The sequence below is a fragment of the Haematobia irritans genome, chromosome 5 (genome assembly GCF_050003625.1).
Source record: "Haematobia irritans isolate KBUSLIRL chromosome 5, ASM5000362v1, whole genome shotgun sequence".
NCBI lineage: Eukaryota > Metazoa > Arthropoda > Insecta > Diptera > Muscidae > Haematobia > Haematobia irritans.
The window spans coordinates 38,742,158-39,302,260 of record NC_134401.1 but is presented as its reverse complement, the minus strand read 5'-3'; the positions used below and the strand labels follow the sequence as shown (position 1 = coordinate 39,302,260).

Here is a 560,103-nt window from a genome sequence, read left to right as displayed (position 1 = left end):
TATATATATATATATATATATGTATATATATATATATATATATATATATATATATAATATATATATATATATATATATATATATATATATAAAAATTATATATATATATATATATATATATATATATATATATATATTTCGATGTGTTACAAACGGAATGACAAACTTATTATACCCTCGTCACCATTCTATGGTGGTGGGTATAAAAAACAGTGAACCCACCAGGAGGAAAAATTTTAGTTAATTTTAGAAAATACAAATTATTTTTAGAAAATTTTAACTAAACAGTATTACAAACTCTGCCATCACGCTGATATCACAAACATAAGTAAAAACTTTTCGACAAACCCACAAAACTTTTTTTAGAAATAATTAATATATTTTTTTCACTTCTTAAAGGAAATTTTGTAGTTTTAAGGAGAAAACGGAATTCAAAATTGCCCGAATGTCTTTAAAAAAATTGTCTATATACAGTTAATAAAATTTTGCAAAAATTGTCTATATACAGTTAGACTTCTCAAACTCGGACACTCTGCAAACCGGACACCTCCAAAACGTGGACAGTTATCTGGGGATGTTTGCTATATTAACACATTAAAATTAACCTCTCATACTTGGGCACCTCTCAAATGTGGACAACATTGAGGTGACTGTGGGTGTCCACCTTTCAAAGGTTTTACTGCATATATTCGATCATAAAATTTTAATTATATTTGTTTATTGAAAATATTGTTGTATTTAACAGTTTATATTTGAACAAAAGACGTAAACATTTTTAACAATTTTAATAATAATTCCCAATAGTGATTTTATAAGCGATAATAAATGGATTTTGTTGCAATAAACTTTTTGTTTTATATTAGCAATAATCATACGCTACCCTATACAATAGGTATTAATAATAAGTATACGCCATACAGGTATGTCTGTAAAAAAGGTATAAAAGTCAATAATATATTTTATACATGATAAATCATGTACTGGCCTTCAGAAGGTAATCTTTAATTTGTATATTTCCTCAAATGTTTACTTAGCTTTCCTCTTTTCTTCGAAATTCTTACAATTAAATTGGTTTTAACTGATGCCCTTTGTAAAGTTTTCGTATACAGCAAAAATGAGGTCAATCCATTAATCGAATCAATAGCAATGCCAACGACAAAGCAAATTAGGATTCCTCTTTAAATATGTTTTAGTATCGCATTAGCTAGATTGTTAACATATTTCCCAGTATATCTGCACAAAAAACAAAACGAATATTAAACGAAAGTTGTAAATATCATCGTTAGTCTTAGTGGTCCGATAGGTTTTTGTGTCAGCTTAAAGTTTATTTGTTCAGCATGCAATGCCATTTTAAGCCGTCATGACAATTTATCGTGCCAACAATAATAACTGATGTTTACAGTTTACAATTTTATGAGTTGAAATAAAGGGTAAACCATGCTAATAAATCGCTGCTCGACATGCGACTCATTGTTGTCCGGCATTGGGAAGTTAAACGATTTGTAGCTGGTAAACTTTTTAAACTTTATCACATTTTTCATTTAGTTTTGAGGCTTTGGTTTAGTGGCTGCTGAATATTTTAGCATAAAAAATAAATATAAAATATAAATTTTCCTAGTTTAATTTAATATAAAAATATTTGTATATTTTTTATATTTTTGTTTTAATGTATCAAAGTTATTTGTTTCCATTGGCTTTATCATCAGTTTACCTATGTTTTTTATGGGGTTTCTACAAATGGACTTATGGATAATATCTATTAGCAATAATCATACGCTACCCTATACCATGTGAATTAATAGTAAGTAAACGCTCCCAGCAAAAAAAAAAACAAGCGTCGCCAAAAAAGTAGTGAAAATGTTCTTTTTGGATCCGCATGTGGTGCAATTGGCGCAGAAGCTATGAATTTAACATGAGCTTGTCATAGGACGGATTCCACCAACATCAACAGCCGTTGCACTGAATATGCATAACTTCTTTAGGTGTGAGCCGAATACATTGTTTTGGATGTGAATGAAAAAATGTTGTGATATTTTGACAAATAATTAAGTTTTTATAATTTTTTGTGATTCTGACGCTTGTCTGAAACCCTTGACCTCAAATATGTTCAAAATTTCATAATTTTTCTCGAATGAATTTAGAAATTTTTTCGACAAAATTTAAATAATTTATACCATTTATTAATCCTTACTCTGTTTTTAACATATTTGAAAAAAAAAAAAAGTTTATACGGCCGTAAGTTCGGCCAGGCCGAAGCTTATGTACCCTCCACCATGGATTGCGTAGAAACTTCTACTGAAGACTGTCATCCACAATCGAATTACTTGGGTTGCGGTAACACTTGCCGATGGCAAGGTATCTTAAAACTTTCTAATACCGTAATATATACCACATAGTCCATACGTGGTATATATTAAACTAAAAAAGTTTCTATAGAAATAAAATTTTGACAAAATTTTCTATAGAAGTAAAATTTGGAAAAAAAATTCTATAGAAATAAAATTTTGACAAAATTTTCTATAGAAATAAAATTTTGACAACATTTTCTATAGAAGTAAAATTTGGAAAAAATTTTCTATAGAAATAAAATTTGGAAAAAATTTTCTATAGAAATAACATTTTGACAATGTTTTCTATAAAAATAAAATTTTGGTAGATTATTTTTGGCTCGAGTGGCAACCATGATTATAAACCGATATGGACCAATTTTTGTGTGATTGGGGATCGGCTATATATAACTATAGACCGATATGGACCAATTATGGTATGGTTATAAGCGGCTTTATACTAACACCACGTTGCAAATTTCAACCGGATCGGATGAATTTTGCTCCTCCAAGAGGCTCCGGAGATCAAATCTGGGGAACGGTTTATATGGGGGGATATATATAATTATTGAACGATATGGACCAATTCTTGCGTGTTTGTTAGAGACCACATTCTAACACCATGTTCCAAATTTCAATCGGATCGGATGAAGTTTGCTTCTCTTAGAGCAATCGCCAGCCAAATTTGGGGGCCAGTTTATATGGGGGCTATATGTAAAGTGGACCGATATGGCCCATTTGCAATACCACCCGACCTACATCAATAACTACTACTTGTGCCAAGTTTCAAGTAGATAGCTTGTTTCGTTCGGAAGTTAGCGTGATTTCAACAGACGGACGGACATGCTCGGATCGACTCAGAATTTCACCACGACCCAGAATATATATACTTTATGGGGTCTTAGAGCAATATTTCGATGTGTTACAAACAAAATGACAAAGTTAATATACCCCCATCGTATGGTGGAGGGTATAAAAAAGTTAAAATTGCCTTTTTAAAAATATGAAAAAAGCGAGTTATAAAAAATTGAATTAAAAGAACTTACTGAGTAGTTAAAATAAAGAACATCTTTGGAAGAACATTTTTGGAAGTGCTTTTAAAGTTGTGCCTTTAGATGTACTTCAATTTTTTTTTGCTGAGCTCTAAATGCAGGCTTTAATAGCTAAAAAATTGACTACAAACGTCTGTAAAGATATGTGTCGGTCGTATTGAAATAATGTGGAAATCCACTACTAAATATTTTTAAATGTAAAAAATAATTTTCTATTTTAATTTAAGGGTAAAATTGCAATTATAACCTTTTGAAAATCTGAAAAAAGTCTTCTATGGCATTGGTTTTTTGAATCCATTTAATTTTATAATATTTTATACCAGTTTACTTGAAACACTTGCTTGGAAACGTATTAGTAATAATCATACGCCACCCTATATTATGTGTATAAATATAAAGTATTCGCTCCAAAGGATTACTTTAATGTCGGCTAGGATATGTGCATGGAAGTTGAATTAATTAATTCCATCGGTCGTATGAAAAAAAAACTGTGATATCCGTTGTAGAATATTTTGAAATAGAAAAATAATCTTAAGGATTAATGTTTTTATGATAATTTAAAAAAATCCAACATTGTTAAGTTAAATTGTTCTTCGATATCCGTTCTATAATCTTTTGCAATTCTAAAAGAGTTTTTTTTTTATTGGCATTGGCTTTGAATGCATTTGCTTAAATATTGTTCAAAAAATATTTGACAATGTATTAGTAATAATCATACGCTACCCTATACAATCTGAATTGAAAGTAAGTATACGCCCTATAGGCATACAATAATGTGTAAAAGAAAAATTTTAACCATTTGATCCAACAACAAAAGCTGAAACTGTATGTGTTGGGAAGTCTGATTAATTAAATTCATCCACCGTATGAAAATAAATAAGGAATCTTTTGGTGAATACTTAAAAAAAAACTGAAGAATAAAATTTCATATTTTTGTTTATGGGTCGTATGAAAATAATTAAAGAATCTGTTGGTGAATTATCTGAAGGATAAATTTTCTTATTTTAAGGTTGGTCCTATATTTCGGATTTTATATATTTTTTTTTGGTTCCAATGGATTTTCTTCAAGCTCATATATAAATTTATATTAGTGTTAATCATACGCTACCCTATAAAATTTATATCAATATTAAGTATTCGCCATTAAGCTATGTTTGAATGTATTAAAAAAAAAATAAATTCATGTCCAATTATACATAATACTCGTGATAAAGGGTGATTCTTTTGAGGTTAGGATTTTCATGCATTAGTATTTGACAGATCACGTGGGATTTCAGACATGGTGTCAAAGAGAAAGATGCTCAGTATGCTTTGACATTTCATCATGAATAGCTTTACTAACGAGCAACGCTTGCAAATCATTGAATTTTATTACCAAAATCAGTGGCAGAAAATCCGCTTTTTTATCGACAAATTTTGTTCAGCGATGAGGCTCATTTCTGGTTGAATGGCTACGTAAATAAGCAAAATTGCCGCATTTGGAGTGAAGAGCAACCAGAAGCCGTTCAAGAACTGCCCATGCATCCCGAAAAATGCACTGTTTGGTGTGGTTTGTACGCTGGTGGAATCATTGGACCGTATTTTTTCAAAGATGCTGTTGGACGCAACGTTACGGTGAATGGCGATCGCTATCGTTCGATGCTAACAAACTTTTTGTTGCCAAAAATGGAAGAACTGAACTTGGTTGACATGTGGTTTCAACAAGATGGCGCTACATGCCACACAGCTCGCGATTCTATGGCCATTTTGAGGGAAAACTTCGGAGAACAATTCATCTCAAGAAATGGACCGGTAAGTTGGCCACCAAGATCATGCGATTTGACGCCTTTAGACTATTTTTTGTGGGGCTACGTCAAGTCTAAAGTCTACAGAAATAAGCCAGCAACTATTCCAGCTTTGGAAGATAACATTTCCGAAGAAATTCGGGCTATTCCGGCCGAAATGCTCGAAAAAGTTGCCCAAAATTGGACTTTCCGAATGGACCACCTAAGACGCAGCCGCGGTCAACATTTAAATGAAATTATCTTCAAAAAGTAAATGTCATGGACCAATCTAACGTTTCAAATAAAGAACCGATGAGATTTTGCAAATTTTATGCGTTTTTTTAAAAAAAAAGTTATCAAGCTCTTAACAAATCACCCTTTATTTAATTAAGGAGAACCTGCAACGTTGTATGTGTCTGAAATTTTGACCAATTATAATAATTTCGTCGATCGTATGGGAGTAATAAAAAATTTCAAGCTATAGAAAAAACCAACCTGTGAATGAAAATGGACGACACAATATTTTTACTAAAAAATATCGACTATTGCAATTTCAACTAGATGTGACTCGTATTATGGGAATTTGTCCGTGAATTCTAAAAAAAAAACGGAAAAGCAACACAATATTGGTCGGTGATTGGAAAATATCAAAGATCTTTTTGGATCAAAATGCTCTATAGCTAGCTATCGTCACATATTTGTTTAAAGAATTTCACAACGTTCACAAATGAGTTTGCAGATTTCATTGCAAGACAACGTATTTTTAATCCCCATCCGAAGCAAATTCGATTCGAGACACTCAACGACATATAAAATATAAACCCACTCGCGAATCTGTGGAATATCCATGGGATATTTATATAGTATATATAGTCGTCATCCGAAAAAGGTGAAAACTGCCCGAAAAAGTTTTGGCCAACTTTGTCTGATATTCACAATGTTATACGTAGCACATCTAAAGTTAAAATATTACAAATCATTACAATGCTGCATTATTGCTGCATATCGTTGCTGAATTGACCCATATGGCGAAGAAAATCGAAGAAAGAAAATCCTATTTCTTCATATTAGGTCAAAAAGCTCCTCGCCATATAGCTGTGGCTTTGAACAAAAATATTCGCCCGTGAATATAATGATGGGCACTTGGCAATGTCTTTCTGAGACACCAAAAAATTATTTATAGTAATCATACGCTACCCGAAATCATCTGTATTAATAGTAAGTATACGCTCTACAGGGTTTTTGGTATTTGATTGCCTATATTCGATAGTTGATAGTTATGAGTTTTCATTTGGGGGAAAAATGGTCTTTTTCGTATTTGGTTGCCTATATTCCATTGTCGTTACGAATTATCAGTAGGCGATAAAATCGATAAATGGTCGGTTACATATATATATATATATATATATATATATATATATATATATATATATATATATATATATATATATATTTTTTTTTTTTTTTTTTTTTTTGTTTGGTTCCAATGGATTTTCTTCAAGCTCATATATAAATTTATATTAGTGTTAACCATACGCTACCCTATAAAATTTATATCAATATTAAGTATTCGCCATTAAGGTATGCTTTTATGTATATAAAAAAAATTATGTCCAATTATACATAATACTCGTGATATTTAATCAAGGAGTGCCTTCTACATGGTATGTGTCTGGAAGTTGTATCAATTAAAAATTCGTCGATCGTATGGGAGTAATAAAAAATTTCAAGCTATAGAAAAAACCAACCTGTGAATGAAAATGGACGACACAATATTTTTACTAAAAAATATCGACTATTGCAATTTCAACTAGATGTGACTCGTAGTATGGGAAATTGTCCGTGAATTCTAAAAAAAAAACGGAAAAGCAAAACAATATTGGTCGGTGATTGGAAAATATCAAAGATCTTTTTGGATCAAAATGCTCTATAGCTAGCTATCGTCACATATTTGTTTAAAGAATTTCACAACGTTCACAAATGAGTTTGCAGATTTCATTGCAAGACAACGTATTTTTAATCCCCATCCGAAGCAAATTCGATTCGAGACACTCAACGACATATAAAATATAAACCCACTCGCGAATCTGTGGAATATCCATGGGATATTTATATAGTATATATAGTCGTCATCCGAAAAAGGTGAAAACTGCCCGAAAAAGTTTTGGCCAACTTTGTCTGATATTCACAATGTTATACGTAGCACATCTAAAGTTAAAATATTACAAATCATTACAATGCTGCATTATTGCTGCATATCGTTGCTGAATTGACCCATATGGCGAAGAAAATCGAAGAAAGAAAATCCTATTTCTTCATATTAGGTCAAAAAGCTCCTCGCCATATAGCTGTGGCTTTGAACAAAAATATTCGCCCGTGAATATAATGATGGGCACTTGGCAATGTCTTTCTGAGACACCAAAAAATTATTTATAGTAATCATACGCTACCCGAAATCATCTGTATTAATAGTAAGTATACGCTCTACAGGGTTTTTGGTATTTGATTGCCTATATTCGATAGTTGATAGTTATGAGTTTTCATTTGGGGGAAAAATGGTCTTTTTCGTATTTGGTTGCCTATATTCCATTGTCGTTACGAATTATCAGTAGGCGATAAAATCGATAAATGGTCGGTTACAGATAAAATCGACGGAGCGTCTAGGCAGGTGCATTTTCGGATAAAAAAATATATATTTCTAATAATCATACGCTCCCCTTTACCATAATTTCACTTATAGTAATCACACGCTGCCAAAACCCAGCTATGTTAAGAGTAAGTATACGCTCTACCGGTATTTGCTTGGCTATATTTTAAGCGATAACAGTTATCAGTTGGCGAAATATGATCGGTGGCATTTGCTGATACCAAAAATATAAATAAAATCGACGGAGAGACAGCAGCATTTTCTCATGCCAAAAGTATGTTAGTAATAAGTATACGCTCCCCAAAACCATCTGCATTAATTACAAGTATACATACACTCTTTTTCGTATATGATTGGCTATTATTCATATTCGATATGAGTTGTCAGTTGTCGAGAAATGGTCGTTTGCAGATAAAATTGATGGAGCAGCTCGGTGGCTACATTTTCGGACACTAAACAATATATTTGTAATAATCATACGCTACCCTATAACACAATTTTAATTATAGTAATTATACGCTCCTCAAACCTATATATTGATAGTTAGTATACGCTCCACAGAATTTGTGGTATTTGGTTGGCTATATTTTAGGCGATAAGAGTTATCAGTTGGCGAAAAATGCTCAGTGGCATTTGCTGATACCAAATATATTTTTGTAATACTCATATGCTATCCTATACAAAACTTTTATTTATAGTAATCATGCGCTTCCCAAAACCATCTGCATTTATAGTAAGTATACGCTCTACAGGACTTTTGGAAGTTGATTGCTTATATTCGATATAAGTTTTCAATTGCTGAAAAATGCTTTGTGGCGGATAAAATCGATGGAGAAACAGCCGCATTTTCTGATGCCAAAATTTTATTTATAGTAATCATACGCTCCCCAAAACTATCTGCATTAATAGCTAGTATACACCATTTTTCGTATATGATTGGCTATATTTCATAGTCGAAATGTATTGTCAGTTGGCGTAGTCAATATGTGTTGTTAGATAAAATTGACGGACCGATTCGGCGGCTACATTTTCGGATACAAAAAAATATATTTGTAATAATCATACGCCACCCTATACCAAACTTTTATTATACCCTCCACCATAGGATGGGGGTATATTAACTTTGTCATTCCGTTTGTAACACATCGAAATATTGCTCTAAGACCCCATAAAGTATATATATTCTGGGTCGTGGTGAAATTCTGAGTCGATCTGAGCATGTCCGTCCGTCTGTTGAAATCACGCTAACTTCCGAACTAAACAAGCTATCGACTTGAAACTTGGTACAAGTAGTTGTTTTGATGGTATTGCAAATGGGCCATATTGGTCCACTTTTACGTATAGTCCCCATATGAACGGACCCCCAAATTTGGCTTGCCGATCCTCTAAGAGAAGCAAATTTCATCCGATCCGGCTAAAATTTTGTAACATACATGGTGTTAGTATATGGTCTCTAACAACCATGCAAAAATTGGTCCACATCGGTCCATAATTAACAGGTTGGCTGATAAGTCCCAGGTCTAACAAAGAAACACACATTCTTTTTGTCAAAATTCGTTTTTATTATTCAACATAGTTCCCTTCAAGAGCGATACAACTATTATAACGACCTTCCAATTTTTTGATACCATTTTGGTAGTACTCCATCGGTTTTGCCTCAAAATAGGCCTCAGTTTCGGCGATCACCTCTTCATTGTAGCCAAATTTTTTCCCTGCGAGCATCCTTTTGAGGTCTGAGAACAAGAAAAAGTTGCTGGGGCCTGATCTGGAGAATACGCTGGGTGGGGAAGCAATTCGAAGCCCAATTCATGAATTTTTGCCATCGTTCTCAATGACTTGTGGCACGGTGCGTTGTCTTGGTGGAACATATGGGGCTGTTTTGCCGCGGTTTCGACCTTCAAATACTCTACTAACGCCATATAGTAGTCACTGTTTATGGTTTTCCCTTCTCAAGATAATCGACAAAATTATTCCATGCGCATTCCAAAAACAGAGGCCATTACTTTGCCAGCGGACTTTTGAGTCTTTCCACGCTTCGGAGACGGTTCACCGGGGAGCCGACTGTCGATTGGACTCAGGAGTATAGTGATGGAGCCATGTTTCATCCATTGTCACATATCGGCGGAAAACCCGCTCAGAATCATCAACACGTTGTTGTTTTTGGTCAAATGTGAGCTCGCGCGGCACCGATTTTGCACAGAGCTTCCGCATATCCAAACATTAATGAATGATATGACCAACACGTTCCTTTGATATTTTTAAGGCCTCTGCTATCTCGATCAACTTCATTTTACGGTCATTCAAAATAATTTTGTGGATTTTTTGATGTTTTCGTCGGTAACCACCTCTTTCGGGCGTCCACTGCGTTCACCGTCCTCCGTGCTCATTTCACCACGCTTTAATTTTGCATACCAATCAATTATTGTTGATTTCGCTGGGGCAGAGTCCGGAAACTCATTATCAAGCCAAGTTTTTGCTTGAACTCCTGCCACAATTGTCTCACTATAGAGGTGAGTATATTTTATTCATCAACTAATTATAGTACAGCCGTGCGTATAATTTCCAGCAATTATACGTCATAGTATACAATTTCTATTTATAACATGTATACGCCCCCTTATCCCAGCTTTAAATTTACTATTTCGTAATACCATATTAATTTTTCCTATTATCTAATAAAGCAATTTAAATGCCTTAGAACAAAAAAAATAGTTTCTCTTTTCTAAATGAGACACTATTTTGTATTTTATCACATTTATACAATTATCTTTTTTATCTAGGATAAGTGGAAGTTGTCAAAGGATAAATTTTATTTCATACTAAATTTCTCTATTCTAGCTTTTATATATCCTTTCACTCATTCATACGGAACTCAAAGTATTTAGTCTCTCACATACATATATACACACATTTCCAGACTATCTGCAAGTATTGTCTGCTTTGTGAATGTATGGGAATTATTACATTTATTCACTTAAGCTGTGCAAGTATTTCAGTCCATAACACCATGCCATCATCAAGAAAAAACCACAAAATGACATTACAAAGTGAATGATTATATAACGGTGGCGGCGAGACCATAAATTAAATGGAATTCTAAAGCCAATGGCTTTGAGAATAATTTATTTTATATAACGACAAAGGGAAAGTGTGAAAAAAAGAGAATGAAATGGAAAATGACTGGAGTTAAGTTTTGGGGGGAAAAACAGCATTAAAATACTTGCAGCATATTTTTGGGTGTAAAAATGGATTTAAAAGAATTCTAGATTTATTATTTATTTGAAGCAAATCGATCCTACTTCATTATTCAGTTAAATCGTACGAAAATTCCTATCACTCTATTTTAAAACCAGATTCTAAGTTTTATACAAATCATATGGGAATTGCTTTAGATATATATGAAACTTCATCTAGATCGACAATGTGATATGTCCGGTGTAATCTGGTAATGAGTCGAGTAGTTTTGGCAGATCATATAGGACTCATAACAGTCAAGCTTCTATCGGTTCCAGAAAAGTTCGAGTTAAGATGTCGATTTTTCTAATCATACCTCGGTTTTATGATAGTGCATAAAGCACGACTGGTCCAAATATGTACTAATCATATCGCGGTTTTATGATAGTGTATAAAAGCCCGACTTTTCTGGACATTTCTTGTGAAAAAAGTACAGGAGACACTCATTTGATTACAGGTACTTTGCACAGGCAAATTCATTCTCAGATACCAGAATTCATATTTATAGTAATTATACGCTCCCCAAAACCATCTGTATTAACCCTCTAATGTATTAACCCTCTGTATTAACCATCTGTATTAACCCTCTAATCGGTAAAATAAAAAGAAAACTTAGTTGAAACTCTTCAAGAGGCTTTGCAGCATATACTGAATTTTACCGTGTAAATTTTCTTGTTTACTTTTCTTGCTTTCGTGTCGTTAACATTGAAAATTTACTCAGCTGGCCAAAAAATTGGGGCATTAGAGGGTTAATCGTAAGTATACGCTCCATCGCATTTTTATACCCTCCACCATAGGATGCGGGTATATTAACTTTGTCATTCCTTTTGTAACACATCGAAATATTGCTCTAAGACCCCATAAAGTATATATATTCCGGGTCGTGGTGAAATTCTGAGGCGATCTGAGCATGTCCGTCCGTCCGTCCTTCCGTCCGTCTGTTGAAATCACACTAACTTCCGCACGAAACAAGCTATCGACTTCACACTTGGCACGAGTAGTTGTTATTGATGTAGGTCGGATGGTATTACAAATGGGCCATATCGGTCCACTTTTACGTATAGCGGACCCCCAAATTTGGCTTGCGGGGACTCTAAGAGAAGCAAATTTCATCCGATCCAGCTGAAATTTGGTACATGGTGTCAACATATGATCTCTAACAACCATGCAAAAATTGGACCATATGGGTCCATAATTATATATAGCCCCCATATAAACCGATCCCTCGATTTGGCTTGCCGAGCCTCTAAGAGAAGCAAATTTCATCCGATCCAGCTGAAATTTGGTACATGGTGTAAGTATATGGTCTCTAACAACTCTGCAAAAATTGGTCTACATCGGTCATTAATTATATATAGCCCCCATATAAACCGATCCCCCGATTTGGCTTGCGGAGCCTCTAAGAGAAGCAAATTTCATCCGATCCGGCTGAAATTTGGTACATAGTGTTAATATATGGCTTCAAACACCCATGCAAAAATTGGTCCATAATTATATAGCCCCCATATAAACCGATCACCAGATCCCCATGGAAGAGCAAAATTCATCTGATTCAGTTGAAATTTGGTACTTGGTATTAATATATGGCCTCAAATACCCTTGCAAAAATTGGTCAAAATCGGTCCATAATTATATATAGCCCCCATATAAACCGGTCCCCAGATTTGACCTCCAGATCCCCTTGGAAGAGCAAAATTCATCCGATTCGGTTGAAATTTGGTACGTGATGTTAGTATATGGTATCCAACAACCATGCAGGAATTTGTTCATATCAGTCCATAATTATATATAGCCCCCATACAAACCGATCCCCAGATTTGACCTCCGGTGCCTTTTGGAGAAGCAAAATTCATCCGATCTGGTACGTGGTGGTAGTATATGATATTTAGCAGCCATGCCAAAAGTGGTCCATATCTGTCCATAATCATATATAGCCCCCATATAAACCGATCCTGAGATTTGGTTTTCGAGCCTCTTGGAGGAGCAAATTTCTTCCGAGACAGTTGAAATTTTGTGCTAGTATATGACCGTTAACAACCATGCCTAACTAGGTCCATATCGGTCTATAGATATATATAGCCCGCAGACAAATCGATCCTCAATCACACAATAGTTGGTCCATATCATGTTCATAATTGTATAGAGCCCCCATATAAGCGACCCCAATATTTCAATTTTGGCTCCCTACCACGTATGGACTAACTCGCAATTTAGAAAACGATGTTCAGAAATTTTAATATATTACAACCCAAGTAATTCGATTGTGGATGACAGTCTTTCGTAGAAGTTTCTACGCAATCCATGGTGGAGGGTACATAAGATTCGGCCTGGCCGAACTTGCGGCCGTATATACTTGTTGGTATTTGGTTGGCTATATTGTAGTCAATATGAACAAAAATAATCGGTGATGAATATAATGGAAGCATTTGGGAGAAAGGCGTTGCCTTTCTGAGAAAAAAAAACAAATTTATTTATTCTAATCATACGATCCCCAAAACCATCTATATTATAATAATCATACGTTACTCTATACCAAATTTTTATTAATAGTAATCATACGCTCCACAAAACCATCTGTATTAATAGTAAGTATACGCTATATGGGATCTTTGATATGTGGTTGACTATATTGTAGTCGATATGAGTTGTTAGTTGGCGAAAAGTGGTCGATGGCGGTTTCGATATATGTTCGATATAGTGACTAGGCGACTGCACAAATATTTTTATAATAATCATACGCTACCCTCTACCATTTGTATTGATGATAAGTATACGCTCTATAGGAATTATTTTAATATCTATGTGTGGAAACTTCCAGTAAAGTAAAAGTTTTTCAAATAAGTGGTTTGTATCTTTAACTTATGATGCGCATGTAGCCAAATTTCGATAATTTCGAAGTTTTTTTTTTGCCATCACATAAATGTATTACGTTGACATTGTGTGGAGGATATGTAGGTACTACGGTGACATTGTGTGGTAGTTCATATGAAATGTTCTGAGGGTCCTCTACTTCATTCCAGTACTCATACGAAGTAGGAAAGGTAGGTTAGTTAATATGTTGTTGTGATTGTTATTGATGCTGCCAGACTAAGTTTGAAAAATAAAAAAAAAAATCTGCTGCTGTTCTATAAAGCGGCAGGTAAAACGCTGAGCTTTCAGTCAGACTTACAGGCAGTGAATATTAATTTTAGTGCATAATTGATACAATTCATTAAACTCAGTTCATTGACACCTTAGAGTCCACAGTTTAATCGCTGAGATAATCGTGTCTGTAGTTCAAGGAATGATAACTATCTTAAAGCACTGAAATCTTCAAGCCTGAAGATCAATCGCAGTAATTTTCAACAGTTCAATCCTTTGGGTCTGCAGATCACTTACTCAGACCTTTCGGTCTAATTGTGAACACTATGGTCAATTTGTCAAAACTATGTTCAGTTATTGACATCTTCGGATCCACAGTTCAACCATCGGCATTTTCGGATCTACATTTCAATCAAGTGAGTCCCCAGGTTCAAAAACTGAAATCTTCATGTCTGAAGTTCAATCACCAATGTTTTCGGATTTACTCTTTCAATTACTGACGACATCGTGTCGACAGTTCAATAACTGAGATCATAGTGTCTACATTTCTATCAATGAGACCTTTGGACCTCCAGTTGAAACACTGAAATCTTCAATTCGGAAGTTCAATCATCATTATTTTCGGATTTACAGTTCAATCACTGGGACCTACGGGGCCTATACTTGCATTTAATTAATGCTTATTATTAGCCAAGTAAATAAATAAATAAATAGGGAGGTTCATAATGAATGTAATGGTCTTACAAGTGCGCTTGTGTCTGTCCATCGCGCTCAAAATTTCATTCGGCACACTAACAATATGAGTTCGTAAATTTTTGTCAGAACGCCTGGACATAATTTATCGAAAATCGATATACGACCATGTTTAAACTCGCTAAGCCGGTTTTAGACGATAGCCAACTATAGAGGAGAGTTAGCGTGCATAAAATGTAAATGCTCTTCGATTTCACAACCCGATTTAGCTTTGAAAAAAAAAATAAATAAACGAAGCTTAGTACTGACCGGACGTCCATCGCAAGTTTCGTATTGATATCTAATGCGCCGTTCATATTATTAGTTTATCCGTACGGAATATCTGTCTTTGTAAACAATTTTACAGTATGACCGGGGACTTATCAGCCAACCTGTTACACCAGCGAGTGTGCAATATAGCCAATTGTCTCTATAAAAGCTTAAATCTCTTGTCGGTATTAAATCTCATAAAATGTACTCTCTTTTATATCTACAACCACTATATTTGCTTGCTTGCTCAATCTCTCATTAATATGGACATCTATTACAGTTAAAATATTTCATAGAGTGTGTTGTGTAGCCAATTTTCTCTGACTACCTTTAAATATTTTGTTAGTCTCAAATCTCATCAATTGCACTATGTTTTATACCTACAACCACTAGATGTGCTTGTTCAGCCAATATACCAATGAAACCTATTGTCAACTCTTTAATTTTAGATGATAGCCATCGAAGAGAAGAGTTACAATACACAGCACCTAAAAGAACAGCATTGATTTTACAGCGCAATTTAGCTCAAAAAAACAAAAACAAAACAAACAAAAATTAAACCACCCAAGCTATGTACTTAACGAACTACTCTTCTTAATCAAGTTTCATAAATTGCACTCTCTATTATATCTACAACCACTTGATATGCTTGCTCTCTCAACATACCTCTCTCTTTTAGACCAATACTCACTTACCTTAAAGCTTGCTTATTTGCCCAATATAAAATGAGATATCATTTCGAATATTTGTTTTAATAATGATTTATTATTTTTAAATAGTTTTTAAAATTTCATTTCATATTTATATTTCAATTCGTCTTTGTTGTTGTTTGTATTTGTTTTGTTGTTAATATGAGATATTTGCTTGTGTATTTATGTCTTAATAAAATTAAATAATATTGGTTGTTGTCTTTCTATGTAAATATGTGAGAGTGTATGTGCTTTGTTTACGCACACACACACAGACACACAAAATGTCAAATACAATCTTCATTTAAGACTACCAAACTTGAATTTTCTCATATGCCTTCATTCTTGGTTGCTTTCTTAGTTAGTTTTCTCTATAAGAAATTAGTTTGTTAGGTATTTGTGAATTATGCTTTCACTGTGGCAACTAATTGTATAATATTGTTTTTTATTGTTAGTGGTGAGAATAAAATTAATTCAAAAATTTGTGTGTTTGTTTCTAATAAGTGTTCATATGGATATTTATATATATATGTATGTATGTTGGTATCTTTTGTGAAAAAAAATTAATTCTTTTTTTTTTATTAAACTATTCATAATCACCATTAGTTTTTCTTACTTAAAATTCTCGTTTGTTTAATTTTTCATATAATTAAAAATAACAATTTTTCATTTAGTTTTCATATTCACTTCTTTGTTTTTTTCTTTATTGTTTTTAGCAATTAATTAACAAATGTTCGTTTAAGTTTTTTTTTATTTGTATATCTTGTAAGATTTCACATTATTATTTATTGATAAATAACAAAGTAATTTTTTTCTGGTATTTTTAAAAATATTTTTTTTCTTTTCACTTGTGTTTATATTATCCTATTTCCTTTGTTGTTTAGTATAGATTTGAATATTTTTTTTATGTTTGGCTTTGTTTTTATTAATATATTGTTTTTTTTTTTTTGTATGAAATATATTTTTGGATTTTGTATGACATAATAACATGTGTTTCCATTGTGTTTCAAATTTGGTTGGTATTATTTGATATTTGATATATTTTTGTGTTTGGTTTTGGTTGTATCTTGTTAATAAATATCACTAAATTTGACACATAAAGCATGGGGAAAACATCTAAAAATGTTTGGCTAAATTTTCAAAAAATCTTTTATTTTCTCAGAGGGATATTATAGAAGGAATACGTTTGATCTCGATATTGGGTATTGGGCTTAAAAAGACAGAGATTTTTTTATTATTTGTGATAGTTAAGTCATTTCAAATCTTAAACACAGATGGAAAACTCCTAATATTCATATGTAATTATATATGAAGACCATTAAATGTCTACATTTATATTTGCTTTTTTTGGCTTTCTTTGTACACTTAAGAACGTCTACAATTGGCAAAACTCATACGCCACCTTGTAATCTATTGAGAACAATCATACGCTCCCTTGGAGAAAAAGTATAAATAAACTCATACTCCACCATGTCATCTATTGGGAACAATCATACGCTCCCTTACTGTGGTATAATGCAATTGGCAAAACTCATACGCCACCAAATAGCAAATAGCAAATATATGGACAAAGAGCCAGACTTCCATAGGTGATTCTGCAATGATGTAGGAGTAATATTTCTGGTAGATATTTTTACATGTAGTGCTGGATTGAATAAAAGTACTGAGCATTATTCGCCATTGTGGACATCACAGACATAAGGCAAAACTCATACGCCACCATGTCATCTATTGGGAACACTCATACGCTCCCTTAGAGAAAAAATACATAGAAACATAAATCGTTTCAAAGGAATCTTATACCAACCAAACTAGACTCGTAAATATTTTGAATATTTAAATCGTTTTTTGTTTATTTGAATTTTATGAGGCCAAGATTATTTGCTATAGAATACCTCAGTAAATAGGAGCCGGTTGACATTAACATATTGACGTCTGTAAGTCAATTAGTTTGTGAGATAGAGCGTCTTTTGTGAAGCAACTTTTGTTATTGTGAAAAAATGGAAAAATAGGAATTTCGTGTGTTTATAAAATACTGCTTTCTGAAAGGAAAAAATACGGTGGAAGCAAAAACTTGGCTTGATAATGAGTTTCCGGACTCTGCCCCAGGGAAATCAACAATAATTGATTGGTATGCAAAATTCAAGCGTGGTGAAATGAGCACGGAGGATGGTGAACGCAGTGGACGCCCGAAAGAGCGTCCACTGCGACGAAAACATCAAAAAAATCCACAAAATGATTTTGAATGACCGTAAAATGAAGTTGATCGAGATAGCAGAGGCCTTAAAGATACCAAAGGAACGTGTTGGTCATATCATTTATCAATATTTGGATATGCGGAAGCTCCGTGCAAAATGGGTGCCGCGCGAACTCACATTTGACCAAAAACAACAACGTGTTGATGATTCTGAGCGGTGTTTGCAGCTATTAACTCGTAATACACCCGAGTTTTTCCGTCGATATGTGACAATGGATGAAACATGGCTCCATCACTACACTCCTGAGTCCAATCGACACTCGGCTGAGTGGACAGCGACTGGTGAACCGTCTCCGAAGCGTGGAAAGACTCAAAAGTCCGCTGGCAAAGTAATGGCCTCTGTTTTTTGGGATGCGCATGGAATAATTTTAATCGATTATCTTGAGAGGGGAAAAATTATCAACAGTGACTATTATATGGCGTTATTGGAGCGTTTGAAGGTCGAAATCGCGGCAAAACGGCCCCATATGAAGAAGAAAAAAGTGTTGTTCCATCAAGACAACGCACCGTGCCACAAGCCATTCAGAACGATGCAAAAATTCATGAATTGGGCTTCGAATTGCTTCCCCACCCACCGTATTCTCCAGATCTGGCCCCAGCGACTTGTTCTTGTTCTCAGACCTCAAAAGGATGCTCGCAGGGAAAAAATTTGGCTGCAATGAAGAGGTGATCTCCGAAACTGAGGCCTATTTTGAGGCAAAACCGAAGGAGTACTACCAAAATAGCATCAAAAAATTGGAAGGACGTTATAATCGTTGTATCGCTCTTGAAGGGAACTATGTTGAATAATAAAAACAAATTTTGACAAAAAATGTGTTTTTCTTTGTTAGAACGGGGAACTTATCAGCCAACCTGTTACAATTGCAAATTGATTAAAACCCGGATAAAAATTCCAATAATTTTAACATTTTTTTTCGAGAATAAATAAAAAAAAAATTTAAAATAAAGAATCGATTTTTTTAATTCTCAAAGAACGTTCATTTAGAACGTTATCGTCATTATAAAAATAATAAATATATAACTGATATGTGATATTATAATTAATCATACGTTCCAGTGTCCACATACAAATCGATATTGATTATTTTTTAAATATTATTTGCAAATATATTAAAAAAAATATTTTAAAATTAATGAATTGCTTAAAAATTGTATGGAAAGGTTCATACATAAATACAAGTTTGATTATTTTCATTCTTGAAAAAAATATTGTGAATTACTATATCGAAAAAACCGAATTTAAAGAATCGATTTGTTTAATGCTCAGAAAACATTCTAAATATCATTATCGAATGAATAATGAATAAATTAAAAACGAAAAAAATAATAAATATCAATTATACGACATGTGGTACTGGATATTACAAAAAAAAATCATACGACCCAGTGTCCACATACAAATCGCCATAGTTTATTTATATTATAAATATTATAGAATATCATATTATTTTTATAAAGAATAAAGTTAAAAAAATTATACTTTTTTTGAGACTGATAAAATAGATCTATAGAAAAGGTTATGTTAAAGTGGCAGCCCGATTAAGATTCAGGCTCACTTAGACTATTCACTCCATTGTGATAATCTATAGAAAAAGCATTGCTCCGAAATTTTAGACAAAGGGTCATACCTAAATACATTTTTGTTTACCTCTACCCTTCTTAAGCCCAAAACCGCTTCGATTGCATCCCTTTATCAATTGTATAAATTTAAACATTTTTAGGCTTTGTCAGTTTTATTAAAATATATTTTTTTTTAGTTTTTGTTTAAATGTAAGTCCGTAGAATAGTATGGGTATATTTTGTTAAAGAGTTTAGTTTACTTTGTTTATTTTTTTTTAATAGAGTAAATTTTATAAAATTGTCTTTTTTGTTTTCGTTTTGTTCATGGTGGTATATTGCAGTCAGCGTTAAAGAGAAGGATTAATAGATTGGTTTTCGGGTTTTTTGCAGTTATTCCGTATTTGTAGTTTTTTTATGCTATTATTAGTTTTTTTTTTAATACTGGTTTAGGTTGTTATTTGTATTATTGCGTTTTATTCTTTTTGTTTCATTTTCACAATATTTTAACAAATATTTATGTATGTGTTTAGATAAGCTTTATTATTTGGTTTATTATTCTATTTTTTTAGCTGTTTTGTTTTTGTTTTTGGTATATTCCTACATGGGATTATTTTATTGGTTTAGGAATTGTGTGTGTTTTTTTTTTTTTTTTTTTGCTGTTTGTAAACTTTTCTATACATACAGTTACGGCCATATTTGCACAATAAATTTTTATATATCCATATTTCAAATAGTTGTTTATAAATGTTTAAGATATATATTTATTAAGTAAAGGCGGTGGCTTTTATTTGGACTCATTTTACATTTTACATATTAAATATATAATTCCATTACTATTATTCTTTGTGAGATTTTTCTTTTTTGCATTCATTATGTTCAATTTTATTATATTGGGAAGAGATGTGGAAAATCATAGATATGTATATACACAAACCTAACAAATTGCACTCTTGTATTTAATTTATTTTTAAAAAAATATTTAATTTTTATATAAATCTACTTAAAAACCCTTATCAATATAAAATAAAAATAGTTTGCTCTCCGAGTTGGGAATTTTTGAGAAATATATAAAAGTTGTAGAATGTTTTCAACTAAGTCAAAAATGTGGAATGTTTTCTTTAATTGTGTTAAAAGCTATTCTAACTAATTATAATAATAATAATAGAAATTCCTTTAAACTTTTATACTACCATACAATAAATTAAATTTTATTAAAATATTTTCGTAAAATTATAAAACATATCAATGTTAATATAAATATTATATTAAAATATTAAAATAAAATTATATATTAAATTAAACAAAATAAATCAAATCCTAAACTAAAACCAAAATTACATTTAAAATTTTAATTTCATGTAAACTTAACATTAGGTCAATCAACACTTAATTACTGTAACAAATTTTAAATTAAAAAAAAATAAATTCACATTTAAATTAAATAAATTAACCTGAAATGAAAATTTAAATCACAAGTCATATTCATTAAAATTTAAATAAAATTAAAAATTAGGATTAAAATAAAAAAATATTATATTAAAATATTAAAATAAAATGTAAATTTTAATTATAAATATATAAAATTTAATTATAAAATTATATATTAAATTAAACAAAATAAATCAAATCCTAAACTAAAACCAAAATTACATTTAAAATTTTAATTTCATGTAAACTTAACATAAGGTCAATCAACACTTAATTACAGTAACAAAATTTAAATTTAAAAATATAAATTCACATTTAAATTAAATAAATTAAACTGAAATGAAAATTTAAATCACAGGTCATATTCATTAAAATTTAAATAAAATTAAAAATTAGGATTAAAATAAAAAAAAAATATATTAAAATATTAAAATAAAATGTAAATTTTAATTACAAATATATAAAATTTAATTATAAAATTATATATTAAATTAAACAAAATAAATCAAATCCTAAACTAAAACCAAAATTACATTTAAAATTTTAATTTCATGTAAACTTAACATTAGGTCAATCAACACTTAATTACTGTAACAAAATTTAAATTTAAAAAAATAAATTCACGTTTAAATTAAATAAATTAACCTTAAATGAACATTTAAATCACAAGTCATATTCATTAAAATTTAAATAAAATTAAAAATTAGGATTAAAATAAAATAAAAAATCAATATCAATAAAAGTAATATTGATATTAACCTTAAAAATTATATAAAAACTAAAATTATAATTTTAACGGAATTTAAAAGAATAATACTAAAATTAAAATAAATATTTATCTAATTTAGGGTGAAATAAATCATTTTTTTTCAATTAAAATAAAATACCACCAATAACATAAAATTAAATTAAATTTTTTATTTCTTTTTTTTTTGGAATTTTGATTTTTTTGTAGTTAAAGTAAAATTTTTGTAGTTAAAGTAAAATTTAAATTACAATTAGCATTAAAATTTAAATAAAAGCTAAAATTAGAAGTAAACAAATTAAAAGTAAAATTAAAATGAACTTAAAAAATTATATAAAAACTAAAATCAATTTTTAATTACTATAACAAAATAAATTAAAAAATTAAATTCAAATTTAAATTAAATAAATTAAACTAAAATGATAATTATCATTATCATACCACAAGTCAAATTAACTTTAAAATTTGAATAAAATTTATAATTAGGATTAAAATTAAAATCAATTTATTATATTTAAAATTTAAATTAAAAGTAATATTGATATTAACATAAAAATTATATAAAAACTAAAATTAGAATTTGAACGGAAATTACAAAAAAAAAAAATACTAACATTAAAATAAATATTTATCTAATTTAAGGTGAAATAAATCAATTGTTTTTGAAATCAAAATAATTTACCCCCAATTACATAAATTAAATAAAATTTTAAAATTAAACTAAATTTAAAATTATGTTTAAAATTTTAATAAAAGCTACAATTAGAAGTAAAAAATTTAAATTAATATTAAAAATGATATAAAAACTAAAATTAAAATTTAATTAAGACGAAAATTTAAAACAAACATAAAATTAAAATATTCATCTAATTGAAGGTAAAATAATATTTATCAATTTCAATTGAAATAAACAACACACAAAATCAAATTCAAAATTATCAAAATTAAATAAAATATTTTAAAATTAAACAAAATAATATTAAAATTTAAGGTAAAATAATTTTTTTTTAATTTAAATCAAACTTATCTACACCTAGTTACATAAAATCAAAATTAAATAAAACATTTTAAAACTAAAATACTTAGCAAATTGTATTAAAAATAATTTCAAATATAGTATAGAATTAGAACTAAAACTAATATTACATTTACATTAAAAATAAAATTAATATTAAAAACAATACAATAGTTAAAATTAGATTTAAAGATAATTTAGAAAATATATTTATAATAAATTAACTTAATAAATTAGAAAATATATTAATAATAAAATTAATCTAAAAGTAAAAAAAAAATATTTATCCAATTTAAAACAAACTAGTTTAAATCAAAACAAACTACGCCAAATTACTTAAAAATAAAATAAATTTAAAATTTAAATTATAAGTAAAATTAATTTTAAAATTTAAACAAAAAATAGAACATTATATATGAAATTAATTTAAAATTTAAATAAATAGAAAATCATATTAAAATTAATTTGAAAAACAGTACGAAATTAAAACCAATATTAAAGTTATATTTAAAATTTAAATTAAATTAAAATTATCATTAAAATTACATTAGAACTAAAATTTAAAATAATCCTAAAAATAATTTTAAATTACAATAAATATTTAATTATTTAAAGCAGAATAATTTTAATAATTTTAAAAGTTTAATTAAAACGAAAACTTAAAACAACCATAAAATTAAAATATTCATCTAATTTAAGGTAAAATAATTTTTATCAACTTCAATTGAAATAAACAACACACAAAGTCAAATTCAAAATCATCAAAATTAAATAAAATATTTTAAAATTAAACAAAATAATATTAAAATTTAAGGTAAAATAATTTTTATTAAATAAATTAAATAAAACATTTTAAAACTAAAATAATTAGCAAATTATATTAAAAATAATTTCAAATATAGTATGGAATTAGAACTAAATCTAATATTACATTTAAATTAACAGTAAAATTAATATTAAACACAATACAATAGTTAAAGTTAGATTTAAAGATAAATTAGAAAATATATTTATTTTTTTTAATTTAATTTAAAACTAAAATTAGTGTTAAAGTGAGATGAAAATAGTAAAATTAATCTAAAAGTAAATAAAAATATTTATCTAATATAAAACAAACTAGTTTAAATCAAAATAAACTACACCAAATTACTTAAAAATAAAATAAATTTAAAATTTAAATTATAAGTAAACTTAATTTTAAATTTTAAATAAAAGATAGAACATTATAAATGAAATTAGTTTAAAATTTAAATAAATAGAAAATCATATTAAAATTGATTTGAAATACAGTACGAAATTAAAACCAATATTAAAGTTATATTTAAAATTTAAATTAAATTAAAATTATCATTAAAATTCCATTAGAACTAAAATAATCCTAAAAATAATTTTAAATTACAATAAATATTCAATTATTTAAAGCAGAATAATTTTAATTATTTTAAATTAGTTAAATCATATAAAAAATTCCAATATAACTAAAACAAACAAAAATCCAAAATTTTACTTTTCTCTTCAAAAATATAATGCATTTGAAAAAATCCCTACTCCTGATAGTTTATATTTATATCAATAAAAATTAAAATTAACCGTGTCTATGCTTTAATAATACTGATACATATTTCAATTAGTCTACATTGCATTCTAGGTGGCTTTAAAAATTTAACCAATATGATTAAAAACTAATAATGCCATTTTCTACTTTTTTTCTTTCATTTGTCTACGGTAAATTTGTGGTAAAAACTACTTTAATTTTATTGAATATTTTTATTTCATATATTTAATTCACTTTTATAAGTTTAACTTGAAATTGACTTTAGGATCGTTTGTTTATATATATATATATATATATATATATATATATATATTCAAATATATATATATTTATATTCATTTATATCTATACTTTAGTTCATTTATTTTATATTATAGACCTTAAAGTGTAAAAAAATATTGAAATAAAAATATAAAAATAATTTATAATAAGTGCAATATATTTTTAAATAATACTAGCAGTATTATTTAGGTCATATTAAAAATATAAAAAAATACAATTTATTAAAAGAATAGATTTAAACTAATGTACTTATCACATATATGTGATTAGACCATTTAGTTTAATATTTGGGTGATTGGTGTAAAGGTATGTGTATTGTTATGGAGGGTAGCGGATTAAATACATAAATTCTTATATCTTAAATAATATGTATATATTATATGGTTTTTTAAAAAATTTCCCTAAATATTGCTTAAAATTTAAATTACAATTAATATATTTATATATATTTTCAATTTATTTTGTGCTTAAAAGCTGTATAATATATTCCTTTTTTTTTATTTCAATATTCCCTTAATTTTCTTATTTAGTTTTTAGGGTTTATATATCTGGTTATTATTCCAATACACTGCCTTGACTACATCTACACAAAACTTTTAAATGCATGCAAGTTATGTCAAAATAAAACAAAAATAATATGTATAGATTTGCCTACATAAGGATTAAGATTTTTTTCTCATATATGGGAATTATAGGATTTTTTTATATTTATTTATTTATTTATTATTATTTTGTAGTAGTTATTTGTCTTTTCTTTATGGAGAGGATTATTTCTTTTAAATTTTATTGTTTAGTTAAATTGAAATGAATCGAATGGTCATTGTATTATGTTCTAAGAAGATTTATAGTCATATTTTCTATTTGGTTGTAAGTTTGTTTTTTTTTTTTATTTTGTAAGATTTTATAAGTTTTCAATATGTTCTTTTTTTGTTTTTCTCTATATCACTTTTATAAGAATAATTTTTTTTATTTGGTTTTCTGATTACTTACCAATTCTCGGCTTGTTTTCAAAGGTGGGTAAATTTTGTTTGCTTTTTGTAAGTAGCTCGGCTGTATGTTGAAAAACAAAACGAAGTTTGAAAAAAATTTTATTTTTTCGAAACTCAAGAACTAAGCAAAACGTTGGTCCCTTAACATAGCATTTAAGTAAAACATTTGAAGAATAAAAATTAAAATACAAAAAAATAAAAATATAAAAAATAAAAAATAAAAAAATAAAAATAAAAGTTAAAATAAAAATTAAAATAAAAATAAAAATAAAAATAAAAATAAAAATTAAAATAAAAATAAAAATTAAAATAAAAATATAAAAAAATAAAATATGATTCCATAATTAGTTTTAATCAAATTTTAATTAATTAATTTTAATGAATTTTTATGATTCTATAATATAAAATTTAAAATAAAAAGATATAATTAATCATAGGCCGATAGCCTCTAGTTTCTAGTGCCCTTTAAGTTTATCATAATATCTATAATAAAGTAAGTAATGACTAAATACATAGAATTTAATTAAAAAATACCAAAAAATATTTTATTTTGTTTTTGTAAAAATATTTAAAAAATAAATATTCATTATGAAAAGAATCATCATATTTTTTTTAGTAAGATCTATTAAAATTTTAAAATAAATTAATAAATTAAAATAAATTAAATTAAAATATAAAAAAATAAAATATGATTCCATAACTCCAAGCTCATTTTTATTAAAGACTAATAATAAATAATTAGTTTTAATCCAATTTTAATTAATTAATTTTAATGAATTTTATGATTCCATAATATAAAATTTAAAATAAAAAGATAGAATTAATCATAGGCCGATAGCCTCTAGTTTCTAGTGCCCTTTAAGTTTATCATAATATCTATAATAAATTATGTAATGACTAAATACATAGAATTTAATTAAAAAATACCAAAATATATTTATTTTGTTTTTGTAAAAATACAAAAAAAAATTAAACAAATTAATATTTTATTATGTAAAATCTATTAAAGTTTTGTAATAAATTAAGTAATGACTAAATACATAGAATTTAAATAAAAAATACCAAAAAAATATTTTTTTTTTGTTTTGGTAAAAATATTTAAAAAATAAATATTCATTATGAAAAAAATCTTCATATTTTTTAGTAAGATATATTAAAATTTTATAATAAATTAAATAGTAAATAAAAATTAAAATATAAAAAAAATATGATTCCATAACTCCAAGCTCATTTTTATTAAAAACTAATAATAAATAATTCGTTTTAATCCAATTTTAATTAATTAATTTTAATGAATTTTTATGATTCCATAATATAAAATTTAAAATAAAAAGATAGAATTAATCATATGCCGATAGCCTCTAGTTTCTAGTGCCCTTTAAGTTTATCATAATATCTATAATAAATTAAGTAATGACTAAATACATAGAATTTAATTAAAAAATACCAAAAAAAAAATATTTTTTTGTTTTTGTAAAAATACAAACAAAAAATTTAAACAAATTAATATTTTATTATGTAAAATCTATTAAAGTTTTGTAATAAATTAAGTAATGACTAAATACATAGAATTTAATTAAAAAATACCAAAAAAATATTTTTTTGTTTTGGTAAAAATATTAAAAAATAAATATTCATTATGAAAAGAATCATAATTTTTTTAGTAAGATCTATTAAAATTTTATAATAAATTAAATAGTAAATAAAAATTAAAATATAAAAAAAATAAAATATGATTCCATAACTCCAAGCTCATTTTTATTAAAAACTAATAATAAATAATTAGTTTTAATCAAATTTTAATTAATTAATTTTAATGAATTTTTATGATTCCATAATATAAAATTTAAAATAAAAAGATAGAATTAATCATAGGCCGATAGCCTCTAGTTTCTAGTGCCCTTTAAGTTTATCATAATATCTATAATAAATTAAGTAATGACTAAATACATAGAATTTAATTAAAAAATACCAAAAAAAAATATTTTTTTGTTTTTGTAAAAATATTTAAAAAATAAATATTCATTATGGAAAGAATCATTATATTTTTTTAAAGTTTTATAATAAATTAAGTAATGACTAAATACATAGAATTTAATTTAAAAATACCACAAAATATTTTTTTGTTTTTGTAAAAATATTTAAAAAATAACTATTCATTATGAAAAGAATCATCATATTTTTTTTAGTAAAATCTATTAAAATTTTATAATAAATTAAATAGTAAATAAATGCAGAGAATTTAATTATAAAAAAATACAACCAAATATTTTTTTATAAAAATATTAAAAAAAAGAAATATTAATTATGAAAAGAATCATAATTTTTTAGTAAGATCTCTTAAAATTTTATAATAAACTAATACAGAAAATTTAATAAAAAAAAAACGAAAAAATTATTTTTTATAAAAATATTAAAAGAAATAAATATTCATTATGAAAAGAATCATAATTTTTTTTAGGAAGATCTATTAAAATTTTTCACATTTTTAAATTTTTGTATAATAAAAACATGTATATATTATTTTTTTAACTACCTGAATAAATAAATAAACAAATGAAACAAAATGAGTTAATCAAATTAATAATAATTCTATTGCCTTGAATGTTAAGATCAAAGATTTAATAATCTTAAATGTGAAATTAAAAAATAAAAAATTGTAACCTTAAATAAATAAAGAAATATTGATTACAATTTTTAAATTCCATTAGTCACTCATTTATATCATATTAATAAAAAAACTTGTTGTCAATATTATGTCCGTCTTATTATTTTTTTAATAATTTTTTTTTAATGATTTCATTTCATTTTTACACATAAAAAAATATTTTTTGTCATCAATCACGAAAATAAATTGATCCAATTAATCAATCAATTAAAAAACTAATTGAAAGTCAATTAAAAAATTAATTGACTCAATTAAAAAATTAATTGAAAGTCAATTAAAAAATTAATTGATATTATTAATATTTGTAATTGATTTTTATTTCAATTAAAAAATTGTTGAATCAATTAAATTTTTAATTGAATATTTTTCAATTGAGTCTTTAATTGGAAAAATTTTCGTGAGATTTTTTTTCTGTGTATATTTAAAGCAAAAATAAGCCAATTTAATTTGCAATATTTCCATTAGCATTAATCCTATTAAACCATCTCAATTGTAATGTATTTTAACGTATTTATATTAAAAAAAAATAATAATTGAATATTTTTGCATGCTTTTTAAAACGAAAAAAAATTTGCTTGGTTTTAGTGTTCATTTTTGTTTTTTCTTAAAGTCTTTTGAGTTGTGTTAAATGTGCAATGTTTAAAAGCTGGATGTATTATATTTTTACATATTAAATATTTGAATTTTTCTATATGTAATAAAAAGTTCAAATGAATATACTGATGGGGTTTTTGGAGGAGTACTATAGGATTATATACCTAAATAACAAAATATGCTAAGTCGATATTGTAATAAAAAAATTTTTAGCCACTCTAAGTGAATGAAGCATTGAAAGATATATTAACAGGCGATATATTTAAGCAGGACTTTGGAGTGATCCTTTACAGATTTTTTCCCCGACAGGTACAGACATTTTAATGTCATATTGTCTCTGCGATCTTTAGTTATATTAGCCCAACAGTTCGCGAATGGATGGCGGATAACAGCTTCGAACCCGTTTTTTGACCGACTCAGAGCAATATCCAAAGTAAAAGCAGGTCACATTGAGAATGTGAGAAAAGTTTTTGAAATTGGTAAAACTTCCATAAATTTCTATCATTTGGAACCTTAAAAACAACTATTTGCATACTACAAACGATCGTTATTCGTGGCACTACGTTACTACCTATAATCGTTAACTATTCTTTTATAATTGGTCCATTTTCTAAATTTTTGGTTCATATTTGTATGTCTATTGTTTTCCACTTTTAACCCTCTAATGCCCCAATTTTTTGCCAGCTAATTAAATATTCAATGTTTACGACACAATAGCAAAAAATCGAAATAAGAAAAATGTATACGGTAAAATTCAGTATATACTGCAAAGACTTTTGAACAGTTTTAACTAAGTTTTCTTTTTATTTTAAACTTTTTTATTGTCTTAAGACATGTTTTACTAAAAGCTTTCTGATTTAACGAAGCCCGCCTAAAGGCGGGATTGGGCATTAGAGGGCTAATTCGAAATCCATTAATGATGGTAACATTCAATAGTCGTGTTTAAAAAAAAATATTGAACCGTGTTTCCATCCACAGAAAAAATTTCATGAAATTGTTTCCAATTAAAATTTTAATTGAGTTTTAAAAAATATTCAATTAAACATTTAAATGATTCAACAAATTTTTTAATTGAAACAAAAATCAATCACAAAATTAATAGTATCAATTAATTTTTTCAATTCGATTAATTAATTTTTTAATTGACCTTCAATTAATTTTTTAATTGATACTATCATTTCCGTGATTGAAGATATTTCAATTAAAAAATTAATTGGATCAATTAATTTCGTAATTGAGTCAGAAAAAAAAAAAATTGTGTGTAACCAAATTGAACACACAAAAATTTTTTTTCTCTTTCAATTAATTTCTTAATTGAAATGTCTTCAATCACAAAAATGATAGTATCAATTAAAAATTAATTAATCCAATTAAAAAATTAATTGATGCTATTAATTTTTGTGATTGATTTTTGTTTCAATTAAAAATTTTGTTGAATCATTTAAATTTTTAATTGAATATTTTTTAAAACTCAATTAAGACTTTAATTAAAAAAATTTTCGTAAAATTTTTTTCTGTGCAGAGTTACTACAGCGCCACTTCAGTGGCAAATTTGCCACTATTTTTATGGCGATGAAACATATGTACCACCAAATGCCATACTTCTTACATTTCTGTCATCTTGTGTTTTGTTTTAATTAATTCATTTTACCCTTTAAAAGTTTTTGTAAAATTTGATCCCAAATTCCATTAAAACTGGGAATGTAAAGGGTCTCTCAACATATAATCAAGCTTACGTGTCAAATAGAGAAAAGTATTTTATAAAAAAAAACAATTAAGGAAAGTCTAAAGTCGGGCGGGGCCGACTATATTATACCCTGCACCACTTTGTAGATCTAAAATTTCGAAAGCATATCACATCCGTCAAATGTGTTGGGGCTATATATAAAGGTTTGTCCGAAATACATACATTTAAATATCACTCGATCTGGACAGAATTTGATAGACTTCTACAAAATCTATAGACTCAAAATTTAAGTCGGCTAATGCACTAGGGTGGCACACTATGTTAGTAAAGAAATATGGGAAACGTTTAAATCTGAAGCAATTTTGACTCTGGCTTCTGGGACCGCATTAGTCCATATAAATATATATATATATATATATATATATATATATATATATATATATATATATATATATATATATATATATATATATATATATATATATATATATATATATATATATATATATATATATATATATATATATATATATATATATATATATATATATATATATATATATATATATATATATATATATATATATATATATTTATATGGACTAATGCGGTCCCAGAAGCCAGAGTTTTACCCCAATTTGGTTGAAGTTTTGCACTAGGAGTACCATAAGTGTTGTAGTCAAGTGTGCCAAATTTTATTGATATATAGCTCCCATATATATATCGTTTGCCGGATTTACACTCATATGACCACAGTGGCCAATCTTTTACTCCGATTTAATTGAAATTTTGCACAGGGAGTAGAATTAGCATTGTAGCTATGCGTACCAAATTTGGTTGAAATCGGTTCAGATTTAAATATAGCTTTCATATATAGCTTTCGCCCGATTTACACTCATAAGACCGCAGAGGCCAATTTTTTGCTCCGATTTCCATTGAGCGATAAATCATAAATAAACTTTTGCGAAGTTTCCTTAAAATTGCCTCAGATTTAAATGTTTCCCATATTTTTTTTACTAGCATTGTGTTCCACCCTAGTGCATTAGCCGACTTAAATTTTGAGTCTATAGATTTTGTAGAAGTCTATCAAATTCTGTCCAGATCGAGTGATATTTAGATGTATGTATTTGGGACAAACCTTTATATATAGCCCCCAATATATTTGACGGATGTGATATCGTATCGAAAATTTAGATCTACAAAGTGGTGCAGGGTATAATATAGTCGGCCCAGCCCGACTTTAGACTTTTCTTACTTGTTTTCTAATCAAAAACAAGTGTGCCATTGCTTTTTGTGACAGAATTTTTCAACTGTAACCCTGCTGTGGAAGTACATGGACTTGCCTAAAAGTATGCAATGGTTTCATATTTATTCTTCTCATGTGGGATAACAAGCTGATACTTCTGATGTATTATCCATAACATATATTTTATTATTATTTAAATGGATGTAGTTTATATTTGTTCTTACATATGTCTCTTTTCTTTTAGAAAAAATCAATGAAAATTGCTATCAGTTCATTGAATTCAGTTGCCAAATGTGAGAAAATTTTCCTAATTATTTTAAAGGTATTTATTATTAATTAAATTCTTAAAGATAGTTTATTTCCATTGCCTCTCGTAAGCATTAGAACTATTGTTCTAAAAATTTCTATTTGTTTAAAATGAGTTATGCGCATTGGCAATTTAGCTGAGCTTAGAATATGCCATACTTTACTTTAAATGGAAGCATTTTCTAAATGTTTACACAACATATGATTTACCATATAAAATTTAGTTACTTCCTGCCTGCAATCAAATGTAAATTCAATCAACTTAACATACAAAATGAATAGATAAATCTCAAATTTAATAAAAAAAAGGATATAAAATTTTATATTCACCAGTTGTTGACGCATTAAAAATATATTCCAAATATATGTATATAATCGTTAGTTCGTTTTTTATATAACATCCCCATTAGATTTTGTAAACAGGATTTTATCCCATCATGATATCTGATTTTGTTATACCATAAATCTCTATTTTTTGTGTATTTAAAATACCTATCGTACATTATAGTATGTGGTTTAAATTATTCTTTTGTATATATTTTCATTTTAAATACAAGTACACACAATAAAAATAACATTTTAAGCATTACAAAATTAAATCCCCCCACAAAAAAAAAAATAAAGCGGCTTTTATAAATTGCATTTCGAGGTTACATGTCATGTATATTTGTGGTCTCTGAAATGCACCATTTCCATTGAAGGACTTAAACGACTGTACAGCTTTTTTGCAAAGGTTTTTGAGGAATATTTATACATTTTGTCGAGGGTTAAAACGTTTGACAACATAATAGCATTTGATAGGGAAATTGTTAAAGCTCTTTTTTTTGTATTATATGATGTAGTAGTAAGTGAAAATAAATGAAAATAATTTTGGATAGAGTTATCATATGAATAGATGAAGGAAATAGTGAATTTTATTTAAACTTTAACTTTATACATTTACATAATCTATCCATAGACCAAATACATAGTAGGCTAAATCGATTTAGAACATTTATATAGAATAAATATGGGATGGTCTACTTAAAGAATAAAAATCGTGTATTTATTCCTTATATTAACTGAAATTATATTGACCTAATATAAAAAATTAAGCAACCTAACTTTTAGGTCACGCAATTTATACAATATTAAAGAAAAATTTCTTTAAAATAAAGAAATTTTAATTAAAAAGGTTTATAATCTTTGAGTTTAGGACACTGATCTTCGAAATTCACAATCCTCTGACAAAGTTGCATGTCTTTGAAATAAGGCAGACTTTCCTTAAAGTAAAGAAATCATTACCAAAATTCCTAAAGGAAGGTCAACATTTTTGAATCCAACCCTAGTATTAACAAGCGGATAATTGTGACGCCTGAAAATATGCAAAAAAATCTCTAGTTATTAATCAGGTTTCCCCAGTGAAGTGTTAATTTCACGGTTGCCACTCAGGCCAGAAATAATCCTTCCAAAATTTGGAGAAAATTCTACCAAAACATAACCAAACAAATAAAAAAAAAAAACAATTATAAAAAATTTTCCAGAAATAATCCTTCCAAAATTTGGAGAAAATTCTACCAAAACATAACCAAACAAATAAAAAAAAAAAAACAATTATAAAAAATTTTGTCAAAATTTTATTTCTACAGAAAACTTTGTCACAATTTTATTACTATCAAAAATTTGGTCAAAATTTTGTTTCTATCAAAACTTTTGTCAAAATTTTATTTCAATAGAAAATTTTCTCAAAATTTTATTCTTATAGAAAATTTTCTCAAAATTTTATTCCTATAGAAAGTTTTGTCAAATTTTTATTTCTATAGAAAATGTTGTCAAAATTTTATTTTTATAGAAAATTTTCTGGAAAATTTTTTCAAAATTTTATTTCTATAGAAAATTTTCGGAAAATTTTATTTCTATAGAACATTTTCTCAAATTTTTATTTCTATAGAAAATTTTGTCAACATTTTATTTCTATAGAAAATTGTGTTAACATTTTTTTCTACAGAAAATTTGGTCACACATTTATTTCTATCAAAAATTTTGTCAAAATTTTATTTCTATAGAAAATTTTGTCAAGATTTTATTTCTATAGAAAATTGAATCAACATTGTATTTCCATAGAATATTTTGTCAAAATTTTATTTCTATAGAAAATTTTGTCAAAATTTTATTTCTATAGAAAATTGTATCAAAATTTTATTTCTATAGAAAATTGTATCAAAATTGTATTTTCATAGAATATTTTGTCAAAATTTTATTTCTATAGAAAATTGTATCGCAATTGTATTTCTATAGAAAATTTTGTCAAAATTTTATTTCTATAGAAAATGTTGTCAAAATTTTATTCCTATAGAAAATTTTATTTCTATAGAAAATTTTCTCAAAAATTTATTTCTATAGAAAATTTTGTCACAATTTTATTTCTATCAAACATTTTGTCAACAATTTATTTCTATAGAAAATTTTGTCAAAATTTTATTTCTATAGAAAATTGTATCAAAATTGTATTTCTATAGAAAATTTTGTCAAAATTTTATTCCTATAGAAAATTTTGTAATATTTTTTTTTCTATAGAAAATTTTGTCAAAATTTTATTTCTATAGAGATTTTGTCGAAATTTTATTTTTGTAGAAAATTTTGTCAAAATTTTATTTTTATAGAAAATTTTCTCAACATTTTATTTCTGTAAAAAAATTTGTCAAAATTTTATTTCTATAGAAAATGTGATCACAATTTTAATCATATAGAAAATGTTGTTAAAATTTTATTTCTATAGAAAAATTTCTCAAAATTTTATTTCTATAGAAAATTCTCTCAAAATTTCATTTCTATAGAAAATTTTCTCATAATTTTATTCCGATATGAAATTTTGTCAATATTTTATTTCTATAGAAAATTTGGTCACAATTTTAATTCTACAGAAAATTTTGTTAAAATTTTATTTCTTTAGAAAAATTTCTCAAAATTTTATTCCGATATAAAATTTTGTCAACATTTTATTTTTTATAGAAAATTTCGTCAACATTTCATTTCTATAGAAAATTTTGTCAATATTTTATTTCTATTGAAAATTTTCTCAAAATTTTATTCCGATATAAAATATTTTCAAATTTTTATTTCTATAGAAATTTTTGTCAAAATTTTATTTCTATAGAAATTTTTGTCAAAATTTTATTTCTATAGAAAATTTTTTCAAAATTTTATTTGTATAGAAAACATTTCCAAAATTTTATTTATTTAGAAAATTTTGTCAAAATTTTATTTTTATAGAAAATTTTATCAAAATTTTATTTCAATAGAAATTTTGCCAAAATTTTATTTTTGTAGAAAACTTTTCCAAAATTTTATTTCTTTAGAAAATTTTGTCAAAATTTTATTTCTATGGAAAATTTTGTCAAAATGTTTATTTCTATTGAAAATGTTGTCAAAAATTTATTTCTATAGAAAATTTTGTCAAAATTTTATTTTTATCGAAATTTTGCTCAAAATTTTAATTCTATAGAAATTTTTCTCAAAATTACATTTCTATAAAAAATTTTGTCAACATTTTATTTCTATAGGAAATTTTGTCAAAATTTTATTTCTATAGAAATTTTTTTCAAAATTTTATTTCTATAGAAAACTTTTCCAAAATTTTATTTCTTTAGAAAATTTTGTCAAAATTTTATTTTTATAGAAAATTTTATCAAAATTTTATTTCAATAGAAATTTTGCCAAAATTTTATTTTTGTAGAAAACTTTTCCAAAATTTTATTTCTTTAGAAAATTTTGTCAAAATTTTATTTCTATGGAAAATTTTGTCAAAATGTTTATTTCTATTGAAAATGTTGTCAAAAATTTATTTCTATAGAAAATTTTGTCAAAATTTTATTATTATCGAAATTTTGCTCAAAATTTTAATTCTATAGAAATTTTTCTCAAAATTACATTTCTATAAAAAATTTTGTCAACATTTTATTTCTATAGGAAATTTTGTCAAAATTTTATTTCTATAGAAATTTTTTTTAAAATTTTATTTCTATTGAAAACTTTTCCAAAATTTTATTTTTATAGAAAATTTTGTCAAAATTTTTGTTCAATAGAAATTTTGTCAAAATTTGTGTTCAATAGAAATTTTGTCAAAATTTTGTTTTTGTAGAAAACTTTTCCAAAATTTTATTTCTTTAGAAAATTTTGTCAAAATTTTATTTCTATAGAAATTTTTTTCAAAATTTTATTTCTATAGAAAACTTTTCCAAAATTTTATTTCTTTAGAAAATTTTGTCAAAATTTTATTTCTATGAAAAATTTTGTCAAAATTTTTATTTCTATTGAAAATGTTGTCAAAAATTTATTTCTATAGAAAATTTTGTCAAAATTTTATTTTTATCGAAACTTTGCTCAAAATTTTATTTCTATAAAATTTTTTTTCTATAGAATATTTTCTCAAAATTTTATTTCTATAGAAATTTTTCTCAAAATTTTATTTCTTTAGAAATTTTTGTCAAAATTTTATTTTTATAGAAAATTTTGTCAAAATTTTATTTCAATAGAAATTTTGTCAAAATTTTATTTTGATAGAAAATTTTCTCAACATTTTATTTCTGTAGAAAAATTTGTCAAAATTTGGTTACAATTTTAATCCTAATTTTGTCAAAATTTTTATTTCTATTGAAAATGTTGTCAAAAATTTATTTCTATAGAAAATTTTGTCAAAATTTTATTTTTATCGAATTTTTGCTCAAAATTTTATTTCTATAGAATTTTTTTTCTATAGAATATTTTCTCAAAATTTTATTTCTATAGAAATTTTTCTCAAAATTTTATTTCTTTAGAAAATTTTGTCAAAATTTTATTTGTATAGAAAATTTTGTCAAAATTTTATTTCAATAGAAATTTTGTCAAAATTTTATTTTTGTAGAAAATTTTGTCAAAATTTTATTTTGATAGAAAATTTTCTCAACATTTTATTTCTGTAGAAAAATTTGTCAAAATTTCATTTCTATAGAAAATTTGGTTACAATTTTAATCCTATAGAAAATTTTGTTAAAATTTTATTTCTATAGAAAATTTTCTCCAAATTTTATTTCTATACCGAAATATCGAATATTCTACCAAGTAGTTAAAAAATCTACCATTTTTGGTAGAATTCTACCAACTGTGGCAACTTTGGTTGATTGGCGATGAAATGGAGATGGAGTTGGGTCTAGCTAGATCTAATTTCATAACTAGGTGGAGTTAGATTTAAAAAATATTACAACATATGAGGAATTACTAAAAAATTGTCATAACATGACAAAAAGGTGCCACAAAACATAAAAGGTATTTAGTGGCGCATAAAAAAGCGATATAAAATTTTGTCAACATTTTATTTTTATAGAATTTTTTCTCAAAATTACATTTCTATAAAAAATTTTGTCAACATTTTATTTCTATAGGAAATTTTGTCAAAATGTTATTTTTATAGAAAATTTTCTCGAAAATTTTTTTCTATAGAAAATGTTTTCAAAATTTTATTTCTACAGAAAATTTTCTCAAAATTTTATTTCTATTGAAAATTTTCTCAAAATTTTATCTCGATAGAAAATGTTGTCAAGATTTTATTTCTATAGGAAATTTTCTCAAAATTTTATTTATATAGTAATTTTTCGCAAAATTTTATTTCTATAGAAATTTTTCTCAAAATGTTTATTTCTATAGAAAATATTCTCAAAATTTTATTTCTATAAAAATTTTTCTCAAAATGTTATTTCTATAAAAAATTTTGTCAAAATTTTATTGCTATAGAAAATTTTACCAAAATTTTATTTCTATAGAAAAATTTGTCAACATTTGAATGCTATTACAAGTTGTGAAATGCCCTTTAGTTGGAGAGGAATATTTTGCAAAATCTACCGAAATATCGAATATTCTACCAAGCAGTTAAAAAATCTACCATTTTTGGTAGAATTCTACCAACTGTGGCAACTTTGGTTGATTGGCGATGAAATGGAGATGGAGTTGGGTCTAGCTAGATCTAATTTCATAACTAGGTGGAGTTAGATTTAAAAAATATTACAACATATGAGGAATTACTAAAAAATTGTCATAACATGACAAAAAGGTGCCACAAAACATAAAAGGTATTTAGTGGTGCATAAAAAAGTGACACAAAAGTGTCATTGCTTGAAAACGAGACACTGTTTAAGCCACTTTTAGAAATTTGGGTCATAACGAACTCCCAGAGAATGGGAGTTTTAGTTTTTTTTTTTTAAATGTGGTAAAAAAAAATTCAACACAATTTGTTGGGACATGTAGTTTTTCGTTTTTTTTATAAGTAGTATTTCATTATAAACGTGTTCGGATATATCTATGGAACTTATTTTATCGGCGTGATTATCAATACTAGTGCCCGAACATTCTAAACTTGAAAGTTTCCACTTTTTCTCGGACGCATATCCTAGACTAAATCGACGTAGATGGTTATTATGAGCCGATCAGTTTATAAGAATTGCGATCTAGTAAACTGGGATGTTCACATGGCGGTGTAGGATATACACGCAGAGAAGGAATATGATCACCTCAAACATGTTTTAAGAGCAAAATGTTATTTTTGTATGGTGACCATGTAACATGTTTGTCACTGAAACGTTATTTTCTCGTCAAATATAACCAGTTTGCCGAAATCAGATACATGATTTCCGAGGAAATAACATGGTTGCGAAAACCATGTTACATGGGCAACACCCAAAAATAACATTTTGCTCTTAAAACATGTTTGAGGTGATCATATTCCTTCTCTGGGTGTAGCCACGTAGTACAATAAAGCGGTGCTCCTGAAAAAAATATTGGTCTTTTTTATTCGCTATTCAGTTTATAATTTTATATTCCACAGAGCATTTAATGGTAAGGAGGTAGCGACATGTAAGGGATTAATTTTATGGCCATTATATTTTTAGTTTTCCACATTATGCATTTGCTATGGTATTTGTAATTTTCAAAAGCTACGTATTTGTTTAGTGTTTTTCATTTTGCCATCCATTTGTTATGCAAAGTCAATTAAGTCACTATGGCCATTTGGAGTAATAAATATGGTCCCATATGCATGGGATTTTGTTATTTAAAATGACTTAAATAGAGTTACTGGAAATATTTAAGTGATATTAAAATAAGCTCAAAATAAATAAAAACTTAGGAAATTTTCCTAATTTAATTCCAGCATTACTGAACTTTATGTAAGAATACCTTATGTATTTGTTTTTGTAATTTCCATATTCTGGGGTGGAGCCATCATTATTTGTACGCAAGACGGACATATGTAAAATTTCTACCAGTGCGGGTTGCCCTTTATTGATTACACTAGTTTACAAAAAAAAATCATGTACACTTCTGCTGAATTCGAAAAAATTTACAATTTTTTTATAGAACAGTTTTTGAGATATACCGTTATTTTTAGCTTTTCGCTCTTTTTTCACTAAACAAATTATATCTCGAGTTAGAAATGTCCCATAATATCGTTGTTGGTACTTTAATGAAAGGTATTCAGATGACGAATAATCGTGTGTAATTGAATCTGTGATAAGTTAAGTCGTTCAAAAAATATGCGATGCGAAAATGCCAAATTTTCAAAAAAATCATATTTTACAATGGACCTTTTCCGCCAGAAAAGTATAAACCAAGATACAATTTGTTTAGTGAAAAAAGAGAAAAACTAAAAATAACGGATATCTGTTCCATAAAAATTTTTTTCGAATTCAGTAGATCAAAATATATAAGAAAAGTCGACTCTCATAAAGTGTACATTTTCAGTGTAAACTAGTGTTATGGGCAGTTTTGCCAATATTGGAGATTTTCCACCAAATTGGGAAGTTTTTCGTTTATTTGTGATGAATGTTTTGAGTTGGGACTTGGATTATTGGGGTATATTTCGAAATCTATTCAGTATAAAAAATCAGGTTTAAAATATTTATGGTTTACACAAATTAATTTTTGTATATTCTTAAAAAAACGTAGGCAACAATGTGTTGATAATTTTGGGGACAATATACAGAAAAATAGTGGCAACACTGATTATGGGCTGTGTTGCCAATATTATGGGTACGGTCACCAGTGTTGCCAATATTATGGGTAGTGTTGCCAATATTATGGGTACGGTCGCCAGTATTTTTCTGGATCTTGTCCCCAAACTTGGACGCTTTCGTTCCCAAAAATCCTCAATTTAAATTAAAGTTCCTCACAAAACTCCCCAATAAATTTTTGACATATTAAAGAAATAAGCTTTGGTGTACCAAATCAGTAAAACTTTAAAAATTGAAAAAATATATACAAGTTTTGTCATATCACCTATCGAACTAGCGAGATTTCGAAACATAACACCAGGAGACTGGTGATCGTCATTCAAATTCTCAAGATATTAAAATGGGTGTTCGGTCACCATGTATTTACCATCGAAAATTTATATCGAAATACTCAATTAATAAAATTTGGATGTTAGATCAATATGAAGGTGAACCTCATCATTATCATTTCAATATTTATCAGAGATGAACCCTGAAGAGTGAAATTATAAATTAGTTCTGGATTCCCCAAAACAAAATCCTGTGTCTTTTGTATGCTCTGGAATAGAGAGGAACAAAGTCTTCTTTTTTAATTTTGACGATTCGCTGTGCTTTTGTTAGTAATCAGGAAAAAATAAAAAAAAAATCATGTAAACTATTATTTTGAACCTGATTTATTGTAATGAACTTATTTCGAAAAAAAATCCCCCAAATACCCCCAAATTTATGGAAATTCCCCACAAAATACCCAACTTAAAAATTTCGTCCCCATCCACGACAAAATATCCCCAATTTGTTGAATAATCCCCTATACTGGAAACATTCATTATGAGTTAAATCAAATATAAGTATGATTAATACGAATATCAAAATTTATAATACTTATACGCTACGGTGAAATATTTTTGCCTTTGATATTGTTGGTATTGATTTGATTGATAAGAGATATAAAATTTAGGGAATTGTAGTTATATGAAGAAAGCACTCAGTGATAAGAGAGAAGTTCATCACTGTGGTATCACAATGGATTAAATAGTCTAAGTGAGTCTGATACATCGGGCTGCCACCTAACCTAACCTATATGAAGAAATGATGAACATATGAAGTAGCATTTATTCGATTTGAAGGGGATAATTCCTAAATGTTTTCTTCATTAAAAGTTAGCATATAAGGTCCAAATCGAGTTATCTACACTGAAAAAAATATTGTCGTGTGGTCAAAGAGTTCATGTCTTTAAAATACGAATGTAAATTTTGCTTAGCATAGAAGACACATTTCTCTAATATAAAGATTTTTTCCTTGGCCAAAAGTCAATAAACATTTCAATGAAGTCATATTGTCGTTATAATTAAGTGATTTCACTTAAAAATGGGTATCATACACATTAAAGAAAAAATGTTTGGGCTAAGGTCAACTTGACTTTTTTAGAAATATTCTTTAAATTTTATGAAATTGTCTTTAAATTTGTTGTCTTTTTGCATCTTGACTACAAAGCAAAAAATCGTTCAAATATAGAACACGTTTTTCAACACTTTATTTTAAAGACTTTTTTACTTGAAACATAGCATAACTTCTACATGAAGTCGAGTCATAATTTGGAAAATAAAGTTGTCGTTAACTTGTTTTTAAAGGTTATTGATAGCATATGAAGAAAAAAAAGGATGAAAAAGCGAAAAATTAAAATTTGTTTCCTAGAAGCAAGTACACAAAACCCAAATTTAAAAGAGAATTTTGTCTTAAAAGTATCCATACTTGTAGTCTCCGCTTTTTTAAAAAATAAAGACAAAATCTTTAGAAACGGGCGTGTTTTTTTTTTCAGTGTACCTCAGCCAGCTCTCCATTAAGCTCGACTCATTAATTACAAAATTATTATTTTTTCTGTTTTTTCATGTGGCGTTAATTCCTTAAAACAGAATAAACACACCTTAAAATTCTCAATTCAGATTCGACTCCAAGTATAAAATATCCCATGTTTAAAAAAAAAATCTTCTTTAAAATAAAGTCTTATGTTTGTCAATACGCTTTAGCTTCATAGTCAAGCTTCAAAACATCATTGATTTTAAAAACGATGTCTATAATATTGAAGAGTTGTTCGCAATTTTATAGACCAAATAAGTCTCCGTTCAATAGAATTTTCTTTTATGTAAATCTATCCATTTTAAAGTCGAATGTCCTAACTTTAATCTTTATTTGTAATGTTCTACGATATTTTTGAATACCTGATATTCGCCCGCCTAAAAGTATGCCATGAATTCAATCGAAACGAGAGTTAAGCCTTGATTGGTATCAGATGCGTTTTGCGTTGTTTTTATACCCTCCACCATAGGATGGGGGTATATTAACTTTGTCATTCCATTTGTAACACATCGAAATATTGCTCCCCATAACGTATATATAGTATATATTCTGGGTCGTGGTGAAATTCAGAGTCGATCTGAGCATGTCCGTCCGTCCGTCTGTTGAAATCACGCTAACTTCCGAACGAAACAAGCTATCGACTTGATACTTGGCACAAGTAGTTGTTATTGATGTAGGTCGGATGGTATTGCAAATGGGCCATATCGGTCCACTTTTACGTATAGCCCCCATATAAACGGACCCCCAAATTTGGCTTGCCGATCCTCTAAGAGAAACAAATTTCATCCGATCCGGCTGAAATTTTGTACATGGTGTTAGTATATGGTCTCTAACAGTTATGCAAAAATTGTTCCATATCGGTCCATAATTATATATAGCCCCCATATAAGCCGATCCCCAGATTTGACCTCCGGAGCCTCTTAGGGGAGCAAAATTCATCCGATCCGGTTGAAATTTGGTACGTGGTGTTAGTATATGGTCTCTAACAACCATGCAAGAATTGGTCCATATCGGTCCATAATTATATATAGCCCCCATATAAATCGATCCCCAGATTTGCCCTCCGGAGCCTCTTGGAGGAGCTAAATTCATCCGATCCGGTTGAAATTTGGAACATGGTGTTAGAATGTGGTCTCTAACAAAAACGCAAGAATTGGTCCAATCGGTCAATAATTATATATAGCCCCCATATAAGCCGATCCCCAGATTTGACCTCCGGAGCCTCTTAGAGGAGCAAAATTCATCCGATCCGGTTGAAATTTGGTACGTGGTGTTAGTATATGGTCTCTAACAACCATGCAAGAATTGGTCCATATCGGTACATAATTATATATAGCCCCCATATAAATCGATCCCCAGATTTGCCCTCCAGAGCCTCTTGGAGGAGCTAAATTCATCCGATCCGGTTGAAATTTGGAACATGGTGTTGGAATGTGGTCTCTAACAAAAACGCAAGAATTGGTCCATATCGGTCAATAATTATATATAGCCCCCATATAAACCGTTCCCCAGATTTGATCTCCGGAGCCTCTTGGAGGAGCTAAATTCATCCGATCCGGTTGAAATTTGGAACATGGTGTTAGAATGTGGTCTCTAACAAACACGCAAGAATTGGTCCATATCGGTCAATAGTTATATATAACCGATCCCCAATCACACAAAAATTGGTCCATATCGGTTCATAATCATGGTTGCCACTCGAGCCAAAAATAATCTACCAAAATTTTATTTTAATAGAAAACATTGTCAAAATGTTATTTAATTTTGTCAAAATTTTATTTCTATAGAAAATTTTTTCCAAATTTTATTTCCATAGAAAATTTTTTCCAAAATGTGTCAAAATTTTGTTTTGTCAAAATGTTATTTCTATAGAAACTTTAAACTTAATTATATACGTATTTAACCGGCCTTTTTTAGTTTAATATATACCACGTATGGACTATGTGGTATATATTACGGTGTTAGGAAGTTTGAAGATACCTTGCCATCGGCAAGTGTTACCGCAACCCAAGTAATTCGATTGTGGATGACAGTCTTCAGTAGAAGTTTCTACGCAATCCATGGTGGAGGGTACATAAGCTTCGGCCTGGCCGAACTTACGGCCGTATATACTTTTTTTTTTACATTACATTTTTTTACATTACATTAAATATTCTTTATTTTATTGAATACTGTATATTAAAGAAGGGAATTTTTTCTTAGTACTGCTCGAAATACATATCACATATAATTAAATCATTCCGTGATCCACCATCGAATAAAATCATTGCAATTTTATAAAACTGAAAACCTATTTCACAATTACAGCCCTAATTATACGTTTAAGAGGATGATGTATAACATTAATATAATTAAATGTTATCAATTCAACATATAATTAATATCATATTGGTGATTGTTAATTCTTAAACATAAAAGCTGTTTACAAAATCGTTGATGCGAATGTAACAATTAATAATTGAAACAAGTATATACATTATCAGCAAATAAAAGGCATACATTTATTTTATGATATGATAATTAATATCGTATGTCCTTGATATTTTTATTATTTGTATAATATCAATCACTGGAAAATCATTGTTGCACATAGCATATTCAGAAATTCATATATGGGAAAGTAAAAACCATATCCTTATGTAACATTGAAATTCACCTAGAGGGACGTAACATAAAACCCTCACATTGACATTGAGATTCCATTTAATGATTGCCCTAAATACCTCTGGGTTGTATTGGTCAGGAAGCAGGCATTAAATTCGAAAAGAAAGTTGATTTCAGGCGAATTTTATAAAACAGGTGAAGATTCCTTTAATGTCACGTAGCATTTATTGCCTTTAGAAATATTGACGAAATAGTCGCCCACCATGTAACCAAATCTAATATCACGCGATCATAACCAGAATCGCTCTATTATTTTGGAAGATAAAATATTGATACTAAAAGAGGTGTAAAATTGGCTGAAATTTTAAAGCAATAAAAAGAACTGTAGACGATGTCACAAAATACATCACTCTCTCTCATTAACAGAATAATCGAGGAGAGATCCTAACCAGAATCGCTCTATTATTTTGGAAGCTGAAATATTGACACTAAAAGAGGTGTAAAATTGGCTGAAATTTTAAAGCAATAAAAAGAACTTTCAAAAAAACATCACTCTCTGGCTCATTAACACAATAATCGAGGAGAGATGTAAAGAAAAGTTTAACATTGAGAGTAATGAAAGAGGTAGAAAGTTGACTGAAATGTTTGCATAAGTAAATACTTAGGAAGGTAAACTGCTAAAAAACCTCAGCCTTGGTGTTACTCAATTCGAATATGGCTGCAGAAGATCACAAATCACGATATAGCTTAGCAGTACCATGCTCACCTAATACGTATGCCTCCTTAAAACTATACCAGAGAAATGCAACTGAGGATTAAGTTAATAAGAAGGGGTGCTACTCTACATAATCCAGGGGAATTCGAACCTGTTGGTATGGTCCTAGCTACCAAACAGCCTGTACCGTTCGTGAAGGCCACGCAATAAAAGAAATCCAACGTTACAAATGGATCAAGCAAATGTGGATCATTACTGACATTTGTAACCCTGGGTCGTTACTTGTTATAATTCCTGATCACAAAAAAAATATTGACCTAATATGAAAAATTATGCAAACTCAATTTAAGACCTCGAAATTAATATAATATTAAGGGCAACTGTTTTTAAATAAAACAATTTAATTAAAATACACTGAAAAAACAGTGAACCCAGCAGGAAGAAAACTTTTGGTTAATAGAAAATTTTGAATATTTTTAGAAAATTTTAACTAAACAGTATTACAAACACTGGCATCATGCCGATATCACAAAAATAAGTAAAAATGTTTCGACAAATTCAAGACAATTTATTAGACATAATTATTTTTTTTCACTTGTTAAAGAAAATTTTGTAGTTTGAACGAAAAAATTGGAGTTCAAAAGTGCAAGAATGTCTTTAGTGACATAGGAAGTTCATGATGGACGCATTTGTAGTAAAAGTTACAAATTTAAAGAAATAATGAACTATTTTGTGAGAAATACGAATTTATTAAATCTTTATGCCTAATTTGTGTATAATTTTTCACCTTTTTTAGTTAATTTAACTAATGTACGCAAAAAATTATTAGAGGGAAGGAAACTTTCTCCAAACATAATAATTCCATGAACTAAAATAAAGTTAAATTGGCTTTAGTGAAATAGAGAGTTCACTTTTTTTTGAGTGTAAAGTTCATACTATTTGCATTAAACTTTTTTTCTCTTTCAATTTAGTGCAAAATTTTACAATCACAAAAAATATTGATCTAATATGAACAATTTAAATTTTAGACCTCGAAATTTAAACAATATTAAGGGCAACTGTTTTTTTAAATAAAAAATTTTAATTAATTTTAACTTGATAGAACCTAGATCCCTAAAAAATGTTTTTATTTTAAAGAATCCGCATATTTGGCTTAGAATCGATACCAATAAAGGAAAAGTCAAATTCTTTAGAATTAGAAGTGGAGCAAAAACCAGCTTCTGCTTTATGTGTAAGGCCTCAATGAACTTTAGGAATTTGGAAAATCTAAACTTCAGGTAACTGTTTGGTTGTGGATAACTTATGTTAGTGAGTAATTTATTATCTTAAAGCGTTTTAATACTTTTACTGAAATAATTAATTCTTCCATTTCAAATAAATTAACTTAGAAAATATTCAGAACTCCTTTTCAAGTTTTTAACATTTAACAAATAAACTACTGTAGAAACAAATTGTACAAAAACCAATACTTACCTTTTTGCCATATCAAACACATGCAACAATAAACAGAACTGTAGACGTTATAACAAAATACACCACTCTCTCTCCCTCTCTCATTAATAGAATAATCGAGAGGAGATGTAAAGAAAATATTAACATTGAGAGAGTGAGAGACTATATGACAAGACCATAAGACAAACCTCACATTACTATGAAGTAAACAACTAACATGAATACAAGGTCTTTAAAAACCAAATTAATTTAATTTTTTCAAAATAACAACATGAACATTTTTCCAAGAATGTTTATATTTATACAAAATATGTATAAGAAATCAAAATAAAATGTTATTAACGGTTAGAAAGTGTATAAAACTAAAAAAACCCTCTGATAAATTTCATAGTTATATCAGTTTGAATTTAATATCATATTTTCTGTACACTTTCCAATTTAATAATTATTTCCGCCACGTTTTATTATTTTTTGCATAAAACACAATAACAAAAACTATCATACAAATAAAAAAAATAAGATTATTCTAAAAATCAATCAAAATACATCACTCTCTCACATTAACAGAATAATCGAAAAAATATATAAAGAAAAGTTTAACATTGAGAGTAAGGGACTATATGACAAGACCAAAAGACAAACCTGACATATGAAGTAAACATATAAGAATACAAAGCCTTTAAAAACCAAAGTAAATTATTTATTTAATAACAAAATAAAAATTTTTCCAATTATGTTTATGCTTACAAAAAAAATCTATGTGTTCAAAAAGTTGTAATTAATGATTAGAAAGTGTATAAAACTAAAAAAAAACCCTCTGATACTTCTTTGGAGATAGACTATAAGTTTCAGTTTTGAGTTTTAAGATCATATTTTCTGTACAATTCCCAATTTAATATTTATTAACGCCTTGGTTTAATTTTTTGTGTAAAGCATAATAATAAACAACCCTTACATAAACAAAAACTGAATAAATTTAACCTGAAAATCAATGAAGATAATAAACAAAACAGAAGACGATATAATCAAATACACTACTCTCTCACTAACAGAATAATCGTGGGCAGAATTTTTTAACACTGAGAAAGTGAGGGACAATATGAACACACTAGAGGCAAACCTCACATTATTATGCAGTAAAGAACTAACAGAATAAAAAATCTTCAAGAACCAAATTAAATTATTTTTCTTTTAAATAACAACGTAAATATGTTTCCAAGGATCAAAGATCAAATAAAATTAGTATAAAAACCTTTTCTAGTGAGACATAAATGTTAACACAAACTTCCCTGCTAATGAACATATTTATGTTATCATATTTCTCATGTTCTCATGTGATGCAATGACAAAATATTGCTAAGGTTAGTTTTACAGGGCTTCTGGGGAATATATGGACAAATAATTCAAAATAAAAAAATTCGCAAATATATAAAAGTATCGATAAGAATATGATGTCTGCACTATAAAACAATGTTAAGATATTAAGACTATGAAGTTTTCAATATTTCTTGCAAATGAAGCCTCGGATTCTTTATAAATTTTGGAATAATTTGTGGTCATATTTGATAGATAGATATATTCAGTAATATCTAAAAGTTTAGTTTTTAATGCAAATAGCAAATAAAATGAAATTTATTTTTGCAGATGCGGTGATAATTATTATTTTTCATATGAAAACTCATTTTTAAACTTTTTAGATTAATATTATAAAATATATTTGAAACCTAAACAACCGAAATCGAATAATATAATTTAGTTGAATTTAAAATCCTAAATCACAATATACCCCGGCATATTGGAATACCAAATTCAGTAATATTTAAAAGATGTTGATGGACTACTTTAAAAACGAAAAGAAATGATTTTGTCTACCTGTGTCTGTTCATTGCAAAATAAGACGATATTTTGTTCTGTTATTGTGAGTGCAGGGGTACTGTTAATGTTGTTATCACCTGTTCTGTTGTTAACTGTTCTGTTCTGTTGTTAGATAACTTCTGGTCTGATTGCTTGATATTTGAAATGATATATATGGTCTGTTGTTGACTGTTGTTCAAGGTATTTCTGTTTAGAGGAGAGTCTGTGGGGTGGATGGGGAGGTTCTGCTGAAAGTATAAGAAACGTTTTGTGCGAAATAAAACAAGTTTGATTTTGTTTTTCTCTTTTTTTACGGTGTATGATTTGAAATTTTCAGTTTTTATTGAATAAATTTTTTTCGTTAAACAAAAAATTTTTTTCTGTAGAGTTTTTTTTTCTCAATATGTATCTCTTATTAAAGGTATATATATGTTTATTAGTAGTATTAGTATTACATGTATTTAGTATTTTAGTAGTATTAAATGTATATTTTTTAGGATATTTAAGTGTTTTCTTGTTTGTTTGCAACATTTTTGTTTTGGTATTTTGTCTTTTTTGAGGGGAGGAGTAATAATTTTCCATCAATGTACTGATTTTTATTTTGACAACATATATCATTTTATAAAGAGTTAATTTTAAACGAGTAGGGGGGTTTTATTTTTGCTGTTTTTTGTTGTATAAATAATGTTGTTATTGATTTTGACTACTATTGGTTGTTGTTGTTGTTACTTGGTTTATATTCAAATGGATTATTTCTATTGTGTTGTAGGACTTTTTTTTTGTCAATTTTTGTGGTTTTCAGTTTAGCCTGTGGTTTTACGGTTTTTATTGTTTTTTAATTTTATTAAAAGGGAGGGAGAGGAATTCAAATTGCCTTAGGATGGTGGGTGTATAATAGAGGACTCATACAAATTCCTTTAGTCGATTATTTGTGTGTGAATGTATGTTCTTGTAATCTCTGAGTGGGAGAGTGAACAATTGTGTGAGTATATATTGGTGTTTAGAGTGTTCTCTTCTGCTTTACATGAATGATATGCGGGGTTTTGGCCGGAGGGACCTTGTATTTATATTTTATAGGACAAAAAAATAGACAACATAGAAAGATGTTAGCTTAAATGTGTAGTTTGTAGTAGTAGTATTTGTGAATTATGTATGCTTTCTGATAGTTGTGAATGTGAATATAGAAGAACATGAATATGTTATTAGACAGGAGATGTCTGGTGACAATAACAATTGTATGCCATTTTGTTGATTTGTTTCCTTTGGCAATTGCATTTAAAGTACAAACTATGATGTATATACTATATATGAGAAATTTCAAGACAAATCGAAAACATATACAGAAAAAATAGTATCAAATTATTTTTGATTAAAATATTAATTAACTTTGAGAAAATATTCAATGAAAAAATTAATCGATACTACAATATTTTTTAATCAAAATAAAAGTCAGTCAAAGAAATTAACAAAATTCAATAAAAGTTTAATTGCATACATTAAGTTTTTAATTGTCATCGGTGTTTGATATTATCATTTCGGTGATTGAAACCATTCAAAAAATTATTTTCAAAAATTTGGAATATGGCACAAATAAATGAACGAGCATCTAAAAACTTATATCAAAACTTTTTTCGTTTACACAGTTTATCTTGAAATGATTCATATATAATACGTACTCATGTGTGGATAGATATCGTTAGCATGTTGCCATGGTTACCATGTTTTATTTTTTGTCATTTGCAAATGTAAATTTGAAACATTTACCTATGCAGCAGGTTGATATGCATTCGAATGGTATAAATATACCAACAACATGTACGTTACCCATATACGACTATCTGTAAAATTTGTAAACGTGCTATGCATTTGATATTTGATCTTTCATCTCCATTTTTTCAAATTACATTTCATTTGTCTTATGAATGTTAAAAGATTGTTTCGTAAATGTGAAGTGAGAAGAACTATGTATGTTGTGTGAGCTTATGTATATCTATGTTGTATGCATGTTAAGTTAGCAAACAGTCAGGCGGCAGGTGTAATAGTGGTTTGTGTATTTTTTTGTCTTTAATTATCTATACATATAGAGTGTATTTGCTAAATGTATGTACGTATGTGTGTGTATGTATGTTATCTGTGCTCTTGTTTATTTTTGTTGGAGGATAATTCATATGTGAAATACTACTAAACATCTTTTTGCTATGTATGTAAGCAAGTGTATGAGATTTGTTGTGTGAATTTATGTATGTTTTTCGTGTTTTTATTTCATTTAAATACCCTCTTAGTATTCAATTCAATTTCCTCTTTATTTCTTGTTTTGGTTTTTTTGTGTGTCTATGTTGTTTGCATGTCTAATCTGTGATATAATAGTACATCTAATGTTTTATTAATGTATTTCTGTGTGTATGTGATTTTTTTTTGTTATTGCTGTTGTCTTCTTATGTTATAATAATACATAATTACTAAAACATTAAGATCGTCTAAGGAAATATTTATTTAAAAATTGGTTTAGTTTTTTTTTTCATCATGTGTAATTTTAATAGGATTGCATTTACTGTGTATATCTGTTTGGTTGTGTTTGTGTGTGTGTGAAATTTCTCATCAAATCCTTTGTTTGGTTTTTAACAAAAATCAAATTAAATAGAAATTAAAATAATTGTGTGCTATTAAAAAACAAAATATTTATAAGAAATTAAAGTTAATTGTAAATATATGGTATATGTGTATATATGCATATATGAGTGATATCTACAGTAATTCTCTATTATATGAAATTGTAAATAATTTATGTATTAGAACCGGAAATTATACTTTTTTAAAGTTGTGGTTTTGTTAGAAACAATATCACTATGCTACTTGTATAAAATAACCAAAGGAATTTTTATGATTTATGAAATTTGGAAATGAAAATATATTTTCAAAACAAAATATGAGATGGCAGCACTAGTTACAAACATCAACTCCAATTCTGTTAAACGTTAGATACTTAGCAAAGACATAAACCTATTAGATGGATCCTCTACTAAGAAAACACATTTGAAAAAAGTTGTAATTCCACATTTTTTAATAGTGTCCCCAAAATGGAACGCTTTCATACCCAAAAATTTCCCAATTTAATTTGAAATTCCCCACAAAAATCCTCAATAAATTATTGGCAAGTTTTTTTTTTGAAAAAAAGTAAAGGACTAGACTCTGCTGTAGAAAATCCTTAAAAAAATTAAAAATTGGAAAAATATCAAATTTTTGCTATACTAGTTTTCGAGTTACAAAAAGATGAAGATTTCAAAACACAAAACCAGGAGCCGATTGCTCAAAATATCATCCGATACAAGCCCCCATCAGAGTTATTTATGTGTATAGAGTCATCGAATTTTTTTCTTATGCAAATCATCTTCTAAATACTCGAGAAACATGTGTATTTTTGAATTAAAACGTAGAACTACGTTATAGTCAAAAAATTAAATTGGGTGATCGATCAAAAGGCGTTGTTGTTCCGATATGTACTCTATTCTATATGGGTATGAGACATATTTTCCAAATCAGTGATGTACGCAGATGAGTCCTTACGAAAAAATTTCACAATATTAAAAAAAAAAATTTCTTAGGAAAAAGAGCAAATAGTAAAGTAGCTCTTGGGCACCCAAATAAATGCCTTGAAATTAGGAGAGGAAAGTTTTTTTTGTAATATTTTGGAGATTCTCTATACTGAACAGGTTCCGAAAATTCCCAATAAAAACGTCAAATTTGTAAAAATTCCCCACCAAATCCCCCAGTCCCCACCTCAAAATGTTTGTCCCCATCCAGTATTGGGGAAAATCCCCAATACTGGCAACACTGAGTGTAAGTTCGAAATTGCTTGAATTCGAAACTATGTCAAACGTATAAGAATATTAATGCATTGCTGAAGTCTATCGGATAACTTGTGCTTTAATCGGATAATTAGAGGCTCATTGCTGAAAATCGGGCTAAATATGAGATATAACCCAGCTTTGGCTAAATCTGGTTGATATTTAGTACGTTTAATTGGGAAACCAAAAATGGTATTCAAATGCATGGGTGTGGTATACTTAAAAAACATTTATACACGCAGTGAAGAAACATTATTGTCACAATCATATTCGAATAGCAAAATAATATGATAGGAGCTATTTTTGCGGCGACCATTGGCTCAGTGAACATGGTTCTAAGAAAAATTAAATATTTCAGTTAATTTAAAGAGTATTTCTTTAAAATAAAAATATTTTTCTTTACTACGAAAGAAATTTGCCTTACTTCAAAGACAGACGACTTAAATGGAAAGTGGTTAGTTTCAGAGATTTGTGTCCTAAATTCAAAGAAAACAATTCTTAAAGCAAGGATTATGAAATTTTTTAACTAAAACTTTTTTTAAGTTGTCCTTAATATTGGGTAAATTGCGTATCCAAAAATTTAAGATGCATAATTTTTCATATTAGGTCAATCATTTTTACAGGAAAAATACGCAAACATACCTATTAATTACCAAGTATTGTCAACTGTTATTATCAACATTTTACTGTAAACCAAATGTTGCCAACTAACATGATCTTTCTTTTCTTCAATGTATATTGTTTTGCAACAAATCGAACACCGTTTTGTGTTAACTTTGACTTACCGGCGTATACATAAAATACAAGAGACGTAGTTATGAAATACAAGCTAGAAATTCCAGTTATCATAGATTGGATTTAATTGGAAATTGTAAAATGACGGGTTGATGAGATGTCAATATTTTATTATAAGGGTTGACATTAGAGGTCTGCATCGAATAACTTTTCGCTGTCGAATATAGTACATACACTGTCTTTCTCTCAGAGCGCAAGTAGTGAAGTGAAGAGAACACTTGCTTGTCAAATATCACCAAGTACTTATCCGAAACAATATGTGTTCCGAAAAAAGGAACAATAAAAATTTAAGTACTTGAGAAAAAGTACAACATGGATTCTCTTCATTTCACGTGGTACCACAAGTATTTCTCAGTTATGTGCCAAGCAAAACTTTCCATTATTATTAATCATAGATATGTATGTATGTCACATATTTCATATATTTATGTATGTCACACACTTACCTTAACGTTTGCCGTTCTTTATATCAATCCGAAAACATATATTATGGAGAGTAACTGTTTTCTTGTATTTCTGAAACTGCACGTGGTACATGGAGTACTCTATGAAGTTTTGTTCTCGCAACATACTCGACGTGATCACTCTGAGTCAGGGCTGCCAATTTTGCCAATTTATCGGCATTTTGACGATTTTTTACTCAGAAAATGGACAATTCCGATTTTTTCCGATTTTAACTCCGTTCATTAGACACATTGGTAAGGGAGTTAAAGTTTTTACATTTTGAAGAAATTTTTGGAAATATTAAAATAAATTTGAAAAATTTTGGGAAAGAGTTTGGAAACAAAACATGACTTCGGCTTTTCGAGTTTTGTCAAAATTCGTACATATAATCATGATTCTTCCACACTCCACAGCTAAAATTAGATGATAGTTGGAGAATAATTCATCTGTCCCAAAAATAACCTACAATGAAATAACTCAAGTTGTTTTTATACCAAAATTGATAATGATTTACTCAGAATGTGCAAAAGATGATAACATTCTAGTACAGTATAAACAAATAGCCACATATAGACATATCTATCGGAAACACCATAAAAAATCACTTGTTTTTGAAAACGCGGGACTTTTTCTTGAGTTTCAAAATATTTATTTTTTGAATAAAAATGTTACTCAATTAGTAACAATATTTTAGAAAAATAGATTCTTTATACAAAAATTATGAGATATTTTTGTTTAACTAGAAAATTATTTTTATGTTTATGTTTTTTGCATACAAAACTGATTTCTATACATTTTATTTTATTGAAATGCATAGTTGTGTACATTAATTTTCTATTTTGTATGTGAAATAAATACTTTTGTTTTGTTTTCACCCAAAAAAATATGTTTAATTTTAATAATATTTATATTGCCGATTTTTTTTTACGATTTTTAAAATGCAAGTGCCGATTATGACGATTTTTGTCGAAAAAAGTGACGATTTTTCTTGAAATTTTATTGGCAGCCCTGCTCTGAGTACACTTCAATAAGAGAGAAAGAGGAATATGTGTTTGTTGGTAGTGAAGACATCAGAGAAGCAACAATAAATTACTCGTGGTTTTTGGTGTTCATTAAAATGTGTACTAATTTTTTTGCGACTCTCTCAAATAGATGTACTCATTTAGAAAGTACACGTGTACTCTGCATTTACAAATGGAATTGTGCAGACCTCTAGTTGACATCTTTGCTAAATATGTAGAATGAGCCAGAGTTGTATTTTGCTGATAATGTGATCACTTAATATGAATTTGTAGCGATTAATTTATTTTAAATTCAAATATCTTGGTGTTTTTCATGGTTATAAATACGCGTAAGTAGACTTATTAATTAGCCTACCATTATTGTTTATTCAGATTAATTAATTATTATTATTATTATTTTTTTTTTGAAAATTCAAACATTAATTCGGAAATATTTATAGTTTTTTTTTTTTTCTTTATAATCACATAATAGAGAATTACTGTAATTAAACGAAATTTTCCATAACATTTTTGTCAAACCAAAATAAACAAATTTAATAATTAAACAATTCATAATAACAATATAATTCTTAACGAAATGGAAGAACACATTAACTTATTAACATAATTGGGGATAATTCTAAACTACTCTACATTATATAGTTTTATTATTTTTTGTGTTTCTATTCCTGGCACAATGAAAGTAACCTAAGGATTTTGGGCTCTTCTATGCTTCACCATTGGTTATGGTGAATATCTTAATAGCAGATATTCTATAGAAGAGTAATTATTGTATTATATTTACTTGGGATTTTAATTGGATTTCGAAAAATTAAAGGAAAAATTATTTAAAACAGAAACAAAGTAACAAGAAATTATTCAAAAACTTGCTATAATACTAGGTAAATAAAATTTTTACAAATAATATTAGCACACCTGGGCTTTTGTATAAACGTAGCAAAAATTGAGATTTTAGAGCATTTATCTCTACTATCATTTCAGGTGGTTTATAAGCCTGTGTAAGAGAAAGAGAGAGAGAGAGAGAGATAGATGGAAAAGTAGAGAGATTAATAGAGATTAAGTGTTTGTTTCCTTTCATTACCTAATAATACTTTTTGTTTGTAGTCAAATACATTGATATGGCCTAAAAGTTTGATTTTTTTCTTTAAATTACACTTACATATGCGGGAGTATGTTAGTGTATTTAAATTTTTGCTAAACAATTAAGATAAACTGACAGACACACAGGAGGTTTTTTTTTTACAGAAAAGAAAACTAAATAAAATCAAGCTTAATCTAGACTAGACAAAATGGCGGGTTTTGAAAGGGGGAGGGGTCTAACTTTACTATCTGGGTTAATGCTACAATAACTCCGTCTAGTTTGTATTCCCCCATGAATATGTATAATTCGTTTCATTTGCCTTCGTTTAAACGTTTTTTTGTTGTTATTTTTTTTTGGAAGAAAATCTTTCTTCATAGTTTCTTTTTTTCCATTATTATTATTTTGTATAGGTATAGACAATTATAATTTAATTTGCTTTTTATTTGTTTTTTTTATACTTAATAATCTTAGACATTTAAAAATATGAATATTATTATATAAATATTTATAATTCTAAATTATTCCCTTAATCATCTGCTCTCTAATGTCTGCGCGGCGAACACTTCTATCAAAAAAACAGTCATAGGGGGGCATTATTTCGGTTTGTCCTTTTTTATTTTGCTTTATATTATTTTTCCATTTTTTGTTGAATTTTCATTCAATTTAATTTTTCAAAAATTATTTATCACCAGCTATTTACGATTACACAATGTTTGATGTTGTTCTTATGTTGTTGTTGTTGTGGTTGTTGGATGTTGTTTTTTGTGTGTTCTGTTTGGTGGTGGTAATGGTGTTCCATGTCAAAAGGATCGTGCGGGTTTTTGTAAGCCTCGGAATCACTCGATCGAGTAGAAAAATTAAGGGAAAATTATAATAAAATGTAAATAAATAGGTATCCAAAATTTAAGTGTATACATAGATTGGTAAGTAAGTTAATATCGGCCCTTTGTTCTATATAAAGCCTATAAAGATTTTTAAACAAAACTAAAATTCTGACGTATGAGCAATATGTATCATTTGGTAGCCAACTTGCATACGCCACCTTGGATATATCACAAAAGTTGTATATGGGAGCGTATGATGATTTTGAATTAATCGTTACTGCTTCAATATAAGCGGTAAATATATAAACGTTTAATTGCATTTGAAGGCAAAGGCTAATATTAACTAAAATAGTTTTGGTTTTGTACAAGAAATATAACTGAGCCGATGTTCTCTTATCGACAATCGCAACGATTGTGTTTACGCTAGATAAATTTCCCATTAAACAACCCTGTACTTTGCATTGTAAGCACAGTGCTATACACTGATATGTACATGATTGAAACAAACAACAAAGACTAACAGCCTGTTTCTGTATGTCGAACGAGCTCTATCGATCGATTGAAATGGAGACAAAAAGCTGAATTTATAATGAAAAATCAACTGTTTCTGTGCATTTCAATCGATCGATAGAGCTCGTTCGACATACAGAAACATGCTGTAAGTTCTCCTACGAAAAACGGTTATACAACATTGTAACTGTTATACAACATGTATAACTGTGAAAATGTTTGTATTGTTTTTCAAAATATTGTTATGAGTTTTTGTTCTTATAACGGCCATTTTCATGTAGCTCCGTTAGGCTTTAACTGCCAGTTAACAGAAAGTAAATTGCAAATATCTTCTCTTCAGTTAACTTTAACTGAAAAATTTCCAGCAGTTAAGCTCCTAACTGGCATATGGAATATATAGACAAGATGACAGATATGTCTCTAGTTCGGTTTAAAAGTTCGTTAGCTAACGTAGCACTAACGGAGCTTCATGAAAAGGGGGGTAAACCTAGTACTATAATCAATTTTTTGTCCGAAAAAACTGTTATACTCCATATAAAATGTGTTCTTGTGTAATAACTGGAAAATCTTTGTGTTGAGCTTTTTCGAACAGATATTTGTGAAACTCTCGCACAAAAAAAAAATAAGTCAACAACCTTGTATTGCGGGCCCTATTCACCGTGATATATGTTGATATTTGCTTTTCGTAGACACGAACTTAGTACTAGGCAATAGATGGAAATTTGGAAATTGAGCATTATGCTTAGGAAGATCGTTTTTACGAAAAACGAATATCAGCATTTATCACAGTACATCTCTCCCAAACACAGGGCTGTTAACTTTTTTTGTTCGAAATTTTAGGCTGGTGCCAAAAATTCAGAGTTGCATCACTATCAGTTCGATAAAAACTAAATTTTTTTATATGATGTATAACAGTTCTTCGTGCGAAAATGTGATCTTTGTACTAGGCTTTATAGATCAATATGATCCAAAATTCAGAGTTGCATTACTATCAGTTCGATAAAACTCAATGTTTTTTTATATGGAGTATAACAGTTTTTCGTGTGAAAACGTGATTTTGTTACTAGGCTTTATAGATCAATCTAATCCACATATGTTGCTGAAAGTAACTTAATAATATTTGTTTCTATTTTTGTTTTTTTTTTTTTTGTGATATGTGTATAACACTTTTAGAAGAATATTTTTATTACCGATGCTACCTTCATATTATATCATGGCTTGTTGCAATTTTTTTCTGGTAGTGTATTTTAGTCCTTCCCGTTTTTTTAAATGTATTTATAAAACACATGGTTAATATCGCACAGTTTTATTTGTATAACAAATAAAGACCAGTACTAAGATTATGTTTTCACACGAAAAATTGTTATACTCCAACGTTTTCGTGGAATAACTGCGAAATCTTTGTTATCGAACATATATTTATGCAACTCTGGAATTTTCTTTCGGAAAACATAGGCTGGTATAGTAACAACGCTGTGTTTGGGACCCTTTGGTGTGGTACACACAAAAAAATTTTTTCTGATTCAATCACGAAATTAATTGATCCAATTAATTTTTTAATTGAAATGTCTTCAATCACGAAAATGATAGTATCAATCACAGTTTTAATTGTGCATAAAAAAATCTTGATTAAAAAAATAAACGATTTTATTAGCAAATTTCAATAAATTTTTTAATTGATTCAATTAAAAATTTAATTAATGTTGATTGCAAAACTCAAATAATTTTTTTTTTATAAAAAAGGTAACTATTTTCGATTACTTTCTTAATTGGCTTAGAATTTTTATTTCGATTAACAACTGATTGTTTGAAATACATTTTTAATTAAAAATGTGCATCATTTTTTTACTGACTTAGTCTTCCGAATTTTATTAAAAAGTTAATTTTATCAATTAATTTTTTTAATAAAAATTTTAAAATTTTCAATCATTGGCTTAATTAACTTAATGTTTCTATTTTGATTAAAAAGTTCATTGTATTAATTAATTTATTAATTGAAAAAATTTTCAACCTCAATTAATTTTTTAATTGGAAATATTTTGGTGATGTTTTTTTCTGTGCAGTTTTTTTTTCTGTATAAAAAAAACAAAGAACACCAAAAATGTCCAAATTGAATTTTTGAAAATATTAAAAATTTAACCAAATGTTTAATTAAAATAAAAATTAATTACAAGAATTAATTATGTCAATTAATCTTTTAATCAAATTAATAGATTTTTTTTAATTGACGGTAATAATTGACAGTATCATTTCTGTGATTGAAAAAATTTAATCACAGTCGTAGAGCATTTTTCCAAAAATACATGAAATTCGAATAAAATGGTTTATCAAGAGTCCAAAATAGGAATTATTTCCCTCGTATTCTATATGAAGATCCAAAACTGTCCCCATTTGAGCTGGATTCACGACCTGGTTGGACCAAACAGGATTATCGAGAAAACGTACAAAAATTTGCATCTTTGATATCAGCTGTTTTAATTTCAAAACACTAAATACAATTTCAATCATTAATGATAGATATAATTTACATTTTAGCACCATAAAATCATCATGGTGCCAAAATTTCGCTAGAAATTCTAATAATTGTTTCGTTATGTTTTCTACATGAATAGAAAAGTCGTAGGGCATTTTTTCCAAAAATACATGAAATTCGAATAAAATGGTTTCTCAAGATTCCAAAATTGGAATTATTTCACTTGTGTTCTATATGAAGATCCAAAACTGTCCCCATTTTGAGCTGGATTCACGACCTGGTTGGACCAAACAGGATTATCGAGAAAACGTACAAAAATGTGCATCTTTGATATCAGCAGTTTTAATTTCAAAACACTAAACACACGTGGAATCATTAATGGTAGATATAATAACTACACATATCTTCGACTAAATATTTATAGAAATTCATTCTGGTAATAATTGGTAAATTTGGGTTTACAAGTCATCAAGCATTAATTGACATATGTATTCAGAATAAATGCAGTCGTGTGTAACCCTGCCATTAGCTGTTTAAAAAATTATCACATATCCTTAATTTGTAAATATCTAAAATACTATTAGTAATAAACACTTTTTGTGTATTAAAGGATACATTACATTATCATAAAATGAGTCCATGTAATGTATCCGGCCGGAAGAGGGCAGACACAAGAAGGAGGATGGAAAGTAGTTTGAGGAACCGCAATGGACCAACTATGGTCTAAGTGGACGCAAATCCGATAGTTCGGATTCCGACCTAACCTAACCTACAGTAAAATTAATCCAATTTTTCCTAGTACATTTAATGTATGTTATTCACAATAAATTGCTATTGTGAGTGGAAAACGATGTGACGGTAAAATATTTTATATTATAATTTGTTACCTTACAATAACGACAAGATCTTTGTGTAATAATAATTTATAGTAAAATAGGTGCAATGTTTCCTACCACATTTATTGTATGTAATTCACAATAAACTTCTATTGTGACTGAAGAAATATATGTGAAGGAAAAATATTTCATATTACAATATGTAATCTGGTAATATCATAGACCAAGGAAGGTATAGACATCTCAAGTGAATTCACAGCGCTGTAGTTTGTCTGCACACCGTAGATGACACTTTTTCGTCAGCAAATGAGTGTTTTTTTAATTTGGCTTTAATTTGTTTTCTTTCCTTTGTTCCCTTGATGAAACACCAAATATTGTAAAAGCATATAAAATTCTGTACATCCACACCTTTTATTAAAGCAAATTGACTGATTTGTACGGTAATTCTTGTTTTCCAAAAAGTAATTGAGTCACTTGACTGCGCAACTGAGTGGAATGACTGCGCACTGCAAATAAACAAAACCATGGTGAATTGTCAAGGTATGTCTCTATTTTAATTGGTCTATGGTAATATCTGGCAAGATTTGATTCTACAAAATTGTTCTCAATGGAATACAAGTAATACAATGTTTTGGGTAGTTCATGCAAAAATTGCATTTAGTACTAAAAGAAAACATCGTAAAAATGTGATATATTCTATCTTACTTACTTAATAATAGGCTTGTACAAAATTGCGTATCACTAAAATTAGCTGTTTAAATACGAAGGTGGAAAATAAGGTACATTTTTTCAATTTCCAATATTAAAAATATATAAACAGTTTATAGAAGGAATTTGTATGGGAAAAGTATTGTTTTGAATTATGGAAGCCAGGGTTGCCATTTTGGTCCAAACCAAAATTGGTCCAAAAAATTATTTATTTTATTAATAATTTATTAATTGGTCCGATGGTCGCACCAAATTTTTAAAATATTCAACAGAAATAAAATTTTGACAAAATTTTCTATAGAACTAAAATTTTGACAAAATTTTCTATAGAACTAAAATTTTGACAAATTTTTCCATAGAACTAAAATTTTGACAAAATTTTCTATAGAACTAAAATTTTGACAATTTTTTCTATAGAACTAAAATTTTGACAAAATTTTCTATAGAACTAAAATTTTGAAAAAATTTTCTATAGGTATAAAATTTTGACAAAATTTTCTATAGAACTAAAATCTTGAAAAAATTTTCAATAGAACTAATATTTTGAATACATTTTCTATAGAACTAAAATTTTGAAAAAATTTTCTATAGAACTAAAATTTTGACAAAATTTTCTATAGAACTAAAATTTTGAAAAAATTTTCTATAGAACTAAAATTTTGACAAAATTTTCTATAGAACTAAAATTTTGAAAAAATTTTCTATAGAACTAATATTTTGAATAAATTTTCTATAGAAATAAAATTTTAACAATATTTTCTATAGAAAAAAATTGTAACAATATTTTCTATAGAAAAAAAATTGGCTAAATTTTCTATAAAACTGAAATTTTGACAAAATTTCCCAAAAAAAACATAAAATTTTCTACAGAAGTAAAAATTTGTCAAAATTTTCTATAGAAGTAAAATTTTGGAAACATTTTTAACTTTTAAAAGATTTTAATTTAATTTGGGAAAATGGTCCGCTGGTACGACTTTTGGTTCAATTTTGGAAAAATATTGGTCCAAAATAAACATTAATTGTTGCAACGCTGGTGGGAGCATATGTTTAATGCATATGAAACTATATATATTAAAAAAAGTATAAACAGTTTATTGAAGGAATTTGTATGGGAAAAGTATTTTTTGGATTATGGAAGCCAGGGTTGCCATTTTGGTCCGATCGGACCAAAATTGGTACCAAATTTTCACAATATTCTACAGAAATAAAATTTTGACAAAATCTTCAGTAGAAATACAATTTTGACAAAATTTTCTATAGAACTAAAATTTTGACAAAATTTTCTATAGAACTAAAATTTTGACAAAATTTTCTATAGAACTAATATTTTGACAAAATTTTCTATAGAAATAAAATTTTAACAATATTTTCTATAGAAATAAAATTTTAACAATATTTTCTACAGAAAAAAAATGTTGGCTAAATTTTCTATAAAACTGACATTTTGACAAAATTTCCCAAAAAATAAAATTTTCTACAGAAGTCAAAATTTGTCAAAATTTTGTATAGAAGTAAAATTTTGGAAAATTTTTTTAACTTTTAAAAGATTTTATTTTAATTTGGGAAAATGGTCCGCTGGCACGACTTTTGATCCAATTTTGGAAAAAAATGTTGGTCCAAAATAAACATTAATTGTTGAAACGCTGGTGGGAGCATATGTTTAATGCATACATCATAGACCAATTAAAATAGAGACATATCTTGACAATTCACCATGATTTTGTTTATTTGCAGTGCGCAGTCATTACACTCAATTGTGTAGTCAAGTGAATCAATTTCTTTTTTTGAAAACCAGAATTACCGTACAAATCACTCAAATTGGATTACAAAAAACGTGTGGATGTATAGAATTTTATATGCTTTTACAATATTTGGTATTTCATCAAGAAAACAAATTAAAGCCAAATTAAAAAAAAATCACTCAATTGCAGACGTAAAGGAGCCCTCTACGGTGTACCGACAAACTACAGCGCTGTAAATTCACTTGAGATGTCTATACCTTCCTTGATCTATGCATACATTGTTCAATTAGTAACAAAATATTATTGCTTTTAGTTTCATCTTATTGTCCAATCACAATAAATAGCTATTGTGAATCAAAATCACTTTACGTAACAAGATTTACACTGATTGTATGTTTTGGATAGTTCTTAGAAATATTACATTCAGAACTAATGAAATCAGACCTAAAGTAAATATCTACATTATCTAAAATACTCTAGGTGAAAAGATCACTAAACTTTAAAGTTTTAAATTTGATTTAAATATCTTTGTTGTTAAAACTAATCTCAAATTTTATCATTCGCAAAAGAGTGGGAAAATCTTAAAAAATCATCCCCCAAAAAGTTGGCAACTCCGATTTAAATGGCATCGAAATGCTTCAAAGGCTAATACGCAAATGCTTTTATCATTATCCCATTAGTGAAATTTTGATACATATTTTACCAGAAAAAAACTAAAGGGCAATTTTGAATATCCATTTATTTATTTATGTAAATTATTTTTATATGGTTGTTTTTTTATTACAGGGAGGGGCTTACATTAAACACGATCCTGGTGACCAAGTATTTGTTGTTGTTGTTGTTCTAAATGTTGTTTATGTTGATGTCATTTGCTTTGGCCTACATTAAATTGTGTTATGATTTGTTTGTGTAGTGATGATACTGGTATTTAATTGTAGTGATGTTAGTTGTAGTAATATTAGTGTTGCTAAGCTGTGTCTTTTTGTTATCAAGTGTTGGTAAGTGTTGATGTTTTTATTGTTCTAATTAAACAAAAATTGACACTTCTTTTTACGAATATTTTGCTCTTTGCTTGGGTTTTCTTTTTTTTTATCATTACATTAAACTACAGTTTTTTTTGCTTCTTTTTTGTGGCTTGTTGTTCTTGTATTATAATATATATATGTAAGTATGTATATAATGTTTTTTTTTTATAATTATATTCTTTTAGTGTATAAGTTTAAGTTTGTTGTAGTTTTGTGTTTTGTTTTCCTTCCATTTAGATTTTTTTTGCATTTTTTTCATTCTTTCCGTTTATCTTTTGTTAAAGTATATTTGCCTTTTTTTTGTTTTGAAGTATATTTTTATGTAAATAGATAGTATTTTCTTGGTTTTTTTAGGTTGTTTTATTTCTAATGAATCATCTTATGTGAATGTGTGTGTGTTTTTTTGTTTTGTTTTCATTGTTGTATGTTTAAAAAGTTTTATCGTATATTATAAATTATCATTATTGCTAATAATAATAATAATTGTTTTATTTTGTTTTGCTGCATATGCATACCTATTCAAATCGGTGTACAAAGTTGTATTTTACTTGGTATTGTTTTTTCAAAACTTTTTCTTACATTTTATATATCGGTTTTTGCTCATCTTCTTTTGCTTAATGGAATTATGGAAAATATGAAATGAACAAACAAAATTTTATAGAAAATTCAAAGACGAAAAAAATTTTTTTTTTTTAATTGTTCAATTTAAATCTATTGTAAAAACTTTAATTTAAAAAAATCCAAACTACAAGAAATATTGATTTCAGTAAAAAAAAAAAATTAACAAAAACATGCTATGTTTTATAACTAATTTCTTAACGAAAATATTTTTGGCTAAAATGCTACGAAAAAAACATTACAAAATATCTGAAGTTTTATTTGTCATTAAATCATTCAAGATTTTTATTTGTCATGGTGGCAACAAATTTAAACATATATGGAATATATGATTACTTACAATATTATAAGATTTCCTATTTAAAATATCTCAATGGAATATCATTTAAGGAAGGATCATTTAAAACAATCGGTTATTTATTTTTAGCTTCTTGATATGGTCACCTTTCCAGAGGATAGACTTGGATGGCAATGCAACAACCATGAGTTGTGGTGAGTTTAAATTGTTAGAAGGCATTGGCAACACTATGTCGTTATATATTTTATAGAATTGGAATCACGATCAGGGTTGCCATTTTGGTTCAAAAAAATATTAAATTTTTAAATTTTGTCCGATGGTCGGACCAAATGGAATTTGGTCCCATAGTCGGACCAAATGGAATTTGGTTGATTTTGGTCCATTTTCGTAAAATCGGTAATTTTTTTTCCAAATTTTATACAAAAATAAAATGTTGGCAAAATTTTTTGTAGAGCAACAAAATTTTGTATAAGAAGATAATTTTGTAAAAATTTTATATGGAAATAAAATTTACGATAACTTTCTATAGAAATAAAAGTTTGACAAATTTTCTATAGAAATCAAATTTTGGCAATATTTTCTATACAAATAAAATTTGGACAAAATTTTCTAATGATTAGTTCAATTTTAGCAAAGTTTTCTATAGAAATAAAATTTTGTCATAATTTTCTATAAGAATAAATTTTTGACGACATTTTCATAGTCGGACTAAATGGAATTTGGTTGATTTCGGTCCGTTTTCGCCAAATCGGCATTTTTTTTCCAAATTTTATACAAAAATAAAATTTTGACGAAATATTTTGTAGAGATACAAAATTATGCAAAAATTTTGTATAGGAAGATAATTTTGTAAAAATTTTATATGGAAATAAAATTTACGATAACATTCTATAGAAATAAAAGTTTGACAAATTTTCTATAGAAATGAAATTTTTACAATATTTTCTATACAAATAAAATTTGGACAAAATTTTCTAATTATTAGTTCAATTTTAGCAAAGTTTCCTATAGAAATAAAATTTTGTCATAATTTTCTATAAGAATAAATTTTTGACGACATTTTCATAGTCGGACCAAATGGAATTTGTTTGATTTCGGTCCGTTTTCGTCAAATCGGTATTTTTTTTTTCAAATTTTATACAAAAATAAAATTTTGACGAAATTTTTTGTAGAGATACAAAATTATGCAAAAATTTTGTATAGGAAGATAATTTTGTAAAAATTTTATATGGAAATAAAATTTACGATAACATTCTATAGAAATAAAAGTTTGACAAATTTTCTATAGAAATGAAATTTTTACAATATTTTCTATACAAATAAAATTTGGACAAAAATTTTAAAAAGTTAAAATTTTTCCAAAATTTTACTTCGGTAGAAAAATTTATCTAATTTTTATTTCTATTCAAAATTTTTATTTCTATTATTTCTATAGAAAATTTTGTCAAAATTTTATTTCTATAGAAAATGTTGTTCAAATTTTACTTCAATAGAAAACATCGTCAAAATTTTATTTCTATAGAAAATTATGACAAAATTTTATTTCTATAGAAAACTTTGCTAAAATTGAACTAGCAAAGTTTTCTATATAAAATATATATAAAATTTTGTCATAATTTTCTATAGAAATAAAATTTTGACAACATTTTCTATAGAAATAAAATTTTGACAAAATTAACTATAGAAATAATAAAAATAAAATTTTTGAATAGAAATAAAAATTAAATAAATTTTTCTATCGAAGTAAAATTTTGGAAAAATTTTAACTTTTAAATGATATTAATTTAATTTGGAAAAATTATCCGCTGGTACGAATTTTGGTCCAATTTTGGAACAATGTTTGGGCCGAAATAAAAATTCATTGTGGCAACACTGATCACGATTGCCAGAGTTGGTAGAACTCTATCAAAAATTGTAGATTTTGCAAAATATTCAACATCAACGAAGAGCTACACCAATTACTCTTCTCTAACATCGATTTTTGACGAATTTTAGTAGAGAGAAATTAAGACGATACATACTAATCCAAGTGTATTTAATCTGTTATTTCCCTAATATACAGATTAAATATTAACTAAATTCACCAGGAGATATTTCTTGAGTCTACTAAGTTATATAAAGTCCATTAACCCTTTTTTATATACACAAAATATTTCTGCTAAATTATTTATTTTTTTCACTCAACTATCGACATTTTATTGAAAACTTCAAAGACGTTTTAAGTTGGCGAGACGCCTTTAACGGGAGTTAGTAATGCGCCATACATACTGGACTTTAATTTGGAAGTCTTTTTATTGGGAGGGGGTTTATATAAAAGTCATGGCGGTGCTGATTTCTATTCGATTAAATCAATTTTACCATGTTTTTTATTTAGATTCTTTCTTCCATTGGCCTATCAAGGGATAGAACTTATTACAGGCAAGGCTACACAATATTTTTGGGAAATGATAACACTAACATAAAACTATCTTATGTTGGCAACGCAAATTTCTCTACGGCACGGCACACTAATACAGTTTCAGATAATGCAGGTGACTCAAGTCGATAGTCATATTGGCAATTCCTTTGTTAATGTGTAGAAGTGTTTGAATGTTATGTATGCTCATTGTACTGAGAACTCGTGGTGCTCTCAGTTTGGTTTATAGTGAGGCTCTCACTATACGAGTTTTTGTGACATTACCTCTGTTAATGTTTCATGTTAATTAGGAACTCCCCATAATTTTATGTATGCCTAACGGTACATACATACATTGGAGAATTATGGAACGTTGGCAATACTTCATGAGTATATGTGAAAGTGTGGCAATATTATAGGAATTAAGCTGATTTAAACCAATCCAGAAGCAAAATTTACCGTTGTGTTAAAAACAAATAGAAATATTTAAAAATTATATATAAATGATTTTTTTAATGTATATTATTTGTTGCTAATGGATGTTCCTTTAATTTTTAATTGCAATACTGTTCTGATGTTTCTTGTTTGTTTTTGTTTCAAATAAAATAGGAATATATTATTTAAGAGACAACCTTAATATTTGTATTGTTTTTCAATATTTTGTTGATGTTAAAAAACAAATAAAAAAATAGTTATTGGTAATAAAACGGGCAACAAAAATTGTTTTTTTTTTTCTAATTTACCCAACGTAATGCTTTTCAAGAATAATTTTAGTAAAAAAAAAGAAACAGAAAACATAGTAGTGATTTTCTCGGCTGCCAAATTCAATTCAATTTAACTAAAACATTTTTTTGTTGTTTTGATTTTGGCTTTTTCTCTATTCTTAAGCCATAACTTTTTTTCATTTTGGTTTTGTAATTTCATCTAATGGTAATTTCACTAATTATAAAATAACTGAGATTATATCTTTAATTCTCAAATGATTTTTTGTTTACAAAAATTATTTAGATAATAAATAAAAATAAAAAAAATGTTGGAAAAAATATTTCTTCTTTTTTTAGAGAAAGATATGATTTTCCATTTTTTTGTTTTGTTTCTTGGAGGAGGGAGTTTTGGTTTTTTTGTTTTCATATTTCTTTTCCAACTTAATGCTATTGTTTACTTTTTCAAAGAGATGATTTGTTTTTTTTAGTTGGTTTTTTTTTGTTTTACTTTTTTTCTTACAAAAAATATCGATATGTTAGAAATTCAGAGTAATTTTAAAATTTTGTTTTTGTTTCAACTTTTGGCATTTCTTGTTTAGTTTAGTTTATTTTCCACTGGTTTCAAGGTTGATTTTGAAAACGAAAGAGTGTGTCTTGTTTTTTTGCAAGGAAACAAAGTGCAAAAACATCATTGTTTCCAGGAATTTAATCTTAAGGGTAGAGGACTTAGTAAGGGAGCGATATAAGTTTCTTTTTAAAAAGGGGAATATTTTAAAACAAAATAAAAAAATTAAAAAATAAAAAAAAACACTAAAAAAAAAGAATTACATTGAAATCTTTCAAAAGTGGATACCCATGACCATCTAAACTATGTTCACATTTGGGAGGTACCCCCTTATATAAGGTTAATTTTATTGTGATACCATAGCAAACTTTTCACGAAATTTTTCTACTTTTCAGAGTGTCCAACTTTGAGAGGTTTCACTGTATTTTATAACCACTTTATTACAATTAAATGTTCAGGTCATTATTGGCCCTATATTGGTTTTACGTTGCCATTGCGTGTGCCACACAATTAAATTATTATGGTCAATTTCTTATTTCCGAAATGTGTGCTTTCGTTGGACTCATTGGAAGTCCAAAACACAAGAATTTTTAGTGAAAAATCAGCTGTTTTTGGTATTTCAGTCGAATCCCAAAAACAGTATTGTAGTATTACAGTCAGCTGATCACAGCTGATTGGTGCGTGTGCCACACAATTAAACTATTATGGTCAATTTCTTATTTCCGAAATGAATGCTTTCGTTGGACTCGTTGGAAGTCCAAAACAGATGTATTTATAATGAAAAATCAGCTGTTTTTGATATTTCAGTCGAATACCAAAAACAGTATTGGAGTATTACAGTCAGCTGATCACAGCTGATTGGTGATTGGTGCGTGTGCCACACAATTAAACTACTATGACCAATTTATTATTCCCGAAACGAATGCTTTCGTAGGACTCGTTGGAAGTCCAAAACAAAAGAATTTATAGTGAAAAATCAGCTGTTTTTGGTATTTCAGTCGAATACCAAAAACAGTATTGGAGCTTATCACAGCTGATTGGTGAAAAGTCAAACACAAAAAATAATTTTCTGTAGTTTAATAATTTCTAGTAAAATCAGCAATGACAACTTTCCAAGTAGTAATCGGTAGGTATTGTCTGAGAATAAAAATTTTTTGAAAAATATTTTGATTATAATAATTATCACTGCCTAACGAATAAAAACAAATTATAATAAAACAAAACAATTATTTTTTGTATATTTTAGGTAATAAAAATAATTATTTCCATTTTATTTTAATTGTTAAAAAAAACGCAAATATTACAAATTTAAATGAATAATATAAAATTATCAATAATAATAATAATCTTCATCATAAGTAACATTACAATTATAATAATAATAATGTAAGAAAATAATAATTAAAAAAATAATAATAATTAAATTATAGATGAATCAATCATAAAACAACAAACATAATAATAAAAAAAAAATGTTTACCAATCAATTATTCATTATTTTGTATTTATAATAAATCTAAATAAAATCTAAATAAGTACCCTTAGTTGTTACATACACACAAAAAAAAACTAAATTTATTTTTTGTATTTTTTGTTTAAACATTATTGTTATTACAAATAAAATCGTTTTCATTAAAACTTAAAAAAATATATAGGGAAAATAATAATAATAATAAAAAATAAATTAGAAAATTTTAACATGAACATATTACACGACGAGCGACAAACTTAAGAGATTTATGTTATTATTATTTTTTTTTTGTATTTATTTAAAAAAATATATATATTTATTAAATATAGCTACCATTCGATTGATTATTTTAAAACAATTGCTTGTTGAAGTGAAAAGTAAGTAATGAAATTCTAGATACACAAAATATCCAAACTTGATGGATTTGCCCATAAAAATTTAAATAATATAAATATATATATTTTTTTTATTTTTATGCATTAGATTTTCCCAAAATTAAAATTGGTTATACCTATATTGTTAGAAATATAGAGAAAAGGAATTTTCTTAGCCCTTGAAAAAAAGTTTTATGAAGTTTCATAAAACTTTTTTTCAAAACAATTTATTGTACAAATAATCGTACAATCCTTTCATTAGCACCAAGGGGAAATCTTTATTGAAAATATGTTTACTTTTAGTTTATAAAAAGTAAACATAGTGAATTATTGATTTTGGATTTTTTGTGTGTCTCTATTATATCATCCTTATTCTTAATAAATATTTTACTAAGTAGGATTTGTCTAAAAATCGTTGCTTTTATATTTTAAAGTTGTTTTTAGGACAAAAAGAAATATATAAAAATTATGAGAGCCCTATTTCTAAGGTTTTAAGTTCAGTAAAATGAAAACTTCAGTAATGGATTGAGGGAAGATCCGATTTTTCAAGTGGCTGCGAACGCTCTACTGAAATTTGAGATTAAATTTTGTAAATGATTCTGTTTTAAAAACAAAATATATAATTTGATTATTTTTTAAAAACGGGGACAAAAAAATATAACAAAGAGATTTTAGAAAGGTAGACAAGACAAGTTAAGAAGATAAAAATATTTTAAAAATAAATTACATTTATTTCCAAAACATTCTGTATCAAATTTAAATTTAATTCAAACTCCTCATCTCGAATTTTTCTCAAAATAAAACCTAAATTACAATGAAAAAGTTTGTTGATATTACTGATGTATTTTAAAACACGTTCCAAATTTCCTTGAAATTCCAAAATAATTTTCTTCTACAGAATTGATCCCAAAATAAGGTTTCCTATTGACTTGAGTAAAAATTAAAACACATCAAAGATACATTTAATGCAGATTCCTAATTCGGATTTTTTTTTCTCAAAAATATTTTCGTATATATTATGAAAAAGTAAGTTGACATTACTGTTATATTCTGATCCAAGTTCTAAATTTCCTTGAAACTCATTTCCTTTGAATTTTCCTTGAATTTTTTCCCCATTGATTATTGATTTTAAAACTACGAAAATGTATCTGAGTTGACATCATTGGTCATAGAAAATTTACCCGCGGATTTTTAATGTCTTTTATATACGAAAATATCTTCATCTAGTTTTTCAAAATATTTTGATACATTTTTGAAATAATGGCAACACTGATTATGTTGTACGAATTTATCTATTGTGTTTTTGAATTGAAATTAGAATATAAAAAAGAGTGTCCAATAGACAGTGTTGCCAAATTTTGGGGATTTTTTAGTCTAAAAAATTGGTTAAAAATTCTTTGCCAGTGCTGCCAACTTTCAAGTCAAAACTATACAAAACAATACTGAGGATATGTTTTTTCTTTAATTTTCTTGCTACAATTGTCCGTACTGACAAGTTTTTGTGCACAGAGTGCAAGAGTTCCAATGGAATCCTTATAACGACAAGTAATAAAATAAGACTACAGACAAAAAAAATCCGATTCAATCACGAAATTAATTGATCCAATTAATTTTTTAATTGAAATGTCTTCAATCACAGAAATGATAGTATCAATTAAAAAATTAATTGACAGTCAATTAAAATATTTATTGATCCAATTAAAAAAATAATTGATACTATTAATTTGCGTGATTGATTTTTGTTTCAATTAAAAAATTTGTTAAATCAATTAAATTTTTAATTGAATATGTTTTAAAATTCAATTAAGATTTTAATTGGAAAAATTTTCGTGAAATTTGTTTCTGTGTATGTAGGAAACCCGATCTTTTTTGGGGGGATTTTAGCTTTCTGTAGGCAAAATATTTTAAAATCTTCATTAATTGCGAAAAGAATCTGCTTTTATAGCCAAGATAAATACTGTCTAAAAACTGATTAAAAATTAGCATTTTTATTTGGTATTTTAAAAGTGACATTTTTGGGTTTGTGTCAATTCTGAAATTTTGACTTTTTTATAAAAGAAAATTAAAAAAAAAATGGAATTATTGGAATTTGAAATAAAAATTTCCCAGGATTTATAGTATCCTTTGACACAATTTAATAAAACATATGAGACATATTTTTAACACTTGTGTTTTTTTAATAATAAGACTTGAGTAATGTCTTATTACTAAAAAAATATTAAAAACAAAATAATATCTTATTTCTTTTAGAATTTTGAAAACTTTTTCAAAATAGTAAGGAATCTTATTCTTGCCTTTCTAAAATCTCTTTAAAATATAAATAAAATTTTCCTAAAGTCCTAAAGCAATTGCACTCTGTAGTTTGTTAAACAAAATAAATAAAAAAGATCAAATATTCGTTTGTTTTTTGTTTTCACTAGTTTTTTAATGTATTTTTAAAATATTTCGTTGATAAGATTAAATTTAAATTGGTTTTATTTGTCAGTTTTATTATTTTGTATTATATCTTTTAAGTTAAGTCACTCTCCCTAAGAAGTAAATTGTTTGTTTTTATTTTTGAAAAATAAAAAAAAAAAAATATTACAATACATACAAATAGCGACAACAATAAAATGTTGTTTGTATATAGACACAGAAGGATATAATTTGTTATGAGAATTTTTTTTATTTTATTAATATTTTCAATATTTCCTTGTATCAGATGGATGAGAGGAGGGGGTCTGGCTGCTATTCAATTACTTTAGCTTTGATGTTTACCTATTTTATTTATTTTTCAGTTTCTATTTCAGTTTAAACCTTGTCTTCTTCGATTAGATAAGGTTTTTGTTTTAGATTTTTTTTTGTTTTTGTATTCTTTGCTGTTATATGTTATGTTTTTATTACAATTAAACAATTTTCTAAATACATAAAACTAGTAAAGTTATGATGATTTTGTTTTAAACTTAGTTTTGTTTTGTGTTTTTTTTTTTTTGTTTATTTTATACGCCATTGATATGGTTGTTTAGAGTTGCTTTTATTGCTGATATCTTTTATTCTTTAATTTTAGTTTTTTTGTTTCTATAAAAATTATGCTGTTCTAAACAAAAATTTTTGTAAGAGAAATTATATTTTTATTGGGTATATTAAGAAAATATCAAAAAAAAAAAGCTTGTAATTTTTGGGATATAGATTTTTAAAGTTAGAAAAAAAATATTTCTTAAGGGAAATTTTGGAATAAAGAGAATCTTAATTAATATTTTTTTTATATTTCTTAGATATCCTTCTTCCTGTTTTTCTTCTATTCTTTTCTATGTCTCTGGCTTTTTTTCATAAACATAATTATTTATTCATCTTACTGACTGCCCTTAATGTACATAATTGTTAATTATATTTTGTTAGATTTTTTTACACATTTTTTTTTTGTTATTTTAAATTTACTTGTTGTTTTTTTGTTATTAAATTATCCCTTTTTTAAAAAATTAATAATTATACAATACATCTTTTTTTAAAATTAAGCACAAAAAATGTCTTTTTTTAATTGTTGTTGTTGGTAAAATTGTAAATTTGTAAAAAGTTGTGCATTCCTTTCAAGATTTCTTTCGGTTTATTTTTTTCTTTTTTTGTTTTTGTATGAAAATTTTCTTTGTATGTGGTTTTGCCAAAATAAAAAAAAAAAATAAAAATTTGAAATAAATATATTAACAAAAATACTGCATATTTGACCAAAAAAAATGGATCTCTAAATAATTTTTAGCTTAGTAGTTTTCTTATCATGCAGTTATTTTTGTTTTGTAAGCACATAATTCCTTAATTTATAAAATTAACATACATACATAGTTCTTAGATAGGGGGAGGATTTGTTTAAATGGTTTTCATATTTTTTCCACCTTTTCCTTTTTGTTTTTTTTTTTAATAATACTACGATTTTTGTTTCAAAAAAATAAGCAAAACCAATAATAGGACCATCATATTTCTTATAGCTTCCTTCATTCCTATTCTTCCTAATTAATATTTTGGTAATTCTTTACTTTATGTTTGTTTTTTTTTCTATTTTATATTATTAATATTTATATATATTGTCAAATCATGTTTTGTTTGGTTTTTTTTGGTTATTTTCACATATGTATTTTATTTATTTATGTTTTGAGAATTTACACAAGTGTTTTTTCCAGTTTATAATAAAATTTTCTTTATTATAAAATATTATTTATAAATAATTAAATGGAAGAGAACAAAAAGAAAACTTAATGTTTATTTATATATATAAAAAAAAAACAATGAGAAACAACATTTTTCATGTTGATTAATTGAGTAAATTGAAAACTTGTCTTAGAGATTGGGTAAAGCTTCTCTGCTTTTCCAAAAACCTAAGTTCCTAGAAAAATCCAGAGAATATTAATCTCCAAAATGAGATAAAATGAATGAGAGAGAGAGAGTGAGATTTATAATAGATAGAAGTTAATTTAAAAATACAACAAATTATTATATAATATTTATAATAAAAATAACAACAAAAAATATTTAAATTATTGATAAATTAAAAATTAAGTTTTATAATCCATTCATTCATTTGTGTTTTCCTGTTTTTTCTAAATATTGAAATAACATTTCTTTTAAGAAAGCCTTTACATTCTATTCGAAATAATAATAATTAAAAAAAAAACTCATTACTAATCACATCTAAATCTTCTAAATATAATTTCCATGCTGCTGCTTGCGGCTTTCGGTTTAGAATTTTGCCAAATTTTCCATAATATTTTATCATGCTTTTTTTTCTTTTTAAACAACCCAAAACAAAAATAAAAATTTTATCACACACGCACGATTTAGGCTTTTCCAAAAAAAAAAAAAAAAATATAACAAAAACCTTTATGTCCCAATATCCTTGAGCTTCTTTTTGTTGTCTTTTTTTGTCCAAGAGAAGCTCTTTGTATTCGTTGTGTATTTTAATACGGGGGATATGGGTGGTGTGCTAGTTCTTTATTTGCTGGCTTTTTTTTGTTGTTGTTCTTCTTTAGCTGCTGCTTCAACTTCATCTTCGTCTTTCTATTACAGTTACTATTTTTGTTTAATGTTGTAATGATGTTGCCATCATTACGGCTTCATCTCAGTTGTAGACCTCCTGTTTTAGCTCGGCATCATTTTCCTTTTCAATCATGCCCTCATTTGCTGCATTATTCCAGGCTCCATTCATGCTTTTTGATGATGAGAAACATAGCTTCATAATGAATGGGAATTTGGTACCTATTAGAAATGACAAAAACAACATGGAATTAGAAGAAAATTAAACAAAATGACAATTAAAAGAGAGTAAAAATTGAAAATTAGGAATGTAGAACTTTGATATGCGAGATAGAAAAAAATGTCTTTTAAAATTTTATATAAGGCCAAAATTAGATTTATTTATTATTGGAATTTATTCCTTTTAAATAGCAAATAATTTAATTTTTGAATAATATTGCTACAAAATATAAATATAGCGCCTAAAAGTATGCTAACAACTTTTAAAACCATAATGGTTCTAATACTGATTTTTACTTTAAATTCAAGGGATATTCAATTTTTTTTCCAGCCTAGAAGTATGCTACACATTACATTGCATTTTCATTTAATTATTCTTACCTTTGCCTTCGATGGGCAGATGATTACACTTCATGATGGCCAAAACAGCTTGGGCAATATTGGGGAATTCAATTAGACCCGAGGAGGAACGTTCGGTCTTCAAGGGAAATAGCCTGACAGATGTGGCAGGAACCTCTTTAATATTGAAAATGCCAATCAATTGATCTTCGGTGAGACCAGGTGGTGTATTAAAGAAATGTAAAATCTAAAATTTTTATAAAAAAAAAAAACGAAACAATAAAAGAATTAATTATTTAATTTAAGTAATAAAATCGTTATGGTAATATTATAAGAGAATCCTCTATACTTACCTTGCTCGGTGGTTGTATACGATTTTTGCTGGCCTGGGCTGGCGATAGGAAACGATTATTCTTTGAACCGGTATATTCTTTGAAGCTGGGTGTGTGATCGGCCAACAGGAAGGGATTTATAACTTCGGACAAAAAGTTCTGTTTGGAGAAGGCTATTTGAATTTTGCCTTTTGTGCCAACGGGAATGTTATTTAGATGTTGAACGCAACGTTCGACAGCCACTGAATCGCCCATTTGCACCATTGCTGTACCCTCTTTGGTCTTTAAGAATTTAATCTGCAAATAAATTGAAAAAAAAAAAACATGACATTATTTAAAAAAATCTTGGGAAAAATTAGAAATAGAAACAATTACGCGACTTTTTAAAAGTGTGGGAATTTTATTTAAGTTCCCTAACATAACATCGTGATCAGACTTTACCAGGTGCTTTTATTTGATGGCTACTGGTGGTGGTGTTTGTATTTCACAATTGAATTGTTGCAAATCAAGTTGTGTTAATTGTTCTGCAAATTTTACTGCTGAATTATTAAACAGTTTCATTGGACTATTACGTTTTACACTATTTGGCTATTGCTCCAGCTGCACTTGCTGTTATTACCGAAGCTAACCATATTACCACGCCGCCACCATTATCACCACCAGTCAATGGTCATTGATGTTTTCTAAAGTTGCGTTCAAGTTAAACTTGATTGCCTTGCAATTTCCCGTTAGCCATACATACCCCCGCTCTTTTTACCTTAAACTACTATTAGTGTTGGATATACCCCCAATGGTCCAACGTCAGTCGTTTATATTATGGCAATTGGTTCATTGAATTATTGCTTCAATTTGTTTTCATTTCTTGGCTATACGAAAAGAAAGATCATAACAACCACGCTAACAGATTTCTGTGGGTAAGTATGCGATTTTTGTGAATTTTTACTTAAACGTCTATCGCTTTTGAATTATATAAGAAAAATATCGATGGGAACTTAAAACTAGTTATCCAATAAAATTATAAGTAAAAATTAAAAAACAAATTAAAATCAGAATTTTTTAATGCAAATTAAATTATATTAAAGTTAATTTAATTTAGAATAATTTAAATAAAATTAATTAATTATGGCTTAACGCCAATAAAAATTATTCTAAATTGAATAATGTGTTTTTATTTTATTCAATTTACCTCCATTTTCATGAAGCTCCCTTAGTGCTACGTTAGCTAACGAACTTTTAAACCGTACTATGGACAAATCTGCCATCTTGCTAATATATTCAAAATGCCAGTTAGGAACTTAACTGTTAAAAATTTTTCAGTTAAAGTTAACCGGAGAGAAGATATTTTCATTTTACTTTCTGTTAACTGGGAGTTAAAGTCTAACGGAGCTACATGAAAATGGCCGTTAGAATAATTTTTATTGACGTTAAGCCATAATTAATTTTATTTAAATTATTCTAAATTAAATTAACTTTAATATAATTTAATTTGCATTAAAAATTCTGATTTTAGGTTTTTTGTATTAATAATATTAGTTTATTTCAACTTATCCTGATTTGACTTAAATTTATTTTAATACAATATAATGTAGTTTAGTTTATTTTATTTTAAATAATTTAAATACAAAATAATTACATTAAATTAACTTTGAATTTAATTTAAGCTTAGTTTCAATGATAATTTAATAATTTAATTGAAATAAATTAAATTTGTAACAGGCCAATACAACATCATACACTGAAAAAATAGTGAACCCACCAGGGAGAAAACTTTTGGTTATTTTTTTGAAAATTTTGAATATTTTTAGAAAATTTTAACTAAATAGTATTACAACCGCTGGTATCACGCCGATATCACAAAAATAAGTAAATATTTTTCGACAGATTCAAGAAAATATATTAGGCATAATTTATTTTTTTCACTTGTTAAAGAATATTTTGTTGTTTGAAGGAAAAAATTTGAGTTCAAAATTGCAAGAATTTCTTTAGTGACATACGAAGTTCATGATAAACGCATTTGTAGTAAAACTTACAAATTTAAAGAAATAATGAACTATTTTGTGGGAATTACGAATTTAGTAAATCTTTATGCTTAATTTGTGTATAATTTTTTCCAGTTTTTTTAAGTTAAGTTAACTAACGTACGCAAAAAATTATTAGAGGAAAGGAAACTTTCTGCAAACATAATAATTCCATGAACTAAAACAAAGTTAAATTGGCTTTAGTGAAATAGAGAGTTAAATTTTTTTTGAGTGTATACATCATTTCATTTATATATTACTTTTTTCGTATTTGTTCATTTTGCATCTACCAATTTATGTTAATTTGTTTCTAATGCTAAATTTCAATAACAGAGATCACTCTAAAAAAAACTTCCTGAGTTAAGTAGTCATTTATATGCTAGTGATAAGTTACAATAACAAAATCATTAACTCTTGGTCTCATTAGTAATGTTATATTGCTTGTGGTAGTCACTCATACAAATTATAACTGTTTTTCTTATGCTCAATTGTATTTTTTTGTATCACTCTCAAATACTCAGCTTTTTTGACCTTTCACTATGTAAGATGCATTGAGTGATCCCAACATTAAAATACTCTAGATAACATACAAATTTTGGAGAAAAGCTTAGTGGTAAAGGTGAGTATTAAGTTCGAGTTTAGCCGCTAAAATTGTAATTTTTTAACTAAAGTGAAAACTAAATCAGTAAAAAAGGCATAAAATTATACATATGTTATTTGTTGCAAATTTTATTATAACTTCATGGGGAATAGCCCAATGCAAATTTTCACAAAGTTTTTATTCCTTAAAATGGATTAATTATGAAAAGTAATAGTGAAAAATGGCGATTTAAAAAAATGTAAATTCATTCTGATCGATAAATAACAGAATAAAGACGCATTCAAAACGAAAGCGCTGAGTTTCATTTCAGAAGGAAATAAAAAAAAAACATTATTAAAATTTATAATATCGCTAAGACTCAGGAAGTTTAGCTACTGTAGCAAGACGGATACCAAGCCTTGTCGCCTTATCCCTGTCTAGGAAATAAAATCGTATTAATATAAATAAAAAAAAAACATTTTAAGGTGAAACCCTCTTACAATTATGTAGAGGATTTCTTCCTCACAAATTATATTAAGTTAGAATTAAAATAGTCAAATTAAGTATAATTAATGTAATATTAGTTTATATTGAATTTAAGTAAAAATTAATTATATTAAATTAATTATAAAAATTAATTATAAGAGCCTATTGTAATCTTATTTGTATAAATTTATTAATTTAATTAAAAAACTAAATCAAACTTAATTTCGACTCAGCTAAATTTAGATTTTTTTCTTTATTTTAGATTAATTAATTTAATTCGAAGTGAATGTATACCTTAACTAAATTTAATTAATATATACAAATTAAATAATTTAGTTTAATTCTATAAAAGGTTATTTAAATTAATTATATTACTTACGAAATGTGTCTACTAACTTAAAAATTACATAGAAATTTATTAATTAATTTATGAACAGAAATTAACGAAAATAAAAGACTGAAAACATTTTTTCTAAAATTCCTCGTATATCTCGAATGAACGTAAATCAAATTTCATATTTATTTCAATTTAATATATGTAATGCAGTTTTACTTAATATAAAAATCTTTAGTTAAAATTAAATTAAGAAATTAAATTAAATTAAATTAAATTAAATTAAATTAAATTAAATTAAATTAAATTAAATTAAATTAAATTAAATTAAATTAAAATAAATTAGATTAGATTAAATTGAATTAAACTAAATTAAATTAAATTAACTTAATTTAAATTAAATTAAATTAAATTAAATTAAATTAAATTAAATTAAATTAAATTAAATTAAATTAAATTAAATTAAATTAAATTAAATTAAATTAAATTAAATTAAATTAAATTAAATTAAATTAAATTAAATTAAATTAAATTAAATTAAATTAAATTAAATTAAATTAAATTAAATTAAAGGAAATGAAATGAAATGAAATAAAATGAAATGACATGAAATGAAATGAAATGAAATGAAATGACATGACATGAAATGAAATGAAATGAAATGAAATTAAATGAAGTGAAATGAAATATATATTAAATTAAGTTAAATTAAATTAAGCGTGTTTGACTTAATTTTTTTTATTTATTATAGATTAACTTGTTTCATTTTTTTTATTTATGTATCTTTCTAGTACATCAAGACATATGTCTTATAACATAGCACTGGAATTGTTTTTGGTATATATAAAAAAAGAGTATATAAATTATATATATTTAAAAAATTATATAATTCGATATTAATGTGTACATTAATTAGTTTTTGTTGAGTTTTTCCTAAAATTTAATTTGGCCAACTGAAGGAAGTTCAATTTAAATTTATTTAATTTAATAAAATTTCATTTAAATTAATTATATTAGCTATAGCATGTGTTTACTAATTTAAAAAAAATTATAAAGGGTGGTTAAATAAGGGCCGATGTTGAATGTGAACCACACCTAAACGCCAATTTTTTTCCGAATTTTATTTGACATTTCTCTATTTCAGACTTACTCAATTTCAACCATGGAGTGATACACAATCCCACAACGTATTAAATGATTCCAAGAAATGGCAACAGTGGATGATCAATTTTCGAAGAAAATCATTTTCAGTGATGAGGTACATTTTCACCTCAGTGGATTCGTCAATAAACAGAATTGCCGCATTTGGGCGAATGAGAATCCAAGAGTGATTGTCGAAAAACCAATGCACCCACAAAGAGTGACTGTTTGGTGCGGTTTATGGGCTGGCGGCATCATCGGGCCGTATTTTTTCCAAAATGAGGCCGGTCAGGCAGTTACTGTGAATGGTGTTCGCTATCGTGAGATGATAACGAACTTTTTATGGCCCGAATTGGAAGATATGGATGTGGATGATATGTGAATTCAGCAGGACGGTGCCACTTGCCACACAGCTAACGAAACAATGGTTCTTTTGCGCAACAAATTCAATGGCCGTGTTATCTGAAGTAATGGCGATGTCAATTGGCCACCAGGATCATGTGATTTGACTCCGTTGGACTTCTTTCTTTGGGGTTATTTGAAAGAAAAGGTGTACGTCGATAAGCCAGCAACAATTCAAGAGCTAAAGGATGAGATAATTTGGCACATTAACGGCATAGAACCTCCATTTATGCCTCAGCGTCTTCGAAAATTTGGACCATCGGATGATTAATTGATTCATTGATTAATTGATTAATACCAATATATCATAATAAAATAAAATTTCAATAATTTCCTAAATAGTTTGTGTTTTATTCAAAATCAACATCGGCCCTTGAAATTTTAACCACCCTTTAAATAATTTTCAAAAATTTATTGCAATAAAATACTGAACATGTTTTTTGGTAAAATCTCTCCTTCGTATCTCATGAACGTATGTAAACCAATTACAAATAGTTAATCTCCACAAATTCCATTAGAAATTCAATGGAAAAGAAAATGCTCTTATAAAAGCCATGAATGGTGTCTACAGCAATAGTCATTATCGGCATATCTTCCCGATTCACAGGTTAGGCACGGTTAGCAATACGTGTGAGAGCCAAAAGGTGTATCGTACCTACTACTCTTTCCTGGTCAGCATGGTACTTTTCAAAATGTAAAACAGCATGCAATCGTCATTATCACAAATAAAACCCAAAATGGAATCACCAAATATTAAAGCCATCATCACGCATATGTCAATGCGTGTAGATGGTCATTAGGAGATGGTGGTTACATTTGTAACAATTTTCCCAGTTTCAATGTACACGCAGAGAAAGATTGTTAGTTTTACGAGCAATATTGAGAAAATTTTTATGAAGAAAATAACAAAATATTAATTATATCGAATTTATTTTATCTCATAAAAATAAATTATTATTGAAAACTTATTTTTTCTGAGAACACGTTATGTTTTCAGTGTATCAAACAAAAAATGAAAAACTAGTTACCATCGCCGAAAATAAAAATTCAATATGGCCATAATTGAATTTTCTATCCAATCATCTATTAAGGTTCAATGAAACACTACTCTGCTTCTCCAATGACCAGCACTAATATGTTGTACACACCACACAACAACACATTGCCATTGCTTACGACCATTCACCAATTGCCAACAAAATGAATAATTGCAGACATGAACGTACAACACGGTGTTGGGATTATCAAATGAACATTCAACGGGCGGTTCTGGTATACATGCTACCTCATCACATCATTGTTCGCTTGCTTGCTTGCCTACCCAAAAGCTAGACAAGGTCTATACATATATGAATGTTGTGGTACCATCACCAATCATGATGCCTAACTACACTTGCCACCATTATTGTTGCAATCATTAGTTTGTGGCAAAGTAGAAAAACAAAACAACAACAACGAAAAAAAAAGCAAAAAAAAATGCAGCAACAATTGTGGTCGATCATTCAGGATTTTCACTTTCACTTATGAGCTGATAATAATGATGATGGCAATAACAATGATTGTCGAAACTAGCGATCAACGCTCTCTGTGCTAAAATAATGATAGATTTGGTTTAACGATATAATAATCATAGATAAAGATATAATTTCACATAGTGGAGGAAAATTTATTACAAGCATAATTTGGTTATATTAAACTTTTACTCGTTGTTTAGTAGTAGAAGAAAATATGTGGGGATGTTTAATTTTTTTTTTAATTTACGCTAGAGAAACTAAATAAATAGGCAAAAAAATTGAATGTGTTTATGTTTATGGTTAAAAATTATATCTACCAAATGGTTTTTGTGACCTCTTTGCTCTCAGTGAATTACGATTACATTTGAACATTACATTCATTATCACTTTATATTGTTCTCTTAATGTTAGGGATTAACATATATCTGTAATACATAAACATGTTAATTGGAATTAATTGTCAGTAATCTTCTTATAAAACAATACTATGACAGAGAGATAACTAAAGAGGGGAAAACTTGAGTGCAGCACAGATGTTATGGGAAAGGGAAATTTTAACACAACAAACACGAATTGAGAGCAATAGAAAGGGTGAGAGCGAGAGAGATAGAAACAAACATATGTTACCCACAATTTCAGAATCTATAATAATGGTGTATGGCACAATGAGTGAAATGAATAATAAAATCTAAATGTTTGATATATCTCTTAATCAGGACCATCTCCTGATTTTACTTGTTGAGAATGGGAAAATCTTAATTTTTGTTTGATTTTTCTAAAATTTGAAATCTGTGTTTTTTAGAGCGATTAATAGATATGAAAAAAGGAAATGTTTTTTAAAACAAAATAAACAAGATTAGAGACAATCATGGTATAATTTCAGGCTTATTTCCTCTTAAAGACAAAACTTTCTAACAAAGGGGAATTTCATTTGTCTAAAATTTCGTTCCTGCACACAAGTATTTTTTTCTTTTTGAGAGTATAAACCTCTTCCCTTGGTTTAAGTGTTGATCATTTCAATTTCAATGTCGACTTATTAAAATATATACTTCATATAGCCTTTTTTGATTACTTTTTTCAATAGCTTTGTAACAGGTTGGCTGATAAGTCCCCGGTCTTACGCATAGATGGCGTCACTAGTTTTAAATGCATATTATTTTTATATACATGCAAAGAAAAAATACGTTTGGAAAACGTGTACCGAAAACGTTTTTCTTTTGTTAGAGTTTTTTGAATTGCTTCGAAAATTTTAAACTTTTATTTTTTCAATAAAAAAGTTATTTTTGAAACAACAACACAGTCCATTTCGTTTATATCAAACACTGTTCTTTTCTGACTTTAGGTCTTTAATAAGACACATTTTACAGTTCAAAATTTAATATACTACAATGTAATGTTGAACATTTTTTCGGAATCTTCCGAACATATCTGGAATATGTGTAAAAAAAAAAAACAAAAAAAACTTTGGCCGAAGCAGGGATCGAACCCACGACCCTTGGCATGCAAGTCGGACGTAGCAACCACTGCTCCACGGTCCCAAACTAAATGTTTGTTTCTGTTAAATAAACTTTGTTTATTCGGTTCGTGGGCGCCGCAAGCTGTGCTATATAAATATAACTTATATGGATATTTATCTATTGATGACCATAACAGGTACATAGCTCAGTGGTTAGTGTGTTGGCTTACAAAGTGCATGGTCCGCGGTTCGATTCTCCGTCCAGGCGAAAGGTAAAAAAAAATTTAAAAATTTATAAAATCGTATAATTTCTTCTACATTGTTGGTATTACAGGAAAAGGTGTTAAGAACTAAAAAAACATCGTGGATGTGAGAAAGATGTGAGGGAAAATGTAATTAGCAAGAAAATGTTTTTTTTTTTTTTGAGTTTGTCTTTATGAAATTGTTTTTACATCCTGGAAAAGAATAAACGTTTATCACAAAAAGTATAAACTTTTCTTCCAAATACACTTCCTTACAGCGAAAAGCAAATGAGAAACGAACTTTGCATGTCTAAAATTTCGTTTGGGAGGAAAGAATTATTTTTTTGTGTGTAGTACTAACCTTCAAATGATTCGTGTCAAAATTTGACGCCTGTAAGTCAATTAGTTTGTGAGATAAAGCGTCTTTTGTAAAGCAACTTTTGTTATTGGGAAAAAATGGAAAAATAGGAATTTCGTGTTTTGATAAAATATTGTTTTCTGAAGGGAAAAAATACGGTGGAAGCAAAAACTTTGCTTGATAATGAGTTTCCGGACTCTGCCCCAGGGAAATCAAAAATAATTGATTGGTATACAAACTTCAAGCGTGGTGAAATGAGCACGGAGGACGGTGAACGCAGTGGACGCCCGAAAGAGGTGGTTACCGACGAAAACATAAAAAAAATCCACAAAATGATTTTGAATGACCGTAAAATGAAGTTGATCGCGATAGCAGAAGCCTTAAAGATATCAAAGGAACGTGTTGGTCATATCATTCATCAATATTTGGATATGCCGAAGCTCTGTGCAAAATGGGTGCCGCGCGAGCTCACATTTGACCAAAAACAACAACGTGTTGATGATTCTGAGCGGTGTTTGCAGCTGTTAACTCGTAATACACCCGAGTTTTTCCGTCGATATGTGACAATGGATGAAACATGGCTCCATCACTACACTCCTGAGTCCAATCGACAGTCGGCTGAGTGGACAGCGACCGGTGAACCGTCTCCGAAGCGTGGAAAGACTCAAAAGTCCGCTGGCAAAGTAATGACCTCTGTTTTTTTGGATGCGCATGGAATAATTTTTATCGATTATCTTGAGAAAGGAAAAACCATCAACAGTGACTATTATATGGCGTTATTGGAGCGTTTGAAGGTCGAAATCGCGGCAAAACGGCCCCATATAAAGAAGAAAAAAGTTTTGTTCCACCAAGACAACGCACCGTGCCACAAGCCATTGAGAACGATGGCAAAAATTCATGAATTGGGCTTCGATTGCTTTCCCACCCACCGTATTCTCCAGATCTGTCCCCCAGCGACATTTTCTTGTTCTCAGACCTCAAAAGGATGCTCGCAGGGAAAAAATTTGGCTGCAATGGAGAGGTGATCGCCAAAACTGAGGCCTATTTTGAGACAAAACCGAAGGAGTACTACCAAAATGGTATCAAAAAATTGGAAAGTCGTTATAATCGTTGTATCGCTCTTGCAGGGAACTATGTTGAATAATAAAAACGAATTTTGAAAAAAAAAAATGTGTTTTTCTTTGTTAGACCGGGGACTTATCAGCCAAACTGTTATAGATTGATCTCTTGATTTTATTTTTGTGGGCATTGAGATTTCAAACGATTTTCATGCATATTTTGAATCTGGGATATTTTTATATTCAATTGATCCATTAATATTTAAAATTGAAATTTCTTCAATCACGAAAATGAGAATATCAATCGAAATTAGAAATATATTAAAAAAAATTGATTTCTTCGGCTCCCGAGGAAAGTAATTTTTCTTTGAGGGTATTGACCTATTCCCCTGTTTTAAATTTTGATAATTTCAATGTGATTGTAGACTTATTAAAACATATACTTCATATAGTCTTTATTGATCCATTTATTTTCCAACTTGTCTTTGTATAGATCGATCTCTTGATTTTATTTTTGTGGGCATTGAGATTTCAAACGATTTTCATGCAAATTTAAATCTGTGATTTTTTTCTATGCAATTAATCCAATTAATATTTTAATTGAAATTTATTCAGGCACAAAAATGGGAATATAAATTGCAGAATGAAATAGAAATAAGAAATATACTTGATTAAAGAATTAATTGATTTCTTAGATTTCTTCAATTAAAATTTAAATCATTTTGGTCGAAAAACTCAATTAATTTCTTAATTGAGACAATCATTCATTATTTATTTGGTTCTTCTCTAGTTATTATAATTATTCCTCCTTTAGATGAAATAATTTTCTTGTGTTTTTCTAAGAGTTTATATTTTGTATGAATGTTATATTAAGTTGATTTTGTTTTTTAATTTTTTTTTTATTATTATAGTTTATTATATAATTATAGATTTTTCTTTATTAGAGTCAACATTTTATGAACCAATGAAAAATTATTTTTGAACAAAATTTATAATTATACTTTTATTTGGAAAAATTTCATATTTGATTAAAATGTTAGATGTAATATCTAATTATTAATTAAAAATTTGCTATGATTTTCTCAATTGACTTTATTTTTTAATTACGTTTTCAACTCCAATCAAATTTTAATTGAAAATATTTTGGTGACATTTTTTTCTGCATAGATGGCAATCTTCCCACTATGCTTTTAAATCTACCATTTGCAGATACACACATTCCTAAAGCCACTGTATAATACCATAAAGCAAAAAAAAAAAAAATACAAATACAAATCTGGACAAATGGAACTGATGTTCGTACAATCAGGAAAAGCACATATCATACAATCATTTGTTTAAATGCGTGTATAATTATCAGCATGTGTTTAACACCATGTGCTGCTCTTGATGGAGGCGGAAAACGATTGCTCTATTCCTGCTGGTTTACTGAGTAAGGAACCAAAACTCACCGACACACACAAACATTCATAGCGTACACAAGCTGTTGCAAATGTATTTTAAGCCTAACGAAAAGGAGATAAAATTAAAATGATGTGAACCAAATAAACAAACGGAAAAAGAAATGAAAAACACTAAAAACGGCATTATATCCCTTAGGATTAAATGTGATGTAATGAACGCAAAGAAAGCTATAAAAAAAAACAACACTACTGCCTCTGCATATTCTGTGAATTATGTCAAGTATCTTAAATCATTATTTGCACCACACTACCATTTACCCCTTTTTATCCATTAACTCTCGCCATATTCACTATACACCTGCGACTATAATGAAAGTGAGCGAGAGTACGAGTAGGTGACAATTAACACCGTTTGTCACATTAAAATGTTCAACGTTGCCATTAAGGGCCTCTCAATTAGATAAGATTCTTCAACAATACTCGTATGTAGTAACATAAACGAAGCTTAGTTTCTCCCCTGCATATTATCAACGTTTTACTACTCATTATTTATATTATCACAGTGCTGGTTGAGAGCGTGTTTGAAGTAAACGAGCCGTATGAGTAAGGTGTGTAAAAATGTAGTATGTATACTAAATTGTTGCACTCGTTATCATGTTTATGAAAATGTAGTTTTAATTGTTATACAATCGCAGGAGATGTTTACCCATATATACGTAGAAGCATGGCATAGTGAAGTATTTTAAAATATTTTTTTAATAAACTATTAATTAAATTAAATTAAATTAAATTAAATTAAATTAAATTAAATTAAATTACATTAAATTAAATTAAATTAAATTAAATTAAATTAAATTAAATTAAATTAAATTAAATTAAATTAAATTAAATTAAATTAAATTAAATTAAATTAAATTAAGTTAAATTAAATTAAATTTAATGTTCAGTGAATAAATTTAATGTGACTTAATAAAATTTAATTGTATGTACATTATTTTAATTATACCCTTCACCACTACTGTGGTACAGGGTATAATAAGTTTGTGCATTTGTATGTAACGCCAAGAAGGAGTAATCATAGACCAACCTTTTAGTATACGGATCGGCTTAGAATTAAATTCTGAGTCGATTTACCGATGTCCGTCTGTCTGTCTGTCTGTCTGTCTGTCCGTCTGTCTGTCTGTTGATGTATTTTTGTGTGCAAAGTACAGCTCGCAGTTTTAGTCCGATTGTCCCAAAATTTGGTGTAGGGTCCTGTTTCGTCTCAAAGACGATCCCTATTGATTTTGGAAAAAATCGGTTCAGAATTAGATATAGCTGCCATATATATTTTTCACCGATCTGGTCATAATTGGCGTGTATATCAACCGATCTTCCTCAAATTCCGTACATCCGAATATTTTATGGGTCTCGAAAAACTTGCAAAATATCAGCCAAATCGGTTCAGATTTAGATATAGCTCCCATATATAGCTTTCGCCCGATTTACACTCATTTGCCCACAGAGGCCAATTTTTAACTCCGATTTAATTGAAATTATGCATAGGGAGTAGAATTAGCATTGTAAATATGCGTGCCAAATTTGGTTGAAATCGTTTCAGATTTGGATATATCTCCCATATATAGCTTTCGCCCGATTTACACTCATATGACCACAGAGGCCAATTTTTAACTCCGATTTAGTTGAAATTTTGCACAGGGAGTAGAATTAGCATTGTAGCTATGCGTGCCACATTTGGTTGAAATCGGTTCAGATTTAGATATATCTCCCATATATAGCTTTCGCCCGATTTACACTCAAATGAACACAGAGGCGAATTTTTAACTCCGATTTAGTTGAAATTTTGCACAGAGAGTAGAATTAGCATTGTTGCTATGCGTGCCAAATTTGGTTGAAATCGGTTCAGATTTAGATATAGCTCCCATATATATGTTTTTCTGATTTCGACAAAAATGGTCAAAATACTAACATTTTCCTTATAAAATCGCCACTGCTTAGTCCAAAAGTTGTAAAAATGACTTAATTTTCCTAAACTTCTAATACATATATATCGAGCGATAAATCATAAATAAACTTTTTCGAAGTTTCCTTAAAATTGCTTCAGATTTAAATGTTTCACATATTTTTTTACTAATATTGTGTTCCACTCTAGTGCATTAGCCGACTTAAATTTTGAGTCTATAGATTTGTAGAAGTGTATCAAATTCTGTCCAGATCGAGTGATATTTAAATGTATGTATTTGGGACAAACCTTTATATATAGCCCCCAACACATTTGGCGGATGTGATATGGTATCGAAAATTTAGATCTACAAAGTGGTGCAGGGTATAATATAGTCGGCCCCGCCCGACTTTAGACTTTCCTTACTTGTTTTTATTTAAATTTAATTTTATCCTGATTCAATTTAATTTCCTTGCTACAAATCATACGATGTAATTTTCAAAAAAAAAAAAAAAAAAAAAAAAAAAAAAAAAACATTATTACTGTATGTAATATTCCATATGCCTTGACCATAAAAATTTTCTATAGCTGTGCTCAAATATGTTCTTCTATTCATTTCCGGTTTACGATATCTGCTTGTCAATGTTCCGTCATACATCATTTATTTTTGTCCATGATAGACGGTAAATAGATGAAAAACTAAATGGACAGCCAATGATCAATGACCAATCTATGTGCTGGTCTAGATTTTCCAAAACATGTTCATCCAAGCTTATCATAGATTATTCCAAGTTAATTATGTTTGGACTGGGACTGGGTATAAATGTACCATTAAAATAGCGATTATAAATGAACATTAAATAGCAAACAGCAATATAGATAGGAACATATCATGGTTAGTATGAAAGCGAAAGGTCATGGAAATGTCAATCTAAGTTGGAATATACAAATAACCATTAAAAATCCTTAGCCTCTCTAATCACCATCCCCATCAACATTCCTGCTCTTATCATATGGAAAATATTAAGCATTTTCTCTTTTGCATTTATTCTCATGGAGTTTTGTAGCTTTTTAATGTGTAGCTGTGTTAAATGATGCGTGTATATATAGAGACGCTTATTTGTTATGCGTTCTCTTTCTATCTTTTGGTTTTTATATATTTAATGAAAAAAAAAGCAAAATTAATTCAATTAAGCATGAATGGGAATCTGTAATCTGTTTTTGTTGTTCGCCTCATTAAAGGCTATTGTTTTCGGGGGGAAAACAGTAAATGCGCGGTTCTTGTCATAGCCGAGTGTATCCAATTAATTTTTCTTTGTAGCTTCAGCTCAGAGATGTAAAGAAATTGGATAATGCTTTTCTGGTTTTATAAGCCAAACGTCCTTCTTGTCGCCTTTGGTGCCTTTTCTATTCTATGTATATCATAAAAGATTGAGTTTAATTAGCTTACAAATGAAAATAGCGCGAGAGATGTATGGAGAAATATCTGCATTTTAAGATTTTGTTGGTCCTTTCATAGATTATCTTATATACACTGAAAAAAAAGGATACTCGGTTCCAAAGATTTTGTCTTTACTTTAAAAAATTTGGTATTGATTCCGAGCCAAAGAAGCGGAGAATACAAGTAAGGATACTTTTAAGACACAATTTTCTTTTAAATTTAGGTTTTGTGTACTTGCTTCTAAGAAGCAAATTTTAATTTTTCGCTTTCTCAGCTTTTTTTCTTCATATGCTATCAAAGTCCTTTAAAAACGAGTTAACGGCAACTTTATTTTCCAAATTAGGACACGACTTCCAGTAGAAATTATGCTATGTTTGAAGTAAAAAACTTCTTTAAAATAAAGTTTTGAAAAACATGTCCTATATTTGAACAATTTTTTTGCTTTGTAGTCAAGATGCAAAAAGGCAACAAATTTAAAGACAATTTCATTAAATTTAAAGAATTTTTCTGAATTATTAAAGTCAAGTTGACCTTAGCATATAAATTTTTTCTTTCATGTTAAGATACCCATTTTTAAGTCAAATCACTTAATTATAAGGACAATACGACTTCATTGAAAAGTTTATCGACTTTTGGACAAGGAAAATAACTTTATTTTAGAGAAATGCGTCTTCTATGCTAAGCAAAATTTGTTTTTGTATTTTAAAGACATGAAATCTTTGACCTCACGACAATATTTTTTTCAGTGTAGTGATGGCCATTTAGAGAAAATAAAAAATAAGAGAAAATACCAATAACTGCTTTTGTCATAATTAAAATGAATACATTAAATTAAAAGATAATATTTTATGATGTCAACGAGTTTTATTTGGCTATACAATTTGACTTCTCTTCCACCGTTTACCCATCCATTTTACATAACAATATGTTGTATAGTATTAAGTGTTATTAACACTCCTTTGTTCGTTTGTTTTTTATTTATAACATTGAGAAAAGCAATAACAACAATTTAGCCATCATTCGTGTAATGTCATATTCCTACTTCAGTTATTCCAGCATTGTTATATGGCCGCCAACGCTATGTCACCTTCATTGTGTTTTGTTCAAGAGTAATGCGAAATTGTGCAGATAGAGAGAGAGAGCCTTTGTGTTTACTATAATTAAAGCTGTGTAAAACATTTTGTTAACAAAAAGAAATATTTTCTTTTATTTTCATCATACTAAAAACAATGAAATGATGTTGACACAGTCATAACATATGTGCTCATACACACACGGTCAGATGTTGAGCAATGTGCCTGTGACTGTATACTTAACATTTGTTTTTAGTTTATCCTCTATTACGATTTAATTTATTTCATATAACGGTGTCATTTACAGAGTAGCTCTTGCCGTCGTTGCCAAAACAATGGCTAAACAATAAATCTATGTTAATTATATCATTCACTTCATTAAAATGTTTTAATGGTGCATTTGTTTTCTTAGTAGGAAGGAGAGCAAAATATAGATACGCAAAATAAATCTGCTTTTGTTTTAATTCAGATATATTTTTTCGCATTGGTATTTAGGATAAGATGGTTTGGGTCATAAAGTAAACAACTCCATTATATTTTGAAAGAGAGAGAGAGAGAGAGAGAGAGAGCGTGGAAGAAATGTTGCTTATGCCTTTTACTTATAATGAAAGGGTTAGCATCACAAATTAGCCAGCCTTTCCCGATCCCTACACTGAAAGAATTTTTTCTTAAGACAAAAGAAAATTAAGTAAATTTTATTTAATTTTCTTATTTTTCTAAAGAAAATGTTTTCGCAGTCATAGGGTCATGAAATAAACCACACCGTTATATTATGAAAGAGAGAGAGAAAGACTAGGAGAAACTCATGTCTGTCAGATTTGTTAGAAACTAGTGAGAATGGATTAGCATCCACGGTTACATGGTAAACATAAGTTCAAAGACTACTCTTAAGTTTTATGCATATAGGGTTTGGACTATAATAAATCAGAAAGTATCTGCAATAAAAAGGTATACCTTTTTTAAAATATAATTGAGTAGCTTAATTTTGATTCCTTTTCCAAAGACTATAACTTGTATTTCGGCATAATTTCCCCAATATCCTTTTATATACTTCCCAACACACACACATATATATATGTAAACTATGTTTAAAACCCACCAATATACCATGGGAATGTATTCCACCACTTCTCTATCTTATTCGTATAAAAAGTAAATGTTTCTCATCGACCTTATATAATGAAACAATAAAGTTTTTAAACAAATGAAAGACAAGGCTCACAAAATAATTTTCAGATGTTTATCTTACACCGGAGAAATGTTCGTATACATTTATGGGTCTTGCTTTTTTTTAGGAGAAAATAAATGAAATAAATAATTAATGTTCGTTGTTGTGCCTGGCTCAACAAAAGAGCCTCCGTCCATAACTCATGGGACAATCATGGGAAATGATGCTGTTACATATTTCAATTTTGTTTCCGAACAAGAGCAAACAATGCAATCAGGAGGATTGGCTGTTTTTTTTTGTAAAGATATTTTATGATGGAATTTTTGTGTGTATATGTGTGGAGAATATCCTTAATGTTTATACATCATTGGCGGATATTTGGAATATTAAAGTTCAGTATGAAAATGTATACATTATTTTTTACTTTAACATTAATTTGTTGGGAGTTAAACATTGTTTTAATGTGATAACATTTGTCACAATCAGCTAAACAGATGAAAAATGTTTTGAAATTCCAATGGGATGTTGTGGTCCATGGTCATATCTTGACAATCAGAGAATACGATTCTGTAATTTTCAAGGTTTATTGACATTTCCTTTTTAGTTCTTTTATCTAAAATTACGTGATCGCTTGTATTCCTTACCGACTGAGAAAACATAATTTTTACTTTATGACAATGAGCAAAATTTCGGAAAATTATTCCATAATCTCACCCCAAATAAAATGTAGATAACATTTTGATTATATCTCTTTAACAATAAAAAGCTCTCTTGCAAATCTCCTTAATCCTCTATCTCTTTTGTCTGTGCCTAGTGTGATACATAGCTATTTGTTATTGCCTATTTCTTGATGTCCAATCACGTCCAATCTAATAAATGTGGAGGTTATTTTCGTCATCATTACTGTCATTATAAGAGCGCTTTGAGTACATTTGTCATTGGCCCTGCATTTTATGTTTAGTTATGTTTAAGAGCATATACTAGTAAAGAGGACTTAAACAAACGATTTAAATCAAGATCAAATAATAAAATTGCCATATTTGTTAGAGGACTGGATGAGAGATTATTTGATGGCTGGCTGGCAATCATTACTCTTAAGGCTTAAATGGGTATATTTATTTATTTGGGTTTGTAATTCATAATAAATTAGATGTCAATGGTGCGATAGGTACAAAGACTCATCGTCAATTTAAATTAATTAATCAAATTAAATCAAATAAAAATTAAAATTTAATTAAAATAAAACTATACTAACAAATTTATCTAAATAAAATAATATTAAATTGAATAAATTTAATTTAAAATAAATATAATTATAACAATTAAATTAATGTGAAAGATAATTATTTTATTCTAATTTGTACCAAACTAAACCAAAATTACAAAAATTAATTTAAAACTAAACAAATTAATATTAATTTAAAAATATTATATATTAGTTATATACTAGGTTATTAAAGTATATAATATATATGCAATATATAAAGTATTAAATTTCATATTTATTATTAAATAAAATTAATCAAAAAGTATGAAAATAATAGAAAATTTTAAATTCAAATAAATTAAATTGTTTTAATTTAACTTAAAATAAATAAAATTATAACAATTAAATTACTATTAAAAATAATGAGTTATCCTTTAAACACTAAACTGAAATAAAGGATATTGTTTGTTTGTTAGTGTGTGTTAATCCTTATAAATTTCTCTATTATGTCAAGTATTTAATTTATTGAATTTGGTGTGTTTCCTTTCATTTTCAATGTCTTAACACTTGACAAAAATTTTCATTTTTTATTATTTTATATATGACCATTTAAAATGTTTAGTTTATTTAACTTGTTTTTGTAAAAAAACACACCTCAAACAAAGCAACGTGAAACCAAATTATAATGCTTTGGTGAAATAGATGAAAAGATCTAGCTGAAAAACAACAAAAACGAACAACAACAGCATTAGCAATAATAACAACGGTAGAAATAATATCACTAACAACAATAATCATAACATAGCTAGAAACACCAAAGAGCCAAAGACAAAGCGTCATGTCAAAACGATAAACGAAAACAAGAAATCTCAAAGGTACAATTGACAATAAAATGAAATACAGTAGCAGCAATAGCAACAAAGATAACCTCTAATAAAAACAAGAGTATTATAGCACTAAAATATATGTGTTTATGTGAGTATCAAGGGCCCATAGACAGAGACAGAGAGATGAGAGTTAGACAAAGCCGGAGAGCAAGAGAGACTAAAGCTCAACTAACCGTAATACTTGACTTGGTTCACAATAATAACAATAAGAAAAATCCCTGAAAAATGCTTGCAATTCACTTTGTTTACAGCTTACAGATACAAAGGATATACATTTTTGAAATAACTGAGGCGTTCTTTCATTTGTATTGTGTTTTTCTGTGTGTTTTTTTTAATCAAATTCTATAGAGGGAGAATGCCCAAAAACACAACAAAAACAAATACATAGAAACGAAAAAAGCCAATATCTAGAATTTGTTTTCTTCTTTACATTCACACACACACACAAATGTATTTTTGTGATGTCCAGAGTCTGTGAGATGAGAATCTTACACATTTTCAAATGCTTGCATTACAAAGAGATTTCAATTACGTTGGAGAGTTATAGCCAATTGTTTTGCCAGCAAGCATAACATAAAAAATTCAGATTTATATTTTATAAAATCGTTATATATTTTACATTTCTGTAAAATAAGGTATTCCAAATTAGTACGTTTACAACATACAGAAAAAATGTACCATGGTGGCGCCTTTACACAGGAAAAAACGAACTGTTTTATGAGAACAAAATTAACTAAACTGTATTCCAGTTTTCGCTTCTTCTATAATGCGTTAATAAAATAACTACAATTTAGGGAAAATTTTATAAAATTTTAAGTAGCGATATTTTTCCTTCTCATAAACAAATGAAGGAAATAAAATTAATGAAAGAAAAAACATTATTCACAGAAAAAATTTTCACGAAAATATTTCCAATTAAAGTCGTAATTGAGTTTTAAAAAATATTCAATTAACAATTTAATAGATTCAACATTTTTTTAAATTGAAACAAAAATCAATCAAAAAAATTAATTTTTGTGTATCAATAATTTTCTAATTGATTCAATTAATTTTTTGATTGACTTTCAATTAATTTTTTAATTGACTTTCAATTAATTTTTCAATTGATAGTATCATTTCTGTGATTCAAGACGTTTCAATTAAAAATTTGAAGACAAAAAATTTTTTTGTGTATTGGCGCGAAATTATTATCATATTAACGACGCTGTATTTCATTCTTACTGTTTTGGAGATTTTAACGAAAATTTTTGATTCAGTTAGTTAATGAAATTTTTTGGAATAAAGAAAATTTAACTGGGCTGGGCTGGGGAAATTCTTAAAAAAAAAATTAAAATAAATTACAAATTATTTTAATTTTAAATTGATGCCCGTTTTTGTTAGAAGTTATTGAGAAAATTCCAAATTGATTCGAATTCAAGTGACTGATTTCCTTTCAAATGCATTTTCGTACAATTTCGGTTAAAAGGGTATTATTTTTTTAAGAAAATGTCCTATTTTTAATTAAAAAAAATTTTTTTGAGCACCATACCAAGTTCAAGATGGAAATATTTTTAAAGAAGTTAGAAAATTTTGAATTATTTTATGTGAAATTTGAATTTAATAAAATATAATGGAAATTTTTAAATAGATTTTCGTTGGATTTACAGAGACATTAGCATTAGAAATAATTAACTTTTTTTCTTAATTAAAAAAATTATATAGAAATTGGAATTTAGTAAAAATCTTCCAATTCAGCTGTTAACTCATGTAAATAAAGAAAATATACTATCATTGAGCTAAAGGCATTTTTCTCATATTTAGGAAATTTTAACTGAAACCTAATAATTTTCATGAACTAAACACACATAAATTGGAGTTAGTGCCTAATTTTTTTGAGTGTATATATTTTTAAGGCAGCTTAAATTAAAGAAACACTTTATGACCTTTTAATTTAACAATTTACAGACTATTCGATATTTTGATAATCTAATTTCAAATGTCTTTGAAGGAGTCCTGGTGACGTATACTTTTTTGTCATATTGTGGCATAACGTATACGTAAAAGTCATTGTAAGTACATGGGTACGTATGAGTTATTTTAATAAAATTTTGATCATGTTATTTTAGTGAAAACTACTTCATATGTATGGCTATAGCTAGAAAAAAATTGTGAAAAGATTCAACCGATACTCAGAAAATATAAAGGGAAGAACAATATAATACTTATGACCTGTGAAAAAGGAGAAGAATTTTAATAAAACCCAATATTCGTACAGCCTATGTTTACCTTAATAATAAATTAATATTTCTATACAATATTTTGACATTTTAAATTTGTTTAATTATCTTCGCAATTTAGCTATATAATTATATTTGAAAGCTTTATTGAAAATGTTTCTTTACTGTTTTATTACTCAATTATCTTTTGTTATACAAATACCTACTAACAAAAAAAAAAAAATATTTAAATTATAACAATTTCAATTAGGGTTTATAAATGTATGTCCTTTTAATGACATCATTAAATATGATAAAATTTAATGACATGGTAAGTAGGACAAAAGTTTAATCTAACAGCTATATTTATATGGACTTAATGATTTACACAATAAAAAGTCCAATTGTATAGCTGTAAAAACAAAAGAACAAAAAAAATATATAATAAAAAAATAATTAAATATTCTACGCTTCTTACAAGGACATTTTAAAATGCACAGGCTTAAAAAAATAGAAACATTTTGTTTTTCTATAAATTTCCTAAATATAAAACACAATTCCGTTTACAATATAATAATTTTTCTTTTCTCTACCCCATACAAATGAAAATGCCAATTTATAGAAGTTTTCATTTATTTTTTGGTAGTATTTATAGACGTCATTGAAAGCTTGATTTCCAGCTAAATTGTTTTAACCAAAAAAATTTAATTATTTCATCTGAATTTAATTTTTTTATTCTTTGTACATGGTTTAAATAATATATGGCAGTCAAGTCACTCAACATCCTCATATACGAATTCTCTCACAATCAGAGCCATACACAATCCTTATACGCAATTAACCCAACAAGATGACATTTTCAATTTTTGGATAGTCGAAGGTTGTTGGTTTTCACCAAATGTATGTTATATAAATTTTGACTCCAGATGTTTCCTCCTATATTGCAAAATGTAAGTTCACTTTTTAAATAGAAATACGTAGAATCCTTTTCCTGGATATTTTGACTTATGACAGAAAATTTTTTTAATTACACTTTTCAAATGAAAATGCGTTATTTTTTTTTTTTTTGTTTGCTTATATCAAAACCTTTTCCAATTACCTCTCAGCAAAAGGTTATTTAATATGATTTTTCTATTTTCAACTTACCCTGGCAACGTTTCCATACAAGCATACCAAATTGAAGAGTTTGTCTGTGTTCGATGTGTCCTGATCCAAACCATATACCATCATGACAGCTCCCTTTTGATTAGAAATGAGTAGAAAAAAAAAAAACACGAACAAAATATTATTACTAAGAAATGAAATTTATTTTATACTTTTTAGTGTTATTTCTTATAAAAATAAATAATAAATAACATAAAAAACTTTGTTGTATACACATATGGAAACGAAAAGGAAATAATTCTAGGTGTCCTTGAAGGTAGTTTTTACAAAACATTCCCTATTTCCACTATATGCTTAAGATCCCTGGTGGCGTATACTTTTTGTTATGTTGTGACATAACGTATACGAAAAAGTAGATGGGTACGTATGAGTTATTTTAATAGATTTTCAACTATGTTATTGTAGTAACTATTACTTCATATACGTTAATACAATTTAATTTATTTGTTGCGTATAATTTAATTTAATTTAATTTAATTTAATTTAATTTAATTTAATTTAATTTAATTTAATTTAATTTAATTTAATTTAATTTAATTTAATTTAATTTAATTTAATTTAATTTAATTTAATTTAATTTAATTTAATTTAATTTAATTTAATTTAATTTAATTTGATTTAATTTAATTTAATTTAAATTTAATTTAATTTAATTTAATTTAATTTAATTTAATTTAATTTAATTTAATTTAATTTAATTTAATTTAATTTAATTTAATTTAATTTAATTTAATTTAATTTAATTTAATTTAATTTAATTTAATTTAATTTAATTTAATTTAATTTAATTTAATTTAATTTAATTTAATTTAATTTAATTTAATTTAATTTAATTTAATTTAATTTAATTTAATTTAATTTAATTTAATTTAATTTAATTTAATTTAATTTAATTTAAATTTAATTTAATTTAATTTAGTTTAATTTATTTTAATTTAAGAAAAGTTTACACAAAATTCTATAGCAAAAAAATTTTGACAAAATTTTCTATAGAATTAAAATTTTGATAAAATTTTCTATAGAAATAAAATGTTGGCAAAATTTTCTATAGAATTAAAATTTTGACTTTTTCTATAGAATTAAAATGTTGACAAAATTTTTTATAGAAATAAAATTTGGACAACATTTTCTATAGAAATAAAATTTTCACAAAATTGTCTATAAAAATAAAATTTTGAAAAAATTTTCTACAGAAATAAAGTTTTCACCAAAATTTTCTGTAGAAATAAAATGTAGTCAACATTTTAAATATTGAATTAAATTAAATTTAAATTAAATTTAATTCAATTTAATTTATTATCTCAACATATCCTAAATTTTTTATCTCAACACTTGAAGATACAATTTTAAATTCCCTAACTCACCTGTGCTTGTCCTTGGGCGGTAAATGCTGCTACTGCTGTATTGCGGCCGGGTATTGCAGCGGTTTCCTTCATCAAAGCTGTGGGATGTACACTGGCACCTTTCCAATTTTCCGGTGTGGTGGGATGGAATTCTGGTCCGGCAAATGGTGGGAAGGCGGCACCGGGTCCCAACAAAGGTTGTTCTTTAAATGGACAAAAATTTGATGGAGTCGATATTAGGCTAACTGTAGAAGGCACACGAACAAACACACACACACATAGATACAGATTGCATATACATATTTTAGATAAATATGTGGATATTTGCGGTGGTTATAGAATTAGGAAACGACGAATGCCACATCATAAGCACAAGGCAAGAGGACGTTGATGGTAGGTTGTGGCCATGGTGGTGGTGGTGGGTGTGGATTTTTTTTGTTGTGGTTTAAATCAAAAAACATAAACATGCACAGGTACAGGTACACAATACACACATAAACATATTGAGTGGTAGTAGTAGTAGTGGTGGTGGTAGTAGCAGATATTGACAGGATTTGTGATTGATTTGACGTTGGTAATATAGTAGTGTATAAAAATAAAAGAAAAAAGGATGATACAATTATACAAGGATTAAAGTCATGCATTAACAAAAACATAAAATGGGATAAATTTTATTTTAAATTTAACATAAAATAGACATAAATTGGAAAGCAAAATATTAAATAAAAAAATACTTTAAAACAGAGAGGTTGTTTAAATTTCACTAGTATACTATGGTTTCTATAAATATCAAAGCCAAAAACCACTTGAGTTTCATTTTGTTTTTTTTTTTTGTTTTTACATCAGATGGAAAACCCTAAAAACAAGAGATCAAGGACTCTTTTGTAACTTGTTTCAGTTTGTGGTTTATATTCACATGACATGACACACAAATAAATACCTAACAACTCTTTTGTGTCTCTACTATGGCCTGGTCAAAGAATCCACCACTTGTGTTTCGGTTTATTGTCGACTCGTATTCGAGAGCTCGATTTTTGTTTTGCTACTTCAACTTAGGGTTTTTATTACCTCAAAAGTTTTACTATTTGTTTTACCATAAATATTTTGGTGGCATACAAATTATTCAAGTGAGTGTGCAGTTATACTAGAAGTTCACGGTCCGTGTGTCAGCATGAGAATAACAATGGCGTTTTTTTTTTGGTGTTTTCTGGTTGTTATCCATTCAAGAATTTCTAAGTAGGATTTGTATTGTAGTGGTAGAATAACATCAACCTAATGAGGGAAACCACAATAAATATTTGTTCTGTTTAAACAAAGTAACCCTAGAAAGTTCATCTAAGGAGAAATTTTTAATGTGGTTAACCATGGTTAACTTTTCTAAAAGTTAAAATAGTTATCCTTGGTTTCATATCCTTGATAAGAAAGAGGCATTTTAGTTCAGATAGTCATGATTACTCCGAGTTTAAAAGTTACAATATAGAAAATCGTAAGTAGGTACACTGGAGCGTATATGTATTCAAAGTGATTATACGCCATGGTAGCCATATTAAAAGTAATCATACATCCCAGTGTACACAAAAGTCTATGTCAATGAAAATGCAACTATTTCCCTGAAAGTTAAAATAGTTATCGTTGTTTTTATATCCTTGAAAAGAAAGAGTTCCTTTTATTTAGATAGTCAAAAAATAATTTACCAAAATTATAAGACAATTTTACAAAACAAATATCAAATTTGAAAACTCTTATTTTGAAAGCAATTTTTCATTTCTATAAGATTTTTTTTTTCAAAATTCATTTCTGTGGAAAATTTTGTCAAAATGTTTTTTGTCAAATTTTTTTCAAAATTTTATTTCTATAGAAAATTTTGTGAAAATTTTATTTCTATAGAAAATCTTGTCAAAATTTTTTATTTCTGTAGAAAATTTTGTGAAAATTTTATTTCTATAGAAAATTTTGTCAATATTTTATTTCTGTAGAAAATTTTGTCAATATCTTAGTTATATTGAAAATTTTGTCAACATTTTATTTCTGTAGAACATTTTTGTAAAATTTTATTTTTATTGGAAATTTTATCAAAATTTTATTTCTATAGAAAATTTTGTCAAAATTTTATTTCTATAGAAAATTTTGTCAATATTTTATTTCTATAGAAAACTTTGTCAATATCTTAGTCCCATAGAAAATTTTGTCAACATTTCTATAGAAAATTTTTGTAAAATTTTATTTCTATAGAAAATTGTGTCAAAATGTTATTTCTATAGGAAATTTTATATTTTTTTTTATAGAAAATTTAGTCAAAATTTTATTTCTGCAGAAAATTTTGTCATAGTTTTATTTCTATAGAAAATTGTGTGAAAATTTATTTTCTATAGAAAATTTTGTCAATATTTTAGTTCTATAGAACATTTTTCCAACATTTTATTTCTATAGAAATTTTTATCAAAATTTGATTTCTATAGAAAATTGTGACTACATTTTATTTCTGCAGAAAATTTTGTCGTAATTTTTTTTCTATAGAAAAATTTGTCAAAATTTTATTTCTATAGAAGGTTAGGTTAGGTTATGTGGCAGCCCGATGTATCAGGCTCACTTAGACTATTCAGTCCATTGTGATACCACAGTGGTGAACTTCTCTCTTATCACTGAGTGCTGCCCGATTCCATGTTAAGCTCAATGACAAGGGACCTCCTTTTTATAGCCGAGTCCGAACGGCGTTCCACATTCCAGTGAAACCACTTAGAGAAGCTTTGAAACCCTCAGAAATGTCACCAGTATTACTGAGGTGGGATAATCCACCGCTGAAAAACTTTTTGGTGTTCGGTCGTAGCAGGAATCGAACCCACGACCTTGTGTATGCAAGGCGGGCATGCTAACCATTGCACCACGGTGGCTCCCATTTCTATAGAAAATGTTGTCAATATTTTTTTTCTATAGAAACTTGTGTCAATATCTTAGTTCTATAGAAAATTTTTGTAAAATTTTATATCTATAGAAATTTTTGTGAAAATTTTATTTCTGTAGGAAATTTTTGTACAATTGTATTTCTATAGAAAATGTTTGTAAAATTTTATTTCTGTAGAAAATTTTTGTAAAATTTTATTTCTATAGGAAATTTTTGTAAAATTTTACTTCTATAGAAAATTTTTGTAAAATTTTATTTCTATAGAAAAATATGCCAAAATTGTATTTCTATAGAAAATTTTTGTAAAATTTTATTTCTATAGGAAATTTTGTCAAAATTTTATTTCTGCAGAAAATTTTGTCATAGTTTTATTTCTATAGAAAATTTGGTGAAAATTTTATTTCTATAGAAAATTTTGTCAAAATTTTATTTCTATAGAAAATTTTTGTAAAATTTTATTTCTATGGAAGAATTTGTCAAAACTTTGTTTCTATAGAAAATTTCTGTAAAATTTTATTTCTATAGAAAATTTCTGTAAAATTTTATTTCAATAGAAAATTTTTGTAAAATGTTATTTCTATAGAAAAGTGTCTATAGAAAATTTTTGTAAAATGTTATTTCTATAGAAAATTTTTGTAAAATGCTATTTCTATAGAAAATTTTTGTAAAATTTTATTTCTATAGAAAAATTTGTTGAAATTTTATTTCTATAGAAAATTTTTGTAAAATTTTATTTCTGTAGAAAATTTTTGTAAAATTTTATTTCTATAGGAAATTTTTGTAAAATTTTATTTCTATAGAAAATTTGTGTAAAATTTTATTTCTTTAGAAAATTTTTGTAAAATTTTATTTCTATAGAATATTTTATTTCTATACAAAAATATGCCAAAATTGTATTTCTATAGAAAATTTTATTTCTATAGAAAATTTTTGTAAACTTTTATGTCTTTAAAAAATTTTGAAAAAAAATCATTTCTGCAGAAAATTTTGTCAAATTCTATAGAAATTTTATTTCAATGGAAAATTTTTGTAAAATTTTATTTCTATAGAAAATTTTGTCAAAATTTTATTTCTATAGAAAATTAATTTTTCTTTTATTATGGGTGAACTATGGGATTTTCAACACAAAAACCTACAAATTTTTCAAGTGCACAGTCTACTGAACCATATTACTCCCGATTTTCATACTAATTTCTTAAAAAAAAAAAAAAAAAAAAAAACATATTTGAGGTCCATGTGATTTACGAAAAACTACAAATATGTGTGGTCAGGTTAACTGGACTGTATGTCTATTAAAAGTAATTATACGCTATGGTGGTAAAATTATAAGTAATCATACACCCTGGTGCCCAACAAGGTCCACTTGTTTCAGTGATAGACAAGGAGAACAGACGGATTTTTCAAGTGCACAGTCTACTGAACCATATTACTACCGATTTTCATACTAATTTCTTCTAAAAAAATATTTGAGGTCCATGTGATTTACGACAAACTACAAATATGTGTGGTCAACTGGACCGTATGTCTAATAAAAGTAATTATACGATATGGTGGCAAAATTATAAGTAATCATACACCCCGGTATCCAACAAGGTCCACTTGTTTCTGTGATAGACAAGGAGAACAGACAGATGGACATGTTCCAAATTATTCCGTGTTTTCAAGCTGAAAATATTTGTGGTCTACCGTTCCTTATTTTGAAAAAACCACAAATTTTCCTGAGGCACTGGATCGTCTATATATATGCCAAAAGTAAGTATTCACTATGGTAGAAATATTAAAAATAATCATATTCCCCAGTGTTCAAAGAGGACAGCTTTTTTCTATGATGGATAAAGAGTACTGACGGACGGACATGGTAAATATTATTCTTGGTTTTTAAATTGATTTCTTTTAAAAATATTTATGGTCCACGGTAATTTATTATAGAAGTACTATTGATTTTTTGCAAAAACTATATATTTTTCACGTTCACTGGAGCGTAGGTTTATATACGCTCCAGTGGCGATATTAAAGTTAATCATAGTCTCCAGTGTTCAAACAGATCCGCTTATTTCTCTAATGGATAAAAGAATAGATGGACGGATATTATCAATATTATTCCCGATTGTCATACTGGTTTTTTCCTGAAAAAATATTTGAGGTCTATGTGATTTACGAAAAACTACAAATATGTCTGTTCAACTGCAACGCATATATATTGAAAGTAATTATACACTATGGTAGGAATATTAAAATTAATCATACTCCCCAGTGTTCAATAAAACCCGCTTCGTTCTCTAATACTATTCGCGACTTTTCAAACTGATTTCGTGCAAAAATATCTATAGTCTATGTTCACTTATTATAAATGAACTATGTAATTTACGAAAAGCTACATATATGTCTGGTACACTGAAGCGTATATGTATCAAAAGTAATTATACGCTATGGTGGAAATATTAAAAGCAATCATACTCCCCAGTGTCCAAAAAGGTCAGCTGGTTTCTGTGATGGCTAAAGAAACCGGACGGACGGATATGATAAATATTATTTCGAATATGATAAATATGCTTTCAAACTGATTTCTTTATAAAATATTTGTGATATACTGACACTGCTTTTAGTTGAACTATGAAATTTTGGAAAAACTACAAATTTATCACATACTATAATTAATAATGCATACTACAGGAAGCCCCTTTTATCTATTGTGAAAAAAGGGTTCACTTAGCCTCCCACTTATTTGCAATGACTTTGAAAAATCTCGAAATTTAGTTATACGAGGGTCTTTAATAAAAATGAAAAATGATCTTCGTAATGGCGTAATAAAAACAAAACATATATAAAGACCCTCTTTCTAAATATTTCTCCCATCCACCCCCTTTCATAGTTGTTCATTTGAACAACTAAAACTAACCAGAACTAATCGTTAACTTAACCTTGTCACTTTATTGTGAAATATTTAATATTTCAATAAATCAAACCCCCACTTTTCTTAAAAATGGAAATAGTTAAGAATCAGATGAGATATTTTAAAGGAAGTGGAGTAAGAGCTACTTTGCTTTTGGGGTTTGGTAATAAATTTTGAGTTAAGAACCCACACAATGATTAAGGACCATAAACTGTCAAGAGTATATGGGGACTATTTTAAGGAAGAATAGAGATATGATATAAACAAAAAATAATATTATTATAAAACTAACTATTTTATTATAAAATTTAACATACAATTCTAGTTTTTATGGGGAAGAATTTAATTTGAAAAAAATCCTTGCCTTCCTTTGTCCCCATCGTAAATCTAATTGATAAGATTTCGCTTCCCCAATTACCTTAAGTACAAATGATTTATTTCACATGAACCAAAACGGAGTTGGTTTCCTTTACACAAATAGTTCGCTTCATTTGTCAACAATAATAGCGAAAGTATCCGAAATTACTCGGTGAAACGTGGCCAAATAAGTTAAAGGTTAGCATCCCAAAAAACAACAGAAAAAAAAACGAAACGGAAGTTTACTGATATTAACTACGAACATTTGGAAAATTATATAACCTCCCCCTCGCACCACTCAATAACTATTGTTGGCAAGTAAATGACAATAAAATCGAGAATCAGGTGCTTGGTTCCCATTGATGTTTATGGAAGCAGCCATAAACAATGTTTAAAGTAAAGTGAATGAACAACAACAAATAAAATTAAGTGTTTAAGATGTACTTAAAAAAGCAAGTGACTTTACGTACATACACTTGGAATATAGCTGCACATTGGACACTTGGGAAAATAAACTTAATAAAATTAATAAAATAATAATTAAATAAATTCAATTAAATTACAATACAATTTGAAATGAAAAGGAAATAAAGTATTTGAAATTAAATTAAGTTAAATAAAAAAATGTATACAATACAATTTTAAAAGCAAAAGAAATGGAGTTTTCGAAATTAAATTAATTACAAATAATTATACGCAATGGTGTCATTATTAAAAATAATCATACTCCCCGGTGTCCAAAGAGGACAGCTCTTTTTTGTTCTCTCTTATCACTGGGTGCTCACGACCAATTAAAAATTAATAAAATAATAATTAAATAAATTCAATTAAATTACAATACAATTTGAAATGAAAAGGAAATAAAGTATTTGAGACTAAATTAAGTTAAATAAACAAAAATATACAATACAATTTTAAATGCAAAAGAAATGGAGTTTTCGAAATTAAATTAATTACAAATAATTATACGCAATAGTGTCAGTATTAAAAATAATCATACTCCCCGGTGTCCAAAGAGGACAGCTCTTTTTTTTTATTGTTCTCTCTTATCACTGGGTGCTCACGACCAATTAAAAATGTATAAAATAATAATAAAATAAATTCAATTAAATTACAATATAATTTGAAATGAAAAGGAAATAAAGTATTTGAAACTAAATTAAGTTAAATAAAAAAATTATACAATACAATTTTAAATGAAAAGGAAATGGAGTTTTCGAAATTAAATTAATTACAAATAATTATACGCCATGGTGTCATTATAAAAAATAATAATACTCCCCGGTGTCCAAAGAGGACTGCTCTTTTTTATTGTTCTCTCTTATCACTGGGTACTGCACGATTCCCTTGTCATTGAGCTAAACTTGGAATCGGGCAGCACTCACAACTGTGGTATCGCAATGGACTGAATAGTCGAAGTGAGCCTGAAATATCGGGCTGCCACTATACCTAACATCTGGTGGATAAAGAAAACAGACAGACGGACATGATCCATATTAATCAGGCTTTTGAAATGCGAAAATATATATTAAAAGCAATTATACGAAATATGTGTTAAAATTAATTCTACACCGTGGTGGCAATATTAAAAATAATTATACTCCCATAGGTCCAAAGAGGACATTACTTTTCTTTGGTGGATAAAGAGAACGGACGGATCTGATCTGATAAATATTATTTCAGATTTTCAAACTGATTTCTTTTAAAATTTTTGTGTGTGGTCCATGTTCACGTCTTATGAATGAACTAGGTGATTTTCGAAAATCTAAATACTTGGAAGGTTCACTGGACCAAAGAGTATATTAAAAGTAATTATACGCTATGGTGGCAGTATTAAAAGTAATCATACTACCCTGTGTTCAAAAAAGTCAGAATATTTTTTTGATAGATAAAAAAAAAAAAACGACAGACGAACATGATCAATATTATTGTGTCGTTTGTAACTGTTTCATTTCATTTATTTATTTATTCATTTTGTTAGAAAATATATATTAAAAACAATTATACGAAATATGTATTAAAATTAATTATACGCAATGGTGTCATTATTAAAAATAATCATACTCCCCGGTGTCCTAAGAGGACAGCTCTTTTTTAGGTACGGACATGGTCAATATTTTTCTAGGTACGGACATGGTCAATATTATTCCACATTTTCAAACTAATTTCTTTTAAAAGGATTTCAGGTCTACTTTCACTTCTTATAAATGGACTATGTGATTTTCAAAAAAACTAAACAATTGGCACGCTCCAGTAAAGTAGCGTATATATATTAAAAGTAATTATACGTTATGGTGGCAAAATTAAAATTAATCTTTACTCCCCAATGTTCCAAAAGATCTGATTGTTTCTCTGATTGATAAATAGACGGATGGACATGACCAGTATTATTTGAAACTGATTTCTTTAGAAAATATATATCGAAAGTATACGCAAAATATATTAAAAGTGATTATACGCAATGGTGGCGATATTGAAAAAAACAAAATCACACTCCCCATTGTCCAAATAGGACAGAACTTTTCTATGGTGGATAAAAAGAACAGACGGGCGAGTATGATCGACTTTTAAATGTTATCATACTCCCCCTCAATGTCCAAAGTGGACAATCTTTTGCTATTATGGATAAAAAGAAAAGACAAACGGACTTCGTCAATATTATTACGTATTTTCAAACTTAATTTAATCAAAATTATTTGTGGTCTACATTCACTCCTTCTACATGAACTATATGATTTCCGTACAACTATAAATATGCCAGGTTCAGTGGAGCGTATAAATACCAAAAGTAGGTATACACCGTTCTAAGATTTCTTTTGAAGAAAACGAGCAGGTGGAAGTTCTGGGACTATTCCAAACGGGATCGCATCGGTAGGAGAAAGATGGAAAGATCACATCGACGAATCTCAATGGAGCTATACTGGTCTAAGTGGACATCAATTCAACACAAAATTGATGTCATCCTCTACAATCTAAGTATACGCCATGGCGGCAATATTAAAAGTAATCATACTATCTAGTGTCCAAAAAGGTCAGATATGCATAAAAAGAAACGACGAACGGACATGATCACTATTATTCTGGTGTTTGAAACTAATCTTTTTTCGAAATATATATTACAAATAATTATACGCTATGTATATATTAAAAGTAATTATACGCAATGGTGGCATATTAAAAATAATCATACTGCCCGGTGTCCAAAGAGGACAGCTAGATAAAGAAAACAGATGGACGTACATGATCAATATTATTTGGGATTTTCAAACTGAGTTTTTCTACAAATATTTGTGGTATATTTTATAAATGAACTATGTGATTTTCGAAAAGCTAAACACTGGGCAGGTTGACTGGAGCGTATATATGTAAAAATTAATTATACGCTATGGTGGAAATATTAAAAGTAATCATACTCCCCAGTGTTCAACAAAATCCGCTTGTTTCTGTAATAAATAAAACACGGACGGACATCATCAATATTATTTTGACTTGCAAAACTGATTTCTTTAGAAAATATTTGTGGTACACGGAAATTTCTTATAGTTGAACTATGTGATTTTCGAAAACTTGAAAAACCATCTAATGTTACTGATAAGCTATAAAAATTTAATTGTTTTCAAATTTTATTTTAAGTCTTTTCAAAATTACCATTTTTTTTTTAACTTAATAGCTATAGAAGAAATCATATTAATTTTTTGTTAAGTGTAGTAACCCCTGCAGAGTATATCTATAAGGGAGAAGAAGAAAACCTTTATGCTCAAGCAATATTACAGAATGTTGCAATTCCCTTCCTTTGGTAAATGGTAATAAATATTCCTTTAGTAACTACCCCATACTGGGAATGTTCACCCAAGAACCAAGAAATAAGAAAAAAATTACATATTTTTACAAAGATAGAATCCTTACAAACTGGTCACTTGTGATTGCAAACATTTCTTATGCAATGGTGCGTCCACCCCAACATTATTCAAAGCCATATTTATGCTAAAGTATCAACATAAAAAACATATTTTGCAAAACGGCTCTAACTTTTTCGTAATAAAAAACGTACAAAACACATTGCAATTCTAAAATGTTTCCAGGCTTAACTGTTCATTTAGTGTCTACCTGTGGTTATATACGAGTCTATGTCTAGCAGTAATATTGCAATAGTTTATGATGTAAAAAATTCTAATAGAAATTCAAAAACTGGTCAGACAACATCATGCCTACCTAGTTTAAATATGCAAAACAAACAACCGAAAAGTTGTAAAATTTACTAAACTTCTGTGTATAGAAGAACTCTTCCTGTTGCCAACACCTAAAGCTATGGTCTATGACCCGTGGCAGGGAAGCATATATCATAAAGTCAGAGGAGTTGTAGAGAGGCCTAGTTTATTTGTTTTCTCGTTGACATCCTGGGGCTGCCGCTGTAGATTTAAACTTTATGAAATAATCTCGTAAAACAGTCAGTTTTAATATGCTTGAGTGTTTTGATGTAAAACGGAACAAAATTTTCTTTTCTAATTTGAATAAAAATATGGTGAATTAAAATTACTTTTTTATTTAAATAAAAAAGAGAGAAAAAAGAAACCGAAGAATAATGTTTGTGTTATTTTATAGCAACCAGGGAGATTTTATAGTTTAAGAGATGATGAGTTGAACCATGGGATGTATGATTATTAAAAATAACAAAGAATGGAGATTATCTCCATAACGTATATGCCTTAAGGGAATTGTGGAGAAGAATATTACTAGGGAAATATATCAAATTTTATATTTTGTGGTGGGCTGGATGTCGTAGAAGCAAACTGTAATAACCGTCATAAAGACACTTTAAAAAGTCTAAAAAGTATGAAACGGCGAGTCCTTTTCGTTAATTCTCTTTTTCAATATAGTATATGACAATAGGATATTTTTTACATCTTTGGAGGGCCAAGTGACCACAGTTTTCCCATTGCTTAATAGTTTTTGGTTGGATTGACATTATATATTTTAGTAAATAGTTTACACCCTCCATCATTAAAATAAAAATTACCCGGCATTCTCAACACCCAGAGATATTTTATGTCTTGATGTATATTGGTTAGACCATGGGGTGTATGATTAATAGAAATAGGTAGGACAGGAAACAATATAACGTATACGCTATTAGAATATTGTGTATTTGTAAAGGTAAAATTAAAACATTTTGGCAAAATTTTCTATAGAAATAAAATTTTGGCAAAATTTTCTACAGAAGTAAAATTATGACAAAATTTTCCATAGAAATAAAATGTTGACAATATTTTGTATAGAACTAAAATTTTGACAAAATTTTCTATAGAAATAAAATTTTGACAACAGTTTCCATAGAAATAAAATTTTGACAAAATTTTCTATAGAAATAAAATTTGGAAAAAAATTTTCTATAGAAATAAAATTTTGACAATTTTTTTTAAGAAATACAATTTTGACATAAAATTTTGGCAACAGTTTCCATAGAAATAAAATTTTGACAAAATTTTCTACAGAAGTAAAATTATGACAAAATTTTCCATAGGTTAGGTTAGGTGGCAGCCTGATGTATCAGGCTCACTTAGACTATTCAGTCCATTGTGATACCACATTTGTGAACTTCTCTCTTATCACTGAGTGCTGCCATATTCCATGTTAAGCTCAATGACAAGGGACCTCCTTTTTATAGCCGAGTCCGGCGTTCCACATTGCAGTGAAACCACTTAGAGAAGCTTTGAAACCCTCAGAAATGTCACCAGCATTACTGAGGTGGGATAATCCACGGCTGAAAAAGTTTTTGGTGTTCGGTCGAAGCAGGAATCGAACCCACGACCTTGTGTATGCATGGCGGGCATGCTAACCATTGCACCACGGTGGCTCCCGATTTTCCATAGAACATTTTCCATAGAAATAAAATGTTGACAAAATTTTCTATATAACTAAAATTTTGACAAAATTTTCTATAGAAATAAAATTTTGACAACAGTTTCCATAGAAATAAAATTTTGACAAAATTTTCTATAGAAATAAAATTTTGAAAAAATTTTCTATAGAAATAAAATTTTGACAAAATTTTCTACAGAAGTAAAATTATGACAAAACTTTGTATAGAAATAAAATTTTGATAACATTTTCTAAAGAAATAAAATTTGAAAAAAATTTCTATAGAAACAAAATTTTGACGAAATTTTCTACAGAAATAAAATTTTGCCAAATTGTCTATAGAAATAAAATTTTGACAACATTGTCTATAGAAATAAACATTTGACAAAATTTTCTAAAGAAATAAAATTTTGACAAAATTTTCTATAGAAAAAAAATTTTGACAAAATTTTGTAATGATATAAAATTTTAACAAAATTTTCCATAGAAATGAAATTTGACAAAATTTTCTATACAAATAAAATTTTGACAAATTGTTTATAAAAATAATATTTTGACAAAATTTTCAAAAGAAATAAAATTTTGGCACAAGTTTATATAGAAATAAATTTTGACAAAATTTTCTATAGAAATAAAATTTTGAAAAAATTTTCTATAGAAATAAAATTTTGACAAAATTTTCTACAGAAGTAAAATTATGACAAAATTTTGTATAGAAATAAAATTTTGATAACATTTTCTAAAGAAATAAAATGTGAAAAAATTTTCTATAGAAATAAAATTTTGAGAAAATTTTCATAGAAATAAAATTTTAACAAATTTTTCAAAAGAAATAAAATTTTGGCACAATTTTATATAGACATAAAATTTTGACAAAATTTTCTTGAGAAATAAAATGTTGACAAAATTTTCTATAGAAATAATATTTTGTTGTTGTTTTTATTGCAGCTTAAAACCATACATTGACTAAACTACAAGTGTAGCTTAACCAGAGGAAAATAATGTTTGTCAAATTTATTTGGGCAAAGCCCTATAGACTGCAAGATGGTTGGATGGACGCACGTTTCGGAATTACCACATTCCTCATCAGCATCCTCTACTTGCAGCAAAACTATCAACCAATTATCAGAATAAATTCAGGCAGTTCATTAAACCCAACAATGAACCACACTTGAACCTCCCGAAAAAAGGTTTTGTATGATAGCCGGCTTATGCCGAAATAAATTCAAAACAAACATATCTCTTTTCCTATAAATAATATTTTGATAAAATTTTCTATAGAAATAATATTTTGCCAAAATTTTCTATAGAAATAAAATGTGGTAAAAATTTTCTATAAAAATAAAATTTTTAAAAAATTTTCTATAGATATAATATTTTCTAAAGAAATAAAATTTTGACAAAATTTTCTATAGAACTAAAATTTTTAAAAAATTTTCTATAGAACTAAAATTTTTACAAAATTTTCTATAGAAATAAAATTTTGATAAAATTTTCTATAGAACTAAAATTTTAATAACATTTTCTATAGAAATAAAATTTTGACAAAATTTTCTATAGAAATAAAATTTTGACCAAAAAAGACGTATGTTACACACAGACCACCAAATTTCTTAATATTTTAAAAAAATATATTCAGTAAGCCATGAGGCCTACCAAAGACCAAGATATTTTGAATTATGAATGTAGATAATCTTAAGAGGAGGGTGTTCTCTCCGCGGATAGCGATGAAGAATAAATCTCACAAGTGTTTGATACACTGGGGAAAGAATATTTCATTTATATTAAATTAAACATACTACGGACAGCTTTAATCCATAGTTTGCTAAATACCCCAAATAATAACCGATTTGGCATCCTTTTATATTATAGCAAAGAAATCCCTTTAGTCCCCCAGAATTTTCGTTAGAAGTCATGCATTCCATTATCTCTAATGTATTGCAATTTTAGTGATTTTATATTGAGCTTAACTATTTGAGTTTTGATTATCTTGAAGATAATGGGAATGGTCTCGAAATGGTTCATAATTTACTATATTAAATTTATTTTATATTGACTCATTTTCCACCATTTTCATATATCAAAATAATAAATTCTATAAATGCGGATATTTTTATAAACATGTGTAGTTTTATACGATTCCTTTCCTTGTGGAGAGTATTTAAAGATCTAACGTTTCGACGTTTAAGCTTTTGTATCTGGGGTGGTATGAGCATTAGAAATACTTAAGAAGTATACGCTCAGGTGGCTTTATATAATAATATTACTTATACACAACCATGGTGCTTGTTGCACTACTTTAAAGGTTCACATTTATAGATTTTTGTTTTTACAAAATTAACATTACGATTTTCCCTAGATTGAAATTTTTATGTTAAATCCAATTTATATTCTATAAGAGTTTTGTTTTTTTTTTATAATATATAAGAATAGATTATCCCATATGAAATTTATTTAAAATCACATCACTATTGATTTTGAAACCCAGTCAATTTCCTCCCTCATTGTTATTTGAAGATTTGCTAAACCATGCTGATTGGGAAAATTCTTAAAATATTGGATTATAGTTATATGTATGAAAGAGTGTACAAAAGTGTACATTTCTAAGTTCATAAACGATAAAAAGAAACGTGACTTTTATCTGCTACAATCATATGAATTTTTGAAAAGTCATTGCAAAGATGGTGTGTTTTTTTTTCTTGTTACTTGAAAATTCGTATTTTCAAACACTTTGGCAGATGGCGATGGGGGTAGATGATGATGGCTATGATGATGACGACAATGATATCTAAAGTTTTTGTGCTATTCTATGGGTCTTACGTCCCGGATATGTGGGATGCACTTAAGTGCATAGTTGTACCAACTGTGGAAGCACAAAAAAAAAAAAAAAATAGGGGAAAGGTCGAAGTATGCTTCAAAATGAAAATGGGTGCACTTTCGTGATGATGTTTATCTTTTTCCAAGCAATTCAAACGAATGGGGGATGAAAAAACATATGGAGAAATAATGGTCTTGTTGTTTTTTTTTATTTTTCTACATAGAAAGCAAGGCTTAGGCTATAAGAGAAGAGTATATGAAGAATAAACTTCTGGCCATGGCCAAGGAAACTAAAAAAAAAAAACAAATAGTCAAGTATTTTCGAAAACGTTAGCTGTTGGTCCGTTTAAAGTGTTGCACCAAATGCCAGCTTTTCACCAATTGATAAGATTTTAAGAGGATTGCAAAGTAAGACACAGTTTTAGTGCCTTTTTTTTGGAAGATTTTCGCTACGAGTTGGTTTCCAATGACATTAAAGTGGAAATTTGACAATAGCCTTTCGTTGAAGATACCATCATACCAGAGTAAAGTCAACAAATAAGGATATGGAATTAAGGGACCATATTGATATAAATGTTGGGGGGTGATATATGGAAGCTCTGTGGTGCGAATATATCTTCAATTTGACTTAGGGGTCCCTCTGAACTCAAATCGCAGACAAAAGCACTTGGCTAACTAAATTTTGTGTCAAAGGTAAACAAAATTTTCTATAGAATAAAATTTTGTAAACATTGTATATAGGAATAAAATTTTTAAAACAAATTTTCTATAGAAATAAAATTTTGAAAAAAAAAATTCTTTAGAAATAAAATTTTCACTAAAGTTTCTATAGAAACAAAAGCTTGAGAAAATTTTCTTTCGAAACAAAATTTTCTATACAAATAAAATTTTGATAAAATTTTCTATGCAAATAAAATTTTGACAAAATTTTCTATAGAAATAAAATTTTGACAAAATTTTCTATAGAAATAAAATTTTGACAATATTTTCTATAGAAATAAAATGTTGACAAAATTTTCTATAGATATAAAAAACATTGACAAAATTTTCTATAGAAATAAAATTTTGAAAAAAAACTCTTTAGAAATAAAAATTTCACAAAAGTTTGAGAAAATTTTCCTTAGAAATAAAATTTTGAGAAAATTTTGTATAGAAATTGAATTTTGAGAAAATTTTGTATAGAAATAAAATTTTGACAAAATTTTCTATAGAAATAAAATTTTGACAAAATTTTCTATAGAAATTGAATTTTGACAAAATTTTCTATAGAAATTGAATTTTGACAAAATTTTCTATACAAATAAAATTTTGATAAAATTTTCTATAAGACTAAAATTTTGATAAAATTTTCTATAGAAATAAAATTTTGACAAACTTTTCCGTAGAAATAAAATTATGACAAAATTTTCTTTAGAAATAAAATGTTGCCAAATTTTCTATAGAAAGTGAGTTTTGACAAAATTTTCTATAGAAATAAAATTTTGACAAAAATTTCTATAAATATAAAATTTTGAAAACATTGTCTATAGGAATAAAATTAAAAAAAAAAAATTCTATAGAAATAAAATTTTGAAAAAAATTTCTTTAGAAATAAAATTTTCACAAAAGTTTCTATAGAAACAAAAGTTTGAGAAAATTTTCCTTAGAAATAAAATTTTGAGAAAATTTAGTATAGAAATTGAATTTTGAGAAAATTTTGTATAGAAATAAAATTTTGACAAAATTTCCTTTAGAAATAACATTTTGACAAAATTTTCTATAGAAATTGAATGTTGACAAAATTTTCTATAGAAATACAATTTTGATAAAATTTTCTATAGAAATAAAATTTTGACAAACTTTTCTATAGAAATAAAATTTTGACAAAAATTTCCGTAGAAATAAAATTATGACAAAATTTTCTTTAGAAATAAAATTTTGCCAATTTTTCTATAGAAATTGAATTTTGACAAAATTTTCTATAGAAATAAAATTTTGAACAAAATTTCTTTAGGAATACAATTTTCACAAAAGTTATTTTGAGAAAATTTTGTATAGAAATAAAATTTTGACAAAATTTTCTTTAGAAATAACATTTTGACAAAATTTTCTATAGAAATTGAATTTTGACAAAATTTTCTATAGAAACAAAATAATGATAAAATTTTCTGTAGAAATAAAATTTTGACAAACTTTTCTATAGAAATAAACTTTTGACAAAATTTTTCGTAGAAATAAAATTATGATAAAATTTTCCATAGAAATAAAATTTTGTCAAATTTTCTATAGAAATTGAATTTTGACAAAATTTTCTATAGAAATAAAATTTTGACAAAATTTTATACAGAAATAAAATTTTGACAAAATTTTGTTTAGAAATAGAATCGTAACAAAAATTCCTATAGAAATTAAATTTTGATATAGTTTTCTATAGAAATAAAATTATGACAAGATATTCTAATTTTCTATAGAAATACAATATTTGCAAAATTTTCTATAGAAATAAAATGTTGACCAAATTGTCTATAGAAATGAAATTTTGATAAAATTTTCTATAGAAATAAAATTTTGATAAAATTTTCCATAGAAATAAAGTTTTGACAAAATTTTCTACAGAAATTGAATTTTTGACAAATTTTTCTACAGAAATTGAATTTTGTGAAAATTTTCTATAGAAATTGAATTTTGTGAAAATTTTCTCTAGAAATTTAATTATGACAAAATTTTCTATAGAAATAAAATTTTGACAAAATTTTGTTTAGAAACAAAATTTTGATAAAATTTTGTTTAGTAATGAAATTGTAACAAAAATTTCCTATAGAAATTAAATTTTGACATAGTTTTCTATAGAAATAAAATTTTGAAACAATTTTTTATAAAAATAACATTTTTAATAAATTTCTATAGTAATATAATTTTGACAAAATTTTCTATAGAAATAAAATTTTTTTTAGAAATAAAATTTTGACAAAATTTCTTATAGAAACTAAATTAATAACTTTTAGAAAAAAATTCTATAAAAATAAAATTTTTACAAAGTTTTCTATAGAAAAAAACATTTGAACAAAATATTTTTTTGTTTTTGTTAATTTAATTTTCGTCCTATTTCATAGACATAAAATAAAATTTTTACATTATTTTCTATAGAATAAAAGCTGGACATACATTTCTATAGCCGCCTCTCTTTACCAAGCGAAGTACAATGTTCTATAACATAACCGTTGGTAGATCACAAAATTTCTTAAAAACTTGAAATGTTTTAGTCAGGCTCTTCCTCTATCCCATGATAGTTGAGAGAATTATAGTTTGACTTCAGCCTTTAATAGTAAGCTTAAAAATATGACTAATAATAATAATCCAATCATGGACGATCTAATTTTTTTTCAAATTTGTATATATCCAAACACACACAGTGACAAATTATTGGTGCGAAAATGATCGTCATGGAACTGAAATCGAAGAAACAACATTGTTGGCTAAATTTTTTTGTCAATTTTAAGGTCTTCCTCTCTTCCCAAGCTACTTATACTTTTCTCTAAAACGGCAGTATGTAAGTTAGCAAATTTCTTAATATTTAAAAAAATTTAGTCAGTAAGACATTAGGCAGATATTTCGAATTATAAATGTAGGTGATTTGGACCATGGTGCGTATGACCATGATTTATAAAATTTACTGGGTAAGAACACAATATAAAGTATACGCCACATATATTGGCCTCGGAATAAGGTTAACAACTAACAAAAAATAAATAGACCTGTAATTTGTTTCCTATCTTCCATTTGGCTCCTAAGCATTATCATTTTGACCTATGATTAATGTTTATCTTTGCACAGTTTAAAGCACTTCTATCAGAGCCTATTCACCTTGGAAAACCAATATACAGAAGAGCGACATACAGAGAAGGGAGTGAGCGGGAGAGGAGAACATCAGAGTAAACTCATTCATTTATGATTAATGGTTTTTATCCTATCATATTTAATGGAAGTCATGTTATATTAGTTTCTCCATAAGAGATTTACTCAGCTTTGCCCCGCTCCCCCCCCCCCCACGCTAACAACATAGCCTATGTTGTTTTTGATCTGCATTACAAATTTGTTGTCATTTTTGTTTTTGCTCTCCCTCGTTTCCGTTTCCTATGACCCAGTTGATGTGAAATTTGTTATTTCATGTTGCCTGTTGTGTGTGTGTTTTTTTAATGATTTATGATTTTATATATGCTTTATTGCAATTTAAATTTAAACTTTTTTGACTGATTGCATATTTGCGATAACTAATTGTGATTGACAGTTTTCGTTTTTTTTACTAGGCTCTTTTATTCGGGAATCAAGTTGGAGTGGAGGAAAATTGTTAAATTAAAGGATTATGCAATAGAGTAGAACTAAAAAAAATCAATACATTAAGGTCGGTAGTATGGATCCATACTATACATATTGCATTGTATGGATCTTTGTATTAGAATTATTTTTAGAGCTTTCTTGGTTAACCCTTTCACTACCGAAATAAACCTAATAATAAAAACTTTTAGTTTTCTTCTGTTTTTACTTGTACTAACAGCATGTAGAACAAAAATTGTCATTTTGAAAACCTACCTCAATTATTTCAAGAGCTATATAAGTTTGTTCTGAAAATTTGATTCATGAATTGTGACCAAATGGCCTTACGAAAATAAGCGCTATTTTGCCTATAATATCTTTCAAAGTGTGAGAAAAATTACAAAAAAGAACCCGTAAAAGTATCAGCTATAGTTTTTGTATAAATGTCCATTTACTAGAAACATACTGTACAAAGATTGTGTCAAATTTTCGTATTTTTCGTTTATTGTTAAAGAAGTTTAAAAAAATGTATTTTATACCTCACCAATATGGACAACATTTATAGCTTATTTAGATTAAAGCCTATACTTTAAAATAACATCAAGAAATAAATCGAAACTAAGTCGGAAAATAGAATTTGGTGTATTTTTCGAATGTCCTTCTAAGTGGACATCGGTAGTGAAAGGGTTAAAGAAGAGTAAGGAACGGAAAAAATTCACACTCATTTTTTTTCAAATATTTTCCTAGAGTGTACGGTTGCTACAGCTGATAGAATTCTACCGAAAATAACAGATTTTTACCGTTTGATAGAATTCTGGATGCTTAAGTAGATTTTGCAAAACATTCCTCTACAATTGAGATAAAATGTTGACAAAATGTTCTATAGTAATAAAATTTTGACAAAATTTTCTATAGAAATAAAATTTTGACAAAATTTTCTATAGAAATAAAATTTTGACAAAATTTTCTATAGAAATAAAATTTTGACAAAATTTTCTATAGAAATAAAATTTTTCTATGGAAATAAAATTTTGACAAAAATTTTCTTAGAAATAAAATTTTGACAAAATTTTCTATAGAAATAAAATTTTGACAAAATTTTCTATAGAAATAAAATTTTTCTATGGAAATAAAATTTTGACAAAAATTTTCTATAGAAATAAAATTTTGACAAAATTTTCTATAGAAATAAAATTTTTCTATGGAAATAAAATTTTGACAAAAATTTTCTATAGAAATAAAATTTTGACAAAAAATTTGTATAGAAATAAAATTTTCACAAAATTTTCTATAGAAATAAAATTTAAAGGAAATCTTTTAATAAAAATAAATTTTTGACAAAATTTTCAAAGAAATAAAATTTTGACGAAATTTTCTATCGAAATAAAATTAAAAGGAAATTTTGTATCGAAATAAAATTTTGACAAAATTGCTATAGAAACAAAAATTTGACACAAATTTTCTATACAAATAAAAGTTTGACAAAAATTTTTATAGAAATAAAATTTTCTTTAGAAATAAAATGTTGACAAAATTTTTTACAAAAAAAAAAAATTTGACAAAATTTTTTACAGAAAGAAAATTTTGACAACATTTTCAAAGAAAAAATTTACAAAATTTTCTATAGAAATAAATTTATAGGAAATTTTTTATAGATATAAAACTTTGACAAAGTTTTCTATAGAAAAAAAATTAGACAAACTTGCCCATAGAAATACAACTTTGACAAAATTTTCTATAGAAATAAAATGTTGACAACATTTTCTATAGAAATAAAACTTCGACAAAATGTTATATAGAAATATTTACCAGAATTTTCTATAAAAATAAAATTTTACCAAAATTTTCTATAGTAATAAAGTTTTGACAAAATTTGAAAGATATAAAATGTTAGAAACATTTTCTATAGAAATAAAACTTTGACAAAATTTTGACAGAAAAGATTTAGAGGATTTTGTAGAACTAAAATTTTTACAAAATTTTCCAAAGAAAAAAAAAAATTACAAAATTTAAAGAAATTTTTTTATAGAAATAGAACTTTGACAAAATTTTCTATAGAAATAAAATTTAGACAAACTTTGCCATAGAAATAAAACTTCGACAAAATTTTCTATAGAAATATTTACCAAAATTTTCTATAGAAATAAAATTTTACCAAAATTTTCTATAGAAATAAAGTTTTGACAAAATTTGAAAGATATAAAATGTTGGTAACATTTTCTATAGAAATACAATTTTGACAAAATTTTGATAGAAAAGATTTAAAGGATTTTTTAGAACTAAAATTTTTATAAAATTTTCCAAAGACAAAAAAAAAAATACGAAATAGTCTATAGAAATAAAATTTAAAGGAAATTTTTTTATAGAAATAAAACTTTGACAACATTTTCTATAGAAATAAAATTTTGACAAAATTTCCCATAGAAATAAAACTTCGACAAAATTTTCTATAAAAATATTTACCAAAATTTTCTATAGAAATATTTACCAAAATTTTCTATAGAAATAAAATTTTATCAAAATTTTCTATAGAAATAATGTTTTGACAAAATTTGAATGATATAAAATGTTGGTAACATTTTCTATAGAAATAAAATTATGATAGAAAAGATTTAAAGGATTTTTTAGAACTAAAATTTTTACAAAATTTTCAATAGAAATAAAATTCTGACAAAATTTTGTATAGGAATAAAATTTTAGCAAACTTTTCTATTGAAATAAAATTTTTACAAAATTTTGAAATTTTGACCAAATTTTAACAGATGAAGTCGCTTTGTTAGGTTAGGTTAGGTGGCAGTCCGATATATCAGGCTCACTTAGACTATTCAGTCCATTATGATATCACAGTGGTGAACTTCTCTCTTATCACTGAGTGCTGCCCGATTCCATGTTAAGCTTAATGACAAGGGACCTCCTTTTTATAGCCGGGTCCGAAAGGCGTTCCACATTGCAGTGAAACCACTTAGAGAAGCTTTGAAACACTGAGAAATGTCTCCAGCATTACTGAGGTGGGATAATCCAACGCTGAAAAACGTTTTGTTGTTCGGTCGAAGCAGGAACCTAACCCACGATCTTGTGTATGCCAGGTGGGCATGCTAACCATTGCACCACGGTGGCTCCCGTTGTTGGTGCAAGCTGAAATAGCTAACACATTTAAAATTGGACATATTTACACTTCAAAGGATATTTAACATATATACCCCAAAAATTGTCACTAATACTTGTAGAAGGGATCATTCATTCATTCGAATTTACATTTTGGACATTTAAAATATGGTAGATTTGTGGTATTTTTTTCAAATTTTGAAAGGTTATTTTTGGTGCGAGTGGCAACCGTGCTAATGTGACTATACCTTTTGATAGAAAACTGTTTGTAAGGCTCATATTAATGATATTTCGTTTACTATATTGTAATAAATTTGTCATTATATTGTGTTATGCCATACAAATATGCCTTTAATGCAACTATGGAGATATGCCAATGAATGTCATTTTATTTTTAACATACATTGAGGTTAAGTGATATGGACATAACATTCATTTAACATTAGATAGCCTCCAAGTGGGTTAAAAATTGTACACTCAGTTTACAAGGTACTCACCACTCTCTTTGTCTCTCTCTCTGTCTTCACTTACATTTAAATCAAATGCAAGAGGGGAAATATGCATGTAGCATGCATTGTCAAATGTTCATGGAGAGATATGAATGTTATGAACGAGATATGAATATTATACAAATATTAAAATAAAATTATGTTGCGGTGAAGATTACTAATATTACAATTTTTTAGGTCTTTCGAAAAAAAGATAAAATATTAACATCCCATATATATAGATCTTTTATATCCTCGTCTTTTTTCTGGTTTTAAATCCCCACAATATGCTGTGGTTTTTTGTTTTTATGGCATTCGATTACATTTTGACACAATCAGTCCATAACAGAGCTGAGCTCAAAAAACCACCGATTCATTTATTTCGCAGATTATTAATATTTTGCGTGTGCTGTAGTTTTTTTTACAAATTTCTTCTTTTTTGTGGTCCACCATTCAATGGTGGCGTAAATTTATGTTAATTTAATTTATTTATGTATATATTGTTAAATTTTATCGTTGGCCAAAACTGTATGTGATGTGCACATAAATTTAAAATTAAAAAAAAAAAAAAACATCGAAATGGAAATGCTGGGGGTTTTGTGTACCTGTGACATATCACCGCGTTCAGCAGCCAATCACCACCTGAATGGATGGTGCAAATGAATGGCAACAAGCATTAAATTAAATATATATTTATTTATTACGTATATAGTCGCAGCATTACGCGTTGCCTTAGTTCACACACACACACACACACACACACAAATTTCATTTGGCTCTAGGGAAGCGGTGAGCGGTCAAGTGTACGAATGGATTTATGTGCGTGATAGTAATATAAATGGTTTGGCATATGGAGTAATACGTGGGGAATACTGTCACTCTAACATAAATGAAAATCGTTTGATTGTGTGTATGTGTGTGTTTTTGTGTGTGTGTGCGCTTTGTAGGTAAATCCATACCATAATGAGGATAATTTATGGTTAATGCTTTGCATTAAGCTTCAATAAGATTTTTGAGATCTTAAAATTAATCCTTAGGGATATTTTAGAAAATAGCCTGATTTATATATAAGGCAAAAATTGCTATACAAACATTAAATACGAAAACCAGGGAAATTAAACTTTTGTGTTTTATTTTTTTGACAAAAACGAAATAAAAGGAAAAAGTTGGCAGCTTTTTCTATGTTTTGAAAGAAGTATAAAACATAGTCATGATCTTAAAGTAGGGATGGACAAAGAGACTAAGAGAGAGTTTCGCTCTCACTCCCCAAAACATTCTCTCAAGATGACTGTGTTTCAACCTTTAACAACTTAGGTGAAATATTTTTGCATGGTGATATTGTTTACTTTAAAAATAATAATAATTTAAAATTTTTAGATTATTGGTTTTAATTTATTTACTTTTTAATTTGAATTAGATAAAACATTTTAAAATGACTAAAGTAAGAAATTAAAGACTTGTCATTAAACAGGACAAGGATTGGTAGCAATAGAGAGAATAAATTAAAAGAGAGTAAATGAAAAAAAAAAAACAATAAGAGAGGGCAAAATCTACCACCACTCCAGTAGTAAAAGGTTAAATGTGGATGTGTAGTTGTATGTTTTCTTTTGCGGCAATATTCAATATGAAATGAAAGACTTTAAGGCCAATATTTTTTTGTAAAACTTTGTATTTTTTATATCATTGTTTGAAATGCCAGAAAAAAAAAACAATATCTCTCCCATGAAAGGGATTGTTTAATAGAAAAATTTAATTCCAAATTCAAATAACATTCCTCTAAGTCTACAAACAGAGAGAGAGAGAGAGATCATAAGGGCTCGCACACAATCACAAATTTCTCTCTGCCCAACACTGTCATTAAATCTGTATGAACCTATGGAAAAATGGGACAAGTGCGCTGTACTAAATTTTATAAAATAAATTTATGTAGTTTAAGCAAAAATTTATCACAATAGGTTAGGTTAGGTGGCAGTCCGATGTATCACGCACACTTAGTCTATTCAGTCCATTGTGATAGCACATTGGTGAACTTCTCTCTTATCACTGAGTGCTGCGCGATTCCATGTTAAGCTTAATGACAAGGGACCTCCTTTTTATAGCCGAGTCCGAACGGCGTTCCACATTCCAGTGAAACCACTTAGAGAAGCTTTGAAACCCTCAGAAATGTCACCAGCATTACTGAGGTGGGATAATGCACCATGTTAAGCTTAATGACAAGGGACCTCCTTTTTATAGCCGAGTCCGAACGGCGTTCCACATTACAGTGAAACCACTTGGAGAAGCTTTGAAACCCTCAGAAATGTCACCAGTATTACTGAGGTGGGATAATCCACCGCTGAAAAACTTTTTGGTGTTCGGTCGAAGCAGGAATCGAACCCACGAACTTGTGTATGCAAGGCGGGCATGCTAACCATTCCACCACGTTGGCTCCCATCTCATCTAACACAATATGTACATTTTACATATTTTTAATAAAATATCAAAATCAATTAAATTCTAACAATGAAATGGTCATGTTAGGCGTTAATAATTGAGCACAACATTGAACAGTTATTACAGTGGGAATATAGCATATGTCAATAATGTGAGATATCTCTCAAGCTGAGAGTAAAAATAAGATGCACTTAGTCATCACTATATTTTTTAGATTGAGCAACAATCATGTTAGCTACTAAGAATGTACAATCACAGAGTGAATAGTTATAACAATGAGAATATGGCATGTAAGTAGACAAATATCTCTCAAGAAGAGAGTACAAATGAGATGCTCTAAATTAACCCTAAGTTTGTGAGATAACCAATTGAGAAGCTATGTGATATTAACATTTAAGATAGATCATTTTAATTTACTTTAACATAAGAAATAACATAACTGCAATGATAACATTTAATGAAAAACAAAAAAGATAACATTATAATGATGTTAATGGTTATGAGTATAATGAGAACTGCTATAAATTGCGATTATTTAAATTTACTGTAATATGATTTATATTTATTCAGTTTTATATACCATCCTTCTAAATAATTTATTTAATTTAAAACTAATTAAATCAAATTTCAGTTAGTTCAAAATAATTTTAAAAATTCTACACTAATAGAAAATGTTTCGTTATATTAACGAAATGTGTCGTTAAAAGTCAGCCAACGAAACAAATTCGTTAATACAACGAAATTGTTCGTTATTATAACGAATTTTCTGTTAATCAACGTAACGTTTCGTACTATTAACGAATATTTTCATTGTATTAATGAAAATGTTTCGTTATATCAATGAAAATTTTTCGTTGGCTGACTTTTAATGAAATTTTCTTCGTGTGCATTAAGATAAATATAAAAAGTTTAAGCTAATTAAACAATAAATGAAATTAGAATCAAGTTATTTGAATTTAATGTATTTTAGTTTCTGTTAATATAAGTAAATTTAAGATGGTTTGATTTGTATTAATTTTTATTTATTTATTTATAATTAATAATAAATTTAGAGTAAATATAATATTAGTTTAAAGTAGAAAAAAAAACCTTGGCAACTGAGGCCATCAGATAAATTATTATTTACTGTAGGGTATATATTTTATATTAAATTAAATTATTTATTTATTAAAATTTTTTTTTATATTTTTCTCAGAAATTCAACTCAATAGAATTTCTGAGAAAAATATAAAAAACCTTTCCCGATATAATAACATTAAAAGAACACATTTATTTTATCTTAATTGGATTTTTTTTTAACTTTTGCTCTTTATCTCTAATAGATTCCATTAATTTGTTAATTCTTTATTGGCTATATAGATATACATTTTTTTCTATTGATAATGCTATTTACTCAAATCACTATGATACACATTAATTAACAATATTGATAAAATTATGAAATCAATCACACAGAAAGAAAAACATAAACAAAATCAATTCAATTCAATTCAAATGGAATTGTGTGAGTGTGTATGTTGGATGTATGTTTGTGATAGAATGTCAATATTGAAATTAATTTCATTTAAATTTGCCAAATGGAAATTTAATTAAATTTGACATGGACATGGACAAAACACAGTAGAATACAGTGGACATAGCAAAGAAATCCTAATAATTGTGACACAAATTGATTATGATGACGATGATGTGCTGGTGATGATGATGAATTTTTAATTCAATTATTAGGAAAATAAATTAAGACGACAGATGGGGATATACAAAAATTGAAGCTTAGTTGAGAAAATTGGTAGCATTATTAATTTTTCGATATGTTGATATAGAAAAAAAAATCACTGGTAATACGAGGCTGTTTACAGAATATTGGGTTAAGAAAATCTTAAAAATTTGGGTATTTTAAAGAATTTATTATTAATATAATATGAATAAAAATTAGTGCAAACAAAGCAAATTTCATTAAAATTGATCCAACGAATATTTTTTAATTCATTCGTTAATAGTACGAAACGTTTCAATGATTAACAGAAAATTCGTCATAATAACGAAAAAAAATCATTGTATTAACGAATTTGTTTCATTGGCTCACTTTTAATGACACATTTCGTTAATATACAGAAACTTTTTTTCTATCAGTTTGGTTATTGTCAAATTATGAAAATATTCGTTAATAGTACGAAACGTTTCGTTGATTAACAGAAAATTCGTCATAATAACGAAAAAAATCATTGTATTAACGAATTTGTTTCATTGGCTCACTTGTAATGACATATTTCGTTAATATAACGAAATTTTTTCCATCAGTGTGGTTATTGTCAAATTATTAAGAATTTAGAGTCAATAAAAAATTAATCTTTCCTAAAAAAAATCTCATGTGAGCCAAAGTAGGATTGGTATTGGAAACTTATAGAGTCTGACCCTTTTTCTCTTCTTTAATTTTTTTCTGTTTTTAAATATACAAAAAAAAAAATTAAATAGAAGGAAAAGGCTTTTAAAAGCAATTTTATTATTAATATTTGAATTTTTTCTGGAGAAATTTTCATTTCCCTCTAACCATTTGGAGTCAGTAAAATTTGTTCTTCTTGGAAAAATCCAATATTGTCTTCTTAATACGACTCTGGCGTTTTTACCCTTTTTTTTTAATTTTTTCTCGAAGTCAAACAAACCCTACCAAAAGTTTATTTTCAATAAAACCGCGTTAAATCCACCAAAACACAAGCCTTCGTCGTGGAAATGGATAAAGTTTTGACATTTTGTTGTTGTTGTTGCTGCTGCTGAACCAAGAAGTAACAAGTGAGTAAGGAGTAATACCAGAGACTTCTGAGTGTGAGGGTTTGTGTGTGTGTGTTTGTGAGCTAAAAACAACATATGTAGGTTGTAATAGTAAAACAACAAAAACAAAAGAACTTTTTACATTTAAAACTATCACTTAAAAATTATAGTAACAAAAATACACATTCAACCATAGCAACAACAAAAAATTTGGTAGACAGCAGCAGAAGGTTGTCCTACAAATAAGAGAGTGTAGTTGGATTTTTATATCTGTGTAAGTGTGTGCCTGAATGCAAGAGACACTAGGCCCAGGCAATTTTGTAGAATAAAAGTTGGGTCCAGGCATTTACTCTCACTATGGCAATACAATCAAATTGGCAAAAGAAAAATAAAGTCAGCATTGCTATTTGCCCTGCTTTACGGAATTTGATTTCCTAGTAAGTAAATGCTGTAGCATAAGGGTATGGTTAAAAGTCTTCGTTTTACAATGAGGACAGATTTCCTTACCAGTTGTCATGTGTATGTAGAGTAGTAAGAGGCAACTTAATTTTCCAGTTATATGCAAAACTTAATTTAATGCAAATTGTCTTCCATTACAGATTGCATTGGAAATGGTATGAACCATGGCATGGCTACCATCAACACATGCTGGATTATTAATTTAAAAATACACACATAAGGCGGATGTTGTACCATTAAATATGTTAAAATAAAATGAAGAAAAGATTTTTGTTCTTTAATCAAATGTGCATACATTTTTATATGGAATATAGAATGGGTGTATACAACAGTTTAAAGGACTCTTTATCATCATGATGCCATGAACCCACAAAATTAAAAGCGTAAAGAACATTTACGATCACAAACTTCTTGGGCCTTGATGGGGGTATATAGAAGTTCTAATTAAAATCAAATTGATTAATTGATTAAGTTAGCCTTAAACACAAGAAGTTTGAAATATATGAGCTTAAGTTGCCAAGAGAATAGGTCTATGAGTATAAGTGCATAAGAGATGCAATGAGTGTGTGAGTTTTTGGTTTGTGGTAAATGTTACACACTGTCCATCCCTCAAACTTGTGGTTATGTCAAGAGGAAATATGCTCTGAAATGCATTGGTGAACTCAATAATGTCATAAATTTAGTTAAGGCAACAACTTGAAAACACACCTCCCACCACCCCCATCACCACTTAAAATTTAAATCACCACATTAACCACTTTAGAAGTACTACAAATACATTCGCTTCATTTGATATGACAAACCAACATCCTTAGTGCTATATGTATATACGTCATTTAAGATTATTATCTAGGGTTGCCAATGTAATAGAATTTAAGCAAGGCTAAACAAATTAAGCGATTTGAAATAGATCTCAGCTCTTTCTTATTGAGAGAGGGCTAATGCTAAGGAGAATTCTTTTTCTCTAAGAAATGCTGATCAGAAAAAAAAACAACTACATGGAGATCTTCTCTCTCTTGTTTTAATGTTGTAGATTAAAATTATCTATCTCTTATCTCTGGGACACTCTGCCCAGGCAATAAGAATTAAAAATGTGAATATTCACCGAGAGAGAGAGTCAATGCTAAAGAGAATTCCTTTTCTCTAAGAAACGTTGACCAGAAAAAAATGTAGATAGATATCTGCTCTCTTTTAGTAAGAGAGCCTATGTTAAGGTTGTAGATTAGAAATATTTTACTGTTAATTTTTCGCTAGCACACTCTGTCCAAAAAACAAACTAAAATATTGAATTATCTCAAAAATTCAACAAAAAAAAAAAAAAAATATCGAAGTATAATATAAAAAAAAATATCCAAGTATTCACACAAAAAAAAATATCGAAGTATAATTTAAAACTGGATTAAATTAAATATTTATTAAATATTTATGGCTTTTAAGTTGTTTTCATAGACCATGTGAATATTCTCCGAGAGAGTCAATACTAAAGAGAATTCCTTTTCTCTAAGAAAAGCTGACCAGAAAAAAATGTAGATAGATATCTGATCTCTTTTATTAAGAGAGCCCATCTTAAGGTTGTAGATTAGAAATATTTTACTGTTAATTTTTCGCTAACACACTCTGCCCAAAAAACAAACTAAAAAAGTGAATTATCTCAAAAATTCACAAAAATATCCAAATATTCACAAAATACTTCGTTTTTTAATTTTCGTTTTATAACTTTTGTACATCTCTTGTGGGTTTTTATTAAAAAATTATCAAACATACAAATGGCAAGACAGTTGAGAGTCCAAGCGACACTAACTAAATCCATGTAGAATTAAGATAGATCGCTGCTTTCTTTTATTGGGAGAGCAAATGTCAAAACTGTAAAAAGCAATGAATGGGAATTCGTTTTCTCTTTTTTTTCAAAGAAACTCTGCTCAGAAAATAAAAACTATAAAAGGAATATTCAAAAAAATTACCAATAAATATTCATATATTCGCAACAAATATTGTATTTCAATTTTCTATTATAAGTTTTGTAAATAAAAATTTTGAAATTCCCAGCAAAAAACGCCTGGAAAATGCTCTTATTGGATTCAAAAGTGCTGCAAAAATTGGCGCAGAAGCGATGAATTTAAAATGAGGTCTTCATAGAACGGATCCCCACCATTTCAACAGCTCTTGCAGTGAATTTTCACCAATTCTTAAGATGTAATCCGAATACAGTGTTTTGAATTTTATATGAATTATAAAATTTTATGATATTTTTCCAAATAAATAATCTTATGATTTCTAATACATCCTAACTTTTTTGGAACGTTGACCGCAAATACTTTCTAAAATTCGCAATCAATTGCGAAATTAATAAATTCAAACAGATATCCATGGACGCCTAAATTTTTCCACATTTGGGAGGTATCCACTTATAAGAGATTTATTTAAATGTGATTATGTAGCAAATGTCTAACGAAAAATTTCTACTTTGGAGGGGGTTCTTCTTGAAATTGCATTAATTACGGAGTGATAGTAGAAATAAACGACGACAATAAAAAATAATTCATTTAAAATTTTAATTGATTTAAATATTTTAAATTAAATTAAAATAATAATTAAAAATAATTTTAATGCTATTGTTTCAATTATAATTTTAAACTAAACTTGTTTATATACTTTTTGAAAAAAGTATATAAACAAATCATGCACGGCGTGCTCATTTCAAAACGATTCGTTCATGAAAGTGAATCAACACACATGTGGTGTCAAACTGGGAATAGGAGGTGTTAATCTGACAACGATAAAATGACACCATGCGTTGTCAAAACAACAACCAGCGTTCATGACCTGAAAACGTTATGGTTACGACAAACAAAATTAAAAAAAAAAAAAGATTTTCGCTAGCGGTACTCGAACCTGTGTTTTCTGCACTATACGCGTTAACAGTCGCCTTAGCACATTGCAGCACCGAGGGAGTTGCCATAATAACGTCTAACGATTCTTTTAAGGCTTCTCATGGCCAAAGAAAAACGGATGCCGTTGATGAAATCGTGAACGCCCGTGGACGAAATTGTGAACATTCCGTTTTGATTTTTTGTGAACGTTTCCGTTTCATTTTGTCACTGTCCGTTCCCGACTATGGAACGTAATTTTTTCTATTAGTGTACACTGAAAACAAATATGTTTTGAATCATCATGATCATGATATTAATAAATCCTATAATTTTCTTTTTGAAGTTGATTTAATTTAAATTAATTAGTTTTAAAATTTAATTGATTTAAAAATTGAATATTTTTTAATAAAAGTAAGATATTGTTTAAAAAAATTTGCTATATTTATATATGTAACTCCAACCATTTTTTGGCATTTCAATAAAAAATTAATTAAATCAGAATCCAAAAATTAATTATTTTCTCTTTTGCACTCTTTACTTGAAATATCTCTAAAATCATTCCAATTTGTTTCAATACTATTGCTATGGCAACATCTATGGTATATCTCTTAAGCACACACACACCCATACATAAATACAACACAAAATTTGACAAATATCCCGTTTGGATTGTGGTCGCCTTTCATGATGGCTTGGCAAATTTGATGTCCCTCACCGTGAATGTGTATGTGTCAGCTAAACTGACAATTGTTTAAGCCCCATGTTTGGCTTTTATCAGTTTTGTGGCCCCTTGAACACATTCAACATTCAACACTCTCATACACATACAAACATACACTCTCTTTAATCATCTTCACTTATCACCCAATAGCAATGCCACAATACTCAACAAATTCGAGAGAAGAGGTTGTCATTTAGTAAAAAAAAATATATTAATTTAACACTCTTCGTTATCATTGTCCTAGAGTGTTGTTGTGTTAAAATGTGGCCAGGGCACAAAACAAAAAAAAAACGACAACAAAAAAGAACAATACTTTAGTAAAAAGCCTGACACTATTCTTAACATGAGGACCATTCACTAAAATGATGGGGCAAAGCGAAAAACTACCGACACGCACACATACACACAAACACACAATGTCACAGAGAGATATAAAGAGATACAAAATATATTTGAAGATGAAGATGATGAATATGTGCGTGTGAGTTCTTATAAATGGTTACAAGAGATTGCATAGTTGTGACAGAAGAAGTGTTGATGGTATTTTCTTGTCTTTGTATTTTGTGTGCCTTTTAGTTCTATTTTGTTGTTGTTGTTGTTCTTTTTCATTGTTGTCTGTTTTCTCTCTCGAGTGTCCTTCTTCTACATCTAATCTTCAAAGAAACACCCTCTAACGTATTTTGATGGTTTTTTTTTCTTGGTTCATTGGTCTTGTGCAATGAGGTTTTCGATTTAGTTGTTTTTTTTCTCATAAAATATTTATGACTTTTAAGTTGTTTTTATAGACCACAAGTTGTTGTTGTAAAACAAAATATTTTCAAATAAATAGCCAAGAACGTACGAAAAAAATTAAAAGAACAAAATAGGAAAATTTCAGTAAATCAATGATTTTTGATTTTATTAAATTGAGTTACATTAAATTAAATGGATATTAAATTAATTTAAATGGACTGGAATTAAATTAAATTAAATTTAAAAAAAATACATTAAATTAAATTAAATTAAACTAAATTAAATTAAATTAAATTAAATTAAATTAAATTAAATTAAATTAAATTAAATTAAATTAAATTAAATTAAATTAAATTAAATTAAATTAAATTGAATTAAATTAAATGGAATTAAATTAAATTAAATTAAATTAAATTAAATTAAATTAACTTAAACTAAATTAAATTAAATTAAATTAAATTAAATTAAATTAAATTAAATTAAATTAAATTAAATTAAATTAAATTAAATTAAATTAAATTAAATTAAATTAAATTAAATTAAATTAAATTAAATTAAACTAAATTAAATTAAATTAAATTAAATTAAATTAAATTAAATTAAATTAAATTAAATTAAATTAAATTAAATTAAATTAAATTAAATTAAATTAAATTAAATTAAATTAAATTAAATTAAATTAAATTAAATTAAATTAAATTAAATTAAATTAAATTAAATTAAATTAAATTAAATTAAATTAAATTAAATTAAATTAAATTAAATTAAATTAAATTAAATTAAATTAAATTAAATTAAATTAAATTAAATTAAATTAAATTAAATTAAATTAAATTAAATTAAATTAAATTAAATTAAATTAAATTAAATTAAATTAAATTAAATTAAATTAAACTAAATTAAATTAATTTAAATCAAATTAAGACATAATAAATACAAAATGAAACAATATAAAATAATTTAAAACTGAATTAAATTAAATATTTATGGCTTTTAAGTTGTTTTCATAGACCACAAGTTGTTGTTTTAAAAAAATATTTTTTTTGGCTTTATTAAATTGAGTTAAATTAAATTAATTTAAATTAAATTCAGACATAATAAATATAAAATAAAACAATATACAATAAAATAATATAAAATAAAATAAAAACAAGTATATGCGGCCGTAAGTTCGGCCTGGCCGAATCTTATGTACCCTCCAGCATGGATTGCTTAGAAACTTCTACGAAAGACTGTCATCCACAATCGAATTACTTGGGTTGTGGTATCTTAAAACTTCTTAACATCGTTTTCTAAATTGTGAGTTAGTCCATACGTGGTATAATTAGACAAAAAAGTTATGTATAGGTAAGTCTACAAATAATTACGAATCTATATGGACTTTTGCACGGTACGTAGAGAGCCAGAATTGAAATATGGGGGTCGCTTATATGGGGGCTATATACAATTATGAACTTGATATGGACCAATTTTTGTGTGATTGGAGATCGATTTATCTGAGGGCTATATATAACTATAGACCGATATGGACCTAGTTAGGCATGGTTGTTAACGGCCATATACGGCACAATGTACCAAATTTCAACTGACTCGGATGAAATTGGCTCCTCCAATAGGCTCCAAAACCAAATCTCGGGATCGGTTTATATGGGGACTTTATATGATTATGGACTGATATGGACCACTTTAGGCATGGTTGTTAACCGAATTGGATGAATTTTGCTCTTCCAAGGGGCTCCGGAGGTCAAATCTGGGGATCGGTTTATATGGGGGCTATATATAATTATGGACCGATTTCGACCAATTTTTGCGTAGGCGTTTGAGGCCATATATTAACACCACGTACCAAATTTCAACTGAATCAGATGAATTTTGGTCTTCCAAGAGGCTCCGGAGGTCAAATCTGGGGATCGGTTTATATGGGGGCTATATATAATTATGGACCGATGTGGACCAATTTTGGCATGGTAATTATAGACCACATACTAACACCATGTACCAAATTTCAGCCGGATCGGATGAAATTTGCTTCTCTTAGAGGCTCCGCAAGCCAAATCGGGGGATCGGTTTATATGGGGGCTATATGTAATTATGTGGACCAGTTTTTCATGGTTGTTAAAGAGCATATACTAACACCATGTACCAAATTTCAGCCGGATCGGATGAAATTTGCTTCTCTTAGAGCAATCGCAAGCCAAATTTGGGGGTCCGTTTATATGGGGGCTATACGTAAAAGTGGACCGATATGAAATTAAATTAAATGGAATTAAATTAAATTAATTAAATTAAATAAAGTAAATTAATTTAATTTAATTTAATTTAATTTAATTCTAATTCTGTGGTTGATCCATTTTCCGTAGGGAAGATATTTTTAGTTAGATTGGTTCAATTTAAGTTGGTTTAGTTCAAATAATTTAATTAATTATATTTAACTAAATTGAATTAAATTAAATCCAACCAAAAAAAAATTGAATTTAACATAATTTCACTAAAATAATTGTTTTATTTTAGAAATGCACCACCATTCATTTGTTCGAGTATTCTTCCCCTTAATTTTCCCTCTAGACATAATATTTCCATCATGAACATTTTTTTTTTTTGTTAATTTATAAACTAGACTCTATTTACAAATTCCTCCATGATAATCCGAAATATGATGAGAAAATAATTCTCGGCACGCGTGAATACCTCCTTTTTCTCCGCCCCCCCATATACTAGACTGCATCTGTACGATTCATTCATTAATTCATTCATATGCATTTACGCCCCAAAGACATTCCCCTTTTTGTTCGGCGAGTCAAATGATTGTGGTTCTAATGTTAATGTTTATTTTATTGCCATAAATACAATGTCGTTGTGACTTTTAAATACTAATAGTTAAATTAATTCTAAATATGAATTATACAAATTTCGATGAGTCTGTGTGAATGGTCTATGATGTTCTAGTACTCCTCCCACTTAATGGTTTGCTAATGTGGTGCGTTTTCTTTGTGGTATTTTGGCGCCGTTTTCATTACAAAATTTATGATTAAACGAAACGCTTAAATGTTAGCTAGGCATTTGGTTTATCCCACGACCAAAGCATGTGAAAAAAAAACACAACTCATATGACGATGAGATTTTCTTTTATTTATTTTGTTTTCTCTTGACATTTTTAATGGCTTTTTCACAAGTGCTGGGAATAGATAGACAGCATTTATGTGTGTGTGTGTGGGAACCACAGGATAAGTTGCCAGCCCAATTTGTAGGCTTTTGAAATTACATAAAAATAAAAGTCATTCTATTCAACACCAAATATTTCAATAAATCATTTTTCTGTTTACCTTAAGTAAAGTTGATGTCATATGACAACATCTGGCACTGAAGTGTGTTTTGTTAGCAAAGATTTTTCTTAAGAGTTTTTGTTTTTGTTTTTTTTTTTTTTTTGTTATATAGAAAAACTCTACATATTTTTTTTTCGCAAATGCCTTGATGTTCCACGAGTATTTCCCTAATGGATTACTTGGACTTAGTAGTCACGAATGATATGTTTTTTCCTATTATTCGTAATTCTTAGTGACATTTCTTTGGGGGGAAGATGTAGCAAACTCTTATGAAAACTTTATAAATCCCTAAGGATTGTGAAAAAAAAATCTGCAATAGCTTAAAGCATTTCATGGATGGAAAGTTTTATTATTATTTCCAATTTAGTTAACATAATCAATTTTGTTGACATAATTAGGAAATTTTGGAAAAATTTTGACTTAGTGGAGTGACCAATCTTCCAAAAAATTATGAATGAAAAAATTCATGTATATAAATATAGCTTTATTTTTACCCGAAATGGTCTCAGTTATGAGGAAGTTTGTCTTTTCATTGAGCTAAAAATAACCACATACAATGAACAACCGGATATTGATGTGGATTCATGGCCGATTTTTCAATAGGGGTTTACGACAATAGAACAACATCGTGCCGTGAAAATCACATTATAGCAAGATGGACTAGGCTATAAAGAAATTTCGAATTTTTGGAATTTTTCCATTGAAAAATAGCATATGATATATGAAAAAATTATCACTTATCGACTTTTCAGTGGTTGTACCATCATGGACTAGAGAGTCTTTGAGTTTATTCTAGTAGAGGACCATCCCAACTAAATTGCTACTGAAGGTTATCGATAAAAACTGGTGGACCAAAGGTTTATGTTGCTAAGATTTCTGAGAAATTTTGCAGTTTTATTTTTTTATCAAAAGTTTTAGAAAACATTTTATTTTATTTTATTTTATTTTATTTTATTTTAATTTATTTTAATTTAATGTAATTTAATGTAATTTAATGTAATTTATTGTAATTTAATTTAATTTAATTTAATTTAATTTAATTTAATTTAATTTAATTTAATTTAATTTACTTTAATTTAATTTAATTTAATTTAATTTAATTTAATTTAATTTAATTTAATTTAATTTAATTTAATTTAATTTAATTTAATTTAATTTAATTTAATTTAATTTAATTTAATTTAATTTAATTTAATTTAATTTAATTTAATTTAATTTAATTTAATTTAATTTAATTTAATTTAATTTAATTTAATTTAATTTAATTTAATTTAATTTAATTTAATTTAATTTAATTTAATTTAGTTTAATTTAATTTAATTTAATTTAATTTAATTTAATTTAATTTAATTTAATTTAATTTAATTTAATTTAATTTAATTTAATTTAATTTAATTTAATTTAATTTAATTTAATTTACTTTAATTTAATTTAATTTACTTTAATTTACTTTAATTTACTTTAATTTACTTTAATTTACTTTAATTTACTTTAATTTACTTTAATTTACTTTAATTTAATTTAATTTAATTTAATTTAATTTAATTTAATTTAATTTAATTTAATTTAATTTAATTTAATTTAATTTAATTTAATTTAATTTAATTTAATTTAATTTAATTTAATTTAATTTAATTTAATTTAATTTAATTTAATTTAATTTAATTTAATTTAATTTAATTTAATTTAATTTAATTTAATTTAATTTAATTTAATTTAATTTAATTTAATTTAATTTAATTTAATTTAATTTAATTTAATTTAATTTAATTTAATTTAATTTAATTTAATTTAATTTAATTTAATTTAATTTAATTTAATTTAAATTAATTTAATTTAATTTAATTTAATTTAATTTAATTTAATTTAATTTAATTTAATTTAATTTAGTTTAATTTAATTTAATTTAATTTAATTTAATTTAATTTAATTTAATTTAATTTAATTTAATTTAATTTAATTTACTTTAATTTAATTTAATTTACTTTAATTTACTTTAATTTACTTTAATTTACTTTAATTTACTTTAATTTACTTTAATTTACTTTAATTTAATTTAATTTAATTTAATTTAATTTAATTTAATTTAATTTAATTTAATTTAATTTAATTTAATTTAATTTAATTTAATTTAATTTAATTTAATTTAATTTAATTTAATTTAATTTAATTTAATTTAATTTAATTTAATTTAATTTAATTTAATTTAATTTAATTTAATTTAATTTAATTTAATTTAATTTAATTTAATTTAATTTAATTTAATTTAATTTAATTTAATTTAATTTAATTTAATTTAATTTAATTTAATTTAATTTAATTTACTTTAATTTACTTTAATTTACTTTAATTTAATTTAATTTAATTTAATTTAATTTAATTTAATTTAATTTAATTTAATTTAATTTAATTTAATTTAATTTAATTTAATGTAATTTAATTTAATTTAGTTTAATTTAATTTAATTTAATTTAATTTAATTTAATTTAATTTAATTTAATTTAATTTAATTTAATTTAATTTAATTTAATTTAATTTAATTTAAATTAATTTAATTTAATTTAATTTAATTTAATTTAATTTAATTTAATTTAATTTAATTTAATTTAATTTAATTTAATTTAATTTAATTTAATTTAATTTAATTTAATTTAATTTAATTTAATTTAATTTAATTTAATTTAATTTAATTTAATTTAATTTAATTTAATTTAATTTAATTTAATTTAATTTAATTTAATTTAATTTAATTCAGTTTAATTTAGTTTAATTTAGTTTATCTTTTTTTATACCCTTCACCACTACTGTAGTACAAGGTAAATATAAGTTTGTGCATTTGTATGTAACGCCAAGAAGGAAAAGTCTGAAACCCATCGTTTAGTATACCGATCGTCTTAGAATTAAAGACAAAGACAATCGCCATTGATTTTGGAAAAAATCGGTTCAGATTTAGATATAGCTGCCATATAGGTTAGGTTAGGTGGCAGCCCGATGTATCAGACTCACTTAGACTATTCAGTCCATTGTGATACCACATTTGTGAACTTCTCTCTTATCACTGAGTGCTGCCCGATTCCATGTTAAGCTCAATGACAAGGGACCTCCTTTTTATAGCCGAGTCCGAACGGCGTTCCACATTGCAGTGAAACCACTTAGAGAAGTTTTGAAACCCTCAGAAATGTCACCAGCATTACTGAGGTGGGATAATCCACCGTTGAAAACCTTTTTGGTGTTCGGTCGAAGCAGGAATCGAACCCACGACCTTGTGTATGCAAGGCGGGCATGCTAACCATTGCACCACGGTGGCTCCCATATAGCTGTCATGTATCTGATCATAATTGGCGTGGTTATCAACCGATGTTCTTCAAATTCCGCACATCCGAATATTTTAGGAGTCTCGAAAAACTTGCAAAATATCAGACAAATCGGTTCAGATTTAGATATAGCTTCCATATAAATCTTTCGTCCGATTTAGACTCATATGACCACAGAGGCCAAAGTTTACTACCGATTTTCTTGAAATTTTGCACAGAGAGTACAATTGATATTCTACCAATGCTTGGTAAATTTGATTGAAATCGGTTCAGATTTAGATATGGCTGCCATATATATCTTTCGACTGATTTGAACTTATATGGCCTCAAAAGCCAGAGTTTTGCCGTGAGTTGCTTCAAATTTTGCACAAGGAGTATGTTTAATAGTATCGGTAAGTGTGCTAAATTTCGTTGAAATCGGTTCAGATTTAGATATAGCTCCCATATATATTTCGTCCGATTTGCACCAGAGATTTGCCGTGATTTTCTACAAATTTTGCACAAGGGGTACGTTTAATGATGCTGTTATGTGTGCCAAATTTGGTTAAAATCGGTTCAGATTTAGATATAGCTTCCATATATATCTTTCATCCGATTTACACTCATATGACCACGGGGGCCAAGTTATACTCCCATTTACGTGAAATTTTGCAGAGATAGTAGAATTATTATTTTAACTATGCATGTCCAATTTAATCAAAATCGGTTAAGATTATATATAGCTCCCATATATACGTACAACAGGGTTGAGGAAATATGGTAGACTGTTTCATATTTTAGACCCATTTTTAATGGGATTTTCCTCCAATTAACTGGATAGTGTTGGCCGATTTAAATTTTAATTCTAGAGATTTTGCACAAGTAAAGGGTGATTTGTTAAGAGCTTGATAACTTTTTTTTTTAAAAAACGCATAAAATTTGCAAAATCTCATCGGTTCTTTATTTGAAACGTTAGATTGGTCCATGACATTTACTTTTTGAAGATAATTTCATTTAAATGTTGACCGCGGCTGCGTCTTAGGTGGTCCATTCGGAAAGTCCAATTTTGGGCAACTTTTTCGAGCATTTCGGCCGGAATAGCCCGAATTTCTTCGGAAATGTTGTCTTCCAAAGCTGGAATAGTTGCTGGCTTATTTCTGTAGACTTTAGACTTGACGTAGCCGCACAAAAAATAGTCTAAAGGCGTCAAATCACATGATCTTGGTGGCCAACTTACCGGTCCATTTCTTGAGATGAATTGTTCTCCGAAGTTTTCCCTCAAAATGGCCATAGAATCGCGAGCTGTGTGGCATGTAGCGCCATCTTGTTGAAACCACATGTCAACCAAGTTCAGTTCTTCCATTTTTGGCAACAAAAAGTTTGTTAGCATCGAACGATAGCGATCGCCATTCACCGTAACGTTGCGTCCAACAGCATCTTTGAAAAAATACGGTCCAATGATTCCACCAGCGTACAAACCACACCAAACAGTGCATTTTTCGGGATGCATGGGCAGTTCTTGAACGGCTTCTGGTTGCTCTTCACTCCAAATGCGGCAATTTTGCTTATTTACGTAGCCATTCAACCAGAAATGAGCCTCATCGCTGAACAAAATTTGTCGATAAAAAAGCGGATTTTCTGCCAACTTTTCTAGGGCCCATTCACTGAAAATTCGACGTTGTGGCAGATCGTTCGGCTTCAGTTCTTGCACGAGCTGTATTTTATACGGTTTTACACCAAGATCTTTGCGTAAAATCTTCCATGTGGTCGAATAACACAACCCAATTGCTGCGACATTTCATTCATCGACATTTCACGGTCTTCAGCAACACTCTCAGAAACAGACGCAATATTCTCTTCTGTACGCACTGTACGCATTCGTGTGGTTGGTTTAATGTCCAATAAAGTAAACTGAGTGCGAAACTTGGTCACAATCGCATTAATTGTTTGCTCACTTGGTCGATTATGTAGACCATAAATCGGACGTAAAGCGCGAAACACATTTCGAACCGAACACTGATTTTGGTAATAAAATTCAATGATTTGCAAGCGTTGCTCGTTAGTAAGTCTATTCATGATGAAATGTCAAAGCATACTGAGCATCTTTCTCTTTGACACCATGTCTGAAATCCCACGTGATCTGTCAAATACTAATGCATGAAAATCCTAACCTCAAAAGAATCACCCTTTACAAAAAATTGTCTCAATTATAAGTTTTTGTATCTGCAAATGCAAACCTTTATATAGCTCCCAGAAAATTTGAATGTTGGTCTACATAGTGGTGAAGGGTATAATATAGTCGGCCCCGCCCGACTTTAGACTTTACTTACTTGTTTTTCATTTAATTTAATATTTAAACTAATGTAGTTTAATTCAGTTAGGATGAGTGTAGCATAACTTAAATGAATTATGTTTTATATATTTTAATTTTTATATAAATTTTATTTACTTAAAAATTAAATTACATTTTTAATTATCTTTTTATTTGGAAAAGTCCATTTTGGACTTTAATGCTTAAGGTATTGACATGCATTTCCGTTTATCCATACTTGCGCTTGAGTGGTCATATGCATATTTGCTAGGTGAATTCTTCTCAAATGTTATCTAATTGCATAGCAAAGCATAGCACCTCCACCCCCCCCCCCCCCACACACTCACGCATTAATTAAGCACATCTTAAAGGCGTACCACCACCATATGGAGAGTGGTGATTATCTGGATAGAAGGTGAGAATATTACCTAAGACATTTGGGGGAGTGTTAATGTGACTCTATGTCAATAAAGATAAAGATTTTGCATCTACTACAGCTACTCTCTTTCATTCCCTCTCTCTCACTTTCTCTATCTCTCATTAATGACCACTCTTTGCATAGATCATATGAAATGCTTTTGTGATTTGATTAGATTTGGCATCCAGTGGTAGGCAGACTGGCAGCATATTAAATTATTCACAAATCGGTGGGTGTTCATTCGTATGATTCTCGAATCGTATATTTGATGCTTTCACTGAAGCTGTTATGGTGGTGTTGTTGTTGCTGTTGTTCTTGTATGTTGTATGTGTGCAATTTTTGTGATTAGCTTCAATGAGTTTTTATTATTTTCATTATTACCCGCTTGCTTTGCTCGCTGGTGTTTACTAATTATAAATAAATTAATTTATTCAACATTTATTGCCCATTTATTTTTTTTTTTCTATAATTGCTTTCAAAATATTACTTATATGCGGTTGTCCATGGTTGGTGGTTGTATGTGGGGCTTTTGCAATTGTAAATGAAATTAATGTTAATGTTTGGTGTGTTGTGTTGTGTTGTGTTTTTCTTGTTAGATTTTATGGAATTTTTCCAAATAAAAATTATTCCACACCTTGGTCAATTAAATAATGGGGCATGGGTTATAAAATCAAAGCATTTCATGCATTGAAAAAATTTGGTGTCGAAAAATTTTATGCAAAAAGGAAATTTGTTATAAATTTTTGTAGAGGAAGAAGATGCCATTAAATGTTGAGATATTATATTAAACAGAATATATAATTTGTTTTTTATTTATTATCAATATAAATATTAAATATTTAATACGGCTCAGGGTCAATATTTAATATTTGGAAGGGAATGTTCTATTGGTACAACAAAAACGTACCATTTGTAACGAAAAAATTATATATATGGATTTCAAGGTTTTTTTTTGTCATTGCCCATAAGGTTAAAAGTGCAAAGACAAATATTCAATGGCAATTGATGAAATTACTTTTAAAATCTCTTATATCATTGAATTGCCATTTCTCTTTTGTTTTCTATTTTTATTAGTATTGTCTAAAATAAATGGAAACCTTGCCATTTTCAGTTTTCTTACTACCAAAAACATCAAGCTAAGTGAAATGCAAAAATATGCAGAAGAGAAAAAAAAAACAATAAAGATGAGAACTTGCATTTGTTGATCCATGAAACATCTGGAAAATGTTAAATGTAGCCAAAAGTCAATATTATTCATCATTTAGAGGCATACCGACACTTATACGAGTATATAGGACAGGGAAAACGACAATGATTTTGCTTTCTCTCTTTTTGCATAATACCAGCAGATAATATTGAATTGAATATGGATTGAATATAGCAGACTAGACTGCTAAACAGAATACCAACACAAGGCATTATAGATCGGGAATGAATGGCTAGAATGATTCCTTTTGAATGTGAATATTAACGATAATAAATGGAATATCCAACATAGCGAGAAAATATATTGCAAATTGAATAATAATTCATTGTTTTCATTTCATTCCATTCATTGAATGAAGACTATAGGAAACGATGTTTCCCCAAACAAAATCCATTGGTGGAAAAAATTCTTTTCCCAAATGATTTATGAAGACACCAAGTAGTAGATGCACCATAAACTGCAAGCTATCTACAAAAAAATGGAGGGAAATATTTTTTCCTAGGTTGATGTTTCATTACCATCAGTTTTGCAATAATATTGAACTTGATTGTTGTTTATTTACTAAAAACAAAATAAACATAATTCAATGAAAATGGGAAATATGCGATAATAGCTCACCCATACGAAAAGAATAGCTTATACGAAAAAAGAATTGGATATAAAACAAGATTTCAAAAGTCTATTATTTAAAAAAAAATAAATAAAAAATTTTAATTTAAATGAATTAAAAATAAATAAAATTCTATGTAAGAAAATTTTCCAAAATTCGGATTACAAAAAGAAAAGAAATAAATAAATAATAATTAAATAATAATGTAAAATGTTTCGAAAATTTCCGCAAATTGAAATTTTTGTCAAATGTGAAATATTTTCCAAATTTCCAAATTTTTTGATTTGTCTACACGCAAAAAAAAAAGTTTACTTGGATCCAAAGATTTTGACTTTCCTTTAAGGATTTTGGCATTGATTCCGAGCCAAAGTCGCGGGTTCTTTAAAATAAAAAATTTTTTTGCGACCTATCTGGCTTGAAATCTAGGATCTATAAATTTAGCATACACATCGCACTTATCGAATTTTCATTCTATTTTTCCGTTTAAAAATCCAAATTATGACGGATAATTCGAAGTAAAAAATATTTTCTTAATTCCAAAAAAAAAAAAAAAAACTTTAAACCAAAAATATTAGCTCCTCAAAATAAGTCTAACGGCCATTTTCATGTAGCTCCGTTAGGCTTTAACTGCCAGTTAACAGAAAGAAAAATGGAAAATTTTTTTTTCCGGTTAACTTTAACTGAAAAATTTTCAGCAGTTAAGTTTCTAACTGGCATATGGAATATATACGCAAGATGGCAGCTATGGCCATAATACGGTTTAAAAGTTCGTTAGTTAACGGAGCACTAACGGAACTTCATGAAAATGGGCGTTAGTCTATATTTGAAGAGTTTTTATGTTAAATCTAAAGATTCAATATTTCATTTAATTTAACGATGATTTCTTTAAATCAAAAATGTGTTTAAGAAAAATTGCGTTTTTAAGAAAAATTTGTCTTCGTTAAAAGACATGCAACTTTAACGTAGGGACGCAAATTTTCAAAATGTGTGTCCTAAATTTTATGAAAAAAATTTTTGAAGCAAAGATTATAGACTTTCTTTTAAAATTTAAAATTTAATAAAAATTAAAATCTGTAGAAGTAAAATCTGGAAATTTTACATTGAATTTCAAGCAATTTTCATGATCAGTGCGCCTTCTACATCCTCAAGAAGTGAATTCGGTCTATATGGAGGCATTACCAAATGGACCGATAAAAACTTAATCCGATACACGTTTTTGTGAGCCTAAAATACCAGAATATTTACAATTTCAGGCAAATCAGATAAAAACTACGGTTTCTAGAAACCCAAGGAGTTAAATCGGGAGATCGTTCTTATGGGGGCTATACTAAAATATGGACTGATACTTACCGTTTTCGGCACACCTCTTTATGACCCGAAAATACCTCTAGATTTCCAATTTCAGGCAAATAGGATAAAAACTTCGGATTCTAGAAGCCCAAGAAGTAAAATCGGGAAATCGGTCTATATGGGGGCTATACCAAAATATGGACCGATACTCACCATTTTCGGCACACCTCTTTATGGTCCTAAAATACCTCTAGATTTCCAATTTCAGACAAATTGGATGAAAACTACGGTTTCTATAAGCCCAAGACCCCAAATCGGGAGGTCGTTTTATATGGGGACCATATCAAAACATGGACCGATACTCACAATTTTTGGCACACGTATTTGTGGTCCTACAATACCTCTAGATTTCCAATTTCAGGTAAATTGAATAAAAACTGCGGTTTCTATAAGCCCAAGAAGTAAAATCGGGAGATCGGTGTATATGGGGGCTATACCAAAATATGGACCGATACTCACAATTTTTGGCACACGTATTTGTGGTCCTACAATACCTCTAGATTTCCAATTTCAGGTAAATTGAATAAAAACTGCGGTTTCTATAAGCCCAAGAAGTAAAATCGGGAGATCGGTGTATATGGGGGCTATACCAAAATATGGACCGATACTCACAATTTTTGGCACACGTATTTGTGGTCCTACAATACCTCTAGATTTCCAATTTCAGGTAAATTGAATAAAAACTGCGGTTTCTATAAGCCCAAGAAGTAAAATCGTGAGATCGGTCTATATGGGGGCTATACCAAAACACGGGCCGATACTATATACCATTTTTGGCACACCTCTTTATGGTCACAAAATACCTCTAGATTTCAAATTTCAGGCAAATTGGATAAAAACTACGATTTCTATAAGCCCAAGACCCCAAATCGGGAGGTCGGTTTATATGAGGACTATAACAACACCTGGACCGATATAGCCCATCTTCGAACTTGACCTGCCTGCAGACAAAAGACGAGTTTGTGCAAAATTTCAGCACGATTGCTTCATTATTGAAGACTGTAGCGTGATTACAACAGACAGACAGACAGACAGACGGACATGGTTATATCGTCTTAGAATTTCTCCCTGATCAAGAATATATATACTTTATATAGTCGGAAATCGATATTTCGATGTGTTACAAACGGAATGACAAACTTATTATACCCCCGTCACCATTCCATGGTGGTGGATATAAAAAAGGTAAAGGTTGTAAGCTTAAAGAAAATTTTTATACTGCGAATACTTAAGAAAAAAAAAAACAAACAATTCAAAATTTTCCGCAATTTGAAATATTATCAAACGTAAAATATTTCGAAAACTAATTTTTTTTAATTAAATTCCATTAAAAATTTTTATAAAAAACATTTATTTCTATAGAAAATTTTTTCAAAATTTTATTTCTATTGAAGGTTTTGTCAAAATTTTATTTCTATAGAAAATTTTTGTCAACATTTGTTTTTCTATAGAAAATTTTTGCCAACATTTTATTTCTATAAAAAAAAAATTGTCAAAATTTTATTTTCTTCTTCTAACGAAATCCTTCTAATTCTAAAATGTACTATTTAGTACTAAATATTAAATTTTAATTCCCGAAAATATTATTTTTAAGAAAACGAAATATTTTGGTTTTAAATATCGTTAGAAAAAAACTATTTTTTGTTTAATAGTAATGGGCGGATGGACTATTTTGTACCAAACAGTTTTTATTGTGATATAATTGCGTACTTTTTAAAGTGAAGCTAAGATACGGTACCAAAACGTACTATTAAGGGTAATTTAATTTAAAAAATTTAGATTTTTTTTCAAACATCAAAAATTGTTGAAATTTGAAAAATTATAATATTTTTCTAAAAAATTAAATTCTAATGAAAAATTTGAAAATTTTGGAAAAAATTCAAAATATAGAGTCTAGTAGATATTAAAACTACATCTACAACAAATATCAGCGAACTGTATGATGGTGGTAGGATATAAACCAAAAATAAAAATAACAAGTATATACAGCAGTAAGTTCGGCCGGGCCGAATCTTAAATACCCACCACCATGAACCAAATATTAGGGTTTCCTTTGAAATGTCAGGAGGGCTTGAGGACTTGAGGACACTTCCCGAAGGAATCGTTAACATCTCTTGTAAGTGTGCAAGAAAATTATAAAATAACGTCTTGATTTAATCTTAAATCTGTAGAAGTAAATTTTACATTGAGTTTCAAGCAATTTTCATGATCAGTGCGCCTTCTACACCCTCAAGAAGTGAAGTCGGTCTATATGGAGGCATTACCAAATGGACCGATAAAAACTTAATCCGTTACACGTTTTTGTGAGCCTAAAATACCAGAATATTTACAATTTCAGGCAAATCTGATAAAAACTACGGTTTCTAGAAACCCAAGGAGTTAAATCGGGATATCGTTCTTATGGGGGCTATACTAAAATATGGACCGATACTCACCGTTTTCGGCACACCTCTTTATGACCCGAAGATACCTCTAGATTTCCAATTTCAGGCAAATAGGATAAAAACTTCGGATTCTAGAAGCTCAAGAAGTAAAATCGGGAAATCGGTCTATATGGGGGCTATACCAAAATATGGACCGATACTCACCATTTTCAGCACACCTCTTTATGGTCCTAAAATACCTCTAGATTTCTACTTTCAGACAAATTGGATAAAAGCTACGGTTTCTATAAGCCCAAGACCCCAAATCGGGACGTCTTTTTATATGGGGACCATACCAAAACATGGACCGATACTAACAATTTTTGGCACACATATTTGTGGTCCTACAATACCTCTAGATTTCCAATTTCAGGTAAATTGATTAAAAACTGCGGTTTCTATAAGCCCAAGAAGTAAAATCGGGAGATGGGTCTATATGGGGGCTATACCAAAATATGGACCGATACTCACAATTTTTGGCACACGTATTTGTGGTCCTACAGTACCTCTAGATTTCCAATTTCAGGTAAATTGAATAAAAACTGCGGTTTCTATAAGCCCAAGAAGTAAAATCGGGAGATGGGTCTATATGGGGGCTATACCAAAATATGGACCGATACTCACAATTTTTGGCACACGTATTTGTGGTCCTACAGTACCTCTAGATTTCCAATTTCAGGTAAATTGAATAAAAACTGCGGTTTCTATAAGCCCAAGAAGTAAAATCGGGAGATGGGTCTATATGGGGGCTATACCAAAATATGGACCGATACTCACAATTTTTGGCACACATATTTGTGATCCTACAGCACCTCTAGATTTCCAATTTCAGGTAAATTGAATAAAAATTGCGGTTTCTATAAGCCCAAGAAATAAAATCGGGAGATCGGTCTATATGGGGGCTATACCAAAACATGGACCGATACTCACCAATTTTGGAACACCTCTTTATGGTCATAAAATACCTCTAGATTTCAAATTTCAGGCAAATTGGATAAACACTACGATTTCTATAAGCCCAAGACCCCAAATCGGGAGGTCGGTTTATATGGGGACTATATCAAAACCTGGACCGATATAGCCCATCTTCGAACTTGACCTGCCTGCAGACAAAAGACGAGTTTGTGCAAAATTTCAGCACGATTGCTTCATTATTGAAGACTGTAGCGTGATTACAACAGACAGACAGACAGACAGACAGACGGACAGACGGACATCGTTATATCGTCTTAGAATTTCTCCCTGATCAAGAATATATATACTTTATATAGTCGGAAATCGATATTTCGATGTGTTACAAACGGAATGACAAACTTATTATACCCCCGTCACCATTCTATGGTGGTGGGTATAAAAAACAATCAAATCCTACAAAAGTTCTTGAGTAAATGATCTGTCCACGTACGTTAATGTTTTTTTTTTTTTTCAAAGTCAGGTGCATTATTGTTGAACAAATCTCACATCACGTAGAACTGACAACACCCCCAAAGGATTGCGGAAAAGCATGATTAATTACATCTGGGGAAAATGCTATCTGCACAAAATATTTAATTTGAAAAAAAAAAAAAAAAAAAAAAAAAATATTGCGATGAGACTGGTCAAGACCAACCAGCGAGGCAGCCATACAGCCTCTTTATTTATCATAGATGAACGAAGAGATGGTGAACAACGATGGTGTCTCGGTATGAAGAACAAATTATGGCAACAACAAAAGAACACAGATTCATTGCACTCATCTAAAAATGTTTAAGTGTTTTATTTATAAGCATTTAATTAAAATAAGCATACAAATGATGAGATAACTTTCGAGACCTCATGGGATATTATGGGGAAGAATTATTCCCATATGTCTGCCTTGTATTCGGTTTTGCTTTTTCCCACTTGCAGGTGTTGACATCTATGATAAAGTGAGAGGTGTGGGCAGGATATTGAAATGGAAAAATATAATAATAAGCAATCGTTAATTATCTAAATGCATTTGGGGAATTTAGTGATGTACGGCAAAATGGGAAAAGGATTTGCAATGCAAATATGGTGAAAGGGTTCTTCAACTTTCCTCCCATAAGGGTCTCACAAGGCCATTGATCCAATACGAATTTGAATGGGATGTTTTTATATGATTATTATGTTTAATGATATTTTTCTTTAAACTCTATCTGAAGTGTTGGGTTACACAAAATGCTGTGATATAATTTTTCATATCAATCTTTTTAATTAAAATGTCTTCTTTATATACACATATGAAACTCAAGGGTTTATGTTGAAGGCTTTTGATACTTACAAATAAATATAATAATTACTATTATATATAATTAAACATTTCGTGCATTATGATTATAGGATTTACATCACATTGATTTAAAAAGTTCCAGAAACTTACCTAGAAAGAGATAAAAAAATAGAAAATTATGAGTATTAATGCAATTGGAAATTATTTAATAAAAATAAGCAAGACTTAAAATTTCCATTAATAGTTATTCAATTTTAAAAATAAATTATATTATGTTTAAAAGTGTCTAAGCTAAGTTTATAAGAAATTGTTAGGTTTAGTACACTTTTTGTACCATTTGGTACCTTGTCGTTAAATAAATAATTTCTAAATCTTCTAATCATATGTGACTAAGATAAGCAAGACGAAAGAGATACCTCAAATAAATAAGAAATAAAAAAAATTATTTTTATAAACACTTGAGTTTATTAAAAAATGGTACGATTTAGTACATTTTTGTAACATGCAATTTCAAAAATATTTAGATTTTGAGAAATGTTAATTTTTAGATCATCTCAAAACCATATATTATGTTACAGTGGATCTTTATCGGAATACGCTTGGGTGCGGTACCCTTTGGTACTTTTTGTACTATTTTGGTACTTAAACAAAAGCATTAAAAACATAAGTTGACCCATGGCTATTTATTAATTAATTTCAAAAATTTAAAACAATATATAAATACGATAAGCAAGACCAAAGAGAGATGTCAAAGAAATTAGAAATAAAATAAATTATGTTTAAAACTGTCCGTGTTCCGTCTATAAGAAATAGTACGATTTAGTACATTTTTGTACCATTCATTTTCCAAAATGTTGGAAATTTGAACAATTTTGCGTTGTGGCTTATGTAAAAATCTCTCACGAAATCACGTTGGATTGGTGAGCCCTATTCAGTCCATTGTGATACCACATTGGTGAACTTCTCTCTTATGACTGAGTGCTGCCCGATTCCATGTTAAGCTCAATTACAAGGGACCTCCTTTTTCTGGCCGAGTCCGAACGGCGTTCCACATTGCAGTAAAACCACTTAGAGAAGCTTTGAAACCTCAGAAATGTCACCAGCATTACTGAGGTGGGATAATCCACCGCTGAAAAATTTTTTGGTGTTCGGTCGAAGCAGGAGTCGAACCCACGACCTTGTGTATGCAAGGTGGGCATGCTACCATTGCACCACGGTGGCTCCGTGGTACAATGGTTAGCATGGGACTGTGCATAAGCGTAGGAAGGCCTCTGGGGAGGGGGCTTAGACCCCCCCCCAGAAAAAGTTTAGCCCCCCCCAGAATTTGAAAACCTATTTACGATTTTCCATGCTTTTAAAGATGTGCCTTTAGAACAACTCCCATTTTTTTGCTGGGAAAAGTGTGGAACTACTTTAAGTTGCATTATTATAAATTAATTGTCGAGTTATTTTGATGTCTAATTTTTGATTAATTTTTATGAAATAAAACATTAATTGAAGTTATATGTTCAGTCTATAAATTTTTAGATAGGGGGGCTATAGGCCCCCCTAGGAAGATTGTCTAGCTACGCTAATGGGTCTGTGGCTCTTCTCAAAACCTTCCAATGTGCCACAGTGGATCTTTATAGCTTTAGTTCCCCCCAGCTTTTTGGTATTCTTTAGTACGTTTTGGTACTATTTTGTAACCTTAACAAATTCATTTAAAACAAATTTCTCCTTAATTTTAAAAATGTCAATCAATTTATGAAAACGATAAGAAAGATTAATGGGAGATGTCAAAAAATAAATAATTTTATGTTTCAACACGTCTGAGTTCAGTTTATATGAAAAGGTACGATTTAGTACACTTTTATACCATTCAATTTGCAAAATTTTCGAAATTTGAAAAATATTGGGTTCTGGTTCATCAAAAAATCTTTCACGTAACCACATTGACCTCTCTGTTCGGAGTACCTTGTGATTTAATCTTTAGTATGATTTTGTACTGTTTGGTACCTAAATAATTGTATTTAAATAAATAAGATAAGAAAGATGAATGCGAGGTGTCTAAGAAATAAGGGTTTGTGGTTATTTTCAAAACCTTCCACTATGCCACAGTGGATCTTTATAGCTTTAGGTCTCCGCTGCTTTTTGGTATTCTTTAGTACGTTTTGGTACTATTTTGTAACCGTAACAAATTCATTTAAAACAAATTTCTCCTTAATTTTTAAATTTTCAATCAATTTATGAATACGATAAGCAAGATGAATGAGAGATGTCCAAAAAAAAATGAGAAATAAAAATAAATAATTTTATGTTTACAAATGTCCGTGTTCCGTCTATAAGATATAGTACGATTTAGTAAATTTTTGTACCATTCAATTTAAAAAATGTTGGAAATTTGAAAAATATTAAAATTTCCCACAATGTACAATTCAGTCTATACCAAACAAGAATAGCTAGGATCAGTCCTGGCAATGGCACAAAATTTTTTTTTCGGAAAAAATTATATTACGTATCGAAATAGTTCCACAAAACAAACGGAACCAAAGGTTTTTGTGGAAATATAGGATTTTTTCAAAACACTGGAAGAAAATGTAATTAAATTTTCAACCACCCATCAATTTTGTGTATAACAAAATTTCCATTTTGCAATTTATTGACATTCTATTGTGTATCTTATTTTGCTTACTTTTTTAAGAACAACCACAAGTTTTTATTTTTGTTTTTAGGTGTTGGCTTAATGTAAGCTTATCAATATCCATGGCCCTATAAAGGGAATCTCAATCTCAATTATTCATAGAACTGTTTTTTTGATTAACCCGAAAAGGTCTAAACATTTTCACATAAAATGGGTTCAAATTAGCAAACCTTGAAAAACTCATATCAATCATCCAAAAAAAGAATCTTCCTGACATGACCCTTTTGCTTATATACTTTAACACATTTTTCTTTTCTTCATAACTAGAATTTTATGCAAAAATACAAGGATATTTTTCATGACTAATATGGGGGTAAGAAATCCTAAGGCTGGTTAGTTTGATGATTGTCTACCTACGTCATTTGTCACTCTGTAGGATAAAAGCAAAGATGGATTGAATTCAAATGGGTTTCATTTTGCATAGCAAATAAAAGAGAAAACAACAACTGAATAAAAACTGAATATAAATTTTGTGTGTTTTCACACTTCTCACAAAAAAAACAGAGAGGACAAAAAGGTTGTGATAAAATCTATATGGAAAAAGGAACTTAATTTAGGGATAATATTTCCTCGCTAGTCCACTTTTTTATTTTACTGGAGAAAATTATGTAAACATCTTAATATATATATATTTTTTTTTGTATTAGAGGCCAATTTTTTTGTATAACCTCAATTTTCATGAAACTCTGGTAGTTATACGATAGGTAACGAACTTTTTGCCATATCCAGTCAGGAACTTAACTGCAGAAAAATGTTCAGTTAAAGTTAAACGGAGAAAAGATAATTTAATTTAGTTAAATTAAATTAAATTAAATTAAATTAAATTAAATTAAATTAAATTAAATTAAATTAAATTAAATTAAATTAAATTAAATTAAATTAAATTAAATTAAATTAAATTAAATTAAATTAAATTAAATTAAATTAAATTAAATTAAATTAAATTAAATTAAATTAAATTAAATTAAATTAAATTAAATTAAATTAAATTAAATTAAATTAAATTAAATTAAATTAAATTAAATTAAATTAAAATAAATTATATGAAATGAAATTATATTAAATTAAAACAAATTAATTTAAATTAAATTAAATTTAACTAAAATAAATTAAATTAAATTAAATTAAATTAAATTAAATTAAATTAAATTAAATTAAATTAAATTAAATTAAATTAAATTAAATTAAATTAAATTAAATTAAATTAAATTAAATTAAATTAAATTAAATTAAATTAAATTAAATTAAATTAAATTAAATTAAATTAAATTAAATTAAATTAAATTAAATTAAATTAAATTAAATTAAATTAAATTAAATTAAATTAAATTAAATTAAATTAAATTAAATTAAATTAAATTAAATTAAACTAAATTAAACTAAATTAAATTAAACTAAATTAAACTAAATTAAATTAAATTAAATTAAATTAAATTAAACTAAACTAAATTAAATTGAATTGAATTAAATTAAATTAAATTAAATTAAATTAAATTAAATTAAATTAAATTAAATTAAATTAAATTAAATTAAATTAAATTAAATTAAATTAAATTAAATTAAATTAAATTAAATTAAATTAAATTAAATTAAATTAAATTAAATTAAATTAAATTAAATTAAATTAAATTAAATTAAATTAAATTAAATTAAATTAAATTAAATTAAATTAAATTAAATTAAATTAAATTAAATTAAATTAAATTAAATTAAATTAAATTAAATTAAATTAAATTAAATTAAATTAAATTAAATTAAATTAAATTAAATTAAATTAAATTAAATTAAATTAAATTAAATTAAATTAAATTAAATTAAATTAAATTAAATTAAATTAAATTAAATTAAATTAAATTAAATTAAATTAAATTAAATTAAATTAAATTAAATTAAATTAAATTAAATTAAATTAAATTAAATTAAATTAAATTAAATTAAATTAAATTAAATTAAATTAAATTAAATTAAATTAAATTAAATTAAATTAAATTAAATTAAATTAAATTAAATTAAATTAAATTAAATTAAATTAAATTAAATTAAATTAAATTAAATTAAATTAAATTAAATTAAATTAAATTAAATTAAATTAAATTAAATTAAATTAAATTAAATTAAATTAAATTAAATTAAATTAAATTAAATTAAATTAAATTAAATTAAATTAAATTAAATTAAATTAAATTAAATTAAATTAAATTAAATTAAATTAAATTAAATTAAATTAAATTAAATTAAATTAAATTAAATTAAATTAAATTAAATTAAATTAAATTAAATTAAATTAAATTAAATTAAATTAAATTAAATTAAATTAAATTAAATTAAATTAAATTAAATTAAATTAAATTAAATTAAATTAAATTAAATTAAATTAAATTAAATTAAATTAAATTAAATTAAATTAAATTAAAAATTAAATTAAATTAAATTAAATTAAATTAAATTAAATTAAATTAAATTAAATTAAATTAAATTAAATTAAATTAAATTAAATTAAATTAAATTAAATTAAATTAAATTAAATTAAATTAAATTAAATTAAATTAAATTTAATTTAATTAAATTAAATCAAATTTAATTAAATATAAAAATAATTTAAATTAAATTGAATTAAATTAAACTAAATTGAATTAAATTAAATTTAGCTTTACTTTAATTTAGTTTACTTTAATTTAGTTTAATTGGAATTTTATTTAATTTAATTGGAATTAAATATAATTTATTTAATTTAAGTCTTTTTAACGATTTAAATTGGTAATTATTTTTCTACTTGAATGTATTTTAGTTTAGTCTAAATTAAATTCATAAAATAGAACTTAATTTTACAATTATATTTAATTTAATAATTTATTTCAATTAAATTAAATTCAATTAATTTCAATTTGTTAAAAATAAAAAAAAGAAATTTATTTTTTTAAATTTAATATAGAAGGAATAAAATTAAATTAAAATCACTTGAAATCAAATGAATGTAAAAACAAACAAAAAAATGGCTCCAAATTAGATGGACAAGTGGGGTTCGGAGTATATTCTAAAGATCTGGAAATTCGAATAGCGAAAAGATTGCCTAATCATTGTAGTGTTTTTCAGGCTGAAATATTGGCAATAAGAGAGGTGGTGAATTGGCTGAGAAGTAATGTTCCAACAAATTTTGGCATTAATATATACTCAGACAGTCAACCTGCAATAAAATCCTTGGACTCTGTGTTCCTCAACTCGAAAACGGCCATCGACTGCCGCAAATCTCTCAATGAGATGGCTGAGCAGCACAATATTCACCTAATATGGGTGCCTGGCCACAGGAACATACCGGGGAACTGCGAAGCAGATGAGTTAGCAAGCCTAGGAACTACCTTACATATTCCAGGGGAACTAGAATCTGTTGGTATGCCTCTGGCCACCTGCAAGCTCTTACTGCGTGAGAAGGCTGTTATGATGGCCAATATTCGATGGGAGAATTGCAAGGGTTGTAACGACACCAAGCAAATATGGCCCCATTTAAACTTAAAGCGCACACTAGATATGCTAGTGTTCTCAAGGCGTCAGATAGCACTCCTGATATCTGCTACAACGGGTCGCTGCCTGATAGGCGAATTTGCAAAAAAACTATAGGCGCGAAGTATAATGACTATTGTATAAGCTGTCATGACGTGGAGGAAAAGGAATCAATTAAACACCTCTTGTGTGAGTTTCCCTCTTTTTGGTGTAAGGCGTAAACGAATTTTAGGAGTATATAGCTTTAGATTACTGGCGGACCTGGAAAACGTTAACTTAAGCAGTTTGTTTATATTTTTGGGGCAATCTGGTTGGTTCAAAAAAGATAAATAATAGAGAAGGTTCAGTGGTTAAAACTAGAAGTGCCCATATGTAATAGGTACTTTTAGTTAAATGTGGTATCACAATGGACTGAATAGTCTAAGTGAGCCTGAAATTTAATCGGGCTGCCACTTTAACCTAACCTAACCTAACGATTTAAATTGGTAATTATTTTTCTAATTGAATGTATTTTAGTTAAGTCTAAATTAAATTCATAAAATAGAAATTAATTTTATAATTATATTTAATTTAATAATTTATTTCAATGAAATTAAATTTAACTAACTTCAATTTGTTAAAACTAAAAAAAATGAAACTTATTTTTTTTAAATTTAATATAGATGGAATAAAATTAATTTAAAATCAGCTGAAATTAAATGAATGTAAAAGCAAAAAAAAAATAATTAAAACTTAATTTAGATAAATAATATAAAAGTAAAGAAAGTAATAAAAATTCTACCTAAAACTATACAATTTAATTGAATTTTTGATAATACAAATTAAATTGTTAAATTGTATTACAAAATGGAGTCGAATTTATGAATATAAATGAATTTTTTTTAATTAATCTAATGTAGGCTTGTTTATTTAATTTAAAGTTAAATTAAATTTATTTCAGCTTAGCACAATTTAAGAAATTAATTTATATTTTTCTGAAATTTTAATAGTTTATTTTTGAAAAAAAAATTAATTAATATAATAAAATTTTGATTTGCGTAATTTCAATAAATTCCTTTAAATTTTCCTTAGGCTTTTTTAAATGTATCTACGAAACAATTACTCTTCGTGTTTTTATTTATTTATTTTTTTTGTTACAAATGCATGTAAAGCACTTAAAGTGTTGTTTTTTTATTTTACTCCCCTTTTATATTTTTATTCTGATATGCTTGGTGTGTGTGTTCTGGTGATGGGACCCTAAAGATAAATGTCTAAAAACTACTGGGGGTTTTTGGGGTGGTACGAAAAGGATTTATGTTAGAAACGAACAACCAGAAAACTGTACAAATATACAGTCGCACTTAAGTTCACACCTTCTAACATCATTTGGGTCAAGTGATGACAATTCCGATGACAAAGGCAAAGATAATGGATACGTAGGAAAATGGATGAAATGATCATATTATAGTAGGTCGTTGGGATTTTCTTTTTTTACGTTACATATTTCTTAGTTTAGTTGGAATATTTGCGGAAAGCTGGGACGAATTAAATTCAAAATATTGAAAAAAAAAATGTATACAAATAAATAAATAATAATAAATAAAATTTATTACAAAATGTGAGTGTAAAAAAATTAAGCTGCAAACATAAGAAATTAAAAAAAAATTAATATATAGAAAAATAAATAATCTTACTACTTTATAAGAGATTTTCCATAAAATTTTATTTTCTTAAAAATTTTTTGAAGTTCTCAAAAAAAAAACGAAAAATATTTTTAAATTTTGCAATATTACTACTATTAAAAATTATTTTTTTACTATTTTAAATAAAAGACCTTTTCTAAATATCACCCCAATTTTTATCATTCCTGAAAAATATCTACCCCACCCCCCTCCATTAGGGTTTTGTGCCTTCACACCCCACCAGTTTTTCTTCACTCAACAAAGTTCATTCGCCTAAAAATATATTCCATATATGTGAGAAACATGACAAGGTTACTGTTCGCCTAACATTAGACTTCCATTATTATACCCCAACCAGAAACAAATATGGAAAATCATTGTCATATTAGCACACTTGCTAACAAAACTTAATGGATTTCTTTTACATAAGTTGTCTCCTTACATCTTTCGCATAATATGTGCACAAAAAAAAAATATGAAAATAAAAAATAGAAAAAAAAATCAAAGAAAATGTTCATGTACAAAGTTACAGAAAATAATAACATGCACTTGTTCATATAACACAATATCTTCTATACATCATCAGCGGAGTATCAATGAACATTTGTTTGGTAGTAATGAAAGATTTCTTTTTGTGGGGGAATAACATCATGATAATAATTGAAATGCATTAGAAATGAACTATGATAGCAAAGGAAGAAATGTATTTTTATTTTTTTTTAATATAAAGGAGTTTAGTTTCTAAAGCACTTATACTATAAAATCTTAATAGGAAGAACTTTTTGTATTAAATAGGAATCTAGAAATTTATATTAATGAATTTATATAAATAAATATATTACATTAAATATAATTTAGGTTAATTTATATAAATAAGTTAAATTAGAAAAATATTTAAATCAGCAATAATACAAAATTATTTTATCTTATTCAACTATTTTTTATTATTTTTTTTTTTTAATTATTTGATTTGATTAATATAAATAAATAAAAAAAAACAATAACTCAAATATCTTATTTATTATACTTTGATTAGATTTAATGAAATAAATATAACTATATATAAATTATTTTAATGTAGGTTAGGTATAGTGACAGCCCGATAATGCAGGCTCACTTATTAAATTAGATCAAATTTAATAAATTAAATTTTATTTCTATTGAGAATTTTTGTCAAAATGTTATTTCTATTGAGAATTTTTGTCAAAATGTTATTTCTATTGAAAAATTTTTGCAAAATTTTATTTCTATAGAAAATCTTGTCAAAATTTTATTTTTATAGAAAATTTTGTCAAAATTTCATTTCTATAAAAAATTTTGTCAAAGTTGTATTTCTATAGAATATTATGTCAAAATTTTATATCTATAGAAAATTTTATTTCTATAGAATATTTTGTCAAAATTTTATTTCTATAGAATATTTTGTCAAAATTTTATTTCTTTAGAAAATTTTTGTAAAATTTTATTTTTATAGAAAATTTTGTCAAAATTTTATTTCTATAGAAAATTTTTGCAAAATTTCATTTCTATAGCAAATTTTTGCAAAATTTTATTTCTATTTACAATCTTTGTCAAAATGTTATTTCCATAGAAAATTTTGTCAAAATTTAATTTCTATAGAAAATTTTCCAAAAATTTTATTTCTATAGAAAATTTTGTCAAAATTTAATTTCTATAGAAAATTTTCCAAAAATTTTATTTCTATGGAAAATTGTTGTCAAAATTTTATTTCTATAGAAAATTTCTGCAAAATTTTATTTCTATAGCAAATTTTGTTAAATTTTATATCTATAGAAAATTTTTGTCAAAATTTATTTCCATAGAAAATTTTGTCAAAATTTTATTTCTAAAGCAAATTTTTGCAAAATTTTATTTCTATAGAAAATTTTGTCAAAATTTTATTTCTATAGAAAATTTTTGCCAAATTTATATATAGAAATTTTTTTGCAAAATTCTATTCTATAGGAAATTTTGATAAAATTTTATTTCTATAGAATTTTTTTTGAAAATTTTATTTCTATGGAAAATTGTTGGAAAATTTTATTGCTATTGAAAATTTGTGCAAAACTTTATTTCTATAAAAAAATTTTGCAGAATTTATTTCTATAGAAAATTTTTGCAAAATTTTTTTCCTATAGACAATTTTGTCAAAATTTTATTTCAATAGAAAATTTTGTCAAAATTTTATTTCTATAAAAAATGTTGTCAAAATTTTATTTCTATAGAAAATTTTTGTCAAAATTTTATTTCTGTAGAAAATCTTTGCAAAATTTTATTTCAATAGAAAAATTTTACACAGTTTTATTTCTATAGAAAATTTTTTTCAAAATTTTATTCCTATACAAGATTTTGTCAAAATTTTATTTCTATAGAAAATGTTTGCAAAATTTTATTTCTATTGAAAATTTTTTGCAAAAGTCTATTTCTATAGGAAATTTTGTCAAAATTTCATTTCTATAGAAAATTTTGTCAAAATTTTATTTCTATAGAAAATTTTGTCAAAATTTTATGTCCATAGAAAATTTTGTCAAAAATTTATTTCTATAGAAAATTTGTGGAAAATTTTATTTCTATACAAGATTTTGTCAAAATTTTAATTCTTAAGAAAATTTTCTCCAAATTTTATTTATATAGAAAATTTTTGCAAAATTTTATTTCTATAGAAAATTTTGTCAAAATTTAATTTCTATTGAAAATTTTCCAAAAATTTTATTTCTATAGAAAATTTTGTCAAAATTTTATATCTATAGAAAATTTTATCAAAATTTTATAAATGAAAACTCTGGTATTTGAATTAATTTTCAATTACGAAAAATTCTGATATTTGAATTAATTTTCAATTACGAAAAAAGGCATTTGATATAAACTTCGATTTGGAAATTAGTAACTACAAAAAAAATGAATTTGATTACATCCTAAGGATATGCATCATATTCGATTACATCCTAAAGGTATGCATCATAATCTTAGTACTTGGAAATTCATAACATTTCCATTTTTGATCATTTTTAAATCCCAGGAAGAGACACAAATTAATTTAAAACCAATTTGATTTAGTTAATTTTTTCGTATACATTTTGATATTAAAAAAATTATTATCACATCCTAATAGTATACTTGAAAATTTTTAGATTATGAAATAACTAAGAAATTAAAAATATTTTATTTCTCATACAAAACACCTTAAATTGCAACCAATTAAATTAGTTGCAATTTAATTAATTTAATTTAATACACTTAAATTTAATAATAAATTTACCACATTCTACAAGTATGCTTTATAATTTTAATATTTGGAAATTCATAAGATTTCCCTTGTTTTCATTGCCTTTTATTCGTATACATTTTGATATTAATAAAAATGTTATCACAAAATAAATGTTTCTTTCGAAATTTTAATATCGAGAAATCTTAAAGAAAAATATTTAAATTTTTCTTATTAAGTAACAATTTAAATTAATTGCAAGTTAATTAAATTACTATTATTACAAACACTTACATTCAATAATAATGTTATCACTTCCTAAAAGTATGCATCATTACTTCAATATTTGGAAATTCATAAGATTTCTATTGTTTTTTTTTTATTTATTTATTTATTTGTTTACACGGCTAATAGCATTGCCTTTAGAATTTTCTAAATCTCAGTGTTATATACAAGTTAAACTAAATCATATTTGTTTTAATTACTTTGTATGAATTTAGAATTTATAAAAATATTGTCTTATCCTAAAAATATACTTCAAAATATAAAGGAAATTGCAAATATTTTATTTTCCATACAAATGCAATTACATAGTATTTTAATTGCATTAAATTAAACCAAAATAAATTAATTTTAATTTAATTAAGTTACTATAATTACAAACAATTAAATTCAATAATAATTTCATATGCTCCTAAAAGTATGCATCATAGTCCTAGTATTTGGAAATTCATAGATAGTCTAAATTATTTTATTTTCTACATGACAAAACAAAATGCTCTTCTCTGTCTCGAGTCTTTTAGCTTTGTTTAAATTTTTTTAAATTCCTAAATATTTAAATTCTTGGCAATCACAATGGTTTTAATAGACCATATATTTTAAATTTAATTTAATTAATTTGTTCTTTGTTTTGTTGTTATTTTTCGAAAACCGAGACACAAATTCTATTTAATAAATTTATCAAATCTACATACAAATGCCTTAAGCATCAAGGCATTGCATTGCATACAGAATAATCTTTGTGGTTTTCAGTCCATTAGTCTTAGCCGGCCATCCATCCTTGGGTTTATCATTGCTTCTTTTGTGTATGAAAATTTTAAATGTTGATCTTCTATATCATATGACACCTGCAGGTGATGCCTTCAAATGTTTTTTTGTTTACAATTTTTGTCTGTCAAATTTTACACAAAACAAAAGACCACAACAAATTTGCTAAGATTTACAAAACTACAACCCATGGATGTATACATTATACAGTTCTTGTAAATTATTGCACATTTTTTTACAAATATAATTTATTATATTGTGAAATTTTTATATCAAACCATTGTTAACAATACAAAGTAATAATGAAGCATGTCTTTAACATCAAGGAAAATAAATTACTACAAATACCTCAAAGCCAAAGGGTATAACGAAACTATTTTGTAATACTAAATATACATTTTGCTATTATATTTTTTAATAACCCCCAAATGTTTTTAATATTATTAAAAAAATTGTTTTCACAAAGACTTATGTTTGGAAATGGGTATAGTGTAGGTGGTTCTCCCTAGACCACAAAAAATGGTTAACCACATCTTCGTTTAGTACTGCCACCTTTTGTGCCACCCCTTTCGCATTTATTTTGTAGTCCATCATGGTTATGTATTTCGGTTTTTTTTTTCACAAATTTGTTAAAAACTTTTGGTTTGTATTGCCACATTTCCTTTCTTGTCATGGCTTTTTACAACTACAATTGTTTGTGGCAGGAGTTTCCTTACACAACTGACGTTTTCTTGTTTGGCTGCAGGAAAAGCAATGCTAATGCACTTATACATCAAAGTTGGTGCAACAACAACAACAACAACGAAAACTTGTCAACTCTAAATGCAAAAAAGTAGTTCCTTTCTGGTGACAAAGTAAAAGACAGGTGTTCCTGGCACTTGGGGTTTTTATGTAGCAGATCTTTTAGTTTAATTTTATTTTGGGCGTTTTAAATGTATACAAAACACAACAAAAGTTGGTTGGTCCACAAACTAACAAAAACATGGGGAAATATTGAATAAATATGAAAACCCCATGCTTGTACAATTACTTGAAATATTATAAATATATGCTTTAAGAGCAATTGATGCAATGAATATTTTTTTCTAGCATATTCAACTTTGAAACCCTAAAAGTATGTACGCGTTAGAATTGTTGTTATAATGTGCGCGTTAGAATTGTTGTTGTATCCTGGAAACCAGTTTCTGTTAATTGTCATATGTTGTAGTTGACTGTAGAAACAATAAGCATTGTTCGACTGTTCACCACTTAGGTGAATTCTAACAAATTAGCTTTCTAAAAATAAATTTCGTGTTGTTGCATTACTATGTAACAAAACGAAATAAAAATAAGATTAAGGGACTTGTAAGTTATATGAAAAGATGGGAGAAAAGATGATTCAATTTGTAAGAGGAAATTTCCCAAATGTTTTCTCCATAAGGAGTTAGCATAAAGGGCCCAAAATTGAGTTATCTCTCCCAGCCAGATCTATACTAAAGGCTGTGGAAAGGTTCATTCGCCCGAACCGAAACATGTACAGTCCAGGCGTGTATAGATTTGTATCTGGCGTTTTCTTTTCAATGGCTCTATTAACCATGTTCCTTAATCTATATCTGTCCATAAAGCTCGAAAAATAATTGTATAATTAGTATGCAACAATTCTTTGTTTTGACATAGTAACATATCAGTATTTTAAACATAAAAGATTTGGATTGTATTCTTCTCCATTGCAAACCAGAAATCATCGCCAATGTTTTAAGTCTCACATTCCTCTCCAATTAAGAGGTGATAGAAATAAAATTTTGCAAAAATTTTCTTTAGAATAAAATTTTGCAAAAATTTTCTATAGAAATATTTGTTTAGTAGATTACATCACATTGTTAAATATCAAGCCTTGCCGGCTTCTAGCCACCACCAAAATGTAAATATAATTAAAAATTGAGTTTAGTGAAAAAGTCCCTACGTCCCTACAAGAGGCTAAATATTAGAAAAAAAAAACATACCTGAAGAGAATTTCCCCTACTTCTGGCAACACTGGGGTGGACTAGAACAACCTAAAATTTTGACAACATTTTCTATAGAAATAAACTTTTGACAAAATTTTCTATAGAAATAAAATTTTCTATAGAAATGTTGACAAAATGTTCTATAGAAATAAAATTTTGACAACATTTTCTATAGAAAAAAACATTTTGACAAAATTTTTTATAGAAACAAAATTTTGACAAAATTTTCTATAGAAATAAAATTTTGACAAAATTTTTTATAGAAATAAAAATTTGACAAAATTTTCTATAGAAATAAAATGTTGACAACATTTTCTATAGAAATAAAATTTTCTATAGAAACAACCTTTTGACAAAATTTTCTATAGAAATTAAATTTTCTATAGAAATAAACTTTGACAAGATTTTCTGTAGAAATAAACTTTTTACTAAATGTTCTATATAAATAAAATTTTGACAAAATTTTCTATATAAATAAAATTTTGACAAAATGTTCTATAGAAATAAAATTTTGACAAAATCTTCTATAGAAATAAAATTTTGACAAAATTTTCTATAGAAATAAAATTTTGACAAAATTTTCTATACAAACAAAATTTTGACAAAATTTTCTATAGAAACAAAATTTTGACACAATTTTCTATAGAAATAAAATTTTTTTTTTGTTTGTTTGTTATTGTTGGCTTCTCTTCAATCGTTATTGTTGTTTTTTTGTTTTTTGATCTCAGCTTAAAGCCATGCATTGACTAAACTGCAAGTGTAGCTTAACCAACAGAGGAAAAGTATGCTTGTCAAATTTATTTGGGCAAAGCTCTATAGACTGCAAGATGGTTGGATGTACAGCTGTTTCGGAATTACCACATTCCTCATCAGCATCCTCTACTTGCAGCAAAACTATCAACCAATTATCAGAATAAATTCGGGTAATTCACTCAACCCAACGTGAACTACACTTGAACCTCCCGAAAAAAGGAAAAGAGATATGCTGGCAAATTTGTTTAGGCAGTAGCCGACTATCAAACCCTTTTTCGGGAGGTTCAAGTGTAGTTCACGTTGGGTTGAGTGAATTACCCGAATTTATTCTGATAATTGGTTGATAGTTTTGCTGCAAGTAGAGGATGCTGATGAGGAATGTGGTAATTCCGAAACGTGCGTCCATCCAACCATCTTGCAGTCTATAGGGCTTTGCCCAAATAAATTTGACAAGCATACTTTTCCTCTGTTGGTTAAGCTACACTTGTAGTTTAGTCAATGCATGGCTTCAGGCTGAGATCAAAAAACAAAAAAACAACAATAAAAATAAAATTTTGACAAAAATTATAATAGAAATAAAATTTTGACAAAATTTTCTATAGAAATAAAATTTTCTATAGACACAATATTTTTACCAAATTTTTTTATCGAAATAAAATTTTGACAAAATTTTTTATAGAAATTATATTTTGAGAAAATTGTCCATAGAACTAAAATTTTGAGAAAATTTTCTATAGAAATAAAATGTTGACAAAATTTTCTATAGAAATAAAATTTTGACTCAATTTTCTATAGAAATAAACGTGTGACAAAATTTTCTATAGAAATAAAATTTTGGCAAAATTTTCTATAGCAATAAAATTTTGACAACATTTTCTATAGCAATAAAAATTTGACAAAATATTCTTTAGAGACAAAATTTTTACCAAATTGTTCTATAGATATAACATTTTTACAAAATTTTCTCTAGAAATAATATTTTGACAAAGTTTTCTATAGAAATAAAATTAGAACACAAAAATAAAATTTTCTATAGAAATAAAATTTCGACAAAATTTTCTATAGAAACAAAATTTTGACAAAATTTTCTATAGAAACAAAATTTTGACAAAATTTCCTTAGAAACAAAATTTTGACAAAATTTTCTATAGAAATAAACTTTTAACAAAATTTTCTATATAAATAAACTTTTTACAAAATTTTCTATAGAAATAAAATTTTGACAAAAATTATAATAGAAATAAAATTATGACAAAATTTTCTATAGAAATAAAATTTTCTATAGACAAAACATTTTTACCACATTTTTCTATAGAAATAAAATTTTGAGAAAATTTTTTATAGAAATTATATTTTGAGAAAATTGTCCATAGAACTAAAATTTTGAGAAAATTCTCTATAGAAATAAAATGTTGACAAAATTTTCTATAGAAATAAAATTTTGACAACATTTTTACCACATTTATCTATAGAAATAAAATTTTGAGAAAAATTTTTATAGAAATAAAATTTTGGCAAAACTTTCTATAGAAATAAAATTTTGACAAAATTTTCTATAGAAATAAAATTTTGACAAAATTTTCTATAGAGATAAAATTTTCCTTTTGACAAAATTTTCTATAGAAATTAAATTTTCTATAGAAATAAACTTTTGACACAATTTTCTATAGAAATAAAATTTTGACACAATTCTCTATAGCAATAAAAATTTGACAAAATTTTTACCAAATTTTTCTATAGAAATAAAAATTTTACAAAAATTTTACCAAATTTTTCTATAGAAATAAAAATTTTACAAATATTTCTTTAGAAATAATATTTTGACAAAATTTTCTATAGAACTAAAATTTTGACAAAATTTTCTATAGAAATAAAATTTTGACAAAATTTTCTATAGCAATAAAAATTTGACAAAATGTTCTTTAGAAACAAAATTTTTACCAAATTTTTCTATAGAAATAAGAATTTTACAAAATTTTCTTTAGAAATAATATTTTGACAAAATTTTCTATAGAAATAAAATTTTGACAAAATTTTCTATAGCAATAAAAATTTGACAAAAGTTTATATAGAAATAAAATTTTTGACAAAATTTTCTATAGAAAAAAAAAAATTACAAAATTTTCTTTAGAAATAATATTTTGACAATATTTTCTAAAGAAATAAAATTTTTTACAAAATTTTCTATAGAAATAAAAATTTGACAAAATTTTCTATACAAATAAAATTTTGACGAAATTTTCTATAGAATTAAAATTTTGACAAAATTTTCTATAGAAATAAAATGTTGACAAAATTTGTTATAGAAATAAAATTTTGAAAAAATTTTCTATATAAATAAAATTTTCTATAGAAATAAAAATTTTACAAAATTTTCTTTAGAAATAATATTTTGACAATATTTTCTAAAGAAATAAAATTTTCTATAGAAATAAAAATTTGACAAAATTTTCTATACAAATAAAATTTTGACGAAATTTTCTATAGAATTAAAATTTTGACAAAATTTTCTATAGAAATAAAATGTTGACAAAATTTGTTATAGAAATAAAATTTTGGAAAAATTTTCTATATAAATAAAATTTTGAGAAAATTTTCTATAGAAATAAAATTTTGACAAATTTTTCTATAGAAATAAAATTTTGACAAAATTTTCTATAGAAATAAAATTTTGAAAAAATTTTCTATAGAACAAAAAAAATGTTGACAAATTTTCTATAGAAATAAAATTTTGACAAATTTTTCTATAGAAAAAAAATGTTGACAAAATTTTCTTTAGAAATAGGTAGCCACCGCGGTGCAATGGTTAGCATGCCCGCCTTGCATACACAAGGTCGTGGGTTCGATTCCTGCTTCGACCGAACACCAAAAAGTTTTTCAGCGGTGGATTATCCCACCTCAGTAATGCTGGTGAAATTTCTGAGGGTTTCAAAGCTTCTCTAAGTGGTTTCACTGCAATGTGGAACGCCGTTCGGACTCGGCTATAAAAAGGAGATCCCTTGTCATTGAGCTTAACATGGAATCGGGCAGCACTCAGTGATAAGAGAGAAGTTCACCAATGTGGTATCACAATGGACTGAATAGTCTAAGTGAGCCTGAAATATCGGGCTGCCACATAACCTAACCTAACCTAACCCTTCTATAGAAATAAAATTTTGACAAAATTTTCTATAGATATATTTATTTGGTAGATTACATCACATTGTTAAAGATCAAGCCTTGCCGGTTTCTAGCCACCACCAAAATGTAAAAATTATTAAAAAATTGTGTTGAGTGAAAAAGTCCCTACATTGTGGTCCTATGTCCCTACAAGACCCTAAATATTAAAAAAACCCTACCTGAAGAGAATTTCCTCTACCTGGGGCAACACTGGGCTGGACTAGACTTCGTCTGAACAACCTAAAAGAAGTTGGACTTCCTAGATTTCTTTTCAAGCTTTATTTCTATTTTATCAAAAATATATATAAGTGCTATCCTTCTGTGACAGTTATTTTGTATTAACAAAAAAACAATCTTAGGCAATAAAAAATATATATACAAAAACCCTCAACGATTAAAAGGTCAGAGTTTAATTACGTGTTAAGTTTAACTTTTATGTGCCAATTTGTAAAATAAAATAAATTGCCACTGTGATTATTTTTTTGTGTATGCTTTTCAGAGCCATTTACTTGCTTTTTTTGGTGTGCGACAGATTATGGGTACTTTGCCAAAGGCCCCTTTGGTACATTGATTTTATTCAATACAAATATGCAGCTCTATATTAATTTAAATACAATTGCAAAAAAAAAACGGATTGCCGTAAGGTATATTAAATATTATAAAAAAAAATAAATTCCATTAAGCTTTTAATTTCCTTTTTGTAAAAATAAAAATAAAATTTCCATTTCCTATAAAATTGTGACTTTTCCTTTAAGAATATTAGAGTGTTTCTTTACACTAAATTTTTTTTCCCAAATTTTATATACATTGCAATGTGCGGTTATTACAATGTCCAGGTTCTTAAAAATATTTTCCCCATAATATTGTAAAAATTGTACAAAATCTATAGGTTATAAAAACTTTAGTATTCATTTCCGCTTCCGGTAATATAATTTAATCAAGCAAGCAGGGTCTTTTCAGTTGTTTTTTTTTTTTGGTTGATGGTGCTTGAAAAGCAAAGCTTTTGTAGGTTGATTCTAGGGCTGGCTTTTGAAGCAATAAAAATATCCTGCAATTGCAACAACAACAATATACCCTCAAACATTAATTGTAATTTTAGTTTGGCCTCAATATTTGTGTTAACCAAAATGCCTACTTGAGGCTATAGAGGGAGCAAAAACAAACAAAAAAAATGAACGAGGCAGATAGTCAGGCATTTACACAAATCCCCAATCCAAACCTGGCCTCAGACCAAATGATTTGAAAAAATGCAAAAAGGCAACAACAATGCTACCAACGAATTGGAATAAAAGCAAATGAAACGTAGTTGTAACTATAAGGCAAAGGAAATTAAAAAACTTATGCCTCATTGATAAAGTACCAGCTTTACTCGGGGAGCAAAGACCGCGTTCTCTACGCTAAAAGACTAAGAGTAGACCATAAGGATGAAGCTATAGAAGGGGGAAATATAAAAACAGGACTTGACTAGGAGCAATAAACATACATTACTCCAATTATGGTTGAGTAGGGAAAAAAATTTACAGGCAAATTGTTTTTGTTTTGCTGGTATTGCTTCACATTTCTTTCAAAAAGGCTAATAAATGTGGTCGTAATCGAAAAAAAACACAAAACAAGTTAGAAAGTGTATTAGATGTTCCCAGCAGTTATCAAACGAAAACTCCAACATCAAACACATATACTTCACTTAAATCCCCCCCAACTAGCCCTCCTTGCATTTTCCTAAGCCTGCCAAACAACTTTGCTCTGATAATAAAAACGGCTAACCAGGAAAATATCGTAACCCAAGCCAGTCTAGTATTGGCTACGAACAAAAATAATAATACGCACTATACACCAATTTTCAATCGACACAAGAGTACCATGGAAAATTTTCCAGCATTTTGATGATTGACTCTTAGGTCGCAGGGGATATTGCTATTTTCCAAATAACATAGCAAGCAATCAGGTTGACCAAAATATATGTGGTAACAGTTAAATCGATGGCGAAGCAACAACTTGATAAGGTATGGCCGAATATTTCTCAGATTCGTGAAAGCCATAAGAAAAAAAAAATATTGTAAATTTTTTCTTACATATTTTTCGGGAAAATTTTTATTATTGCGATACTGTTGTTTTATTTATAAATTTTATAAATAAATTAGATACCATTATTATTAACTTTTTTGTTAAGTTTTTGGTATATTTGAATAGGATTTTTCCGATTTGTTCTTTTTATATTTTATAAAAAAAAAATAATTATAATTAGTGGCAAATTGGTAAGCGTGAACACTTTTGTGCCACCTTTTTGCAATGTTGTGCACCTTTTGTATTTCTGATCTTTTCCATAAAACAATTTTAATTAATGCTATTAAAATCCGAAAATTTCCTTTGGAAAGAATTTGAACTTTAGATGCTGATTTGCCACTTTTTAATCGTTAACACATTTGTGTCACCTTTTACATTTTTGTGCCACCTTTTCTGGCATGCTGTATCACTTTTTGTATATTTTATATAAAATAATTATAATTAATGCTATTGAAATCCGAAAATTTCTTTCAGAAAAATTTTCACATTTAGAGGCCAATTTGCGGCTTTTTAATCGTTAACACTTTTGTGCCACCTTTTACATTTTTGTGCCACCTTTTCTGGCATTATAATTAATTCTATTAAAATCCGAAAATTTCCCTCAGAAAAAATTTCAACTTTAGAGGCCAATTTGCCGCTTTTTAATCGTTAACACTTTTGTGTCATATGAAATATATATAAAATAATTTTGCAACTAATGCAAAGAATTTCAACTTGAGTGGCACATGTGTCACTTTTTAATCGTTGACACTAAATGTCATACATTTTAGATTTTTATTCTTATTTCTTATATTTGAGATAAAACAAACTTGCAATTAATACGTTTAAAATCCGAAAATTTCCTCTGGAAAGAATTTCAACTTTAGTGACAAAATTGCTACTTTTTCTATTATTTTACATAAAATAATTATAATAAGTGCTAGTCAGAGATAACGTTTGGCAATTTTGTAGTAAACTTGCCACCTTTTAACAGTTGTTTTATATTTTATATAAAACCACTATACTTACTGCTATAAAAATCCAAAATTTCCGCCGAATAGATTTATAACTTTAAGTAAATTTGCCACTTTTTTATCGTGACAATTTCGTGCTACTAAATGTCATACGCTTTACATTTTTATGCCACCTTTTTTGCCATTTTAGGCTACCTTTTGTATTTTTTTATATTTTATATGAAACAATTATAATTATTGCTATCGAACTTCGAAATTTTCTTCAGGAAATAATTTCAACTTTAGTGGCAAATTTGCAACTTTTTTAAGCGTTGACACTTTCGCGACACTGAATGCTATACTTTTAACAGTTTTGTGCCACCTTTTTGCCTATTTGTGCCACTTTTTGTATTTTTAATATTTTATAAAAAAATAATAATAATATTTGATAAAAAAATTAATAAAAAATAACAATTAATGCTATAAAAATCCAAAAATTTTTGGAAAGAATTTTAACCTTAGTGGCAAATTTGTCACATTTTAATCGTTGACAATTTTGTATTTTTTTTATTTTATATAAGATAAACAGAATTAATGCCACTGCAAGTTTTATCTAAATTGGTAATTTCCTCGGGAAAGAATTCCCCAATTAACACGAAAATAAAACAACTTGACGACTTTTGGAAAAAATAATTAATTTATTCTCTATTGGCGTATGATGTAATTTAAATCGTCTTAGAGAAGATGCTCTAAAGGCGTATGAGCATATTTAATTATAAATAATTTTTATTATAGTTATTTGGTATTTATGAGAGTTATATCTAAATTGGAAATTTAATATGAAAAACAGAGATTAGAGCTAAAACAAATAAACCCTCCAATTTGATATAATTAAATATATTTAAATTATATATGGTGAAGTCCTCAATGTCTTATGAGCACTTTTAATTACGAAAAATCTACTTACTCAGTATATATGACTGATATATCTAAATCCGTAATTTCCTCCTCAAAGAAGTACAAAAATAGAACGAAAATGAAGTAACTAAATAATCACCTAAATTCGATTGCTGTTAAAAAGGTTAATTGATTTGTACTACATTGCGTATGATAGATTTAAAATTGTGGATGCCTCCACGGCGTATAAGTATTTTTAATTACGAAGAGTTTTCATAATAGTTAGCTGCTATATGTGAGAGCTATATCTAAATTTCCTCTGGAAAAAAGTACTAGAACTCACTATAAAACCGTCTAAGAAAATAGCCCAATTTGATGAATTTAAAAAAAGAAATTTTTATAATTAATTTGGACTCTATTGCGTATGATATATTTTAAATAGTGCTATAGTGGATGCCACAATGGCGTATGATTTTTTTTTAATTATGAACATATGAGAGCCATATAAAATTTCCTACGGAGAAAAAAATTTCCTACTTTTTTAAGTGTTGATACTTTTGTGTTGTGTCATTTTTGCCACTTTTTCATTAATTCGTTGTTTTATTTCAATTAATTTCGTAATATTTAGAAAATATAATTAATTTATATTTTATATAAAAGATAATTAATTTAATTTTACTGTATTGCGTATGATATATTTTAAATCCTTTTATAGTGGATTCCCCATGCGTATTTTTAATTATGAAGAATTCTATTGTAGTTAGCTGGTATATATGAGAGCTTTAACTAAACTTCCCCTGAAAAACGTACATGACTAGGACTTGTGTATGATATATTTTAAATAGTTTTATATTCGATGCCTCATGGTAATATATAAGCTAAGGACCGGCCGAAGACCCCGTAGCCTTTTCAAGTTTCTGTCCGGCCGTATCTAAATAAGTATTAGGCCTTCGGCTATAACTAAGAAAAAAATGCAATTTTAAACTATTGCAAAAACACTATGACTACTTAAAAACAAAATACTAAAAGAAACTTTTGATTTCCCAGGAAACTTTTAAACAAGGCAAAGTGGAGAAACAACGCAGAAACCTGATAGCACGCGAAGTGGAAATGTTGACATGTGAAATATGCCAATCGTAGAGGAAATGTGGTAATCAATACCAAATAATTTAAAACAAACGAAGTATAGTAACTTGAAAGAAATCGTTATTAATAAATTAAAAAAAAACACTGTTTTAAATTTAAATTAAATTTTGATTGTTTTTTTATAATTAGCTACACAGAGACAATTTAAGGGAAATTCATTAATACAGGCATTATTTTTAAACAACGAATTGTCGGTTCCACTTCTATTGCACTCGATTTTCTTGCCGCCCACCTGTATCACGCTTCTTAATCGTTTATTTTTAAAGAATATTCTAATGAATGAAATTTTTAAATTTTTACAACGACATCACAAAACATTTGACTGCAACAAATAGTTGTCCATCTCATCTCATAATCTTATAAAACCCTACTACGTCAAGAAAGAACATTTGTATGAGTCTTTTCATCTAAAGACCAGAAACAAAAATGTTGATTGAAATTTTAACAAAAATTAAATTTAATTTTGGCATTTCAGATGAGATTTTGCGTTTCAAAATATATCGCAATAATACAATAGCATAATAAAAAGGAATTTTGTGGTTTATTAAAAACTAAAGAAAGACTTTTTTACAAGTTTATGAGTCAGAAAATAAAATCAATGATGTATACTCTTGGTAAATACAATATTAAGAAGATTTTAATTAAAAATAATAGCTGATGGCCTTAGCAGCCAATGCTTTTTTACTTTATTTTATCTTGTATTACTATAACCCATAAATAAATAAATAATTAAAAATAATCATACGCTCTAAGGGCTTCCATCACAAATAAATCATACGCAGTGTGGTACCATAATACGATTATTTAAAAATTCCTTCGAATTTCGATTTTATTAAAAAAACAATAAATTAATTAAATTTGTTTCCAATGATAGTGGATTCCAATGGTAGGTATAAAGATGTCGCAGCAAGACAATAGGAAAATATTTAAACATACGCGTACATCATTGAAATCTATAGAAGAAGCGATCTAATCTAGATCATATGGAAAAGGTACAATTTAGTTATGCTTGAAAATACTTAAATTCGGCATATGTAGTTTGAAGTTTTTCCTCCAATTTTATTTAAATTCATTTCATGCAGAATGAATATGTGTATTATTAATTCGTTTATCGGTAGTCCGACAGCAAGACCAAGCAATAATATGTAAGTATATATAAATATAAAAATATAAAAAAGAATAGTAACCGAAAATTATAAACGACCTCCAAACAGGGCTTTATATATAGCTCTGTGGGTTTATATGAACCTCTAATATACTAGGCGCATGATAACTGAAAATATTCATACGCCCTAAAGATGAATATTTTTGATAATTGATAATTGAAAATATTCATACGCCCTAAAGACCCTTAGAATAAAAAAAAATCATACGCAACATAGGACCATATAATTAATCTATTTTAGGCTTTTTAAATTTACATTTTTATTTTTGAAATTCTATGTCATTGACCTATACGCTATTATTTTAATTTTTCAGTAGTTTTTTTTAACCCCCGAGAATATATTTCTAGACTACAAATATATTTTTTTTGCCACTAATAGTATTTTTTAAGGCTTATCCATTCTCTATGTTTCTTATATAGCCTCAACGAAATTTAAACATCAAACGATGACACTGACAATGATGCCGCTACTTCATTTAAATGCCACAAAGATATTTCCAATTTGTCCGACACTGTATATTATTGCCAATGACATGCCTCATAGTTGCTATACAAAAATTTTCTAATAATCCCCATTGTGTATATTTCATCATAATGTCCTTAACCGTTACCTTAACTTTCAGCAACGATTACACAGCCTTATATTTTAATGACAACGAACAAGTGATGCTTTTGTACAAAAACAAATAATGGTTTGACATGAACAGGTTTGGGGTGGGGGCCATTTGAGCGAAAATATAAAGCCAGCATTGGTAGATGACCAAAGTCAAATTAATAAGTTACCTTGAAGTGGAAAAAATTTAATTAAAATATCAACATATGCTTTTAATCACAACCAAAGCGCATCGTCGTTCAATATGAACACCAAAGCTGACAGGCTGTTATATATCTTACGCATGCATTGGCTAGAAAACGACATTGACCTTTCTTGGATTCTCGATGCAATTTTGAAACGAGGGGGACTAGGCAGTTTTCAATAATAGCAAAAACAAAAAAAAAAACAGCAAAACAAATTTTTATTGAATTCTAATCGGATAAACACTATCGTGGCATATAAGCTATGTTAATGAAAATAATATATCAGGCTCATATTGGCTATTTGTATAGCGGCAATTTAGTTAGTTATCAAAGATATTTTTAAGAATCGTTTGAAATTGTACACATGATAGGGGAGGGATTTTGGGAAAATGCATTGATGTTACAAAAAACCACAGAGTGGGCGTTTGAATATATTTAATTATATATGCTATACAAATGTGAATTAATCTTCCGGTGTTATTGATGATCTAGCATGAGATTGAGTGACTTGTCTATTTTCTACCCTCTTCATTTTGGCTTTGAGAAATTTTTGGCTACTAATATAAACAAGTTTTTTTTTCAAATGAAATAAAGACTTGATTTCTTTATTCATTTGTTTATATAAAAGAAATAGAATGAATGCAATTACTTATTCATTATTAATGGAAACGATAGATAATTTCAATGTAGAATTGCTGTAGAAAAGATATTTGAGTTATTCGAATTCAAAGATATGCATCTGAAGGCATTTATTTAAAGAATGCCATGTCAATTTGATATTGATTGACGGATGTATTGAAATAGGGACTTCAAAGCGTATAATTAATTTTATTTAGAACAAGGTGACGTATAATTAATTTTATTTGGGAAAAGGTGGCGTATGATATATATTGTTAGTGTATTAGTATAATAAAATAAAATGCAATTGTCTTCTTATTGTATTAATGGATCGGACCTGGTTATCTGTGGGATCCATTAATAATATTAATTATGTGTCACCCTGTTCTAAAAAATATTAATTATACACTGTGTGGTCCCTATTTTGTTGAATTGTAGCTGAAATTATATTTGAGCTATCCAGACTCTAAGATATGCATCTCCATTTGATATTTATTGATATTAGCAGAGGTATCAAAATAGGGACTTCAAAGCGTATAATTAATATTATTTAGAACAGAGTGACGTACGATTACTTTTATTTATAAAATACAATTGTGCTGACAAACTATTTGAATGTGGAATTGTAATTCAAATAATATTCGGATACAAATCGATGTATCTGCAACACGGTTGCCACGGTTGGTATAATTCTACCAAAAATGATAGATTTTTTATTGATATGATGGATAGAATTGATGTTTTGGTAGATTTTAGGAAGAGGTACTTAAATTCTCTAAAGAAATAAAATTTTGGAAAAATTTTCTATAGAAATAAAATTTTAGAAAGATATTCTATAGAAATAAAATTTTGACAAATTTTTTTATAGAAATAAAATTTTCACCAAATTTTCTATAGAAATAAAATTTTGACCAAATTTTCTCTAGATATAAAATTTTGTCAAAATTTTCTATGGAAAAAAATTTTTAAAAAATTTTCTATAGAAATAAAATTTTGACAAAATTTTCTATAGAAATAAAATTTTGACAAAATTTTCTATAGAAATAAAATTTTGCAAAAATTTTCGATAGAAATAAAATTTTGCAAAAATTTTCTATGGAAATTAAGATTTTGACAAAATTTTCTATAGAAATAAAATTTTGAGTAAATTTTCTATAGAAATACAATTTTGACAAAATTTTCTCTAGAAATACAATTTTGACAAAATTTTCGGTAGAAATAAAATTTTGACAAAATTTTCTATAGAAATACAATTTTGACAAAATTTTCTCTAGAAATACAATTTTGACAAAATTTTCTTTAGAAATACAATTTTGACAAAATTTTCGGTAGAAATAAAATTTTGACAAAATTTTCTATAGTAATAAAATTTTGACAAAATTTTCTATAGTAATAAAATTTTGATAAAATTTTCTATAGAAATAAAATTTTGACAAAATTTTCTATAGAAATAAAAATTTGACAAAAATTTTCTATAAAAATAAAATTTTGGAAAGATTTTCTATAAAAATAAAATTTTGGAAAGATTTTCTATAGAAAAAATTTTTAAAAAATTTTCTATAGAAATAAAATTTTGGAAAAATTTTCTACAGGAACAAAATTTTGGAAACATTTTCTATAGAAATAAAATTTTGCAAAAATTTTCTATAGAAAAAAAATTTACAAAATTTTCTATAGAAATAAAATGTTGACAAAGTGTCAAAATTTTATTTCTGTAGAAAATTTTGTCAAAATTTTATTTCTATAAAAAATTTTTGCAAAATTTTATTTCTATAAAAAATTTTTGCAAAATTTTATTTCTATAGGAAATTTTGTCAAAATTTTATTTCTATAGAAAATTTTCTCAAAATTTTATTTCTGTAGGAAATTTTCTCAAAATTTTATTACTAAGAAAATTTTGTCAAAATTTTATTTCTATAGAAAATTTTGTCAAAACTTTATTTCTATAGAAAATTTTGTCAAAATTTTATTTCTATAGAAAATGTTGTAAAATTTTATTTCTATAGAAATAAAATGTTGACAAAGTTTCCTATAGTAACAAAATTTTGATAAAATTTTTTTTAGAAATAAAATTTTGACAAAATGTTCTATAGAAATAAAATTTTGACAAAATTTTCTATAGATATAAAATTTTGCAAAAAAAAAATTCTTTAGTAATAAAATTTTGACAAAATTTTCTATAGAAATAAAATTTTGACAAAATTTTCTATAGAAATTAAATTTTGGCAAAATTTTCTATAGTTATAAAATTTTGATAAAATTCTCTTTAGAAATAAAGTTTTGATAAAATTTTCTATAGAAATAAAATTTTGAGAAAATTTTCTAAAAATAAAATTTTGACAAAATTTTCTATAGAAATAAAATTTTGGCAAATTTTTCTATAGAAATAAAATTTTAACAAAATTTTCTATAGAAATAAAATTTTGACACAATTTTCTATATAAATAAAATTTTGACAAAAATTTTTATAGAAATAAAATTTAGACAAAATGTTCTATAGAAATAAAATTTTGGAAAGATTTGCTATAGAAATAAAATTTTGAGAAAATTTTCTATAGAAATAAAATTTTTGAAAATTTTTCTATAGAAATAAAATTTTGACAAAATTTTCTATAGATATAAAATTTGCACAAATTTTCGATAGAAATAAAATTTTGCAAAAATTGTATATAGAAATAAAATTTTGGCAAAATTTTCTATGGTTATACAATTTTGATAAAATTTTCTTTAGAAATAAAGTTTTGACAAAATTTTCTATAGAAATAGAATTTTGAGAAAATTTTCTATAGAAATAAAATTTTGACAAAATTTTCTATAGAAAAAAATTTGTACAAAATTTTCTATAGAAATAAAATGTTTACATAATTTTCTATAAAAATAAAATGTTGACAAAATTTTCTATAGAAATAAAATTTTGACAAAATTTTCTATAGTAATAAAATTTTGGAAAGATTTTCTATAGAAATAAAATTTTAACAAAATTTTCTATAGAAAAAAAAAATTGACAAAATTTTCTATAGATATAAAATTTTGCAAAAAATTTTCTATAGAAAAAAATGTTGACAAAATTTTCTATAGAAATAAAATTTTTACAAAATTTTCTATACAAAAAACATAAGACAAAATTTTATATAGAAATAAAATGTTGTTAACATTTTCTATAGAAATACAATTTTGACAAAATTTTCTATAGAAATACAATTTTGACAAAATTTTCGGTAGAAATAAAATTTTGACAAAATTTTCTAAAGAAATATTTTTTTTTTACCTAAAATTATAAGTTTTCTTTTTATTGATTTTCAAGTTTTAAAAAAATAATAATCTATTTATTTTATTTGTTACTTTTTTGTGAGAAGAACAATTTCCCCCAAAAATTGGACTTCAACTCATTTAAACGTACACTCAAAAAACCTATAGAAATACCACACTGATGAGTAAAGAAACCAATTACGTTGACACTATTTTAGAAACACTCATCAATTGATGACTTATTTGTAGCAGAACTATATTTAGATCAATTAAACCGAAAATCCATAGCTAAAGCAAAATAGTTGTGCTTTTTGTTCGAAAGTTACCAAGCGCAATTGATCAGTGTGGGGCTGTTGTTATTTTCAATAGTGGTGGTCCCCTCTAGCATGGTAGACATTTGATTTGTTTTTTGTTTCGATTGGAAATACATGTTTAATGCAAATGGACGGACACATGCAGTTGGCTGCCAATCATCACAAAAACACATAGTGTTTTTCCGTAGCTTAAATTTCAATAGATTCAACAAAAAGAAGAGGGAATGAAAACAAAACAAAAGAAAAGCATAAAAATGCACACTAAATATATGGCTAACTAGCTAGGCAAAGAGTCCATGGCATTACCATAACAAAACAAAATCAGCCATTGATGTAAAAATTTCCTCATGAATACCTTTAATAGCAAATATTTTACTAAAATAATACGAGGAACTCTGGTTTTTTGTTTTTGCTCGTTAATATTTGCATTTGTTATTAGTTAGTTTTTGTGATTAAACCCATTTTGTATGACTGTGTAAGAAAAAAATGAGATAATCGTAAAGGATAATCATAGGGGCTGTGGATGATGAGATACAAATGATATGATAGGAAAATTGTTTTTTTTTTTTTCAAGTCGTATTATGATTATTTTGTGAATACAAAACTAACATAGTAATTAAAGTTGAAGAGAATTACAAATATAAAGCCAACAATTTTTGACTTTTTGGGAAGATTGTTTTTTCACTAGGGTTGCTAAATGATATTAAATTTAAAATTCAAAATATATTATAACTTTAATTTACGCAAAGTAGATAAAAAATATATTGACCAATGCAAAATATTTTTCATCGAACATAAATGCGTATACAGTATGTTATTTTAAATCAAAGGATTGCAAAGCGTATGATGTATGTTAATTTTGATATCCCAAATTTATGTTCCACTCTATTCGAATAGCATTATTTACCGAGAAAATCGGAATAGATCATTGATTGTAGATAACTTTTCATTTAAATGCTCCCAACAATAACTTATAAAATTAAACATTTTCCAAATGCTATAAAGGCGTATGATTAATTTTAATTTTAGGGACAGACATGGTTGCCACTCGAGCCAAAAATAATCTACCAACTTTTTAAAAAATTTTACCAAAAATATATAGAAATAAAGTTTTGACAAAATTTTGTTCAGAAATAAAATTTTGACAACATTTTCTTCAAAAATAAAATTTTGACAAAAATAAAATTTTGGCAAAATTTTCTATAGAAATAAAGTTTTGTCACAATTTTCTATCGAAATAAAATTTTGACAAAATTTTTTATAGAAATAAAATTTTGACAAAATTTTCTATAAAAATAAAATTTTGACAAAATTTTCTATAAAAATAAAATTTTGATAAAATTTTATACAAAAATAAAATTTTGACAAAATTTTCTATAGAAATAAAATTTTGAAAAAAATTTTATAGAAATAAAATTTTGAAAAAGTTTTGTATAAAAATAAAATTTTGACAACATTTTCTATAGAAATAAAATTTTGACAATATTTTCTATAGAAATTAAATTTTTACAAAATTTTCGATAGAAATAAAATTTTGAAAAAATTTTCTTTCGAAATAAAATTTGGCACAATTTTCTATCGAAATAAAATTTTGACAAAATTTTCTATGAAAATTACATTTTGACAAAATTTGCTACAGAAATAAAATTTTGACAACATTTTCTACAGAAATAAAATTTTGACAAAATTTTCTATAGAAATAAGATAAGATTTTTCTATTTGTTAGTATTTTGGTAAAATTTTTTAAATAGTTGGTAGATTATTTTTGGCTCGAGTGGCAACCATGTCTGTAGTCCCTAAAATTAAATTAATCATACGCATTTATAGCATTTGGAAAATGTTTAATTTTATAAGTTATTGTTGGGAGCATTTAAATGAAAAGTTATTTTGTCAAAATTTTAATTCTATAGAAAATTTCGTCAAATTTTAATTTCTATAGAAAATTTTGTCAAAAATCTATTTCTATAGAACATTTTGTCAAAATTTTATTGCTAAAGAAAATTTTGTCAAAATTTTATTTCAATAGAAAATTTTGTCAAAATTTTATTTCTATAGAAAATTTTGTCATAATTTTATTTCTAAAGAAAAATTTGTCAAAATTTTATTTCTAAAGAAAATTTTGTCAAAATTTTATTTCTATAGAAAATTTTGTCAAAATCTTATTTCTATAGAAAATTTTGTCAAAATTTTATTTCTGAAAAAAATTTTGTCAAAATTTTATTTCTTTGGAAATTGTGTCAAAATTTTATTTCTGAACAAAATTTTGTTAAAACTTTATTTCTATAGAAAATTTAGTCAAAATTTAATTTCTATAGAAAATATTGTCAAAATTTTATTTCTATAGAAAATTTTGTTAAAATTTTATTTCTATAGAAAATTTTGTCAAAATTTTATTTCTAAAGAAAAATTTGTCTAAATTTTATTTCTACAGAAAATTTTGTCAAAATTTTATTTCTATTGAAATTTTTTTTCAAAATTTTATTTCTATAGAAAATTTGTCAAAATTTTATTTCTAAAGAAAAATTTGTCAAAATTTTATTTCTATAGAAAATTTTGTCAAAATTTTATTTCTAAAGAAAAAATTTTTCAAAATTTCATTTCTATGGAAAGTTTTGTCAAAATTTATTTCTATACCAAATTTTGTCAAAATTTAATTTCTATAGAAATTTTGTCAAAATTTTATTTCTTAGGAAATTGTGTCAAAATTTTATTTCTGAACAAAATTTTGTTAAAACTTTATTTCTATAGAAAATTTAGTCAAAATTTAATTTCTATAGAAAATTTAGTCAAAATTTAATTTCTATAGAAAATATTGTCAAAATTTTATTTCTATAGAAAATTTTGTCAAAATTTTATTTCTAAAGAAAAATTTGTCTAAATTTTATTTCTACAGAAAATTTTGTCAAAATTTTATTTCTATTGAAATTTTTTTTCAAAATTTTATTTCTATAGAAAATTTGTCAAAATTTTATTTCTATAGAAAATTTTGTCAAAATTGTATTTCTATAGACAATTTTGTCAAAATTATATTTCTATAGAAAATGTTGTAAAAATTTTATTTATTTATTTTTGTTCAATCCCAAAGGGTATTGTACGACATAAACTCATCGCCAGCATTCATAATTTATTTAAATATTTTCCAAAAACACTATAGGTGCGTATGATTTATTTTAATTCAAGGCATTGGAGGCGTATGATTTATTCTAATTTCTAAATCTACATGGAACACGGGTGCGTATAACATTTACGAAATATATTTTGTGTACAGAAAATTTATGATGAAAATACCTTTTAGAATTCTGATCAAAGTATTGAATGAAATTTATAGTGGATCCATTTCTGTTATGACCACATATAGCACTAGGCTCAACCTCCCTCAGGACGGTCCTCAACCCGCCGAAACCTAGCCCGAGGTATAACATGAAAAAAGGAACTTACAACTGTCGATAACACACTTACAAACACAAAGGGACACATACGTTGAATGAAGTTTTTTAGTTCACAGATACCTTTTCACCAATTTGTCATTGGTTTGTTATATTTTACAGATGCTCAAGTCTATATTTTTCCATTTTAATTTTTTTTTTTTAGATTTTTGGATTTATTTTTCTATTATTTTACGCAACTTTTTTCAACGACATCCTAATTTGCTTTTTTTAATCCACATCTCTAAGACTACTGTATAATATATTTCTAATGAAATTCATCTCCTATTGCATGAAAATTCTCAACGATAAAACATCGTTCTCTGTCATTTACACTTGACGCACTCAATTAATTAGTTAATGTATATGGGCATACAAAAACAAGAAAGAATTTCAGCAACATCAGCTACTTGAAAAGCCAAGAGTGCAAAATATTTTTTCGTAAGGGAAGATAGTGCAAAGAAAACCACAAATAGTATAACATTAGTTCATAAGAACATTTTCTGATGGACAGTAAACTGGTAGACACTTATTAGCCATCTCTGGCTGTTTTAAATTGTAAAAAAAAATCGGGCAATTGGTGGCATTGATGAAAATCTACTAGACTTTGAGTACGCGATTGCAAACATTTCAATGCTAATGAGGCGTAGCGTTTGAAAAGATCAAATATGTTTTTAAGTTTAAGTAACAAATCCCACCCACAAAAATCATGGGAAAGGGGCTAGTGCGAATTCTTCAAAACAGAAATGGATAAATTTTTGGAAAATTTTAATTAATTTTAGGATTTTTAAATAGAAATTAAAAAATAAGCATATGATTAATTTTTATTAATGAGGTAGCGTATAATCAATATCAATATTAAAATATAACCACAAATCCGCCTATAGCTCTAATTTCAAAATAAAAAATTTTAAAAAATTTTGGTCCGATTACCATAACATATAGGAAAAGTACCCGTATTTTTAAAAACTGTCACCCATAAATAATTTGAAATAAGAAATTTATTTCTGTCCCCTTAAGCGTATGATTTATTTTTTTTTTTAATCGAATGAGGTAGGGTATAATTAATATCAATATTAAAATATAAGTTATTTTTATGAAATATCGAAGTAAGTGATTGCGTATATTTAATAACAATTGGACGAAGAATAAGAACAACTTTCAAATACAATACTGATGAGGCACAATAATTGAAAAGATCAAACCTCTATTTACTTTTAAAAAATGGCACTCACAAAAATGGGAAAGTTTTTAAGATAGAAATTTGAAAAAAAAAAAAACTTTTGGTCCGAAATTTAGAATTTGCCACCCACAAAACAACGGAAATAAGAAAATTATTTCTGTCCCCTTGAGTGCATGATTTATTTTTTTATGAAATTTGGTAGGCTGAGGTAGCGTCTAATTTCAAAATAATTTTTGACCTATGAGCTGCATGAGTTATTTTTATGAAATTTTCGAAGTATGAGGCAGCGTATAATTAATAACAATTGGATTAAATATAAAAACAACTCTCGAATACAATGCTAATGGGGCATAACATTTAAAAGGATCAAACATATTATTAATTTTTAAAAAAATTGCAAATATGAAAAAGTTTTTAAATTATAAATTTTCAAAAAAAAAAAGAAAAACAAACATTTGATCAGATTACCATAAAAAATATTCCTGTACCACTAAGCGTATGATATATTTTTTTAATTGTAAAAACTGCCACCCACAAAACAACGGAAATAAGAAAATTATTTCTTTCCCATAAAGCGTATGATTTATTTTTATTAAATTTGGTAGGCTCAGGTAGCGTAGGTTAGGTTAGGTTAAAGTGGCGGCCCGATTAAGATTCAGGCTCACTTAGACTATTCAGTCCATTGTGATACCAGGTAGCGTATAATTAATATCAATATTAAAATATAACCACAATCCGTCTATACCTCTAATTTCAAAATAATTTTTGGCCTATGGGCTGCATGAGTTAATTTTATGAAATTTCGAAGTATGTGGTAGCGTATAATTAATATTAATAGGATGAAGAATAAAAGCAACTCTCAAATACAATGCTAATAAGGCTTGTCAATCGAAAAGATCAATCATATTTATTTTTTACTTTTCCACAAAATATGGAAAATTTTTTAAGTTAGAAATTTTCGAAAATAAAATAGCAAAATTTTTGGAAAACCATTTGGGTCCGATTATCATAAAAAATAAGACAATTATTTCTGTCCCCTTAAGGGCAGGATATATATTTTTTTACTTTTACAAAATCTCATCCAACAAAAAATGAGTAGGTTTTAGGTTAGGAATTTTCGAAGAAAATGGTAAATTTTTTGAAAATCTATATCTATACGTATACGTAATATTAAATATGTTTCAAACCAGTAGAGCGTATATGTCATGGTTATTGTTTATCTTAGCCAAGGGTACGTATAATTGATATGGTTATGGTAAGAAAATTGTATAAAACTTGTTGAAAATCATTTTGGTGCCATTGTCGTAAGAAATTACCAAATTTTTCCTTTCCCCTTAAGCGTACGATTTATTTTTATTAACCTTGTAGTGTATAATTAATGTGAATATAAATATATAACCCTAAATGCATATACGAAAAACTATTGATTGAACAATTGAATATTGGTAGAATATTTAGTGTTTAGAGGCTTATGAAAAAGTGGGACGATGAATAAAAAACTCTTGAAATACTCAAGATCGAAAAGAGATTGTTTGGTCCATGAAGCGTATGAGTTATTTTTTTTATGAAATTTCGAAGTAAGTTGTAGCGTATAAGTAATATCAATAGATATACTGGATTCATGAATTATAGCCTTCATTGTGTGTAGAAAAAGTATTAAATTTAGTAAAATATTTAATATATATATTAGACAATATGGGTGACAAGAAACCTGAGAGAAAATTTGGAAACTTAATTTTTCCTAAAAACGTAAAAATTTGGTTGATTTTTCAAGCTAAGAAAAATCTAATTTTTTTTTTGGAAAAAATCTTAATTTTTTTTTTAGGAAAAAATCGTAATTTTTTTTTAGGAAAAAATAGTAATTTTTTTAGAGAAACAAAAATCGTATTTTTTTTAGAGAAAAAAATCTTACTATTTTTCCTGTAATCTTCCACAAATTAGCGAATACGAAGTTGATAATTTTGGAAAATGTGATATGATTTAAGTAAATTTCCCTACACTATAATCACTTACAGAACATGATTGCGTATGATTAATATTATTAAATTAGTCAATTAAATATATTCAATAACTAAATATTTAACTAAGGTGGATCTATTTTAATTATCATTTTACTTCTATTTTCTATTGAGCATTAAATTTAATTTAATTCGTATCCTCTTTTCATGACAACTCAAATCAATAAACCATAAAACATTACAAAGACATCGTCCCTGAAGTTACAGTGCTGGTGCTGATGGTGAGATGAGGTTATTAATGATGTCCAACATCATCAGCCATCAACATGATGTGAATAAATTAAATGCCAAAGCTAATGGAATTATGTGATGCGAATTAAAAATAGAAAATTGTTGATTGTTAATTAAAGGAAATCTTGGTAATATATAAGGGATAAAATGGACTGTCATTGCTTGGCTAAAGCATTATAAGCAACGATGGCCATTTTACAATTATGTAAATTAAGAATTATGTTGACATTTCAGAGCATAGGGAAAGGGAAAGACAAAGCTTTGAGAATAAACGAAGGAAATATTTAGTATAGGAAAGGGAAATGTGCAAATGCTATCGATCTTTTGGATTACGTTAATTAAATTGAATATATACCATAACATTATCATAGAGAATATTGAAGTAACTAAAGTACTCAATCATTTGGCAGGGGGGTTGGAGATGAAGAATTAGATATTAAATCATTTTTAATTTTCAAAGAAAAGATTAATTCTTGGGAGGCATAGCATGATATACTAGAATGACTGGTAGATTGATTTTATTTTTAATTTTTTTGTTAATAAAAATATCCAAAATATTTGTTACCTACAAAAACAAAAATAATTTGAAACATGGAAGCGTATACGTACTATAGACCTTAAATGCGTATACGTAATATTAAATAGTTTTTTTTTTTTAACCAAATAGTAATCAATCATTGATTCGGTATTGGAGATGAAGAATTATAATTTGCATATGATGGACTAATTTTTTATAAGTATAGCCTGATGCCCCAGAACGTTTGGATAGATTATTTATAACCTTTCGTTTTTTGAAAATATAGAAAACAATTGCCGTTCAAAAATAGTCATTGGTTACGTATGAGTAATATTCTATATATCGTTTAATTAAATAAACATGTATGCGTATAATAGGACTTCTATGCGTATACGTAATATTAAATAGTTTTACAGCCATTGGAGCGTATACGTCATGGCTATTGAGTATCTTAACCAAGGGTACGTATAATTGATATGGTTTATTTAAGATCCAAGGAGTGTATACTTAATGTGTATATGTTTAAGAAAATAATAGAAAAGTTCCAATATTTAGATCAAGCAACACAGAGTGTAGTAAAAATGAATGAGAAAAACTATATTTGGTACTAAAAAATTTTGTGATTTACTACGCACTGGAAGACCAATTGTAGGAAAAAATCATTGCTGTGTCCAGTAGTCGTGTAGACTATTTATGGATTATGTTTTGTTCATGCAGAAAAAATATATTAAAGTATGGTACAATGGTCGATTTTCGAAGTGAAAAATAGCTTATTTTCGCATTTACTTATTTTAAAATAAACAAAAACGTAAATGACAACAAACGCATTCTTATTAAATTGCAAATAAATATAAATATAAAAAGGACGTTGAGTAAAATCGATTGTTTTAAAATTTTATTATTTTCAAAAAAATAACCGCGAAAATTATACGGACCTTTATATATAAAAATTTATATTAAATCGTTTCACATTTACGAAAATGCCATAAAATTCCAAATGTTCCAAAACTATGAAATTACATATGTTTTTAATAAAAAAATTTTATAGAAATAAAATTCTATTTCTTAATAATCATACGCTCCCTGTTCAAAATGAAATAAAATTACTTATTCGCTCCCTAGCTCACGTGAAACAATGTTACTCATTCGCAACCAAGGAAAAAACAAAGTAAATGAAATTAAAACAATAACGCCATAATGGATAGCACTTAAAGACATACATACAATTAACATAATATGGTTTGTTTAAGATCCAAGAAGCCTATGATTAATGTGTGACAATATATATCAATCCAGTGTTGCCGTAAAAAGAAAAAAGGTTAGTTTTCCAATGGATTGCGTTACTTATCTAAGTCCCGTGTTGTATTAGTTTAAAGGTCGCGATCCAGTAGATGGCCATAGAAAGATGACATTTTGTGTTACAAACCCTGTCTGACAGCTTTACGACATACCACAACGTTGGTAGAATTCTACAAAAAATGGTAGATTTTTTACTGTTTGGTAGATTGGTAGAATTCTTGATGTTTTGGTAGATTTTGCGAAATATTCCTCTCTAAAAATTTTCTATAGAAATGAAATTTTGACAAAATTTTTCGTAGAAATAAAATTTTGGAAAAATCTTCTATAGAAATAAAATTGGGACAAAATTGTATGTAGATATAAAATTTTGACATTTTCTATAGAAAAAATTTTGGCAAAATTTTCTATAGAAATAAAATTTTGGCAAAATTTTCTATAGAAATAAAATTGGGACGAAAAAATCTGTAGAAATAAGATTTTTGACAAAATTTTCTATAGAAATCAAATTTTGACAAAATTTTCTATAGAAATAAAATTGGGTCAAATTTTCTATAGAAATGACATCTTGGCAAAGTTTTCTATAGCAATAAATTTTTGGCAAAATTTTCTATAGAAATAACATTTTGGCAAAATTTTCTATAGAAATAACCTTATGGCAAAATTTTCTATAGAAATAAAATTTTGACAAAATTTTTTATATGTTAGAAATAAAATTTTGACAGAATATTCCTTAAAAATTTTGACAATTTTTTTTTTTGGAAATAACATTTTGATGTTTTTTTTTTTTTTTTGTTTGTTTTAAATTTGGTAGATTTTTGGTAAATTTTTATTCCAATTTTGGTAGATTATTTTTTGCACGAGTGGTAAGCGTGAATACCACGGCAGCCAAATCATGGATATTGTTGAGTCCAGTTTTTCTGCATGAGAATATTTTTCAAAAAATGACCGGCAAAATAAAGTGAAAACATAATACTGTCCTCTATATATACAAATGTAAATTAAACCATTTTACAATTTATGAATTTAAACCATTTTACAATTTCAATAAATATTCCAAAAATAGAAATGAAATAATATATTTATTAGAAATTTAAATTTATTTAAATATAAAAATTATGGAAATAAAATTATAAATGCATAATTATTATACGCTCCCTGTCTTAAATGAAATAATATTACTTATACGCTTCCTGGTCCATGCGAAACATTATTACTCATTCGCAACCAAGGAAAAAATCAACGCAGTTCACTTAGGGCATGGATTGAATAATAGAGAGAACTTAAAGTGACAAAAAAAGAGCTTAAAACTCAATTTCGAATATTAAAACCTTTTTAAACAAAATCATGGCCTTATTAGCCATGATTTTGTCCCTTTGTAGTAGCCAAAATTTTGTAATTTTTTCTCCTATTCATTTTTTTTTTCATTTTCTGTTTTTTTTTTTTTTTTGCCAAATTTTTTCTTTTCTTAATTTAGTTCTTAAATTTCAGTTTTTTAAAGTTTCCTAGTTTTGCTCCAATTCATTGAAGTGGAAATTATTTCCTCTTGTCTTTTTTTTTTTTGGTTTCTTACTAAAGAAAGTATGTGAAGCAGAAATGGTCTAGCCGCAACCCCCCCACCAAAAGAAGAAAACAAAAACGACAAACAGCAAGGCATTTACAATACTTTGAGAATCATAGCAACCAAAAAATTAAAAACGAGTAAAAAACGAAACGAAACAACAATTCTTAGTCACCTCAACAATTTTCTTTTCGTCCGTCATTTTGTGTGAAGTTTAATGCCACCAGTGGCAACTCAAGTTTTCCACTCTGTTTACTCGGTTTGTGGGGGGAAATTCGGTGGAAAAAAAAAACAAATATATTTTGTAAGAATTTCTTAGGGGTTTTCAAGCAATCTACCGAAGAAAACCACAGCCTTTTTTGTGTTTACTCATACACATGGATGGTGTATAAAGAAAAAGGCCTAGGAACAAGAAATTTTAATTACTTTAGCAAAGGAGACAGATTTCAGAAGTTTAAATTGTAATTATAAAAAACCAAAATAAGAAAACAACTTGGTTTTCTTAAAATAAAAATTAAATAAAAAAATTACAATAATTTTCGTATGCAAAATATTCCACAGGAAATTTTCTATTGAATTTCTCACACCAACAATTAAATGTAATTCTGGAAATTGTCTTTTACACATTCAAATGGTTCATATGGAAAATAATTTCCTTGGGTATGCAAAGATTAAAAATAAATACCAAAATTTTCTAATTGATAAACTTTTTGTGGAGTTTTGTAGCTAAAACACACTGAGGACCAAAATGTTCCCTCTTCTAACAAAAAGATGTTGACATTGCTATTAAGCCCTGGTATTTTACGGTAATTAACTTTATCTGTATTGCATTTGTTCAGTGTCTTCGAAAAAATATGTGTTTATTACCAGTTGATAAAAAATAATCTTCTGTTAACATTTTAAGAATTTTTTCGTCTTTCTCCAATAATTAAGTAATTTCCAACTTTGTTGGATATTAAAATTCCATTTTATGACTTTTTTTGTTCACCGGAAGTGTAATGGTTCGAAATGTTTGAATACATTTGCATTTTTAGAAGTTTTTTCAGAGGCAAGGCAAGGGTTTTGGTATTATCAAGACATAAAATATTTCTTAGAATATTCATAGAAAATTTTCTTGGGTCTGTATGTACTGAAGCTCATAAAAAAAGGGATCGTTTTCCTAGTAGTTTTAGAAAATGCCAGAAGAGGAACGATATATGCATAAGTTATTTTCCCTGTTCTATGATCACACGATTGCTACAATTCGTGGAATTCAACCAAAAATTGTAGATTTTTTATTATTTGGTGAATAGATAGATATTTGATGTTTTGGTAGATTTTGCAAAATCTCTTTTTATAATCTTTTTCTAGGAGCTTCATAAATTTTGTATAAAAATAAAATTTTGACAACATTTTCTATAGACATAAAATTATGACAAAATTTTCTATAGAAATAAAATTTTGCCAATATTTTCTAGAAAAAAAAAATTATATAGAAATAAAATGTTGACAAAATTTTCTATAGATATAAAATTTTTACAAAATTTTCTATAGATATAAAATTTTGACAAAATTTTCTATAGATATAAAATGTTGACAAAATTTTCTATAGAAATAAAATTTTGACATAATTTTCTATGGAAATACACTTTTTACAAAATTTTCTATAGAAGTAAAATTTTGACAAAATTTTCTATATAAATAACAAAAAATTACACAATTTTCTATAGAAATAAAATTTTGACAAAATTATCTGTAGAAATAAAATTTTGACAATTTTTTTTAAATAAAATTTTGACAAAATTTTCTATAGAAATAAAATCTTGTCAAAATTTTTTATAGAAATAAAATTTTGACAAAATTTTCTATAAAATGACATTTTGACAAAATTTTCCACAGAAATAAAATTTTGAATACAAATAAAATTTTTTTCAGAAATAAAATTTTTATATTTTCTATAGAAATAAAATTTTGACAAAATTATCTGTAGAAATAAAATTTTGACAATTTTTTTTTAATAAAATTTTGACAAAATTTTCTATAGAAATAAAATCTTGTCAAAATTTTTTATAGAAATAAAATTTTGACAAAATTTTCTATAAAATGACATTTTGACAAAATTTTCCACAGAAATAAAATTTTGAATACAAATAAAATTTTGACAAATTTTTTTTTTCAGAAATAAAATTTTTATATTTTCTATAGAAATAAAATTTTGACACAATTTTCTGTAGAAATAAAATATTGACCAAATTTTTTATAGAAATAAAAAATTTACCAAATTTTCTATAGCAATAAAATTTTCATTCGTTTTGTTTTGTTATTGTTGGTTTTTTTTCTTTAATCATTGTTTTTTTTTTTTTTTTTTTGATTTCAGCTTAAAACCATGCATTGACTAAACTACAAGCGTAGCTAAACCACAGAGGAAAAGAAAAAATTTTGACAAATTTTTTTATAGAAATAAAATTTTCTATAGAAATAAAATTGTTGACAAAATTATCTATAGAAATAAAAAAAACTTTCTATAGAAATACAATTTTGACAAAATTTTCTAAAGAAATAAAACTTTTTCTCTAGGTATAAAATTTTGACCAAATTTTCTATAGGAAAAAAACTTTTGACAAAATTTTCTATAGAAATAAATAAAAGTTTTCTATGGAAATAAAATTTTTACAACTTTTTCTATAGAAATAAATGTTGACAAAATTTTCTACAGAAATAAAATTGTGATAAAATTTTCCATAGAAACAAAATGTTGACCAAATTTTTTATAGAAATAAAATTTTGACGAAATTTTTTATGGAAATAAAATTTTAACAAAATTTTCTAAAGAAATAAAAATTTCCCTAGGTATAAAAATTAAAATTAAATAAAAATTTAAATTAATTTAAAATAAAAAATTTTGACAAAATTTTTTATAGAAATAAAATTTTCTATAGAAATAAAATATTGACTAAATTTTCTATAGAAAAAAAAACTTTGACAAAATTATCTATAGAAATAAAAAAAAAATCTATAGAAATAAAATTTTGACAAAATTTTTTATAGAAATAAAATTTTGACAAAATTTTTTATAGAAATAAAATTTTGACAAAATTTTCTATAGAAATAAAATTTTGGCAAAATTTTTTATAGAAATAAAATTTTCTATAGAAATACAATTATGACGAAATTTTTTGTGGAAATACAATTTTAACTAAATTTTCTAAAGAAATAAAATTTTTTCTAGGTATAAAATTATGACCAAATTTTCTATAGAAAAAAACTTTTGACAAAATTATCTATAGAAATAAAAAAAAATCTATAAAAATACAAGTTTGACAAAATTTTCTATATAGCGATAAAATTTTCACAAAAGTTTCAATTTGACAAAATTTTCTATAGAAATAAAATGTTGACAAAATAAGATTTGTTTTTGTTTGCTAGGTTTGTTTTTTGTAAAAAATTCTCCAAATTTTGGTAGATTATTTTGGGGTCGAGTGGTAACCGTGACCATGATTCGTATACGTATTTTTAATTCATTGGGACTGTAGAGCGTATGATTGGTAAAAATTATGCTTCTTTTTTATTTGTGTCAGAAAAGCAATGCTTGTACTATGATTCGTATACGTATTTCTAATTCAGTGAGTCCATAGAGCGTATGACTGTTCAAACTTATGCTATTAATAAGAAGTAGGCTAATTTTATGTTATTTTAACTTATTTTTTGCACGAAGATCTTGTTTTATTTGTCCCAGAATATTGGTAAATATTATTCCCTGTATTAGGATTCGTATACGTATTTTTTATTTACTGGGACAATAGAGCGTATGATTGTTAAAGATTATACATGTGGACTGTGTAGCGTACGATTGTTCAAAATTATGCTTATGTTATTTTGTCCCTGACTATTAACCCTTGTACCAGGATTCGTATACGTATTTCTAATTCAGTGAGACCATAGAGCGTATGACTGTTCAAAATTATGCTATTAATAAGAAACAGGCTAATTTTATATTAGTTTAAGATATTTGCACAAAGTTCTTTTTTATTTGTTTCAGAATATTGGTAAATATTATTCCCTGTACCAGGATTCGTATACGTATTTTTAATTCACTGGGTCAATAGAACGTATGATTGTTAAAGAGTATACTTAATACGAGCAATGGTTATGCAAATCACGCTTATTCTAAGCACAGAAAATATATAAAAATAATTTTGTCAATAAAATTGTTAAGCCATTTTAATTAAGAAATAATTGTATAAATTAATTTTGTGACTGAAAATCTGTCGGGATGTGAACATCAAATACAATAAATTCTTTTGTATTACACCTGTTTAAAATTTATTTTTGAGGCAACATTAAACAGGCGATTACCAAAATTTCCCCCCCAAATATGCAAGTTTTAAGAACGAATGGATGAAAACATCCTCTAACAAACGATTTTGTATTGATATAAAATTAAAGAATATATTCTAATACTCAACATCGCTCTCTCTCTCTCTCTCTACTGCTATATTTTTAATGTATTGATGTAATGGACTTCTTTATAATTTTACAAATTAATTAAAATTAATATTTCCCTAATTTGATATAATTTGATTGTTATAAATACTACATGATTTTATATTTAAAATTTTTCTTAATAAATAATACAACTCATACGCCACCTTGTATAGCCGAAATAATAGTACTCATACGTACCATGCTCTTTTGTCATATATAAATTTTTATATACGACCAAAAATTTCCCCCTCACACATGGAAGTTTTAAAAGCGAAGTTTTCTTCTTCTAACAAATCCGATGATATTGATTTAAAATCGAAGAACATTTTTTTAAAAAAATATTCAACATGGTTCTCTCCAATAGATAGACCACATCTGACAAACCACCAATAGATTTTGTGGGTCAATTGGCATTGTTCAATATTGAGAGACCACAACTACGGCAAACTACACTTGCTTGCTGGTGTTCTCCTATCGACAGCTTGAGTGAATATATGGTGTACTGGATTTTTATGGCCAAATGAATTCATGTGTAAATATTTGCCATAAATGAAATCTCCTGCTGCCAATGTGGCTCAACTCTTAGAGATTGTGAGTGAGTGTATATATGTAAGTGTGGCCTTGCACAACTACCATTATTAAACAATGAATAGAAGATATTAAATGAAAAATGCCAACATGTTCCTCTTCGTTTGTGGGGAGGGGTTACCACCTTCTACCCATCCTCCTCCTCCCTTCTGATACAGAGCATACACATTCTCTCGATATAAACCATATCCATTTGCCAGACAGCATCAAGTAAAAATCCTTGTATTTCTTTTGGTTGTTCTTTTGTATTCCCTTTGATTATTAATAAATTCGGTATTGGCGTTTTTTCTCCGTTGGCATTGCAATTTGTTCGAATTCAGCTATTGCAAGTCGTTCCTCTTGATATGATGAACGAGCTGTGGGGATTATTACTGTAAATGCAGCAGCTGCATTGACTTGCACGGCTCGGATGATGTATATCTCTCTCTCCCAAGGATTTATATGGGATTTTTTTCATTCAATGTCTTTTTTACGACCTCCTTTAGAAACTGTCTTATTTTTGGTCCTTGGCATTGTATTGCTGGTGCTTTTTTTCTTGTTTTTGGTTGAGTTATATATTGGAGTTTATGACAAAAATTTTTTGGCAACAGCTGTATGGACATGAATGAAGACAATATCGCAGGACATGCTGTGTATATTTTATAATGATGGCCCATTGTTAATATCCTGGGAAGTAGGAAGCCTTAATGCTTTTGCATTAAGCAAAAAAAAAATGTATGAGTATTTCTTTGGGGATATATAAAATCAGTGTCCGTTTTTCATTTAAGAGAAATACAAGACCGAAAAATTCCTAGCAGATTTTCTTTGTGGAATATATTCAATAACGAAGATTTGTAAACATTTTTTTGCGTAAACATTTTTTTGAAGCGAAAAAAAGTAATGAAGCGATTAATCCCGAGTGGTGATGAATCAAAATGTTACAAAAATACAAACAGGAGTAATGCAGGACTTTGGGATTTTAAGACATACAAGGAAGATCCTAGATACAATTTTATTTATAAGATTTAATATTCGCTAGTTTTAAATGATAGAAAGTCTCGTTCATCGTCATAAAATATTCAATAACTAGTAATCTTCTAAGTGGAACTGTTTTGCGTATAATTAATATTATTTAGTTGCTCTCTATAGGTATTGCAACAGGGTACGTATAAGTAATATGAAATTGTGAGTTCCATGTGGCGTATGACTAATAATATTTCTTTATTTTGAATTCTAAAAAGTAATTAAATAAATAACCTCTGTGTAAACTTTTGGGAGAAAGATATAAAAAAGGCAAACAATTACTATGCAGTTTTAATTGTGGAATATAAAATTTGTGACACAATTTTCTATAGAAATACAATTTTGACAACACTTTCTACAGAAATAAAATTGTGACAAAATTTTCTATAGAAATAAAATTTTGACAACATTTTCTACAGAAATAAAATTTGACAAAATTTTTATAAAAATAAAATTTTGACAAAATTCTCCATAGAAATAAAATGTTGACAGAATTTTCTATTTAAATTAGATTTTAACAAAATTTTGTATAGCAATAAAATTTTCTATAGAAATAAAAATTTGACCAAATAAAATGTTGACAAGTTTTGAAAACAATTTCTATAGAAATAAAAATTTGCACAAATTTTCTATAGAAACAAAGTGTTCACAAAATTTTCTATAGAAATAAAAATTTGCACAAATTTTCTATAGAAAAAAAATGTTGACAAAATTTTCTATAAAAATAAAATTTTTACAAAATCTTCTATAGAAATAAAATTTTGATAAAATGTCCTATAGAAATAAATTTTTGACAAAATTTTCTATAGAAATATAACTTTGACAAAAGTTTAGATAGAAATAAAAGTTTAGACAAAATTTTAGATAGAGAAAAAAATTGACAAAATGTTCTGTAGAAATAAAATTTTGACAAATTTTTTTACGGAAATAAAATTTCGACAAAACTTTCTATAGAAATAAAATTTTGACAAAATATTATATAGAAATACACATTTTTACAAAATTTGCTATAAAAATAAATTTTGACATCATTTTCTATAAAATTAAAATTTTAACAAAATTATCTATAGAATTAAATTTTTGACAAACAAAATGTTGAAAAATTTTCTATAGAAATAAAATTTTGCCAAAATTTTCTATAGAAATTTTCTATAGAGCCACAAAAATTCGCTAGAAGTAAAACTTTGCAAAAATTGTCTATAGGATTTAAATTGTGCAAACATTTTGTTATAGAAACAAAAGTTTGCAAACATTTTCTATAGAAATAAAATTGTGCAAAAAATTTCTATAGAAATAAAATTGTGCAAAATTTTTCTATAGAAATAAAATTTTGCAAAAATTTTCTATGGAAATAAAATTATGCAAAAATTTTCTATGGAAATAAAATTATGCAAAAATTAGTTGTAGAAATAAATTTGTTCAAAAACTGTACATGGAAACAACATTTAACAAAAATTTTCTATACCAGTAATATTTTTCAAAAATTGTCTCTAGCAATAACATTTTGACAACATTTTCTATAGAGATAAAATTTTGACAACATTTTCTATAGAAATACAATTTTTACAAAATTTTCTATAGAAATAAAATTTTTACAAAATTTTCGATGGTAATAAAATTTCGAGAAAATTTTCTATAGTAATAAAATTTTGAGAAAATTTTCTGTAGAAATAAAATTTTGACAAAATTTTCAGTAGATATAAAATTTTGAAAAGATCTCGAATAGAAATAAAATTTTGACCAAATTTTCTATAGAAATAAAATTTTGATAAAATGTTCTATAGAAATAAAATTGTGACAAAATTTTCTATAGGAATAAATTTTTGACAAAATTTTATATAGAAAAAAATTTAGACACAATTTTGTATAGAAATAAAATTTATACAAAATTTTGTATAGAAATAAAATTTACACAAATTTATCTATAAAATTAAAATTTTAAGAAAATTTTCTATTGAGATAAAATTTTGACAAAAGTTTCTATAGAAATAAAATTATTGACAAAATTTTCTACAGAAAATAAAATTTTGACAAAATTTTCTATAGAAAACAAAATTTTGGCAAAATTTTCTATAGAAATTAAATTTTGCAAAAAATTTATATAGAAAACAAAATTTTGATAAAATCTTCTATAGAAATAAAATTTGGTAAAATGTTCTATAGAAATAAAATTTTTATAAAATTTTCTATAGAAATAAAATTTTGAGAAAATTTTCTATCGAAATAAAATTTTGAGAAAATTTTCTATACAAGTAAAATTTTGACAAAATTTTCTGTAGAAAAAAAATTGCAAAATTTTCTATAAAAATAAAATTCTGAAAAAAAATTCTATATAAATAAAATGTTGACAAAATTTTAAACAGAAATAAAATTTTGACAACATTTTCTATATAAATAAAATTTTTAACAAATTTTCTGAAGAAATAAAATTTTGATAAAATGTTCTATAGAAATAAAATTGTGACAAAATTTTTTTCTATAGAAAACAAAATTTTGTCAAAATTTTCTATAGAAAACAAAATTTTGGCAAAACTTTCTATAGAAATTAAATTTTGCAAAAATTTTATATATACATAAAATTTTGCAAAAATTCTTTAAAGAAAAAATTTTGCAAAAATTTTCTATGTTTAACTGATTTTTTGACAAAATTATATTTAGAAATAAAATTTTGCAAAAATTTTCTATATAAATAAAATGTTGACAAAATTTTATACAGAAATAAAATTTTGACAAAATTTTCTATATAAATAAAATTTTTAACAAATTTTCTGAAGAAATAAAATTTTGATAAAATGTTCTATAGAAATAAAATTGTGACAAAATTTTTTTCTATAGAAATAAAATTTTGACAAAATTTTCTGAAGAAATAAAATTTTGACACCATTTTCTGTAGAAAAAAAATTTTGACAAAATTTTCTATAGAAATAAAATTTTGAAAAAATTTTCTATAGAAAACAAAATTTTGGCAAAATTTTCTATAGAAAACAAAATTTTGGCAAAACTTTCTATAGAAATTAAATTTTGCAAAAATTTTATATATACATAAAATTTTGCAAAAATTCTTTAAAGAAAAAATTTTGCAAAAATTTTCTATGTTTAACTGATTTTTTGACAAAATTATATTTAGAAATAAAATTTTGCAAAAATTTTCTATAGAAATAAAATTTTGAAAAAAAATTCCAATAGAAATAAAATTTTGACAAAATTTTCTATACAAAAAAAAATTTTGGCAAAATTTTCTATACAAAAAAAAATTGAAAAAAGTTTTCTATAGAAAGTAAATTGTGACAAAAATTTTACGACTCGAAATGTAAAATATATCCGCGAATATAATACTTGTTGCAATATAATATAAATACAAATTTTATTATATTGCAATAAAAAAATTTTGATAGTACTTAATGTTAAATTATGAAAAGATTGGCATTGCATAGATTGAAAGCCTCGAGTGCTCATGTTCAGATATATTTGTTTATTATAATTTGTAATTATAATAAATTATGTCATAAATAAAACTAAAATAAATTTATAGATTTCGTTTACTTAATTTTATTTATTATTTCCTACGTAGACCTGGTACACCGGCAAGTATAAGTAATATTAAATTGTTTGACCAATGTGGCGTATGATAGATAACAATTGTACACCGGCAAGTATTACTAATATGAAATCATAAGGTCCATATGACATATGATAATTAATATTAATATGTATATTGAAATGTTTTATTTTATTGATTATTTTTATATTCATTTAGAATTTATTTGTTATTATGGTTTTCTTTATAAATTTAATGTTTAACAAAAATTTCAACTCTTATCGCCTTACCAAAAAACCTCATTCTTTTTCAATTTAAAGGAGAACATTTTCAAAATGTATAGTCTCAGATAGTGTTTATGTTCGTCTTCCTCTTTTTTTTATTCAGTGACAGCTTAAGGTATTATATGGCCATTGTTATTGTTTCATTTTCATGGATGCCTATATGCGTCAACATAACAACTATAGCAAGGCCCATTGAGGACAATAGAGAAACTATAGACAATAACCGTAGCTAGCGGAATTAGCAGTGAAGGACAATACCGAACGGAAGTTGGAGCATTAACTTATTGCGAGCGGAAAACAAGTCGAAAAGCAAACAGGCGAGTAGGTGGGTATCTAAATGAAAGTTTAGCATGAAAGTTGCGAGTTTTCTTGTACCCCGTAGGATATTAAAAATGTGAAAACATATATTCAAAATCCTCTTTTGACGGAAGAGCTATGGAAATTATTTTTTACTTTCAAGAAACTGGGAAAAAAAGATTTTTTTTCCAATGAAATTTAAATAAAGTAGTTAATTAATTATTAATGGTATTATTGAAAAAAAAAAAATCCTTGATAGCTATTCATATTAAGTTTTGAAAAGATTGGCGTAGACTACAATTAAAAAAAAAATAATAATAATAATCCCTAGATTGCTTATACTTAATAAAAGTTTTCGAATAGATAATTTAATTTTTTAATAAAATAAATTCCTGCCAAAAATGGTCCGAGCACATAATTGCATTTTCCATTAAATAAAATTCTCTTTACATCGCTTTAATATTCATTTCCAAATATTGTCCTTCGAGCATATCTTTTTGCATTTTCTAACTAGATAAAGTGACTAGCATATATAAGTTATAATAATTAATATTACATTAAAAAACAAGAGACGAGATATTAATAATACCACAATTTCTATTTATTTTTGCAATTATTTATTATATTTAATTTATTTTGACATTTATTATTTATTGCAATCATTTATTCTCTCCAATTTATTTTTCGCATTTCAAATTTTGTTATTTCTAAATGAACAGCTAATTCTCGTCTTGTGTTGCATACAACAAGTTCCAGACTAATAATAATATTAAAACGATGAAATGGTCTTAAATGAATATATTCCTTGAATTTTACTCCCTCCCCACCAACCCCTTGCAAGAGCAACATCAGCTTTCAGTTTTTGTTGTTGTTTGCAACAATGCAAAAAACTATTCAATAAAAAAAAAAGTTTTAATTGAATTTAGTTTGTTTTAAACTAAATTTGTTGCATCTTTTCATTTTATTTCGAATGGATGTACAACAGGCTGATGTACGTACAACGTACGACCAGATGAAAACCCCCTAATTTTTTATCAAGAATGAGGCAAAAATAAAGTATTTATAATTTCGTTGTGTTTTTTTTTTAACAATAGTTTTAATTGAAATTAAAATATTCTTCCACAAACTGGTGTTAGTGGTTTAAGAATGGGGGTGCGGGGCAACTCTTTACGAGGAAAAGAGTCAGTTTAAAAGTTGAAAAGTTTTACCTAACGCTTCATCACTTCGAGAGAATTGCTCATTTTATGTGAAATTTTTAATGAGCCCTTCAGAAACAGCAGGGGTAACCTCACCACCACCACCACTGCCACTATTATTCTTCTTGGCATATAAAAAGTTCTGTGCATGTGTGCGTTTCGTTTTTTGGCAACGGAAGAGAACTATTAAAACTGTTTTCAGTGGTTTGGAGACAAAAGACATATTGGGGAAAAAATATGGCTTTTGCCAATAGAGTTTTGAAAATAAATATAATAGGATAAACACTGAGATTTAATTTGAGAAAAAATTAATTTAATTTATTTTGATTTAAAGTAAAGTAATTTAATTTAATTTAATTTAATTTAATTTAATTTAATTTAATTTAATTTAATTTAATTTAATTTAATTTAATTTAATTTAATTTAATTTAATTTAATTTAATTTAATTTAATTTAATTTAATTTAATTTAATTTAATTTAATTTAATTTAATTTAATTTAATTTAATTTAATTTAATTTAATTTAATTTAATTTAATTTAATTTAATTTAATTTAATTTAATTTAATTTAATTTAATTTAATTTAATTTAATTTAATTTAATTTAATTTAATTTAATTTAAATTTAATTTAATTTAATTTAATTTAATTTAATTTAATTTAATTTAATTTAATTTAATTTAATTTAATTTAATTTAATTTAATTTAATTTAATTTAATTTAATTTAATTTAATTTAATTTAATTTAATTTAATTTAATTTAATTTAATTTAATTTAATTTAATTTAATTTAATTTAATTTAATTTAATTTAATTTAATTTAATTTAATTTAATTTAATTTAATTTAATTTAATTTAATTTAAATTTAATTTAATTTAATTTAATTTAATTTAATTTAATTTAATTTAATTTAATTTAATTTAATTTAATTTAGTTTAATTTAATTTAATTTAATTTAATTTAATTTAATTTAATTTAATTTAATTTAATTTAATTTAATTTAATTTAATTTAATTTAATTTAATTTAATTTAATTTAATTTAATTTAATTTAATTTAATTTAATTTAATTTAATTTAAATTAAATTAATTTAATTTAATCTAATTCAATTTAATTTAATTTAATTTAATTTTATTTTATTTAATTTAATTTAATTTAATTTAATTTAATTTAATTTAATTTAATTTAATTTAATTTAATTTAATTTAATTTAATTTAATTTAATTTAATTTAATTTAATTTAATTTAATTTAATTTAATTTAATTTAATTTAATTTAATTTAATTTAATTTAATTTAATTTAATTTAATTTAATTTAATTTAATTTAATTTAATTTAATTTAATTTAATTTAATTTAATTTAATTTAATTTAATTTAATTTAATTTAATTTAATTTAATTTAATTTAATTTAATTTAATTTAATTTAATTTAATTTAATTTAATTTAATTTAATTTAATTTAATTTAATTTAATTTAATTTAATTTAATATAATTTAGATAACATAATCTGTAATATTTGTTTCTGTGTTTTGATATTTCCAAATTAAATCATCAAACACCCCAGAGACTTCATACTACAGCAAGAACATTTGAAAAACATGAACTTTTCAAAGTTATCTTTTTATGATTATTTTGTGATATTATTATGGTGGCAAACAGAGCCCACTACTAACACAGAAAAATGGAATCGAGCACATTTTATGGCAAATTAGATGTGGGCAAATTGAATTCTTTATGAAAGTTAACTGTAACAAGGCAAGAGGAAAATGAATGAAGAATTGTGTGAAGGGACGGAGTGAGGGAGAGAAGGAGTGGGGACATCATCGTACAATCCTAAACTAATTTCCCCAAAGACTCCACATAACACAAGAATGAGATCAACGAAAGCATTCCTTCGACTAGCCAACGAATACCAAAGGCCTTTTCCACACCTCCTTCGAAAACCACCAAGGATACAGAAAGCCAAATATCTCATTATCCAGGAACAAGAATAAAACTTCCACCAAACGATGTTTTGGTGTGGACAGCAGCAATAACTACCTTAAAAATTAAAGGAAATTACAAGAACTACCAATAACCAGCAAGCATCTCCATCACCACCGCCACCATCGCAACCAAGATAATTTTCCTCTCCTTGAGAAGATAGTTAAGGCAACAACCATTCCTCTACCACTTGGCCATTTCTTTTGGTCATTAAAAAAGCCAAAGTGTTCGAAATGAATTCCAAAAAGCAGGAATTCTTAATGAAACCCCAAGAAATCCATTTGACAAGACTGAAGTTTTCTCGCCAACCACCTTTAACGAACAAATGCTTATTTAACCAAAGGGCGATGGCGGTGTTAATGGCATATCAACCGTATGCCAGGGCTTTGGATATTACGAAACAATAATTGAAGAAAAGACCCAACCTCCTGGTGTCATGGGTTAAAGTTATTTTCTTTTATGCTGACAGTACCATACCAACAGTAGGCAGACAATCTTGACTCAATTCATTTCCTATTTAAATTATAAAAGGAGGAGGAGGAAATTTTAAGTGTAACCATAGAGGGAAAAAATGAATATATTGACAACTTAAGTGAGCGAGAATTGATGGTTTTTGAAGAATTGGTGGAATTTGTATTTAAAGATTTTTGGATAGAATATTTCTTTAAATTTTAATTTTTAAAATTTATACACTACCCGAATACTAAATTTAATTCAATTTATTTAATTTAATTTAATATAATTTAATTTAATTTACTTTAGTTTAATTTAATTTAGTCAATTTTGTTTCAATTCAATGATAATAAATTGGAGATAAATAATATTAAAATACGAAATTCCTATTTTTAAACAGCCTTCTCAATTTATAATTTTTTGGTGTGTAAAACCACCACCATCCATTGGTTGAGCTTATACACATTATATTATGAAAAAGAGTATTCACAAGAGAGTAGCAAAACGTACTCATATTCAGGGTTGTCATTTTGGTCCAATCTGACCAAAATTGGTCAAAAAATTATTAATTTTTAAATTTTGACAAAATTGTCCACAGAAATAAAATTTTGACAAAATTTTCTATATAAATAAAATTTTGACAAAAATTTTCTATAGATATAAGATTTTGACAAAATTTTCTATAGAAATTATGTTTTGACAAAATTTTCTATAGAAATAAAATTTTGACAAAATTTTCTATAGAAAAAAAATTTTTACAAAATTTACTATAGAAATAAAATTTTTAAAAAATTTTCCATAGAAATACAATTTTGACAAAATCTTCTTGAGAAATACAATTTTGACAAAATTTTCTATAGAAATAAATTTTTGACAAAATTTTCTATAGAAATAAAATTTTGACAAAATTTTCTATAGAAATAAAGTTTACGCAAAATGTTCTATAGAAATAAAGTTTTGACAAAATTTTCTATAGAAATAAAATTTTGACAAAATTTTCTATAGAAATAAAATTTTGACAAAATTTTTTATAGAAATAAAATTTTGACAAAATTTTCTATAGAAATAAAATTTTGACAAAATTTTCTATAGAAATAAAATTTTGACAAAATTTTCTATAGAAATAAAATTTTGACAAAATTTTCTATAGAAATAAAATTTTGACAAAATTTTCTACAGAAATAAAATTTTGACAAAATTTTCTATAGAAATAAAATTTTGACAAAATTTTCTTTAGAAATAAAATTTTGACAAGATTTTCTATAGAAATAAAATGTTGACAAAATTTTCTATAGAAATAAAATTTTTACAAAATTTTCTTTAGAAATACAATTTTGACCAAATTTTCTATAGAAATAAAATTTTGACAAAATTTTCTATAAAAATAAAATTTTGACAAAATTTTCTATAGAAATAAAATTTTGACCAAATTTTCTAAAGATATAAAATTTTGACAAAATTTTTTATAGAAGTAAAATGTGGCAAAATTTTCTATAGATATAACATTTTTTGGCAAAATTTTCTATAGAAATAAAATTTTGACAAAATTTTCTATAGAAATAAAATGTTGACAAAATTTTCTATAGAAATAAAATTTTGACAAAAATTGTCTATAGAAAAAAAATTTTGACAAAATTTTCTATAGATATAAAAATTTGACAAAATTTTCAATAGAACTAAAATATTGACATCATTTTCTCTGGAAATAAAATTTTAAAAAAATTTCTATAGAAATAAAATTTTGACAAAATTTTCAATAGAAATAAATTTTTGACAAAATTTTCTATAGAAATAAAATTTTGACAAAATTTTCCACAGAAATAAAATATTGGCAAAATTTTCTACAGAAATAAATTTTTGACAAAATTTTCTATAGAAATTAAATTTTGACAAAATTTTCTTTAAAAATAATATTTTGGAAAATTTGTTACAGAAATAAAATTTGACAAAATTTTCTATAGAAAAAAAAAAATTGACAAAATCTTCTATAGAAATAAATTTTTGATAAAATTTTCCGTAGAAGTAAAGTTTTGACAGAATTTTCTATAGAAATAAAATTTTGACAAAATTTTCTATAGAAATAAAATTTTGGCAAAATTTTCTATAGAAATAAAATTTTGACAAAAATTTCTATAGAAATAAAATTTTGAAAAAATTTTCGATAGAAATAAAATTTTTACAAATTTTTCTTTAGAAATAAAATTTTGACTAAATTTTCTTTAGAAATAAAATTTTGTCAAAATTTTCTATACAAATAAACTTTTGTCAAAATTTTCTATAGAAATAAAATTTTGAAAAAATTTTCTATAGAAATAAAATTTTTACAAATTTTTCTTTAGAAATAAAATTTTGACAAAATTTTCTATAGAAATAAAATTTTGACAAAATTTTCTATAGAAATAAAATTTTGACAAAATTTTCTGTAGAAATAAAATTTTGAAAAAAAATTTCTATAGAAATAAAATTTTTACAAATTTTTCTTTAGAAATAAAATTTTGAATAAATTTTCTTTAGAAATAAAATTTTGTCAAAATTTTCTATACAAATAAACTTTTGTCAAAATTTTCTATAGAAATAAAATTTTGACAAAATTTTCTATAGAAATAAAATTTTGACAAATTTTACTATAGAAATAAAATGTTGACTAAATTTACTATAGAAATAAAATTTTGACTAAATTTACTATAGAAATAGAATTTTGACTAAATTTACTATAGAAATAAAATTTTGACAAAATTTTCTATAGAAATTAAATTTTTACAAAATTTTCTTTAGAAATAAAATTTTGTCAAAATTTTCTTTAGAAATAAAATGTTGTCAAAATTTTCTATAGGAATAAAATTTTGACAAAATTTTCCGCAGAAATAAAATTTTGGCAAAATTTTCTATAGAAATACAATTTTGACAAAATTTTCTATATAGAAATGAAATTTTGACAAAATTTTCTATAGAAATAAAATGTTGGCAAAATTTTTTATAGAAATAAAATTTTGACAAAATTTTCTATAGAAATAAAATTTTGACAAAATTTTCTATAGAAATAACATTTTTACAAAATTTTCTATAGAAATAAAATTTTGACAAAATTTTCTTTACAAATAAAATTTTCCATAGAAATACAATTTTTTACAAAATTTTCCTTAAAAATAAAATTTTGACAAAATTTTCTATAGAAATAAAATGTTGACAAAATTTTCTATAGAAATAAAATTTTGACTAAATTTTCTATAGAAATAAAATTTTGACAAAATTTTCCACAGAAATAAAACTTTGATAATATTTTCTTTAGAAATAAAATTTAGACAAAATTTTCTATAGAAATAAAATTTTGAGAAAATTTTCTATAGAAATAAAATGTTGACACAATTTTCTATAGAAATAAAAATTTGACAAAATTTTCTATAGAAATAAAATTTTGACAAAATTTTCTATAGAAATAAAATTTTTACAAAATTTTCTTTAGAAATACAATTTTGACAAAATTTTCTATAGAAATACAATTTTGACAAAATTTTCTAAAGAAGCAAAATAAAATTTTGACAAAATTTTCTAAAGAAATAAAATAAAATTAGCCCTCTCCCAAATCATCGTGTAAATTTAAAGATGATTTAAATTTCCATTAACTACTACACATATATTCCACCACCAAGCCCTTTTCCCTACCATAGTCAGCACCAATACAAGTTTGTTTGTTCTTATGAGAGTATTTGACTTTTATAAGTTTTAACTACTTTCTGTAGTAGTTAAGGGAACATGAAGTATAAACGTAAAACTGATGAAAACCATCAACTACTGAAACTAGGGGCTAATGCCAGTGCTAAACTAAAACTTAAATATGATGATGGGTTGTGGATTGGATTGAATATACTTTCGAAATCTGGACATTATCATGAGCACATGCTGAATTCCTGACCTGGCTATGGCTAACTACGAACCAGTTTTGCCGTAGACAAGATATTATCCAAAGTCGTCGTTGTAGTCATCGTTGAGCTTCTTCAAAGTAAAATGACTTTTTAAGTGTTAACTTCAAACTTTTGTAGTTTTGTTTATATTTTCACCAACACATGTACTTCGAAAGATAGTCGGGCTAAAGAGACATGGGTACTACTGGGATATAGTAGCAGTGCTAGCATCAGTGATTCTATTACTTGAGCAAGTGTTTTACTTAACGTATCAAAGTCATTTGCCTTTAGCTTAACCATGGCAGGCGATATTGGTCCGTTGAAAACAGGTCAGAGATTATTTCCCACTTGTTTTGAGAGTTAGGTATGCCATACCTAAGATTTCTGAAGTTCACAAGAGAAGTCGAAGGACCAAAATTTGTAAACCAGGATTTTTTCAACTCAATATTCAGATCGAAGCACTAAATGTTAAAGTCCTAAAACATTATAAAAAAAAATACTGAAGTTCACAAGAGAAATCGAAGGACCAAATTTTGTAACACATTGTAAACCAGGATATATTTAACTCCAGATTTAGCTTGAAGGACCAAATACGAAAGTTTTTATATTATAAAATAATATAACAAAAAACCTGGAGCTCACAAGAAAAATCGAAGAATTTGTTTAACAGAAGATTAAGCTCGAAGGGCCAGAACTGAGTGAAATATCTAATAATCGTAAAGAAAATCGAAAAGTCGACGGGAATTGTTAAGGTCACAATTTACCCCGAAGGACCAAAATTTTTAAGTGAGGTTAACTGGTCGAAGGACCAAACTTTTTAACTATGACTGTATGAGAAGTTACGTAATCATCAAAGTGAACAGTCAACTTAGGACCAGAGACAATAAAAACACAGGAGAACAAAACTGTGAAGAGAAACTGCGTCAATACGTGGCAGTCATGAGGAAAATTTCTCTAATATCACGCAGTTTTTGTCGGCGCTTCTCTCAAATATCATACAGTTTGCGTCGGCATCACCCAGTTCAATTCTCTGCCGACTTTACGAAACGTAAAGAAAGTAGGATTTAAAACCTACTTTGTAGTAACAAATGTTCTTTTTTATAAATGCTTTAATTTCATTAATTTTTTTGACAGACAATTTGAAATTATAACTGCCGATGCCTTTATAAAAAAATTGATCAAAAAAGCGTTTCGACCGCAACGTCGGTAATACCAAAGCTATAGGCATTGCGCGACATCTGTACGGTTGACATTTGTTGTTTTTGTAGAAGAGAAATTTTCGTCCTCTTGTGTTTTTATTCTCTCTATTAGGACTATTCCAAAAGTTGCCATTTTCAAATTGTGGGATTTATTTAGCTCGAAGGTCCACTTTTCAGCTTAGCGAAGCACCAACAATTTTAAGTGAAGTTAGCGCTAAAATCAGTTCGAGGGTCCAAATTTTTTAGCTCTAAAATAAGTCCGAAGGACCATATTTTTTAGCTCCAAAATAAGTCCGAAGGACCACATTTTTCCATAGGGCTGTATTTGTTACCTCGAAGGAACAACATTTTTATCGTCTGTTTTAGATTTAAAATATAAGTGGGAGTAGACCAAATTAAGTTTGAAGGACCAATTATGGACTAGGCATTGTGTAAAAAGTCAACTTTGACTTAATCTAAAAGTTGCCATTTTAAAATTGTGGGATTTGTTAAGACCAAACATTAGCTCGAAGGACCAAAAATTTTAAGTGAAGTTAGCTCTAAAATCTGTTAGTAAGACTAATTTTTTTTACCAACACTATATGAAAAATTTGGTAATTGTAAATCTAAAGATTGTAAGCAGTAAGCAGTAAATGGTTGAGTTTCGTTAGACTTTTTTAGTGCAAAATTTAATTCGAAGGACCAAATTTTTTAAGTAGGGTTTAGTTAGCCTAAAAATCAGTTCGAAGGACCAAATTCTTTATTAGGACTTTATAAACAATTTGCTTGATCATGAAACTAGGTATTGTAACCAGAATCATAACGACGACTTTGTGAAGCCCCAAATATGGCTCGAAGGACCAAATTGTGCAAAGGAGCCATTTTCGTAATAAGACATTTTGTGCAATACGGCTGTATGAAAACTTTGGTAATCGTGGCTGTAGGTATTGTAGTCAGAATCGATGGGAATTGTTAAGCCAAAAATAAGCTTGAAGGACCAAATTTTATTATTTTTTTAGTGGGATTTGGTTAGCCCAAAAAAGGGAGCCACCATGGTGCAATGGTTAGCGCCTTGCATACATAGGCTCGTAGGTTCAACCCCAGTTTCGAACGAACACCGAAAACCATTTTAGCGGTGGATTATTTATACCCTCTCAATAATACTGGTGACATTTCTGAGTGTTTCAAAGCTTCTCTGAGTTTTTTCACCGCAATGTGGAAAGCCGTTCGGACTCGGCTATAAAAAGAAGGTACCTTTGCATGTAGCTAAATATAGAATCGGGTAGCATTCAGTGTTAAGAGCGAAGTTCACCACTGTGGTATCACATTGGACTGAATAATCTATGTGAGCCTGAAACATCGGGTTGCCACTATACCTTACCTAACATATTCCAAAATAAAACTTGAAGGACAAGTTTTTATATTGAGATTTGTTTAGGGGAAAATTTTTGGGAAGCCCAAACTATAGCTCGAAGGACCAAAATTATGCAAAACGAATGTGTGATTTGATTAGCCCAAGATTCACTTCGAAAGACTAATTTTTGTAATATGAGCAATTTGGAAATCATTTGAAAACGGGATCTAAGAGTCGAATTTTTCTGCGTTTTGTTAAGCTGAATATTTAGGTCGAAGGACCAACATTGTGGCAAGTTTTTATATTGGGTTTTGGTTAGCGCAAAATTCTCTATGTGGGGGCTATTTAGAGTTTTGGATCAATACGGAAGAATTTGAGTTTTTGCTTAGGGTTGAACATCGAAATCTAGTACCGAATTTGAGGCAATTCGGATGGGTATAAGCATTCACGACGCTTCAGATGCCAAAACTGGGAATCGATCTGTATGTGCGGATGTTCCCGGCGAAATTTAACCATGAAAGACAATATTTATACTTCGTGGGATCTCAGACCAATATTTCTTCGAGTAACAAATAAAATAGCAACGTAGTATAAGATGTTGGGTATAAAAATTCGACTTTAGTTGGAATTTGTGAACTCCATAATTAAGCTCAAAGGACCAAATTGTGCAACAATTTCTATTGGGATTCGGACGAACTCGGTGTTCAAAGTCGACTTTAGTTGGAATTTGTAAGCTTAGAGGACCAAATTTTGTAAGACCAAATTTTGTAACAATTTCTATTTTGATTCAGACGAACTCGGTGTTCAAAGACGACTTTAGTTGGAATTTTGAACTTCATAGTTAAGCTCGAAGGACCAAATTGTGCAACAATTTCTATTGGGATTCGGACGAACTCGGTGTTCAAAGTCGACTTTAGTTGGAATTTGTAAGCTTAAAGGACCAAATTTTGTAACAATTTCTATTTTGATTCAGACGAACTCGGTGTTCAAAGACGACTTTAGTTGGAATTTTGAACTTCATAGTTAAGCTCGAAGCACCATTTTTTTTTCTATTGGGATTCGGACAAAATATTTCAACTTTATGTTCATAAACTTTGGGGTTGTAAACAGAACCAAATGTTGACTATTACAATACAAAATTGAGTTTTAGATTTTTCCGAATATTCAGCTCGAAGGACCAAATTTTTATTAGAAATATATAAACAATTGGGTACTCATTAAACTAAACTTTCAACTTCTTTTCTTTTCTCTCCCGAAAAATCCCAAAGTCCACAGAGTCCACGAATTGTTTTTTGTTTTTATGTCCCTATCTGCGAAGGGCAGCCCTATTTTGAAGTAATTTTTCCACAATTTCTACACAGTAACATCTGTTGTATTTCTGAGAATTGGCTCACAGTATTACCATAGGCAATCTGCGTTATCTAAATGAAACCGGAGAAACGGCACTGCTGGATAGTAGCTACTTCACCAAAACGGAAATAAGTAACCGAAGAATATAAGAAGTTTTCTTTGCATAATAATGATATAATCAAACTTTTCCATCCAACGCTAGGTAAGGCTAAAGAGAATGAGAACGGCAATGGTAAATGGAGTTTTTTTTTCTATTCCTTATATAAAAGGACAATAATAAGTGGCAATTTTCATATATTTGTCGCCCTCTGTTTTATGGAATTATTTTTAAGTGAGTGAAAAAAAGCTATGGAAAATTGCAATGTTAAAATGGCAAAGTTGATGAAATGAAGCAGGTTGTGATGTTTGCCATAGATTCTCCCACACTCAAGGACCAACAAGCTGGTATAAGGACCAAATGCTTGGTACTTCTTGATGACAAAACTAAGTGAAGTGATGCAATGAAAAGCAAGAAAGTGAAATGGGGTTTCCTCGAAATCATTTCCTAATTAGTCTATTAGAATTTATTAAAAAAAAATGTTCTTCATTACGATTGCTTAAATTTTGCTCATATTTCCTTTTCTTTGACATACATTTTGAACGACAAACATCTTGGAAAGTTCTTTGCTCGTACTCTGAATAAACCAAGTGGTTATGTATATAATAAGCCCTTCCAAAAAAAAAAAAAAAGAAACAGGCTAAATACATAAAGGTAAAAGCAATTAAGAAATTTATTTGCCTAAAACACTTGACCCACTTCAAAGCAAAGGACAAAAAAAACGACTAAAGCAATGGCTGGCGACAACCCAAAAAAGTACATACTCAGAAAAGACAAGAACACATGGAATTTCATGTGAGGGGGAATCTCGTTCATCTAATCAAACAAACGATGCAAGGAGTTTTAGTCCACAAGATTTAAATCGTTCTACTAGATGCGAAGCAAACAATTTTTAAACATATTTTATTTAATAAAAAAAATCTTTGAAAAGAAAAATTTTTATATTGTGGTCGAAGGACCATTTGTACTGACTCACACCACAAATTTCCAATGATAAGATGTCCGCTTTTCCATGATAAGAGAACCATTTTTCATTGGTTGAAAGATCATGAGCGAAAGACCATCATATCTTGATGGTCGAAGCAAACAATTTTTAAACATATTTTATTTAATAAAAAAAATCTTTTAAAAAAAATTTAAAATTGTGGTCGAAGGACCATTTGTACTGACTCACACCACAAATTTCCAATGATAAGATGTCCGCTTTTCCATGATAGGAGAACCATTTCTCTTTGATTGAAAGATCATGAGCGAAAGACCATCATATCTTGATGGTCGATGGACCGTTTTTTTAAGTCATTGACAACTTAGAGGTACAGATTTTTGAATCGAAGAAAAATTGATCAAAAAGTTTCAAGACTTTTCTTTCCAAGCGATTACAATTTACTTTTCAATGATCGGCTAGCGATTACAATTTACTTTTCAATGATCGGCTAATTTTCTTAATTAAGTCGAAGGACCATTTTGTAAATTTCGAATTATGTAAAAGTTTCAAGACTTTTCTTTCCAAGCGATTACAATTTACTTTTCAATGATCGGCTAGTTTTTTTAATTAAGTCGAAGGACCATTTTGTAAATTTCGAATTATGTAAAAGTTTCAAGACTTTTCTTTCCAAGCGATTACAATTTACTTTTTAATGATCGGCTAGTTTTCTTAATTAAGTCGAAGGACCATTTTGTAAATTTCGAATTATCTACAAGTTTCAAGACTTTTCTTTCCAAGCGATTACAATTTACTTTTCAATGATCGGCTAGTTTTCTTAATTAAGTCGAAGGACCATTTTGTAAATTTCGAATTATGTAAAAGTTTCAAGACTTTTCTTTCCAAGCGATTACAATTTACTTTTTAATGATCGGCTAGTTTTCTTAATTAAGTCGAAGGACCATTTTGTAAATTTCGAATTATCTACAAGTTTCAAGACTTTTCTTTCCAAGCGATTACAATTTACTTTTCAATGATCGGCTAGTTTTTTTAATTAAGTCGAAGGACCATTTTGTAAATTTCGAATTATGTAAAAGTTTCAAGACTTTTCTTTCCAAGCGATTACAATTTACTTTTTAATGATCGGCTAGTTTTCTTAATTAAGTCGAAGGACTATTTTGTAAATTTCGAATTATCTACAAGTTTCAAGTCTTTTCTTTCCAAGCGATTACAATTTACTTTTCAATGATCGGCTAGTTTTCTTAATTAAGTCGAAGGACCATTTTGTAAATTTCGAATTATGTAAAAGTTTCAAGACTTTTCTTTCCAAGCGATTGCAATTTACTTTTTAATGATCGGCTAGTTTTCTTAATTAAGTCGAAGGACCATTTTGTAAATTTCGAATTATCTACAAGTTTCAAGACTTTTCTTTCCAAGCGATTACAATTTACTTTTCAATGATCGGCTAGTTTTCTTAATTAAGTCGAAGGACCATTTTGTAAATTTCGAATTATTTATCCAAACAGCTATTTATTGTCGGTTCTATTTTCTCTACGTTGAAGGACTATTTTTAATTTTTCTACATATAATTTCTAAACCATGCAGAAATTAATTACATACAAACTGAAAAATAATTTTGTCTTTCGTAGGATAACAGTCTTGGATTTATTTTTGAACCATTTTCAATGGTCGAAGAACCCGTTTTCTTTGTTCGAAGTGCCAGTTTTCTACGATTGCAGATCTTTGCAAAATTTAAAGAGGTCGAGTTTAATACTTCTTTGATCGAAGGATTATTGGAAAAATTGGAAATATTTCTAGACCACCAAAAATTTTTTTTTTCCAGGTTGTGGGAACATTCTCCCTTGGTCGAAGGACCATTTTTCTGTGATTGAAGGCATGCCGAAATATAATTTCTAAACCATGAACAAATTTATTATACATGTGCTGAAAATCAGTTTGTCATAGGTTAGGTTAGGTTAGGTGGCAGCCCGATGTATCAGGCTCACATAGGCTATTCGAAGGATAATTGAAAAAATTGGAAAATTTTCAAAAAAAATTTCCAAGTCCTGAGAACATTCTTCCTTGGTCGAAGGACCATTTTTCTGTGATTGAAGGCATGACGAAATATAATTTCAAAACCATGAACAAATTTATTATACACGTGCTGAAAATCAGTTTGTCATAGGTTAGGTTAGGTTAGGTGGCAGCCCGATGTATCAGGCTCACTTAGACTATTCAGTCCGTTGTGATACCACATTGGTGAACTTCTCTCTTATCACTGAGTACTGCCCTATTCCATGTTAAGCTCAATGACAAGGGACCTCCTTTTTATAGCCGAGTCCGAACGGCGTTCCACATTGCCGTGAAACCACTTAGAGAAGCTTTGAAACCCTCAGTGTGCCATACCTCCCACAATGGAAAAAAACTATATATCCAGTGTGTGAACGATCAAAATCGAAGAGTTTTCTTAGGATTTACGAGTAATTTTCAATTGTCGAAGGACCTGTTTTCTTTGTCGAAGGACCACTTTTTTTACCATGGGAATTGAAAATGGTAGAATTTCATACTTCTTCGAGTGAAGGACGATTCATTAAAATATTAAAAAATCATCTAGATCACCAAAAACCTTTATCGGGTCGGAAGACCATTTTCCCATGGTCGAAGGACCATTTCTCTATCGTCGAAGGACCATTTTTCAATAATCATCGAAAAAGGACCATTGAGCCGAAGCATCAGTCTTTCAGGATAATAGATCCATTTTTCAATGGCTGCAAAACAATTTATATATGGACAAAGTACAACTATTAAAATTTGACTCAAAAATGAAGCCATCGAAACCGATCAATTCTTATATGTTTAAGTCAAAACTACACTTTTAAGGATCAACTGCGATGTAGTGCAAACAACACTGTATTCCAACATCAACAGGTTAGTAGGCTAGGGTACAGAGGATGAAACCAAATGGGTAGAAAGTGAGTTGGGAGTTGGTTTCCACACTTCCAGCATCAACGTCTTCGAAAGAGTGATTTTGAAGAATTGTAGAAATATTTAATTTTTTCCTGGTAGAAGACCCTTATTTTTTCAATCGTTGTAACCCTTTTCGAAGGTTAAAGAGCCTTTTCCCTATTACCTTTAATTTTTCGGCAGAACAAGTTTTCTCCCTGATTGTCGGCCCATTTTCAAAACTTCATGTAATGAGCCTTTTTCCTATTACCTTCAATTTTTTGGTAGAACAACTTTTCTCCCTGATTGTCGGCCCATTTTCAAAACTTCATGCCATAATACTTTAGAATAATGTCAATCATCAGATGGTTTCGGCTAGGCGATTGAATATTTCATCAGAGCTGAAAACAAGATCTCAATTCGAAGCACCATTTTTTTATTCTACTTCTTCATGTTCGTAGGACAGTTTAAAACAAATTTGCCCTGATCGAAAGACCATTTCTTGTGGGGTATTTCTATCACATCTATATTGGCCGAAGAACTATTTTTCTACCGAAAAATACCTCTTTTTTATTGGTCGAAGGACCATTTCTTTTAGAAATATGTTTCTCCTTTTTATAGTTCTAAAAATTATTTTTTATAACCTGATAATGCTTAAAAAAGTTTACTTGCTAGATCGATTAGTCGAGATTATATTCCACTGTTAAGCTTTTGAATATTTCATCAGAGCTAAAGAGAATATCTCTCGAAGCGAAGGACCATTTCTTTTGACGATTTTGATAATCGAATATAAAAATCTTGATGCTCGTAGGACCGTTTAAATTGAATTTTCCTGGTCAAAGGACCATTTCTTCTGCTGTCTTTAAAAAAACTCTTTATATTGGTCGAAGGACCATTTCTTCTACTGTCTTTAAAAATAATTATTTATCTCCACTTTTATGGTTTTTTAAGATTAGTTAAAAACGTGAATATAATAAATTTGATTTACAATATTTCGATTATGCAACACATTCGAGCAGTGAATTGAATTTTCTTGGTCGAAGGACCATTTGTTGTACGGTATTATATAGGAAGCCGGACCATTTTTCTATGGTATTGAAAACACATATTTTACATTGGTCGAAGGGCCATGTTTTACTGTATGAGCTGTCTGAGCTAAAGGTAATATCTCGAGTCGAAGGACCATTTATTATCAATTGTAATAATTGTATTTCTTTATGTTTGCAGAACCGTTTCAAGAGAATTTTCCTGGTCGAAGGACCATTTTTTTTGTATGTATTTAAATACCCCATATTTTGAAGGATCATTTTTCTACTGTAGTTAAAAAAACAAAAAATTCTTTTGTATTGGTCGGAGGACCATGTTTTACTGTATGAGCCGTCTGAGCTAAAGGTAATATCTCGAGTCGAAGGACCATTTTTTGTCAATTGTCATAATTCTATTTCTTCATGTTTGCAGAGCCGTTTCAAAAGAATTTTTCTGGTCGAAGGACCAATTTTTTTTATGTATTTAAATACACTCTATTTTGAAGGATCATTTTTTTACTGTAGTTAAAAACACAAAAAATTCTTTTTTATTGGACGAAGGACAATTTCCTCTACTGTATTTAAAAATAATTATTTTTCTCCACTTTTATGGTTTTTTAATATTAGTTTTAAAAACGTGAATATAATAAAATTGATTTACAATATTTCGATTATGCAACACATTCGAGCATAGAATTGAATTTTCTTGGTCGACGGACCATTTTTTGTACGGTATTAAAAAACAAACCCTATATTGGACGCCGGACCATTTTTCTACGGTATTGAAAACACATATTTTGTATTGGTCGAAGGACCATGTTTTACTGTATGAGCCGTTTGAGCTAAAGGTAATATCTCGAGTCGAAGGACCATTTTTTGTCAATTGTCATAATAGTATTTCTTCATGTTTGCAGAACCGTTTAAATAGAATTTTTCTGGTCGAAAGACCAATTTTTTTCGTATGTATTTAAATACACTCTATTTTGAAGGATCATTTTTCTACTGTAGTTAAAACAAAAAAAAAACTCTTTTGTATTGGTCGAAGGACCATTTCTTTTATTATTTTTATTTCTTTCCTCTTTTATGTTTTATGTAAAGTATAGTTTTTAAAACTTGAATATGCTTAAACCGCTTTATAAAGTGGTGTATTCTATCGATCATTGAATTGTATTTTCGTGGTCGAAGGACCATTTTTTTTTTGTTGTACGGTAGTCAAAAACCCTGTGTATTGGTCGAAGGAACATTGTTCTACAGAATTGAAAGCACTTCGGTATGTTGGCTCGGGAGCCACCGCGATGCAATGGTTAGCATGCCCGCCTTGCATACACACAAGGTCGTGGGTTCGATCCTGCTTCGACCGAACACCAAATAGTTTTTCAGCGGTGGATTATCCCATCTCAGTAATGCTGGTGACATTTCTGTGAGTTTCAAAGCTTCTCTAAGTGGTTTCACTGCAATATGGAACGCCGTTCGGACTCGGCTATAAAAAGGAGGAGGAGGTTAACATGGAATCGGGCAGCACTCAGTGATAAGAGAGAACTTCACCAATGTGGTATCACAATGGACTGAATAGTCTAAGTGAGCCTGATATATCGGGCTGCCACCAACCAAACCCATGTTGCTCGAAGGACCATTTCGATCATTGAATTGAATTTTCTTGGTCGAAGGACCATTGTTTTGTACATCTTTATGCTCGAAGGACCATTTTTTTTCAACAGTAGTTAAAGAAGAACTATGTCGCCACCTGTAAGGACTATTTTGGAGCCTTGAAGGTGCTTAAATTATTTAACTTTTTTTAATTATGCAACACCTTCTAGCATTCCACAGATAGTTTTTCTTACTCACTACCAGTTTGGTCTCTTACAAAATTTGCCAGAATATTCAAAAACGTCCCAGTAAACTTAATGGAAATACCATACTGTGGTTGGATTTCACAAAAGTTATTACCCCCTAGTATTGCAGACTAAAACCTGATGTAATTAGTTATGATGCCAAAACTAAGAACAAATAGCAAATGATTGCATTTAATAGTAAGCCAAGAGTATTAAGGACCTTCGTTCATCCTGTTCTGGAATTTTCATATGATAAAGTTTACATAACTTTTACACTGCAGCTTCTTGATGAATGCTCTACTCTATGAAATTTACACTTTTGTGGTGGGAGTTTAGGTGCAAAGGATAGTGGAGATTCGAAAGTTTTCAAGGAACACTTAGACACACACACACCGACAACCACCAAACTTATTCTATTTGTTTTAAGTAGAGAAAACAGAGATAAAGTGAATGGTATTAGTAATTGGAAGGAATGCATGGAAATATGGAAATTCTAAAGCAACAAAGAAAGGACCTTTCCACACAAGTCAGTCAGTTAGGAAGATCTATTTTGCCAAAGACCAAGACTAAGGAATGTTCTGTATTTGTTTTAGTGAAATATTTTTTTGTTGTTTTGGTTTCTTATTTGCTATACAAATTGTCAGTATTCATTAGGAAATCATCTCTACTACTTACTGTATTGCTGAGCGCGTGTTCCATAGAGTGGCTCCTGAAGCAAAGGTGAACGTCCATTGGTAATTTCTTTAACTAAAATTAAAGAAGAAAACACCAAACAAAAAAACCAAATTAGAAAACAGTCGGATATCTTACGAAACAAAACAAGAAACAAAAAAAAACAAGAGAATTTAGTGAACTACCCTAATGTATTTGGAGAGGGGAAAGCACACAGAGAGAGTGAGAGTGAGAGAGATAGAGTAGATTTTATATTTAACTTGCGAAAAACCAGACATTCAAAACCCATCACTCTTGCATAGGAACGAAAGGGTTATAAATTTGCTTGAATGGAACCACCAGCACCAGTATTTTTTAATTAGGAAACAAACTATACCACCAGTCAATCTCTTCAAAGTTCAATTAGAAGCACTTGAGCTATAAACTCACAATTGGATACAATTCAACAGTTTGGGTCTTTGATGAATGAAAACTCAATAAACCACCATCGCCACCACCACCACTACCATTGCCATCACTCTCCTTACCTCCTGGCAATTTAAAATTCACTATTCTCGGTCCCATCCCAATCAGCCAACACTTCAACACTGTTTGAATTTTCCCCCATTGAGATTTCAATAATTTTACATTTCTATAGTACATTTAAAGTATTTGATTTGTAACGAATCATTATGGAAATAAACGAATTGGAATTTTCAATGGTCAATATGAGTGAATTGAGAGGGAAAAGATAGAGTATTACAAAAATAATCATCTATTTCAGGTCAGTTAACATAAGAGGTGGCGCCATCATCAAATGCATTTGCTTTATCATGCAAAACTTTTTTTATTTTGTTTTTTATTGTACAAAAAAAAAAAAACAAAAAAATAAAATAAAAATATATGTATAATTCAATATTTGAATATTTTCTAATTGGTGAAATTTTTCAATTTGATCAACTTTCATTCAGCTCGAAGGACCATTTCTAAATTGGGAAAAAAATAAATTTCTTTCTAGTCAAGAATTTATAGAACAGCTTATCTTGAGCTCTAAGAACCATTTTGTTGGGAACGAGAATTCCTGTAAGAGCCATCCATAAGAAATATTTCCCCAATCTTTGAGCGACTATGACTAGAAACCATTTTGGGATTCTGCGAAGGCTATTATCTACTGCACGAAAGTCCAATTATAAAACAGCCCCTCTGTAGCTTGAAGGACCATTTTTCGATGAAAAGCGAACGAAATTTCGTGTAGAAGCCGTCCATAAGAAAGATGTTCTCAATGTTTGACGAACTATGACTAAAAGCCATTTTAAAGTTCTCCGAAGGCCATCTGTCTGTAATAGTCTTATCCACTGCAAGAAAGTCCAATTAAAAAAAAAAAAAAAAAAAACATTTCTTGAGCTCGAAGGACCATTTTTCGATGGGAGGCGAACAAGATTGCTTGTCTCCGAAGGACCCTCTACTATTGTCTTATCCGCGAAAATCCCATTACTTTCTATTCAAGTATTATAAAACATTTTTTTTTTGGACCTCGAAGGACCAATTCCCAAAGGGCTTTTTCAAGTTTTATTTCAAGGACCATAGAATAATGGTTTCATTCATGAGAATGAATTCCTGTAAGAGCCATCCATAAGAAATATTTCCCCAATCTTTGAGCGACTATGACTAGAAACCATTTTGGGATTCTGCGAAGGCTATTATCTACTGCATGAAAGTCCAATTATAAAACAGCCTTTCCGAAGCTTGAAGGACCATTTTTTGATGGAAAGCGAACGAAATTTCCTGTAGAAGCCGTCCATAAGAAAGATTTTCTCTATATTTGAGGAACTATGACTCGAAGCCATTTTAACGTCCTCCGAAGGCCCTCTGTCTGTAATAGTCTTATCCACTGCAAGAAAGTCCAATTAAAAAAAAAAACATTTCTTGAGCTCGAAGGACCATTTTTCGATAGGAGGCGAACAAGATTGCTTGTAAAAGCCATCCATAAGAAATAATTGAGAAACTGTGAGAAACCAATTTCATGTTCTCCGAAAGCTAGAAACCAAGAAATTAAAAAAAATTAAGTAAAAAAAAAATCATTTCTTGAGCTCGAAGGATCATTTTTCGACTGGAGGCGAAAGAGATTTCCTGTAAAATCCATCCATAAGAAATAATTGAGAAACTGTGAGAAATCATTTTCATGTTCTCCGAGAGCTATTAATATGGCCGCGAAAAACCAACTACTTTCTATTCAAGTATTATAAAACATTTTTTTTTTTTGACCTCGAAGGACCAATTCCCAAAGGGCTTTTTCAAGTTTTATTTCAAGGACCATAGAATAATGGTTTCATTCATGTTTTTTGAGCTCGAAGGACCATTTTTTCAATGGAATAGGAACGAGATTTTTTTCAAGAGGCTTAGAAGCTTAATAGGGTTTATTTTATTGCATGATAGCATATCAATACCACCAACGTTTATCTTTAATGGCAATCCATTAGGATTGCTATTAAGGGACGTTGAATTTCAAGAGCAAGTAACCATATGCAGATGCTCCATCAAGCATTGGTCTTGTCCCCGAAGACAATTTTGCCTTATCTACTACACGAAAGTCCAATTACTCTCTAGACAACAATTGCAACACTTCCTTTTTCTTCAGTTCGAAGGACCAATTTCCAATCGTTTTCATTCAGCTCGAAGGACCATTTGTTAATTTTCAAAGGAAATTTCTTTCTAGTTAAGTATTTATAAAAAAAAATATCTTGAGCTCGAACGTCCCCTTATTGAGGAAGAAGGAAATGCGATTTCCTTCAACAGGATAGGGAAGGGGGAACTATTTTCCATTGAAGCATATTCGATTTTTTTTATTACAATTTATGATGACGATACCGTCAATGTTTTTTGACAATGTCCATCTATTAGAATGATTTTCCAATAATTCGGGGACCATAACTACAATGACCAGGCAACCATATTTAGGTGCTCCTGCAACCATCCATTAGAAAGATTTTCCCATTAATTGAGGGGCAATGAATATCAAGACCAATGGTACACAGAAAAAAATTTCACGAAAAATTTTCCAATTAAAATTTTAATTGAGTTTCAAAAAAATATTCAATTACAAATTTAATTGAATCAACAATTTTTTTAATTGAAACAAAAATCAATCACAAAAATTAATATTATTAATTAATTTTTTAATTGGATCAATTAATTTTTAATTGACCTTCAATTAATTTTTTAATTGATACTATCATTTCTGTGATTGAAGACATTTCAATTAAAAAATTAATTGGATCAATTAATTTTGTGATTGAATCAGAATTTTTTTTTGTGTGTAGCCAAAGCATCCTCAAATGGTTACTTGGTCCTTGGAGGGCTCGAAGGACCATTTTTTTATTGCGAGGATGGATATTTACATTCTGTCTAAGAAGGCTATTTTAAAAATGCCTAGCCGGCAATATTGTAATGGTTCACAAATTTCACAATAATTAGAGAACAGTTTTTCTATTGCTGAAGGTCCATTTTTCTACTACTCGAACAATCATATTCATATTTTATACGCTTATTCGTATGTTTACAGGAGTTTCGGGTATTTTTTTTTTATCAAGAAAGTATTTTGGAGCGTTTGAAAAATAATATTTTAATGATAAATAAAATAGCAAGTGGTCGAATAACCATTTTTTGTGAGGGAGAAATCATTTAGTTTAAGTGTAACAGGACCATTTTAATAAAGCTTAAGTGGTCCAAATTAACAATAAATAAAGATATCTTTTGCTTCACAGACCAAGGGAGCATTCTTAGAGTACTCGAATGGTCATTTTTGGATTACTCGAAGGACCATTTTTCTTATTAAAGGGAGCACATTTTCGAACATTTGTTTACTGCAATGTTTGAAGCAATAGTTCACTTCAGCGAACAAGAAATCATTATTGGTAGTACTCGAAGGACCATTTTGGCCTACTCGAAGGACCATTTTGGCCAGTTTTGAACTAATCCAAGGATTATCTTTTTTACTAATGGATTGCGATTTGCGAAGATTTTTTAGTGTAATCTTTGAAGGGCTATTGCTCTACAGACCAGGGAACCATTCTCGGAGTACTCGAAGGACCATATTCTCTTACTAAAGGATGGAGATTTTAGAAAAAAGAATACTGCAATGTTTGAGCACTACTGCAGCAGAGCTCAAGAAACCATTCACGTAGTACTCGAAGGACCCTTTTGGCTTACTCGAAGGACCACTTTGGCCTACTTGAAGAACCATTTTCGAACTACTCGAGCACCATCTTTCATACTAAAGGATGGAGATTTTCGAAGATTTTTTTTGTAATGTTTGAAGGACTATTGCTTCAGAGGCCAAGGAACTATTTTTGGAGTACTCGAAGGACCATTTTTGAACTACTCGAAGGACCATTTTTGGAGTACTCGAAGGACCATTTTTGGAGTACTCGAAGGACCATTTTTGGAGTACTCGAAGGACCATTTTTGAACTACTCGAAGGAACATCTTAGCGAAGTCTTTTTAATGTAGTGTTTGGAGGGCTATACAAGGAATGGTCCTTCGGAGTACTCGAAGGACCATTTTTAGAATACTCGAAGGACCATTTTTAGACTAATCGAAGGACCATTTTGCTTTCTAAAGGATGGAGATTCTTTCGAAAAATACTGGCAATTTTGATCTAATAGGAGAATAACCAATTTAAATGGTTCGATCATTATTTCTATTTACAATATAATTTATTTGTTTATAATATTTTTTCTTAGGGAAAAATTTTATATTATCTTATTTTAAAAAATTATATATTATCTTATTTTTTATGTTTATAAATATTAAAAAAAAATAAAAATAGTATGAAGCTTTTGAATAAAAAGAAATCATTTCCTTAAAAATCTTTATTTGCATGTATGAGCTCTGTATTTGATATACATATATATTTTTTTTGGACAACAGATGTGAATGAACGAGAAAGTCGAACAAAAACCAAAATTATCAAACTTGAGGCAGGTCAGTTAACACAAGTGGATTTGCTGGTTTCTGTAGAAACACTCAGTTTATCATTATCATCGTCTAACCTAACCCTCAGCAGCATCTACTGCCATTATGAATATTCAACGTCATTAAAAACATCTGAAACTAAATCAGTGAGTTTTTTTTTGTGTGTTATTGAGCTGTTATGCAAATTAAAGTTAATTCCATACGTTAATGAGAGTTAGTAGAGGTACAGACGAGCAAGAAAAAAAAAATAAAATTAGATAAACAAACAAACACTCGAAACTAAATAGGTTCATATGCGCATATATCTTATGTTTATCATTATTTGCAGAGGTGTTTTAATAGAGATTTAGAAAACTCATCAAGTGAAGATGACAGTCGTATATGAGACATCATATAAAAGTACTCTAATTACAAAAAAAAAAAAAAAAAAAAAAAAACAAAGAAAGAAAACACAAAAAACACAATTTAAAAGACAAAATAATTTCTATCAATTATATTATTATTGATTGAAATTAATTCATTATAAATCAATAAAAATAAAGCGAACTACTCTAAATAAAATTAAATTAAATGATTTTTTTTTATTATAAATTTAAATTTAATTATTTTGTCTTATAAATTTCATTTCCATAATAAATGTAATCAATAAATTGAATAAACTTCCCGTTTAAAAAAAATAGAAATAAAACTTTAATTTTGGACCAGTCGAAGGACCATTTTTGGGCTATTCGAAGGATCATGAATAAAATGAAATTAAATGATTTTTTTATTATAAATTTAAATTTAATTATCTTGTATTATAAATTTCATTTTCATAATAAATGTAATCAATAAATTGAATAAACTTCCGAAAAACAAAAAAAAATAGAAATAAAACTTTAATTTTGGACCACTCGAAGGACCATTTTTGGGCTATTCGAAGGATCATGAATAAAATGAAATTATATGAATTTTTTTATTATAAATTTTAATTTAATTTTTTATTATAAATTTAATTTGCATAATAAATGTAATCAATAAATTGAATAAACTTCCCGTTTCAAAAAAAAAAAAAAAATAGAAATAAAACTTTAATGTTATATGGACTACGGACTAACACCAATTATAGTCCGATATAGCTCAAGACTTTTCTAGACAAAATTAGGACTTTCATTAGAACATAAAATCACTTCAAATTCCAAAGACCCACATCAATTTCATTTTCCCATTTCAAAAACAAAATGTAACAGTTCTATTTAATGCTGATATTAATTACACTGGACTCATTACACTTTTGACTTATTGGTGATTTGTTGGCTCAACAACAGCGATTTTGTGCAAATCATTAATAATGGCTGTAATTACAGTTTATTGTTGATATTTGCTTTTCATCTAGAAGAGCCCGAATCGTGGCCCCACTACCAATTATAGAATAAGTGGCACTTAGAAGCCATCGAGATAAATATGTGAACTATGTATAGGCGATTTGTCATCGATTTTAATTGGCAAAAACAAAATATATATGAGAGTTTCTACGTTGTCGAACATATGTTTTTATTATGACTTTTCATTTCAAAAGGCCTCATGTCAATCAATTGACAACAAATGTAATGAATAATTTAGAGATACACAGAAGAAAATTCTGCGAAATAATGCATGAAGTTGGAAATTAATAACATAATATTAAAGTTTATAATAAATATTTATTATAAAGCAAAATTAGTATTTTTTGTATATAAGAAAAAATAACTTAACTTAATTTACATTATTTATTATAAAAAAAAATTAAAACCTATTGAATTATATAAAATTATATAATGTTAAATAATTTAGTTTCAATTAAATTAATTTATTTTTCTAAATTAAATCAAACCATTTGTGATAAATATTTAATGTAATATGATATAATTAAATCAAATTGAATTTAATAGTTGATTAATCATATATTTATTATATGAAAGAAAAATTAATTTTATTTTATTTTTAAATAAATATAATTTTAAATAATAAATTAAATTGAAACTATTGATATGTAATGTGTTTCAATTTGTTATAATTAGATATTTAATTTAGTTTGATTTAATCAAATTTAATTAAATTTAATTTAATATTTATTAATTATTAAATTAAATTAAATTTATTATTTAGTTTCAAATAACTTTATCTAAATTAAAACTATTTCGATGCAAAGTAATTCAATTTGTTATAATGAAATTTGATTTAATCTAATTTAATTAAATTTAATGTAATATTTATTAATTAATAAAATTAAATTTATTATTAAATTTCAAATTATTTAAACAACAATATTTAGATGCAATCTAATTCAATATATTCAAATCTAAATTTAGTTTAAATTAAATTAATAAAAATTTTAATTTATTTTAATTTGATTTAATCTAATTTAATTAAATTTAATGTAATATTTATTAATTAACAAAATTAAATGTATTATCTATTATTAAATTTCAAATTAAATTATTTAAACAAAAATATTTAGATGCAATCTAATTCAATATATTCAAATCTAAATTTAGTTTAAATTAAATTAATAAAATTTTTAATTTATATTAATTTGATTTAATCTAATTTAATAACGCAATTTAATTGGACATTTTAATTAAATTTAATGCAATCAGTTTTAATTTGATTCGATTATAATAAATTTCATTTTATTACCAATTACCAATGTGGTATCACAATGGACTGAATAGTCTAAGTGAGCCTGATACATCGGGCTGCCACCTACACACAAAAAATTTTTTTTCTGATTCAATCACCAAATTAATTGATCCAATTAATTTTTTCATTGAAATGTCTTCAATCACGAAAATGATAGTATCAATCACAGTTTTAATTGGGCATAGAAAAAATTCTTGATTAAAAAATTAATTGATTTTTTCCAGCAAATTTCAATTAATTTTTTAAATGATTCAATTAAAAATTTAATTGATGTTGATTGCAAAACTCAATTAATTTATTAATTAAAAAAGGTAACTATTTTTAATTACTTTCTGAATTGGCTTAGAGTTTTCATTTGGATTAACAAATGATTGTTTGAAATACATTTTTAATTAGTCTTCCGAATTAGATTAAAAAGTTAATTGTATCAATTAATTTTTTAATTACAAATTTTAAAATTTTCAATCATTGACTTAATTAGGTTAGGTTAGGTTAGGTTATGTGGCAGCCCGATGTATCAGGCTCACTTAGACTATTCAGTCCATTGTGATACCACAGTGGTGAACTTCTCTCTTATCACTGAGTGCTGCCCGATTCCATGTTAAGCTCAATGACAAGGGACCTCCTTTTTATAGCCGAGTCCGAACGGCGTTCCACATTCCAGTGAAACCACTTAGAGAAGCTTTGAAAACCTCAGAAATGTCACCATCATTACTGAGGTGGGATAATCCACCGCTGAAAAACTTTTTGGTGTTCGGTCGTAGCAGGAATCGAACCCACGACCTTGTGTATGCAAGGCGGGCATGCTAACCATTGCACCACGGTGGCTCCCAATTGACTTAATTAACTTAATGTTTCTATCATGATTAAAAAGTTAATTGTATCAATTAATTTATTAATTGAAAAAATTTTCAACTTCAATTAACTTTTTAATTGGAAATATTTTGGTGATATTTTTTTCTGTGTAACCTAACCTAACCCCATGGGTTTTAAATGTAAGTAAAATTGAATTTACGTTAATTAGTTTTACATAAATGAAATTAATTTTAACTATTTTGATTCAATTTGTATTAATTTAGTCAATTTGAAAAATTTAAGTTAATTAAATTACATTATTTTAAATTACATTAATTTAGTCAATTTGAAATAAATTAAATTTTAAAATTAAATTAAAATTTTAAATTTAATTTAACATTTAATTTAATAAATTACTAAGTTTATCTTATTGTAAATCTTAGTTTAAATTATATTATTCTAAATTTTTAAATTAAATTAAATTAAATTAAATTAAATTAAATTAAACTAAAATTAAATTAAACTAAAATTAAATTAAATTAAATTAAATTAAATTAAATTAAATTAAATTAAATTAAATTAAATTAAATTAAATTAAATTAAATTAAATTAAATTAAATTAAATTAAATTAAATTAAATTAAATTAAATTAAATTAAATTAAATTAAATTAAATTAAATTAAATTAAATTAAATTAAATTAAATTAAATTAAATTAAATTAAATTAAATTAAATTAAATTAAATTAAATTAAATTAAATTAAATTAAATTAAATTAAATTAAATTAAATTAAATTAAATTAAATTAAATTAAATTAAATTAAATTAAATTAAATTAAATTAAATTAAATTAAATTAAATTAAATTAAATTAAATTAAATTAAATTAAATTAAATTAAATTAAATTAAATTAAATTAAATTAAATTAAATTAAATTAAATTAAATTAAATTAAATTAAATTAAATTAAATTAAATTAAATTAAATTAAATTAAACTAAAATTAAATTAAATTAAACTAAAATTAAATTAAATTAAATTAAATTAAATTAAATTAAATTAAATTAAATTAAATTAAATTAAATTAAATTAAATTAAATTAAATTAAATTACATTAATTTAAATTAAATTAATAAAATATTTAAATTGATCTTAGTTTAATAAGGCAATTTAGTTTAGTAGTTTAATTAAATTTAATGTAATGTAATGTAAATTAATTTGATTTAATTAAATTACATTTAATTTAGATTTTATTTATTAGAGAGTTTGAGATAAATGAAATTTATATAAACTATTTTGATTCAATTTTTTAATAATTTAGCCAATTTGAAAAGTTTAAGTAAATTAAATTATATATTTTAAAATACATTAATTTATTCAAAAAATTACTAATATTTAAAATTAAATTTAATGTAATTTAATTCAAATTAATAAGTTTACATGAATAAAATTATATGATTGTAAAATTTAGTTTAAATTAAATTAATAAAATATTTAAATTAATCTCAATTTAATTTAATTTGATTTAATATAGTTTAATAACATAATTTTGTTTAGTACTTTAATTAAATTCAATGTAATTTTATGTGATTTAATTTTATTTAATTTATTTAATTAAATTTAAATTGTATTTATTGTAGAGCAAAATTAGAAAATTTTATGTTTTTTTTATATGTTAGAAAATTAATTAAATTTACTTCAATTTATTTCATTCAAATTAATACGCTTAATTTAAATTTAAATTTTATTTATTATAGAACAAAGTTAGATATAGATTATATGTTTGAAAATTACTTTAATTGAATTTATTTTAATTTATTTCATTCAAATTAGACTAAGTTAGGTGGCAGCCCGATGTATCAGGCTCACTTTAACTATTCAGTCCATTGTGATACCACCTTGGTGAACTTCTCTCTTATCACTGAGTGCTGCCCTATTCCATGTTAAACTCAATGTCAAGGGGCCACATTTTTATAGCCGAGTCCGAACGGCGTTCCACATTGCTGTGAAACCACTTAGAGAAGCTTTGAAACCCTCAGAAATGTCAAGAGCATTACTGAGGGGGGATAATCCACCTCCGAAAAATTTTCTTGGTGTTCGGTCGAAGCAGGAATCGAACCCAAGACCTTGTGTTCGGGCGTGCTAACCATTGGCCCACGGTGGCTCCCTTCATTCAAATTAATACCCTTGAGTTGAGTTAATCAAACCAAATTAAAATAAATTAATAATAATTTTAATTTAATTTGAGTTAATTTTTTTAATTAATTTTGATTTAATGTAATCTTATTTAATTTGATTTTATTATATTAAATTGTATCGTTGATAAACCGTATATTTATCAATTTATTTTCAAATAAATTGAATTACATTTCAACTATTTTTATTATTCTATATAATTATTTATTTTCTTTTTTGTTAAATTAAAACATATGAGTTTTAATGAGATAAATTAAATTATTTTAAATTGAATTTATTTACTTAATTTAATGTTTAATGTTTAGTTTAATTTGATTTACAATTACCTAATTTAGGTACTTAATTTTTATTTTACATTATTATCTTTGTTTTTCACATAATTTTTTATCAGTGTAGATATCTAAAAATAATCTAAGAATAGATAAAAAATGTTTCACTGTCTACGTTTGAAAATGCATTCTGAAAAATCAAGTCAAGGTCTATAGGCCATTTAAGGTTAAAATTGGCTAGCAACTATTTTTTATAGCTGCACGATTTTAATGTGGCTGGGAGTTGTAAAACAATTTTTTTTTATTTTTCTATTTGATTTTCGTATTTTTTTCATAATCAGAAAATGGTTATATTCGTAATGCGAATTAAAAAGTCTAATTTAGATGATTGTATTTTCTAAATGCGTTCAACACAATGAAAAAACAAAACGCTGTTTTTTTTTTTTTTCGAATAACCTGAGCAAAAACAAACCAATTACGATTTTCCATAAAGGCTTAGGCCATAGTATAAATGCATATAAAAAATCTCATGCGAAAACCTGTTGTTGGCCATGTATTAGATTCTATTGGGCCATTTGTACTAAAATCTTATGTTGTTGAGATAAAATGGCCCCCACCAATTTGGTATTATGAGAAAAGTAATTGCAACAGCTTGATTTAATTGACCATTAATTGTAGGCAATGTTTAAACTGTAATGCCTTTGGTTTGCTATTTATAAAAGAGGCTATTAGCCTTAAATTATATGGGTATGTGAGTTATTACAAAAAATTCTTTAAAAAAATTGTCAGAAATTTTTATGAAATAATTTGCCACAAATTGCATATTTAAAGAGAATGGTAACAAAATTGCAATATGAAAAACAAGTTTAACCAAAAGTGGATAAGTACATTATGTACATAGAAAAATAATATTTTTCTGAGATGAATTTTAGATAAACAAATTTATAGGATTTATTTTATTTAAGTTAATTTTTCATATTAGGCTGATTTCAAAAGAAGCGATTTATTTTTAAAGTTTTTTTTTTTATTATTCGAGCTGGGGGAACGCGATTATTTCAGCCACTGAACAGAAAATGCCAGATGCTTTCATTGGAAAAGTATACAATGTATTGCTAATTAATTAATAAATTTAATCTATATTATTTTACTTTATTTTTTAGTTTTATTTTATATTTTATTATATCTTATTTTATTTAAACTTATTTAATTTAATTTAAAAAATTTTTTAATAAATTAATTAGAAAATTTAAATGACTACACCATACAAAAAAATTAATCGAGGCTGATCAATAGATGTTCTTTTGTCAGATTAGGGAATTAATCCCATGACCTATGAGTATGACAGCAACGGTCTAACGATGACACTCTATTTATTTTGGAACAAGTTTTTAATTGATAAATATTTAAATGAATCGCGTCTGAGGCTTAATTAAATTAAATTTATTTTCAGTTTTAATAGGGTTGGAAAAAATGTCTGCACCCTAATTCGGGATTCCTCTTCAAAAGAAGGCAGCATTTTGTGGGCATTAATGGCGCCAGCATCATCAATTGATTTAATTTAATTTGAATTAACATAATTTAGTATAATTTTATTATACTTAATTTAATGATTTATTCATTTCATTATTTTCAATTAAATTATTAAAATTAATTTATTTTAATTTAATATAAATTTATTTTATTTTATTAAATTTAATTTTTTTTATTCAGACTTTATTTATTTCAGATAAAATAATATATAACACAATAATTTGTTAGTACCACGAAACCGTAGAAGGCTTGCCTGCAGGTTTCTTTGTTTTTTTTTTTATTTTAATTGAATTTAATTTAATTTTTTTTTAAATTCAATTTCTTTATTGATCAAAAGTAAATTTAATCAAATTTATTTTAAATTTACTTTAATTGAATTGAATTTAATTGAAGTGCGTTGAATTGAATTGAATCGAATATAATGCAATTTAATTCAATTTAATTCAATTCAATTCAATTCAATTCAATGTAATTTAATTTAATTTAATTTAATTTAATTTAATTTAATTTAATTTAATTTAATTTAATTTAATTTAATTTAATTTAATTTAATTTAATTTAATTTAATTTAATTTAATTTAATTTAATTTAATTTAATTTAATTTAATTTAATTTAATTTAATTTAATTTAATTTAATTTAATTTAATTTAATTTAATTTAATTTAATTTAATTTAATTTAATTTAATTTAATTTAATTTAATTTAATTTAATTTAATTTAATTTAATTTAATTTAATTTAATTTAATTTAATTTAATTTAATTTAATTTAATTTAATTTAATTTAATTTAATTTAATTTAATTTAATTTAATTTAATTTAATTTAATTTAATTTAATTTAACTTAATTTAATTTAATTTAATTTAATTTAATTTAATTTAATTTAATTTAATTTAATTAATTTAATTTAATTTAATTTAATTTAATTTAATTTAATTTAATTTAATTTAATTTAATTTAATTTAATTTAATTTAATTTAATTTAATTTAATTTAATTTAATTTAATTTAATTTAATTTAATTTAATTTAATTTAATTTAATTTAATTTAATTTAATTTAATTTAATTTAATTTAATTTAATTTAATTTAATTTAATTTAATTTAATTTAATTTAATTTAATTTAATTTAATTTAATTTAATTTAATTTAATTTAATTTAATTTAATTTAATTTAATTTAATTTAATTTAATTTAATTTAATTTAATTTAATTTAATTTAATTTAATTTAATTTGATTTAATTTAATTTAATTTAATTTAATTTAAATTTAATGTCCTAATTCGGCATTCCTTCCCAAGAGAAGGCAGCTTCATCTTACAGAGAATTTGTTAGCCCATTGAAGGGCTCATCAATTGATTTAATTTAATTTGATTTAATATAATTTAGTATAAATGTATTATACTTAATTTAATTTAATTATTTATTTAATTAATTATTAATTAATTTAATTTTTATTTTAAATAAAATCTATTTTAATTTAACTAAAATTGTTAGAACAATTGTGTCCACCCCCTTCTTTTCCTTCCCAAGAAAAGGACTCCGAATGTGAAATCCATATTCAGGGCTTTATCATCAATACTTTAATTAAGTCCGTTTTGTAAGATAATGATATAGATCCCCTTGCTTATGGGTATGATAGTGGGGTGCCCAAATAACCGTGTTTGTTAGGTTAGGTTATGTTAGGTGGCAGCCCGATGTATCAGGATCACTTAGACTATTCAGTCCATTGTGATACCACATTGGTGAACTTCCCTCTTATCACTGAGTGCTGCCCGATTCCATGTTAAGCGCAATGACAAGGGACCTCCTTTTTATAGCCGTGTCCGAACGGCGTTCCACATTGCAGTGAAACCACATAGAGAAGTTTTGAAACCCTCAGAAATGTCACCAGCATTTCTGAGGTGGGATAATCCACCGCTGAAAAACTTTTTGGCGTTCGGTCGAAACAGGAATCGAACCCACGATCTTGTGTATCCAAGGCGGGCATGCTTACCATTGCACCACGGTGGATCCCCCGTGTTTGTTGAAAAGACGGTTTTCGGTTTATCCGAAAATCAAAATTTTTTTAAAACCGGTTTTCGGTTTTTTATTTTGCTCAAAACCGGTTAACCTGTTAAACCGATATTATAAAAATTTGTAAAAATGAGTTTTAAATACTCATTTTATTAAAAAAAAGTACATTGTAATAAAATGAACAATTTATAGAACATTGTGTAAATTCTATGCCGTCAGGTGCTCCTTTGGCGCTGAAAATACTCGTAGACTGATTTTAGATATCCGACTATAAGTTGTCTTAAAGAAATTGTCTTTACCAGCAAATAAAAACAAAACAAAAAGATTTTGTGTATGCACAGGTACGGTACAGGGTTAGTCACTGGTGTGTATGGACCAGTCACAGTTCTGGTCCAAACGTATGGAATGGACCGGTCACTTTAACATGGGTTTGTCATTGGCTGGGAAAAATTTACACCTTAAGACACGACTTGGACTCATCCCAAAGGACACGTACTGGAATAACTTCCCAGCAAAAAAAAAAAAAAAAAAACAAAAAAAAACCTCGCCAAAAAAGTAATGAAAATGTTCTTTTTGGATCCGGAAGGGGTGCAAAATTGACGCAGAAGCGAGGAATTTAACATGGGCTTGTCATAGGACGGAAGTCCTCCATTTCTACAGCCGTTGCACTGAATTGGCATCACTTCTTTAGGTATGATCCGAATTCAATGTTTTGGATGTAAATTAAATAATTCTGTGATATTTTGTCAAATAAATAATTTTTATAATTTTTAATGGATTCTAACGCTTGTCGGAAACGTTTGACCTCAAATATTTTCAAAAATTCACAACTTTTTCAGATTGGATTTCGCACTTTTTTAGACAAAATTTAAATGATTTGTACCATTTTATGAATTCTTACTCTGTTTTGAAACATTAAATTACCCATTAAAAGTATGAAAAACAACAAGTTATAAAAAATTGAATTAAAAGAACTTCCTGGGTAGTTAAAATAAAGAACATCATTGGGAGTGCATCTTCTGGTAGTGCTTTTAAAGTTGTGCCTTTGGAAGAACTTGCAAATTTTTTTGCTGGGTTAGTAGGAATACCCCATAGACAACTGCTCATGAAACAAACTTTTAAGACCCTGTTTCCATCCGTATCGCACCAGAAATGAATATGTTGAACAATAAATAACTCTGATAGTTGTATTGTAGTAAAAGTGTGCATTCAATAAATTATATGACAATTAAAAATGTTGCTAAACTGGAGCACTAGTACCAGTCCTGTAATGGATCCATTAGTGGCAATTTGCAATAATTTCCCGTAGGGTAGTCATTTGTTTCTCACCTTCAGAATATATGAAAAATATAAAGAAATTTCGTTGAGATACAGAAAACCGGTTAACCGATGATCAAACCCCGGTTTTCGAGGTTAACCGAAAATGCAATTTTTTTCATTATCCGGTTTCGGTTTGTGTAACTGAATCTGGTTAATCGGTTAAGCGGTGTGGGTTTTGGACACCCTATATGATAGCCATTGTCCAATGGTGAATCTTTATTTTGGAGTAACTTTTTTTTTTTTTTTTGTTTTTTTATTTTTTTTTTATTTGTATATAAACTGGAGAAAATATCATTAGCTAAAGTGTATATTATTTACAGTTTTATGCCCATATTCATAATAATTTACTGACAATTTATCGAAGGAATTTGTATGGTAATAGTAGGTTTAAAGTTTACGTTAACTTTTATGAATATGGGGGTTAGAGTTTATATATGAGAAAATAAAAGTATTTTTTTTTTTATAAATTAAGAATTTCTTGTGACTGATATGATGCTGTGTGTTTGTATGTTGTGTTTGTTTGCTTTAAGAAAAAATTCAAATTCAACAAACTCACCTCACCATCATGCTGACCTCTGAGAGTAGGGGAGTAGTAGTCCAAGGTATTTTGGAGAGATTCTTTTTTTCTACTTGAAGCACACACACAAGGAATAAAAATTCTAAACAACACTCATGCTGCCTGCATTCATCATCATCATCATGAGCACAAAAACTTTAAGGAATTTAGCCAATGTAAGCCATAGAATCATATCCTACTAAACAATAACTAATAAAACCCATATTGCATTCTTTCCATATATATATATATATATTTTTTTTCCGTTAAAAGAATCGAAAATTATTGAACAGATCTTAATTTTAAGGAATACAAATAGAGAAAAAAATCTACTTATTTAAAAAAAAATATTTAAAAAAATATATATTATTTTTTTTTTCTTTTAAGTTTAATTTGTGAACAACACTCAACACGATCAACAACCACATTATACAAACCATAATAAAATGGTAAACTCTATAATTTAAATTATTGCTAATTTATTGTTTCGTTACATTTAAGTAAATATTTCTTATTGGCAAAAAAAAAATTAAACGCGTCTACAAAAAATTCAAAAACAGGGAATTTCAATTTTATATTTGGGGGATGATAGGTTGATTCCTTTCAAACGATCTGTTCAATAGATGCAAAAACTGTCTTGCCTTTAGTCACAAACAAATCCAGCCTTTAAAGAGGTTGGTTAGAAAATATGGGTGTGTTTAGTTAAATGTTTAGCATTGATCTATAAGCCTTAAAAATGCTTGGCTTTTAAATCCTGGTTTAGCTTTTCCATAAGCTTTATTGGCCAATATCCAATGCCATATGAGTTATTCTCTCAAATATTCTCTCCAATATTCTCCATTTTTTTCTTTAAAGCTGTATTGGTAGGTAGCCTTTATTCTCCTTATTGACCTTGCAAGAGTGAGAGTTAGAGTGGGAGAGAAAGAGAGAGCACTTTCATTCCATTCGAGGTATTATGAGAGTTCAGCTCAGCTCAGCTCAGTAGCAGTAGTAGTTGTAGTAGTGGTAGCCATTGATGACCTTTTCCATTTCCTGCACACAGACAAACAAGCGAAAGAGATATAGTAGTTTATTTACACAGACAGAGAATTTGGTTTTTGGTTGTTGTTGATTTTTGCATTGTGACTTTTTTTTGGATTTTGGAATTTTGAAAATTGTTCCTTTTTTGTTTTGGTTGGAAAAGGGGGAAGTTGTTATTTCAAAAAATAGATTTTATGTTTCTACAAAACTTTTCTTTAATCAATTTGCTATTAATTTGTTGTTGCTGTTGTTGTTGTTCTTGTTGTAGATGTAAATCATGTTGTAGTTGATATTGATTGGTTGGTTGGTTGGTGATTCTGGTTGTTGTAGTAGTAGTAGTTTATTGGTAGTTTTTTTGAATTTAGGTTTCTTGGACTTGAGAATTGAATTGATTTGTAGTGGTTGATTGGTTGTTTTTTTTTTTTTTTCTAGCGTTTTATTGGCAGATTGGATTTGCTGTTGGGGGTCTGATCTTATAATTGAATGTTTTGCTTTTTTTTTAGGGGATGGGTTAACGCTTTAATTTGCAAAGTTTTTGAATTTTTTGATTTCGTTATGTTTTCGTTTAAAATTTGTATTTCAAAATTTCATAATTTTTTTTCGTCTCAAACAAAAATTATTTTCAAAAGTGCAAAAAAATATTTTTGACGGGTAACCAAAAAAAAATTTAAGTGGTTGTTTTGGATTTTTTTTTTTATTTTGCTTATACTTATACATATAAAAAAATATATAACGTTTTTGAAAGTTTTTCTTGCTTTAATAGAATATATATATAGAGAGAGATAAATTGGTAGTTGTTGATGTGGTTGGTTGTTGCTGTTGGCTGTTGTATGCTGTTTGGTTTTATTTATTTATTGATTTTTTTTCAACATTATTAAGATTATAAAAATGTTAAGTATTTACAAAAAACTTATATATTTCTAGTCATATTGCCCATGTTAGATTTTATGATCATTAAAAATATGGGATCAAAAAAGAATATCCATAGGTTTGGTATGAGTCGTATTATTTCTATTAGGACTAACATTAAAGTTCATGTATTATGTTGTATGAAAATGTAATTATTAGACGAAATGTGGATTATATATGAAATAAAAACTCGTATATATTTTTTTTGTTAAAAATTATCTATTAGTAAAACATATATTTGGTACAAAAACTACTTGTTAAATAAATAAAAAAATAATAATAAGAATATATAATATTTCTGTTTAGTCTGTTTAGTCTAACCCAAACAAAAACAAGTAAGGAAAGTCTAAAGTGGGGCGGGGCCGACTATATTATACCCTGCACCACTTTGTAGATCTAAATGATATCCGTCAAATTTGCTGGGGGCTATATATAAAGGTTTGGGATAATCCATCGCTGAAAAAGTTTTTGGTGTTCGGTCGAAGCAGGAATCGAACCCACGATCTTGTGTATGCAAGGCGGGCATGCTAACCATTGCACCACGGTGGCTCTAGATTTCTAATTTCGGGAAAATCGGATACGGTTTCTAGAAGCTCGATAGTCAGGCAGCTATTAAGGCCCTGGGCAATACGAACATAAGGTCGAAGGTAGTCAGCCGCTGTCGTAGAGAGCTTAAGGTTCTCACTGAACAGCATAATGTAACTCTGTGCTGGGTACCTGGACATTATGGCATAGAGGGGAATGAAGAGGCAGATATACTGGCTAAGGAAGGCGCAAGTAGTACGGAAAGCGTCATTTCGGACGTTTTTCCTCCGCTCTCTTTGTTTATTTACAGGATCAAGGGCAAATATGAAGGTTTATGGAAGAGACGTTGGGCTTCTTCTGTTGGATGTGAACAAACCAAATTGATGTGGGATGACAATAATACTAGGAACTCTGAGGTCCTGATGTCATTACAGAGGGAGGATGTAAGGTCTATGATAGGCATCATAACGGGACACAACACCTTGGGGAAACATATGGTAAGGATAGGCCTAGCAAGTGATGATATTTGTAGGTGGTGTCTGGACCCCGATGCTACGGAGGACTCTTTTCACTTCCTGTGCCAGTGTCCAGCACTATCTTTCAGAAGAAACAAGATACTCGGCTCTTATTTCTTTCAGACTTTGACCGACTTGCGAGAATGCAGCCTGAGGAATATCCTCGTCTTCATCAAGTCTTCGGGGTGGAGGAGCTAGGCGCTTCCAAGGATACACTATCATACAATGGACTCATTCCGGCCAGAAGATGACGGACACGTGGAGGAGAAGGAAAAAGAAGTTTAGAGGAATCACAATGGACCAACTATGGTCTAAGTGGACACAAACCCGCTAGTTCGGATTGGTGTCAACCTCCATAACCTAACCTAGAAGCCCAAGAAATTAAATCGGGAGATCGGTCTCTATGAGGGCTATACTAAAACATAGACCAATACACACCATATTCAGCAAAACTATGATCCAAAAATATCTCTAAATGTCTATGATGGTGAATCAGGGTTGATTAAGTTGACACTTGTTTTTTTTTTTTTTTTTTTTTTTTTTTTTTTTTTTTTATATACATTTCGACTGACAAAAGCACCGTGGCACGACCGCGAGCCATTTGGTACTTTTTCATCACAATTACTCTATATAGAGTCATTCTGCCCTAAATGTGAACCTTTCTCAGATATCAATCTACTCAATTCTAAAAATTATAAATAGCTGACATTGAAGAAATAAACATGTACCAATAGTTTAGTTTTTATTGCAGGATCACAACATTTTTGAGAGGAATATTGTCTACGAACGAGGACAGTTCGTCCGCAAATGTGCAATATGATTTTTTTCCACCACACGAAGGAACAGAGTATTATAAGACAGTTTATATATTTGAAACGCCCAAAAGTAGACGAAATACACATATATAAACTTTTGACAAAATTTTCTATAGAAATAAAATTTTGACAACATTTCCTATAGAAATAATATTTTGACAACATTTTCTATAGAAATAAAATTTTGACAAAATTTTTTATAGAAATGAAATTTTGACAAAATTTCCTATAGAAATGAAATTTTGACAAAATTTTCTATAGAAATACAATTTTGACAAAATTTTCTATACACACAAAAAAAATTTTTCTGATTCAATCACGCAATTAATTGATCCAATTAGTTTTTAATTGATGTCTTCAATAACAGATATGATAGTATCAATTAAAAAATTAATTGAAGGTCAATTAAAAAGTTAATTGATCCAATTAAAAAAATAATTGATACTATTATTTTTGTGATTGATTTTTGCTTCAATTAAAAAATTTGTTGAATCAATTAAATTTTTAATTGAATATTTTTTAAAACTCAATTAAAATTTTAATTTGAAAATTTTTCGTGAATTTTTTTTTTGTGTAGGAATAAAATTTTGACAAAATTTTTTATAGAAATAGAATTTTGACAAAATTTTCTATAGAAATAAAATTTAGAAAACATATCCTATAGATATAAAATAGTTACAATATTTCCGCAGAAATAAAATTTTTAACGCAGAAAAAAAAATTTTGACAAAATTTTCTATAGAAATAAAATTTTGACAAAATTTTCTATAGAAATAAAATTATGACAAAATTTTCTATAGAAATAAAATTTAGAAAAAATTTTCTATAGAAATAAAATTTTGACAAAATTTTCTATAGAAATGAAATTTAGAAAACACTTCCTATAGAAATAAAATTTTGACAAAATTTCCTATAGAAATTAAATTTTGACAAAATTTTTTATAGAAATGAAATTTTGCCAAAATTTTCTATAGAAATAAAATTTTGACAAAATTTTCTATAGAAATGAAATTTTGACAAAATTTTTTATAGAAATAAAATTTTGACAAAATTTTCTATAGAAATAAAATTTAGAAAACATTTTCTATAGAAATAAAATTGTTACAATATTTCCGCTGAAATAAAATTGTTACAAAATTAACGCAGAAAAAAATGTTGACAAAATTTTTTTATAGAAATAAAATTTAGACAAAATTTTTATAGAAATAAAATTTTGACAAAATTTTCTATAGAAATAAAATTTAGAAAACATTTCCCATAGAAATAAAATTGTTACAATATTTCCGCAAAAATAAAATTTTTACAAAATTAACGCAGAAAAAAAATTTTGACAAAATTTTCTATTGAAATAAAATTTTGACAAGATTTGCTATAGAAAAGTGATTTTGACAAAATTTCCTATAGAAATGAAATTTTGACAACATTTTTTATAGAAATTAATTTTGACAAAATTTCCTATAGAAATGAAATTTGGACAAAATTTTCTATAGAAATAACATTTAGAAAACATTTCCTATAGAAATAAAATTGTTACAATATTTCTGCAGAAATAAAATTTTTACAAAATTAACGCAGAAAAAAAAATTTGACAAAATTTTCTATAGAAATAAAATTTTGACAAAATTTTCTATAGAAATACAATTTCTATAAAATTTTCGCAGAAATAAAATTTGTACAAAATTTTCTGCAGAAATAAAATTTTGAAAAAAATTTTATATAGAAATAAAATTTTGACAACATTTTCTATAGAAATAATATTTTTACAAGATTTTCTATAGAAATACGATTTTGACAAAATTTCCTATAGAAGTGAAATTTTGCCAAAACTTTCTATAAAATTGTGTCAAATTTTTCTATAGAAATAAAATTTTGACAAAATTTTTTATAGAAATAAAATTTTGACAAAATTTTCTATAGAAATAAAATTTAGAAAACATTTTCTATAGAAATAAAATTGTTACAATATTTCCGCAGAAATAAAATTTTCACAAAATTTTCTATAGAAATAAAATTTTGGAAAACATTTTCTATAGAAATAAATGTTTTACAAAATTTCCGCAGAAATAAAATTTTGACAAAATTTTCTATAGAAATAAAATTTAGAAAACATTTTCTATAGAAATAAAATTTATAAAACATTTTCTATAGAAACAAAATTTTGAAAACATTTTCTATAGAAATAAAATTTTGACAAAATTTTCTATAGAAATAAAATTTTGAAAAAATTTTCTATAGAAATACAATTTTTACAAAATTTCCGCAGAAATAAAATTGTTACAAAATTAACGCAGAAAAAAATTTTTTGACAAAATTTCCCCAAAAATAAAATTTTGACAAAATATTCAATAGAAATAAAATTTTGACAAAATTTTCAATAGAAATAAGATTTTGACAAAATATTCAATAGAAATAAAATTTTGACAAAATTTTCAATAGAAATAAGATTTTGACAAAATATTCAATAGAAATAAAATTTTGACAAAATTTTCTATAGAAATAAAATTTTGACAAAATTTTCTATAGAAATAAGATTTTGACAAAATTTTCTATAGAAGTACAATTTTTACAAAATTTTCTGCAGAAATAAAATTTTCACAAAATTTTCTATAAAAATAAAATATTGCAAAATAAGATTTTTTTAGTAAATCTATAAAAAATTTTCAAATCGGAATAGATTTATATATACGTATTATTTTACAATTGTCTTTAAATTAAATTTAAATTTTTGGCTTCGAAGAGCCACATTTGTAATACTTTTTCGTCAACATCATTTATCATCCCTGTGGTGAATAGAAAAATAGTTTATTGTGGTATGCCTGTTATAATTGACTGCGTTACAAAACTTTTTGGACTTATAAACCAGTTTGAAATTGTTTAAATATATAAGTATTATTACAAACAATATTTGCTTTAATAAATTTGATTTCAATTCCATTTGTTACATTAAAACAAGCTAATGTAACTACAGTGGAATCTCTTAAAGTTGGACACTCTGAAACTCGGACCTCTAAAATTTAAATTTTTGTTAGATTTTAGCTATAGTATCTCAATAAAATAAATCTATCTTAAATGGATACCACTCAAATGTGGACATAATCTAGGTGATGCTGGGTATCCATTACTTAGATGTTTCACTGTAAATTAGATTTCAGCATTCGTATCTGTTTTGAATTGAAAATGACTTCAACAAAAGATCACTGAACTTAGATCTCAGTCATTATAGTTGATCTTTGATAATTTGCCCTATTATAAAATATTAGTATAGTATTAGTATTCAATGTTTTGTAAAAATAACTAATGTTTACTGATAGTATAAAATATGTGTTAATTGTTTAAGGCTTTTTTTCTACAACAATTGTAAGCTATTAACAAATTGTTAAAATTTAGTACAAATTTTAGAAATGTTTTTAACTATAAAAATTGTTTTGGTTTATTTTGTTATATTTGTAGTTTTTTTTATTAATAGTAAGTTTATTTTTGTAATCATGATGATAATTTGTAATTGTTGAAGCAGCAGAGTGTTGTTGTTGTTGTTGTTGTTGGGCGTTTATTGGATTGGGGTTGGCTATTTGTATGGGGTGTTCTTGTTGTTCCATCGTGGCTTTAAGTGATTTAATACAAATATTTTTTTTTTTTGATAGAGTTCATTTGTATATTTTTTTGTTACTTTTTCTCATTACTCTATATTGACTATTAAGTGTTGCTTCAAATTATTTCAATAATGATAATTATTTCCACATAATTTATCACAAAAATTCTAGTCATAAACAAGTGAAAAAATATTCCAGAAATAAATAAAACATGCAATGAATACTAAAAACACAAATACTCAAAACATGAAAGCGACATAATTATACGGAAATACACATACATAGTATACATAGAGAATTGAAAATAAACACACACACGCACACATATAGATCTCTTTAACGAAATTACTAGTAAATAATCTAAATGTCAATCAAGTGTACGTTACATATCTACTAATTATACGCATTACTACACATACACTCACGCAAGCTCTTCTCTTTCGTTGAGTACTCGGGTGTGAGAGGGAGAGTGTGTGTGTGAGTTTGTATTTAAGAGGGAATATGATATTCTAGATAAGTGGACGCGTAGAAATTTACTCACGCACCCAATCATACAATTATGGGGGGAGGGGGTGGGTAAATATGTACTTTCGACTAGTACTGAATAATTCATAAAATTTATGAATAACGAATAGTAATTGTGTTCAACCAATACATATAGAGCAATGTATACAAAGAATTTTTTGTTGTTGTGGTATCAATTTTCGAGAGATGTGTGATAAAAGCATAATTTTCAAAAGAATTTTCTATTAGATGGGTGTATTGCTGTCATACATATATACCAAAATTAATTTCCTAAATATCATAGGTAAATTGAAAAAGACCCTGACTTTTAGTTAGCTCTAAATTTCAAAGGATGTCCAAATGTAATGGAATGTTGGATCATTAAAGGCAAAAACACCTTATTAATATATTTTAAATTTAAATCAATTTAATTTTATGTAATTTTATTTTGCACTTGACTTCACTCATTTTATTTTATTATACCCACCACCATAGGATGGGGGGGGGGGGGGGTATATTAACTTTGTCATTCCGTTTGCAACACATAGAAATATTGCTCTAAGACCCCATAAAGTTTATATATTCTGGGTCGTGGTGAAATTCTGAGTCGATCTAAGCATGTCCGTCCGTCTGTTGAAATCACGCTAACTTCCTAACGAAACAAGCTATCGACTTGAAACTTGGCACAAGTAGTTGTTATTGATGTAGGTCGGACGGTATTGCAAATGGGCCATATCGGAACACGTTTACGTATAGTCCCCATATAAACCGACGCTCAGATTTGGCTTGCGGAGCCTCTTGGAGGAGCAAAATTCATCCGATCCGGCTGAAATTTGGTACATGGTGTAAGTATATGGTCTCTAACAACCACGCAAAAATTGGTCCGCATCGGTCCATAATTATATATAGCCCCCATATAAACCGATCCCCCGATTTGGATTTCGGAGCCTCTACGAGAAGCAAATTTCATCCGATCCGACTGAAATTTGGTACGTGGTGTAAGTATATGCTCTCTAATAACCATGCAAAAATTGGTCCATATCGGTTCATAATTATATATAGTTCCCATATAAACCGATCCCCCGATTTGGATTTTGGAGCCTCTAAGAGAAGCACATTTCATACGATCCGACTGAAATTTGGTACATGGTGTTAGTATATGGTCTCTAACAACCACGCAAAAATTGGTCCATATCGGTCTATAATTATATATAGCCCCCATATAAACCGATCCCCAGATTTGACCTCCAGAGGCTCTTGGATGAGCAAAATTCATCCGATCCGGTTGAAATTTGGTACATGGTGTTAGTATATGGTCTCTAACAACCATGCAAAAATTGATTCATATCAGTCCATAATCACACATAGATGGCGTCGCTAGTATTAGATATTTGTATATAGTACCAACCTTCAAATGATTCGTGTCAAAATTTGACGTCTGTAAGTCAATTAGTTTGTGTGATAGAGCGTCTTTTGTGAAGCAACTTTTGTTATTGTGAAAAAATGGAAAAAAAGGAATTTCGTGTTTTGATAAAATACTGTTTTCTGAAGGGAAAAAAATACGGTGGAAGCAAAAACTTGGCTTGATAATGAGTTTCCGGACTCTGCCCCAGGCAAATCAACAATAATTAATTGGTATGCAAAATTCAAGCGTGGTGAAATGAGCACGGAGGACGATGAACGCAGTGGATGCCCGAAAGAGGTGGTTACCGACGAAAACATCAAAAAAATCCACAAAATGATTTTGAATGACTGTAAAATGAAGTTGATCGAGATAGCAGAGGCCTTAAAGATATCAAAGGAACGTGTTGGTCATATCATTCATCAATATTTGAATATGCGGAAGCTCTGTGCAAAATGGGTGCCGCACGAGCTCACATTTGACCAAAAACAACAACGTGTTGATGATTCTGAGCGGTGTTTGCAGCTGTTAACTCGTAATACACCCGAGTTTTTCCGTCGATATGTGACAATGGATGAAACATGGCTCCATCACTACACTCCTGAGTCCAATCGACAGTCGACTGAGTGGACAGCGACCGGTGAACCGTCTCCGAAGCGTGGAAAGACTCGAAAAGTCCGCTGGAATAATTTTTATCGATTATCTTGACAAGGGAAAAACCATCAACAGGGACTATTATATGGCGTTATTGGAGCGTTTGAAGGTCGAAATCGCGGCAAAACGGCCCCATATGAAGAAGAAAAAAGCGTTGTTCCATCAAGACAACGCACTGTGCCACAAGTCATTGAGAACGATGGCAAAAATTCATGAATTGGGCTTCGAATTGCTTCCCCACCCACCGTATTCTCCAGATCTGGCCCCCAGCGACTTTTTCTTGTTCTCAGACCTCAAAAGGATGCTCGCAGGGAAAAAATTTGGCTGCAATGAAGAGGTGACCGCCGAAACTGAGGCCTATTTTGAGGCAAAACCGAAGGAGTACTACCAAAATGGTATTAAAAAATTGGAAGGTCGCTATAATCGTTGTATCGCTCTTGAAGGGAACTATGTTGAATAATAAAAACGAATTTTGACAACAAAAAAATGTGTTTTTATTTGTTAGACCGGGGACTTATCAGCCAACCTGTTATGATATAAGAATACAACACCATGTGGTCATACGATCTCTATCTTCGAATATGTTATAGAGTTTTATTGTCATGGAAAATATAATTTTATTGTATATCAAGCATTTTTGCTATAACAACTATGGCAATCTCTCTCTTTTGCCTTTCCTTTCCCGTGAAAATACTGTTCAAAAATACTAAAATTTTGCAATTTACACAACTATTCTAAAAATTTTATTTGTTTCTCATTTTACTGATAATTGTTTTTCTCCTAAAAGGAATATGTTGTTAATTGCAAGGACTCTCCCATATGTTCAAATCATTACAAAACTTTAACTTAGTTTCAAAAACCAAAAAATTTATCACACAAACAATTTTTAATACACATTTGGAAATAACATTTACACACATTCTTTTATCTTCTATTTTACTCACACATTCAATTTCTATACATGCCTACATCATACAAGTGATAGATATGACCCAAGAGATTATTTTTATACCCTCCATCATAGGATGGGGGTATATTAACTTTGTCATTCCGTTTGTAACACATCGAAATATTGCTCTAAGACCCCATAAAGTATATATATTCTGGGTCGTGGTGAAATTCTGAGTCGATCTAAGCATGTCCGTCCGTCCGTCCGTCCGTCCGTCCGTCTGTTGAAATCACGCTAACTTCCGAACGAAACAAGCTATCGACTTGAAACTTGGAACAAGTAGTTGTTATCGATGTAGGTCGGATGGTATTGAAAATGGACCATATCGGTCCACTTTTACGTATAGCCCCCATATAAAGGGACCCTCAGATTTGGCTTGTGGAGCCTCTAAAAGAAGCATATTTCATCCGATCCGGCTGAAATTTGGTATATAGTGTTGGTATATGGTCTCTAACAACCATGCAAAAATTGGTCCACATCAGTCCATAATTATATATAGCCCCCATATAAACCGATCTCCAGATTTGGCTTGCGGAGCCTACAAGAGAAGCATATTTCATCCGATCCGGCTGAAATTTGGCATATGGTGTTGGTATATGGTCTCTAACAACCATGCAAAAATTGGTCCACATCGGTCTATAATTATATATAGCCCCCCATATAAACCGATCGCCAGATTTGGCTTGTGGAGCCTCTAACAGAAGCATATTTCATCCGATCCGGCTGAAATTTGGTACATGGTGTTGGTATATGGTCTCTAACAACCATGCAAAAATTGGTTCCCATCGGTCCATAATTATATATAACCCCCATATAAACCGATCCCCAGATTTGGCTTGCGGAGCCTCAAAGAGAAGATAATTTCATCCGATCCGGCTGAAATTTGGTACATGATGTTGGTATATAGTCTCTAACAGCCATGCAAAAATTGGTCCATATCGGTCCTTAATTATATATAGCCCCCATATAAACCGATCCCCAGATTTGGCTAGTGGAGCCTCTAAGAGAAGCATATTTCATCCGATCCGGCTGAAATTTGGTACATGGTGTTGGTATATGGTCTCTCACAATCATGCAAAAATTGGTCCACATCGGTCCATAATTATATATAGACCCCATCTAAACCGATCTCCAGATTTGGCTTGCGAAGCCTCAAAGAGAAGCAAATTGCATCCGATCCCTCTGAAATTTGGTACATGGTATTGGTGTATGATCTCTAACAACCGTGCAAAAATTGGTCCACATCGGTCCATAATTATATATAGACCCCATCTAAACCGATCTCCAGATTTGGCTTGCGAAGCCTCAAAGAGAAGCAAATTGCATCCGATCCCTCTGAAATTTGGTACATGGTATTGGTGTATGGTCTCTAATAACCGTGCAAAAATTGGCCCACATCAGTCCATAATTATATATAGCCCCCATATAAACCGATCTCCAGATTTGGCTTGCGGAGCCTACAAGAGAAGCATATTTCATCCGATCCGGCTGAAATTTGGCATATGGTGTTGGTATATGGTCTCTAACAACCATGCAAAAATTGGTCCACATCGGTCTATAATTATATATAGCCCCCATATAAACCGATCGCCAGATTTGGCTTGTGGAGCCTACAAGAGAAGCATATTTCATCCGATCCGGCTGAAATTTGGCATATGGTGTTGGTATATGGTCTCTAACAACCATGCAAAAATTGGTCCACATCGGTCTATAATTATATATAGCCCCCATATAAACCGATCGCCAGATTTGGCTTGTGGAGCCTCTAACAGAAGCATATTTCATCCGATCCGGCTGAAATTTGGTACATGGTGTTGGTATATGGTCTCTAACAACCATGCAAAAATTGGTTCCCATCGGTCCATAATTATATATAACCCCCATATAAACCGATCCCCAGATTTGGCTTGCGGAGCCTCAAAGAGAAGATAATTTCATCCGATCCGGCTGAAATTTGGTACATGATGTTGGTATATAGTCTCTAACAGCCATGCAAAAATTGGTCCATATCGGTCCTTAATTATATATAGCCCCCATATAAACCGATCCCCAGATTTGGCTAGTGGAGCCTCTAAGAGAAGCATATTTCATCCGATCCGGCTGAAATTTGGTACATGGTGTTGGTATATGGTCTCTCACAATCATGCAAAAATTGGTCCACATCGGTCCATAATTATATATAGACCCCATCTAAACCGATCTCCAGATTTGGCTTGCGAAGCCTCAAAGAGAAGCAAATTGCATCCGATCCCTCTGAAATTTGGTACATGGTATTGGTGTATGGTCTCTAACAACCGTGCAAAAATTGGTCCACATCGGTCCATAATTATATATAGACCCCATCTAAACCGATCTCCAGATTTGGCTTGCGAAGCCTCAAAGAGAAGCAAATTGCATCCGATCCCTCTGAAATTTGGTACATGGTATTGGTGTATGGTCTCTAATAACCGTGCAAAAATCGGTTCATAATTATATATAGCCCCCATATAAACCCCAGATTTGGCTTGCGAAGTCTCCAAGAGAAGCAAATTTCATCCAATCCGGTTGTAATTTGGAACATGGTCCATATCGGTCCATAATTATATATAGCCCCCATATAAAACGTTCTCCAGATTTGACCTCCGGAGCCTCTTGGAGGAGCAAAATTCATCCGATCCGGTTCAAAGTAGGAACGTGGTGTTAGTATATGGTCGCTAACAACCATACCAAAATTGGTCCAATCACACAAAAATTGGTCCATATCGGTTCATAATCATGGTTTCCACTAGAGCCAAAAATAATCTACCAAAATTTTATTTCTATAGAAAATGTTGTCAAAATTTTATTTCTAGAGAAAATTTTGTTAAAATTTTATTCGGTTCATAATAAAATTTTCATCATTGTCAAAATTTTATTTCTATAGAAAATTTTGTCAAAATTTTATTTCTATAGAAAATTTTGTTCAAATTTTATTCGGTTCATAATCATAGTTGCCACTCGAGCCAAAAATAATCGACCAAGATTTTATTTCTATAGAAAATTTTGTCAAAAGTTTATTTCTATAGAACATTTTGTTAACATTTTATTTCTGTAGAAATTTTTGTCAAAATTTTCTTTTTATAGAAAATTTTGTCAAAATTTTTATTTCTATAGAAAATTTTGTGAAAATTTTATTTCCATAGAAAATTTTTTAATATTTTCTTTCTGTAGAAAATTTTGTCAATATTTTATGTCTACTTTGTAAAACTGAATAATATACGTATTGGATCGATCTTTTTTGATTTAATATATACCAAGTATGGACATACAATTTAGAAGATGGTGTTAGGAGGTTTTAAGATACCTTGCCATCGGCAAGCGTTACCGCAACTTAAGTAATTCGATTGTGGATGGCAGTGTTTAGAAGAAGTTTCTACGCAATCCATGATGGAGGGTACATAAGCTTCGGCCTGGCCGAACTTACGGCCGTATATACTTGTTTTTTTTTTTTTGTTCAGGAAAGCCTGAGAAATAAAAAAATCTTTGGATGGCAAATTGTTGGGGATAATAATGAAAAATAATTGTTTGTCATAATAATTGTCCTTTTCGAGAGATCGAGAGAGTGAAAGAAAAGGAAATGGTTTTACTGTTGAAAGGAAATTGTATGGGAACAATTTACATTGGTTTAAAATACACAAGGGACATTGGGGAATTTAAAGAAGAATATCAGAGGATAAAAGGCTATCTAAAGTAGAGTTTGGACACAATGAAAAGCACAAAACAATCAAAGTTTTCAAATAACATTCATAAGTACTCTTGTGGGCACTCTTGGGCCCATATACCACATACATATAGTATACAAATAATGGGTCATACAATACAGATGTATATGTAGATATGCAAGGATAAAGATACAATGAAATAGCTTGGAGATTTGGGGGCTTACAAAATCCATGCAAACACACACAAACACACACCCATGGAAAGTTTACTTAAAAAACCAGCTAGGGAATAGAAAACTTGTTATCCTTTATTATTCAATAGAAATGCGAAAATTCCTGTGTAACAATTCAAAAGAAGGAAAACAATATAAATACCCTCTACACACATATAAGTAAACACCTATAACAAAAAAATATATACCAACTACAAAAATCACATACACACACCCATAAACTATCCTAACGATATAGCATGGTATTATTGTAAATATACCAAATGGTCAATGAGAATAAAACAAAGAGAGTCATGGATAGTTTCTATAGCCATTTGTAGTGGGTTTAAGCAGTGTTGAAGAGTTATGCTTACGCCCGCTACCGTTAAATGTATACCAAAACAAATGGAAATTGAAAGTATTCAATACCCACAATGATCGTGTGCGAGTGTGTGTGACTCTATGTCTCCTCTGAAGGGTCATCTTGTCCCAACAACTATCATTGATATGCACACCCATTTACAAACCAACAACAACAACATTTATGCATGTTAAACACAATTGAATTGTTGTCTCTCCTTTGAATATCTGATTACCATGGCTCTCTGTCTTTTTCTCTAACATCTCTTCTCAATATAATATGTGGGTGTTTGGTTTTAGCTGTATCATAGAGTAAAGCCTGTTATAGTGTAGCTCTCTTAGCAAGAGGCTATAGGAGAGTACAGTGTGATACAATATTGGGTTATTCAGTGTAGATGATGTTGGTTATAAATCCTAATGATTATGTTTGTTAAGATTATCTTTTTGAAATGTTTGTACACAAAAGGCAAAAAAAAGATACGCATACAATCACAAGGAATGAAGGAGGAAGATTTCAGTGATATAAAAAAAGGGAAAAAGAGGAGATTAAAAAGGCCTTTTCATTAGCGTGTCTAAAGAATATTAGCTAGGGTAGTACAGTAATAAAATACAATGAATGAAAAATCGTATATTGCTTTTAAAAATCTGGGTTGGCTAACAATTTTTTTTTTTGGAGGGGCAAAGCCCTCCCTTCCATAGGCTTTTCTAAGCTTATGGACATTTTTTTAAACATATAGAAGAAAGTTAAATTTAAAGTTTAAACTATAAGGGTGCTACTTTATACTTGGCCTAATTCTGTATCAACAGAAAAGGCCTTTTATTTTCACACCCCCCTGGTGATGACATCTACGCCACTGAAAAATAAAAATCAAAGGCGGTTTCTCGAAAATAATGGGTAGCTGTATAATAGTGTATTGCGGAACCATAACACCCAGCAGAAATCTTTTGTATACAGCTTCACTTTTCCACCGAAGCGAGTGTGTAGGCTTTATGGAAAGCTGTGGCACAAGGCATTTCATTGAAACTCGTTTAAAGTGGAATTTTCTTTGCATTATTTTTCCCTCTTCTCCCACACACTTCGAACTTATTTGCTCATTCATGGGGATGACACAGAAAAATAATGAATATTTTCTTTTAATATACTGAGATTAGAAAACAAAAAGCATTTGTGTGTGGCTAAACAAATTTAACTTACAAAAGAATATAAAATTAATTTAAATTACAGCATCAATAATGGCAAGAATGGAAACAAACAGGAAATAAACCACAGAAAATATTACTTAAAGGAAAAAATGGGTAAAAGTGAAATAACAAAAAGGAAAGAATCGAAAGATTATTAAAATGTAAGACTATCATTGGAAAAATTTTTTAAGTGACTTATAGAAATGGACCAAGACAATTGTTCTTTTTTGATTTTTTTAGGCCTAAAAATATTAGGATATGCAAAATTTTATTTCAATTGAAAATTTTGTCAAAATTTTATTTCTATAGCAAATTTTGTTAAAATTTTATTTTTACAGAAAATTTTATCAAAATTTTATTTATATAGAAAATTTGGCAAAATTTTATTTTTATAAATAATTTTGTCTGTATGTTATTTCTATGGAAAATTTTGTCAAAATTTTATTTCCTTAAATAATTTTTGAAATATTTTATTTCAGTAGAAAATTTTGTCAAAAGTGTATTTCTATACAATATTTTGTCAAAATTTATTTCTATAGAAAAATTTGTCAAAATTTTATTTCTATAGAAAATTTTGCAAAATTTTATTTGTATAGAAAAATTTTGTCAAAATATTATTTCTATAGAAAATTTTGCAAAATTTTATTTCTCTAGAAAATTTTGCAAAATTTTATTCCTAAATAAATTTTTTTCCAAAATTTTACTCCTATATAAAATTTTATTTCTATAGAAAAATTTTTCAAAATTTTATTTCTATAGAAAAATTTGTCAAAATTTTATTTCTATAGAAAATTTTATTTCTCTAGAAAATTTTGCAAAATTTTATTCCTAAATAAATTTTTTTCCAAAATTTTACTCCTATATAAAATTTTATTTCTATAGAAAAATTTCTCAAAATTTGATTTCTGTAGAAAATTTTCTCAAATTTTATTTCTATAGGACATTTTGTTAAAATTTTATTTTTATATCAAATTTTGGGAAATTTTTATTTCTATAGAAAATTTAAGCAATATTTTATTTCTATAGAAATTTTTTGCAAAATTTTATTTCTCTAGAAATTTTTGTCCGAATTTTATTTCTATTGAAAATTTTTGCAAAATTTTATTACAAAATAAAATTTTTTCATAACTTTATTTCTATATAAAATTTTATCAAAATTTTATTTCTATAGAACATTTTGTTAAAATTTTATGTCTATAGCAAATTTTGCGAAATTTTTATTTCCATAGAAAATTTTTGCAAAATTTTATTTCTCTACAAAATTCTGTCCCAATTTTATTACTATCGAAAATTTTTGCAAAATTTTATTCCAAAATAAAATTTTTCCAATACTTTCTTTCTATATAAAATGTTCTCAAAATTTTATTTCTAAAGCAAATTGTCTCAAAATTTAATTTTTTTGGAACATGTTGCCCAAATTTTATGTCTATAAAAAATGTTCTATTTGTATAGAAAATTTTGTCATAAAGAGATATGCTTGCAAATTTGTTTAGGCAGTAGACGACTATCAAACCTTTTTCCGGAAGGTTCAGGTGCAGTTCACTTTGGGTTGAGTGAATTACCCGAATTTATTCTGATAATTGGTTGATAGTTTTGCTGCAAGTAGAGGATGCTGATGAGGAATGTGGTAATTCCGAAACATCTGTACATACAACCATCTTGCAGTCTATAGGGCTTTGCCCAAATAAATTTGACAAGCATACTTTTTCTCTGTTGGTTAAGCTACACTTGTAGTTTAGACAATACATGGCTTTAATCTGAGATCAAAAACAACAATAACGATTGAAGAGAAGCCAACAATAACAAACAAAACGAATAACTTTATTTCTATAAAAAATTTTGTCAAAATTTTATTTTTATAGCAATTTTTGTAAAAAATTTTATTTCTTTTGTCAAAACTTAATTTTTTTTGTCAAAATTTCATTTCTTTAGAAAATTTTATCATATATAAAATTTTATCAATATCTTACTTCTATAAAAAATTTTATACAAATTTTAGCGAAATTTTATTTCTATAGAAAATTTTGTCAAAATTTTATTTCTATATAAATTTTGTCAAAATTTTATTTCTATAGAAACTTTTGTCCAAATTTTATTTCTATAGAAAATTTTGTCAAAATTTTATTTCCATAGAAAATTTTGTCAAAATTTTATTTCTATAGAAAATTTTGTCAAAATTTTTTTTCTATAAAAAATTTTGTCAAAAATATTTCATTTATGTAGAAAATTTTGTACAAATTTTATTTCTACATAAAATTTTGTCAAAATTTTATTTCTATAGAAAATTTTGTCAAAATTTTATTTCTATAGAAAGCTTTTTCAAAATTTTAATTCTATAGGAAATTTTTTCAAAATTTTATTTCTATAGAAAATGTTGTCAAAATTTTATTTCTACATAAAATTTTGTCAAAATTTTATTTCTATAGAAAATTTTGTCAAAATTTTATTTCTATAGAAAATTTTTGTAAAATTTTGTTTCTATAGAAAAGTTTATCAAAATTTTATTTCTAACGAAAATTGATCAAAATTTTATTTATATAAAAAAAAAATTTCCAAAATTTTATTTCTATAGAACATCTTATTTCTATAGAAAATTTTGTCAAAATTTTTATTTCTATAGAAAATTTTTGCAAAATTTTATTTCTCTAGAAAAATTTGTCAAAGTTTTATTTCTATAGAAAATTTTGCAAAATTTTATTCCTAAATAAATTTTTTTCCAAAATTTTATTCCTATATAAAATTTTATTTCTATAGAAAATTTTCTCAAAATTTTATTTCTAAAGCAAATTGTCTCAAAATTTTAAATTATTGGAACATTGCTGCCCAAATTTTATTTCTATAGAAAATGTTTTATTTGTATTTATTTGTATAGAAAATTTTGTCATAACTTTATTTCTATAGAAAATTTTGTCAAAAATTTATTTTTAAAGCAATTTTTGTAAAAATTTTTATATCTTTTGTCAAAACTTAATTTCTTTTTTGTCAAAATTTCATTTCTTTAGAAAATTTTATCATATATAAAATTTTATCAATATCTTACTTCTATAAAAATTTTTACAAAAGTTTTAGCGAAATTTTATTTCTATAGAAAATTTTGTTAAAATAATACTTCTATAGAAAATTTTGTCAAAATTGTATTTCTATATAAATTTTGTCAAAAGTTTATTTCTATAGAAAATTTTGTCAAAATTTTATTTCTATAGAAAATTTTGTCAAAATTTTATTTCTATAGAAAATTTTGTCAAAATTTTATTTCTATAGAAAGTTTTGTCAAGATTTTAATTCTATAGGAAATTTTGTCAAAATTGTAATTCTATAGAAAATTTTGTCAAAATTTTATTTCTATAGGAAATTTTATTTCTTTAGAAAATTTTGTCAAAATTTTAATTCTATAGGAAATTTTGTCCAAATTTTATTTCTATAGAAAATGTTGTCAAAATTTTATTTCTATAGAAAATTTTGTCAAAATTTTATTTCTACAGAAAATTTTGTCAAAATTTTATTTCTATAGAAAATTTTGTCAAAATTTTATTTCTATAGAAAATTTTGTCAAAATTTTATTTCTATAGAAAATTTTGTCAAAATTTTATTTCTATAGGAAATTTTGTCAAAATTTTATTTTTGTAGAAAATTTTGACAAAATTTTATTTCTATAGAAAAATTTTTCAACTTTTTAAATCTGTAGAAATTTTTTTAAAAATGTATTTCTATAGAAAATGTTAGCAAAATTTTATTTCTATACAAAATTGATCAAAATTTTATTTATATAAAAAAAATCCCAAAATTTTATATCTATCGAAAATTTTACCAAAATTTTATTTCTACCAACTGTGGCAACCGTGATGCCAAACCCATAAATCCTTAGCTATTAGGCCACCTTAAGTTCCCTAAACCTTTTCAATACATTTTTACCCAAAATCCTACCTAGACCTAGTTTCGATTTGTCTCGTTTATTTTTTTCAATTAGACTAATGCATATGCACGTATAAACATGCCTAAATAATACCATCAATATACATGTATCTCCTAATGGATATTGTTAGCCATTAATAATGGCTACATTTTGTATTGTCTTTCGATAGAATCTTCTACTTCGTATACAAAATAAAAATTTTCTACGTTTTTTTTTTGGTTTCACATGTACACACACCCAGAAGGGAGAAAATAAACAAATTAAAATGTTACCATGTTCTTGAGGTTGATATCAACTGTTATACTTATTTTCTCTCCACTCCCCCCCAGCAAGAGCTCTATCGATATTTTTTGTTGTTGTTGTTGTGTTTTGTGAAAATATAGAAACGCAATATAGCCAAGCCAAAACCGACTGACAGCTTGGCGTGACAATTTTCATTAAACGATTGCAACAAATTTTGTTGACTGTTTTTCAACGTTTCTTCCCCATTTTTTTCCGGTTAGAGACAGATGAGGAAAAGAATGATTTCATTATTTATGTATATTCATGATGAATAACTATCAATATAGAAGAAAAATTTTATAAAAGATTTGGAAAAATTAAAAATTTAAGAAAAATTATAAAAAATTCCCCAAAAATTCTTTAAAAAAAAATTACCATATTTTTTTCTTATTTTAATATAAAACAAAATATATTTCAAATAATTTTAAGTTTTTATTAAAAATGAATTCCAAGTATTTCCCCTAAGCTCTCTTTTCAAATTAACTTCTCCCCAAAGGCATACAAAATCTCTGCGTCTGGGCTATGACATTTTCTTTGCTTAAAGTTTATGAACTCTCGTTGGCTTTACAAAGTCCTTTTCGTAAGAGATTTAAGTAGTTTTTCCTTGTTTGCTTTTTTTTTTTTTTTTTTTGAAAAATGCAAATTGTCTATGACACTATTGTCAGGGGGCTATTTTCGCAAAATAAAAAAAATGAAAATCTTCAACAACGAATGACAATAGCAGCAAAATGAAATGGCATGGAATACATATAGAGGCAAGAAAATCAACAACAAAAAAAACGAAAACCCAAACCATTCATTCATTCATGTTTTGTGCATTCACACGGTTGGTCTGGTCTGGCATAAAAGGGAGGACATACCTCAAACTACAACAGGAAAATAAACAACAGCCCAATAATAAGGATTTTAACAATGACATGGGAAGAGTCGAAGAACGCAAAAGATAGATGCCAGGAAAGGAACAACTTCATTCCTCTCCTTTTCCCCGACCTCGTACATTCAAAGAAAGATGGCTTACAAGGATGTTGTTTCCTAGTAAGAATAAATAATTCAAAATAAAATTAAATGCACAAGAAAACTATGTACACAAAAAAAACGTACTCCAACATTCATTCCTATTTGGGGATACTGATCCCTATGCTTTGGCCTCTCTTTCTGTTGTTTTTTTGTTTTTGTTATTGTGAAATCACAAGACAAAATTAAAGGCCTAAAGGAAAACAATGGAAATTGAAATCCCACCGTCAGAATTTTTCCTTCGCCCTTATAATATCTTAAAACCCCCAGCTAGACATTGAGTAAATGGAGAATAAAGAGGTGTTGCTATGTGAAAGGATATCACAAAAAAAAAAAAAACAAACAAAGGATTCTCAGTAAGGTTTATAACCTGTATAAATGGAGAAAACCTTAACAACAGCATTATGGTTGTCATCATCAGTGTTAGTAATGTCTGATTATAAATGAGCTTTACAGAGGAATTTCTTTTTTCCAAAGGGGGAAAATATTCGCATTGGCAGGATAATGAAAATATAATTTTCCCGTACACAGAAAAATGTTTAATTATTAAATTAAATTGTTAATTATTAAATTAAATTTAATTTAATTTAATTTAATTTAATTTAATTTAATTTAATTTAATTTAATTTAATTTAATTTAATTTAATTTAATTTAATTTAATTTAATTTAATTTAATTTAATTTAATTTAATTTAATTTAATTTAATTTAATTTAATTTAATTTAATTTAATTTAATTTAATTTAATTTAATTTAATTTAATTTAATTTAATTTAATTTAATTTAATTTAATTTAATTTAATTTAATTTAATTTAATTTAATTTAATTTAATTTAATTTAATTTAATTTAATTTAATTTAATTTAATTTAATTTAATTTAATTTAATTTAATTTAATTTAATTTAATTTAATTTAATTTAATTTAATTTAATTTAATTTAATTTAATTTAATTTAATTTAATTTAATTTAATTTAATTTAATTTAATTTAATTTAATTTAATTTAATTTAATTTAATTTAATTTAATTTAATTTAATTTAAAATTTAATTTAATTTAATTTAATTTAATTTAATTTAATTTAAAATTTAATTTAATTTAATTTAATTTAATTTAATTTAATTTGATTTAATTTAATTTAATTTAATTTAATTCAATTCAATTCAATTTAATTTAATTTAATTTAATTTAATTTAATTTAATTTAATTTAATTTAATTTAATTTAATTTAATTTAATTTAATTTAATTTAATTTAATTTAATTTAATTTAATTTAATTTAATTTAATTTAATTTAATTTAATTTAATTTAATTTAATTTAATTTAATTTAATTTAATTTAATTTAATTTAATTTAATTTAATTTAATTTAATTTAATTTAATTTAATTTAATTTAATTTAATTTAATTTAATTTAATTTAATTTAATTTAATTTAATTTAATTTAATTTAATTTAATTTAATTTAATTTAATTTAATTTAATTTAATTTAATTTAATTTAATTTAATTTAATTTAATTTAATTTAATTTAATTTAATTTAATTTAATTTAATTTAATTTAATTTAATTTAATTTAATTTAATTTAATTTAATTTAATTTAATTTAATTTAATTTAATTTAATTTAATTTAATTTAATTTAATTTAATTTAATTTAATTTAATTTAATTTAATTTAATTTAATTTAATTTAATTTAATTTAATTTAATTTAATTTAATTTAATTTAATTTAATTTAATTTAATTTAATTTAATTTAATTTAATTTAATTTAATTTAATTTAATTTAATTTAATTTAATTTAATTTAATTTAATTTAATTTAATTTAATTTAATTTAATTTAATTTAATTTAATTTAATTTAATTTAATTTAATTTAATTTAATTTAATTTAATTTAATTTAATTTAATTTAATTTAATTTAATTTAATTTAATTTAATTTAATTTAATTTAATTTAATTTAATTTAATTTAATTTAATTTAATTTAATTTAATTTAATTTAATTTAATTTAATTTAATTTAATTTAATTTAATTTAATTTAATTTAATTTAATTTAATTTAATTTAATTTAATTTAATTTAAAATTTAATTTAATTTAAAATTTAATTTAATTTAATTTAATTTAATTTAATTTAATTTAATTTAATTTAATTTAATTTAATTTAATTTAATTTAATTTAATTTAAAATTTAATTTAATTTAATTTAATTTAATTTGATTTAATTTAATTTAATTTAATTTAATTTAATTTAATTTAATTTAATTTAATTCAATTTAATTTAATTTAATTTAATTTAATTTAATTTAATTTAATTTAATTTAATTTAATTTAATTTAATTTAATTTAATTTAATTTAATTTAATTTAATTTAATTTAATTTAATTTAATTTAATTTAATTTAATTTAATTTAATTTAATTTAATTTAATTTAATTTAATTTAATTTAATTTAATTTAATTTAATTTAATTTAATTTAATTTAATTTAATTTAATTTAATTTAATTTAATTTAATTTAATTTAATTTAATTTAATTTAATTTAATTTAATTTAATTTAATTTAATTTAATTTAATTTAATTTAATTTAATTTAATTTAATTTAATTTAATTTAATTTAATTTAATTTAATTTAATTTAATTTAATTTAATTTAATTTAATTTAATTTAATTTAATTTAATTTAATTTAATTTAATTTAATTTAATTTAATTTAATTTAATTTAATTTAATTTATACATAATATATGCAAATGATATGTTAAATATTCTCAAGAAATCTAAACCTTTTGCGTACGCAGATGATACTGCAATCGTAGTAACTCATCGATCTGCACAAGATGCCACAAAAATACTACAGGAAGAATTAAATCACATTACGAAATGGTGTCACGACAAAGGATTGTTAATAAATGCATCCAAAACAAAAGCAATCCATTTTAGACCACGACACATTCAAAAAACTAACATCCCGGTGATATACCACGGATTGGAATGCGTACATAGATATATTAATCAAGATAATGATGACATATGTTCCACATCTATAGAATTTGTAGAATCATACAAATACTTAGGAGTTCATCTGGATACGCATTTTAAATGGAAGGATCACATAAACTATATTCAGAAAAAACTACGCCAAACACTTTTCTCACTCTATCACCTCAGCAGATGCTCACCATACAATGTCGTTAAACAAGCATACCTGTCAATAGGAGAATCTTACTTGAGGCATGGGATAACTGCTTGGGGAAAATCAACACATACGAAAACATTACAACGTACACAAAACAGACTTATTACATTACTGTACAAAAACTACAGATTTCGACACAATAACTGTCACAGAAACCTATACGATAACAACCAAAACAAAATTTATAAATTTCTTCAAATTTTAGATATTGATGGAATATATAACTCTACCATAATAAATGAGTTCCACAATGATACCTCACTATTGAAGCCCATTAGTCATATGGTGAATACACGAAGTAGAGCTCAGGGTCGATATACAGTACCACGTTTTAGGACAGAGTATGGAAAAAGCAGCCTGGAAGTTTCGCTACCAAAAATACTGAACAAGATGCCGAATACATTGATCTCAATAACAAATGAAAGAAGAAGGAAGAAGAAGATAAGGAAATATTTTCACACATAAAGCTTTAACTTATGGAAGCCAAAATTAAACAGCTGAGCTGAATTATAATGATGTTGTTACTTTTTGTTATATACAATTAAACTTAAAATTTAATTAACCTGCAGACAAGCCTTAAGGCTTCGTGGGATTTTAGAATTAAGGATGAATTGTGAATGATTTATTTTGATCAATAAACTATTGTTTCACATAAAAAAAAAAAAAAAAAAAAAAAATTTAATTTAATTTAATTTAATTTAATTTAATTTAATTTAATTTAATTTAATTTAATTTAATTTAATTTAATTTAATTTAATTTAATTTAATTGGATTTAATTAATTTTAATTTAATTTTGTTAATGCAATTAAAAAAATATATTATTAATAATTAAAAAAAAAATTATAATTAAAATTAATTTTAAATTTATTTATTTATATTATTAAATTAATTTAATAATTATAATAAATGTAATTGATTGATAATAGATTCATTAGAGCGTATAGCAATTTTATTCTAGGGTGGTTGGATATTGACCATAGATTTTTCTATCTATTTATAGCACAAAACATTTTGAAAAATATTTACTTAACCTTTAGAATGAATCCCACGTACCCAATGATTACCCATAAACCATGACTTCCCTCCATCCTGTCAGTCATAACCACATACATAGATATCAAGTAAATGGCAGAATATGTCACACCCACCTGTGTGGAGATAAGGTTGCAAGGAATTTCATTAAAAACCAACAACAAGAACAAAACTTTGCACTAGGCAGACAGTCTGTCTCCTAAAGACATATAAAATGTTCTGGGGCATTTGCAAGAATGTCATGCAATGGTATATGCTTTTGTTTGCATTTTGCTTCCTTAGTTATTTTCTTGGGGGGGCTTCTTATGCAAAACATTAATATATTTCCAGTTCAAAACAAATGATGGGAAATATAAGAGTGAATAAAAGATAGGGAAGTAGGTATACCAATATCGCCTTAAGAATTCCCAAAATGAAGAAAAAAAATCCCACAAATATATAGTTTGTAGAAAACTTATTATATTAGCAAAATATTTTTATTTAATTTCCAAAAAATATTTTATTTTATTTTTACTGAAGAAATTCCCCAAAAAAGACAGCAGTGGCATCCCTAATCGTTAGCGCCTTTGATTTGTGGTTGTATTTAAATGAATTAATTATTCATTATCTTTTGTTCATTAATTTTGCCTCATCCATGATTGAATTGTTTCTATCGTCAGTATTCAGTCATCCGTGTTGAAACTCTATGGCGTTTATTCATTTATATTAATTAATTCATTTGCGTTTTTGCTACTATGATAGTTCTATTATTAATATGTCATCGTTTTTGTTAATTTTTTAATAATATTGCTACTCGAAAATTATAGCCAAAAAAAAGGTTAATGACATTGTTTGGTGATTAATGGAGCAAGAGATTACGAAAAAAAAAATGAATATAGAAGATATACCAAGAATAATATATACATACATTTAAACATAAATTAATAATTTTTAAATTAAATTATCTTTTTTAATTTAATTTCATTTAGTTTAGTTTAGTTTAGTTTAGTTTAATTTAAATTAATTTAATTTAATTTAATTTAATTTAATTTAATTTAATTTAATTTAATTTAATTGAATTTAATTTAAATTAATTTAATTTAATTTAATTTAATTTAATTTAATTTAATTTAATTTAATTTAATTTAATTTAATTTAATTTAATTTAATTTAATTTAATTTAATTTAATTTAATTTAATTTAATTTAATTTAATTTAATTTAATTTAATTTAATTTAATTTAATTTAATTTAATTTAATTTAATTTAATTTAATTTAATTTAATTTAATTTAATTTAATTTAATTTAATTTAATTTAATTTAATTTAATTTAATTTAATTTAATTTAATTTAATTTAATTTAATTTAATTTAATTTAATTTAATTTAATTTAATTTAATTTAATTTAATTTAATGTAATATAATGTAATGTAATTTAATTTAATTTAATTTAATTTAATTTAATTTAATTTAATTTAATTTAATTTAATTTAATTTAATTTAATTTAATTTAATTTAATTTAATTTAATTTAATTTAATTTAATTTAATTTAATTTAATTTTATTTTATTGAATAAAAAATTATAATAATTTAAATTTTTCAGTTCAATTCCCCTATGTTGTCACACAAATCAAGATGACTTCTTATGTTGTACCCACATCAATGTATAGATTTTTGTTTTTGATTTATTTGGAATTTGGATATTTGTGACTCATAGAAAATTTGGATTATTTAAATTTTATATCATTCCATTTTTTTGTTTATTATGATCGAGTCATTAGATTGTCGGTGCGATTGTTTTTTTTTTATATTTATTATTTTCTTGTTTGAGATTTCAACTAATTTGTCGCGTGTCATAAAAATTTGTGTTTTTCTTGTTGTCTATTTTAATGTAGTAAGCAAACAAGCAGTGGCACTAGCAACCAAAAAAAAATCCAATCACTTCAGTCATTTTTATAGTCATTTAATGCGTTTTTTTCTGCTATATGTTATTTTCTCTCCTCCATATAGTTTTTATATTTATGATTGGCGAAAAAAGCCAAACACTACTAGCATGGGGGTGGACTGACTTGACTGACGGAATAGCTGGATGTGAAATTTCGAGACTCACGGGACCATTTGATATAAGACGTGACGATGCTAGTTCTATTACTTGCCATAATTATTAGCAAAGTGAATCGAATATAGACAAAAATCACACAAGTTTATGGAAGAACGAACGGACAAAGGGTATACATAAAGAATTGACAAATTGCTTAGGGGAAAAGAGGGATAGATTTATTTATATAATTCAATATAACGAACTGAAATTATCAACAAATACATTTGTAATTAAATAATTTACATTTAACGAATTTAAAATACATGAAATATAGCGATCTAAACTGAAGATCATCACCTGTGTTATAACAAGGGACTGAATAGTCTCAGTGGGTCTAACATATCGGGCTGCCACTATACCTAACTTAGCCTAGTTTAGTTAATTAAATTTTATTTTATTATTTAATTTAATTTGATTTATTTTAATTTAAATTAATTAAATTAAAATTAAATGAATCTAAATTGTATCCAATTTAGTAAAATTAAATTAAATTACATTATATTGAATGAAATTAAACAAATTTAAATTCAATAAAATAAGTAAAAAAAACACAAAGTTGTATATTTGACTTTAAAAAATAATAATCTTAAGATGTTACGAAAAGCGTTTTGTTTATTTATTATGACTTAAAACTTGAATTCTCTTTTTTATTTACCTTATAATAAATAAAATATTAACAAGTTAAAAAATTTTTCTAACTTAAATTAAATTAATTTATTTTATATTTTTCTCACTCTCATAAATTAAATTAATTTAATCCAATTTTAGTTACGTTAAATTAAAATATACAAAATTAAATGAAATTACAGGAAGTTATATATTTTTTGTACATATTTATCTTAATTAGAAATTAAATTTACTTTACTTTAATTTTTAATTAGTACAATTATTTCATTTGGTTAAACAAAATTTTATTTATTAATTTTTAATTTATTTAATTAATTTTAATTTATTACTTTACTTTACTTTATTTTAATTTAACCCAATTTAATTTAGAGTTTCATTTCAGAATTTGAACGAAGAAGACGTATATTTTCCTACCAATGAAAATTATTTTAATTTAATTTAATTTATTTTGGAATTTATATTCAATAAAGAGAATTAATTTAATTTAATTAATTAGATATAATTTATTAAATTAAATTAAAATAATTTAATTAAAATTAAATTATTAATTAAATTAAATTAATTATTAAATTTAATTAAATTAACTAATTATTAAATTGAATTAATTAAATTAATTAAATTAAATTAAATTAAATTAAATTAAATTAAATTAAATTAAATTAAATTAAATTAAATTAAATTAAATTAAATTAAATTAAATTAAATTAAATTAAATTAAATTAAATTAAATTAAATTAAATTAAATTAAATTAAATTAAATTAAATTAAATTAAATTAAATTAAATTAAATTAAATTAAATTAAATTAAATTAAAAATTAAATTAAATTAAATTAAATTAAATTAAATTAAATTAAATTAAATTAAATTAAATTAAATTAAATTAAATTAAATTAAATTAAATTAAATTAAATTAAATTAAATTAAATTAAATTAAATTAAATTAAATTAAATTAAATTAAATTAAATTAAATTAAATTAAATTAAATTAAATTAAATTAAATTAAATTAAATTAAATTAAATTAAATTAAATTAAATTAAATTAAATTAAATTAAATTAAATTAAATTTAATTTAATAATTAAATTAAATTAAATTAATTTAATTTAATTAAATTAAATTTAATAATTAATTAATTCAATTTAATTTAATAATTAAATTTTTAAATTTTTAAATTTAATAATTAATAATTTAATTTAATAAGTTTATTTAATCTTATTTTATTATCCAGAAAGCTATATAATGACTAAGAAGTAAGGCTAAGTGCCTTTAATCTCTTGGCGACGCGGCGGTATCACCCAGAGACCTTTGATGCTGTGAAATTTTTTCGAATTTGATGGGTCGTAAAATAGAGACAAGTTTTGTTTTTAGGTAAAAATCATAAAAACTTAGTCCTCTTAATGCAAAACTACATCTGCTGGTATCATAATAATATGTGTCGCTATGGTTTAATAGAGATGACTAATGTCACGTGGGCATTCTTTCTTAAGTCTAGGGAATTTAATTCTTTGTTTTTATGCTTGAATATTCGTATAAAGGTGCTTGAAGAAAAAATGGGAAAATTATCCAAAATTTCAGTGAAATACAATAAAAATACAAAACATGTATTCAAGTGTGGGCATCATTGTCACAAGTTTTTTAAAACTATATTTTTTTATATAAATAAAAATTAAATGCCACTGTATCGTTAACACCCCACACACACACACAACACAAAAACGGTTTTGTGAAGAAGGCTTACATACTACATAATTATTTTAAATATATTCATATTTCCATTTTGCCAAAACTCATTCTAATTCCATTTAAAAATTTCAAAATTCACTTTTATTAACTACTCGTATTTTTCACAATCTGTAGGCTTTTTTTGTGACCCTAAAGTTATTTTAATATTTGTTTTTATTTTAATTTATATCATGTATATATGTTTGTGTGCGTGTTCTTATAAAAAAATTTCATGAAACTAAATTGTGATAGTACTGAAGTGTATTGACATGTTGTGGTCTAGTGGATAATAGATGGTTTGGATGTTGTCGTTTTTTTTTTTTTTGGTGGCAGAAAGGGTCAGTGGAGGGGTGGAAGAGTATAGGGAATAGTGCTGAACTAACAAATTAAGACGAAAAGGAACCAGAAAGCACAAAAAATAAAAGAACAAGACAACTTAATTGATTTTCACATACCTGCTGTGGCGAGAGTGTAATCCCAGCTGGTTTCTGGTTCATTTTTGTAAACATTCAATTTCTCCGGCTAAAAAGAGAGAGAGAGATAGAAAAAAACAGAACAAACAAATTACTTAGTGAAGGGCATTAAAAACAAATTATATAAATAAGTTTTTATCACGAACATTTTATTTCTATTCTCATAAAGAATGAAAATAAAGCCGGAACAAATTCCACAATTCGGGATCTTAGGGGCGAATATTAAAGGATGGACTATTGTTCTATTAATAAATTTATAAATTTATTAAACAAAAAGGTTTAATTAATTAACCTAGATTTAATTTGATAAAACTAAAATAAATGAAATAAATTAAAAAAAGCTCTGATAAATTATATTAAATTACATTAAATTTGATGAATTAAAAATCGGACATAAAAATTCACTGAAATAAAATTAAAAAATTAGTTAAAATTAGTTTAGTCAACGCAATGGTTTTAAAGCTGAGATCACAACAACAAATATGATTGAAGTACAAAACAACATTAAAAAAAGTTGGTTGATTTAATTAAATTAAAAAGGCTTATTTTATTAATACATTAGAACCAAAAAAAAATTAATTTAAAATTAGAATTAATTTATTGTTCGAGCTTTATATACAAGAAAGATTCATTCATCTGTTTCCAGGTCTAAAAATAATTATTACAAATTTATTATAAAAAAGTAAATAATATAAAATGAAATGAAATTATACTAAATGAGATTAAATAAAATTAAATTAAATCAAAATTAAATTAAATTAAATCAAAATTAAATTAAATTAAATAAAATTAAATTAAACAAGTATATACGGCCGTAAGTTCGGACAGGCCGAAGCTCATGTTGCCATCCACAATCGAATTACTTGAGTTGCGGTAACGCTTGCCAATGGCAAGGTATCTTAAAACCTCCTAACACCGTCTTCTAAATGCTAAGTAAGTCCATACGTGGTATATATTAAATCAAAAAAGACCGATTAAATACGTCTACAATTCAGTTTGACAAAATTTTGTATAGAAATAACATGTTGACAAAATTTTCTATGGAAATAAAATTATAACAAATTTTTCTATAAAAATAAAATTTTCACAAAATTTTCTATAGAAATAAAATTTGGATAAAATTTTCCATAGAAATAAAATTCTGACAAAATTTTCCATAGAAATGACAATGACCAATTTTTTGTGTTTGGAGATCGGCAATATATAACTATAGACCGATATGGACCAATTTTGGCATGGTTATTAGCGGCCTTATACTAACACCACGTTCCAAATTTCAACCGGATCCGATGAATTTTGCTCCTCTAAGAGGCTCCAGAGGTCAAATCTGGGGATCGGCTTATATGGGGGCTATATATAATTATGGACCGATATGGACCAATTTTGGCATGGTTGTTAGAGACAATATACTAACACCACGGACCAAATTTCAATCGGATCGGATCACTTTTGCTCCTCTAAGAGGCTCCGGAGGTCAAATCTGGGGATCGGCTTATATGGGGGCTATATATAATTATGGGGCGATGTGGACCAATTTTTGCATGGTTGTTAGAGACCATATACTAACACCATGTACCAAATTTCAGCCGGATCGGATGAAATTTGCTTCTCTTAGAGGCTCCGCAAGCCAAATTTGGGGGTCCGTTTATATGGGGGCTATACGTAAAAGTGGACCGATATGGACCAATTTTTGCATGGTTGTTAGAGACCATATACTAACACCATGTACCTAATTTCAGCCGGATCGGATGAAATTTGCTTCTCTTAGAGCAATCGCAAGCCAAATTTGGGATCCGTTTATATGGGGGCTATACGTAAAAGTGGACCGATATGGCCCATTTTCGATACCATCCGACCTAAATCAATAACAACTACTTGTGCCAAGTTTCAAGTCGATAGCTTGTTTCGTTCGGAAGTTAGCGTGATTTCAACAGACGGACGGACGGACATGCTCAGATCGGCTCAGAATTTCACCACGACCCAGAATATATATACTTCATGGAGTCTTAGAGCAATATTTCGATGTGTTACAAACGGAATGACAAAGTTAATATACCCCCATCCTATGGTGGAGGGTATAAAAATAGTTAAAATTAGTTTAGTCAACGCAATGGTTTTAAAGCTGAAATCAAAACAACAAATATGATTAGATTTAGTTTACTTAAATTAAAAAGGCTTATTTTATTAATACTTTTCATTAGAACCAAAAAAAAATAATTTAAAATTAGAATTAATTTATTGTTCGAGCTTTATATAAAAGAACGATTCATTCATCCGTTTTCAGGTCTACAAATAATTATTACAAACAAATTTATTATGAAAAAGTAAATAATATAAAATGAAATTGAACTAAATGAGATTAAATTAAATAAAAATTAAGTTAAATTAAATTAAATTAAATTAAATTAAATTAAATTAAATTAAATTAAATTAAATTAAATTAAATTAAATTAAATTAAATTAAATTAAATTAAATTAAATTAAATTAAATTAAATTAAATTAAATTAAATTAAATTAAATTAAATTAAATTAAATTAAATTAAATTAAATTAAATTAAATTAAATTAAATTAAATTAAATTAAATTAAATTAAATTAAATTAAATTAAATTAAATTAAATTAAATTAAATTAAATTAAATTAAATTAAATTAAATTAAATTAAATTAAATTAAATTAAATTAAATTAAATTAAATTAAATTAAATTAAATTAAATTAAATTAAATTAAATTAAATTAAATTAAATTAAATTAAATTAAATTAAATGTAATGAAATGAAATGAAATTAAAGTAAACTAAATTAAATTAAATTAAATTAAATTAAATTAAATTAAATTAAATTAAATTAAATTAAATTAAATTAAATTAAATTAAATTAAATTAAATTAAATTAAATTAAATTAAATTAAATTAAAAATTAAATTAAATTAAATTAAATTAAATTAAATTAAATTATATTAAATTAAATTAAATTAAATTAAATTAAATTAAATTAAATTAAATTAAATTAAATTAAATTAAATTAAATTAAATTAAATTAAATTAAATTAAATTAAATTAAATTAAATTAAATTAAATTAAATTAAATTAAATTAAATTAAATTAAATTAAATTAAATTAAATTAAATTAAATTAAATTAAATTAAATTAAATTAAATTAAATTAAATTAAATTAAATTAAATTAAATTAAATTAAATTAAATTAAATTAAATTAAATTAAATTAAATTAAATTAAATTAAATTAAATTAAATTAAATTAAATTAAATTAAATTAAATTAAATTAAATTAAATTAAATTAAATTAAATTAAATTAAATTAAATTAAATTAAATTAAATTAAATTAAATTAAATTAAATTAAATTAAAAATTAAATTAAATTAAATTAAATTAAATTAAATTAAATTAAATTAAATTAAATTAAATTAAATTAAATTAAATTAAATTAAATTAAATTAAATTAAATTAAATTAAATTAAATTAAATTAAATTAAATTATATTAAATTAAATTAAATTAAATTAAATTAAATTAAATTAAATTAAATTAAATTAAATTAAATTAAATTAAATTAAATTAAATTAAATTAAATTAAATTAAATTAAATTAAATTAAATTAAATTAAATTAAATTAAATTAAATTAAATTAAATTAAATTAAATTAAATTAAATTAAATTAAATTAAATTAAATTAAATTAAATTAAATTAAATTAAATTAAATTAAATTAAATTAAATTAAATTAAATTAAATTAAATTAAATTAAATTAAATTAAATTAAATTAAATTAAATTAAATTAAATTAAATTAAATTAAATTAAATTAAATTAAATTAAATTAAATTAAATTAAATTAAATTAAATTAAATTAAATTAAATTAAATTAAATTAAATTAAATTAAATTAAATTAAATTAAATTAAATTAAATTAAATTAAATTAAATTAAATTAAATTAAATTAAATTAAATTAAATTAAATTAAATTAAATTAAATTAAATTAAATTAAATTAAATTAAATTAAATTAAATTAAATTAAATTAAATTAAATTAAATTAAATTAAATTAAATTAAATTAAATTAAATTAAATTAAATTAAATTAAATTAAATTAAATTAAATTAAATTAAAAATTAAATTAAATTAAATTAAATTAAATTAAATTAAATTAAATTAAATTAAATTAAATTAAATTAAATTAAATTAAATTAAATTAAATTAAATTAAATTAAATTAAATTAAATTAAATTAAATTAAATTAAATTAAATTAAATTAAATTAAATTAAATTAAATTAAATTAAATTAAATTAAATTAAATTAAATTAAATTAAATTAAATTAAATTAAAATTAAATTAAATTTATTTCAGTATACTATGGAATGATTTTTAAAGGACTTAGAAAACCAGGTCTAGCCAAATTGCCAACGATGGAAACAAGTCGACGTCAATTTCTTCAGCCGAGATAAATTTTAGTTTATGAGAATTAGCTGATTTTAGTTTAGAAAATTTTCATTGCTTTAATAATTAATAAAAATGAGAAAAAAAGGTTTTAAAGAAATGAAGTACACAAGTTTAATATATTCAGTAAAATTTAATTAAAATTCTAGTCATACTTTTTTATTTGAAGTAAGAAATTATATTAATTTATTAAAAATTAAAAATTTAAATAAAATAAAAACAAAATAAATACAAAAAATAAGTTAAATGTAATTAGTTATTATTTTTTAAAGTTTTTGATGTTGTTTAAAAAACAATTTAGTTTATACTTATTAAGATTTTTTGTTTTTTTTTTTCTATTATTTTCATTTAAATATATGCATACATATCGTCCGAGTTTTCTAACTTACCTTGGCAAAATCAATTTTCAAAGTGCAACATCCCGAATAGATATCAGCTCCATTTAAATTTTCTCTGGCTCTGGTGGCAGCTTCCAAATTATCAAATTCAACCATGGCCTGGACACCATTCTTTTTGAATATAACAATGCGCATTACTTGACCATGTGGGACACATATTTTATGCAAAACATCCTGAAAGAAACGCCATAAGATAATGGATAATAAGATAATGGATATAAAATTAGAATAAATATTCAAGAAAAAATAAAAAAATTTTTGGAAAAAAAAGAATAAAAATTCATAAATATCAAAAACTATATTTGAATTTTTATAAGAATTTTATTTAAATTCAAACACGATTGAAAAAGAAGAAAACCCCCCCAGTCACTTAATAAGCTACAATAACAAAAATCCGCAAGACCTATGTAGAGAAAAAATATGCGTATTTTGGCCATGTTAGAAAATGCCGATGTCGATGTTGTTGGCCGAAATACCAATGACACTCTATAGTACATTGCCATTAGCAATCTACATTGGCAGGGATCTGTTATGGTATCTGGCACAATCAATATTTACCGAGGCCATTTGAATTCATGACCACACAGAACACCTTTAATGCCAAATTGCAAATACTTGAGCCAGCGACATATGTATGCATGGGGTGGGGAGGGGGTTGTCGTAGAGTCTATGGCCAAATACCTCTTTGTTCATTACATGGCCTACAAGACTTGTAAGACCATTTGTCACCTGGTCGATTCCCTCCAACCCGATGAAGTCATTACCATTCTTTGGATAGATGGATTTGAGGGACTAGGCCCTGCAGGTGAGACTTTGAAGATGAAGACCCCAAGCAGTTGTATCACAGAGGGGACGGGGCAACATATAGTATGTGAATATACAAAGGGAAAAAATTAAGCCATAAATTGCCTAAGCCTACAGGAAAAAAAATTGAAGAGAAAAACTCTAAGAGCTTTTCTCGAATTGTCAGTCAGATGCGGAAGCCCAACATATCAGAGTACAAAAGGAAACCAAGTGTAAAACTTCACCATTCTAGGTAGGAGACTACAGGAGATAGGGGTTTACGCAATATTTGCAATTCAAGCAATGTTGTGAAACACCTTTAGATTGTAGCTTGTCACAGTTTGCGTTGTTAGCTACAAAATAAAAAGAAAAACAACAACCAGAAGTAGGCTTTAGTTGGTATTGATGGGTTTTATGGGGCTAAGGACATGAAACAAAACAGTGGTCAAATTCTGAATCAAGAATTCAATAGTAAGGAAAAGCTCTTTAAAAACCATGGTGACCAAATCCTTTAAAGCAATCAAGGAGTCTTACAATAAGTTACATACAAATATACAAAAACTTCTAATTAATATCACGTATACGCACCCAAACAAAAATTAGTATAAGTTATACGACCCATGGTGTACAAGTGAAAATAAAAATAATATTACTAGTACGTTTGCAGGACCAAAATTATATAAAATGAAAAAGAAAAATAGAGAAAAATATTTAGATTAATTTCGGTTTGCAATAAAGCACACCAAGGCGTTTTAATGTATTTAAAAAATTAGGCAACAAAAATATCAATTAAATCTTGTAACAATTTAATGCCATATGCTAGGATAGAGAGGAACCCATATCCTACTTTTACAGTAGAAACAAAGCAATTGAATCAAATTGGAAAAAAATTGAATAATTTGAATAATTATGTCAAAAAGTGGTTAAAAAGAATTTCCAAATATAAATCATACGCCTCTATGGACTCTTTTATGTCGCAATCACATTAAGTATACGCCAAGGTGGTGCAATTTTTCATTGGTTTTATTAGAAATATTTGTTAAAATTTTATGTCTATAGGAAATTTGTGCAAAATTGTGAAATTTTTGTTTCTAAAGAAAATTTTTGCACAATTTTATTTCTATAGAAAATTTTGCCAAAATTTTATTTCTATAGAAAATGTTCGCAAAATTTTATATCCATAGAGGAGTTTGTCAAAGTTTATTTTTATAGAAAATTTTGTCACAAATATTATTTTTATAGGAAATTTTGTAAAAATTTAATATCAATAGAAAATTTTGTCAAAATTTTATTTCTATAGAAAATTTTGTCAAAATTTTATTTCTATAGAAAATGTTGTCAATATTTTATTTCTATAGAAAATTTTGTCAAAATTTTATTTCTATAGAAAATTTTGTCAAAAATTAATTTCTATAGAAAATTTTGTCAACATTTTATTTCAATAGAAAATTTTGCCAAAAATTTAATTTTTATAGAAAATTTCTATAGAAGATTCTATCAAAATTTTATTTCTATAAAAAAATTTTGTCAACATTTTATTTCTATAGAAAATTTTGTCAAAATTTTATTTCAAAATTTTTGCAAAATTTTATTTCTATAGAAAATTTTGTCAAAATTAAATATCTATAGAAAATTTTGTCAAAATTAAATATCTATAGAAAATTTTGTCGAAATCTTATTTCTATAGAAAATTTTGTCAAAATTTTATTTCTATACTAAATTTTGTCAAAATTTTGTTTCTATAGAAAATTTTTGCAAAATTTTATTTCTATAGAAAATTTTAGCAAAATCCTATTTCTATAAAAATATTTGCAAAATTTTATTTCTATACAAAATTTTATCAAAATTTTATTTCTATAGAAAATGTTGTTAAAATTTTATTTCTATAGAAAATTTTGTCAAAAATTTTATTTTTATAGAAAATTTTGTCAACATTTCATTTCTATAGAAAATTTTGTCCAAATTTTATTTTTATAGAAAATTTTGTCAAAATTTTATTTCTATAGAAAATTTTCTCAAAATTTTATTTTTATAGAAAATTTTGTCAAAATTTTATTTTTAGAGAAAATTTTGTCAAAATTTTGTTTCTATAGCAAATGTTGTCAAAATTTTAATTTTATAGAAAATTTTATTTCTATAGAAAATTTTTGCAAAATTTTATGTCTATTAAAAATTTTGCCACATTCTAATTCTATAGGAAATTTTGTCAACATTTTATTTCGATAAAAAATTTTGTCAAAATTTTATTTCTATAGAAAATTTTGTCAAAATTTTATTTCTATAGACAATTTTGTCAAAATTTTATTTATAGAGAAAATTTTGTCAACATTTTATTTCTATAGAAAATGTTGTCAAAATTTTATATCAATAGCAAATGTTGTCAAAATGTTATTTCTATAGTAAATATAGTCAAAATTTTATTTCTATAGACAATTTAGTCCAAATTTTACTTGTATATATTTTTTTTTTTTTCAACATTTCATTTCTATATAAAATTTTGTCAAAATTTTATTTCTATAGAAAATTTTGTCAAAATTTTATTTCTATAGAAAATTTTGTCAAAATGTTATTTCTATAGACAATTTTCTCAAAATTTTATTTCTATAAAAAAATTTCTCAAAATTTTATTTATATAGAAAATTTTGTCAAAATTTTATTTCTATGGAAAATTGTGTCAAAATTTTGTTTCCATAAAAAATTTTGTCAAAATTTCATTTCCAAACAAAATTTTGTCAAAATTTTATTTCTATAGAAAATTTTGTCAAAATTGTTTTTGTATAGAAAATTGTGTCAAAATTTTATTTCTATAGAAAATTTTGTCAAAATTTTATTTCTATAGAAAATTTTGTCAAAATTTTATTTCTATAAAAAATTTTGTCAACATTTTATTTATATAGAAAATTTTGTCAAAATGTTATAGTAATTTAATTTTTGTAATTTATGTAGATACAAAATCCCAGAAGATGGTTAGTGGCACTAACCGAAATATTGGAAATAAATATTAAAACAAATCAATAATCGATTGTTTCTATGACCTCAAGCCGAACAAAACTAATAATCAGAATAAACATAAAATAGGTCAACAACACTCAAAAATATTTTTAAAAATGTTATTTCTATATAAAATTTTGTCAAAATTTTAGTTCTCTAGAATATGTTGTCAAAATTTTTGTTCTCTACAAAATTTTATTTCTCTAGAAAATTTTGACAAAATTTTATTTCTATAGAAAATTTTTGCAAAATTTTATGTCTATAGAAAATTTTTGCAAAATTTTATTTCTATAGAAAATTTTTGAAATTATTATTTTTAAAGAAAATTTTTGCTCAATTTTATTTCTTTAGAAAATTTTGTCAAAATTGTATTTCTATAAAAAATTTTGGCAAAATTTTATTTCCTAAAAAATATGTTGTCAAAATTTTCTTTCTATAGAAAATTTTTGCAACATATTATTACTATAGAGACATTTGGCAAAATTTTATTTCTATGGAAAATGCTTGCAAAATTTTATTTTTATAGAAAATTTTTGCAAAATTTTACTTCTATAGAAAATTTTTCAAAATTTTATTTCTATAGAAAATTTTTGCAAAATTTTATTTCTATAGAAAATTTTGTGAAATTTTTATTTCTATAGAAAATTTTGTTGAAATTTTATTTCTATTAAAAATTTTGTCAACATTTTATTTCTATACAAAATTTTGTCAAAATTTTAATTCTATAGAAAATTTTGTCAAAATTTTATTTCTATAGAAAATTTTGTCAAAATTTTAATTCTATAGAAAATTATGTCAAAAATTTTATTTTCATAGAAAATTTTGTCCAAATTGTTTTGTCTATAAAAAATGTTAACAAAATGTTATTGCTATGGTAAATTTTGACATAATTTTCCCGCTTGTTCGGCAAATAGCTATTGTCGCATTTTCCCTACCTATATAAGCACTCCCAATGTTCAGGAGGTTATTATGGTATAGAATAGTGAGTTCAAAAAGTACTAAAGACCCGTTTTCTGTATGTATATAATGTACCCTTTCATTACATCCAATTCAGCACCATAAAGTAATCTGTTAAATAATCGATAGATTATATTGGGCATTACCAGTTGAGCATGAAATCGATAAGAAAGACGCTGTCTCTCTCACAGAAAATAAATGAGAGAGAAATTCAAAAATATAATCCAGGGACCATTTAATTTTGGTATCTAAAAGTAATGTACAAAATAGTGTCTCTAGCAAAACTAAACAAAAACACACACTTATGATCGGAATAGAGTTTCGGTGGTTACGCGTAATGCATAAAAAGATATGATATAATCGTAAGGTGAAGTTTGGTTTACTGAACAAAAATAAGCAAAGTCCCGCTAGAAGACGTCACAAAAATTCCACTTCTCATAATTTGTTTAGTTGTTCTCTGGGTTGCAAATGGTTTGGTCGGACACGGAGTTCTCATAGGGTAATCAAAACGAAAGAAAAATGTAAGTAAAAAATTAGTAATAATTCTATTATATAGCAACTATATTTATTTCATATTTATATTCAAATTTCAGGTGCAGTTTATTTACTTTCTAGCAGGATTGGACCTCCATAACAACACATACGCCTAACAATGCAGCGACAAAAGAAGTGCCAATTTGAAAGTAAATGCGTCTTACCACGAATATTAAAATAATTCCTTGTTGTTTGTATAGTCATAACTTAATTATTTTACTTATAAACTAAATAACATATTCAGTTAAAGTCCAAATATAAATTTGGCTTAATAAAAAACTATAAAAATCATTCTAGCAAAATTAGTGCTTATTTAGCTAGCATTTTTTCACTATCCTTTTCAGTGGGTAGATAAGTGTGTACAAATTATGTGTGAATTTTCAGCTACCAAATTGGTGGTTATCGATAATGCAGAGAATAGTCTATTGGTTATATTCAGCGACATGTTCTCGTTAAACTCTCCGCTAAAACACATGGGGTGTAATGCGGAGCGTAAGTAGGGGTGTTTATAAATTAGTAGCTATATAGTTAGGTATTCGCTGCTTCCCAGAACAAGCGGGTTATTTCTACAGCAAATATTACCAAAATTGTATTTCTATAGAAAATTGTATCAATTTTTTGTTCTATAGAAAATTTTGTCAAAATTTTATTTCTATAGAACATTTTGTCAATATGGTTCCTTTATCCATGTTAACCACTGTAATATCATGACATTCTCCATGTGGTTAATTCACGCTATAGATCGTATATGAACCCCAGCTTACACACATACCAACAACATCCATTAAGAAAGAAAATCCTGCAACAAGCATATACACACTAATATATACACCAACAACACGCACAAACACTCTTATTAATTTATTCTCCCAAAAATGTCAGAAACAAAAGGACATGAACACGAACATATATACACTTGGTACATAAAGATGTGTTAGTAGTAACACTCTTTTGGACATACAACCTGTACTCGTATTATGGACCACGCACTACTCTAACCTCATGGCGGGATCTGTCAGCCATTTGGCATATAGAGATAGTAAGAGAGAGCGAGAGCCAGAGAGTGAGGATAAGCAAGCGAGAAAATGTTACTGACATACTGTGATTGCAAGTACATGAATATGGAAATTGGTTAGTTGAGTTAATACGGAAAATCCATTTAGGTTCATTCGAATGGCGTAGCACAAAAGGTGAGATAAGTTTATAACCCAAACACCCTTGGAGTTGCACACGCAATCGGAGCTTCATATCAATGCTGCTTCTACTATGCCACCTGGGCTTAATTGACATAATGACAAATACAAGGATTTAAGGACTCAAGACCTGTAACCCTTAGGGGTAACATTTGTTCAATGAACATCAGCATATTATATGACCATAGTTATAATCCAGGATATTTCGTAAACAGTTTGTGAGTGTGTGTGTGCATAGGTGATGGAATTGAACACGATATTTAGGACTATCGATTGAGTTTATACGTTTATTACCATGGGAGCAAGTAGTTGGCAGAAATTGTTGTTAATGTTCCTGAAAATTTAAAAAAAGAGAGGAAAATGTTATTTGTATAAGAGCGGACAGACAGATGAATGGACGTAGGGCCAGACTAATGAGTGGTGAAAGAACGGCTGACAAATGATGTTTTGGAAGATTTTCAATTTTTTATAAAAATACAATTGGGCAGAATCTTGTTATTATTATTATTAGTTTATTTAAAATCATAACGAATTATGAAAATAAATACAAAATAAAGGTACTAACAAATAAGGCTTTATAAAATACAATTTTGACAAAAGTTGCTATTGAAATAACATTTTGACAACATTTTTAATTGAAATAAAATTTTGATAAAATTTTCTATAGAAATAAAATTTTGGCAAAATTTTCTATAGAAATAAAATTTTGGCAAAATTTTCTATAGAAATAAAATTTTGGCAAAATTTTCTATAGAAATAAAATTTTGACAAAATTTTCAATAGAAATAAAATTTTGTCAAAATTTTCTATAAAAATAAAATTTTGTCAAAATTTTCTATAGAAATAAAATTTTGGCAAATTTTTCAATAGAACTAAAATTATGTAAAATTTTTTATAAAAATAAAAATTGTTTCTAAAATTTTTTTATAAATCTTAACATTTTGAAAAAATTTTCTATAGAAATAAAATTTTGAATAGAAAATTTACCATCAAAGCATCTTGCAGTCTATAGTAGAGGTGTGCACGTGAGTAATATTTTACTCACGCTCACGCTTACTCACGCACGATATTGTTTGGTACGACTCACGCACACTCACGAAAAGAAAATCTGTACTCACGCACGAAATGTCGTGACTCACGACAAATACCGTGACTCACGAATAATTTTATGACTAATTTTCTTTAGCGACGTGTTTGAAAACATGATCATGATTAAAATCGAGAGCGTTATTAAACTCTTACCATCCCAGGTGTCACTACAGTTGTAAATGAATTCATCTCGTACGCGTTTTATGTCCGTAGGCATGATTTTTTTCGTGAGCATGTTTTTCCGAAATTCGTTACTCACGCACACTCACGAAGAAATTATTTCGTGACTCACGATCACTCACGCCGTTGCCATCAGCGTGAGTCACGACATTTTTCGTGATTCACGACAATTTCATGTCACGTGCACACGTCTAGTCTTTAGAGCTTTTCCCCAAATAAATTTGACAATCATTCTTTTCCTCTGTTGATTAAGCAACACTTGTAGTTTAGTCAAAACAATGGTTTTAAAGCTGAGATCAAAACAACAAATATGATTGATGTACAAACCAACAATAAAAAACAAAACTCGAATGCAAACAAATTTGGAAAAAAATTTTTCTAGATTTTAATTTTGACAAAATTTGGTATAGAAAGAAAATGTTGACAAAAATTTTCTATTAAACTAAAGTTATGACAAAATTGTACATAGAAATTAAATTTTCACAAAATTTTATATAGAAATTAAATTTTGAAAAAATGTTCTCTAGATATTAAATTTTGAAAAAATTTTCTCTAGATATTTCACAAAATTTTTTATAGAAACCAAATTGTGACAAAATTTTCTATAGAAATAAAATATGGACAAAATTTTCTATAGAAATAAAATTTGAACTAAATTTTCTATAGAAATAAAATTTTGACAAAATTTTTTATAAAAATGAAATTTAAAGAAAGAAATAAAATTGTGACTAAATAAAATTTTACAATTTTTTTTTATAGAAATAAAGTTTTGGCAAAATTTTCTATAGAAATTAAATTTTGAAAAAATTTTCTCTAGATTTTAAATTTTGACAAAAATTTTTAATAAAATCAATTTTTGACAAACATTTTCTATAGAAATATAATTTTGACAAAATGTTCTATTGAAATAAAATTTTGACAAAATTTTCTATAGAAATAAAATCTTGACAAAATTTTCTATAGAAATAAAACCTTGACAAAATTTTCTATAGAAATAAAATTTTGACAAAATTTCCTATCGAAATAAAATTTAGACAATATTTTCTATAGAATTCAAATCGATGATTTGACAGTGGCATAGGAAAAGAGATATGTTTGTTTCGAATTTATTTCGGCATAAGCCGGCTATCAATGTAAAACCTTTTTTCGGAGGGTTCAAGTGTGGTTTTTGTTGGGTTTAATAAACTGCCTGAATTTATTCTGATAATTGGTTGATAGTTTTGCTGCAAGTAGAGGATGCTGATGAGGAATGTGGTAATTCCGAAACGTGCGTCCATCCAACCATCTTGCAGTCTATAGGGCTTTGCCCAAATAAATTTGACAAACATTCTTTTCCTCTGTTGGTTAAGCTACTCTTGTAGTTTAGTCAAAGTATGGTTTTAAGCTGAAATAAAAAAAAAATAACAACAATGCTTAAAGAACAAAACCAACAATAACAAAACAAAACAAATGGAAAAAGAAGAGGAGGCACGCTCAAAATAAACCCAGCCATGTGAATTCAAATCGATGATTTGACAGTGGCATAGGAAAAGAGATATGTTTGTTTCGAATTTATTTCGGCATAAGCCGGCTATCAATGTAATCAATGTGTATGGTTTTAAGCTGAAATAAAAAAAAAAATAACAACAATGCTTAAAGAACAAAACCAACAATAACAAAACAAAACAAATGAAATAAAATTTTGACAAAATTTTTTATAAAAATCAAATTTAAAACAAAAGAAATTAAATTGTGACTAAATTTTCTATTGAAACAAAATTTTTTCTTATAGAAATAAAGTTTTGGCAAAATTTTTTATAGAAACTAAATTTTGAAAAAAATTTCTCTAGATTTTAAATTTTAACAAAATTTTTTAATAAAATCAATTTTTGACAAAAATTTTCTATAGAAATATAATTTTGACAAAATGTTCTATAGAAATAAAATTTTGACAAAATTTTCTATAGAAATAAAATCTTGACAAAATTTTCTATAGAAATAAAATTTTAACAAAACTGTCTATAGAAATAAAATTTTGACAAAATTTTCTATAGAAATAAAATCTTGACAAAATTTTTTATAGAAATAAAATTTTGACAAAATTTTCTATAGAAATAAAATTTTGAGAAAATTTTCTATAGAAATAAAATTTTGATAAAATTTTCTACAAAAATCAAATTTAAAAAAAGAAATAAAATTGTGGCTAAATTTTCTATAGAAATAAAGTTTGAACCAAATTTTCTATGGAAATAAAATTTTTACAAAATTGTTTTATAGAAATAAAGTTTTGGCAAAATTTTCTATAGAAATTAAATTTTGAAAAAATTTTCTCTAGATTTTAAATTTTAACATAATTTTTTAATAAAATCAATTTTTGACAAAAAATTTCTATAGAAATAAAATTATGACACAATTTCCTATAGAAATAAAATTTTGACAAAATTTTATATTGAAATATAATTTTGACAAAATTTTCTATAGAAATAAAATCTTGACAAAATTTTCTATAGAAATAAAATTTTGACAAAATTTTCTATAGAAATAAAATTTTTAGAAAATTATCTATGGAAATAAAATTTTGACAAAATTTTCTATGGAAATAAAATTTTGACAAAATTTTCTATGGAAATAAAATTTTGATAAAATTTCCTATAGAAATAAAATTTTGACAAAATTTTCTATAGAAATAAAATTTGAACTAAATTTTCTATAGAAATAAATTTTTTTATAAAAATCAAATTAAAAAAAAAAAAGAAATAAAATTGTGACAAAATTTTATTTCCATAGAAATAAAATGTTGAGAAAATTTTTATATAGAAACAAAATTTTGACAAAATTTTCTAAAGAAATAAATTTTGACAAAATTTTCTATAGAAATAAAAGTTTGACAAAATTTTCTATAGAAATAAAATTTTGACAAAATTTTCTATAGAAATAAAATTTTGACAGGCGGAGACAGCTCAGAATGATCTAAACTTTTTTATTATTACAAATATTTGTCCGTCCATCTAATATTTCTATTTTTATAAATTGCCAAATTTTAAATAACTCCACCCGAAAACTTTTCTATTTAACTATACCACCATCAATAAATTTCATATCAAGATTCAATAAAACCAAAACAAACAAATTTAAAGATTGCCTATATTGTTTTGTTTTTTTTTTTTTTTTCTAAGGACCATTACTGTTAAGTAATACACAGTCTTAGGATTTTATTTTCCAAAAAGCAACATGTAGCCAGGGATAAGACAAAATTTAACTTTTTCTCTTGGCACTGGATCAAAAAACAACATTCAATGTTACCGACATAATGGTGATAAGAAGGCAATCAGCGGCCATAAAGCTGGCGGTAGAACAAAGCGAGTGAGGAAAGCATTGAAGAAGAAATGGGACCAAAATCTACACAAAACAAAAAAAAAATGAACCCAAATAGCAGTGATAATGGCCTAAACATAAACACAAAAGCAAATGCAAAGGGAAGATACAAACATCGCAACAAAAACACACAAGTCTAAGTAAATATCCTTAACATACTTATCAACTGGCAGCTCGTCGTCTACCAATCGCTTGAAGGCTAACTAATATGGCAAGGCAATACAATAGAATCCCATCATTATTATCATCGCCACCACCACCTCGAAAGCTTTGGCATACTAATGACTACTAAAACTCTGAAGACGACGAGGATATTGAATTCAATAACAAAATAATAAGTCTGAAGTTGAGGATAACGATATTGGATATGTCACTAAGGCACTCCTGGCTCCTTACCCATCCCGCCTCAATAAGATCTAGTTGAACTATGTAGTATGCTCTTCAAGAATTCATATTATTGTTAGGCTATGAAAACTTGGGTTTAGAAAACTTTTCCATGAAAAAAAAAACCAACAAAATGAAAATCGATATGTGTACATTATCACCAAGGAGATATGTGAAGGCATTGGTGGTGGCGATAGAGACGAGGATATTTTATATGTCATAGTATCGGTATATTAGTAACTAATGAAATATTAATATTGTTATGCTATGCTATGAAGAAGGAGAAAGGCACTTCATGGCAAATGGAATCTATGGTGGGATTAAGATAACAAAACCCTAAACCCTATGGATAGATAGACACTATCTCCCTTTCTCTCTAATATCCATGGTAATTTGAAAAATTGTTTGTACAAAACTTTTTCCACTCACCCTGAAAAGTGGCAATAAATACAATGTGCTAGATGATGATAATCATTTATTTTCTTGTTTGGGGTTTCATCCTACAAATTGTCTTTAAGGAAAGAAGGACTTTATTGATGACTCTCAAGCAATTGTTTATTTATGGCAGTATTAAAAAAAAAAAAAAACAAGTGATGTCTAAAGCATAATAAAACAAATTGCCAAATATAAATCATACGCCTCTATGGACTCTTAAAACGCCAGCCCATTAAGTATACGCCAAGGTGATTAGGAATGGTTCTATTAGGAGTACTTATACGCCTAGTGGTCCTAAAATACAAATAGCAGCCGTTAAGATTCGAGAGCTCCGTTTTCATCGAAAATATTAATGAAATGGAATAAAACTATGAAAGGTTCAACGAACTCCCAAAAAAAAGTAACTGTGGTAAGGCAGTGAAATAAAGAGAATATTTCAAATATAAATCAAGTTATGATTGTTTAATTTTTTGTATGAAGATTATTAAATTTTACCAGATTTTTTATTACGTCTTATTCGTAACAACCCCTTAATGTTTTCCACAAAAAAAAAAAACAAAAAAAAATCCAATGAAAAGTTATTTATGTTAGCATTTAAAAAATATACACTGACAAAAATCATACGCCTCTATGGACTCTTTTAAGTCGCAAGCCCATTAAGTAAACGCCAGGTTGATTGGGAGTGATTCTGTTAGGAGTACTTATACGCCTTATCATCCCAAAACACAAAAAAGCTCCCTTGTCATCGAGATGGGCTTAATGTAGAAAATTAAAATGTTAATGAAATGGAAAACTACAAAAAGTTCAACGAACCCCAAAAATATCTATACAAAGCCAGTAGAAACAAGTAAGGAAAGTCTAAAGTCGGACGGGGCCGACTATATTATTCCCTGCACCACTTTGTAGATCAAAATTTTCGATACCATATCACAGCCGTCAAATGTGTTGAGGGCTATATATAAAGGTTTGTCCCAAATACATACATTTAAATATCACTCGATCTGGACAGAATTTGATAGACTTCTACAAAATCTATAGACTTAAAATTTAAGTCGGCTAATGCACTGTTATTAAAAAAATATGGGAAACATATAAAACTGAAGCAATTTTAAGGAAACTTCGCAAAAGTTTATTTATGATTTATCGCTCGATATATATGTATTAGAATTTTAGGAAAATTAGAGTCATTTTTACAACTTTTCGACTAAGCAATGGCGATTTAACAAGGAAAATGTTGGTATTTTGACCATTTTTGTCGAAATTAGAAAAACATATATATGGGAGCTATATCTAAATCTGAACCGATTGTACTCCTAGTGCAAAATTTCAACCAAATTGGGCCAAAACTCTGGCTTCTGGGTCTATATAAGTGCATATCGGGCGAAAGATATATATGGGAGCTATATCTAAATCTGAACCGATTTCAACCAAATTTGGCACGCATAGCTGCAATGCTAATTCTACTCCCTGTGCATAATTTCAAACAAATTGGGCCAAAACTCTGGCTATTAGGACCATATTAGTCAGTATCGGGCAAAAGATATATATGGGAGCTATATCTAAATCTGAACCGATTTCAACCAAATTTGGCACGCATAGCTGCAATGCTAATTCTACTCCCCGTGCAAAATTTCAAACAAATTCGGCCAAAAATCTGGCTTCTGGGGCCATATAAGTCCATATCTGTCGAAAGATATATATGGGAGCTATATCTAAATCTGAACCGATTTCAATCAAACTTTGCACACTTGACTATACGACTAAGTGTTATGTTTGTACAAAATTTCAAGCAACTCGGTATAAAACTCTGGCTGCTGGGTCCATATTAGTGCATATCGGGCGAAAGATATATATGGGAGCTATATCTAAATCTGAACCGATTTCTTCCCAAATCAATAGGGTTCTATTCTGACCCAAATTAGGAACATGTGCCAAATTTGAAGGCGATTGGACTTAAATTGCGACCTAGACTTTGATCACAAAAATGTGTTCACAGACAGACGGACGGACGGACAGACGGACATGGCTATATCGACTCAGGGACCCACCCTGAGCATTATTGCCAAAGACACCATGTGTCTATCTCGTCTCCTTCTGGGTGTTACAAACATATGCACTAACTTATAATACCCTGTTCCACAGTGTGGCGCAGGGTATAAAAAAGGAATATTTTAAATATAAATCATACGGTCCCATGAACCATGATGATACTAAGGACAAGGCGTCAGCCTAAGGATTTGTATGAAGAGTATTCAATTTCAATTTTTTTTTAATATTTCGTAGCAACCCTTTCATTTTCCAAATCAATCCAAAATCCAATGAAATCCATAATTGTTTATTTATGCTAGCATTTTAAAAATATACCAAAAATTACACAATAAATTGTTATAATATAAAATCATACGCCTCTATGAACTCTTTTAAAACGCAAGCCCATTAAGTATACGCCAGGGTGATTAGGAATGGTTCTATTAGGAGTACTTATACGCCTTGTGGTCCTAAAATACAAATAGAGGCAATTCAGCTCGGTTAAAAAAAAAACTAAAATAAAAAATATTATTGAAATCAAATAGCGTATAACTACGAAAGGTTCAACGAACTCCAAAAATATCTATGCAAAGTCAGTAGAACAAAGAGAATATTTCAAATATAAATTATACGGTCCCATGAACCATGGAGATGCTAAGGACAAGGCTGTAATTTTTTGCAAGAATAAAATGATAATTTCACCAGTTTTTTTTCACTTCATACTTCGTAACAGTCCCTTAATTTTTCGCCAACAAAATCCAATGAAAACCAAAACTGATTATTTATGATATCATTTTAAAAATTGTCTAGAAATTGTTATAACATAAATCATACGCCTCTATGGACTCTTTTAAAACGCCAGCCCATTAAGTATACGCCAAGGTGATTAGGAATGGTTCTATTAGGAGTACTTATACGCCTAGTGGTCCTAAAATACAAATGGGAGCGATTGCATAGAAATGGAATTGATGTAGAAAATTAAAATAAAATGGCATAAAACTGCGAAAGGTTCAAGGAACTCCTAAAAATACCTGTGGAAAGGGTGTGAAATAAAAAGAATATTTGCAACATAAATCATTTCTTTTTATGAATAATTTGATAATTTATTAAAATTGGATTCTCAGTTAGAAATATTGCCGAATTTTAATTGATATTAAACGTTTATTAAACGAGTTTAAACTATCTATCCATGTAGACGAACATAAACGAAAAATTTTCTTTGTGTGCAACCGTTTCTTTGGACATATTTTATAATATTCTATAATTGACCCATGTATATAAAGTCGTTATCGAAACTGAAAGAGTATTGATATGGCACATCTTTTAGTAGGACATAGAGTCCGCCGGATAAATGTTTCAGAAATCCTAAAATTCCTTTGTGTGTGCACCACTTACTTAATGACAACCGCTCTGAAAGTCATTAAAAATCTTCTCTCCTCACTTAAAGAAAATTCTTTTCATTTTCTTGGAATAAACTTTATTAAAAGTGGATTCTCAGTTAAAAATATTGCCGAATTTTAATTGATATTAGAAATTTATTAAACGAATTTAAACTGTCTGTCCATGTAGACAAACATAAACGAAAAATTTTCTTTGTGTGTGTGTATTGCAGAATTTTAATTGATATTAGAAATTTATTAAATGAGTTCAAACTGTCTGTCCAACACAAACGAAAAACTCTCAATGTGTGCAACCGTTTCTTTGGACATATTTTATAATTGACCCATGTATATAAAGTTGTTATCGAAACTGAAGGAGAATTGATATTACAAATCTAAGAGTAGGATAGAGAGTGTCCTAGATAAATACTACCGAAATACTAAATATCCTTTGTGTGTGCTTAACCTTAATGGAAATCGTCCGAAAAATCCATAAAACCTTCTATCCTTACTTCAAATTCCTTTAATTTCTTTGGCCATATTTTAAAGTTATAATTGACCTATATATAAAGTCATTACCGAAACTGAAGGAGAATTGATAAGGAAAATCTTTTAGTAGGACATACGAGTCCGCTGGATAAATGTTTCAGAAATACTAAAATTCCTTTGTGTGTGTGGACGACCCTTAAGGAAAACCGCTTTGAAAATCAATAAAATCTTCTATTCTCACTTAAAGAATTCTCACTTAAAAATATTTGCTGAATTTTAATTGATATTAAAAGATTATTAAACGAGTTTAAACTATCTATCCATGTAGACAAACATAAATTAAAAACTCTCAATGTGTGCAACCATTTCTTTGGTCTTATTTTTAAAGTTATAATTGACCCATATATATAATGTCTATATCGAAACTGAAAGAAAATTGATATTACAAATCTAAGAGTAGGATAGAGATTGTCCTGGATAAACTCTTCCGAAATACAAAAATTCCTTTGTGTGTGCGGAAAATTCATAAAACCTTCTATCCTTACTTCAAATTCTTTTAATTTTCTTAGGAAAAACTATTAAAAAATTTTTATTGATATTAAAAATCCGTTAAAAATGGTTTCTCAGGATAAAATATTGCAAAATTCAAATTGTTATTAAAACTGTAGACAAACATAAACGAAAAATAGTCAACTTGTGCAATCATTTCTTTGACCATATTTTAAAGTTATAATTGACCTATATATAAAGTCGTTACCGAAACTGAAGGAGAATTGATATGGAAAATATTTTAGTAGGACATACACTATGCTGGATAAATGTTTCAGATATACTACAATTCCTTTGTGTGTGCGGACGACCCTTAATGAAAACCGCTTTGAAAATCAATAAAATCTTCTATTCTCATTTAAAGAATTCTCAGTTAAAAATATTTGCAGAATTTTAAATAATATTAAAAGATTATTAAACGATTTTAAACTATCTATCCATGTAGACAAACATCATCGAAAAACTCTCAATGTGTGCAACCGTTTCTTTGGACATATTTTATAATTGACCCATGTATATAAAGTCGTTATCGAAACTGAAAGAGAATTGATATGGCACATCTTTTAGTAGGACATAGAGTCTGCTGGATAAATGTTTCAGAAATACTAAAATTTCTTTGTGTGTGCGCACATTCCTTAAGGAAAACCGCTTTGAAAATCAATAAAATCTTCAATTCTCACTTAATACAATTCCATTTCAATATACTGAGTAAATACAAAGCATATCCATATTTTATTCCTATATCTTTTACGCTCTATTATCGTCATCATCATTATATACATACTATACCAAAGTATTCCTATACTTTTGCTTACATCAATTCTGCATTTATTTCCTAATTGACGACTATAAATCACTAAAATCTACCAGTGGTGGTGGGTGGTGCGTACCTTTAAACACCTACTAATTAGGATATACAAATAATTTATGGCTGGCTCTTAATGTGGGTGTAAATGAAAATCAAACCGAAGTTTGCAAAAAGCACCAGAGTATTGGAAGAATCAAAAGATGTTTGAAACAACTTTGCACAACGCCATGCTGTCTGGTCACAAAGACTACACCCACTTGTAAAGGCAACTCAACGTAGGTGTACTGAAGCATCATACTTTAACCCACATTTACCCACTTTTAGTTATAGAAATAAAATGTCTCCTTGTTTTCTCTTTTCGCATTTACAATGAAATAATGTTGGTCACAGACAACATTAACGATAAACAGAAAGTATTTCTCAAAACCTCCAACACTTGCTACAAAAGTCATAAAAAAAACAAAGTTGGCAATAAATGTCGGCCCGACAAGAAAAACTCCGACCATTATTTGTCCTTTCGTATTTTGTCGTTGCTATTAATACTGTAAAAGTTTTTTTTTTTAATAAGAAAGTAGTAGGCAGGATTCTTAAAGGGGACTTCTTTTAGGACTATTCAATATTGGGCTGGGAGGGGTGGTAATTTTATGGGACAAGCTGTACAGAAGAGTGAAAAGTGTTTTGTGTGAACTATATAGAAACATTAAAACATTAAACAGTTTAACAACATTGTTAAAAAATCAACACCAATACAGGCAATACCGAAATCGAAAGGGATGCCGAGAGAGATGGCATGGATGACTGCTTAAAAAATAACTGAACATTTGGACTAGGACATTGTGATTAATAAAAATTCCCTTTAAATTTCCTGAGGTTAATTTTTTTATACCATTTTTATAAAAAAAAAATCCTCACTGTCATCCCTATCTATCAGAAAAGAAGCAACTGTCATCTTTTCCTCATACAATCTCAACACCATAAAAACCAACTGCCTACTATCACGCTTATCGTTGTTTTTTTGGCAATATCTACAATTATTGGACTTCCAACGGACGCAATGAACTCATTAAAAATGTACACTACGAGGACGCAGGCATTCTCTGTTATGGAATACAACCAAACTTATATTACTGACACAGATGAGGCCTAGTCGCAGGAGTTGGAGTTGGGAGGAAAATTCCAAAAGAAATTAAAAAAAAAAAAAAAAACTCTGGAGAAGTACGTAACGGTGGCTCAAATGATACAAATTAATGTACATTCAGAAAACAAAATATTACAAAATAAATTTATAGGATCTTGGTCCGCCCGTCCGTCTGACCTTGTGTTAAAATGTTTAACCGAGTTCTCATGGCAAAAAATACCACAAAATATTAATTGATATTAAAAACTTATTATAAGAGATCTAAGTGTCTAACGAAGTAGACTAACATAAAGGAAAAAATGTCAATGTGTGCAACCATTTCGTTCGCGATAGTCAATATATAAAGTCGTTACAAAAATTGAAAATGAATTGATATTGCAATTTCTTGCGTAGGACATAGATGGTTAAGGATCAATAATTTAGAAATACTAAAAATCCATTATGTGTGAGGAACTTTCTTCATGGAAACTTCACAGAAAATGAATAAAATAGTCTAATCTCACCTAAGACAGCCGGTTTACGAACCACACAAAACAAAAACAAAAAAATGTTTATTTAAATTTATCGGCTCTCCATCCGTCCGTCACCAACCAATCCAAATTTATAAAACAGCAATTATTACTATGTGTGCAAATTTATTTTGGAGATATTCAAAGTTGGAAGTAATGTTTCCAATATTAAAAGTAGCTCGATGAAATTAAATTTTGAAAATTTTTATGAATTAATATGAAAAAAACTGCTTATACTACATGAATAACCAACCTTTTGGCATTTAGAAAAACAAATTCTTGCTCATATGTGCAAAGTAATTTTAGTTCTTTTTTCAGTTTATTTATGTAAATTAAATTAGAGATGGTCTGTCCATCTTCATATAGTCAGAATAATGAATGGACATCATGGCACAAAATTAGGCATCGATTTTGAGGCAAACAAAAATGCTGAGAAAATATCCAAGAGTTTGGCTATATAATTAATCCAAAAAATTAGGCATCGATTTTGAGGCAAACAAAAATACTAAGAAAATTATCCAAGAGTTTGGCTATAAACTTAATCCTACAAACATCAAATTTGTTAGTAGGATTAAGTATGAATTATTAGGAAATTAAATTTCTTATCTCATTGTTTACTAACCTTTGCGAATTTATAAAACCATAAATATTTCGATGTGTGCAAAGTTCTTTTGGATATATTCAAAATTTGAAGTAATATTAATATTTGAAGCAATATTAAAAGTAGCTCGATCAAATTAAAATTTGAATCTTTATATGAATTAATATGAAAACACTGCTTATACTGCATGAATAACCAACTTTTGGGCATTTAGAAAAACAAATGCTCCCACATGTGTGCAAGGTAGGTTTTAATTTTTTTCAATTTATTTAGGTAAGTTAAATTATAGAAATATCTGTCCATTTCCATATAGTCAGAATAATGAATGGACATCGTGGCACAAATTTAAACATCGATTTTAAGGCAAACATAAAAACTAAGAAAATTGTCTAAGAGTTGCGATATATTCTTAATCCCAAAAACATCAAATTTTACGACCCTATGAATTATTAGGAATATAAACTTCTTTCCACATTTCTTATTAACCTTTGCGAATTTATAAAATCACAAATATTTGTATGTGTGCAAAGTTATTTTGGAGATATTTGAAAGTTTGAAGTAATGTTTCCACAATTAAAAGTAGCTCGATCAAATTAAAATTTGAAACTTTATATGAATTAATATGAAAAAATTGATTATACAACATGAATAACCAACTTTTTGGCATTTAGAAAAACAAATACATGCTTATGTGTGCAAAGTAGTTTTAGTCCTTTTTTTCATTTTATTTATGTAAATTAAATTAGAGTTGGTGTGTCCATTTATTATTCTTTTATTTATTTTTTTTTATAAAAAATTGATTTGGTACCAGGAAACATTTTAATGTTAAAACTAAAAATTTTAATATAATTTCGCAAACATATTAAAATTTTATTAACCACTGTACATTTTGAAGTAAAAAAAAAATATTCACCCATCTGTGTAGTAATGCTCTCACTCGTCTTTCGTTGAATTTCAATGGCCATGGTCTATGGAGTTTATGGAGTTTTTTGCTATAAATGAGCAAAAAATGGCAAAGGCAACACATGTGCCCAAGAAATAAGAAGTCAAGATTTCAATGCCTTAATATGGATTTTTTTAATGGCAGTCAGATGGAGAACATACCAAACCTTTAATGTATGCTGTGAAAGAAAATCTCATAAAATCTGGAACTTAAATCACTTAAAAAAAGGACAAATAAGCGTAGGTTAGGTATGGTGATGACCATTGTGATTTTCTCTCTCATCCTACCCGATTCTGTAGTTAGCTAAAAGATAAACGTCCTTCATTCTTAAAACCGACAGCGAACGGAATCCCTCTATGTGTGAACATATTTAGAAACTCCCTTAAACACTCAGAATCACCAGGATTACCGAGGGGAGATAACGCCCCGATATTCAGAGAGAGCCAGTGTGATCTAAAAAAAAACTCAGCTTTTCTCTGTTCTAAAAACTCGGACTATTTTCTTAACTTTTTGGAGGACGAGTTTTTAAACAAATAACCGGTATTACCGGTGCAAACGGGTTTTCCCAAAATTCACCAAAACGCGTAATATGAAACACTGTTTTTTTAAGTATTTTATTGCTCGTTATAACTGCCTATATTTGCCAATAAACTGGCAATTTTATGTTGACATCACAAAAATCGAAACCCGGTTTTTGAAGCCTTGACAACAGCGGTTTTACCTGTTTACCCAAACAGGAACCCGGTTCTTTAAGCTTTAAAAACATCAGTTCTACCGGTTCACCGGTTTTGAGAAAACCAATAATCGGTGTAAATATATAAACCGGTCGACGATGTAAGAAGATAAAATGGTCCACAGATTTTGATCACAAACATCCGAAACCTGAAGGCCTTGCTAAACCGGTTCATCTCCAATGGAAATTTTTAACAGACGTAAGAAGTTAACGCGATCCACCGGTTTTGATACTCTACAAGGGTATTTTTTGTAGCAGTTTATTAACCGAATCTAACTGTCTGTATTTGGCATTGCATTGAGGCCATAAAACCCGAATACCGGTTTTTGAAGCCTTGAAAACAGCGGTTCAAAACAGGGACAATCGGTGTAAAATGATAAACCGATCCACCGATTTTCATACTCTTTGCAGCAGTTCAATACACAGATCTAACTGCCTATATTTGGGTTTGAATTGACAATTTCAATTGATAGCACAAAAACCGTATACCGGTTTTTGAAGCGTAAAAAACACCGGTTCTACCGATACATCGCAAAAGGGATAATTCGATTTTAAATGAAAAAAAACGATCACAGTTGCAAGTGTTTTTTGTAGCAGTTTAACATATTACCCGGATCTAACTACTTGTATTTGAAGTGAAATCACAAAAACCGAAAACCGGTTATTGAGGCATTCAATACACCGGTTCACAGAAAAAGGATTTTCGACAAACCCAACAATCGGTGATGGTTTTGGTTCACCGGGTTTGACCTAGAACCCATAAACCTTCTTCCGCAAATCGGACATGCCTACAATGGCTCTCGAATATTGCAATTTTGGAAATTGGAAATTTTCCCCATTTCAAGAAAACCAAAAAACTCCCAGTATTTTGTCATTGAGAAATCTTATCTTCATTACGCAATGATTAGCATCAATAGAGTACTTAGTTCATTGGCCGTAGCTCTCACTCGGCTTCCAAGGCATATGGTGTTGCAATAAAGTGTCTTTAAATATGGTCATATCTCCATATCGCAACGCAAACATGAAACGACCAAAAAACTCAATTCAATCGTCGTTATGAAGACAACCATTTCAGAGTTACAGCACAGAGTCACAGTCACATACTGGGGCAACATTAACATTACAATTTTTTTAAAGACATGTGCCATGATGTTGCATAAAATCAAAATCAAAAACAGCTTTACTTCAAATAGATCTTTGAATGCTTGGGGGGCTTGTGAAAAATTTCATAAAAATGGAGAGACAAAAAAAAGAAATAACCAGATAAAAACAACATTTAAGTCGAGCATATAAATCAGGCTAAATGCAGCAGCAATTTAAAATTCAAACACACATAAACTACACGGTAAATAAAATGTGAAAGAAATAACATAAAAATAATATAAAAAAAATAATAAAAAAATATAACATAAAAATATATCTAAAAAATAATATAAAAAAATAATATCAAAGCGAAATTTTAAAATCCTGGTCCAAGAAATATTATTTAATTTTTTTTTTTATGTTGACATTTTGGACATTATTTAATTTTTAAAAATCACTGAATCGAACAACAACTCATTAAATTGTCCACAATCTATCTACCCAAATTTCTCTCACTGCATAATCCACTAGCGGACTAAACTCCAGTTATCTCAAAAACACTTAGCTATTAGGTAATGAAGGAAAACACACTGACAACAACAACCAGAAAATCACTACAAATAACGATGGGAAACTTCATGGACAAAATATGAACAATAACAAAATCCGCAGAGCTGTAAGAAAAATCTACGAAAACTTTGTCCACCATAGAAGCAGAAAAAAACGCGATCGAAACAAACCGGAGGTTTTTAAAATAATGCAGCAGGTACATATATCAAAATGTATTGCAACACAAAGCCACCTGCCAGTTTTTTTGTGTTTCGAAACCAAGTTCTCACCAACATAATATCCTCCACATTCGTTTCTATTATGTCGAGAATATACAACCTAATCGCTGGCACTGATGACGGATTGTCTAAAACACATTTAAATCATAATGGATAGTTACAATGAAGGAAATATGAAATATAAAAATTCTAACTGCAATAGATAACAAAAAATATTTAAAAAAATAGAAAATTTTGTCAAAATTTTATTCCTAAAGAAAATGTTGACCATATTTTATTTCTACAGGAAATTTTTGCAAACATTTATTAATATAGACAATTTTGTCTAAATTTTATTACTATAGACAATTTTGTCAAAATTTTATTTCTATAGAAAATTTTGTAAAATTTTATTTCTATAGAAAATTTTGTCAAAATTTTATTTCTATAGAAAAATTTATCAAAATTTTATTTCTATAGAAAATTTTGTCAAAATTTTATTTCTATAGAAAATTTTGTCAAAATTTTATTTCTTTAGAAAATTTTATTTCTTTAGAAAATTTTATTTCTATAGAAAAGTTTGTCAAAATTTTATTTCTATAGAAAACGTTGTCCAAATTTTATTTATATTGCAAATTTTGTCAAGATTTTATTCCCATAGAAAATTTTGTCAAAATGTTATTTCTATAGAAAATTTTGTCAATATTTTATTTCTATATTTTTTTCTTGATTTATTTTGTTTCTTGTTCGATCTTTTTCAGTTTAAATAAAATTCTTTATTTTGCCAAGCTTGAGATCTATTTGTTTTTATTTTTAATTCATCCGTCCTAATATTTCGCAATTTTAATTAATTAATATTATAATAAATGTAAAAAATGTTTATAGATCATACACCTCTGATGAAGCAATTCAACGAAAATTGCGAAATATTAGGACGGATGAATTAAAAATAAAAACAAATAGATCTCAAGCTTGGCAAAATAAAGAATTTTATTTTATTTCTATAGACAATTTTGTCTAAATTTTATTACTATAGACAATTTTGCCCAAATTTTATTTCTATAGAAAATTTTGTCAAAATTGTATTTCTATAGAAAATTTTGTTAAAATTTTATTTGTATAGAAATTTTTTTCAAAATTTTATTTCAATAAAAATTTTTGCAAAATTTTATTTCTATAGAAAAATTTTGCAACATTTTATTTCTATAGAAAATTTAGTAAATGTTTTTTATAGAAAATGTATTTCTATAGAAAATGTTGTAATTTTTTTTTATAGAAAATTTTGTCAAAATTGTTTATCTATAGAAAATGTTGTCCAAATATTATTATTGTCATAGAAAATTTTCTACAAATTTTGTTTCTATAGCAAATTTTTGTCCAAATTTTATTTCTATTGAAAATTTTGTCAAAATGTTATTCCTATAGCAAAAAATTTTATTTCTATCAAAAATTTTTACAAAATTTTATTTCTATAAAAAATTTTGTCAAATTTTTTTTATAGAATATTTTATAAAAAATCTATTTCTATAGATAATTTTGAAAAAAATTGACATTTATTTCTATAGAATATTTTGTCAAAATTTGACTTCTATAGAAAATTTTGTCAAAATTTTATTTCTATAGGAAATTTTGTCCATATTTTATTTCTATTGAAAATGTTGTCAAGATTTTATTCCTATAGAAAATTTTTTTAAGATTTTATTTCTATAGAAAATTTTTGCAAAATTTTATTTCTATAGAAAATTTTGTCAAAATTTTATTTCTATAGAAAATTTGGTCAATATTTTATTTTTTAGAAAATTTTATTAAAATTTGACTTCTACAGAAAATTTTGCAAAATGTTATTTCTATAGAAAATTTTGTCAAAATTTTATTTCTAAAGAAAATTTTGTCAAAATTTTATTTCTATAGAAAATTTGGTCAATATTTTATTTTTATATAAAATTTTCTCAAAATTGTATTCCTATAGAAAATTTTGTCAAGATTTTATTTCTATAGAAAATGTGGTCAAAATTTTATTTCTATAGAAAATTTGGTCAATATTTTACTTCTATAGAAAATTTTGTTAAAATTTGTCAAAATTTCTATGGAAAATTGTGTCAAAATTTTATTTCTATAGAAAATTTTGCCAAAATTTTTTTCTATAGAAAACATTGTCAAAATTTTACTTGTAAAGAGAATTTTGTCAAAATTTTATTTGTAAAGAAAATTTTGTCAAAATTTTATTTTCATAGAAAATTTTCTCAAAATTTTATTACTATAGAAAATTTTGTCAAAATTTTATTTCTATAGAAAATTTGGTCAATATTTTATTTCTATAGAAAATTTTGTAAAAATTTGACTTCTATAGAAAATTTTGTCAAAATTTTATTTCTATAGAAAATTTTGCCAACATTTTTTTCTATAGAAAACTTTGTCAAAATTTTATTTTTAAAGAAAATTTTGTCACAATTTTATTTTCATAGAAAATTTTGTCCATATTTAATTTCTATAGAAAATTTGGTCAATATTTTATTTCTAAAGAAAATTTTTTCAAAATTTTATTTTCATAGAAAATTTTCTCAAAATTTTTATTTTTATAGAAAATTTTGTCCATATTTTATTTCTATTGAAAGTGCAGTCAAAATTTTATTTCTAAAGAATATTTTGTCAAAATTTTATTTTCATAGAAAATTTTCTCAAAATATTATTTCTAAAGAAAATTTTGTCAAAATATTATTTTCACAGAAAATTTCTTCAAATTTTATTTCTATAGGAATGTTGTCCAAATTTTATTTCTATAGAAAATTTTGATAAAATTTTATTTCTATAGAAAATTTTGTCAAAATTTTATTTCTAAAGAAAAATTTGTCAAAATTTTATTTCTATAGAAAATTTTGTCAAAATTTTATTCCTATAGAAATTTTTTTCAAAATTTGATTTCTATAGAAAATTTTGTCAATATTTTATTTCTATAGAAAATTTTGTCAAAATTTTATTTCTATAGGGAATTTTGTCAAAATTTTATTTCTATAGAAAATTTTATCAAAATTTTATTTCTATAGAAAATTTTGTCAAAATTTTATTTCTATAGAAAAATTTGTCAAATGTTATTTCTATAGAAAATTTGGTCACAATTTTATTTCTATAGAAAATTTTGCCAACATTTTTTGTCTATAGAAAACTTTGACAAAATTTTATTTCTAAAGAAAATTTGGTCAAAATTTTATTTTCATAGAAAATATACTCCAAATTTTATTTCTATTGAAAATGTCCCAATTTTATTTCTATTGAAAATTTTGACAAAAATTTATTCCCATAGAAAATTTTGTCAAAATTTTTTTTATGGAAAATTTTTGCAAAATTTTATTTCTGTATAGAATTTTTGCAAATTTTATTTCTATTGAAAATTTTGTCAAGATTTTATTCCCATAGAAAATTTTGTCAAAAATTTATTTTTATAGAAATTTTTTGCAAAAATGTATTTCTATAGATATTTTGACAAATTTTATTTCTATAGAAAAATTTTGTCAAAATTTTATTTCTATAGAAAATTTTGTCAAAATTTTACTTCTATAGAAAATTTTGTTAAAATTTTATTTCTACAGAAAAAGTTGTCAAAATTTTATTTCTTTAGAAAATTTCGGCAAAATTTTATTTCTATAGAAAATTTTCTCAACAATTTTATTTTCATAGAAAATTGTGGTCTAAATTTTATTTCGATAGACAATTTTTGCAAAATTTTATTTCTATACAATATTTTGTCCAAATTTGTGTTTCTATAGAAAATTTGTAAAGCACCTCGTAATTTTGCACCACTAGTAGTTACCCAAATTTGCATATCTCTCAACAGTTTTGAATTTGAATACCGAATCTATAATCCCTTCAACATTTTTTAATTTATACTTCTATGGGGGTTCCAGGGATGAGTTAAATTATTATTATTTATACGCTACCATGCACAATAATTAATAACACTTATACAACATGGTGGAAAATTAGTGACATTTGAACTTTCAAGGCGATCTGGAAACTAGAGTACTTTCAACAGGAAATTAAGGCAACGATAATTTGTTGTGCTGTTTTTCCAGTATTTAATTAAATTTTCTTTTCTTTAATTGGTTTACGATCCGAAAGATAATTTCAATTTCAAGGTTTGCTATCTATTTCATTTCCTTGTAAACTTTTATTTAAACAAAATAGAACCTGATGCGTAACTTAGATATTTTCTACTTTCCTACCCATGAACAAAAACCCAATGCTAGTGGCAAAAAAAAAAAAAAACGAAAAAACAAGAACGCTTGCCACAATTCAAAAGTTATCTAGCAACTTAAAGACCCTGAACTCTTCCAAACAACACCCAAGTTTATGCAGCAGATGATTCACTATGCAAGAAAAGAAAAAAACAAGAGCATCTTAAAAATTCTTTGTAGCAATACGCCTGATGTTTAGAGGTGGTTTAAAAAGTTGTTTTCTTCAATTGTACGAGTTTTCCCCAGTATCTTTGTTTCTATTTTGCCCCACATCGTGGACAAAGTTTTTAGGGTATTTGATGCCTGCAGTGGCATTTTGTGTGCAAATTAGTTGATTCACATTCACGACATCAGTGCAAGAAGTCACCCAGAGCAATATCTAGACAGAGGGATTAAATATGGACTATAATGAATAAAGCCAACTTGTTTAGCCAAGCACTTCTTTTAATTTCCTTAAGATTTCCAAACAATAATCTATCACCATGACAAAAACAAATTATAAAATATAAAGCGTACGCTATCCAATCCACAAGAGTTATAAAACCAATTAATATCACGTATACGGTACAAAGAACAAAAATTAAAAGTACGTATATGACTAGGAGAACAGACAAGAAAATACGTATACGTCAAGGTGCACAGAAACGAAAGATTTGATGACAAATGAGAGAGAGAAATCCATTTAAAACATACTAAGCAGAGATTAATATGTGAACTAAGAAAATCGCACCAGCGACAAGTCAAGAAACCTTTAGTGCAGATCGGCTCAAACTTTATCTCTATTCTCCTGCGATTCCAAGGGTAAGTCACAGACTGAGTCACTAAAGTATCGAGTATGACCAACACTCAAAAAATAATTTACGAAAGAGTAAGAGACTAGAAAACCTTTAGGGCTAGTATCTGTTTGGCGTTGAAAAGTTTTCGAAAGTCTGAACAGTTACAAAATTTTGGAAAGATGGATGTATTTCGTAGTATTGGGAAGACTGTTCTGGATTTTCACAATTATGTAAGTTCTATTATACTTTTTTTTTATATTTTAGTCTTCAGTTCGATGCCAAAGTTATAATTTTATAATCGTAATAGTCATACGCTCCCCTTATGAACCTATTAAAATTAGTAATACGTCACAAGGTACCACGGTTGTCACAGTTGGTAAAATTCTGCTAAAAAATTGTCGATTGTTTACTGTTTGTTAGATTGGTAGAATTCATGACGTTTTGGTCGATTTTACAAAACAATCCTCTCCAACTAAGCAGCTTTCTATTGAAATAAAATTTTTACAAAATTTTCCATGGAAATAAAATTTTGACAAAATTTTCCATAGAAATAAAATTTTGACAAAATTTTCATAGAAATAAAATTTTGGGAAGTTTTTTTAAATAAAATTTTGGGAAATTTTTTATAGAAATACAATTTTGACAAAATTTTCTATAGAAATAAAATTTTAAATAAAGATCATAATATTGCAAATACTGAGATAAACTTTTAAAATAATATAACAAAACTTTTCTTTCGAAGAAAAGACACAAAAATTTGATCAAAAACTTTAAATTATTCTTTTTTTTAATTTGCTTAATGTTTGGTAAAATTTTCTTCAAATTTTGGTAGATTATTTTTGCAAAAACTCCAAAAATGTTCTATGCCTAGCTTCGTGATAAACCAATGAATGAATTTTATTATAAAAAATGGAAGGGTTCGTTACTATGGTCTAATTATTGAAAAACAAAGAACTAACCCAAACAATTATGGGTTCCCGTTTGAAAACAATCCACACCTATAATAAATGATAATAACACATCTTACTGTTCATTTATGGGGCAACTGAAAGTTTCTTAATACATTCTCATCATAATTACCCATACGACACCTAGCCCATAACAATTTAATAACACGTATACGCCACCTACTCCATCAGAAATTAATAATACGTATACGTCTCCTATTCCATGAGAAATTAATAACAGGTATATGTCACCTATTCCTTGACAAGTTTATGATACGTATACATCACCTATTCCATGAGAAATTAATAATACGTATACATCACCGTATTTATGGTAACTGAGTTTATCAATAATAACGAATTAACTATTCGACATATTGCAAATATTCTGAAGGTAATTAAGGCCAAAACAATAGACCTCTACGGGTTTGAGACTATTGAAGAAATCTTCAAATTGCTTCTAAAAGGAAACTCTCTTTGGTTTTAGGACTAGTGAAGAACCCTTAAAATTGTTCCAAGCAAAGTAAACATCTATGGTTTATGGGCTACAGAAGAAATCTTAAAATTTCTTTGAGAAATTCTTCCATATAAATTCACGAAGGGTTTATTCCTTATGCAACCCTTGTTTTATAATTTTTTTGTTCTTGTCTCTTTGCTATAAATATAATTCAAAAACAATGAAATACATAAGCAAATCTTTAGCAAAACAGAAAATAGAAGAACAATTAAAATAGAAATGTGTAAAAGGATAAAGGATCAAATAACACCAGTTATATATTACGAGAGGCCAGTCATTCCCGCCATTGATAATAACCTTTTTTCAGACTATAATTATGAACGTGACTTTTAGCGGAAATAATCTTGGTGAAAGGACAATGTAATAATATTTAATAAATCCGTTGCTAAACAAAAAGAGAAACATTGCATGGACAAGAAAATGTTGGCAAAGAACAATGCAATAACAAAACACAATTTTAGCCATTAGTATAATAAATAATAATAATAATAGTATAATAAATAAAATATCAAGCAATGATAGATTAAAAATATATAACTATGGACATCGAAGGACTGTGAGGTTAATAATTTGTGAAATGACTAGAAATGTCTAGGAAAAGCACAAATAATATGGAGACTAAATGAAAAATAAATTTTTAAGAAAAGGTAGCAATTATAATTGGAATTATAATTGCTACCTTGGAAGCAATTATAATGGGAAGAGGAATTAAATCAATGTTAAGGTTTCTACAAGTCAATGGTGCGTATGACTTATATTGATTTTAGTTAGACCTTGGTGCGTATAATTATCTGTAAAAGCTTCTTATCGATTATACGTAAATATAATGGCTCATTAAACCAGAGATATACAAAAATTAAGGGCGTTGGTTCTTTTTTATAAAAAAATTAAAATTCCAAAAAAAAAACAATTCAAATCATAATTGGAAATTGCTCATGAGAAAATGCTAATGATTGTACAAAATACGGGTACGTATGACTGATATTGATTTTAGTTTTTATGTAGGCATTGATGCGTATTATTGTTTGTAAAAAAACCTTCTGATTGTTTATACGTAAATACCAAGAAATATACAAATATTAAGAATTTTTGTCATGTAAATATGAAGTTGATCAGAATCGATTTCAGTTCAGTTTTATGCCTCAGTGACAACAAAACAAAATACCCATACACCACAAAAACACATGGAAACATATGGATATAATAAAATACCCAAAAAAAATTTATAACTTCTAATAGGAAATTGTTAATGCGAACACAATAAAATCTAATGTTTCCACAAGCCATGGTTGCGTATGACTATTATTAATTTTTATTTAGACTTGGTTGCGTATGACTATTATTAATTTTTATTTAGACTTTGGTGCGTATGATTATCTGTAAAAGCTTCTTATCGATTATATGTAAATAAAATGGCTAATTAAACCAGAAGTATACAGAAATTAAGATTTTTTTGTTTTACCTATAAATATGAAGTTGATCAGCATAGATTTCAAATATCCATTGTAGAAAAAACTTTTTATTTTATGCCTTAACAATAGAAAATACTCGTACACTCTAAGGTGGTAGAAAGTACACATGAAAAAAATGCAATTAGTACAATTCCAAAAAAGATAGAAATTATAATAGGAAATTGTTAATGGGAAAAAGAGTTTACAAACCATGGGTGTGTATGACTAATATTGATATTAGTTTTTTGTCAGACCTTGGTGCGTATGCTTAATTATAAATGCTTTTTATCGACTATACGTAGATATAATGGTTAATTAGAACAGATTTTTTTTTTTGGTTTTTCATATAAATATAAAGTTGATCGAAATAGATTTCAGATATCCATTGTAGGAAAAAACCTTTTTGTTTTATGTGACAACAATAGAAAATACTCATACGCTCAATGGTCTACTATAAAGATGCCACATATACACATCGAAACAAATAGAAATATTGAAGTTTTCAAAACAAAGAATAAATTATAATTGGAAATTGTTAATGGTAACAGAATTAAATCAACACTAATGATACCACAAGTCATGGGTACGTATGACTAATATTGATTTTAGTTTTTATTTAGACCTTGATACGTATGATTATTTGTACCAGATTCTTGACGATTATACGTAAATACAGAAATATACAAAAATTACCCAGAATTATACAAAAATTAATAGTATTTTGTTTTCATATAAATATGATGATCAGATATCCATTATAGAAAAAAAATTTGTTGTTTATGTCATAGTGACAACAATAGAAAATACTCATACATTCCATGGTTTTAAAAAGTATTCATATGCTCCATATATACACATGGAAATAAAAGGACATAGTAAAATCCCACAAAAATACAAATTATAATAGGAATTTATTAAAGAAAATAAAAAAAAAATTACAAACCATGGGTGTGTATGACTAATATTGATTTTATTTTTTTAGACCTTGATGCGTATGTTTATTTATAAAGGATTCTTATCGATTATATGTAAATATAATGGCTAATTAGCTCAGAAATATAGGAAATTAAGGATAATTTTTTTACATAATTATGAAGTTGATCCAAATATATTTCAGATAGCCTTTATAGAAAAAAAAAACAAAACTTTTATACATTAGAGAAAACAATAGATAATAATCATACGTTCCATGGTCTGTTATAGAAACATCACATATACACATGGAACCAAATGGAAATATTAAAGTTCCCAAAAAGGCACATATTATAATTGTGAATTATTAATAGAAACGAATTAAATCAATGCTAATGAATCTACGAACCATGGGTGCGTATGACTATTATTGATTTTTGTGTTTATTTATGTGCGTATGATTAATTGCAAAAGATTCTTATAATTTATACGTAAATATAATGATCAATTAGACCAGATATATACAATATAATATGAGGTTTATAAGAGTAGATTTCTGATAGCCTTTATAGAAAAAAAAAACCTTTTTGCCTTAGTGATAAGAAGAAAAAAATATAAACATGAAGACAAAGTTCCCAAATATGATACAAATTATAATGGGAAAATAATTAAATCAATGCTAATGATTCTACGATCCATGAGTGCGTATGACTACTATTGATTTTAGTTGTCATTTAGGCATTGGTTTTTCATATATAGATATGAAGTTGATTAGAATAGATTTCAGATATCCTTTATTGGTAAAAATTTAGGTTTCAAGCCTTAATGACAATATTAGAAAATACTCATACACTCCATAGTCTGATATAGAAAGAAATTGAAACTCTTAAAAGTTCCAAAAGAAGCAACAAATTATTATTGGACATTGTTAATGGGAAAAGAATTAAAGTAATGCTTATGACTCAACGAACTGTGGGTGCGTATGATTAATATTAATTTTAGTTTTTATTAAAACCAGGGAGCGAATGATTAACTGTAAAAGATTCTTATCGTTTACACATAAATATTAGGGACAAGTAGACCAGAGATATACGATATATTCGATTTTTTATATAAATATGAAGTTGACCAAAATATATTTCATATATCTGACAATATTAGAAAATACTCATGCACTCCATAGTCTGATATAGGAGGAAATTGAAAATATTAAAGTTCCAAAAGAAGCAACAAATTATTATTGGACATTGGTAATGGGAAAAGAATTAAAGTAATGCTTATGACTCAATGAACTGTGGTTGCGTATGACTAATATTAATTTTAGTTTTTATTAAAACCAGGGTGCGAATGATTAATTGTAAAAGATTCTGATCATTTACACGTAAATATTAGGGACAAATATACCATAAATATACGAAATATTCGATTTTTTATATAAATATGAAGTTCACCAAAATATAGTTCATATATCTGAAAATATTAGAAAATACTCATGCACTCCATAGTCTGATATAGGAAGAAATTGAAACTCTTAAAAGTTCCAAAAGAAGCAACAAATTTTTATTGGACATTGGTAATGGGAAAATAATTAAATCAATGCTTATGATTCATTGAACTGTGGGTGCGTATGACTAATATTAATTTCAGTTTTTATTAAAACCAGGGTGCGAATGATTAATTGTAAAAGATTCTGATCGTTTATACGTAAATATTATAGACAAATGGACTAGAAATATACGATATATTCGATTTTTTATATAAATATGAAGTTGACAAAAATATATTTCATATATCTGACAATATTAGAAAATATTCATGCACTTCATAGTCTGATATAGGAAGAAATTGAAACTATTAAAGTTCCAAAAGAAGCAACAAATTATTATTGAACATTGAAAACAAGTGGGTGCGTATGACTAATATTAATTTTAGTTTTTTTTTTTTTTAACCAGGGTGCGAATGATTAATTGTAAAAGATTCTGATCGTTTATACGTAAATATTATGGACAAATAGACCAAAAATATACGATATATTCGATTTTTTATATAAATATGAAGTTGACTAAAATATATTTCATATATCCATTATAGACATAATCGTTTTGATTAGGCCTCAGTGACAATAATAGAAAATACTGATACGATCCATGGTCTACTATAGAAACACCACATATACACATGGAAACCTTAAAGTTTCAAAGAAAGGGTATACATAATAATTGGAAATGATTAATGGCAAAAGGAATGTAATCGATACTAATAATTGAACAAGACATGGGTACGTATGACTAATATTGATTTTAGTTTTTTATGTAGACATTGGTGCGTATGATTGTTTGTAGAAGATTTTTTTTAGCGATTAACCATAAATATAATCGCTAATTAATCCAGAAATAGAATAGAATTCAGATATGCAAATGGAAAATTGCAAAAATTTACAAATTATTAAAGGAAAAAGAATTAAATCATTATTCATAATTCTACGAACCATGGGTGCGTATGACTATTATTGATTTTTATTATTTATTTAGACCAGGGTGCGTATGATTGATGGTAAACGTTTATTATCGATTTAACGTTATAAATTGGCCCAGAAATTTAAGAAAATTTGTTTTTTTTTTATATACATAAATAAAATGGACCAAAATATATTTCAAATATCCATTATAGACAAAGTCATTATGATTAGGCTTCTGTGACAAAAATATCGTATACATATCTACTTAATTAAGTGTCCACAAAATGTTTCCCTTGCCTTGCTTTAGCTACAAAAATTCTCAATTGCTTTATTCTTAGAAATGCAGCAGCAGCATTCATTATCAAATTAAGTTTTACATAAAATCTACTCGATTTTCAACGCCTCAAATTTTTTTATTCACCTCAACCAAAACAATAGCACAACACATTTCATTTAACCCCAAACACACATAGCATGCCTACGTTGTGCCTCTACTATCCCCCTTCGTTCGTTCATTCTAGGAATATTTAATCTAAGGCAAAACATTTTAGTGCCAATTAATGCTAATTAAATTTGCCACAAAACTCTCTCTCTCTTGATATAAAGAATGCCACTTGCAGGCCACAGCCACAAGCCCTGGTGTATGCTGCAATATTACCGGGGCATAATCTAATGCAACATTTAATTGTCAACTATGTCGTAATGCTGTCTGCATTGTTTTTGAATAACATCGAGAGAAAAAAAATACAAGCAAAAAAACCTAAATTAAGTGTGAACATTAAGAACTCTTCACAGCAAACAAAATACGGGCGGGGGAGCAGACAAAAAGAAATCACTATGGAAGCTAGCAAGAAACAGCATCATCTCAACATCAGGCAGTGGCAGCAACCCTAGGCAGTCATGTAAACCAACCATGCAACATTAGCATATGCATCATCAGCAGTGGCTGTAGTATTGTCATTTGCCGTTCTCTTCTCATCAAAATGCATCAAGAACTGCATTTTGAGGTAATAAAACTATAACAATGTAAATGTTAATTGCCTCTATGCTATATGGAGTCGAAAGATACATATGCAACTAAGAAGTTCATAAATTTTGCCACAAATTATATGTAAATTTATATATTATGGCGAGGGAAAAATTTTAAATTTTTTAGGAAAATCTAAAAATGAGAGATTTCCACAAACTTTGGATTCTCAGAATATAAATTTGTTTTAAAGTAAGCCTACTCTAGTAAGAAATTGTCGAATGGATACAAAGACTAATGCGTATTATAATCGTAATAATCATACGCTCCCTTGATGAACCTATTAATATTAGTAATACGTCACAGGGTATTTTGAGACTATTATAAATTAATGAATTTAGCTTCAAAATAGGCGAGAAATTTGAAAATTCCTATGAAAAGGAAATTGTGGAAAATTTAAAAATGAGAGATCTTCAAAATATTCAGATTATCAGAATTTCGAATTCCATCAAAATAACTTTTTAATGGACACTAAACCCATAAGTATAATAATCATAATAATCATACGCTCCCTTGATGAACCTATTAATATTAGTAATATGTCACAGGGTACTTTGAGACTACAATAAATTACTGAGATAACTTTCATAATATGAGAATATTTCCGGAATACCTATTATAACTAGAGAAACATTTTGAAATCCTTATGATAAGGAAATTTTGGAAAATCAAAATATGACAGATATTCTAGATATTCAGATGATCAAAATTTCAAACTCTAGCAATATAATTGATTAATGGACTATAAAATCCATATGTATTGTAATCGTAATAATCCTACGCTCCTTTGATGAACCTATTAATGCTATTGATACGTACCTTGAGATTATAATAAATTAATGAATTAAGCTGCAAAATATAAAGATATATCTAGAATTTCTATCACAAGCAGCTTTGCTGTTGTTTTGTATATCTATCCGCATACGCAAAAACAAAATTGAAATGATTTTTTAAAATGATTTTAATTCTTTTCCATATAAACAAAATTTTATACTCAAAACCATAAAGTACTTCTGTACTTAACTATTTGGAAACTATTAGTCATTAAATGTATAATACATCCCCATGGTATCCAAATAAAATTAGTCATACGACATCTAGCTAAAAAAATATAAAACACACTATATTTAATTTACGATTCAATCGTAAATATTCCAAAGGTATGTGGAATATTAAAGCCTATCACCTAAGATATTTCTTTAATGCAATTTTCAGTATCAGCTATTTAGTGACTTTGCGACCAAGCTGTACGATTATTGCATCGATCATACGCACCCATGATTCATTTAACAATAGTAATCATACGTCAACTGGTACCAAGAAATGGAATATTTGCCAATACACTCAACACATACAGACGTTTTCTAGGACTCATTCATTTAGTGGGAGAAGAAATCTTTCTAAATGTTATGACTATAGAAAATTTTGCCAAAATTTTATTTCTTTAGAAAATTTTGTCAAAATTTTATTTATATAGAACATTTTGTCAAAATTTTATTTCTATAGAAAATGTTGTTAAAACTTTATTTCTATAGAAAATTTTTTCAAAATTTTATTTCTATAGAAAATTTTGTCAAAATTCTATTTCTATAGAAAATTTTGCCAAAATTTTATTTCTATAGAAAATTTTGCCAAAATTTTATTTCTATAGAAAATTTTGTCAAAATTCTATTTCTATAGAAAATTTTGCCACAATTTTATTTCTTTATATTTTTTTCTAAATTTTATTTCTATACAATTTTTTTCAAATTTTTTCTTCAGAAAATTTTGTTAAAATTTTATTTTTATAGAAAATTTTATCAAAATGTTATATCTATAGAAAATTTTGTCAAAATTTTATTTCTATAGAAAATTTTGCCAAAATTTTATTTCTATAGAAAATTTTATAAAAATTTTATTTCTATTGAAAATTTTGTCAAAATGTTATTTCTATAGAAAATTTTGTCAAAATTTTATTTCTATAGAAAATTTTGTCACAATTTTATTTCTATAGAAAATTTCGTCAAAATTTTATTTCTATAGAAAATTTTGTCAAAATTTTATTTCTACAGAAAATTTTGTCAAAATTTTATTTCCATAGAAAATTTAGTCAAAATTTTATTTCTACAGAAAATTTTGTCAAAATTCTATTTTTATAGAAAAATTTTGCCAAAATTTTGTTTCTATAGAAAATTTTGTCAAAATTTTATTTCTATAGAAAATTTTGTCAAAATTTTATTTCTATAGAAAATTTTGTCACAATTTTATTTCTACAGAAAATTTTGTCAAAATTCTATTTCTATAGAAAATTTTATTTCTACAGAAAATTTTGTCAAAATTTTATTTCTATAGAAAATTTTGTCAAAATTTATTTCTACAGAAAATTTTGTCAAAATTCTATTTCTATAGAAAATTTTGCCAAAATTTTATTTCTGTAGAATTGTTTTCTAGATTTTATGTCTATACAATTTTTTTCAAATTTTTTCTTCAGAAAATTTTGTTAAAATTTTATTTTTATAGCAAATTTTGTCAAAATTTTATTTCTATAGAAAATTTTGACAAAATTTTATTTCTATAGAAAATTTTATTTCTACAGAAAATTTTGTCAAAATTTTATTTCTATAGAAAATTTTATTTCTACAGAAAATTTTGTCAAAATTTTATTTCTATATAAAATTTTTCCAAAATTTTATTTCTGTAGAATTTTTTTTTTCTAGATTTTATGTCTATACAATTTTTTTCAAATTTTTTCTTCAGAAAATTTTGTTAAAATTTTATTTTTATAGAAAATTTTGTCAAAATGTTATATCTTTAGAAAATTTTGTCAAAATTTTATTTCTATAGAAAATTTTGTCAAAATTTTATTTCTATAAAAAATTTTATCAAAATTTTATTTCTATAGAAAATTTTGTCAAAATTTTATTTCTATAGAAAATTTTGTCAAAATTTTTATTTCTATAGAAAATTTTGTCAAAATTTTATTTCTATAGAAAATTTTGTCAAAATTTTATTTTTATAGAAAATTTTGTCAAAATTTTATTTCTATAGAAAATGTTGTCAAAATTTTATTTATTTAGAAATAAATTCATACAAACATTTCTCTTTTCCTTGTATGAATTTATTTCGGCATAAGCCGGCTATCATAATCCTTTTTTCGGAAGGTTCAAGTGTGGTTCGCCATGGGTTTAGTGAACTGCCTGAATTTATATGATATGATAATTGGTTGATAGTTTTGCTGCAAGTAGAGGATGCTGATGAGGAATGTGGTAATTCCGAAACGTGCGTCCATCCAACAATCTTGCAGTCTATAGGGCTTTGCCCAAATAAATTTGACAAACATTCTTTTCCTCTGTTGATTAAGCTACTCTTGTAGTTTAGTCAACACAATGGTGCTGAGATCAAAACAACAAATATGATTGAAGTACAAACACACAATAAAAAACAAAACACGAATTAAAAATTTATTTCTATAGAAAATGTTATAAAAATTTTATTTCTTTAGAAAATGTTATTTCTTTAGAAAATTTTGTCAAAAATTTATTGAGGATTTTTGTAAGGAATTTTGATTAAATTGGGGATTTTTGGGGACAAAAGTGCCCTAATTTGGGGAGAAGAACCAGAAAAATATTGTCAACACTGACTGAAGGAATATTTAAATGTCCACAAATAATTAAATATAGCTGTAAGCGTATAGCCACTTTATTTATATATTGTCAATTATATAATTCCCTATAATTTATATTTAAGTCGAATGAGTATTATAATTATTGTATATCATACGCTCCCCTGTTACTTATATTAATATAAATCATACGCCACCAGACACTTCATAGTGAAATTTCAGGTATTATGGTAAAATATGTGCAAATTTCCAGGGAATCTTCATCAACATTTCGATAACAACACTATAATAAATGCATACAAATTGCCACTCTTTTTAAAATTTTATAATTAATTTTTCATTAGTAACAATTTCATGTCAGTAGCTTGCCAACGTAACTAGTGTGGAAAATTATAAGAATTTAAACCTTAAAATATTTTAATATTTTTAATGGCTGTTTAGTATGTCACGCATTTGTGTCTCTGTGTTTATTAAAAGGGGATTTTATGGAACTAAATGGTAATATATGTATATGGGCTTTGTTCTATTATGACTCGAAAATAAGGGCATCCATCTACCAACATTACAACGAATAAAACCATTTTATAATTATCAATCACTTAAATCTCCATTGTCATACATTATTATTATTATTATTTTGTGTCCCCATAAATATCATAATATACGAAAAGAGCTAGGGTGTTTGGGCATTGCAATACCTCAACAACATAGAAAATAATTGTGATACTGATAGTATCCAAGCTACAGTCAAACTTCATACAATGCCTGCAGCCATATGATGGTGATGATTTAATTTTAATTTTATATTATTTAAATTATAAACGTTGGGGTTTTGTATTTTAGACGGTTAGGATTTTGTGGCGTGCTCTAAATGTTTTCTCCATTATACCGTGTTTTTTTTTTACTTTTTTTTTGAAAAATATTTTAACGGAGCGTTAAATGATTGTATTTCAAATATAATGGGTGGTCGTCTATGGGTTAGAGCTTTTTGTTTTCAAACTTGCTCTTAATGTTCGTTTTCTGTCTGGTGGCTCTTGCCTACTGTGATATTGTGTCATCAAATTTGACTCTTTTGAATGTAATTGAATTTAATTATTTTAAAGTATTTTTTCATGTTTGCTAAATCAAACCTAGTGGCATGTTTTGATGGTAATTTAAATTTTAACAGTTTTTGATATAAAATTTTTAAATGAATAAAATTTAGATGTAAGACAAAGTGAATAATTTCTATGATTTTAATAAAATTAAAATATGAAATATGAAATTCTCATATTGTAGGGAGAAGGTTTTCTACATATAAATTGTATCATAAACCAACGGTTTAAACCAAATATTATGGAGAATGCTAACAAAGAAAAACGATATGGCGTCATTTGTCATATTTTGACCCATACCTAAATTACTACAATTAAACCGTCAAGAAAACATTTATAATGCAATTTTTGGTGCCCGATTAGCAATTTTTGGCGCCCGATCATTACAGCATAAGGTATATTTTACTATAATTCTTATTTTTTTTGTGTATTTTACCACCAAATTCTAATGACTAAATTGAGATTGTATTGATCGGGTACAAAATAATTGAACGTAACCAATTTTTTGGCGCCCGATCAATACAAAAGGCCCATCTGAAATCTGTCTTTTACAAAAATTTTGAACGATAAATAAAGAAAGTCAGTATGGTACATTTGTGCAAGACATATTCTGAGATAATTAAAAACAAAAGTTGGGGATACTTTTTTGTGACTGTAATGTTGTTACGTTGTTATAGGAAATAGTTGGCGCCCGATCAATATAGCACAAGATATATTTTATTTCAAATATTTGTTTGCATTTTTGTAACAATTTATAAAAACTAAATTGCCATAGATATTGTTTTTCACCTATACAGTGGTATGTTAATTGACGCCCGATTCATGATTTTCCGTTTACGATGTAATTTGCAATTATTTGGTGCCCGATCAATGCAAAGGGCCATTCGAAATCTCCCTTTTACAAAAAAATTTGAACACTTAATAAAGAAAAACAATATGGTCACATTTTTGAAATTCATATTTTGAGGGGATTACTTTTTCTCATTTAAAATGCTATAGGCAATAGTTGGCGCCCAATCAATATAACATAATGTTTATTTTATTTTTGCCATTTCTTTGGGTTTTTATAACAATTTCAGATAACAAACTTGTCGTTATTTCAATGAAAATGTTAGGAATGTGTTTGCTGCATTGCAATCACGGTTCCCATAGTTGGCAGAATTCTACGAAGTCTGGTAGATTTTTTACTGTTTGGTAGATTGGTAGAATTCATGAAGTTTAGGTAGATTTTGCAAAATAATCCCTCCAATTAAATGGTACAATTTTCTATAGAAATAAAATTTTCAAAGAGTTTTACAAAAATGTTCTATGCAAATAAAATTTTGCAAAAAAAAAATCCAGGGAAATAAAAATGTTCAATAGAACTAAAATTTTGACAAAATTTTCTATAGAATAAATTTTTGACAAAATTTTCTATAGAAATAAAATTTTGACAAAATTTTCTATAGAAATAAAATTTTGACAAAATTTTCTATAGAAATAAAATTTTGACAAAATTTTCTATAGAAATAAAGTTTTGACAAAATTTTCTATAGAAATAAAATTTTGGCAAAATTTTCTATAAAAGTAATTTTTTGCAAAATTTTCCAAAAAAAAAAATAAATGTTGACAAAATTTTCTATAAAAACTAAAATTTTGACAAAATTTTCTATAAAAACTAAAATTTTGACAAAATTTTCTATAGAAATAAAATTTTGACAAAATTTTCTATAGAAATAAAATGTTGTTCAAATTTTCTATAGAAAACAATTTTGACAAAATTTTCTATAGAAATAAAATGTTGACAAACTTTTCCATAAAAATAAAATTTTGACAAAATTTTCTATAAAATAAAATTGTGACAAAATTTTCTATAAAAATAAATTTTTGACAAAATTTTCTATAGAAATAAAATTTTGATAAAATTTTCTATAGAAATAAAATTTTGACAAAATTTTCTATAGAACTGAAATTTTGACTAAATTTTCTATAGAAATAAAATTTTGACAAAATTGTCAATAAAAATAAAAATTTGACAAAATTTTTTTATGAAAATAAAATTTTGACAAAAGTTTCTATAAAACTAAAATTTTGACAAAATTTTCTATAAAAATAAAATTTTGACAAAATTTTCTATAAAAAATAAAATTTTGACAAAATTGTCTATAGAAATAAAATTTTGAGACAAATTTCTATAGAAATAAAATTTTGACAAAATTTTCTATAGAAATAAAATGTTGACAAAATTTTCTATAGAAATAAAATGTTGACAAAATTTTCTATAGAAGTAAAAATTTTTACAAAATTTTCTATAGAAATAAAATTTTGACAAAATTTTCTATAGCAAAACAAATTGACAAATTTTTCTAGAGAAATAAAATTTTTACAAAAAATTTCCTATAATAATATAATTTTCTATAGAAATAAAATTTTGACAAAATTTTCTATAGAAATAAATTTTGACAAAATTTTCTACAGAAATAAAATTTTGACAAAATTTTCTATAAAATTAAATTTTGACAACATTTTCTATAGAACTAAAACTTTACTAAATTTTCTATAGAAATAAAATTTTGACAAAATTTTTTATAGAAAAACAAATTGACAAAATTTTCTAGAGAAATAAAATTTTTACAAAAAATTTCCTATAATAATATAATTTTCTATAGGAATAAAATTTTGACAAAATTTTCAATAAAAATAAAATGTTGATAAAATTTTCTATAAAACTAAAATTTTGACTAAATTTTCTATAAAATAAAATTTTGACAAAATTTTCTATACTAAACTTTATATTTTTTCTATAGAAATAAAATGTTGACAAAATTTTCTATGAAAATAAAATTTTGACAAAATTTTCAACGAAAATAAAATTTTGACAAAATTTTCTATAAAAATACAATTTTGACAAAATTTTCTATAAAAATAAAATTTTGACAAAATTTTACGATAAAATAAAATTTTGACAAAATTTTCTATAGAAAAAAAATTGGCAAAATTTCCTATAATAATAACATTATGACAAAATTTTCTATAAAACTAAAATTTTGACAAAATTTGCTATGAAAATAACATTTTGACAATATTTGCTATGAAAATAAAATTTTGACAAAATTTCCTATAAAAATAAAATTTTGACAAAATTTTCTATGAAAATAAAATGTTGACAAAATTTTCTATAAAAACTAAAATTTTGACAAAATTTTCTATAAAAATAAAGTTTTGACAAAATTTTTTATGAAAATAAAATTTTGACAAAATTTTCTGTAGAAATAAAATTTTGACAAAATTTCCTATAAAATTAAAATTTTGACAAATTTTGGTAGATTATTGTTGGCACGATTGGCAACCGTGATTGCAATGCTATAAGAAATTAATTGGCGCCCGATCAATACAAAAACCCGTTTGCTATTCGCAATCTCCCGTTTACAAAGAAAAAAAATTAAAAGAAAAATATTAAGGTCGTCATTTGTGAAAAGATATATTTTGAGATAACTATAGCAAAGTAGGAATTGTTTTTTTGTCATTGATGATGTTACAAGCAAGAGATGGCGCCCGCTCAATATAGCAAACTACATATTTTATTTTTAATACATTTATTGTATTTTTATAACAATTTATAATAATAAATCGCCATAATTCGAATGTAAATGATAGGATTTTGTTTTTTTTTCTTTAAGACGGTATAGGTAAATAATTGGCGCCCGATCAAAACCACATTATAGTTATTTATGTACATTTTTTCTTGATGTGTAACAATTTTGAGTGAGCAATAATTCCAACGGAATTTGGTAATATTTTTGTGCTATTTTTTTGGCGATGTATATTCAATTCCAGGCAATTCATTGGCGCCCGATCAATATAACATTATATATATTGATTTAATTTTTTTTTTTTTTTTTTTTTGTTTTGTTACAATTTTGAATGACTTATAACACTCACAGAAGAAAATGTAATATAGTCCTAGTAGGTTTTGTGATTTTCTATTTAGGATATAATATTCAATTGTTGGCGATGATATAATATTAAATTTATTGGCGCCCGATCCATACAACACCATCGAAAAAGGCATTTTGCCATTCGAAATTTTCCTTTTACAAAAGAAAAGTGTGAAGATTCTGGTATAGGTATATAAGTAAGATTACTAATTATATAAGTACATTTTAAAAATTATTATTAAAAATGATAGAAATACATTTGTTTAAAAAAATGAGTTAAAAAATGGTATAAGGCCTAGAAATTCTTATCTTTAAACACTTATTAATTTCCCTCCGGCAAAAATATTCTGCCTATAGAACATCGAACAAGAAAAACCCATTGGATATATAACAAAAAAAATGCAGAAACGTGGCAGAAAAAACTATATGCCATGTAAAATTGTAACATACCACAACACATAACCGCATCATTTCTCTTGGCCCCTTTTTATGTCTTTCTCTTAGTCGCATTTTACCCTCGGCAAGTAGATGTGTCAGTATTTTTCCAAACTTTATACCTATTTTATGCTGCATGTGCAACATGATGTTGCATAGTCCCATGTAACATTTCGGTTTCGTTCACAGTAATATACTTATATTTATTTTGAGGGAAAAATTGCTTCGTTTCTGGTTGAGTTGCTTTGCACAAGAAAACAATAGTTTCCTTGGAAATTTTGAAAAGTCTAAGGAGGCAAAAAATAAAAACAAACAAACAGGACTATGTGGCATTTTGATGACGTTGGTTCTGGTGGTAAATGCGGTTTTTTAAGGGAATGAACAAGAAAGACAAACAATATTATGCCAAATTAATGTTTTCCCCTACAAAATTAAAAACAAAAACCCGAGCGAAAAAACCACACACAACTACATTCTCCTATGTATAATCAAAATAAAAACCGGGGGTTTACAGTTTATGTAGACTTCTATAAAAATGCCGAAAAAACAACAAGAGTCGCTTAAGAAACTTATAATCGGATTGCCATTGCTCGTGATGTTTTAATTGTGGTTTTGGATGCATCTAAAAACCAACATTGTTAACGGTGGCTATAATGAAAGTGAAAAAAAAAACACTACAACATTTGTCATTTAAAGTAAGATTTGAATGACAATGTGCACGAATCCCTCATACGAGATTTAAGAAAAAATAAAATTTCAGTTCAAAGTGTTGTGAAATCTACACAATATTATATCAGGGTCCCACTACTAAAGTAAAACCAATTATTATCACTTATGCGCTACAGTATACATTTACGGCTACGTTAAAAAGAATTATTATCACTTATACGCTACCATGTATGTTTATTTCGAATACTTATACGACAAGGTGTACAGTAATTTAAAATCTTCAAATAAATTAAATTAAAATAAATTAAAATAAAATAAATTAATTAACTTGTAGTGGAATAAAATAAATTAAATTAAATTAATAAACTTGTAGTAGAATAAATTAAATTTAACTTAATTAAAATATATTTACTTATTGCAATAAAATTGATTTTCTTTCAACAATATAATAACAATTAATTTAAACCTGTATACCATGCATTCCTAGGGCATCATTTATTTTGAATTTTTACTACCTCAAAATGCAAAAACAATAAATCATTTCCTAAATATCTAGCAGATGAAATTGCTGACTTGTTCTAAATACAATTATTCATTTTAGTTTGTTCGCATTTCTGACACTCGATGACACTTGACGATCTTGCATATGTCGTCGTCGTTGGGTTTTCGCATACAAAATCTACTTAAGAGTTGGTTCAGGGACGAAACTACAAAACGAACAAAAAACAAAATAATTATTAAAAAAAATATCTTGTATTTCAAAACCCCTTCACTACACAAAGCTGAAAGTGAGTGAAAGCTGAATATTGTTCTGTGAACAATTTTCATTTAATTTTTTCCCCCTTTCAAATGCGATGGCATCAATCAGCCATCATGCATTGAAGGCATTCATCAACTTCTATTCCTCATATTGTCCGCCTACCAACTGAATTCACTAGATGCAAATGCGTTGAATGGAATGTGTGTCATTTAAAAGTTCGCTCTAATTTTTCTTTAGACAAATTACACAATGAAACAATAATTATATATAAATACATTAAAATCATTTTAAATACGAATTTTTATATAGAATTTTCAGTTTGGGAAATTATTAATATTTTTTATAAAAAAAATTGTTTTTAATAAATATTGAAAAAAAATTGATACTCCAAATAATAATTGTTTCTTTAATATTTATTAAAAACAAATTTATATATTATTTTATATATATGATTGATTTTTTTCCCAAACTTAAAATTTTATATAAAAATTTGTATATAATAACGGCATTATTTCATATATCATTGATTAATTAATTAGTTTAGGTTTGAGAATAAATTAAACTTTTATATTAAACAATATATAAAGTATTAAAATTTTTTTCGTTCGCTCTAATTTTTCTTTAGACAAATTGCACAATGAAACAATAATTATATATAAATACATTAAAATCATTTTAAATACGAATTTTTATATAGAATTTTCAGTTTGGAAAAATATTAATATTTTATATAAAATAATATATTTTTAATAAATATTTTTAATAAATATTGAAAAAAAAAAATTTTTTTGGATACTCCAAATAATATTTATTAAAAACAAATTTATATATTATTTTATATAAATGATTGATTTTTTTCCCAAACTTAAAATTTTATATAAAAATTTGTATATAATAACGGTATTATTTTATATATCATTGATTAATTAATTAATTTAAGTTTGAGAATAAATTAAACTTTTAAATAATATATGAAGTATTAAAATTTTTTGAGCATTAAAAAACATTAATATATATTAAAAACAAATGTATATACTATTTTATATAAAAGATTAATTTTTTCCTAACTTAAAATTCTGTATAAAAAAAATTATTTATATTTCTATGGTATAAATAATTAATTCTGTGAGTAATATTTTAGGTTTAGGGAGCCACCGTGGTGCAATGGTTAGCATGCCCGCCTTGCATACACAAGTTCGTGGGTTCGATTCCTGCTACGACCGAACACCAAAAAGTTTTTCAGCGGTGGATTATCCCACCTCAGTAATGCTGGTGACATTTCTGAGGGTTTCAAAGCTTCTCTAAGCGGTTTCACTGGAATGTGGAACGCCGTTCGGACTCGGCTATAAAAAGGAGGTCCCTTGTCATTGAGCTTAACACGGAATCGGGCAGCACTCAGTGATAAGAGAGAAGTTCACCACTGTGGTATCACAATGGACTGAATAGTCTAAGTGAGCCTGATACATCGGGCTGCCACATAACCTAACCTAACCTAACCTAGGTTTGGGAAAAAATTATTATTATTTTTTTGCAAACATTTTAATTTTAATATAAAAATAAAATATGTTTATATATTTTTATGGTATTATTTTATAAATAATTAATTTAGTGATTAGCACTTTAGGAAAATTATTATTATTATTATTTTGGAAACATTTTAATTTTAATATAAAAATAAAATATTTTTATGGTATTATTTTATAAATAATTAATTTAGTGAGCAGTAGCATTTTCGGTTTAGGAAAATTATTATTATTATTATTTTTTTGCAAACATTTTATTTCTGTATAAAAAATTAAAATATTTTCGAAACTTCAAGTATTTTATTATCATATTTTTTTTTATATAAACATTTTACTTTTTCAGGATTTGAATGGAATTTTAGATTTTTTGGTCATGAATTAAGCTCCTTTTCCCTCTAGGGCATAGTTTAGGACATATGAGCAAAACAAGTTTTTCATATAAAAATTTAATTTTTTTGAGGATTTGGATGGAATTTTCGATTTTTTTGGGGTGGTCATGAATTAAGCTCCTTTTCGCTCTAGGACTCATAGTTTACGAGATATGAGCAAAACAAGTTTTTCATATAAAAATTTCAATTTTGTCAGGATTTGGACGGAAGTTTCGATTTTTTGGGGGTGGTCATGAATTAAGCTCCTTTTCGCTCTAGGACGCATAGTTTAGGAGATATGAGCAAAACAAGTTTTTCATATAAAAATTTCAGTTTTGTCAGGATTTGGACGGAAGTTTCGATTTTTTGGGGGCGGTCATGAATTAAGCTCCTTTTCGCTCTAGGACGCATAGTTTAGGAGATATGAGCAAAACAAGTTTTTCATATAAAAATTTAAATTTTCTCAGGATTTGGACGGAATTTTCGATTTTTTGGGGTAAGGTCATGAATTAAGCTCCTTTTCGCTCTAGGACGCATAGTTTAGGAGATATGAGCAACACAAGTTTTTCATAAAAAAATTTCAATTTTGTCAGGATTTGGACGGAAGTTTCGATTTTTTGGGGGTGGTCATGAATTAATTTTTTATTTACACAATTTTTTATTTACACACTTTAATTTTTTATTTATGGTATTATTTTATATAAATAATTTTGTGAATAGCATTTTAGGTTTAGGAAAAAATTAATTTTTTTTGGCAAACATTTTAATTTTAGTATAAAAAAGTAAAATATGTTCGAAAGTTTTTTTTTTTTTTTTTTTTTTTTGTCAAAAAATCAAATAAAAATAATTATGATTTTATTTGAATTAATTTTTTTTCTTCGTTTTGTTCTGTATTTGTTGTTTTGATCTCAGCTTAAAAACCATTGCGTTTTCATTATCATCCTTAGTTTAGAATATTACCTTAAGTGTTCAACTTTTAAAATAAAACCAATTATTATTACTTATACGTTACCGTGTACATTTATCTCCAATACTTATACCACAAGGTGTCCAGAAATTGATAAATTAACTTTTGAATTAAAAAAATGTAATTTTGCGATGAGTTTAAGGAAAAATATTTGCCACAAAATATAATATATATATATATTATATATAAAAAAAAATATGCTAAAAAATTTCAATATTTTCAAAACAACGTCAAGTTTCACTTTCTTTTCAAATCAATTTATCATTCAATATTTTGTTTTATGCAAAAAACACGGTGTTCTAATTGTTCTTGCTTTTTTTCATCTGTAACCCAGTGTTTCAATTCAAAAATTTCCCCCTATTTAATATTCGATTTCAAGGAGATTTTGAATATGTTCAGTTTTATTATTATTCTTGGGGAAGCATTTCTAACGCAAGCCTGTCATGTTGGTTGTCAAACAATAAGGCGTTGAATCGTTGGCGATGACTACGATGAACGACTGCATATGACAAGTTAATGCAAATGCAAATTTCAAACAAAACATTTGCCACCAAAATGATTGAAAGACTGCGGGTGAGTCTTGTCACTGGCAAAGCGCCCCGTTCTTATGTTCTTTAAACGTGAGAATGGATAAAAGAAGGGGAAAATCGACTAGAAGTTTTATACACTAGAGGAAAGGTCTAATACATAATAAAGAGACAGTTGGAAAATATAAAAAAGCGATATGTTGGCGGTAGTAATTATTTTGCTTTTATAGTAAAATATTTTTTTTTATTAAGAGCCAATATATAAGTTTTGTGATACAAATGGGATTTGGTTTAAAAATAAATTATTTATAACAAAATGCGTCGAAAATCTTTATTAATGATTACTACAATAAAAACATTTTTGCACCACCAATGACTATTTTGTGGTAAACATTTTTTTTATCATTTGGTAGATTTTACAAATTTTCTTTCGAAATTTATTCATATCGAAAATTTTGTCACAATTTTATTTCTATAGAAAATTTTATCAAAATTTTGTTTCTTTGGAAAATTTTCTATAGAAAAAAAAATTGACAAAATTTTCCAACGAAACAAAATTTTGTTAAAATTTTCTATAGACATAAAATTTTGAATCAATTTTCTATAGAAATAAAATTTTGACAAAACTTTCTATAGAAATAATATTTTGACAAAATTTTCAATAGAAATAAAATTTTGAGAAAATTTATATAGAAAAACAATTTCTAAAGAAATACAATTTTGAGAAATTTTTCTATATAAATAAAACTTTGAGAAAATTTTCTATAGAAATAAAATTTTGACAAAATTTTCTATAGAAATAAAATTTTGACAAAATTTTCTATAGAAATAAAATTTTGACAACATTTTCTATAGAAATAAAATTTTGACAAAATTTTCTATTGAAATAAAATTTTGACAAAATTTTCTATAGAAATAAAATTTTGCAAAAAAATTTCTATAGAAATAAAATTTTGACAAAATTTTTTATAGAAATAAAATTTTGACAAAATTTTCTATAGAAATAAAATTTTGACAAAATTTTCTATAGAAATAAAATTTTGACAAAATTTTCTATAGAAATAAAATTTTGCAAAAAATAAACTTTTGACAAAATTTTCTATAGAAATAAAATTTTGACAAAATTTTCTATAGAAATAAAATTTTGACACAACTTTCTATAGAAATAATATTTTGACAAAATTTTTATAGAAATAAAATTTTGACAAAATTTTAATAGAAATAAAATTTTGACAAAATTTTAATAGAAATAAAATTTTGAAAAAAATTATATAGAAAAACAATTTCTAAAGAAATACAATTTTGAGAAAATTTTCTATATAAATAAAACTTTGCGAAAATTTTCTATAGAAATAAAATTTTGAGAAAATTTTCTATAGAAATAAAATTTTGAGAAAATTTTCTATAGAAATAATATTTTGACAAAATTTCCCATAGAAATAAAATTTTGACAAACATTTTTGAGAAATAAACTTTTGACAAAATTTTCTATAGAAATAATATTTTGACAAAATTTCCTATAGAAATAGAATTTTGACAAAATTTTTATAGAAATAAAATTTTGAAAAAATTTTTATAGAAATAAAATTTTGACAAATTTTTCTAAAGAAATAACATTTTGACAAAATTTTTATAGAAATAAAACTTTGACAAAATTTTCTATAGAAATAAAATTTTGACAAAATTTTCTATAGAAATAAAATTTTGACAAAATTTTCGATAAAAATAAAATTTTGAGAAAATTTATGTAGAAAAAAAAATTCTATAGAAATACAATTTTGACAAAATTTACTATAGAAATAAAATTTTGACACAATTTTCTATAGAAATAAAATTTTGAGAAAATTTTCTATAGAAATAAACTTTTGACAAAATTTTCTATAGCAATAAAACTTTGAGAAAATTTTCTATAGCAATAAAATTTTGGCAAAATTTTCTATAGAAATAAAATTTTGACAAAATTTTCTATAGAAAAAAAAAGTTTGGACAAAATTTTCTATAGAAAAAAAAAATTGACAAAATTTGCTATAGAAATAAATTTTGACAAAATTTTCTATAGAAATAAAATGGCACACCTTCCGCCATGCCAATTCCGTCAGGAATTGTAAACGCCTAATCCGTCCGAAATCTACCCTTCTGGTGCACTTTTTATATCTTGAGGCGTCCCGTAAAACAATTTTTAAATTTAAACCACACAATTATCGTTAACCAATAAGTCATTTAAGTTTGCCATATAGCGGAGACATAAACCAAATTTCCGATTAGCCTATTTAAGGGCAAAAAATTACAATTTTTTTATACAACTTATGGGGAATTTTAAGAGTAGACTGTTTGAAAATATGTATGCCGGTTTGCCAATTCTTCTATATGTCCGTCTTTTTGTCAGTTATTAGCGCATTAAGCTGGCTTTGGATTTTGTGGATGACGGGCTTCCTTACGGACATTTCTTCTCGGGTGTTTTGTTTTATTTTTTTTTTTCATATCATGAACACTCAATAGGTTTTTAAATAAGAATGCCAATGAATCAAATGTCCTAGATATTCCAAGTCAAAGAGCAAATTGCTTGCTGTCTACAATCAAAGATTTCTTTTTTTTTTTGATTTCAGATGAATACCAATATCTTTAAATATATAGGCTACTAGTCTGTGTTTTTCTCAAATATAAAAAAAAGGATTTTGTTATTGCTGCTGCTATTGCTCGGATGTCTTTCATTTTCTGTGTTCAGAAAACAAATTTTCAATTTGTGCTCAATATTTGACAACAATAAGAGATTTCAGTCATTCAATCTAGTCGATTTGCCACCCTCACTACCAACCACATGCTGAGTACTTAGATGGGAAAACACCCTGAAATCAATCACGTATGTGGGTGCAACGAGGCGTGCCAGGAAATACCAAGGAAATCTTTAAACATATAATACGGAAATATATAGTGATCGGGGGGATGGGGTGAGATTTCCCCCCCCCCCCCACAATACTTCTACTTCCGTATCCACAATTTAATTTCTTACTTGTGCCCGTTCAACGTGTATGCCTTGGGAAATTTTCTTGCATAAAATATACGAGAGTATCTTGGCTTGAAGTATATTTCTTCTTTTATTATTATTTTTTTTTTTTTTTGGAAAATTACATAAAAAATCGTGTTGAAATTTTATGAGAAAACTTTCAAATGCTCTTAATGTTAAATGTGTAAAAGCAGCAAGAGCAGTTTTCCTTATGGCCTAATGCAATAAGAAGGCATAATCCAGGCACGTAACCCCTTATATACCCTCAATCGCTCTCTCGTTCTCTCTCTCTTAGTCTTCTACCCCATTTAGTTTAGAAGCAAACAAATATATTACCCTACAAACAAAAAACCTAAAAAGATATACGTGGATGAATTTGAGTGAGAAAATTTGCAGACAAACTTTAAGTGGATTTGATTCTAAAGTTTTTTTTTTTTCAGTCCTCCATTTCCCTTGCAATTAATGGAGAAAGGAGAGAGGGAAAAATACATCAATATCTAGCAGGCAACTAGGAAGAGCTTACAAAGACCATATTCTTATCAGGCCCATTACGAACTATTTGCTCAATGACTTTGCGACTTTAATTTGAGATGGAGGCTACATCCCATAAAGACGCCAAAACTCAAATCGATTTCAAAAATATTAGTCGCTAAAGTCCTTAAATTTTGTTACCACTTAATAGGATTTTCTTTTCTCTTATGGATCATCAAATAGAAGGCAAATTAAACGCAATAGCGCGAAGCAGCGAAAAACAAAAATTTTCACATTAAAAAAAGAGAAAATTTAGAGTTGGCCTTTATTAGGGCGAAAGATGGGGCTTATAAGTTCTGAGAACTATATTTGGGGGGCATTTAAGGAAATTGATAAATTTATTATCTTGTATTAAACTGCAATAAGACATAAATCATAATTTTAAAAATGGATATGGAAGGATTTTAGAAAGTTTAAATTTGGGGACATTTTTTCTTACAACAAAGCTATCGCTTTCCCAGATATTCGTTGATTGACTAACAAGGCATACAAAATTTCCACACCAACCAAAAACAAAGGAATTTGTAGTTGGCTAATTTTATTCTACTTAACACAGTGGCCTGAATCTATTGAAGAATACAGCTGGGATCTATATCGAAACCTAGGATGTTTTTTGATTGCTTTTTCAATTTAATAGCTTCGTTCTTGAGCGCAAAAGGATTTGTGGCAAAATGTCGTAACGATCGAGCTGCAAGTAGGAGCTCTAGTAAAGAGATGGCCGAATGGATAGACACACGAAGAAAAACGGACAGACAAATCGAAGGATTGATAGACAGACGAAAGGACATTCAAACGTTTGGACAGACAGACGAAAATATTCATGGAAAGAATGGCGGACAGCCGAATTGATAAAACCGACAGATAAATAGACGAAGGGACAATAGTCCATTAGAAGGACGGACGGACAGACGGCAGACAGAAGGATGAAAGAAAATTCAGACCAGCCGACAGACAAATAGAATAAGGACCATAGGCAAACCAGCGGGATGACGGAAGCATGAACAGACAAAAGTGGATGGACGGACAGACTCTTCTTGAATGGAATAAGTTTTATTCAATGATATCCATACGTGCGTATCTTTATCCATCTGTCTGGTCGTTTACCAAAGTATAAAGAGACAGATCAAATAGAGAGACGAAGGGACATATGTCCATTAGAAGGACGGACGGATGGAAGGACATATGGATGGATAGACAGAAACATAGAAAGATAACTGAAAGAGAATACGGATGCCCAGACAGACAAATAGAATAAGAAACATTTAACGCTAAGCAAACGAGCGGGGTGGCGGAAAGATGAACAGACAAACGTGGAGGGACGGACAGATTGTGATTAAATGGAATGAGGATTTTTCAAAGATTTTCTTCTATGTGTATCATCGTCCGTCCGTCTGGTCGTTTACCAATGTATAAACAGACAGATAAATTAAAGAGGCGAGGGGGCATTTGTCCATTAGAAGGACGGACGGATGGACGGACATATGGATGGATAGACAGAAAGATAGAAAGACAAATTAAAGAGAATACGGATGCACAGACAGACAAATAGAATAAGGACCATTTAAAGAGATGCAAACGAGCGGAGTGATGGAAAAATGAACAGACGAACGTGGATTCTGTCCGTCCAGAATGTGATTAAATGGAATGAGGATTATTCAACGATTTCCTTCCAGGCGTATCTTTGTCTGTCCGTCTGGTCGTTTAGCAATATATTGTCCTAAGTAAAAAACGCTTTGTAGATTAATTCAGAAGAAGCCAATGGCCAGGTGTATTGTAGGTTAGGTTAGGTTAGGTGGCAGCCCGTGATACCACATTGGTGAACTTCTCTCTTATCACCGAGTGCTGTCCGATTCCATGTTAAGCTCAATGACAAGGGACCTCCTTTTTATAGCCGAGTCCGAACGGCGTTCCACATTGCATTGAAACCACTTAGAGAAGTTTTGAAACCCTCAGAAATGTCCCCAGCATTACTGAGGTGGGATAATCCACCGCTGAAAAAATTTTTGGTGTTCGGTCGAAGCAGGAATCGAACCCACCACCTTGTGTATGCAAGGCGGGCATGCTAACCATTGCACCACGGTGGCTCCCTAGGTGTATTGTAGGCGGATGGACAAACAGACGGAAGTGTAGTCAGTCCAGTTAGACAGACAGATTGAGCGACCAATAGAAAGACGGACGGACAGACATGGTGACACAATAGAAGGACAGAAAGACAAATGGATGGATATACGGGAGGATAGTCAGACGAAGCGACTAATAGAAAGAATTATAGACAGACGGAATAATTGAAAGATAGTTTAAGAGCCAGATGAAAGGAATAAATTGAGGACTATTTCACTATAGGCGGACATGAGGACTTATGGAGAGACAAACGCGGATGGACGGACAGATTGCATTTACTAGGTTGGTTCCGAAGAACCCAATGGAAAGAAGTTTAGACGGTTAGATAGACAGACTGAAGGACAGTAAAAAGACTGACGGACAACCATCTTGACAGACAATGAGAGACAAAGCGAAAGGAACCGAATGAGGGCTATTTAACGAAAGACTGACGGACGGCCTTTTGGGGTAAAAAACGGGCAACGCGGATGGATGGTCAGATTGCATTAACAAGCTTGATTCCGAAGAAATCAATGGAAAGAAGTTTAGGCGGATGGATAGACATACTGAAGGACAGACGGACAGAAAGACAGATGGATGAAAGTGAGACAAAGCGACTAATAGAAGAACAGATAGATAGACGGGAAGATTGAAAGATACATGGAAGATCACACAGATGGACAGATAAAGGGTGATACGGTCAAAATTTGGTCAATATAAAATTGACGTATTTCTTTCATTTAAAAAACCTGAACACCCCTCATTTTGAAGATGTGTGTGTGTAGAATGTTGCTCCTATTTTGATTTTGGAATTCACTCTTCAGTTGTCAAAATGCCGTCCAAGCAAGAAGAGCAGCGTCTCAAAAATTTGCTCGCGCATCGCGAAAATCCGAGCTACTCGCACGCAAAGCTGGCAAAATCGCTAAAAGTTGCCAAATCGACCGTTAGAAATGTAATTAAAGTGTTTGGGGAACGTTTGTCGACAGCCAGGAAGTCTGGATCGAGGGGAAATCGAAAACCGGAAGCCGCTGAGACGAAAAAGAGAGTTGCCGGTAGTTTCAAGCGAAACCCTAACCTCTCTCTCCGAGATGGCGCAAATAAGCTGGGTGTATCGTCTACAACCGTGCATCGAGCCAAAAAACGAGCCGGACTATCGACTTACAAGAAGGTAGTGACTCCAAATCGCGATGATAAACAAAATACGACGGCCAAAGCGCGATCCCGGAGGCTGTACACGGCGATGCTGACGAAGTTTGACTGCGTGGTAATGGACGACGAAACCTACGTCAAAGCCGACTACAAGCAGCTTCCGGGACAGGAGTTTTATACGGCAAAAGGAAGGGGAAAGGTAGCAGATATTTTCAAGCACATAAAACTGTCAAATTTCGCAAAGAAATATCTGGTTTGGCAAGCCATCTGTGTCTGTGGCTTGAAAAGCAGCATTTTCATAGTTTCCGGGACGGTCAACCAAGAAATTTACGTGAAAGAGTGTTTGAATAAACGTCTGCTGCCTTTCCTGAAGAAACACGGTTGTTCCGTACTGTTTTGGCCGGATTTGGCATCTTGCCATTACGGTAAAAGGCCATGGAGTGGTACGCCGCCAACAACGTGCAGGTGGTTCCCAAGGACAAGAACCCTCCCAACACGCCAGAGCTCCGCCCAATTGAGAAATACTGGGCTATTGTCAAGCGGAACCTAAAGAAGACCAAAAAAAACTGCTAAGGACGAGCAGCAGTTCAAGGCAAACTGGCTTTCTGCGGCGAAGAAGGTGGACAAGGTGGCTGTACAAAATCTGATGGCAGGTGTCAAGCGTGAGGCCCGGCAATTCGGATTTGGAAAAGCGAAAGCCTAACTGAATATTTTTCCTGAATTTTATACTAATTGAACTTGAAAAAGAAATTTGATTTGATTTTTTAAATAAACAATTTCACCGATTTACACGCGTTTTCCCTTGACCAAATTTTGACCGTATCACCCTTTAGACAAATATAATAATAGGTGCAATGATGGAGAAACAAACAGCCAAATGCGGATAGACTGACGGATGGACAGACTAAAGACCAGTCAGCCCGATAGACCGAGAGACGAAGATACTAATAGGAAGACTGACGTACAAACGGACAGAAAGACACATTGATGGATGTCTGGGAGGACAGACAGACGAAGCGACTAATGGAAGAGCTAAAGGACAAACGGGAGGAAAGAAAGCAAGATGGACGGATACCCACATGGACAGATATAGAAAAATAACGATAGGCAGACTGATGGAAAGACAAACAGCAAACGTGGATGAACGGACAGATTCTGATGCTATTCGTCATTCGTCCGTGTATATATCTGTCCGTCCATTAGGTAGTTTACCAATCTATTCTCATAATTTAGGTAAAAGTCGCAGTTACTAGGGTGGTTCAGAAGAAAGCAATGGAAAGAAGTATAGTCGGATGGACAGACAGACTAAGGGCCAGTCAGCCCGCTAGACCGACAGACGAAGACATAAATCGAAAGTTGGACAGACAACCATAAGGACAAAACAAACTGACAAAAAAACAGATGGATGAAAGGATGTCTGGGAGGACAGACAGACGAAGCGACTAATAGAAGAACTAACGGACAAACGGGAGGATAGAAAGAAAGATGAAAACATACACAGATGGACATACAGGGAAAACTAACGATGGGCAGACGGCCGGACTGATGGAGAAACAAACAGCCAAACGTGGATGAACGGACAGATTCTGATGCTATTCGTCATTCGTCCGTAGGTATATCTGTCCGTCTGTTAGATAGTTTACCAATGTATTGTCATAATTTAAGTAAAAGTCGCATTTACTAGGGTGGTTCAGAAGAAACCAATGTTGTAATATATCCGGCTGACGAGTCCTTCTCTGGTCAAATCCCTCTGCCTCCACCCCGCCATGGTCCGGATCATGGTGGGTACGCTGTCCCTACGTCATGGGGACGAGGCCCTCACGGTCGGAAGGGGCGGGAAAATGGGCGATGGGACCGTTCGTGAAACAAGTATAGTCGAATGGAGAGGCAGACTGAGGGCCAGGCAGCCCGCTAGACCGACAGACGAAGACATAAATCGAAAGTTGGACGGACAACCATAAGGACAAAATACACGGACAGAAAGACAGATGGATGGTTGCCCGAGAGGACATTCAGATGAAGCGACTAATAGAAAAACTACCGGACAAATGAGGGAATAAAAAATATGATAAAAGGGTACACAAATGGACAGTCAAAAAAAAAACGATAGGCAGACGGGCGTACTGATGAAAAAACGCGGATGAACAGACAGATTGTGCTTTTGTTAATAAATGGAACGAGAATAATTCTGCTATCCGTCAGTGAATACATCTGAGATGGAAGGACAAAAAGCCTGCTAAATAAAGAGACTAATAGAAAGAAAGACAGACAGGCAACCGTATTGGTAAAACAGACAGATGTATGACTATACGTGAGGAAATTCAGACTAATCGACTATAGAAATACGGACGGACAGACAGACACGAGGTAGTAAAATAGATGGACAGTCGGACATATAGAATGAGAACCATTTATCGTAAGATCGGATAGACGGACAGATGAAGACACAAACAAACAAAGTCGGATGGACGGACAGATTGTGATTCTATTTTTATATGGAATGGGGATAATTCAATGTTATTCGTTTGTGCATATATCTGTCTGTCCGTCTGTCTTGTCATTTATGGACCTACAATAGTATCTTCTGTGGGGGTACTGACCTACTCATTCCACTGATATTTTTTTTGTTATTTAATGATTTCCGCATGTCTATTCGTCCCTCCGTCTGTGTCTAATCTTAACACAAATCCTGAATTTTCATAGACTTTTTATAACTATTTTACCTTTCAAAAATTGGATTTTATAGAGGATATCCATATCTTGAGGTGGTACTTACCTGCAAAGAAATAGAAAAAGAGAAATTATTGAAGATTTTTTTAAATATGGGCACAAGAAAATAATTAAGGATAATATTAAAATTTCGTATTAGCGAATCAATGACACAGCTAGATATGCTCCTAACGAGATATTGCATACATTGGCACTTTGGATAAACTCTACTGATCCTCAATATCGTCAACAATTCTGGGTAAGTTGTTACAATAACCGCAAATAACGGCTGTTCAAGTTAGTATTCAGAGCCCACTCTTCCAATGCTGCGCGGGAGGCTATGTCGGATTCTTTAAGTCAATATCCCATTGGTCTCTTGCTAGTTTTGCCAATTCATTTTCAATTAAACTGCCTTTTCCCCAGCACTCATATGATACGAATCTTTTCAGTGTTTATGAGAAAAAAAAACAATTCAATTTGTGAATTACATTCACAAAATTGAGAAGGAATACTGTAATGCAAAGTCTGCAATTTCAATAGCTAATAGACCACTAAACCCAACGAGTTTTTCCAGCAATTTTCCCTTGAAACAATTGCTGCAATTTTTGCTTTGCCTTCTCTTTTTTTTTTTGACGTAGATAACATAAATTACACTTAGGCTAGGCTAAGTGTAAATTAGGACTTGTGGTTTATTGGAATATGGTAACGAAATAGGCTATAACAAAAACTCTCAAGTTTTGTGTTTTGAATCGCCTACACATTTTTTGATTGGGAAGCAATATCACAAAAAAAAACAATCAAATTAGCAATCAATGATGTATTGTTGAATAGGCATGAAACTATTCGATATGAATGGGATTTTTTGCATTGTGTACAGGATAACACAAAAGGATGGAGAATAATCGATAATATACCACTAATTGGTTTTGCAGAGTATGTAGTTCAATTAGAGCAAATTTTTTGAATACGCATATTTATACAAAAGGGGATAAATTAGGAGGGAATTTATAAAAAAAATAAAAATTTAAAAAAAATTCTATAGAAATACAATTTTAACAAAATTTTATATAAAAATAAAATTTTGACAAAATTTTCTATAGAAATAAAATTTTGACAAAATTTTCTATAGAAATAAAATTAAGACAAAATTTTCAATAGAAATAAAATTCTAACTAACATTTTCTATAGAAATAAAATTTTTACAAGATTTTCTACAGAAATAAAATTTTAACAAAATTTACCATGGAAATAAAATTTTGACAAAATTTTCTATAGAAATAAAATTTTACCAAAATTTTTTATAGGCATAAATTTTTAACAAAATTTTCTACTGTAATAAAATTTTGACAACATTTTCCATGAAAATAACATTTTGACAAAATTTTCTATAGAAATAAAATTTTGACAAAATTTTCTATGGAACTAAAATTTTGACAAAATTTTCCATAGAAATAAAATTTTGCAAAAATTTTCTATAGAAATAAAATTTAGACAAATTTTTTTTATAGAAATAAAATTTAGACAAAATTTTCTATAGAAATAAAATTTAGACAAAATTTTCTATAGAAATAAAATTTAGACAAAATTTTCTATAGAAATAAAATTTTAACAAAATTTTATATGCAACTAAAACTTTAACAAAATTCTCTATAGAAATAAAATTTTTTTCTATAGAAATAAAATTTTAAAAAAATTTTCTACTGTATTACAATTTTGACAATATTTTCCATGAAAATAACATTTTGACAAAATTTTCTGTAGAAATAAAATTTTGACAAAATTTTCTATAGAAATAAAATGTTGACAAAATTTTCTATTGAAATAAAATTGTGACAAAATTTCCTATAGAAATAAAATTTTGACAAAATTTTGTATAGAAATAAAATTTTGACAAAATTTTCTATACATATTAAATTATGACGAAATTTTCTATAGAAATAAAATTATGACAAAATTTGACATTGAAATAAAATTTTGACAACATTTTGTATAGAAATAACTTTTTGACAAAATTTCCTATAGAAATAAAATTTTGACAAAATTTCCTATAGAAATAAAATTTTAACAAAATTTTATATGCAAATAAAACTTTAACAAAATTCTCTATAGAAATAAAATTTTGACAAAATTTCCTATAGAATTAAAATTTTGACAAAATTTTCTATAGAAATAAAATTTTGAAAAAAATTTTTGTTGAAATAGATTTTTAACAAAATTTTCTACTGTAATAAAATTTTGACATTTTTCATGGAAATACAATTTTGACAAAATTTTCTATAGAATAAAATGTTAGCAAAATTTTATATACAAATAAAACTTTAACAAAATTCTCTATAGAAAAAAAAATTGACAAAAATTTCTATAGAATTAAAATTTTGACAAAATTTTCTGTAGAAACAAAATTTTGAAAAAAAAATTTATTGAAATAAAATTTTAGCAAAATTTTCTACCGTAATAAAATTTTGACAACATTTTTCATGGAAATAAAATTTGGACAAAATTTTCTATAGAAATAAAATGTTGACAACATTTTCCATGGAAATAAAATTTTGTCAAAATTTCCTTTAGAAATAAAATTTTGCAAAATTTTCCATAGAAATAAAATTATGACAAAATTTTCTATAGAAATAAAATCTTAACAAAATTTACCATGGAAATAAAATTTTAACAAAAATTTTCTATAGAAATAAAATTTTAACAAAATTTTTTATAGAAATAAAATTTTGACAAAATTTTCTATAGAAATAAAATTTTGACAAAATTTTCTTTAGAAATAAAATTATGACAAAATTTTATATAGAAACAAAATTTTAACAAAATTCTCTATAGAAATAAAATTATGGCAAAACTTTCTATAGAAATAAAATTTTGACTAAATTTTCTATAGAAATAAAAATTTGACAAAATTTTTATAGAAATAAAATTTTAACAAAATTCTCTATAGAAATAAAATTTTGACAAGATTTTCTACAGAAATAAAATTTTAACAAAATTTACCATGGAAATAAAATTATAACAAAAATTTTCTATAGAAATAAAATTTTAACAAAATTTACCATGGAAATAAAATTTTAACAAAAATTTTCTATAGAAATAAAATTTTAACAAAATTTTTTATAGAAATAAAATTTTAACAAAGTTTTCTACTGTAATAAAATTTTGACATTTTCCATGAAAATAACATTTTGACAAAATTTCCTATAGAAATAAAATTTTGACAACATTTTCCATGGAAATAAAATTTTGTCAAAATTTCCTTTAGAAATAAAATTTTGCAAAATTTTCCATAGAAATAAAATTATGACAAAATTTTCTATAGAAATAAAATCTTAACAAAATTTACCATGGAAATAAAATTTTAACAAAAATTTTCTATAGAAATAAAATTTTAACAAAATTTTTTATAGAAATAAAATTTTGACAAAATTTTCTATAGAAATAAAATTTTGACAAAATTTTCTTTAGAAATAAAATTATGACAAAATTTTATATAGAAACAAAATTTTAACAAAATTCTCTATAGAAATAAAATTATGGCAAAACTTTCTATAGAAATAAAATTTTGACTAAATTTTCTATAGAAATAAAAATTTGACAAAATTTTTATAGAAATAAAATTTTAACAAAATTCTCTATAGAAATAAAATTTTGACAAGATTTTCTACAGAAATAAAATCTTAACAAAATTTACCATGGAAATAAAATTTTAACAAAAATTTTCTATAGAAATAAAATTTTAACAAAATTTTTTATAGAAATAAAATTTTGACAAAATTTTCTATAGAAATAAAATTTTGACAAAATTTTCTTTAGAAATAAAATTATGACAAAATTTTATATAGAAACAAAATTTTAACAAAATTCTCTATAGAAATAAAATTATGGCAAAACTTTCTATAGAAATAAAATTTTGACTAAATTTTCTATAGAAATAAAAATTTGACAAAATTTTTATAGAAATAAAATTTTAACAAAATTCTCTATAGAAATAAAATTTTGACAAGATTTTCTACAGAAATAAAATTTTAACAAAATTTACCATGGAAATAAAATTATAACAAAAATTTTCTATAGAAATAAAATTTTAACAAAATTTACCATGGAAATAAAATTTTAACAAAAATTTTCTATAGAAATAAAATTTTAACAAAATTTTTTATAGAAATAAAATTTTAACAAAGTTTTCTACTGTAATAAAATTTTGACATTTTCCATGAAAATAACATTTTGACAAAATTTCCTATAGAAATAAAATTTTGACAAAATTTTCTATAGAAGTAAAACTTTGACAAAATTTTCTATAGAAATAAAATTGTGCAAAAATTTTCTATAGAAATAAAATTTAGACAAAATTTTCTATAGAAATAAAATTTTGCAAAAAATTTCTATACAAATAAAATTTTGAAAAATTTTTTTATTGAAATAAAATTTTAACAAAATTGTTTACTGTAATAAAATGTTGACAACATTTTCTATAGAAATAAAATTTTGACAAAATTTTCTATAGAAATAAAATTTAGACAAAATTTTCAATAGAAATAAAATTTTGAAAAAAAATTTTATTGAAATAAAATTTTAACAAAATTTTCTTCTGTAATAAAATTTTGACATTTTGTATAGAAATAAAATTTTGACAACATTTTCTATAGAAATAAAATTTTGACAAAATTTTCTATAGAAATAAAATTTTGAAAAAAATTTTTATTGAAATAAAATTTTAACAAAATTTTCTACCGTAATAAAATTTTGGCAACATTTTTCATGGAAATAAAAATTTGACAAAAATAAAATTTTGACAAAATTTTCTATAGAAATAAAATTTTGACAAAATTTTCTATAGAAATAAAATTTTGACAAAATTTTCTATAGAAATAAAATTGTGACAAAATTTTCTTTAGAAATAAAATTATGATAAAATTTTATATAGAAAAAAATTTAACAAAATTCTCTATAGAAATAAAATTTTGACAAGATTTTCTACAGAAATAAAATTTTAACAAAATTTACCATGGAAATAAAATTTTAACAAAAATTTTCTATAGAAATAAAATTTTAACAATTTTTTTTATAGAAATAAAATTTTAACAAAATTTAAAAAATAACATTTTGACAAAATTTCCTATAGAAATAAAATTTTAACAAAAATTTCCTATAGAAACAAAATTTTGACAAAATTTTCTCAAGATATAAAATTTTGACAAAATTATCAGTAGAAACAAAATTTTGACAAAATTTTCTAAAGAAATAAAATTTTGACAAAATTTCCTATAGAAATAAAATTTTAACAAAATTTCCTATAGAAATAAAATTTTGACAAAATTTTCTTCAGAAACAAAATTTTGACAAAATGTTTTTGTGAGAAATGTTTCGCCAGTTGCGATTTATGAGGATAATACACAATAATACTTCTACGAATATGAAGGATTACTGGGTCCAGACCCACAAATAACAATATTTTTTCGGATGTATATACTTTGTAATTTTTGTACATCATACACTCACAAAATCAGTTTCTTTTGCCGGAAGCGAAATTTTACAATTTTCACTTACAAAAATGTGTGAAACAATCGGAAATATTTTTTAAAAAGTCATCACCCATTTTTTTTGATCACAACTTCTTTGTATTCTCATGAGAAGTCGCTTCACACCCTCTTGAAAAATTGAAACAAATGGTATTTTGCCTCATTTAAAACTAAACCAACAGACTATAAACTCTGATATTTAAAATGAGCATAAATTTTGTTCGCTTTTATATCTTTTCTTTTTTAATCCTTTTCATGTTTTCTCTCATGTTCCCATTGGTTAATACCATTTTGCCAGAGTAATTTGTTCGACAATTGTATTGGTTTGGCCAAAGATCGGATTTTTTCACTTTATGCCTTATGGCGTTAACCAAACAAAGGAAAATTTGTATTTCTTTCAGCAACAGAACAGAACTGTATGGAGAAGAAAAACAGCTCTGGGGCTTTTGGGAGTTTTTGTGATATTTGCATAGCCTGTGATTTAAACATTTTTGCTTTTTGCTAAAAGCAAAAACAGAACATTTAACTTTAGGGAGGATTTAGAAAGAGATTCATACAAGTAAAAAGTCCCAAAACTAGAAATCCTTCCAAAAAAAAAAACAAAAATATAACAAAAATCATAAAATAAAATTTTGACAACATTTTCCATAAAAAAAAATTGATAACATTTTTTTAGAAATAAAATTTTGACAAAATTTTCTATAGAAATAAAATTTTCACAAGATATTCTATAGAAATAAATTTTTGACAAAATTTTCAATAGAAATAAAATTTTGACAAAATTTTCTATAGAAATAAAATTTTGAACAAATTTTCTGTAGAAATAAAACTTTGACAAAAATTTTCTATAGAAATAAAATTTTGAAAAAATTTTCTATAGAAACAAAACTTTGACAAAAATTTTCTATAGAATAAAAATGTTAACAAAATTTTCTAGAAATAAAATTTTGACAAAATATTAAACGGAAATAAAAAATTGACAAAATTTTCTATGGAAATAAAATTTTGACAATTTTTTTATGGAAATAAAATGTTGACAAAATTTTATATAGAAATATAATTTTGACTAAATTTTCTATAAAAATAAAATTTTGACAACATTTTCTATAGAAATAAAATTTTGACATGTTCTATAGAAATAAAATTTTGATAAAATTTCCTATAGAAATAACATTTTGACAAAAATTTTCTATAGAAATAAAAATTTGACAAATCATTAAACAGAAATAAAATTTTAACAAAATTTTCTATAGAAATAAAATTTTGACAAAATTTTCTATAGAAATATACATTTTTGAAAAAAATTTCTATTGAAATAACATTTTGACAAAATTTTCTATAAAAATAAAATATTAAGAAAATTTTCTATAAAAATAAAATTTTGACAAAATTTTCGATAGACATAAAATTTTTGAAAAAATTTTTAATAGAAATAAAATTTTGAAAAAAATTTCTATAGAAATTAAATTTTGACAAAATTTCTATAGAAATTTCTATAGAAATTAAATTTTGACAAAATTTCTATAGAAATAAATTTTTTATAGAAATAAAATTTTGACAAAATTTTCTATAGAAATAAAATTTGGACAAAATTTTCTATAGAAATAAAATTTTGACCAAATTTTCTATAGAAATAAAATTTGGACAAAATTTTCTATAGAATTAAAATTTTAACAATTTTTCCTATATAAATAAAATTTTTAAAAAATTTTCTATAGATATACAGTTTTTACAAAATTTTCTATAGAAATAATATTTTGACAAAATTTTCTATAGAAATAAAATTTTGACAAAACTTTCTATAGAGATTAAATTTTCACAAAATTTTCTATAGAAATAAAATTTTGATAAAATTTTCTATAGAAATAAAATTTTTGACAAAATTTTCTATAGAAGTAAAATTTTCACAAAATTTTCTATAGAAATAAAATTTTCACAAAATTTTCTATAGAAATTAAATTTTCACAAAATTTTCTATAGAAATAAAATTTTGATAAAATTTTCTATAGAAATAAAATGTTGACAAAATTTTCTATAGAAATAAAATTTGGACAAAATTTTCTATAGAATTAAAATTTTAACAATCTTTCCTATATAAATAAAAAATTGAAAAAATTTTCTATAGAAATAAAATTTTGAACAAATTTTCTATAGAAATACAATTTTTACAAAATTTTCTATAGAAATAATATTTTGACAAAATTTTCTATAGAAATAAAATTTTGACAAAATTTTCTATAAAAATTAAATTTTCACAAAATTTTCTATAGAAATAAAATTGTGATAAAATTTTCTATAGAAATAAAATTTTGACAAAATTTTCTATAGAAATTAAATTTTCACAAAATTTTCTATAGAAATAAAATTTTGACAAAATTTCCTATAGGAATAAATTTTTAACAAAATTTTCAATAGAAATAAAATTTTGACTAAATTTTCTATAGAAATAAAATTTTGACAAAATTTTCTATAGAAATAAAATTTTGACAAAATTTTCCGTAGAAATAAAATTTTGACAAAAATTTTCTATAGAAATAAAATTTTTTACAAAATGCCCTATAGAAATAAAATTTTGACAAAATTTTCTATACAAATAAAGTTTTGACAAAATTTCCTATAGAAATAAAATTTTGATAAAATTTCCTATAGAAATAAAATTTGGACAAAATTTTCTACAAAAACAAAATTTTGACAACATTTTCTATAGAAATAAAATTTTGACAAAATATTAAACATAAATAAAATTTTGACAAATTTTGTTTATGGAAATAAAATTTTGACAAATTTCGTATCTCATCATTAAAATTCCCCAAAACAAGAACTACATCCTCAACTGCTATCTCTACCTTAGTCAAATCAAAAACTTGTTTGTCTTTAAACACCAGTCACTGGAAGAATAAAGATTTCGTTATTTGGGTTTCGTTTTCCGTCTTAGTTACCAATTTGCCCAGGACAACGACAACTCACTTGTTTGTCAATGAGTCAGTCAGTATACATAGTCAGTTAAGCAACCAGCCCTATGTACATTGGAAATTTCCATCCTTTTGCACAAATATAACCGCATCCATTATTTGGTAATTCCTTTTGTTTGTGTTTGCATTGTCACTGATTTATATTCATGTATTCAAAACCGAATGTAATTGAAGTAGAAGTAAATGTAGGTGGTACAAAATGAAGAAGAAGATGAGCTAGTAGCAAAATAGATAGCCGATTTTAGAGAAGGGACTTAACGCTATGAAGAGTATTGTGGCAAAAAATGTAAAACAAAATTTTTTTTCTAAAAAAAATGTTTAGATATTTTCTTAAAAATATTTTAGATAATATTTTCTAAAAAATATTGTATATAATGTTTTCTAAAAGATACTTTAGGAAATATTTAATATTGATATTTAAAAATAATTTTAATTCTTTATTCTTTCCTTTTATGTCTGCCCTTTCGTCTATGATCCATATGTATCTCTGCATTGCCATCTGCCCGTCCGGTTATCGATCCACAAGGAAACCTGTTGTCTGTCCAACTGTCTTGGTGTCTGTATAGTTGTCGGACCATCTGTCCGTCCACTCTTTTTATCTTTCTCTTTATCTAGTTGTCCGTTCGTTTAATCCATTGTCTTTCCGTCTGTCCATGCATGTATCTGTGCACCATCTTGTGGTTATTTTTCTGGCAGTTCGTTTGCTATCTATCTGTTCGAAAGACGATTTTTGGCCTGTCCTCCGTTTTAATCACACTTGATACAGTTTCGGAATTTACTGGTCCAATTTTTAAATTTTTCTGTAGTAGCCCTTCCATAGACAAATTTTCAGATTTGATTTTTTTGTATCTAGTAGATCCCTCCACCCATTCCTATCATTTCTCATTCTTAGCTAAATATAGACTCATTAGCTAGAATATAATTAGCATAGTAATACTCGTTAATTTTTAAATTATGCAAATTTTATTCGTCTTCATTTTTCTCCATCTCCTACACAAAACGTATCTCTTCATGTTAAAGAAATTAGAGCTAAAGTACTCATTTTCTTTTCATATGTCTCAGTTGCTTAATGGGAAATTTAGAGTCCCTTTGAAGAAAAGAGTAAACGTTTTCTAACAACGCCATTTGTTATGGTGGATATTTAGTAAATTTCTTTAATCAAGGGCTGATTGAAGTAAAGGCCTCATACTAATTATGAAAATTTTTTTTGAGCAACTCTAATGGCTGAATATAAAAATCCAAGGGAAAGAAAGGATGTCTTAGTTTTATTACCATAGAAAAAATAATGATTTCTCTTCGAAGAGAGAACTTATTCACAATGAACTTTGATTGTATGAAACACGAAAAATTAAATTGTTAACAATGCCAAATTTATTGAAAATTTTGTCAAATTTTTATTTCTATCAAAAATTTTATCAAAATTTTATTTCTATAGAAAATTTTGTCAAAATTGTATTTCTATAGAAAATTTTGTCAAAATTTTATTTCTTTAGAAAATTTTATCAAAATTTTATTTCTAACGACAATTTTGCTAAAATTTTATTTCTATAGAAAATTTTGTTAAAATTTTATTTCTTTAGAAAATTTTGTCAAAATTTTATTTCTATAGAAAATTTGGTCAAAATTTTATTTCTATAGAAAATTTGGTCAAAATTTTATTTCTATACAAAATTTTCACAAAATATTATTTCTATAGAAAATTTTCACAAAATTTTATTTCTATAGAAAATATAGTCAACATTTTATTTCTATAGAAACTTTTAGTCAAATTTTATTTCTATTGAAAATTGTTTCAAAATTTTATTTCTATAGAATATTTTGTCAAAACTTTATTTCTTTAGAAAATTTTGTTAAAATTTTATTTCTTTAGAAAATTTTATTAAAATTTTATTTCTATAGAAAATTTTCACAATATTATTTCTATAGAAAGTTTTCACAAAATTTTATTTCTATAGAAAATTTTTTCAAAATTTTATTTCTTCAGAAAATTTTGTCAAAATTTTATTTCTTTAGAAACTTGAGTCAAAATTTTATTTCTATAGAAAATTGAGTCAATATTTTATTTCTAAAGGAAATTTTGTTAAAATTTTATATCTATAGAAAATTTTGTTAAAATTTTATTTCTTTAGAAAATTTTGTCAAAATTTTATTTCTATAGCAAATTTTTGGTCAAAATTTTATTTCTATAGAAAATTATGTCAACATTTTATTACTGCAAAACATTTTGTCAACATTTTATTTCTATAGAAAATTTTGTCAAAATTGTGTTTCTATAGAAAATTTTGTCAAAATTTTATTTCTATAGTAAACTTTGTCAAAATTTTATTTCTATAGAATATTTTGTCAAAAATTTTTTATTGCTGTTGTTTTTGATTTCAGCTTGAAACCATGCATTGACTAAACTGCAAGTGTAGCTTAACCAACAGAGGAAAAGAATGTTTGTCAAATTTATTTGGGCAAAGCCCTATAGACTGCAAAGTGGTTGGTTGGACACACGTTTCGGAATTACCACATTCCTCATCAGCATCCTCTACTTGAAGCAAAACTATCAACCAATTATCAGAATAAATTCAGGCAGTTCACTAAACCCAAAAGTGAACCACACTTGAACCTTCCGAAAAAAGGGTTTACATTGATAGCCGGCTTATGCCGAAATAAATTCGTACAAACATCTCTCTTTTCCTTTGCCACCGTCAAATCATCGATTTGAGTGCAGTTGGCTGGGTCTATTTAGAACGTGCTTTTTCTCATTCGTTTTGTTTTGTTATTGTTGGTTTTTTTCCAACAATTGCAAAACGAATGAGAAAAAGCGGAAGCACGCTCAAAAAAAAAAAATTATATAGAAAATTTTGTCAAAATTTTATTTTTATAGAAAATTTTACATTTTATTTCTATAGAAAATTTTGTCCACATTTTATTTATATAAAAAATGTTGTCAAAATTTTATTTCTATAGAAAATGTTGTCGAAATTTTATTTCTTTAGACAATTTTGTCAATATTTTATTTCTTTATAAAATTTTGTCCAAATTTTATTTCTATGGAAAATTTTGCCAAAATGTTATTTATATAGAAAATTTTGTGAAAATTTTATTTCTTTAGAAAATTTTGTTAAAATTTTATATCTTTAGAAAATTTTGTCAAAATTGTATATCTTTAGAAAATTTTGTCAACATTTTATTTCTATAGCAAATTTTGTAAAAATTTTATTTCTATCGAAAATTTTGTCAAAATTTTAATTCTATAGAAAATTTTGTCAAAATTTTAAAGAAATAAAATTTTGACAACATTTTCTATAGAAATTGTGATAAAATTTTCTAAAGAAGTAAAATTTGGGCAAAATTATCTATAGAAATAAAATTTTGACAAAATTTTCTATAGAAATAAAATTTTGAGAAAATTTTCTATAGAAATATAATTTTGACAAAATTTTCTATAGAAATAAAATTTTGACAAAATTTTCTACAGAAATAAAATTTTGATAAAATTTTCTACAGAAACAAAATTTTGATAAAATTTTCTATAGAAATAAAATTTTGACAAAAATTCTTATCAAAATAAAATTTTGACAAAATTTTCTATAGAAATAATATTTTGTGAAAATTTTCTATAGTAATAAAATTTTTACATAATTTTCTAAAGAAATAAAATTTTGTGAAAATTTTCTATAGACATAATATTTTGTGAAAATTTTCTATAGAAATAAAATTTTAATAAAAATTTTCTATTGAAAATTTTGTCTATATTTTATTTCTATAGAAAATTTTGTCAAAATTTTATTTCTATAGCAAATTTTGTCAAAATTTTATTTCTATTGCAAATTTGTCAAAATTTTATTTCTGTAGAAAATGTTTTTAAATTTTATTTCTTTAGAAAATTTTGTCAAAATATTATTTCTTTAGGAAATTTTGTCAAAATTTTATTTCTATAGAAAATTTTGTCAAATTTTTATTTCTATAGAAAATTTTGTCAAATTTTTATTTCTATAAAAAATTTTGTCAACATTTTATTTCTATAGAAAATTTTATCACAATTTTATTTCTATAGAAAATTATGTTGACATATTACTTCTATAGAAATTTTTCTTCAAAATTTTATTTCTGTACAAAATTTTCTCAAAATTTTATTTCTATAGAAAATTTTGTCAAAATTTGATTCCTATAGCAAATTTTGTAAAAATTTTATTTCTATAGAAAATTTCGTCAAAATTTTATTTCTATAGAAAATATTGCCAAAATGTTATTTCTATAGAAAATTTTGTCAAAATTTTATTTCTATAGAAATTTTTTTTTAAAATTTTATTTCTATAGAAAATTTTGTCAAAATTTTATTTCTTTAGAAAATTTTGTCAAAATTTTATTACTATAGATAATTTTGTCAACATTTTATTTCTATACAAAATTTTGTCAAAATTGTATTTCTATAGAAAATTTTGTCAAAATTTTATTTCTATAGAAAATTTTGTCAAAATTTTATTTCTATAGAAAATTTTGTCAAAATTTTATTTCGGTAGAAAATTTTGTCAAAATTTTATTTCTATAGAAAATTTTGGCAACATTTTACTTCTATAGATTTTTTTTTTTTCAAAATTTTATTTCTTTAGAAAATTTTGTTAAAATTTTATTTCTATAGAAAATTTTGTCAAAATTTTGTTTCTATATAAAATTTTGCCACAATTTTATTTCTATAGAAAATTTTGCCACAATTTTATTTCTATAGGAAATTTTGTCAACATTTTATTTCTATAGAAAATTTTGTCCAAAATTTATTTCTATAGACAATTTTGCCAAGATGTTATTTCTAAAGAAATTTTGTCAAAATTTTATTTCTATAGAAAATTTTGTCAAAATTTTATTTCTATAGAAAATTTTTGGCAAAATTTTATTTCTACAGAAAATTGTTGGCAAAATTTTATTTCTTTAGAAAATTTTTGGCAAAATTTTATTCCCATAGAAATTTTTTGGCAAAATTTTATTTCTATAGAACATTTTGTCAAAATGTTATTTCTATAGAAAATTTTGTCAAAATTTTATTTCTATAGAAAATTTTTGGAAAAATTTTATTTTTATAGAAAATTTTTGGCAAAATTTTATTTCTATAGAACATTTTGTCAAAATTCCATTCTATAAAAATTTTTCTCAAAATTGTATTTCTTATTTCAAGTACACTGCCCAATATTTGTTCAGTCTATCCATTTTTGACTTTATCTCAACTTATCACGTTTTAAATCTCATGGCATTTTTACATCAGCCAAACGCCATTATGCGTATGCATTTCTCGATGTCACAATGGTGACTATTTTAGTGCAAATAAAATGCACATATTTTCTCACTGGAATATATCGATATTGCATATTTATTTCTTCACCAGAGAATTTATTAAATTGATTTTGGGGGCTTAAATAAAAGTGTATGAGAAAATTTCACGAAAACAAAAAAATCTGAAAAAATAAAATTTCACAAAAAAAAAAACATGTTAAATAAATTCAAATTGACAAGCCAGTGAGTAAACAAATGCAGCTGGCTTATTTGCATACCTATGTGAACCAGAAATGAATTTGGTATAACAATGCTGGTGGCGGTGGTCCTTGGTGACCAATGGGACGAATGGTCAGACGGACGGATGGACAGCACACCATGACACTCAAAAGTGAAAATTGATGGAAATTATGCAGGTTAACACCCCAGTATAATAATAGCTTCAAAGAGCTGGTTGTTTGAACAACCAGTCTACAGCAAAAAACAAAGAAATATATGCCAACAATTTGCAAATCAAATGGAAATCCACACCATACCTTTACAATATTCATCCCAAAAGGGAATAAACGAAATGAGCCATAATAAAGTGAAAATTTTTGTTTGATGTAATAGAGTGATATTTTCTTTATAATCATCATTCTATATAACTTAATTTTACCTTCATTATTTTGCAAAAAAAAAAAAATATTCAAAGTGACAATAAAAATAAATTAATTTGAATATACAATTTTATTGAGTTTGCATAGTTTTTTTTTTTTGCCTCACTAATTCTCATTGAAAAAGAGCTTTAATATTTCAGTTTCTGAAAACTAAAGATGAATAATAAATGTATTTAATATTTCATTTGTTTCTTTCATTCGTTGACGTTATTAAATTATTAACAATACTACAATATGCAAATGAATATTTCCAACACCATAAGAAAATAGTGCATGGAGAAAAAACAAACACTAAAAGGAAATTCAACTAAAAACCCCAAACAAGACCAAATGCTTTTAATATTTCTGATGGCAGTAGCAACATACATCATCACTAAAGTGAAGAGCAAAAGTATATAACCAAGAACATGTCTGTAAATTGAGGCATGACCATAGAAGACATAATTCAACTACGATGAATTAGTCTAAGTGAGCCTGAAATTTAATCGGGCTGCCACTTTAACCTAACCTAACCTAACTACGATGAATTAATGTAAAACATAATTCAGCCTAGCTGAATTAATGAATTTGTAGGGAAAACGCCATAAAACTAAGCAGAATTGCAAGCTGCTAAGAAAAAACATAATTCAGCATGGCTGAATTGAAGTTTTCCTATAGAAAACATAATTCAGCATGGCTGAATTGAAGTTTTCCTATAGAAAACATAATTCAGCCTGGCTGAATTGAAGTTTTCCTATAGAAAACATAATTCAGCCTGGCTGAATTGAAGTTTTCCAATAGAAAACATAATTCAGCCTGGCTGAATTGAAGTTTTCCTATAGAAAACATAATTCAGCCTGGCTGAATTGAAGTTTTCCTATAGAAAACATACTTCAGGCTGGCTGAATTGAAGTTTTTCTATAGAAAACATAATTCAGCCTGGCTGAATTGAAGTTTTCCTATAGAAAATATAATTCAGCCTGGCTAAATTGAAGTTTTCCTATACAAAACATAATTCAGCCTGGCTGAATTGAAGTTTTTCTATAGAAAACATAATTCAGCCTGGCTGAATTGAAGTTTTTCTATAGAAAACATAATTCAGCCTGGCTGAATTGAAGTTTTCCTATAGAAAATATAATTCAGCTGGGATGTATTAAAGTTTTCCTATAGAAAACTTAATTCAAACCCATCGAAGTGATGTTTACATTTTGAATTTTAATATCAGCCAGGACGAATTCTGGTTTTCCTATAGAAAACGTAATTCAGCCAAGCTGAATTGAAGTTTTCCTAAGGAAAACTTAATTCAACAAGGTGGAATTCAAATTTTCTATAGAACTCATAATTCAGCTTGGCTGAATTACAATTTAGCTAAATTGAAGTTGTCCTATAGAAAACATACTTCAGCTAGGCTGAATTGTGATTTTATTATAGAAAATATAATTCAGCTAGGAGGAATTGTGATTTTCTTATAGAAAACATAATTCAGCTAGGCTGTATTATAACTTTACTGGGCTCAATTGATGTTTTCCCATGGAAAACACAACCCAGTCAGACCGAATTTATGTTTTTCTAGGGAAAACATAATTCAGCCAGGCTGAATTGAATTTTTCCTATAGAAAACATAATTCAGCTAAGCTGAATTATAATTTTGCTAGGCTCAATTGCATTTTTTCTATAGAAACTATAATTCAGCTCGGCTAAAGCGAGGATTTCTTATAGAAAACATAATTCAGACAGCATGAATTGAACCTTTTCTAAAAAAAAACAATTCAGCAAGGCTGAATTGATGTTTTCCTATAGGAAACCAAAATTAGCCCAGGTTGAATTGAGGGTTTCTTATAGAAAACTAAGTTACAGGGACAGATAGATAAACAAACGAATGGAAGGATAAACTGACAAAAAAAACTGACAGATAAATATACGGAGCACCAAAAGATGAAGGCAAATTGAACCAGAAGTGGACGGACAGACAGATGGACAAATGTTGGCACGACAGATAACCGCATGGACTGACAGACAGTTAGGTAAAAAAACACATACAGGCAAACAGACATATATACCGATGAATAGACTTTAAGATTGGGAAATTGAACCGCAGACAGACGGACAGACAGATGGAAAAATAGATGCCAAGGCAGATGTCCGGACGGACTAAAAGTTTAGTGAAAAGCATACAGATCTACACTCTGAAAATAGGTTTAATTTTATGGAGCCACGTACGGAAGTTTATCAATATTAAACATAATTCAGCCTGGCTGAATTGAAGTTTTCCAATGGAAAACCTAATTCAGCCTGGCAGAATTGAAGTTTTCCCATAGAAAACATAATTCATCCTGGTTCAATTGAAGTTTTCCAATAGAAACCATTATTTTATTCTATTGGAAAACGTCAATTCTGCCAGGCTGAATTATGTTTTCTATTGGAAAACTTCAATTAAGCCTGGCTGAATTAAGTTTTCTACAGGTAAACTTCAATTATGCCTGGCTGAATTGAAGTTTTCCTATAGAAACCATAATTCAGCCTGGCTGAATTGGATTTTTCCAATAGAAAACGTAATTCAGCCTGGCAGAATTGAAGTTTTCCAATAGAAAACATAATTCAGCCTGGCTTTCCTATAGAAACCATAATTCAGCCTGGCTGAATTGATGTTTTCCTATGGAAAACTTAATTCAGCGTAACTGAATTGAAATTTTCCTATAGAAACCACAATTCAGCCTGGCTGAATTGAAGTTTTCCTATAGAAACCATAATTCAGTCTGGCAGAATTCATGTTTTTCTATAGAAAACTTAATTCAGCCTAGCTGAATTGTGGTTTCCTATAGAAACCATAATTGAGCCTGGCTGAATTGAAGTTTCCCTATAGAAAACATAATTCAGCCGGGCTGAATAAAAGTTTCCCTCTAGAAAACTTTGTTCAGCCTAGCTGAATTAAATTTTTCCGATAGGAAACCTAATTTAGCAAGGCTGAATTGAAGTTTACCTACAGAAAACTTAATTTTTCCAAGCTGAATAAAAATTTCCCTACGGAAAACTTCATTCAGGCAGGCTTAATTGAAGTTTTCCAATAGAAAACATAATTCAGCCTGGCTGAATTGAATTTTTTCTATAGAAAACCTTATTTAGCCAGTCTGAATTGAATTTTCCATAATTCAGCCTGGCTGAATTGGATTTTTACTATAGAAAACGTACTTCAGCATGGCAGAATTGAAGTTTTCCAATAGGAAACATAATTCAGCCTGGCTGAATTAAGGTTTTCCTATAGAAACCATAATTGAGCCTTGCTGAATTGAAGTTTCCCTATAGAAAACATAATTCAGCCGGGCTGAATAAAAGTTTCCCTCTAGAAAACATAATTCAGCCTAGCTGAATTTAATTTTTCCGAGAGGAAACCTAATTCAGCAAGGCTGAATTGAAGTTTACATACAGAAAACTTAATTTTTCCCAACTGAATAAAAATTTCCCTACGGAAAACTTAATTTTTTTTTCTATTGGAAGTTTTCCAATAGAAAACATAATTAACTCTGGCTGAATTGAAGTTTTCCTATAGAAAACCTTATTTAGCCAGGCTGAATTGAATTTTTCCTATAGAAAACATAAATCTAATTTTTATAGAAAAAAATAGAAATAGAAACCATAATTCAGTCTGGCTGAATTGATGTTTTTCTATAGAAAACTTAATTCAGCCTAGCTGAATTGAAGTTTACCTATAGAAACTTAATTTTTTTCAAGCTGAATAGAAATTTCTCTACGGAAAACTTCATTCAGGCAGGCTGAACTGAAGTTTTCCAAGGGAAACTTCCTAAGGGAAACTTCAATTCAGAAGTAAATTCAGGCCATCTGACTTCTTAAAATTTGGTCTGCAAAAAATTTTGTTTATGACAAAGTTTAATATTTATCCTTTCTCTCAAAAATTTTGCTCCATACTTTATGGTTTTGTGTGGGAACGAATTCATCCTCAATTCGTGGTCCGATGAACCGCAATGAAATATGCCGCAAAGAGGACCGACCTTAAAAATGTATGAACCAACATTGTTGGCGTTATGGTCAGGGTTTTGATGTTATTGCATTGAAATGAAACACCATATGATATATGAATTTCTGAGTGGACAAACAGTGGGCCTTTTTACCCAGGAGTCCAAGCATTTGCGGTAGCAAGGGAAATCATGACGAAATGCCCACCCAAAACTATATGGGCTTTTATCCCGATACGAAAACCTCACTTGACAGAATTGTTGCACCAAAGCGAACCTCACTACTGCATAAACATTTAATTCTTTATGGAATAAAAAAAATCGCAAACCCCCCACAAGGCCTATACAAGGTGAAAACGGGGAATGATGTGAAAATTCGATTAAATATGGAGGACAATGCTTTTGAGTGTGTAATAAAGCTCTTGGCACCGAGAGTAGCATAAAATATGATTTATATGGAGTCATTTAAAGCCCTATGTGTTGGCTTTTATATTGTAAAATAAAACAAACAAAAATCGGAAATTTATGATGAAAAATGAAGTAAAACTCACAAATTGGTGCATTTCCTAAAGACTACTTTAAGGGGCTTTATTAAAGATTTCCTGTGGAAAACTCAATTTATTTGAGTTGAATTAATGAGTTCCTATAGAAAACCGTATTTTGTTAGGCTGAATTAAAAATTTCCTCTAGAAAACTCTATTTCCAAGAGAAATTTCAATACAGCCAGGCTAAATTTCCTATAGAAAACTCAATTCAGACTGGCTGAATCAGAGTTTTTCCGTAGAAAACTCAATGCAACTGCGCTGAATAACAGTTTTCCTTTAGAAAACTCAATTCAGCTGGGCTGTATTAAAGTTTTCCTTTAGAAAAAGCAATTCAGCTGGGCTGTATTAAAGTTTTCCTGTAGAAAACGCAATTCATCCAGCGTGAATTTAAGTTTTCCGTTAGGAAACTCATTTCAGCCAGCATGAATTAAAGCTTTCCTTTGGAAAACTCAATTCAGCTGGGCTGTATTAGAGTTTTTTCGTAGAAAACTCAATGTAACTGCGCTGAATAACAGTTTTCCTTTAGAAAACTCAATTCAGCTGGGTTGTATTAAAGTTTTCTTTTAGAAAACTCAATTCAGCTGGGCTGTATTAAAGTTTTCCTGTAGAAAACGCAATTATGCCAGCCTGAATTTAAGTTTTCCGTTAGAAAACTCATTTCGAACAGCTTGAATTAAAGCTTTCTTTTAGAAAACTCAATTCAGCTGGGCTGTATTACAGTTTTTCCGTAGAAAACATAATTCAGCCAGGCTGAATTAAAGCTTTCCTTCAGAAAACTCAATTCAGCTGGGCTGTATTAAAGTTTTCCGTTAGAAAACTCATTTCAGCCAGCTTGAATTAAAGTTTTCTTTTAGAAAACTCAATTCAGCTGGGCTGTATTAAAGTTTTCCTGTAGAAAACGCAATTCAGCCAGCCTGAATTTAAGTTTTCCGTTATAAAACTCATTTCCGTCAGATTGAATTAAAGCTTTCCTTTAGAAAACTCAATTCAGTTGGGCTGTATTAAAGTTTTCCTTTAGAAAACGCAATTCAACCAGCCTGCATTAAAGTTTTCCTCCAAAAAACTCAACTTTTTCAAGCAAAATTATATTTTTCTTTTGGAAAAGTTAATGCTGCCATCCCCGAATTAAAGTTTTCCTTTAGAAAACTCAATTCAGCTAGGCTAAATTAAATTTTTTCTGTAGAAAACTCAATTCAGCTAGACTGAATTAATTTTTTTCTGTCGAAAAGCAATTCAGTAACACTGATTTTTTTTATACAAGACACAATTCGGCTGGACTCAATAAAGTTTTCCTCGCGAAAACTCTATTCGGCTTAACTGTATAAAAGTTTTATTATAGAAAACACAATTCAGCCAGGTTGAATTAAAGTTTTCCTACATAAAATTCAATTCAGCCAGACTGAATTAAATTTTTCCTATAGAAAACTCATTGAGCTATATTGTCTTAGGTTTATCTACAAAGTAAAACCAATTCAGCTGGGCTGAATTAAAGTTTTCATATAGAAGACTCAATTCGGCTGGACTTAATAAAAGTTTTCCTCGCGAAAACTTTATTCAGCTTAATTGTATACAAGTTTTATGATAGAAAACACAATTCAGCAAGGTTGCATTAAAGTTTTCCTACATAAAATGCAATTCAGCCAGGCTGAATTAAATTTTCCCTATAGAAAACTCATTGAGCTATATCGTAATAGCTTTATCTACAAAGTAAAACCAATTCAGCTGGGCTGAATTAAGGTTTTCGTATAGAAGACCCAATTCGGCTGGACTTAATAAAAGTTCTCCTCGCGAAAACTCTATTCAGCTTAACTGTATACAAGTTTTATGATGGAAAACGCAATTCAGCCAGGTAGAATTAAAGTTTTCCTACATAAAATTCAATTCAGCCAGGCTGAATTAAAGTTTACCTATAGAAAACTCATTGAGCTATATCGAAATAGCTTTATCTACAAAGTAAAACCAATTCAGCTGGGCTGAATTAAAGTTTTCGTATAGAAGACTCATTTCGGCTGGACTTAAAAGAAGTTTTCCTCGCGAAAACTCTATTCGGTTTAACGGTATAAAAGTTTTATTATAGAAAACGCAATTCAGCCAGGGTGAACTATAGTTTTCCCAGAAAAAAAGTCATTCATCTATAATGAAATAGGTTATCCTATAAAGTCAAATCAATTCAGCTGCGCTGAATTAAGGTTTTCCTATAGAAAACTCATTTTAACCGGGGTTTCCTAGAGAAAACTCATTTTAACTGGGCTAAATAAAAGTTTTATTTTAAAAAACTTCAGTTTTCCTGTAGTAGACTCAATTCAGCAGGTATGATTAAAAATTTCTTTTAGAAAATATAGAAAACATATTTCAGCCGAGTGACTTAAAGTTTGCCGGCAAAAAAAATTAATTTTGTCGGGCTGAATTAAAGTATTTCTATGTAAAACTCGATTTCGGTCGGACTGAATTAATGTTTTCATCAAAAACATATACTCGTAATTCAGCTAGGCTGAATTGAGTTTTTTTATACGAAAACTCTAAGTCGCGCCAACACAATTGGGTTTTCTACAATTTACTTTTACTTTTACTTCGGTTTACCTGAATTGAAGTTTTTCTATATAAAAAAGAATTCAGCTCGACTGAATACCCCCAGCTTAATTTGGTTTTTCGCAGAAAAATGTAATTCCTTTTTGGCTGTATGCAAGTTTTTCTATAGAAAAAAAGAATTCAGAATGTAAGTTTTCCTATAGAAAACATAATTCAGCTTGACTGAATGGAAATTTTTCTACAGAAAAATAAATTCAGCTGGGCTCAAATAAAGCTTTGTCATAAAATGCTTAATTCAGCTGGGCTAATTTTAGATTTTATGTGCTCATGTTAATGTTTTTGAATAGAAAACTTGATTCAGTCTTTCTAATTGTATGTTTTTGTTTTAGGAAAAATTAAATCATCCAGCCAGAATTTTCGAGTTCTCTCATTCAAGCTTTATTGGTCATAGTACAACATGGCAATGTGGGTGTTGCTTTCCAAAGTCTACAGGGAAATATCAACAAAATGTCAAAAATGTCATAGACTTGACATATGAAGACATATCACACAACACCACAGAGTTTCCACAACGCCAACAGTGACAATTCGAATGGTAACATAAAATAACACAAACCGCCATTCCCGTAGTCATCATCATCATCATCAACGGTGGTGGTATCAAAGCGTCATCATCACAATCAGACATCAGCCAGAAGGCATTGGTCTTTAAAAAGAACATTGATTGCAATATAATCAAAAAAAAAAAGGCCATAGAAAATATTCTAGGCTTACCAAGTTCCCCATTCACACACACACATCCAGACATATTGGCTCTGGAAAAGCATAGTTTTCCCAGGATAACGGTGGAGGGGGTGTGGAAGTCTATGAAATATGAAAGGACCATCACCCAACAACAGTCACATGTTTTATGCTCTCTCTGTATTCTTTTTGCTTCATATCATTTATCTGTGACAACCAACACTCAATAATCAGACATGGTAAATATTACTGAGATTCTCTTTCGTCCTTATCATTATACCTCACATCCACTCTTGGCATGAATTGCTTGCTAACCAAAAAACCATTGAGGCATGAACTTAGCCATTACCATTCTCTCGACCATAGCATAGCAAATGCCATTGACTAGGGTTAGTTAGGTTTTTGGAGCTGGTCTCTATCTCGATGCCTTGTCCGGCGTTGATGGGTCTATTCTTGAGTGCTTATGAAAATGCAAAAAAAAAAATTCTAGATAATATTTAATGCATCAAATGCATATGTGAATGCATAGTGCCGCCTCCCCCATAGATAGACCACTTTACAAGTAGGTCGTCCGTAACTTAAAGAGTTGGGAGAAATAATTTTTGGGGAATTTTTATGGAATAAAAAATAATATTTTATAAAGTGGAATTTATTGAATAAATAGCATTGGATTACCAAAATACCAATAAATTTTATTTTTCATGTAATAAAGACCATTAATATTAGAAAACAAGTAAGTAAAATCTAAAGTCGGGCGGGGCCGACTATATTATACCCTTCACCCCTATGTAGACAAAAATTTGTGTTACCATCTCAACTACTTCACATTTGCTGGAAGCTCTATATAAAGGAGACAATTTTTTTACTTCTTACGCTATCCAGTTAATTGGAGGAAACTTCCATTGAAAATGGGTCTAAAATGTGTAACAGTCTACCATATTTCCCCAACTCTGGTGTACGTTTATATGGGAGCTATATAATCTGAACCCATTTTGATTAAATTTGACATGTATAGTTAGAATAATAATTCTGCTATATATGCGAAATTTCACGTAAATGTGAGTATAACTTTGGCCCCCCTGGTCATATGAGTGCAAATCGGACGGAAGATATATATGGGAGCCATATCTAAATCTGAACCGATTTCAACCAAATTTGGCACAATCACCGATACTACTAAATGTACTCCTTGTGCGAAATTTGAAGGAAATCACGGCAAAACCCTGGATTTTGAGGCCATATAAGTTCAAATCGGACGAAAGATATATATGGGAGCTATATCTAAATCTGAATCGATTTTGACAAAATTTGACACACTTAACGATACTATTAAATGTACCCCTTGTGCAAAATTTGAAGCAAGTCACGGCAAAACTCTGGCTTTTGTGGCCATATAAGTTCAAATCGGACGAAAGATATATATGGGAGCTATATCTAAATTTGAACCGATTTCAATCAAATTTACCAAGCATTGGTAGAATGTCAATTCTACCCTCTGTGCAAAATTTCACGAAGGTTGGTAGTAAACTTTGGCCTCTGTGGTCGTATGAGTCTAAATCGGACGAAAGATATATATGGGAGCTATATCTAAATCTGAACCCATTTGGCTGATATTTTGCAGGATTTTCGAGATTCATAAAATATTTGGATGTACGGTATTTCAAGAACATCGGTTGATAAACACGCTAACTATGACCAAATCGGGGATAAATATATATGGCAGCTATATCTAAATCTGAACCGATTTTTTCCAAAACCAATAGCGATTGTCTCTGTCCCAAGAAACGGCCCTATGCCAAATTTGAGGACGATCGGACTTAAATTGAGAGCTGTACTTTGTGCACAAAATTACATATGCAGACAGACGGACAGACAGACAGACAGACGGACATCGCTAAATCGACTCAGAATTTAATTCTAAGCCGATCGGTATACTAAAAGATGGGTCTATGACCACTATTTTTTGGCGTTACATACAAATGCACAAACTTATTATACCCTGTACCACAGTAGTGGTGAAGGGTATAAAAATTTGATGTATACTCTTTGGCTTACGATGGTATTATGCAAGGAATTTTTATTATAGAGCATAACATAAAACATAAAAATATACCAAGAACAATTTTCGGCATAATTGGTTAAAAACTTTGTTGGCCACAATCAACCTTGATTCGATTTTGAAGTACAAAAAATATTGCATATTTTTAGGCTTACATAAATATTGTCTATTTTAAGGCATTAATTATATATATTTATTTTCTCTATAGAAATAAAATTTTGACAAAATTTCATATAGACATAAAATTTTGACAAAATTTCATATAGACATAAAATTTGGCCAAAATTTTCTACAGAAATAAAATTTTGCCAAAATTTTCTATAGAAATAAAATTTTGATATAATTTTCTATAGAAATAAAATTTTGACAATATTCTATAGAAATAAAATTTTGACACAATTTTCTATAGAAATAAAATTTTGACAAAATGTTCTATAGAAATAAAATTTTGACAAATTTTTCTATAGAAACAAAATCTTGAGAAAATTTCTATAGTAATCAAATTTTGAGAAAATATCTAATAGAAATAAAATTTTGACAAAATTTTCTATAGAAATAAAATTTTGACAAAATTTTCTATAGAAAAAAAACTATTGACAAAATTTTCTATTGAAATAAAATGTTCAAAAAATTTTCTATAGAAATATATTTTTGACAAAATTTTCTATAGAAATAAAATTTTGACAAAATTTTCTATAGAAATAAAATTTTGACAAAATTTTCTATAGAAATAAAATTTTGACAATATTTTCTATAGAAATAAAATTTTGACAATATTTTCTAAAGAAATAAAATTTTGACAATATTTTCTATAGAAATAAAATTTTGACAAAACTTTTTTAGGAAATAAAATCTTGACAAAATTTTCCAGAAAAAATAAATTTTGACAAAATTTTCTATAGAAATACAATTTTGAAAAAAACTTTCTAAAGGAATTTTGACAAAGTTTTATATAGATATAAACTTTTGAGAAAAACTTTTATGGAAAAAAATGTTGACAAAATTTTCTAAAGAAATAAAATTTTGACAAAATTTTCTATATAAATAAAATTTTGACAAAATTTTTTTTGTCAAAAAATTTTATTTGACAAAATTTTTTTATAGAAATAAAATTTTATTTGACAAAATTTTTTTATAGAAATAAAATTTTGACAAAATTTTCTATAGGAATAAAATGTTGACAAAATTAGATAGAACAATTTTGAGAAAATTTTCTATAGAAATGAAATTTTTACACAATTTTCAATAGAAATAAAATTTTGACAAAATTTTCTATGGGAATAAAATTTTAACAAAATTTTCTATACAAATAAAATCTTGACAAAATTTTCCAGAAAACTAAAATTTTGACAAAATTTTTTATAGAAATAAAATATAGACAAAATGTGGAACGCCGTTCGGACTCGGCTATAAAAAGTTGATCCCTTGTTTTTTAACATGAAATCGGGCACAACTCAGTGATAAGAGAGAAGTTCAACAATGTGGTATCACAATGGACTGAATAGTCTAAGTGAGCCTGATACAACGCGCTGCCACCTAACCAAACCTATTTCTGCGATATATAAAATTTGAAAAAAAAAAGTTGCACACTTTTAGGCTTATCATATTTTTGGAGTCATGTCCTCGAAATTGTCAAATCTTCTAGCTAGCAAAAATATTCTACGTATTTCAGGTTCTCATGGTCTTCACAGAAATAACTTGTGTCTCTAAGAAATAAAAATTTAAAATAAAAGGTTGCATATATTTAGGTTTTCGATATTTCCAATTATGATCATGTCCCCAAACTTGATGACTTAGTGACTAAGAAATGTCCTCGAAATTTTGCAGTCAGATATTTTATTTTATTATATATTTTTTTTTTGCTGCGAAAATATTTTTTTTTTTAATTTTTTATATAAAATTAGAAATTTTTATTACTGGGTTTTTCTTTCACCCAAAATTTACATACTGACTTCTACTATCCTCTGAAAGAGTTAATATTGCTATGCCCCATTGCTTCATGGTTTTTGTAAGCCCTATGCTAATCAGTCCTATAAATAGAGTTATTATGTGTTAGTTTTCATATTAAAGTAGACACCACATGACAACGATACTGATGATGGTCATATTGGTAATGATATGGCCAGCTGGAATGGCCGAGATGAAATGTAAGTAAGGGTATGTATATGAACACAACACATCCACCAAGCAATCCTATTACAATGCTGTAGTCAATGAAGCATTCAAGTCTACTGGAATATGGACAAAGGATCACATCACCAATGGGCCTGCAGCCATTAAATAGAATCACAATCAATGAGGACATTGCTAATGGTAACTCCCTGCCCCCATTGGTTGAAGATATGGAAAGAAATCTAAATGGCTTATTAATAATGTCATCATAGCACAATATTCTTTCTACTTCAAATGAAGTACTTTACCCCTTGCTGTTGGGAGGGGAGGGGGACCTATTGGCATCCCCGGAACCTTGGCATTGTATGGAGACAAATTTTTATACAAGTTGGCTAGAGTCGATATCAACCATGGCCAATTTCATGACAATGATTATTAAAAACTGATAATAGCGTAAAGTTAGCTAGAGGAGAAAAACAAAACGAAAAAAACCTACATTTCATTTTTGAGGGACAAAAACTCCATAATGTCATACAGGCATATCTTTGTTTTTTGTTTATTTTCTTTTTTCGCTTTTCCTGGTGGGCCATTGTCAAGAGTTCATCGTTTTGTGGGGAAGACAAATAAATGATTGCGACAAGCCTAGGCTTCCAAGTTCCCAACGCAAGCCAAGTTCACTCTATTAGCCACCATTAGTTATTCGATTTTGGCCTTGCTGGAAGTTTTCCTGCTGCTTGCTACACATATATTTGATGATTGCATATCCCGTTGGTCTAGCCATAGTTTTATAGCCCATATTTTTTGGCATTCTTTACTCTTGGCTTGCTTAGGATCGGGGGTTAGTTGAATTCCATATATCTTGGGTCTAGATGCAAAAGAGTTGCCTTTTTTTTGTTTTAGTTATTTTTTTTACCATTTTGGCTTTTGTTAGCGTTGTGAAGAAGAAAAATATGCAGCATATTCAGCAAATTTGGTTTTTGCAATGGTTATACATAATAGATGGGCAGTTAGGAGGAAGCATTCCACCCAACCGTAACGAGAAATTCTTGGGTAATTAAGAAATTTTTTTCGTACCAAAAACAGTTTAAAGTAGTCTAAAAATTTTTCCGCATAGTTTATTATTAGATGGGTTTTTGTTAGAATTTGTTTTTTATAGTTAAAAATCAAAGCATCGTTTAGGGAGCTAATAGAAAAAAATATTGCATACAATTAAGGAAACACATAAGAACAACAATAATTTAATTTAATTTAATTTAATTTAATTTAATTTAATTTAATTTAATTTAATTTAATTTAATTTAATTTAATTTAATTTAATTTAATTTAATTTAATTTAATTTAATTTAATTTAATTTAATTTAATTTAATTTAATTTAATTTAATTTAATTTAATTTAATTTAATTTAATTTAATTTAATTTAATTTAATTTAATTTAATTTAATTTAATTTAATTTAATTTAATTTAATTTAATTTAATTTAATTTAATTTAATTTAATTTAATTTAATTTAATTTAATTTAATTTAATTTAATTTAATTTAATTTAATTTAATTTAATTTAATTTAATTTAATTTAATTTAATTTAATTTAATTTAATTTAATTTAATTTAATTTAATTTAATTTAATTTAATTTAATTTAATTTAATTTAATTTAATTTAATTTAATTTAATTTAATTTAATTTAATTTAATTTAATTTAATTTAATTTAATTTAATTTAATTTAATTTAATTTAATTTAATTTAATTTAATTTAATTTAATTTAATTTAATTTAATTTAATTTAATTTAATTTAATTTAATTTAATTTAATTTAATTTAATTTAATTTAATTTAATTTAATTTAATTTAATTTAATTTAATTTAATTTAATTTAATTTAATTTAATTTAATTTAATTTAATTTAATTTAATTTAATTTAATTTAATTTAATTTAATTTAATTTAATTTAATTTAATTTAATTTAATTTAATTTAATTTAATTTAATTTAATTTAATTTAATTTAATTTAATTTAATTTAATTTAATTTAATTTAATTTAATTTAATTTAATTTAATTTAATTTAATTTAATTTAATTTAATTTAATTTAATTTAATTTAATTTAATTTAATTTAATTTAATTTAATTTAATTTAATTTAATTTAATTTAATTTAATTTAATTTAATTTAATTTAATTTAATTTAATTTAATTTAATTTAATTTAATTTAATTTAATTTAATTTAATTTAATTTAATTTAATTTAATTTAATTTAATTTAATTTAATTTAATTTAATTTAATTTAATTTAATTTAATTTAATTTAATTTAATTTAATTTAATTTAATTTAATTTAATTTAATTTAATTTAATTTAATTTAATTTAATTTAATTTAATTTAATTTAATTTAATTTAATTTAATTTAATTTAATTTAATTTAATTTAATTTAATTTAATTTAATTTAATTTAATTTAATTTAATTTAATTTAATTTAATTTAATTTAATTTAATTTAATTTAATTTAATTTAATTTAATTTAATTTAATTTAATTTAATTTAATTTAATTTAATTTAATTTAATTTAATTTAATTTAATTTAATTTAATTTAATTTAATTTAATTTAATTTAATTTAATTTAATTTAATTTAATTTAATTTAATTTAATTTAATTTAATTTAATTTAATTTAATTTAATTTAATTTAATTTAATTTAATTTAATTTAATTTAATTTAATTTAATTTAATTTAATTTAATTTAATTTAATTTAATTTAATTTAATTTAATTTAATTTAATTTAATTTAATTTAATTTAATTTAATTTAATTTAATTTAATTTAATTTAATTTAATTTAATTTAATTTAATTTAATTTAATTTAATTTAATTTAATTTAATTTAATTTAATTTAATTTAATTTAATTTAATTTAATTTAATTTAATTTAATTTAATTTAATTTAATTTAATTTAATTTAATTTAATTTAATTTAATTTAATTTAATTTAATTTAATTTAATTTAATTTAATTTAATTTAATTTAATTTAATTTAATTTAATTTAATTTAATTTAATTTAATTTAATTTAATTTAATTTAATTTAATTTAATTTAATTTAATTTAATTTAATTTAATTTAATTTAATTTAATTTAATTTAATTTAATTTAATTTAATTTAATTTAATTTAATTTAATTTAATTTAATTTAATTTAATTTAATTTAATTTAATTTAATTTAATTTAATTTAATTTAATTAATTTAATTTAATTTAATTTAATTTAATTTAATTTAATTTAATTTAATTTAATTTAATTTAATTGAATTGAATTTAATTTAATTTAATTTAATTTAATTTAATTTAATTTAATTTAATTTAATGTAATTTAATTTAATTTAATTTAATTTAATTTAATTTAATTTAATTTAATTTAATTTAATTTAATTTAATTTAATTTAATTTAATTTAATTTAATTTAATTTAATTTAATTTAATTTAATTTAATTTAATTTAATTTAATTTAATTTAATTTAATTTAATTTAATTTAATTTAATTTAATTTAATTTAATTTAATTTAATTTAATTTAATTTAATTTAATTTAATTTAATTTAATTTAATTTAATTTAATTTAATTTAATTTAATTTAATTTAATTTAATTTAATTTAATTTAATTTAATTTAATTTAATTTAATTTAATTTAATTTAATTTAATTTAATTTAATTTAATTTAATTTAATTTAATTTAATTTAATTTAATTTAATTTAATTTAATTTAATTTAATTTAATTTAATTTAATTTAATTTAATTTAATTTAATTTAATTTAATTTAATTTAATTTAATTTAATTTAATTTAATTTAATTTAATTTAATTTAATTTAATTTAATTTAATTTAATTTAATTTAATTTAATTTAATTTAATTTAATTTAATTTAATTTAATTTAATTTAATTTAATTTAATTTAATTTAATTTAATTTAATTTAATTTAATTTAATTTAATTTAATTTAATTTAATTTAATTTAATTTAATTTAATTTAATTTAATTTAATTTAATTTAATTTAATTTAATTTAATTTAATTTAATTTAATTTAATTTAATTTAATTTAATTTAATTTAATTTAATTTAATTTAATTTAATTTAATTTAATTTAATTTAATTTAAACTAAATTTTAAACAAATCGATTAAATTCAATAATAAAAATTGTCAATGCCCATTTTCAGGCTACAATTATACCTAAAATAAAAATGTGTTCTTTTAGGGATTTTAAAAAACAACTTTTCCTCTTATTCCGGAAGATTTGCTTTTGGCAATGATATAGGGTCTTCTATGCACCTTAACTAACCTAATCGGGAAATTCTGTGGTAATTGAGATGTTGTCTTTCGTTCGCGAAATAAAACACACCTATTATTTTTCAGCTCTTCGACTATGTTCTAGTCGACACAAAAACTCTAACTAACGATTGCTATCAAACATTTTTTTATTTATGCTTCAATATGGTTCAAAAGGGAATGCCAAGAATAAACGACGCAGCAAATGTCAATGGAAAAGTTTTACTATCTCTAAAAGGAATTGATATAAAGTTTTGCAATTAACCAGTCTGTTTAAATTTGACAGGCAATTGGTCTATTTGGCATTTAAACGAAGTTATCGCATAATGACCAAACAAGATGTCAAATTAAGTTTTAAAACTAATGGTTATACAAGAAACAAATTTTCAAATATTTTAATATAGAGGTTAGCAAAAATCGAAGGACAATAACGAAAGTAAAATAACATACAACCCCATTTGTGTATGTGTGTTTGTGGCAAAAAATAATGTTAATATTTTTCTTAAGGGCGCCATATGAAGCATTTGAAAAATGTTGCACACTTTTAGGCTTGTAATACTTAGGGGACATGTCCTCGAATTTGGCAAATATTTTAGCTTGAAGTTCTCAAAAAAAATTCTACAAATTTCAGATTCTAGTGTTCCCTATAGAAATAACTTTTTTTTTTTAAGTAAAAATTTTAAATAAAATGTATACATTTAGATTTGCAATAAGGGTCCTGTCCCCAAATTTGTCAATTTAGTGACTGTCCCCGAACTTTTACTTGAAATTTGTCCCCAATATAATTTATAATAGCAAAAATATTAAAATACAATTGAATTGGCATAACCGCTTTAAACTATTTATCTCAATTTAGGCCCTAAAATTATATATTATATAAGACTAAAATTATATATTATATAAGACTGTATACAAAATATTCTAGGTCATGATCTTGAATTTTATCATTATTTCCTTAGGTCATCAAAGAGATTCTATTTCGTAATTCTCCTGACAATATTTATGCATTTCGTCCCCTCAAACTATAATGCTTATGACAGCCAACCACGTTTGGTAGATTGGTAGAATTCTTGATGTTTTGATAAATTTTGGAAAGTATTCTCCACCAACTAAGAGGATCTTAATATTTTATAGCAATAAAATTTTGGCAAAATTTTCTATAGAACTAAAATTTTGGCAACATTTTTTATAGAACTAAAATTTTGGCAAAATTTTCTATAGAAATAAAATTTTGGCAAAATTTTTTATAGAAATACAATTTTGTCTAAAGTTTCTACAGAAATAAAATGTTGGCAAAATTTTCTATAGAAATACATTTTTTGCAAAATTTTCTATGGATATAAAATTTTGACAAAATTCTCTATAGAAATAAAAATTTGACAAAATTTTATATATAAATAAAATATTGGCAAAATTTTCAATATAAATATTTAAAATTTTGGCAAATTTTTTATAGAAATAAAATAAATCTTTGGCAAAAAGTTCTAACGTAATAACGTTTTGGCAAAAAATGTTTATAAAAATAAAATTTTTACAAACTTTTCTATAGAAAAAAAAATTTGACGGCGTGCTCATTTCAAAACGATTCGTTAATGAAAGTGAATCAACACAAATGTGTTGTCAAACTGAGAACAGGCGGTGTCAATCTGACAACGATAATATGACACCATGCGGTGTTAAAACAAACCTGTGTTTTCTGCACCATACGCGTTAACAGTCGCCTTAGCACATTGTACCACTGAAGGAGTTGCCACAATAACATCTAACGATTATTTTAAGACTTTTCATGGCCAAAGGAAAACGAGTGCCGTTCATGAAATCGTAAACGCCCGTGGACGAAGTTGTGAACATTCCGTTTTGATTTTTTGTGAACGTTTCCGTTTCATTTTGTCACCGTCCGTTCACGACTATGGAAAGTAATTTTTTTCTGTTAGTGTAGAAATAAAATTTTGGCAAAATTTTCTATAGAAATTTTGGCAACATTTTTTATAGAACAAAAATTTTTGTACATTTTTCGATAGAAATAAAATTTTGATAAAATATTCTACAGAAATAAAACTTTAGCAAAATTTTCTATAGAAAGAAAATTTTGGCAAAATTTGCTATAGAAATAAAATTTCGACAAAATTTTTTTGTAGAAATAAAATTTTATCAAAACTTTCTATAGAAATACAATTTTGGCAAAATTTTCTATAGAAATACAATTTTGGCAAAAATTTCTATAAAAATAAAATGTTGGCAAAATTTTCTATAGAAATAAAATTTTGGCAAAATTTTTTATAGGAATAAAATTTGGACAAAATTTTTTATAGGAATAACATTTTGACAAAATTTTTTATAGGAATAAAATTTTGGTAAAATTTTCCATAGAAATACAATTTGGGCAAAATTTTCTATAAAAATACAATTTTGACAACATTTTTTATAGAAATAAAACTTTAGCAAAATTTTCTATAGAAAGAAAATTTTGGCAAAATTTTTTATAGGAATAAAATTTTGACAAAATTTTTTATAGGAATAAAATTTTGACAAAATTTTTTATAGGAATAAAATTTTGGCAAAATTTTCTATAGAAATACAATTTTGACAAAAATTTTTATAGAAATACAATTTTGGCAAAAATTTCTATAAAAATAAAATGTTGGCAAAATTTTCTATAGAAATAAAATTTTGGCAAAATTTTTTATAGGAGGAGTAGAGGATACTGATGAGGAATGTGGTAATTCCGAAACGTGCGTCCATCCAACCATCTTGCAGTCTATAGGGCTTTGCCCAAATAAATTTGACAAACATTATTTTCCTCTGTTGGTTAAGCTACACTTGTAGTTTAGTCAATGTATGGTTTTAAGCTGCAACAAAAAACAACAAAAGGAATAAAATTTGGACACAATTTTTTATAGAAATAAAATTTTGTCAAAATTTTCTTTAGAAATAAAATTTTGTCAAAATTTTCTTTAGAAATAAAATTTTGGCAAAATTTTTTATAGGAATAAAAATTTGACAAAATTTTCTATGGAAATAAAATTTTGGCAAAATTTTCTATAGAAATAAAATTTTGGCAAAATTTTCTATAAAAAAAATATTTTGTCAAAATTTTGTATAGAAATAAAATGTTGGCAATGTTTTCTATAGAAATAAAATTTTGACAAAATTGCCTATAAAAATACAAATGTTACAAAATTTTCTATAGTAATAAAATGTTGGCAAATTTTCTATAGTAATAAAATTTTGGCAAAATTTTCTATAGAAATAAAATGTTGGCAAAATTTTTTATAGAAATAAAATTTTGCCAAAATTTTCTATAGAAATAAAATGTTGGCAAAATTTGTTATAGAACTAAAATTTTGAATGAATTTTCTATAAAAATAAAATTTTTACGAAATTTCCTAAAGAAAAAAACTTTTGATAAAGTTTTCTGCAGAAATATAATTTTGGGAAAATTTTCTATAGAAATACAATTTTGGCAAATTTTCTATAGTAATAAAATTTTGGCAAAATTTTCTATAGAAATAAAATGTTGGCAAAATTTTCTATAGAAATAAAATTTTGGTAAAATGTTTTAAAGAAATAAAATTTTAGGAAAAATTTCTTTCCAAACAAAATTTGGACAAAATTTTCTATAGCAACTAAATTTTGGCAAAATTTTCTATAGAAATTTTAACAAAAATATTAGAGAAATTAAATTTGGCAAAATATTCTATAGAAATATAGTTGATGAAAATTTTCAAAATAAGATTGTTTTAAATGTGGGAGATTTTTGGTAAAATTTTCTTCTATTTTTTGTAGAGTGTCCCCGAATATAACATATATAATTGCAAGGCTTGGAACACACTAGAAAGACTAAGTTTTGAGGGTTAAACCGCCACATATGAAAAATCTTATCCAAATATTTAATTCTCAAAGGCTTTTTGTATTTCCATTCACATAGCTTGTCAATCATGTCCCCAAACTTGGATATACGTGTAACCATTAGTTTCATGTCCCCAAAATAATACCAAACATATTGGATCAGCTACTAATTGGTTGGATTTGACCTTCTCACCATATCCCCATCTCTTATATGGTTAAATATCTTTAATTCCATTAAATTACTTAACAATAAAATTCTTATTAAATTATCACAATATCATATGAGGAAGACAGTTTTAGATGAATTTTTTGCTAAAACATTTTCTACATTATTTTCTTAATTTCCATAGAATAAAATAGCATACGATTTTCATTGCCATAGTTGATATATCATTTTGTTACTTAATGTTCTACATTATCGACTTTCGTATCAATACAAAAGTGAAATTGGATTCTTTTTTGGCTTCCGACAAAAGAACATGAGGACGTTTAAATTACAAAAAAAAGTTAAGAGAATGATTAACAAACCAACATGTGGTTTTGTTACGAAAGATGAGATTATTAGTTGGGGTTTTGTTTTTATTTTTTTGTCATGAAGTGAATTTCATACTCTAATGAATTATGAAACCTTGTAATCAAGATTATAATTTAATCTTTGAGGTTTTTAGTTAAGCTTGTTTTTGGTTTGGGAGAATTAAAAGAATTTTTTGACATTGAAATTTCTCTGCATACATTGGTGTTTAAGATTATATAAAAAATGCCAAGTTAAGTTTGAAATTTCTTACAAATTTGAAATGTACACGTGGAGAAAAATGAATTCAAACTTTTATTTTTCGATGGAGTGGTCAATAGCAAAAACAACTCATTCAATTATGTGAATACTGAACTGCTCTGTCATTTAAGCAGTTCAGCACTGCCAGGGATTTTCGCTATGGTGGCCGTCCTATCTCCGGTCATTTGGCATTTCTTGTAATATTCTGATAATTCTATTTTCCTACTTGTGATTTTCCCATACAATTTCAGTAAGTTTCCCATACATCATTTATATCACATTGTTACTATGAAATATATCCACATGTAAGACATATTACGACAACTGTTTCCTATTTTTCTCCAGGATCATAAAATTTAATCTTCTCTTCCTGATGGCCCAAATTCATTGTTACATGTACAATATTTTATAACAAATTTGAATAGTCTTCTGCTCTCACATCCATTCATACAGTTGTCTAACAAAACTAAGCTGTATTTTTGCTTTATTTCGTTTTCAATAAATTTGGGATTATAGTTAACGAAAAAAGAACAATATTCTAACAAGTAAATCCTTAAGATGTAGCCAAAAATAGTATGACAACTTTGCATGTTTTTTTTTTTTTGGTATCCATTTCATTGAATATTCCTGGACTAGGAAGATTTTTTGTGTGCGAATTTCATAGAGTACATCCTTGATGGTAAACCAATCAAAGCAACATATTAAGGACATATTGAAAAAATGTCTTTGTTACATTAAATCATCCTTAACTTGATTTATTTTATACCCCTCCTCAAGGACCAAACGCTGCCAAATGCACATACATTTTTGAAAAAAATACAAAAAAAAATTGTTGACTAGTGGCAACAATCAAAGATGCTATGAAATGGGGAAACTTTTGTGATGCAAATGCATTCTCAACATACAGTTAGTGGATAACGAAATTACAATCTTGAGAAAAAATTTTGGCCAACAAAAGAAATACTTCATCATTGTGATTAGCAAAAGAGAACATATTTGGAAATAGAATGCAAAAAAAATCCTAAAATTCGTTAGAAATATGTAAGTATATTACATATGCATTAATTTTATTATCCTATATTATGACCATTTTACTTCCAGATCATCATAAAAATAATGTTTTTAATTTTTTTTTTTTGCATGTCCCCGAAATGGGGGAAACCAAAAAAATCATTAAATTCGTTAGAAATAACTATATTACATATGCATTAATTTTATTATCCTGTATTCTGAACATTTTACTTCAAGATCATGATAAAAAAAAATGTTTTAATTTTTTTTGCATGTCCCCGAAATAGGGGATTCTTCGATTTTGTACAACATTCAATAGAAGTTATTGAATAATGTTTTTCTTTATGTTGTTGTTGTTACATTTTAGATTATGGGATAAAAAATTGTATCTTATTTATTCCTATTCAATGTGTTTCAGCTTTGATCATCGTTGCCAAATTGGTCCCCAAGAATGTCCCCAAACTTTTTCGTCATGTCCCCAAAGTTTACAATTCTGTATATTTTCTTGAAAATTTACTACTTATGAAAATATTAATTTTAGTGCACTTTGTAACATGTCTTCGATATAGGGAATTGTATATACTTATCCTCGAAATTGGAGATTCTGTAAAACATGTCCCGATTCTATGTTAAGCTCAATGACAAGGAACCCCCTTTTTTATAGCCGAGTCCGAACGGCTTTCCACATTGAAGTGAAACCACTTAGAGAAGCTTTGAAACACTCAGAAATATCACCAGCATTACTGAGGTGGGATAATCCAACGCTGAAAAGCTTTTTGGTGTTTGGTCGAAACTGGGTTTGAACCCACGACCCTGTGTATACAAAGCGAGCAAGCTAACCATTGTACCAGGGTGGTACAGTCATATTTATTCACATTAACTTTGTTCATTGTCACAAAATTGGTCCTCGAAGTATGTCCCCAAAATTTACAGGCATATTCCCAAAAATGTAGAATTTTGCATATTCTGAAAAGTTTACATCAATCCCAAGACAAAAATTTTGCTTTTTGTGTACATCTTCAAATTTTTTTGATCATGTCCCCGAAATTAGGGATATTTTCAAACATGTCCCCGAATATGAAGATGTCGATAAACATGTCCCCAAAATGGGGGAGTTTGTGCAACATGTCTTCGATAAATAAATTTGAATAAATATTTGAATATAGCACAATAAAACACAAAAGCTCGTCTAAACAAAAAACCAAAACACATATTTACAATTGATTTCTTGTGTATTGAAAATTTGTATACAATTTAATATTTGTCTTATATGGCGTGTTTTAATTCAACTGCCATACAAATTTCGTTTCTTATTAGATTATGTGATAATGTTATGACATTCTTAGTCAAAGTGGCTTGATTTAAAAATTGTTCAACGTCTCAAGCATGTCCCCGAAATATTACGACATATCTCCACGAGATGACAATTTTGTATATTCTGATTTTTTTATTTTCTGAGTTTACGGCAAAATTGCTTTTTGAAAAAAATGTATATCTTAAAAATTTTGTAACATGTCCTCGAGGTGATTCTATACAAGATGTCCTCTAAATAGGAAATTCTGTAAAACATGTCCCCGAACTAGGGGATTTTGTACAATAAGTTCTCGAAATTCGTGACTTTGTTAACAACAGCTCGAGAAATGGATAAAAACAGTAATTAGACATAGAAATGAGCCTATACAACTCCATGTCAAATTCGAGTTTTTTTGTTAAGAATTTATGAATCCGAGAAAGAAAAATATTGTAGACTTCCATGACATACAGTTTCAACCTAACGGAAATGGAGAACAATCCATTCTATGATTTCAGAGTCTGGTATGCTTGTTTGAGATTCATATCCCCAAAACTCAAACATGTTTTATTTTTTGGTAAAAGATCTTAGTGTAAAATCTCGTCCTGAAACTAAATATTTTAATGTCACCATCTTGTATGCATGTTTGAGGACCCTATCACCAAGACTAAAAAAAACGAAAAAACAACATCTAGGCGCATTTCTCAGAAAAATAATTTTAAATGTATCTCCTATAACATAAAAGCACTTTAATTCAATATTTTTTTTTTTTTTAATAATGACCCTAAGTTATTTAAAAGAAAATGTCGTGTCCTGGAAGTAAAGATAATAAATGATGTCACCATTTTGAACGCATTTTTGAGTTCTTGTCCCTAAAATTTCGAAAATTTTGGTTTCCCGATGTATGTATGCATTTCTCAAAAAATGTTGCAGTGTTGTCCACAAAAGCCCAACAATAAAAATTTTTGAAAAATGAACAAGTCATGTCCCGAAAGTGAAGACTATGATGTCAGCATTTGTACTACAATTTATTTTAAAAATATCTTAGGGTCAAGTCATGTTCTGAAAGTACAGATTATGATGTCACCACCTTTGCATGTTTGAGGACCATATACACAAAACTCAAAAACGTTTTATATCTGGACGCATTTCTCAAAAAAATGTTGCAGCATGTCCCCAAAATTGACTATTTTTATACTATAAGTTTACCGCAGAAAAACTAAATACAACAATAATCTAAGTTTACCCAAAATGGTGACCCACAATCAAAACTTTGTAAAAATACCGTTTTGTCTTCAAAATCTATATGGGATAGCCAGGCCTCCCTCAACATGTCCCCAAAATTTACTTTTTTATACATAACACTAAATTTTCTGTAAAACGGTAAAAAAACACAAATGATATATTTATCTTTTTAATGTAGGTTGTATTTACTAGGACTTAAAACACTATAATATTATTTTCCCAAAAAGAGATAATAGTTTTAAGTCATGTCCTGAAACTAAATCATGTCCCCAACCTTAAAAACAAAAATATTGTCTTCCTATGCATGAATGCATGTTTGAGGACCATATCCCTAATATTTAGAACAATTTTATATGACGATTTAAGGATGCATTAATCGAAACATGTTGCGGTATGTCCCCAAAATTGACTATTTTTGCATAATACATTTGCAGACAAAAAATCTTTGCTACCGAAAAAAAAATTAAGTTTACTAACCAATATTTAGCCAAAATACTCCTAATCTAACCTTATCACAATGGACTGAATAGTTTAATTGAGCCTGAATCCTAATCGGGCTGCCACTTTAACCTAGCCAAATTACTGTTCTGTCTTTAAAATCTATATGAATTGTCCAGTCTTCCTTTAACATGTCCCCAAAATTTACGATTTTATACATAACAGGTCCTTCAACATGTCCCCAAAATTTACGATTTTATACACAACAGGTCCATCAACATGTCCCCAAAATTTACGATTTTATACATAACACAACATTTACTGGAAACGATTAAAAACAAAAAATATATTTATATTTTTAATCTAGTTTGTATTCGTTAGGGCAAACACGCAATGTAATATCAATTTTTCAAAACAAAGAAAACATGTTTTAAGTCATGTCCTGAAACTAAATCATGTCCCCAAACTTAAAATAAATCTTAAATTCTTCAAAATTGGTTTTGTTAGTTGCATCAGAGATATTTTATTACGGTTTATTATTCTTAGGCTGTTAGTATATTGGCAAACTTTCACTTCGTTTATTACAATGATCTTAAGTTTTATCAAAGAGTACGCAAAGATTCGTCTTCAATCCCAAATTTAAAATGAATACCATTTTCAAATGCCTTTGACTAATATTAATTTTCTTGTAGAAGGATTCGAAAGCAGTTTTTGTATGAACATCTCATCGTCCTGTTGCACAAAAAGGATACTTCCTTTTGGGAAAGCAAAATATATGATACAAAAACCAAATTGCTTGTTGGCTAGTAAACGATGTACACTTGAAGTTGACATTTCTAGTTAACAATTTGCTACAATTTTGTATTTGCCAACATTGCCATCTAGCTTTGTTGGTCAAAAGGTATATCTTTTGGTACTGTTGCTGTGTTCTAAATAATCCTTTAAGGACCTTACTTTTATGATAGTGTAGTTATTTTTTGATGTTTTTTTTTTTTTTTTTTTTTTGTGCCAACTTTTTTCAAAAGGTGTTGTAGTTTTTTCGTTCGTTTACTGTCCTTTACTTTGGAATGTTTATTTATTTTCCTTTTTTACGAAAACAAAAGGACTAAGTTTATCTCTGGGGATTTGTCAAGTAAGCATGAGTTAAGATGGCGGATAAAAAAAAGAGACACATGGAAGAGATTCAGTTTGAACCAAAAAAAAAAGAAAATCTTAACATTTATAAAAGGATTTGTTGCAAAAATTCTGGCAGTAGTTACAATATTGTAACTAGACTGCTGGGTTACAATGCTCATTTATGTTTAAGCATGAACGAACTTACAAAGGCAAGTAAAACAACTGAAGCAAAGCAGTTGGTTTTGGTTTGGTTTTCCTAAAGGTTTCCTGTGTTTATCCTGATTTTTCTTTTACCGCTTCACTTAAAGTTGGCTAGCTCAGTGGCTTGTTTTTCACACCCTTGGGTAGTTCTTGGAAATGCTATGCAATTTAAATGTTTATTTTATTTACATTTTGCTTTTTTGTTTAAATTTCACACACAAAAAAACCTGCTTCCATCACAAATGGGACAAAACAAAAAAAGGATAAAGAAAATTGTCACAAATTTTTGCTTTTACCCAAAAAAAAAAAAAAAAAGATTGCCGTGCAATGATGACTGAAGTGTTTGGTAAGGGACAAGTGGACTGGTTTCAAGTGCCAGTGTAACACTTAAGTGCTTGAGTAAGCAGGCGGTTATGGTGTGTCATTTTTTTCCCTAAAAGCCTAGAGGAGAAAATCTCCACATATATAAAGAAAACCTTCATATAATGCTAAAGAGTAGAGATGACGTTAAGGACACAAAAATTTGATACAACAGGATACAAAAAAATGTTTCAAAAATTTTAAAAATTTCACAGATTTCGTATATAAAAATGTTGGCCCCAAAAATGTGAAATTATGTTATAATTGGCATGCCACAATTATGGCATAATCAACCACAATATATTACCAGTCAGATATTGGGCGCCTGTTCAATAATCAAATCATGAAAACAAAATTTTACAAAAATTTTCTATAGAAATAAACTTCTGCAAAAATTTTCTATAGAAACAAAAATTTTGCAAAAATTTTCTATAGAAATAAAAATTTTGCCAAAATTTTCTATTGAAATAAAATTTTGCAAAAATTTTCTATTGAAGTAAAATTTTGCAAAAATTTTCTATTGAAATAAAATTTTGCAAAAAGTTTCTATTGAAACAACATTTTACAAAAATTTTCTATAGAAATAAAATTTTGACAAAATTTTCTATAGAAATAACATTTTGACAAAATTGTCTATAGAAATAAAATTTTGGAAAAATTTTCTATAGAAAAACAAAATTTGCAAAAAAGTTCTATACAAATAAAATTTTGACAAAATTTTCTATGGGAATAAAATTTTGACAAAATTTTCTACAGAAATAAAATTTTGATACAATTTTACTAAAATTTTCTATAGAAATAAAATTTTGCAAAAATTTTCTATAAAAATAAAATTTTTCGCAAAATCTTGTACAGAAATAAAAATTTTACAAAATTTTCTATAAAAACAAATTGTACAAAAATTTCCTATAGAAATAAAATTTTTACAAACTTGTTCTTTAGAAATAAAATATTGCCAAAATTTTTTATAGAAATAAAATTTTGGAAAATTTTTCTATAGAAATAAAATTTTGGAAAACTTTTCTGTAGAAATAAAATTTTGATAAAATTATCTATAGAAATAAAATTTTGGAAAACTTTTCTATAGAAATAAAATTTTGATACAATTATCTATAGAAATAAAATTGTGCAAAACAGTTCTATAGAAATTCGTTTTGTTTGTTATTGTTGATTTCTCTTCAATCATTATTGTTGTTTTTGATCTCAGCTTAAAACCATGCATTGACTAAACTACAAGTGTAGCTTAACCAACAGAGGAAAAGTATGCTTGTCAAATTTATTTGGGCAAAGCCCTATAGACTGCAAGAAGGTTCGATGTACAGCTGTTTCGCAATTACCACATTCCTCATCAGCATCCTCTACTTGCAGCAAAACTATCAACCAATTAATATAATAAATTCGGGTAATTCACTCAACCTAAAGTGACCTACACTTGAACATTCCGAAAAAAGGTTTCTATAGAAATAAAATTGTTGACAAAATCTTCTATAGAAATAAAATGTTGACAAAACTTTCTATAGAAATAAAATTTTCACAAAATTTTCTATAGAAATAAAATTTTGCAAAAATTTTCTATACAAAAAAAAAATTGCAAAAATTATAGAAATAAAATTTTGCAAAAATTTTCTATAGAAATAAATTTTTGCAAAAATTTTCTATAGAAATAAAATTTTGCAAAAATTTTCTATAGAAATAAAATTTTGACAAAATGTTCTATACAAATAAAATTTTGAAAAATTATGTATAGAAATAAAATTTTTCACAAATTTTCTATAGAAATAAAAATTTCCAAAAATTTTCTATAGAAATAAAATTTTTAAAAAATTTTCTATAGAAATGAAAATTTGACAAAATTTTCTATAGAAATAAAATTTTTCAAAAATTTTCTATAGAAAAAACTGTTGCAAACATTTTCTATAGTAACAAAATTTTGCAAAAATTTTCTATAGAAATAAAATTTTGCAAAAATTTTCTATAGAAATACAATTTTGACAAAATTTTCTATAGAAATAAAATTTTCGAAAACTTTTTTACAGAATTGAAATTTTGGAAAATTTATCTATAGAAATAAAATTTTTAAAAAATACAGAAATAAAATTTTGGAAAAATTTTCTATAGAAATAAAATTTTGCAGAAATATATAGAAATAAAATTTTGGAAATTTTTCTATAGAAATAAAATTTTGCAAAAAAGTTCTATGGAAATAAATTCTGACAAAATTTTCAAAAAAATATAATTTTGCAAAAAAATTTTCTATAGAAATATAATTTTACAAAAAAATTTTCTATAGAAATAAAATTTTGACCAAAATTGTTTATAGATATAAAATTTTGACAAAATTTTCTATAGAAATAAAATTTTGCAAAAAATTTCAATAGAAATAAAATTTTACAAAATTTTCTATAGAAATAAAATTTTACAAAATTATGTATAGAAATAAAATTTTGACAAAATTTTCTATAGAAATAAAATTTTCACAAAAATTTCACAAAAATTTGCAAAAATTTTCTATAGAAATAAAATGTTGCAAAAAAATTTCTATAGAAATAAAATGTTACAAAAATTTTCTATTGAAATAAAATTTTACAAAAAATTTTCTATAGAAATAAAATTTTGACAAAAATTGTGAATAGATATAAATCAACTAAAGAAATGAAATTTTTCAAAAATTTTCTATAGAAAAAACTTTTGCAAACATTTTCTATAGTAACAAAATTTTGCAAAAATTTTCTATAGAAATAAAATTTTGCAAAAATTTTCTATAGAAATACAATTTTGACAAAATTTTCTATAGAAATAAAATTTTCGAAAACTTTTTTACAGAATTGAAATTTTGGAAAATTTATCTATAGAAATAAAATTTTTAAAAAATACAGAAATAAAATTTTGGAAAAATTTTCTATAGAAATAAAATTTTGCAGAAATATATAGAAATAAAATTTTGGAAATTTTTCTATAGAAATAAAATTTTGCAAAAAAGTTCTATGGAAATAAATTCTGACAAAATTTTCAAAAAAATATAATTTTGCAAAAAAATTTTCTATAGAAATATAATTTTACAAAAAAATTTTCTATAGAAATAAAATTTTGACCAAAATTGTTTATAGATATAAAATTTTGACAAAATTTTCTATAGAAATAAAATTTTGCAAAAAATTTCAATAGAAATAAAATTTTACAAAATTTTCTATAGAAATAAAATTTTACAAAATTATGTATAGAAATAAAATTTTGACAAAATTTTCTATAGAAATAAAATTTTCACAAAAATTTTACAAAAATTTGCAAAAATTTTCTATAGAAATAAAATGTTGCAAAAAAATTTCTATAGAAATAAAATGTTACAAAAATTTTCTATTGAAATAAAATTTTACAAAAAATTTTCTATAGAAATAAAATTTTGACAAAAATTGTGAATAGATATAAATCAACTAAAGAAATGAAATTTTTCAAAAATTTTCTATAGAAAAAACTTTTGCAAACATTTTCTATAGTAACAAAATTTTGCAAACATGTTCTATAGAAATAAAATTTTGACAAAATTTTCTATAGAAATAACATTTTCGAAAACTTTTCTACAGAATTGAAATTTTGGAAAATTTGTCTATAGAAATAAAATTTTTAAAAAATATAGAAATAAAATTTTGGAAAAATTTCCTATAGAAATAAAATTTTGCAAAAATATAGAAATAAAATTTTGGAAAATTTTTCTATAGAAATAAAATTTTGCAACAAAGTTCTATGGAAATAAATTCTGACAAAATTTTCTACAAAAATAAAATTTTCTATAGAAATAAAATGTTACAAAAATTTTCTATAGAAATCAAATTTTACACAAATTTTCTATAGAAATAAAATTTTACAAAAAATGTTCTATAGAAATAAAATTTTGACAAAAATTTTGTATAGAAGTAAAATGTTGACAAAATTTTCTATAAAAATAAAATTTTGCAAAAATTTTCTATAGAAATAAAATTTTACAAAAATTTTCTATAGAAATAAAATTTTACAAAAAATTTTCTATAGAAATAAAATTTTGACAAAAATTTTGTATAGAAATAAAGTGTTGACAAAATTTTCTATAAAAATAAAATGTGCAAAAATTTTCTATAGAAATAAAATTTTGGAAAATTTTTTTATCGAAATACAATTTTGCAAAAAATTTTCAATAGAAATAAAATTTTAAAAATTTGTCTATAGAAATAAAATTTTCCAAAAATGTTCTATAGAAATAAAATTTTACAAAATTATGTATAGAAATAAAATTTTGATAAAATTTTCTATGGACAAAATTTTCACAAAAATTTCTATAGAAAAAACTTTTGACAAAATCTTCTATAGAAATAAAAATTTGTTTCGAATTTATTTTGGCATAAGCCGGCTATCAATGTAAAACCTTTTTTCGGACGGTTCAAGTGTGGTTTTTGTTGGGTTTAATAAACTGCCTGAATTTATTCTGATAATTGGTTGATAGTTTTGCTGCAAGTAGAGGATGCTGATGAGGAATGTGGTAATTCCGAAACGTGCGTCCATCCAACCATCTTGCAGTCTATAGGGCTTTGCCCAAATAAATTTGACAAACATTCTTTTCCTCTGTTGGTTAAGCTACACTTGTAGCTTAGTCAATGTATGGTTTTAAGCTGCAATAAAAAACAACAACAAAGCGAAATAAAATTTTGACAAAATTTTCTATGGAAATAAAATTTTGACAAAACTTTCTATAGAAATAAAATTTTGCAAAAATTGTATATAGAAATAAAATTTTGCAAAAATTTACTATAGAAATAAAATTTTGCAAAAATTTTCTATAGAAATAAAATTTTGCAAAAATTTTCTATAGAAATAAAATTTTTGCAAAAATTTTCTACAGAAATAAAAATTTCCAAAAATTTTCTATAGAAATAAAATTTTGCAAAAATTTTCTATAGAAATAAAATTTTGACAAAATTTTCTATGGAAATAAAATGTTGACAAAATTTTCTATGGAAATAACATTTTGACAACATTTTCTAAACAAATAATATTTTGACAAGATTTTCTATAGAAATACGATTTTGACAAAATTTTCTATGGAAATAAAATGTTGACAAAATTTTCTATGGAAATAACATTTTGACAAAATTTTCTATAGAAATAAAATCGACATTTACTTTCTGTTGGTTAAGCTTGGTTTTAAGCTGAAAGCAAAACAAGAAGAAATTAAATTTGACAAAATTTTCTATAGAAATTAAAAGTTTATTGTTGTTTTGCGTTCAGCTTAAAACCATGAGTTGACTAAACTGCAAGAGTAGCTTATAACCAGCAGAGAGAAAAAATGATGTTTTTTAAATTTATTTAGGATTTTTTTTTAATTTGGTAGATTTGTGGTAACATTTTCTTCAAATTTTGATTTTTCTTTTTTGGCACGAGTGGTAAGTGTGGATGGAACCCTTCTAGAATTGGGGTTTGGTAGATTTTGTGAAACACTCCTCTCCAACTAATAACTTCAATCCTCTATAGAAATAAAGTTTTAGAAACATTTTCTTTAAATTTTTCAAAATTTTATTTTTGTAAAATAAAATTTTACGAAAATTTTCTATAGAAATAAAATTTTGAAAAACAAAATCTATAGAATTGTGTACAGTGTTACCGTAGTGTTACTTTAGCAACAAATTTGCTACTTTTTTTGCAATCGGTGATATGTTGGGCAACTATTTTGTTGTGTCACAAACTTTCATACTTTTTACAATTGTGTGCCACCTTTTTTTCATATTCTGCCACTCTATTACATACATTTATTTGTACTGTAATATTTTTTGTAAATTTTGATTGCAAATCTTATTACGATTACGAAAATTATATGTGCCTTAATAATCAATCGAGCGCGTTAGAACTGTTCGCCTAAAAGTATGCAATGATAAACCGAGTTAATCTATTATCCTGAATATATACTTCAAGGAGTAGATCTCAATAAGTTGCAGATAAAATTATTGTTAGTTTTATTGAGTATCTAAATTAAAAAGAAGATTCTTTAGTAATTCTTTATATAAAACATTGATATTAAGGCGTTTTAATCCCACATTTTCTATATGAAAAAATGTGCCACTTTTTGTGCCACCTTTTATGACGAGTGCCACCTTTTTTTGCCTCTGTTTTAAAAATTCTCCAAAGTAAATTTAATTGTGCATGAATCTGCCCAGCTTGTTTAATCCCATCCTGGTTATTAATGAACCTTAATCTTCTCAACAGATTAAAAAAAACCGTCAAAAATCTCAGAATAGAAATTTAGAAACCAATGACAAAAGGGAATATAACATAAAAATTTAGGAATCTAGCCTTGATGATTCCTAAATTTTTGCGTTACGTTTTGGCTCGTTATCTCTACCGAATTCTTGGGTTATCAAAATCCTCACTGAATTCCCTTGGTTTTTCATAGGAAACACTAAAAAGGCGGATTTTCAGACGGTGTGACAACATAAATATGTGGCAATATAGGAGAAAAAGAAATAAATAAACCAAAGGTTGTTGCACGCCATCATATATATGTAACACAATTGTTGTTAACCATAAAAACTACAAACACACACATACAAAAAGGAGAAAAATACCTATGACAAACAAAAGTTGCCAGGATTTCAACTACGATTATTACTTTCCGCATTTCTTTGCATTATGAGCTCAAACGCAAAACGTTTTTCTCTTTGGTTAGGTTTTTTTGTTTTTTTTTTTTTTTAATAATTTCATGTTGTTCTTTTTTTTTGTTCTTTTTAATATAGAAAAAAAATAATAATATGTCCTTTGGATGTCTCAAGTTTTCTGTTTTGTTTTTGTTTAGCTTTTTTTTTGGTACTTACAACTGTGATAGGATAAAATGGATTTATGATGGTAAAGAGCAAAATGTGATTTGGCCTTGTGGATTCGGGGCGTTTTCTTCTAAGATCATCATTGGATTTATTCATCAAGGGCTGTTGTTGACTTTGAGCGGTGGTCTGCAAGTAATAAAACAAAAGAAAGTAATTAATTAAAATTTTTATTAAATGTTTCAGTTTTTCTTCTATAGAAAAAGGTAAAAGTTCATTGATGAAAAAATATTTTCTAATTTTAGTGAAATATTCATTGTAATTTAGAAGGGGAATTATTTTGTTTTTTTTTTTTTAATAAAATAAAAAAATGCTATTTAATAATGAAACTATGAAACTTTTCATTGCATTTAGGAACATTTACAATAATTCAGAAAAGAATATGAACTTTTTTCACTTTATAACGAAAGATATCTTAAAATATGAAAATTTTCATTACATTTAGGAACATTTACAATAATTCAGACAAGCAAATGAACCTATTTCATTTTATAGTGAAAGATATCTTAAACTATGAAAATATTCATTTCATTTAGGAACATTTACATTAATTCAGACACGAAAATGAATCTTTTTCATTTTATAGTGAAAGATATCTTAAACTATGAAAATATTCATTACATTTAGGAACATTTACTTTAATTCAGACACGAAAATGAACCTTTTTCATTTTATAGTGAAAGATATCTTAAACCATGAGAGTTTATGTAATTTTTTTTTTTAATTTCTTACTATCTTTTAAATTTCAATTGAATTTCCTTTTAATATAATCTTGCAATTCTTTTAGCATTCGTATCTATTTTTCTTAACAGCTTACAAAAAATGCTCATGTCCGCTCGCGATTGACCATTCAAAATACTTTGACAAGGCACATATGTGCTTCTCAAATTTCTTTTGCTGTATATGCATTAACAAGCATGGCAACAAAAATCAATTGTCATAAATATTTTGAGATTTGAATACAAAAATTGAAATGGGGGGGAATGTGCGGATTGGAAAAAAAAAAACAAATCAGAAACAACCAACGTGTAGACCATGTTATGGTGCTAATTAATGCAAATTATGTTAAAAACAAAAATGAAGTGATGTGAACTAATTTTTTTTTTCGTTCATTCATTCATTATTTGATACGGAATTACGAAATTCAAAACAAATGCTCTGATTATGTCGAAACCAAACAGACATTTTAATTAGAGAACAACCAGACCAGGAGAAAACAGTCAAATTAACGATGATGAACACACACGCAAACTACACAAAAATTGGAAAGAGGAAGTTCGTTTGTTTCTTCTCAAGAATAATCATAAACATCAGATGTATAGGATTGTGAATCAACAAAATATAGATTCGGTATGAATACACGAAATATTCGGTTTAAAGAATTTTGCCAGGACTATGAATTTGGAATAAAAAATGTCTGAATGTCTTTACTTTTGAATATTTTTAATTTCAGTTACCTATAAGCTTAAAGACCGAAGATATTGATAAATATTCGGTGAGACTTCTGTCACAAGAAAAAATATTTTTAGGAGTGGATATTAGCCAAGATTAAATTTTTATGAGAAAAAAAATTAATACATAAAACTATTATAAACTAATGCCAACGATAGGATTATGGGATATAGGATTATGAATCTATCGAAGGTACAAAATATATATATTCGGTCTGAATACTTTAAGTATTCGGTTTAAGGGGATATGCTAGAAATATGAATTTAGGAATAAGAAATGTCTGAATGTCTCTATTTTTAAATATTTGTAGTGCCAGTTACTTATAAGCTAAAAGGCCGAAGATATTGATCAATATTCGGTGAGACTTTCGTCACAATAAAAAATATTATTACGATTGTATACCAGTTAAGATTATAATTTTTATGGAAAAAATTAAAAGAAATATAAAACAATGCCAACGATAGGATTATGGGATATAGGATTATGAATCTATCGAAGGTCCAAAATATATATATTCGGTATGAATACTTCAAATATTCGGTTTAAAGGGATATGCTAGAAATATGAATTTAGGAATAAAAAATGTCTGAATGTCTCTACTTTTAAATATTTTTAGTGCCAGTTACATATAAGCTAGAAGGCCAAAGATGTTGATCAATATTCGGTGAGACTTTCGTCACAACAAAAAATTTTATTACGATTGCATAACAGTTAAGATTATAATTTTTATAGAAAAAATTAAAATATAAAACAATACCAACGATAGGATTATGGGATATAGGATTATGAATCTATCGAAGGTACAAAATATTATATATATATATATATATATATATATATATATATATATATATATATATATATATATATATATATATATATATATATATATATATATATATATATATATATATATATATATATATATATATATATATATATATATATATATATATATATATATATATATATATATATATATATATATATATATATATATATATATATATATATATATATATATATATATATATATATATATATATATATATATATATATATATATATATATATATTCGGTATGAATACTGAATTAGGAATAAAAAATGTCTGCATGTCTCTACTTTTAAATATTTTTAGTGCCAGTTACTTATAAGCTAAAAGGCCGAAGATATTGATCAATATTCGGTGATACACTTGCCAAAACAAACAATATAATTCGGATTGGATACCAGCTAGGTTAGGTTAGGTGGCAGCCCGATGTATCAGGCTCATTTAGACTATTCAGTCCATTGTTATACCACATTGGTGAACTTATCTCTTATCACTGAGTGCTGCCCGATTCCATGTTAAGCTCAATGACAAGGGACCTCCTTTTTATAGCCGAGTCCGAACGGCGTTCCACATTGCCCGTGAAACCACTTAGAGAAGCTTTGAAACCCTCAGAAATGTCACCAGCATTATTGAGGTGGGATAATCCAGCTAAGATTGTATTTTTGTTTTAACAATTAAAAGCAGTATAAAATTATGCAAAAAATCAGGAAATATTGAGTGTGAAGCCTTGAAAAGTTTTAAGAAAATTCCAATTAATGAATTATTGATAAAAACGAGCTCGACGAAAAAAAATAAAAATAAAAAAACAAACAAGTATGTAACATTTTAAGAAAATATCCGGTTGACGATCTGAAATATTCGCCATGAGACTTTAGACAATTAAAACAACATCAAAAATAAATCGATTCGTCATCTCCAAAACCTATGTAAAATCATCATATAGCCTTTATTGAGATAAAAGATATCCACAAATATTCGGTAGGCCCAATCATGTCAAATTTTGTGTATTGTATAAAGTTTCTTGGAAATTCCTACAAAAAAAATGGCAAAAATTAAAACTAAAATGAATAAAAACAGAGACGACAGAAAACAAAACAGAAGCTTTTCAAAAAAACATACAAATAGCAAAAATTAAAGCTAAAATTAACAAATACAGAGACGACGCAAAACAAAACAGAAGCTAAATGGACCTTGAAATGTTTCAACAAAATATTCTGTTTGATGATCTTAATTATTAGGCGTAAGATAGTTACTTTAAGAAATTAAAGTTGCTTCAAAAATAAATTTATTCTTCATCATCAAAACTTATGTAAAGTCGCGATATAAACTTTTTTAATATCAAAGATATTCACAAATATTCGGTGGTCTGTCTCATATAAAACTATGGGTTCTAAAAAATTCAAAAAAAAAAAACAACAATAATAAAAAATAGCATATAAAACTAAAATTAAAATTAACGGCAAAGAAAAACAAAACAAAAGCTACATGAAACTTCAATTAGTCTAGAGAATATTCGGTTTGATAACCTTGAATATTCGGCATAAGATAGTTAATTTTTACTACTAAATCCATTCTTCATAACCAAAACCTAAACAAAATCATCATATAACCTTTATTAAGATCAAACATATTTACAAATATTCGGTGGTCCCTCTCATGTAAAATTATGTTTTCTAAGAAATTCTTAAAAAAAAGTACTAACAATAGCAATGACACAAATAAAAACGAAAATTAACAATCAACTTCACAAAACCGGCGGTAAATGGAATTGCAAAGTTTAAAAAATATTCGGTTGGTGATTTGAATTATTCGGCGTAAGATAGATCCTTTTGACAATTCATGTAGCTTCAAAAATAATAACATTCTTCATCATCAAAACTTATGTAAAATCATAGTATAAGCTTTATTAAGATCAAAGATATTTACAAATATTCGGTTGTCCCTCTCATGTAAAACTATGTATTCTAAGAAATTCTTAAAAAAGTACTAACAATAGCAATGAAAAAAATTTAAACCAAAATTAACAATTAATATCAACGGAAAACAAAACGGGCGGTTAATGGAAGTACATAATTTAAAAAAATATTCGGTTTTGTGATTTTAATTATTCGGTGTAAGATCAATCCTTTAGACAACACAAGTAGCTTGAAAAATAATACCATTCGTCATCATTAAAACTTATGTTAAATCATCGTTTAACCTTTATTAAGATCAAAGATATGTACAAATATTCGGTGGTTCCTCTCACGTAAAACTATGTCTTCTAAGAAATTCTTTAAACAAAAATACAAAACAAGACAAACAATAGCAATGACAACAATTAAAACTAAAATTAACAAACAGTGACAACGGAAAACAAAACAGACACTAAATGGATGACAACAAACAACACCTGTAAATTTTCTCATTAAAGATTCCATTAAAAAAAAAACGAAACGAAACAGAAAAGAATGTCGACCATGTGAGAGCGGATATGCAATGTTTTCCGAATGTATGTGAGTGAGTGTAAGCCAAAAAGATTTTGCCTATATAAAATTTCTGTTAAGCTAGCAAAACCAAATCAAAAAGAAGCAAATGCTTGCGTCAGTATCTGCAGTAGGCCAAACGTCCCAAGCAACATTAGCGTGTGTTAGGATGCCACGCGCATTGGTAAGACTATATGGAGGCCATGGGCCAAAAAATAACAAAATGGGGCCAAGCAAGGTGACAACTAAGTGTTTTTTTTTTTTCTTTTCTTAACATGGATTGGTCTAGGGCCATATAGTGATGCAAGGGTTGGGGTAGTATCACTCTTTAGCAGAGACATTTATTAGATAAGTGGTAATTAAAGTTTTAAAAAGCCAAATATTTCAAAGACAATTTTGTAAAATTTTTGTTTCTATAGAAAATGTTGTCAAAATGTTATTTCTATATAAAATTTTGTCAAAATTTTATTTCTATAAAAAATTTTGTCAAAATTTTATTTCTATAGAAAATTTTTTCAAAATTTTATTTCCATATGAGATTTTGTCAACATTTTATTTCTATAGGAAATTTTTTCGAAATTTTATTTCTATAGAAAATTTTGTCAAAATTTTATTTCTATAGAAAATTTTGTCAAAAATTTATTTCTATAGAAAATTTTGTCCAAATTTTATTTCTATAGAAAATTTTATCAAAATTTTATTTCTATAGAAAATTTTATCAAAATTTTATTTCTATTGAAAATTTTATCAACATTTTATTTCTATTGAAAATTTTATAAAAAATTTTTCTATAGAAAATTTTGTTTGTAAAAAAATTTTGTCAAAATTGTATTTCTATAGACAAATTTTGTTAAAATTTTATTTACATAGAAAATTTTGTCAACATTTTATTTCTATAAAAATTTTCTCAAAATTTTATTTTTATAGAAAATGTTGTCAAAATTTTATTTCTAAAGGAAATTTTTTCGAAATTTTATTTCTATAGAAAATTTTGTCAAAAATTTATTTCTATAGAAAATTTTGTCAAAATTTTATTTCTGTAGAAAATTTTGTCAAAATTTTATTTCTATAGAAAATTTTGTCAAAATTTTATTTCTATAGAAAATTTTGTCCAAATTTTATTTCTATAGAAAATTTTGTAAAAATTTTGTTTCTATAGAAGATTTTGTCAACGTTTGTGAAAATTTTATTTCTATAGAAAATTTTGCCAAAATTTTATTTCTATAGAAAATTTTGTCAAAATTTTATTTCTATAGAAAATTTTGTCAAAATTTTATTTCTATAGAAAATTTTGTCCACATTTTATTTCTATAGAAAATGTTGTCAAAATTTTATTTATAACACAATTTTGTCCAAATTTTATTTCTATAGAAAATTTTGTGCAAATTTTATTTCTATAGATAATTTTACCAAATTTTATTTCTATAGAAAATTTTGTCAAAATTTTATTTCTATAGAAAATTTTGTCAAAAATTTATTTCTATAGAAAATTTTGTCCAAATTTTATTTCTATAGAAAATTTTATCAAAATTTTATTTCTTTTGAAAATTTTATCAACATTTTATTTCTATTGAAGATTTTATCAACATTTTATTTCTATAGAAAATGTTGTCAAAATTTTATTTGTAAGAAAATTTTGTCAAAATTTTACTTCTAAAGAAAATTTTGTTAATTTTATTTCTATAAACAATTTTGTCCAAATTTTTTTTTCTATATAAAATTTTATCAAAATTTTATTTTTATAGAAAATGTTGTCAAAACTGTATTTCTATAAAAAATTTGTCAAAAGTTTATTTTTATAGAAAATTTTGTCCAAATTTTATTTTTATAGAAAATTTTATTAAAATTTTATATCTATAGAAAATTTTATCAAAATTTTATTTCTTGTTAAAATTTTATTTGTAAGAAAATTTTGTCAAAATTGTATTTCTATAGACAAATTTTGTTAAAATTTTATTTATATAGAAAATTTTGTCCAAATTTTATTTCTATAGAAAATTTTACCAAATTTTATTTCTATTGAAAATTTTGTCAAAATTTTATTTCTATAGAAAATTTTGTCAAAATTTTATTTCTATATGAAATTTTGTCAACATTTTATTTCTACAGAAAATTCTGTCAAAATTTTATTTCTATAGAAAATGTTGTCAAAATTTTATTTATAAGACAATTTTGTCCAAATTTTATTTCTATAGAAAATTTTGTGCAAATTTTATTTCTATAGAAAATTTTGTCAAAATTTTATATCTATAGAAAATTTTATAAAAAAACTTTCAAAAAAAAATTTGTTAAAATTTTATTTGTAAGAAAATTTTGTCAAAATTGTATTTCTATAGACAAATTTTGTTAAAATTTTATTTATATAGAAAATTTTGTCCAAATATTATTTCTATAGAAAATTGTACCAAATTTTATTTCTATTGAAAATTTTGTCAAAATTTTATTTCTATAGAAAATTTTCTCAAAATTTTATTTCTATAGAAAATTTTCTCAAAATATTATTTCTATAGAAAATTTTGTCAAAATTTTATTTCTATAAAAAATTTTGTCAAAATTTTATTTCATTTTGCAAAATCTACCAAAACATTAAGAATTCTACCAATCTACCCAACAGTAAAAAATTTACCATTTTTGGTAGAATTCTACCAACTATGGCAATCGTAGTTACATCGCGGCCTCATTCCCCTCATTCACTTTTAAATTTTTCCCGCGAACAATTTCGTATTGTTCCCCAAACAAAATTATGACCACTTAATAAACTTCCGTTTATCATTTCGATGCTGTCATTATCATAATTACCATCATTAGAAATGGACAATGTGTTTAGGGCAGAAGCACGAGTGTTAGTGAAACCCTCAAAAATGAAGATATAGTCACAGCATCTGCAGTGGTAATAATTCACAAGTGCACTTGAAAACATCTTCAGGAGAAAAAGTTTCTAACCCCCACCCAAAAAAACCACACAAAACACATTGTGACAAAGTTAAAACAATCTTTGGTACCATCAGGTTACGAGCAATCGTAATTAGGTTGAAAAGTGTAAAGACAAAAACAATATTTCGTAGCCCCGGATAAACTTTATTACCTTTCAAAAAAAAAAAAACTCTCTAGGTTTTCTGATTGTGGTAAGAGGCCAGCAACCAACTAAGAGTTATGGACAAAAACACCAAAGTCATGATTTCTGTAATAGAGACTAATTAATGTTTTACTGCTGGCAAAAAAATTCAGGAATTTCCTGCAATGGCAGTGACACTGGCATTGGTTAAAAGCATTGCATTATTCCAGTGGCAGAACATCATTTACACCACAGCTCCAAAATTGCTTCTCTCCCTCCCTAGAATTGCCATTAGGACACTTAACCAAAGAATTAAAGCAACTGTTAATGAACTTAATTCTAACACACCCAACCTTTTTGAGATTGCAAAGAACTCTCTCTAATGACAAAGATGTACACGGAAAGAAAATATAGATAACAAGTCTATAAACTAATTTTTTGAAGAAAATATTTGGTTTGTCGTTAAATATTCGGAGCAATACAAATCCGTTAGACAATGAAAGTAACATTAAAAATTGAAACCATTCTTCGTCTATTAAGGTCATAAAAATTCACAAATATTCGTAAAATTTTCTATAGAAATAAAGTTTTGATAAAATTTTCTATACAAAAAAAAATTTGACTAAATTTTCTATACAAAGAAAATTTTGACTAAATTTTCTATAAAAATTTGACAAAATTTTCTATAGAAATAACAATTTTTAGTCAAAATTTTTTATAGGAACAAACTTTTTACAAAATTTTCTTTAGAAATAAAATTTGACAACATTTTCTATAGAAATGAAATTTTGACAAAATTGTCTATAGAAATAAAATTTTGACAAAATTTTCTACTGAAATGAAATTTTGACAAAATTTTCTACAGAACTAGAATTTTGACAAAATTTTCTATAGGAATAAAATTTTGACAAAATTTTCTACAGAAATAAAATTTTAATTAAAATTTCTACAGAACTAAAATTTTGACAAAATTTTCTACAGAACTAAAATTTTGACAAAATTTTCTACAGAACTAAAATTTTGACAAAATTTTCTATAGAAATAAAATTTGACAACATTTTCTATAGAAATAAAATTTTGACAAAATTTTCTATAGAAATAAAATTTGACAAAATTTTCTAAGAAATAAAATCTTGACAAAATTTTCTACAGAAATAAAATTTTGACAAATTTTTGACAAAATTTTCTCTAAAAATAAAATTTTGATAAAATTTTCCATAGAAATAAATTTTTGACAAAATTTTCTATAGAAATAAAATTTTGACAAAATTTTCTATAGAAAATATTTCTATAGAAATTTTCTATAGAAATTTTGATAAAATTTTCTACAGAACTAAAATTTTGACAAAATTTTCTAAGAACTAAAATTTTGACAACATTTTCTATAGAAATAAAATTTTGACAAAATTTCCTATAGAAATAAAATTTGACAAAATTTTCTAAGAAATAAAATTTTGACAAAATTTTCTACAGAAATAAAATTTTGACAAATTTTTGACAAAATTTTCTCGAAAAATAAAATTTTGATAAAATTTTCCATAGAAATAAATTTTTGACAAAATTTTCTATAGAAATAAAATTTTGACAAAATTTTCTATAGAAATAAAATTTTGATAAAATTTTCTGCAGAACTAAAATGTTGACAAAATTTTCTATAGAAATAAAATTTGACAAAATTTTCTATAGAAATAAAATTTGACAAAATTTTCTATAGAAATAAAATTTTGACAAAATTTTTTATAGAAATAAAATTTTGAGAAAATTTTCTATAGAAATAATATTTTGACAAAATTTTCTATAGAAATAAAATTTTGACAAAATTTTCTATAGGAATAAAATTTTGACAAAATTTTCTATAGAAAAAAAAATTTTGACTAAATTTTCTATAGAAATAAAATTTTGATAAAATGTGCTATAGAAATAAAATTTTGACAAAATTTTCTATAGAAATAAAATTTTTGACAAAATTTTTTGTATAAATAAAAATTTAACTAAATTTTCTATAGAAATAAAATTTTGACAAAATTTTCTATTGAAATAAAGTTTTTAAATTCTTAATGGCAACGCATGTTGAAATAGAAACCACAAAATTATTACTCCAAACCATCATATAATTCTTAATATATTTATCTCAACATATTTTTATTAGTGTAGCAACCTAGAAACTAGCAAGTCATAATACCTGACATTACACTTTTCTTCTACTAGAGTCAATTGCATGAACCTTTGTATTGTTCTGTCGAAAAAATTATTTGATTTATGACCAGCATATAAAATAAGCCCTACGTCCCCTCCACATACGTTTTCTTTTGCAATCCTTAAGCTTACTTCATACTTAACTGTGATTTTGAACTTTCATTAGAAGCATTTATTACATTAAGAGCATTTGAGTAGTATTTGTTTGTTTAGTTTTTTTAAGGCTAAATTTTTTTCTTGTTTCCTCAGTTCTAATGATTTTCCATTTTTTTCTTATTTCATAATCACTACTAATGCTGACTGAGAAGTAGTAGCTGCATTGAATTGTGCTAAAGCATCAATATTTCTAGAAAATAGAATGTAATAAGGAAAGTCAGAAAATTTTTCCAAGTACCAAAGAAAAGTTTAAACTCTATTATTGCAGTTTAATTAGTTTTTAACTTTGTTGAGGGCTTATGAGTGAAGAAATGCTTCAGAAAACATATGTGGATTCAATTAGACATTGTTACATATGAAATCTATTTGAAAGAAAATGGGGTCTACAAATGGGATTTTATTGGCTTAGCAATGTGTGATTGTATTGAGTTATAAATAGGCTCAATTTTATTTCTATAGAAAATTTTATCAAAATTTTATTTCTATAGAAAATTTGGTCACAGTTTAATTTCTATAGATAATTTGGTAAAAATTTTATTTCTATAGACAATTTTGTCAAAATTTTATTTCCATAGAAAAATTTGTTAAAATTTTATTTCCATAGAAAAATTTGTTAAAATTTTATTTCTATGGAAAATTTTGGCCAAATTTTATTTGCATAGAAAATGTTGCCACAATTTTATTTCTATAGAAAATTTTGTTAACATTTTATTTCTATGGAAAATTGTATCCACATTTTATTTCAATAGAATATTTTGTCAAAATTTTATTTCTATAGAATTTCATAGAAAATGGGGACTACAAATGGGATTTTATGGGCTTAGCAATGTGTGATTGCATATAGTTTTAAATATGCTCAATTTTATTTCCAAAGAAGATTTTGTCAAAATTTTTATTTCTGTAGAAAATTTTGACAAAATTTTATTTCCGAAAAGAATTTTATCAAAATTTTATTTCTATAGAAAATTTTGTCAAAATTTTATTTCTATAGAAAATTTTGTCAAAATTTTATTTCTATAGAAAATTTTGTCAAAATTTTATTTTTATAGAAAATTTTGTCAAAATTTTATTTCTATAGAAAATTTTGTCAAAATTTTATTTCTATAGAAAATTTCTACAAAATTTTATTTCTATAGAAAATTTTGTCAATATTTTATTTTTATAGAAAGCTTTGTCAAAATTTTATTTCTATAGAAAATTTTGTCAAAATTTTATTGTTATAGAAAATATTTTCATAATTTTATTTCTATAGAATTTTTTGTCACAATTTTATTCCTATAGAAAATTTTGTCACAATTTCATTTCTATAGAAAATTTGGCAAACATTTTTTTGCTATAGAAGACTTTGTCAAAAATTTTTTTGGTAAAGAAAATTTTCTCACAATTTTATTTTTATAGAAAATTTTGTCAAACTTTTATTACTATAGAAATTTTCTCAAAATTTTGTGTCTATAGAAAATTTTGTCAAAATTTCATTTCTATAGAAAATTTGGCAAAATTTTTTTTGCTATAGAAGACTTTGTCAAAAAATTTTTTTGGTAAAGAAAATTTTCTCACAATTTTACTTGTATAGAAAATTTTGTTTCTATAGTAAATTTTGTCAAAATTTTATTTTTATAGCAAATTTTCTCAAAATTTTATTTCTATAAAAAATTTTGTCAAAATTTTATTTCTATAGAAAATTTTGTCAAAATTTTATTTCTATAGAAAATTTTGTCAAAATTTTATTTCTATAGAAAATTTTCTCAAAATTTTATTTCTATAGAAATTTTGCCAAAATTTTATTTCTATAGAAAATTTTGTCAAAATTTTATTTCTATAAAAAATTATGTCAAAATTTTATTTCTATAAAAAATTTTGTCAAAATTTTATTTCTATTAGATATTTTCTCAAAATTTGATTACTATAGAAATTTTCTCAAGATTTTGTTTCTATAGAAAAATTTGTCAAAATTTTATTTCTATAGAACAGTTTGTCAAAATTTTATTTCTATAGAAAATTGTGTCAAAATTTTATTTCTATAGAATATTGTCAAAATTTTATTTCTATAGAAAATTATATCAAAATTTTATTTCTATAGAAAATTTTGTCAAAATTTTATTTCTATAGAAAACTTTGTCAAAGTTTTCTTTCTATAGCAAATTTTATCAAAATTTTAGATCTATTGAAAATTTTATCAAAATTTTAGTTCTATAGAAAATTTTGTCAAAATTGTATTTCTATAGAAAATATTCTCAAAGTTTTATTTCTATAGAAAATTTTTATCAAAATTTTCTTTTTATTCAAAAAATATATTTCAAAATTTTTTTTCTATGTGCAATATTTCAGATCCTCTACCACTATATATAGCTCATTTCTTGCCGCAAGAAAAATATATTTTTTGCTCAAACTCCCTAGAAGTTCTATAGAATTCTTATTTTTTGCATTTATTCAAGACCAATTACAGCTAAGCGAAAAAAAATAAGAAAAATGCAGACACCAATCAGCCAATCACCAGACACTTCAATTACCATTGTCTACATACAAACAGAGATCTTAGAATAGAGTCATAGAACTGCATCTGACTTGATGCCTCTCTCAAGATATGGAACAATTAAAAACTAATTGCGTTTTGAGTTTTCCTACAATTTTCTAATTGAATTGTCTTTCGGGCGTATTTAAAAAAAAAAAACAATGATAATTACATGAAGGAAGAAAAACTTGAAAATCTTTGGAGGGAATGCATAAAAATGAGAACGATGATGATGATTATGGTAATAAAGGAAGTTGAACATAGAAGAGTTGAATTGTTCATCAGTAATTGCATTGGAATTGTTTTTTTTTTTTTATTTTTAAATTCGTTATACTGAGTCGATGACAGGTGGAATATTAAGTACCAAAATAGGATCTTATAAGTGTCTTACAAGATACTTGAGAGAATACGTATATGAACTAGCGTTTAATACTTAATTGATAACTAATTATTTAATATAAAAATTTCATAGTCTTGGCCTAAGGCCTCCTTCAAACTGGCAAAGTAAAAAAAAAATCTATAAATAATAGGGTCATTCGCTTATCACATAGATATACAAATAAATTCTTGTCTACGTGTCTAGCTTTTGTTGGCTATATTCCATTTTGCTGCTTTGTGCAACAAGCAACCTTGTAAATTAAATTGTTGTCTTGTCCTAATAAAGGTATCGACGAAAACAACTTCTTAGTTAATTAAATGCAATTGACCGGGTTATTGTCTAGTCTACATGGACGATGCCAATATGTAAGCAAGAAAAACAAAACATATGATTTTGATGAAAGAAACTTAAATGAACCAAAAAAGCTTGCTAGTAGAGTATAAATGAAAAAAAAACTACAAATGTCAGAATTTACAAACACCCTTTGTGTTTATAAAACAATCCACCTCTCCATAGCCTTTAGTCTCTATGGGGTTTCATCTGTTGGCTTACTATCTGTCTGATCCGTCATAAAAAACAATACCGTTTTTGCTCCACAAGCATTTGAATGGATTACTGGCCATTGGCTATTTCCAATTTTTGAGATTTCACTTAAATATGCAGTAGCTGGTTGGGTTGGTTGGAAATAGACAGACACTCTTCATAATGTCGGTATCTGCATTGGCGCAGAGAATTTCGAAAAAATAGCAGAAAAAGTGTCATTCATAACAAAAAAAAGTGGCACAAAAATGCATATTAATTTTGTTTAAAATAAAGTAACGCAGAAGATGGCATATTGTGAAAAATGGTGGCACAGATAGAAACATAAGGATGTCAAGATCGTCTTAGAATTTCATACCTTAATGCAGTCGGGAACATTTTGAAAAAGTGGCCTAAATGGTGGCATAGACAGACTCCAAAATCGTCTTAGAATTCCATGCCCCATGTAGTCAGAAAATGGCACAAATGGTGGCACAGGCAGACACAGATTTGTATTAGCACAGATAAGCTTGACCATTTTCTAAACGTGTCACTTTAAAATAAAGTAACAAAAAAGTGGCTCAAGTGGCACAAAAATGCATATTAATTTTGTTAAAGTGTCCCTTTAAAATAAAGTAACGCAGAAGGTGGCATATTGTGAAAAATGGTGGCACGGCTAGAAACATAAGGATGCCAAGATCGTCTTAGAATTTCATACCTTAACACAGTCGGGAACATTTTGAAAAAGTGGCCTAAATGGTGGCATAGACAGACTCCAAAATCGTCTTAGAATTCCATCCCCCATGTAGTCAGAAAATGGCACAAATGGTGGCACAGGCAGACACAGATTTGTATTAGCACAGATAAACTTGACCATTTTCTAAACGTGTCACTTTAAAATAAAGTAACAAAAAAGTGGCTCAAGTGGCACAAAAATGCATATTAATTTTGTTAAAGTGTCCCTTTAAAATAAAGTAACGCAGAAGGTGGCATATTGTGAAAAATGGTGGCACGGATAGAAACATAAAGATGTCAAGATCGTCTTAGAATTTCATCCTTAATACAGTCGGGAACATTTTGAAAAAGTGGCCTAACTGGTGGCATAGACAGACTCCAAAGTCGTTTTAGAATTCCATGCCCCATGTAGTCAGAAAATGGCACAAATGGTGGCACAGGCAGACACAGATTTGTATTAGCACAGATAAACTTGACCATTTTCTAAACGTGTCACTTTAAAATAAAGTAACAAAAAAGTGGTTCAAATGGTGGCACAGAGAGACAAAGAAGGACGCGGAAAACCTTCATACAGTCGTGAACATTTTGAAAAAGTGGCTTAAATGGTTGCATAGACAGACGCCAAAATGGTCTTAGAGTTCCATCCCCCCATGTAGTCAGAAAATGGTACAAATGGTGGCACAGGCACAAAGGGACGCATATATCATCTTATCAATATTAGCGATGAGAAGTCCACAAAAATATCAGAAAAATGGCCTAAATGGTGGCATAGACAGACTCCAAAATCGTCTAAGAATTCCATCCCCAATGTAGTCAGAAAATGGCTTAAATGGTGGCACAGGCAGACACAGATTTGTATTAGCACAGATAATTCCACAAAAATATCAAAAAGAGTGGCACAAAAGCTTCGTTAATTTCCAAACGTGTCATTTTAAAATAAAGTAACAAAAAAGTGGTTCAAATGGTAGCACAGAGAGACAAAGAAGGACGCTGAAAACGTCTAAGAATTTAAACCTTCATACAGTCGGAAACATTTTGAAAAAGTGGCTTAAATGGTTGCATAGACAGACGCCAAAATCGTCTTAGAATTCCATCCCCCATGTAGTCAGAAAATGGTACAAATGGTGGCACAGGCACAAAGGGACACATAGACCATCTTATTCAGCATTAGCGATAAGAATTCCACAAAAAATATCAGAAAAAGTGGCACATAAGCTTGACCATTTTCTAAACGTGTCACTTTAAATTAAAAAGGTGGTAGATTTAGAAAAAGTGGATCAAATGGTGGCACAGAGAGACACAGAAGGACGCTAAAAATGTCTAAGAATTTCATCCTTCATACAGTCGGGAACATTTTGAAAAAGTAGTCAGAAAATGGCTTAAATGGTGGCACAGGCACAGATCGTCTTTGATCTGCATCAGCGCTGGGAATACCACCAAAAAATCATTAGAAAAAATTGTACAAAAGGCGTGACCATTTTCTAAAAGAAAGTAAAACAAAAGGTGGCACATTATAGAAAAGCAGATCTAATGGGCCAAGATCGTTTTATTAATTGTTTCCTAAATGTCATCATATTTATTTTGAAAATGTATAGCATTATTTTTTATTCTTTATACTTTTATGAAAATTAAAAAAAAATATTTTCCTTTCACTAAAGTAAATAAATAATAATTTTATTTAAAAAAAAATATATAATTTTTTTTCTCTTGCTTCACGGAAACCACCACAGCTTTTTGGTACACATTCATTTCTGTTCTCCCAATTAAAAATGTGAGAAAAATTCTTATGTGGCACATATATTCATTAAAATATTATTTAATATGTTTTATGATCCTATAAATGATACAGAAATGATTTAATTTATGGGAATTTGGCTCATACAATAATCACAGACTGCTCCCACAAGTCAATATGTATGACTGCCTTCAACACACGTACCACAGCGCCTTCGCAAGTATTCCAATCACAATCAATATAAACAACATAATCTTTAAAATAAATAAATTTATGAGGGCCAAGAACTTGAAAAAAAAAATTATACAAAAATTAGTAGCAAAATTTTACGATTGGATTTTTAATGGTGATGAGTAGTGATCATAAATCACACCTCTATCAATCGAAATGGGTTAGAGTAAATGAAATGTTTTTCTAACAAACGAAATATTTTTTGTGGGAAACATTTTTTTTCGTGTGTAAAAATTGTTTTCATTAAATTTATGAGGGCCAAGAACTTGAAAAAAATTTATACAAAATTTAGTAGCAAAATATTACGATTGGATTTTTAATGGTGATGAGAATAGAAGATCACAAATCAAATTTCTTTCAATCAAACAAAATGGGTTATAGTAAGCGACTTAAGGGATAATAAGGGATCTTAAATCAAATTTCTATCACTCAAAATTCTTTAGCATACACGAAAAATTTCAATCGACCGAAAAATTGTTGGCGGGAATAAATTTTTTGGCAATAAAAATTGATTATAAATAAAAAATTCCTAAGAGTAAACGAACATTTTCTATTAACAGTTTTTTTTTTTTTTGAAATATGGAATTGTTTCCACTTAACGATTATTGAGAGTAAAGTAAAGTAAATTTTTTACCGAATTATTGTTTGAGGAAAAAATTTTTTGTCTGCAAAAATTCTCTTGTCTTCATTAACGGGTGATAAAAACTGTTTTTATTAAAGGGTGATAAAAATTGATGAAAAATGAAAAAAATATTCAGATGAAGCGAATATTTTCTATCAACGGAAATATTTTTTACGGCAACTACTTTTACAAAAAAAATCTTTCCCTTAACTATTCTTTGTTTAGACCAAAAATCATTTATTTTGTGTAACACAACTGATAATTTTTGTTTGGCTCAAATGTTGTTTCTGTGTTTGGATTTGACCAAAAATCAAATCCAATTCATTTGCAATAAAATTCTATCCATGAAAATGGAAGCTCTTAACAAAGCAAACGCAAATCCTTCCATCAACCGAATTAATTATTATATTGTATTTACGGTTACCACAGTTGGTTACCACAAATGGTATATTTCTTGCTGTTTCGTAGATGGGTAGAATTCTTGATATTTTGGTAGACTTCTCTACAACTAAGAGGTACTTCATTTTTCTATATAAATGGAATTATCTATAGAACAAAATTTTCACAAAATTTCTATGGAAATAACATTTTGACAAAATTTTTCTATAAAAAAAATTGACAAAATTTCTATAGAAATACAACTTTGACAAAATTTCCTATAGAAATAATTTTCTTTTAAAAATTTTCTATAGAAATAAAATTTTTAAAAAATTTTCTATAGAAATAAAATTTTGACAAAATTTTCTATAGAAATAAAATTTTTAAAAAATTTTCTATAGAAATAAAATTTTGACAAAATTTTCTATAGAAAAAAAAATTCGACAAAATTTTCTATAGAGTTAAAATGTTGACCAATTTTCTATAGAAATAAAATTTTGACAAAATTATCTTTGGAAATAAAATTTTGACAAAATTATCTTTGGAAATAAAATTTTGACAAAATTATCTTTGGAAACAAAATTTTCTTTGGAAATAAAATTTTGAGAAATTTTTTTATAAAAATAATATTTTGACAAAACTTTCTATAGAAATTAATATTTGACAAAATTTTCTATAAAAATAAAAATTTTGAGAAAAATGTTATAAAGAAATAAAATTTTGACAAAATTTGCTATAGAAATAAAATTTTGACAAAATGTGCTATAGAAATAAAATTTTGACAAAATTTTCTATAGAAATAAAATTTTGACTAAATTTTCTATAGAAATAAAATTTTGACAAAATTTTCTATGGAAATAAAATTTTGAGAAAATTTTTTATAAAAATAAAAATTTGACAAAATTTTCTAGAGAAATACAATTTTGACAAAAATTTCTATAGATATAAAACTTGAGAAAATATTCTATAGAAATAAAGTTTTGACAAAATTTTCGATAAAAATAAAATAATATTTTGCCAAAATGTTCAATAGAAATAAAATTTTGACAATTTTATCTTTGGAAATAAAATTTTGACCAAATTTTCTTTGGAAGTAAAATTTTGACAAAATTATCTTTGGAAATAAAATGTTGACAAAGTTATCTATGCAAATAAAATTTTGACAAAATTTTCTTTGGAAATAAAATTTTGAGAAATTTTTTTATAAAAATAAAATTTTGACAAAACTTTCTATAGAAATTAAATTTTGAGAAAATTTTCTATAGAAATAAAATATTGAGAAAATTTCCTATAGAAATAAAATTTTGAGAAAATTTTTTATAAAAATAAAATTTTGACAAAATTTTCTAGAGAAATACAATTTTGACTAAAATTTCTATATATATAAAACTTGAGAAAATATTCTATAGAAATAGAGTTTTGACAAAATTTTCGATAAAAATAAAATAATATTTTGACAAAATTTTCTATAGAAATAAAATTTTGACAAATTTATCTTTGGAAATAAAATGTTGACCAAATTTTCTTTGGAAATAAAATTTCGACAAAATTTTCGTTGGAAATAAAATTTTGACAAAATTTTCTATAGATATAATAATTTTTCTCTACAAATAAAATTTTGACGGAATAAAATTTTGACAAAATTTTCTTTGGAAATAAAATTTTGAGAAATTTTTTTATAAAAATAAAATTTTGACAAAATTTTCTAGAGAAATACAATTTTGACAAAAATTTCTATATATATAAAACTTGAGAAAATATTCTATAGAAATAAAGTTTTGACAAAATTTTCGATAAAAATAAAATAATATTTTGACAAAATTTTCTATAGAAATAAAATTTTGACAAATTTATCTTTGGAAATAAAATGTTGACCAAATTTTCTTTGGAAATAAAATTTCGACAAAATTTTCGTTGGAAATAAAATTTTGACAAAATTTTCTATAGATATAATAATTTTTCTCTACAAATAAAATTTTGACGGAATAAAATTTTGACAAAATTTTCTTTGGAAATAAAATTTTGAGAAATTTTTTTATAAAAATAAAATTTTGACAAAACTTTCTATAGAAATTAAATTTTGAGAAAATTTTCTGTAGAAATAAAATTTTGAGAAAATTTTCTATAGAAATAAAATTTTGAGAAAATTTTCTATAGAAATTAAATTTTGAGAAAATTTTCTATAGAAATAAAATTTTGAGAAAATTTTTTATAAAAATAAAATTTTGACAAAATTTTCTAGAGAAATACAATTTTGACAAAAATTTCTATAGATATAAAACATGAGAAAATATTCTATAGAAATAAAGTTTTGACAAAATTTTCGATAAAAATAAAATAATATTTTGACAAAATTTTCTATAGAAGTAAAATTTTGACAAATTTATCTTTGGAAATAAAATTTTGAACAAATTTTCTTTGGAAGTAAAATTATGACAAAATTTTCGTTGGAAATAAAATGTTGACAAAATTTTCTATAGATATAATAATTTTTCTCTACAAATAAAATTTTCTCTACAAATAAAATTTTGACGAAATAAAATTTTGACAAAATTTTCTATAGAAAGAAAATTTTGAGAAAATTTTTTATAGAAATAAAATTTTGACAAAATTTTCTATAGAAATAACATGTTGAGAAAATTTTCTATAGAAATAAAATGTTGAGAAAATTTTCTAGAGAAATACAATTTTTATAAAAATTTTTTGAGAAAATTTTCTATAGACAGAAAATTTTGAGAAAATTTTTTATAGAAATAAAATTTTGACAAAATGTTCTATAGAAATAAAATTTTGGCAAAATTATCTTTGGAAATAAAATTTTGACAAAATTTTCTTTGGAAATAAAATTTTGACAAAATTTTCTTTGGAAATAAAATGTTGACAAAATTTTCTATCGAAATAAAATTTTGCAAAAAATTTATATAGAAATAAAATTTTGACAAAATTTTCTATCGAAATAAAATTTTGAAAAAAATTTATATAGAAATACAATTTTGACAAAATTTTATATAGAAATAAAATTTTGACAAAATTTTATATAGAAATAAAATTTTGACAAAATTTTTTATATAAATAAAATATATAAATATATACATAAAATTTTGACAAAATTTTCTATAGAAATTAAATTTTGGCAAAATTTTCTATTGAAATAAAATGTTGGCAAAACTGCCTATAGAAATAAAATTGTGACACAATTTTCTATAGAAAGAAAATTTTGGCAAAATTTTCTATAGATATAAAATTTTGAGAAAATATTCTATACACATAAAATTTTGACAAAATTTTCTATAGAAATAAAATGTTGACGAAATTTTCTATAGAAATAAAATTTTGACAAAATTTCTATAAATATAAAATCATGAGAAAATTTCTATAAATATGAAATTATGAGAAAATTTTATTTTGAAAAAACATTAAAAAAATCTATAGAAATAAAATTTTGACAAAATTTTCTATAGAAATAAAAATCTTTCTAAGGGCCGAATTCGATTATCTGTAATCACAATTCGTTTTTCATGTGTAAAAATATTTCCGTTTTGGGAGAATCCTTTTGATTAGATGAAATTCTATTTAATATAGAAATAGGGCAAATATCAATGAATAGCCACACATGTAGCCACTTGATCAAGCCGCCTTAATTACAAACATTAGTCGGACATTACAGAATTTTTTAATGCATCCCAAAAAAAAAAATGCCGAGAAAGAAGCACAGAAATGAAAAAACAATCATGTACAAAATTTTATTCACTTTAAACACCAATCAAAATTTTTCAAATACTTTCACGGTAAAGGCATGACCAGAAAGAGGTGTAGCGAGGGACGAGAGTTGAAAAGCAATGAATAAAAATCATTTAGATTATGGTAATGTCTAAGTCTATGGGGGCATTGGACATATAGACCGACAGACAGACAGACATACCGATAGACTAAGAAGGGGTATGATTGTATGTGTGGGCCTTAGGTCTTTTTTCAATAGCTGACTTTGGTGGGGGGTAAATAGGCATTGGTGGGTGTCTGGGTGGTTTTGGAAGTGAAATGTTTTTGGTCATAAATTAGTAAACAACAGCTAAAATGCTCACCATACACTGCCATGTGTGATCAATGGACTTGAATAGAAATTCTCTCGCGCACGCTTTGGCATAGGGCTTTAAGTGTGACGCTGAATGTCAGGAGGCGATGAAAATTATGACGTTATAAGCCCCTAACTACATCGCAACGTAGCACTCATCAATAATTCGACAATTGCTCTGGGGATATGGGCAATGAGAAATTTAAAAGGCCAAATTATACTCAAAACCATATGACTAATAGAAGAAAGGCTTGGTCGTTTATTTGTTACTATGAATTATTTCGTAAAAATATACGCGAAAAAAGTGATTTATTTTCTAAGGACTGAAATTTTAGATAAATTAAATTTACTTTTAAAAAATTTTATTTAAAAGGAATTGAAGACCATTTTGGCGCTATGAATATGGGTCCCTTAAAAATTATCCACAAAACATAAATGAAGTAGAACCACGGTTGCCACTAGTGCCAACAATAATATACTAAAAGTTGAAGAACATTTGACATAAATACGAATTTTAAAAAAATCAAAAATTTTATTCCTATAGAAAAACTTTGTGAAAATTTTATTTCTATAGAAAATTCTGTCAACATTTTATTTCTATAGAATAATTTCTCCAAATTTTATTTCTATAGAAATTTTTGACAAAAATTTTATTTTTATAGAAAAATTTGCCAAAAATTTTATTTTTATAGAAAATTTTGCCAAAATTTTATTTTTATAGAAAATTTTGTCAACTTTTATTTTTATAGAAAATTTTGTCAAAACTTTTTGCTTCTATAGAAAATTTTGCTAAAATTTTATTTCTATAAACATTTTATCAAACTTTTATTTCTATAGAAAATTTTGTCAAAAAATTTTTTCTATAGAAAATTTTGTCAAAATTTTATTTCTATAGAAAATTTTGTCAACATTTTATTTCTATAGAAAATTTTGTCAAAACTTTTTGTTTCTATAGAAAATTTTGTCAAAATTTTATTTCTATAAAAATTTTGTCCAAATGTTATTTTATTTCTATACAAAAGTTTGTTAAAATTTTCTCAAATTTTTATTTCTATAGAAAATTTTGCCAAACTTTTATTCTTATAGAAAAATCTGCTTAAATTTTATTTTTATAGAAAATTTTGCCAAAATTGTATTTTTATAGATAATTTTGCCAAAATTTTATTTCTACAGAAAATTTCGTGAAAATTTTATTTCTATAGAAAATTTCATAAATGTTTATTTCTATAGAATATTTTGTCAAAATATTACTTCTATAGAAAACTTTGTGAAAATTTTGTTTCTATAGAAAATTCTGTAAATTTTTTCTCCAAATTTTATTTCTATAGAAAATTTTGCCAAAATTTTATTTTTATTGAAAATTTTGCCAAAATTTTATTTTTATAGAAAATTTTGTCAACTTTTATTTTTACAGAAAATTTTGTCAAAATTTTATTTCTATAGTAAATTTTTTCAATATTTTGTTTCTATAGGTAATTATGTCAAAATTTTATTTCTATAGGAAATTATGTCAAAAATTTATTTCTATAGAAAATTTTGTCTAAATTTTATTTCAATAAAAGTTTTATCAAACTTTTATTTCAATAGAAAATGTTATCACAATTTTATTTCTATAAAAATTTTGTCCAAATGTTACTTCTATACAAAATTTTGTTAAATTTTCTCAAATTTTTATTTCTATAGAAAATTGGATCAAAATTTTTTATAGAAAATTTCGTCAAAATATTATTTTTATAGAAAAAATTTTATCAGAATTTTATTTCTTTAGAAAATTTTGCCAAAATTTTATTTCTACAGAAAATTTCGTGAAAAATGTATTTCTAAAGAAAATTTCGTCAAATTTTTATTTCTATAGAAAATTTTGTCAAAATATTACTTCTACAGAAAACTTTGTGAGAATTTTATTCCTACAGAAAATTCTGTCAAAATTTTCTCCAAATTTTATTTCTATAGAATATTTTATCAAACTTTTATTCTTATAGAAAAATTTGCCAAAATTTTATTTTTATAGAAAATTTTGCCAAAATTTTATTTTTATAGATAATTTTGCCAAAATTTTATTTCTACAGAAAATTTTGTGAAAATTTTATTTCTATAGAAAATTTCATAAATGTTTATTTCTATAGAATATTTTGTCAAAATATTACTTCTATAGAAAACTTAGTGAAAATTTTGTTTCTTTAGAAAATTCTGTCAAAATTTTCTCCAAATTTTATTTCTATAGAAAATTTTGTCAACATTTTATTTTTATAGAAAATTTTGCCAAAATTTTATTTTTATAGAAAATTTTGTCAAAATTTTATTTCTATAGAAAATTTTGTTAAAACTTTTTGCTTCTATAGAAAATTTTGTCAAAATTTTATTTCTATAAAAATTTGGTCAAAATTTTATTCCTATAGAAAATTTTGTCAAAATTTTATTTCTATAGAAAATTTTGTCAAATTTTTATTTCTATAGAAAATTTTGTCAAAATTTTATTTCTATAAAAATTTGGTCAAAATTTTATTTCTATAGAAAATTTTGTCAAAATTTTGTTTCTATAGAAAATTCTGTCAAAATTTTCTCCAAATTTTATTTCTATAGAAAATTTTGCCAAACTTTTATTCTTATAGAAAAATTTGCCAAAATTTTATTTTTATAGAAAATTTTGTCAAAAATTTTTTTTTGATAGAAAATTTTGTCAAAATTTTATTTTTATAGACAATTTCGTCAAAATTGTATTTCTATAGAAAATTTTGTCAAAATTGTATTTCTATAGAAAATTTTGTCAAAATTTTATTTCTATAGAAAATTTTGTCAAAATTTTATTTCTATAGAAAATTTTGTCAAAATTTTGTTTCTATAGAAAATTTTGTCAAAATTTTGTTTCTATAGAAAATTTGCTCCAAATTTTATTTCTATAGAAAATTTGCTCCAAATTTTATTTCTATAGAAAATTTTGCCAAAATTTTGTCAATCAACACACTGAGGGATGGCGCCTTTGTTGAGCAAAGGCCAATTTAATTGAACATGTGCATATACTCTTAATGCCATATTGCATGTATTGTGTTTAATCATATGGATCAAGCAGTCATTTGGAAAAGTAGCATGATTACATCAATTTTCTCTACACTTTTTATCTTTTTCTATAAAAATTAAATTACATCAATAAATATAAAGATTAATTAAAAAATGCCTTTTACTCTTGCAACTCAAAGACTATGCTTTAGCACAATTTGAATAATGTTTGATCATCAATTTAAGCAAAAAACCGTTTAATCTGTCTATTTTAAAATTAAATGTTCTTCTTCCTTTTGCGTCTGTGTGTTTCTTCTATGACTTTGTGATAGGAAATATTTTTAGTTAGCTATCAAGTCTTTACAAGTTTTGTGGTCTATAATTTGTTGTCTGTGGCAATTCCTTTTGGCCTAAGTTATTTTTGGGGGAAAATTGTTTTTATTTTACAGTTTTTAAAATGGTTGTAGTAAAATACACACTGTGTCTCTCTCTCTCGCTATGAGGAGGTAAAATCGAATGGGCGCTGCTCTAACAACGGGAATATATTCGTCATGTGAAACCCCCTTTTTTTGCATTTCCAGTCCAATATCAAAAAACAACAACAAAATATGTATGGGAGAAAAATCAATGTTTCAAAAATATTGTTTACAGCGCTTTAATGCACTCGCAATTTTTGCCATTTTCCCAGTGATAGTAGAGGATAATATTCCCTATTCGTAGTCGTCATAGTCGTTGGAAAATTTATGTGTTTTTTTCTCCCCCTTCTTTCGGAATCTTATCGTGCAATGTCTTGAAAATGCCAACAATGTTTAGAGTAAACTATAAACGTTTTCCCAAATTACAGCATTGTGTCAACAAACAATTGAAAATCGTTGTCGTCATCTCGTTTTCGCTGTTACACCATAAACGAGGCCTATTTTGCTTTTTTTTTTTTTTGTAAAACAAAAACAATTTTAAAATTCCATAAAAGTAGAAAAGCATCTATGATGGATATAACAACACTTTTTGGTATTTACTTTGCCAATGGTTAGCATTTATTGCAGCAACATATGGCCTGGAATGTAATGCAAGTTGTTGCAACAAACTGGCCAACCATATGGGTTGATTGTATTGTATTGACAATGATGTCATAAATGCAATAGCGCCATCTATGGTAAACATCATTCAAGTCTTGCCATAAAATTTTACAAAGTTTGTTCATTTAACAAAAACTTCAACAAATAAATTGAAACGAGACGAAAATTAACGCGTAATAAAAGAACCGACAAAAACTGGTCAAAGATTTTGCAAAGATATTAGGACTAAAAATCAGTTCTATTTATATTTAGAGGCAAGAGAATAATGTGATATGTAAAAGACTCAACAACTACAAAATTAAAATTCTGTTCCATGAAAAAAAATTCGACATTTTTACAATACCTCTCAAGAGTTCAATGACCACTTCCGAAACTCTAAAATCTTCAGAAGTTTATGGAAGCCATCACAGATAAAGATTTGTTTTCTGCACAAACGAGAAATGATTTTTCAATGTTTTCTATTTTTTTACAATGATTCTGACATTCTTTATTATTATTAATTTGGCATTTTCTTCTGTATCAAATAGTAATTACTTGGCGCCTACGTTGGGCGCCACATCTGGGACGGCCCTGAAACCTCCAAAAGGCCCACTACCCAGTTCAAAAACCACCATAGCTAACCAACATAGGTTAGCTGTGGGAAAAAAATGGATAACCCATTTTCTTAAAATTTGAAATTCTGTTCTATGATAAAAAATTTCGAATTTTTACAATGCCTTGCAGTGCCGCCCAATGACCAGTTCGGAAACTCTAAAACCTTTAGAAGTTTATGGAAGCCATCAAAGATGTTTTTTGAAATAGTCTTCCTTTTTGTCTTGTCTGTACAAAATAATTATTTTTCAATGATTTCTTTTTTTACAATAATTCTGACATTCTACAATTTTTTGTGGTTTTCCCTCTTCGTTGGGCGCCATTTATTTCTGACATGGCTCTTTTTCCCGCAGTATTCTTCTAGTTTCGTCTCTTGCCTATTTTCAATAATTTCTATTTTTACAATGTTAGTGGCATCACGATTGCCACTCGAACCAAAAATAATCTACCAACATTTTAAGAAAATTTTACAAAAAACCTACCAATTAAAATTATACCCTGTACCACAGTAGTGGTGAAGGGTATAAAAATCAGAAACAGAAAATTTGCCAATTTTTTTTTTAAAGAAAATTTTGCATATTTTTTTTTCTATAGAAAATTTTGTCAAAATTTTATTTCTATAGAAAATTTTATTACAATTTTATTTCTGTAGAAAATTTTGTCAACATTTTATTTCTATAGGAAATTTTCTCAAAATTTTATTTCTATAGAAAATTTTCTAAAAATTTTATTTCTATAGAAAATTTTCTCAAAATTTTATTTCTACAGAAAATTTTCTCAAAATGTTATTTCTATAGACAATTTTCTCAAAATTTTATATTTATAGAAAATTTTCTCAAAGTTTTATTTCTATACAAAATTTTCTCAAAATTTTATAGCTATAGAAAATTTTCTCAAAATTTTATTTCTATAGAAAATTGTGCCCGATTGTTATTTCTATGGAATTTTTTTTTCAAAATCATATTTCTATAGATGTTTTTGTCAATATTTTATTTCTATAGAAAATGTTGTCAAAATATTAGTTCTGTAGAAAATTTTGTTAAAATTTTATTTCTATAGAAAATTTTACTAAAAATTTTATTCCTATAGAAAATTTTGTCAAAATTTTATTCCTATAGAAAATTTTGTTAAAATTTTATTTCTGTAGAAAATTGTCAAAATATTATTTCAGTAGAAATTTTGTCAAAATTTTATTTCTATAGGAAATTTTTTCAAAATTTTATTTCTATAGAAAATTTTACTAAAAATTTTATTCCTATAGAAAATTTTGTCAAAATTTTATTCCTATAGAAAATTTTGTTAAAATTTTATTTCTGTAGAAAATTGTCAAAATATTATTTCAGTAGAAATTTTGTCAAAATTTTATTTCTATAGGAAATTTTTTCAAAATTTTATTTCTATAGAAAATTTTACTAAAAATTTTATTCCTATAGAAAATTTTGTCAAAATTTTATTCCTATAGAAAATTTTGTTAAAATTTTATTTCTGTAGAAAATTGTCAAAATATTATTTCAGTAGAAATTTTGTCAAAATTTTATTTCTATAGGAAATTTTTTCAAAATTTTATTTCTATAGAAAATTTTCTCAAAATTTTATTTCTATATAAAATTTCGTTAAAATTTTAGTTCTATATAAAATTTTGTTAAAATTTTATTTCTATAGAAAATTTTCTCAAAATTTTATTTCTATAAAAAATTTTGTTAAAATTTTATTTCTATGAAAATTTTCTCAAAATTTTATTTCTATAGACAATTTTCTCAAAATTTTATATCTATCGAAAATTGTGTCCGATTGTTATTTCTATGGAATTTTTTTCAAAATTTTATTTCTATAGATGTTTTTGTCAATATTTTATTTCTATAGAAAATGTTGTCAAAATATTAGTTCTGTAGAAAATTTTGTTAAAATTTTATTTCTGTAGAATATTTTGTCAAAATTTTATTTCTGTAGAAAATTTTGATAAATATTATTTCAGTAGAAATTTTGTCAAAATTTTATTTCTATAGGAAGTTATCTCAAAAATTTATTTCTATAGAAAATTTTCTCAAAATTTATTTCTATATAAAATTTTGTTAAAATTTTATGTCTGTAGAAAATTTTGTCAAATTTTAATTTCTAAAGAAAATTTCATGTCTAAAAAAATTTGGTTCAAAATTTGTGAAGCAGCTCTTTTTGGAGAGGAACATTTTGCTAAATCTGCCAAAACCAAGCAGAAAAAAATTCGACCATTTTAGTAGTATTCTACCAACTGTGGCAACCGTGATTGACATTCTTATTAACTATTAGTTCGGTGAATCTTCTTCGTTGGGCGCCATTTATTTCTATACACAATTTTCTCAAAATTTTATTTCTATAGAAATTTTGCCCAAATTTTATTTCTATAGAAAATTGTGTCCGAATGTTATTTCTATGGAAATTATTTTCAAAATTTTATTTCTATAGACAACATTGTCAATATTTTATTTGTAGAGAAAATTTTTTCAAAATCTTATTTCGTTAGAAAATTTTGTCAATATTTTATTTCTAGAGAAAATTTTGTCAAAATTTTATTTCTGTAGAAATTGTTGTCAAAATTTTGTTTGTATAGAAAAATTTTGTCGAAATCTTATTTCTGTAGAAAATTTTCTCAAAAGTTTTTTTCTATAGAAAACTTTGTCAATATTCTATTTCTATAGAAAATTTTATTCCTACAGAAAATTTCGTTCAAATTTTATTTCTGTAGAAAATTTTGTGAAATTTTTATTTCTATAGAAAATTTTATTTCTATAGGAAATTTTCTCAAAATTGTATTTCTATAGAAAATTTTGTCAAAACTTTATTTCAATAGAAAATTTTCTCAAAATTTTATTTCTATAGAAAATTTTCTCAAAATTTTATTTTAATATATACTTCAGAAACCGACTGGTTTAGATAAAGTTCAGCGTATGGCGAGCTTATGTATCTCAGGCGCATTTAGTAAGACAGGAACAGACTCCCTTAATGTCATGCTGCATCTATTGCTTTTAGACATTTTGGCCAAACAGTCAGCTGCAACAACGGCTGTGCGGTTGCGCGAGCTATCGCTGTGGTCGGAAAAAATGTACGGTCATAGTTCGGTCTTCAAAGTAATGCCAGATGTGCCTAACGTAGTGGATTACACCTTGGATTACACCCTGGCAATACCACTTTTCGACAAAAAGTTTGAAACTCTAATTCCCAACAGTGAGGCGTGGTGTACACAGACCCCGGGGAATAAAAGATATATAGATTTCTATACTGATGGCTCCAAATTGGATGGACAAGTGGGATTCGGAGTATATTCTAAAGATCTGGAAATTCGAATAGCGAGAAGATCACTGTAGTGTTTTTCAGGCTGAAATATTGGCAATGAGAGAGGTGGTGAATTGGCTGAGAAGTAATGTTCCAACAAATATTGGCATTAATATATACTCAGACAGGCAACCTGCAATAAAATCCTTGGACTCTGTGTTCCTTAACTCGAAAACGGCCATAGACTGCCGCAAATCTCTCAACGAGATGGCTGAGCAGTACAATATTCACCTAATATGGGTGGCCATAGGAACATACCGGGGAACTGCGAAGCAGATGAGCTAGCAAGGCTAGGAATTACCTTACATATTCCAGGGGAACTAGAATCTGTTGGTATGCCTCTGGCTACCTGCAAGCTCTTACTGCGTGAGAAGGCTGTCATGATGGCAAATGTTCGATGGGAGAATTGTAAGGGTTGTAACGACACCAAACAAATACGGCCCCATTTAAACTTAAACCGCACACTAGATATGCTAGTGTTCTCGAGACGCCAGATATCACTCCTGATATCTGCTACAACGGGTAGCTGCCTGATAGGCGATTTTGCAAAAACTATAGGCGCGAAGTATAATGACTATTGCACGAGCTGTCATGATGCGGAGGAAAAGGAATCAATTAAACACCTCTTGTGTGAGTGTCCTGCATTTTGTGTAAAGCGCAAGCAACTTTTAGGAGCATATAGCTTCAGATTACTGGCGGATCTGGAAAACGTTAACTTAAGCAGTCTGCTAATGTTTTTGGAACAATCTGGTTGGTTCAACAAAGAAAAATAATCAAGAAGGTTCAGCGGTTAAAACTAAAAGTTCCCATATGTAATAGGTACTTTTAGTTAATGTGGTATCACAATGGACTGAATAGTCTAAGTGAGGCTGAATCTTAATCGGGCTGCCACTTTAACTTAACCTATTTCAATATAAAATTTTTTTAAAATGTTATTTCTATAGAAATTTTGTCCAAATTTTATTTCTATTGAAAATTTTCTTTCTATAAAAAATTTTGTCAAGAATTTTATTTCTATAAAAATTTTGTCAATTTTTTTTTGTATAGAAAATTTTCTCAAAATTTTATTTCTATAGGAAATTTTCTCAAAATTTTATTTCTATAGGAAATTTTCTCAAAATTTTATTTCTATAGAAAATTTTCTCAAAATTTTATTTCCATAAAAAATTTTGTCAAAAATTTTATTTATGTAAAAATTTTGTCAATAATTTAATTTCTATGAAAATTTTCTCAATATTTTATTTCTACAGAAAATTTTCTCAAAATTTTATTTCTATAGAAAATTGTCTTAAAATTTTATTTCTATAGAAAATTTTCTCAAAATTTTATTTCTATATAAACTTTTGTTAAAATTTTATATCTATAGAAAATTGTTTCAAAATTTCAATTCTATAGATTTTTTTTTTCAGAATTTTACTTCCAGAGAAAATTGGTGAAGTACATCTTGTTGGAAAGGAATATTTTGGAAAATCTACCAAAAAAGCAAGAATTCTACCAATCTACTACCAAACAGAAAAATGTCTACTATGTTTGGTAGAATTCTACCAACTGTTGCAACCGTGACTGACATCCTTATTAACCATTTGTTCGGTGACCCTTCTTCGTCGGGCGCCATTTATTTCTGACACGGCTCTTTTTGACGAAATGTTCTTCCTTTTTCGTTTCTCGGCTGTACAAAAAATGATTTTTCAAAGATATCTATTTTTTTTTTCTTTCTTCGTTGGGCGCCATTTATTTCTGACACGGCCATTTTGTCTGAAATTTTCTTCTTTTTTCATTTGTAGCCTATACTAAAAAGTATTTTTCAATGATTTCTTCTTTCGATAAAATATTTCTGACATTCTCTTTTACTATTGATTTGTGTTTTCCTTTTTCGTTGGGCGCCATTTCTGACATGGCTCTTTTTTTCCGAAATATTTTTCGTTTTTCGCCCCTACAAAAAATTAGTTTCCAATAATTTCAATTTGCTTACAATATTTCCGACATTCATTTTTAAACTATTAATTTTGGTTTTTCCTTCTTTATCAAAATTTAATTATTGTGGGAGTGCGCCTATGTTGGGCGCCACTTCTGAAACGGCATTAAAACATCCCAATGACCTAATGACCACTTCGAAAACCACCAAATCTTGATACAGATGTCGATATTATCACAGATAAATATGTATTTTTTCAAAATATGCTTCCGTTTTTTCGTTTTTTATTAAAATTTTAGTTCTTGTTGGCAAAAAAAATATATCTATTTTTGTTTAATTTTTTTACAATACTTGTTTTTATTTAATGACAGGAATTTTTGCGAATTACATAAAAAAATGCAAAACTGTTAGATCATTACAAAAAACATGTCTCTTTTCTATGTCCAATAATTTATATAGATTCCAACATTAGCAAATTGATGTAATTTCTTATTAATGAGGATGTTAAAATTAATAAGGCGTGTATGTATAAGGAATTGTTCAATTTTGTTTGAGTAGAATAAGACAACCCTTCACAATTAGCCTCTTTGCTTTTTTTAGGGCATCATAAAAATAAGTTTTTTACCAATCATTCTATGACATTTGAGACATGTTTGACTAGCCTTTCCAAGCCAAAAAATATAAAAAAAAAAACGAAATGAGAAAAAGCCTTACACAAAATAAAAACAAATCCAAAACCTAATCAAATGGATATCATTTTGCCAAAAGACAACATAACTACTAATTGGAACATGGCAAACAGCAGCATCTAATGAAAAAGAAAAACGAACAACACAAAAAACAAAAACAAATGTCTTACAACTTACAATTGGCCAAAACAAATGGCAAACGCTTAAGGAGCAACTGTTACTAGAATGTCCCCAGAAGGCAAAATATCCCCTCAAACTCTCTTAGGCTTATGCTGTAATTGTCTTACAAGCCTTTTCTTATGTCCCGTCCTATCATCAAGATGAAAATGAGCTACTACAACATCATTTTCATCATCAACAGCAGTATCATGTTGATGCTGTTGCTACGATAAAGGGCAGCAACAAATGTGAAATGCGAAAGACACATGCACGAGATAAAAAACCAAAATTGCCAGCAACAACTTGTGGCAAAGACTTGAGGCAAAGAACTTCCAAGTGCTTCAAATAATCTTAGGAAAATAGCCACACCATTGAAAGCCCCACTATCAAGGCAGCAATTTGGGGCTAGATGCACCAGAAGCAACAAAAAAAAAAACAACAAAATAAAGAAGAAGACAAGTGAGAGCAACATTAATGCGTTCTCATGTCTGACGCCCAAATATTTGTGCGTAAATTTCTTGGCAATGTCTGAGACGATGTCGAAGCACCAAAAACAAAAAACCCCATAGAACAAACGAAAGGATGGATGGTTGGACGGACAGACGGAATATTCAAATATTCAGTGGCGCATGGTGTATTTGTGATGTATGTCTTTTTCTTTGGCCGATGGTATGTCTGTCCTACCATTTGATTTTATTTCTGTCAGGCCCTCTGTCCTTTTGCCTGTCCGTCCGTCTATCCGTCTGTCTGTCTATCAGTTCTTACTTCTGTCTAGCAAAGCATCTGCCATTTATTCTGGTGTTATACCCTATAGCTGTCCCATCCCATAAACGACAACGACAACAACGAAGACGATTTGTTGCTTTGACTATTTTAATTTGACTTGAAAACATCAAGTGAATCTCCTTTTCTTTTTTTTCTCTCTTTCGATTTTTCCCCTAGAAAACCCCTCCGTTTGCTTCTACTTCTTCATCATGAGCTAGACATTTTGCGTTTTCCTTCGATTACGCACAAGTTGTTTTTGTTTTTTTTTTTTTTCTCTTCATTCCACATTACCATAGAGAAATTGAAATGGCATAAAAAAAAATTAAGAAATTACAGAAAAAGAAAAACAACCAAGAATCTGAAATCAAATTCACTTTGCAAGGGAAACAACATTTGCTTAATGGTCGTCGAATGTACCGAAACAAGACAAGACAAGGTGCTGTGTAAATATATTGACATGGAACAGTTAGGGGCAAAAATAGAGCACACATATGTTTTATGTCGGAAGGAAAGATGGTTGTATGGTTCGCTTATACCTTAGACGCAGTTTCAATTTAGTGGCATATACGCACTTAGGTGCCACTTTCTCGCCTCTTTTTGGTTTTGCAACTAAATTTCATACTTTTTTACATTTTTGTGCCACTTTTTTGCCTTGCGTTGCCACTTTGGAATTAATTTCGTTTTACTGCAAAGTTTTTTTGTCTTAGGATGCCACTTTGGAATTAATTCCTTTTTAGTGCAAACTTTTCGTAAATGTTGATCCCGAAACCCTTAGAAATTACGTATGTGTTCGGTGAGTTAATTTTATAGCCATTGACACTTTTCGTGCCACTTTTTAGAAATTATCAACGTTATCGCTTCTTACCCATAATGTAGGCCCCACAGAAAAAGGTGTTTAATTATTTTGGTTGTGCAACTAAATTTCATACTTTTTTACATTTTTGTGCCACTTTTTTGCCTTGGGTTGCCACTTTGGAATTAATTTCGTTTTACTGCAAAGTTTTTTTGCCTTGGGATGCCACTTTGAAATTAATTCCTTTTTAGTGCACACTTTTGGTAAATGTTGATCCCGCAACGCTTAAAAATTACGGATGTGTTAAGTGAGTTAATTTTATAGCCATTGACACTTTTTGTGCCACTTTTTAGAAATTATCAACGGTATCGCTTCTTACCCATAATGTAGGCCCCACAGAAAAAGGTACATGATTGTTTTCTTACCCTGTAAGGCAAAGACTCATTCTCTATAGATATCAGTGATGTCTGGAGAACGCCAGTATTGAGGTAGGTTAGGATAGGTTAGGTTAGGTGGCAGCCCGATGTATCAGGCTCACTTAGACTATTCAGTCCATTGTGATACCACATTGGTGAACTTCTCTCTTATCACTGAGTGCTGCCCGAACGTCGTTCCACATTGCAGTGAAACCACTTACAGAAGCTTTGAAACCCTCAGAAATGTCACCAGCATTACTGAGGTGGGATAATCCACCGCTGAAAAACTTTTTGGTGTTCGGTCGAAGCAGGAATCGAACCCACGACCTTGTGTATGCAAGGCGGATATGCTAACCATTGCGTATTGAGGTAGATAATATTAAAAATTGTTATTATTTTCTTATTCATATCTGTCATTCCTTCGGTCAGAGATAGCTTGTGTAGAGATAGCTGCCATTCTTTCACGGGACTATTTGGTCTATATGATTAACCATAATAAATACAATATGGCATTAGGAGAATCAGCATATGTCCCATTAAATGGGGCCGAGATGTCTTGCCTCTACAAAATTTGAATATGAAAATTTTCCAAAATCGCACAGTCGGTTGATTGCTGACAAGGTGGCCATGTCAATATGATTAAACCCAATACATGCAATATGGCATTAAGAGAATCTGCACATATCGCATTAAATGATCCTGTGATACCTTCCCTCTACAAAGAAGAAATTTATTTGACATTTTTTTTTTAAATCGTCCAGTGCTTTGATTGCTGAGGAGCTGTACGCCAGACCATAACAGGTCAAACCACTGCCGTAGGGGTGAGTCATCACCGCACTCAGACCAGACACCCGTCTATGGTCGTCAGCTAGGAGTGTGTGCACCGGAAAATAAAGCCAGCCAAGAGTTCCACCGCAATTGGCCCTACAACATTGGAGGCAGACGTCAGCGGCTCACAAAGCGATTGTCCTGGAAGGGAGGACCACCACCTGTCAGCGACGATGAGAGCCGATTGTCTAGAGAGACCAGATTGGTGCTATCTCAGTTCGGTTCTGGCATCTTGAGGTTACTGAGCAGTTACCTTTGACTTGTGGACATTTGGCTCACATCACGAGAAATTTTTGTTGACAAAGCTATTCTTCTAGCAGGAAAGACAACCGCCTGTTTGCTACGAATAGAGGCAGCTCTCTAGAGAGACCAAAGCGGTATTGTCTCAGCTACGTTCTAGCTTTTTCAATTCCCTGGACAGTTACCTCTGACTTGTGGACATTCGGGTCACATAATGGGGAATTTTTCCGTGTCTCTTTGTTAGGAGTTCTTCTATCGAGCTTTTTATAAGGCTGATTAGTTCATGCAATACAGTCTCAGTAGACATGTTTTTCGATTCTTTGCTAGGAGTTCGTCTGTGAAGCCCTTCATCCTTTGACAAAATATTTGTTATTGAAGTTCACCCCCCCTTCAATAATGAGAAGAGCTACAAAAAACTTTTAATAAGGCCGACCTGTTCATGCAATATAGTCTCAGTAGACATATTCTTCGATTCACTTCGCACTTTGTCGTTTTGACGATTTGGAATCTTGAAATAGTTGCTTGCCCTAGAGGGGGCAAAATACATATCTTTGCTAGGGATTTGTCCATGAAGCTTTTTATCCCTTGATCAACATTTAACGCTGACAAGTTCATGCAATACAGTTGCAGTAGACATATTCTTCGATTCTATTCGCATTTTATCGTTTGGGAGAACTCTTGAATCACAGTGGCTAAAATACGTCTCTTTGTTTAAATTTTGTCTATAAAGCTCTTCATAATTTTATCAACATTGAAAGATGATATGAAAGTTGATATTTGAATTAAAGTTCAACTCCTCTTCAATGATGAGAAGAGCTATAGAAGCCTTTAATAAAACCGACTAGTTTATGCAACACAGTCTCAGTAGACATATTTTGAATTCTTGGAATTGTATAATCGTTGATTGCTCTATAGTGGTTAAAATAGGTCTCTTTGTTAAAAAGTTCGTCTATCAAGCTTTTTATCTATTGAATAACATTCAAAAATGACAATAAGGCTGACTAGTTCATGCAATATAGTCCCAGTAGGTATGTTCTTCGATTCGTATTTTTTTTCATTTTGGGAGCAATCTGTTGTTGTTTTGAATTCTGGAAATCTAAAATACGTCTCTTTCCTAGGAATTTGTCTATCAACTTTGTTGTCCTTTGATCAACATTTCAATATGACAATAAAGCTGACTGGTTCATGCAATACAGTTTCAATAGATATATTCTTCGATTCAATTTGCATTTTATCGTTTTGAAGGACTTCTTCGATTCGTATTTTTTTTTTTTCATTTTGGGAGCAATCTGTTGTCGTTTTGAACTCTGGGAATCTTAAATACTCTCTTTCTTAAGAGTTTCTCTATGTTCAACATTTAAATATGACAATAAAGCTGACTGGTTCATGCAATACAGTTTCAATAGATACATTCTTCGATTCAATTCGCATTTTATCGTTTTGAAAGTCTTCTTCGATTCGTATTTTTTTTTTCATTTTGGGAGCAATCTGTTGTCGTTTTGAATTCTGGAAATGTAAAATACGTCTCTTTCCTAGGAATTTGTCAATCAAGCTTGTTGTCCCTTGATCAACATTTCAAGATGACAATAAAGGTGACTGGTTCATGCAATACAGTCTCAGTAGATATATTCTTCGATTCAATTCGTATTTTATTGTTTTGAAAGTCTTCTTCGATTCGTATTTTTTTTTTCATTTTGGGAGCAATCTGTTGTCGTTTTGAATTCTGGAAATCTAAAATACGTCTCTTTCTTAGGAGTTTCTCTATGAAGTTTCTAATCCCTTGTTCAACATTTAAAGCTGACTAGTTCATGCAATACAGTCTCAATAGACTGAATTGCATGAACGATTCAATTCGCATTTTGTGGTTTTGACATCAATCTTGAATAACCACTAATTCCATAGTAAACAGCCATTCGCTTCTCCAGTGTATTAAAAAGGATTGAGCATAAGCTTATGGGGACAGTATTCATTTTCTCCTATGCTATTTAATTGTCCACAATTGTCTCTTAAAAACAATTTCGTAATTGCGAGAAATGTTAGACCCAAACAGCGAATATAAAAATCAGAGTAAAAAAAAAACAACTAAAACTAAATCAAATCTATGAAGAGGACAAAAACAACAAGAAAATCAAATTTAAAACTAATGAAAAGAATTCAATTTTTGTTGTTTTTTGTCAAAGTTATTTTTTGGCATAGAATTCCTTTATATTTTTTTTTTAATACCAAAAATAAATAACAAATAATGGTAGTACATTTCAAGAAATCACAAAAAAAAACAGAAAAGCAATTCATCTTCTTTTCGGTGCAGTTCAACATGAGTGATATGAAGGCATTTTTGCAAAAGATCTTCACATATCCCAAACTAGTCGCGACCAAAGAGGCTATAATCCAACGGCTAAAGAAAAAGAGGTCTATCTAAATGGAAAAAAATAGGCGGCAGTGATACTTGTGCCTAATATCTTTAGATAGTTTCGGAAATCAAATATATCTAAAAGAAAATTTTGAATTTTTTATTTGCTTATGGAGTAAAAAGGCCTGGGATTTTTTTGATCGGTTTTGTAACAGGACCTAAATAACTTTCTTGGATGAGGAAATTTAATCTTGACTCTTTTCCGCATTCTCATGATGGCAGGGAATATATTTCAAAAAAAGGTTCTGAGACATTTATCCCTAAAGAAGAAAATGGATTCTAGAAATGGATGGACAAAATTTGCTTAACTCTTTCTTTCCATCTTGAATCCATTACATGTCCCATATTAATTTCTATTGTACATAATTTCAAATGCTAAACACTCTTGAGATGTTCCCAAGTAGTCATCGTCACTTGATTTTTTTTTTTTTTTTGAAAAATATTTTTTGACGAAAACCAAATGTTGTTTGCCTCATATATCCATCCCATGGCTGATGATATCTGTCTTTCGATTTCAAAAACGAAAACTGCTTGGCACCCTTGCTCGATGATGATGACGTCCATCGTCGTCGCTAGCAAGCATGGCCCACTATTTAGAAAAATTCCATTCTGACATTAGTGTTTCAATTTACCACTTAAAGGCTAAGAAATAGGGAAACAACAGCAAATTCAAAATTTAAGGAGCTTCATGCATGACAAACATGAACATCAGACCGGTGATGAGAAGTAGATCGAATTTCCTTTTCCCTTCCAAAAAAGAAAAACAAAAACAGACACCTCCTTACCGCCTCAGTTATGCCATCAAAAGATGAATAAGATGGATATTTGAAAGTTTAATCATCAAAAAAAAGAAAAGAAATTTTAGCGTTTGAAAGAGGGACATCACAGTGGGTGGTACATAGCCTTTCTTTTGGCTCTTCTTACCCCACCCCTTTACCCCAACAGATTTCTTAGAACTCATACATTACTAGCAACCATTCACTTGGTTTTTTTTCGTTTTTGAGACCCCACCCAACAGCAACAAATGTCCAATATGATAACTTTCTTTGGCATTTTCCCGCCTTATACCAAACACATGACTGTTGTTCATATTTTTCATCTTTTTAGCAACACGTTTTTGGTCTTTTTCCTCTTACTCTGCAATTATGTTCCCGTTTTGTTTTCTCTTGTATTTTTTTTTTCCTTTTGCCTTATACGTGTATGATGATGATGATTTGTTTCATTTTTCTCCTCCTTACCGCACACTTTTGAAACAAAAAGGAAAATCTATGCTAACCATCTCTCTCCTCTTTCACCAAACGAAACCTATAACACATTCATAAATGTTGGGAAATTGTTTGCAAAAAATATGAACAAGTGCAAAACATTTTTGGTAACAACTACGTCAGCTGGTGATTAATAACAAAAATTGCAGAAAAAAAAACACATCACAAAAACCGAAAACAACAAAACTATAGAAAGCCAAAACAGATATACGAAAAACCCAAGCACATATTCTTCAATTGCAATTTATTCCAATGAAAATAACATAGAACAGATGTAATAGTTTGTATCTTAAGCTTTAGGAAATGGTTTACATCATATAACATTTTATCGCTGAAGACTTCTTAAAGAAAAATTCATAATTAAAGACTTTTTCTTATAGAATAATTCATTGTTGATCACTTGTTCCTATAGAAAAATACGTTGATGACTTTTCTTGCAGAAATATCCATTGTTGACGACTTTTATTACTAAAGTGATCATCGTTTATGACATTTCCTATAGAAATAATCATCGTTGATGACTTCTCTTATAGAAATTGTCATCTTTGATGACTTTTCCTAACGAAATGACCATCGTTGATAACTTTCCTTATAGCAATGGTCATCATTGCTGCCTTTTCTCATAGAAATAATCATCGTTGATGACGTTTCTTACAGAAATGATAATCGTTAATGGCCTTTCTTATAGAAAGGGTCATCATTGATGACTTTTCTTATAAAAATGATTATCGCTGATGACATTTCTTATAGAATTAATCATCTTTGATGACTTTTCTTATAGAAATAATCATCGTTGATCAATTTTCTTAGAGAAATGATCATCGTTGATGACCTTTCTTATAAAACTGATAATCGTTGATGGGTTTTCTTATAGAAATGGTCATCGTTCATGACTTTTCTTATAGAAATAATCATCGTTGATGACTTTTCTTATAGAAATGATCATCGTTGATGACCTTTCTTATAGAAATGATAGAATGATGTTTGTTGATGACCTTTCTTATAGAAATAGTCATCATTGATGACTTCTCTTATAGAAATGATGATTGTTGATGACTTTTCTGATACAAATGATCATTGTTGATGACCTTTCATATAGAAATGAACATCGTTGATGACTTCTCTTATAGAAATGATCATCGTTGATGACTTTTCCTATAGAAATGATCAGCGTTGATGACTATTCTTATAGAAATGATCATCGTTGATGACTTTTCCTATAGAAATGATCATCGTTGATGACTTTTCTTAGAATAATGATAATCGTTGATGACTTTTCCCATAAAAATGATCATCGTTGATAACCTTTCTTATAGAAATAACAATCGTTGATTACTTTTCCTATAGAAATGATCAGCGTTGATGACTTTTCTTACAGAAATGATAATCGTTGGTGACCTTTCTTATAGAGTGTGTCATCGTTGATGACCTTTCTTAGCGAAATAATTATCGCTGATGACCATTCCTATAGAAATAAGCATACGTGATGACTTTTCTTATAGCAATGATCATCCTTGATGACTTTTCCTTAATCGTTGATGTCTTTTTTTATCGAAGAGTTCATCGTTGATGACTTTTCTTATAGAAAAGATCATCGTTGATGACATTTCTTATAGAAATGATCATCGTAGATGACTTTTCCTATAGAAATTATCATCGTTGATTACTTTTCGTACAGAAATCATAATCTAATGATAATCATCGTCGATGACTATTCTTACAGAAATGATCATCGTTGATGATCTTTCTAACAGAAATGGGCATTATTGAAGACATTTTCTATAGAAATGATCATCGTTGATGACTTTTCTTACAGAAATGATCATCGTTGATGACCTTTCTTATAGCAAGGGTCATCGTTGATGACTTTTCCTATAGAAATGATCATCGTTGATGACTATTCCTATGGAAATGATAATCATTGATGACTTTTCTCATAGAAATTATCATCATTTATGACTTTTCTTACAGAAATGGTCATCGTTTATGACCGTTCTTATAGAAATAATCTCTGTTGATGATTTCTTACGGAAATTATCATCGTTGATGACTTTTCTTATGGAAATTATCATCGTTGATGACTTTTCTTATAAAAAGTGTCATCGGTGATGACTTTTCTTATAGAAACGATAATCGTTGATGACTTTTCCAATGGAAATGAGCATCGTTGATGACTTTTCTTGCAGAAAAGATAATCGTGTATGACATATCTTATAGAAAGGGTCATCGTTGGCGATGACTTTTCTTATAGAAATGATCATCGTGGAAGACTTTTCTTACAGAACTGAAAGTCGTTGATGATCTTTCTATCAGAAATGGGCATTATTGATGGCTTTTCATACAGAAATGATCATCGTTGATGACCTTTCTTATAGAAATGATCATCGTTGATGACTTTTCCTATAGAAATTATCAGCGTTGATGACTTTTCTTATAGAAATGATCATCGTTGATGACGTTTCCTATAGAAATGATCAGCGTTGATGACTTTTCTTATAGAAATGATCATCGTTGATGACTTTTCGTACAGAAATGATCGTCGTTGATGATCTTTCTAAGAGAAATGGGCATTATTGATGACTTTTACTATAGAAATGATCATCGTTGATGACTCTTCTTACAGAAATGATCATCGTTGATGACCTTTCTTATACAAAGGGTCATCGTTGATGGCCCTACCTATCGAAATAATCATCTTTGATGGCCCTTCTTATAGAAATAATCATCCGTGATGACTTTTCTTATAGAAATTATCATCGCTGATAACTTTTCCTTCATCGTTGACGAATTTGCTTATAGAAAAGTTTATCGTTGATGACTTTGCTTATAGAAATTATTGACTTTGATGAATTTTCTTTTAGAAATGTCCATTGTTGACGACTTTTCTTATTAAAGTGGTCATCGTTGATGACATTTCCTATAGAAATAATCATCATTGATGAATTGTCATAGAGAAATTATCATCGTTGATGACATTTCTTATAGAAATAATCATCGTTGACCTTTCTTAGAAAACTGATAATCATTGATGGGCTTTCTTATAAAAATGGTCATTGTCGATGACTTTTCTTATAGAAATGGATATCCTTGATGACTTTGCTTATAGAAGTGATCATCGTTGATGACTTCTCTTAAAGAAATGATCATCGTTGATGTCTTTTCTTGTAGAAATGATCATCGTTGATGACCTTTCTTAGATAAATGATCATAATTAATTACCTGTCTTAGAGAAATGATCATCGTTGATGACTTTTCTTAGAGAAATGGTCATCATTGATGACTTTTCTTATAGAGATGATCATCATTGATGACTTTCCTTATAGAAATGGTCATCGTTGATGACTTTGCTTGTAGAAATGATCATCGTTGATTACCTTTCTTAGAGAAATGATCATCGTTGTTGACTTTTCTTAGAGAAATGGTCATCCTTGATGACTTTTCTTATAGAGATGACTTTTCTTAGAATAATGATGATTTTTGATGACTTTTCCCATAGAAATTATCATCGTTGATGACTTTTCCCATAGAAATGATCATCGTTGATGACTTTTCCTATAGAAATAATCATCGTTGATGACTTTGCTTATAGAAAAGGTCATCGTTGATGACTTTTCTTATAGAAATGATCATCGTTGATGACTTTTCCTATAGAAATAATCATCGTTGATGAATTTTCTTATAGAAAAGATTATCGTTGATGACTTTGCTTATAGAAATTATTGACTTTGATTACTTTTCTTGTAGAAATGTCCATTGTTGACGACTTTTCTTATTAAAGTGATCATCGTTGATGACATTTCATATAGAAATAATCATCATTGATGAATTGTCATAGAGAAATGATCATCGTTGATGACATTTCTTATAGAAATGGTCATCGTTGATAATCTTTCTTATAGAAATAATCATCGCTGATGAATTTTCTTATAGAAATAGTTATCGTTGATGACTTTTCTTATAGAAATGATCATAGTTGATTACTTTTCTTAGAGAAATGATCATCGTTGATAACTTTTCTTAGAGAAATAGCCATCCTTGAGTTTTCTTATAGAGATGATTATCGCTGACGACTTTTCTTATAGAAATGATCATCGTTGATGACTTTTCTTAGAGAAATGATAATCGTTGATGACTTTTCTTATGGAAATGATCATCGTTGATGACTTTTCTTACAGAAATGATCATCGTTGATGACCTTTCTTATAGGAAGGGTCATCGTTGATGACCTTTCATAGAGAAACAATCATCGATGATGACTTTGCCTATAGAAATGATCATCGTTGATGACCCTTCTTATCGAAATAATCATCTTTGATGAACCTTCTTATAGAAATAATCATCCGTGATGCCTTTTCTTATAGAAATGATCATCGTTGAAGACTTTTCCTTCATCATTGATGAATTTTCTTATAGAAAGGTTTTTCGTTGATGACTTTGCTTATAGAAATTATCATCGTTGATGACTTTTCTTATAGAAGGTTAGGTTAAGTTAGGTGGCAACCCGAGATTTCAGGCTTACTTAGACTATTCAGTCCATTGTGATACCACAGTGGTGAACTTCTCTCTTATCACTGAGTGCTGCCCGATTCCATGTTAAGCTCAATGACAAGGGACCTCCTTTTTATAACCGAGTCCGAACGGCGTTTCACATTGCAGTGAAATCACTTAGAGAAGCTTTGAAACCCTCAGAAAGGACACCAGCATTACTGAGGTGGGATAATCCACCGATGAAAAACTTTTTGGTGTTCGGTCGAAGCAGAAATCGAACCCACGACCTTTTGTATGCATTGATGACTTCCCTTTAAGAAATGGTCAACGTTGATGACTTCGTTGTAGCAATAGTCATCATTGCTGACTTATAAAAATGGTCATCGTTGATGGCTTTTTCTTCATCGTTGATAATTATACCCTTCACCACTACTGTGGTACAGGGTATAATAAGTTTGTGCATTTGTATGTAACGCCAAGAAATAGTGGTCATAGACCCATCTCTTAGTATACCGATCGGCTTAGAATTAAATTCTGAGTCGATTTAGCGATGTCCGTCTGTCTGTCTGTTTGTCTGTCTGTCTATCTGTCTGTCTGTATATGTAATTTTGTGCACAAAGTACAGCTCGCAATTTAAGTCCGATCGTCCCCAAATTTGGCATAGGGCCGTTTCTTGGGACAGAGACAATCGCTATTGGTTTTGGAAAAATCGGTTCAGATTTAGATATAGCTGCCATATGTGTTTATCAACCGATTTTCTTGAAATACCGTACATCCGAATATTTTATGAATCTCGAAAATCATGCAAAACATCAGCCAAATCGGTTCAGATTTAGATATAGCTCCCATATATATCTTGTTTAAGTTTGCTGCCAATCTTCGTGAAATTTTGTACAGAGGGTAGAATTGACATTCTACCAATGCTTGGTAAATTTGATTGAAATCGGTTCAAATTTAGATATAGCTCCCATATATATCTTTCGTCCGATTTGAACTTATATGGTCTCAAAAGCCAGAGTTTTGCCCTGTCTTACTTCAAATTTTGCACAAGCGGTACTTTGTACCAAATATGGTCAAAGTCGATTCAGATTTAGATATAGCTCCCATATATATATTTTTCGTCCGATTTTGCCGTGATTTGCTTCAAATTTCGCACAAGGAGTACGTTCAATAGTATCGGTAATTGTGCCAAATTTGGTTGAAATCGGTTCAGATTTAGATATGGCACCCGTATATATCTTCCGTCCGATTTGCACTCATATGACCAGGGGGGCCAAAGTTATACTCCCATTTACGTGAAATTTCGCATATATAGCAGAATTATTATTCTAATTTAGTCAAAATGGGTTCAGATTATATAGATCCCATATAAACGTACACCAGAGTTGGGGAAATATGGTAGACTGTTACACATTTTAGACCCATTTTCAATGGAAGTTTCCTCCAATTAACTGGATAGCGTTAGCCGATTTAAATTTTAATTCTAGAGATTTTGTAGAAGTAAAAAAAATTGTCTCCTTTATATAACTTCCAGAAAATGTGAAGTAGTTGAGATGGTAACACAAATTTTGGCCTACATAGGGGTGAAGGGTATAATATAGTCGGCCCCGCCCGACTTTAGACTTTCCTTACTTGTTTTTCTTATAGAAAAGTTCATCATTGATGAGTTTTCTTATAGAAAATTTCATCATTTGGCTTCCCTGTATAATCATCTTATAAAAAATGTCTTTTCTTATAGAAAAATTCCCATTTTATAGCTTTTCCTATAGTTAAAATTCATTGTTGATCATATTTCGTATAAAATTAAATTGATCCGTAACAACTTTCGAATGAATTTTCCTTTCAAAAAAGCATTAAAAAATGCATTGTTAATGTCTTTTCATTAAGAGCCTTTTACGATGATGGTATATTTCGTCTACTATAACCTATCTAGGCAAACCTGTAAAGTATGTTATTTGAAGTCCATTCGATTTTTTGGAAGCACTTACCTGTAAAGAGAAAGAATAAAAAAAATATTTTTTTAATTTAAATATTAATTATAAAAAAATAATCATTTTTTCAAAATTAAGAAATTTATTATTATTTTTAAAAACTAATTTTTATTTTGTACTCGAATCTATTCAAATTACAAATTTTTAAATCTTTGCGAAACTTTGATCTCTAAGGTGTGCCCTCTTTAATTTTTTTTCACCCTAATGTATAACTCACTGCTCTTTCAGCTAAAATAACTGTAAAATGTTTTTTTGTGAGAACAAACAAAAAGCACACAATAATGTTCCCCAATTTTATCTTAACTTTGAAAAAGAAAAAAATCGGAATTATTTATGCAATACCAAACTGTTCGTATGTACATAATTTAAGGAAGCAAACGTTATCAATATTTTTTGTTATGTCCGATCTCCCCTCAAAAAGAAACAAAATATATCGCAAATATTATACAACTTACGCATATTTGGCACAACAACAAAAAAACACACACACACAAACACATACATACGCCCCAAGGCTTACAAATGCAAACTACTACTGTTTATTTGCATTTTACAGCCGAAGATCATTTATATACAAAAGAATAGCATTAAAGCTGAGATCCAAGTGAAGTCTTTTGGGTTTAAGAGATCAATTTTGGGTTTTGTTTATAAAATTCATTTTGAAAATGCACATAATAATTCAATAGGGGTTTTTTCTCCTACTCACACTCTCTTAATGGGGGCTTTCAAAATTCCTTTTTCTTGATATTAGAGATAGTGAGAGAGAGAGAGAGAGAGAGAGAGAAGTAGAGTGCATCAGTTATTTGGCATCTTATGTGAGTGAATGTATGGATGTGTGTTGTGGAGTATGATCTTGTTGGGGGACTCTGTTTCATCCATTGTTGTTATTGTTTCGAGTTGGATTTTGTTGTTGTTATTGTCCGTTAAAATGTTTGTTTGGTTGCAATAATGATTTGACCTAATTTCGCAACCAAAAAAAAAAAAAGACAACAAAAACAAAAAACCAACACACAAAAAAAGTTTCAAGGAAGACAAACGATTTTCGGAGGGTAATGGTCTCAAAACATTTTGTACTCATATGGGCATTGACAACCTTTTATCAAAACGGGGAGTATGGTGAATCGAAACCCTATGGTAAAATGGGAACAAAGAGAGGAAAAGAGAATTGTATAGCATATGGGTAAATATGTTTGTGTATATCTGAATACGAAATGCAACGACTGTCCCTTTTTGCGATATTTTAAAGGCGAAATTGTAAAATCCCCATGAAGTGAAACAGAAGAGGGCTTGCGAAGTGGAGGTGGCAAATTTTTATATAAGAACCAAAAAAAAAAATTGAAATCTCTAAAGCAAACTCCTGAACAAATGGACATCTACACAGACAGATTTGTAAATGCAATGCAAGCACTTCCAGTAAAACGTAAGAGAAGCCAAGCTAAGGAGAACGAATGCCTTATGCGAAATAAATGGTAATGCTGATGACAGCATGGTGGAAGCTGCAGAAAATGACGATGATTAAACTGGTTTTCTTTGGGAAGTTTGGCGGTTCTTTAAGATGAAATGAGTATTGCATTTGATTTATGTGGTGCAATGTTTATTTATTCTTGGATTTTTGTATTCCCCTCTTTAGAGTATATATTCAAATTTAAGCATAAGTTGTAAAGTAATTGTTCCAAGTAGAAAGTACATATGTGTGTGTGTGTGAATTAAATGGGTACTGAAGGAAGACGCGGAATGTTAGAGCTGATTTCCTGTTGCACAATAATTACACATATATATGACGAAACAAGTTTATGCTGAAGTTTTAGTCATACTTACCAAATTCAAACTAAACTTAATATTGTAAATTAAATTAAAATAATATAAAATAATATAAAACAAATAAAATAAAATAATACAAAATAAAATAAAAAATAGAATAAAATAAAATAAAACAAAAAATAAAATAACATCAAATAAAATAAAATAAATTAGAATAATATTAATCAAAAATAAAACAAAAAATAAAATAACATCAAAATAAAATAAAATAAAATAAAATAAAATAAATTAAAATAATATTAACCAAAAATTAAACAAAAAATAAAATAACATCAAAATAAAATAAAATAAAATAAAATAAAATAAAATAAAATAAAATAAAATACAATGCAATACAATAAAATAAAATAAAAATACAATAAAATAAAATAAAACAAAACAAAAAATAATAATAAAATAAAATAAAATAAAATAAAATAAAATAAAATAAAAAACAAATAAATTAAAATAAAACAAAACAAAAAAATAAAATAAAATAAAACAAAATAAAAATAAAATAAAACAAAATAAATTAAAATAAATCAAAAAAAATAATATAAAATAATATAAAACAAATAAAATAATACAAAATAATGCAAAATAAAATAAATAAAATAAAATAGAATACAATAAAATAAAAAATAAAATAACATCAAAAAACATAAAATAAATTAAAATAATATTAATCAAAAATAAAATAAAACAAAAAATACAATAACATGAAATAAAATAAAATAAAATAAAATGTAATAAAATTGTTATTTTATTAAAATAAATAAAATAAAAAAATAATAAAATAAAATAAAACAAAAAATAAAATAACATCAAATAAGATAAAATATAAAACAAATTAAAATAAAACATAACAAAATAAAAAACAAATAAAATAAAATAAAACAAAACAAAAATAAAATAAAATAAAATAAAATAAAAATAAAATGAAAATAAAAATAAAATAAAAATAAAATAAAATAAAAATAAAATAAAAATAAAATAAAATAAAATAAAATAAAACATAATAAAATAAAATAAAAAAATAATACAAAAATTAATACAAAATAAAAAAAATAATACATAAAATTAATACAAAATAAAAAAAAAATAAAATGTAGTAAAATTGTTATTTTATTAAAATAAAAATAAAACAAAATAAATTTCATTTAATTAACACATAGCCAAGATTAAATTCACAAAAGTTACCAAATATTTTCAAAAGCTTCAATCATTCCATAATCCTACATAATTTGCATTTGCATAAGACATGAAATTTTGATAAAAACAAAACTTGAGCAAGTCAAAGCAAACACAAGTGAAATTGTGTACAACACCAACAATATCCACAAAATTTAAATGCAGATGTCAACAGAATAATTTTCAAATGTCATTAAACTTTATCGAAATACCAAAAACAAAAAGACAACAAATAACGAATAAAGTCTTTGCGTTTTGTTTTGATATCATGAGAAAGAGTTCTTCCATGGAGAATAATGAAAAAAAAAAACAATGAATATTTGTTGACATAAGTGCGTTTATGCTGAAATAAACAAAGAGCAAAAAAAGAAATCGTATAAAATTAAATTTCAGCAAGTCAATAAAATTCAATTAAATTTCCATTTAAAACACATAAACTATTGGGGTATTTTGTTTTTATAAATTTGGTCTTGGGCACGGTTTTAAGGGGCAAGTATTTTGATCAAGTTTTCGGAAAAATTAGAATTTATTTTTTTTTTTCATAATTCAGACATTAAATTTTAGAAATTTGATTTTATTCTTTTATTTAATTTTTTTTTATTTATTTAAAAAATGTATTCAAATAAGAAAAAATTAAAAAAAAACTATATGCAATAAATAATAAAATAATAAGAAAAAATTAAAAAAAAAAAAAAAACTATATACAATAAATAATAAATTATGATTCCAAACTATTATGGTAATATTTGTTATAAATCGTCTTGGGTACTGGGAAAGGCTTTTTGTCAAGTTTTCGCGGAAAAAAATTACTTTTTTGTTTTAATAATACGAACATCACATTTTAACAAATTCATTTCATTATTTTATTTAATGTAGTATCTTTTTTAATTTTTTAATTCATTTTATCGTATTTCATTTTATTTCAATTTATTTTATTAGTCATTTTATTTAATTAACCATAGACAGTATTTTTTTATATTTATATTTTAAAAAATGAATTCAAATAAGAAAAAATTAAAAAAAAAAAAACTATATACAATAAATAATAAATTAAGATTCCAAACTATTGTGGTAATATTTGTTATATTTTGTCTTGGGTACTGGGAAGGCTTTTTGTCAAGTTTTCGGGAATGATTTTTTTTTTAGTAATACGAACATCAAATTTTAACAAATTCATTTCATTATTTTATTTAATGTAGTTTTTATTTTAATTTTTTTTAAATTCATTTTATCGTAGTTCATTTTATTTTTATTTCAATTTATTTACACAGATTTTTTTTTGTATTTATATTAAAAAAAAATTAATTCAAATAAGAAAAAATTAAAAAAAAAAACTATATACAATAAATAATAAATTAAGATTTCAAACTATTGTGGTAATATTTGTTATATTTCGTATTGGGTACAGGGAAAGGCTTTTTGTCAAGTTTTCGGGAAAAAATTTATTTTTTTTTTTGTTTTAATAATACGAACATCAAACTTTAACAAATTCATCTCATTATTTTATTTAATGTTGTTGTTTTTTTTTTTAATTTATTTTATCGTATTTCATTTTATTTTATTTTTATTTCAATTTATTTTATTACCCTAGACAGTATTTAATTTTTTTGTTTTAATAATACGAACATAAAATTTTAACAAATTCATGTCATTATTTTTTTTAATGTTGTTTTTTTTTAATTCATTTTATCGTATTTCATTTTATTTTATTTTTATTTCAATTTATTTTATTATTCATTTTATTTATTTAACCCTAGACAGTATTTTTTTTTATATTTATATATTAAAAAATGAATTCAAATAAGAAAAAATTAAAAAAAAAAACTATATACAATAAATAATAAATTAAAATTCCAAACTATTTATATTTATATTTGTTATAAATCGTCTTAAATACTGGGAAAGGTTTTTTGCCAAGTTTTCGGGATTTTTTTTTTGTAAGTCGGTCATTAAATTTTAAATATTAATTTGATTATTTTATTTAATGTTTTTTTTTATTTTGTTTAATCCAATTTTTCGTATTTCATTCTATTTTATTTTTATTTCAATTTATTGTGATAAGCGTTTTATTTGTTTAACACTAGACAGTATTTTTTTTTATATTTATATTTAAAAAAAAAATAATTCAAATAAGAAAAAAATAAAAATAAAAACTATATAAATAATAAATTAAAATTCCAAAATATTGTGATAATATTTGTTATAAATCGTCTTGGGTAAGGTTTTTTGTCAAGTTTTCGGGGAAAAAATTTAATTTTTTGTTTTTTTGTTTTAATAATCCGAAAATCAAATTTGAACAAATTCACTTCATTGTTTTATTTAATGTAGTTTATTTTATTTTTTTTAATTCATTTTATCGTATTTCATTTTATTTTATTTTTACTTAAATTTATTTTATTATTCATTTTATTTATTTAACCCTGGGCAGTATTTTTTTTTTTTTGTATTTATATTTAAAAAAATTACAAATAAAAACTATATACAATAAATAATAAATTAAAATTCCAAACTATTTATATTTATATTTGTTATAAATCGTCTTGGGTACTGGGAAAGGTTTTTTGACAAGTTTTCGGGAAAACATTTTTTTTAGTAATTCGGTCCTTAAATTTTAAAAAATTATTTTTATTATTTTATTTAATGTTTTTTTTTTATTTTGTTTATTTCAATTTTTCGTATTTCATTCTATTTTATTTTTTTCTTTTTTCAATTTATTGTGATAAGCGTTTTATTTATTTAACCCTAGACTGTATTTTTTTATATTTATATTTAAAAAATTAATTCAAATAAGAAAAAACTAAAAACTATAGAAATAATAAATTAAAATTCCAAACTATTGTGGTAATATTTGTTATAAATCGTCTTGGGTAAGGTTTATTGTAAAGTTTTCGTGGAAAAAATTATTTTTTTAGTAATTCGGTCATTAAATTTTAAAAATTTGGTTTTATTGCTCTTGTGCATTTGTCTTTTGTTGACTTTGCATTTAATTGTATTTTTATTTGATTTTTGTTTAATATTTAATATTTAGAAACAAATAATTCACATAAAAATACGTTAAAATAAAATAATTAAAAATGCTAAAAACAATAAATAATAAATTAAAATAATTTAATATTAGGTTAATAAAATACAATTTATTATTTACACTAGTTATTATAACTTATTATTTTTAATTCATAAATTTTCCCCAAATTTTTCTAATTTAAATTTTTTTAAATTAATGTGGTTTTAGTAACCACATTAATTAATTTATGTATTTTTTGAAAACAAACAAAAATTTAATTTTAATTAGTTTAGTTGTTTTCTAGTTTTTTATTAAAAGTATTATCTATAAAAATTTTAATTTTTATAATTTTATGTAATTTTTAATATTTATTTGTAGATAAAAATGTTTGGCTTTTCTTATTTATTATTAAAAATAATTAAATTATTAAAGAAATAATAATAATAACAAATAAAAAATTAAATAAACCGTTAAACCAAAACAAACAAATAGAAAACAAGTACATAAGGCCGCAAGTTCGGCCAGGCCGAATCTTATGTACCCACCACCATGGATTGCGTAGAAACTTCTACGAAAGACTGTGATTTAGTCCATACATGGTATATATTAGACAAAAAAGTTATGTATAGTTAAGTCTACAAATAATTACGAATCGATATGAACTTTTTGTACGTAGAGAGCCAGAATTGAAATATGGGGGTCGCTTATATGGGGGCTATATACAATTATGAACTTGATATGGACCAATTTTTGTGTGATTGGGGATCGATTTATCTGAGGGCCATATATAACTATAGACCGATATGGACCTAGTTAGGCATGGTTGTTAACGACCATATACTAGCACAACTCACTCGGATGAAATTTGCTCCTCCAAGAGGTTCCAAAACCAAATCTCGGGATCGGTTTATATGGGGCTATGTACGATTATGGACTGATATGGACCACTTTTGGCATGGTTGTTAAATATCATATACTACCACCACGTACCAAATTTAAAGCAGATCGGATGAATTTTGCTTCTCCAAAAGGCACCGGAGGTCAAATCTGGGGATCGGTTTATATGGGGGCTATATATAATTATGGACTGATAGGAACCAATTCCTGCATGGTTGTTGGATACCATATACTAACATCACGTACCAAATTTCAACCGAATGGCAAGAATTTTGCTCTTCCAAGGGGCTCTGGAGGTCAAATCTGGGGATCGGTTTATATGGGGCCTATATATAATTATGGACCGATATCGACCAATTTTTGCATAGGAGTTTGAGGCCATATATTAACACCACATACCAAATTTCAACTGAATCAGATGAATTTTGGTCTTCCAAAAGGTTCCGGAGATCAAATCTGGTGATCGGTTTATATGGGGGCTATATATAATTATGAACCGATGTGGACCAATTTTTGCATGGTTATTATAGACCATATACTAACATCACGTACAAAATTTCAGCCGGATCGGATGAAATTTGCTTCTCTTAGCGGCCTCGCAAGCCAAATCGGGGGATCGGTTTATATGGGGGCTATATATAATTATGGACCGATGTCGACCAATTTTTGCATGGTTGTTAGAGACCATATACTGACACCATGTACCAAATTTCAGCCGGATCGGATGAAATTTGCTTCTCTTAGGGGCCTCGCAAGCCAAATTTTGGGGTCCGTTTATATGGGGGCTATACGTAAAAGTGGACCGATATGGCCCATTTGCAATACCATCCGACCTACATCAATAACAACTACTTGTGCCAAGTTTCAAGTCGATAGCTTGTTTCGTTCGGACGGACGGACGGACATGCTCAGATCGACTCAGAATTTCACCACGACCCAGAATATATATACTTTATGGGGTCTTAGAGCAATATTTCGATGTGTTACAAACGGAATGACAAAGTTAATATACCCCCCATCCTATGGTGGTGGGTATAAAAAACCTAAAAATCATTACAATACAAACTACCTCTTAGATATCATAATCGTTAATCAAACATCAATGATATAGGGTGAAAAGTAAGACATTTGCATTTAATCGCCTAATTAACAAGTCTTCATATTGTTTATATAGTCTATATTCAGGTATTTTGTAATAATCATCACAGTGGCACAACTGACAACGACAAATGCGGCATAAATTTTATACAGATAAAAAAGCCTAAAATCCCCCCTCACACTCTCTATCATCAACACACACGCCATAGACCACAATCTATCCCGTCCATAACCATTTTTTGTTTGTTTATTTATCTCGACAGTTTATTCACACTTAATTATACTTTTTTTGGTATTTGCTATGGTTCTTCTGTCTCTTCTTTCATTCAAAAATGTATTGGTGTTGTTGTTGTTTTTATTGGACAACATTCTGTTATGGTTTAATTTAAGCAAATGTCATAAATATATTTTTTTTATCATAGGAGGTGTTATTTGTTGGGTTGACTTGTGGCTGCTGCTGCTGCCGGTGATGGCTTTTGTTATCAGTGTGAATTTTGTTGTTGTTGTTGTAGGGATAGAGCTGCTGTATTTGTTGTTGCTATTGTTGTTGTTGTCATCATCAGCCATACAATACGTCACATAGCAAACAATGTGTGAATAATCTTCACATTAAACCTCTCTCTCTCTCTCTCACCACATTTATTAAACTTCACCACCCACCCATTTGACCCATCAGTAAATGTGTCTTCATAACACCACAAATACTAGCATAACTCTTACTCTCAAAGCTTTGGCAAATGGATGAGAGGGATATGGCCAAAGCAAGGAGAGCTAAAATACCACACTGTTATTGTGAAGAATCCATTAAAAAAAACCGCGTAAAGTAGCTCAAACCAAGCAGCTATCATGATGGCGTTGACACCTTGCCTATTTTTTTGGGGGGGATTATTTCTTTTCAAGCCTTTTGTTTGCCCAAAGATCAAAAAGAATTTTTTTTTTGGGTTATTAAACTTTAACACCCAACTGCTAGGAGTTTCAATTAATTAATAAGAGCACGAAATTGTGGTGACACAGAGAATATAGGAGTACATATACATTTTTAAGGAAATGGTGAAAGTTCTTTCATACAAAAAGAAAATGGAAAAATTTATAGACATTAAATGTTTAATAAATTTTATGTTTGGAAATTGAATTATTTTTTATTTTATCAAAGTACTTGAGAATTTAAATTTAAGACAAAAAAGATATGTATGTTAACAAAAAAAATGGTAGGTATTAGGATATGGATTTTATGGCGATTGTAGTCATGCGCTATCTCTAAGCCATAGTATGTCGGATGTCATTGTACCTTAGAAGAAACAAATTTTGCTAAGAGATTATTGATATTTTTTATTGATAATTTTTGATATTTGTCACAAATTGTTACTGAAAGTCTCGCGTTTACTCCAAAAAGTTAGCAAAATAGAGCTAGAGAGAGATCAATGTGGACATTTGAAAAATAGAGAGCAGTTGCAAATTGTTGCTAGTGATATTTTTTCACAGTTAGCACATAATTCCAGCTATTTTTTTAGAAATAGAAATTCAGTCGAAATATGAATAATTTTATTGTTTTATTTATTTACAAGCTGTAAATTGGTTCATGGTAAATTGGTACTGGATGACGGTCGCGTATATTTCGGTTAATTTAAGCAAAGAGAGTAAAATCCAGTTTTACTCTCTTTCAACTTCATTCTGCTCCATTTACATAACTCACCTCATCACTACCTTGTGGTGAAAATGAGCACATATTCTTGAGTTTATATGCAAATTGGCACCCATATATCCATATTTTTTAGCTTTTATTTTAAATCTATTACTTTAATGGTTTTATAACATTTTTATGTTTTAATAGGCCTACATTAATTTTTTTATGGATGTTTTTGCTATTTTTATATTTTATATTTTTTTTTTTGGTTATTGTACTAAAACTCTGTGATACCAATAAATTAATACTTTTTCAATTTTTTTTATTTTTTAAAATTATAATTTTTTATGGTTTAAGAAATTTTCATATAATTTGATTTGTTTCAATTTTTAATTAATACTCAAAATTTAGCTTTTTAGTTATCTATAGCTTTTATTATTTTCTTTGCATTTATTGTTTTGTATTACATTTTTTTTTAATTTCTAATGAATCATTACATTATTTTTATACCCTCCACCATAGGATGGGGGGTATATTAACTTTGTCATTCCCTTTGTAACACATCGAAATATTGCTCTAAGGCCCCATAAAGTATCGATCTAAGCATGTCCGTCCGTTCGTCTTTTGAAATCACACTAACTTCCTAACGAAACAAGTTATCGACTTGAAAATTGGCACAGGTAGTTCTTATTGATGTAGGTCGGATGGTATTGCAAATGGGCCATATCGGTCCACTTTTACGTATAGCCCAATATAAACGGACCCCCAGATTTGGCTTGCAGAGCCTCTAAGAGTAGCATATTTCATCTGATCCGGCTGAAATTTGGTACGTAGTGTTAGCATATGGTCTTTAACAACCATGCAAAAATTGGTCCATATCGGTCCATAATTATATATAGCCCCCATATAAGCCGTTTCTCAGATTTGATCTTCGGAGCCTCTTGGAGGAGCAAAATTCATCCGATCCGGTTGAAACTTGAAACGTGAAGTTAGTATATGGCCGCTAATAACCATGCCAAAATTGGTCCATATCGGTCCATAGTTATATATAGCCGATCCCCAATAACACAAAAATTGGTCCATATCGATTCATAATCATGGTTGCCACTCGAGCCAAAAATAATCTATCAAAATTTTATTTCTATAGAAAATTTTGTCAACATTTTTTTCCTATAAAAAATTTTGTCGAATTTTATTTCTATAGAAAATTTTGCCAAAATTTTATTTCTATAGAAAATTTTGTCAACATTTTTTTCCTATAGAAAATTTTGTCAAAATTTTATTTCTATAGAAAATTTTGTCCAAATTTTACTTCTATAGAAAATTTTGTCAAGATTTTATTTTGTCAAAATTTTATTTCTATAGAAACTTTTGTCAAAATTTTATTTCTATAGAAAATTTTGTCAAACTTAATTATATACGTATTTAATCGGGAGCCACCGTGGTGCAATGGTTAGCATGCCCGCCTTGCACACACAAGGTCGTGGGTTCGATTCCTGCTTCGACCGAACACCAAAAAGTTTTTCAGCGGTGGATTATCCCACCTCAGTAATGCTGGTGACATTCCTGAGGGTTTCAAAGCTCCTCTAAGTGGTTTCACTGCAAGGTGGAACGCCGTTCGGACTCGGCTATAAAAAGAAGGTCCCTTGTCATTGAGCTTAACATGGAATCGGGCAGCACTCAGTGATAAGAGAGAAGTTCACCAATGTGGTATTACAATGGACTGAAGAGTCTAAGTGAGCCTGATACATCGGGCTGCCACCTAACCTAACCTAATCGGCCTTTTTATACCCACCACCATAGAATGGTGACGGGGGTATAATAAGTTTGTCATTCCGTTTGTAACACATCCAAATACACAGAAAAAAATATCACCAAAATATTTCCAATTAAAAAGTTAATTGAAGTTGAAAATTTTTTCAATTAATAAATTAATTGATACAATTAACTTTTTAATCATGATAGAAACATTAAGTTAATTAAGTCAATGATTGAAATTTTTAAAACGTTTAATTAAAAAATTAATTGATACAATTAACTTTTTAATCAAATTCGGAAGACTAATTCAGTTAAAAAAGTGCTGATTTTTTTTTACTTTTTTAATTAAAAATGTATTTCAAACAATCATTTGTTAATCCAAATAAAAACTCTAAGCCAATCTAACTAAGTAATTAAAAATAGTTACCTTTTTAAAAATAGTTACCTTAATAAATTAATTGCGTTTTGCAATCAACATCAATTAAATTTTTAATTGAATCAATTAAAAAATTAATTGAATTTTGCTGAAAAAATCAATTAATTTTTTAATCAAGAATTTTTTCTATGCCCAATTAAAACTGTGATTGATACTATCATTTTCGTGATTGAAGACATTTCAATTAAAAAATTAATTGGATCAATTAATTTGGTGATTGAATGAGAGAAAAATTTTTTTGTGTGTATCGATTTCCGACTATATAAAGTATATATATTCTTGATCAGGGAGAAATTCTGAGACGATATAACCATGTCCGTCTGTCTGTTGTAATCACGCTAAGTCTTCAATAATGAAGCAATCATGCTGAAATTTTGCACAAGCTCGTCTTTTGTCTGCAGGCAGGTCAAGTTAGAAGGGCTATATTGCTCCAGGTTTTGATATAGTCCCCATATAGACCGATCTCCCGATTCTACTTCTTGGACTTCTAGAATCCGCAGTTTTTATTCAATTTACCAGAAATTGGAAATCTAGAGGTATTTTAGAACCATAATGAGGTGTGCCAAAAATGATGAGCATCGGTCCATGTTTTGGTATGGTCCCCATATAAAGCGATCTCCCAATTTTACTTCTTGGTCTTATAGAAACCGTAGCTTTTATCCGATTTGCCTGAAATTTCACTTCTTGAGGGTATAGAAGGCGCACCGATCATGAAAATTGCTTGAAACTCAATGTAAAACTTCCAGATTTTACTTCTCGGGTGAAAATCTACAGATTTAAGATTTCAAATCAAGACGTTATTTTATAATTTTCTTGCACACTTACAAGAGATGTTAATGATTCCTCTAAAACTCAAACAAAAATGGTTCTTACAAATCCAGAATCTGATATAGTCTTCATAGGTAAAATCTTTAAATTTATTTTCGGGAAGTGTACTGGTTGAACTGTTCTGCTTGATGTATGCTCAAACCCCCCTTAAATTTCAAAGGAAACCCTAATATTTGATTCATGGTGGTGGGTATTTAAGATTCGGCCTGGCCGAACTTACAGCCGTATATACTTGTTTAGTTTAATATATATCCCGTATGGAATACCTTGCAATTTAGAAGACGGTGTTAGGAAGTTTTAAGATACCTTGACATCGGTATCTTAAAATTCGATTGTGGAAGGCAGTCTTCAGTAGAAGTTTCTACGCAATCCATGGTGGAGGGTACATAAGTTTCGGCCTAGCCGAACTTACGGCCGTATATACTTGTTTTATTTATAATGATAAATTATATTAAATTAATTTTATGAATATTTTATAATTTTTCATTCTTTCTCTTATTTTTATCCATATCATATAATAGATTTTTTATTTTAATTTTGACCAATTTTGACAAAAAGTATATTTCAATATTAGCTCTATGGTTACATTCTCCCATTCAGATTGTATTTGAATATTAATTTATCACAAATCCTAAGCAACCAATACACTTGAATGCTAAATGGCAAAAAACAAACAAACAATGCATTTAGTTTTTTTTTAACAAAAAATTAAACAGAAGAGAAATAATGTTACCAGAAAAAAAACTTAATTGTACATACAAACAAACATGTTAATTATGTATAACTTTTACCACATGTACATACATGTGTGTACATTTCTTGGGAATGGGGCCGAAAGGCCAGGTAATTTGGTTTGGTGGGGATTGTGATTTAAAAACAAGAAAACGAAAAAAAAGCATCCATGCCAACCAGCCATCTGCCATCCAAAAGTAATTATCGTGGAAAATGGAAAATTATAAAAATACATGAAAAATGAAAATGGTTCAAAGTCATTGTGTGAAAAAAATTAAACGAAAGTGGTGCTATGGTGGAAAAAGTCTAACGAATAAACGAACAAAAAAAAACAAAATAAATCTCATAAATGCTTTCCAGAAAGGCGGCCACAACATAATAATCATGCGGCAGCCTAAACAGCCATTGTTGTTTTTTTTTTTATCGTAAAACCAAATGAGAATCTATTTAAATAGGCATGCTTTTCTCGTGTATGAGTTTCTTTTTTGTTTGTGGATGGGTGCTGATGTTTTCAATGGCAATGATTATGGTAAACCCCGAGTCATGTGTGTAGAATATTACTCATCATAATGAGTTTAGGGTAATGATGAAAAGGATTTCCGAAACGATCATAAATATTTTTAAAATTATCAGAACAAAAACAAAAAAACACTTAAAACTATTTGAATACATGCCCAAATGCCAAATGAAGATGTTGAAATATCTAAAGATAGGGTAATGCCGTATGGAAAATTTGCGACATAATGATGCGTAATGTGGCTTTCAGCATATTTTAGCATAGTTTTTTTTTTCTAGACCCTACATTGAAAAAATGTAAGTTAATGTTGACAGAATTTAATGAACATACGGCCAATTTCATGTAGCTCCGTTAAGCTTTAACTCCCAGTTAACAGAAAGTAAATTGCAAATATCTTCTCTCCGGTTAATTTTAACTGAAAATTTTTCGGCAGTTAAGTTCCTAACTGGGATATGGAATATATAGGCAAGACGACAGCTATGTCCATAATACGGTTTAAAAGTTCGTTAGTTAACGCAGCACTAACGGAGCTTCATGAAAATGGGGATTAAAGTGATATATTTGTATTATTTTTATATTTACTTCTGCACTTCATTTTAGTTGATTTATTTTTAGTTTAATTTTATTTTATTTTATTTTATTTTCTTAATTTTATATACATTTTTATTTTTTTATATACATTTTTTTTCTTAATTTTATATACATTTATTTAAATTTAATCGCCTATTAGAATTCCCTTAACTACAAACTCTGCTTGACTACCAATTTCCCTTTAAAATTTGCCAAATGGACAGAAGTATATCCATAATTATAATATTTTTTTATTGCTTCTTGTTTTCGTTCAAATCGGCGTCAGTCATAGAAATACACGTGCATTTATATCCGATATTGATATGGGTTGTTTTTACAGTAATTAATTTTTTGTATATTAAAATATGGACACAGAAGCAAAAAATAAATAGAATAGCTTTTACAATAGAAGTGGCAGTATTAAACGTTTTTAATATGATGAGGAGGAAAGAAAACAAAAACCAAACCAAAAAAACGAGTAATTGTTGGTAGTGGGGTCTACAGATTTGTAACAATTTTATTGCCACACTAGATTTTTTATAGCTCTCCCACTAGCAGCTCTCCACCTCTTAAATACACTCCTCTTTTGTTTGTGTCATTAATCATGGCATGGTGTTAGTTTGTGTTGTCAGCTGATAGCTGATATAGAGAAAGAGGGAGAGTGAGAGACTTTTGCTTTGAATTGCCTGCCTGACTGCCAGTGCTGCCGCTAGTGAAAAATTGAGTGAAGTAGATTTTGGAAAGAAATGGAGTAGATTGAATAAAATTGAAGTTGCATACATTTTTTAAAACAAAACAATAGAATTCATTTTATTATACCCTCCACCATAGGATGGGGGTATATTAACTTTGTCATTCTGTTTGCAACACATCGAAATATTGCTCTAAGACCCCATAAAGTATATATACTCGTATTCTGGGTCGTGGTGAAATTCTGAGTCGATCTAAGCATGTCCGCCTGTTGCAATCACGCTAACATCCGAACGAAACAAGCTATCGACTTGAAACTTGGCACAAGAAGTTGATGTAGGTCGGATGATATTACAAATGGGCCATATTGGACCACTTTTACGTATAGACCCCATATAAACAGTCCCCAGATTTGGCTTGCGGTGCCTCTTAGAGCAGCAAATTTCATCCGATCCGGTTGAAATTTGGTACGTGCACTGAAAAAAAGCATACTCGGTTCCAAAGATTTTGTCTTTACTTGAAAATATTTGGTATTGATTCCGAGCCAAAGAAGCGGAGAATACAAGTAAGGATACTTTTAAGACACAATTCTCTTTTAAATTTAGGTTTTGTGTACTTGCTTCTAGGAAGCAAATTTTAATTTTTCGCCTTCTCAGCTTTTTTTCTTCATATGCTATCAAAGTCCTTTAAAAACGAGTTAACGGCAACTTTATTTTCCAAATTAGGACTCGACTTCCAGTAGAAATTATGCTATGTTTGAAGCAAAAAACTTATTTAAAATAAAGTTTTGAAAAACATGTCCTATATTTGAACGATTTTTTGCTTTGTAGTCAAGATGCAAAAAGACAACAAATTTAAAGACAATTTCATTAAATTTAAAGACACCCATTTTTAAGTCAAATCACTTAATTATAAGGACAATACGACTTCATTGAAAAGTTTATCGACTTTTGGACAAGGAAAATAACTTTATTTTAGAGAAATGCGTCTTCTATGCTAAGCAAAATTTGTATTCGTATTTTAAAGACATGAAATCTTTGACCTCACGACAATATTTTTTTCAGTGTGGTGTAAGTATATGGTCTCTAACAACTATGCAAAAATTTTTCCACATCGGTTAATAATTCAATGATTAAAACCGCTATGTTCATCGTAATTAAAGGAATAGGAAAAAAAATTAGGTAATATGGGAAAAAATTTAAAAATTTGAAGCAGGACAAAAAGTGAAGCAGATTTTTGGAAGAAGGAGTGACGAAGTAAATTTTATGAAAATGAAGCAAAATACTTCGATTGAAGTAGTAGCGGCAGCACTGCTGACTGCCTGTCAGTTTGCTTCGTATTCTGTTTAATGCATTGTTGTTGTTGTATATTTTGGTTTTGTCACCACACAGCAGGTAATGACAATAACAAATTTAATTACGCATAAAATTGAAATGAACAACCACAATAAAAACATAGAGAATAATAAGTAATGTTAAACTATTATTCACAATAACAACGAGAGTAGCGGTGGTATTACAGTAACCACAACAACATTGTCTGTCCACTAACAATAGACCCATAGCACAAAGCAACATTAATTCATATGAGACAAGATCAAAAGGTGATATGCATATGAGCATATGCACACATACATATACACGTACATGGGGGCTACAGATGAATGTAGTATGCATCTGTAATTATAACTGTTTTTAAAGAGAGATAAATATTTGAGTCTCAATGTTGTCGAGTATTCTGTCATAAGGTGGGTATTTCGTTTCAAACCACAAAACCAGATCATCGTAATCGTGCCCCATGTTTGTAATTATAGCCGAAATATAGGGAAGAGTATTTTTTTTTTGTAATTTAGCCTATTGGTAAGATATATTCCGACCCTCAACCATAGGATGAAGGTATAATAAGTATGCCATTGCGTTTAATTGGTTTCAGACCATACAAAAGGTGTACTGATCGTGGTGAAATTCTAAATATACATAGGCTAGGTGTGTGACCGTTATATTATGCTCACTTAAACTCTCCAGCCTACGGTGATATCATAGGTGGTGAACTTCGCTCTTAGGTTAGGTTAAAGTGGCAGTCTGATTATGTTTCAGGCTCACTTATGCTATGGTCACACTGGGCAAATATTTGACAGAAATCAAAAAAAAAATCCATCGCCACATCCAAACGAACAGACCTTTTTCGTTCATATTGAATATCTAACATCGTTGTAGAATAAGTTTCCAAAAGCCGTATCTAGATATTTGGAAAATGGTTGTGGAAAAATGTTTGACACTCGTTTTGGTCAAATATTTGCCTAGCGTGACCATAGCCTTAGACTATTCAGTCCGTTGTGATACCACATTAACTAAAAGTATCTATTACATAGTTTTAACCGCTGAACCTTTTCGATTATTTTCTTCGCTCTTAAGTTTATCTTAATGACAAGACACTTTACGGTGACCGGACCGCAATATGGCCGAGTACTGTAATGTGAACGGAAATAAAAACCACGGAAAAAGCTTTGTGCTAAAATCGTGATTCTATGGCAAGCTAAATCTACAGAGTTAAAAGTCCGTTGTAATTTATATAAATTGGCCGCTATGTGGCTTCAAATTACATGATCAAAATAAAAATAAAGAAAAACAAGTATATACGGCCGTAAGTTCGGCCAGGCCGAATCTTATGTACCCTCCACCATGGATTGCGTAGGAACTTCTACTAAAGGCTGTCATCCTCTAACATGGCTGTTAGAGGCCATATATTGACAAAATGTACCAAATTTCAACCGTATCGGATGACTTTTGCTCCTCCAAGAGGTTCCGGACGTCAAATCTGGGGACGGTTTATATGGGAACTATATATAATTATAAACCGATATGGACCAATTTTTGCATGGTTATGAGAGGCCGTAAACTAACATCAGGTACCAAATTTCAACCGGATCGGATGAATTTTGCCCCTCCAAGAGGCTCCGGAGGTCAAATCTGGGTATCGGTTTATATGGGGGCTATATATAATTATGGACCGATATGGACCAATTTTTGCATGGTTGTTAAAAACCGTATACTAACATCAGGTACCAAATATCAATCGGATCGGATGAATTTTGCCCCTCCAAGAGGCTCCGGAGGTCAAATCTGGGGATCGGTTTATATGGGGGCTATATATAATTATGGACCGATATGGACCAATTTTTGCATGGTTGTTAGAGACCGTATACTAAGACCACGTACCAAATTTCAACCGGATCGGATGAATTTTGCTGCTCCGGGAGGCTCCCCAAGCCAATTTTGGGGATCGGTTTATATGGGGGCTATACGTAAACGTGGTCCGATATGGCCCATTTTCAATACCATCCGACCTACATCAATAACAACTACTTGTGCCAAGTTTCAAGTCGATAGCTTGTTTCGTTCGGAAGTTAGCGTGATTTCCACAGACGGACGGACAGACGGACGGACATGCTTAGATCGACTCAGAATTTCACCACGACCCAGAATATATATACTTTATGGGGTCTTAGAGCAATATTTCGATGTGTTACAAACGGAATGACAAAGTTAATATACCCCCATCCTATGGTGGAGGGTATAAAAATCAACACATATTTTCTTATTAGAAGAAATCATTTGTTTTTTTTTTTAACTTGACACAAGTAGTTGTTATTGATGTAGGTCGGATGGTATTGCAAATGGGCCATATCGGACCACTTTTATGTATGGCCCCCATATAAACCAACGCTCAGATTTGGCTTGCGGAGGCTCTTGAAGGAGTAAAATTCATCCGAACAGGTTGAAATTTGGTACATGGTGTTAGAATATGGTCTCTAACAACCATTCAAAAATTGGTCCACAGCGGTCCATAATTATATATAGCCCCCATATAAACCGATCACCAGATTTGGCTTGCGGAGCCTCTAAGAGAAGCAAATTTCATCCGATCCGGTTGAAATTTGGTACATGTTGTAAGTATATGGTCTGTAACAACTATGCAAAAATTGGTGCACATCGGTCCATAAATATATATAGCCCCCATATAAACCGATACCTAGATTTGACCTCCGGAGTCTCATGGCTGAGCAAAATTCATCCGATTCGGTTGAAATTTGGTACGTTGTGTTAGAATATGGTCTCTAACAACCATGCAAAAATTGGTCCACATCGGTCCATAATTATATATAGCCCCCATATAAACCGATCCCCAGATTTGACCTCCGGAGTCTCGTGGCTGAGCAAAATTCATCCGATTCGGTTGAAATTTGGTACGTGGTGTTAGAATATGGTCTCTAACAACCATGCAAAAATTGGTCCACATCGGTCCATAATTATATATAGCCCCCATATAAACCGATCCCCAGATTTGACCTCCGGAGTCTCGTGGCTGAGCAAAATTCATCCGATTCGGTTGAAATTTGGTACGTGGTGTTAGAATATGGTCTCTAACAACCATGCAAAAATTGGTCCACATCGGTCCATAATTATATATAGCCCCCATATAAACCTATCCCCAGATTTGACCTCCGGAGTCTCATGGCTGAGCAAAATTCATCCGATTCGGTTGAAATTTGGTACTTGGTGTTGGTATATGGTCTCTAACAATCATGCAGGTCCATATCGGTCCATAATTATATGTAGCCCCCATATAAACCGATCCCTAGATTTGACCTCCGGAGCCGCTTGGAAGAGCAAAGTTCGCCAGATCCGGTTGAAATTTGGTACGTGGTGTTAGGTTAGGTGGTAGCCCGATGTATCAGACTCACTTAGACTATACAGTCCATTGTGATACCACATTGGTGAACTTCTCTCTTATCACTGAGTGCTGCCCGATTCCATGTAAAGCTCAATGACAAGGGACCTCCTTTTTATAGCCGAGTCCGAACGGCGTTCCACATTGCAGTGAAACCACTTGGAGAAGCTTTGAAACCCTCAGAAATGTCACTAGCATTACTGAGGTGGGATAATCCACCGCTGAAACTTTTTGGTGTTCGGTCGAAGCAGGAATCGAACCCACGACCTTGTGTATGCAAGGCGGGCATGCTAACCATTGCACCACGGTGGCTCCCGGGAGCCACGTGGTGTTAGTATATGGTCTCTAACAACCATGCAAAAATTGGTCCATACCGGTCTTAATTATATAACCCCCATTTAAACCGATCCCCAGATTTTACTTTTGGAGCTCTCGGAGGAGCAAAATTCATCCGAATCGGTGGAAATTTGGTACGTGTTGAAATTTGGTACATTTCGCTAGTATATTGCCGCTAACCACCATGCCAAAATTGGTCCATATCCGTCTATAGATATATATAGCCGATCCCCAAAAATAATCTACCAAAATTTTATTTCTATAGAAAATTGTGTCAAAATTTTATTACTATAGAAAATTTTGTTAAGATTTTATTTCTATAGAAAATTTTGTCAAATTTTTATTACTATACAAAATTTTGTCAAGATTTTATTTCTATAGAAAATTTTGTTAAAATTTTATTTCTATAGAAAATTTTGTCAAAATTTTATTTCTATAGAAAATTTTGTCAAATTTTTATTTCTATAGAAAATTTTGTCAAAATTTTATTGCTATAGAAAATTTTGTCAAAATTTTATTGCTATGGAATAGTAATAAAGATTCGGCCTGGCCGAACTTCTTTAGTCTTTATAAGCTTCAAATGATATCTAAGTTACTGAAACTTGAAAACGTCTGTTCTTTTAGAAAGAAATATCGACATCTTCTTGATAAATACATCTACTGGTATAAATTCTAGAGCACTTAATTTCGATAAAAGCAAAGTCTTTAGAACCAGTGTAAATTATTTTAATTAAATTTACAAAGACGTATTGTAATTTCATTTCATTTTTATAATTAAATTGTATTATATTTTAATTTAATAATTTGTAATTCATATAAATCAATTTAATTTACTTGGATTTAGTTAACTTAAATTTATTTTATTTTATTTATTGTGAATTAATAAAATGTATATTAGGGAACGAGTTACCTGATTTCACAAATAATTTTATTTCACAAATGTATTGATGCTTACCTGTAAGAGAAAAAATAAATAAATAAATATTAATAACTGTTTTATTGTGAAAATATATAAGTTTTGACTAAAAAATATTTAATTATTTAATGTTAACAATTACAGCAACATTTGCAGATTCTCCATTAATCAAACTTAAGACCCAGATAAGACAATAGTTGCCCTCTCAATGTTGTCATTAATCGAAGAGCATATGTAATGAAATACAAAACTCTCTTTAAACCGCAACAAAAACAACTATATTAATTTTCGCCTCCTCCCTTATAAATATCCTCTATCCAAAAGAACATTGTATGTAGAAGAAAACATATGGTCTACAATTTCTTATATGGTGAAGAGAATGCATTTCATGGAAAACGGTAGTGTATGGGTAGAGGGGAGTTAATCAATGCAAAAAAAAACATCATATTATGAAGTGCTTGATCATGATGGGGTCTGGTGAATCATTCATTTAAAAAGACACAATAAAACAACCCACTAGAGGTAGAGCGAATATAAAGAAATATTAAATAATGTTTTTCCGTCACTTGCACATGGTGAAGAGATTGTGGCTGAGTTGTATTTCTAATTGTTTGCCTTTGTATTGTTGTTGTCTCCATATGCCTGGATGAGTTTATGTGTATGTATGTGTTTGTCGGAAGCATGCCATGAATAACGTTTTGTTGCCTTTTTCTGTTTGTTTTATGCCGTAGTTGTTGTTGCTGTTCTGTGGTAAATGAGTAAAGTTAGTAGGTCAGCGAAATTCACTTTGGTTTAAAGCTGAAGTTGTGTGTTTTGTTTTTGTTGTTGCCTTCATAAGTTTACACAAGTATGTGTCCTTTTTGTTAATGTATAAATTTGTTTTTATGTTTTTTTTTTTTTTTCATCATATACGCTTACCAAAATAAAGTTAGTCTTTACTCAGCTTTTGAAGAGCTTGAGTTGCAATTGAATTGAGAGAGATTTTTAATTTGTTGCTCAATCAAAATGGTTTGGAGAAACCAAGGATCCATAAGATATGGTGAGTATGCCAGTATGCCGTTTGAAGCATGGCCAAGTTAAAGTTGTGTTGCTGTTGTTGTTATTGTTTTTTATGTTTGATTGTTGTATACTTTTGGAATAGCAAGGAGAGCGTAAAGAACAAAATTAAAATGCATTTTTGCTACACCAAAGAAACGTGTTTGCAAGACAATGCACTGTTGTTGCATTGGATTTTAACGGTGTTTGTGTGTGTGTGTGCTTGCAATATGTTGTCTTACATTAGGGGGGATCGAAGGGAATTTAAGGAGAAACGTATATAATATCGATTAAAAACTTATAATAACCTGTATTTTTTTACTCTAAATAGACTAAAACTTAATGAATCTCTGATTTTAAGTTGGAATACAACAACAATTTTCTTAAACTTTTTTTATGCACACCCCAATATACCTATAAAACTGCCATTAGCACATTGACTGTAAACAACAAAATGCGACTGCTGTTCACATTGTAGTTGCAGACTGTATGTTTGCTGCTATATAGCAAACTGGCTTACTAGCACTGGTTGGTTGAAGGTAAACCAGAACATAAATGATTTCCATAAACATAAGTTGTGTTTTTAAAATGTTTTCATTTTTTTTTGCAAAAATCACTCTTTCGATGCCTTTTCAACAATTTTTAGAACATAGTTTTGTTGCATTTTGTTTTGTGTTTTTTACAGCTTCTCACTAAAATTCAACTGAAGCGTATAATGGAACATACTGTCCTCATTTTTTCGTATAGAAACATTTCTAACGATTATACAGTAGCATATAGATGTTAGTTTTTAATTTCGAAAAGTATGTAAAATTTTAGAGATTCCCTTTTTCCTCCCTTCCGCCCAGAATATATTTTAATTACAAAAACGTGTTTTCCTCTGTGGTTTATTTACAAAATTCTACGTGATTTTTATATGAACATAAGGTAACTTAAAGCGTGCTTGACGTTTTTTATGTGGATAAAATTATATTGGAAAATCTAGACAAAACATATGGGCTGAATAATAAGACAAATAGCAATATTTATTGAGGGATCCGAAAACACTATTGAAGAAAAATGGTCACAAATAAAACAACACAAACCAAAAACTGAACATCAGCGCAATGACAATAACTTGCCAGTTTCATTGAATTGGGGTTTCTTGAAATATCTGAGCATGGGTGCCCTTGGGTTCAAAATGAAATAATTCAAATATATGATAATGCAACGAAAATTTATATTAAAAAAATGTATCAAAATTTTATTTCTATACGAAATTTTGTCAAAATTTTATTTCTATAGGAAATTCTGTCAAATATTATTTCTATAGAAAATTTTGTCAAAATTTTATTTCAATAGAAAAGTTTGTCAAATTTCTATTTCTTTAAATTCTATAAAATTTTATTTTATTTCTCTAGAAAATTTTTGCAAAATTTTATTTCTGTAAAGAATTTTATCATTTATTTATTTCTACAGAAAATTATGTCAACATTTTAATGCTACAGAAAATTTTGTCAAAATTTTATTTCTATAGAAAATTTTTGCAAAAGTTTATTTCTGTAAAGAATTTTGTCAAAATTTTATTTCTATAGAAAATTTTGTCAAAGTTTTATTTCTATATAAAATTTTGTCGAAATTTTATTTCTATATAAAATTTTGTCAAAATTTTATTTCTGTAAAAATTTTTGTCAAATTTCTATTTGTATAATTTTTGCAAAATTTTATTTCTATACAAAATTTTTGCAAAATTTTATTTCTATAGAAAGTTTTGTCAAAATTTTATTTCTATAGAAAATTTTGTAAAAATTGTATGTCTATAGAAAATTTTTGCACAATATTATTTTTCTAAAGAAATTTGTCAAAATTTTATTTCTATAGAAAATTTTGTCAAAATTTTATTTCTATAGAAAATTTTGTCGAAATTATATTTCTATAGAAAATTTCAGCAAAATTTTATTTCTATAGAAAATTTTGTCAAAATTTTATTTCAATACAAAATTTTGCCAACATTTTATTTCTATAGAAAATTTTCTCAAAAAAAAAATAGAAAAATGTGCAAAATTTTATTTCTATAGAAAATTTTGTCAAATTTCCATTTCTATAAATTCTACAAAATTTTGTCAAAATTTTATTTCTATAGAAAATTTTGTCAAAATTTTATTTCTATAGAAAGTTTTGTCAAAATTTTATTTTTGTAGAAAAATTTGTCAAAATTTTATTTCTATAGAAAGTTTTGTCGAAATTATATTTCTATAGAAAATTTCAGCAAAATTTTATTTCTATAGAAAATTTCAGCAAAATTTTATTTCTGTAGAAAATTTTGTCAAAATTTTATTTCTACAGAAATTTTTGTCAAAATATTATTTGTATAGAAAACTTTTCCAAAATTATATTTCTATAGAAAATTTTGTCAAATTTCTATTTCTATAAATTCTATAAAATTTTGTCAAAATTTTATTTCTATAGAAACTTTTGACAAAATTTTATTTCTGTAGAACATTTTGTCAAAATTTTATTTGTATAGAAAATTTTGTCAAAATTTTATTTCTATAGAAAATTTTGTCAAAATTTTATTTCTTTAGAAAATTTTGTAAATTTTTTATTTTTTTAGAAAATTTTGTCAAAATTTTATTTCTATAGAAAATTTTGTCAAAATTTTATTTCTATAGAAAATTTTGTCAAAATTTTATTTCTATAGAAAATTTTTGTAAAAATTGTATTTCTATAGAAAATTTTGTCAAAATTTTATTTCTATAGAAAATTTTGTCAAAATTTTATTTCTATAGAAAATTTTGTCAAAATTTTATTTCTATAGAAAATTTTTGTAAAAATTTTATTTCTGTAGAAAATTTTGTCAAAATTTTATTTCTATAGAAAATTTTGTCAAAATTTTATTTCTATATAAAATTGTGTCAAAATTTTATTGCTATAGTAAATTTTGTCAAAATTTAATTTCTACAAAAACTTTTGTCAAAATTTTATTTCAATAGAAAATTTTGTCAAAATTTTATTTTTGTAGAAAATTTTGTCAAAATTTTAGTTCTATAGAAAATTTTGTAAAAATTTTATTTCTATAGAAAATTTTGTCAAAATTTTATTTCGATAGAAAATTTTGTCAAAATTTTATTTCTATATAAAATTGTGTCAAAATTTTATTTCTATAGAAAATTTCAGCAAATTTTTATTTCTATAGAAAATTTTGTCAAAATTTTATTTCTATAGAAAATTTTGTCAAAATTTTATTTCTATAGAAAATTTTTGTCAAAAATTTATTTCTGTTTGAAAAATTTTATTTCTGTAGAAAATTTTGTCAAAATTTTATTTCTATACAAAATTTTTGCAAAATTTTATTTCTATACAAAATTTTGTCAAAATTGTATTTCTATAGAAAATTTTGTCAAATTTTTTTATTTCTATGGAAAATTTTGTAAAAATTTTATTTCTATAGAAAATTTTGTCAAAATTTTATTTCTAAGAAAATTTTGTCAAAATTTTATTTCTATAGAAAATTTTTGAAAAATTTTATTTCTATAGAAAATTTTGTCAAAATTGTATTTCTATAGAAAATTTTGTCAAAATTTTATTTCAATGGAAAATTTTAATTAAAACTAAAATTAGAATTAAAACTAAAACACGTAAGTAAAGAAAACGTAGATTTTGGCAGATATAGTTCTGGTAGGCACATTTTTGGGTAGATCAAAATTTTTGTACTATGGCCACTGTATGGTTTAGGGTATAAATAAAATAAATATTACAATTTAAATTAAAATTAATAGCAAAATTAAAATTACAAGGTAATGAAATAATATCAAACAAATATAATACAATATTAAAAAACTTACTAAATTAAGCTAAAATTGATAACATACTCAAATTATAAAAAAGAGTAATAATTAAAAAAAATAATTAATTGTTTTATTAATTTTTATGGTATTTAACCTGTAGTTAGATATTTCCAATTATATTGTAATTTTTAATGAAAAAATAGCTCGAGGTCTGTATAGTTAGTTTTTTTATTTATTCAAAATTTCATCGTTTAATAATTAATTTTAAGAAAAAAAATGTTTAATACAATAGCAAATAAATTTTAATAAATTTGAATAACCGTGAAAATAAAACATAATAAAAAAAAGACATATAAATATACAAAAAGAAACAAAATTGACAACATACAAAATTATGGATAATAACAAATAAAATATAAAAATAAATGCATATTTTCATGATAGTAAGTTAGCGCCCTAATCTAAATAACATTTTTGTGTCTAAAGTACCATCGGAGCCCCAACTTCCCGCATCCCTTGGCTTTTTTTCTTATCATTTCATGGCTCTACCTTCATTTCCCTCGGTCACCCCTGCTATTGTCATTTCATTATCATTGCAGTAATTAAGCAAATATTTCACACAAAATTCAAGATAAACAAATAAAAGATAATTAAACAAATACCCATACAGTAAAAAAGATTTCCGTATAAATAAATATATATTTATATATTTTTTTGTGATAACAATTATCAAACTTAAATTTCAACGCCCCCTTATTGCGATATTTTGTTTTTTTTTTTTTTCAATGTTTCAGTAAAAAGCAATGCATTTTATTCATAATCAGTTTTGTCTTTAGATCATAAAAATATGAAAATAAAAATATTGGACAATCTATATTAGATTATGATCGTTGCAGGGCCCTTTTTGATTTACCATTTTGAAAAAGGAAATTAACGTATATAAATAACAAATTTACTAAGCAACATTATATAAAATTTTGCATTAAGAGAATATTTACGTTATTTATTGTAAACGCGCTTGGAAACAAATTGCCAAACAACAGATGAAGCTCATATTTTTGATGTGTACCATTATACAATCTGAGGAATTTTACCCGTTTCCGATTTTCTTGTGATCTTATCTTTAGGTAGGCAAATATTTACATACTAGTATTTAAACTAAAAAAAATTATTGTCACTGAAAAATGTTTCCAGCATACCTTACATTTTTAAAAACACTTTAGCGTCATCTATATTATAAAATGTTTGTTTTCAAAATGTATAAATTAAATTTTATAACATAATATTAAATTAAACATAACATTAGCTTGCCTTTGAAAAATGAGTCATTGTTCATATTTATTTAATTCCACCATAACCCTAAATTTTGCAATTTCACCCCATCGCCATCTGTGAACTAACATCAAAATCCTTCTATACCCTCTCTTTATATTCGAAATCTTTATTAAGGTTATTTTCGTATGATTATACCACCGGTTACACTCATTTTATTTTCGATTTCAAAAAACCACCGAAAAGAAAGTCCATAACTAAACAATGCTGACTGAATTGGAAAAAATGAATGTAAAAAAAGTGAATGTTAAACTATGCAAAGAGTTCAAATATTTTAGCCAGAGACAAAAAAAAAACGAATTGCAGAATATTTTTTTTTTTGTTTTCCATTTTTTTTATTATTTCACATTTTCTTTTGCCATTAGCATTTTCATTGTCTAAGAAAGTTACCTTGCCTTTGAAGCCATCAATATACACAGTGTTATGTGATATATAAAAAAATGCATTATGTTGCTCTGGTATTGTTGCTGGTCCTACACAAAGTCTGATGCATTTATTTATGTTGACGATACATTGGCTACATGTCTAGCCAGCCATCATCTCTTTGATTTATGAAATGCAAAAACATGTGGTATTATAGGCAAATCATGTATATGCATATGGATAGAAGGCAAATATACAAACAATATACCTATCACTCAGTCTGGGTATAACATATTTGGACGAGGCCATTATAGACCAATATATACAGCCCTCGGCACAATCTTTCTCTCTACATATGGTTAGGCCTAGAGGCCTATTACCATATGGCATATTGCAAAAACAAACAATGTATGCATATGCATTATGCGCTCTCTCTGTCTCCCACAACATATTGAACATATTGTGAGAGACTAAGTGAATGCATATCTAGGAGAAGCATCTGTAAATCTACATAGGCAAACATTCACACCCACCCATCTAAGATATTTCTATGGAAGGTTTATGTTATACATACATTCGAACCTCTGTAACTGTTCATGTTATTAGGAATTCTAGAATATATGATGAGGGGGGTGTATGGGGGTTTGTTTATAAGTGAATGCGTATGTTTTTTTGCTAGTGTATACTCACTCATTGGTAGAAGAGAGAACACAAAAAAAAACTACAAAGAAAATCCCTGAAATTGTATGTTTGTATATCGATTCGACCAGACATCCATTATTTTGTATGTAAGTCTGTCTGTCTATCGGTCGGTCGTTTAGTCGTCTTTAGTTTACCGTTCGTTTTGGTTCAGTTCATTCCCTCTAAACAAGATGCCACAACCACTCAACCAGGTGATTGTGATTGTTGGAAACAATAATGCAGACAGACGGACAATCAGCAGGCGGGTGTACTTGTTCTTCTGGCCCTGTTGGTGGGTTTCCATCAGTCTTTGCTGCTGCTGCTATAACTGCTATTACTTTTTTCTCTTCCTCTGTTTTCTTCTGATTTGTGGTTTTTTGTTTTAATACCATAGGAAATATCATCAGTTCGATAACAGAGTTTTACAAAGGCAAGAGGTACAAAAAACAAAAAAAAAACAAACCAAAATGAAAGAAAGACAAACCTTAGCAAACCATATGTGTTTGGAATTACATATTTTTCTCTTAAGTCTGGAGGTCTTGGGCCTTTGGTTTTAGTAGTTTTTAGATTTTTATTTTACTCCACCCCCATATAATGTACATAGTATTTGTTAATGTTTGAAAATAAGAAAAACAAATTTTTTTATACACCCAACAAGATATGTTCTGGGGTAGTTAGTATTGGGGATTTCCTTCACATTGGAGGACTTTTTCTATAAAAGGGGGAAAACATTTATAAATGGGGGGAATTTCAAGAAGTTTTGGGATTCTATCTAGGGAATTTTTCAAAGTCTATTCCGCAATACTAATAGTCAGCTTCTCTAAGTCGTCCTAATTTTTTTTTTTCAACTCAAATACAGATGAATTTATAGCCGAATCTGCAGATATTGGTCGGTCCATAAGACTCGTTCGCCACAGGGATAACTGGACTTTTAACTTTCTTTAAAAATTCCGGACTCTAGATCATAAAATTTGGCAGAAAGTCTTCTCTTTTTTGTACATATTCTACACACAATTGCCAAAGTTGGTAGAATTCTACCAAATATGGTAGATTTTCTATAGAAGTAAATTTTGACAAAATATTCTATAGAAGCAAAAATGTTGACAAAATTTTCTATAGAAGTAAAAATTTTGACAAACTTTTCTATAGAAATAAAATTTTGAGAAAATTTTCTATAGAAATATATTTTTGACAAACTTTTCTATAGAAATAAAATTTGGAGAATATTTTCTAAAGAAGTATACATTTTGACAAAAATTTTTAAAGAAATAAAATTTTGACAAAATTTTCTATAGAAGTAAAAATTTTGATAAAATTTTCTATAGAAATACAATTTTGAAAAAATTTTCTATATATATAAAATTTTGACAAACTTTTCTATACAAATAAAATTTTGACAAAATTTTCTACATAAATAAAATTTTTACAAAATATTCTATAGAAGAAAAAATGTTGACAAACTTTTCTATAGAAATAAAATTTTGAGAAAATTTTCTATAGAAATAAAATAAGTAGAAAATTTCCTATAGAAAAAAAATTTTGAGACAATTTTCTATGGAAATAAGATTTTGAGAAAAATTTCTATATACATAAAATTTTGACAAAATTTTCTATATAAATAAAATTTTGACAAAATTTTCTATATAAATATAAAAGTCGACAAAATTTTCTAAAGAAATAAAATTTTGACAAAATATTCTATAGATGCAAAATTTTGAAAAAATATTCTATAGAAGTAAAATTTTACCAAAATTTTGACAAACTTTTCTATAGAAATAAAATTTTGAGAAAATTTTCTATAGAAATAAAATGTTGACAAAATTTTCTATAGAAATACAATTATGAGAAAATTTTCTGTAGAAATAAAATTTCGAGAAAATTTTCTATATAAATAAAAATTTTGACAAAATTTTCTAAAGAAATAAAATTTTAACAAAATTTTCTATAGAAATAAAATTTGACAAAATTTTGTATAGAAATACAATTTTGAGAAAATTTTCTATAGAAATAAAATTCTGACAAAATTTTCTATAGAAATACAATTTTGACACTATTTTCCATATAAAATGTCGACCAAATAGTCTAAAGAAATAAAATGTTAAAAAATTTTGCTATAGAAATAAAATGTTGACAAAATTTTCTATAGAAATACAATTTTGAGAAAATTTTCTATAGAAATAAAATTTCGAGAAAATTTTCTATATAAATAAAATTTTGACAAAATTTCCTATAGAAATACAATTTTGAAAAAATTTTAAAAAAATTTTCTATAGAAATAAAATTTTGACAAAATATTCTATAGAAGTAAAATTTTGACAAAATATTCTATAGAAATAAAATTTTGAGAAAATTTTCTATGGACACAAAATTTTGAGAAAATTTTCTATATACATAAAATGTTGACAAATTTCTCTATATAAATAAAATTTTGAGAAAATTTTCTATAGAAATAAAATTTTAACAAAATTTTTTTATAGAAAAAAAATATTTTGACAAAATTTTCTATAGAAATAAAATTTTCTATGTAAATAAAATTTAGACAAAATTTTCTAAAGAAATACAAGTTTGAGAAAATTTTCTATAGAAATAAAATTTTGAGAAAATTTGCAATGGAAACAAAATTTTGAGAAAATTTTCTATATACATAAAATGTTGACAAATTTCTCTATATAAATAAAATTTTGAGAAAATTTTCTATATAAATAAAATTTTGACAAAAATTTTTTATAGAAATAAAATTTTGACAAAATTTTCTATAGAAATAAAATTTTGACAAAAATTTTCTATAGAAATAAAATTTTGACAAAATGTTCTATAGAAATAAAATTTTAACAAAAATTTCTATAGAAATAAAATTTTTACAAATTTTTATAACGAAGTAAAATTTTGACAATATTCTCTATAAAAAATTTACAAAATTTTCTAAAGAAATAAAATTTTAATAAAATTTTCTATGGAAATAAAATTTTGACAAAATTTTCTATAGAAATACAATTTTGACAAAATTTTCTGTAGAAATAAAATTTTAACAAAAATTTCTATAGAAGTAAAATTTTGACAAAATGTTCTATAGAAATACAATTTTGAGAAAATTTTCTATAAAATAAAATTTTGAGGAAATTGTCTATAAAAAATAAAATGTCGACAAAAATGTCTATAGAAGTAAAATTTTGATAAATACAATTTTGAGAAAATTGTCTATAGAAATTTTGAGAAAATTGTCTATAAAAATATAAAATGTCGACAAAATTTTCTATAGAAATACAATGGCGACAAAATTTTCTATAGAAATAAAATTTTGACAAAATTTTCTGTAGAAATAAAATTTTGACAAAATTCTATAGAAAATAAAAATTTGACAAGACTTTCTATAGAAATTAAATATTGACAAAATTTTCTATAGAAATAAAATTTTGGCGAAATTTACTATAGAAATAAAATTTTGACAAAATTTACTATAGAAATAAAATTTTGAGAAAATTTGCTATATAAATAAAATTTTGACAAAATTTTTTATAGAAGTAAAATTTTACAAAATTCTCTATAGAAGTAAAAATTTTGACAAAATTTTCTATAGAAATAAAATTTTGACAAAATGTTCTATAGAAAAAAAATTTTAACAAAAATTTCTATAGAAGTCAAATTTTGACAAAATGTTCTATAGAAGTAAACTTGAGAAAATTTTCTATAGAAGTATTTTTCTTTAATTTGATAGATTTTTGATAAAATTTTCTTAAAATTTTTTGTAGATTATTTTTGACTCTAAATCATAAATTTAATGAGTACAAATATTGTTAATTTTTTTACAAAAATTAAAAAAAAAATGCAATTTTTATTGTGGAATGTCGGTCAAAAAATACTGACAACATTGACCGATTATCTATTTTCTCATTTTTTTGTAAGCTAATGGGTCCTCTACTTTATAGTTTTAGAAGTTTTTCACCTCAACGTAATAAAAATTAAAAAAAAAGCTGTTGAGATTTTTATTTGTGGATTACGGTTACAATTCGAGATTTTTGAAAGCATCCTAAGTTAGGGGCATGAGATACTGGCTAAATTTTTCACTCTTTTTCAGGCCCTTTTTTATTTTCATCTACCATAAATATTTGTAGTATAATGTTTAAAAAAATCGTTGCTACGATTCTGTACTCATACCAAAGTCTGAGGGTGTACGAAATATGTGTACGAGTACATTTTCATGCACAAAACCTTCTGCTGGACGACTCTTTTTTATGTTTTTGTTCTTGTTGCAAACAATATTTGGTATCAGTGCCCTGTTATGTAAGCATCGGCAGCAACTACAACAACAATACACATGATACCAACAACAGCAACATCATCAACAGAAACATTATCCAAACCCGCAACCCCAAACAGCAACAGTTCCTAAACCAAGGGTCCAAAAACATTCAAAGCCGGCAATACTACTTCGACGTCGTCATTTCATTCTTCTCTGACTGACACAAATGTGAAGACAAGCCAACCTCGACCAAATAAAAATTGTGCCGGTGTTTTGGTTTGATTGTTGTTGTTTTTGTTTTACTTGCGCCAATTCTTTTTCCATCCTTCTTAGGGTATGACGACGATAGAGTGAGCGTGCTTATGGATGATGGTTGGTTTGATAATATCGTTGCTGTTGTTGTTGTTGCAATTGGTATTGTTTGTTGTGTGTTGGTCACAGGTTATTGAACTTTTCTCTGGAGGCACACACCACAGTCGTTTGTCCGTCCTAATGTTTGCAACATACACACACATACATTTGCTCATTTCTCGTTTTTGTTCTCATAACAACCTACCCCCCATCACACATCATCCTCTTATCACTACATCAAAAACAAAAAGTTTACACATTTGCCTGATACCGTTATAACGATGCCCAGCAAGAAAAAAAGAGTTATAACGGCAAGGAACATCACTCGAGGCATTAGTTGAAGAATAACACAGACAGGATTTGTTTCACAATCAAGCGTCTGACAGCAACACAAACACACTTGCATACACCTGACATCACACACGTACTCATTTATGATTGGCAAAACTCGGAACTCTTTTCCTTATTCTCTTATTCATTAAAATTAGGTAACAATGGAAAACTTTGATATGCAAGAAAGAAATCCTTTGATTCGTTTTTCCTTTGATTTCCTGTATTAAGCGTAACCAATTAAATTAATTTTTGGTCAGTGCAAAAACATGTCTTCTATTAAAGAGAATCCCATTGTTATCAAAGACCCTTAGGGGTTAAAGACTTGGGCGAAAAACTTCATTTAGCATGATTTTTTATGGAGATTTTAATTAAATCAATAGTATGCAGCATATGTAAAACTTTACGTTTAAGATGGGAAAGCATTTAAGAATACGTAAGTAGTGAGTCTATGACATGAAGTAGTAGTAAATACGAGAGTTGCATTTTATATCTCGGGATTAGGTTAGGTTAGGTTAGGTGGCAGCCCGATGTATCAGGCTCACTTAGACTATTCAGTCAATTGTGATACCACATTGGTGAACTTCTCTCTTATCACTGAGTGCTGCCCGATTCCATGTTATGTTCAATGACAAGGGACCTCCTTTTTATAGCCGAGTCCGAACGGCGTTCCACACTGCAGTTAAACCACTTAGAGAAGCTTTTACAACCCTCAGAAATGTCACCAGCATTACTGCGGTGGGATAATCCACCGCTGAAAAACTTTTTGGTGTTCGATTGAAGCAGGAATCGAAACCACGACGTTGTGTATGCAAGGCGGGCATGCTAACCATTGCACCACGGTGGCTCCCTTATTTCCATTAAAAGCTTTGACCAAATTTTATTTCTATAGAAAATTTTGTCAAAATTTTATTTCTATAGAAAATTTTATAACTATAGAAAATTTTGTCAAAATGTTATTTCCATAGACAATTTTGTCAAAGTTTTAATTCTTTGAATATGTCCGTCAAAATTTTTTTTCTTTTGAAAATTTTGTCAAAATTTTATTTCTATAGAAAATTTTGTTAAAATTTTATTTCGTTAGAAATTTTTGTTAAAATTTTATTTCGTTAGAAAATTTTGTTAAAATTTTATTTCGTTAGAAAATTTTGTTAAAATTTTATTTCTATAGAAAATTTCTTTAGAAAATTTTGTCATTTTATTTTTTTGGAAAATTTCTTCAAAATGGTATTTCTTTGGAAAATTTTGTAAAAATTTTATTTCTATCAAAAATGCTGTCAAAATTTTATTTCTTTAGAAAACTTTGTCAAATTTGTATTTCTGTAGAAAATTTTGTTAAAATTTTATTTTTATGGAAAATTTTCTCAAAATTTTATATCTATAGCAAATTTTGTCCAAATTTTATTTCCATAGAAAATTATTTCAAAATTTTATTTCTACAGGAAATTTTGTAAAAATTTTAATTCTATAGAAAATTTTGTCAAAATTTTACTTCTTCAGAAAATTTTGTCAAAATTTTATTTTTATAGAAAATTTTATGTCTATAGAAAATTTTAACAAAATTTTGTCAAAATTATATTTCTGTAGAAAATTTTGTCAAAATTTCATTTCTATAGAAAATTTTGTCAAAAATTCATATCTATAGAAAATTTTGTCAATATTTTATTTCGATAGAAAATTTTGTCAAAATTTTATTTCTATAGAAAATTTTGTTAAAATTTTATTTTTATGGAAAATTTTCTCAAAATTTTATATCTATAGCAAATGTTGTCCAAATTTTATTTCCATAGAAAATTATTTCAAAATTTTATTTCTATAGGAAATTTTGTTAAAATTTTAATTCTATAGAAAATTTTGTCAAAATTTTACTTCTTCAGAAAATTTTGTCAAAATTTTATTTTTATAGAAAATTTTATGTCTATAGAAAATTTTAACAAAATTTTGTCAAAATTATATTTCTATAGAAAATTTTGTCAAAATTTTATTATTATAGAAAATTGAAGTTGTAGAATTTTACCTTAAATGGTAGATTTTGTATTGTTTGGTAGATTGGTAGAATTCTTGATGTTTTGGTACATTTTGCAAAATATTCCTCTCCAACTACGAGGTGCCTAAATTTTCTATACGCATAAAATTTAGACAAAATTTTCGATAAAAATTAAATTTTAACAAATAAATTAGAAATAAAATTTTCACAAACTCTATAGAGAATAAAATTATGACAAAATTTTCTATAGAAATAAACATTTGCAAAATATTTTTTTTTTTTTTTTTTTTTGTAAAATTTTCTCCAAATTTTGGTGAATTATTTTTGACTCGAGTGGCAACCTTGAATGTGACCCCATTTGTCGGGCGATACGTATACATATACGTATAAGGAAGTTATATCTATATTTGTTATATTTTTTTTTTTTCAAATTCAATTGCATTCGTCCTTGTGCCGAAAACACCGTGTACCAAATTTCATCAAAATCGGCTAACAAATAAATCCAAACGGAATCCTGCGAACAACAAATACATGAACGAAAACCAAGGGCTCGATCGACTTAGCTGGTGATTCTGAAGATGAGCCGGTATATATTTTATAGAGTGGACACATTCGGGTAGGTACATTGTTTGGCAGATCAAAGTTATTATACCCTGCCCATTATGTGGTTTAGGGAATACAAAGACTAAAAACCTCTAGACAGAAAGTCAAGACCGCGTAGAGTTAAACAGGGAGTTCCCCAAGGTGGGGTGATATCTCCGGCACTGTTTAACCTCTACATGTCCTCGATTCCACCCCCTCCTGACGGCGTCGAGATTGTATCATATGCGGATGACTGTACAATCTTGGCATCTGGGCCCAATGTTGATGACATTTGCGATCGGTTGAACGTCTACATAGCTAATCTTACCAGTTATTTCACTGCGAGAAACTTGAGGATATCCCCCACCAAATCCTCAGCCACACTATTTACTACATGGACGGCAGAAGTGGGCAGGCAGTTGAATATCAGAGTCGATGGAGTAATAATTCCGACCACAAATTACCCCAAGATTCTTGGGGTCACATTTGACAGCCTTTTTAGGTCATCTGCCCATGCCACTGCAATTTGTAATAAGCTCCGTGGTAGAAACAAGGTCCTCAAGTCACTAGCCGGCAGTACTTGTGGTGCGGACAAAGAAACCTTGCTAACTACTTATTAGAGGTGTGCACGTGAGTAATAGTTTACTCACGCTCACGCACACTCACGACAGAAAAATCATACTCACGCACACTCACGCACGATATTTTTTGGTAGGACTCACGCTCACGCACACTCACGAAAAGAAAATTTGTATTCACGCACACTCACGCACGAAAACGTCGTGACTCACAAAAAATACCGTGACTCACGAAAAATACCGTGAATCACGAAAAATATCGTGACTCACGAATAATTTTATAATTAATTTACCTTACCGAAGTGTCTGAAAACATGAACATTATTAAAATCGAGAGTGTTATTAAACTCTTAACATCTCAGGTGTCACTAGAATTGTAATTGAATTTAACTCTTAAGTGTTTTATGTTGGTGAGCAGGAATATTGTCGGTAGTGTAATTCTTTACTCACGCACACTCACGAAGATATTATTTTCGTGACTCACGCTCACGCACGACATTTTGGTTTGTTAATCACGCTCACGCACACTCACGCTGTTGTTATGAGCGTGACTCACGACTCACGCACGAATCACGAAAATTTTCGTGAGTCACGACAATTTCGTGTCACGTGCACACCTCTACTACTTATAAGGCAATTGGCCGGTCAGTGGTAAACTATGCAGCGCCAGTGTGGACACCGCAGACCAGTGATACGCAGTGGAATAACATACAAACCTGCAAGAACGCTGCTCTTAGAACTGCGACTGGGTGTCTCCGCAGCACACCCCTGGATCACCTTTATGTGGAGACAAAGATCATCCCTGTGCGAAGACACAACTACATGTTGTCAAAGCAGTATCTCCTGGGTTGTTATCGCAGTAATCATCCAAACCACCATCTTATGGATACACAACCACCACCCAGGAACGTAAGGGTTGATATACATAATCTAGAGCGCGAGATCCAGCGCTATAAAAGAGAGCCTCTAGATCAAGCAGCGTACCAGGCAGGTTTGAACAGGATTCATGAGGATACTGTGGCTGAAGCGGTGAGAAGCTACAAGGTTAATCCTGTTCTTAGAGTCCGACCACCGCCCATAGCACCGGAGGAAAGAGACCTCCCACGGCAGACTAGGGTAGTTTTGGCCCAATTAAGATCAGGCAAGTGCAGCCGCCTCAATTCCTACTTATCGGTGATTGATAGCAGCGTAGCTGACGTTTGTCCAATTTGCAACCAAGGGCCACACGACACGCGTCATCTTTTCTCTTGCCCAGCCAAACCAACCCGACTTACCACCAGATCACTCTGGACACACCCCATCTTAGTCGCAGAGTTCCTTGATCTGTCAACAAGCTGATGTACCAAGCGTATAACATGAAATGGATGAGATCACAATAAACTGTTACAACAACAACAACAACTAAAAACCTCTAAAAAGTTCATGAAATGAATTTTCCCGCTAAAAAAAAAAAACTTAAAACCAACGGCAGATCTAACGCAAAATAGGCAACGCGCTTCACAACAATATTTCATTGGATTTGTGGGTTTGTCATATCTCAGATCCGATTAAAGTTGTCTTCTGTGATTTTTAGTTATTTTTAATAATTCTGGAATTCTGTGATTGCAATTACTATGCAATTTTTCCTTCTAAAAGTCTTCAAAAAACAGATCTAATGGGAAAAACGCCAAATTGGCAACGCTGCAAGTCTTCAAAAAAGAGTGATCTAACGGGGAAAACGCTAAATCGGCATCGCTAAAAACACCAACATTTCGATGACTTTGTTGGTTTGTCATATCTCAGATACGATTAAGGTTTTCTTCAGTGTTGCTTAGTATTTTTTATTACTTTTGGAATTCTCTGAATGCAATTATTAGCCAAGGTAATTATATTTTGGAATGTAACCAGATCCCATTTGTTTTAATAACGGTCAAGAGGCCATAACTCATTCGTAAACTTTGAAAGTAATTGAAAGACTTATTTGAAAAAGCAAAAAAAAAACACACACACACCAGGTAAAAATAATGAAAAGTACAAAGTGTAACAAAAAGCAACATTAGCCAAAGGTCTGTTATGACACAATTTCTCAGTAGAGAGACGAAGAGAGAGAGAGAGCGAAAGAGTATTACAAAACCGTAAATACTGAAATCAAATGACAAACCAAAAGAAACGAAATACATTTGTAATTGAACCCTAGATTCCTACTGTTGACATCTAATCCGCCCCCGCTCTCCAAACCCCTCTCCATTCCAAACAATTCGACTCTATTTAATGAACACGTAACCAGACTTTATGAATAGAACTCACGTACTAGGTACCGTCAAAGTCACAGTTGAAAAGAAAGTAGAATACTAAAAAGTAATGGAATACAAAAGTAGAAGAAGAAGAAAAAAAATGAAACCAAAATAGTACAAACAACGCAACAAGCAACAATGAGCGCTACATAAGTAATAAAAAAACAACAACAACAACCAAGCCAAGTTAAGAATATTATACGATAGACTGGAAGTCATTGGTGTAAAGACAGATGGTTAGCTTTAAGCCAGTTCTTATTGATATTAAGAAGGAAAAGAGGCGGTGAGGAGGTCTGAAAGTAAAGGTTTTACCCTCTCTCCCACTCTCAGAGATATTCTTCAAATACCTGAACCATGATGCATGCACCGTCTCACTTCATATAGAAGGTTTATTAGTATATGATGTATGTAGGTGTGTGTGTGTGTCTGTGCGTATATGCTTTACACACAGTATTGATGTACTTACAAAACCCCAAACATGAGCGGAATTTTGATAATCCTCCGGACAGACATCTATCCAAGAGTTTTGTACTACTAGCATGGTTAGATTTTTTCGGTTATTCTTGGAAAAGAATAAAGAATCAAGTCATGCATATTGACCATTGACAATCTATGTGTGTGTGTGTGTGTGTATAAAAATAATAAGAGGAACTTCATGAAGTCTTTCTCAGTTCTTTCCATACGATTCTTTCTGTAGATGCGTGTATGTAGTAAAGGAATTTCTTTTTTATTATATGAAATTAGATTTTTCTTACTTTCCCAGAACTCAATATCATTTTTCCAATGGCATAAATTAACTTAGTGTTGAATTCTATGAAAGAATTTATTTAGAAAATCCCTTAGAGAACAAAAAATATTTTGTGATACCTCAAGGATAAGGAAATAGAAATGGCGTATAACTCAACAAATTATATATGTATTTTTTTAATTTTCTCGGAGATTGAAATCAAACATAATACACGATATATAAGAATATTAAATCGTATAATCACTTAATTTTATAATCACTTAATTTTTAATCTAGTGATTTTCAATTTAACGTAATGTATTAACTTAACCTCAACTTAATTTAATTTAATGTGATTTAATTTAATGTAATTTAATTTTTTTTTTAATTTTTTTGAGCCGATATCAGATTTATGGTACAATAGCTTTGACAAAATATTTTAATATTTGGAGAAAGTCTTTAACCAACTTGTTTGCCAATAGTCTTTTACAAATTTGGCAAAACAGACAAATTCATGCGACAAGAAAATCTCGATTTTGTAAAAGCCATAGTTAAAAACACGACTTTATTGAAATTCGAGAATTGTTTAGTCGAAAAAAGCATTTGTTTCTATATTACGCTTCCACACGAACACTTTCTAGATAAGAAGTCATCGATCTCTAAAATACCCCCAAACCATTACAGTCACGGTCGAAACCTTTTTTCGGAGGGTTCAAGTGTGGTTTTTGTTGGGTTTAATAAACTGCCTGCATTTATTCTGATAATTGGTTGATAGTTTTGCTGCAAGTAGAGGATGCTGATGAGGAATGTGGTAATTCCGAAACGTGCGTCCATCCAACCATCTTGCAGTCTATAGGGCTTTGCCTTTAAAAAATTTGACAAACATTATTTTCCTCTGTTGGTTAAGCTACACTTGTAGTTTAGTCAATGTATGGTTTTAAGCTGCAATAAAAAACAACAACAAATTTTATTTCGATAGAAAATTTTGTGAAAATTTTATTTCTATAGAAAATTTTGTCAAAATTTCATTTCTATAGAAAATTTTGTCAACATTTTATTTCGACAGAAAATTTTGTCAAAATTTTTTTCTATATAAAATTTTTTTAAAATTTTATTTCTATAGAAAATTTTGTCAAAATGTTATTTCTATAAAAAATTTTGTAAAAATGTTATTAATATAGAAAGTTTTGTCAAAATTTCATTTCTATAGAAAATTTTGTCAAAATGTTATTTCTATAGAAAATTTTGTCAAAATGTTTTTTCTAAAATTAAATTTTGTCAAAATTTTATTTCTATAGAAAATTTTGTCAAAATTTTATTTCTATGAAAATTTTTTCAAAATTTCATTTCTATAGAAAATTTTGTCAAAATTACATTTCTGTAGAAAATTTTGTCAAAATTTTATTTCTATAGAAAATTTTGTCAAAATTGCATTTCTATAGAAAATTTTGTCAAAATTGCATTTCTATAGAAAATTTTGTCAAAATTCCATTTCTATAGAAAAATTCGTTTACATTTTATTTCTATAGAAAATTTTGTCAAAATTTTATTTTTAGAGAAAATTTGGCATAATTTCATTTCTATAGAAAATTTTATCAAAATTTTATTTCTATAGAAAAGTTTGTCAAAATTTTATTTCTATAGAAAATTTTGTCAAAATTTTATTTCTATAGAAAATTTTGTCAAAATTTTATTTCTATTGAAAATTTTGTCAAAATTTTATTTCTATTGAAAATTTTGTCAAAATTGCATTTCTATAGAAAATTTTGTCAAAATTGCATTTCTATAGAAAATTTTGTCAAAATTTTATTTCTATAGAAAATTTTGTCAAAAATTCATTTCTATAGAAAAGTTAGTCAAAATTTTATTTCTATTGAAAATTTTGTCAAAATTTTATTTCGATAGAAAATTTTGTCAAAATTTTATTTCCATAGAAAATTTTTTCAAAATTTCATTTCTATAGAAAATTTTGTCAAAATTTTATTTCTATAGAAAATTTTGTCAAAATTTTATTTCTATAGAAAATTTTGTCAAAATTTTATTTCTATAGAAAATTTTGTCAAAATTGCATTTCTATAGAGAATTTTGTCAAAATTTTATTTCTATAGAAAATTTTGTAAAATTTTATTTTTATAGAAAATTTTGTCAACATTTTATTTCTATAGAAAATTTTTTCAACATTTTATTTCTATAGAAAATTTTGTCAAAATTTTATTTCTATAGAAAAGTTTGTCAAAATTTTATTTCTATAGAAAATTTTGTCAAAATTTTATTTCTATAGAAAATTTGTCAAAATTTTATTTGTATAGAAACTTTGTCAAAATTTAATTTCTATAGAAAAATTTTATTTTTAGAGAAAAGTTTTGTCAAAATGTCATTTCTATAGAAAATTTTGTCAAAATATCATTTCTATAGAAAATTTTGTCGAAATTTTATTTCTATAGAAAATTTGTCAACATTTTATTTCTATAGAAATGTTTGTCAAAATTTTATTTTTAGAGAAAAGTTTTGTCAAAATTTTATTGCTATAGAAAATTTTGTCAAAATTTCATTTCTATAGAAAATTTTGTCAAAATTTTATTTTTAAAGAAAATTTTGTCAAAAATTTATTTTTAGAGAAAAGTTTTGTCAGAAATTTATTTTGATTTATCTGCAGAAAATTTATGAAACCGTGATAACAATACTACGGTAGTCTTTTTAAGCGGATATAAAACTAAAACAAGTAAGGAAAGTCTAAAGTCGAGCGGGGCCGACTACATTATACCCTGCACCACTTTGTAGATTCAAATTTTCGATACCATATCACATCCGTCACCCGTGTTGGGGGCTATATGTAAAGGTTTGTCCAAATACATACATTTAAATATCACTCGATCTGGAAAGAATTTGATAGACTTCTACAAAATCTATAGACTCAAAATTTAAGTCGGCTAATGCACTTGGGTGGAACACAATGTTAGTAAAAAATATGGGAAACATTTAAATCTGGAGCAATTTTAAGAAAACTTCGCAAAAGTTTATATATGATTTATCGCTCGATATATATGCATTAGAATATTAGGAAAATTAGAGTCATTTTTACAACTTTTCGACTAAGCAGTGGCGATTTTACAAGGAAAGTGTTGGTATTTTGACCATTTTTGTCGAAATCAGAAAAACATATATATGGGAGCTATATCTAAATCTGAACAGATTTCAACCAAATTTGGCACGCATAGCTACAATGCTAATTCTACTCCCTGTGTAAAATTTCAACTAAATCGGAGTTAAAAATTGGCCTCTATGGTAATATGAGGGTAAATCGGGCGAAAGCTATATATGGGAGATATATCTAAATCTGAACCGATTTCAACCAAATTTGGCACGCATAGCTACAATGCTAATTCTACTCCCTGTGTAAAATTTCAACTAAATCGGAGTTAAAAATTGGCCTCTATGGTAATATGAGTGTAAATCGGGCGAAAGCTATATATGGGAGATATATCTAAATCTGAACCGATTTCAACCAAATTTGGCAAAATTTCAACTAAATCGGAGCAAAAAATTGGCCTCTGTGGTCATATGAGTGTAAATCGGGCGAAAGCTATATTTGGGAGCTATATATAAATCAGAACCGATTTGGCTGATATTTTGCAAGTTTTTCGAGACTCATAAAATATTCGGATGTACGGAATTTGAGGAAGATCGGTTGATATACACGCCAATTATGACCAGATCGGTGAAAAATATATATGGCAGCTATATCTAAATCTGAACCGATTTTTTCCAAAATCAATAGGGATCGTCTTTGAGCCGAAACAGGACCCTACACCAAATTTTAGGACAATCGGACTAAAACTGCGAGCTGTACTTTGCACACAAAAATACATCAACAGACAGACAGACAGACGGACAGACAGACAGACGGACATCGCTAAATCGACTCAGAATTTAATTCTAAGACGATCGGTATACTAAACGATGGGTCTCAGACTTTTCCTTCATGGCGTTACATACAAATGCACAAACTTATTATACCCTGTACCACAGTAGTGGTGAAGGGTATAAAAATATTTAAAATTGAAGAGATGGACAAACAAAATTTTATTTTTTTTTTAACTTCAGTCTAAAGGAGCTCTTGACAATAATCTTCCAGTGGAATTTTTGTTGAAATTTAGCGAAAAGTACTTTTTCGCTCGAAAAATACCTTTTTTGTACTTTCTTAAAAATTTTATTTTCCATCCCTGTCCTCGCTTCATAACTACTACACAATGGCTACCAACATCTTCGGAACGCAATCTGTGGAACTTTTACGCCAAGGGCAATCTGTGGAACTTTTACGCAGAACCATTTTCGTGCAGTGTGTGATGGCTTTATCAGCCATTTGAAGGTCATGAAAGTCGTCATTGGGAAAAAATCTAAACTTAACATATTCTAAAATTTTTATATCACTTATAAATGGAAAAAATAGCGCCTTACTTTGCTGCCTTACATATGAGCCACCCTGTAAAGGCCATTTCACAATATAAGTTCATATTTTTTCTGTTGAAAGAGTATGCCACTTTTTTTTAAATAAGTGTGGTACATTTTATTTTTGTGCCACGTTTTAAAAATGTTCAATGGTAACGCTGCCCAGAATGGCTTAAAATTGTGGTCCGCAAAAAAGAGCTTCCAAAAAAAGTAGTTTGGATCCTTAATATGTGATCCGGAAGTAGTACAAACTTAGATCATCTGCAATGAATTTTACAAGGGCTTGTCATAGGACGGAAGTACTCGGTTTTTTTTTGATTCTTTGTATTGATTGAATGGTCTAAGTGAACCTGAAATAAGGAGATGCCACTATTTACACCAAACTTAACCTAGCCTAAGCTTTTTTTTACAAATGAGACTTTTTGTGACACTTTTTAGATATTTTCATTAGTAACGATGTCTCCAACCAGCCTTTTTTCATGGTAGTGTATTTTTCAAAAATTTCCATTTTCAATTTCTCAGATTCTAAACACTCGCCCTAATTTATGACATTTATTTTATATCTCATTTGCCGTAATCGGATCCATTCTCTCTAATGACTTTTCTTCTAATTATAAGTATTGAAAAGACACGAAAAGATCAAATCTGGGAATGCATGCTTGTTATTTTTGAAAATAAACTGGCATCATATTTCACAAATGACTGATGAAGAATTTTGTGACAGTTTTCACTCTTTCGGATGGTACACTACTTAAGCCGTACATCAAAAACTCATTGAAATATGACTTGAATCCAAAATTACATAGAATCCTACAAGACATTGAAGGAGAGCAACTTCCCCTTGGTCCAATTGTATGTAATAAATATTTAAAAATTCCCTAGACCTCGAAAATCTCCCAGCAACTATTAGGCAATGTCACCAGAAAAAGCAAACAAAACAGGCCAAGAACTCTAGCTGTTTGATTGGCGATGGCTGCACTCTTTCAACTGTCACGAGAATGACACTGACACAAAAGTGTCACAACCGCAATGACATTTTTCATTTTTTTTTCATCCACTAAATCTCATTGTAGCAAGAAAATGAAATATAAAAATAAATATAAACAAAAATTGTGATATGTGAATAAAAACATATCATATGTGTAGTTGACTTATATGTGGTAGGAAAATAAATGAACACCTAACATTAAAGGGTCTGATAATGGTGGCCAAAATGAAATCAAAAAAATTGAGTTTGGGAAAGATGGGAAAATCCCAGCAATATGAAGAAGAAAAAAAAAACAGAAACTCATAATGCCACTACTCAAATGTCAACCCTCAAATGTGATTTTCTTATTTTCTTATTTCGATTTCGTTTCGCTTTACTTTCTTTGATTTTATTGGGTTTCCATGACAATCTCTCTATCATGGCAATGGGAAGTAATATAAGAAACAACTGCCAGTTACTCAGTTTGTTGTGACAGTTTGAGGGATATTGGTATTGCACTCGATAAAGCTGTGAGATATTTTTCTTGCCTTCATGCTTTCTCCGAATGATGCCTGCCTTGACAAAATGTTTAATAAACACCATGTTGTTCCTTGGTTTTTTTTTTTTGTTATTTAGTTTATTTTTCGGGGGTACACATGTGTAGGTGACAGCAATTGGCTTGATAACCCAGCAAAAAAATTACATTACCAAATAATCTAGGAAGTAATTTATTTAGAGTTGGGTAACCAATTACCAAAAAATGGAAACCTTGGTTACTTTAGCAAAGGAAAGTTCTTCTCTGAAGTTTTACGAAGAACAAAACTGTAAGTGTGGACTCCCAACTTTCCCGGTGATGGTAAGTAATTACTTATAAGCCTACGGTATTGCTGGGCGTATGGCACACTTTCTATTGCTGGGCGTATTTTTCACTTCATTACCAAGAGATAAACTGTAAGCATACCTCGTCCAGTGACGGTAAATAATTACTCTCAAGAACCCGCTATTGCGGGGGGTTTAGCAGAAATTCCCTTGGTAAGCAGTTTTTCATCTCATCCTCGAAAGAAGCTCTATATGCACCATCCTCTGCTACTCCTATTCGGCACAGATGTGCTCTCATTTTTTTTTTTTTGTTGCTCCCGTTCAGGATTCCCATGGCTCTTCTAACTGTCGTCATGGTCTCCATGAGTAGTTCTTCAGAATTTTTCTTGTCTGGGTCACCCCATAGTATTTCCTCCGCCCTTCCCACCGTTGCATTGGTCGACATCGCTTTATGCGTTGCCTCTATGGGCTTTGCGTTCACTAAGTTCAATTCCCTATATGTCCTTTACGTTTCCTCTTATTATGGCTTTCAAATGGTGCGGATCCTGCTACGTATACTCCGTGTGTTTGTTGATCATTTTTTGCATTCTAATACAGTTCGCGCTTGAACGCTAATGTCTGCTGCTATTGCCTTCATTGTCCTCCGGCAATTTTGAAAAATTTCACACTGCCTTATTTTGACATCAAACCAACCATTTGATGAATCCAACTTTATTAAGTTGTAATCAAACAGAAATAGTTTGACATCAAAAGAAAATAGCTTCGTATCGTTTTTTTTTTTTTCTAAAAAGTCAAAAATTTGAGACATTTGAAGACAAAAAGTAGTGATTTGAGGAATATTGAAGACCAAATATGTAAAAATTCTAAATGAGAGGCATTTCAAGACGTCCCCCACATACAGTTGCCAATCGAAATAAAACTAATATACACATTTTTTAAGAAAAATGTTATGAAATGAAATAGAAAAATGTTATTTGACAGTGTTTTACCAAATTACAAAACTATTTGTCAAATTGTTATTTCTACAAGAAATTTTGTCGAAATTTTATTTCGATAGGAAATTTTGTCAAAATTGTATTTCTATAGAAAATTTTGTCAAAATTTTATTCCTATAGAAAATTTTGTCAAAATTGTATTTCTATAGAAAATTTTGTCAAAATTTTATTTCTATAGAAAATGTTGTGAAAATTTTATTTCTATAGAAAATGTTGTCAAAATTTTATTTCTATAGAAAATTTTGCCAAAATTTTATTTCTATAGAAAATTTTGTAAAAATTTTATTTTTATGGAAAATTAAACAAAATTTTCTTTTTATAGAAAATTATGTGAATATCTTAATTCTATAGAAAATTTTGTAAAAATTTTATTTCTATAGAAAATTTTGTCAAAATTTTATTTCTATAGAAAATGTTGTGAAAATTTTATTTCTATAGAAAATTTTGCCAAAATTTTATTTCTATAGAAAATTTTGCCAAAATTTTATTTCTATAGAAAATTTGGTCAAAATTTTATTTCTATAGAAAAATTTGTCAAATTTTATTTCTATAGAAAATTTTATCAAAATTTTATTTCTATAGAAAATTCTGTCAAAATTTTATTTCTATAGAAAATTTTGTCAAAATTTTAGTTCTATAGAAAATTTTGTCAAAATTTTATTTCTATAGAAAATTTTGTCAAAATTTTATTTCTATGGAAAATTTTGTCAAAATTTTATTTCTCTAGAAAATTTTGTAAAAATTTTGCCAAAATTTTATTTCTAAATTTTCCGCCAAAATTTTATTTCTATAGAAAATTTGGTCAAAATTGTATTTCTATAGAAAATTTTGTCAAATTTTATTTCTATAGAAAATTTTATCAAAATTTTATTTCTATAGAAAATTCTGTCAAAATTTTATTTCTATAGAAAATTTTGTCAAAATTTTAGTTCTCTGGAAAATTTTGTCAAACTTTTATTTCCCTAGAAAATTTTGTAAAAATTTTATTTCTATAGAAAATTCTGTCAAAATTTTATTTCTATAGAAAATTTTGTCAAAATTTTATTTCTATGGAAAATTTTGTCAAAATTTTATTTCTCTAGAAAATTTTGTAAAAATTTTGCCAAAATTTTATTTCTATAGAAAATTTGGTGAAAATTTTATTTCTATAGAAAATTTTGTAAAAATTTTATTTTTATGGAAAATTAAACAAAATTTTCTTTTTATAGAAAATTATGTGAATATCTTAATTCTATAGAAAATTTTGTCAAAATTTTATTTCTATAGAAAATTTTGTCAAAATTTTATTTCTATAGAAAATTTTGTCAAAATTTTATTTCCCTAGAAAATTTTGTAAAAATTTTATTTTTATGGAAAATTTAACAAAATTTTATTTTAATTTCTATAGAAAATTTTGTCAAAATTTTATTTCTATAGAAAATTTTGTCAACATTTTATTTCTATAGAAAATTTTGTCAAAATTTTATTTTTATAGAAAATGTCAAAATTTTATTTCTATTGAAAATTTTGCCAAAATTTTATTTCTATAGAAAATTTGGTCAAAATTTTATTTCTATAGAAAATTTTGTCAAAATTTTATTTCTATAGAAAATGTTGTCACAGTTGGTTAGTTGGTGAGGAATAGTTTGCAAAATCTATCAAAACATCAAGAATCTACAAAACAGTAAAATATCCACCATTTTTGGAAGAATTCTACCAACTGTTATAACCGTGCCCCTATAGAAATAGAGCTATGACAAAATTTTATTTCCATAGAAAATTTTGTAAAAAAAAATATTTTTATAGCAAATTTTGACAAAATTTTATTTTTATAGAAAATTATATGAAAATCCTATATCTATAGAAAATTTTGTTAATATTTTATTTCTATTAGAAATTTTGTGAAAATTTTACTTCTATAGAAAATTTTGTCAAAATTTTATTTTTATAGAAAATGTATATCAAATGTTATTTCTATAGAAAATTTTGTCACAATTTTATTTCTATAGGAAATTTTGTGAAAATTTTACTTCTATAGAAAATTTTGTCAAAATTTTATTTCCATAAAAAAAAATTTGTTAAAATCTTATTTCTACAAAAAAAATTTGTCAAAATTTTACTTCTATAGAAAATTTTGTCACAATTTTATTTTCATAGAAAATTTTTACAACATTTTCTTTTTATAGAATATTTTGTTAAAATTTTATTTCTATAGAAAATTTTGTCAAAATTTTATTTCTATAAAAATTTTCCTAAAATTTGATTTCTATAGAAAATTTTATTTCTATAGAAAATTTTGTCAAAATTTTATTGCTTTAGAAAATTTTGCCAAATTTTATTTCTATAAAAAATTTTCATAAAATTTTATTTCTATAGAAAACTTTGTCACAATTTTATTTCTATAGAAGATTTTGTCAACATTTTATTGCTATAGAAAATTTTGTCAAAATTTTATTGCTATAGAAATTTTGTTCAAATTTTATTGCTATAGAAAATTTGTCCAAAATTTTATTTCTATAGAAAATCTTGTTAAAATTTTATTTCTATAGAAAATTTTGTCAATAACAAAAAAAATTTTTTCACATAATCGGTGATATTTATTGAAGGACCTTCATTTGTGATATTTAATTTTGAAGTTGTAATAATCATATTACCCACAATTACCAACCCTATGGATGATTTAGCATAAAAGCGAGCGATTTCATTAGTTTCAAATCAATCCTAATCAATGGTTCAACTAAATGTTTAATGTTTTTGGATTTAAATTAAGCATTTTGGTTTATTAATTTTTCTACCCGGTTTTATTTGTCTTTTATTTTTTTATCATCCAAGAGATTAAATTGGCCAAACTGCTTTTATTTTATATAGTTGAAATTTCTCTTTCAAATCAAAAGCTCGAATAGTGTGCCGCAAACAGAAAAAAATCAACCCTTCCATCAACGCACGGATTGACGCATGATGTGTAATTCAACCTGTATTCTTCAAATATGCAATCAGAGGGAATTGCAATCAAACTGCTTTAGTTTGACATCAAACCAACCTGTGGTCGAAGCCAACTTTCCTAAGTTGCAATCGAACTGGAATAGTTTGACATCAAACCAAATTATGATCGAATCAAATTTTTTGCATTTAATAAAAAAACCCAACCACTTGAGATGTTTTAAGACAAAACAATGATTTTGAAAAGAAAAATTGTAATTTGTGTTTTAAAAATTTTGAAAAAAATTTCAACAAAAGAAAATTACTATCAAAAATTTTGCCCATCATCAGTGATATTTATTGATGCACAGAAAGGAAGACCTTCATTTATGATTTTTAATTTTGGTTTTTTATTCATCATCCCAACCACAATTACCACCCCGTCCCTCCCTCTGAATGCTTTAGCATAAAAGCGAACAATTTCAATGGTTTCAAATATTGCAAACATTTATGGTAACTATGCTTCTTGGCTTTTTAATTAAAAAATCACAAAAACGAACAGTATTCGTATTGCAGGTCAGTTGGATGTAAAGAGGACGCATGCTGTTACATACACTGCCGCGTGTAGAACCATTATGGGAGCTATAACTAAGGATGGACTTTTGAATACAGCGGAAAATACCACTTGTCATTGCAGCAGTCCCCAGACAATATTGTGGTAATCTCTCAGCCGCGCAGCTATCCACACACACCGAGAGTCAACATCATGTCACAGTACATACATGATTTGAAAAAGAAAAGTTACAAAAAAAAATACTGGAATTTTTTTTTATGCACATATGCAAGTGGCCATTTTTGAAGGGCCACCCGCTCTAACCTTTCGCTTGGGAGTTCGGGGGTAAGGTTCGGCGTTATGCATACTCCCTTGAATGTGTCAATCTGTCCTTAAAACATTGTAAACGGATAAGTTCATTCGTTGCATATGCTGTCCTACTACTGATGAAACTGCACCGGCTGCTGCTGCTACTCTTCTGGCAACGACCATGGGATGTTGTATGCAAATTCTATTTGACATACACAATAATTCCATTAATGGTAACCATTGTAACTTTTTCTCTGGTGTCTTTTTGGTGTGTTACACATTCAAATCAAGCGAAGCAACCACTAGGGGTAGTAACTGCTGCGTAACATTAGCCATCACTCGCCACCACCACCCTCTTCAACTTGTGTTCACCACATTGTCATCCCTGTATTTGTGAGAAAAGTTATCGTAAAAAACAACGGCATGGGAACTAGAAAAGGGGGTTGGTTGAATGAGGACAGATTTTTAAATGCTTATTGCATATCGTTCCAAGCTTATACAATTCCAGTAAACTGTGTTATGGCTTGATGGTGCTTGTTATAGCTACAATGCCCCACTGTTGGGCGCCACTATGTGTCGGGCTTGGTTTTTCTATTTTCAATATTTTTTGTGATTTGTTTTTTTTTTATTATTTTCTTGCCACTAAACTAAAATGCTAAGGGACAAATTTTCGTTTTTGGTATAATGCTAAACCAACATTTTAATACTTGCCACAACATTGAATTGTAAGCAATTTGATTTTTATGTTAGAATGATTTTTTTCGTTTTCTATGTTTAGGTTTAAGTGTTGTGGTCACTTTCTTCTTCATAGAGATAAGGAAATGGGAAAATTTTAACAAAATTTTCTACAGAAATAAAATTTTGACAAAATTTTCTATAGAAATAAAATTATGACAGAATTTTTTATAAAAATAATATTTTGACAAAATTTTGTAAAGCAATAAAATTTGAACAAAATTTTCTATTGCAATAAAATTTTGACAAAATTTTATATAGAAATAAAATTATGACAAAATTTTATATAGAAATAAAATAATGACAAAATTTTCTATAGAAATAAAATTTTTACAAAATTTTTTAAAGAACTAAAATTTTGAAAAATTTTCTATAGCAATAAAATTTTTGACAAAATTTTCTGTAGAAATAAAAGTGACAAAGTTGTCTAGAGAAATAAAATTTTGACATTTTGACAAAATTTTATATAGAAAAAAAATTTTGACAAAGTTTTCTACAGAATCCAGTTTTGACAACATTTTCTATAGAAATAAAATTTTGATAAAATTTTCGATAGAAATAAAATTTTTACAAAAATTTTTTATAGAAATAAAATTTTGACTAAATTTACTATAGAAATAAAATTTTTACAAAATTTTCTTTAGAAATACCATTTTGACAAAATTTTCTTTAGAAATAAAATTTTGACAAAATTTTCTATAGAAATAAAATTTTGACAAAATTTTCTACAGAATCCAATTTTGACAAAATTTTCGATAGAAATAAAATTTTTACAAAAATTTTTTATAGAAATAAAATTTTGACTAAATTTACTATAGAAATAAAATTTTGACTAAATTTTCTATAGAAATAAAATTTTGACTAAATTTGCTATAGAAATAAAATTTTGACAAAATTTTCTTTAGAAATAAAATTTTGACAAAATTTTCTTTAGAAATAAAATTTTGACAAAATTTTCTTTAGAAATAAAATTTTGACAAAATTTTCGATAGAAATACAATTATGAAAAAATTTGTTATAAAAATAAAATTTTTACAAAATTTTATATAGAAATAAAAATTTTACAAAATTTTCTATAGCAATAAAATTTTAACAAAATTTTATATAGAAATAAAATATTGACAAAATTTTCTATAGAAATAAAAGTGACAAAAATTTCTAAAATTTTTTTTTCTATAAAATTTTGACAACAATTTCAATAGAAATAAAATCTTGACAAAATATTATATAGAAATAAAATTTTCACAAAATTTTCTATAGAAATAAAACTATGAAAAAACTTTTTATAAAAATAAGATTTTGACAAAATTTTCGATAGAAATACAATTATGAAAAAATTTTTTATAAAACTAAAATTTTTACAAAATTTTCTATAGCAATAAAATTTTAACAAAATTTTATATAGAAATAAAATATTGACAAAATTTTCTATAGAAATAAAATTTTAACAAGATTTTCTAAAGAAATAAAATTTTGACAAAATTTTCTATAGAAATAAAATTTTTGACAAAATTTTCTATAGGAATAAAATTATGACAAAATTTTGTATAAAAATAAAATTTTGACAAAATTTTCAATAGAAATAAAAGTGACAAAGTTGTCTAAAGAAATTAAATTTTGACATATTGACTAACTTTTATATAGAAAAAAAATCTTGACAAAATTTTCTACAGAAGCCAATTTTGACAAAATTTTCGATAGAAACAAAATTTTTACAAAAATTTTTTATAGAAATGAAATTTTGACAAAATTTTTATAGAAAAAAAAAATTTAACAACATTTGTTATAGAAAAAAAAATTTTGGCAAAATTTTTTTATAGAAATAAAATCTTGACAAAATTTTATATAGAAATAAAATTTTGACAACATTTTCCATAGAAACAAAATTGTGACAAAATTGTCTTAGATACAAAAATTTGACAAATTTTTCTACAGAAATAAAATTTTGACAAAATTTTCTACAGAAATAAAATTTTGACAAAATTTTCTATAGAAATACAATTTTGACAAAATTTGCTATAGAAATAAAATTTTGACAAAATTTTCTATAGAAATAAAATTTTGACAACATTTTATATAGAAATAAAAAATTGACAAAATTTTCTATAGAAATAAAATATTGACAAAATTTTCTATAGAAATAAAACTTTGACAAAATTTTCTATAGAAATGAAATTTTGACAAAATTTTCCAAAGAAATAAAGAACTGATCCAGTTCACAATGATTTTCGGCCTCAACTGCAAGAAGGGAAAGAAAACAAATCTGAGACAAAGATATATGTTATAATAACCAATAATGAGGTCATTTTAGAAACTGTGGAAAAATAAATCTCCATTGTAAATAAATTTAGCCATTGGATTGGATTTTATGAATGATAAGTAAAACTACCAAAAATTTCTACTCTATCGGAAGTTAATAGCCACATACAAAAAATTCCGCAACAATAATAATAAAGTGTAAGCCATAGTGGCGACTATACTAAAGTTTCAATGGTGTTATCTATAACAAATCAATATAATATTTATGGAAAATTTGTGGGGTGGGGAGGGGGGTCGTCTATAGTAAAACGTTGTCATAAAATAACCAAAAAAAAAAAACAACGAACAAAACTCTATGCAGCCATTAAACGCCCATTAATAAAATAGTCAAAATGAAGAGTAAAGGAATAACCGATAAAACGCTACGAATGTTACGGCGGTATAATGGTTAGCCCCTATCCCCCTCTCATAGAAATAGCAATAAAGGGAATAGCAAACTCAACTTCAATACGTAGAGTTCTGGTAAATATCAAGCATGAAAATAATGGCTACAAAGTAAAATAAAATCTACCAACCCCCTTGTATGTATGCAATACTTTTTATGCTTTATCAAATGCCTAAAGGTAGGCTATAAAATATCAACAACATAACATAATCATTGACAAGGCTTTTTGGCGAAATGGGGAAAAGACCCAACGCAACACAAGATGAGCGTACTACTCATCAACATGGCCCATTGGCTTTGTTAAGGTTTATATCCACGGTTGCCATAGTTGGTAAAATTCTCCAAAAAATGGTAGATTTTCTACTGTTTGGTAGATTGGTAGAATTCTTGATAATTTTCTATAGAAATAAAATTTTGAAAATTTTTTCTGAAGAAATAAAATTTTACGAAATTTTCTATAGAAATAAAATTTTAATTTGTAGAGTTTGTAAGGCTTGAGGTCATGTTGTAATAAAACAAAATAAAATCTTAGTTTTTTATAGTGTTTTATTTTTAATTTTTTCCAATATTTCGAACACCATCGTTGTCCGTCCTCAGGGAAATTAACTTTAACAAAAGAAATTAAACACAAATTAACCAAACAGAAAGACAAATATTTAAAAATTATGTTACAAAAATTGTTACTATGACATTTACATTTTTAATATTTTTATTAAGACAAAGTGACTTGCTCGCTACTGCGTTTGAGTTTACACTATATAAATAAATAGAAAGAAATAAAATTTTGACCAAATTTTATATAGTAATAAAATTTTGCGAAAAAGATCGATATAGAAATAAAATTTTGACAAAATTTTCTATTGAAATAAAATTTTGGTAAAATTTTCTATAGGAATAAAATTGCGACAAAATTTTCTAAAGAAATAAAATTTTCACAAAATTTTCTATAGAAATAAAATTGCGACAAAATTTTCTATAGATATAAAATTGTGACAAAATTTTCTATAAAAACAAAATTGTGACAAAATTTTCTACAGAAATAAAATTTTGACAAAAGTTGCTAAAGAAATAAAATTTTGACACAATTTTCTATAGTAATAAAATTTTGCGAAAAAATTCGATATAGAAATAAAATTTTGCCAAAATTTTCTATAGAAATAAAATTGTGACAAAATTTTCTATAAAAACAAAGTTTTGACAAAATTTTCTACAGAAAGAAAATTTTGACATTTTCTATAGTAATAAAATTTTGCGACAATTTTCGATATAGAAATAACATTTTCACAAAATTTTGACTTGCTCGCCACTGCGTTTGAGTTTACACTATATAAATAAATAGAAAGAAATAAAATTTTGACCAAATTTTCTATAGTAATAATATTTTGCGAAAAAAATCGATATAGAAATAAAATTTTGATAAAATTTTCAATTGAAATAAAATTTTGGTAAAATTTTCTATAGGAATAAAATTTTGCAAAAATTTTCTAAAGTAATAAAATTTTCACAAAATTTTCTATAGAAATAAAATTGCGACAAAATTTTCTATAGATATAAAATTGTGACAAAATTTTCTATAAAAACAAAATTGTGACAACATTTTCTCCAGAAATAAAATTTTGACACAATTTTCTATAGTAATAAAATTTTGCGAAAAATTTCGATATAGAAATAAAATTTTGCCAAAATTTTCTATAGAAATAAAATTTTGCCAAAATTTTCTATAGGAATAAAATTTTGCCACAATTTTCTAAAGAAATAAAATTTTCACAAAATTTTCTATAGAAATAAAATTGCGACAAAATTTTCTATAGAAATAAAATTTTGACAAAATTTCCTGTAGAAATAAAATGTTGTCAAAATTTTCTATAGAAATAAAATTTTGCCAAAATTTTCGATGGAAATAAAATTGTGACAAAATTTTCTATAAAAACAAAATTGTGACAAAATTTTCTACAGAAATAAAATTTTGACAAAAGTTTCTAAAGAAATAAAATTTTGACAAAAGTTTCTAAAGAAATAAATAAAATTTTTACAAACTGTTCTATAGTAATAAAATTTTGCGAAAAATTTCGATATAGAAATAAAATTTTGACGAAATTTTCCATGGAAATTAAATTTTGACAAAATTTTCCATGGAAATTAAATTTTGACAAAATTTTCTATTGAAATAAAATTTTGGCAAAATTTTCTATAGAAATAAAATTTTACCAAAATTTTCTAAAGAAATAATTCTTTGACAAGATTTTCTATAGAAATAAAATTTTGACAAAATTGTCTATAGAAATAAAATTTTGCCAAAATTTTCTATAGAAATAAAATTTTGCCAAAATTTTCTATAGAAATAAAATTTTGACAAAATTTTCTATAAAAACAAAATTGTGACAAAATTTTCTACAGAAATAAAATTTTGACAAAAGTTTCTAAAGAAATACAATTTTGACAAAAGTTTCTAAAGAAATAAATAAAATTTTGACAAACTTTTCTGTAGTAATAAAATTTTGCGAAAAATTTCGATATAGAAATAAAATTTTGACATTATTTCCATGGAAATTAAATTTTGACAAAATTTTCTAAAGAAATAATTCTTTGAAAAGATTTTCGATAGAAATAAAATTTTGACAAAATTTTCTATAGAAATAAAATTTTGACAAAATTTCCTGTAGAAATAAAATGTTGTCAAAATTTTCTATAGAAATAAAATTTTGCCAAAATTTTCTATGGAAATAAAATTGTGACAAAATTTTCTATAAAAACAAAATTGTGACAAAATTTTCTACAGAAATAAAATTTTGACAAAAGTTTCTAAAGAAATAAAATTTTGACAAAAGTTTCTAAAGAAATAAATAAAATTTTTACAAACTGTTCTATAGTAATAAAATTTTGCGAAAAATTTCGATATAGAAATAAAATTTTGACGAAATTTTCCATGGAAATTAAATTTTGACAAAATTTTCCATGGAAATTAAATTTTGACAAAATTTTCTATTGAAATAAAATTTTGGCAAAATTTTCTATAGAAATAAAATTTTACCAAAATTTTCTAAAGAAATAATTCTTTGACAAGATTTTCTATAGAAATAAAATTTTGACAAAATTGTCTATAGAAATAAAATTTTGCCAAAATTTTCTATAGAAATAAAATTTTGCCAAAATTTTCTATAGAAATAAAATTTTGCCAAAATTTTCTATAGAAATAAAATTTTGCCAAAATTTTCTATAGAAATAAAATTTTGACAAAATTTTCTATAAAAACAAAATTGTGACAAAATTTTCTACAGAAATAAAATTTTGACAAAAGTTTCTAAAGAAATACAATTTTGACAAAAGTTTCTAAAGAAATAAATAAAATTTTGACAAACTTTTCTGTAGTAATAAAATTTTGCGAAAAATTTCGATATAGAAATAAAATTTTGACAACATTTCCATGGAAATTAAATTTTGACAAAATTTTCTAAAGAAATAATTCTTTGAAAAGATTTTCGATAGAAATAAAATTTTGACAAAATTTTCTATAGAAATAAAATTTTGACAACAATTTTCCATGGAAATTAAATTTTGACAAAGTTTTCTATTGAAATAATTCTTTGACAAGATTCTCTATAGAAATAAAATTTTGACAAAATTTGGTAAAGAAATAAAATTTTTGCAAAATTTTCTATAGAAATAAAATTTTGACAAAATTTTCTATTAAAATAAAATGTTGGCAAAATTTTCTATAGAAATAAAATTTTGCCAAAATTTTCTAAAGAAATAATTCTTTGACAAGATTTTCTATAGAAATAAAATTTTGACAAAATTTGCTAAAGAAATAAAATTTTGAGAAAATTTTCTATAGAAATAAAATTTTGACAGAATTCTTTGTAGAAATAAAATTTTGCAAAATAGGATTTTTTTGTTTGGCAAAAATTGTCTCAAAATTGTGGTGGATTATTTTTGGCTCGTGTGGCAACAGTGTTTGTATCTCCCATACATGTATGTGTATATGTGTTTGAGAGTATCTAAATAGAAATTGTATATGTGTGTAAGGGTAGTAAACAACAATAAATGATTACTCTTCAGAACAATTACAGCAATGGCAATGGGCAAAACGGCCATACATTTTCTTATTTTTGTTTCAACATCATCAGCTGAAGCCTTACCCTCAAGCTTTGATGTGTTTTTTTTTTTTGCTCCATGCTATTCTAGAAGGGCGGACAGCATTGGGGTATTGTTTTTTTTATTTTTACGTTGCCATTCTGTATCTCATAAATCCATCTTGTTGCTGTTGAGATGATACATTTTTCTGTTGCTTTTCGTTGTACCAGCAAAAGGGCTTATTTAGCACGTTTTCTTTGAGAAGCATAGAGAAAAGGGGGACAGAAGGCAGAAGATAGAGGGTCGCAAATATCCATAGACTATATATGGGAGGCTTAGAACGCCTGCAAGTATGCAACAGTATTTATAAGATACACTCATTCATGAGTGGCTCAACAACAGAAATCATCATAAGAGGAATACAAAACAAGAAACAGCAACCTGTCAGACAACCAAGAAGCCAGCAAACCAGCCAGCCAGCCATTCAGTCAGTTAGGCACCCAAACCGAACCCAAACTAAGGATATAGCTTTGCCGTTTGGTCGTTACAAAAGCATTACATGAGAGGTTAAGTCATTCAGTCTTTAGTCTTTCTTAAGAGTGCCTTCTGTGTTGGCTGGCTCTTTATTTCGTTTGCTTGTCAGAGAGATATTTTCTGCATTCTAGGGTGGTGGTGGTTGTTGTTGATGTTGGTGCTACAGTAATTGTCACTTAAACTGACATTTAAGGCAAAGAGCACGTCTCTCTCATTAAACACAACTATTAAAATAATTTAAGTTAATTTGTTGTTTACAGAACAAAAAAAAAGAAAATAAAACCCTCAACAAAACATTCTACACTCATACCACAAAAAAAAAACATAAAATAAAACAAAAAACGAAAATGTATAAAATTTTGTCATTCTGTTACGTCCCTCTCCTCTCTCTCTCTCTATACTTCTTCTTAACAAAATATCAGATAATTTCCATTTAATGACAAACAAAGTGAGTAAATGTAAGTGAATAAAATTTTTTTTATAGCAAAACATTATAATTTCATTCACTTACTGATATAAATATATGATATTAATAACCCTAAATTGAGTTTTTCTCATTATGCCCCTCGTTGGGCGCCACTTGCTAATGGCTTTGAACAAATAACCCCTTCCAAAAACTAAAATGCCATGAAACAATCCATAGAAACACTGTTATTATATGTAAGTAATTTTTTTACGATTTTCTACTTAGGGTCACAAAGGTTTAAAGGTCATAAAATAAACCACAAATATTTGTAATATCGTAGCATAAATTATTTTATAAGCCACTGAAATGATATTTGAGAAAGCAAAATTAACAAAAGCAACCCAATATTATGAAGGAATTATGTTGTGTCATCACATAATAAAATAATAAAAAAAGATTTAATTGATCTTTTTTCATATTTTTAGGGGCTATGAAAATAAAAATATTTAATGGGTATTGTTTTATATGTTGACAAGTGTAAATAGGAAAATTTTATGCTATATCCATAAAAATGGTCCTTCGAGACAAAGTAAAAAAATTTTCTCCATATTCGTTTTCTGTTTATTTGGTGTGTTGGAAGAAGAGAACATTCGGTTCAAAGTCTTCTAAAGATTGAAGAATAATTTATACTGAGATCTTTGTTAGTGCTACATCAAAAAAAAAAAAAACTGGTCCTTCGAAACAAAGTAGACAATTTACTCCATATTTGATTTATAAAAGCATACAAATTTAGTTCAGTTTTCCAAAGATTGAAGAATATTTTATTCCAAGATCTTTGTCAGTGCTACATCCAAAAAAATGGTCCTTCGAGACAAAGTAGAACATTTAATCCATATTCGTTTATGTTCATTTGGGGTGTTGGAAGAAAAAAAATTTAATTCAAAGTCTTCCAAAGATTGAAGAGTTTTTTATTCTGAGATCTTTGTCAGTGCTACATTCAAAAAAAATTGTCCTTTGAGACAAAGTATGAAAATTTACTCCATATTTGGTTTCTGTTTATTTGGTATTATGGAAGAAAATTTAGTTCAAAGTTTTTCGAAGATTGAAGAATTTTTATTCTGAGATCTTTGCCATGCTACATGCACAAAAAATGGTCCTTCGAGACAAAGTAAAAAATTTACGGCATATTAGTTTTGTGTTTATTTGGTGTGGTTGAAGAACAAAAAATGTAGTCCAAATACTGTAGTCCAATAACTTTGTCAGAGCTACATCAAAAAAAAAATGGTCCTTCGAGACAAAGTAGAATATTTAATCCACATTTGGTCTATGAAAAAATAAAAATTTTGTCTTTAGAAGATTGAAGAATTTTTTCTTCGGAAAAAAAAGATCCTCGAGACATAGTAAAAAATTTTCTCCAAATATGTCTTGTGTTTATTTGGTGCGGTGGAAGAATAAAGTCTAGTTCAAAGTCTTCAGAGAATTGAATATTGTATATAGTGTATATTTTCAGTGCTACATCAAAACATTGGTCCTTCAAGACAAAATAAAAAAATTTAATTCATATTTGTCTTGTTTTTATTGGGTGTCATAGAGGAATAAAAATTTAGTTCAAAGTCTGTCGAAGATTGAAGATTTTTTATTCCAAGATCTTTGTCAGTGCTACATTAAAAAAATGGTCCTTCGAGACAAAGTGGAAAATTTAATCCATATTTTGTTTATGTTTATTTGGTGTTATGGAAAAATAAAAGTTTAGTTTAAAGTCTTCAAACGATTGACGAATTTTCTATTTTGAGTTCTTTGTCAGAGCTATATAAAAAAATGGTCCTTCGAGACAAGGTAGAAAATTACTCCATATTCAGTTTCTGGTATTTTGTGTTATGGAAGAACAAACAATTCAGTCCACATTCTTCCAATTTTAGGTGGCAGCCCGATGTATCAGGCTCACTTAGACTATTCAGTCCATTGTGATACCACAGTGCTGTCCGATTCCATGTTAAGCTCATTAACAAGGGACCTCCTTTTTATAGCCGAGTCCGAACGGCATTTCACATTGCAGTGAAACCACTTAGAGAAGCTTTGAAACACTCAGGAATATCACCAGCATTACTAAGGTGCTGGTGATATTCCAAATTATTTGGGATATTAGCAAAAGGAATCCCTAATTTCGAGATGCAAACTCAGGACATTCATAAAAGAAGAATTTTCTTAAACTATGCTGGTTATGATGACACAATATTCTGAACTTAAAACAAAACTACTAACCGACGAGCGAAAAATGGTCCTTCGAGACAAAATTTAGAATTTATTTGTTGGTAGATAGAATGATCTTATACTGTAGTTACGCTAACCGGGTTGATCACATCGCAATATTCGGAATAGCCGATGTGAACTTAAAACAAAAAGGCTAACTTACGTGCCTAACTTATGTACTTGGACAAATTGCCATAAAATATTTCTAAATTCAAAAACGATTATAAAAATTCAAAAACGATTATAAGCTGTCGTACAATTTTCGACGAAATGGCTGACCTTTTCAGGATTTATCTAGTGCTCGTGTCGTGACTGACCAAAAGGTCATATCAGGAAACCCTAGAGCAATTGAAGAAGTACTCTAACGAACTACCTAGCCCAAAGTAAAAACTAGAAATGCCTATATGTAATAGGTATTTTTTAGTTAATGGACTGACTAGTCTAAGTGATTCTGACATAAAGCGGTCTACAACTTAAACCTAAACTTTTTTATTTAACTAATTAGACTATAGTCGTAATATGTACCCATTACGAATTTCTATTATGTTTGATAGGAGTAATACTTGCAATTGATAGGTGTAATACTTGCAATGCTGGGTTACCTTCATGTTATTGATATCAACCGCTAATCAATTGGTGGGCAAAGTGGACGAGAGCCTAACCTAACCTGCATGCAAAAAATGGTCCTTCGAGGAGATGATTCTCAGAACTTAGTGTAACTGTCCTTTTCAAAAAAAAAAAAAAACAATCCAGAGGATTTCAATGCACTCATGCCGGAAAACATTGGCATCATTATCGTACGAACAACAACTATTGGGACGGATAATAAAACGCGGTGAGCCTATTTCTATGCAAATCTCAGAAACAAATCGGCGAAGGCCATGTTTCTCAGTTTATCGGAATTTTGTGTGATGACTCCGTTCAAAAGGAATGCGGTAGATTTGAATGCTTAACGGTCGAGAAATATTAGCATCTCTAACGCCCAAAGAACAAATAGACGGACGAACACACTTAGTCCAATAAAAACCGGGTATGCCCATTTTCATGTAAATCCCAGGATCAACTCGACTAAGGAGATGATAATCAGATTTGGACCGACATTTGTGTTCAAAAAAAATCCAGTGGATTTAAATGCATAAGGGTCGAGAAATATTGGCATCTCTATCGCACACACAACAAACGGACGGACGGACGTACATTATTTATTGAAAACGTGGGAGGCCAACTTTCATGCAATTCGACTAATCGACTAAGGAGATGATTTTAAAGTTATCAGAATTCGGTCCAACTGCACTATTCGAATAAATTCAGAGAATTTTATTGCGTAAAGGTCAGGAAATATGACATCTCTATCGGCATTTTGGCATTTTGTTTATTGAAAATGTGGTAGGCCTACTTTCATGTACTTCAAAGTTATTATAGTTCTAGTCCATAGTAATGTAACTTCTAAAAATCGAGCCCAAAAAAAATCGAGTAATTTTGGACGCACAGATGCCCTGTCTATTGAAAACGTGCATATCCTGCGAACAAATCTATGAGGATTTTTCTCAAATAATCAGAATTTGATCAGACTGTCGTCTTTAAAAAATCCAGTGGATTTAATTGGATAAGGGTAGGCAATTCTTGGTACCTCTATAGCACAAACAACAAATGGACGGACGGTTACATTTTGTCTATTGAAAATGTGGTATGTCTATTTTCATGCTCATCAAAGTTTACTCTTGAGCAGTTTTGTGCGATATTTTTAAAATATGTATGTGAAGTTTTAGACAAGAAAATTTACATGGCCTCATGGAATCGAAAACGGTTCCCCAGAATATTCCGATTTAAGATTTGACCTCTAGCACCATTCAATTTAAGCCGATGTCCTTAGAAATATTTGTCATCCTCCTTAATTTTTGATATTGAAAATTTATTTTTGATCTCTTACATTTTCTTCCCCTTTGTACAAAATTCTGGCATATTTCCAATTAATTTGGTCCTTCGAGATGATTGCTTCATACCTTACAATCACTTTATAATGACAAAAAGAAAGCTGCATTAAATTGTATTTGCTCCATAATTTATATCTTTATGTTTGGAACCAAAAAAGGAAGTTTCCAGAATGTAATATTGGATCCAAATATGCCAATTTCCGCTAGAACCTCTGTAACCCTTCAATTTGAGCCGATATCCTTAAGGAGTATTTCCATTCTCCTCAAGTTTTGATATAGAAAATTTATTTTTTATCGCTTACGTTTTCTTCTCTGGTGTATTTCCAATTAATTTGATCCTTCGAGATGATTGCTACCCAACTTCATATCTCACAATCACTTTATAATGACAAAAAGAAAGCAGCATTAAATTGTATTTGCTCCATAATTAATATCTTTATTTTTGGAACCAAAAAAGGAAGTTTTCCAGAATGTTTTATTGGATCGAAATATGCCAATTTCCGCTAGAACCTCTGGAACCCTTCAATTTGAACCGATAACCATAAGGAGTATTTGCCATTCTGCTCAAATTTTGATATAGAAAATTTATTTTTTATCGCTTACGTTTTCTTCCCCTTTGTACAAAATTCTGGTATATTTCCAATTAATTTGGTCCTTCGAGATGATTGCTACCCAACTTCATATCTCACAATCACTTTATAATGACAAAAAGAAAGCTGCATTAAATTGTATCTTCTCCATAATTTATATCTTCATTTTTGGAACCAAAAAAAGAATTTTTCCAGAATGTGATATTGGATCCAAATATGCCAATTTCCGCTAGAACCTCTGTAACCCTTCAATTTGAGCCGTTATCCTTAAGGAGTATTTGTCTTCCTACTTACATTTTGATATAGAAAATTTATTTTTGGCCTTTTGTGTTTTCTTCCCCTTACACAAAATTCTGCATACTTCCCGTAAATTTGGTCCTTCGAGATGATTGCCATATAACTTCATATCTCTCAACCAGTTTATAATGTCAAAAAACACAACCACTTTAAATTGTATTTTCTTCCTAATTTATGTCTTGCCATACCTACTAGTTCTGGTTCACACCTCTTAACATATATCTTTGCATGATTACCACCTAACTACGTAAATGGAAGACAAATGGTAACAAAATAAAAAAAAAGCCACTGAAGAAAAAACAACAATAACAAAAACTTGGTAAAAATAGAACATGATTCAATGACAATCATTGTATATGGACGCAAATAGAATAAAAAAAACAAAAACTAGAAGCTATTGTCTATTATACTTGCATGCAATGAAAAGTTGCATTGAAGGACATTTTTCGAAACTACAACGCGAACCAACCAAGCAACCACCTCTCTGGCAGAAGGAAATGACGATGCAACATTATTACAAGCAGAATGGTGTTGGCTGTTACTTTTCTTTGGTCGTTATATTTGGGAACGAAAAAAAAAAGAAAATCGATTTTCCAACCCTCTCCGTGTTGTAGCGTAGTTCCATGGAATGAAAACACTAGCGCGACAGTAGCTAATGCATTTCACTTAAGAGATAGCTAACATCAAGCGTTAAATGTCAATGGTTTGAGCTGGGGGAGGGGGAACAAAAATCGCTAGAAAATATATATAAGCAATCAATGATGAAATATACATTAACTATGCATGGTGGTTCATCAAACGGGGTGGGATGGTATGGTGGAGTTTTATCAGTGGAAAAAAATCACCTTGATTACCCAAAAAAAAGCAATACAATGAAATGTTTAGAAAGAGAGAAAGGTTCACGGTTGTAGTGACAAGTTTCTATGTTCCTCCCCTAAGGGAAAACTTGGTGAAATTGAAAACCCGTTGATAGCCAAAGGATGAACGACTTAAATGGATGAGACCAAATAGGGGTGGTGGTTCTGGATTGTTGTGGACTGGCCGCACCATTTGATTTTTATGTAAGCATTAGAAAACCACCACCATCATCGTTACCTTCATCAAATAATCACCTTAACCATTATGGAAAAATATTTAAAAAATCAAGAAAAACAAGATTTCTAGGGACATCATCATGAGGAAAATAGTTTTTTTATGAAAGTAAAAAGGGAATGAGAACATTGATTGCTTTTCTATTTAAAATTCATTTAAAATCCACATTTTTTTTAAGTCTGGATGATGAAATTTAATTTAATTTTAGTTTAATTGAATTTAGTTTAATTTAATTTTTTTTAATTCAGACTTTATTTAATTTAATTTAATTTAATTTAATTTAATTTAATTTAATTTAATTTACATTAATTTACATTAATTTAATTTAATTTATTTGAATTTAATTTAATTTAATTTAATTTAATTTAATTTAATTTAATTTAATTTAATTTAATTTAATTTAATTTAATTTAATTTAATTTAATTTAATTTAATTTAATTTAATTTAATTTAATTTAATTTAATTTAATTTAATTTAATTTAATTTAATTTAATTTAATTTAATTTAATTTAATTTAATTTAATTTAATTTAATTTAATTTAATTTAATTTAATTTAATTTAATTTAATTTAATTTAATTTAATTTAATTTAATTTATTTTAATTTATTTGAATTTAATTTAATTTAATTTAATTTAATTTTAGGTTAATTTAATTTAATTTAATTTAATTTAATTTAATTTAATTTAATTTAATTTAATTTAATTTAAATTTCATTTCATTTCATTTCATTTCATTTCATTTCATTTAATTTAATTTAATTTAATTTAATTTAATTTAATTTAATTTAATTTAATTTAATTTAATTTAATTTAATTTAATTTAATTTAATTTAATTTAATTTAATTTAATTTAATTTAATTTAATTTAATTTAATTTAATTTAATTTAATTTAATTTAATTTAATTTAATTTAATTTAATTTAATTTAATTTAATTTAATTTAATTTAATTTAATTTAATTTAATTTAATTTAATTTAATTTAATTTAATTTAATTTAATTTAATTTAATTTAATTTAATTTAATTTAATTTAATTTAATTTAATTTAATTTAATTTAATTTAATTTAATTTAATTTAATTTAATTTAATTTAATTTAATTTAATTTAATTTAATTTAATTTAATTTAATTTAATTTAATTTAATTTAATTTAATTTAATTTAATTTAATTTAATTTAATTTAATTTAATTTAATTTAATTTAATTTAATTTAATTTAATTTAATTTAATTTAATTTAATTTAATTTAATTTAATTTAATTTAATTTAATTTAATTTAAGTTAATTTAATTTAATTTAACTTCCCAGCAAAAAGAGCGTCGCCAAAAAAGTAATGAAAATGTTCTTTTTGCATCCGGAAGTGGTGCAAAATTGACGCAGAAGTGATGAATTTAACATGGGCTTGTCATAGGACGGAAGTTCTCCATTTCAACAGCCGTTGCACTGAATTTGCATCATTTCTTTAGGTGTGATCCGAATTCAATGTTTTGGATATAAATGAAAAAATTCTGTGATATTTTGTCAAATAAATAACTTTTATAATTATTTATAATTATTAATGGATTCTAACGTTTGTCGGAAACATTTGACCTCAAATATTTTCAAAAATGCACAATTTTTTCAGATTGGATTTATCAGTTTTTTCGACAAAATTTAAATGATTTGTACCATTTTATGAATTCTTACTGAGTTTTTAACCTCTTTGAAACAAAAAAAGTTAAAATCACCCATTAAAAGTATGAAAAAACAAAGTAATAAAATATTGAATTAAAGGAACTGGCTGGGTAGTTAAAATAAAGAACATCATTGGGAGTGCATCTTCTGGAAGTGCTTTTAAAGTTGTGCCTTTGGAAGAACTTCCAAATTTTTTTGCTGGGTTAATTAAATTAAATTAAATTAAATTAAATTAAATTAAATTAAATTAAATTAAATTAAATTAAATTAAATTAAATTAAATTAAATTAAATTAAATTAAATTAAATTAAATTAAATTAAATTAAATTAAATTAAATTAAATTAAATTAAATTAAATTAAATTAAATTAAATTAAATTAAATTAAATTAAATTAAATTAAATTAAATTAAATTAAATTAAATTAAATTAAATTAAATTAAATTAAATTAAATTAAATTAAATTAAATTAAATTAAATTAAATTAAATTAAATTAAATTAAATTAAATTAAATTAAATTAAATTAAATTAAATTAAATTAAATTAAATTAAATTAAATTAAATTAAATTAAATTAAATTAAATTAAATTAAATTAAATTAAATTAAATTAAATTAAATTAAATTAAATTAAATTAAATTAAATTAAATTAAATTAAATTAAATTAAATTAAATTAAATTAAATTAATTTAAATTAAATTAAATTAAATTAAATTTAATTGAATTTGATTTAATTTAATTTAATTTAATTTAATTTAATTTAATTTAATTTAATTTAATTTAATTTAATTTAATTTAATTTAATTTAATTTAATTTAATTTAATTTAATTTAATTTAATTTAATTTAATTTAATTTAATTTAATTTAATTTAATTTAATTTAATTTAATTTAATTTAATTTAATTTAATTTAATTTAATTTAATTTAATTTAATTTAATTTAATTTAATTTAATTTAATTTAATTTAATTTAATTTAATTTAATTTAATTTAATTTAATTTAATTTAATTTAATTTAGTTTAACTTAATTTAATTTAATTTAATTTAATTTAAATTTAATTTAATTTAATTTAATTTAATTTAATTTAATTTAATTTAATTTAATTTAATTTAATTTAATTTAATTTAATTTAATTTAATTTAATTTAATTTAATATAATTTAATTTAATTTAATTTAATTTAATTTAATTTAATTTAATTTAATTTAATTTAATTTAATTTAATTTAATTTAATTTAATTTAATTTAATTTAACTTCCCAGCAAAAAAAGCATCGCCAAAAAAGTAATGAAAATGTTGTTTTTGGATCCGGAAGTGGTGCAAAATTGACGCAGAAGTGATGAATTTAACATGGGCTTGTCATAGGACGGAAGTTCTCCATTTCAACAGCCGTTGCACTGAATTTGCATCATTTCTTTAGGTGTGATCCGAATTCAATGTTTTGGATGTAAATGAAAAAATTCTGTGATATTTTGTCAAATAAATAATTTTTATAATTATTTATAATTATTAATGGATTCTAACGTTTGTCGGAAACATTTGACATCAAATATTTTCAAAAATGCACAATTTTTTCAGATTGGATTTAGCATTTTTTTCGACAAAATTTAAATATTTGTACCATTTTATGAATTCTTACTGAGTTTTTAACCTCTTTGAAACAAAAAAAGTTAAAATCACCCATTAAAAGTATGAAAAAAAGTAATAAAATATTGAATTAAAGGAACTGGCTGGGTAGTTAAAATAAAGAACATCATTGGGAGTGCATCTTCTGGAAGTGCTTTTAAAGTTGTGCCTTTGGAAGAACTTCCAAATTTTTTTGCTGGGTTAATTTAATTGAATTGAATTGAACTGAATTTAATTTAATTTAATTTAATTTAATTTAATTTAATTTAATTTAATTTAATTTAATTTAATTTAATTTAATTTAATTTAATTTAATTTAATTTAATTTAATTTAATTTAATTTAATTTAATTTAATTTAATTTAATTTAATTTAATTTAGTTTAATTTAATTTAATTTATGAATTTAATTTAATTAATTCAAATTTAATTTATTTCAAATTTAAGTTAATTTAATTTAATTTATTTTAATTTAATTTTATTCAATTAAATTTAATTTAATTTAAAAATCATTTAGATTAACATACCTCTCCTCCCCCCCTTCAGCACCTATACCATCTTGCTCAAAAATTCCTTATACTTTCCTCTCCACATTAAGTCAGGAATCTTTTTTGTTTTTGCATTCTTTGGATTTCTAAAATATTTCTTTCATTTTCCTTTCTGGGTTAATCGATTTTTTGTATTCTTTGGTATTTTATTCATGGCTCATTGACTCTTACTTACCCTGGCAATCATGTGAACATCACCATCACCTGCTTGCTGGACACCGGTGCGTATCTTTTTATTTTGCGGCCCATCGCTGACCACCAGAACGCCCCCTCCACCACCGGCACTGCCATTAGTTGAGCCGTTATAGGGCATTATAGCCTTGGGGAGATTCGGGTCGCTGGGTTGGTGAATTATTTTGACGGCTGTGTTGAACAGTTTGTCGGTTAAAAAATGCGACTCTTGGGAAATTTTTGCGGCTGCTTTCACACACTAGACTTGCCTGGTCTATGTGTGTGTATCTGTGGGGTGCTTGCGTGTAAGTGTTGCAGGGACGAGATAAAGAAAATCGCGCGGGTGATGCTACTATTGAATTTCCTTAAGAGGATTGATTAACGATAACGATTTTCGCGGGCGAGATTAGAGATGGGGTGACCGTATTTCACACACAAAAAAAAACCAAATCACATAAACATCCAAATATGTGATACAATGATTTTTTTTTTTCTTTATTTAGGCTTTTTTTCTAAGCTTATTTGCTGTGTATTTTTTTTTTTTCAAATTTATATAGAGTGTTTGTTGGTATGTTTGTTTTCTCTTTTTTTTTTGTGTTAGGACAACAAGGGGGTGTTGTTTGTATGAGATTTGTTATTATTGTTGTTGTAGATTTAAGTTTAGTGTGTCTCTCTTTTCTTTAGTTTTGGAGATATTCCCTTTCTCTCTATATGTTTGTGTGATTTCCTGTCTGTTATGGTAATTGTAGCTATTATTACTGATGTTGTTGTTGGTTTTCTGTTGTGGTTTCTGTTGGTAATGTTCGTGTACTGAATGCTTGTTGTTTGCTTCTTCTTATTCGGCTTCTTGGGTTTACGTGTTGTTGTTTTCTAATTTCTCACTGTTAGATTTTCCTTTTGCTAGTTGGATTTTTTTTTTTGTTTGAATCAGCTGTTTACACGCTGTTGTGTATGTAGTTGTAGTTGTTGTTGTTGATTGAATTGATTCATTGGTTGTAGATTTTTGAATTGGTGGCCACGAAATAAACGAAATGAGGCAGCCCCATCAGGCATAGTGGAAGAAAAAAAGAAAAGAAAAAAATAAAACAAATTTCAATTAGCATTGTAATTTATTCAAAAATTATAAAGTAAATTTTAAATGTCAACAATAATGTATTTACTTTGTGATGGAGTAAATTTAAATGTTTTATTTTACTTATTTGTATTTAATTCAATTGTGTGTGTAACTCAATTGGGAATTTTCAAAAAAAAAATCATTTTGGCAAAGTTTCAGTATTTAAGATCCGTGACAAGTTACCATAAACTGACATTCATTTGGCAGAAAACAAAAAAAAACACATTGAGGGAAAACGAAGAACATGATATTTTTTTTCCTATGGATAGAATGTCCGTCTTGAAGTTTGTATTACGCGCTAAGCACATTTTTTATGAATTTTAAAAAAGGTTTCCTTTCGTGCCAAATAATAATCTACCAAAAATTTTGAAGAAACTTTTACCACAAATCTACCAAATTTAAAAAATTTTAAAAATTAAAAAAATTGTAAGTTTATAAAGGAAAAAAATGTTTTTTTGTTTTTGGAAGAAATGACTTGTTATTGTATTTTATTAAATTTATAGAAATTTGCTCAAATTTTTATTTCTATAGAAAATTTTATCAAAATTTTATTTCTATAGAAAATTTTGTCAAACTTTCATTTCTATAGACAATTTTGCCAAAATTTTATTTTTATAGAAAATTTCGTCAAATTTTTATTTCTAAAAATTTTTTTCAAAATTTTATTTCTATAGAACATTTTTGCAAAATTTTATTTCTATAAACAATTTGTCAAAATTTTAGTTCCATAGAAGATTTTGTCAAATATTTTTTTTTTAATTCAGACTATTTATTTCAGATTAACTAATATATAACACAATCATTTGTTAGTCCGCGAAGCCCTAGAAGACTTGTCTGCAAACAATGTTAACTATTAGTGATTATCTTCTTTTATATTAGTTCAGGTGAGGATAGTAATACTGGAACTGCTTCCATAGAAAATTTTGTATAAATTAATTTCTATGGAAAATTTTGACAAAATTTTATTTTTATAGAAAATTTTGTCAAAATTTTATTTCTATAGAAAAAGATTGTCGAAATTTTATTTCTATAGAAAATTTTGTCAAAATTTTATTTTTATAGAAAATTTTGTCGACATTTTCTTTTTCTAGAAAATTTGTACAAAATTTTATTTCTATAGAAAATTTTCTCCAAATTTTATTTTTGTAGAAAATTTTGTCACCATTTTCTTTTTATGGAAAATTTGTACAAAATGTTTATTTCTAGAGAAACTTTTTGCACAACTTTATTTCTATAGAAATTTTTTGTAAAATGCTATTTCTATAGAAATTTTTTGTAAAATGTTATTTCTATAGAATATTTTCTGATAAGTTTATTTCTATAGAAAATTTTGTCAAAATTTTATTTCTACAGAAAATTTTGTCAAAATTTTATATCAATAGAATTTTTTTTTTCATAATTTTATTTCTATAGAACATTTTGTCAAAATTTTATTACTAAGAAAGTTTCTATATATGTAACATTATGTCAAAATTTTATTTATATCGAAAATTTTGTCAAAATTTTATTTCTATAGAGAATTTTGTCAAAATTTTATTTCTATAGTGAATTTTGTCAAAATTTTATATCAATAGAAAATTTTTTCAAAATTTTATTTCTATAGAAAATTTTGTCAACATTTTATTTCTATGTTTTTTTTTTATTTTATTCTATAGCAAATTTTGTCCAAAGTTTGTTTCTATAGAAAATGTTTGCAAAATTTTATGTCTATATAAACTATTGTCAACATTTTATTTTAATAGAAAATGTTGTCAAAATTTTATATATAAAATTTTGCCACAATGTTATTTCCATAGAAAATTTTTGCAAAATCTTATGTCTACAGAAAATTTTGTCAAAATTTTATTTCTATAGAAAATTTTGTCAAAAATTTATTTGTATAGAAAATTTTGTCAAAATTTTATTTGTATAGAAAATTTTGTCAAAATTTTATTTCTATGAAAAAAATTGTCAAAATTTTGTTTTCTATAGCAAATTTTGTCGCAATTTTAATTTTATAGATAATTTTCACAAAATTTTATTCATTTATTATTTCTATAGAAAGTTTTATGAAAATTTTATTTCTATAGAAAATTTTTAAAAAATTTTATCGCTAAAGAAAAATTTTGCAAATTTTTATTTCTATAGAAAATTTTGCCAATTTTTTTTTTCTCCAGAAAAATTTGTCAAAATTTTTTTCTACAGCAAATTTTGTCAGAATTTTATTTCTATGGAAAATTATGTCAAAATTTTATTCCTAACGAAAATTTTGTGAAAATTTATTTCTAATGTTTATCAAAATTTTATTTCTATAGAAAATTTTTGCAAAATTTTATCGCTATAGAAAATTTTTGCAAATTTTTATATCTATAGAAAATTTTTGCAAATTTTTATTTCTATAGAAAATTTTTGCAAATTTTTATATCTATAGAAAATTTTGCCAATTTTGTTTTTTCTACCGAAAATTGTGCCAAAATTTTTTTCTACAGAAAATTTTGTCAAAATTTTATTTCTATGGAAAATTATGTCAAAATTTTATTTCTATCGAAATTTTTGTCAAAATTTTATTCCTATAGAAGAAGAAATTTTATTTCTATAGAAAATTTTTGCAAAATTGTATCGCTATTGAAAAATTTTGCACAATTTTATCGCTATAGAAAATTTTTGCAAATTTTTATTTCTATAGAAATGTTGCCAATTTTTTTCCTACAGAAAATTTTGTCAAAATTTTATGTCTATAGAAAATTTTGTCAAAATTTTGTTTCTATAGGAAATTTTGTCAAAATTTTATTTCTATAGAAAATTTTGTCAAAAGTTTATTTCTATAGAATAATTTGTCAACATTTTATTCATATAGAAACTAGTTACAAAATTTTATTTCTATAGAAAATTTTTGCAAAATTTTATTTCTATAAAAAAATTTGCAAAATTTTATTTCTATAGAATTTCTTTTTTTTTAATTTTATTTCTACAGAAAATTTTTGTAAAATTGTATTTCAATAGAAATTTTTGCAAAATTTTATTTCAATAGAAATTTTTGCAAAATTTTATTTCAATAGAAATTTTTTTATTTCTACAATAAAATTTTGTTAATATGTATTTTATTTCTATAGAAAATTTTTGCAAATTTGTGTTTCCAAAAAAAAGTTTGGCAAACATTTATTTCTATAGAAAATTTTGTCAACATTTTATTTCTGCAGATTTTTTTTTTTGCAAAATTTTATTTCTATAGAAATTTTTGTCAAAATTTTATTTCTATAGAAAATCTTGACAAAATTTTATTTCTCTAGAAAATTATGTCAATATTTTTTTATTGAAAATTTTGTTAAAAATTTTATTTCTATAGAAATTTGTTGCACAATTTTAATTTTATAGAAAATTTTTTGCACAATTTTATTTCTATAGAAAATTTTTTGCACAATTTTAATTCTATAGAAAATTTTTTCAAAAATTTTTTTTTTTTGTACGAATTTATTTCGGAATAGGCCGGCTATCAATGTAAAGCCTTTTTTCGGAGGGTTCAAGTGTGGTTTATTGTTGGGTTTAATGAACTGCCTGAATTTATTCTGATAAATGGTTGATAGTTTTGCTGCAAGTAGAGGATGCTGACGAGGAATGTGGTAATTCCGAAACGTGTGTCCATCCAACCATCTTGCAGTCTATAGGGCTTTGCCCTATTTTTATTTTTCCACTTTTATTGAGAGATTTGATTGTAATAACTTTTTTGCTTTTTTTGGGCTAAATGCATTAGCAATGAGATTATTAAGGATTATATTCGTATATAATCCATTCCATCAAGAATAATGCCTGTAAATCAATAACTTCTCTTTAAAACAAGCCGAATCCATTAAAAAGTGCTTATATATAATAAGAAATTTCCTGCATAAATTAGAGTTTCCCGATCCGTCGATTATAAATCATAGATATACAAAAAATACTCTTTCGTCGCTCTCTTTGAAGAAAAATTAAAAAAAAAGAAAAACAATCCAAACACACAAATACTACTATTTAATTTTTCTTCAACTTACAAAATAAATACACAAATAAAAGATACAACATCTAGTGAAACAATTAAAGTCAAAGAAAACAAATTCTGTTGGCCCTTTTAAACTTTAAACAACTCTGGGCTCCCTCGATCTCCGACAAATATTTACAATATTCTCTCCCTCCAAAAATGTTGCCAACTACTCGCAATCCATTAAAAACCCCTCTTTTGCTCTCACTCACTCATAGTCATTGTTTTATTGCCCTCTATGGACTTTAGTATTTTGCTCTTTTTATTATTGTTTTTGTTGTAAACAAATTATAATTACTGTCGTCGACGTCGTTGCCTTATTCATGGTTGCTATTGCAATTTGTTTATTTTATCCAGCTTGACTGATTGTTTACCACCAACCACCACCACCAATTGGCTCGAACACCCCCTGTAGCCATCACTTTTTCCATTCATTACTAGCCCCATCGTCGTCGTCGTCGCCGTCGTCCGTAGGTCTTTTACACCTAACCTTATGTCTGTGTCGAATTTAATGGACGACGCATCATTTTCTAGCCATTATTATTTCTGTTTTTTTTTTTTTTTGGTTTTTAGGTTATCATAAACAAATACAGAATACCGGTCAGGGTAGGAGATGAGTAAAAGAAAAACAAAATTAAACAACTACTGAATTATTGAAAATCCATTTATGCTATATTTTCCATACACGGAATGGAAAAATTATATACAAATCGCTAAAGTTTTCCCAAACGCACACACCTACACATATACACAAAGTCTGCTATACTTTCCTAAAATTTTTGGGTAATTCTCCATGAGAAAAAAAAAACGAAACGAAAGGGCATAAAAGCAGCAGGTTTCCCTTTTTTACGGTAATGCTCGTTTTTTGAAATACCCAAAAATCACGCAAAAAGATTTTTTTATGACCAAGTCACACACCTGATACTCGTAAATATAGTTACCCTTGCGCAAAAGAGCTAGAGTTGCCAATCGATGGGAATTTCATAATAGTGGTAATTTTCTCAATTGTCTGTCATAAGAGAGTGTTTATAAATTGTATAGAGATTGGTTTATATACACTGAGAGAACAAAAAGAGTTTTCAATATGTAAAGAATTAAAGGTGGACTAAGTGAACTAATGTTATTTGGCTGATATGTACCAATAAACTTCAGGTTGCTAATATTTCTAAACCGCTCGTCTGACTGCTGACTGATTTATTCCAGTGGCAGTACGTTTTATTGTTTATAAGGCTGCGAAAGCATTTCGATTTATGGCTTTGAGAAATAAAGTGTAGAATTCAAGCGTGACAGTCTGGTTGCTTTATATTTGGCAGGAAAACAAATGGCTATTATTAAAGCCCTTGCGCATAGAAGGAATATGATCACCTGCTAGACCAAAAAGCAGGTGATGAAGAAAAATGTAAACAAAAAGTCTAAACGTATACTGCAATTTAATTTTTCTTCAACTTACAAAATAAATACACAAATAGAAGATACAGGGTGGTTAAATTGTAAGGGCCGATGTTGAATGTGAACCACACCTAAACGCCAAGTTTTTTTCCGAATTTTATTTAATATTTCTCTATTTCAGACTTACTCAATTTGAACCATGGACGTCGTGAATGGGCAGAATTGTTCCAAGAAATGGCAACAGTGGATGATCAATTTTCGAAGAAAATCATCTTCAGTGATTAGGCACATTTTCACCTTAGTGGATTCGTCAATAAACAGAATTGCCGCATTTGGGCGAATGAGAATCCAAGAGTGATTGTCGAAAAACCAATGCACCCACAAAGAGTGACTGTTTGGTGCGGTTTATGGGCTGGCGGCATCATCGGGCCGTATTTTTTCCAAAATGAGGCCGGTCAGACAGTTACTGTGAATGGTGTTCGCTATCGTGAGATGATAACGAACTTTTTATGGCCCGAATTGGAAGATGGATCGATGTGGACGATATGTGGTTTCAGCAGGACGGTGCCACTTCCCACACAGCTAACGAAACAATGGCTCTTTTGCGCAACAAATTCAATAGCCGTGTTATCTCACGTAATGGCAATGTCAATTGGCCGCCAAGATCATGTGAGTTGACACCGTTGGACTTTTTTCTTTGGTGTTATTTGAAAGAAAAGGTGTACGTCGATTAGCCAGCAACAATTCAAGAGCTAAAGGATGAGATAATTCGGCACATTAACGGCATAGAACCTCCATTATGCCTCAGCGTCATCGAAAATTTGGACCATCGGATGAAGGTGTGCCACCGAGTTCGCGGCGCCCATTTGGCCGATATTTTGTTCCATACATAATTGAGTAATACCAATATATCATAATTTAATAAAATTACAATAATTTTCTAAATAGTTTGTGTTTTATTCAAAATCAACATAGGCCCTTGAAATTTTAACCACAAGATCAAGTGAAACAATTAAAGTCAAAGAAAGCAAATTCTGTTGGCCCTTTAAAATTTAACCAACTCTGTGCTCCCTCGCTCTCCGACAAATATTTACAAATTTCTCTCCTGCTAAAATGTTGCCAACTAATCTCAAGCGTAATAATGCTTTATATTTGGCTGGAAAACTACAAGTGGCTATCTTTGAAGCCCTCGCGCAGAGAAGCAATATGATCACCTCCTAGAGCAAAATGTTATTTTTCGATGTCCTAAAAATAACATGGCTGCGACAAACATGTGACTTGTTCATAGTCCAAAAATAACATTTTGCTCCAAAAGGTGATCATATTCCTTCTCTGGATTCTCCAGCATTTTAATGTGAATAAATCTTTTGTTTCTCGTACCATTGCTCGTTATAGTCATACTGGCAATATTGAATCGCGTCCAAAATGTGGAGGAAAAAACGAAATCCAAACCTGAAATCCTGGAAAACTTGCTCGTGAGCTGAACATTCCAGGGGAACGCCAGCATTGATCCTCCAATTTAAGGCCAGATTTGATCGAATTCCACGCCGCAGTGGTACAAAAATTTGCTCGTGAGCTGAAATTATTGCGAGAACGGATGCAACACATATTGAAAAGTGAGCTTGGGCTAAAGGTAGAATTACATACCATGCGTTCAATGCGTACAATGCGTCCGATGATTGAAGAAATTTCTCTTTGAAATCAAAAGCTCGAATAGTCTGCCGCAAACAGAAAAAATCAACCCTTCCATCAACGCACGGATTGACGCATGGTGTGTAATTCAACCTTAAAGCCATAGAAGTTCTTAAAAGTGCAAGAGCGTATCGTTTCACAAAAATATGTTACATTTAGACTGGAAACAACCAAGGAGCTGTTTCGCTTGAACGAATGTGACCAGTTACTGAATTTGTTTTTCTCCGATTACAAACCATTTCACATCAAGCAGTTTGTGAAAAAAGACAAAATGATTCTATCACATAATGGCCACTGATATCTCCGGATATAAATCCTTTGTGCATGAGGATTTTGGAGATAGTGCCGATTATCTCAAGACGGCGCTTCGCCTGGAATCGACCAAAATACCGCAGAGCTACTTTCGTGCAGCATGTGATCGCTTTGTCGACCTTTGAAGGTCGTAATTCGAATTTGAGCTGTCTGTGAACAAACAATATGATCGAGTTTACTTGTCAAACGGGTCTATTGAAAATGTACACCTTCAATTGGCCACCAGGACTCAAGCGCTGCCTATGGCAAGGATGTGGGCTCCGTAACGGCTGATGATCGCTTCTATTCATTGACCGTGGGATCAAAATATATGCCGAATATTTTCGGGAGAATGTCCTAAAAACAATATTGAAACTCCGAGCAGACAAATAATTTCGGATGCAGATCATGGACATTCCTGCAGGACACAACTCATCGCGCTAAGCACGCGCTTCATTTCTTCCACACAATGGGCAACGTAACGGCTGATGATCGCTCCTATTCATCGACCGTGGGATCAAAATATATGCCGAATATTTTCGGGAGAATGTCCAAAAGACAACATTGAAACACTGAACAGACAAATAATTTCGGTTGCAGACCGTGGACATTCCTGTAGGGCACAGCTCATCGCACTCAGCACGCGCTTCATTTCTACCACACAATATGATATATTTATACCTAGCGCCTCACTGCGAGTATTGCAAACATATGCACTAACTTATAATACCCTGATAAGTTAGTGCATATGTTTGCAACAACTAGAAGGCAACGAAATAGACATATGATGTCTTTTGAAATAATGCCCACACACAAAAAAAATTCACGAAAAATTTTCCACTTAAAATTTTAATTGAGTTTTAAAAAATATTCAATTAAAAATTTAATTGATTCAACAATTTTTTTTAATTGAAACAAAATTCAATCACAAAAATAATAGTATCAATTAATTTTTTAATTGGATCAATTAACTTTTTAATTCACCTTCAATTAATTTTTTAATTGATACTATCATTTCTGTGATTGAAGACATTTCAATTAAAAATTAATTGGATCAATTAATTTCGTGATTGAATCAGAAAATTTTTTTTTTGTGTGCGGGGTCGGTCCACGAGTTGATCTAGCCATGTCCATATGTCCGTCCGCCAGACTTTACCTACGTGTTTTTATACCCTCCACCATAGGATGGGGGTATATTAACTTGGTCATTCCGTTTGTAACACATCGAAATATTGCTCAAAGACCCCATAAAGTATATATATTCTGGGTCGTGGTGAAATTCTGAGTCGATCTGAGCAAGTCCGTCCGTCCGTTTGTTGAAATCACGCTAACTTCCGAACGAAACAAGCTATCGACTTGAAACTTGGCACAAGTAGTTGTTATTGATGTAGGTCGGATGGTATTGAAAATGGGCCATATCGGTCCACTTTTACGTATAGCCCCCATATAAACGGACCCCCAAATTTGGCTTGAAATCGCTCTAAGAGAAGCAAATTTCATCCGATCCGGCTGAAATTTGGTACATGGTGTTAGTATATGGTCTCTAACAACCATGCCAAAATTGGTCCATATCGGTCCATAATTACATATAGCCCCCGATTTGGCTTGCGGAGCCTCCAAGAGAACCAAATTTCATCCGATCCGGCTGAAATTTAGTACATGGTGTTAGTATACGGTCTCTAACAACCATGCAAAAATTGGTCCACATCGATCCATAATTATATATAGCCCCCATATAAACCGATCCCCCGATTTGGCTTGCGGAGCCTCTAAGAGAAGAAAATTTCATCCGATCCGGCTGAAATTTGGTACATGGTGTTGGTATATGTTCTCTAATGACCATGCAAAAATTGGTCCATATCGGTCCATAATTATATATAGCCCCCATATAAATCGATTCCCAGATTTGTCCTCCGGAGCCTCTTGGAGGAGCAAAATTCATCCGATCCGGTTGAAATTTGGAACATGGTGTTAGAATATGGACCAATTCTTGCGTGTTTGTTAGAGACAAACACGCCAGAATTGGTCCATATCGGTCCATAATTATATATAGCCCCCATATAAACCGTTCCCCAGATTTGATCTACGGAGCCTCTTGGAGGAGCAAAATTCATCCGACCCGGTTGAAATTTGCAACGTGGTGTTAGTATATATATAATATCCATGCCAAAATTGGTCCATATCGGTCTATAGTTATATATAGCCGATCCCCAATCACACAAAAATTGGTCCATATCGGGTCATATTCATGGTTGCCACTCGAGCCAAAAATAATCTACCAATTTTTTTTTTATGGAAAACATTGTCAAAATGTTATTTCTATAGAAAATTTTGTAAAAATTTTATTTTTATAGAAAATTTTGTAAAAATTTTACTTCTATAGAAAATTTTGTAAAAATTTTATTTCTATAGAAAATTTTGTCAAAATTTGTGTTACCGCAACCCAAGTAATTCGATTGTGGATGACAGTCTTCAGTAGAAGTTTCTACGCAATCCATGGTGGAGGGTACATAAGTTTCGGCCTGGTCGAACTTACGGCCGTATATACCTGTTTTTTCTTTAAGTCATGTTTTTGTAAATAAACTACACTTACTGAATTTTAGATGAAACGAAAGAAAATTCAAACTCCAGAGCCTTAAAAAAAAAAACATTAATACCCTGCTTCTGTATGTCGAACGAAAACCCTGTCGACTGAAAAGCAGTCACTCATCAAAGCATCGTTTGTATGAGAGTACATTGATTATCAAAAATGAGTATTTTGAAATTTTTGGCCTGAGAATTGATTCAAATTTCAAAATTGTTTTTACTTTTTTCTTGACACTTATTGTATATGTTCGTTTGGTACTCGACAACAAAATATGAAGTGACTTGCCTGTCGACATAGAGAAACCCAAATATTTTTGTTTTTTTCATTTGAAATACTCTCGTTCGACATACAGAAACAGGGTATAAATTTGGTGTTGGTGGTCTCAAGCCAATATTGCCATGAATAATAAATAGATGTGATAAAGTGAGGATATGTCCCTCTCCATGCCATATGGTAAAATTGTCAAACAAATTAACTAACTGATGTAATAATTAAATATTACATACATCATTTTTCTAGACTCGTATAACTTGAAAAGAAACTCCCTATGTAATACCAATACCATTCATCCCTCTTTTATTTTCCCAACGTTTATTTATCGTTAGATGCCCAAAAACAGGTTTTTGTTTTTGAAAAATCATAACTTTACCTGATTTTTTCACCCCTTCATTCAAAAATTAATTGTAAACCAGCTAGTTAATAATATTTGGCATCCCTGTAACCCATTGAGAAAAACTGAAACGGAACAACAACTCACACACACACATATATATACCCAAAGTCGGCATGAAACGAAAAACAGGAAACAGTACTCAATGAACGGCAAAGTCAATGCCGAAAAAAACACCCTCTTGACTGATGAGCGAGCAATAGTGGCGGGGCGACAATGTCGATGGCAAAGGCAATGGGCATTGCCGTCAACTATGGTCGGTCTATATGACAGATGAGATGATTTTTCCTTCCTCTTTCCTCCTCCTGCTCTTGTGATAAAAACAAGAGTAAATAATGGCAAGGAAATGCAATTCATACAAATGATGAGTTGCCAATAGCGTGTGTGTATGTGTATGTGTGTTTGTATTTGAGAAGCTTCGTGGCAGGCCGACGGCAAATGTGTTATAAAAAAAAACATTAACACTCACTGCACATTGCACAATTCGAATTTAACCTTTAGATGGTTTTTCATCATCCAGAACAACAAGACAACATCCCTGTATTGGAAATCAAGAGAAAAATCGCTGAGTGTTGTCAAGGGGGGGTGGTGGGCTTTTGCGAGATGCAAACCCTTATGATGGGTCCAACGATAAAGAGGAAAATGAAAGTTTCCATTAGGACAACCCTTAAATAAAATGCCGAAAATTATACTCTCACAGTAATACAGGAAGAAGATGCATAGCCAGTGTTGCCAGTTAAAAAATTAAGGAAAAATGGCCAAAAAGATAACCAAAAGTAATATTTAGCTAAATAACTGAAGAAATTGAAGGCAATATTTTCCTAAGAATTATATGGCAACCAGATATTAGCAATCTACATGATTTATAACCTTGCTGTTCGGTAAATGTTTAACTCAAATACTTTTATAAGAAACGATTTAAAAACAAGTATATACGGCCGTAAGTTCGGCGAGGCCGAAGCTTATGTACCCTCCACCATGGATAGCGTAGAAACTTATACCGAAGACTGTCATCCACAATCGAATTACTTGGGTTGCGGTAACACTTGCCGATGGCAAGGTATCATAAAACATCCGAACACCGTAATATATACCACATAGTCCATACGTGGTATATATTTAACTAAAAAAGGCCGATTAAATACGTATATAATTAAGTTTAAAGTTTCTACAGAAATAAAATTTTAACAAAATTTTCTAGAGAAGTAAAATTTTGACAAAATTTTTCTATAGAAATAAAATATTGACAAATTTTTTCTATAGAAATAAAATTTTGACAAAATTTTTCTATAGAAATAAAATTTTGACAAAATTTTTCTATAGAAATAAAATTTTGACAAAATTTTCTATAGAAATAAAATTTTGACAAAACTTTCAATAGAATTAAAATTTTGACAAAGATTTCAATATAAATAAAATTTTGACAACATTCTCTATAGAAATGAAATTTTAACAAAATTTTCTATAGAAATAAAATTTTGAAAAAAATTTTCAATAGAAATAAAATTTTGACAAAATTTTCTAAAGAAATAAAATTTTGACAAAATTTTCTATAGAAATAACATTTTGACAAAATTTTCTATAAAAATAAAATTTTGGTAGATTATTTTTGGCTCGAGTGGCAATCATGATAATGAACCGATATGGACCAATTTTTGTGTGATTGGGGATCGGCTATATATAACTATAGACCGATATGGACCAATTTTGGTATGGTTGTTAGCGGCCATATACTAACACCACGTTGCAAATTTCAACCGGATCGGATTAATTTTGCTCCTCCAAGAGGCTTCGGAGATCAAATCTGGGGAACGGTTTATATGGAGGCTATATATAATTATGGACCGACATGGACCAATTCTGACACGGTTGTTAGAGACCATATAGTAACACCATGTTCCAAATTTCAACCGGATCGGATGAAATTTGCTTCTCTTTGAGGCTTCGCAAGCCAAATCTGGGGATCGGTTTATATGGGGGCTATATATAAGTATGGACCGATGTGGACCAATTTTTGCATGGTTGCTAGAGACCATATACCAACATCATGTTCCAAATTTCAACCGGATCGGATAAATTTTGCTCCTCTAAGAGGATCCAGAGGTCAAATCTGGGGATCGGTTTATATGGGGGCTATATATAATTATGGGCCGATATGGACCAATTTTTGCATGGTTGTTAGAAACCATATACCAACACCACGTACCAAATTTCAACCGGATCGTACGAAATTTGCTTCTCTTAGAGGATCCGCAAACCAAACCTGGGGATCGGTTAATATGAGGGCTATATATAATTATGGACCGATATGGACCAATTCTTGCATGATTGTTAAAGACCATATACTAACACCATGTACCAAATTTTAACAGGATCGGATGAATTTTGCTCCTCTAAGACGCTCCGGAGCCCAAATCGGGGGATCGGTTTATATGGGGGCTATATATAATTATGGACCGATATGGACCAATTCCTGCACGGTTGTTAGAGATCATATAGTTACACCACGTACCAAATTTCAACCTGATCGGATGAATTTTGCTGCTCTAAGAGGCTCCGGAGGTCAAATCTGGAGATCGGTTTATATGGGTGCTATATATAATTATGGACCGATATGGACCAATTTTTGCGTAGTTGTTAGAGACCATATACTTACACCATGTACCAAATTTCAGCCGGATCAGATGAAATATGCTACTCTTATAGGCTACGCAAGCCAAATCAGGGGGTCCGTTTATATTGGGGCTATACGTAAAAGTGGACCGATATGGCCCATTTGCAATATCATTCGACCTACATCAATAACAACTACTTGTGCCAAGTTTGAAGTCGATAGCTTGTTTCGTTCGGAAGTTAGCGTGATTTCAACAGACGGACGGACGGACGGACATGCTTAGATCGACTCAGAATTTCACCACGACCCAGAATATATATACTTTATGGGTCTCAAAGCAATATTGCGATGTGTTACAAACGGAATGACAAAGTTAATATACCCCCATCCTATGGTGGAGGGTATAAAAAATCAACTCACCAGGAAAGAAAATTTAGGTTAATCGTATAAATTTGTATCTACATGAAGTTTTAATATTTTAAATATTTAATATTTTTCGACCAATGCAAGAAAATTTATTAGAAAAAAATTATTTGTGAAATAAAATTTCGTATTTTAGAAAGGAAAAAATTGTAGCTATGTTAGATATTGCAAAAAAGTCTTGAGCACCATACCAACCAAGTTCATGATTTACAAATTTTAGGAAATTTTGAACTATTTTGTGGAAAAGGTGTTTTTTTTTTAAATAAAGGAATTTAATTTAAATCAAAGGTTATAATCCTTGATTAAAGAAATTTTTCAATAATTTTTGGAATATGGATGTTTGCCTGCATCCTTTATAGTTGTGCACGTCTGTGATGTAATTTTGCTTAAAGAATTTTTTTTTTTTTTAATTTAAGGAAATAATCTTTAAATTAAATTAATAAAAAGCTCTTGTTAGTTCATTTAACATACAAAAGTAAAATTAAAGTGAAAAAAACACTCTCTTTTATTTAAAGTGAAAAAGCATAATATTTTCCTTGAGCTAAAATTGGAAGCTAAATTGGCCTTAGTGTTCTGGATTTTCCAAAATCGTCATATTTCAGGCTTTTAAAATCCTATGGATATGGGTAATTTTATAACGTAAACAAATATGAAAGACAAATTTAAGGACACATTTCTTTAAAATACAGGAATTTTAAATTTAATCTACCGTTTTAATTTTTCATCAAATTTAAGATACGAATCTTTGTGTACATCAAAGCCATAGAAAATTGTTCCTTAAATTAATTTCACAGAGATAATGAATCTTTGTATAAAAGACAAAAAGCTTAAAAACTAGGCTAAGGCTATGGTCACACTAGGCAAATATTTGACCAAAATGATTGGCAAACATTTTTCCAGAACCATTTTCCAAATATCAGCATACGGTTTTTGGAAAATAAACCTACAACGATTTTATATATCCAATATGAGCTAAAAATGTCTGTTGGTTTGGTTGTGGCGACGGATTCCTTTTTTATTGCTGCCCAGTGTGACCATAGCATAAGAGTTAGTTGGGGGATTTTAAATGTTTGGTTTAAGTTTTTGTTTTAATTTAAAATCACATTTTACTTTGAAGTGTGTGTGTGTTACAATCGCGGTTGTCATTCGTGCCACAAATAATCTACCAAAATGTTAAGAAAAATTCTACCAAACTTAAAAAAATTGCAATTTTATTTCTATGAAAATTTTCGTCAACATTTTATTGCTATAGAAAATCTATAGAGAATTTTGTCAAAATTTTATTTCTATAGAGAATTTTGTCAGAATTTTATTTCTGTAGAAAATTTGATCAAATTTTATTTCTATACAAAAATTTGTCAAAATTTTATTTCTATAGAAAATTTGGTAAAAATTTTATTTCTATAGAAAAATTTGTCAAAATTTTAGTTCTATAGAGAATTTTGTCAAATCTTTATTTCTATTGAGAATTTTGTCAAAATTTTATTTCTATAGCAAATTTTGTTAAAAATTTTATTTCTATAAAAACTTTGGTCAAAATTGTATTTCTATAGAGAATTTTGTCAAATCTTTATTTCTATGGAGAATTATGTAAAATCTTTATTTCTATGGAGAATTTTGTCAAAATTTTATTTCTATAGAAAATTTTGTCAAAATTTTATTTCTATAGAAAATTTTGTCAAAATTTTATTTCTATAGAGAATTTTGTCAGAATTTTATTTCTGTAGAAACTTTTGCCAAAATTTTATTTCTATAGAAAATTTGGTCAAAATTTTATTTCTATAGAAACTTTTGTCAGAATTTTATTTCTGTAGACACATTTGTCAAAATTGTATTTCTATAGAAAATATTAAAAATCACATTTTACTTTGAAGTGTGTGTCACGGTTGCCATTCGTGTCACAAATAATCTACCAAAATTTTAAGAAAAATTCTACCAAACTTAAAAAATTACAATTTTATTTCTATGAAAATTTTCGTCAACATTTTATTGCTATAGAAAATTTTGTCAAAATTTTATTTCTATAGAAAATTTTGTCAAAATTTTATTTCTATAGAGAATTTTGTCAAAATTTTATTTCTATAGAAAAATTTGTCAACATTTTATTTCTATAGAAAATATAGTCAAAATTTTATTTCTATAGAAAATTTTGTCAGAATTTTATTTCTATAGAGAATTTTGTCAGAATTTTATTTCTGTAGAAACTTTTGTCAAAATTTTATTTCTATGGAAAATTTGGTCAAAATTTTATTTCTATAGAAAATTTTGTCAGAATTTTATTTCTGTAAAAGAATTTGTCAACATTTTATTGCTATAGAAAATTTTGTCAAAATTTTATTTCTATAGAAAATTTTACCAAAATTTTATTTCTATATAGGATTTTGTCAAAATTTTATTTCTATAGCAAATTTTGTTAAAAATTTTATTTCTATAAAAAATTTGGTCAAAATTTTATTTCTATAGATAAATTTGTCAACATTTTATTTCTATAGAGAATTTTGTCAAATCTTTATTTCTATGGAGAATTTTGTAAAATCTTTATTTCTATGGAGAATTTTGTCAACATTTTATTTCTATGGAGAATTTTGTTAAAATTGTATTTCTATAGCAAATTTTTTTTTTCAAAATTTTATTTCCAAAAAAATTTTCTATAAAAAATTGAATTGAAGGCCTCTTTTTTTGAGTTATATTTTGCAAAATCTACCAAAACATCAAGAATTCTACCAATCTACCAAACAGTAAAAAATCTAGCAATTTTTGTAGAATTCTACCAGCTGTGGCAACCGTGATTATAATTGGAATTTTTAAACTTACGCCTAATTCACATCGCACTTTCAAAATCGACTTTAAATAGATTTCAAACGCCAGTTGTCCTATAAAAGGCCTTAAAATCATAGTTTTGGAAATGGGATTTCTTTCTAATTTTAAATTAAGGACAAATATTTCAACCCCGACTTTTATTTTGAGGCTAAAATCATTCTTTAGAAGCTTATCATAAATTCGGTTCTACTTACTCCAGAAAAAAAATAATTTATCACAAATGGAAATTTCCCGTATCTATAATTTGTTCCAGAGGAGAATGTACATACAAAGAAATTGTTGGAAGATACAACGCACAAAAATTTTTTTTTTCTGATTCAATCATGAAATTAATTGATCCAATTAATTATTTAATTCAATGTCTTCAATCGCGAAGGGATAGTATCAATCACAGTTTTAATTGGGCATAATTTTTTTTTGATTTAATTTGAAAATTTCAATTAATTTTTAATGGATTCAATAAATTTTTAATTGAAAGAAAAATCAATCACAAAAATGAATAGTATCAGTTAATTTTTTTAATGGATCAATTAATTTTTTAATAGACTTTCAATTAATTTTTTAATTGATACTATCATTTCTGTGATTGAAGATTTCAACATTGAACATTTCAATTAACAAAAAAATAATTGGGTCAATTAATTTCGTGATTGAATCTGAAAAAACAATTTTTTGTGTGTTCCTTTGTCTGTAATGCGAAATCAATACAGCGGATGCTTAAAAATATGATTTCCGCCATATGACAAGATTACTTGAAATTTATTTTTTCTAAGCCAAATTTTGCACAACACTTCCGCATCCTAAAAGAAAATTTTCATTGCATTTTTCCTATGTTTTGTTACCGGTTGATGCTTTAATTAAATTTTTTTAATTGATAATATATTGATGATATATTTTTTATGTGCACAAAATATTTCGTTTTATACTAAAAAATATAAGAAAAAGTAATTTTGCAAAATTATTGTTTATTTCTCTTTCGGATTCAAAAAGAACATGTTCATTAAATTTTGGCTGCGATTTTTTTGTTGGATAATATGTAAAATTTTAATACTTTTTTTAAGTGAAAATACTAGTATTAATTATATTTGTATGCACAGAAAAAATTTTCACGAAAATTTTTCCAATTAAAATCTTAATTGAGTTTTAAAAAATATTCAATTAAAAATTTAATTGATTCAAAAAAATTTTTTTTTAATTGAAATAAAAATCAATCACACAAATTAATAGTATCAATTATTTTTTTTAACTGGATCATTTAATTTTTTAATTGACTGTCAATTAATTTTTTAATTGGATCAATTAATTTTTTAATTGACTGTCAATTAATTTTTTAATTGATTTCAATTACACTTCTGTGATTGAAGACATTTCAATTAAAAAATTAATTCGATTAATTAATTTCGTGATTGAATCAGAAAAAAAATCTTTGTGTATATTTACAATATTACTTAAAAATATCTTAGAATAACGAAAAATTAATTTTGTCATTTTAATGACAAATTTCTTCACCACTACGAGGTTTTTCTATGACAAATATATTTCCTATAAATGCTTTAAATCTCATTTTGTTTCATCCAATATTATTTAAAAATTCAATAACATTCTTATTTCTGGCAACACTGCTTTAAGCGGAAAGTCAAACAGAATGGAAGTTTAGTAAAGATTATAAGGAAACAGGGATGAAAATAATTTCTATAGTGAAAACAAAAGGATGAGGATAGACCAACAGACGGAAAGACGGACAGAATAATTGTAGAGATGGATGGACAATATTATCAAGTGGTAGTAGTAATAGATGAATTAAAAATCTGTAATAACCCAAAAGATAAAGGATATGAAACAATGGGGGAAAAAATCAACGAAGCACAACCTTCGTTTGCAGGAAAAACAAAGAATTTTCCATTGGTTTTGGTTTGGATTTAAATTTAATTTCACCGAGTTCATAGAGAAAATAACACTTTTCATTAATAATTTTGGCTTATTATTTGTTGTGGGAATCTCACATATTTCAGTTTAGGTATTAAATGTCTCGTTTTTTATGGCTTTTATTTTCATTAAAATAAATAACAAATTGCTCACTGAATTTTTCAACGTTTTCACTGTTTATGCTCGAAAACTTACAACGAGGCAAAAAACACATTCACTACAACAATTTTTCGTTCCTTTTTGACTGTGTGTCGTCTTATTTTGTTTTCAGTTTTTTTTTTTTTTCATTTATTTGACAAATTTTTCAATGTTGGGTAATAATTTTCGTTTTGTTGTTTTTTTTTTTTATATTTTTCGTTCATTTCATTTAGAAAACTGATGATGTTCTGTCAAGTGACAGTAAAGAGTGAGAGATGAGGCTTTGGCTGCTTTGTTATTTTTTTTACGTTTGCTATGATAGACAGGCCAACAAATAGAGTAAAAAAAAAACAAGTATATTTTGTGTGAGGAAATGAAGTATGATTATTGTTGTTGTTGTTTTTATTCTAAGACCAATGTGGTATTTGTCAAATTGTTCACATAAAAGAAATGTCCATCGACATAAGGGAAAACATTAGCGTTTTTATATTTTTCTTTATTTCGTTTCAATAATTTTTGTTATTTTTGCTTTGCTATCTGCTTCTTCTTCTTCTTGTATTTTTCTTAGTTCTTCTTCAAATGCTTATAAAGTACTTTACCGTTTGTTGTTTTGATCGCGTGTATGGGTTGTGGGTGAATGAATTGGAAATTTTAGTTTTTCTGTTATTGAGAGAAAGAGAGAAACAAGAAAATAGCAGTAGCTGTGGCAGCAAACAAAAGCCAGACGACAACGGCAGACGACACAAGCAAAGCAGAGTAGTCGTCAATAAGAAAAGTGCGTAAGTTCCGCTTAACGTTTTATGCCGTTGTCAAATGTTTTTTTGTTTTTTGGTATGGGAGATATACCCTCTATAGTTGCTCTCTAATGTTTCAAAGAGACTTGTTAGGATACACAGGTTTTATACAAGCCCAAGAACAAACACAAAAATTCTCTGAAATGTTAACGCGCACAAGCCATGAAAAATCTGGCCCTATAACTCTCTAATTCTCTAACTACCACCCTCTGTACCAGTGCTGCCGCTACTACTTCAATCGAAGTATTTTGCTTCATTTTCACAAAATTTACTTCGTCACTCCTTCTTCCAAAAATCTGCTTCACTTTTTGTTCTGCTTCAAATTTTAAAATGTTTCCTCATATACGATGAACATAGCGGTTTTAATCATTGAACATATGCAAACCCTATTTTTCATCGCTGGAATGGCAACCCTTTATTTTTGCTTTGTACAAGTGTCAATGCGTGAACTGTGAAATTATGAGTAAATAACGTGTGGATATGTGATGTGCAAGATGAATCGGTAAGTATGAGGGCTATATACAATTATGAACTTGATATGGACCAATTTTGTGTGATTGGGGATCGATTTATCTGAGGGCTATATATAACTATAGACCTATATGGACCTAGTTAGACATGGTTGTTAACGGCCATATAATAGCACAATGTACCAAATTTCAACTGACTCGGATGAAATTTGCTCCTCCAAGAGGCTCCAAAACCAAATCTCGGGATCGGTTTATATGGGGGCTACATATGATTATGAACTGATATGGACCACTTTTGGCATGGTTGTTAAATATCATATACTACCACCACGTAACAAATTTCAACCGAATCGGATGAATTTTGCATCTCCATAAGGCACCGGAGGTCAAATCTGGGGATCGGTTTATAAGGGAGCTATATATAATTATGGACTGATATGAACCAATTCCTGCATGGTTGTTGGATACAATATATTAACACCACGTACCAAATTTCAACCGAATCAGATGAATTTTGCTCTTCCAAGGGGCTCCGGAGATCAAATCTGGGGATCGGTTTATATGGGGGCTATATAAAATTATTAACCGATGTGGACCAATTTTTGCATAGTTGTTAGAGACCATATACCAAATTTCTATAATATTTCTAATATTTCGATGTGTTACAAACGGAATAACAAAGTTAATATACCATCCTATTGTGGAGGATATAATAAAATGAATTCTATTGCTTTGTTTTCAAAAATGAATGCTACTTCAATTTTATTCAATCTACTCCACTTTTTTCCAAAATCTACTTCACTCAATTTTTCACTAGCGGCAGCACTGCTCTGTACACCTTGTTCTCTTGCATTTTACTCACATGCCAAGAGAATAATAATAATAACAAATAACGGTGAAAATAACAATTACACATTAAGAATAACAACAACATGAATCTCAAATGAATTAAAGTCTTGTCGGCAACTTAACGGTATTTTAGACAAAGTAAATACCAAAAAAAACGCATTTCATTAATATTTCTATAAATTTATTGTTGTTGCTGTTTTGTTTTAGACATCGCATTGCCAACGCCACCAACGGGTGGGTGTTAAATGGGTGGTTGTTTTTGTCTTATAGTATATACAAGAGAAAGGCATAACAATATAACTGTTGTTTGACTGTCGGCAAACACACACATACACGCACACACACCCAACTAAACACTTATGTCTCTATAAAACTTTGGAATCCTTTCTCTCCTGTTTGACATAGTGGTAGTTTCCTTCTGTCTCTCAAGGAAAAATTCTAACTGGATTTTTCTCATCAATGTGATGTTAAATAGTCAGTGTTGCCAATTACGTGATAGTTAAGATTTTTCTAATGTAAACTTCACAGTATTTGTTTAATTGAATTGAATTAAATTAAATTAAATTAAATGAAATGAAATTAAATTAAATTAAATTAAATTAAATTAAATTAAATTAAAATAAATTAAATTAAATTAAATTAAATTAGATTAAATTAAATTAAATTAAATTAAATTAAATTAAATTAAATTAAATTAAATCAAATTAAATTAAATTACATTAAATTAAATTAAAATAAAATAAAACAAAATAAAATAGAATAAAATAAATTAAATTAAATTAAAATAAACTAAATTAAATGAATATAGATTAAACTAAATTATAATAAAATAAAATAAATTAAATTACTTTAAATCTGGTTTAATTAAGTAAATTAAACTGATTTAAATTAAACTAAAATTTTTATTGGAATATTAAATGGTTAAATTATTATACATCAATCGATTCTGCGAGCACAATTAGAAAGCAAATAAAATTATAAAATTTTATTACATTTCGAGTGGACAATTGCCCGCCGCTTAATACAGTCATTGTGTACCGCTACCGCTGGTTGAAAACATATGTCGTTTATCTGCCGCAAAAAAAGTGACTTACATCAAAAGATTGTGGCTTTAGCATAAATTCCAAACAAAGGGCTTCTAAAAGGGAAAAATTTGTTTGAGAGTTATGCACCACAGTTAATGCCTTACGTGATAAAGAATATGATTCCAAAGCATCGTATTCAAGTTTAGAAAGAAGGCAAATTACCTTTTAACAAATGAATTCTCCGATAACCAAATTTTTGTCTCTCAAAGTCGACTTTACAAAAAAAATACACGCAAAAAAGTGAACTCTACATTTCACTAAAGTCAATTTAACTTTATTTTAATACATGGAATTATTATGTTAGGAGAAGGTCTTCTTTACTCTAATAATTTTTTGCCTTAAATTAACTAAAAAACAGTAAAAATTTTAATTAAATGAAGCATAAAATTCGTACTTCTCACAAAGTAGTTCATTATTTTTTCAAATTTGTAAATTTTACAAAAAAGAAATTTTAAATGCATCCATCTTGAGCACCGTATGGCACTAAAGACATTCTTGCAATTTAGAACAGCAATTTTTTCCTTCTTCAACAATTGCAACAAAATTATGTCTAATAAATTTTCTTGAATTTGTCCAAAAACGTTTACTTATTTTGGTGTTATCAGCGTTTGTAATACTGTTTAGTTAAAATTTTCTAAAAATAATTTAAAATTTCTAGAATTAACCAAACTTTTTTCCTGGTGGGTTCACTGTTTTTTTTTAGTGTACTTTCCTCCTGAACGAAATTGTAGACAAACGAAATTCTCATTCATTACCAAGAATTTTCTTTATGGCGTGATTGTGGTGAGTTTATGGCTAGCGACGCAATAATCTTTTTTTATTTGCTTTATAAGAATAATGTCTAAAATTTATTTCCTTGAAAAAGAAAACTTTTCTTTCAGTGTACTTAGTAAAAAATTCAAGCACGTTTGAAATTTATCGTTTATTCCTTTTTGACTAACATTGAAATTCAAAAATTGGATTTTTCCCCATATTCCCTAGAAGATATTGTTCTGATATGGTCGCCCTTAATAAAATTATTAAGAAATATATTTTAACGCCGTAGCTAAATAAATATTAAAACAGAATTATATGTAAAGGCCGGTATAAAGATCGCATTATCGCACTAAATGTCAGTTTTGCGCCGTTACTTTTCTTTAATAATTAATTTGAGCGGGAATAGAACTTTTCATTTGTTGCTTTGGATCAATATCCACCAAAATACAATAAAATTTGCCAATAAATTATAATTTTATTTTGATTTTACAGATTTATTTTCGAACTTAATATCCATTTCCAACCTACTTTAGGAGACAAGTCCCCTTGACAAATCGGTATAACACGGAAGAAAAGCTTCCAAATGTGTTTTTAATAAATATCTCTATAAAATAAAAGAAAAATATTCAATTATTATTTATAATAAATTTTTAATGAATGTTAATTCGATCATTGAATGATGAATAAATTACATTTTTAATCGAATCTTATAAAGTAATTTCAAAAATTAATCAAATAAAATCGTGATAAAAATTAGGAATACTTCCATTGACCATCTAATCTTTTTCATATATGCTTTTATATCTTTGTTTCATTTTCTTTAAAAAAAAAAAACTATAAAAACAATCCTTTTTAAATATCCCAATAAATATTAGTTTCATTGCATTGCTTTCTACCGAATAGTTGGAAATATTTTGTTTTTTTTTGTAGTGATTTCCTATTTCCTCTAAAATTGACAACACTGATTCCCGACTGGCAATTCCAATTTTCTCTGCTCTAGCAACAATGGCTACAGTTACAGTTGTTGGGGGAGTACAAGTTGTGTTAACTGGCATTGTTTGCTACTCTCTCACTCTCAAATAGGAATTTTTGTCTCACAATAAAGGGAGAGTTATACAAATGCATTATGGATATGAGGGAAAAAATGCTGGGGATGTTGTTTATTAGTTTTGGGTGGTGGTGGTGAGGGGATTATTATAGAAATTTGGAAGTTTTTCCTTTTAACAAAAATAAAAAACAACAAATGGAAATTGAATTTTTGCAAATCATTATTGTTCTCTTACTTTTTTGTAGATTTAAAAAAGTTTTCGTGTTAACTATGTGTTTATGTGAGACAACATTTATAAAAGCAGGCGAGAGGGAGTTGTTTTTCGCCCTAGTAGGCATGCAAACAAGTTTTTCCCTAGAGCAAAAAAAAATCAAAACTATGGCGAAAACGCCATGTTTGCCAAAACCCATATCTCTGAGTTTCATAAATTTTAACTAAAAGGTTTTGTATTTTTAGAAATGGATTTTTCACAATATATGTGATTAATCATATTGACAATTTCCTCTTACTGTGATTATGAACTTTTCCCCGTTTTTATGAATTAAATGAGATTTTTCTGACCCTGTTTCTTTCTTTGTGTTTTTTTTTATTTTCTTATAAGCGCACGTCTCAAAAACCATGACACTGCACTACTCACTCTCTCTTGGCTTTTCTTCACACTTTCACTTAATTTAAAAAAAAGAGGGGACCACTAGATTGTAAGATACCCCCCACCAAAAAAATGAAATGGCAAAATCAAATTGCAAATTTTGCATTACATTCGCCAGTAGCAGTAACACAAAATAAATTAACAATTATCACCATTTGCTGTAGTTGTTGTTGCTGTTGCTGTAGTACTGACAGTTCCAACTTTCGAATTACATGCACTTTGATGGTAAATGCAGCGAATTAAAGAGACAATTGAGAGGCCAGAAGGACGAAGGTAACCGACGGCAACTACTACGGCAGCTTTGTAAAGTTAACAAAAACAAAATTTATATGAAATTTTTTTTTAGTTTTGTATTTTTTGTTGTTTCTTGTAACTCGTATTTCTTGATTTTTGCCTTCTCTGTATTACAAGCTTACATATATACACTCACACAAACACTCTTACACCTATACTTTTCTCTACACTCTTTTAGAATTTACCTTTTTTCTCTACTTAATTCTTCTTCTTCTAGCTTGGCTTGTGTGTGTGTGTTTTTTTTTTTTGTTTTACTTTTGTAAAAATCAACGGCGTTGTCAATTATTTTGCATGGAAAACGGAAATACTCCAACAAGTCTGGCTTTATATAGAAATTCGTTATTTGACACTTAAGTTGGCGTTGTTGTTGTTTCTCTTGAAATTCTTTTCCTATTGGATTGGCAATATTTTTTTTTCGCCGTTAGAAACGATTCTTGTTTGTATGCCCAGCACGAGACGGTGGTCAACTACAATGGCTACAATATTACCATTCACTTGTGAATAAAAAACACACAATTCTTTTTTATTTCGTTTTCTGCCTTGTAATTTTGTTTTCTACCTTTTTGGTATAATTTTCCTTTCTTGCTTGAATTCTTAATTTTTTCCTTTTTTGTTTTTGTTTCAATGGTGGTTGATTTTTTGTTTTGTTGTCACTTCTTTTTCTGCTGATTTGCGTTTGTTGTGTTGTATTGGTTGGGATTGTTGCTATTGCATGCACACCGAAAATCATATACACACACACGAACGACCGTAAATTACATTCACGCTAAACTACCTATGGCTGGCTCTTATAAATGAGATGCGATGTAGTTTTCTTTTGGGACGTGTACGTCGTACGTATTGTACTTGTTATTATTGTACCGACTACCGATGACGCGGGGCGACAATCCACAAGAATTGTAAGATTGATAGAATATTTGTGATTGGTTAGCTTTGCTGCTTGGAGGTTGGTTGGCTTGTGTATTTCTTTTTGTTGTTGTTGATTTTATTTTGCCTGATTTGCTTGGCTGCCTTTTTTCGGTTTACTTGATTATCCGCTAAATACCGTTTCACTTCAAAGTACAAATACGTACTGAAAATAATTCAAGTAGGTTCAATTTGAAAAAGAGAAAATTTCCACCGTTCTGCTTACAGCGTCATCCAATTTGAAAAACTCACAAGGCAAACAGCAATGGCAGAGCAGTTAACGGCGACAGAGATCTCTGCTATCGTTGCTTTAGCATACGTTGTGTTTTTCTTACTCTCGTTGCCAATGTGGCATAGCTTTGTTAATATCAATTAAAAGATACAAAAAAACAAACACTCATGCGTTTGCTGAAAAGAGTGTGTGAGAGGGTGGATAGTTTGCATGGGTGAGTAAGAGAGAGAGAGAGGAAACCTGGTGTTTTGGAGCATAACAACACCGTAATGGTACTTATGTTAACCAATAACATTATGTTAACGAATTTTACATGTTATTGCCAATGCAATACTCTTTTTAGCCTTTTCTAATTGGCATGTAATTGAACTAAGCAAGCGTAGTTTAATTACGCATGGCTTTTTATTTCTGTAGACGTACTCAGTTTAATACAGCATTTTGATTTAGTTAAAATGTCTCTCTTAAATAATTCGATAAATATTATGGTTTTCTTTGATGCATATTATCATATTATATACTGGCTTCTTGTTCCTGTTAGTGGAGGGGGTAGGGAACCGCCTGTTAGTTGCTAAACGTTTACATTTAATTTCAAATATCAGTTACGCCAATCTCGCACAGTGGTAGTTAGGTAGGTATAGTGACAGCCCGATATTTCAGGTTCAATTAGACTAATCAGTCAATTGTGATATCACAGTGGTACTTAAGTAGAAAATATTTGCCAAGAAGACAAATTAAAATATATAGATAAGCAATTGAACAATTGTCTCTAAAAATTTTAAGGTACTTTGAAAGAAAATTTTTGAGCATTAAAAAAAACTTTGCTTGTCTACAATTGCATTCTTCAGAAAAGAAAAATATCCTTTCAGTGTGGAAATTATTATATTTTCAATGGCAATGAGGAAATTTCCTTAAATTTAATACGGTTTTTGGCGAATGAACTAAAAAATTTAAAATAATTATAATTTTACTAAATCGTATCCAGTGTTGGCAGTAGAGGTGTGCGCGTGAATGAAATTTATATCACACTCACGTACATTCACGAAGCAAAATATTTATTCACGCACGCTCACGCACGATACGTGTCGTAGCCAATCCCACTCACGCACATTCACGAAATGAAAACCAGTACTCACGCACGAAATACTTTTAAAGACTCACGTTCACGCACGATTCACAACAATTCACGCGATTCACGAGACTCACGATAACGGAAATTAACCAAGGTAACAAAATTCAAATATAGAATACAGTTCTAGAGTTAAATTAATTTCAGTTAAAATATGAGCGTGAATTAAATCTTGATTATTTTCGTCAGCGTGATTTTGCAGAAATTTTATTCACGCACATTCACGAACCGATTTTATTTCTCACGCACTACATATTTATTTTAGTCCCATTCACGCACATTCACGAGAGTTGCTTTAGATTTTCTTCACGACTCACGTGATTTACGCGTGTCACGAGAATTTCGTGTCACGCGCACACCTCTAGCAGTATTGGAGATTTTTCAACAAATCGCGGATAATTTTGCATGGATGGGGACGAAAATTTTGAGTTGGGGTCTTGAGGATTTGGTTGGGAATTTCCAGAATTTTGTGGGGAATTTTCGAAATCTTTCTGTATACTAAATAAGGTTTAGAGTTAGAATCTACATGCTTTAAGAAGTACAGCGAATCTTCAAATTAAAAACAAACAAAAAATCATTTTTTTTCCACGGTATTTATTTGGGGCCCGGGAATCTGCTCGATGTGTTGCCCCCTATAGAATAGAGTTCATATCCATGTTGACCGAACTCCCGGTTTTATTTTTCGGCCATTTAGAACACTATATGAATACGATAAAAATTACTCTTTATACCCATATTTAATTTATCGGATGATATTTTGACAAAATTTTATTTCTAGAGAAAATTTTGTCAAAATTTTATTCCTATAGAAAAGTTTGTGAACATTTTATTCCTATATAAAATTTTGTCAAAATTTCTATTCCATAGATAAAAATGACTCTTTATACCCATATTTAATTTATCGGATGATATTTTGACAAAATTTTATTTGTAGAGAAAATTTTGTCACAATTTTATTTCTATAGAAAAGTTTGTCAACATTTTATTCCTATATAAAATTTTGTCAAAATTTCTATTCTATAGAAAATTTGGTACATTTTTTATTCCTATAGAATATATAGTCAAAATTGTATTCCTTTAGAAAATTTTAGCAAAACTTTATTCCTATAGAAAATTTTGCCAATTTTTTATTCATAGAGAAAATTTTGCAAATATTCTATTTCTAGAGAAAATTTTGTCAAAATTTTATTCTTAGAGAAAATGTTGGCAATTTTTTATTCCCAGAGAACATTTTGGCAAGTTTTTATTCCCAGAGAAAATGTTGCCAATATTTTATTCCTATATAAAATTTTGTTAAAATTTTATTTCTATAGAAAATTTTGTCAAAATGTTATTTCTATAGAAAAGTTTGTCAACATTTTATTCCTATATGAAATTTTGTCAAAATTTCTCTTCTATAGAAAATTTGGTAAATTTTTTATTCCTATAGAAGATATAGTCAAAATTGTATTCCTAGAGAAAATTTTGCCAATTTTTTATTTCTAGAGAAAATTTTGCCAATATTTTATTTCTAGAGAAAATTTTGTCAAAATTTTATTCCTAGAGAAAACTTTGCCAATTTTTTATCCCTACAGAAAATTTTGCCAATTTTTTATTCCCAGAGAAAATTTTGCCAATATTTTATTCCTAGCGAAAATTTTGACAAAATTTTATTCCTATATAAAATGTTGTTAAAATTTTATTTCTATAGGACATTTTGTCAAAATTTTATACCTATAGAAAATTTTGTTAAAATTTTATTTATTCATTTAGAAGATTTTGTCAAAATTTCTATTCTATAGAACATTTAGTAAAATTTTTATTCCTATGGAAGATTTTGTCAAAATTTCTATTCTATAGAAAATTTGGTCAAAATTGTATTCCTATCGAAAATTTGGTCAATATTTTATTCCTATAGAAAATTTTGCAAAATTTGATTTCTATGGAAACATTTGTCTAAATTTTATTTGTAAAGAAAATGGAGGTACCTCTTAGTTCAATAGGTATATTTTGCAAAATCTACCAAAACTTCTAGAATTCTACCAATCTACCAGTAAAAAATCTACCATTTTTGTTAGAATTCTACCAACTGTGGTAACCGTGGACACGAGCCAAGAAAATACTGGCAACACTGATCATATTGATGCTTGTAATATTCCAAAAGTTAACCTACATTATCTTTCCATGTGAGCTCATTTTGTTTGACGGCCCAATTATTCATTTCATATTATATATAAATTCGCTTAGGTCCCTCCTCGTCAACGAAACAAACACAGCAAAAAAAGTGTCGCCAAAAATGTTCTTTTTGGATCCGGAAGTGGTGCACATTTGGCGCAGAAGCGATGAATTTAACATGCACCCAGATAAGGAATATGATCACCTCAAACATGTTTTAAGAGCAAAATATTATTTTTGGGTGGTGACCATGTAACATGGTTTTCGCAACCATGTTATTTTCTCGGAAAGCATGTATCTAATTTCGTCAATCAGGTTATATTTGACGAGAAAATAACATTTTAGCGACAAACATGTAACATGGTTACCATACAAAAATAACATTTTGCTCTTGAAACATGTTTGAGGTTATCATATTCCTTCCCTGCGTGTGGGCTTGTCATAGGACGGATGTCCACCATTTCAAAAGCCTGAGTTTACATCACTTCTTAAGGTGTGATTCGAACTCAGTGTTTTGGATGTGAATTAAACAAAAAAATTGTATTATTTTTCAAAATAAATTATTTTTAATTTTTTTTAATGAGTTTTAATGCATTCTAACGCTTGTCAAACGCTCGCTATTTTTCTAGATTAGATTTGATTTATTTCGACAAATTTTAAAATATTTTTTTGATCCATTTGAAACAAAAAAAGTTAAAATTAATTAAAAAAAATTAAAAAAAGAGTTATAAAAAATTTAATTAAAAGAACTTCCTGCGTAGGTAAAAAAAGAACATCTTTGGGAGGACATTTTTGGAAGTGCTTGTAAAGTAGTGACTTTGGAACAACTTCCTTGTGGGAAACGGATAGGTGGCACTAAGTGTTACCAATTTAAACGACAAAGTTTGTTATGATTTTTTAATTTTTTTATTTCTTATGGATAGAGTTGTTTTAACCTTAATATCCTTGGCTCAAATTCTCGTAAATGGACAGTTTTTAAAATCATACTATGTCTTAATAATGATATATGAATCATTCGTTTAAAGAAACACAAAGTTTTAATTTAATTATTATAAAAAATAAAATTAATATATAGTGTACAACAGAATAGCAAACGAAACTAAGTACCTTTGTGAAAAGTCCATATGTTTGTTTTTATACCCTCCACCATAGGATGGGGGTATATTAACTTTGTCATTCCGTTTGTAACACATCGAAATATTGCTCTAAGACCCCATAAAGTATATATATTCTGGGTCGTGGTGAAATTCTGAGTCGATCTAAGCATGTCCGTCCGTCCGTCCGTCTGTGGAAATCACGCTAACTTCCGAACGAAACTAGCTATCGACTTGAAACTTGGCACAAGTAGTTGTTATTGACGTAGGTCGGATGGAATTGAAAATGGGCCATATCGGCCCACGTTTACGTGTAGCCCCCATATAAACCGATCCCCAAATTTGGCTTGCGGAGCCTTCCGGAGCAGCAAAATTCATCCGATACGGTTGAAATTTGGTACGTGGTCTAAGTATACGGTCTCTAACAACCATGCAAAAATTGGTCCATATCGGTCCATAATTATATATAGCCCCCATATAAACCGATCCCCAGATTTGACCTCCGGAGCCTCTTGGAGGGGCAAAATTCATCCGATCCGGTTGAAATTTGGTACCTGATGTTAGTATACGGTCTCTAACAACCATGCAAAAACTGGTCCATATCGGTCCATAATTATATATAGCTCCCATATAAACCGATCCCCAGATTTGACCTCCGGAGCCTCTTGGAGGGGCAAAATCCATCCGATCCGGTTGAAATTTGGTACCTGATGTTAGTATACGGTCTCTAACAAGCATGCAAAAATTGGTCCATATCGGTCCATAATTATATATAGCTCCCATATAAACCGATCCCCAGACTTGAACTCTGGAGCCTCTTGGATGAGCAAAATTCATCCGATCCAATTGAAATTTAGTACGTGGTGTTAGTATATGGTCTCTAACAACCATGCAAAAATTGGTCCATATCGGTCCATAATTATATATAGCTCCCATATAAACCGATCCCCAGATTTGACCTCCGGAGCCTCTTGGAGGAGCAAAAGTCATCCGATGCGGTTGAAATTTGGTACATTTCGTTAGTATATGGCCTCTAACAGCAATGTAAAAATTGTCAAATTTTATTACTATAGAAAGTTTTGTCAAAATTTCATTTCTATAGAAAGTTTTGTAAAAAGTTTATTTCTATAGAAATGTTTGTCAACATTTTATTTCCATAGAAAATTTTGTCAAAATTTTATTTCTATAGAAAATTTTGTAAAAAATTTATTTCTGTAGAAAATGTTGTCAACATTTTATTTCTATAGACAATTTTGTCAACATTTTATTTCTATAGAACATTTTGTCAACATTTTATTTCTATAGAAAATTTTGTCAACATTTTATTTCTACAGAAAATTTTGTCAAAATTTTATTGCTATAGAAAATTTTGTCAACATTTTACTTCCATAGAAAATTTTGTCAACATTTTATTTCTATAGAAAATTTTGTCAAGTTTTTATTTCTATAGAAAATTTTGTCAAAATTTTATTTCTATAGAAAATTTTGTCAAACTGAATTATATACGTTTTTAATCGGCCTTTTTTTTTTGTTTAATATATACCCCTTATGGACTAACTTACAATTTAGAAGACAGTGTTAAAAAGTTTTACGATACCTTGCCATAGGCAAGTGTTATCGCAACCCAAGTAATTCGATTGTGGATGACAGCCTTTAGTAGAAGTTCCTACGCAATCCATGGTGGAGGGTACATAAGATTCGGCCTGGCCGAGCTTACGGCCGTATATACTTGTTTATTTTATAATAGAATGAAGTTATTAAATTTTCATTGTGTGTTTGTTTGTTTTTTTTTTTTTTTTTTTTTTGGTAATAAAAATATTTGAATAGTATGAAACGAAAATTTTTAAATTTCTTTCCAAACCCAAATTTATCTAAAATATATTGTTATAAGAATTAAAATAAGATTTTTTATATACATACATACACATGTATGTATGATATAAAAAAAAAACTTTTATTTTTATAAACAATAATTCCCTATAAGAAAAACGCATAAAAACACATTTTGTTGTTTTCTGACTTATATCAGTTATCTACTGTACTTTTTCCAAACATTATCAGTACCCACTGTGCACAATATGCATTTGTATCTTATTTTTTTGCAGATATTCAATTGCATATAGCTTTGCTCAAATTACAGTCGCCTGCAAACCATCTCGATAGCAAAACACATGCCCACATACACACACCCACGTACTCACGTACAGCCCAAGCAGCATGAATGCAAAGAAAGATACCAAAAATACTCGCAGATACAATTTTCATTTCATGTTGTCGACTCATACTTGGTTTTTTTCGTATTTTGTTTTTAATCGAATAAAGCTCGCGTGCGCACACCAATACTAATACAAACAAAACGGTAAATTTACCAAATTCAATAACTGCTGACATGGCTGGCAACAAAAAACCACACAAACAACAACAAGCAGATAAACAAAGCAAGCACATGAATTCTTCCATCCACCAACAATAACATAAGTGAGGGAGAGACAGAGAGCAAGTACATTGGAAGAGAATATTTACAACAAATACATACTACGCTCAATGTTATTCTCTGTCGACGACAAGTTTATATGCGCGTTTTCAATGTTGTTATTTGCAATGCACGGTTTTCTCGCATTTTGTTGTAATGAATAAGAAAAACGTTGGCGTGGCGTTATTCTGCGGCAGCGTTGTTTTTGGCAGACCTTTGATTGCGGGAAAGGCAAACAGACATTTTGCTTGAATTTGATGCTCTTCACAATGCTCTCTCTCTCTGTATGTATGTGATTGGAGACCATGGGAGAATGCATTCAAAATGCAATATGACAAAAAGAGTTATAACATGAGAAGAGATGTCGTACAGTAGGTGACGGATAAACGCACATTTTGCATAATAAAAAACTTATTGGCGTTTTGTGTTAGGAAAAATGTTTCGTATAAGAAAAAACTGATAAAAGAACAATATAGAAATAAAATTTTATACAGAAATAAACTTTAAGAAATTGTTGTATAGATACAAAATTATGCAAAAATGTTTGTATAAGAAAACTTTTATTAGAAATAAAATTTTGCGAAATAAAATATTGACAAAATTTTCTATAGAAATAAAATGTTGGCAAAATTTTCTACAGGAATAAAATTTTGACAAAATTTCCTAATGAAATGAAATTTGGACAAAATTGTTCATAGAAATGAAATTTTTACAAAATTTTTGTATAGAAATGAAATTTTTACAAAATTTTTGTATAGAAATGCAATTTGGCAAAATTTTCCATAGAAATAAAATTTGGACAAAATTTCTAATGAACTAAAGTTTCCTATAGAAATAACATTTTGCAAAATTTTCTATCGAAGTAAAATTTTGGAAAATCTGGAAACATTCCAGCAAAAAGAGCATCGCCAAAAAGTAATGAAAATGTACTTTTTGGATCCGGAAGTGGTGCCAAATTGACGCAGAAGCGATGAATTTAACATGGGCTTGTCATAGGACGGAACTTCTCCATTTCAACAGCCGGTGCACTGAATTTGCATCACTTCTTTAGGTGTGATCCGAATTCAATGTTTTGGGTTTAAATTAAAAAATTCAGTGATAACAGGTTGGCTGATAAGTCCCCTGTCTAACAAAGAAAAACACATTTTTTTTGTCAAAATTCCTTTTTATTATTCAACATAGTTCCCTTCAAGAGCGATACAACGATTATAATGACCTTCCAAATTTTTGATACCATTTTGGTAGTACTTCTTCGGTTTTGCCTCAAAATAGGCCTCAGTTTCGGCGATCACCTCTTCATTGCAGCCAAATTTTTTCCCTGCGAGCATCCTTTTGAGGTCTGAGAACAAGAAAAAGTCGCTGGGGGCCAGATCTGGAGAATACGGTGGGTGGGGAAGCAATTCGAAGCCCAATTCATGAATTTTTGCCATCGTTCTCAATGACTTGTGGCACGGTGCGTTGTCTTGGTGAAACAACACTTTTTTCTTCTTCAAATCGGACCTTTTTGCCACGATTTCGACCTTCAAACGCTCCAATAACGCCATATAATAGTCACTGTTGATGGTTTTTCCCTTCTTAAGATAATCGATAAAAATTATTCCATGCGCATCCCAAAAAACAGAGGCCAGCGGACTTTTGAGTCTTTCCACTCTTCGGAGACGGTTCACCGGTCGCTGTCCACTCAGCCGACTGTCGATTGGACTCAGGAGTGTAGTGATGGAGCCAGGTTTCATCCATTGTCACATATCGACGGAAAAACTCGGGTGTATTACGAGTTAACAGCTGCAAACACCGCTCAGAATCATCAACACGTTGTTGTTTTTGGTCAAACGTGAGGTCGCGAGGCACCCATTTTGCACAGAGCTTCCGCGTATCCAAATATTGATGAATGATATGACCAACATGTTCCTTTGAAATCTTTAAGGCCTCTGCTATATCGGTCAACTTCATTTTACGGTCATTCAAAATCATTTTGTGGATTTTTTTGATGTTTTCGTCGGTAACCACCTCTTTCGGGCGTCCACTGCGTTCAACGTCCTCCGTGCTCATTTCACCACGCTTGAATTTTGCATACCAATCAATTATTGTTGATTTCCCTGGGGCAGAGTCGGGAAACTCATTATCAAGCCAAGTTTTTGCTTCCACAGTATTTTTTCCATTCAGAAAACAGTATTTTATCAAAACACGAAATTTCTTTTTTTAAATTTTTTTCACAATAACAAAAGTTGCTTCACAAAAGACGCTCTATACCACAAACTAATTGACTTACAGACGTCAAATTTTGACACGAATCATTTGAAGTTTGGTACTATATAACAAATATATACGGCCGTAAGTTCGGCCAGGCCGAATCTTATGTACCCTCCACCATGCGTAGAAACTTCTCCGAAAGACTGTCATCCACAAATTTCAACTCACATGGTTGTTAAATATCATATACTACCACCACGTACCGAATTTCAACCAGATCGGATGAATTTTGCTTCTCCAAAAGGCACCGGAGGTCAAATCTGGGGATCGGTTTATATGGGAACTATATATTATTATGGACTGATAGGAGCCAATTCCTGCATGGTTGCTGGATACCCTATACTAACATCACGTACCAAATTTCAACCGAATGGGAAGAATTTTGCTCTTCCAAGGTGCTCCGGAGGCCAAATATGGGGATCGGTTTATATGGGGCCTATATATAATTATGGACCGATATCGACCAATTTTTGCATGGGTGTTTGAGGCCATATATTAATATCACGTACCAAATTTCAACTGAATCAGATAAATTTTGCTCTTCCAAGGTGCTCCGGAGGCCAAATCTGGGGATCGGTTTATATGGGGCCTTTATATAATTATGGACCGATATCGACCAATTTTTGCATGGGTGTTTGAGGCCATATATTAATATCACGTACCAAATTTCAACTGAATCAGATAAATTTTGGTCTTCCAAGAGGCTCCGGAGGTCAAATCTGGTGATCGGTTTATATGGGGGCTATATATAATTATGGACCGATATGGACCAATTTTTGCATGGTTGTTAGAGACCATATACTAACACCATGTACCAAATTTCAGCCGGATCGGATGAAATTTGCTTTTCTTAGAGGCTCCGCAAGCCAAATCGGGGGATCGGTTTATATGGGGGCTATATATAATTATGGACCGATGTGAACCAATTTTGGCATGGTTGTTAGAGACCATATACTAACACCATGTAACACCATGTGTCCAGCATTATCCTTTAGAAGAAACAAGATAATGGGCTCCATTTGCTTTCAGGGTCTCATCGATCTGAGGGATTTTAGCGTAAGGAACATAATGTTGTAATCAACTTTAAGTAAGACGGATAAATTAAAGTTATTGAGCGACTTGAAAAGAGACCACCTCGGGAAGAAAATTGTTGTCATCCTCTACAACCTAACCGTGGTAATAAGTGAAACACAAAAAAAAAACGAATCGAAAGAAAAGAATATAGAGAAATCTGACATTATAAAATGCAAACCATTAAGCCGGGCAGCATAGGATCAAACTATAACTTCGGACATGGGCCTTGAAAACCGGTGAAAGGATAACTAGTGTTGGTTAGGCATCATCCTAACATTGCGGACAAGCTGGCGCCTAAGTATGGTGGTCCCTATGAAGTGGAAGACTCCTCGTCCCCGTAATTGTAAAGCTGCGCGGTCGGGATGCACGTTGTCAAATTCGAATTGGATTTAAGTTCGCGATTAAATATCTTTATTTTAACGCTGTAAGAGAATAAAATCCTTGCGATTTTCGATTCCGAATTTCGCAACACGGGGGATAAAAAATTATTTTTGATTTTGGAATTAATATTTAATAAATTAAAGCACAAATCTGGCTGCCACTTTAACCTAACCTAAATAAAGACACATTACAAATCTAAGGTCGTGGGTTCGATTCCTGCTTCGACCGCAAACCAACAAGTTTTTCAGCGGTGGATTATCCCACCTCAGTAATGCTGGTGACATTTCTGAGGATTTCAAAGCTTCTCTAAGTGGTTTCAATACAATGTGGAACGCCGTTCGGACTCGACTATAAAAAGGAGGTCCCTTTGTCATTGAGCTTAACATGGAATCGGGCAGCACTCAGTGATAAGAGAGAAGTTCACCATTGTGGTATCACAATGGACTGAATAGTCTAAGTGAGCCTGATAACCTAACCTAACCTTCCTTCAAACTTAGAAATTTTCTTCAACAAGTAAAAAAAATTAATTACGTCTAATAAATTTTCTTGAATATGTCGAAAAAAACTTACTTAGTTTTGTGATGTCGGCTTTTGTAATACAATTTAGATAAAATTTTCTAAAATTAACCCACATGTTCCTTCGTGGTGGGTTCAAATTTTTTGATTGTAAAAAAATATTTTGTGTTTTTTGGGCTTTCTTATATCCTCTAATTGCTGTGGAATATTGCTCTCGAATTAGTTGGTAAGGTCAAGTACTTATTTGCCACTGGCGTATGATTTCCAGATTTTACTAATTTCTATAACTGCTTTGCTAAAATTTTTAATTATATACACAATTTTTTTTGTTCTGATCCAATTAATTTTTTAATTGAAATGTCTCCAATCACAGAAATGATAGTATCAATTAAAAATTTAATTGAAAGTCATTAAAAAAAATTAATTGATCCAATTGAAAAATTAATTGATACTATTAATTTTTGTTTCAATAAAAAAATTTGTTGAATCAATTAAATTTTTAATTGAATATTGTTTAAAACTCAATTAAGTCTTTAATTGGAAAAAGTTTCATTGACATTTTTTTCTGTGTATAAAAAATTAGCCCACCGTACCGCCACTAAACTATGTAACCTCTTCTTAGGAAAAGTCTCTTTGCAGAAACCAACCAAATAATCCTACCTTCTCATCCAATCAGAAATTGCAGAAAGCGCATTATTGTAACCGACCACCATTAACACACAAATTTGCAATGTACAGTTACCATAAAGAGAATTCGGTTATGAACATAGTTTTAAGAGTTTTTGTTTTGGTAAAGAGAGCCTACAAAATAATGAGATATACTATGGTGAGCTATTCGCGCGTTTATTGAAACGTAGCAGCGATGTTAATGAAAATTTGTTTATAAAAAAAATTAAGCTCTCGCAAAAAAAAAAAAACAACAACACAAAAAAGCGACTATTAAAAAAATGAACGAAAAAAAAAATAAATGAATGGTCAAGTGCATAAAAGCGCGCATTATGAGAAAATATGCAATGCAATGTCTGGAATGTAGAGGCTGTGGTATTAGTGTTTAGCCCTCTTTCTCTTTCACTCTTTCGGTAAAATATGAGAGTCATAAATGGAAGTTTAAAGTGGAAACTATATAAACGAAACTTAGGCGAAAGCTTTCAAGCTTTCTTACAAATCAATCAACAACACCGTACTGGTCTCCGAGGGGGCCCCGAATTTAATGCCACATGAGTACCGTTATCTATTGTCAACTACATATGTCAACCTCTGAGTGGCAACCAAGCAAAACAAAACCGAATCTAATTCACTTCGATCCAATGCAAAAATGCCGCCAAACGATGAATGACTGCCACATAGCTGTCACTCATTCACTCACTCCTTTTCAACTCAATCATCCAGTTCACAGTGAGTGAGTCCAATTTTCAAAAACCTAATGCATTTTACACGCTTTGTAGGTATTTTGGAGTTTTTCTTTTTGTTGCTTTACACAATGTTCAGTCCCCAATTCTTTACCAAAAAAAAATAGATATTTTGTTCTACTGCAATAAGATTTACACATATGGTGGTGCTGACGACTGGCTTTTGTTTTGTTTGGAGTTTCGTTGTTGTTGTTGGTTTTGTCACCGTAGTGATTCTAACATGTCCATCAAATGGAGAAAATGTATCTCCAACATGTCACAAGTGTTGTTACCACAGCAACAACAACAACATAACAATTGCAACGATATACAGTGGGGTTAGGTTAGGTTGAAATTCAAAAGGAGTGAGAACTTTTTGGTGTTATGTTGATGCATCCGGAGAAGGAATATGATCAACTCAAAATGCATAATGTTCATTCTTTTCTCGGGGAACATGTAACACGTTTGTCGTAACCTTTTTATTTTCCTGGATAAATATAAGATTTCAGTAAGTATGTATATGTTTGGCGAGAAAACAATATTTTTGCGACGGCATGGGGCTACTATAGAAATAGAATAGAGATGAGATAGGAACATAATGGGGACAGTTTAGGTATAACAGGTTGGCTGATAACTCCCCGGTCTGACACATAGATGGCGTCGCTAGTATTAAATGCATATTATTTTTATATAGTACCAACATTCAAATGATTCGTGTCAAAATTTGACGTCTGTAAGTCAATTAGTTTGTGGAATAGAGCGTTTTTGTGAAGCAACTTTTGTTATTGTGAAAAAAAAATGGAAAAAAGGAATTTCGTGTTTTGATAAAATACTGTTTTCTGAAGGGAAAAAATACGGTGGAAGCAAAAACTTGGCTTGATAATGAGTTTCCGGACTCTGCCCCAGGGAAATCAACAATAATTGATTGGTATGCAAAATTCAAGCGTGATGAAATGAGCACGGAGGACGGTGAACGCAGTGGACGCCCGAAAGAGGTGGTTACCGACGAAAACATCAAAAAAATCCACAAAATGATTTTGAATGACCGTAAAATGAAGTTGATCGAGATAGCAGAGGCCTTAAAGATATCAAAGGGACGTGTTGGTCATATCATTCATCAATATTTGGATATGCGGAAGCTCTGTGCAAAATGGGTGCCGCGCGAGCTCACATTTGACCAAAAAAACAACGTGTTGATGATTCTGAGCGGTGTTTGTAGCTGTTAACTCGTAATACACCCGAGTTTTTCCGTCGATATGTGACAATGGATGAAACATGGCTCCATCACTACACTCCTGAGTCCAATCGATAGTCGGCTGAGTGGACAGCGATCGGTGAACCGTCTCCGAAGCGTGGAAAGACTCAAAAGTCCGCTGGCAAAGTAATGGCCTCTGTTTTTTGGGATGTGCATGGAATAATTTTTATCGATTATCTTGAGAAGGGGAAAAACCATCAACAGTGACTATTATATGGCGTTATTGGAGCGTTTGAAAGTCGAAATCGCGACAAAACGGCCCCATATGAAGAAGAAAAAAGTGTTGTTCCACCAAGACAACGCACCGTGCCACAAGTCATTGAGAACGATGGCAAAAATTCCTGAATTGGGCTTCGAATTGCTTCCCCACCCACAGTATTCTCCAGATCTGGCCCCCAGCGACTTTTTCTTGTTCTCAGACCTCAAAAGGATGCTCGCAGGGAAACAATTTGGCTGCAATGAAGAGGTAATCGCCGAAACTGAGGCCTATTTTGAGGAAAAACGGTATCAAAAAATTGGAAGGTCGTTATAATCATTGTATTGTTCTAGAAGGGAACTATGTTGAATAATAAAAACGAATTTTGACAAAAAAATGTGTTTTTCTTTGTTAGACCGGGGACTTATCAGCCAACCTGTTAAAAAATGGTAGGGATATGAAAGGTATGAGATAGGGAACGGATGTGAATAGTTTAAGGATGAGATAGGGCGAGGATAGGGAAATAGTAGGGATAGGATAATGTAAGGAAAAGGTTGGACAAGGATATTGATGGGCACAAAAAAAAAATAGTTTTTGTCTTCAATCACGAAATTAATTGATCCGGTTAATTTTTAATTGAAATTTCTTCAATCACAGAAATGAAAGTAAAAAAAACTAATTGAAAATCAATTAAAAATTAATTGATTCAATTAAAAAAACAATTGATACTATTAATTTTTATTTCAATTAAAAAAATTGTTGAATCAATAAAATTTTTAATTGAATATTTTTTAAAACTCAATTAAGACTTCAATTGGAAACATTTTCGTGAATTTTTTTCTGTGTAGTAAAGAAAGCATGGAATGGACATGAGCTAGGAGAAGGAAATGATAAGGATTACGTAGGGATAGTATAGGATAGGATAGGAATGAGATAGGAGTATAATATGGGTAGTATAGGGAAGGGTAGGATGAAGATATTGATAGCATATACACAGTCTCACACAAGTTTACATACGGTTAAAAAATTTATATTTTCTTTAAATAATAAAATTTTAAAAAATATACATATATATCTTTTAGTTTTAGTAAATTAATTTAAAAAACAAAGTATTTGTTAATTTTCAAGAAAATTTAATTGGTGTGGGTTATAAACAACAACAAGAAACAGGTTTAGTTAATAGGTAAAAAACTCAGGGGTATGTAAACTTGTGTGAGACTGTGTAATTAGGAACAGGGATAGGATAATGAAAGAATGGAATAGGGTATGGGATAGGTACATGATAATGATGGGGAAGGAGAGAGATAGGTTAGGTGGCAGCCCGATGTATCAGGCTCACTTAGACTATTCAGTCCATTGTGATACCACATTGGTGAACTTCTCTCTTATCACTGAGTGCTGCCCGATTCCATGTTAAGCTCAATGACAAGGGACCTCCTTTTTATAGCCGAGTCCGAACGGCGTTCCACATTACAGTGAAACCACTTAGAGAAGCTTTGAAACCATCAGAAATGTCACCAGCATTACTGAGGTGGGATAATCCACCGCTGAAAAACTTTTTGGTGTTCGGTCGAAGCAGGAATCGGACCTTGTGCATGCAAGACGGGCATGCTAACCATTGCACCACGGTGGCTCCCTTAGGGATATTATAGTAATAGGGCAGGATAGGGATACTATAGTAATAGGATATGATAGGGACGGGTAGGATAAGCGTATTGATAGGTCAATGAAAGAATGGAATAGTGATAGGATATGGATAGGAGAGGGATAGGAATAAAATAAGGAAATAATGGGGATACTATAGGGATAGGGGCAGGATAGAGATAGAACACGGATAGGATATGGATAGGATAGAGATATGATAGGGTTAGGATAGGAATATGACAGGAAAAGGAGGGTGTGCAATAGAAATAGAGTTGGTACGCGATAGGTTTAGGATAGAGATAGAAAATACATAGGACAGGGACACGATATGAATAGGGACACGATATGAATAGGGACACGACATGGATAGGCTAAGAAAGGCTAGAATAATGATTAAAGTATTGGATATTGATAGGGATCGAGGGGATAGAAATAGGATGCAAGTAGGAATTGGATACGGATAGAAATATGAAAGATTGGAATATCGATTGGTAAAGGATGTGATAGTGTAAGGAGAAGGGTAAGGTAGGCATATGAGAGGAATAGGAATGGGTCGCGATAGGGAAGGGATGGGGCTAGGTATAGTACTGGGAAATGGTAGGGATATGAAAGGTATGCGATAGGATAGAGATATGTTTTATAATAGGGATCCGATAGGATAGGAAGAGAATAGGGATAGTATAAGAATGGGAATAGAAAATGCCTAGGATAGGGATTAGATAGGAAAAGTAATGGGATAGGGATAGAATGAAAAAGGTTGGGATAACGATATTGATATGATAGAAAAAGGAATAGAAATTGGGAATTGGAATTGAAAAGTGTGGGTTAGGTTAGGTGACAGCCGGATGTATTAGGCTCACTTATGCGCATTACAGACTATCAGTTATTCCGGACGGAATATCGGTGTTTGTAAAGAATCTTACAGTATGTCGGGTCGCTACGACTTGTCGGCGATGACTAAATAATCGGTAAATGTGTTATCGATCCCATAAACATGGAGCAGTATCGATTATGCCTTCGGACTTAACTGATAATGTGCACAATATATGGGATAGGTTCGACACGAGCACTGTCGTCCGGAATAACTGATAGTCTGTAATGCGCATTAGACTATTCAGTCCACTGTGATACCACATTGGTGAACTTCTCTCTTATTACTGAGTGCTGCCCGATTCCATGTTAAGCTCAACGACCTCAAGAACCTCCTTTTTATAGCCGAGTCCAAACGGTGTTCCACATTGCAGTGTAACCACTTAGAGAAGCTTTGAAACCCTCAGAAATGTCACCAGCATTACTGAGGTGGGATAATCCACCGCTGAAAAACTTTGTGGTGTTCGGCCGAAGCAGGAGTCGAACCCAAGACCTTGTGTATGCAAGGCGGGCATGCTAACCACTGTACCACGGATAGTGTAAGACATGGATATGATAGGGCTAGAAGAGGGACAGGATAGGAACAGGATAAGGGTAGGATATGAATAACATTGGGATAGGCGATGGGATACACATACGATGGGAATAGGGATAAGGAAGGGATTGGATAGTGATAGGATAGACATACGATGGGGATAGAGACAGGATGGCGATGGGAAAGAATAGGGATAGGTTGTTGAAAGAACTAGAAATAGAATAGCGTGAGGAATAGGATTAGTATGGGGATTTTGGAACAATCTGGTTGGTTCAACGGAAAAAATAATCGAGTGGGTTTAGGGGTTAAAATAGAAGTGTCCATATGTAATAGGTACTTTTTGTTATTGTGGTATCACAATGGACTGAATAGTCTAAGTAAACATGAAAATAAATCGGGCTACCAGTTTAATTCAATCTAACCTAGGATAACGATATGAATATAATAAGGTTAGGAGAGGGACAGGATAGGTATAGGGATACGACAGAAATAGGGATACGACAGGAATGGGATAGCGATAGGAAGGGAATATGATGGCAATTGGGATAGGGATAGGATAGGATAGATCTATTTCTATATACGGATAAGAAAGTTATTGGATGGGAATAGATTAGGGAATGGGATGTAGATAGGATAGACATAAGCAGGATTAGGATAGGAATACGACGGGGATAGGAATATGATTGATATATGATAAGGAAGGGATGGGTATATAGCACGTATGGGATAGAGATAGGATGTGGACACGATAGGCATGAGATGGATTATGGATAGTATTGGGATATGATAGCATAGGGATAGGAAATATATTGACATGGTATAGGATGGGAAAATGATAAGAAAAGGGATAAGTTAGGTATATAACAGAGATAGGATATCATGAATGGGAATTGAAATAGACATAGAATGGAATGCGAATAAGGATAAGAATAGAAATGGCTATAGGAAGGAGAATAGGGATAGAAGAAAATATAGATATTTCAACTGGCTCTAAGCGTAAGGATTAAATGATTCTATCCCATATTCCATGATAGGTGATACAACACCAATTATTCGAATAGAAATAGGGATGAAATGGAGTGGGAATAGGAATGGGAACAGAAATAGGGATGGGAAAAGAAATTGGAGTAGGAATAGAAATAGAAATAGGATTAGAAATAGAAATAGGGATAGCTAATCGATATGATAGGGCTAGAATAACATATCTATCTATGGATATAGGTACATGCAACTAATCAACTGGTGCTAAACGAAACTTTTCCAGTTTACTTGACATCCACAGAGGATGTGTCATAGTTTATATTATTATAATGGATATGTGATTTTGTCATATTCGGAAGGGAAAATTGGGCTTATAATTTGCTTGAGATTTTCTGGGACGTCTACACAATATACGCTATATCATTTTTCGATATTGGTACGGGGAGGGAGACCTCCTCTAAAACTGAAAAAAGACTAGAATTCTCAAGTTTACTTGAAATTTACAAAGGCAGTAGGGGTGTTCTTGATATTTGGGTATTTGGACGGGAACCTTTTCCTTCTCCAACACTATGAAAATTGAAGGAAAGTTTACAGACTTTCTTGGAATTTGCAGAGAACGTGATGTCCCGTTACAAACAATAGAGCAAAATCTAACCTTCTCCGATTTACTTGAAATTGGGAGAAGATGATTAAATTTATACAGGGTACATGATTTTTCGATGTCTGGTTGGGGAAGGGGAATAGTGAAGTTGGGTAGTTTGTGAAATGAATATAGGGTACGTGAATTTACGATATCTGGTCGGGGCGGAGCGAAGGAGGCGGTTTCCCTTTACATGTTCCCTCGGTACATAATTTTATGATTTTTCCACAGGCTTCTGCCAGACCTTTTTAAGTTAAAAAAAACTTAAATTTACTTGAAGTTGACAGGCAACGTAGATGATGCTTCATTTTCCGGTATATGTTTGGGAAAGGCATGTTCTCCGTACCCAACACTTTAACAAATGTTAGTATGGCCAATTTTTAAGTACTTTTACTTTTTCCGATTTATTGGACGGTATGTTGAGGAGAAGTATACCTCCCCTTGACAAGCCACGCTTGAAATTCACAGGAAACGTAGAATATTGTCCAACGATTTGAATACAGAAAAAAAGAACAAAAACAAAAAATTGGTTGAAAGGGAAACCCCCCAAACGACGTTTGTTAAGCCGGTCCGTTTTACATCTGCATAACCGCCCTATTTCTGTATATAAACGATAAGCAAGGTGTCCGATTTTGTTGAAATGTACGGGACACGTGTGTGCACACCATGGAGTGATTAATCAGTACTTCAATTTTTGTGCCAGACTTCCCCTGATCCCACTCTTTAAAAGAGTTCAAATATTTTCGGATTTGTTTTCAGATCGAAGGATATGGTTGATTAAGTTAACGAAAATATGTTTCGGGAGGCGCAGCGAAGTGGGCCGGGTTACGCTAGTTCTATGATATAAACCCCATTATCCTTTGAGAAAATCTGATTGTCTCCCACAGTGCAGCCATAACATTGTCCCCTTCGTTTTGTTACCTTTACATTTGGCTTCACATATGGTTTGTCTTCTCTCTCCCCTGGCATGCTGAGTTTTTTTGTTTCTTTTATTTCTTCTGATCGTTACACAGCTTTCGTTCTGGTATTCTGGAGTCATGCCACAGAGTCTGATTCACTGTTGTTGTTGCACACCCCATAGATGCCTCGGCATAAAACGTCAAACGTCATTGCAGTTGCAGTGTAGTTCCACAATTGCTTGCTTGTGCTTGTGGCAATAATGTTTCATCGTATTGTTGTTGTTGTTGTAATTGCTGACATTTATTTTTGTAATTGTTAGCGTTGCTCGATGTTGGAGAATGCCTATGGCAAAACGTGCGAAACCACTGTACCATAAAATTCTTGTTTCATTCCAATTTCATTTTTGTTTGCCAGCTACTACTGCTGCCGCTGGTGTGTATGTTAGTTAGGTGGCAAGTAGGTGTTACCGAACCATTTTTGCTGGAAGCATCAAAGGGTAAACAGATTTATTTCGAAATTTCTTAAAATATGGTGGTTGGGAATCTTAGGATTTCTTAAGGGATCTTAATGTTTTTTTTTTCAAAGATTAATGAATTGTGTACCATATGTCATCGTAGAATATGCTGAAGATATTGGAGCTAGCAGTAGAAGCGTTTTTATGTATATCACGAATTTAAATACTGGTGAGTTAGCGCAATAGCGGTTTTACGGCATTATATTTGTGAAGGTTTGTTTCTTATGGAAGATATCTAAAATTCCAAATTTCAATGGATTTATTCTCCATATCATCCATGGAGCAAATCCTTGTATATAAAGAATCACTTTCGGCAGTGTCATTTTTTATGCATCTCTTGTAAAAATAAATAGACAAATGAAGGGAATACTCCGGCATAGATTTTCAATCTCATCCAGGCGCCCAGAAATTGCTACCGTTTGAAAGTAAGAATCAAACATGTATTCTAGTGTGAGACAATGCAAACATTGTTTACCACGAGTGTTGACGCTACGATGTTGCCATAAGCTATAAGAGTTGCCACCAGAAGCTGATTTCCTTAACATAGCGAACCTTTTTTTTGCAATATCTTAAAAGCTTATGGTGATTTCGATTGGGGGAAAAAGCTGCAACATTTTCTTGCATTGATTGCAAAATATGAAGGATACTATCAGAGATTTTGGATCCTGTCTCCCTCACAGTATTATGAATTAACAATAACTTTGGAATGACACTATCATTTGGGCGAAAATACAATGAGGGAAAAATTCGTAATTTTCTATACGAATAAAATCTTGACAAAATTTTCACACAATTTTTATATAGGAACAACATTTTCTCAAGGAATAAAATTTTGACAACATATTCTATAGGAATAAATTTAAAACAAAAAACCTTCTATAGGAACAAAATTTTGACAATTTCCTAGAAGAATAAAATTTTTACAAAATTTTGTAAAGAAATAAAATTTTTACAAAAGTTTGTAAAGGAATAAAATTTTGACAAACTTTTCGATAGGAATAAAATTTTGATAAAATTTTCGATAGGAATAAAATTTTGATAAAATATTCCCTAGGGATAAAATTTAGACAAAATTTGCTATAGGAATAAAATTTTTATATAAAAACAAAGTTCTGTCAAAATTTTCTCCAGGACAAACATTTTGACAATTTTTTCTATAGAAATAAAATGTTGGCAAAATGTTTATATAGGAACAAAATTTGAACAAAATTTTCTATAGAAATAAAATTTTGACAAAATTTTTATACAGAAAAATAATTTTGGCAAAATTTTCTATAGAAACAAAATTTTTATATAGGAACAAAATTTTGACGAAATTTTCTATAGAAATAAAATTTTAAAAAAATTTTGATATAGAAACAAAAATTTGACAAAATTTTCTACAGGAATAAAATCTTGACAACATTTTTATATAGAAACAAAATTTTGACGAAATAATTTATAGGAATAACAAAAATTTTCTATAGGCAACAAATTTTTGACAAAATTTGTATATAGGAACAAATTTTTCTATAGAAATAAAATTTTGACAAAATTTATATATAGAAACAAAATTTTCTATAGGAATAAAATGTTGGCAAAATTTTTATATAGGAACAAAATTTGAACAAAATTTTCTATAGAAATAAAATTTTGACAAAATTTTTATACAAAAAAATAATTTTGGCAAAATTTTCTATAGAAACAAAATTTTTATATAGGAACAAAATTTTGACGAAATTTTCTATAGAAATAAAATTTTTAAAAATTTTTATATAGAAACAAAAATTTGACAAAATTTTCTACAGGACTAAAATCTTGACAAAATTTTTATATAGGCAATACAATTTTGACCAAATGTTCTATAGGAATAACAAAAATATTCTATAGGTAACAAATTTCTGACATTTTTTTATATAGGAACAAATTTTTCTATAGAAATAAAATTTTGACAAAATTTCTATATAGAAACAAAATTTTCTATAGGAATAAAATATTGGCAAAATTTTCATAGACAATTTTTTTTTTTGTAGAAATAAAATGTTGTCAAACTTTTTTCTAGGAATAAAAATTTGACAAACTTTCTTTTAGGTATAAAATTTAGACACACTTTTCTATAGGAATCAAATTTTGACAAACTATTCTTTAGGTTTAAACTTTTGATAAATTTTTAAAAATAAAATTTTGACAAAAGTTTCTATAGCCATAAAATTTTGACAAAGTTTTCTATAGAAATAAAATTATGGCAAAATTGTCTATAAAATCAAAATTTTGACAAAATTTTTTATAGAAATAAAATTTTAACAAAATATTCCATGGGAATAAAATTTTGTCAACATTTTCTCTAAAAATAAAATTTTGACAAAATTTTCTCTAAGAATAACATTTTGCCAAAACGTCTATAGGAATAAAATTTTGAAAAAAAAAACTTATGGGAATAAAATTTTGACAAAATTTTCTTTAGGAATATAATTTTGACAAAAGTTTCTATAGGAATAAAATTTTGACAAACTTCTCTCTAGAAATAAATTTTTGACAAAATTTTCTATAGAAATAATATTTTGACAAAACTTGATATAGAAATAAAATTTTAACAACATTTTATATAAGAATACAATTTTGACAAAATTTTTTATAAGAATAAAATTTTGACAAAATTTTCTATAGAAATAAAATTTTGACAAAATTTTCTACAGAAATAAAAATTTGACAAAATTTTCTATAGAAATTTATTTTCTCTAGAAATAAAAATTTGACTAACTTTCTTTTAGGAATAAAATTTAGACAAAGTATTCTTTAGGTATAAACTTTTGAAAAATTTTTCTCTAGGAATAAAATTTTGACAAAAGTTTCTGTAGTCATAAAATGTTGACAAAGTTTTCTATGGGAATAAGATTTTGAAAAAATTTTCTATAGAAATAAAATTTTGACAAAATTTTTTATGGGAATAAAATTTTGACAACATTTTCTCTAGGAATAAATTTTTGACAAAATTGTCTATAGCAATAAAATTTTGTCAAAATTTTCTAAAGAAATAAAATTTTGTCAAAATTTTCTAAAGAAATAAAATTTTGACAACATTTTTTTATAGGAATAAAATTTTGATAAAATTTTCTATAGAAATAAAAATTTGACAAAATTTTCTATAGAAATAAAATCTTGACAAAATTTTGTATAGAAATAAAATTTTTACAAAATTTTCTGTAGATAGAAAATTTTACCAAAATTTTCTTTAGAAAGAATATATATAGAAACAAAATTTTCGATAGGAATAAAATTTTGGCAAAATTTGACAAATTTTTTTGTAGAAATAAAATTTTGTCAAACTTTTCTCTAGGAATAAAAATTTGACAAACTTTCTTTTAGGAATAGGAATTTAGGCACACTTTTCTATAGGAATCAAATTTTGACAAACTATTCTTTAGGTATAAACTTTTGATAAATTTTTTTCTAGGAATAAAATTTTGACAAAAGTATCTATAGCCATAAAATTTTGACAAAGTTTTCTATGGAAATAAAATTATGGCAAAATTGTCTATAAAATCAAAATTTTGACAAAATTTTCTATAGAAATAAAATTTTGACAAAATATTCCATGGGAATAAAATTTTGTCAACATTTTCTCTAAAAATAAAATTTTGACAAAATTTTCACTAAGAATAACATTTTGCCAAAACGTCTATAGGAATAAAGTTTTGAAAAAAAATTTATGGGAATAAAATTTTGACAAAATTTTCTTTAGGAATATAATTTTGACAAAAGTTTCTATAGGAATAAAATTTTGACAAACTTCTCTCTAGAAATAAATTTTTGACAAAATTTTCTATAGAAATAATATTTTGACAAAACTTGATATAGAAATAAAATTTTAACAACATTTTATATAAGAATACAGTTTTGACAAAATTTTTTATAAAAATAAAATTTTGACAAAATTTTCTATAGAAATAAAATTTTGACAAAATTTTCTACAGAAATAAAAATTTGACAAAATTTTCTCTAGAAATAAAAATTTGACTAACTTTCTTTTAGGAATAAAATTTAGACAAAGTATTCTTTAGGTATAAACTTTTGAAAAATTTTTCTCTAGGAATAAAATTTTGACAAAAGTTTCTGTAGTCATAAAATGTTGACAAAGTTTTCTATGGGATCTTATTCCCATAGAAAAAATTTTCTATAGAAATAAAATTTTGAAAAAAATTTTTATGGGAATAAAATTTTGACAACATTTTCTCTAGGAATAAATTTTTGACAAAATTGTCTATAGGAATAAAATTTTCACAACATTCTCTCTATGAATAAAATTTTCTAAAGAAATAAAATTTTGACAAAATTTTTTTATAGGAATAAAATTTTGATAAAATTTTCTATAGAAATAAAATTTTGACAAAATTTTCTATAGAAATAAAAATTTCACAAAATTTTCTATAGAAATAAACATTTGACAAAATTTTCTATAGAAATAAAATTTTGACAAAATTTTCTATAGAAATAAAAATTTGACAAAATTTTCTGTAGATAGAAAATTTTAACAAAATTTTCTTTAGAAAGAAAATTTTAACAAAATTTTCTATAGAAATACAATTTTTATAAAATATTCTATAGGAATAAAATTGTGATAATATTTCCGATAGGAATAAATTTTTGACAAACATTTCTATAGAAATAACTTTTTAAAGATATGGTCTCTAGGAATAAAATTTAGACCAACTCTTCTATAGGAGTGACGTTTTGACAGATTTTCTCTAGGAATAAAATTTTGACAAAATTTGAATTAAGTTAATCGAAGCTCAAAATTTTCTCTGGGGATAAAATATTGACAAAATATTCCATGGGAATAACATTTTGACAACATTTTCTCTAAAAATAAAATTTTGACAAACTTTTCTCTAAGAATAAAATTTTGACAAAACTTTTATTGGAATAAAATTTTGGCAAAATTTCTTATGGGAATAAAATTTTTAACAAATTTTCTCTAGGAATAAAATTTTGAATAAATTTTAATTAGGAATACAATTTTGACAAAATTTTCTATAGAAATACTATTTTGAAAAAACGTGATATAGAAATAATATAAGAATACAATTTTGACAAAATTTTCTATAAGAATAAAATTTTGACAAAATTTTCTATAGAAATAAAATTTTGACAAAATTTTCTAAAAAAAACTAAAAATTTTGACAAAATTTTCTATGGAAATAAAATTTTGACAAAATTTTCTAAAAAATTAAAATTTTGACAAAATAGAAATAGAAATAAAATTTTGACAAAATTTTCTATAGAAATAAAATCTTGACAACATTTTGTATAGAAATAAAATTTTGACAAAATTTTCTAAAAAATTAAAATTTTGACAAAATAGAAATAGAAATAAAATTTTGACAAAATTTTCTATAGAAATAAAATCTTGACAAAATTTTGTATAGAAATAAAATTTTTAAAAAATTTTCTCTAGATAAAAAATTTTAACAAAATTTTCTTTAGAAAGAAAATTTTAACAAAATTTTCTATAGAAATACAATTTTTATAAAATATTCTATAGGAATACAATTTTGACAAAATTTTCTATAGAAATAAAATTGTGATAATTTTTCCGATAGAAATAAATTTTTGATAAAAATTTCTATAGAAATAACATTATAAAAATATGGTCTCTAGGAATAAAATTTAGACCAACTTTTCTATAGGAATGACGTTTTGAAAGAATTATCTCTAGGAATAAAATTTTGACAAAATTTGAATTAAGTTAATCGAAGTTCTTTTGTTGACGGATAAGATATGAATAGGGATAGTGATGGGGTAGGATAGAATATGGATAGGATAGGCTAGGGATGGGATATGGATAGGGATAAAACAGGGATATGGTTGAGAAAGAGATTGGATGGGGATAGGATAGAGCCGGTATAGGATGTTTATAAAATATATCAATAGGGATAGAAATGGGATAGGATAGGCTAGGATAGGGATAAGATAGGACTGGGATAGGATAGGGTGAGGTTACCACATAGGTAAGAGAGGGATAGAATAGAGATACGATTGGGATAGGATAGGAAAATGGTACGGATTGTGACAGGATAGAGCTATCGTTAGGATAGGATAGAGATATGATAGTGATACAATAGGGTTATGAAAGGGATGGGGTAAGATAAGGATAGGATAGGGATATGATAGTGATATGATCGTCCAATGTGGCAAAACTGGTAGATGTTTGCTGTTTGGTAGATTGGTAGAATTCTTAATGTTCTGGTAGATTGTGCAAAATATTCCACACCACCTAAGAGGAACTTCACAAATTTTCTATAGAGATAAAATTTTGTCTAGGTATAATATTTTGACACAATTTTGTCTGGAAATAAAATTTTGATACATTTTTCTCTAGAAATAAAGTTTTGACTAACTTTTCTATAGAAATAAAATCTTGACAAAATTTTCTATAGAAATAAAATTTTGACAAAATTTTCTATAGAAATAAAATTTTGACAAAATATTCTATAGAAATAAAATTTTGACAAAATATTTTATAAAAATAAAATGTTGATAATTTTTTCTATAGAAATAAAATTTTGACAAAATTTTCTATGTAAATAAAATTTTGACAAAATTTTCTATAGAAATAAAATTTTGACAAAATTTTCTATAGGAATAAAATTTTGAAAAAGTTTTCTATGGCAGTAAAATTTTGCCAAAATTTTCTATGGAAATAAGATTTTGACAAAATTGTCTATAAAATCAAAATTTTGACAATTTTTTCAATAGTAATAAAATTTTGACAAAATTTTCCATTGGAATAAATTTTTGATAAAATTTTCTATAGGAATAAAATTTTGACAACATTTTCTTAGGAATAAAATTTTGACAAAATTTACTTAGGAATAAAAGTTTGACAAAATTCTCTATAAGAATAAAATTTAAATAAAATTTCCTCTAGAAATAAAATTTTGACAAAACTTTCTATAGGACAAAAGTTTGACAAATTTTCGATAGAAATAAAATTTTGACAAAATTTTCTATAGAAATAAAATTTTGACAAAATTTTCTATGAGAAAAATTTTCAATAGGAATAAAATTTTGAGAATATTTTCTCTGCCAATAAAATTTTGGCAAAATTTTCTATGGGAATACAATTTTTAAAAAAATTTCAATAGGAATAAAATGTTTACAATATTTTCTCCGCCAATAAAATTTTGACAAAATTTTCTATATGAATATAATTTTGACAACATTTTCTATAGGAATAAAATGTTGACAAAATTTTCCATATTAATACAATTTTGACAACATTTTCTATAGGAATAAAATTTTGACAAAATTTTCTATAGAAATAAAATTTTGACAAAATTTTATATAAAAATAAAATTTTGACAAAATTTTCTATAGAAATAAAATTTTGACAAAATTATCTATAGACATAAAATGTTGACAAAATTTTCTATAGACATAAAATTTTGACAAAATTTTCTATAGAAATAAAATTTTGACAAAATTTTCTATAGAAATAAAATTTTGACAAAATTTTTTTATAGGAATAAAATTTTGATAAAATATTTTATAGAAATACAATTTAGACAAAATTTTCTAAAAAACTAAAAATTTGGGACAAAATTGTCAATAGGAATAAAATTTTGTGAATATTTTCTCTGCCAATAAAATTTTGACAAAATTTTCTCTGAGAATAAAATGTTTACACAATTTTCAATAGGAATAAAATGTTTACAATATTTTCTCTAGCAATAACATTTTGACAAAATTTTCTATATGAATAAAATTTTGACAAAATTTTCTATAGGAATAAAAGTTTGAACTATATATGAAAATTGGATCTATATTCATGCTAAAAATTAGTGTTACATATTTCAACAATAAATTTGGAATACATATCTCAGATATGTTATATTTCTATTTTTAATTTATATCATTTAGTATAATAGTGTTTTTCTCTCACAGTACAACCCCCATGGCGATGCACTTTGAATATGCTTCGCTCCATGGTAAGCTTGTCTCTAACATCTATCACAAAAACATTTGTTTTTTTTATTCGGGCACAGCTAAACGACTATATTTTCAACAAACACTGATGAATATTTCAATTTTTTGAGATTTTTTTTTGTGCCTGATTGGACAATCTCCACAGAGACGTATGGGAAAAAAACCATTTGTTCACATGAGGTGTCCTTTGGACAATTCACTACTTTTTAGCTGGTGATGTTCATACCAAAATTTCCACATATGGACTCTACACGAAAAAAACTGTTCGTCTATCACTCCATCCATCAGATGTTGTTGGCAAAAATCTGTCAATTGCAACAGAATTCCATTTCATTTGATCCTCAAAACTAGCAATGATGCTAAAACAAACTCGAAAGAAGCAATGATGATGACAATCAATTTGCAAAGTCATAAACTTTTGCATGTATTATCTCCTAAATAAAAAAAAAATAATGTCTCAATCCATCCTGCCACGCATACATATCCTGATATTAACACCAAGTTGCGGTGTGTTGTAGAAGATTAATGTTTTTGACTTCCTTGCTTTACTTTTGTGGGTGGGGGTGGCTCACATTACCGCGTCCTTCTCATTTTGGCTAATCTTTTAATACCTTTGGTGTGTAATTATTGAGCATATGCCGTCAAAAGATAATGAGATGATATTAAGGCATTAGCGGCCATAAATTGATTTAAAGTCAGCACGTGTGTGTTATGAACACTTCTTCGTGATTGTATCACAGGTTTTCTTTTTGGTCCTTCCGTTTGATTTTAGTCGGCGGTTATAATGCTTGCAGTCTGTCATCAGGATTTGTGGCATCAAACCTTGATAAGTCTCTCCAAAAGTTGTCCTTGTAATTGGCCCATTGGAGTAAACAAAATGAAGATTATTCTGGTTAATGAATGTCATTGCACAAAAAAGAACAGCAAAAATCCCAAAGAATTATACGTTCTGAATTTGCATACTTGTCTTTTCGAGGAAACCCCATAAGAAAAACAATTCACATGTCCTTGTTTAAATACTCACCCCCAAATAGCCCTCATGAAGATACATACATATAAATTTGCATTAAAATCAAATACTCTATGTATTTGTTTTAACATAAATGAAGGGTCTTTGAATAATAGAATGCCATGGGAAAATCGGGAAATTGAACGGGAAAGTTTCAAATGAGATAGAGATAGGGATAGGATAAGGATATGATGTGGATAAGATAGGCATACGATATGGATAGGATAGGGATATGACGGGGACAGGATAGGGATATGATAGGGATAGGGTAAGGATAGGATAGGGATAGGATAGGGATAGGATAGGGCTAGGATAGGGATAGGATAGGGATAGGATAGGGATAGGATAGGGATAGGATAGGGATAGGATAGGGATAGGATAGGGATAGGATAGGGATAGGATAGGAATAGGATAGGAATATGATAGAGATAGGATAGGGATAGGATAGGGATAGGATAGGGATATGATAGGGATAGGATAGGGATATGATAGGGATAGGATAGGGATAGGGATAGGATAGGGATAGGATAGGGATAGGATAGGGATAGGATAGGGATATGATAGGGATATGATAGAGATAGGATAGGGATAGGATAGGGATAGGATAGGGATAGGATAGGGATAGGATAGGGATAGGATAGGGATAGGATAGGGATAGGATAGGGATAGGATAGGGATAGGATAGGGATAGGATAGGGATAGGATAGGGATTGGATAGGGATAGGATAGGGATAGGATAGGGATAGGATAGGAATAGGATAGGAATAGGATAGGATAGGATAGGATAGGATAGGGATAGGATAGGGATAGGATAGGGATAGGATAAGGATAGGATAAGGATAGGATAAGGATAGGATAAGGATATGATAAGGATATGATAAGGATAGGATAAGGATAGGATAAGGATAGGATAAGGATAGGATAAGGATAGGATAAGGATAGGATAAGGATAGGATAAGGATAGGATAAGGATAGGATAAGGATAGGATAAGGATAGGATAAGGATAGGATAAGGATAGGATAAGGATAGGATAAGGATAGGATAAGGATAGGATAAGGATAGGATAAGGATAGGATAAGGATAGGATAAGGATAGGATAAGGATAGGATAAGGATAGGATAAGGATAGGATAAGGATAGGATAAGGATAGGATAAGGATAGGATAAGGATAGGATAAGGATAGGATAAGGATAGGATAAGGATAGGATAAGGATAGGATAAGGATAGGATAAGGATAGGATAAGGATAGGATAAGGATAGGATAAGGATAGGATAAGGATAGGATAAGGATAGGATAAGGATAGGATAAGGATAGGATAAGGATAGGATAAGGATAGGATAAGGATAGGATAAGGATAGGATAAGGGTAGGATAAGGATAGGATAAGGATAGGATAAGGATAGGATAAGGATAGGATAAGGATAGGATAAGGATAAGGATAGGATAAGGATAAGGATAGGATAAGGATAGGATAAGGATAGGATAAGGATAGGATAAGGATACGATAAGGATACGATAAGGATAGGATAAGGATAGGATAAGGATAGGATAGGATAAGGATAGGATAAGGATAGGATAAGGATAGGATAAGGATACGATAAGGATAGGATATGGATAGGATAAGGATAGGATAGGGATACGATAGGGATATCATAGGGATAGGATAGGGATAGGATAGGGATAGAATAGGGATAGGATAGGGATAGGATAGGGGTAGGATAGGGATAGGATAGGGATACGATAGGGATATGATAGGGATATGATAGGGATAGAATAGGGATACGATAGGATAGGATAGGATAGGGATAGGATAGGGATAGGTTAGGGATAGGATGAGGATAGGATAGGATAAGGATAGGATAGGATAGGATATGGATAGGTTACGGATACGATAGGGATAGGATAGGGATATGATAGGGATACGATAGGGACATGATAGGGATAGGATAGGATATGATAGGATAGGGATAGGATAGGATAGGGATAGGGATAGGATAGGGATAGGATAGGGATAGGATAGGGATAGGATAGGGATAGGATATGGATAGGATAGGGATAGGGATAGGATAGGGATAGGGATAGGATAGGATAGGATAGGATAGGATAGGATAGGGATAGGAATAGGAATAGGAAAAGGATAGGGATAGGATAGGGATAGGATAGGGATAGGGATAGGGATAGGATAGGATAGGGATAGGGAGAGGATAGGGATAGGAATAGGAATAGGATAGGATGGATAGGATAGGGATAGGATAGGGATAGGATAGGGATAGGATAGGGATATAATAGGGATAGGATAGGGATAGGATAGGGGTAGGATAGGGATAGGATAGGGATAGGATATGGATAGGATAGGGATAGGATAGGGATAGGATGTGGATAGGATGGCTAGGATAGGGATAGGATAGGGATAGGATAGGGATATAATAGGGATAGGATAGGGATAGGATAGGGGTAGGATAGGGATGAGATAGGGATAGGATAGGGATACTATAGGGATATGATAGGGATACGATAGGGATAGGATAGGGATACGATAGGGATAGGATAGGATAGGGATAGGATAGGGATATGTTTGGGATAGGATAAGGATGTAATAGGATAAGGATAGGATAGGATAGGGATAAGATAGATAGGATATGGATAGGTTACGGATACGATAGGGATAGGATAGGGATATGATAGGGATACGATAGGATATGAGAGGGATATGATAGGGATTTGATAGGGATACGATAGGGATATCTTAGGGATAGGATAGGGATAGGATAGGGATAGGATAGGGATAGGATAGGGATAGGATAGGGATAGGATAGGGATAGGATAGGGATAGGATAGGGATAGGATAGGGATAGGATAGGGATAGGATAGGGATAGGATAGGGATAGGATAGGGATAGGATAGGGATAGGATAGGGATAGGATAGGGATAGGATAGGGATAGGATATGGATAGGATAGGGATAGGATATGGATAGGTTACGGATACGATAGGGATAGGATAGGGATATGATAGGGATACGATAGGGACATGATAGGGATAGGATAAGGATAGGGATAAGATAGATAAGATATGGATAGGTTACGGATACGATAGGGATAGGATAGGGATAGGATAAGGATAGGATAGGGATAGGATAGGGATAGGATAGGATTGGGATTAGATTGGGATATGATAGTGATAGGATAGGGATAGGATAGAGATAGGATAGATTGGGACATGATAGTGATAGCATAGGAATAGGATCGGTTTGGGATAGGATAAGATAAAGATAGGATAGGGATTAGATGGGGACATGATAGGATAGGGATAGGATCGGTTTGGCATAGAATATGGTATATATACACAGAAAAAAATTTCACGAAAATTTTTCCAATTAAAATTTTAATTGATTTTTTAAAAATATTCAATTAAAAATTTAATTGATTAAACAAAATTTTTAATTGAAACAAATTTTTTAGATGACCTTCAATTATTTTTTACTTGATATTATAATTATAATATATAATAATTATAATATAATGTTATAATTTCTGTGATTGAAGACATAATTAAAAAATTAATCGGATCAATTAATTTCGTGATTGAATCAGAAATTTGTTTTTGTGTGTAGGGATAGGATAGAGGGATACGATGGGGACAAGACGATGCAGGGATAAGGTAGGTGTAGGAATGAGAATATGAATACCAATAGGAATAGTGATTGGAATATGTGTAGGAATAAGAAAAGTAATGGAAATATGAATTGGAACGGGAATAGGGATAGCGATAGGAACTGGACTAGATATCGGAATCAAAATAGGAATAGGAATTCTAATTGGAATGGGAATTGTAGTGGGAATAGGGACATGACATAGGTATTGGAGTGGAAATAGGTATAGCAATAGGAATTGGAATAGGTATCGGAATAGGAATGGAAATAGTAGTGGTAATATGTTTAGGAATAGTTATGGTTATAGGACTTATAATGGGAATAGGAATAGGTATTGGAATAGGGATAGTGATAGAATTTGGAATAGGAAAAGTAATGGGTATAGTAATGGGAATAGGGATAGGTATTGGAATGGGAATATGGATAGCGATACGAATTGGAATAGTTATCGGAATAGGAATAATAATGGGAATAGGAATTGTAGTGGGAATATGGAGAGGTAAGGGGATAGCGATAGGAATTGGAATAGATATCGGAATAGGAACAGCAATAGGAATAATAATGGGAAAAGGAATTGTAATGGGAATGGGTGTAGGAGAAGGTATAGGGAAAGGGATAGCGATAGGAATTGGAATAGGCATCGGAATAAGAATGGGAATATCAATAGGAATAGTAATGGGAATATGTGTAGGATAGTAATGGGAATAGGAATTATAATGGAAATAGGGGTAGGAATAGGTATTGGAATAGGGAAAGCGATAGGAATTGGAATAGGAATGGGAAGAGTAGTAGGAATAGTAATGAGAAAATATGTAGGAATAGTAATGGGAATAAGGATAGGAATAGGTATTGGAATAGGGATAAGGATAGGAATATGTATTGGAATACGGACAGTGATAGGACTTGGAATATGCATCGGAATAGGAATGGGAAGAGCAGTATGAAAAGTAATGGGAATAGGAGTAGGAATAGTAATGGGAAAAGGTGTAGGAATAGTAATAGGAATTGTATTGGGAATAGGGATGGAATGAGAATTGGTATAGGGAAAAGGATAGCGATAGAAATTGGAATAGGTATCGGGATAGAAATAACAATGCGAATATGGATAGGGGAAGGAATACCGATAGGAATTGGAATAGGTATCCGAATAGGAATGGGAATAGTAATATAAAGTTTTGTCTAAGTTTTGTTTTTTTTTTATTTTTAACTCATTTCTGTTGTCTTTAGGTTTGTTTTACTAACAGTTTCCCCTTTTTAACAAAGACCGCCTAAAGGCAGGTTTTGCCATTGGGGGTTAAATTATGAATATAAGAACTCTTTTAAGAAATGACCTTAATTTTTTTTCATTACATCCTAATGTAAATATCGTTCGCATTCTTTTACCCACTTGTCCTTGTATCTGATATTAGAATTGTAATCAGTGACAACATATGTCTATATCTGGGCCACCAACATTAAGTATATATAAGTATATATAAGAATTCGAATGTTTTAGAGTTCATATCCTTACCGACACACACTCGCAAACTCTCACACACCCATATATTTAGAAGGAGATACAGTATTGCATATGAAATCAGGCTACATACATAAAAAATCCTTATTTCCTATCCTAGGGATATTTTGCCTGAGTATATGCATAAGAGCAAAATGTGAAGGGCATTATTTCACATTTGTTGGATGTTAGCGTGTATCCATTTGCGTGTTATTTTCGTTTTCGTTTTTTTTTTGCTTTGCTGGTTTGTCTATACTTTTTGAGTTTTACTTTTATTTTATTTTCTCCGCATATATTTACGTATCAATTTTGCTTTTGCAATTTTCCATCTAATGTTTAGCTACTTATCTGTGTTACATAGATTTGCATACGTTCGCCTCGATTGTGGAGATGGTGAATGGATGTACTACTATGAACGAACATTTCTCATGTGCCCGCTATAAGCCTGTTTAAAGAAGGAAGTTAGCATCGAATGATAATGTATGTGTGTATGTTTGTGGGTGTGTAAGTGAGCTTCGCACAGGAAACGGAAGTAAAGATAGAAAAATATTAAGTACACACACAAATGCGTTGACAAACTGTGAGAACAGGCTGGCTGGCTGGCTGGTTGACAATGGAATTTGCCTGAACTCTTACCATGCGTAGCTTTGCACAAAATAATGCGTTTGTGAAGAATTCATGCTCTCGCATATTTCGTGGGTGAAGAGACAAGGCACGTAGGGGAAAAACGATGCTGGAGGACTAACGAAATTCTGTTGGAATAACAAAGTATGGTGGATGCATTAACAAAGAGGAACAAGTAATGTGCTCTTAAATAGAACAAAAAAATATAGGAAGTTATAGCTTCCATGCCAATGATCGATAGCTTATATGTTAATGTGTATTTGTTTACATGAAGCTATTCGCTATAATGTTATCACTCCTTTGGATGGAGGGTTTGGCTCAGGGTTTCCCATGAACATTTCCAGGAATACTCGTACATAGGATACTTCCATCGCACCTTCGAAGTATAAAAATCCGAGTATCCGGTATTAATGTCTTGATAGGAACCAATGATTTCACAGATTATAGCAAAGACATAAATAGATTATCAGGATTTGGGGGAAATATGACATTAATACACATGAACAAGAGCAGCATGTGAAATGGATAGGAGTACGAGTATTCTAAAGATTCAATATGTAGGGAGTAAATACGAGGGCAGAGAAAAATGGTTGCCACAGTTGGTAGAATTTAGCAAGAAATGGTAGATTTTTTTACTGTTTGGCAGATTGGTAGAATTCTTGATGTTTTTCTAGATTTTGCATTATATTCCTCTCTACCTAAGAGGTACTTAACAAATTTTCTATAGCAATAAAATTTTAACAAAATTTCCTATAGAAATAAAATTTTGACAAAATTGTCTATAGAAATAAAATTTTGACAACATTTTCTATCGAAATAAAATGTTGACAAAATATTACATAGAAATAAAATTTTAACAAAATTTCCTATAGAAATAAAATGTTGACAAAATATTCTTCAGAAATAAACCAATTTTATATAGAAATACAATTTTAACGACATTTTCTCAATGAATAAAATTTTAACAAAATTTCCTATAGAAATACAATTTTTACAAAATATTCTACAGAAATACAAGTTTGACAAAAAAATTCTCTAAGAATAAAATTTTAGCAAAATTATTTTCTAGGAGTAAAATTTTTATAAAATTTCCTACAGAAATAAAATTCCGACAAAATTTCCCATGAATAAAATTTTGACATACATTTACGTAAAATTAAAATTTTAAAAAAATTTCCTATAAAAATACAAGTTTAGCAAAACTTCATACAGAAATAAAATTTTGACCAATTTTTTTCAAGGAATAAAATTTTAACAAAATTTTATATTAGAATAAAATTTGGAAAAAATTTTCTCTGGGAATAACATTTTTAACAACATTTTAATCAAAATTTCTCTAAGAATAAAATTTTAGCAAAATTTTTTCTAGGAATAAAATGTTTATAAAATTTCCTACAGAAATAAAATTCCGACAAAAATTCCTATAGAAATAAAATTTTAACAAAATTTTCTCAATGAATAAAATTTTGACATAAATTTGCGTAGAAATAAAATTTTAACAAAATTTCCTATAAAAAAATACAAGTTTAGCAAAACTTCCTACAGAAAAAAAATTTTGACAAAATTTGTACAAAATTTTCGCAATGAATAAAATTTTGCAAAATTTTCTCAATGAATAAAATTTTGACAAAATTTTCTCTAGGAACAAAATTTTTACAAATTTTATTGGAAATGACTGAAACTACCTCAGCTCTTCAGACTAAAAGACCACGTTACAATCCTTACTTCACATCTCCGCTCCTTTGGCTGTGTTCTTTCTATAAAAATAAAATTTTGACAAAATTTCTCATAGAAATAAGATTTTGATAAAATTTCCTATAGAAATAAAGTATTGACAAAAAACTTTTATACAAATAAAAATTTGACAAACTTTTCGATAGGAATAATATTTTGACAAAACTTTCTATAAGAATACAAATTGAATGATATTTTCTCAATGACTAAAATGTTGACAAAATTTCCTATAGAAATAAAATTTTGACAAAACATTCTACAGAAATACAAGTTTGACAAAAAAATCTCTAAGAATAAAATTTTAGCAAAATTTTTTCTTGGAATAATATTTTTATAAAATTTCGTACAGAAATAAAATTCCCACAAAAATTCCTATAGAAATAAAATTTTAACAAAATTTTCTCAATCAATAAAATTTTGACATAAATTTGCGTAGAAATAAAATTTTAACAAAATTTCCTATAAAAAATACAAGTTTAGCAAAAATTCATACAGAAATAAAATTTTGACCAAATTTTTTCAAGGAATAAAATGTTGACCAAATTTTTTCAAGGAATAAAATTTGGCAAAATTTTCTCAGGGAATAAAATTTTGACAAAATTTTTAACAACATTTTAAACAAAGTTTCTATAGAAATAAAATGGTCGATTTTTTACTGTTAGGCAGATTTGTAGAATTCTTGATGTTTTTCAAGATTTTACATTATATTCCTCTCTAACTAAGAGGTACTTAACAAATTTTTTATAGAATTAAAATTTTAACAAAATTTTCTATAGAAATAAAATTTTGTAAAAAATTGTCTATAGAAATAAAATTTTGACAACATTTTCTATTGAAATAAAATTTTGACCAAATTTTACATAGAAATAAATTTTTAACAACATTTCCTATAGAAATAAAATGTTGACAAAATATTCTTCAGAAATAAAAGTTTGACCCAATTTTCTATAGAAGTACAATTTTGACGACATTTTCTCAATGAATAAAATTTTGACAAAATTTCCTATAGAAATAAAATTTTGAGAAAATATTCTAAAGAAAGAAAAGTTTGACAACAAAATTCTCTAAGAAAAAAATTTTAGCAAAATTTTTTTCTAGGAGTAAAATGTTTATAAAATTTCCTACAGAAATAAAATTCCGACAAAAATTCCTACAGAAATAAAATTCCGACTAAATTTCCTATGAATAAAATTTTGACATAAATTTACGAAGAAATAAAATTTTTTAGAAAATTTCCTATAAAAATATAAGTTTAGCAAAACTTCCTACAGAAATAAAATTTTGACCAATTTTTTTCAAGGAATAAAATTTTGATCAAATTTGTTCAAGGAATAAAATTTTGACCAAATTTGTTCAAGGAATAAAATTTTGACAAAATTTTCTCTGGGAATAAAATTTTGACAAAATTTTTAACAACATTTTAACCAAAGTTTCTATAGAAATAAAATGGTCGATTTTTTACTGTTTGGGAGATTGGTAGAATTCTTGATGTTTTTCTAGATTTTACATTATATTCCTCTCTACCTAAGAGGTACTTAACAAATTTTCTATAGAAGTAAAATTTTAACAAAATTTCCTATAGAAATAAAATTTTGTCCAACATTTTCTATAGAAATAAAATTTTGACAACATTTTCTATTGAAATAAAATGTTGACCAAATTTTACATGGAAATAAAATTTTAACAAAATTTCCTATAGAAATAAAATGTTGACAAAATATTCTTCAGAAATAAAAGTTTGACCCAATTTTCTATAGAAATACAATTTTGATGATATTTTCTCAATGAATAAAATTTTGACAAAATTTCCTATAGGCATAAAATTTTGACAAAATATTCTACAGAAATAAAAGTTTTACCCAATTTTCTATAGAAATACAATTTTGACGACATTTTCTCAATGAACAAAATTTTAACAAAATTTCCTATAGAAATAAAATTTTGACAAAATATTCTACAGAAACACAAGTTTGATAAAAAAAATCTCTAAGAATAAAATTTTAGCAAAATTTTTTCTAGGAATAAAATTTTTATAAAATTTCCTACAAAAATAAAATTCCGACAAAATTTCCGATGAATAAAATTTTGACATAAATTTACGTAGAAATAAAATTTTTAGAAAATTTCCTATAAAAATATAAGTTTAGCAAAACTTCCTACAGAAATAAAATTTTGACCAAATTTTTTCTAGGAATAAAATTTTGACAAAATTTTCCATTGGAATAAAATTTGGAAAAAAAATTTTCTCTGGGAATAAAATTTTGACAAAATTTTTAATAATATTTTAACCAAAGTTTCTATAGAAATTAAATGGTCGATTTTTTACTGTTTGGCAGATTTGTAGAATTTTTGATGTTTTTCTAGATTTTGCATTATATTCCTCTCTACCTAAGAGGTACTTAACAAATTTTCTATAGAAATAAAATTTTAATAAAATTTCCTATAGAAATAAAATTTTGTCCAACATTTTCAATAGAAATAAAATTTTAACAAAATTTCCTATAGAAATAAAATTTTGACCAACATTTTCTATAGAAATAAAATTTTTACAACATTTTCTATTGAAATAAAATTTTGACAAAATATTCTTCAGAAATCAAAGTTTCACTCAATTTTCTATAGAAAAACAATTTTGACGACATTTTCTCAATGAATAAAATTTTGACAAAACTTCCTATAGAAATACCATTTTTACAAAATATTCTACAGAAATACATCTTTGACAAAAAAATTCTCTAAGAATAAAATTTTAGCAAAATTTTTTTCTAGGAGTAAAATTTTTATAAAATTTCCTACAGAAATAAAATTCCGACAAGAATTCCTATAGAAATAAAATTTTAACAAAATTGTCTCAATGAATAAAATTTTGACATAAGTTTACGTAGAAATAAAATTTTTTAGAAAATTTCCTATAAAAATATAAGTTTAGCAAAACTTCCTACAGAAATAAAATTTTGACCAAATTTTTTCAAGGAATAAAATTTTGACCAAATTTTTTCAAGGAATAAAATTTTGACAAAATGTTCTATTGGAATAAAATTTGGAAAAAAATTTCTCTGGGAATAACATTTTGACAAAATTGTTAACAAAATTTTAACCAAAGTTTCTATAGAAATAAAATGGTCGATTTTTTACTGTTTGGCAGATTGGTAGAATTCTTGATGTTTTTCTAGATTCTACATTTTATTCCTCTCTACCTAAGAGGTACTTAACAAATTTTCTATAGAAATAAAATTTTAACAAAATTTCCTATAGAAATAAAATTTTGACAAAGTTGTCTATAGAAATAAAATTTTGACAACATTTTCTATTGAAATAAAATTTTGACCAAATTTTTCATAGAAATAAGTTTTTAACAAAATTTCCTATAGAAAAATTTTGACAAAATATTCTTCAGAAATAAAAGTTTGACCCAATTTTCTATAGAAATACAATTTTGACGACATTTTCTTAATGAATAAAATTTTGACAAAATTTCCTATAGAAATAAAATGTTAACAAAATATTCTTCAGAAATAAAAGTTTGACCCAATTTTCTATAGAAATACAATTTTGACGACACTTCCTCAATGAATAAAATTTAACAAAATTTCATATAGAAATAAAATTTTGACAAAATATTCTACAGAAATACAAGTTTGACAAAAAAAATTCTCTAAGAATAAAATTTTAGCAACATTTTTTCTAGGAATAAAATGTTTATAAAATTTTCTGCAGAAATAAAATTCCGACCAAATTTCCTATGAATAAAATTTTGACATAAATTTACGTAGAAATAAAATTTTTTAGAAAATTTCCTATAAAAATACAAGTTTAGCAAAACTTCCTACAGAAATAAAATTTTGATCAAATTTTTTCAAGGAATAAAATTTTGACCAAATTTTCTATTGGAATAAAATTTGGAAAAAATTTTCTCTGGGAATAAAATTTTGACAAAATTTTTAATAACATTTTAACCAAAGTTTCTATAGAAATAAAATGGTCGATTTTTTACTGTTTGGCAGATTGGTAGAATTCTTGATGTTTTTCTACATTTTGCATTATATTCCTCTCTACCTAAGAGGTACTTAACAAATTTTCTATAGAAATAAAATTTTAACAAAATTTCCTATAGAAATAAAATTTTGTAAAAAATTGTCTATAGAAATAAAATTTTGACAACATTTTCTATCGAAATAAAATTTTGACCAAATTTTACATAGAAATAAATTTTTAACAAAATTTCCTATAGAAATAAAATGTTGACAAAATATTCTTCAGAAATAAAAGTTTAACCCAATTTTCTATAGAAATACAATTTTGACGACATTTTCTCAATGAATAAAATTTTAACAAAATTTCCTATAGAAATAAAATTTTGACAAAATATTCTACAGAAATACAAGTTTGACAAAAAAAAATTCTCTAAGATTAAAATTTTAACAAATTTTTTTCTAGGAATAAAATTTTTATAAAATTTCCTACAGAAATAAAATTCCGAAAAATTTTCTATGAATATAATTTTGACATAAATTTACGTAGAAATAAAATTTTAACAAAATTTCCTATAAAAATACAAGTTTAGCAAAACTTCCTACAGAAATAAAATTTTGACCAAATTTTTTCAAGGAATAAAATTTTGACAACATTTTCTATTGGAATAAAATTTGGCAAAATTTTCTCTGGGAATAAAATTTTGACAAAATTTTTAACAACATTTTAATCAAAATTTCTCTAAGAATAAAATTTTAGCAAACATTTTTTGGAAATAAAATTTTTATAAAATTTCCTGCAGAAATAAAATTCCGACAAAAATTCCTATAGAAATAAAATTTTTACAAAATTTTCTCAATGAATAAAATTTTGACATAAATTAAAGTAGATATAAAATTTTAACAAAATTTCCTATAAAAAACTGCCTACAGAAATAAAATTTTGACAAACTAACAAAATTTGCTATTGAAATAAAACTTTGACAAAATTTTAACAAAATTTTCGCAATGAATAAAATTTTAACAAAATTTTCGCAATGAATAAAATTTTGCAAAATTTTCTCAATGAATAAAATTTTGATAAAATTTTCTCTAGGAACAAACTTTTGACAAATTTTATTGGAGATGATTGAAAGTACCTCAGCTCTTCAGACTAAAAGACCACGTTACAATTCTTACTTCAAATCTCCGCTCCAAAATTTCTCATAGAAATAAAATTTTGATAAAATTTCATATAGGAATAAAGTATTGACAAGAAATTTTTATACAAATAAAAATTTGGCAAACTTTTCGATAGGAATAATATTTTGACAAAACTTTCTATAGGAATAAAATTTGAACGACATTGTCTCAATGAAAAAAAAATTGACAACATTTCCTATAGAAATAAAATTTTGATAAAATATTCTACAGAAATACAAGTTTGACAAAAAAATTCTCTAAGAATAAAATTTTAGCAATTTTTTTGGGAATAAATTTTTTATAAAATTTCCTACAGAAATAAAATTCCGACAAAAATTCTTATAGAAATAAAATTTTGACATAAATTTACGTAGAAATAAAATTTTAACTAAATTTCCTATAAAAATGCAAGTTTAGCAAAACTTCCTCCAGAAATAAAATTTTGACCAAATTTTTTCAAGGAATAAAATTTTGACAAAATTTTCTATTGGAATAAAATTTGGCAAAATTTTCTCTGGGAATAAAATTTTGATAAAATTATTAACAAACATTTTAACCATAATTTCTATAGAAATAAAATTTTGACAAAATGTTCTAAAAAATAAAATTTTAAGAACATTTTCTCAATGAAAAAAATTTAACAAAATTTACTATAGAACCGTGGTTAGAATGCCCGCATTGCACACTCAGGGTCTTGGGTTCGAACCCAGTTTCGACCAAACACCAAAAAGTTTTTCAGCGGTGGATTATCACACCTCAGTAATGCTGGTGACACATTAAAGCTTCTCTAAGTGGTTTCACTGCAATGTGGAACGCCGTTCGGACTCGGCTATAAAAAGGAGGTCTCTTATCATTGAGCTTAACATAGAATCGGGCAGCACTCAATGATAAGAGAGAAGTTCACCAATGTGATATCACAAATATTTGGTAGGAAAAATTTAGAGAAAAATTTCGATAGGAATAAAATTTTGACAAAATTTTTTCTAGAAATAAAATTTTGGCAAAATATTCTAAAAAAATAAAATTTTGACCCAGTTTTCTCTAGTAGTAGAATTTGACAAATTTTCCATAGAAATAAAATTTTGAGAAATTTTCTATCAAAAATAAAATTTTGATAAAAATTCCTACTGAAATAATATTTTGACAAAATATTCTACAGAAATACAATATAGAAATAAAGTTTTGGCAAAAATTCCTAGAGAAATACAATTTTGACAAAATTTTCTCAATAAATAAAATTTTGACAAAAATTTGCTTAGAAATAAAATTTGCTTAACCATATTTCCTTTAGAAATAAAATTTTAA

The 560,103-nt window shown here is 27.2% G+C and overlaps 1 protein-coding gene across 10 annotated transcripts; it reads right to left on the bottom strand.

Moving 5' to 3' along the window:
* Positions 1–72,731: 72,731 nt before the first annotated feature.
* Positions 72,732–517,104, bottom strand: sm (heterogeneous nuclear ribonucleoprotein L). Of its 10 annotated transcripts, none has more exons than XM_075312812.1 (11): positions 516,223–517,104; positions 490,439–491,376; positions 376,159–376,293; positions 269,773–269,955; positions 264,914–264,980; positions 217,989–218,060; positions 99,660–99,883; positions 98,278–98,370; positions 76,249–76,524; positions 75,938–76,142; positions 72,732–75,559 (listed from the first exon to the last, which is right to left on the bottom strand). In XM_075312812.1, exons 2-11 carry the CDS (start codon positions 490,574–490,576, stop codon positions 75,423–75,425), a joined length of 1,530 nt encoding a protein of 509 aa, XP_075168927.1. In that variant the 5' UTR covers positions 490,577–491,376; positions 516,223–517,104; the 3' UTR covers positions 72,732–75,422. The 10 variants fall into 10 exon arrangements, with proteins under 10 accessions (XP_075168927.1, XP_075168933.1, XP_075168928.1 ...); XM_075312818.1 differs by having other exon boundaries at positions 99,660–99,841; XM_075312813.1 differs by having other exon boundaries at positions 516,597–517,104.
* Positions 517,105–560,103: the final 42,999 nt, after the last annotated feature.

Excerpts from the sequence above, each read along its gene's own strand:
- sm (XM_075312812.1), bottom strand. The coding sequence starts at position 490,576 with ATGCCCTATAACGGCTCAACTAATGGCAGTGCCGGTGGTGGAGGGGGC. Across the intron at positions 99,884-217,988 it reads AACACGCGCTCAGCAATACA|TTAGCCTAATATCGACTCCA; the intron begins GTAAGTAGTAGA and ends TGCCTTCTACAG. Across the intron at positions 98,371-99,659 it reads CCGCCCAAGGACAAGCACAG|GGAGCTGTCATGATGGTATA; the intron begins GTGAGTTAGGGA and ends TCTAATCAAAAG.